The 446257-nt window shown below is 40.7% G+C and overlaps 1 protein-coding gene and 1 long non-coding RNA gene across 13 annotated transcripts; both read right to left on the bottom strand.

The window, feature by feature from the left end:
• Positions 1-6595: 6595 nt before the first annotated feature.
• Positions 6596-422638, bottom strand: CREB5 (cAMP responsive element binding protein 5). Of its 12 annotated transcripts, XM_063815284.1 has the most exons (12): positions 422527-422632; positions 343778-343849; positions 337023-337116; positions 324293-324414; positions 261609-261781; positions 113049-113175; positions 107554-107664; positions 27959-28282; positions 23084-23311; positions 14322-14430; positions 13712-13740; positions 12941-13385 (listed from the first exon to the last, which is right to left on the bottom strand). In XM_063815284.1, exons 2-11 carry the CDS (start codon positions 343829-343831, stop codon positions 13736-13738), a joined length of 1347 nt encoding a protein of 448 aa, XP_063671354.1. In that variant the 5' UTR covers positions 343832-343849; positions 422527-422632; the 3' UTR covers positions 12941-13385; positions 13712-13735. The 12 variants fall into 12 exon arrangements, with proteins under 12 accessions (XP_009451106.2, XP_063671351.1, XP_063671353.1 ...); XM_009452831.5 differs by lacking the exon at positions 13712-13740 and having other exon boundaries at positions 6596-13385; positions 422527-422638; XM_063815281.1 differs by lacking the exons at positions 13712-13740; positions 422527-422632 and adding an exon at positions 419035-419470 and having other exon boundaries at positions 6596-13385.
• Positions 197561-201396, bottom strand: LOC134810529 (uncharacterized). The gene is made up of 2 exons (XR_010158830.1): positions 201364-201396; positions 197561-199964 (listed from the first exon to the last, which is right to left on the bottom strand). It is a non-coding gene; the product is annotated as an uncharacterized LOC134810529 (long non-coding RNA).
• Positions 422639-446257: the final 23619 nt, after the last annotated feature.

Here is a 446257-nt window from a genome sequence, read left to right as displayed (position 1 = left end):
ATTGATAAAAGAGGACAAAACAGGATGTGTCTGGTACTGATTCTTCCCCTTCTCTTCTGCCTTCACTGGAGGTGTGTTGTAGAGCTTCAGCAGCCATCATGCCATTAGGAGATGACAAGCATCACTGAAAGGTTAATAGCACCACAGAGCTGCTGATACAGTTTCCAAATCAATGCCAAATGCCCTATCTCCAGATTTCCTACTTTGCAGGAAGAGTAAGCTCCTGTTTGTTTAAGCCACTGGAAATTGGATTGTCTTGTATTTGTAGTCAAAAGTATTCCTCATACATTTTTTTCCATTATATTATATGCCTAAGGACACATAGGGAATGAAAAGCATTACCTTGGAGTCCTTTATCCATTCATCAAAGTAGGCAGGTATAATGCTAATTTTGCAAACATTCCTTAAGAAGAATAACTTAACTCATTGTCTGCGAAATAGGTGTGGATATTCTAGAATAAATACAGCTTGTTGGTCCAGGGAGCCACCTCTAGGGCATGTTCTCTTCAAGTATGGTAACACTCTGATGTATGGAGCTGCATGTCCTTGTGTTGATTGGGCAACTTCACATCTCTTCTCCTATGGCAGTGTAACATAGACTCGAAGGACCGAAGATAGTCTTCAATTGGCTTCTTATGGTCACTTTAAGAATAGACCTCTATTGCTTCTAAGTGACAGAAACCCACCTGAACTAATGTAAGCAAAAGGAGGCATTTATTAGAAGGACCTCGGGCTATCTGAAGGTAAAACCTTGCTTCGAGGAGGGTTGTGGTTGCAGTGAGCTATTATGAATTGCTTAAACAAGGCTGGACTCCATGGCTCATGTCTGTAATCTCAACACTTTAGGAGGCCACGGCGGGAGGATTGCTTGAGCTCAGGAGTTTGAGACCATCCTGGGTAACACAGTAAGACCCTGTATCTACCAAAAAAAGAAAAAAATTAAAAAATGAAAAATTAGCCAGGCATGGCGGTGCACCTGTAGTCCCAGCTACTTGAGACTGAGGCGGGAGGACTGCTTGAGGCTGAGGCCACAGTGACCATGATCATGTCACTGCATTCCAGCCTGAGCAACAGAGTGGCAGCTTGTCTCTCAAAAAAAAAAACAAACAAAAAAAGAGTTGATAAAAAGAACTATTTAAACAGGAAATGAATATTTCCAGAACCCTCTTTCTGCCTCTTTCTTCTGTATCTGCTGTGTTGACTTGACCTCTCTCTCTTGCTACTGAGTTCCTTTCCCTGACAGAAACATGGCTCCTGGCAGCTCCTAAGTTTTATATCTTTTGGACTCATCTGCCAGAAAGAAAACCCAGCTCTCTAGGTTCCCTGTCCCAATATCTAGTTGCTGGGATTGATGATTCCATTGTGAGCTAAGGGCTGAGTATTAGACTAAGAACATAAGCCTGGAGGCATGGTTATGGAATCTCTTGCAGAAGCCAGCTGGATGGAATTGGGGGAAGAGAAACTCTCCAGAGAAGGAGGTAGTTGTGGTATTGGGCAGAGTTCCATAGAAAACCACTACAGAAATTATGCCCACTTCACCCTGAGTATGTTTATACTGACAAAGGAGACAAAGAACCAAGATTTGTGTTTGTTTAGGTCATATAGGAAATCAATAGACAATTTGGTATTAAAATACAGAACTATTAGTTCTTACTCCAGGTTTTTAGATTCTTCGTTAAACGCTTGTTCTACTCTTCTTTGTAGCAATACTCATTGCTTTCTTGGAGGCTTATTGATGGGAACTGTCCTGTTTCCTTGTCACAAAGATTTATTAAGATAGTTAATATAATACTTGGAGGGAGTTTTGGGACAAGAGTGTTTCCTGACCCCATCCTAGAGAGACATTACGCCAACATCCTTAAAAACACTAACACGTTGGAGTCACCTATGAGTTTATAAGAACAACATAGCAGTAGTCTTTCTGGGAAAGCATATGTATAAAATCAGTTTAAAGTAAGAGAGCGGTAAATCATTATAAAACATGGCAAAATAAAATCTCACTCTTGCTGATGGTTAACTTTTATATTTTGGATTTTATGGAATACAAGCTAAGCTATTACATACACAGAATCTTTAACTTTGTGAAGTTACTTATCTAATCTTCAATGAATATTCTATTTGCTTCACTTCAAAGCTTTCAATAAAACAAGAATTCGTAGGGCCAGGAGTGGTGGCTCATGCCTGTAATCCCAGCACTTTGGGAGGCTGAGGCAGGCAGATAACCTGAGGTCAGGAGCTAGAGACCAGCCTGGCCAACATGGTGAAACCTTGTCTCTACTAAAAATACAAAAATTAGCTGGGTATTGTGGCGGGCACCTGTAATCCCAGCTACTTGGGAGGCTGAGGCATGAGAATCACTTGAACTCGGGAGGCAGATGATCCAGTGAGCCAAGATCGCACCACTGCACTTCAGCCTGGGCGACAAGAGAGAAACTCCATCACCCACCTCCCCAAAAAACAAAAAAACCAAGAATTCATTAACCATTCTTTCATTCAACAAACATTTGTTACCATCTACTAGATGTCTAATTTTGTGCTAGTCTCCTCACCGTACTTTAATCCCTCGGTAGGTTTTAATGGAAAGTGACTAGATTCTTATGAGGTAGCTTTAGAACCACCAATTATTTCTTTTTAGCAATCATTTTCTCCTCACTCCCTTTCTGGAAATCCTGCTGTCTCCAGAAGTAGGAGCATGTAACCCTGCTTCCCCACACATAGCTGATTGGAGTAGGGATGCAGGCCTCATCCGATATGGCCAATCAGATTCTCTCTCCTGGGAAATTGGAATAGAAAGATGGAGGCATTATGAGTTGGTCGGGTGCTTGAATTGGAAGCCCATAGATATGCTAGGGTGTGGAGGTGACGCTATTGTTTTGGAGAAGAAATTATGGGCCAACATAGAAGCAGTTGAGTGAGTGTACCAATCAATTTACACAGAGAGAGAAGCAGGCACAGAGCAGAATGAAAAACCATGTGGCCTCAGAGCCAAAGACAAGCCAGGAGATTAGCCATTTAATGACCTTCCAGAAGCCTCCTATAATTGCCACAGTGCCTGGTTGAGCTCCACTAGCTACCCCTTATACCCTTATAAGAAATCTCCTATCATTTGAGCCTACTTGATAAGGTTTCTCTTTCTTAAAGCAAATCCACTTTGACTAGGAGGTGAATCAATCAAGATCAAAGTTGGTGGACTAGACTTAAACAGAGAATGCTCTATTTAGAATAACCCAAATGTAATAATAGTAGATCAAGGATGTGTGCTGTGTATATGGAATAAAACAATCAATCTTAGATGGTTGGAACAATTTTCTTGCTGTAAGAGTATTGAAAAATAAGAACGTGTTATGAATGAACTAGAATCTTCCTATTTGATTCATTTAAATGAACATGTAGGCAGCTCTCCTTCTGAGAAAGTAGAAGTGCAAGTGACTTATGGGAGACGTTTTATAGCCTGTTGGGTCTATATATTGGAGTAATATTGTAGTAAAAAGATTTATAGAAGATTGATGACAATTGCTATGATTCAGCCTCCAGTTGGGTACAAGGAAATGTAATGTTGGTGAAGACACAGTATTTGACAACATATAAGATGAAACTTTATGGTTACTAAAAGCTTCGTGGCTTTATTTCTGGGTTTAAATATAATAATTTTCAATAATAATAATGTTTTGCTAGGTCTACTAGCTAACAGACAACTATTTTCAGATGTTATAATTTATCCATCCTTTCAGCCATTTTGAAAAGCCATCTATAGTTGCCAAAAAGAAATATCTTCTGAAGGATGCAAGTCTGAATCCAGACTCTATCTTTATAGATTTAAACTTAGTCTTCCCCCCCACATTCTTTGGCAGCCTAATTTTTATAGCTGGTTTGATAAAATCAACATTACTGCCATGGGAGCAGGCCTATCAAAGTGGCTTGTTTTCAATGACTTTAAAAAGAGGGCCCATCGTTGCTCCAAATTTTTATAGTCTCTTAATAAACATACTTAGGTCTCAAAACACAAGGCAGGTTGACTTGATAAAAAATTATTTATGTTGGATAAGAGAATATGTAATGCAAAAGTAAAACGTGATCTAGTCATCAACCAGTTACCAGCCACATCAGCAAGTGTAAGATAAAGAACACTACAAAGCTCCAGGGATACACAGGGATGAGAGATAGGATAGAGATTAGAATTGGCTGCATTCAAAGTACAAATGTAGGATCATAACAATTTTTTTAACCAATAGTAATGGCTTTTGAAATTGCAAATGAGTGTGGAATGGGCATTAGAAAGACTCTCCTGGGAACTATGAGAATACTGAGTGGTCTAAATGTAAATGTAACAGATGGGATCGCCATTAGAACAGCGATCATTTCCCCCAATTGTTTCTGTACCGATTACAAATATCATCTCCCACTGCCATGTGTCCAGTGACATGTCTTGGTACTGGTTTTAAAATACAGCTGCTTTGGCCGGGCGTGGTGGCTCATGCCTGTAATCCCAGCACTGTAGGAAGCTGAGGTGGGTGGATCATGACGAGGTCAAGAGTTCGAGACCAGCCTGGCAACATAGTGAAACCCCGTTTCTACTAAAAATACAAAAATTAGCCAGGCATGGTGGCATGTGCCTGTAGTCCCAGCTACTTGGGAGGCTAAGGCAGGAGAATAGCTTGAATCCAGGAGGCAGAGGTTGTGGTGAGCCGAGATCGCTCCACTGCACTCCAACCTGGGCAGCAGAGTGAGACTCAATCTCAAAAACAAAACAAAACAAAACAAAAAAAAACAGCTGCTTTGGCTGCAGGAACAGGTGGAAGGGTTGGAATGTTCTGAGAATAGGAGGAAGATAGAAAAGGACAGGTCATCCATTCCAGAAATGTTTGTTGTGTGCCCATTGTGTGTCCACTGTTTTAGATCTTAGTGACAAATTTAAACAAAATAGGAAATACCTTTGCTCTTGTGGTGGCAACAAAAACAACAAATATAAATTATGGTAGGTGGTGCTAAACACTATAGAAAAGATAGTCTGGGCAAGGCAGACAAGTGATGTAATTTTGTATAGGAAGCTAAGAAAAGGCTTTACTGATAGGGAGATGCTAGAGGTAGTGAGCTATGCTGATATTGGGGTGAAGAATATTCTTCACAGGTTGTGAAAAGGCTCTCAGGTGGATGGTGCTTCTGAGGTTTGTGGAATTGCAAAGACATTAGTGAAGCTGGAGAGGGGGAGAGGGAAGAGAAATGACAGGAGATGAGCTCAGGCAATGAATGAGGTGGGGGTGGGTCACGTCGGGTTGTTACAGAACTTAAAGTGGGTGGTGGAAGAATTTTTGCTTTTACCTGATTTGAATGAAGTGAGAAGTCCTTGCAGAGTTTTTAGCAGTGAGGGGACGTGGTCTGACATCCATTTTCAAAGCCTCCCTCTGGTTGCCAGTTAGAAGATTATTGTAATAATCCAGGTGGGAGATGTTGATGGCTTGGTCAGGGCATAACTTTAAGATTGGTGCTACATGATGGTTGGATTCTGATCTTGCTGATGGATCAGATATCGAGTGTAAGAGGAAAAGGAGAATGACTAAAAAAAGAAAAAGAAATAAAAGCAAGAGGAGGAAGAAAGGAAGGGCAATATCTAAAGGAACACATAAAAGGACTAAGACTACCCTTAGGACTCCTCTGGAGATCAAGCAAAGAACCCCAGGATTTGATTGTCCGAGAAGCCAGCACGTTATTCTTGGTTCCTAGACATGGCTGGAACATGACCTTAGGCTGCCTTTATTTCTTGACTGTTAAAATCTGCTAATTCCAAACTCACTTAAAGTGAAATTAAGTTGTATGGCCAACCCACTGTGAATATGCTGGATTAGTGACCTCAGTTGGGAAGTTGGATGGAAGAGGCAGTGGGAATGTAGTGCTGGTCTGGGAAGGAGAAAATCTGATCTCCTTTTGTCCCTAGATAATGGTGACCCTGAAAAGGTAAGCCTTGGTTTATAAGTCATGAATGAGACTGTTATCGGAAAGGGGTCCCGGTCCAGACCCCAAGAGTGGGTTCTTGAGCTCCTGCAAGAAAGAATTCAGGGCAAATCCGTAAAGTGAAAGCAAGTTTATTAAGAAAGTAAAGGAAAGAAAGAATGGCTACTCCATAGACAGAGCAGCCCCGAGGGCTGCTGGTTGCCCGTTTTTGTGGTTATTTCTTGATGATATGCTAAACAAGGGGTGGATTATTCATGCCTCCCCTTTTTAGACCATATAGGGTAACTTCCTGTCGTTGCCATGGCATTCGTAAACTGTCATGGCGCTGGTGGGAGTGTAGCAGTGAGAACGACCAGAGGTCACTCTTGTCACCATCTTGGTTTTGGTGGGATTTAGCTGGCTTCATTACTGCAAACCGTTTTATCAGAAAGGTCTTTATGACCTGTATCTTGTGCCAACCTATCTCATCCACTGACTTAGAATGCCTTAACCTTCTGGGAATGCAGCCCAGCAGGTCTCAGCCTTATTTTACCCAGCTCCTATTCAAGATGGAGTTGCTCTGGTTCACATGCCTCTGACAAGACTATGTGAGGAATAGATGTCATTACCCCCAACCCCAAATTTCATCATACAAAGGTGACATATATTATTTGCATTTGAGTGCTTTATTATATTGGAATTGCAGTGATATTAACATTTGTACAAATGCACAAAATCTTGTCTCTTCTTGCTAGAAAGAGATGTAAAAATCTGACCTAGTTGAACAGTCTTAATGAACTCATTGTCCATTGGTAACAATAAATGTGTTCACGATGCAACAAAAAGCTTAACACAAAATTAAACATATTAAATGCTGCAGCAAGTATTTACATGTATGTACCCCTTTTTTTCTCCTTCCAATAAGGAAGGTGGTTGCTTTACAAATAGACAAACAAACACAAATGCTTTGCTGTTTACAAATACAAAGAACCCCAAGTCCAGAACTTAAAGTGACAGCACCTTTTTGGGACTTCCTCAGTTAACACTTACTTTACACAGTGCTAAACTTTTTTCTTTTAATTATATTTTTGGACAATATTTATATTCCAATTGTCCTAGAACATTGTGTTTGAACTGAGCTATTTTTCTGGGCCTTTTCAGAGGATCCCAAACCCTATGTCCTCTCTAGAGAGAACATTTCAAGCTTATCTGTTCTCCAAGACAGTTCTCAAAGGCAACATTCCTTTCTCTATGAGGCAGATGTGATTTAGCAGAACTTAGAAGGGAAAAAGGTGAGTAGGTTGTATTTTCTACTGGCTGCTGGTTGGGAAGGGTCCTTTCTCTTAAACTCCCTCCACTCAACACAACTGATACCTTTCATTATCTCCTGTAGTGTCTGTGGCATTGGTATTCTAAAGGAGAAAACTAGAATCTAATGAGCTTATTGTGCATAAGATTTTAATGATGTATTTAAAGCTAATTTATTCAGCTTCCACATTCTCAGTCCTGAGGCTAAATTATTCTATTGTAAAAAATCCAATCCTATAAAGTTCTATAATATGAAGCTCAATGTAAGAATATCTTAAATGGCTTAGAAGGAGCTTTCTAGATCCTGGCTTCTAATGAGCTAGATATTGTAAGTTGGTCTAAATACAACAGTTGGTAATTATTGATTCCTTTCTGATGACAAGTTGGAAAGGTATCAGAGTGCCACTTAAGAGTATTAATCTTTTAACAAGTGTTGGCAATTTGGCCTTACCCCCCACTTCAGCTGTGGTTAAATAGTTTTTTTAAAAATAGACAATTTATAAGGAAAAAAATATATAAACACTCTTTAAGCAATTTGGCTACAAGCATTACATCACTGGAAAACTCCACAAGAAATAGTAAAATATTTTGAATGGACATACACTTTTTCATTTTCACAACATGACGAGCTAGGTTTTTTGTTTTTTAAATTTCTTTGTGTTTGTTTTGGTATTGAATTTTACTTGTAAGTTTATTGCTGCTGTGTCGTCTTATCCTACCTTAGATTATAATTGTGAAATAGAGGTGCTGTCCCTAATTATGTTACAAGGCAACATTGTATTTTTGAGACCTAGGAATGAAATCGATAGGGCCACTGTTCTTTCAGTGGCCTCAGAGAGTCTATGGCTAGGACAACAGTCAGATGTGCACCAGGGTGCACAAAAGAATAAGTCTCCTGGCTTATTCAGGACACTTTGGTTTGGAAGGTGAGAGAAAATTCTTAAGTATAGCTTAGCTGCTGCCTCACATCTGTTGCATAATATAACATTTTTAAAAAACATGCTATGAATAAAGGGATAAAGAGTATAAACCATATAGTGTACTGGCTCTTCTCCTTGGCATTCTTGTAGTAGGCTTCACCTAGGCTGATGTGAGACACAGGTCTCAGCTGTGCTACCAATGGACGCACATAAATATACCTGGTGCAAATATCTGTAAAGTATTTTAAATGATGCCGCTCAGAGCCTTGGAGGAGGGGTGGGGAGTATTGTAAAGGAGAGCAAAGGCAAGTTTGAGGACAGAGAAGAGGTTAGAAAGAGAATAAGAGAAATACAAAGGGATCAAAAAGCTAAAGTGCAATTTTTAAATATAAATTATTTTAAAAGCAGAAAAGAGATTCTAAATTGCTACTGTTCGCATAGGCACGGTTTTATTCAAATTTAAATGGGTTGTTTCCTTTCCCTTCTCGATATACTGCATAATGGAGCTTGAATGGCTTAAAGCTACTGCATATTGTTCGGGAAGGGACAAAAAGCACTAAGGGAGCTGAACAGTGCAAGGCTTTCTAGGAAATTGGGGTGGGGTGGAGAGAGGCAGAGATGAAGCTGTTTTTACACTTCTACAAGAAAGCTGTTCCAGTTAGAGTTACTGATTCCCTTTAGCTGAACTCTGCTTCCTAAATGAAAGAGTTTACTTTAAAAATGAACACACAGAAATAAATGTTTAAAAAAAAAAACTGTTCAGAATGTTGATTAAAAAATAACTCACAGAGCAATAAAAATCCTTGAAATGTCTATGCACAGAGATCTAAGCAAACATTTCCACCAAATGATGGAGAATAGCCATTCAAAACCCTGAAAAATGAAAATACACGTAACTATAGTAGTTTATTATGGACTAACACTTTAAAAACAAGTAGATCCTACAGAATACTGTTCAAATGGAATGTTTAAAAATAACATTTATTAATAAATATCTTATAAAATTCTAAATTAATAGATTCCTGTTCAAATTTTGCTTTGGTCCTTTGAATTCCACTGTATACACACATACATACATATATATTTTCTTAAATGGTTTTTCCTTTTTTTAACCAGAAAGAAACACATTCTATCCTAACTGGATGGCTAGTTTTATAGCAGTTACCGAGGCTTAAAACTCCCCAGCCAAAGGCTTGTCTGTTACCGCAGCTGGTTTATGATTTTAATGACAAACTCAACTTACACACTAAAGTTTACTTAACAGGCAACAACCGCCAGAACATTCACCGTCGACATCCCTCTATCAGAATACGCTCTCCATTTTGTTTCACTGACTACATAGGATCTGAAGAGTATTTGCTCTAAGTCACCCTAATTACTATAATATATACTGTGAGCACACAAGCTGCTTGTCTCCCACAGGCTGTGTTAAGACTGTGACTTGCATCCGTTGATGTGGCCACAGGAGAGGGCTGAGTAGTAGTGTAACGGGAAAACACCCGACTTAACACTTGGCTTTCAAATTAGTACATTCATCCATGGCTGGGATTTTCACTCTACCTCTCCTGGCTTCGTGGATTGAGAAATGTGTCAAGGAGAAACAATTAAGATGTGGACACCTCCATTTAAGTGACAGTTTACCTGATAGAAATGCTCTCAGGTGTACTTATCTGAGTTGTTAACTCCCATCACATAAGGCAGGGGAGGCACTATAGACGTTCCCAGGGAGGCTGGCAGTGACTTCAGAGACAGATCTCGCCGATCAAGAAAACCACACACGAATGGGGAGAGGCAGTGTGACAGGATTTTCCCTCCTTAGGAGAGGTGCTCTGCAGGCCGTGATGACTGATTCATGAACACATGGATGGGTGACCCAGTAACTGGCTGAGGGAGGAGAATGGAGTACAAAGATATTCTCCCAAACAGGCAAAAAGTGTAGGACAAGGAGGAGGGATTTTCAGGCAGATTGATTATTCTGTTGTCTGGTGACGGCTGGGCCTTTAGGTAAAAGACTTAATATTGATAAGCCAAGTGTTGGATTTGACCAATGTATCTTTCTGTTTGGAATTTCAAGAAGCACTGACAACTAGTTGGAATCTTTCATTTACTGTATTTCCATACCGTGAATGAACACACCTAAAGGCCCTGAGTAGAACAAGAAGACAGTTTATTCTAATTATATGTTGAGGCCGGTTTGCTAATGTGTGTGGTTGGTTTTCCTACTTAGCATAAAAAACAGACATAATTGAGCTATATATAATGCACATCAGTCAAACTGTCAAGTTGCTGAACGAAGAAAACTCAGGCAAGTTCTTAAGTGCCGAGGCTTTCAGCCTAACAACTAAATATTTCAATCAAAAGGTGGAACAGAAGTAAACTAAACCATCATTGTAGTGACAGTCACTCCCTGGACATTCTGATATTACTAGTGGATTTTTTAAAAATCCATTTTATTAAGTGCTATGCATGCAGTAAAGAAAGAAAAATTTTTGTTTACTTAAAACTAAGCAAAACATAACATAAAAATTAAAAATTAAAAAACCCAACTAAACATTTTAATGCACTCTTTCTCCTTTTTGTGGGGGGGAGGGGAGACAGATAGATGGTCCTGGGAAAGAATTTTGAAATATGATTTTTGATTTCAAAACAGAGATATGAATGGTAACTTCTTTTTAAAGCTGAGTCTTAAACATTTCTTAGGAAGCCAGTCAGATTAAACCATTCAGCTGTTACTGTTGGAATTTAAAAAACAACAACTATGAATTCAGTATTTAAAATACTTGAAAATGATATGTTTGTCTAAAATATAATAGAAAATTATTCCATTTCCATTTTTTCTTTTTTTCTCTTTTCTTTTTTTGCTTTTTTTTTTTTTTTTTGCTTTTGTTTTGATTCTTCAACCATATATCCAAGTCATAAGTTTCACTGGACACTCAAAACCATCTTTTGAAAGCACTGCATACACGGAAAGATTGTTGATAAATATTGATTTAAAAAGTAAGTTATGAGATAAAACTGAAACTAGTTATATAAAAATCATGCTTCGAGACCCTCATATTTTCTTTTTTTCTCCAAAATAGATTCTTATACTATAGTGAGAGAAAAAAACACATCCTTCCCTTTTCTGAACTCTTATAAAAGCTACACCTTTTGTAAAATACTGTTCTTTTAAAACCCATGAACACACACACACACACACACACACACACACACACATTAAGAGGTCAAGCATTCAAATGGAGATGAAACACCAGCACCTGCCTAGATTGCTAGAGAGAAACATTCACCCCTGTTATTTGTGAGATGTGATATTAAAACATTAGCACAGTAGAATGGCTTGTTTCAAGGAGGCACGACTGTGGTTCAGGGACTATCTGCTTTGTATCATGGGCGAGTTCACAAAAGTTGTTGAAAATAAATCAGAATAATTCAGAAGAGTGAAGTAGGCTGGGTGCAGTGGCTCACACCTATAATCCCAACACTTAGGGAGGAAGAAGTAGGATAGTTTGAGACCAGCCTGGGCAACATAAGACAGACCTCATCTTTTATTTTAAAATAAAAGTAAAAATAAATTAGCCAGGCATGGTTATGTGAACCTGTGGTCCCAGCTACTCAGGAGGCGGAGGTGGAAGGATAGCTTGAACTCGGAGGATGATGCTGCAGTGATCCGTGATGGCACCACTGCACTTCAGTCTGGGCAATAGGTGAGACTCTGTCTCAAAAGAGAAAAAAAAAGAGTGAAGTAGCCTGCGCCTCATCCATGGGGTTCCTTCAGCAGTCAAAGAGTGCTTAACTGTTGTGGGAAGGCTAAAAGTGCCCCTATGGAAACACTGGGTTTTGTTTCTCTCTTTGTTTCTCCAGTAGTTAGTCTATTTTCACCCCCCAGAACAGCAAAGCCGGTTCCATAGGCTTAAGAAAAAAAAAAAAAAAAATCTTAGGCTATTAGCAGCTGATGTCTAAACAATGTAATCTGTGTAGTGAATAGAGCCCTTCTGAATTATTATGTAGTACATGGATTTTCAACGTTATAGACAGGCCGTATAAAACCAGTCGCAATCCAAGGGTGTCATGTTATAGCCCCACATCAAAATTTGGACTTTCGCAATCAAGGCTTACAAAGCTCCCTTCCCTAGTGTCTCCCCAGCTGGTATTCAACCGTGCTTCACTTATAACTAAACCACCTTTCATTTGCTCTGATTATTAAAAACATTAAATCAGGCACATTAAACATCTCCTGGTTACTATTTTGTGAAAAGCAAGAGTTGAATGAACTCCAGCTGTGGGTGAAGTGTAAGTGAAGCAATGGTTAGGTCCACGTTTTGGAGGTTTGCTTTTTTTTTTTTTTTTCTTTAAACATTATTTTCTTATTCACATGCAATGCTAAAGGGAAAAAAATAAAACAGAAGGAAGTCAAAATGAATAGTAAATAGGGAGCCTAAGAAAAAGTGGAAATGGAGAAGAAAACTGGGCATTAGCAAGTGGACCAAGAGGAGGAGAGGTGAAGAGATGCTCGGTGGTATTATTTGGACATCAATGGATCTTATAATATTTTATAGTAAGGAAAAAAAAGGTATGGGAAAGGCTGTGTGTTTATCTGGAATTCTGGTGACACCACAGCACAAACTCAACATGAGTTAAGATGTCAAAAGATTTCCTACCCAGTTACCTTGGATCTGTCTTACTTGACATCTAGGTATACCTCATTTTGGCTAAAAGCTGTGGTTTAACAAGATTCAATGTTTCAGGCAAAGGGTTGGACTGATAAGAATGAAACCATGGCTATATACAGAAAAGGTTCAGTTTTTAAACAAGTAACTGGTACCAGAAAATTGGAGAAAAGCACCAAAGCGTTTCCCAAGCTGATAGATATTAATTGCATAACTCCCTTTTTTCTTATATAACTAAGTATAAAAGACAACATTTCCATAGTAACTATAAAAATGAAAGCCAGTCTTTGAAGAACTGAGGAGTCTTCCAGGTCTGAGTTAATTCTAAAAATGCCCTTAAAAGAAAGGACGCATGGTACGCTACAGCTCTTCTTGGAGGCCAGGTCTGATGGTGCATTTTAAAGAATCGGATTCAGGTCTGTTCTGTGAGTGGTGAGCTGGCTGAGGGTGGAGCTTCCTACCACCTCGCTGACCGATGAGGAAGTAGTGATGGTATTATGCTGGATGACTTGTTGCTGGGAGCAAGCTGGGACAGGACTAGCAGGAGGGCTACTCTCTGGACCTAGGGAGAAAAAAAAAGACAACACACACACATACACACACACCAATATAGGTCTTTTTTGTATGGACTTGTGGACTCCTCAGAGAAACGGTACTAGATATTTACTTGAAATAGAAGTTTCACACATTTTCTTCTGAAAGTTAATTTCAAAACTTTATTTTCAACTGTTGTCACAATGCTATGCCTTTCCAGTTTATATCTACGAGCAAAGCCATGCTTTCTGTATCAGTAAAATGATTTGATGTGTTTCAGTCATGGATATGTGAACTTCCCCATCTTGTCTTTTTAAATAGCCATCCATATATCAAATGTGGAAAAATACTCACATGTGGTGGGAGAATCTGTGTTGCTCAATCTAAAAAATTATTTGAAAATAAATTGACCTTCAGCCATGAATCCCTGCTCCTCCCACCATCCCTACTCAACTATCATTTAACCAACTGGCATTCCAGATGCAGAAACTGGGGTCTGAAGGAAGGGATCATTTTACATATTGGTAAACTGAGGCCAGTCACTAGCTTTTCAGCCCAGTGAGTAACATGCAGTGTTTCTGGAGGCACTGGATATGATTCACCCAAGGCCTGGTTCCCAGCCCACAGATTTCTGAAGGAGACTGCTAGGCCACTGGTACTTGGGCTTCAGCTGGCTCTTTTCTTACTGGCTGCAAAATCGGAATTTGGTATTTCTTTTGATACTTTGAAATGCTAGGGAAGGAGTAGCCAGAAATTATCAGGAGGTGGTGGGCATGGTGTTGCACAGGGGTCAGGAAAAAGGGATCCCCTTGGAAGAATAGTCTGGAAGCCACTCAAGAATTCTTGTATATCTGCCTGGAAGTACAATCTACACTTTACTTTTGCTCTTTCAATCAAATTCAGTGCAAACTTAGTGGCAAAAAATATTGGACACTAAAGAAAAGTGAAAAAGTCGGCGACTTACTTAGATATCCTTGTGATTCTTTCTGCATGGCTGTTATTGGGCAGTCTTTATGTGTTAACAACAACTGTTTCAGCTGGGCCACCTCATTTTTCAACATAGACACTTCATTCTAAAAGAGATGTATTAAAACCATGTTGAGAAGACCAGAGGATACAAACCCACAGCCCTGTGCACTTTCAACAACAAAACTGGCAAACTCTTCCATTATGTCTAAATGACATTAAGAATATTATTTAGTGTGGTTCGCCTGAAAGTTTGTAGCTTACCTTTAATTTGGCCCTCACATTTCCCAGGGGCTTTCTGAAGAGATTAGGTTTTAACTCAAGAGCTGAACCTTATTAAAAGGCTAGACCACACCCTTAGGTGATGGGAACCGAAGCCAGGTGAGAATCCTTACTCCACACTGACTGTGTGACCCTAGGTAGATTACATAACCCAGCTGAGCTCCAGCAACCTCGTTATAAGATGGGGATAAGAAGAGTACATTATTTGTGTTACTGTGAGGATTAAATACTGTAATAGATGGGAAACAGAACAATACCCAGCACATAATAAGCACTTAATACATTTAACTATCGTAACCTTCACAAGCTCAGGTTTACATCCAATTGAGAATGTGAATATGAGGCACGCATTGGGCAGAATTATGTGGTAGGATTTGTGGCTTCCACCTGAAATGCAATCAGAATAAGCTGACTCATCTACCATCAGATTTTCCAAAAGAAGTCTGTGTTGCTCAATCTAAAAAGAATATCTGAAAATAAATTGACCTGCAGTCATGAATCCCTGCTCTCCCCACCATCTCCTACTCAATTACTGTTCATGGGATACTGTTGAGCAGAGCACATCCACCTGCCTGATGCCCACTGAGCAGGAGGCATGGAAGCACACAGTACACATGTTGGTCAGCTGCAGGTGGATGATGTCAGCTCAGGGTGGCAAGGAGGCAATGAAGTTTTGGGCCATGATTGAATTAATTTGATTGAGTTCATTGATTATTTGGTCAATCGGTCTATAAAATACTCTTTCCCCCCTCAATATCAGGATATTGTGGATGATGTGGGGTTTTCTTCTTATTTACTCATGTAAGTGCCTCGGATCTCTACTGTTAATATTAATTCACAAAGGCTAATGAACTTGGCACCCATTGTCTACAAATATAAACATAAAATAGATGGCAGCTCCGAGATGCTTCCACTTGATAAAAGTGAACGTAAATGTAGCACTATCTTGAATAAGCCATTTAAAAATTGTGATCAATAATATCCTCTCTTTGGTCAAGGTTTATTTGTGGCTGCCAGGCATTATACTTCACATGTAGGAGACTTAAAAAATGCATGCACACACAAAAGGACGATTAACATTGCTGTCATTAAGTTGTACCTACACTTTCAATATGAACTTGGCTTTTCAGCCATGTATTTATCACCTAGGAAAGTATGTTTGGGATTCTAGAAGTTGCTCTAAAAAAAATTGAAATCTGTTTTAAGGAATATCTCCCATTTCTAAATTTCTTGGTGAAATAAATTATAAGCAACCACATATTGAGTAATATTAATAACAGAATAAAAATAATAAAATAAAACAATGACAAAATAATAAAAATCTCATCTACAAATCTCATCTCATTCCCTTTCTCTTCCAAACTTTATTTTTACAAAATAAAAATGACTATTTGGGAAATTAGCCTTAATGATTAATAAATCACTTAATCAACAAGAAAATTGCTCTTACATCTCAGAACATACAAGAAGGCAAATTGTACCTCCCAACTCCAAATGAATGTGATTGATAAGGGGCTCTGTGGAAACCAAAAGTGACCCTGTCAATTCCAGGGTCAGTGGGATAACTTACAGGACAATTTATTTTAGCCTTAAACACTAACTTCTTCCTCTTTGACTTTACACCTATCTAAATTCAGATGGCCTTCCTTCTTTTTCTCAGTTCTCCTTCTGCTCATAATAGCACATATAAAAGAAAGTCACTTCTAGACCATCAAATGAAGGAAATCTCTGGTTAAAAAAAAACAACCAAACAAAAACCAAGAAAGGAAACAGAGATGTGTTTATGTGTGTGTGTGTGTGTGTGTGCGTGTATATATTTGCTTCAGAAGGAAATGTCATATTATTTGCATTTAGACTACAGAAATAACACTTTTCTGAAATCGAAACTGCTAGACACCTTGCCCCCTGAGTAGAAGCTCTCAGCTGCAGATAATGTAGACAATGGATCTTAGAAAATGGAATCAAGTTCTAATTTCTAGTGAATCCACACTTTTCTACCTAGAAAACAAACAAGAAAAGTATTAAAAACAAAACTGGGTTCTCTTGCTTTCTTATACTTTTGGAAGAAAAAACACCCCTGCCTGTGGCCATCTTGGAGAGGTTGAATTTAGTCTCCATTTCTTCCCCCACTATGTCCTGGGCAATGAAACCCTTTCTTGGCAGCATTCGATCTCCCAGGCACAAAGTGTTCATTGCCCCTTCCCTAAGAAAACACTCAATTCTATTCTCTGGGTTTCTACAGTTAGCAAAGAGCTAACTGCCTATGATATTTGGCATGCCCCAAACAGTTTCACAATAAATTTTTGCTTTCATAAGTCTGTTTTACTATAAAAAGAGCACTAGTCAGCACATGTGGTGCCCTGGCCTATCACCAAAACCCCATACAAAGTATATGACTTTGGTGGCATTTAGTCTATGAACAGCAAAACACTTTATTAATAAAGCAATATGTTGTAAGTACAGAGACCAAAGGCCTGAGTGTTGTGAGGATCTGTAAAAATGCAGAACCCTGAGAATATTGAGACAACTGACCATCATTTAAAGATATATGTGAATATGAACATATTCTTTTTTCTTTTTTATTGTTATAGAGACAGGGTCTTGCTATTGTCGTCCAGGCTGGACTACAGTGGCACCATCATGGTTCACTGCAGCCTCTACCTCCTGGGCTCAAGCAATCCTCCCACCTCAGCCTTCTGAGTAGCAGGGACTAGAGACATGTGCCACAATGCCCACCTAATTTTAAAAAATGTTTTGCAAAGATGGGGTGTAGCTATTTTGCCCAGGCTGCTCTTGAACTCCTGGCCTCAAGTGATTCTCCAGCCTCAGCCTCCCCAAGTGCTGGGATTACAGGCATGAGCCACTGTGCCTGGCAGGACATATTTCTTAATGTAACATGTTAATACTTATTTAGCCATGTTATTGTGGGAAAATGAACACCAATTAATGTCCTCAGTAGAGAAGGGCAATCAGCTTCTTGTTTATCCATATACACGTAACTATGATGCTGCAAGGACTAAATAAAGGCCTAATAACCACATAAGCCATAGAAATTCATGGGGCAGCATCCAGTAGGAAAAGGAACTCTCACTTGAGAGTTGAGAATAATAGGGTTTGAGTTCCCAAGCTGCCATGCCAACCAAGTATAAAACACGATGGTTGAACTACTTCCAGAAAGTTCCTTCCAGAAAGAATTTTTTTTTATTCTACAAGCAATTCTGTGTCACCTTCTATTGAGAAAGCAAATTACCCAATTATCTAATGAAAGAGTCCATCTTGACTTTTATTCATTACTTAGCTACTTTCAATATGCTCAAATATGCTTATAATTCAGGTCTTATCTTTCATAAGGGAGCCAGTTCTAGCACCTCTTATGCTTCTAAATCTTAGTAGGGCAGATTCCAAAGCAACATTTATAGTTTCATTTTAGAGCAAAATTTTCTATGTCCATTTATGTGTCCATATTACTGAGAGAGCGTCTACGGAGCCTTCATTATATTTCACAAGGGGCCTTTGGCTTAAGAAAGGTCAAGAATCACTGTCCTAGAGAAAGAAGAATGAATTGTGTGCTGTGCACATGCATAATCATCTTAAGGATTCCATAGTGAAAGACTGATTAGTGTAGGAAATGCACAAATACTAGACTATATTTTAAGTAAAAACGCTTTTCAAGGGAACGTAAGTGGAATCACCTTGAATTCATTTTGGAAGAGAACAACCAGATAGCAAATGTTTCAAAATGCATACAAGAAATCAAATGTGGCCTGGAAGTCTAGTAGGGAAATAAAAACCAGGCCTTCTGGAGGCATTTTCTTACTCTGAATTACCTTGCTTTATAAATTGAGGAAAATCACCATTTTGTATTCCCCTATGAAGGTTATAATCAGAGTTTTAGGTCTTAATATAAAAGTACTTTGTAAATACAAGGTATTAATAATATGTATTGATTGTCTGGTGGAAATCAACTCTTCATTTTTTCATTTTTCTAAACGAATTTGAGTTTGCTCCTCTAAAGCAGTTAGCTGTTTAGCGACTGTAAGATCCAGTTGGACTGATCTATTTTTAAACCCATAGTTTGCCTTGGGATGAAGCAGCACTCCACAGAGATATTCAATACTACAAAAACATACTTTCAGCAAGCACTCCAACAAGTCCCTAATAGCTACATTTGCATTGTTCAGCTTTGGGGATGTCATTATTTATATGATAAATCCACAATGCTTTTTGGTGTAAGCAGTAGTTTGTGCCAAAAAAATAATTATCAAAATGGGCTCTACAATATACCCTCCCCCAGCTTTTTTGTTTTGGTAGATTAGCTGAGACCAGGTTTGGTTCACTCTGAAACAAAGAACTTTCAATTTGTCAAGCAACAGTTCCCATCTGGCCTATTCGCTTGCCAAGTCCCAGACCTGGGCTCATGTGTCCAAAATTTCAGCAGCAACTTAGACCATGTGTCTTTGCACTAAAAAAGAAAAGCAATTATTTCCATGGGTGACCAGATGATTTCCATATCCTCTACTGAACACAGACGTTCTACTGAGTACCACATCAGCAGTCGATGAATTTAGAGCTGATCTTAGTCACTTAGTATCAGAAAAAAGAACATGGATTTCTTTGGCTTACGGAGTTTCTAAAATAGAAGATCACAAAGAAGTGGGTTAGGTCAACAGGAGACTTCCCTGAGTCCTCATTCTGCCACCTACTTGTTGTGTGACATTAGGGAAGACCCCCCATTTCCCTAACCTCAGTTTCTTTCTCCACAAAATGTCAGATTAGGTGGTTTCTAATATTTTCCCCAATTCCTATACCTTTTTTGACCTCTTGGGCAGAGATGTGTTGTGAGACTAGGAAATGAAGTCTGGGAGTTTGATTTTGTTTTCTTAGGTCTGGTTTTTCCAATCTGAAATGCTGCAGCCTAACTAGAGGGTTCTATGCTGGAAAACAACTCAAAAGTGGCAGCTGGCCATCCAGACCTTGGATATTCCATTTGGCTGGAGTTTGTTTGCTTAGCACCTTCCATTTCTGTTTACTTAAAATTTGGCTCACTGGTCCAGCCTCAAGAGAGACACCTTTTTCTTTTGACAAAGGTCCAGTGAGAGGGAAAGGGTCATTCAAAGGTAGCGGAATCTGCAGCATCCTCTCCAGCATCCCAGGGCCTGATGCAGGACACTCAGCTTCACAGAGAACACTGGGTGGTTGTGGCTTCTGTCCCTCCAAGGCAAAGCAGTGGTTGGAAAATATCAACAATTTAGTCTGTTCAGAGACTGTCCCTTTTTTGGGTACTGTTTTAACTACCAAAAGATAGGTGCCTGTTACATGAACTCAGTAGGATTTTTTTTTCTGGTTTTGGGAGCTAGAGCTCTAGTTTCTTTTTTTCCTTAGCCATTTGGCTCTAAAGAAATGTGAAAAAAAATCAGTGCATTAGGGTCTAGCAAAGGGTAAATTTACCTTGTATGTTTTGTAAAAGCAATCATAAATACGCATATGCCAAGTCACGAACACCTCTGGCCTCAAAGTCAGTGGACATCTTTACTTTCCTGGCTCTCTGCTATGATCCCTCCATGTTTGCATGCATTAGGATCATAGTCAACACCCTGAAGGAATTCTGCAAAGACTCATTTTAGTTAAAACTGATTTAAAGCCTTGGCAGCTGATATGTGCCAGCTGGCTATTTTTGGCTCCTTCATCTAAGCAGTGGTTTACAACTAAGGCTGACTTTGCCACCCAACCTCCCTTCCCAACCACCACCAGGGGACATTTGGCAATGTCTGGAGACTCTTTGGTTGTCATAGTTGGAAGATGTGCTCCTGACATATAGTGGGTAAAGGCCAAGGATGCTGCTAAATAGCCTGCAATACACAGGGCACAACAAAGAATGATCAAGCCTGGAAGTCAATAGGGCCAAGATTGAGAAAACCTACAGGTTTGCATCATCCTTCTGCAGACCTCAGAAATGGTGGCAAATTCCTGGGGTTCCCCCTACTTCAGTTATTGCAGAACCACTGCGGTAATATTTACTAGGTTCACATATACAAGAACTTTTATTTACTTAACATGTTTGTGTAAATTAACTCAATTTTGAATGATTTAGCCTTCTTACTAATATCTTTGAAACTGCAGATTTGATCTTCTAATTACACTTTTCAATACACATCAAAATTAAAATATGATTATTAATATTAAAAATGCTTGGCTGGGCATAGTGGCTCACACCTATAATCCCAACACTTTTGGAGGCCAAGGTGGGAGGGTTGCTTGAGCCTGGGAGTTTGAGACCAGCCTGGGCAACATAATAAGACCTTGTCTCTAGAGAAAAAAGAAAAAATTAGCCAGGCATGGTGGTGTGCACCTTGGGAGGCTGAGGTGGGAGGAACACTTGAGTCCAGGAGGTCAAGGTTGCAGTAAGCTGCCCTCCAGCCTGGGCAATGGAGTGAGGTCTGTCTTTTCTGAGACAGGTCTCAAAAAAGAAAAATGCTTAACCACATTCTACCTAAAAGTTTTTTAGATACTACTGTGCCTGTCAGATTCTACAAGTGGCTTTAAAGGTGGTTGAGTCCAGCCATTTCTCTGGTGGCTTGACTCCCTGCAATCACATCCTTGCCAAGTGGTCAAGCAGCCAATTCTTAGACACTCCAGCAATGAGGAATTCATTCATTTATTTAACAAATGGTTACTGAGTGTAGACACTATACTACAAACAGGGGAACCCATTCATTTATTCAACAAATAAGTTACTGAGTGTAGACACTACACTATAAACAGCAGATAGATAGATAGTGGGCGGAGGGAGTAGTAAGAGACAGTCCCGATCTTCCCGCAGCATACAAGTTAGTGGGGGAATCATTATCTATCTTATTTTCCTCACATCTGCTATATGTTTCCCAGTTTCTTTCTCATCATGTCTATCACAAAAAGAATGACACATTTAGGGGGAAAAATGAACATCCATAAATTATGAAATTCAGGCCCTCATACAACACATGCTTTCCTTATATACTTTCAATTTGTACACTGGAAGCCCCAAGCCATCTCCATTTAATGAAACTGAATATGCAAAGGCTTTGGGGTTTGGCACCCTAACTATTCCTTTCTAAGGATGCACAGAGAACTAGGTGTGGGAAGAAGATAAAAGTGACCTACCAATGCCTAGTCATTAACTCTTTTTATTTATTTATTTATTTATTTATTTATTTTTTTGAGAGTGTCTCACCCTGTTGCCCAGGCTGGAGTACAGTGGTGCGATCTTGGCTCACTACAGCCTCTCCCTCCTGCATTCAAGCCATTCTCCTGCTTCAGCCTCCTGAGTAGCTGGGACTACAGGAATGCACCACCACACCCGGCAATTTTTTTGTGTGTTTTTAGTAGAGACGGGGTTTCTGCACCTTGGCCAGGCTGGTCTCAAACTCCTGACCTCAAGTGATCCAGCCACCTCCCAAAGTGATCAGCCTCCCAGAGTGCTGGGATTACAGTGTAGGCCACTGTGCCCGGACCCCATGAACTCTTAAAATGCAGTCTCCCTATGTAGGGTAATTTCCTCCCTGCCCCACTCTCTTTGGCCATTCTGTCAGCTTCTGGAAGCACTGGAGTATAATCCACAACTCTTAATGCTATCCCTGGACTGTGGGTTGCATACATGTCTATTTACTTGCCTTTTTTTTTTCTGCTGATAAATAGTGCACATATTTTTAATATTAGAACAAATGCTCTGAACTGCATCATTATAATCTATAAAGTCTATTGGAGAAGCCTGGGTACTAGAGTTTCTTCCTTTCCTCTTAGACACTCCCAGACACTTCTGGGCCTCATTATAAAATCTCCCCAGTTAAGACATTCATAAAAAGCAAAAATTAAGCAAGATTCAAATCTTGGTGAGTTGGCAAATGAGATGAAAACATGCCTTTTCTTTCAGAGATACATAATGACCATCAACCTTTCTTTCTTCCATGAAACAAAAATAGAGATAATCAAGTATAAGCCAAGGCAACCCCCTCAACCTAGTGAATATAATTAATGAAAAGCTCCTTTTCAGTTGAAGGTTTATTATGGGCCAGGCACTGGGCAACTGCTTTGGAGACATTAGTTTGTTTATTGCTCCTAATGTAACAACTCTATAAAGTTATTAATTATTCCCATTCTGTAGAGGAAGAAACTGAGAGCCAGAGAGTTAAGCCTAGCAAGTAATTGGTGAACCATGGTTTGGATCTCTGTCGGATTAAAGCCTGTTCTCCCACCCCTACAACTTAGTGGGGTAGGTCCCCCCTTCTCAGAGCTTTGTGGGCAAATTGATTGAAAACTGAATGGTTAATTTTGTTTTGTAGGGTGTCCTGGAATTAATAAAACTCGAGGAGTGGGGCTGCGGCTCCTCTGTGGACTAAGTGTGTGGTATCACTGCTTAGGTCAACAAGTGCCTGTCAGGGCCGGAAATGCCCGTGGAGCAGAGGGCCTTTGAGTCCCGGGGAAAGACACCGTGGGCTGCACCTGAAGCTGCATGTTTGTCTGGGTGAGTTCTTCTGCTTTCTTTTCCAATGACATCACCCAGACCTTCCTCTTCTGTCTGCAGCGGGTGGCAGCTGCCCGGTTCCGTTCCAGAAATTTCCGCCGCCTCTCGTCCGGATCCTCGTCTACCACCCTTCGCCGGCGCCCCCCTGTGGGCTGGGGTGGCTGTATTGTCTGGGTTGGCTGCATCTGTTGTGTTGCTGGTGAAACCTGCTGGGACAGAGAGGGAGGAGGTGATGGGGATAGGGAAGGACGTGTTAGGTAAGGGAAGAAACCCAAGCTGATGTTAAAAAGCCAAGCACAGAAAGTCTATCGTTTCAGTCAGCATATGAGACTTGCCTCCTATGAATGAAACAGATGATGAAATCACACTCATGAAAGAAAAGGAAAAGCATCACTGACCTATATTCTATGATGTGTTGGCAAGATATAGGAATGACTCGTGAAAACATGTAGTCAGATGGATTTTTCCCTGACAGGCATTTGGCCGAATCATGGTAGAGGAAACATTTATTTTTCTCCTTCAACTATTAAAAATGTTTTACTGACGGTGTGTTTAAAAACTTTAAAGTAAGGGCCAGGTGTGGCGGGAGGATCACTTGAGGCCAGGAGTTTGAGACCAGCCTAGGTAACATAGCAAGACCCTGTCTCTACAAAAAAAAAAAAAAAAAAAAAAAAAAAAAAAAAGGAAAAATTAGCCAGGCATGGTGGCGCATGCCTGTAGTCCTAGCTACTCTTGCTTGAGCCCAGGAGGTTGAGGTTGCCATGAGCTATGATCGTGCCACTGCACTCCAGCCTGGGCAACAGAGCAAGACCTTGTCTCTAAAACAAAAACAAAAACAAAAACAAATGAACAACTTTAAAATAGCCAATGTATGGCTACAGGGTGAAAACAGAAAGGTCAGGGTTATTATCACAATATGGATGACTCATCTGTCATCTGCAGAAAACCTCTGAGCAGGTTGTGGGCTCCTTTCATTCTAATAGTGGTAAAATTGTGTTCCTAACATACCTCTGGGACATCGTTGCCACTGTGGCTCCTATGAAAAGAAGCCCATGAAGCCAGGAAAGCAGATGAAATCCTATTTTGACTATTACACAGTTCTTAATGCAGAGGACTAGCTGGACCTGCACACTCCAGCCGGGCCTGCCTGCCCCTCAGAGCGCTCACCAGGGTGAAAGGAGATCCAGGAGAGCTTTCTAGGTGATTGGGAAGCTGGGCCTTTGAAAGCATTAAATTGATGCCTGAAGCAGCACTGAGCCCTGTCATACTGTGTGTGTGTGAGATAGTGAGAGTTGCTTGTGCATTACCATACAGTTACATTAGAAGGAAATCCTGAGTGGCAAAGCACTTTATTAAAAAGTTTTACTATGCTTATAGAGTCCTTGCAAGGTCTGTGTGGGACTCAGCAACATCTAAGGCTTGGAGACCCCCACACATAGAGCTTTATTTCTATTCATAAGGCAGACACACAGCACCTTGTGAAATTTCTACGCCTGACTCTTTATATGTCTGGACACCTAATGCTTTCCCTCATGCACTTCACTCCTTCCTCCTTCTTCATTCTCAATAAAAGGTGTTTTTTTTTTCCCTCTCCCATTTCTCAGTCACTCAGGTTTATGACGGTAATACCTATAAAGTTGTTTTACAAGAGACATTTAACCTGCAGAAATAACAGGCCAAAAGTTTTAAAAATGAAGCTCAACAATCTTTTCTACCACATTCCAGCACTATGATTGAAATCAATCAGAATGACTGTAATTGCACTAATAATGGCTACTGGTTGACATCAGTTGACTGATGGTGATGTATTTTCATCCAAAACTCTATCAAACCGTCTATGACTAACTGTAAAAGAATCAGGCCCAGGGTTGAGGTTGAACTGCATCTTAGTAATTTTATGCAAAGCAAAGACATTTTCTTTTTTTCTTGAGACGGAGTCTCTCTCTGCCGCCCAGCCTGGAGTGCAGTGGCGCGATTTCGGTTCACTGCAACCTTTGCTGCCCAGGTTCAAGCGATTCTCCTGCCTCAGCCTCCCAAGTAGCTGGGATTACAGGTGCCTGCCACCATGCCTGGCTAATTTTTGTAGTTTTTTAGTAGAGACAGGGTTTCACCATCTTGGCCAGGCAGGTCTTGAACTCCTGACCTCGTGATCCACCCGCCTCAGCCTCCCAAAGTGCTGAGATTACAGGCGTGAGCCACCGCACCAGGCCAGGAAAGACATTTCCTAGAACTGTTTGTTGGTGACTATTTTCCTCCCGATTATAGAGGAATAACAAAATTAATTAACTGTCTAAGGTCTTACTCATCAGAGTTGCTAGTGAAGGCGTCATCCTTGTTATTGGCAGGGGCTTAGCACTTGTCATTCCAGATGCTAATTCCTGAGCTAACTACTGCAAAGAAAAGCATTAAGAGGGAATGTGCTAACTGCTCGGATATTTTTGCCTTTAACTGTTTCCTTTTGTGAATTATAATCTCTTATTGCCAGCCCCAGACAAAACCCTCAAATAGGAAAAAATTGATTTTTAATCTCCATTGCAGGGACTTATCTTTCAATTCTGTATCCTCCTACCCTAAGTTTAATCAACCTGTAACCCATGATACTTTTCCTGTGCCTTCACCCAAAGGCATAAGTGACGTGGTTTCAGGTGTAATGTAGGTTCAGGATTGATTAAGAGAAATTCCTTGAAACCAGCACTCTACAATCACATCCTTACATGCAGGAGGAGCACAAGAAGCCAGGAGAAAATGCAAATACAACCCTAAAACCAGAATTTGTATACCTGGTAATTATTGTTGCTTGTAATTTTATTTTTAAGGCAGAATTCTCTTGGCATAGATGCTCTGAAAATTTTGATCAAAAGTAATAAATTATAATTTCAAAAAGGCAGATTTTATTCCAAATCATCTTAGAATCTCAGAATTCAAAGGATTCTATTCCTACTTTCAGATAATCATACAATTAAGCAAAATGGCAAGATCTCAGTAATCAGCCAAGTTAATACAATTTAAGAGTGGTATTTTGGGATACTGCCTAAATGATCTGGTTCAAATTTTAGCAAGACCAACCTGGGTTCTTTCTTTTTAGCATACAGTTAAAAAAAGCAACTGTTCATGAAGCTAATTACAATAGCAATTAACTAATTGCATATACTATTGGCCACTTACTGACTTGAAACAGAGGGCAATTGGCTAATTGGTAATTAGCTAGTGAATGGCTTTTATATTCAAAGAATTGTTATATAACTTGCTCTGTGAAATAACTTGCCCACAAAGGCAACCAAACCTTGATGTTCTCGTTTCCATATAAATTAAGTACAAATGTGAATCAATTTGCCCATCATTGACTTTGTAGTTTTTTTTTTTTTCTTTCTAAATACATGTTCTAGTATGGCGTTTGACTAAAAATGTGACTAAAAATGTTCTCTGGATAGCATTTGATTGCTATACAATTTGCTAAACTTCTACTGGTTTGGAATAACATATTTTGAACACTGTGTCAAGGGCTTTACAGAGATTCTCTTATTTAATACTCATAAGAGCCTAGGAGTTTAGTCTACTATTACCCAGCCCCATTTTACAGATGGGAAAACTGAGGGGTAGAGAGGTTGTTTCTGTTCACAATCACACAGTGAGGAAGGCAGGAAAAAAATTAAGGTTATCTCATTCTAATGCTCAATTCTTATTCACAATGTAGAACACCTCTAAGAACCTTGCAAAAGACAGTTTATCTAATGAATAGCTTCGAGAGTTGCTTGTGCCTGACCCATTCTGTGGATGGCTGTCCAGGTTTGGTGCATGTTAATGGAGGGGGGCTCAAGAGTTCAAAAAGCTGCCGGGTATAAAGTCTCGTCTCCAGAGGCAGATGACAGAGGAGACAGTGAATAAGTGTTTTTTGGCGGTTCCATGCTTCCGACACCCTTCTGATCCAGCTGGTTGGAAGCTGGCAGTGTGGACTGGGTGGAGGGTATGGATGAAAGTCATTCTGCTTGAGGATCCAAAGTGTCTAGGCCCAGCCATGCTCCTGGACATGCCCTTCATCCACTTACTAAAACTCACTCCAGTACAGGACTCGCCTCTCTTCTTGGCCGTGGGTGACATAATGTCTGCCTGGTCCCCCAACCCTCTTTCAGTTTTGTCTAAATGCTGGCTTTCTTTGCAGCCACTCCTGGTGACTCTCCCCCACTGGGATTTGGCCTTTCTCTTGGTCTGATCATCTACAGAACTTGGCTCTCTTTCTGTTCCCTCCAACGCATTTCTCATTCAGGGGGATGAGTCACCTCTCTTCACCATTTACACAGCACCTTACGCCCTAGCATCCATGATGGAGCTTCTTTGTCTGCCTTGAATTGTTACTCTTTAGATTTTTAACATTCACTGTTACTCAGAAGATTGCCTGTTGTATTTAACTTCCATTTTACAGGTGACAAAATTGAGTCTCTATGATGTTTTAAAACATAGCAGCTAGAACCAGGGTTAGAATTAACTCGTTTTTCTCATTCTTAATTCACATCTTTCTTCACAAGCTTAAATTCTTCCTAATCCATTGATTCATATTACTTTTGAGAGGGGCTAACTTTCTGACACACTGCAAAAATAGATTTTGGAGAACTTAAAGTTTATGCTTGCCCTTAGAGACTAGACCTGATATTATTTAGTATATTATTTATAGAAATTATGATCTGATAGGGTCTTATGGGTAAGGCTTGCCTCCTAGGAGATAAACAGAGCCCCTAGAATGTGAGATAGAACACCTGGGCTTGTCAAACAAGATTGCTGCAAATGACCCCAGCATTAGAGCTTGCACTGTTAAGAAGGAGAATAAGAAGGGGAAAGAGATCACGGAAAAGGTCTACCTGTGCTTGGTTGCCGGTGTGCAGGGGCGGATGTGGCGAGGTCTGGTGATGTGCTGGGTGTGCATGAAGGTGGGAGTGGGAGTGGTGATGTGGATGGTTCTGCTGGTGATGGGGTTGAGGGTGAGGATGGTGTGCTGGGTGCTGGTGCTGGTGTGGGTAAGGGTGATGGGGTGGCAGTGTCTGGTGCTGATGCGGGTGCGAGTGCATGTGATGGTGTGGCGTCTGGTCCTGCCGGGAGCCCATCATCTCCATCATGTGTCCCATGGTGTTCATGTTCCCATTTGACATGGCAGCAGGGTGGTGAGTCAATGCAGCCTTCAACCTCTGAAACAGAACAAAAGGGAGGGGAGAGAACAACTGAAGTCAGTCATGTACATGATAGAGATTTAAAAGCAAAATGACTCACATTTTCAATTCTATATTTTACGATGCTATTGTTAATGTTTCCTACCAGTAGCTATCTTGCTACCAGTACAAGATAGCTTTTATATTAATTTCATATTTTCTTATATATCATGGTCAGTAGGAGGGTCAATGTCAGCCAAATAGGTTAATTCAACTGTCAAAGCCAATGGGCAGGATATCCTATCAAGAATTACACATTCTACTAAAAGGTATTTCCTATGATCCAATCATGCATTATATCGTATCTACAACTGAATGCAAGCATACACCAAAGAGCACCATTCAATATGGTGATACCACTGAACAAAGAGCCTCCATCTGGTGTGCCACTGTATTTAATTTTTTTTTTTTTTTTTTTTTTTTTTTTTGAGATAGAGTCTCGCTCTGTCGCTGAGGCTGGAGTGCAGTGGTGTGATCTCGGCTCACTGCAACCTCCGCCTCCCAGCTTCAAGCAATTCTCTGCCTCAGCCTTCTGAGTAGCTGGGATTACAGGCACCTGCCACCATGCCCAGCTAATTTTTGTATTTTTAGTAGAGATGGGGTTTCATCATCTTGGCCAGGCTGGTCTTGAACTCCTGACCTCGTGATCCATCTGCCTCGGCCTCCTAAAGTGCTGGGATTACAGGCGTGAGCCACCGTGCCCGGCCAGCCACTGTATTTTGTAAGAGTCACAAGAACAAATGCTCTTGCCTCTCAAAATATTTCTCAGACACAGAGAATAAATAATTTCAAATTTTAAAAAGTAGAGAACTAATCTGATTTTAGGGCTTAAAATTAGAGTTAGTAATTTACAAGCTTCGGAGGTAATGTGTAGGTCTTTTCTGTTACCAAGATTTTTCTTATGGTCCCTTCCAATACTCTTAATTTTTCTCACTCAATAGCTTTCTTTTGACTTTGAGAAGGGAGTGAGGAAAATAGAAGAATATGAAGTATTGCACCTCCTTTGATGGCCACATCAACTGGCCAGATATATTTCTAACACAAAAGCATTATCCATTCGTAAGCAGACATGCACACAAATAACTTGTACCTGAGTCTAAAGGAGGGGTCAGCAAACTTTTTCTATAAAGAGTCAGATAGTCAATATTTTCTTCTCTTATCTTCTGTGTCACAACTACTCAACTCTGATACTGTGGTGCAAAAGCAGCTGCAGACAATGTATAAATGAATGAATCTGCTATGTTCTGATACAACTTCAGGGACAGGAAATCTGAATTTCATATAATTTTTACATGTCAGAAATGTTATTCTACTTTTGATTTTTTTCCCCAGTCACTTAAAACTTGAAAACCATTCTTAGCTCATACACTGGACAAAATTAGGCAGCGGGCCAGATTTGGCCCTTGGGCCATCATTTGCTAACCCCGTTCTAAAGATTCAGTTGATAATCAGCTTAGTCCCAGTTTCTTCAAAATTGTTTCTTCTGTGACACAGTCAATTATCATCATATCCCGAGGGGCATAATGTGCTAAGGACTGTATAATGCAGTTACTCGTTGGAAATATATCTTATGCAGAGATGATTGTCTAATTGGCAAGCTCCCATTGGCTTCATGAAGTATTCACCAGGGGACTGAAAGTTCTTTCCAGATTTGTGTTCTTATCTGATTCATGATAGTGGTGTATAATTGCTGGGCAAGGAAACAGTTGTATTTAAATGATGATCAAAGCTACCATGCTCTAACACTGTACAATATTAATGATTCTCAACCAGTTACATACACTATTGAAAAATACCAATTCAATTAATCAAAATCCTTAATTAAACATAAAGAGCCTCTACCTGCTAAGAACGAAAATAAATAAAAAACGAGAGGAAAGGATGGTAGACTGTATGTTAATATGCGGTCATCATTTAAAATATTTTCGTCATCCTGATTCGGTAGCCACATAGTCTACTTCTCACCTCTTTCATGAGCAAAAGATACTGCACAACAGCTACTGACCTTCATAATCCTGAAGAAGTTCAGCATCCTAAATGTCTGGGAAAGATTAGATGCTGGGTACTGTGTTTCCTCCTTTTTTTTTTTTTTTTTTAGATGGAGTCTCGCTGTGTTGCCAGGCTGGAGTGCAGTGGCAAGATCTCACTGCAACCTCTGCCTCCCGGGTTCAAGCGATTCTCCTGCCTCAGCCTCCCGAGTAGCTGGGACTACAGGCGTGTGCCACCATGCCCAGCTAATTTTTGTATTTTTAGTAGAGACAGGGTTTCACCATGTTGGCTGTGATGGTCTCCATCTTTTGACCTCGTGATCCACCTGCCTCGGCCTCCCAAAGAGCTGGGATTACAGGCGTGAGCCACCACACCCGGCCATGTTTACTTCTAAACAGAAAAGTGAACTAACACTTCTCATCTCCAATTTTGAGCAATGATTTCATTGTTTTTATAAAAATGCTTATTATAAAAATTTAAGCAATGCTTTGCAATGAAGTCAGCAACAATGAAGCCAAATGCGTTGTTTATATCTGGTGGGTGAACAGCATTCCAGACAACTCTATATATGTATATGGAGAGATGAAAGAATAACTAGAATAATTTTGTAACTGTGGAATTAAAATAGCATGTAATTTAAAAAACTTTTATTTGACTATGGCACAGCAAAGAAATGAAAATCTGGGGTATTGCTGGGTTTTAGATACATGTTTCTTTACCCCCAGGGGAAGTTTTTGGATGATACTTCCGAATTTAAGGATGAAAAAATATGAAAAGAGGTTATGTTGAAATCATCATGCCTTTTTAAAAAAATGACATGATGGAAAGTATGGACTTTCTAAACTATTCCTTGTAATTTCATCACTATGAAAGTATACTTTTTATAATAAAAAATCAATTACTACAAAAATATTAGATAAGTAAAAGCCACTTGCCTAGCCTTCTCCCCTAAACCCCAGTCCTGTTCCTCAGATGTAACACCACATATCCTCAGACATTTGCTTTGCACAAAATCAAGCTGTTTTAATACATAGTTTTGTATCTTGCTTTTTGTCCCTTTAGCAATATATCTTTGACAGCTTTCTATATCTGCAAAAATAGGTAATAATAATGGCTAGCATTAACTAAGTACATGCTATGTGCCAGTCCTTGTTCTATATGTTTTACAAGTATCAAGCTACCTCATCCTCAGAACAACCCTGTAAGGCTAAAGGAGAGGCAAAGCCACTCTACCTCCAAAGCTTGTTCTCTAAACCAGGAAAGAATGTGCCACAAGCCATGCCATTCACACTTTGCCAAAAAGAGAAATGAACTGTGTTTTGCCACCTCCCCATCATCAAAAGGAAAAGCAGAAAGTGCGAGAAGGGGCTAGAAGAGCTGACAAGAGGAGATGTTATTGCCGAATGGTCCAGCAATGGCCACGTGCAAGTGTTACTCAGCACACAGCTAGGGACCTGGATGCACTCTTTCTGAAATTTAGTGGAAGGGAGAGGGGATGGTAAAGAATTTCCAGGAACCTCATCTGCAGCAAAGAAAGGATTGTCCAGGGCTCAGCATCTTCATCTCCCTTGTTGTATTTGTGAAGAATTGACACTTACATTTCCCCTACTCCAAAACACAGACATGATAAGGGCCGTGTATCCCTTCTCCCTGCCTCTACTTCCTCACCCTTGGCTTTAACCCTTGTAAGTCTGTCTAATGCTCAGGGGATGAAGGTCCAAGCCCTTAATATGGCCTAGCTGTGGTCCCTGCAGGGCGTAGGCCTGCCTTCCCATCAGCCCTTTCTCTTCCCACCCAGCCACACTGGCCAACTTTCAGTTTCTGGAGGGCGCATCATGCACCCTCCAGACATGGGGCCTTTGCGTTTCACAATCTTCTTGCCTAGGACGCTCTTTCCCTTTCTTCAGATGTTCTTCAGACATTCCCTTTCTTCAGTCCAGGCTTCTCCTTAGTAAACTTCTCCCTGGTCTCCTAGTGTAAATCAGTTCCTGTTGTTATATGGTCCTAGTAGAACCATATTTCTTTTAAAAAATAGTTTAGTTTGTAGCGATATAATTTGAGTATGATTATTTAATTAATATTCATCAACCATCTCAGATTGTAAGCTTAGAGCAGAAACCATGTTAGAGTTTGCTCAGTGTTAAATACACAGCTTTAGCACAGAGCCTGATACATATGATACACTGAATTCATATTTGTGGAATGAATGAAGGAATGAATGAATTAAACTTTCTGAGGCTTATGATAAATGCAGCATTTTAATCTTGGATCACTGTAGCTGGTATTTATGTGGGAGGATGATTTTATTAGTCAACCAAGGTTAGCAGAATCAACTACAGAAGTCATGTAGGCAGATGGGCTGTAAAAGTACAGTCAAAACAGTTTACTGCTCTACACCCTGCCTGCCCTCTAGAAAACAGTAACAGAGAAAAGAAAACAGAAGTAAGTAAGAGGAATGCCTGTTAATTTTATCTTGATGTATTTTCCTTGAAAACATGGCAAGGAAAATAAAAAAATCTATGTAGGAGTGGGTCATTGTGCCATCCCTTCAAAGCTACAAACAACTTTTCCACCTTTAATTAGGAGCAAATGGAACCTGACAAATAAATACGATGCACCAGATCTTCATCTCTCAAATAATTAGCTTATACTGTTAAGGGAAATTACTTGATTGCCTCAAGTCTATTCTTGCACTGTTAAGGCCAAGACAATAATGCTAGCAATGCTTTTAACATTCTACTTAACTATTTATTTACTCAACAAATGTTTATTGGGCTTCAACTATGTGCCAGGTACCATAATAGGCACATTGTTATTTGCCCACTGTTTGAAGGAAGTGGAAGATGCATAAAACCAAGCTTTTTAAAACACCAGAGAGAAGAAATACACACTTAGATGTGGAGATGAAGACTTTTGATCACCCCTCAGAAAATGATAGGCCTCTGGGTTGAGTCTACCCTCTGAGCAGCAGCCTGTGTCATATTTGAAGGAATGCAGTGAAGATAAGTGATTATCAAGCTGCTCTGCATATGCCACAATGAATATTCTCCATGTCATTTCAAAACAGCGTGGGACACTCTTTGAAGTCCTAAGGAACCTACTGCATCCCTGGATCCTGGTGCCAACAAGAGTCGCAGTTGCACTGTAAATCATTCAAATCTCCCAAATATAGAAATTTCTACTCCACTCTCTTAGGGATGATCAATGACCAGTAAATGGGTCTAAGCTGTATTTTGCAGAATGATTTTTCTTTTTGAAGCTGGACCGTGTCTTGTTTTAAATAACATTCCACCTAATGCCAAGAAAAGGCAAGGGAGAGAGAGGAAAATTAATGAGCAAATAAACATATTTTTCAGCTATAAAACCCAGGGCTATTACTGACATGACTGCAAGAAAGAAAGAAAAATGATTCTTGTCGACTTTCTGTCATCTTCTACCATGTTCATTTATACGAAAGAAAATTAGGGGAGGCGGCGAGAAGCCTGACGCACAGGTAGTTTCAGTCAAAAGGAGTCATTTTCATTTGGTCCATGTATTTTCTAAGCTCCTGTCCACTGTCCGCGACGGGAGGGTGGGCCTGCTGCCGGGTTCTTGGTAAGGAACCAACTATTCGCCTCCTCCCATCCGAGTGTGGCTGCTGCTGTCATGGCCCAGCCCTAGTCCCTCTTTAATTTCCCGTTTAGCTCAAGTTTGCATCATTGGCATGTTGAGTGAAGCCTGGGTACACCCACACGTCATTACCGCCACAAGCATGCATGCTTGTGTGCCTGCGTGAGTGTGCACACACACAGCACACCCACCCACACCCACCCTGGGCAATTTATCTCCCATTAGCAAGTGGCTCATGCCAATTAGAAACATTTGTGGAACTGTGAAAACATCGCTTCTCCATCTTCAACAAGGCTGACTGCTTATGCTTTATGGACTCTGAAAGCCGAGCCGAATTATTAAATGTTAATTGAAATTCAATTGAGTGAGAGTGAGGAAGGTTGGAGTATTCTTTCCAGAAAGGTTTTAATTATAAATGGCTGTTGGTTTTTGCTCCAGAAAAAAAATGTGAAAATATCAAAATGTAGTGTTTCTGGGTTGACCACAGAAGTAAGAGGCTCTCTACATACAAATATGACAAAATCTGAATTCATATTTCCTTCCAAATACAAAATAATTGGCCTCTGTGGCCTCTCCAAAGCTTTACTGTAATTTCTCCTTTTTTTTTTTTCACTTTCCAAACACAGTTGATCCACAAAAGCAGTCAACACAGGCTTCTGAATGGTCCAGTCAGTGGTTTGAGACCAAAAGCCTTCACTGCATGAAGCCTTCACTTCATTGCTTTTAATAGCAATGATTACCAACTTCCTCTAGGTATCAAAGATTTCTGAAATTATTTCTGAATTACCAAAAAAGCCCAAATTGATACTTATCCACTGAATTTAACAACTATAAATGGCCAGCTTAGATCCCCAAATGCTTTCAAACTTGGAGATGTGGCGATAGACAGAAAAACAACAGTTCCGTGCTGTGCATGGGATTAACTAAGATCATACTTGGCTTAATCACTTGGAATAAAATCTATTCCTTTTAAAACTTTCATAAGGTAACTCAGCTTTGATGGTTCTGCAATTTAAGTATTCTGATTTAGATTTTGGTTTGCTAATAAAACTTCGAATAAGTCCGCCAGGTTGGAAGGAAATATTACCCAGGAGGAAAAGGATTCCATAAGACCTAGAAAAATAAATATTCCTATGATTTGTCACATTACATCATTCAAACTTACTAACTGAAGATATTAGAAAGGATGTAATTAGTAAATAACACAAAGGAGTTGTATTAGAAATCAATACTCTAGTCCATTGGGAAATGATGCCTGGAGTATCACAGGATGAAGTACCATCCTAGCTCATGAGTAAGGATGGTATTTCAGAAAAGTAGAACTTCAGCAGATCTAATGTAAGCAAGAAAAAGAATTTGGTGCTTGATCAGACTAAGTGCTAGGTGATACACTGCACTTTGATGTCTAAAAAGCCAAACCCCAGAGACAAATTTTAGCAATTTCCCTGCCAGCCTTTTCCATATTAATATCTAAATCATATATTAATTACAGTTCTGTAAGAGTGAGCCTTTAATTTATTCTTGCTGAATGAAGAAATTAATGAATGCACATTTATAGAATTATTTTATTGCAGATACCCCTTCCCTGTGTCTCTTGGACTCAGTGGCTGTCTTTTATAATTCAGCAGGAGGGTGAGCATTTTAAGAGGCTGTGCATTTCAGCAGCTTTCAGAACAAACTTCAATCCTGAGAGCCACAGCTAGTCTTAGCTCCATCATAAGGCAGCTCTAGGTCCTTAGAGAAGTAAACCACTTAGCGCCATGTGCCTTCATCTACCTAACAAAGGAGGGCATGATTCTTCACTCCCTATTTCATCAGAGAAAGGATCCAAGTTGAGGTTTACTAAGTAAAGAAATCTATTGGAGAAATGAGTTGGGTGAATGTCTAAAACAAAGAAAGAAAAGTTATCATTGCAGAGAACTTCAGAAAAACAACAGAAGACTTAGAGTGAGAAGTCTTGGTTTTAAAGCCTGGCTCCAGGACCTTGGGTGATCACCTTAAGCTTCAAATTCGTCTTCTGTGAAATGGGGGTACATAATGAGATGAGAATCTGTGTAAACCATAAAGATATACAGCAGAGTCGATGGAACTGAGTTGTTTTGTGGATGAGGAGTGGGTGGGTAGGGGTGAAGTTAATATCAGCTTTTGATGAAAAATAAAGCACAATGGAATATTATTTGTCCGTACAAAGGAATGAAACACGGACATGTCCTACAACATAGATGAATCCCAAAAGCATTATGCTAAATGAAACAAGCCAGACACAAAAGGTCATGTTTTGTATGATTACATTTACATAAAATATCTAGAAATACTTAAATCATAGAGACAAAAAACCCAGATTACTTATTGCCGGAGGCTGAGGGGGAGGATTAAGTCACTGCTTAATGGTTCCAGAGTTTCCTTTTGAGATAGTGAAAATATTTTGGAACTAGACAAAGATGATAGTTGTACAACATGTCGAATGTACTAAATGGCACTAAAATGCACACCTTAAAATGGTTAATTTGGGCTGAGTGCAGTGCCTCACACCTGTAATCCCAGCACTTTGGGAGGTAAAGGCAGGCAGATCACTTGAGGTCAGGAGGTTGAGACTAGCTGGTCAACATGGTGAAACCCCATCTCTACTAAAAATATAAAAATTAGTGGAATGTGGTGGCAAGCGCCCATAATCCCAGCTACTTGGGAGGCTGAGGCAGGAGAATTGCTTGAATTCCGGGCGGTGGAGGTTGCAGTGAGCCGAGATCATGCCACTGCACTCCAGCCTGGGCAACAGAGCAAGATACTGTCTCAAAAAAAAAAAAAAAAAAGAAAAACAGTTAATTTTATTTTATGTGGATTCTACCTCAATTTAAACAATATTTTAAAAAAGAAAGCAAAAGAAGAATGTCTTTTCTTCTGACAGTGGGCTGATAGAGAACTCTTGACTTCATCTGAGACTTACTAATATTCATTATGTTGCCACCTTATGCGAAACACTGTATTATGAAACAATGAAGACCAAAAAGATATTTGCCCTACAATGACCAAAGTCAATGCCAGGGTTTTAGTATTTTTCTCAGAGAATTTGGCTCCTCTGCCAGATGCTGGTACCCTCCTTTTCTTACAATTCTATTATCTACCAGCTGGCTTTGAACCAAAGAGAAAATGCAGAAGCCACAGCCATCAACTCTGTATAATACAAAGCCAGTCGAGAGTGTTTAACGCACCAGATGAAGAATTAGTATCCGTAAAGATCTTGTCTAATGAGAAATTGAGCAGGAATCAGTATAACATCTTATGCTTGGTTTAACAAAAACAAAACAAAAAGCATCTTCTATCCAAAGCAGCTTAGAGGAGATATAGCTTGGGGCTAACATATATGTAACAGAAGGGTGTGGGGATTTTGACTTCGCAAAGCATCATTATGCAATGCACACATCAAAACAGCTGATGTGATTTTTCAGCTGTATCAATAAAACTAAATTAGAGAACTCAAGAGAGTGAGAGTCCTATTCTCCGCAGGGCCATGATGTGAGCCATACAAGTCCAGGTCCCTCACCTGCCTGCCCCCACCAAAGATCTAAACATCATATCTAATAGTGTTGGATTTTTCTCTAGGGGAGTATCCCAATTCTGAATTGATGGGCAGGCATGCTATTTCTATTTATTTTTCCTCTGTAACACTGGGATGAACATCCCTATATATACATCTTGGCACGTTTGATGATTTCTAAAAAGTGTTCATTAGTTTTTTTAACAAAATCTGATGAATTGATCCATTTAGTTGGGTTCAACTTCTGGGCAGAGACAGTGGTGGTGGTGACACAGTGTGTGTGTGTATGTGTTTGTGTGTGTGTGTGTGTGTGTGTGCAGGTATGCACATGTAGGGAATGAAGGCTGGGTGTCTCTTAAAGGAGTTCTAAAGGGAAGAAATGCCCTGACAAGTTCAGCTTTAAAAAGCCTTTTTGGGGGTCTGATTTTCTTATTCCATCAATGTCCCCATACTCAGGTGAGATATTATAGATCCCCTGTTCCTTTCCGGCTGCCGAGCTCCTTAAGCATTATGTCATGACCTCAGGTACTAATTTGGCCCTAGAAAATATTATATGCTAGTTTCCCTGGGAATTTTAAAGTCACTAAATGCACAATGGAAGTAGAATAAATATTTGTTGATTGCCAGCCTGCCTGCTGCCTGAAAGTCTCCAGTAGTAGTGCCTAACTATGTAATGTCTTTGAAGCAGTGGCCTATAATTTTCTTTATAGAAAGAACGCTTTCTGTTGGTGATTGCAGGGAGAATAATGCCCTTTGTCTTGCTAACAAACACTACTCACCTCTAGTCTCAGCACCTGCAAACCTGGGTAACTTTAGGTAAGGGCTTATTTCCAGCTTTTATCGAAGAAGAAAGTTCTATTGGAAAAAAGTAATCCCTTGTTATTTTATTTTGGATGAACTTTTAATCAGAAACACAGGCAGTAACATATGTTAGAAAAATACATATGAAACATAGAACTTTGCATTTATAACCCACCATGGAAAATCCATGCTAATGCAGCATTAACTTTGGGATTTTAATTGCACAGAAGTCAGGAAATTCAGAGTTCAAGTTCCCACAGCAAACTTTACTCCACATATGTATCACAGGGCCTTTCCTGAGTGAGTGACCTAATTATTTGGCAAAAAGGGGTGCAATGGAATAGTGATTTCTCTTCAATGCTACACGTCCCCAAATCCCAAGCAAGATGGACAGAGAGCAACTCTAGCTACACAAATGGCACCTTTTCAATGCACAGTAGTCCTTGGGTATGTGCTTGGTGACCATCGTGACAACAGTCCCTTTGCAGTGCGTGCTGCAGGAGGTGCAGGATTTGGCAGTGTGCTGCTTGGGCGGGACAGCCAGTCGCTGCCACATCACCCAGCTCTCTAGCAGATCCTCCCCCAAGCCCTTGGGAGGGCGGCTGTGCTCGGCTCGCTTGATGGACACTGTCCTTTGCTCCATTCCCAGAGGGCATCTCAATAACTGATGCTTAAACTTTGGAATCTGGAGGTTTGACTAAAAAGCCCTCAGGGGACTGGAGATGGAACCTTCTCCCAACACATGTCTACCCCTCGAGACAGCTGTCATCTGGCTTCCCTCCAGTTGTTGGGAAATAGCAAGATGTGTACCATTGGGCCTCTGTTGTAGACATTCGGTGTTCTGGCCAACAGGGCCTCAAACTTTTTCTAGTAAGAAGTCTCCTGGTTTTTCTAATGATAGGGTAAGTTGACTGTATGGAAGTTTAGATTGTCTTGTCCCTTGGTATCCATATCTGAGGCTGTCTAATGTGCTCTGTGGGTGTCCAGTCCTGCTTTTTCTCCTTGGGAAAATAGTGATGGTGTATTTGGGTCCTCCTTGGCATCTGTTGCCTCTGAATCTCACCCCTGCCTGAGACCTCAAAGTGTGGGGGCTCCCAGTGCTCACCACTGATATGAGAGGAGTGGTCAAAGGGAGGAGGAGTTGGTGGGGATTAGGGGAAGTGAGAGAGAGAGGGATTGCAATACTCTCTGATTCTTAAGCACCTGCCTTACTTCCTTTGGCTTTCTATTAGTGGTCCAAAGTCATCGGACCAATAGCCAAATCAACTTGCTGTGACAGTTCTACCATCCTGCTAAAGAGGAGGTCTGCCTGTGAATGATCTGGGTCATATGGCACTCAACCCAGCAGTCACCTGACCACCCAAACAGCACATTTATAAATAGCCCCTGGGCTCTGAGCACACTGAGAATCCATGATGCCATTTGTCCACTGCCTGGTCTCCCTGAGCCAGACCTGTAGAAGTCTCTGAGGGACACAGGATGAAGGCCAATCATCACTGATAAGAGCATGATCTTCAGTATTTCAGGTAAGCCACACCAAGGAGAAGAAAGCTGTGCTCAAGGAAGCCAGAATAAAAAATACGGAATCTTTTCTTCTTTCCCCTGCATGTCTACATTCGAGGCATTTAAAGAAGAGTCATTCATAATCTATTAAGAATCTGGCCGTGTGTGTGTCTAGAAAGTTACGCTTAAGAAGAGCTTTTGAATTATGCCCAAGAAGATGACAGTGCACAGCATTTCCAACCAAAAAATGAGGAGCAACTTTCTTCTGAGCTGATACGCATCCAAATCATACTGGTTCTCAACTACATTGTTAAAATTTCAGTAATAATCAGGTATTAGAAAATATTGAGCATTTCTATACTTTCTTCTAGTTTCAGAGTTTTCTCTAGTTTTGCTTTTTTTTTTCCATGTGATATGACAATTATTATTTGGCAATTTTTTTTTGAGACAGAGTCTTGCTCTATCATCCAGGCTGGAATGCGGTGGTGTGATCTTGGCTCACTGCAACCTCCACCTCCCAGTTTCAAGCAAGTCTCATGCCTCAGCCTCCCAAGTAGCTGGGATTACAGGCACTTGTAACCATGCCAACTAATTTTTGTATTTTTAGTAAAGATGAAATTTCATCATGTTGACCAGGCTGGTCTCGAACCCCTGGCCTCAAGTGATCAGCCTGCCTCAGCCTTCCAAGATGCTGGGATTACAGGCATGAGCCACCACACCCATCCTATTTGGCACATTTTTGACAGTAGAATCACTGGCCCTTGCTAAGCTATCTTTTTACATCTCCATTTCTATTGTCTTTATGGTGTACAATTCAATGAACCAGAGATCTAAATCTACTTTTTTACTGCCTACAACACAAGTAATGGGGGTGGTGGGAGGAAAGTGTGGAACCATCTCCTTAAATCACATTGTCACAACTGAGTACCATTCTAAAAATGCCAAATAGAAAGCTTTCTGGTTGATTTATTAATTGAAAATGGCATCTCTAAAAATTTATCTTCTTACAAGCTTAAGATATCATTTTCATGATCTGTCTTCTTTTCCAGCTCAAGCAATTTCTTTTCTGACTCCAAATTTCTTTTAAGCAACTGCTCACCAGGGACTGACAATAATATATAGTAGCTTGCCCTAAATCAGTACCTTGCAGATATTAAGCTATGAAATAGGTGACAAAAATTATTCCCTACCTTTTGGAGATATAGAAAATTCCTGTGAAGAAATGTTAAGTGATCTCTTAGGAGTCAGTAAAGGGAAGGAATTTGAACCTCCTGCTTTTCTTTGTGGTGTGACCTACTTAGCTGGAGAGCCTCTTGGTTAAAAGAAAGATGGTAGATGATAAAGAGCAAGATGGGGAAGGCAAGAAGGAAGGTGAGAAACAAGGACAGAGAGAAAGAAGGAAGATGCGCGAGAGTAGCAAGAAAGCAAGCAAGTCAGCTCTAGCTGAAGGTAGAAAACATACATGATCCAAGGGCACTGGTATTTATAAATGTATAATGATAAGGCAGAATCATTCCAAAAGAGAAGTGAATACAAGATTGAGTCAAAGTATTCCAAACTCAAAAGAAGCTCAATTCCTTTTTTTGGAGAATTGTCCACTCCACCCTAGTTTCCAGATAAATTAATCACCAAAGGGGTATTATCAAGTGGGTTCTTCTTTTCACCATATGCCAGCAAGATTTGGTGTGGATTTGATGTGGCAGATAAGGAAGGAATTGTATCCTATACGGTTGTTTTCATATGCATAAGATTGTATATGGAAATTTTCCCACTTCTGTAAGGTTTTCAAACCATAAGTGGTTAACCAGAGGCTAACAAAATGGTTAACCAAATGTGTCAACCACTAAGCCAAGTGGAAATGGTGATGGCAGGTCTAGCAGTGGGGAGTTCTCCCATTTCTGTGACATATTCCAACCAGCCTGACTTAATACGAACAGCATCATGCTTAAGGAGCATATTTGTGTCTGGAGAGCTCACAAAGGTGAAGCTCAACTTACCAGGGGAAGGGCCTTCTGCATTTAGTGACTGCTTCTCCTGCTAGGCAGATGTTGCTACTCTGGGTTTCGATTGAAACGTTTCCTTCAGCATGTCCACGATAAGTGAGCTCACCACTTGGTTCTGGTCTGACTAACTGATGGGACCAAGCCCATCTGAATGTGAATCTTTTTCAAAGTAGAGGAGGGATTGTTTTTCTTGGTACTGATTCAGTGCCTGCTAGTTTTTCCCTTTCTTTCTTTCTTTCTTTTTTTTTTCTGCTAAAATGTATCCTTTGATTTCCTTCCAAAGCCCATTCACTACGGGAAGTAGATCATCACTGAGCTTCCTTGGTGAGACACCACATATTGCATGCTTTGCCAAGGAGGGCAACTGTCAATAGCCAAATATTCAATTTATTATGGTTGGATAACATTTGCTATGAGTAGGACTATTTTTTAAATGAACTGAATTGATTTGTATTATTTAGAAGCTTAAAATCCTTCCTGGAAGAAGGAGGGATATGCACTAAAATTCAATTTGTAAACAAAGAAATAAATAAATATTATACCCTTCTGCAACCAACCCCAAATGTTTCCCTAAACGTAAGTAATAAAAAGTTTAAAAATCAGTTTCCAACAAGAGAAAATGCACCTAAGTGCTTTCATTCCTTCTATTCAAAAATCTTAAATTCAATCTGGGTCTACAACATTGATTTCCTTGGTGTTCTTGGGGTGGAAGATTGGACAGACACAGACAGAGGGAAAGGAAATGGAAACAGAGGCATATTCTCATTCTCTTAAGTCTCTTTCTTCTCTCACCCCAGGTTTTAAAATTTTGATCTATTTTTGTTTTTTTAATTTAAGGATAGAGTATGTATCACTAGATAGAAATCTGGGACTCTAGGAATGTGTATTCATGACCCATGCTGATGAAACTGATACTCATTGCTGTACGAATCCACCTTCTGAAATAACAGTTACACTTCTCTTTGAATCCTAATGTTGAGCCTTGGTTTCATGTGCAGAGATGGTAAGCCCTACAAATGTGCTCTTTCTATTCCATTGCTCTTTGCTTAATTTTGATCTCACAATTAAAATCTCTGTAACATCAGTTGTTAATTAACTATATTATCAAAAGGATGCTATAACCGAGAACATTTTATAGAGTGCTGATAAGGCAGGGTGTTTCCAAAGTACTTGCCATTCAAACTCAATAAATGGACCTCTTGGGGAGACCTATTTTGAAACTAAGACATCCCCAGTGAGGATGGGGAGAGGGGACTGAAAGATACGGTGCAGCACTAGTCTGGTGGATTTCCTCCTAAATGACAAATACCCAGCTAAGAGGCGAACACTCTCACAATAAATCAACTTTGTTCATTTCGGAACTTAATGATTACAAAATAATATCAGATGAAATCCACGAACCTCATGAATCAGACCTAATGCTTGCATTCAGTGATTCAAATAATACCTATAAAACAACAAACATGAAAACAAACTCAGTGCAGTACTAGCATCTATAGTGACAAATACAGGTGGTTTCTGTGTATTCTGAGAAAATTAACTTGTCAGGACAACTGAGTGAAACATTTCAAATGCAACTTAAAGTCATACTCTTCAGGCACATCAGAAAAACCAGTAGGACTCCCATGTTAGGGAGGTTAACATGGCAGACGCACATCTGAGATTCCACAGTCCCATGCCACCAAAATATACGTCAATGTAGGAATACAGAAGACGTAAAGCAACTGAATGTTTTACTCTTATTTCCCCCTAGGGAGCCTGGGTGATGTACAGCGTGGGCTGTGATGTACTGAGGCTCGTCATTAAATGTTCCATGGCTTTTTTTTTTTTTTTTTAAACCAGAAGAGGGTTTTAACCTGGCTTCACTTCAGCTAGGGTAATGGCAGCCTCCCTCCCAAAGATTCCTTCTACCCTTCCAACTGGCAAACACTTGCTTCATTTCCTCCTGTAGAATAAGAATCATGCAGAATGACTGCCTGAGCATGGCAGCTCCTCATTCTGCACTTCTCTGGTGTTTTGGAGCAAGTTGTTTATTCTTTCAATAATTTGCTAAGCGTTTACTCTGTGCACGGTAAGAATACCAAGACAAAGATGATACTGCCTATTTCCAAAAGACTCGAAATGCAGTAGATTCCATTGCCTGTGATGCACTGTAACATGACAGATTAAAGGGATTGTTTCTGTTGAGATTTTAGAATGAGGTTAGATTGTTCTAACTTGAATTAAATAGATGGTGCTATTGCTCTGGGGCTAACTAGTGTTTTTAGTTGGTAACAAATCAAATCTATGTAGTTAACCCTGGCCTAACCTGGTCATGGCTTAACCCAGTTGTTCTCAACTGAGGGCAGTTTTTCCCTTTGGGTGACATTTGGCAACATCTGGAGACACTTTTGATTGTCACAACTTGGGGCAGGAGGAGGGTGCCGTGGTACTGGCATCTAGTGGGTAGGGACACTGCTAAACAACATTCTACAATGTACCGGACAGACTACCAGCCCCCTCGCCCCACAGCAAATAATTATCCAGCCCAGAATGTCAATAATGCCACAGCTGAGAAACCTTGCCTTAACCTGACAGCCAGGTTAACTAAACCATGACTAAATGACATTTATCAATGTTACTTATTTTATTACTTTGAAGGAGACACCACAGGACCACTATCATGTGGTATTAAAATTGACTGGTATCAAAATTCAGCTAAATAACAAAACGTCTTTGTGACATATCCTCTCTGTCCTTAATGAAGTTCATTAAAGCACTCTGTGGTTCAAGAATGGCAATGATGATAGCAGAGTTAAGAATCTAGTTTTCAGGCTAGGCGTGGTGGTTCATGCCTGTAATCCCAGCACTTTGGAAGGCCAAGGTGCAAAGATTGCTTGAGCCTAGGAGTTTGAGACCAGCCGAGGCAACAAGGCAAACCCCGTCTCTATAAAAAATACAAAAATTAGCCAGGTGTGGTGGTACATGCCTGTAGTCCAAGCTACTCAGGAAGCTGACGCGGGAGGATGGCTTGATCCAGGGAGGTCGAGGCTGCAGTGCAGCCTGCGCTTTAGCCTGGGCAACAGAGCAAAACCTTGTCTCAAAAAACAACAACAAAAGAGAATCTAGTTTTCTATAACCATAGGATCTAATAACTGAAAGAGATGTGGAGCCCACCTGGCCCAAGAATACTTCATTTCACAGATTAGAAAACTGAGAGCCAGTGAGATTAAAAGCCACTGTGACACATGACAAGTTTAAAGTTGAAGGTATATTAGAACCCATGCCTCCTGACGGCCAGTCCAGGCGTTCTCTGCTGCCCTAGGGACTAGTCTGGCACTCAGCTGCATCTAGAATACTAAATAAGAAACAAGGAGGAAGTATGAAAGTGCTAATAGCCCATGTGCTATGTAATTTCTGTGGCATTGAGTCAATGTGTTTTGAGGCTGGGCCACTTCTTTTCAGGAGCCACAGAGACAGTGTCAGCCACTGGGCCACATGGGGAGGGGCAGAGTTAGTTAAACCCACAGGCAGATGTCTCTTCTCAGCTGGGGACAGGTGCTGTCCAGGTAGGATCTGCCAACCTTCTCATTTGCACAGCAGGTATGGGCAGACCCTAGACCTCAGGAGTGTTATCCAGGCCGTCGCCAAATTCTCCCTGGCCAATGGCAGCTGGGGAACTTCTCTCAGCTTTCTTCTGCTGGCTTCCTAACATGGTTTTTAAACTATATTCTGTTATCTTTCAAATAATTCCAACCCTACAAAGTTCTCCAAAAGCAATTACATAAAAAGCTTTAGCCCTGACATTCTCTTGTCAGTGACTCAGTAGATTTGCACATGGACTTTGGCTGGTGGGGTGGGAGAAGAGGCACAGACTCCACTCGTTCACAGGAAAACAATGATAGTGGGCCCTGAGTTAGGTAGTGGCTTTAATACTTCAATTTTCAAATAAATAATCAACCAAAATCCAGAGATTCCAATAACACTCACATAAACCTTTTTAGAAGATAGACTCAACATTTTCTTAGTCAATAAGAGTCGGGAGGAGGACTTGCCTCCCATCCCCACCCTATCTTTTATCTATAAAGAATTTCAAGAGAGGGGCCTGGAAATATTCAAATTAAAGTACCTAGGTAGGCCATAGGCCTGGCGCAGTGGCTCACACCTGTAATCCCAGCACTTTGAGAGGCTGAGGTGGGTGAATCACCTGAGGTCAGGAGTTTGAGACCAGTCTGGCCAACATGGCAAAATCCATCTTTACTAAAAATACCAAAAAATCAGCCAGGTGTGGTGGTGCATGCCTGTAATCTCAGCTACTTGGGAGGCTGAGGCAGGAGAATTGCTTGAACCTAGGGGGCGGAGGTTGCAGTAACCCGAGATTGTGTCACTGCGCTCCAGCCTGGGTAACAGAGCGAGACTCCATCTCTAAATAAATAAATAAAGTATCTAGGTAACTTCCCTTCTTTTCTCTACTTAGATCATCCAGGGCACATCAAAGCCAACTTTAAGTTTTAATTTTCTGTTTTATGCTACTCATTTTCTTTGAAAACGTGGGGAGAAAGACCTGTAAAATGGGCAGCCATGAAACTGAATACAAGTTGGCTGTATCTTCTTTCAGCCTCTGACACTATCACTAGTTTTCTTGAAACTATCATCATCTGTTCCCCTGATGCCATTGGATCTGCTGCATGGGGGTAAGGGGAGGAAGGAGGCACGATGACACATGACCACGTTCTAGATATAATGTAGAAGTCTGCTCAGAGGTTTCCATATGACCCTTTAAACAGGATCCTTATTGGAATTTTTGGATTCTATCCCATGGAGTTCAAGTGCATTCTTCAGGGCAGGCAGTTACAGTTCCACAGAGGTGTGAATGTCCTGGAGTTTCACAAGCACAATACTTCACATTGTTGGTTCAGAATTACTTTAATTCCTCTCTCCACTGACCCACTCCCACCCCATTAAGAAGCCCTGGATCTGCAGAGGGGCCTAGCACAGTCAGGACTGAAAATGCCAATGAAAGCACAAAACCCTGCAGTAAACATTCTAGTATAAGAATATAATCAAACATTAACAAGGAGTGTGGTCTCAAGTTTTGCCTGATAGTGGTCAAGGTCTGACTTTAGCAATGACATGAAGTTTTCCCAGAGCTCTGTTTTCCTGGAAAAAACAAAAAGAACAACCATCGCTTTATCCCATTTCAGGGTAGTGGATGAAAAGTTCTGCTCCATATAGGCAGTGAAGAGCCTATGCTCTGGAGAAGAGCTCCTTCGAAGTGTGTTTAGAAGCCCATGAATCAAACAAATCGAGAACCCTGCATTCACGCAACCTACATCTCTTGCCAGTTCTGGGCCGTTCCATGCAGATGATTTGTATATTATTACACAAGGCGACATCCTATAATGCAAGCACCTCTGAGAGAATTATGGTGTTAAACTGGGACATACGACCCAGATGCTTCCCAACCCCGGTGAACCCTGGGAGGTCTCCACACCACAGAGTGAGGTGACACAGAAAAGCCTGATGATGTCTACACATGAATTTAGCCTGATGGTGACTAACTTGGAGAAACTGCACTGGAGATCATCAGAAAAATGAATAAAGAAAAGCCTCCTTAAATTGTACACGACTATTAATAGGTTGCATGATTCTGACGAACAATGCTGAAGAATGGCTTGTAAAAATCAATACCTTTAACAATCGTGACTTGAAATGAGGCCCTAGGATACACAGAAAAGAGGGTGGAGGGAGAAATTGAAGAAGGTTGCTAAGGTGCAAAACAGGGTGAAAAGCAAACAGTGCATCAAGCAGCCGCTTCGATTCCCCACAACTCTGGTGAGGCCTTTGCACTCATTCCAGAAAGGCCCAAAAGCTGTTTGGCATTAGAGGCTGAGCGAGAGAAAGCAGACATCATAACCCTTCGTTTCGCTCATCAACCACATCACACCCCCATCCCTTAACAAGAATCCTGTGGGCTTAAACCACAGGCTCATATCCGAACCTTTCCTGCCAGGGTAGCAGACAAATCTTGCTTTCCCACACACTGGCGCGAAATTTCTGCATCCCACCGCCGTGCTGGGGCTTAAGGATCCATCATCAGGGCAGCCAGATACGTTTCTCCACTCACTTCAACTCCATCTTGGACCTCAGCCAGAGTGAGAAGACCAGGAGGGGGAAAAAAAATCCTATAGCTAAGCAAACTGAGCAGGAGGGAGGGAGCCCCGAGAAAGGGTTAGAGTGGCTAATTTTTCCACTTTCCCCCTGCTGTGGTTAAAGCAGTGACAGATAATTTATCACACATTTTGATTGCACTCCAGCTGGCTGTTAAAAGAAAAAAAAGAGTTGTTTATTAATTCAATTAGCTGGCTTATTTATCAGGGCTGGGTCAGCCGGGGCAGTGAGAAGCCAAAGGATGCCTGTGTCAAGCTGTCTCTCTCGCAGGCCCTGCAGGCAAGTGGAAACACACATTTCTCAGCCCCAAGACTTGAAGTGTCCCACGAGCTGTGTTTACCCTGAATGCTTGGAGCACGACAAGGAGGCCCATCAATTGCAATGAAATACTAGAGTAGAAAGATGCTCCAAACAGGACAAAGTCGTCTGAGTGACAGCAGTCATTACTGTTCATCACCCTTGCAGGGGCCACTTTCAGACACAATACTACGTCCTTTCTGGGCACATTTTGGTGGTTGCTTTTGCTTTGTTATCATTCGTTGGTGGGTATTTATTAAATATATATGAGGCTGCCAGTGTATCGGCACTCTGTCCAGGCCAGCATTGCCCGGGATCAGGGAAATCATTCCTTCTGTAAGTGGCTTGTTTAAGAAAATCTATGAGAAGTTTATCAAGGGCCTGCTTTGTGCCAAGCTCCGTTTGCTGTACTTTCACTGAGGCTACCGGTTAGAGTTAATTCCCATGCAGTGGATGAGGTTTCGGCCCATTTTACCAGTGAGCCAGGTATGGTAGAGATTGCAATGGATTTACCCAAGGTCTCCCCCCAAGGCCCCTGTCAATTCAGTGCAGCTGTTGGTGACTCTAGATGACACATCTGCTACTAGCCCTGTGGTAGCAAGTAGGAAAGAAGAAAGAAAAGGAGGGAAAGTCTGAAATTTTATTTTTTTTAATTTCAAAATAACCTAATCGTAAGCAAATGGTTATAATGCATGCATTTGATTTTGTTTTTATTCAGACTATGACAATTTTCCTCATGAGTCTTACAAATAAAGTGCTTTACAAATGTGAAGGAAGTCAAATTCTGGACAAAACTATAAGAATACTAATTGTCATGCAGAATTTATTATAGAATAAGTGACATTGTGGACAAAAAAAAAAAATGGATGGTGAGAAATGAATCTAATATAAGAACATGATAAATTTTCTGGTTCATCAGCTGGCTAATCAGGCAGCAAATGTGACATGAAAATGGTGCCACTGATAAGGCCACATCAGTAACTTTAGTGTGGACATTGCATATTAAGGAGAAATGTGATTTTTGAGGCTGTACTGGGGCCAGGTCTCAGGTGGGAGGAGTGAGGCACGTGAGTATTTTATTGAACATTAGTATTCTGGAGGTGTATTTTGCTAGCTTCTCCATATCATGCTAACAGTTAGAACCTCTTCACTGTTTCACATCAATCCCCAATTATGTGGAAGCAAAGGTTTTTCTCAACTTCTGGAAGCGTCTTAAATTGTCATCTTCCTTTCCTCCCTCCCTCCCTTCTTTCCCTGTATCTTTCATGCACACAGTACCATGTTTGAGAATAAAACAAAATGTCAGATGCACAGATAAAGGGGTGTGGAAGAACTCACAGCAGGATCACCTCGCTGACTCCTAGACTGTCTGCCCTGCACAACTTATCAAAGAGCCTGTGCTGTCTCTCTTCCCCTCACCACTGGCCAGTTCAGTTTTTGGCTCATTGGTTGCTGAACTTAGCTTTTCCATTGACAATCTGCTAATTTCTAAAATTTCCCCCAAGAAATGCCAAATCCTTAATGTTAGCTCTTTTTGATGATATTTCCAACACGTGCATTCCAATACCTAAAGAGTGTCTATTGTTGAGTTGAATACAATCAAGTGGAATTAAATGCCCTCTTCCTATTCACATCTTTTGCCTCATCAGTTGCAATTGGTGGGGAGCTTCTGCTTTCAAAAATGGGAAGGAAGCTTCTTGGGGTGATGTACTAGTATTTCTTTCATTTCTTCTTTTTATTTTCAGATCAGCTTGAGCAAAAAAGAAAAATTAAAACTGACTTATTTTATCTCATTTTAGAAATTCAACTTTTTGTATGTGTTCAAATTTTCTAATTAAGTGTGTTTTCAATTTCTGCTGCTGACAATGTATCAAAATAAGATTTTAAATGTTCTGTGTGATAATTATATCTGGAGATTGCAAGGCCAATATAATAATTACCCTCACACTGCTTTAATCTTTTATATCTAGAAAAGATGCTTTGTTAACCTTTCAAAAATGTATTCAGCAGTCTTGGGTCAAAAACACTCTTACTGTATTTCCAGCAAAAGGACAGACAGATGTGATGTATGGTAAGTACATCTATTTTTGGTTGAGAAGTTTACCCTTATGTAGAAACAACTGCTCAATTTAAAAATCACATTGTTGGGGATTGCCTGGGATTACAGGCAGGCGGTGCATGCCTGTAATCCCAGCTACATGGGAAGCTGAGGGGTAGATCTCTTGAGGCCAAGAGTTTGAGACCAACCTGTGCAATACAGTGAGATTCCTGTCTCAAAAAAAAACCACATTGTTGAAATTTAATGAATATTTGTATTCAGCAACATCTCTAGTAAAGTTCAGTTTTTAAAGTTCATTTGAAGTTTTTAAAATTGTGGAACAGTCCAAACCCTCTGCCCCAGCACAGTCTACGTACTATGTATACTGTTTCCAGAAAAAAAAAATCAATTTTTGTACCAAACGATAGACTATTTGATTGATAGGGAATTTCATGGAAGCATTCATAGCTTCTCTTTGCAAGTATCTTGTCCAGCCTCTTGATTTATTTGAAATGAAACGTTATACTTTTAAAAGTGAGAGAAATATTCTTGTCTAGCATGGAGACCACCTTAGTGCTGAAGGTCTGGCTTCTCAACTTTGGTAGGAAATACTGTGGATGATTCATCCCTGGACATTGTTTGATCTTCACAAAAGTATTCCTCGGGTTGACTTCTGAGGTTTGCTTCTGGAAGCTTCTTATGACTGAACACAAATCTTACATTTCAAGCCTGATTCCTTTGAAAATGGAAACATTGCCAGATCATTTCATTTATGTAGATTCCTTAAGACCACACATTAACATTTTAGAAATTTTTAATTTCTCCATGGAAGCCTTTCAAATAGCTCTGTGCAAGCAAGACTTATAATTTCCATATAAATCAGGTACATTAGGGATTTTTCAGGATTTCTCTTGATGTTTTCCATAGGGAATGGGAATACCATCTGCTTTGTTGAATGCAGGAAAATCGAAGGGCACAGATCTGTCCAGATGGCTTCATTCATTACTGTCTCTGGATCCTCCAGAGTGTCTGTTGCTCTGAGAGTCGACTTAGCTACAGTCTGGGCTCTAATATATGTCACAACACAACCAATGAAGTCCACACTTCCTTTAGGATGCAAAATGCTTCGAGATGCACTAGCAGGAAGGAATATTTTCTCCCTCAGAGTTCAAAGTTACAGAAATAACACAATTCTATTCCTCAAGTTCCAATTTAATATGCATTCAGAACTTAGCCCTATTTTGGCTAAGACAGTTTGAATATATTTTACTGTTTTGTCATCTTAAATGCAAAACTACACAGTGTACAAAACTACAGTGCAAACAGGGAGAAAATAGTCTGCAGTTACCGAATGCTGAAATAAAAAAGCATTATCTTGTATGCTGGGTAAATGCTTCAGTACATTTCAAGAGTAAGAGTTGAAAGAACCACTAGACTCATAGTACAGGGAATCTAATAAGCTTTGATTTTGAATCTGTGGCCCAGGCTGGAGTGCAATTACACGATCTCGGCACACTGCAATCTCCACCTCCCAGGTTCAAGTGATTCTCGTGCCTCAGCCACCTGAGTAGCTGGGATTACAGGTGCACGCCACCACACCTGGCTAATTTTTATATTTTTTGTAGAGACAGGATTTCACCACATTGGGCAGGCTGGTCTCAAACTCCGGACCTCAAGTGATCTGCCTGCCTCAGTCTCCCGAAGTGCTGGGATTACAGGCATGAGCCACTCCACCTAGCCCTGATTTTAAATCATTTTAATATAGGATTAATTACGTTGTGAATTGTGGAATACTTTTTTCTACTACTTAGTTAAAGGTTATTTCCTCCACTGAGTGGGAAAGCTGTGTTTTCTGCAGTGCAGAGTACATTGACTCTGGCAGGGCGTTGTTTGTTGGGGTAGTTCTAATGGCATTCAGCTTCTTTCGTCTCCTTAGTGCAAGGGTCTGCCCCTACGCTTCTCATTGCAGTTTCCTTGCCTAAGCCACAGGAACTAACCAAACAGGGCTGACGATGTGTGGGAGATGAAAAGGAGTGGAGAGAAGCAGAAGATCTGGCTCCTACTCTCAAGGAACTGACTGTCCAGTTCCTTGAGAGTAGGAAACTCTCAAGGCGAAATAAAAAGTATGCACATGGCTGGGCGTGGTGGCTCATGCCTATAATCCCAACATTTTGGGAGGCTGAGGAGGGCAGATCGCTTGAGCTCAGGAGTTTGAGACCAGCCTGGGAGAAATAATGATATGCCTATCTATCTCTATAAAAAATAAAAACAAAAAAGTGTACACACCACAGCTTAACAATCAAAGTGGCATAAGTGTCAAATCAGTGAAAGAGAAAGAAAGTGGGTGTCAGAGAAGAAAGAGCCTGACAGTATCTGGCTGTCATTTTATGTGATTGCAATCACATAAAATCCAATTTGGAATTTGGGTGGGTTATATGGAAGGGTTTGAGAGGAACAAATTCCAAATTTCTAACAAGGCTTAGAGAACTAGTCTAGATGACAAAGAGCTTTTTGGAAGATGTCCCCTTCTTCTTTTCCTCTGTTCATGACCAAGACTCATTATTTACTTAAAGTGACCCCAAGTATTTATTACCTATCTAAGTCTACCTTCCTAACCAAAAGCAGGGCATGCATTTGTTTGCTCAATTTCATCTGTAAAAAGAAAAACACGGGAACTGTCACCAATTGAGGGCAGTTAGGGTTGGCAGGCCTGGATGAGGGAGGCAGCATGATTTAGAAAAATGCATTATTTGTGCTATAAGAATACTCATTTTCCTCCCTTCTCCTTTATCTAAGAAGGGCTGTGCAGAAACAAAAATTCCAGTTGATAAATATCCAAAGATAACAAGTCCAGTGAGCCCTTTTCTTTAAATTTTAAACTGTGAACTTCCTTTGTGTCTATCCACCCTGCTTTCTTCTCCTCCGAAACAGAGCTGGATATGGCAGGCCGAGTTCCAAAACAGTACCCTTTACTCTTCTTCCAGGAAAGAACTTCTCAAATAAGGTCCTAAACGCTCACACAGTATTAGTGAGCACACACACACCTACACATGGTTGATACATGCCAACTCCTGACATGGGAATTTTCAGAAGCACACCAAAGTCTCTGTGTGATTTACATTTATTTTTAATCACATAACATCCAATTTGGAAAATGGACGCATGGGATTTTCTGAGTCACCAGAAGCTCTTTGTAAGATTGCAAATGCATCCAGAAGGAAGAACTCTGTCTTGGCATGGCGGGTATTTCACAACAACTATAAAAACAATCCATTTCCTCAGTTTAGAATGAATGAGTTTAAAAATCTATAAAAATACGTGATTAAATCCTAACATAAAGTCAAAATACATTTGCTATATCTGACTCATAATGAAGAATGGGAGGAGTAGTCACCATTTTGAAATAATTTTGTTGGCTTTCTTTTTCATTGTATTTAATTATCCAAATAATGTTTAATATTCTGGATCCTATTAATTAATTATAATAGTGATCTTTGCCCTCTATGCCCAGTCATGTTTTGTTGTTTTTGGCACTATACTAGCACATTTTCTAATTCCTTAAAGAGTTCCCAAAATGATAAAAGTAATTTGAATTCATTTCATACTTACTCCTTATTATTTATATGCCCATGGAAATAGTCCTTGTGTTAATATCTGTAAGTAGATTTGTTGGAAAAAAGCATGACAATTTGTATTAAATCTAACTAATGCCATGTCTCCACCATGATCAAGAATAACAGATTTATAACAATAATCAGTTCTAATGATAATTGATAGCCGTATCTTAAAATTCAGGTGTGTAGGAGTAACTTCCCATCTCTACAAATCCAATGTGCCAAACGTCCTTAAAGTGTTACCTGGTCTTCTTCTATGCACAAGGGCTCTTCTGCTTTTAATTCAAAAGCTAATGCCTTGTCACTGGTAGGCTTAACATTACATACCTTTTTACTAATCGAATAGTAAATTACAAAGTACAACTAGAAAATTATGTTTACATAAAGATGTTTTCAAGTTACTACAAGTTCTTAGTATTTTCTTATAAAACTTTGTTGTTTTCAATTCTTTCCATGGGAAGGCTAGGCAGGTTTTGTATGCCTGTGTCATCTTTCCCACCATAATGTGAAAACAGTGTAGAAACATCAACAAACAATATGGAAAAGATCAATAAATCGTTCTCCATTGGGGATGGTTCCATAAATCACAGTAAATTAGTATGTGACATGTCATTCAACCAGAGAAATTATGTTTTCAAAGAATATGTATGCATAGACAAAAGACCAAAAGAAAATATTCTGTTGACAATAGTCATCTCTGAGTAACTAAGTTCCAAGTGACTTACTATTATTTTTATTTTCTTTTATCTTTTCTTGGCATTACCTAAAATTGTTTTTGTTATTAACACAGACATCTTTCAATCAGAAAAAAATAAATACTATAATTTTAAAAATTCACTGAGCATCAAAAAATTCAAAAGAAATATTGTGAACATTTATATTTATGCAGTAAAGAAGAGCCTCCAAAAGAGAGTGATTCACAAGTCCCAGAACTTTTGACAGGCAAACATCTGGAAGGCAGATTAATTTGTTCTCCTGATTGTTTTGCAGTGGTGTTTGCAGGACTTCCCACTGTCTTATTTTTTCTTTTCATTCAAATATGAACAGGCTACCTTGTTAATGGAATGTAGTTATACAACGCTTCTATATTTTTAGACCAGGTGGTATTTTTCTACTAGTCTTTATATATCAGAGCCACTTAAATTTAGATGATAAAATAAACATGGGATGGAAATTACTACAAGGATTTTCCTTACAATGAAGCCATATCGAATTGAGGCTAATGTAAAAATGAAACCTGTCATAAGACTATTTCATTCACAAAATGAAAAGGCAAGTATAAAATTGTTAGAGATAAGCACCGGATAGTAGCACATCACTGTACAATGAGTTCGGACATTGTTTTAAGGTTCGGAACACTAAATTGAGGACCACAAGGAAGACAATTAAGCTAGAAATGTCTTTGGGGTGTTGAGTTCCTTATAAGAATCTACTGTGTAAAATGGTTCAGTTGCTTTGAAAAACAATTTCACAGGTCCTCAAAAGATTAAACAGAGTTACTATATGACCCAGCAATTCTACTCCTAGGCATATACCCAAAAGAACTGAAAATATTTGTTCACATAAAAACTTGTGCATGAAGGTTTATAGTCACATTATTCATAATAGTCAAACAGTGGAAACAAGCCAAATGTTCATTAATTGATGAATGGGTGAATAAAATGTGGTATAGCCACACAATGGAATATTATTCAACAATAAAAAGGGATGAATTACTGACACATGCTACAACATGGATGGACCTTAAAAACATTATGTAAGTGAAACAAGGTGGCCACAAAAGGCCACATATAACAGATCCCATTTTTATGAAATATCCAAAGAGGCAATCCATAGAGACAGAAAGTAGATTACTCGTTGCCACACGCTGGTGAGGAAGGCAAAATAAAGGAATGCTTACAGATAAGGGATTTTTTTGAAGGGTAATGAAAATATTCTGAAATTAGATAGTGTTGATGGTTGCACAACTTTGTAAATATACTAAAAACCACTGAACTGTGCACTTTGAGAGAGTGAATTTTATGGTATGTGAATTAGAGCTCAGTTTAAAGAAAGTTTAAAAAAACTCTCTTGCCTTCTTATGATGAGATGCTGTTCCTCCAAATAAAAAGCAGAAATAATATAAATTTAAAATTTTTCATGTCAAATTCTAAACTAAAAAAATTCAAAGTTTTCTGAATATAATGGGTGAGAATGATTGTTAAAATAGCACGCTTAACTTTCTTCTTCTTTTTTTTTTTTTTGAGACAGAGTCTCGCTCTGTCGCCCAGGCGGGAGTGCAGTGGCGCTATCTCGGCTCATTGTAAGCTCCGCCTCCCGGGATCACGCCGTTCTTCCGCCTCAGCCTCCCGAGTAGCTGGGACTACAGGCGCCTGCCACCACGCCCGGCTAATTTTTTTGGATTTTTAGTAGAGACGGGGTTTCACCATGTTAGTCAGGATGGTCTCGATCTCCTGACCTCATGATCCGCCCGCCTCGGCCTCCTAAAGCGCTGAGATTACAGGTGTGAGCCACTGCGCCCAGCCGCACGCTTAACTTTCTAGTTAAGCTCACCACAAATTCTAACTTCTAATTCTGTATCAGATGTTAATTTGCTGTGCACACGGGACAGTTACATACTGTCAGTTTCCCCATTTGTAAAAAGGTGATAATATTTTCTGGCTCTCTTGCAAGCATTTAATTCAAAAGAACAAACATATATAAAGCATCTACTGGAACTGTGCTAGGCAGAGGGTAAAAAGCATATAGGCAACTGACCTGTCTATGGTACAATGTAGTGTCATAATAGTGATTTAAAAGTTATATGAGAGCAAATGAAAATACCTTAAATGTACGCCAAGAGAATGATCAGTAAATTTTAATGATGAAATATTCTACAGCAATGAAAATGAACTAATGAAAATCAACATGATAAATCTGCTAAACATAAACGTGAACCCCCCAAAATCACTCAAGTTTCAGAAGAATACACAAAACAAAAATCCATTTATAGAACACTTACCTAAAATACGCTAATATATATATATGGCTAAGGAATACATAAATATGGCATAACATATTATGTGAGAATGGGAATGATATATACCAAAATCAGATAATGGTCTTCTAGTTCTCAGAGGGCTTCTGCATGATAGGTAGTGGATAGATGGATGTTTATTGTACCATTTCTTATACAGTTCTGTATGTCTTCAACATTGAATAATAATTTTTAAAAATTAGACTAGAGAAAAATTGATAGGTCAATTTCTATTGGGTGAGGCGGGGAATCAGGGAGGACTTCTAGGAGGAGGTATCTGAGCTGAGCCTAAAAGAGTCAGAATTTCAACAGGCAGAAAGGAAGCAGGAGGTATTGTGGGTGACGGGAATAGTGTACGAAAATAAAATATATCAAGGTTTTAGCATTAGGGACCACAGGTTTCTTTAAGCCACACAAAGTATTTTAGGTTTCAGCTTCCTATAGATTTTTGAAATGCAGAATTCAAAGGACATGGAAATTTTCATGAATCATAGTGCCGAAAGCCTGATACGTTAAAAACAAAATATAACCAGAATCTCAAACTGCCTTTGGAGATTGCAAACTTGTTCTTTCTTTTTATTAGTGAGAACAAATTGGGATCCCTGGACTATACCACTTGGGAGATGGTGGGAGAATAATTTTATCCACAAGTATTAAGTTGTTGCTTGAGGACAGCTGAGTAAACAGTTTGCTGAAGTCCGTTTGAGGACTGCCAGCTAGTTACACCCATAATTTCATCTCCATTAACAAAAACAACTCATACTGTCGCAGTGCCCTGCTTTGGCTACCCCATGGTTTGCAGTATTTGAGTTATGGAGTGTCACTTGAGTAACATTCTATAGCAGTGGGGGCTGTGTTTTGATGTCCTTTCATTACCCACCCCCACTCTGCTGATTTATGGCATACCATGCAGAGACCTAAATCAAAACTAGAAAATACGTGTGAAATAATGCAAAACAGAGTCGAAGGGTTGGCAATTCTGTAATTATACCTAAAGGGAAAATAATTATGTAATACCATATGGCAACAGTCAGTCTCAGAATAACAAATGTCCATACTGTAAATGCAGGATTCTGGGAAGAGCACACAGGGTGTTTGAAGAGAAGCTGAGGACAAGTTTGCCTTTTAAAAGGACCCATAGACAACTTTGTGAATGGTATTTGGCCTTTGATAGTACTGTTTATTAGCCCAGGAAATGAAGGCCGGAGTGAGTGAAGTGACATGGCCCTGACAAATGAATGCAGAAAAATGGGACAGGACTTGAGTTATTTATTGTTCCTGCTCTGTCTAGACTACTACCTGCAGTAGCCATTGGTTTTACCCACCAGTTGAAATTCTGGAAATGTGAAAGCAACTTATTGATAGAAAACAGAAAACTCTCCAAGTCTTAACAGCAACTATGAAACAGAAGCTAAGTCAACATCAAAAATAACTCATACTGGTGACCTTTCAGTTAAAAGAAGGAAAGAAAGATGAAAGAACTCCTTGGTAGTCAAGAATACGAAACTCTCCTCTACAAGTTTATCAGTTAATGAACAACCTCTACATGGAGGGAAATAGGAGAGAAATGACCTGGGCAATATTCCAGCTGAAATCTTTATGTTGGAAAACAAACCTCCATCCACCTCGACATTGTAAAGCGTTGGCATGGGAACTGAAATGAAAGACGCTAGGAAAAGATTAAGTGACTAAGGCTCTTACTGGCCAACTTTCCTCACTAAAAATTAGCCCTGAATTTAAGTGTTCCCTAAGTCCTTCAAGTCACTAACCTGGTTGGAGCCATATTAGGGGCTGGTCTGAAATACTGTGAACTCAGTGGACAGGGGTGACAATTAAAACCATTCCAAACAGGGAAAGCAGAAAGATATGGGTTTCTTTAAGACAGGATTGGCAAACTATGGCCAGCTGTTTTTGTAAATAAAGTTTTATTGGAACACAGCCATGCCCATTCATTCAGGTATCACGTATGGCTGCTTTTGTGATACAATGGTAGGCTTGGGTAGTTCTTACAGACATCATATGACTCACAAAGCCTAAAATATTGATTATATGGTCCTTTTCAGAAAACGTTTGCCCCCTTCTGCTGTAATATACTATTTATCTGGAATAGTTCAGTTATTAAAAACTTTAATTAATAATTTATAAGAATAGCTCTAAAACTGGAAACAAACTTTAGGTAATTATGCTTAAGCTTTAGACCTGAAAACTACTTCCTTGAGTTCTTCATGGTTATTTTACTTTCCTAATTAAGGGTAAATATATGTTATATATTTGGTCCTAGCTTTGAAAAAATTTTGCTCTGCACAAAAGATCCTGGCAATAGAGGTAGGTAGAGTTCCACATAGTCAAACAGTCTTAAAGTGATTTTTTTTTGTTTGTTTTTGGAAACCAAGCTATTTAAGAAAGTGTTAATTTTAAAAAACAGATATTAAAAAGGAAATGCTGAATGGGCGCTTAAAGGAGGAATTTACATGTTGAAAATAAGACTAACAATGTCTAAAGCTCTCGAAAACCCTGCCTTGTAGTCACATATTTAATCCTTACAATAACCCATACATTAGATACAATGCAGCCCATTTTAGAGAATGAACCTGAGATCTAGGAGGTTACGAGAGCTGCCTATGACCACCAAGTAGCAAAGTGGTAGGCCAGAGCCGGTGCACAAGTGTCACTTAAATCCAAGTATTTTCCATACTGTGCCCGCCCCAAAATGCAGTAGATGAGAGAAGGAGGACTTGCTCAGGAAAGGTGAGCTTCCGCATCCTAAACCTGAGTGAGCCTGGACAAGTCTTTTAGTCTCTCCAGATAGCAGTTAGTTTATCAAAAAATGAGTGCTAGTGTTCTATAAAGGCTTTACTGCTTTGCCCTGTGAAACTTATAATTGAGGATTTTACTACATTTAGCTTGACAATGTCTTTCAAAGAGAATTAAAAACCTTCCTGCGTTTCCTTTGTTACAACAGTTTTTGCTTGTTTCTTTTCAAGTCTTTGGTGGAATGAACGGGCAATTTCATGCCTGCACTACCCAGTTATTCAGTGCTGGGCGCGCCTTCTCCCACCGCTCTTCCCTTTCTGCTGCACCTAAAACAGTGGCGAGGCTCGAGCGGCGCCTGGGCTCCCAGCCTTTGGTAGTGAGTTGGGCTCCCCGTTCCACCTGGCTTCCTGAGCACCCTGCTCTCCATTCCCAGTGTTGCCTCAAGCAGTCACCCCTTGGGCTGCCCAGGTCACCCTGCAGCCCTCATTGCTCTTTTGCCCCAACTTCCAGTGGTTTTCGGCTGCTAACCTGAACATTTTTTAAACCTGAGCCAACAGGTCCCAAGTGTCTAGCCGTCTGAAGCAGAGTCTCTCTAAAGAGAGATTCTGCCAAATTCAGGAAACTCCACCAGTGTCTGCTCTCTCTGAGGAAGTGGATTTTATAAGTGAAACTATCCCATGTCCCTTAACGTCTGGGCTGGGCAGCCAAGGTAGGTGGTGGCCCGAGAAAGTGGGAGTGTTTTAGAGAATGACAACTGCCCTTTGCTGTCCAGTTTTTACCAGGCCAGGAAGAAAAAGGTGACTTTCCTCCTCATGGGAAATTTATTGCCAAGGGAAAATAGAGACTCACACATCAGCCACACAGAGGAAGGCTGGGATGCTCCCTGAGTTTATGGAGCACACTTACTAAACCTTTTTTAAATGACCAAAGAAAAAAGTTACAAACAAGAAAAATGTCTTCTCCTGAGAGATTGGCCCCACCCTCCCACCCACCCACAGGGAACTATAAATTAGATATTACAGGCACAGCAAATTGGCAGCTGATGCTTTAAACATTATGAAGTGCCAGGTCTGGACCTCAATACAGATACTTTTTTGTTTTAGGTACTTGCCATTTAAAAATACACTTAGAAGTTTCTGGAAGGGGTAGCGCTGTAAATGAAATGCCCACACAGAGAGATCATGACATGAGAAGGGTTGCCCTGCTCCTCACACGTACCGGGAGCCTGATAAGAACCATTTCATGTGTTCATGCAACGACTCCCTGAGGAAGGCATTGTTGTCTTCCTATTAAAGAGGATGAGGGGCCCTAATGGCGGAAGGACGCCCCCAGCCTTCTCGTGAATCCCGTGTCCACATCAGGCAGCATCCAGAGGACAACCAGAAAACACATTGGATAAAATCCCCCTATTCTAAGGTGGCTCCCTTGATGAGGGAACATAAACTGACTCTGAATTTTTTTCATTGAAAAGTCTTGAAAATGTGACCCTGGAATTTCAAGCCCTGTATCTCTCCCCTAAAGATGGAGCCATCTTTTTCTCTCTGCTTACAGAACCACTGGGGCGTCAGAGATCAGTTCATCCAAACACCCTTACAGAACAAAGCAAGAAATTAAAGCATTGAGATGTAGGGTGATTTATTCAAAGAAAGAAACTAATTAGTGGCAAAACTCTTATTTTTGGCTCTACCACTATTTCATACTTAAAAAAATTACAGCTTTACTGAGGTATAATTGACAAAGTTTTGTGATTTTCAGGTGCACCACAGGACGATTTGCTATCATATATATTTTGTGACATGATTACCACAATCAACTTAATTAACACCTCACCTAGTTACCCCTTTTTGTTTTGTTTTATGATGAGAACACTTAAGCACATTTCAAGTATACCTTGAGTATTGTTAACTGTAGTCACCATGCTGCATATGGGATCTGAATTTATTCATTCTATAACTGAAAGTTTGTACCCTTTGACCATCTTCTCTATTCTCCCATCCCCCTGCCCCTGGTAACCACCACATATGTATTTTTTAAACATAAGAGTGAACACTCCAGTTTGTGAGAGAAAAGATGTACTGCTAATGTCGCAACTAAAAGTTTAAGGACCACCCACATCAAAAACCATCATTAGATGATCAATTCATAGCATGATCATTGATGTAACTGTCTTTACCACAATTGGGTTTTCTCCCCTTTTCTTTAGTTATTTTTCTGGTCATGAAAACCAAAACATTAAGTGGACTAACGAATAAAAAATGGATCATGATGAAAGGTACCAATGTACCCACTCATATAAAAAAAAGTTCCATTCTTTCTCTTTCTCATACTTTACTAAGGAGGGTTGGCCAACAAAGATGTTCCTTGGTAGAATTACAAGAGAATGTGGAAATGCTCTGGGTTTTTGTTGTTTCTCTTTCCCTACCCAACTCTAGTGGTGAGATTAAGCTTACTAGTAGCTAGAAGCTCCAGTATTACAGGCTTTCATAGATGCCCAAGAAAGACTGCAATGAGCTTGTTCCTCCAAGTGGCCACAGCTCTGCTCTGGAGGGCAAAACAGACCAAGTTGAAGCTGAAGCCCTGTCATATTAACTCCACTCTTCTCTCCCCTTTCTCCACTGGCTCCCCTTCCTCATGGCTCACTTTTTCATAACTCTCACCTTCTATACTAAATTTTCCATTAGAGACAGGAATGTGGCTGTTGGAAGAAGTTGTTGTACGGGCCTGCTCCACTCTGAGCTCAGGCTCCCTGTCTGTCGCGGGCCAGCAGTGGCTCACTCTGGACACAGTTGTACAGAACTATGGAGCCTATTGCCAAGAACCGTCCCAGTTTCACCATTGGCAAGAGATGTCTCTTTTGTGGTCATGGAAAGGTCTGATTCTAAGGCTGGAAGAATGCTCTAGTGATCCCACTTGTCTTTTAAATCTGATCTCAATTTCCAGCTTCCTGGATTGTCCTATTGAAATAAAAAATGGCTGTCTTCATTTTAGCCATGGTCATACTCTAACTGCCCTATAAGGACAAAAAATTACATTTTAGTCAGGTACCCAAGGAGATTTCCCTGATTCTCTTTAATAAGGAGTTAACTCCAAGCCTTATTCTATCCACCGGAAGGTACAGTTAACTATTTCAAAGCATCAACAAGACATACACCTTGGGGCCCTACGACATATTCTGTTTTTTAAAAAATTATTCTTCATTAAATTAATTTATATTTACTAATTTTATTAGTATTTATTTGGTACATAATTATACGTATTTATGGGTATATGTAACATGTCAAATATGTATACAATGTGTAATGATCAAATCAGGATAATTAGCATATCTGTCATCTATCAAACATTCATTTCTTTGTGTTAACATTCAAAATCTGCTGCTGTACCTATTTGAAAATCTTCAATAAAATTGTTGTTTATTATAGTCACCTTGTAGTGCCACAGAACACTAGTCTAGGACACGTTTTTTACAAGCACTAGAGGTTCATAAGCAAACAAGATATCCACTGAATGAGCTATAGTTTCAGGCCTGGTCAAAGCATAGCTAATTTATCCAGTTGAGTTTTAATAAAAGAAAAAGAAAAAATGTTGTTCTTTTACTATCTTCCCAACTCTTTGCCTGTTAATGCTTTATCATTCAGACCCCAAATAAATGTGTTTCCTTTAGTGTACCAGAGGAATGAGTTTACACTCAAGGACTCACAGCTAGTGGTCAATGCTCACTCATTTATATAACAGAGTTTTCTGAATGGTCTGGAAGAATGAGAAAGGTCTTGCTTTGCCCCAGGGGCTGCCTGAGGAGCGGCTGAGGCTGAAGGAAAGCTATCCTAAATGCAAGCAGCTCAACTCAGATCTTATCAACTAGATGAAACTACCTCCTTCTGGGAAGATGGCCAACACTGTTAACTCATTTGAGTGGGAGGAATTTCTCAAGTGGCATCATCAATGGTGGGACTAGATTGGACTCATGACCAAATTTCAGTGTTTGTAAGACCTTCTTGACACTTGTCAGGAAGTGAGTGCTTAAAACCTTATCCACAGAAGCAGAACCGGAAGAGAACCTATGCAAGAATTCTTCTCCCCTCAAACACACACACACACAGTACCTTCAAAAGGTTGCCATTTTGTCCTCTAATTCAGACAGGAAAAGTTCCCTGACTATAAAGCAACTTCTTCCACCTCAAGGTAAGATCTGTTTTCCTGAAACTCTAACTCCTTTCTCACACTGCAGATTTTCAAATATATGAGGATAATTATTTCATCTCAGATTAGATATTGGGGTTCCATCATCCTTTTTTTTTTGACAAGGTTTTCAGATTCTTTACCCATTTGAGAAAGAAAACTATTCCCCCAAGAACTTCATCTCACTTCTACATTCATGAGCAGATGAAAGCATTGGGTGTAAGTGCCCCCAATTGCCACTGTCCCCTCCTTAAATGGTATCCATCTGCAAACCCTCTTACTTTCCACAAGAGTCTTTTTCTTCACTAGCCTGTCTTCTTTCCCTTCTGAGGAAACAGAAGAAGGTCCCTTCCCTGCACATGCACCCCCTACTCTGGAACATGCCCCTCAGACTCTGCCTCCCCACCCCAACTCCTGTCTACAAGGCACATCCAACTCAGACTTAATTCTGCATTTTTAACCAAATAGGGCTAAAATATGCAAAATCCTTAGATTTTATAAATGATAGAATTAGTTCCTATCCTTATGGGGATCTTAGACCAATTTTCAAATACTTTAAAGAAAGACTGTTCTTTCTTTAAATTTTATCTTTTTCTTTTCATAATGGAAATTAAACTTTTCATATTTGTAAGATCTGAATGGATGCAAAAATCCCTTGTGCAGAGATTAAATTCTAGATGGATCATGGGAAGGACTGATGTTTAGAAACTACTTTTAGGTTGAAGAGGCATTAGGCAAAATGAGCTGCTTTTGTTCCCCAGTTGGGAGCTTGGAAGCTTGGGCTGGATGGATACAGATGCGATGCAACTTAATAATTGTGAAAATGACTTCCTTTTATGTGGAAAAAGCCACAGAAATAAAATTGAGGATGGTAGAAAGGGTGTGTGCCGATTTGCAGTGTGTCGCTTCTCTCCCCATTCCCACTCCATGTTAAAGGTTAAAAATGCTCCTCAGTGTATGCCAATATCTGCCCTGATTCATCTTGGAAACTCTGAGTCTTTAGGGCCATGATGGGCTGAATGGTTATTTTGCAACATCTCTAATCAGAACCACTGCCAAGTTCAAAATAAACTCAGGTTTGTTAAGTTATTTTCTAATAGGAAGATTCCTGAAAAGATAGTGCAAAGCTCAAAGAAAATAATGTCATGAAAATATCAACTCAAGAGAGGCTGGCTAACCCATCTTAGAATTTCCATTCTCTTTCTCTCTATGTTTGATATGCTTTCCAATTTGTCAGTGTCACACTGCCTGTAGCCCAGTCTGGTACACATAATTACAATGAAAATAAAAAACAAAAATAAATCCATACATGGAACAGGGCAGCAAGAATTTTAAAATGGGCTAAGTTACTTGGGTACATAAATTGTGAATGAAGTCATTTTGATTTTGTAAAAATTAAGTCATGACATGAAGACAAAACACAAGATCTTGGGCAATTCTCCTTCTAGGATTTTTCCCCTAGTATGCAGTTTAAAACCAAGTGTGTATTACTCTTTGTTAAAACAAAGACTCAAACAAAAGAAGCAGAACTTGACATCAGTATAGAAATAATGTTTAGTGTCCAATTCTGTGTTTGAACTGGAGTGCAGATGACCTGTCCTTACTCCATACTTTAGAGAGGTTTGAAGTATGATATCACCCTGTCCCCAAGAGTTATCTTGTAAATAGAACCTCTCTTTGATGAAGACACACGATCATCCCTACCTTTTCCCATGGATACCAGTGGGTGATGGGATCAGAAAGTCAGGAAAGTTTACCAATGTGGCTGAGCTGGACACCTGAGGGAGTCTTCCTCCTCACTATTTAGGGCTTAGTTACCCACAAGGGCCATTCTGGTTTCCATTTCAACAACCAAGCAGCCACAGCCTGAAGGGCAGTCTTCAATCTGGGTCGACATTCCAGCCCGTGGTTGCTCCAATGTTTGCCATGCACTGACACATTCAACTTTTCCTGCACATTCCAGGGTAAGCTGGACAACAATTACAAGGCATTTGAGAGATCTGTTTAAATCCCTTGCTGAGAACCAGTTGAGAAATTTAACTAAAATTCTGGGAAATGAAGCATAACCTTGTCATCTTTTCAACAGACTTTGCATGTTAATGCTTTATCATTCAGACCTCAAATAAATGTGTTTTCTTTAGTGTGACAGAGGACTGAGTTTACACCCAAGGGCTCACGGCTAGTGGAGTTGGGGTGGGGAGGCAGAGTTTGAGGGAGCTTGTTCCAGAGTAGGGGGTGCTTGTGCAGGGAAGGGACCTTCTTCCCTTTCTTCAGAAGGGAAAGATGACAGACTGTTTTTTATTTCTCATTTATCTTTAAAGTAACTTTAAAGAGATGGTGCATAACAAAGAAAATAAGCATAGTGGCTAAACTAATGAATTATATGTAATGAGTTCTCATTATGCCCTAGGGATGTGCTAAGGAACATACAAATATTATCTCATTTTTATTTTCATTGATGTGTATTAGGACTTCTGTTTTACACTCCGAAAAAATGTAGCTCCAAGACATCTAAGTAACTTGCCTAAGATATTAAACACACTAGTCTGATTTCAAAGCCCTTGCTTTTCCCTGCCGCACCACCCAAAGAAAATGTCTGAGATTAGAGTCAGTGACAATTTGATATTCTCGAACTGTCCTGCACACGGGCAATAGCTGCAGTTCTCTGCCACCAATGGGTAGAGAGCAGGCTCGAGGCATGGTGGGGGCCCATATTTGGAAACATACTTTATCTGTTATCATTTTCTCTCTAAGGACACATTACTGTGTGCCCACCATAAATACTGCTGGTCTTGAGATCTGGTGTAACATCTGAGAAACCTCTGCTGTAAATACCAACAGGCAAAGAAGAGATTTCTTCTCTGCAGCCATTCGTATCTCTGCCAAATATTTTCATCTTTTTTTATTGCTGGTGCTAGCCCTCTCCTTCAGTTTTTTTTCCCCCTTTCTCCCTTCATGTCTACCTATATCATGGCTCCATGGGAGACAGAAAACATACATGTACACACAAAGCTATGAATAAGGCAAATGTGGTTTTGTGGCATTTGCTCCACTTGAGAGAGGAATACCAAATGAAGAAAGAACAACAACTAAATATTTCACTACACACCTAATACACATTCATGTTTGTTGGAATGAAATGTTGATAAATAATCTTGAATAAACATTTTCACATTTTAAAGTGCTGGATTTGTACAAGGGTAAAACACTTACTTAGGAAGTACAGACTCTTATGTTTCTGACCCTGCACCAAGGTCAAGATTGTGTTCAAGAAAATCATACCACACCAGACTGTGAGCCATGTGAATATATCCACCATTACCTCAAATCCATACATAGTTTCTATCATGACACGTATGATCATAATAGATGAAATGTAAACACACATTTATAAGAAAAGTCTGCTTTGGGACCCTTTTAGATATTTTGTAATTCAAAAGAATAAAAATGTCAGTAACATAAATACAGTGAGACAATCAGCTCATCTTTGTCATCATTTTGGTGATCCATATTCTAGATGTTTCATGGCTGCATAAGCAGAGAATTGGAGTATGAATTTCGGAGTTTGAGGCTGCATACCTACATCTATGAGAGACTATGACAGGCGGCAAAACTGTGGTCACCTAAGACACTGAAGTTACTAAAGATAATTTACGAGACGGTAACAAAGTGAAAGTGACCCTTCTAAATCTCATTATTCTCAGAAATAAATTCTTTAAACAATGTAAACAGGAATTGTCATCGACATTTATATGTAGACTCTAGTGAAAAGAATTAAATCCTCAATTACCTATGAAAACATATAAAACTGACCCAAGTTTTAAAAAATCAAATAGTCAATCCATAGAGAGGAGCATTTATTTCTCATAGGGAGATAGTAGCTTTACAAATCAATATTTGCAAAGAGTTTTGAAAAGTGGGAAAGCCTAATATGAAAATAGAACACAAATTATAGCTCAGGCTTTCTTTCAACCCACCGAAATCAAATAGTCTAAGACCATCCAACACGAATATTTGCACCAAGCAAATATTTGTGCAAATAAACTCTCTGGTTTTAGTTTTGATCCTTCTCTTAAACATTATGAATTTTATAGCTTGGCAAAGTGTTGTGTTTGCCATCCAAAACCCAAATGGCTAATGGTAAGTTAAAAGTGTAAACTTTTGGGTCAGTTTTTTTTTTTTTTACAGGAGAATTAGGGCCTTTCCTGCATTTCAGCTCTGGCTTATGTGTAAAACTGTATAACTTGTTATAATGTTAATGTTATATCATTTATATTTTGCTTGAAATTTAAAAAAAATAATAAGAGAACGTTAAAGAACCTAGGGGTGTATTCAGGTCAGTAAAAAATAATTTTTGTATCTACTGAGTAGTCCTTGAAGAAAACTTCTCCAGCACCATGAATGTAATTTCTATACTACTGACAATACATAATATCCTTAGGCCAGGCATGGTGGCTCACACCTGTAATCCTGGTGCTTTAGGAGACCAAAACATGAGGATTGCTTGAGGCCAGGAGTTTGAGACTAGCCTGGGAAACATAGTGAGACCCTCTCTCTACAAAAAATAAAAAAATAATTAGCTGGGCATGGTGGTGCATACCTGTAGTCCTAGCTACTTGAGAGGCTGAGGTGGGAGAATCATTCAAGTCCAGGGTTTTGAGGCTGCAGTGAGTATGATCATGCCATGTACTCCAGCCTTGGTGACAGAGGAAGACCCTGTCTCAAAAATAATAATAATAATAATAATAATATCCCCACAGCGATTACATCATGCTTTCAAATCTCATGAATAAGAACAAAAAGTAAGGAAACTTTGCTAATGGAAAAATATCTGTTATAAATCACCAAAACCTCAGAATAAGGGCAGGATAATTTACAGGAGTACTGAGAACCCACTGAAAATATATTCAAGGGCCCTTCTTATGTTCAGGTCTGTGCTATAAAGTGGCAAGGCACAGAGGAAACGTTATATGTTGTAGCAAGATTCGCTTTTAAAGGCTAAAGTGTGGTAGGATAATTAATTGAAGGTTTAGGGTAAATTATTTAACTGCATGGGGACCTTCACAAGTTGCTTGACAGTATTAAAGCAACAAGCCCAAGGCTTTTATATTCCTAAAGACTCAAATTTTCTCCCCAAGCTCCTAAGAAGTAGTGGACTGTCTTTAAAAGCAACTTACAGAAAGAAAGGAGGACTCTCTTTGAAATAGAAGTTATGGCAGTCCTAAAAAGAAACAGGCACTTGTGTATAATGTATATACACGTCACAATTTGAATACCTATTAGTAGCTACTAAGGATGCAGAGGCACATCTAAGTGCTTTTCTTATTTGAGATGATTTTCTTCTTTGCATGTTTTTATATTAAAGAGTGGAATAGAAAATCAGGAGAAACTCACAGGAAAGACAAGGGAAATTCTGATCTGATCACCCTCAAGATGCCCTGGAACCAACAAGATGCACAAGTTATACTTTAAGCAAGGTTAGGCCTCTTTCTGTTACAATTCCCAATTTTTTGGTAAAGCTCCTGAAAATCTGTGTCTTGTCTGGGTAAATGCTGTGGAGGTAAGAAACAAGGCCCACATCTTAAGTGGAATACTTTTATAAATAAGATCTTTTGGGACACTGTATTTATTCTAAACAATGATTAGAGCCAAGAGTCTTTAATGGATTTGTTATGTGTTTCAGCTATTAAACAAAATGGAGCATTGAAGATGTGTGAAGAAATAAATGAATGAAAAGAAATGCATTTTCTCTCAGTTTCATATTGTATCGAGGTCATCTGACAGTCTCAAAAAAAAGAAAAAGAAAAAAAAAACCACAGCCAAGAGTTTAAGTTTAGGACAGATGACTATTTTGCTTAGGGAACGATCAATCCACTTAGGTTTATTGGATTTTTGTTTTGTTTTCTTTTGTGTTGGGTAGAAGGGAAGGTTTAAAGCACAGAAGGTTCTCATGCATGGTGATAGAGAAATACAAACAATTATCAAATGGTCACTAAAATTTTATCACAGCATTATTTTGCTCTAAATTTCATAGAATTAGTTGTGTCGTAGCAGGATATTTGCATCTAATGCTGCACGTACAATTTTAAGTCCTTGTCAATATTAACAGCAGCAAATAATAAAGTTACTAAATAAAGGGTTGCTGGAAAATCCAAACCACCAAGCACAATATATTGAAAATTCCTTTAAAAGTAATGTAACCTGAAAATGTGAGCACATCATTCTGACATCTAAATATTTAAAATTCTAACCATACAAAATTTCTTTCTGTAAAATGTTTATTTTATCTTGAGATTTACTTTGAAATGTGGGGTTTGAAGTTCATCGACCCAAATTGACAACCAAAATAATAGTTTATGCCAGATGTGGTAACCTTAAGTTTAAAAAACAAATACACAAATACGGGTTGTGCCATTGCAATGCTGCATGAATATCTGGGAAAATATATAAAGCTTTCATTTAAATGACTTAGCTGGTAAGTTTGCCTTTCTCCTCATTACAAACTTTCTTCTGCTGGAAGTTTCAGAATGAGATCAGTTTTATCCCCAACCAGTTATTTACATTGAGATTCACATGTTTCACACTACTTTATCTTTATGTTGCGAACGCATTCCTAAAAATTATTCTGCTTCCCAAAGCAAGCAGGATCACACTAGTTTTAAAAATGATTTAAATATTTAAGGAATAACTGAAACCTTCTCAAGTCTTGGCATATATAATTGGCTTATTTTCCTGAATTATCACCTTTGACCCCCCCCCACACAAATATTTCCATAAAACAAATGATACACACACACACACACACACACACACACACACACACACCCCTCACATCATTTAAAGTGATTACACATAGGAAAGAATTTGGACTCTCTCCCAGTCACAAAATGTTAGCTATATGACTTGCTCCAGCCAAAAAAGCCCCATACAGTATTTGCATTTCTGATATTGGTACGATGCCATGAAAGAGAAATCTTTAATTGAGGCTTGAGTTTAAATCTAATTGGATAAATGTACTGGTTGGGGATTTATGCCATGTTCCTGCTCTGTAGCTAAAAAGTTGCCCCCTCAGAAAACATTCCCCTGAGACCCATCTCAGGAATGAAGCCTTGTCTATTGACTTGCCATTTGCCCTGAGCAGAAACCTGTGAATTTCAGAACGAGAAGGATCTTGAGACCTTCACTCCGACACCCGCAATTTACAGTTGAGGAAAGTGAAGTCCAGTGCAGTTAATATCTTACCCAAGGGTCCATCGCTGGTGAGCAGCAGCTGTGGAACCCCATCTAGGGTCAACTACATACAAAAATATATTTCTTTCCACCTTGACTCTCCCCTTAAACTTGGGATCATTGGGCATATGCTCATTTATTTAGAATTTCTGGATATTTGAATTCCTTTTCTTTGTCTCACTTTCTAACCCTGTCAATCATATACTGTTGTGTGCTTTGTCAGTTCTCTACCTGACAATATTCATTTTGGTTTAAATGTGTGGATAGCCGGAGGAAGCGCATGTAGGCAAAGTCTCTAAGGGTTTTCCTGTAACATGAGCCTCCTATATGTGCTACGCTTTGTGCAAGTAGAAGAATATATGCTCCTACTACTTGGAAATATTATGGAAGATTAATTAGTTAGCATTTTCAAAGTGCTTTGAAAATGAAAAGCACTATTATTACACCTAATGAAATTTCTCTCTTAGATTCCGCAACAGTTTCATTTGTATTTGCTTCTGTGCCAAGAAAATAACTGTAGGCTCACAGAGACATTACTATGAAAGCCAGTCATAGGTAGGCTTTACTACTTTCTTTTTCTTCTTCTTTTTTATTCGATTCTTTTATTACTCCTTCTTGTCTCTAAACACAGACCTGCCCTGAGTGGGCACATATTCATAAGACAATGCTATATTTTGGAGGGAAATATTTCTTAATAAATAGGTTTTTGTGTGTGGCAAAACAGTCTACTAACAAGGTAAATGCTGATTCAGAAAGAGACAGCCACAAATGATAATATATGCCCTACATGATTTATGGTAAGACTGCCCATCAGATGAACACAAACATGCGGAGGCAGCATTGGTTGAAGAAAAAACTTTGGCAGGTCTGAATCATTCTCTGGGATCTTCAAGGTGGTATAATCAGTGGGCCCTTGTAAACATCTTTCCCCACTGGCTAGGCTACTGTCTTAACCTGCCATGATGCATCAGAACTGTAGAATAATTTGGTTGGTCTGGTTTTGCTGCCACATGTAGATACCCAATTGAGTCTCCCGGGAGAGGAAAGAGGTGTGTGTGGAAACTCAATCTGATTTAGAAATCAACTCTCCTGTAGGTAATGTTGTGTTCTAATAAAGACCTGGAAATACAGACTCAGAGGGTATAATTAGCAGAGTTGGGAAATCAACAAGCCAGAAAACTGTTGATAGAGAAGTATTTCTATTGTTCAAAACATGTTTTGTGCATTAGGAAAACAAAACCAAATTCTTTCTCTTGGCATCTACCTTTAAAAGCACATCAGCTAATGAAGGGGGCATCAGAACTGACATCATGGCATTAACCAGCAGCCTGAGACCTATTTGTATGTGGTTAGAAGCTAAATTCTAATTTACTGCCCGTGTCATTAGTCAAACTCACATTAGTGATGTGAATTGGCAAGCTTTCCATTTCTTCCACATAATAAACAACCACGGCATACCACAGACAAACATAAACCTGAGCATGTCACACATTCTGAAAAGTTGCGTGGTATGTAAATTCCAAACGGTTCCCACTGCCCAGAGCTGCGGCAGCAGAGAAAAGCTGGAGTGATGACACGAGACCTTCCTGTTTTGCATTCTCTATACAAAGGCAAGTGACCCTCCATCCTCGCCTGAGCACAAATGAATGGGAATGGTCTTGCAGCAAACTTACTTAGCTAGAAATGCTGGCAACCAATGCTCCACTTGGTAAACTCAGCAGGAAATAAAGAAAACTAAGCCCTCATTTAAGGAACATAGTTTGATCTGCATGAATGTGTACATTGTAAAAATCTAATTGTGCATCTATAATTTCTGGTAGACTGCACATATCTACTGTAAAACCCACAAAGAACAATGCACATCTGCTCTGGCTATTGAAATTCTGAGACAACGTTCTTCAAATACATTTTTCTAAGAAGCCCCATGTAAGTATAAATAACCAAACTCAGAGTTCACATAGCTGGCAGAAGTAAACATCAAAATTGGGTAAATTTATATTTTATTGCTTGTTCTCTTTGTTTTGGAGCTATTTCCTTTTTACTTGACATGATATAACATATCTTAGCTCAAACTCAGCTGAGTTTCCAGTACAATCTCTGTGGCATATATGTTATCAGAAGTACACCAGGTAGGTATTCCAAAAGCTCAATTAATCTTTACTTACTTGTTTTTTGAACAAAAAATATGTGTCTGCGTGCCTGTACCTGTATACACACACAAACACATGTATCCACTGCCTGAATAATCTCCAGGGGTTTCTACCAAAGTGTTTCCTAACAAGAGAAGCAGTTGAGTTAATCACCCCCATACAAATTAGGGGTGCTCAGGACTGAACCATTTGCTCTTCCATTGGCCTCCTGACTGTGTGTTTTTCATAAATGCTATTCCCTCAGTGGAATTACTGACGTCTCACTTTAAATACACTTTTCTGTAAGTCAACTAACAAAACTAATTAGGAACTGTGAAAGGCCATATTGATAGAGTACAAATATATAAACCAGCTCTGACAATTTCTCCTAGAGGACTCCATACATCATGGGACTTTGTGCTCGACTTTGGGTTCTTTTTGGCTAGAATATAAATAAACTAAAGTAAAATCTCTCATGTTAAAGTGACTTTAAAGAACCACACGTTTCCTGAAAGAACCATTTTCAAATTGCATATAAACATGTTTAATCAATCTTTACTGCTCTAAGTGGCTGGGGGATTTCACAGGGGCATGACTCAGTGACCTACTGACTGGTAGTGCAGACCCTGGTGGTGTCTACATGGGGCTGTGGTTTGATCTGTCTCACTGAATTGACAAGCTAGTTCAGTCACAACTAATTTGACTGACTTTCCCCACCGGACCTCCCTCTATTCACGTACCAGCCCTCACACTTCCAACAAATTGGTGGCTTGAACATGACATAGACTCAGCCAAGGATAACAACAACAACAGTGACAACAAACCTTTCAAGTGCCACAGTGTATGGTAGCATTGCCAAACCATGGCCAAGCCGCTGAGCAGGAATTTCTGCAGGCTACAGAACAGCCATTTTCTTCTTATGTGAATATCCTGAGAGGCAGCAAAGGACTCAGATACCTGTGAGCACAAATCCTGTTCTGCCATTGACTCGTTAGTAGGTCTACCTAAGCCTCAATATCATCTTCATGTCTGAAAGGAGAGTACAACAACCAGGGCAACAGAGACTTCTTCTACATGCTTCTACTGCTGTACCATGACAATATGACTACAATACTACCACCACTTTTACTGTGTTCTGCACTGCTGCTGCTGCTGCGCCCACACTACTGCTACAAAACGACTACTGTTACAATAGCACTACCATTGCTGTAATACTACTGCTACTAGGACTACAGATTGAACACCCCTAATCCAAAAATCTAAAATCCAAAATGGCCCAACATCTGAAACATTTTGAGCATCACCATGATAGTCAAAGGAGATGCTCACTGGAGGATTTCAGATTTTGACTTTTCAGATTAGGGATGCTCAACCGGTGTAATGTAAATATTCCAAAATCTGAAAAAATCTGAAATCTGAAACACTTCTGGTCCCCAGCATTTAGGATAAGGGATACTCCACCTGTACCATCACCACCACTACTACCACAGTTCATACTATTACTTCTTTTTTTTTTTTTTTTTTTTTTTGAGACGGAGTCTTGCTCTGTCACCCAGGCTCAGTGTAGTGGCGATCTCGGCTCACTGCAAGCTCTGGCTCCTGGGTTCATGCCATTCTCCTGCCTTAGCCTCCCAAGTAGCTGGGACTACAGGCGCCCGCCACCACGCCTGGCTAATTTTTTTGTATTTTTAGTAGAGACAGGGTTTCACCGCGTTAGCCAGGATGGTCTCGATCTCCTGACCTCGTGATCTGCCCGCCTCAGCCCCTCAAAGTGCTGGGATTACAGGCATGAGCCACCGTGCCCAGCCCATACTATTACTTCCATATAGGTTTCTTTCCTCATGTTGCTGCCCATTGTTATAGTGGCATAGTAGTTAAAGGCATGAACTCTAGGAGTGTGGCTGCTCGGTTTAAATGTCAGCTCTGCTACTTACTAACTGTGTGACTTTGGGTAAACCATTTACTCTTTCTGTGCTTCAGTTTCCTCCTCTGTAAAATAAGAATGGTATTAGTAGATGTCTCATATACGATGGTTGCGAGAATTTACTGTGTTACTATTTACAAAGCATTTAGAACAGTGCTTGGCTCAGGGAAATACTATGTAACAGTAAGCTAAAAAAATTAGGGTGAGTAACTGAAAACTGGCAATAATGCAACATGATGGGCAGTAACTGTGTTTAACTTGGTACCTATAAACAATATGTTGCAGATTCTCAAAATTTACTTATTAACAGTTGACTATACAATCTTTGAAACGTGAGCACCTGAACCAATCAATCATCCAACAAATTGTAACCAGCAATTTAAACACCCTGCAAAAATAGCCAGTTGATCTCTCTCTGCCTCTCTCTCTCTCTCAAAAACTGCTGTTGTCAATTTCCAATAAGTGTCTCTGAACATTAGTTAAAGCATGTGCCCAGTTCAGAGTACACCGCTGTGGCTGACACTAATAACCAATATGGTGCTTGAGGAGAGGGCCGCTTTGGAGAGCACCAGTGGTAGTCATGGTGGTTAGGGATATTTTGAGTCCTCAATGAACACTTCACACTTCTGGAAGATTTCTAAGTGAAAAATAAACTGGACTCCATCCTGCTGAAATGCAAGGGCTACTTAGACTCAATGTACTGTTTTTTTTTTTTTTTTGAGATGGAGTTCCGCTCTTGTTGCCCAGGCTAGAGTGCAATGGCGTGATCTCAGCTCACTGCAACCTCCGCCTCCCAGGTTCAAGCGATTCTCCTGCCTCAGCCTCCCTAGTAGCTGGGATTACAGGCATGTGCCATCATGCCTGGCTAATTTTGTATTTTTTTTAAGTAGAGACGGGGTTTCTCCATGGTGGTCAGGCTGGTCTTGAACTCCCGACCTCAGGTGATCTGCCCGCCTCGGCCTCCCAAAGTGCTGGGATTACAGGTGTGAGCCACCGTGCCCAGCCACTCAATGTACTTTTGCTGAGTGAAAAAGGGAGATGGCAAGCCCTTCATTTGGCTGCAACTTGCCTTCCACGACACTTCCACTTCTCTCTTATAGGCCACAGCATCACTGAACCTCAGCCAGGCCTGTGAATGAGTTCCAGCAGGTAGGTAAATCCCCCGAGGTAGGAGGGTTTGCATACAATAGTGCTATATATGCTGTAAATTCTGGGCTTCTGAACCTTCCTATGTTCTGTATTTTTAAAAATCTATAGCAAATATAAATTTCTTGAGAAGATAGAATACATTTTATTGTTCTTTATGCCCGCCCCCTGCTACCCCGGGACTATCATGGAACCCAGCACATAGTAGGTTTGATCTAAATGAATGAATGAATGCACTTGAAGATCTCTGAAACACTTCAGAAACACTCTTTGGCCACTAACACTTACAGATTTTAGGGCCTATCTGAGTAATAATTGGGTCCTTGGTTCACAGCATTCATTTCATTCTTTTCATAGCGAGCAGCTCTCAGGATCAATGTTCAGCAGCCATCAGCAGAAATGAACAGGGTTCATCGTTTAATCATTGTTTAACACTGCCTAGAGTGGAACTGTAATATTCCTAGCTTAGTAAGTTTTTTTCTTATTACTATTAGTTGATATGTGCTTCTTGTGCATCACTGCCAGATTTATCTTCCAAAAAAACTGATTTCATCGTGTCCCTCCCTACTCCTAATCCTCCAGTGACTCACTATTGCCTAAAAGATAATGACCATTTCCTTAGGCTGGCATTCCTGAGCCTCCATGGTCTGGCTGGGACCCAAAGTATCTTGCCAACTGGACCTCCCTTCTCTCATAGGAATTGACTTCTCACTCAACAGGTCTACTGATGATCCCTGAACAGGGAGAGGTGGTCATCTGTCAGTCGACTGATCTAGTCCAGAGTTTGTATCTTCAGCAGCTGTTATAAATACGGCACCAATACCCTTCTCTTTACACTATTGTTCTCAACTGGAGACGCCCAAGCCTGTTCCTCCTTCAGTGACCTCTCATTTTCTGCTTCCTTTACAAAGTATTTTCCCCAAGTCTTCCAGATCCAGTAGCAGGTCCTTCCCTGAACTTCTAAAGCACTTCCTCTTGGCTATAAACTTACAGAGGGACCATGTAACCCCCATAATGCCTATTCTAACCAATCTTATGCTCTCATTTATCCCCAGTACTGATCCCCAAGATGAACTCTATAGGATTTGGTTAATTTAAAGAGTCAATCTTACCCATTCTTGAAGTTTTGGTTCAGAGAGTGCTATCTTTTTACTTAATGTGAGTTTATATGCTCAGGCCTCAGGTGTGAAAGTTTTCCAGGAAAGATTTTAAAAGCTGTTGTTATTCCTGGTATCATGGCACCTTCCAAGGCAGATACAAGCAAAGGCATAGTACCCATATCTTGGAAATATCTTATTATTTAAATTGGATGCTGCTTGATGCTGACTGGAGAATAAAGGATCCCTCTCTATTGTAAAGCAGGAGGTAAAACGTTTGGAGAGCTTATTGGGGGAAAAAAAAGAGTGAAGTTTTTTCATGTTCTCACAGCTCTAATGAGGATCGTGTTGGCTGGGAGCTACGTGCCAGCATGCTCTTGGCAACCAACTTATTCCTCTAAGTTAGTAGGAAATGTAGGTAAAATATGAACTGACATGCATCTTTAACCAATATTCTGGTGACTTAGCCTGCCACTGCTTGGGAGGGAAGCACACCACAGTGGGGTCCCCGTAACTACAGCAGCGATCCCTCATGGATCTTGTGGCAGGGGAGTAGGAAATGGAAGGTACCATCTTTTCCTTTGAGAACAGGTGGCCAACGTGGATGTTTAAAGAAGCAGAAATTATACACTGCTGAGGTTCTGGCCACATGCTACTCCTTACAGTTCTGGCTCTCCTTTGGAACACTTGAATTATTCATGACACACAGTGCCATCACTACACACAGGCAAGTGGGGCTGCAGCCCGGCACAAACAAACCGAGGGCCTTTGGTGTGAGAATGGCAGTTCTGCGGCTTTAAGAAAGAGCTGGTGCACCACACTGCAGAAAGCCTGTAGATTCAGCTGTGTTCTTACCTCACTCTCCCTTCTGCAGTGACCTCACCCGGCCACAATGCTACTATTCATGCAGATGGAGTGGAACACTGCATACAAAAGTTTCATTTAGGCACATAAACATGAATATTTAGGCCTGCTTGATTAAAAATGAAAGCTAGATATTTGGCTTTCTGTAATTTGATGAGGTTGAGGGAGGTTTTTTTTTTTTTTTTTAATGAGTTTAATTTTAAAGACTAACCTTGAAAAGAATAATATAAAAAAGATCTTCTTCTTTTTTTCTGAAAAACTGTATTCCCTGGTAGGGTTAACCTTCTCTCATTCTTTCTTGCATCATAGTCCTTACACCCTATGTATTTTCTAATTAGATTTAGAAAGCCAACCATGGAAAAGCTAGATATTGAATTTTTTTCTCCAAATGCACATCTAATTTTAAAAATTTTAATCATTTCACTTCATCATGCAATTCATTCTGGCTCTATAAATGTGTGTGTGAATGCATATACACATAAATATTTGGAATAAATTCAACAAGTGCATGCCATTTAGTTTCTTTCAAAGCTGTAATCTACACAGGGTTGAAAAAGAGGAAATGTAAAGGTATTTCAAAGAATCTATCTCCCCAAAGGGTACCTATGGAATTACTGCTAATTTTCTCAGAAATATCTTCCTGTTGTTAATATAAGAAGATTATAGCACAAGAATTGGAAAACTAAAAAGCATAAGGAAAATAAATATCAGTCATGATTCTAATACCTACAGATAACTTTCTCATCAGTATTTCTACCAATTGTGAGTGTGTGAGTGTGTGTGTGTGTGTGTGTGTGTGTGTGTGTTTATGCATGCATGAGAGAGAGATTAGGGACATACTGTATAGACAATATTATTTCTATTTTTTCTACATAGTATGGTATTGTGATCACTTGAACATGTTTTTGTGGCATTTGTTTTTGAAAACATGAATTGTTGGACAAAATCCCACCATTTCCTATTTATTGGGCATTTAGATTATTGCCAATTTCCCCAAATCATTTCCTTAATACTTTATAATAGCACTGCAGTAAATATCTTTGAACATAAATCTCTGCTTGGGTCTGTGATTATTTTCTTAGGACAGATTCTTTGAGGTGGAACTCAAGGCTTGGTACATTTTGCCAAACTGTTTTCCAGTAAGTGGAATCATGTGTATGGCATATAATTGATATCCTCTTAGCCCATCTACTTTGGTATTATGTTATAGAATATTATCTCTGAGAATTTATTTCCACAAAACATGTGTATTTTCCTGACCTTCCCACTAATTCTGGCAGTAAAAAAAAAATCCCTTTAGAAAAGAATAAAGAGTAGAAGATTTAAGCTCTATTTCTTCTTTCAGTGACCTACCAGGTAAGAGAAATTCTACTGTTTTTTTTCTCATTATATAAGGGGATAAGAAGATATTTATGGATTATTTGAGAAGACAAACATTGTCCTAAAAGAGGCCATTGTAGTAAACATTGTCTCAAAAAGTTAACTGTTAACATTTATTAGACAGGCCCTATGTTAAATGTACTAGAACTGAGATTGCTATTTAAAATTGAATCCTGGGGTGAATCCTTTGGAAAAGTGAAGAATTCCTTTGTTAATGCAAGAAAATACATCAGTACTTATTTCATAAGTTCAGGTTTCCATGTGAAGATTTTCCTTAAAGTAGGGTGTTCGCTTGTCTCAAAATATTCTTCTGAGATAAATATTAATTACAAAGAGAAGGCTGAGCACGATGGCTCATGCCTGTAATCCCAGCACTATGGGAGGCTGAGGCAGGTGGACCACTTGAGGTCAGGAGTTTGAGAACAGCCTGGCCAACATGGTGAAACCCCATCTCTACTAAAAATATAAAAATTAGCTAGGTGTGGTAGTGGACACCTGTAATCCTGGCTACTTGGGAGGTTGAGGCAGGAGAATCACTTGAACCCGAGAGGCAGAGGTTGCAGTGAGCTGAGATCTTGCCACTGCTCTCCAGCCTGGGCAACAAGAGTGAAACTCCGTTCCAAGAAAAGAAAAAATTACAAAGAGAAAGACAGGAACTTGAGAGGGGAGAACACTGGAACATCCCACCTTAAACAGGTGATCAGGGTTAATATCACCAGGGATAAGATTTATCATCATATACCCCTTGACATGACAGACCAAAAAGGGTACAACATCACCTCTGAAGTATTCCAAAATATGCATAACTTCAGTTTAATCATGAGAAAACATCACCCAAACACAAACTGGGGGATATTCCACAAAAGAACTGACCGGTACTCTTAAGAAATGTCAAGATCATAAAAGACAAAGGAAGACTGAGAAATTGTCATGGATTGGAAGTCTAAGGAGACATAAAAACAAAATGCAATGTGGCACTGGGTGCTGGAACAGAAAAAAAGACATTGGTGAAAAAAATAGGGAAATATGAATAAAGTCTGAAGTTTAGTTAATAACATTGCACCAATGTTAATTTCCTGGTTTTGGTAATTGTATTATGATTGTATAAGATGTTAACATTAGAGGAAGCTTGGTGTGTATCGGAACTCTGTACCATTTTTGCGACTTTTCCATTAGTTTAAAATTATTTCAAGATAAAAAATAAAACAATTACAACATTAGTAAGTAAAAGAAAAAACAACATGTGTCTATTCCACATAACTAGGGAGGCAAGCCCTCTCTGGAAGGCTCTGGATCCTCGTAGATATTTGCAAACCACAAGTAACTCAGCGACTGAGTGGAAAACCACTAGGGTCTGAAATGGCGAATTTAACCTGTCTTTGCTGAAATCTGAGAACACATTATAGACAAAATCCACTGGATCTTCACATGGCCAACATGCCAATTCCAAATGTGTCAGTTTCTCTTTTCTGACAAAGTGATAACAGTGGCAATCCCTTCCAGCAGAGCTGTGGCCTTCTTTGAATGCTGGGGATGGCATCTGAGTTAATAAAGATGTGTAGAGAAGAAGGAATGCCTTTCCTCTCCACAGTGTCCCCCCACCCCTGGCTCACGCGCAGTCATCTTGTGCTTCCTGACGCTTCCCAGGCTTGTGAGCAACCAAGTGGCTTCGTTTGTTGGTTAATGGGGAAAGGGAAAAACTGCCTTGATATTTGTTTGGAAGAAGCCTAGAGAATCTAAACCGAAACCTTTCACCCAGCGATATGGCATTTAATTCTTGATGAGCTTATCAAACATTTCATTTCTAACCTTAAAATTTTTCAGAATCTGTGCTCAACCAGACAGACAATTGAAAGGTTCCATAGGGGTAATTAGGCCTATGTTTAGTACAGTTCTGAAGGCTGATGGCAACCTGAAATTACATTACCTGATAAATTCATTCCAAAAATATTAGATTTCATGTCATGACACTTCAATTACACATTTAAAATGAGTATTTAATATATATTTAATTTGACAATTATTACATGCTAATTAGGTGTAATAGTTTCATAGAAAATATATCTTCTCTGGGTTTAATTACCACATTGCAGAAACATCAAAATGAGGCTTAATTCATATGTTTTAATCATCTTTTACCAATTAAAATACAATAAGTATGGAAACAGCAAGCATCTCTGACTCTAATAAAAAAAGAATGATATATTTCGTATTAAGCTTCTACATGTATTTCTTACATTTCTTGTGTATCACATATCTATGGTAGAGGTTAAAAATGATTTGTATATGGGGCCATTCTCTTCCTTAAAATGAGATCCACAAATTTTCTTGTCAGAAATTTATAATGTTAAGTGAAAAAGCAAGCCCAGACAACTCCATTCTATATGCCATTTCATATAAAGCTCAAAAACAAGCAAGATTAACCAGTTTATTGTTAAGATATGCATACATTTGTGATAAAACTCCTTTTAAATGCCAAAGGATGATAAGCCCCAACTTCAGGACAGTGACGACCCCAAGGGCGAGGCAGGATGGAACATGGAAGGAACACACTGACAGTTAGAAATGACTGGTGATGCTCTGGTTCTGGGGCTGGGGGCTGGGGGCTGGGCTCATAGGTATTTGTTGTATCACTGAGCTCTACAACATAAAGATATGCCACATATATTTTCATTTCAAAAATACTAAAGGAAAAAAGAAAAAATGCATATTTCCATTTGAAATGTCTATTGCTGTGACCAACAGTTAGGAAACATACTTTATCATTTACATATATTGATTTATTGTTAAAAGTTATATTTGCAGTCTAATATTATATCTAGAAAAGATATAGTGAGCTTTTTATATTATGCACGTTAAAAAAAAAACTATCAGTTGCCAAGAATGATGTCAAATTTCAGCTCTTGGCCAACTTCTTGGCCAACTGGATTCTACTTCTGAGACATGTAAAACTATTTATCTTGCATAAAAATCTGGCAACTGCATTAAACACTTCTTCTATTCGTACTGATGTATTAGGTACCCCTAGCAACCTAATAAACACAAAATAACCTTAAAGATTGTCTTGAAAAAAATCAGCTGACTCCATCATTATGGACATTGTTGTAATGAGACCTATAAAATGCAGATGACTGATTTAAAACCAGCATCTATAGCCTTTTGTTTTAATAAATGCAACAGACAATGAACATATGGAAACTGATCCTATTTGGCCAATATACAACTGCTTCACAATTTGAAGTATCCAGTGAGTTCTTGTTCAATAATAATTTCATCCACGTTATTTGTATTCAACCCACTCTCTTCTTTTAACTGTCACTTTAAGCAAGTAGACGCTCCAACCGCTGGGTGCCACTCAATGGGTTTGCAGCAGAGGAAGTAAGAGTGACTCAGATCAGAGGACTGCCTTGTAAATCAGCCACATGCAGCACTGAGACATCCATCAGGGCGGTGTGCCCTTTCCCCACTGCTGCAGTCATGAAGTCATGGGCCTGCCAAGGGGCTAAGATATTATTAAAATAAATCACTGGCCTGGAGACTTGTATTTAAATACTAATTAACTCATAAGTAAATGGGAAGGAGCTGACTTGTCTCACCCAGAATGTTGTTTGGAAAAGTTGCTGAAATTACCACTCTGGGTTGAGGCCTCTGCTTTCACAGATGCTGAAACACTCAGAGAATAAGGGGTTGGAGCATACACCTTAGAAGGTCAGGCTTGGATTCTGCTTACAAATCCAAGTTGCAGTTGGCTCAAGGCAGTTTTAGTAGGAGCCTGAACTTTCGAGAATATTAAAGCCTCATTGATTGTTAAGTGAGACAATCAAATACATAAATCCCAGCCACCCACTCTTTGGTTGCTTTCTTTGTCCCTGTCCCTGCACAAAAGCAGCTACGACCCTGGGAGAGCCCTCCAGAATAAAAACTTCGTTCAGATTTTCCTCCCCTCTTGCATTTATTCCTTTCCAGGCAGAATCTCACAGAGGCTTGCAAACTCACTGTCTGGAGGGCCAAGACCTACAAACCATCTTAAAATCCTCATTGCACGCTGGGGCCTGTGCAGGCTGCTTTTCCTCACTGGCATGCCGTGGTAACTCAAATCTATCTGAGTAGAGGCTTCTTTGCTCAGCACTATGCTCCGATGCCAAGTTCTAGCTTCACTTGTTCCACAGATACTGAAGTCTCTCTTCTCAAGGATGAAGGTACCTCCACAAAGCCTGCCCTGGGTATTTAAAGAATTTTCTCCAGCACTCTGAGATTCTTCTTTTTTCATACCACTGAGCTCTAGTAATTCGTCGTCCTTGGCTTGGACACATTCTCTCTAGTTTTAGCAGGATCACACTTAGAATGCTGTCTCTGTCCTCAAGATTGCTGGCTCTGGCTTTGAGCAAAGAGCTTTTCCTTGCCCACACATTGTTCTTCCTCATAGTGACAGCTAGAGTGATAACTGGGATTTCAAAGAAGTCCTACACATATATGTGCTTGTCTCATTCATAAAATCCTGAGATACCCACAGATCACAGAATTTACCACAAAATTTGGCTTGTAAGAGATTTAGATTTGCATACAGTACCCATGAAGAGAACTCATTTTGCTTGTCAAGAAAACAAAGCAAAACACTACACATGAGCTCTATGCTGTCCCTGTTCCCAGTGACCTGCAGACATGTTATTAAAACTCATGGTCTATTAAGTCATTATTTTTTATCCTGCTTATCCAAAGCCATCAGGTAACAAAGCAAAATCTGCAGCCAGCCACATGGCCACAGGCCCAGCTGGAATACGTTCATTGACCCTGGCCTGTGGTTCTGGCTTTCCTCCTATGGGAATGGAGACATCACCGTGAGCAGTGATTCTAGAAGGGCCTGTTAAGGACATCTTCCACAATTCTGTTCCCTCTCCTGCATCCAGCTGAGAAAGTGTGTTTCTTCAGGGTAGGGGCGCCCTTAACAAGTTAAAGGGCAAGACTGGTAAACAAAGGCTGTTTTTCAGCATCCGTTACATGCTGGGAGGCTTTGATCTTCGTGTTAGGTAAAGTAGGGTCAGGATACGCTTCGCCATCACTTACAGGACAGGCACTGTGTCAGGCTGGTCAGCCCAGCCTGGTGTCTGAAGCTTTCTCAGAGGGAGAGACTGGAAAAAAAACACGCTGGGACTGGTCTTCTTTGCCTGCTGTCTGGCTTCAAATTAGGGCTCAAGAATGTGTGTGTCTACCCTCTGCTCAGCTTCAGAGCAGAAAGGTGAGTCCCTTCACCACTGCAGGTTCCAGACAGCTGCCAGCAAACCCCTGTGACACAGCTTCCTTCCTCACTTAAAGGGAATTTGCTGTAACTCCCTTTGGATAGAATTCTGCTGTGCTACAGATAACTGTCTTGTTGCTCAGCCACTTTGCTATTCTAAATGCTTCTTTCTCATTATGGGACTCATTTTGGCTTCACCCTTAATGAGGAGGGATTGACACATTTATCAACTATTACAGAAGTGATGATGCTGAGAAGATTTAAATACAGACTTACAAAGAACGTTGAGGCACCAAGCAGGTGCTGTGTGTGTATTTGCACACAAGTGTGTGTGCACACATTTCTGTCTCCCTGTATCTTTTCCTCTCCATCTGTCTTTCTTGTTTGTATAAGATCATACACACTGGCAACCCTCATATTATTTATTTACTGCAGAGGAAAGGAATTCCACAACAGCCTCAGGAAAAAAAAAAAAGTCTTGTTTCTAGTGTGGAAAATGATTGAGAAGATAAGGATTTAGAAAATAAGGTATGAAAAGCCATATTTGAAATATTTCTTGAGGGGGAAGAAAAGAATCTGCCTTGTTTTGAACTGAAAACTGTTTTCTACTCTAGAGCCTCATGTTTCCACCTTCATCAGCCTTCCTGCCCTAGGAGCCTAAGAAACGTCTGGGAACCAATAACGTTTTCTCAGGGGATTTCATTACTGAAAGGGCTCATTAGGAAAGACATTAAAATACGAATTACCTCATAAACTATTTAGTTGTGTACCCAGTGGGAGTGTGCTTATTAGGGCCTGAGCTTTTCACAAATAGAGCTAATCAATTAAGCTTCATTAGAAACTGAAGGGGTCTCAAACAGAATGGATAAGAGAGGGACCATCTGCAAAAGGACTTGATAGGAAGAAACCATCGCCTCTAACAACTGCTAAAGTTAATTATCAGCTTCTGGGTAGAGAAGATAATTCAAATCTTCCTGTCTTTGGACAGAATCTCTTAAGGTTCATTAATTCCTAAAACAGTGCTTCTCACAGCTTAACGTGCTTGCGAGCTACCTGAGAATCTTATTAAAAAGCAGGTCTGAGGTGGGGCCAGGGATTCTGCATTCCTAAAGGGCTCCCCGGTGGTGCTGTGGGTCAAGGGACCCCACTTTGAGCAGCAAGGCCTTAGATTATTAAAATTACCTGCAAGTAGCCTTTGTGGTATTAAAACGAGCCTCTACAGACTAATGCCATGTTGAACTTACAACTCTTCTTGTTGCTTTACATAGAGTGAGAGAATGAGAAAGTTACAGGCAGACTGACCTTATAACCAAAATTTCTTTCTCTCCATGTCCCTAGAGAATTCATTTTTGCTAATATTAATGGTGGAACTTTCACGTAATACTAAAAAGGGGGCTCATTGCAAAAGTAGCTTTGTACCTCCTTAGAGATCAACTTCTAAAGGAAATTCTGGTACATTTTGAATAGTCAGATGGAAGGGGAGAGGTGGCTTTTATTTTCCCCTCAGAATGAGAAAATATTTCATCAGGCTCTGCAAATTCACGTCAAGGCACTGAGCTGAGGACAGTGAGTAGAAGCATTGATCTGGACTTCCTCCAGGAGGGCTTGAGCAGGTTCTTGGAGGAAGTGCATGTTCTTAGGCAAAAGCAGGGAGGCAGAGCACTAGAATGTTCCTCCTGAAAGCCTGGGACTTAGGTGTCCTAGCTGGTCTCTTAGAAAACAGCAACATTCACTGCCTCACTAACCACGCCACTTCTGGAAAGAAAACAGCGTTGCCTCCATGGTCAGATCAAGGACTGCCGGGGGTAAGAAGGAAAGCTCTCTCCTGTCTAGACAGCTCCGGCCTGTTGCTAGAACAGCAGCATGCTCCAGAGGTGTGGATCATCTGCTCTAGGTCTTGGGGTTCCGCTCTGCAATAGCAGAATGGGTTTCTAAAGTTCACGGCCACGGCCACTGGCAGAGATGAGGTGCATCTGCGCCTGCTCCGTTCTCAGAATAGAGCTGGACACTTCTGAGAGGATCATATCACTGACACAGTGCCAAAGACCTCAGCATATTCTGAGCCTGGCTATGGATTCACAAATCAAGGCATGGAATCCCTTCCCAAATCCTGGGCTGTCCTCTAGGTCATCATCTAGCATCAAGGCTAAGAATGTGGCCAAATAAAAGCAAGCATGACATTGGGTTACAAATGTAGAGATACAGCACAAGGACCTCAAAATCTATTCCTGGTTCAGTGGCTGTCACTATTAACAAGGAAATGACTTAGGACACCTTCGTATTCCTTCCCCCAGCCCGTGTTAACAATCACACTTTCAGTCAACTTCTGAGAACACTTGAATATTAGGTGTTTGCCAAAACGTCATTGAAAGAGCGACTACAACTTATGAATACTGTTTGCCTTCCTCTACAGAAGTGCAAGGACCAGCATGGAGCAAGAGAGATGTCCAGGGCACAAGATTTAAAGAGATATTCACTCTCAGAATTGTGCAAATGCACAGTACACGGTCAGCATGCAGACAGCCAAGAGCAAGCTCTTTCCTATATTTGTACCCTGGGCACCTCTCTTGCCTGCTTTCAGCTTCATAAATGAACCAGTCTGCAAGCTACAATATTCTCAAGGGAGATCTCTTCCTGAGAAAGACCAGCCCACCACAGTTAGGCTTTACAGATCCTTAGAGAACTCCCACTGGAATTCGAGATTTGATTTTGCAAAGGCAAATCATTGCATCCTCGTTAGGATTTTGTTTAAGATTTTAATATTTAAGCAATCTTCAGTTTAGGAAACTGCTATGGGCTGAATTTTGTTCCTCCCATGCCCCACCTCAAATTCATATGTCGAAATCCTAACTCCGGGACCTCAGTATGTGACTGTATTTGGAGACAGGACATTTAAAGAGGTAATAAAGGGGGCTGGGCATGGTGGCTCATGCCTGTAATCCCAGCACTTTCGGAGGCCGAGGCGGGTGGATCACCTGAGGTCAAGAGATCGAGACCACCCTGGCCAACATGGTGAAACCCCGTCTCTACTAAAAATACAAAAATTAGCAGGGCGTGGTGGTGTGTACCTGTAATCCCAGCTACTCGGGAGGCTGAGGCACGAGAATCGCTTGAACGTGGGAGGCGGAGGCTGCAGTGAGCTGAGGTCGCATCACTGCATTCCAGCCTGGTAACAAAGCAAGACTCCATCTCAAAAAAAAAAAAAAAAAAAAAAAAAAAAAGAGGTAATAAAGGTAAAATGAGAGGTCATATGGATGGGCCCTAATCTAATATGACTGGTGTCCTCATAAGAAAAAGAGATTAGGACACAGACACAGCAGAGAAGAAAGACCGGGTAAGGACACAGGGGGAAGCTGGCCATCTACAAGCCAAGGAGAGAGGCCTGAAACAGATTCTTCCCCGCACAGCCCTCTGAAGGAATCACCCCACTGACACCTTGATCTTGGACTTCCACCCTCCAGAATTTTGAGACTGGAGAAATGAATTTCTGTGGTTTAAGCTACTCACTCTGTGGTATGTTGTTGGGATATCGCTAACAAACCAACACAGAAACAAACAGCTTCCTAAGTTTTTCTTTTTCTTTCTTTTTTATTTTTTGAAACAGGGTCTCACTCTGATGCCAAACTAGAGTGTAGTGGTGCAATCACAGCTCACTGCAGCCTTGACTTCCTGGGCTCAGGTGATCCTCCCATTTCAGCCTCCCAAGTAGCTGGGACTACCGGTGCACACCACTATACCCAGCTAATTTTTGTATTTTTTGTAGAGATGAGGTTTCACCAGGTTGCCCAGGCTGGTCTCAAACTCCTGGCCTCAAACAATACTTCTATCTTAGCCTCCCAAAGTGCGGGGATTACAGGCATGAGCCACTGCAGTCGGATAGAGACAAATCTTTTTCTAAGTTTTCTAATGTCCACTTCCCTGGGTTTCCTCCCTGCCATGTTTTGGCAAAAAATAGCCTTGAATCACCAGGGACAATGAGCTATAGCACCTTAGGGCCTGCACTGTCATCCAAGTCTCAACACTCGATTAGTAAAAGCAAAATAAGCTGGGCACGGTGGCTCATGCCTGTAATTCCAGCACTTTGGGAGGCCAACACCAGCAGATCACTTGAGGTCAGGAGTTCAAGACCAGCCTGACTAACATGGTGAAACCCTATTTCTACTAAAAATACAAAAAATTAGCTGGACATGGTGGTGCGCACCTGTAATCCCAGCTACTCAGGAGTCTGAAGCAGGAGAATCGCTTGAATCTGGAAGGTAGAGGTTGCAGTGAGCCAAGATAGCACCATTGCACTCCACCTTGTGCAACAAGAGTGAAACTCCATCTCAAAAGAAACAAAAAGCAAAATAAGAAAAAGCAACAGTGTGTGATACTGCTTGAAAATTTCCCAAGTATATCCTGAGAGGTGAATGAGGATTAGTGAGTAACTTATGTTTTAAGAAATCATGAATACAATTTCTAGGTGGACAAAAATGTCAGACAATGTTGGTGTTAGTAATGATGAGGAGGAGATGAAGGGTTTGCTCATTTTCTTTTCTTTCCTTTTCTTTTCTTTTCTTTTTTTTTGAGACGGAGTCTTGCTCTGTTGCCGAGGCTGGAGTGCAGTGGTGCGATCTCGGCTCACTGCAAGCTCCACCTCCCGGGTTCACGCCATTCTCCTGCCTCAGCCTCCCGAGTAGCTGGGACTACAGGCACCTGCCACTATGCCTGGCTAATTTTTTGTATTTTTAGTAGAGATGGGGTTTCACCATGTTAGCCAGGATGGTCTCGATCTCCTGACCTCATGATCTGCCCGCCTCGGCCTCCCAAAGTGCTGGGATTACAGGCGTGAGCCACCGCGCCCGGCCGGGTTTGCTCATTTTCTAATATGAAGTAAGCATATAGAATTGCTTCAATTAGTTCAGCCCTTGCAGTGGGTAGATTTAATCCTTCTGTAGGTCATTTCCATCACTCCCATCTCTGGTTTCAATGGTAATAAGAATCAATTACTCAGACAGCAAAAAGTCATCATATGTTAATCAAATGTGAGAACACCACACTGTGGATTTTTTTTTTTTTTTTTTTTTTTAGAGGGAATCTCACTCTGCTGCTCAGGCTGGAGTGCAGTGGTGTGATCTCTGCTCACTGCAACCTCCGCCTCCCGGGTTCAAGCAATTCTTCTGCCTCCGCCTCCCGAGTAGCTGGGACTACAGGCGCACACCACCACGCCTGGCTAATTTTTGTATTTTTAGTAGAGACAGGGTTTCACCATGTTGGCCAGGCTAGTCTCGAACTCCTGACCTCATGATCCACCTGCATTGGCCTCCCAAAGTGCTGGGATTACAGGCGTAAGCCACCATGCCTGGCTCACATTATGGCTCTGTTTAAGGGCTATGAAATGGATATATCTTGCCTGGTGGGAGATCCGTGCCCTTGCTAAACAATGAATCCAAGGGATATTAATTTTGATTGTCATACGATCATCATTCCTCTGGTTTCGAAACCCAGTAATGGTGCAGAACAGTCATGATGAAGATCACGGTAATAAAAGAAGAGAAAGTTCAAAACGTACTTAATTGTTGGTATTGAGCTATCTCAAAGGAAAGAAACACATCTCGGCTGATAAACATTCACTCTACAAAGGACTCTTCCAGGGATGGCTTCAGAGATAGAATCCACTCAGAGAGAGATGTGTTTCCTTTCTTTCTCCCTGAAGTCCAGGTGGCTGCCTCAGCAAATAAAAAGTGTTGTCCTCAGGGATGGCAGGGTGGGGGTGGCTGGGGTGGATTTCTGTCCCGTACTATTTCATTCTTCCCTCAACAGATGGAGGGAGGCTCTTTCAGATACATTATGGAATAAAAGGCTTTTGTGGGCAGCCCTGGGAAAGTAACCATCTCTGACATTTCTTGTGAGGAAAACTGTGTTTTGAGTTCTGAATGACTGACTTTTAAACACACTTTGGGAACACCACCCATGAGTGCGCACGGAGGCCTGTTTTTAATGGAAGTGTTTGTGGAAGATCTACCTTGGAATTCCAGGGGAAGCATTGTAAAACCTCCTGAACTGTGCTCAATTCCACAACATTTTTGGTAACTCAACAACCTTTAGTCAAGTAGAAATCAGTTAATTTAACAAGTTTGTAAAAAAAAAAAAAAAAAAAAATCCCTGCATGGCCAGGTAGTACGTTCATAATGTATTATTGGTCCTGAGAAATGAAAACGTATTATCCAGGTAGAATATGTCCTTTTGATATTTTTTTTGCCTGAGTAAATATCCAACTACATTTAATTAAATTTTTAAAGTCACATATCAAGTAACAATGAAAAAAATAAAATTTCCTTTTTCTTTCAAACAATTCATACCATCTTTCTAATCACCTTTTTATTTTTCAAAGGGTTACATGAGTTTAACAGAAGGATTTTTCTACCGGAAAAGAACGAAGACGCAAGCCTTGGTTACCCCATTTCAGAGGAGATTTTAAAGAGTGATCTGGAAAACTGTTTTTTCCTTTTTTTCACTCATCATCATGTTACACAGTTTCTAAAGACCTGATCTCAACTTTCCTCTCAGCACAGGCTATAATTTTTTTGCTAAGACGATCCTTTTCTGTCATTCTCTTGAATTTTTCTCTTCCTGGGTGACTGGGAGAATTCCTTGAAAAGGATTTCTGAGACTGGTGTTTCCCAAACAACAGAGAACATCGTACCCCTAGAAATGGAGGACCAAGTGGCTTTGGTGATAAGCAAGACCTCACCTGCACTTTGCAGACACTCCCAGCAGAGGAAAAATACCAAACAGAAAGGGAAAGTGCTCATGGAACAGATTCTGCTCCCAAGAAATCAGGGAATAAATGGCCAGGGATGAGTTTCATAAGACCTGAATTATACAATTCAGAGAACAAAATTCATAAATTTATATAGTTGTTTCCTGACAATTTCATTCGATCTGCCTAAGTTAGCTACCCCATAGTTCACCTAGAAATGTTTCCTAGTTCCCTCACCTATTGGTGCATAAAAGCTGCTTTCACACATGTCTCCAGTTTCCAACCTACATATCAGCCAGTGATTTGCATAATCCTTAAACCCCCACCCCCATTCCTTTTTTCAGCCACCTAATGCAAACAAGATCTGGCTCAGGCTTCCCTAAACTAATCCACGGAACACCATTTAGAAGGGAGACTATTCCGTGTAAGTTGGCACGGCCGAATGAGATCTCTATTGTATAAGGGGCAGTCCTAGTAGAAAGACATTAATGAATATGCCAGTGGGGAGAGTCTCAGCTTCCCAGTTGCTTGCTGGACCCTAAAGCTGTAAGAACTTTGTGAAACTTGAATGTTTCTTTTTTTAACCAAGGTAAGGAATTTAATGCCACTGCCCTGTCTGAATCCTTACAGCTCATCAAGACCCAAGTCATAAACAACAACTTCAGGAAGAATGAAGCCTAGCCTGAGCCTCCCTCCAAATTCTCCTTTTCCCACTCACTGCTTCACACTTGAACTAACCAGTCTGTCCTCTAAACTCGAATATGCTTTTTTGGTAATATTTTATGACCCCTACCTTGCCCATAAAAATGTAAGTTCTTTAGAGGCTGAGACTGTGTTTAAGCATCTTTGCAAAACCCGCAGCTTGTTAGCACAAATAATAAATGCTTCTTGAATAAATACATATGTTTTTAAAAATAACTTGTTATTTTAAAACAGTTATTTAATGCTGTTTTTCCCCAGCATCTCCAGGTTTCAGCTCACTCTTTGTATTCTCCCTCCAAAACCCCTCCCCTCTCACCTTTCAGATCTGCTGAGACCAGCGCTACTGAACAGACACGATGGAAATGTTCCTTATCTGTGTGGGCCCATACGCTAGCCTCTGACCTCATGTAGTTATTGAGCGCTTGAAATGTGGATAGTGGAACTCATAACTGATTTTTAAATTTTATTTTATCTTCATGTATTTAAAACTTAACCTAGCCACAGGTAGCCACTAGGCTACTGTATTGAAGAGCACAGGACCTTGACTCTTCTGAGAAGTCTTGCTGAAGAACCACTCTAGACACCTCCCAGCCATCAGTATGAAGGTAGATTAGGTGCTTACCTTGTGCTTGACTTTATCATAATATTTATCACAACATACCTAGTTTTCTATTTATTTACCTGATTTTCTTATTGGACTGTAAGTTCTTGAGTCTTAAGTTATAGCTTATTTACCATTGTATCTCTGAGAACCAGGTGTAATACTGGTATTTTAGAAGTGCTCAATAAATATTTTGGGAGGAAAAGGATGAATGAATGAACTGATTGCTCAGTGGACGGCTAGAGACATTTTTTAATATATGAGAAATCTACAAAACAGACTTGTTGGAACAGTGAGCTGGGAACTAAGAGATGAATGGTGGTGATGCGACAAATTATCTTTGTCTAAGGAGCATACACAGTTCTTTAGCTCATCTTTCCTCACAAGCTCAGGCCCTGTCTTCCGCTTCACTGGAACACAGGAACAACTCGCTTGTAGACTCTCTGGTCATTAAGCCATGACTTTGTCCAGACTTGCCCTTTAAGAAAATTCCCAGGAGATAAAGTTCACTGCAATGACGGAGTGAGATAAACATGCTTTTTGCTGTGATCCCATGTTCTCACATACCCCATACTGGTCTACCGAACAGCTGAACTCATTCATCAGATTTGAAAATAATCAGGTTTTTTACACTCTGTTATCATGGGTATGGTTGTTCCAGAGGGTGTATTGGCAAAGAGCCTACTGAACCACGTCCTGGAGACCGAACCACATCCATCCAAGGGCCTGGGGAGTTCTTGCTCCTTTGCTAGCTTTATTCCAAGTACACTTGCAAAGCATAAGGGAAACTCTTATGCAAACCAAAAATGATCCTAGGTGTTTAGGAAAAAATAATGCCAAAAGTTGGCATGGCATGATTCATGTCATTTTAGGGTACCTAGATAATTAAGTCTCAGGGCTAGACGTATTCCAAATATTTGGATAATTCAAAGTAATTTGCACAGACATAGTAAAAATCTATTTTAGGTGGTGGAATTTAATATATATTTCTTGGTGAGAATTTAGTCTTCTGTGCAATTTTAGCCCTAATATTTTAACATTAAAAGGTTTAATGTTATAAAGTGCTTTTGTACTTATAAGCTTGTGAACTAACAAACCATAAAACAATAACATGTGTTTACAATTTGAAAATATACTGCACTGAGCTCTGTTTTCTAAAATAAATTTTGAACTATTTGTAAAAAATCTTAAAAGTCATATTTACTTTTTCATATTTCAATTAATTAATTGGTGAATTCAATGTAACAGCTGTATAACTCCCATGAGTTTCTCTATCCAAGTCTCTACAAAGGACATGGTAACTAAGTCCATTAATCAAAGCTAGGAGTTGAATGCTAGAACTGATTTTTACCATATCTTTGCTGAATGATCTAAAGTAAGTTACTTAATCTCTCTTAGTCTCAGTTTTCTCCTTCCTGAGACTATGCACCTTGAACAAGTATGTTTTAAACCATATGAATTAAACCAGTAAAAGAAACAGAAGTATCCTTTGAAACAGGAGTTAAAAATATTTTTTATATATATATATATATATACATATATACACAGAGAGAGAGAGAGAGAGAAATTACTATGTGCTAAATGATTTCTCTGTTACCTCATTTAATCTTTAAAAATTATCCCCATTTTGTCAATGGGGAAATGAGGAACAGAGGGATGAAGAAACCAGGAGGTGCAGCTAGATCTGAAGCTAGGCAGTCTGATTCCTTGTTTTTGTTTTCAATCAATGCTTCATCTTGCTTCTTAAAAAGAACAACAACAGCAAAAAATTTTTATTCTTAATTCCAACTGAGAGCTGTGGTTTCCCTGAAAAGGTAGCCTATTGTCTATGTGAAAGGTATGAAAACATTTCCTAGTTCTTAAAATATGAGCTAGTGGTCATTATTAACATTATTGTTAATGATACAGAGACTTGGTATTTTCCAATTTAACATTCAAGATTTCAAATATTAAAAAATAACCCCCAAATTCCATGACCTATAGTGATTTGAGCTTCCACTGGGGTATAGATTTGAGCTGCATTTGCTCCACAGGTCTGGGTGGGAACAGGATGATCAGCCTGGCCCTCCATTTGGGGTCAGGATTACAGTGTGGTTGTGTTCCCCACTTGTTGCCCTGGGTTCAGGGAAATGATGTGCTCCATGCACGGTTCTAGGGATTCATAACATGGCCAGGAAAAACCCACAGAGGAACATCAGGGGCCTACTGTTAAAAAAAAAAAAAAAAAGAGGGAGAGAGAGAGAGAGAGAGCCTAAGTACATAGTTGACATGGATAATAAATATTTGCTGGCTAATTGTCACTGCTTCCATGCGTCCACACCTCCTGAAATCCAGTCACCACGTTGCTTTAAGGTAACCAAAGCAAAGACAGCATGGAAGGGTCAGCTAGTCCTCTAGGGTTACTAAGAATGTGAGATTTGAAACCAGAGCTGGGTTCAAATCCTTGGTTGGCCACTTGCTGGCTAAATGATCCTGGGCACTGTCCCCTGTACATCAGTTCATTTGTCTACAAAAATGAGGACACCCACCTCATAGGAGAGTGGGATAATTAAAGAAGATAATATATGTAAGTGCACAGAGTGCTTTGTGTGGGGTCCGGTACAGTGGCTCATGCCTGTAATCCCAGCACTTTGGGAGGCTGAGGCGGGCGGATCACCTGAGGTCGGGAGTTCGAGACCAGCCTGAACAACATGGAGAAACCCCGTCTTTACTAAAAATACAAAATTAGCCGGGCGTGGCGGCGCGTGCCTGTAATCCCAGCTACTCGGGAGGGTGAGGCAGGAGAAATGCTTGAACCCGGGAAGCGGAGGTTGCAGTGAGCCGAGATCACACCACTGTACTCCAGCCTGGGCAACAAGAGCGAAACTCTGTCTCAAAACAAAACAAAACAAACAAACAAACAAAAAACCATATAGTGCTTTGTGTGTAGTTCCTTGCTGACTCCTTACCACATAGCAAGCACATGGGGCCAGGTGTTGGGGCTCATGCCTGTAATCCCAGAGCTTTGGGAGGCCCAGATGTGAGGATTGCTTGAGGCCAGGAGTTTGAGACTGGTCAACATCGCGAGACCCTGTCTCTGTAAAAAATTTAAAAATAGCTGGGCATGGTGGCATCTGCCTGTAGTCCCAGCTACTTGGGAAGCTGAGGTGGGAGAATCGCTTGAGCCCAAGAATTTGAGGCAGCAGTGAGCTATGATTCTACCACTGCACTCCAGCAGGGATAACAGAACAAAATTCCATTAAAAAAAAAAGAGAGAGAGAGGAAGCACACAGTAATATGGCCCATGACTACCACTCAGTGAATGTTTAATACTATTATATAATTAATTATTCATATTTATTCATTTGATAAATAGATATTTTCTAGCAACTATATGCCAGGTGTTCAGATCCCTCCCCCTCAGGGAGCCTAGACACTAGTAAGGAGGTTACAACCTGGTTAACAGAGGACTCACTCAACTTTAAAAGAATACTCCATTAATAACACTTACACTCCTTATATTTTCTGTTTAACTTTCTTGCTTGAGAATGGAGTCAGCAACACTTACCCACCCAATGATAATGATAAAGTTTAACTAACATAAATCTATATACGTACATAGTGACTGAGGAAATAAAAATGGCCAGAGATTGATTTGTCATAAATGGGATAAGAGCAGGATCCCTGTAATCCTACCTCAGAACACTGTGAATGACACAAACACATCTCTGATTTATTTCAGCTACTTAGGCATATATTTAAATAATCAAAGTCTTGGTTAGATAAACACAGAAAATATGAAAGAGCCACAGTAATAATCCTGGAGAAGCCAATATTTTTGTATCACATAAGCTGTATAACTGTAAAAATCAGAAAGCTTAAGCTTAGAATAGAAACAAACCTCTAAACACTGCTTCCAAGCAAAAAAAGTAATACAAAACAAAAAATCCACACACAAAAAAACAAAAAAAGATTAAGTGTATTTTAAATTATGCATTTAGTCTTAGAGAATGAAAGTATAATTAGTAAAGTAAGGTGGTGAAGCTGGTTAATCAGTAAGAATTTTCAAAATGCAGCAGAGGAAGGACAATTTGCTCTATTACTAGTTCCCTGGATTCTGGTACTGACCACAAAGAAGAAGAATCACCTTCACCTTAAAGTAAAGAAATTTATCAAAGAATAAAATCAAGCGGCCAAAAAATATTTAAGACAACTTTCAGCATTACCTATAATGTAAGAAATGCAAACAAAAATTGGCAAAATCTTGCTTAAAATGATAATGTTAAATATTTCTGAAAATGCTGTGAGATGAACATCCTCCTGTATTATAGAAATAAATACAATTTAGTATAAATTTTAAGAAATTTGGAAGGGTTATAATGTTTATTCCCTTTGGCCTGTTAATCCTAATTCTGAAAATCTATCCTAAGGAACTAAGTAAAGATGTAATTAGTTTCAGATTTTTTTGTCTTTCTAATTTTTATAATCAAAGGACTATCTCTAGTAGAGAAAATTCAAATATCCAGAAATAGAAATGAGGAAATAGTTAAATTTTTAAGTGATACCCCATAAGATAAATTAGAAAATTATTAAAATGTTTTCAAAAGGCACTTGATAGGAAAAAATACTCATAAAAATTGTAAAAGCATGATATAAACTGTATATTTAGTGTGAACCCAATTTTGATATATTACATATATGAACAGAGAAAAAAGGCAAAGGAAATTTTCATTTTAACACATTCCTTTGCCTCTATGTATTGAAGGCAAAAAGTTTAGTTTACACCTATGTGTTTGGATCAAAACTATACTGGAATCCATTAACCTGTTTTTTTTGTTAGTTTTTTTTTTTTTTTTTTTGAACTACTGAAGCCTTGGGCCTGCAGCAAGGGGATTTCAGTACTAAAGTGCTAAAGCATTTGATATAAGGCCACCACACCTTCAGATGGTGCCACACCAGGGGTCAAGAGGCCTCATGCAGGGCTTCTCTGTAGAGCTGCACTTGACTGTGGCTGGCAGAGACCCCAGGTACCAACGTAGATATCTGGGGAATTTTGGATAGAATTCACACCTGTTCAGTGTCTCTCTCCCACCTACTTATCATGGGTCCTTGAATTCTATCATTACGATTAAATGGTAGAATTAAATTATGATTTAAATCTTATCTTCTCCCTGGAACTTAAAAAGTAGCCCACAGTGTGGGATGACATATTAAATCACAGTAACACCATCTCAATTAGTTTATCCGACTTTTCTTCCTTCATTCTATCAGCAAATGTTTACTGGGCACCTAGCAAGTACAGGAGAGATGGCAAACTGGGGACACGGAGCTGAATCAAACTGGCCCCAGCTCTCATGGAGCTTGCAGGCTGGCGGTGAGGCAGGTCCATGGACAATGACAACACAGTAAAGCTCCATGAGGAAGAGACAAACAGTGCAAGTGGAGTCTGTCCTAGAAGAAGGCATGGCTCCTGCCCACCTGGGGAAGGCAAGAAGACTTCACAGGAAAGGTACATTTGAGCTGAGTCTTGACAAAAGGAGTGGAGTTTGCAGCAGCAAACAGGGATTGTATGCAAGTCTAGGCGGGGCAGCCAGAGGCAGCAAGAAGCCCTCAGGAAAATGCCGGGCTCCTGAGAGGGGCTCCTGGAGCGAGATCATGGTGTGCAGAGATGAGTGGAGGAGAAGGGGCTGGCAGGAACACTGGACCAAACTGAGGCTCAGGTACCTTGGAAACATGGGTGCAACATGTTCCTATGCAAGGTGCCAAAAGGGAGAAGGAAGTTCCAGAAAAGGGTGCATGTGAAACACTTTACCAGCTCTGAAATTCTACCCAAGTGTGCTCCTTACACCTCAGATCCTGGCTCTATTTTGAAATCAAGGTTACTGACTCGGCTCTCTGGTTGCACTTTTAATCTCTGGAATACAAGGCCACAGTTGGATTAAAATCTCATCCTCCTTGAACACTTCTGTCCTGGGGACTGCGTATACAGTTTTGAAATAAAAATAATTGAGGCATGCCTTTATTGTCTGGGACCTAAGTATCCTGCAAAGCTAATGATTCATCTTATTCACACTACAGCAATACAACAATCATTTAGTACAATCCAGCTTCTCAAACAAGTGATAAAAAGACAATTTTAAAAGGATACCAAAAGGGAAAACATACTCTTTGTAGTTTAAACTTCAAGATTGGATTCTTGGGTTTTAAGAAAAAAAAAAACAACCCTAAACCTTTAGGAAAACTTTGCCTCCTCTGTCTACCCGAATGCCCCACCTTCCATCCCTATCAAGGCACAAATTTCCAGATAGATCTTCTGTGCTTCCCACAAAAAAAAAAAAAAAAAAAAAAAAAAAAGCAAGACAGAGTCATCATCCCAAAGTGCAAAGCAAACTTTCATTATTAGCTGTGCTGGCAAAAATCTTGGAAGTGTAAGCTACAAACATTCCAAGAAAATGACCAAAATATATCTCTGCAAAGCAGAACTTCCCTGTAACAAGATTGTTAAATTTCCTTTTTTTTTCCTGGCTTTTCTGACACAGCTGAACTTATTCGCACAATGTTCCAAAGCAGACAGGGACACACGCGTGCTCACACGTCCACAAATACACAAGAAAGAGGCTCTTGAAAACTTTGTCTGAGAGGGGGTGTTCTGACTCAAACCATATGCAGTTTTTTTTGCCCAGATGCATCTGAATTCAGGCTCAGGAACATTAAACAAACATAAAAACAAGACCCAGCAATGCGCGTGCTGGGCTGGGTGACAGAGGCAGCTAGCAAATATTGGCATTGTATTTCACCAGTTGCCGTGGTTACCAAAACAGGGTGGATACTGGCAGAAAGAGAAAGAAATAAAACCGAGAAGACAATGAGTCCTAGGAGAATGTCTGAGTGTGTGTACAAGGAGCTGGTTGTGAGGGTGGAGAAGGTAGGGCCCAGAGAAAAGATGGGATGGAAAGGGGCGTTTCAAAACCCCTCTGTGCTTGTGTGAGCAGTGGGCTCATTCACCACTCCACACCCAGCATGATGTGGAGCTCTAGAACCCGAGGAAGACCCATGCAGGCACAAAGAAAACAGCGAGAAAACATGGGGATTTGGGTTGGTGACAAGCAAAACCAAGGCATTTTGTACTAGGTGCCAAGGGATGAAATCCTCAGCATGTATTCATATGCTGGCTGGCAAATAAGCCAAGTCAAGACCACCAAGTCTCTGGAAGAATCATAGAGAATTGAGCCCATTCCTTCGGGGAATTTGATGATCAGCTTCAATTCCCAGTTGACATAGAAGGGAAAAGCTGATTGGCCCCTTTCACCCCTGTGTACTTCGCTTCAATAACCAAATTGCAGAAAATGCTTCATAAGCTATCACCTTAGAAAGGCCACTCTCACAGCAACCAGCGGATGACTTTCCCCATCAAACTTGATAGTATATACAGAGGGAAGTTCAACACACTTGAAAATCAGGAACCTGGGTTCTAATTCTCCTTCTTCCATTCATTAGCTTCTTGACCTTAGACAAGTTATTAACTTGAACTTCAGGCCTTTTTTTTCTCAAAAGAAAGGATTTTGCCAAAAGAATCCCTGAACTCCCTTGCTGTTTTGGAATTTGGTGATTCATAGGCAATTAATCATCTCTCAATTCTTGTTTTCAAGACACATAATCAAATGTATATTCTCGTGTATTTGGAGTTCTGATCAGGTCATGGAATACAAACTCTGTAAGAACTTATTCTTTTCTGCAGAAATATAAATAGATGGTTGCTAGCCCTTCTCTTATCAATGACCTCATAATCTAATCATTTACATTTTATTTTTAAGATGACATGATATATTCCTAAATTAAACTTTCTACAGTTTAAATGGGCAAAGTGGCAATGGCATATAAAACGTCATACTTCTAGCCGGCAGAAAGGAGATGGGGTTTCTGTTAGCTCTCAGTGTTAGTCTCAAAGTGCTATTGCTTTTAATTCTTTAATAACAATAGCTAAACTCAAATTCAGCACTTGTCTCAGCCAGACAGAGATTTAGAGAAGACTCCTCTCCAATATTTAGTTGATGAGGTCTAGAGAGTTTAATAGGCATAAGCAAAGAGGTGGTGGGGCCTGAGCTACTAATTTGAGCCTAATCTTACTTTATACAACTGAGCTTTATTTTTATAAAGGCATGCTTTTATTCAGAATAAGTTACCATGGGAACGCCAGGGATAGCATGATATAATAGAAACAGGACAAAAATCAAAGAAGACCTGGGCTCAGGTCCTGGTTATACCACTGAGTGATCCTGGAAAAGTCACTTAACCTCTCTGTGTCTATAAAACAAGCATAGTAATTTTCCCTGTTGATCCTACAGGGTTGCTATGAAGCCCCAACAATATGATGTACATGGAAGCAGTTTGCAATTTGTAAAGTGCTCTACTAATGTAAACTCACAGGATAACAATCCCTACTGCTGGCTAAACATTACAATTAAGGGCTAGAACCAGGAGCCCAGTGCTTGGGTTCACATCCCAGACCATATTTTACCAACTGCATGCTCTACAACATACCCAACCTTTCAGTTTATTCACTCGTAAAATAAGATTAAGGACACTATCTGGGCCAAGCGTGGTGGCTCATGCCTGTAATCCTAGCAGTCTGGGAGGTTGAAGTGCGAGGATTGCTTGAACCTAGGAGTTCCAAGATGAGCCTAAGCGACATAGGGAGACTCTGTCTCAAAAAAAAAAAAAAAAAAATTATCTGGGTGTGGTGGCACATCTGCAGTCCTAGTTACTAGCTGCACCACCTAGTACGTGGGAGGATTACTTGAGCCTGCAAGTTTGAGGCTGCAGTGAGCCATGGTCACTCCACTGCACTTTAGTCTGGTTGATAGAGCAGGATGTCTCAGAAAACAAAAAAAGAAAGAAAAAAGAATATCTACCTCATCAAATTGTTCTAAAAATTGAGAATATATTGCAAGATGCTTAACATAGCTCCTACCATATACATAAGTGCTTGATTCAGGCTAGCAATAACTACTTTCTACCATGGTGTTTTAAGAAGGAAAATCGCTTTTAAGGTGAGACACAGCATACATACAAGTGAGACTGTAGATTGTTATTGTTGCTGCTGTTGTCATGGAATCTTACGTAATTCCTATTCATCTGCATGGTGGACAGTGGTTTTCACAGCAATGAGGGAGGAGCATTCTGAGAAACGTGGTCATCTTACTTCAGCCCATCATCATCATGTTTTGATCACAGGCTACAGGGTCACATGGCTGCTGGCATGATTCAAAAGTTGATGAGAGCTTCTTTAAAGTCAATAGCACTTCCTTCTGGTCACAAAGCTTCTGAGAAGCAGACAGCCTATTCATTCATTGCTTTTTATTCCTGGACTTTTAGGAAGTGAAGCTGGGGATGATTAAAGCAAATAGGCAAATCGAAGAACTGCATTTTTCAGGAGTGCCAGAGAGATGTTACCTGGAGACTGTCTTTTCATGTGTATAAGCTTTCCAGGCAACTCCATCTGGAGCCAGGCTCCTCTGTGATTTATCTGTTGGACAGTGGGTGGCCAAGGGGCACCGTAGGCAAACAGTTATCCAGCTCGATAATTAGGGAGGGGAAAGGCAAACACAAACACACCCAGGTTGACATTCAAAACAAAGTGGATATGCAACCACGGATTGCTCACCATACCTCCCTAGTTCTTGTCTGCCAGGCTGTGCGGAGGAAACCACAAGCCGACAGAAGCACTGTTAGTAATGTGTCAGTGCAGCTGACAGAGAAATCACAATTCTAGGTAGAAATGTGAAGGCCCAAGCTCAGGGTCCAGTTTTGTGTTTAAAATATGGCTTTATCTCCCTAAATCTTTAGTGGGCCTCAGTGTCCTCACTTGTGAAAAGAGGGAATTGGAGAAGGTTCTAACTAAGTAGTCTCCATTTCTAAGATGCCTTGTCTTTCTCATCCTTTTAGCTTCTTTCATTGATTCATTAATGCGTGTACTTAGGTATCTATTCAATAAATTGCAAACCTAACTATAGACGAGGTATTGACAATAAATGATCAAAATACAGCATGACCAGTCCAACACAATGGAAGAAATAGCATTTAGTACTGATGCTCAACTCCAAGGAAGACAAAGACATTCCAACTTCTGTTTTCAAAGGAACAGACATACTGCTTTTCTCTCCAGGAAAAAAAAAAATGACAGATTTAGGTATTTTTCAAAGAAATCAAAGGAAGTCAGCTACTCTTGATAGGCTGATTACTTAGCTTAGAATTCATCTGGATTTATCCCACTTCATCCCACCTTCATCAGCATTTCTAGGGTTTGTTCCTTCCCATTATTTTAATTCAACTCAACTCAAACTCAATTGAATTCATTTCTCATTCATGGGGCCTTTCTCAGTACAAGGAGCTTGCACGATGCAAAGATCATCTTCAAGGAGTTTTCAATCAATGGAGAGAGACACACGTGTAAAATAAGAAAAGTCAAGACAAGAATGTGTTTGGATAAAGAACAGTGAAGCTGTGCCAGTTAGTGAGGCTACAGAGTCCTGTTTAAACCAAGCAGGAATGCTGCTAACCACTCTACATCTTTTCCAGGTTATTTGGAGGTATAAACTATCCTTGCCATCCTTGTCTCCCATTTTTATGTAAATATAAATTAACCCAAGGGAATCTGATTTAATCTGCTGGTTACTGACATCTATCTGGTAGCCATATGATATTTTTATCCAAAGGATCAATGTTGTGATCAAAAAGCTTTGTTACTGGAGTCTGAAACTTTAGTGTTTGCTAAGTGTTGTGTCACTGGGCCAGTTTTATTAACCGTTTGTAGCCTCAGTTGCCTCAGCTGTAAAGTGGGGACAATAGGCCAGGCATGGCGGCTCATGCCTATAATCCCAACACTTTGGGAGACTGAGGCAGGAAGATCTCCTGAGGCTAGGAATTTGAGACCAGTCTGGCCAACATAGTGAGATCCTGTCTCGACAAAAAAATAAAAAAATCTAGCTAGGTGCACACTTGTAATCGTAGCTACTCAGGAGGCTGAGGTGGAAGGATTGCTTCAGCCCAGGAATTCGAGGCTGCAGTGAGCCATAGTCATGCCACTGCACTCCAACCAGGGTGACAGAGTGAGATCCTGCCTCAAACAAACAAACAAACAAACAAACAGGGACAATATCTCTGTTGTGGGGCTGTACTGAGGAGAAAATCAGGTCACACCTGTACATATCTTTTTCCTACTGTCATTCCTAGTATCAACACTCTCTAGCCTTCACTAACTCTGAATAAACTGAAGGTGAAACCTGGGCAGAGTGGTCAGAGCCCTCCATCATTTTAATCAGTCCTATACAGTAGTAGCCACCTCATAGTTAATGAGACACAAGACAGGTGTATGGCCACGTCTCCACCCCTAACCCTCACTGCTTATTTAGCTTCCAAATCGTTACTGGTTTCTTTAAAATAAAAACAAAAACCTCTTTCAAAGCTTAATAGAATTGGTCTAATTCCCATAAATAGAAATGAACACATATCTACATAACTCTGAGAACACCATAACCACATTAGTACAGAATCATCTGCATGCTATAGAGACTGGAAATGTGTCCCAGGATGGTTTGCATTTCCCCTACCCCTTCCTTTCCTCCTTTTCCCCTTTGAATGTTAAAAATGTCCACCAGGTATCTATCAGTGAATTTCTTTCTAGCAGATCCCACTTTCATCTAAGACACGCATTGCTCCCAGGAATCTAGAAGGAAGAGCCTATGATGTTGAGAGGTTAGAAAGACAGAAGGCTCTCAGAGCTCTGAGTCTGCTCTGACCCCCAAAAGAAATCCAATATGTGCATTGTGAAGCCATGTCTGTTGACTTAATTCTTCAGAAAATGAATCCATAAAATGAAATTATAATTAGCCAGAATTATGATAAAAATAGCTTGGACAGATGTGGCTACAGTACATTGACACTAATGTACATTAAATCAAAAGATTTGCACATGTGCTTCTTGATCTAGGATGTCCTAGATTAATGCGCTGGAGAACTTGATAAAGGCACTGGGTTTGCTTGCTCTCACAATAGAAATTACTAATTTGGGGCAAAGAAAACAGATGCATTCTAATGGGCAATCACTACTCAGAAAAATTCTAACAAAATTGTGCATTTAAAGCAATCCTGTCTTAAACTTCTGTCCACTTCTAAGACCTCCAAGTTTCGCCAGAGATTTAGGATAATGGCTTTTGTCTGTGGCCAACAGGGAGCTTGAAATGGACACTCTGACAGCATTGTCCCCAGGGGAATAAGTCTGCAGTGTTTTGGTGTGGGCAACACCTCCCTTGCAGCTCTCTGGTTACTTCTGTGCTCTGGGAACACACCCTGCAGAGTGCATTCATCACAATAGTCCATGTGTGACCTTTGGAAAAGTCCTTGAAAACAGTGAAACAAGAGTTTTAGTTGAAATCTGGAATCCATTCCAGTCTTACACAGGAAGAAAATTAGGCATAGAACAACAAAGCCCATAGTTCAGAGAAACCTGGGGAGGCTCTGGCTGACATTAAAATCGTGCAAGTTTTTTTTTTTCCTTCACTACTTTGTATTTCGTAAAAGATTTTCATCTGAGCAGCCCAAAGCTGCTAGAAAATACTCTATGGTTAGTATATGGCAATAACTGATTTCTCCAGTAAAAATGCAAGCATAATAAGAACAGAGATGCTGAGTGACATATTCAAATTCACTTAACATTTTTCCAGTACTATTCTTTCAAACATGAGCAGCCAATGCTACCATTTTTCCCTTCAAATTGATGTATTGGCAATAACAGGGGTAGAGGTGGGAGCTTGGGGCAGAGAATAGCTGTACTCCCTAAGCCCCAACCCTATGATAGAGTTCATTAGCTCAGATGCTGTGGACCTGGAAATATTCATTTTCTTAGAACATGAATCAGCCTCGTGGTGTGCTTACTCAGTAAATTTAACCCAACAAACATTTGTGGGGTAAAACTATTTTTATAAGTACAGACCAGTTCCCTTTGTTTCCAACTGACATGATTCACTATTCATTTGCCAAATCATATGATTTATTTCATACGTATAAATAAGTATAAACCTGCACCACCTTTGGAAGCATTTTCCTTCTTTGCCAGCAAGAAGAGAAGAAGGACACTTTTGAGTCAAGCAGTGGCATAAAATCCAGTGAAAATCAACTGGCAGAGAAATTCAGTTTGGAATTGTGTTTTAGAATCTACCTAATATCTATCTGGAAGGTCCCTCCAAAAGGTACAGACCCTGAAGCAGATAAGAAGATTCCAAGGTAAACCACAGGGAGTAACATCTCAGACACAGACCCTGAGTATTTATTCATATACATGAAGAACTTACATTTATTTTTCTTAAGTACCTTCACAGTTCATTTTTTCTTTTCTTTCTTTCTTTTTTTTTTTAAAAAAAAAAAAAAAGATATATGGCATTACTTTGGTCTCCAAAACCGTTGCCAGTTTGAACTTTATTCTGCCAGCAAGTATTTGGTTTGGCTCAGCAGGGCTCAAGTTGAAAAAATATTTGCCCATTCCAAAAAGATTTAACGAGCTTTGCTGCAAATGCTGGTGCCATTTGGCACATCACAGGGACTGTGGCACAGCAAAGAGAACTCTCTCGACCACAGATTTTATTTGCCCAAGGTAGCCAACACTGGGAGCTCAGTTGATTCCTCGGGTCAAGAAGCTGCAAGTCAAATGCGTGAAGTTTCCAAGAGAAAGTGACCAAAGCAGGCATGAGAAAACTCTTGCTGACATTGAAAAGGAAGTCACTGGGTCTGACTCCACCCTGCACGGGAATTGATGGCTAACTTTCAGAACTGTCAACAACATCCTCACACCAACCATCAGATACAGTCTCTAATGCTGCCAGTCAGCAGACCAGATTAATCTCCAACTTCTAGCACAAGCTATCCTTATCCAATATCAGATGCTAGAAAGTTTGCTGCAGTGTATTTTGCAGTCATGTGATACCTTATTAATTGTGGCATGAGAATTAAACTATATGTAAACTAAATGACCTATTTCAAGTAACTCCACTAAATATAATCACCAAGCTCACTTTATATTGCAAAGACAGACACATATTGCATTGGTTTTGCTAATATTTGGTAGAATATAGATGCATAACTCTATCTGTGATTGGAAAGACTGACCTTACTGCAAACATGTAACATATGTTAAAAATCACTGAAGATTTTCACCTGAAATCATGCCTTTCAGTAAGGGTTGCAAGAAAATAAGGCTCTCATCCTTTCAAATCAATGTCACTTCTGACAATATAACAGAAAACACAAAACATTTTCATACCAGTGTGTGTTTAAGCATCAAGCTTCTGTCTTAATGAATATGGGGACAGGAAGAGTGGCATTGAAACTATAACTACCTTGAAGAATGAGTAGTTTTGTATTATTTTTATTATTTCACATGTTGAGCAAATATATACATGCTTGGGTATATCCTACCCCAACTTGTATGGATCTACCAAAACTCCTAAATGTTCCTTTCATTAATACCACTTGCCAATCCAGTGCTTGTTACATGATTATCTGACACCAAGGCTCTGTAACAAACATCCTCAAAAAGAGAGGCAGTCTCTGCACTGCCTTTCATTCACCAAAACAAAGATGGAGCCCTCTACCTAGCTTAACTAAGGTTTTGGAGTCAGAGTAAAATTCAAAAGAAAAAGTCACAGAATAATGAAAGGGTGATTATAACTGTTACTTACCATTTTGGCTTCTGAATGCATTGGCTGGACCTGGGGAGAAGCACAGGGGTTGCTGAGATTTGGACCTTGCATCCCCATGATGCTGGAGTTCACTGACATTTGTCGCTCCATCTAAGAGAAAGGAAAGAAAAGAATTAGAAGTCTGCAAAGGCAGTCTAGGTCATTAGACAAAGCTGCACTTTTCTGTCCAATGGATCGTTTAGTATTTCTTTGAAGAAATCCCGAGAAGGCCTATGGTTTGGTGTGTGGTAAGCAATGCCCTCCTGAGCCTTGAACCCACGCACATCAAAGAATCATCCAAAGCCGTGCTTCTATACAGGGTGCCCCAGGCCAAAGAGAACTACATTGTCATGGCAGATCACTTTCAAATAAAATTACCAAATATTTCCACTTTTGTAAATACTCCAACTACCACCAATAGTGCTTATTTGTATGGCTGTAAAGAATAATATATCCATACAAAAGCTATAGGAAAACTAAACGATCTATTTCAAGTAACTCCACTAAATATAATCACCAAGGTTACTTACTATGAAAGGATAAATAATATACCAAATGGTTAACTTGGGAAATCTATGGCTTTTTTTTTGTTTCTAAATTTTATATAGTAAACATAAATCTTTTGGGCAATCAAAATAATTAGTTTTAAAAGCAACACTCTCAGAGGTGGTGGGCCTTCCTGTCACCCTAGTTCACAAACACAATCATTATGATCCAGCCAGGCATTTGAGCTGCTGCCCAGTGCCTCTCTTCTTCCTTGTTACCCTGTTACTCTACGCAGCCGCAGTTTCAGGCCTGGTTTCATAGCAGGGCTAAGTCTTTGGGTAGGTGAAGAAAGCGGCCGAGGGTTTTGTATTTCACATGAATGGCCGCTCTCACATTGTCTTCCTGCTGGCCTGCCATTGTGTCTAAAATGAACATCGTTCAAATACCTGAATCGAGTTCTGGCATTTTAATCTCCAGGGTGCTCGTATTAAGAAGCGAATACAGCAAAATGTCTACTTCCATTCAGGAAGGGTGTGTTTGATTAATAATATTTTCCATTTGGTGGAAAATTAACACTTTTAAAAGAATAAGAATAAATCAAGTACACTTAATACTAAAATCACACAGAAAAGAATTAGACTTTCCTCAGGGGAACAAGAATAGATTCTTCAATGCAAGCGTGTTTCCATTTGCCAACGGACGGAAATGAAAACAATGATTGGAAATTTTAAGAAACCAGGTTTCTGCTTAAAGTTAGCCTAGGGAGTCTTGGAAAATACGGAGTTGCTTGCTATTGGAGGTGTTCAAAGAGTGGAGGACTGAAATCTCACGAACAAGAGTGAAGCTTGAGAGGGCTCATTGAACTAAATGACCCTTAAAGGTCTCTTCCCTTGTTGTGATTCCATGACTGCAATTTCTGTTGTGTCTGCCTCGGAGCAGGGGTATAATTATGACATAAATCTGTGGGTTAGTAGAGGTGCTAGCTAAAAGCTTTCTCTCAATTGACTGGTGGCTACTCCCTGTGACAGTTAAGAGCCATCAGTCTTACCTTAGCCTGAATGAGCTGATCAGTCATCTGGCAGTGTGCAGATGTGTGAAACTGTTTCAAGAGGAGCTAATAAAGGTGAATTTTCTGTACATTTCCAAGCACTTCCGTACAACTTTTTGAGGACTTGCCAATTCAGTAAAATAAAATGTTCACTCCCACGCACCCCCCTAAATCTCTGAACAGCTACTCTAATTTTTAAAATTATTTTTATTGTGGTAAAACACAAATAACATAAAATTACCATTTTAACCTTTTAAAAGTATCATTAAGTACATTAAGTTCAGGGCCATTAAGTACATTCATGCACTGTAATTGTAAATCATGAAGAATTCAAGAGTTTCATTGCTCTAAAAAAATTCATGTTACTTTTATCTCCCCTTCCAGAGGCTGGTGGATGGGAGAGCTGGAATAGTATTTGACCCCTTATTCCGACTGGTGACCCTCTCAGAGAGGGAAATCAAATTCCAAAATAACTTTCGCTTCCAGGTTGCCAAAGAAGGATCTTTCAGAAGTACAGATGATTGTCCAGAGCCTTCCAAGCTACTAGTTATATAAAGAGGTAAGAGTAGCCTGCTTACAGCTTCTGGAATTGTAGTCAGCAACGCTTCCCACTTTTTGGAAAAGCTGTAGTCTCTACCTAACCTGTGATTCACAAAATGCCAGTTTTAAACAGGCTGATTTATCTATTTAAAAAATTGCATTTCCAACTTCATGACTGTTGTCTTATAGACCTAGAGTGTCAACAAGAGCCTCTTCAAAATAACTATTTGGTGCTTTGGACTAATAAGGCTCTGTCTGCACCAGGAGCTTGACTTTAATGAGTTGATTAGAATAAAAAGCCCAGAAGATGGGAGTGGCTTTGCTGAATACTGGGCAACATTTAGCACTGCAGGTAAAATACCCATGTAAAGGATTTCACCTTTTGCACACACTGGAAAACAGGAGCTAGCATGTCTGTAGTTCAGTGAGGTTTTGTAATTATAAATGTGTGTTCACACTTCCAAATTATTAAAGCATTTGAATTTCAAGATAAGAAATCACAACCCAGCGAACTCCTTGAAGGCAATGCCTGCCTTGTTCTTCATCTTGTCCCCAGCACCCAGCATGGTACTTGGCACATAGAAGGTGCTCAACAAGTTTATGAAATGGATGAATAAGTAAATGAATGAAATAATACATCATTTTGTTTTACACCTAGACTTCATAAAATGTGTGGTCCAGCAGCATGCATTACAAATCAGTGAAGAATCCTGTCCTCACTTATAGACACAGACTTATCTTTTATACCCAGGGAATCGTGGTCTTCCAGGGCAGAAACTCTAGGGGAAGCGTCTCCCCTGTGACCAGGTTTGAAATGCCTAAGTTATAGTATAGGAACTGGTGACACGATAATAAGGAAGAAAGGGCCTAGGTTTCTAGGGCCTGGAACTCTTACGACATGCTTTTTAGAAATCTTAAGTTAATGTTTATTAGTTACATTGATGTCACTCAAGACCAGGGCTTCTCAACCTGAGGCCTGTTGAATACTGGGCTAAATAATCCTTTGTTGTGGGGGCTGTCTTGTGCATTGTAGGATGTTTAGCGGCATCCCTGGCCTCTAGCCATTAGGTGCCTGTAGCTTCCCACCGACCCTGGTTGTGACAACCAATGGAGTCTCCAGATATTGCCACATGTCCCCTGGGGGACAAAATCACCCCCAGGTGAGCATCGCTGCTCTAAGCTGACGCCTATTGCCATGGCAGCTGTGTACATCAATGTCACAGGTTTGGGAGCTCTTGACCATGCAGCTGAACCTTTGCTGCTACTCTGAAGCACTAACAGGAGGTCAAGCTGTAGGAATAAATGATGTGGTAGAAACTGGTTTCTCTGGGTCTTTTCAGCCTAAGTGTCTCATCTTTGTCTCTGGGAATGGTGTGCAACTTAGCCAAATTTTTTTTAAAAAGTCTCTACAGTGGTATTTTTCTGGGCAATGCATAGAAGTTGTAAAAAAAAATAATAATTTTTGGATGGGAACAACTTAAAGCCTAAAAGAAGACAGCTTGTGGTGGAAGTCTTCACGTAGTTGGTTGGGTTGAATAAAATGTGGGATAATTGCATTGATGGTGCTGTTTTCTTTCATGTAAAGGGGTCTAAGGAGAGCAACATAGGTAAAGTCAACCAACGTGATCTGTCCTCTGGCCCAATGTTGCAAAGACTGTTTCTAATCTGGACTACTCAGTATTTAGGGTGGGCAAGTCCATTTCTCTAAACTGAGTCTGCGGGCCCTTCGCCGTTCCCCTGCCTACACTTAGATAAATGAGCAAATTGCTCAACCTGGGATGATCTGAGCTACTCAGTGTCAGTTGGAGACGTGGGTTCCAGCCACAACTCTTCACTCACAAGCTGTGTGACATTGGACAGCTACCTTCAATTTCTTCTTCAGCTTTTCATCTGTAAAATGAGTGTATCAATAATTACTGCTACTGCATCCCCACAGGATTGCTGTGAGAATAAAATGAAATAACAATAGAAACAATTTCTTAAAATGCTAAAAGGCTTTGCAAGGCATTGTTAATATTGTTGTGGGGAGGGTTTTAATTGAGTTGTTACACTGCCTCTAGGGCTTCTGAGAACTCCGGTGGCCCTGTGAATACACCAGCCATCTTCACCAAAGCACAACGCCAGGGAGGATAAAGAAGAGGTACAGGGAAGAGGTCCATGGAAGGAGAGAAATATTTCTTCTGGAAAACTGGGTATCTCCCTTCTATGTTTATCTATTATTGTTTTTTGTGTTTGTTTTTTGAGACAGAGTCTCGCTCTGTCACCCAGGCTGGAGTGCAGTGGTGTGATCTCAGCTCACTGTAACCTCCGCCTCCCGGGTTCAAGCGATTCTCCTGCCTCAGCTTCCTGAGAAGCTGGGACTACAGGTTCATGCCACCACGCCCAGCTAATTTTTCTATTTTTAGTAGAGATGGGGTTTCACCATGTTGGCCAAGCTGGTCTCAATCTCTTGACCTCATGATCTACCCGCCTTGGCCTCCCAAAGTGCTGGGATTACAGGCGTGAGCCACCACGCCTGGCCTTATCTATTATTTTTATTGTTTGTTATTAGATAATGATTATGAGTGGAGACTCAGAAGTCGGACTACCTGGATCTAAGTCCTACCTCCATCACCTATTAGCTCTGTAACCCTAGCCAAGTTACTCAGCCTGTCTATACCTCAGTCTCCTCATCTGTAAAATAGGTATAAAAACAGTGTCTATCTCACAGGTTTGTTGTGAGAGGGAAAGGAGAGAGTGTGTGCATATCATATAGTGGTTAAGAGAGTGGGCTCTAGAGCCAGAATTCCTGGGTTCAAAACTCAGCCACTCTGCTTCTCAGCTGAGCAAGTTACTTGCCTTTCTTTCCTCATTCAAAAAGTGGGGACAGTAATACACCCATTCTGTAGAATTGTTTTGTGTGATGATCAAGTGCTTGGAATGTGACTAGCATACAGTAAACACTCAATAAATACTGCTAGCATGATTAACAGAACAACAGAACATGATATGCATAAATGCATGTTAGCAGCTATTATGTACGATCGTTGTTATTGATATTATTATAGTTATTATCCTGAGTCCTGGTTAGACGACTCACTGGCAATTTAAGGACACTCTGTATAAAGCCCAAACTGTAGACTTTGGAGTAGATATGAAACACCATCTCCCTGAACAAATTCCATTCCCTGGGTGTCACAGGCCCACTTGTCACCATGGACCATATCTCATAGCAAAGCACTGAAGGGTGGGGAAGCCAACACGATGCCTGGGGATGGGCAACTGGGCCCTCAAAGCAAACTTGCACACAGCTCAACCCTCCATTCAGAAGCAGTCGCCTTGTTTCCCATCAGCTTGGATCTCAGAGTTTCCTTTGCCCTTTCAAGAGTGACAAACCTCAGTGCAAGTGACAAGCTATTGTGAGACACACAGAAACACTTACTGGCATCAAGACGGCGGAAGATCCTGGCATTGTAGGGTTGGGCAGGGTCCCAGGCATGGAGGCTGGCATGGGCTGTCTCTGTCTGTTGTGGAGATGTAGCAGAGAAGATAGAGAGCCTGGGACAGGCCTGGGACAAAGAAAAAAACAAACAAACATGATTCCTGGTGCCCTGGCCCTGTCTCCCCAGTGTCCAGAACAGCAGGGACAACAATGTCACATGTGCAGCAGATCAGATCCACTGATGGGAGAGTCACATAATTGAGGATATTAGGGAAATAATAACAAAGAAAACACAAGCCTGGTTTCCTTTGCTGCTTCCTAGTTAATATATCAAATTCCACTTCATTTCCTGACCTCTGTTATCTAACTGATGTTCAATAGAAACAAGCCAATAAGTCTCCTAAACGCTCGAATCTTAGGAAAGGAACTTGGTGGTGAAATCCTTTGTTTACTCAGAAATCTCAGCCCTCTGAAGTGTCTTAGAGCCTGAGATCTATGTACATTTATTTTAGCCACACTCTCCCACACCTCTGCCTGGAAGCCTGCCTGGCTTTGCTCTGGAAACACTTTCACTCTCTGGATTTTCAGAGCAAACTTCATTCATGAATTCCCAACAGAAATCTGTTTTGACTTTTTCAGCGTTCTCCACTGTGAACGGAAGAAAAACAAACCAAAGAAGCCGGATCCCGATGAGGCAGCACAGCTGGCCTTTCTCAGAGCAAGTCCGGAGCCTAGCCTCCAATTACCAGCCTCTCATTTCATAATAACGCGAGGTGTTAGGCTGTTTCACAGAAACTGATTTGGGCCTGACCTACAAGACTTGGGTAAGCACTCCTCGGGGGAGTATTGTACATAGTTTGAGCTTTTGCTTCAATTTGCCAGAAAAAAATTTTAAGGGCCTTAAATTGATGTAATGAGCCAGAGAATGTGGAGCTGAGGGAAAAGGGGAATTATTTGTGTTTATTAAAAATGGCAAACAAGTGACCTCCCCACATAAATTCTCAATCTCCTCATGCTTTTGCTCTGGGGAGCTGTATAAACGTCAAATCATTTAATTAAAGACCTAACAACAAACAAAAAAACAAAACAAAACAAACAAACAAAAACCTCCCAGGACCTCTGAGTCTTCCATGTTAAACAACCTTATCCTGAATGTTATGCTAGAAACTAGTGCTTCCAGAATTAATGCATTCTCTTAAGAGAGAGAGAACGAGAGAGAGGCTCCCTCGTGCTAAGTGCTGGGCAAAGGTTGCAGACAGAGATGTTCTGGGTAGGGCAATACTTTCCTGTGCTTGAGAAGACAGCCCTGTCTAGTGCTCCCAACCAGAGTAGGAGAAGGAGCTGCTTCCCCAGAGTTCCTTTGGCTCCCATGAAAAGTGGAAGATTGAGGTGGGGGACAGAATGCCAACATATTCTTCCTTCACACGCCTGTTGCAATTTCAAAGAAGATAAAGTTTTCCGCTCTTTTTGCCCAAGAGGTCTTTTGGAAATAGAGCTAACCACCAGAGTCACACACATCATAGAAGGATTAGTCATTAATCAGTCAAGATTTATGATCAGTTTAGATAGGTGTATATATGAAAATATAAAAGAATATAAAGAGTTCGAGACCAGCCTGGCCAACACGGTGAAACCCTGTCTCTATTAAAAACACAAAAATTAGCTGGGCATGGTGGCGCACGTCTGTAATCTCAGCTACTTGAGAGGCTGAGGCAGGAGAATTGAGCTGAGATTCTACCACTGCACTCCAGCCTGGGCCACAAAGCGAGATTCCATCTCAAAAAAAAATATATATATATATAAAGCCTTTCCGCAGAGATTATGCAGATATACACTAATTACACTCAGTTGTATTAGTAGAATGTGTATGTGAGGAGATACACAGAGAGGCTAATGGAAGCAGCTTGTAACAAGGATGAGTGCTTTCGGATAAGCAGATGAAGTGCTATGGGTATTTCTTGACATGTACTCTTGGACCTCTGGAGTATAGATTGACAATAAGGACTAAGAGGGCCTTTGAAGGTCCTTTGGCTTTTACAGATCTAGAAGACTGCTGGTTTCAATTGCTCCAAAATACCATGGCAGGTTGTGCCTTCACTAGGTCTTAAAGTCTCCTTCACAGGTGGATAGACTGAGTCAGATAGGTACAGGATGTGGCTCAGTCAACCAAATTTGTTGATATCCTCCAGTCTTAATGTTTTGTTTGGGAACTTTACTGAATAGAAAATAGTAGAATATCAAAGTATATAATGTTTAATAATGGTCAGTTCTTCTAAATCCAAGATAAATAATCCGAACTCCCTACCTCCATAATGAGAAAGACTCACTGAGAGGACCCCAACATATAGCTAATCATCCATCTATCCATCCGTCCATATATCCATCTCAATAGATGTACACAATACAGCTATACACACATACAGCCTTTTACCACGTTTGTATTCCTAGTCACCAGAGGGGAACGTTTTAAGTATAGACAGTTAGGAACAAGTAAAAATATTATAGCAAAGACAGCTAAAAACATTTCTTTTTATTATGTTGGTTTGCAACATCATGCTCTTGGGACAAAGGGCAACATATTATCATCATTTACATTCTGTATCCAATGGGACATATGAAAAATAATATTGTTCATTAGGATTTTTTTTGAGGTGTTCTTTTTCAAAAAGAAATCAGGGAATCTGTCTGAACCTATTCTAGTTCAGGGGATTGCCTACTAAAAAATAAAAATTAAAAAAAATTAGAGAAAAAAATTAATTAAACAACTTAATGGTTATGCGAATGGGGATGCAAAAGTAATTACATTTAAAATGAGTTTTTATTCTTCCTGAAACCACGGAAAACTCTCAGTTATATAAATAGTTTGGGAATGGTATGTTTCATTTAATTCAGTGTTCTTATTAGGTAGGTTATTTCTTCACTTTGTAGAGACCTACCAGATTTTAAAATATCAAGTATTTCCTCATTAAGATAGCCTTTCAGGGTACTAGGTTCCCTTGGGATTATAATAATAATTTCCTAATGATATCGATCAAGCTAATTAGTAATGTATAGAAGGGAAAGGATTATTTGAGATCCCTATATGTTTGGATTCTGAATAATTTTGAGGTTATTGTTCTACACAGATTCTATAAATCATTTCCCCAACCCCCACCTACCAAACCAGCAGAATTTTCTCTCTGTTTCTTGCTTGAATTTTTAAAACTACAAAAACTGAAAAAAGTAAATTAAATGACCTGTGCCTACCCATCACTAGGTATATAAAGGACTAGACTGACGCATGTAGCTATGTAGCTAGGTCCAAGAAACAATCATTTGTCCAGAATGCTCATATCGTTAAAGTAAGCATGACATTGTCTAATTCCCTTCATGTATTTTGAAACTAGAATTATTATTTAATACATTATACTTGCATAAAACTTTTTCTATTGCACTTAAATAATACTTCATATTTTTAAAGGCATTTTATTGTCCCTAACTTCATGTGCCTTGAAACAATGCAATGAGGTAGTTAGATCATATTCTTCCCATTTAAGTCAGGAGTATGCTGAATTCAGAGACATTTAAATTTTCCCAAGGTCACGTGGGTCATGAACGGGAACGGGGCTTATACTCAACTTGCCGTACAGGGCTTCCCCCATCACACCTGGATGGCTCCCATAACTACGTTATTATTGATTTTTTATGTTAAAAAATTCACAGTTCATTTCTTTGGATATTCACAGTGCTCCCTGGACTTTCTATAAAGTAGTAAAATCCTGTAATACTGCTAACATGAGAATTCACTCATCCACATGAAATTCCATTTTCTTCCTTTAAAACAAAACAAAACAAAACTTCCCAAACAACACATCAGTTAGACTCTGAAAATAATATGGCAAATTGCAGTAAAGTTGTGAAAACAAAGACCCAACAGTCCTTCTCCAGTGCAGGCTTGTTGCCATGAGCTAATAATTCCAGACTTGGTGCAGGCCAAGCCTCCCTTTTAATAACCATATGCCTCTAGGTAAAGCATTCCTACTAAAAATTATTGAGGCATGGAACAAGGTAAGATGTGTGAGCTCATGTTGGATTGTTCAATTACTAAACTGAGTCCTGCAGCATTAAGAGTTTTCCAACTTGACAGATTATTCCTCTTTCTACACTTGTATAAACATACTGCTTACAGTTGAAATCTATGTAAGCTTTTCTTTCAATTAAAATGTCAAGGATGACAGACTGTGTTTTCACTGTCCTTAACAGAATGATAGGCACTGCAGCAAGCGATTTCATGTCCTCATTTTTCCCCCCGAAGGATGTTTTCCTGTCTAGGGGTGTCTGAAAAGCCAGAACTGTGTCTACAGGGTCTTCTTTGCCCTTGGGCAAGCCTATCCTCAGGCCAGTGCTTTCGTCTGGAAGGTGCGAAGGGGTCTCTCCACCCTGCTGTCCTTTCTCAGGTCTTCAGAAGATCTGTGGCACACTGGGACTATCTGTTAAACTCTCAGGACAGACAGATCTGCCACGTATGTGACCAGGCAAAGGAAAGAGAGTCAATAATGCAAAAAAAAAAGTAGGTTAGAAGATGGGAAGATATTGATCTTCCCATTTTCTTTTAATTAGCATCAAAAGCAGACCACAGGCTGGGTGCAGTGGCTCATGCCTATAATCCAGAACTTCGGGAGGCAGAGCTGGGTGGATCATTTAAGCCCAGGAGTTCGAGACCAGCCTAGGTAACATGGAAAAACTCTGTCTCTACAAAAAGAAAAATATACAAAAACTAGCCAGGCATGGTGATGCTTGGAGGCTGAGGTGAGAGGATCACTTGAGCGCAGGAGGTGGAGGTGGCAGTGAGCCGAGATCACACCATTGCACTCCAACCTGGAACCTGGGAACCTGGGCATCACAGTGAGACTCTTATCTCCAAAAAAAAAAAAAAAAAAAAAAAAAAAAAAAAAAAAAACAGAAAACAAATAACAGACCATAGATATCAAAGAAATCTTGAAAAAAAAATTGAAAAAATAATAACATAAGGACTTGGTGGAGAACAGAATTAAAAAACAAAAAGCTTCAGGGAGCAGGAGGATATCCAGATGTCATTGTTATTAAAGTTATTGACTGGGGGAAAAGACTCTTAACTTTCAGGCTCTCAATTTCATCATCTTGTAATGAACAGATGAGCCTATAGGCATCTCAAAGACTCTTGAAGCTCTAAAATTCGGATTTCAGGACTTGAAAACAAGATGTTCTTAATCCAACTAGATTATGACTTCCATCATGATAAGGGTATCATGCACTGCTCACTGCAGCATCCACAGTGCTTAACCCAGCATCTGGCACACAGTAGGTGGTCAGTGTCTTCATTTAGTGAAATCAAGCTGGTCCAGCCAGCATTTAGTTCTTCATATCAAAACTGCATTTAAAACATGACTAAACCCCAAATAGAAGGTGTTCCTAAAAATTAAGAGAAGTTGCTTAAAAAGGCTTTACATTCCATGGGACTCATGCTTCTTTCTCATTTAAATACAACAAAATTTCACACCCAGACCACAAAAAGAATATTTGCTCATTGCACTTGTATTTGCTTATGCAAAGAAATGGTGCTTCTGGTCAGGTGAGGTGGCTCACGCCTGTAATCCTAGCATTTTGAGCTTGAGCTCAGGAGTTCGAAACCACCCTGAGCAACATGGCAAAACCCCACCTCTATTTAAAAAAATACAAAAAGTAGCCAGGCATAGTCCCAGCTACTTGGGAGACACAGGGGAGAGGATTGCTTGAGCCTGGGAGGTCAAGGATGCAGTGAGCTGAGATCTTGCCACTGCACTCCAGCCTGGGCAACAGAGCAAGACTTTATTTCAAAAAATAAAAAATAAATAAAAAATTTTTAAAATATGTGCTTCTTTTGGACCTTCTTAAATGAAGTCTTGTAGCCTAATTTGGCAAACTAGTTTTTTCTTTTTTTTGTCTGGGACAGGAGACTGAAATGCTAAAGAGAGGAATACAAACTCTTAAATCTTAAGACGTGGCAATTACTAATGCAAAATGCTTATTTACTCATTCTTCTCCAAAGTGGAATTTAAAAATTTCTATTTTTGGCCAGGTGCAGTGGTTCACACCTGTAATCCCAGCACTTTGGGAGGACAAGACAGGTGGATTTCTTGAGGTCAGGAGTTTGAGACCAGTCTGGCCAACACAGTGAAACCCTGTCTCTACTAAAAATACAAAAATTAGCCAGATGTGGTGGTGGGCACCTGTAATCCCAGCTACTCGGGAGGCTGAGGCCCAAGAGTCGCTTGAACCCAAGAGGTGGAGGCTGCAGTGAGCCGAGATCACTCCACTGCATTCCAGCCTGGGTGACAGAGTGAGATTCCATCTCAGAAAATAATAATAATAATAATAATAATAATAATAATAATAAATTCTCTTTTTTTTTTTTTTTTTTTGAGGAGTTTCACTCTTGTTGCCTAGGCTAGAGTGCAAGGGTGCGATCTCGGCTCACTGCAACCTCCGCCTCCTGGGTTTAGGTGATTCTCCTGCCTCAGCCTCCCGAGTAGCTGGAATTACAGGCATGTGCCACTATGCCGGGGTAATTTTTCTATTTTTAGGAGAGACGGGGTTTCACCATGTTGGCCAGGCTGGTCTTGAACTCTTGACCTCAAGTGATTCACCTGCCTCGACCTCCCAAAGTGCTGGGATTTCAGGTCTATTTTCATAAAGAAAGAAAATTGTTAGAATAATCAAGTAGAAGGTTAAATAGAAAGACAATATACTTAGCTTCCTTGGCAGGTAATAATTACATTGTAAAACGGAGTGATGTGTAAAGTGAAGGACATGGGCCAGACTACCTAGGTTGGAATCCTAGCTCTATCACTTACCAGCTGTGTGACCTTGGGCAAATTACTTGTCTTCTCTGTGCCTCAGTTTCCTCAAATGTAAAATGGGGGTGATAGAGATATTTATCTCATGATACTAAATGAGCTGTTGAATATACTAAATGGGTTATTTTTGTTATTATTGTTATTCTGAAATGTTGATCTAACAACAGATTAATCACCATACTACAATAAAAAATTATGGCTTGCTCTAAAACACCAATCTTTAGCTTTAAAGAACCACAGTCCAACAAATGTAAAATGTCCAACACTGGCTGCATGTAAGATATTTCTTTAAAAATCTATCAACTTTAGATTTCCAAACCCTTCTACAGAGGCAAATGAACTTCTCTCACCCACAACTTTACAGAATTTTCAAAATGACTTCACATTATTTTTCAGAAAAAGCCCTTGAGAATATTTCCACAAAAAGGAACAAAACTATTTCCCCAGTATCTTGTTTTTCCTAAAAACAATGACAAATGAACACAGAAGCAAGAATTAGGAACACGAGAAAGCTGCCTGACCCATATTTTTAAAAGACGTCTTATTACCCATATCTTTTTGTGAATGAGCTCATATTCCGAACCAAATCTTACCGTCAAGCTCCTAAAGATAGACAGCAGATATAATATTTCCCCTTTTAACAAATGACACAAAGAAGTAGAAATATTTAGCCTTAGAAAAGGCATCAAAATGCCAGCAGACTCAATTAAAACATGTATTCTCCCTTTCCAAGCTTTCTTAGGCTCAAGGGAGGGCTGCTGGCTGAAGATCTGGGATTTCCCCATCTGCTTTTCTCTTGGTGACACAGAATGTTGAGTGTGCAGGAAGAGAATTTTGCCTTTGTATCTGTAGCCTATTCTCTGCCTCTTCCCTAGCCCCTCTCCTGTCCTAAAACTGTCACTGTCAAACAGCGAATGCTATAGCTTATCAGGGAGACCAGTAAGCCCACCTCCCTGTGACACAACATGACAAAGCTCCAAGACCTTGCACCATCTGGCCTCTGACCACCTCTCTCGCTCATTGCTCTGGGCCTGGTATACCTGCCATAGTGATTTCCTTTCACCTTCATGGAAGCACCATCTGTCTTCCTGCCACAAAACCTGACATATGTAATCTTCACCACCTTCTCTGGGCAACCACATCAGACTGGAGCCCTTTCTCGAGTGCTCTCAGTATACCCTGTACATTTCTCTAGGAACATTTATCACTATTCAATCAATGAATCAATCACTCATCAAAGATCAATTAAACAACAAATATGTGTCAGGCTTTGTGCACTCTCTCATTTTAGAAAGGAAAACTGGTTTGGCCAGTTAGATCATTTAAATAATAATTTATTTACAAATTTCCAATTGGTGTATATATAATGATAAATTAAATGTGTTCTGTAGGCTCTTAGAAGGGACCAGTTCAGCTTCCTGATTTAATTCATCAATGATTTATGTTTAATTTTTAGAGATGGGGTCTTGCTATGGTGCCCAGGTGGGCTTAAAACTCCTGGGAGCAAGAAGTCCTTCTGCCTCAGCCTCCTAAGTAGCTGGGACTACAGGCACTCACCATAGCATCTAGCAATTCATTAATTTTGAGTAATTTTTAAAAATGTCTCTTCTCCCAACTAGACAATAAACTTCATGAGTCTGATATTATGTCTACCTGTTTACTGTAGCAGATATTTCTGAAACTTAAGAGAGTACGTGGTACCTAGTAGGTGCTTAATAAATGTCTTTTATTAATGAAAACATAAATATCAAGAATCACTCTAACAATGGACATTCCAGGAATCACGTTCAATAGATATCTTCACTTACTATTGAGAATAAATTAATTGATTTACAAGTCATAAATGAAACTCCATTTTACATTAACAGCTTAATACAACTCATTTCTGTTCTTGAAAAGCATAAAAGGTAATGTGTAGTTTTTATCAACACCCCTTAAACTCAAGCTTTTAGATGAGTTCTAGACCCACTTGTTTTCACATCAATTAAATCAATTTCCACTTGAAATTATATTTTAGGCATTTCATAAGAAAAGGCCAAGGATAATTCAGGAACACTCATCTGTCTCCAATCTACACTATGTTTTAAAAATTGGATGCCTGCCCTGCAATAAGGTTGTACTTTAGAATGCTCAAAGCTGTGCGCAAGGAGGCACCAGTTACACCCACACTGTGGTCAACTAAACATCTCATTTCTGCTTTGCACGGACTTATCGATATTGACAAGGGCACTTTTGGATCATTATCACCAGGGTGTTGGAAATTAACTTTACCACACGAGGTAAATTTGGGCCTCCTTTTTATCAATTTGGTACTACTGATGCCTTTATATTATGGATGTAGTATCTGTTATTTTGGAAACGATAACTTCTTCTTCTTTTTTTTTTTTTTAATAAAAGCCTGGCTTCAAGAAAGCCAATGGTAGTAATAAAACATAATACAGCTAACAGATCTGCATCCTGCTGGAGACTTTGCCTTGTTTTATAGCATATACACTGCATCTACTTAGGCGGAGGAGATGTTTACTAGGGCTTTCAAGCGTTTTAAACACAGAGAGCAGTAATAGGAGGGGAGATCCAAATTTATGATCATTCTGTTAAGACTATTAAAGCAACCTTTTTTTGGCTTCTTTAGTGACTGATTTCTGCGCCATTAATCTGAATTAGTCTTGCAGTCAGCTTGATTCATTTATTAACCAAAAACGTGGCTGGATTGGTTTCTAATGTACTATTGTCAGAAAAAAAATCCATTTTCAAAATCTGATTTTTTTTCCTTATAAAGAGTGAAAGGCTTTTTATAAAGACCTTTCATTAAAGACCCTAAATGCCTGAACAGTTGGCTTTACCCATAGGTCAGACTTACAGACATGAAGAGATGGCTTTTCAATCAGCCAATAACTTCCCAGTTGCATCAATTATTCATAAAGTTACACTTAGAAAAGGCAAGTAAATGCAGATCAAAAGATGAAATAAAAGATGATTTTGAAAGCAGCTCAAATAAGTGCTGTACATCTGACTAGCTGGGAAAAAATATCCTTAGAAAGACATCTCTCAGTTAAATTTCTTTCCGTTGTGAGTTGTTAAAAAGATTCCTCCTTGCCTCATAAGGACAAATAAGTAGCCCTCTGATTACGAGTCTTGTCATTTACATGTGATTGCTGCTTGCATTCATTCACCATAAATGAATAATTCATGAAAACATTCACTGGCGCACTTGCCTGGGTATTCTGCAGAGGCAGAGAGCTCCCTGAGCTCACAGTCACACGGAGAGCCCCACCCCCATTCTGAGCTCCAAGTCAGCAATTCTGTTTAGGTTTGAGCTTGTCAGTTAGTGTATTTTAATGAATAATCTGTGGTGGAATCCACACCTAGCACAATCTTCCAATATCTATATTCCAAATAGATGACGGAATTTTGCAGCTGAATGGCAATAGCTCCAGCAGCAAGAGACTTCCATGAAAACAGAACTCTTATAAAAGATCTATTGGATCTTCCCGGCAGCCTCTGCTTATCCCGTGCCTCCTGCAAGGCTCTTCGATTCACTGCTGCCCTCACTCACGCTCTTATTTCACCTTTTCTCAAATCTCAAGGCAGGGTCTCTTCGGCAGTTTTCAAATATCTCTCCTGGGAGACCAAATTTATGACACCCTCCACCCAGCCACTCGCTGGGATTATTTCAGCTCTTTAAAAGGCAGCGCTAGAATTTATTAGCTCCACGATACATTGGCAGGGGAGGGATGTGTCGGTGGCCCAGAGGGAGTGGTTTTCAGCAGCTGTGACTACATGCATGGACTATGCAACCTTGGGCTGCTAAAAGCCTGATTTCTCAAGTTCTATTCTTAATGATAAAGTGATAGCGTGCTGAGAGGATCACTTATTCTCCAAGGAAACACGAACAAGGAAAGGGGCATTGCCTAACAAGGCTGAGCAAACTCTTCACTGGGTTATATCCTAACAGAGAGCTTCAGGCTCTATCTCAATCACCGCTGTGATCAAATCACCAAAAGCCCTGGGATCAGAGTGAGGATTCCCAAAGAGATCCTTGTCAGGCATCATGGGGAGAAGGGGGAGGTGTGGAGAATTTGGAGAAGGTTCCAGAGAAGCATGAGAAAATACTAAAAAGCCGGAAGGGAAGACTTAATGGGAAAAGTAAAGGAAATAAGACTTCTTTAGCCCATGGGGGAGACATTAGAGAAGGCTGGCAGATAATGATGATGATCTTCAAAGTTGCAAATTACTATAATCTGAGAATGGTCACCAGTTACTTTCAAACACAACTGAAGCAGAATAATAACAGTACATCCCCAGCATGTGGATTTAACTTAGAAAAGAATATCTCCCAAGAACAAATAGTGTAAAACAATTAAACGGCTAATAGAGGTTTTGAAATTTCCTCTTCTTTGGCTCTTAAAAAGTAGACTTGTCCCTGTCTGACTTGCTTTCTAGGGAGAAGGAGGAAGAACTGGCAAACCTCTTGGAGTCCTAAATTAGGTCTATTATTTTCACTTATTCCAGACAGAGTGGCTGACAGAAATGATAGAGATAACGCTGACTCCCATCCTTAACCAGGAAATCCAATAAGGTAGCCCTGTGGGGCTGACAGGCATAGGCTTTTGGCCACCTCCTGGCTCTGCCACCGACCAGGAGTGTGTGATCTTAGCAAGGCATCTAACTCCTCTGTTTTCTCATTGGCAAAAACTACGTGGCTGTAATATCCATGTCACAGGTATGGCATGAGAATGACTTGAGAGAATATTTTGAGTGTGCTTAGCCCTTTGAAGATGATCAATGCATAATCTATTTAAGAGATGAGTGATCTGCTGTAGAAAATACAGTTAATACAACTGTCATTTTAAAACACAAAGTAAAGCTATATTGTTCTAAATTTGGGGGTGAAGCATTTGGGGAAAAGACCCAGAAACACCCAGCCTCTCTGAGGGGTATGGGTGTCTCCTCCATTACTGTGAGTCCCCAGTTATCCCCCATCCTCTTCTCAGGGAAGCCGGCTTTCTCTCCATGCCAGACCCCTTACAGCAGGTACCAGTCTCTCTCCTAGGCTGAAGGGAGAATATTTGAGAGCACTGAGCTCGGCACACAATAGGAGCCCCACAGAGGTTTCTTAAAAGACTTAACAACGTTACCTCATGGTCCACTATCTCTTATTTCCTGGCAGCTATACCCCTATGTCACATCCATGACAGGCATCTTTTTAAGGGCTATGATAACTTGAAACATTATCCTGATTTCTAGGGACAGTCAAGCTACCATTGGCTTGAACAGGGCGTATGGGGGGAAGGGTGAAGTTTCTAGGAAACTGTGTGCTCTCTCTTGTGCAACCTTCCCTGAGCTACCTTTCAAGTTCTCCCACTTTGCAAGAGCACTTGTCATGAAGCAGAATTGATATTAATCTGAAACACTTAGTAAAATAGTAGCAATAAAGCTCATAATAATGATACTTGGCATGTACTTTACACTTTGCATTCAAGGATCTCAAATGGCTTTTCAAACTGGCTTTGCTATTTTCCAAGCTACTCATGGACTGGACACACAAGCAAAGAAACCACTGAGTATGGCTTCCCTGTAGACAAAATTGATTCCATTATTAGGTTCTGAGATTGACATTGTGTCCAATCTATGTACATAAATACACCTGCTACATACAAACACCCACAGATACCTACATCCTAAAGGGCAAAAGTGCTAGAAAGATTTTTTTTTTTTTTTTGAGATGGAGTTTTACTCTTGTTGCCCAGGCTGGAGTGCAATGGCACGATCTCAGCTCACTGCAACCTCTTTCCCCCAGGTTCAAGCAATTCTCCTGCCTCAGCCTCCTGAGTGCCTGGGATTACAGGCAACCATCACCATGCCCATCTAATTTTTTGTATTTTTAGTAGAGATGGGGTTTCGCCATGTTGGCCGAGCTGGTCTCGAACTCCTGACCTCAGGTGATCTACCCACCTCGGCCTCCCAAAGTGTTGGGTATTACAGGCGCAAGCCACTGCACCCGGCTGAAGATTTTTTTGTCTCAAACACACTTTTGCCTGTATTAGCAGGAGAAACTCTGGAACCCAGGTTTACATTTTAATGGACTTGTTTTATTTTGATATTTCTCTCAACCCTCTTCTCAGGGTATTTATAAGTACAATTGAAATGTCTGTGTCTGTTCGTTAAAGGCATGGAATTTTAAAAGGCTTACTTTTCTTTTAAGTTCGTTCTAAAGAATATTTTGTTTAGGTTTAAATGATTACTTAAAAGCCACAAGGGGTTTATATAAAGTGTTTCTTCTAAGGTACTTTTCTCTTCCCTGGTGGCCCTGCATGTTGCCAAAGAGAGTGACTTGCTCAGTTTCTCAAATTATTCCTCAGACAGTCCTATTCCTACTTGCAAACAAATGTGGTATTTGGGGTTTCAAGTTTAAAATGCAATTTGGTATCATTTCAGATGTCTTCCTACAGCTTAATAAACATTTTCCCCAGAGGGACTTGGGGTCTGATTTTAATTTGTGGTAGGGTTATGGGCACAGTAAATGTCAATTTTAGCTATAGACAGTAAGTCCCTAGTATAAATAGAAACGGAAAGTGACTGACAGTACACTTAAAGAACATGCAAAACATTATGCTTGCTCACTGGCGGTAAGTGTTGCCCCAAAAATCCCTTCACTGGTCTGTCATGATAGCTTGGTTTTCTTTTCTTTTCTTTTTTTTTTTTTGAGTCAGAGTCTCACTCTGTCACCCAGGCTGGAGTGCAGTGGTGAGTGATCTCGGCTCACTGCAACCTCTGCTTCCCGGGTTCAAGCAATTCTCCTGCCTCAGCCTCCTGAGTAGTTGGGATTAAGGTGCCTGCCACCACACCCAGCTAATTTTTGTATTTTTAGTAGAGACGAGGTTTCACCATGTTGGCCAGGCTGGTCTCGAACTCCTGACCTCGTGATCCGCCTGCCTTGGCCTCCCAAAGTGCTGGGATTATAGGCGTGAGCCACCATGCCCGGCCGATAGCTTGTTTTTTTCCTTCAGATTCCTGACCAGAACAGAAAGGCCAAATTGTGCTCTCTTAAGATGTGTCAACCTGATGATCACAAAATGACAAAGTGAAATAACTGAGTCCTGCATGATATGGCTTTGAATATGAATACACCAGCAAGAGTGTCTACTGACTCAGCCAGTCATTTGCCTGGTGATCTAGGGCTGTGTCCTCAGTGCCTCTGAGTTTCTGTTTCCTCATGCACACACACACACAAAATGGCTGAACCAACAATCTTCAAGGGCCTTTTCAACCCTAAAGTTAAATGAGTAGATATGATCAAGAGAGAGTAATCCGGCTGGGTGCAGTGGCTCACATCTGAAATCCCAGTGTTTTGGGAGGCTGAGGCGGGAGGATCTCTTGATCCCAGGTGTTTCAGACAAGCCTGGGCAACTTAGCAAGATCTCATCTTAACAAAAAATTTAAAAATGAGCCAGGCATGGTGGGGTGCCTGTAGTACTAGCTACTTGGGAGGCTAAGGTGGGAGGATCACTTGAGCCCAGGAGTTTGAAGACACAGTGAGCTATGATCGTGTCACTGCAGAAACAGAGACTCTGTCTTAAAAAAAAAAAGTGAGAGATCCAGAACTATTATTTATTTCAGGGAAGCAACACATCAGTTAAAAGTAGATTTTCCTCAAAGGTGGACACATATAGATGAGTAATTCCTTACTGGTTGTTCTTGGACTTTCCTTTCCTTGAACAAAAGAAAGGCTCAAATGATCTCTGAGTGCAAGTAACATTTAGCTGAGGACGGCAGCAGGAACCAGGAATCGTGACAGGTAGGCGAGGAGGTCATTTCTTCTCACATATGAACAATAATCCTTTGGATGAGCAGGAAATAAAGGTTTCACTCTTTGTGCACTAGAATAAGTAATTTATTAGTAAGCACAATAACATCTTTTAGGAGAGGTAGGACAGGTCCCCAAATAAGCAGTTCTGTCTTTTCAGTGTTGGAGCCATCAGACTCATTGGGACTAGGTCTAAATTGGACATTTTGAGAATGATGAAAATCCTCCAGGTCTGCCAGGAAAAACATTTCACTACTTCATAGTAGATGATACCTGACACCACCTGCTAAAGAGCTAAGACGACATTCCCTAAGTGCCTAGGTTGAGTCCTATGGATGATCCAGTCCATGGTGCCTGTGATGGTAGGTTTTATGTCAACTTGACTGGGCCATGGGTTGCCCAGATATCTGGTTAAACATTATTTCTGAGTGCACCTATAAGGATGTTTCTGGAAGGGATTAACATTTGAATTGGTAGACTGAGTAATGCAGTATACCTTCCTCAGTGTGGGTGGGCTTCATCTAATCCACTGAGGACCTGAATAGAAGAAAAAGGTGGAGGAAGGTTGAGTTATCTCTCTCTCTGCCTGATTGCTTGAGCTGGGACATCTGTCTTCTCCTGACCTTAGTCTGGGAGCAACACCATTGGTGCTTCTGGTTCTCAGGCCTTCAGAATCCAATTGGAATTTACACCATCTGCTTTTCTGGGTCTCCAGCTGGCAGATGGCAGATCATGGGGCTTTTTAGCTTCCATAATCTGGTGAGTCAATTCCTTATAATAAACCATATATCTCTCTCTCTTTTTGGTCTGTTTTTCTGGAGAACCCTGACTAGTACAGTGCTCCATCTTTAGATCTTTCCCCTCATATTTCCTTAAATATATTTGGTAGAAGTGAATTAGCAGAATTTAGTCATTAACTTTGAGATTCCTCATCTTGTACTTCTAATCATTCACCAAGTTCTATTCACTCCACCCCCAAAATAGACCTGGAGTGTATCCACTTGGCTCCATCCCTACTGCCAAGATCCTAGTCCAAAACACAGTATTGTTTCTCTTGGTTTCTTCCAACAGTTTCTGCCTCCAGTTTTGCTCTTCTTCTATCCAAACTCTGTCTTGTAGCCAGAATGATCTTCATAAACCAAAGATCTGGTCATGACATTTCCCTGTTCGACATTCTTGCATGATTTTCCTTAGCATTTAGGATGTTTTTTCAGTATCTTTTATATGTTCTACCTCATTGATGCCTGTAGTATTATCTTTCCACCTGGCTTGAAAGGGTCTATCCACCCAAGCTTCCATTCATTTCCTAGAATGTGCCACACTCTTTCCCACCCCAGGAGCTTGAAGCATCTTTTGATCTTTGCCTGGAAGGTTTCGCCGTCTGCTCTTTTGTTGACAAATTCTCATTCATCCTTTAGGTCTCCTTTTAAATATCTCTTTCTTAAAATTCTCTTTGACCCCCAAATTAAAAGTCAAATCTAGCAACCACAAATTTAAAGGGTCACATAGGCCCCTGTGGTTTTCCTTCATGCTATTTCTAATAACATATTAATAGGTATGGTTATTTTGTTTAGTATCCATCTCTGTGATTAGTCTCAAATCTCCCTGGAGGCAGGGGCTATGCATTTGGGTAAAATCATTCTGGTTTCCTTTCACCATTGGGAAAATGTACGCTTACTTTCTGGAGGACACTGCTCCGTCTGGATGGAGAAGCAGAAAGGAGAACATCATAACATAGTTGGAAAGGCTTCTAGAAGTGAACAAGATTGATCCAACATAAGTGAGCACCAGAGTGCTTGCCTCATGATATTGGTAATAGATCTTTCTGCTTTTCTGAAGCCTGAGGCTATTTCTCTTGACAAGCACAAAAGTGAAAATGCCAAATGGAAATGTTTTCTTTCCAAGGCTTATAATTTTGCTTTCGGGTAATACTGAAACATTCAAGTGTTCTTACGAAAGTTAAGTGCTTTCCATTTTCACCATGGTTTCAGTTGTTGAAGCTCTCCAGAAGGATCAAAACCTATAACTTTTATATAAAATTCCCAAGCATCAAATATATATGCCAAACAAACCTCTTTAATTAAAATAAGGCTGAAAGAGCTATAATTATAAGTGCCACGGACTGCTATTCCTTATAAGGAAGAAAACTGAAAAAAGACCTTCTGTTATATTACTCAAAAACAAAGCAAACAAAATCAATGATTTCAAAGTCTAGCATGGCTGAGAAAATTCATTTTCTTAATATGGATTGAACTTCAGAGTGATAGGGCAGAGTGGACATACAAGAATGACTGTCTACAGCAAACTTCTGGCAGACTCTTTGGCCTATTGGTTCACAGCCAGTATTTGTCTTCATAAATGAATTCCACATCTTTATTAAGTTAAGTATTTCTCTTTTTATTATTTGAAACATACTTTAAATATTTTGTTTTATAACGTCCTGGAAACTGATACAATTCCTTCCAGATCAAGGAAGATGATAAAAAATCAATTATATTTTTTTACTTATAGAGCAATTACAAAAAAATTATGCTCCAATTTATCCATTACTATAAATATCATTTGATGTCATATGTGAACAACTTGGGCAGCTGGAATGGAAGGTGTCCTTCTGACTAGGTAATTTTTCAAAGAGCTCTAAGTGACTATTAGATAGAAATATATACCCCTAGTTTGAGTTGATTTGTAGACGAGTATGTAGTAAGAATTATAGATTTTAAATTGGAATCAACCTTTTATAAGAAAAACCCCTGCAAGAACCAACCAAAACACATCAAAAGCCTGAAGTGAGCTTCTAATGTCAGATCCTTTACAGAAGCAAGTCACAGTTTGTAATTTACAGAAGAAATCTTATTAAAATGAATTTTATCTGCCATTGATGGAATTTCAAAGTTGGCCCATTTACAAATGAGTTAATTGGTTTTATCCAAAATAAGAGGGATTTTGGGGGGCCATTTAAGTCATTAGAATCGCTGGTTCAGGGTGCAGAGAAGGGCTGGGCTTCATCTCCCCAGCACCCGCAGAAACTAGACTTGTCTTCCCTGTGCCTCAGAACCCAGTTCTCAAAGCCTCCTAATGGGTTTCACTGTTTTCTTTCCAGTGCTTATCATAATCAGGGAGCTGCACATTTGCATCCCTAATGGACCTTTTTCAAAAGTGTGTTGACATTTCAGTAGGTTTCGAATAGCTCTTAATGCTTCTCTCAATTTGGGCAGGTGCCCACAAATCTCCTTATATGGGTCTCCACATATAGACTGTCTACTTTACTCACAGGGTTGGTGGGTTGTTTTGTTTTGTTTTGTTTTTTTTTTAAATCCCTGGGAACCTATCTTAATTATACTCTTAAAAAAAATGAAAACTCAGAAGTTAGATGACTCAGAAAATGACCATCTAGCTGGGTGCCTACACGCAGGGCAGCATCTTAACTCTATCTGTGAAACTTAGGCCTGAGTTAAAAGTATCCTCCCTTGTGTGGTAGATTCACTTTTTGGAGCTTCTATTTTTATCGAAAGGAAATAGATATAAATAAGGCCATCAAGATAAACACAGGTTACAGGAGAGAGTTGAAATCAAGCAGGAAGCTCATCATCTGAGCACAAACTCCCCTGCGTTTTACTCCTCACTTTTCCTAGGAGTACTAAGAACTCAGAAAGCCTGCAGAGGGCCGATTTTAGTCCCACCTAACTTTGTGTGACTTCAATAAACATTCGATCCAACAGAAACACAGCTAAAATTATTTTTTAAGTTTTTTTGTTGTTGTTGTTAAACTTTTACTCAGCTTCTGCTGTATCTCGGGAACTGTGCTGAGAGCCTAGTGTGAATAAAAGATCATTGCTGCCCTGCAGGAATTCATCATTTATGAAGGCAAATAGCCAAGGAAGTCAGCTGAGGGTGTAATGGGAGATACCCCTCAAAGTGTTATTTAATACCCTGGGGGTTCCAGGGGATGGTCCTCGAAGAGGAGACATATGAATTGTTCCAGGAAAGATGAGAAGTTAGCCCTGCATCGTGGGAACATGCATGCATGTGTGTGTGTGTGTGCTTGCGCGCGTGTGAGTTGGAAAGATATTGGTAGCAGGGCTCCAGGCAGAGCTTACTGTCTGTGCAAGGCAGGTTGTTAAAATATGTCAACAAAGGCCAAGAAGATATTAAACAACTACTGTCATTCATAGCTTAATAACATGAAAACGGTCTCTGGATGATAACAATCCTTCCTAGGAATATCGACTGTCTGATGTACGTCCCATTTAGGTGATGCCCTTGTATACACCAAATTGGGAACTATATACATATAAAAATGTTAAAACTGATTTCCCAGTATTTCAGGTAGGTGGCTGAGTTACAAATTAAAAGAACCATTTGATAGACTGTTCTGCACACTTTGGTCCTTTTTGCATTAGAGAGAGACATTTGGGGTAAGTGGGAGGGAGGCACTGGAGCTCTTGGGCAGGGGACTCGGTATTTTTCAGAGCAAAAAAACCCCTTCTTGGCCCTATTGTTCTACATTAAGCTGCTTTGGAAAAGGTAAAAATAGAGCCATAATTTGGCCCTACTATTTCTGTTTCTAAAAAGCCTTTTCCAAGACAGAAAGTTGATATAACTTTTTTTCTCTCCAGTATTTCCAGTTTTCATTTATACTTCAATAAATATAGATAAGCATAAGTTGGTGGGAGTCAGGGGGTAGATTTTAACAATCACTGTTATGCACTATCTTCCCTGGAAGTATTGAAAGTGGTTTTCTGAGTTTAATGTGACATTTCCTCTCCCTTTTAGGTACTGCTTTTGCAACAAATTAATTTTGGTTCCTAGAGAGCACACTCCTACCTCAAAGTGCTGTGTGAGATGCTCCCCTAACAAGATAAGAAATAGATTTGTCCATGACTTCCAGCATAGAATTAAAACATATAGATTTAAAGATAGCTTTTTCTTGGTCTACAATGAATTGAAATCTTTTGAAAAAATACATTGTTATCTCCTAGTTTCTTTCTTTCCTTTTTTTCACTTTCGCAGGGCAGCAAAGTTAATACTCTAGTTTCTAAACCGATATTGGCAGTCACTGAATACGCCCTTTCTTTCAAATGAAAAAAAAAAAAAAAAAAGAAGAAGAAAGGAAGAAAGGAAGAAAGGAAGGAAGGAAGGAAGGAAGGAAGGAAGCAAACCTTGGTCATCCTGGCTTAAATATGAAAATGAAACAAGAGTATGAGACAAGGCAGCCTCACAGAGCAAATGGCCCAGCCCATGGCTTCCCACCCAGTCCCTCTCCCTCCCTTATTGTGAGTATCTCGCTCAAAACCCACTTCTGTGCTTTTGCATATGAAAAATGAGGCTGTAAAAGGGTCAGCCTGTAAAAGGCATAGCTAGTAAAAAATAATTGGAGGGCATTGAATACAGACGATGTGCACCGTTCATAAGATAATTAGTCCCGGGATCCTTACTATGTTGCTCCTGATGTTCCTCATGCCAGGAAGAATTCTGATGTGTGGAGAAATTATAACACAGCTTACTCAACAGAGAAGCTATAACAGAATGCACATTTCCAAGACCATTCCCAGCAACTTGAAAGCCTCATCCCATGTCTTGCCTTCATAAAACATAGCATTTCCACACTGTGGCTGTTTTAATAAACCAATGAATAGTTCTCTCCAATCTGTTTGCTTTTAGTGAACTTATTTTCTTTCCCCAAAGAAGCTGGCACTATAATGTCAGACAAATGTCTAGAATAACCATGCACTGCTCTGGACACCAATGAATAAAATATAGCAAATACTGCCTATCCTCATGGTGCATTATTCCACTTAGAAAATGGTATAATTGGATAGTACTGGGAGGGGATTCATGTATTTTTGAGTCGTGGGGTTATTTTCTGGTAATTGCCTGACTTGAAACTTTAATCAGGAAGTTCTCTTAGCCCTGTGAGTGTGGTTTTTTTTTTTTTTTTTGCCGGGGGGGGGGGGGGGGGAGGGGGGGTTTGGGGGATGAGGAAGAGAGACTATTAAAGAATTGAGAAAATGGCTAAGTCCCGCAGGCCTTTTTTTCTTGTCATACAGTTGTTGTCAAAAAGATTCACTATTATGTCTGGGGATAGGGAAACTCAATGGCATTTTGCGTTCAGTAAAAATGTCTCAAGCCATTTTTCAAACATTTTGAGGTTTGGCACAAACCTGAAATCCATCTTGCCAAGCACTTTCCCCCCTTAATTCTTAAACCCATGTGTCTTTCAAGGGAAATTTAATCCGTATGTTTCTGATTCATTTACACTTAACTCATCAAAATGGTGTTTTGTAAGAGCTATTTGATGTTCAAGAAGTCTTATGAGCTTCTCTTTTTATAAGTCTGAAAAGCCTTTCTTTTTGAGAACCCAGAAAATTGTATTTTACCAGCTGTAGGCCAAATGATTTGAGCTGTGTTAAAAATCAAGAACCTGCTGAATTTAGGAGGCAAACAGCAGACACAATGACATAAATAAACATCCACACGTGTCCACCTGCTCATACATCAACTGAAGACCTTTCTAACTCATTCCTTCCCTGAAGAAGTCTATCTCTTAAGGCCAAAGAACAAATGACAATGCTCAGGCAGAAAAGAACGATGGTCCTACAGCAAAAATCCCCACTGCTTCTGGAGATTCCCAATTGCGATTCCCAGCTCAGAATCCATGGAAATAAATCAGATTGCATTTTGTTAGATGAATCTATTACCTAAGAAATAAATTAATCATTGAAGGCCAGAACTAGATGGATGTCATGAAATTTCTAATCCAGTAGGATTTGGATTTTGTTGCAAGGACCTCTGGGAGGGGGTGGGGGTGACTTACGGGAGGAGATATGGACCAGTCAGGGATCTGTTTTCCATAATGGGCTTTTCCACAAGAGGATTTCTTAAAAAGTAGTCTGAGGGTACCCTCAGTTTGAAAACAAAATACTTTAATTTTATATGAGGACACAGAGTTTGGGGAAAGGAATCTAGGAGTTGGGACAAAACTTGAAATACAACCCAGGTCCCCTGATCCTTGCCCAGCATTCTGGTGGCCTTTCTATGATACCAGTGTGTTTCCAATGCTGACTGCACTTCATTAGGGGGCCAATTCGTGAGAAATTGGTGAAATCAGCTTAATCTGACATTATCAGCATTTTAGAACAATAGATACATATCTAATACATCAGATATCCAAATAATGTTATACACAGTAAAAATTAAGTATTATTCCATAAAAATTATGTGTGTATATATAAATATGTATGTGTGCATATATAAATATGTATGTGTGCATATTATACACATAATCCAATGTACATATGTGTGTGTATATAAATATATACACATGTATATATTTCCATGGGTATATATACACACAAATATATATGTGTGTATAACACATATACACACATATATGTGAAGTATATATACACATATATGTGTGTATGTAATGTGAGTATGTGTGTATATACATTACACATTACATACACACATATACGTATGTGTATATATGTATATGTATATATACGTATATATACACACGTGTATATATACGTATATGTATATATACGTATATATACGTGTGTATATATACGTATATGTATACGCATGTGTATATATACGTATATGTATACGCATGTGTATATATACGTATATGTATACGCATGTGTGTATATATACGTATATGTATACGCATGTGTGTATATATACGTATATGTATACGCATGTGTGTATATATACGTATATGTATACGCATGTGTGTATATATACGTATATGTATACGTATGTGTCTATATACGTATATGTGTGTATGTAGTGTGTGTATGTGTATACATGTGTACATATATATGTGTAGGTGTATATATATGTGTACATATATATGCATATGTGTGAGTATACTGGGCTGTGATACAGAATATATTTCCCACTATTGCTCATATCAAAAAAATTTAAAAACTACTATACAGAAAACCACATTTTCTTCCCGGATGGTTCAGCCAATAGTTGTTTTCAATTTGCCTCATTAAAGATCACGTGGCTGGAAAAACCCTATAAGATCCTTCTCACTTCAGTAGAGGAAATGGTACAAAACACTGGCCCATTTCAAAGGGAGCTTAAATACACAGCTCAGAAGAAACGAATGAAGAAAAAGAGGAGGAGGAGGACAGATAACTCTTTGAGAAAAGAAAGGGTCATAGCCATCTTCCTATGATTTACAAATGGCAGGAAGGATTTCTGATTTGCATTCAGTGCATCTGTACAGCTGAAGATGCAGACATATGAGCCCCAGCATAGTTCCACAGTGCATTTTCCAAGCACTTAACAATCATTAATTAGTTAGAAACATCCTTTCAAGGTCGGGAGGCACAATAGTTCATCTCCACACAACGGAGCTTTGGAGGCTCCCAGGCAGCCGAATGGTACGGCACCTGGGTAATGACTGTGGGAAGATTAATTGGGTTAACTGGCTGTGAAGAATCTTGTGAAAATGCTGCTCCACTGCACTGTCAGATGTCAGAGAAGGCCAGCGTCCTTTGTGCCTAGCAGCTGAAAGCTGCCTCCATGGGAAAGGATGCAAAGTCATTAAAACAACTATGAATTACCCTTTGCTCTCTTTTTTTCAGAATCATAATGAAGTGACAAGTTTTCTGTGGTCACAAAGTGCTGGAGTCTCTTTGGGATTAAAGTGCAAAGTGGGGCTGTTTGGGAATTGTGGTCTAAAACTGTTCCCTAGGTGGGGAGGAAGAGGGAGGAAGCAGTGTGTTCAGAGCCCAGAGGTCACATCCTGCAGGTGGGTGGGTGCTGGTTCTGGGGCAGCTTCCAAGCTCTGTCCTCATCGGACATGCACTCAGTGTAGCCAGGGCTCAGGCAGGGAGAGGGAGGAGAGAAGAGAGTGGTGGGAAGCAAAGAGCTGGACTCCAGGACATTTACCCCAATGCTATTAGGGCACACAACTTCTGGCCCACTAACTAGACCCCAGTGGGGCTGATGGCTGGAGGCAAAAAGCAAGCTATCTTGTGGCCTCTGCACCCCTCTCTCCAGACCAGAGGGAGGAGTCTCTGCACAGCTGCCTGAATGATTTCCAGAGTCTCAAGGGCCTGCCTGTTGGTTGCTCCCTCCCACCCCACCATCCCCAGGAGTCAGAATTCAAAAAGGGACTGCAAAGCATTAGCCTGGGCAATATGACAGAATTCCTGGTACCAGGAAGCTCACTGGCCTGGCAGGGCAGAAATGTGCTCCTCACCGCCTTAGAGCTTGGTCTGGGCCCTGACACCAATGGTTTTATGATATAGAATAACTCTCTTCACATTTTTGGATGGCTTCAGTTTCCCTCCCTCCCTCCTGTCTAGCTCTGTGGCCCAGGCTGTAGTGCAGTGGTGCCATCATGACTCACTGCAGCCTGGAACTACCGGGCTCAAGTGATCCTCCTGCTTCAGTCTCCCGAGTGGCTGGGACTACAGGTGCATGATACCATGCCCGGCTAATTTTTTAATTTTTTTTGTAGAGATGGGGTCTCCCTACATTGCTCAGACTAGCCTCAAACTCTCGGGCTCAAGCTATTCTCCCATCTTGGCCTCCCGAATTGCATGCTGTGATTACAAGAGTTAGCCATCGTGCCTGGCCTTTGATTTCGTAATCTGTAAGGTGAATGGGTTGGGTTGAAACATCAATCTTTAGGTTCTGGCTTCATCAGTGCATTTAGAATTATAAGACTGGGTCAGGCTAAGTAGCTCACGCCTATAACCCTGGCTACTCAGGAGGCTGAGGTGGGAGGATTGCTAGAGTCCAGGAATCTGAGACTAGCCTGGGCTACATAGGGATACCCAGTCTCCACAAAAAAATTAAAAACATAGCCATGTGTAGTGGTGTGCACCTGTAGCTCCAGCTACTTCAGGAGGCTGAGGCAGGAAGACCATTTGACCCCAAGAGTTCGAGGCTGCAGTGAGCTGTGATTGTGTCACTGGGTGACAAAGCGAGACCCTGTCTCTAAAGAAAAATTTTTTAAAAAGAATTGTAAGATGATTATTCTACTACTAAGGAAGTTCTGGATGGTGAGAGCAAATTCAAATCAAATGACGTTCCCTGTGACCTGTACACGTCACAGGGAGCTTCCTGTTTGCCCTCACAGGAAGGAAATGGCAAAAAGCAGCCATGTACTGAACTAGGACAAGATCTGAACTCAGAAAAATAATCTGGCTATAGAGAGGCCACTGCATGATCCATATTAGGGTGGATGCTGGTGAGAGCAAAACTAAAGGCGAAAATGCTACGCAAGAGCAATTTACATCTACCTTTACACTAAATGGGTTCATTATAATTGCTGTTATTATGATTAATTTCAGAGGAATTAAATGGGATCAGTCCTTTATTGCAACGTGTTGCTGAGCTGACGGAAGTGTTATGATAAATAAGAAGGTCAAGAAGAGGCAGATGCAAAAGAAGTTACTCTATGCCATCTAAAAAAGAAATCTACTACTTAACAAAAAGCAGTGACAAAAGACCCTGCTCTTTTGATGTTGAAATAAACTACAGTACATTAAAGTGAGAGCTGAAACCTCGTTTTCTGACCAATGGCATGTACAGCCAGAAGTATGATTCTCTCTTCACCTCTCCACCCACTCATGACCTCACCCGCATTCTGTGACTTGGTTTACCTTTCTTGGAAGGAACTGTTAAATGACAATATTTCTCTCTACATTATTAATGCCCAAAATATATTATTATCCAGACTTCCAAAGAAGTCAACTGGTTCCATTATTAAATAACTAACATTTGCTGAGCACTTACTATGCTAAGTGTACTATGCTCTTATGAATTCCATTCCATAGATGAAGTAACCGAGGCTCAGAAAGCTTCAATAGATTGTCAAAAATCACATAATTAGCAAATGGCAAAGCCAGAGTTTGCCCCCAGGTCTGTCTGACTCCAAAACAATCCACAGGGCCCAATCTCATCTGGCCATATTGATTACGAGTAATTAGGCTTCCCCTCTCTGCACAAAAGCTTGTTTTGCAGACATTTTTTTCCTTTTTTTTTTTTTTTTAAGCAGTGATACCAGCCCCATTGAGGGCAGAGGGGCAGAGCCAAGTGGGCAGACAGACCCAAAAGGCTGCAAGAGGGCCAGCTGGACTGTCTGCCGTGTCAGCACATGGGTGCAGCCCAACATGACTTCAATTCAAGATCTTTGATTTGCAAAATAAAAAGTTGATGGACTCCTAAAACGTGGTAATTCATGGTAGCCATTCCAGTTCACACAACGCAGTCTCCTGACCCTATTTTCCCATTAAGACGAGTAATCAAATCTATGCATTAATAGATACCTTGACATTCACTGGGGGCCATATTATTGCTTTTTCTAGGCTTTGCTTTTTGGACACATCCAGTTCTATTTTAGTTATTCAGATGGAAAATAGAAAAAAAACCATAAAGCAGAATTCAGTTTTTTGGTACCATGTGGAGAGAGAGAAAGAAAGACTTTGTTGCTAGCTAGATGGGTCTTGGCTATTGTCTAACTACTGTCCCACTCTCCATAATAATTGCAAACTATTGATTAATTCTTCTTGGGTACAGCATTGCCTCATCAATCATTAAATGAGTTCTCTTGCCAGTGCAGGTACAGGAAGGAAAGATGTATGGACTTGTGTTAAAGTATTTGCGTACTATGGAGTGGATTTTGGAGTGCTAAGTCAATTTCAGTTTTCAAAGGTGTGTAAGTCTTAAGAAATTACTCTTGTTGTAACCCAAACTCATGAAATGCATGCCTCTGAAAGCACCCAGTCTTTTTTGTTGTTGTTTTTTTTGAGATGGAGTTGCTCTGTCACCCAAGCTGGAGTGCAGTGGTGCGATCTCGGCTCACTGCAACCTCTGCCTCCCAGGTTCAAGAGATTCTCATGCCTCAGCTTCTGGAGTAGCTGGAATTACAGGCATGTGCCACCATGCCCGAGGTTGGCCTGGTTATCCTCAATTTACAGAGAAGATAGAAACTGTGGCACAGAGAGGTGAAGTGGTTTGTCAAAGTCACACAACCAGTAAGTAGAAGAGTGATTGAATCCAGGCCTTTTAAATCCCAAAGGCCATGCTCTTTTCAGGAGACCCCACCCTGCTTCTCTGATTAGTAGATGCCTGTATTTTTAGTAGAGACAGGGTTTCACCACATTGGCCAGGCTGGTCTTGAACCCCCGACCTCAAGTGATCTGCCTGCCTTGGCCTCCCAAAATGCTGGGATTACAGTCATGCGTCACCACCTCTGGCCACACCTCTAGCTGCAATCCAATGTAAAAGGAGTCCCCTTTGAAGGTCAGAATCCCAAAAAACCAAACAAAAAGGGAGCAGAAAGGAGAAGCCAGTGCTTTATTCCACAGCTGCTGCTTTTTTTTTTTTTTTTTGGAGACGGAGTCTCGCTCTGTGATCCAGGCTGGAGTGCAGTGGCAGGATCTTGGCTCACTGCAACCTCTGCCTCCCAGGTTCAAGCAATTCTCCTGCCTCAGCCTCCTAAGTAGCTGGGACTATGTGCGCATGCCACCATGCCCGGCTAATTTGTTGTTTGTTTTTTTTTTTGTATTTTAGTAGAGAGGGGGTTTCACCGTGTTGCCTAGGCTAGTTTCAAATTCCTGAGCTCTGGCAATCCACTCGCCTCGGCCTCCCAAAGTGCTGGGATTACAGGTGTGAGCCACCACGCCCAGCCACACCTACTTCTTTTTTAAGTAGAGTTCCAGATTGGCCCAGCCTATTTTCTGTCAGGCACATGACAGGGCTCATTCTCAGTCTACACTAATTTCTGCTTCTTAATGTTGACCTGGCCTTCCTGACCAATGCTTACTAAGTAAAATCTGAGACAATACTTCTTTCAAGCAGCTTGAGACACCATATGCCCTTTTGCAGCTTAGATTCGGGGATCCCAGCGTGGAACTCTCAAGGTGCCTCTTGGACCCCAGAGATGTTGTATAATTCCACCACCCGCCATCCTAACCCTTCCACTTGCCTCCTTGGAAGTCCCTTTCTCTCCAGTCTACAAAACATCCTTTTTTAACCACTAGAAAATATATGTGAGAGGGAGGCAGCAAGTTTAAAAGGTAACTTCACCCAACTAAAGATAAGAATAACACACATATGCTATTGCAAATACAAACTTTTTTTTTTTTTTTTTGAGACAGAGTCTCGCTCTGTCACCCAGGCTGGAGTGCAATGGCACAGTCTCTACTCAATGCAACCTCTGCCTCCTGGGTTCAAGCAATTCTCTAGCCTCAGCTTCCCAAGTAGCTGAGATTACAGGCACCCGCCACCACACCCGGCTAATTTTTGTAGTTTTAGTAGAGACAGGGTTTCACCATGTTGGCCAGGCTGCTCTTGAACTCCTGACCTCAGGTGATCCATCTGCCTTGGCCTCCCAAAGTGCTGGGATTACAGGCACAAGTCACCACGCCTGGCCTACAAACTTCTTTTAGTCAAGCTAGGAATAGAATTCAGTTCTCATAACTGAATTCACTCACCTCCATCTCGCTTTATTTTCTTGTTCACAGTGCCACAGGGCAGTAAGCATCCTTTCTTCCAAACTGTGATGTCCTGTGTCCTTCCCTCCACCCAGATCATGGGAAATTTGGCATTTTAATCGGTAGTATCCTCACCTCACTTTAGTCAGAATGGTCTTTTCACGTCTCTGTTTCTAGGACCTTGTGTGATCTCAAACCTGCTTGATTTCCTGAATTTAAAAAAAAGGCATAACAGAAGAAAGGCTAGAGAAAGAAGAAGGCTAAGTGATGCTGGGAGAAGAAGCCCAGTTAGAGTCAGGGAGGCCGTACCTGCAGCAGGGACTGCTGCGAGGAGAATCCTATCCAACAGAATCCTCAACAACAGAAACCACCAAGATTTCCTCCCCACCATCCCACTATGTGCCAGGGGCCTTCAAACCTTATCTCCACCCCTCGCAATGGCTCCTCGAGGTCAGTCTGGTTATCCACAATTCACAGAGAAGGTAGGAACTGTGGTACAGTGAGGTGAAGTGGCTTGTCAAAGTCACACAGCCAGTAAGTAGAAGAGTGATTGAATCCAGGACTTTATAACCCCAAAGGCCATGCTCTTTTCAGGAGACCCCACCCTGCTTCTCTGACTGGCAATGCCTGCTTGATGTTATCCCCATCCTTCCTGCTGTAGAAGGGCTCACCAAGGGAAACATGGGAGGGCGAGGAGGAAGAATGTGAGTTCAGCCTCGACTATGGTGATGCTTAGGCATGGACAGCTGGCACTGTTCTGCTCTGTGTCTGGTGGGCAGAGGGAAGAGATTGATGCCTCTTCTGTTGCTTAGCAAAGCCATCTCTCCTCCTCCACCTGCTCACCTGTGGAGCACAGCCCCAGGGACCCCTGTGGAAGGCAAAGCCCATGGACAGGCCATGTCCAAGGGAAGGTAAAACACAGTCACTGTCACCAAGACTCCCCAACTGGGTATTTGATGACTTCCACTGACAGGCAAGGGCATTAGGCCCCTTCCCTTACCAAGTCAGGATGGTGATGGAAAGTTTGTTGGTGATGGTGAGCTAGACCTAGAGTGAACTGGACTCCATTTGCCAGAACTTATATGTACTTGGGTAAGCCTGACTCTCAGTTTTTACATTGACAAAAACAACACATACACAGACACACACACATACACACACACCAAATACAAGTAAAATGGGAGAATTCACAGCCCATAACTTTTCTAAGAGATCCTGCACATCCTTCAGATTCATGAAATGGTGTCAAAAATGCAGCAGACACAGGCATTTGTGCTTCAGTTGCTCGCAAGGAGCAGAACAGTATTTTTAATAAATTTATTCCCCCAAAGATTGCATGACTACTTGATAAGTTTCTATAATTTTAACATAAACTTGAGTTTTTAAAGGAGATTTAAGGCTGCATTTGAAAACCTTCAGAAATCATGAAAGGCAAAACTGTATGTGCTTGTTCATACAGGAACGCAGAACAGGATCAATGGATTGTAACAGTGTCCATATTTTGATTGTAGTAATGTACTACCACAGTTTTGCTAGATGTTACCATTGAGGGTAACTGGGCAAAGAATACATGGGAATCTCTCATTATTATTATTATTATTATTATTATTATTATTAAGACAGAGTCTCGCTTTGTCGCCCAGGCTGGAGTACAGTGGCTCAATCTCGGCTTACTGCAAGCTCCGCCTCCCAGGTTCACACCATTCTCCTGCCTCAGCCTCCTGAGTAGCTGGGGCTACAGGTGTCCGCCATCACTCCTGGCTAATTTTTTGTATTTTTAGTACAGACGGGGTTTCACCATTTTAGCCAGGATGGTCTCGATCTCCTGACCCACCCACCTTGGCCTCCCAAAGTGCTGGGATTATAGGCGTGAGCCACTGCGCTCGGCCCTCTCCATATTATTTCTTATGAATGCATGTAAATGTATACTTATCTGAATAAAAATTTTTAATTAAAAACCAAAAATCAAAACAAAAACCATGAAACAGAACAAAATAGTCGTCAAACAGTGGAATTAATAATTTTTAGCCCTCTGGGTTACCGTGGGTAAGTGTAATGAGCTGAGATCATGTAAGTGCAACCTGGTATCACAGCTGGCATGGAGAGGCCACAGCCAGGCTAGTGCTCCTGGCCTTGTCTCTGTCAGTCACAAGCAGAGCATTACTGAATATGAGTGAACAATTCGGAGCCAAGTCGACATAAATTGTAATGCTCTAAAAAAAGAAATCATGCCCTCTTTATTCCTGAAGAGTCCCAAGCACACACTTGGCACTCATCAAACTATGCACAATGACTAATAATCTTCACCACTGGTTTCATTTTAGCTCTGGGTAATTTCTTCCCACAGATAGGCATAGTTAAGGTCCTTCCCTGTGCGCAGTTGAGCTGGGCCATAAGTACATAACTACGTACTTTACAATAAGGCTACTACCCCGGATACATAAATATATACTTTATAATAAGGCTACTACCCTGGAATTTGCCTGAAGAATAGGAGTATTGTCTGGAAAATTATCTAACAAGCACATACGGTTTTGCCTTTCATGATCTTTGAAGGTTTTCAAATGTAGCCTTAAATCTCCTTTAAAAACTTGAGTTTATGTTAAAAATACAGAAACTTATCAAGTAGTCATGCAATCTTTGGGGGAATAAATTCATTAAAAATACTGTTCTGCTCCATGTGAGCAACTGAAGCACAAGGGTCTGTGTCTGCTGCATTTTTGGCACCATTTCATGAATCTGAAGGATGTGCGGGATCTTTTAGAAAAGTTTCTGGGCAGGTGAATTCTCCCCCTTGTCTACTCTGCCACTCTTTTTGGCAGTCTCGCCTAGGTAATTTATCTCATTGAGGTCTCCTCAAAGGTAGCATTTGAAAACTAAAAAGTTTACCATGTTTGTTTTTTTGCCAAAAAGCAAGAAGTAAACAAAAATCAAACTTCAAAGTGGGGAAAGATATACTCCTGTCCATCCTCCCCCATTCATTTCAAGTACTAATTCATCCTGAATTTCAAATGTACTTTTCTCTGAAAAGCTATGCTAAATACTCTGTAGCAAACTTTAAGCTATGCTAAATACTCTGTAGCAAACTTCTGTATAGAACATGGATATAAACATAGAACTTTCGAGTGGAAAGAGACTCCAGAGATCATCTAAGATTGGTTCCCCATGCGGGGAGGAGCTTCTAGCCCACCTTGCCCTTTCCTGCTCTTTAGAGTAGTGCCTAGATGGTTTAAGTGATTTGCTCAAGGTCAAGCATCAGAATTAACACTCAGGCCTCCCCACACATCATGCTACTTCCTCCAAAAATTACTTCTCCCCTCTGCTCCCCACTTCCACCTCTGCCCAAAAAAGGAGGAAAGAGAGAAGATCCATAAAGTCATAATTAATGATATCCAAAACATGCGTTAAATAAATAAACATAGACACCTTTCTGGTATGTGCCGCATGCCTCAATATGCATCCAGCTGTAGGATGATCACGTCTAAATAAGCCCAAGAGAAGTTTTGAAGTTCCCAGAATGAGAAAGTGTTTGCCCTCTTGTTTTAGCGGGTTTCAGTTTATTACTATCTAGTAATGCTGGATGGTGTCAGAAAGCACCCAACTCAGGCAGCATATCACAGTACGAAATCTATTCTATGAAACAGAAATGTGGTAATAATTTTCAAAACATCAAAGTGTCTCTCTCTGAGTACACGAGATCCTTAAAACATTAAGAACACAATCCTTTGCCCCTCTCTCCCTGTATTTCCTGTTAATTTCTTACTCTGAAATATTAACTGTTTCTAAGACAACTCAATCAAGAAGTCTTCATCATCGCCCCCTCACTACTGAAGCATATCATCTAAAAAATTAATTCAAGAATATAAAAGTCTTAAAGATAGCACCGGATTAATTAGCACGTGGAACAACAGAATGTCAACATGCTCAAGCAAATGCACAATTGCTGTTAACCTTCACTGAAATAATAGGGGAAAGGCTATAACTACTTTTGAGGATCATCATCTATTACTTTTAAAACCTGCAGTATATTCTTAATAATAAATGGAACAGCACAATCATTCACTTTTCATACAACACACAGTTTTCCAGTCATTTACAATTCACCAGTTACACTCAAAAATCGCCCCCCCAACCCCCCAACCAACCACCACACCATCACTTCCACCTTTTATGAAAAGACAACAGTTTTAAGCCATTTAAAAAACAGAGAGAGAGAATCCTGGCAGAAAATAATACACAGCTGTGATAATATCGTGTTATTTTAAAATACCATAATATAGTTTTACTTTTAATAATAAAAGATAAAAAAGGAGCGCCTGTGAATAATTAGAGATTGCAGTCTGAAGCCGGTTACAGTCACTGCAATTGATAATAAACTGAAAACCCCTTGAGAGCAGGTAAATGCTTTGCAACCCTGACCCCCTCGCTCTCACATTACTTAACTACCCTTCGGTTCTTGCATTACATCACCATTCAAGCGATTGGTTCCTGCATTTTAACTCTCTCCCTGTCTCCTCCGATTAGGAGCGACACCGCAGCAAAGAAACTTCGCCCGAGTTTGCTCTTTCTCGCTTCGCTCTTTATTTGTGGCCCTTTTGCTCTGGTTGCTTTGGTTTGCTCTGCTTTTTTTTTTTTTTTTTCTTTTTTCCTCCAACCCGGCCTCTGTTCAACTCATTCAGGTCTCTGTGCTAGAACAAAAACTCTGATCGAAGTGAAAAGAAATGCCTCTTCGGGCAAGAAGAGGAGCGGAGGGGCTGGGGAAAGAGGAGAAGGAAGAAGAGGAGAAACAAAGACGGGCAGAAAGGGAGAAGGGGGAGAAAATGAAGAGGAGGAGGAGGAGGACGAAGGCTCAAAAACAGAAGGCAGTAGGGGCCAAAAAAATCTATAAAATCAGGAGAAAAGAAAATAAAATTAAAAACAAACCTCATGGACATCACTGAGGCTGAATTCCCTCCTGAGGTGCAGAACATGAGAGCTCTGGAATGAGTGTGTGTAGAATTTGAGCCAAAGCTTAACTAGCTTGAGTGAGTCATATCCTTCCCATTTGATTCCAGGCCAAGCGATGATGTAATGTGCTGGCCCTTCTTTTGCGCCTAGCTCTGGCTCTCCCTCCGGCTGGGCTCTCGCTCACTTGCTCTCTTTCTCCTGGTCTCGCCCTCCTCCCCCTTCTCCTTTTTAGCTCAGTGCTAGTGAAGTCACCATTTAAATCTGGCAGAACTGAAGCAAAAACTTCAATGTAACCAAAACAGCCCCAGGCTGAGTTCCAGACTCGGAGAGCCTTCGTGGTGCACTTGCCCTTAGAAACGGGTAAACAAAGGGGGAAACAGTGCCGCTGGGGATGGCCCTACAGCTGCCATCAGAGAGCTCCAAGAGGGACCCGGAGTTCTGCAGGCAGAGGTCAGCTTGTTCTGCTGAAAAAAAAAAAAAAAAAAAAAATGCTGGTTTAAAAAAAAAAAAAAAAGAGTGCCCTGTGTTTGGAGAAAGGGAAATAACATCAAGACACGTGTAGAGATGGGGAAGCAGGGAGTGAAAGATGGCAGGTTGGAAGGTCTGAGTGTGAAAAACCAATCTCAGTTAGCAGCTTGGGCTTTGGTTCAGAACCAGGTGACAGGGTTTCCATCGCCCAGGGCCCTTTTTTCCTGGAGCTGGACGGGATTTTCTGTTGCTGAATGCCAACCACCAGCCCTCCGGAGACTTCTCGCATCTGACCTCCCTGTCAGCGAGGGCAAAACCACTTCTGGTCCAAACATGTGCCCGTGTCTGGAGCCACCAAGGGCTGTGAAATCACAGTCACTTCTCCCTTGGCCCCTATGGGTAACCCTGTCAGGTGCTAAAGGAAAAAGACCCCAGCCACAAAACACAAAACTTGCCTTTCTGAGATTAGCACTCCACCCTCAGGTGAACCTTCCAAAGGAGAGGGAAGGAAGACAAGTTCTCCCTTAAAATGAAAGACAGGCTGTGCCCCCACAACTCAACTCGCTGGAGGGGGTGCTGGTGTGGGTGGGGCCGTCTGTGACTTTAAAGAGGAGAACAGACAGTATGTGTGTCTCTTTTTTAATTACAGAGTGAGGAAAAACAGCCTGGGGAGGTGGGGGCAGTCAAGCATGATCCTTCACAAATGACAGTGAAGCCTTTTTAATGGCTGAATTCTACCCCTCACTTCACACCTCCCCACTCAGGGCTCCACCACGACAATGACAACAGTCCAGACACTACTCTATTAGCAGGGCTTTTTAACCCCATCATCTCTCCATTTTGCTATTTCTCCCCACCCTTCATGTTTCCTTCAAAAAGAAAAAAGTAACATGAAAATGGGAAGTTCGCTAGAATTTTTTTTAAATACCACAAAAGCAGAAGAAAGGCATGAAGCTGCATTTTTTTTTTTTCCTTTTCCAAAAATGACCATGGCTTGTGCTACAGTCTATTGCCCCTAATGCCTTTTGTGGCCAATGAATCAGGTAGATAAGACAAACATTGTCTCTGCCCGTTGCAAAGCAGAGAGGATCTTGACTTCTAAACTGTGTTTTTGGAGAAATCTCTCAGCTTATTAAAGACGTCCACTGATGGAGGTCAGGGATATTCATCTGAATCCCCTGGAATTTAAATCACAGCTTCAGGGAGTGTTGCCGTACTCAGGGTGAAGAGTTAAAAAGCAATATTTGCCCAAGGGTCTCCAGGACCCTGGGGGTTGGGGTGGGGAAGTGCTTTCTCCAGCAAGCTGCCCTTTGGCTTGACATCCTCAATTGATGCTGATGCCACAGTAGCTCCGAGTGACACCTTTATCAAGGCAGGCAGCTCTGAATTAGAGGTGATCAGCCATAATTACAGCTGGCGCCACTGAAGCCTGTGGCCTGACAGCGGCAAATGTGGTTGTTATAAAGTTTGGTCCACCATGTCAGTGGCCTGTATAACTCATTTACGTCTGACTTGCCAAGCAGACATTGATTTTTCTTCTGCTAAGGGGAATAAATAAAACAAAATTTTCAATAACTTCTACAAGCCTTTACACTTTAAGGCAGGTTGGCAAGATTTTGCATAAGCTACTTTTTCCTTTTTAAATGAGCCATTGACCATCTTGGTTAATATCAAGCTATGGACTTTCACTTTCCCTTCCTTACCCCCCAAATCTCCCCTCCCCACTTTAGTTTTCTTATTTAAATGTTTTATTTATGTTACTATTTTTGGTGCAAAATGGATATGTGGTAGAGTTTTCCAAATTTACATCTTTTTGTAAGCTCAATGGGAAAATGTTCTCTGTAGGATTTTCCTTATACCACATTAGAGGGCCTGGGTGAATCCACTAGACACCAGGCTTCTGCTGTTTTTCAGTGACATAGGCAAAAGGGACCCTGTGCTTTAAATAGAGGTGATGTAAAGATGGCTTTCCTGTGCCTTGCTTGGGAAGTAACAAAGGAGATGATAGCTTCAGCCAATGCCGGGCACGGATCTCAGATGAGACCCGCCAGCATCATTGCTTCTGCCAGGAGGAGTAAGAGAACAAGAGGTTTGAAGGTGGCCAGTGTGCCTCTGATCAGGGAGTGACATCGCCAATGGGTACAGTGTTTCTAAAATCCAGACAAATGCCAAGGACCCAGAAATGTCTGGGTCTGATGATGATGCCGTTAAGCCACCAACGTGCCAGAACACTTCGACATCCCAATAAAACAACTTTGGAGTGCTGGCCTGAATTGAAATCAATTTCAGAGTTCAAAGGGTCTGCATATTTACATTTGCACTTGTTGTTCGGGACATAACTATTCCCTCCTGCCCCTTCCAAATCAGGCATTCCACTGGCTGCTGGGTGCCTCCCCACTTGAAAAGAAGCCCTACTTTCCCATTTTCCTTCCTGTGAGCAGCTAAAGAGAGACAAGATCCTGTTCCCAAAAAGAAATTCCCCTCTGACTCAAGAGATTCCTTTTTCACCCATTTGGCCTTCTCCCCTACCCCATGTCCTAGCTGCTCCTCTGAAGAAGGGGGGCTTCGTAGATAGAAGTCATAAGATGCTGTAATTCCAGAGGGAGGCTTCTTAGAAGTAGCCCCCGGCCAACAGGCTAGGTCTCCAGATTAGCTGGCTTGCTCAGGAATGCTTACAACACCCTCCTTTGCAGAGCGTGTCATCCTTGGGGAGAGGGTGGTGGGTACCGCGCAGCTGTTCTGTGTAACTCACTCACACACTCCCAGCTCCTGATGAAATGTTCGGCTCCGAAGAAGTGGAAACCTTTAAGATTTGAGCTCAGAGTTCAGAATGCTTTTGGACTCTTTCCAAATAACCCAATAGAAAAGGCACAACTTGGATTGCAGGGATGGAGGGGCTCAACAGCCAACTAGAGTAGACCTTTTGTGTGCCTGGGTGAATTTCTGAGCTCAAACACGTTATGGGAAACATAGCAAATATGAGAAACAATGGAGATCCCTCCTAGAGAGAGCTGGGGTTCCCCCCGCCCTCTTTTAGGTTTGAATTTATTCTCCTCAAGGAAAAGCATATCATCTTCTTTCAAATGTTGTTTTTAAAATTTAACCCAAGATTTCTACAGTCCCGGTGGAGTTTGAGGGGCCAGATAATTTCAGAGTTAAATAAGCTGTAATGACTATCACATGTACCCAGCCATAAACCTAGTATTAAAAATTATTCAGAAAAAAGTGGCATCTCTTCCTTTTTTAATTTACAATAACCATCCAGGTGGTTTTCTAAGGCCTCCTTTGCAAATTGCTTCCAGTGAACCCTCTGGTCACAGACCACTGCACACCCACATGGTGTCATTCAGAATTCCCTTCGACCTGGGTGTCCCGTGTTTTCACAGTGGACAGAGGATGAGGGGCCGCTAGGTGACCTGGTGCAGCATGCCTCCTGAACCATGTGCAGGCAGGATTCACTGGCTTAAATTGTCAGCCCTGTTGAAGTCAGCTCCAGGTGCTCCCAGAGAGAAGACAAGGGAGTGATCTGCCCTTGGTGACTCCTGTCGTGTAACTACTGCACCTCCTATACCCCAACCCTGGCACTAAGTACCCTTAGGCAATTCACTGGCCTTTCCTGTGTCAAAACCTATTTGTAATTCACGGATGTGGCAATGCTGAATGTGTCTCAAACAAAGGAATGAATTTATAATGGTGGAGGCATCAGGAAACCTTTGGGGGTGGATATTAAGAGGTCACAAGAGCCATTTGATTAGCCCTAAAATATTAGCATCAATTCTGCTTCCTATAGTGTTTTTTCTCTAACTTCTTAAAATGTGCAAGTCATTGTACCACTTAAACCTAAACCAATGTCGGAAAGACAGTTGACACTCCTGGAATATTTGTTGAATAAATGAATGAGTGAATGAATGAATACAATCCTCGGCTCAGGCATTATCTTTTCCATGGTCTCCTTGCTGGGCTACCAGGCTGGGATAGGGGTGGCCATTACTCTGTGCTCCTTTGGCGTCCTGAAGCAGATTGTATCCCAGCAATAAGCCAGCTATGGAGAGGATCTCTTCATGCTTGTCTTCTTCAGCAGCCATTTGCTTCTCCAGGGCAGAGACTGTGCTATACATCTTCATTTCCCTAGCACCTAGCACCTGGCCCATACATAGTAGGTCCCTAAGAAATGTGACTGGGACTGGGCATGGTGGCATACATCTATAGTCCTGCTACTGGGGCTGAGGTGGAGGATCACTTGAGCCCAGAAGTTCTAGACTACAGTGAGGCATGATCGCACCACTGCACTCCAGGCTGGGAAACAGAGCAAGATTCTGTCTCTAATAATGATAATGATAATAATAGTAATAAATTAATTAAAGAAAAAGAAATGTAACTGAGCCTGAACTAGTGGCAACACAGGCTGCTCGGTCTTCCCTGAATATGTTGCCTCCTGAAAGTTCTTTTTCCTGTTTGTATTATTGCTCACACTTTTTATGCAGCTTCCTAAAGATCTGAAGCATCTAGAAAACCTACAATAAGAACATCCTAGGAAATCTACTAGTCAGCCTTCTCCATCCCTACACTATACCTTTTCTCCCTGGAGGGCCTCAGATTCCTCTTGCTCCCTTTTTTTGGACCCCCACAGCAGGGATGGCAGAATGAGCACTCTGTGGTGGATGTCAGAGCAGCTGATCCTAGACTATTGTCACCAGCTTCCTACATGAGGCACCCAGGGAAATTGGAACTTGAGGTGAGAGCAGCTAAATATTCTCCTGTTGGGACTTCTTGCACGGTTGTTGAGGTGCCCTAAAAAAGGAGACACTGCCACCAGGACTTTATCATGTCCAAAGAAAGGTGATGTCAGTTCTAACCAATCTCTATGACTAGAGTGGGCACTACAGGAAGAACTCAAATAATGGTGGGGGACAGGAGGTCCAATTTTTTTTTTTTTTTTGAGATAGGGTGATACAGTGTCTTGTTCTGTTGCCTAGGCTGGAGTGCAGTGGCATGATTTCAGTTCACTGTAGTCTTGACCTCCTGGGCTCAAATGATTCCCTCACCTCGGCCTTCTGAGTAGCTGGAACTACAGGTGTGCACCAGCATGCTTGGCTAATTTTGTTTACATTTTTTAGAGACAAAGTCTCCCTATGTTGCCTAGGCTGGTCTTGAACTCTTGGACCCAAGTGATCTTCCCAGCTTGGCCTTCCAAAGTGCTGGGATTACAGGTGTGAGCCATAGTGCTCGGCCAAGGAGGTCCAAACTTTTGTGGGTAAAAGTTTATACGGGATTGGAGCCTAATGATGTTGTCAGACTAACTACACTGATTCATGTTCTGGTGTTGAGTGGAGCCAAGACAAGGCATAGTAGCTGATCAAGACTGGCTCAGAGCAGTTATGCTTGGGAGAGGTGGACAACTCAACTGATGATGTGCAAGAAAGAGGCCTTTCCTGGAGGCTCTGTGGGGAACCTTGGTTAAAGGAGATTATCAACCAAATTCCTACTTTCCCCTTTGACCAAGGGTGGTGACTGGACCAGTCCAGGTTGAAGCAAGTGAGGTGCCTAGGGTGCAAAATTTAAGGAGGTACTCACTCTCGGGTGCAGGTCTGCAATTGTCCAACCCTGAGAATAATTGCCCCCTTAAATGTTGAGCCATAGGGGGCTCATTTGTGCCCCTTAGTCCCAGCCTCGTTTGGAGATAATTTTCTACTCTGTGTACTCATGAGCATGGGTAGGGTTAGTAGAATAATATCAGGTGAAGCTCTGGGCCTGCCTGGCTCTTTGGGGAGATGGAGAATGATGCCTGCAACAGACTAGACTCTTCCTTAGTGTCAGCTTTCATCAGTCTTTCCTTCTTCTCAATTAGCCACTGTGAGCTGAGAGTTGAACTAAAAGTTGTCTGATACCAAAGTTGGGAATGCGACCATTCGCTGTTTTGTACTGATACACTAACACCTTTTATAATCCAGGTGTTCCTCATGACCTGGGTTAATCCATGTGTCCAGAAGCAAGCACTGTTACCGGCCCTGGAATCAGGAGAGGCAATGTGGGAAGACAACCATCTTAGGAACATCATGATTCTGACCAGGGAGATTTTCCAAGGGATGAGGGTTGGAGTAGAGGCAGAGAAGAACAGAGCATTTTTGTGGCATAACATCAAAAAGTAAGAAATGTAGAAGGCCACTTCCCTCGGGTCCTAAGAAGGCCTTACACTGCTCACCTGGTCTTCGTCCCCTCCCTTTTACACCCTGAAATCTCATCAGGGCCCACACTCTGAGCCAAACTTGCAAAGTAAATGCCTGCCTCTTTCCTGGAACCCCTAAGCCACTGGTTTCCGAGGCTGCCCTGGTGGGTCTCCCCATTTCACAGAGAGGAAAACTTGGGGCTGCCAGAAGCTGACCATCATTTGCTGAGAATTTTTATCTGGAAAAGCAGTTCATGGGGACTTTCATAATCAGTGGAAAAATGTTGTCCCTTTGCACATGATAAGTTCAAAACACTGCAGTATCTGCTTTCTGAATATTCTCCCTCTGTCTCCCCTCAGCACTTTGCAATTCCACATAAAGGCCCTCAGAAAAGGATTACTTACGTATCTGTAGGATAACCCTGAAAATATACTCTGCTGGCTGTTTTCATTGTTAAAACATGTTTAAATGAAAAAAAAAAAGAACTACAAAAGTTAAAATGAGTTTGAAGAGGTTTGGAAGGTATTAGAAATAAAAAGGCAGGCTTAAACTAAGGAATTGTATTTGTGGTTTCATTTCTTTCCACAAGGATTCCAGCTGTAGAGCTCTGTGTCTATTTAATAACTGACCTTCTCTTACACTGAGCAGAGAAGTTCACCAGCACTGATTTATTAAGAGGGTTTCTGCAAGGAGAATTCTCCCTCCAACACTTTTGCCCGGAGGGGATGAGAAGAATTTTTTTTAAACCCCAAACATGAAGCCCTTGGGTCTTCCAAATGAAATTATCTATGTTTTTATTAACTGGGCCCCTGAGTTAAAAAGTTGGTTTTGATAAGGGTGAATAAATGAAAGAGAAAACTGCTGACATAATATTTTGGTTTCCAAACCCACTTCCACATTCTACTGTCCCTCTCAGGCCCATACATGACTGTGGTTTCTCTATTTACACCAGAATCCTGGAGAGAAAGGTGCAGTTAATCCTGCTTTATGGTAAAATTCATCTCTAAACTTTAATAAAATGATCATAGTGACTCTTTTAAATGCTTTGGTATAAGTTTTGATTTTTCTAGACATGGAGTACTATATGATTTATAAATAATGCAGGCTTGTATTTTCCTTTTATTTTTATTTTTATTTTTTTTGAGCAGAGTCTCACTCTGTCGCCCAGGCTGGAGTGTAGTGGTGCCATCTTGGCTCACTGCAACCTCTGCCTCCGGGGTTCAAGCAATTCTCCCACCTCAGCCTCCCAAGTGCCTGGGACTACAGGCGCACACCACCACACCCAGCTAATTTTTGCATACTTAGTAGGGACGGGGTTTCACCATGTGGGCCAGGCTGGTCTTGAACTCCTGACCTCAAGTAATCCACCCGCCTTGGCCTCCCAAAGTTCTGGGATTACAGGCGTGAGCCACTGCACCCAGCCTCTTTTCCATTCTTACAAGAGGAAAAGTAGATATTATGATGTCCAAGGGGTTCTATAGATTTAGGAGTAAAAAGATTCTAAATTTCTTATTTCTTACAAAGTTGAAAATTCTTCCTTTATTAATAGAAATGGGAAGGAAAGTGAGATTCATGCACTGTCTGGGCCAATCCCAGTGCCCTTTCTTTCTCTCTTTCTCTCTTTCTTTCATTTTTAGAGATGGGGTCTCACTGCATTGCCCAGGCTAGAGTGAAGTGGCTGTTCACAGGCACAATCATAGCTCTCTGCAGCCTCAAATTCCTGAGCTCAAGTTATATTCCCACCTCAGCCTCCCACGTAGCTGGAACTACAGTACAGGTATGTGCCACCACACTCGGCCAATTCCTTTCTTTTAGCACCCACCCAAACTGGAAAGCATGCATTTAAGCTGGTGTTAGAATATACTTTTCTTGGGCAATAATCCTCCTTGAAAAATCTAATGAACACTCTGACTCCTCCTTTTAACCACGGACCCCAGGTTAAAAACCCCCAAGAGAAAAAGTATGCTCACTTTGTATTAAACTTCAAGCTATGCTCTTTTACAGGTAAAGAAAAGCAGGCACAAAGACATGAATCTCAATCCCTTGAAGGCTGACCCTTGGCCTGGCACTCAAACCAGCAAACATCAGTCAGTGGTTCTCAGATGTGGTGTGCCTGAGAATGTCTGGGGAATAGATTAAAACGTAGGTCTCCAGGTATTACCTTGGAGATTATATAGGTCAAGGTGGGGCCTTATTTCTGTGGTGCTATGACAGAATATGTATTTTTAAGCAAAACTCCCCAGAGATTTTGATGCTAGTGATCCATAGTCCACACTTCTACGTGGTCATCCTATGGTCATCGAAATTTTATAAATAAATAAATTAAGTTGATAAAGTAAATGAAAAAAATATATAAATACATTTATATGTCTCTGCTGTCCATGATCTAAAGGAGCTGTGATTTCCTTTCCCCTCTTCTATTTTAAGATAAAATGTATTTAGTAATCTGTCCTAAAGTGATCAAGCCTTTAGACATTGGCTATAGTGACTTTTCCAAAACAGGATGCCCACAATGGATGGAAAGAAAACATCTGTGTTCACAGTAACATAACACCCATCTGAACAGTCTATGGCATTATGGTCTCCAGGACCCATGATAAGATTAGGGTTTCCTGACCTGTGGCTAGTTTTGCAAGACATTTCTCTTCTATGTTTACTATCAACATTTCCAGATGTTTATTTTGCAATATTCCTAGTCTCCTAAAGTGACAATCATGAGGAGGGTACGCTGGGATGGGGGAAGGGATACCAGTGGTAACTGAGAAGTCTATTGCAGGGTACCCATCTACCACGACTCTGGCATACCTTGATTATTTTCTTGAACTTTAGTTACACATCAACAGTGGCCTCTGGATACTAATGACTGCACAGAGTTTCCTTCTCTGGGGATCTTCACCTATCACTCTCCCAAAAGGATGTTATCAATGTTTTTCAAAAGTCTTGAATTTGTAGGCTTGTAAAGAGCTACAGCACTTGAGAGGAGAAAGTGCCAGTCTATCCACAGACCCAAAAACACGAGTGACCCAGGAAGGAGAATGAGGATCGCGACCTGTGAGTCATCAAGGGCTGCATCTCCTGCTAAGTGGAAATTAAGTGTCTGAATTACAATGAGACTCCTTACATAATTTCTATTTGACCAACTCTTTGTCATATTAATACTGTCATAGCGCCACAGAAGCAGCCACGGAGACAGACACCACACACACAAGCCCAGGGAATAGACAAAATGAAAAACCTTGATAGGTGCTGAATGTCTGGGAAAATAGTAACAATAATAATGCAATAATCTGTGTGTAGATTTGGAGGAAGAGGCAATGAACCTGAAAAATAATGATAGTTATGATGAAAGCAAAGAGGCCTCCTACCTAGTTCTTTGGTCATGTACTATCTTCTAGCCTAGGGCCACCAAGCCTATTTCATCCTGACCCTTGCTGGAGATTTTTATACCCCCTTACTCAGAGGAGCTTTGTGTTGACAGAAGAGACTCTCCAAGACATGGAGAATGAAGAGACAGTGATTGTTAGGAATGACACAAATATCTGAAGGAATTAGCTTTGGGGCAGTAATCCTCTTTAAAATTCTAGAGACTTTCAGAAATAAATAAGCTATAAATGCCTGTAAATCACCCTTTCCATTTGGTAAAAATGTCCTTGGTGTTGACTTCTTATAGGCGAACCCAGAGTCTTCCTCATCTCAACTCTGCATTGCCAGAGCAATGCACCTTATCCCAAGCTGAAACAGGATCCACACTGCACCACTTTGCAAGGGTAGGTGGTTTTGAGTCTAGAAGGCCCCATAACTCAGTCTGAGGCAGTTCCGTCTTAATTTGTCAAAGTTTCTGTTATTTTAACAAAGGCTATTTGGTGTTACTTGATCCCTCCTGGCCTGGCCAAACCTCAGCACAATTGAGATCCTTTTGTTTCTCTCTCGTCTCCCCTTTCACTACCTCTCTCTACATTTCCTGATACCCTCTTATTCCTGACTGGTTTCAAATCATCTCACAAAAGACTTTAGCTGAGGAAGACAAATTTTCCTTATTTCATATACTGATAACGCAGGGAAAACCAAAGTCATAAGTTCTAAAGGTAGGCTCTGAGACACCACGACAAAAGATGCTGGGGGCTGTGTTTTGTACAAGGATGCTGTTGAGTCCTTGGCTCTATTTCAGAGACACAGAAGGAAACAAAACAAACGAGATGCCAGACCTCAGGGAACCAGCATTCTAATGGGTTGAAAGAGATAATCAACACGTGAACAAGCAAATACTCTTATTTTAGATCGTGATAATGGCTACAAAGAAAATAAAACATGGTGATGAGAGGGAGCATTGGATGTGGTGAAGACTCTTAGATCAAATATTTAGGCAACTCCCCTCCAAAGAGATGACATTTTACCTGAGGATTGATTAGTGAGAAGGAGCCACATATGGCTACAGGGAAGAGGTATACAGAGAGAACCACCTAGATAAATGCCCTAAGGCCGGAAGGAAATTGGTGTGTTTCATGCAGGAAAAGAAAGAAGACCTTGGAGGGAAGGAGAAAGAGAGGGAAAAGCGGTAACCTGGGAGAGGTAGGTGGAGTATTGCAAGTCACTACAGAGTTTCTATTTTAATTGGTGAGAAAAAGCCACTGGAAAGTCTAAAGAAGGGACTAGCATAATCTGATTTTTATTTTAAGAAAATTGCATTAATTGTTGTGTGGAGAACAGACTGTCAGAGGGAAAGAATTCGAGATTGGACAACAGGTAAGATATTTTGCAATAGTCTGGATGAGTAGTGATACAGGCTTGTGCCAACTGTGGTGAAGAAGACTGTGATCACATGTGGTTTGAAAACGTCCAGAGTTTTGTTTTGGACATACAGGCAGAGGAATCAGGAGAACAGAGGGACAGGAACATCTGAGCTCAGCAGGTTGGTCTGCACTGAAGACATCCAATGGGAATCAATTCTGATTGACTTTCTTTAAGGCCATAGGCAATGTAAATCTCAGAAATGAGTCATGCAGGATACTCTCACAGTAAGAGGTGGGCAGAGAAGGATTAGCCAGTGACCTGGGAGGAAAACCAGGAAGTGGACAGGAAAGAGTCCTGGAAACCAATGTCAGTACAACAGTCACTTCGGATGACTCCAAAGTACACATTTGTTAGACATCAACTATTCAGTAGCTCCTGCAGCTGGGTTCTACTCAGGAAAGATATTAAAAGTCAACTCACTCTCAGCTGAGTGGGAGAATAGTCCTCCTTTTACCTAACACCTTCCTGCAAATGCTCCATCCCTTTCCCCTATGGTTGAGAACATCAAGAAAGGGACTCTTGTAATGCAGAAAATTTGAAGATCTTATTTGCAGGCAAGAAAAGATAAGGAACTTAAAAAACAAATCTGCGTGAGTCCAAAAGCTTTTAAATACACTGCTGCCTATGCACCCTGTCCTTTTACCATCGATGTTCTTGGGGCAGTTCAAACACTGCCCTAATACCTAAATAAATATATGTAGTTTTCATATGCAAGAGATAAATTGGTTGGACATGGCAGCCACACCTGTAATCCCGGCACTTTGGGAGGCTGAGGTGGGCAGATTACTTGAGTCCAGGAGTTTGAGACCAGCCTGGCCAACATGATGAGACCCCGTCTCTACAAAAAATACAAAAATTAGTTGAGTCTGGTGGTGTACGCCTGTAGTCTCAGCTACTTGGGAGGCTGAGTAGGGAGGATCACTTGAGCCTAAGTAGGTGGAGGTTGCAGTGAGCTGAGATCACGCCACTGCACTCCCGCCTGGGTGGCAGAGCGAGACTCGAATGTCTCCAAAAGAAAAAAAAGAGAGATAAACTTCATGTCAAGACGGGCTCTGCTTTACTCATTACCACTTTTGAAACTTGGCAAAAATGATAAAATTAAAATTGCCCATGGGCATGAGATGTAGACCTTCTTTAGTTTCTAAGTTTAGAGAGCAAGATTAAAAAGAAAATCATAAAGCATGTTTTAAAGCAATACACCTTATTAATGTATGTGATTTTAAGACTTCTATGCCATTTCTCACTTTGAGAGGGTCCCAGAGCAGTTTGGGAATGTGGGCTGCCCAGCGGGTTCTAAGAGCTGCTTTCCAGGGGACAATAGGAGCAGATGCTTTCTGGATTTTTCTCCATCTGTGAAAACAGGTATCCTGGGACAGGTTTTAAAGTGGGGAGGTCCTTTCAGAATGTGTGATGATAGCCATTGTATTAGACCCAAAAGGCCCTGAGTATACAAACAAATGGAAGATTTGAGAAATTCAATATCCCAGATTGCAAACACCAATTAATACGTTTTAAGATTTAAACGCTAAATTGTGGATGTTTCTGAAAATCCTTGTATTACTCGGGTAAATCCAAATTTTGCTCAACAGTAGTGGCACTGGGTCTAAATCAATCTTTCCCTCCCCAGAAGATGGCCTACACTGACTTAGAAAAGGGCAGTAGAGGTAAGGTATGGGGCGGGTGGTTTCTGGGGTCCAGGGGACTCAAGGTAATCTAAGAGGCCAAATGCCATAATGGTTACTTCAAATTTGTGGAAAAAGAACAGGAAAATATCCTAAAATTTTCAAAGTACTTTGTTAATACAATCTCACACAGTGTTGGAGCATGAAAATTTTAAAGTCCAAATTTCCTCATTCTGCAGGTGAAAAAACTGAAGTAGGGAGAAGTTAAGCTGCTTGCTTGCTCAACCACTCCAGACCCCCTTCTGAGTATTTCAGAGCTGTTTCTATGACAGCACTGGGAGGGCTGGTATCTCTGGATTGTAGGGGAGGTCTCATTCAGTAATTTCCCTGAATTCGTTGTTGGCTTTGGGCTGGGGAGTGGAAGCTGTGAAACTGAACAATATGTCAGCCTTGGGTCTGAGGCCCAGGGCATTTCCCGTTAACCAGGTCAAGACAGCCAGTCTCTGTCAATCAGAGTTTATCAGAGCCTATTTTATAGTACGTTATTAAATGCCATGATGTTTTTGTAACCAAATAAATGCATTATGAAAAGAGCATTTTTTTTTCCTGCAGTTCTCTACAACATCCTGGATCTGTTCTTAGAAGCAGATAAAAAGCAATAGGGACTCTAGCCACAATAATACCAATTTATATGTGTTACAAAGCAATCTGTTATCTCCTTTAATCTTCTTAAAACTTTTCCCAAGGAGAAAGCTGAGATTAGAAAGGTGTAATGACTTGGTCAAGAACACAGAGTTATTAACTAGATCCCAGGTCTTTTAAAACCTAGTCCAGTGTTTGTGTTTGTGTGTGTGTGTGTGTGTGTGTGTGTGTGTGTGTGTGTTTTTCCATAATACAACTGATCTCCTTGTCTGGTGTCCTGAATGTGTGTTGTTTTATTTTAGAAAGTGATTTTTGTATTTAATTGTTTGGGATGATTGCAACTTGTTTTTTAATTCATTGTAGTAAAATATACGTAACAACAAAATTTACCATTTTAATCTTTTTAAGGTGTAAAGCTCACAGGCATTAAGTACATGGTTGAAACTTTGAAGGTAAAAAAGATTAAGAAAGTGTAATAATAATTATTATAATAAAAATAAGAGCTAACCAGAAAGTCCTTGCTAAATGCCAAGCAATGTGCTAAGAGCTAATCTGTAAGGTCTCTTCACATTCTACAAGTAAATCTGGCTATTTTTATCTCTGTTACAGTTGAGGAAACAAAAATTCAGAGAGGTTAAGTAACTTGCCCAAGGTCACACAGCTGGCACGTGGCAGAGTCCAGTCACACACTCAGGCAGTTGATTGATGTGTTCATACTCTAATCCACCACACCTTGTTGCTTTTTCTTTGAGGCCACTAAACAAAACAAATAAGAACTGAAAGGCTCAATTCGTCTTTCTTGGTTTCTCCGTCTGGTTGTAACCTTCACATGTTGACTGGCGACTAAGCAACCCAAGTCCCACCAGAATTTTAGATGAGGTACCTGAGACAGGGAAAAAGGCCAAAGTCTCTTGCTTCTCCCCAGTCTGAAAAATTAGGATTGCTCTGTTCTGGTTGAACTAGCAACATCTAAGAGTCACCCAAGTTACCCAAAATTATGCTTATGCTAAAGCAAGTGATAAGAGAACTTCAGTTTTCTGGGAAGAGATCACAGAAAGCAGGAAATGTATTTTTAAATAGGAAATGTCTGAACTCATTTGACAATAAATGTCACTAAAAAAACTCAACCAATTTAGTATACACTTTTTTTTTTTCTTTTTGAGACAGGGTCTCACTCTGTCACCCAGGCTGGAGTGCAGTGGTGAGATCACGGCTCACTGCGGCCTTGACCTCCCAGGCTGAAGCAGTCCTCCCCACCTCAGCCTCCCACGTAGGTGGGACTACAGGCCTGCCCTGCTCATTTTTAAAAATTTTTGCAGGGACAGGGTCTTGCTATGTTTCCCAGGCTAGTCTCGAACTCCTTGCCTCAAGTGATCCTCCCGCCTCAGCCTCCCAAAGCACAGGCATGAAGTCACCACTCTCCGCCACAGTTATATTTTCTGCAACAGTCCATTATCAAAAAGTGTGTGGCCAAGTGCAATCGCCTGAGGCCAGGAGTTCGAGACCAGCCTAGGCAACATAGTGAGACCCTGTCTCTATTTAAAAAGAAAGGGAAATGGATTTTTACAAATTGTTTTAAAGAAATGTAATGGTAACTTCCTCAACAAAGCAGGCTACTACAGAGTTGTGGAAAGAATACACACTGTACCAACATGCACACGCCTATATATTTTTATATTAGTGAACTTCTTTGTTTTGACTTGTATTGATTTATAGTTCCAGGCTTTTTAGATGGCACATGGGAGATATGTAGAATTAAAGACAAACTTAAGACCATTTCCTCATATAAGCTACATATCCCCTTATGCCGTACTCTGTATCAAAGTAGTCATAGATGAAATATGTTTATATTATTTTGGGGTAAAGTGTCAGCTTCTCTTAGTCTGCATTAATGACTACAGAAAACATTCCTAATGATGGAAACACAGTAGCCCAAATTCAGGTAAATGGTCTTAATGGAGAGATACATTTAAAATCACCTACTAAAAGGCAATGAGCTCAAATATAGTAGCCCTGCCTTATTCACAGCTTGGTTTTCTGCCGTTTCAGTTACCTGCAGTCAACTGCAGTCAGAAAACAGGTGAGTACGGTACAATGAGATATTTTGAGAGAGAAAGAGAAACCACCGTCACATAACTTTTATCACAGTATATTGCTATAATGGTTCTACTTTATTATTAGGTATTGTTGTTAGTCTCTTATTGTGCCTAATTTACAAATTAAACTTTATCATAGGTATGCACGGATAGGAAAAAGCAGTATATAGAGGGTTCGGTATGATCACAGATTCAGGCATCCACTGGGGGTCTTGAAAAGTGTCCCCTGTAGACAGGGAGAATTATTGCAAGCACTTTTCAGACCATGTACCAACTGGTCTCAAAAACGTTTTATTTTCTCTCGCATGTGGCAGAGAACATGAGAACACAGTCAAAGGGGATAGTGACAGCAGGAGAATTGGTACAGAAAGCAAGAAGAGAAGCCCAAGGTAGCGGGGGCTCCCCTTGTTGTGCCTGGTGTGTCTGTCCCTTGAGCAGCCCTTGGCTTTGAGCTGAGAGTTACATCCTTATGGCAGGGCACAGGACGACGCAGATCCTAGGAGCAGGTGAAATTACAGCAACAAAGATTCTTGACACAGGAAACAGACTTCCAGAGCTTACGGTAAAACAGTAAATGCTTTACTTCTATGAGCTGGGCTTGTAGCCACTGTTATAAAAATCAGCCAAGCCGTCCCCTGATGCCCTTGATGTGATGGTCCTGTGTTGAAGATAGAGTCCCATAGTGGTGTTTTGTTGTTGTTGTTGTTTCTTTTTATTTTGAAATAACTTCCGATTTTCAGAAGTGTTGTAAGGCTAGAGCAGAGCCTTCCTGTATGCCCTCCACCAGCTTCCCCTCATGGTAACATCTTACACAACCCCGGTACATTTACCAGAACTGAGAAATTGACGCTGGTATAGTACTATTAACTTAGCTTCAGGCTTTATTTGGATTAGTTTATTTCACTAATTTCATTTCCAGGAACCAATCCAGGACACAAACATAACGGGGTTTTAATCATTTTATTCCCTTGCTCAAAACACAAGCTCTCAATTGCTAACAAATCAAAGTAAACGTTGCCTAGTTATTTGGTCACATCCTATATTTTAGCATCATCTGCCACTATTTACCAACATGTACCCTATAAGTTTTGGCTAAAACCAAACTGGACATGTTTGCTTTTTCTCAATATATCTTGATCTTCCCTACATCTACAACTTTGCTTATGCTGATCCTTCAACTTGAAACATCCTTCACAGCTCATAGTTCTGCAGTTTCTATGAAACCCATATCAAATGTTTTCATTGCAAGAAAGGGTTCCTGGTACCTCAAGCCAGATGTGTTCTTTCTTGCCTAAGAATTTCTGGTGCACAGTATTGGTGCCTTTCTCATGTTGCATACTGGGAAGGATACCACTACACGGGGCCTCAGAGCAGGGCAGAGTGAAAGGACAAGGTCTAGAACTGAGGGTCAGCAAGAGGGCCCCAGCCTCTGAAAGAGGAGGGTAGCAGCGGGCCGTGGACAGAGCATTGTGGTGAATTTGACATGAAACTTCACACTCTCACTCACCGGTAAAACTGAATGCCATAGCACGCTTGAGGCCTAACAATATGATCTGATTCTAACACAGACTGAAATTATAGAAATAATATAAAAGAACCTGATAGTTCCTACCTAAAATACTCCCCGTTGCTTTCAATGTAATAAAACCTATTTTCATCCAAATCTGTTTAGAAGAAAACCTAACCCTTTGTGAACTCATTTTGGTTTTTGTGCATACTTCCTGCTCCCTTCCTTACCATATTAAAGATTAAATCAGTATTTTTTGTTGTAACATAAACTTTACAGGAAAACATATATTTCATTGGCCATAGCAATTCTTTTGTCGTCGTATAAAACTACACTCACAATTGCATAATTACAATAGAATTCTGTATAGTTACAAACATATAATAAAAGTAATTACTAAAATAATGAGAAATAAACTTTGACATATCCAGAGATGTTTACAAAACCCAGACAATGGAAAAGAATATATGACCCTTCATTTTGGAATGCAAAGCACTCATTTTTTCCTTCAATTAAAAGATGCTATACTCTTTTTATTAGTTTTCTTATATATCTTTTAGCATTAAGCTGGCCAAGAATTTAATAAAAACTGAACAGCATAAAGTGAGGTCATGCATTAGACCTGGGAAGGGAAACTTCGTGAAGTTTCTTTCCGTGTCCTCATAACAATGAGTCCTGAAACAAGGAGAGTTTATTAGAGACTTAAACGTGGTACAACCTAACTATAGATTAGTTTATGAAAATGTGTGATTTTTGTATACAACTCTGTAGTACTCAAGGCTGGGGAAATTATGCAAGAAGAAGTATGATTAACTTCATGTGACTGAAAGGCAGACGTGCATTTTTTAAACCTTTAAATTGTCTCACATAATGTAAATATTCTCCTTTTTAAAGGCAAAGCAAAAGTTTGAAAACTTTGTTAATAAGAACCAAATATTAACCGCTTGCCATATTTTTCAGTCTAACATATTTCTCAAAGAAAAGTATAAATGTGGACTAATTTCGAGTCCATTAAACAGGTATTTGTTTTCGTTTCCTCGGCTTTGTCATTTTAAGGAGACAGGCTGGATGTGGCTTCAAAAATGGTTGTATAGAAAAATTTTTATTTGCAAACTTAGAAACATTTTGTGAGTTTACAAATAAACAGAATGAGTTCTTATATAACACCAAGAAGTTTTCTTTTTTAACGGTTTCATCTTTTTTTTCTTTTCTCTCTTTTATTTTTTTAAAACATCATCTACTTAGAGAATGATTCCCATCCCAAAGAAAATATTTGGGCAGATTTATTCATATCCTTGGTTTAAAAAGGATATAAGCAGGCTAAGCATATTTCATGGAAGAAAGGAAATATGCCCACAGTTTCTTTTATATATTAACAAGTGCTTTTTATTCCAAAACCTCAAAATATTCTGTATCTTTAAAAATCTGAACACCCTCAAGACAGAAATTTCTAAGGGGTCACATAGCATTTTAATTGCCCCAAACAAAACTTGCTGGCAGTTTCGAGCAACTAGATAGGAAGGGTAAGTGCTTACAAGAACACACTCATGCCAATAAATAGTATCCTTGATAATTCTGATTGACATTCCAGCTCCCACAGTGGGATTCAACAGCCCCACCCAGGGACAGCATGCATCTGAGAACTGTTTGAAGGTGCGTATCTTTTGGATTTGTTTACAGTGGCTTGTTCAGGGTAAGACAGAATTTTCTACATGATTCCAAGAGCATCAGTCCTGGTTTCACTCTTCACAAAAAAGCAGATCCCCAAGTCTTGTCGCTGGTGACCTATTTGATCCAAGCAAAGTTTGTGACAAGCAAGCTCCACTATAATCAAATAACTAGGGAAATCATTTTGAGGTTTTTTTTTTTTTTTCCTAAGAAAGGGTCTCTCTCTTTTGTCCAGGCTGGAGTACAGTGGCATAATGATAGCTCACGGCAGCTTTGAACTCAAGTGAGCTCAACTGATCCTCCCGCCTCAGCCTCTAAGTAGCTGGAACACACTCCTGGCTAATTTTTTTATTTTTTATTTTCCCAGGTTGGTCTTGAACTCCTAGGCTCAGGTGATCCTGATCCCCCTGCCTGGGCCTCCTGAGTAGTTGGAATAACAGGCGTGAACCACCATGCCCAAGTTTGACGAAGTTTGTTGAAGTGGGATTTAGCTTGCAGTGTATCCATTTTCTCCTGTTCTGTTGTACCCTTTCTTTTCCTCTTCCCTTTCTTTGGGCTATCTGGTCCATGGCATTTATTTTAAATAAAAAAATACATATTTTAAAAGTAAACAGGGTTTGGACTGATGCTCAAAAAAGCCGCACCTGCATATGTAAAGGATCCATTAACATCAGGAAAGGAAAGTGATTTGGGACTGACTCAAGTCAGGGAACTACCCACTGAATCATCACTGACACCTCCAGGGTTTCTTTGGAGGTCTCTCATAAGAACAGGGATCTAGCCCAACCCTGTTCAGCTTATGAGAGCTTAGCTGAAGGTGGTATGGCTGCTGGCCACATTACTCATTGGGGATATTGAGTCATATACATTTATAAGGGGTGGGCACAGAACATTAAATATCCCTAAGGTGTTTTGTAGCTTGAATGGTGTTGCTGAGCACACAGCGGGACAGAGCTCAATTTCTGATTTTGGGTATGACATGCAAGTTTCATCTTCACGACATGTATTTCTCATTTATTATCCAAACTTTTGGCAATCGCTCCTTATAACTCAACATTCACAGATTTCCAAATAAAAATGTTTACTATTTTTTGAGAGATGAAATGAAAAAAGACCAAAAAATAGATTTTTCTTACTGTTTTTTCTTTAGAAAGTTTAGGCCATTTAATCCATCATGGGTGGAATGACTTTTACATGGGATATTTTTAAGGGTGTCGGCAACACTCTTTGTTCTTCCTTGTGCTTTAGACTTGCCTCTTAATTCTACTTGTGTAAGTTAACCTCAGAATTTAGATCATGCCTACAGTATGGTGCCCAGACTGGTCTCAAACTTCTGGGCTCAAGCAATCCTCCCACCACAGCCTCCCAAGCAGCTGAAGGCTAAATGTGATCTTTGAATAATGGCTTTGCAAGAAGATGGATAAATCTTCTATTCTCTCAACCACTATTTTCTGAGAATTATCAGTTCAAGCCATGTTCCCCCTATATCCTGCCAAATTCCTCTTTCTTACCAAAAGAAAAAAAATGGATAATCTTGCTTGTCTGTTTTTCCCCCTCCTTTCTTATAAAGTTCCTAAATACATTCTTGTAAGTTTCATTTAAACTAGGGCATTTGGTAAGTTGATAGTTATAGCATGCTCACAGCTGTGGGAAAACTGACATAAAAAATAACCAGCTCAGAAAAATGGCCCATGTACAACATCTTTGAGTTTTTATGTTTTATTAGCAATTTGGACTCATTACTGTTTGGAGGAGGAAGGAAGGGAGGTAGATGTTTCTGCAAGTTGTTTCTTTAATGTATTGAGCAGAGTTTTCTAATCAGGTTTAATGCAACTCTGCCTGGCCCTTTTAGCTGGGCTGTAGGAGACGCAGGCAACATTGATCACTGGTTTCCGCTCTCCCCTACCCCATCCTCCCCATACACCTCCTTGGCCCTCCCTGATGGTCCTTCATGGAAATTCATTACCCAGCAGCAGAGGTCAAGCTAGGTATTTTGTGATGCTTCCATAGAAAACTGAGATAACCTCCTTATCGCAACCCAATATGTTCTCTGATCTTTCCCAGCTTTTGTCTTTTTCTTAGCCTTTTGGGCAAAGGCATGATAACCACTTGGCTCACAACTGCCACACTGTCCTGTGGTTTTGAATTATGATGACCAGAAAGAGCCGGATAATATTTAATAGCCTGAGATCACAGACTTCCCTGACACAACACTTAGCCAGGTCTGTCTTCCTTTTACAACCCTCATTATTTGTACCTGTTCTGTGACTTCTGGGAGAATACACTACCTCTAAAACTCTCTTTTTCTTCCCTTTTTGCTCTTCTGGGGTATTAATTTCCCCTTCTCCACATGAAAGGGCTGTCCATTTTGTTACCAAAATGCATTAATGCAGACTAGAAGAGTTCTGTTCCTAATCTTTTATGAATCTTGGTGAATCTTTGGAAAAAAACAAACGGCATGCTGAAATAGTCTTCTGTGGCATACTTCAGGAAAATCACCAATTATCACATTTGAGAAAATGTTAAGTACACAGGTATCATGTCTTCCAATTCAATGGTCACCCTTTCCCTAGGAACACAGGAACTATGATGGAAAAACGGTAGGCACAAGAGAAGTCAGAAGAATAAAATGGGAAATTTCATTTTAGTCAAACCTTCATACTTGGAGAGAGAAAGGAAGGAAAGAAGAGAGGAAGGAAAGGAGAGAAAGAAGGAAAAAAATGTATTTTTCATCTTTTCTTAGACAAGCATTATTCTTAAAGTCCTACAAGGCACTGAAAGTGGAAAAGATTTAGAATCTAAAATACCAAGTTTTACTTGAAGGGCTGAATTGGCTCTTCAAGCTAATCAAACCAAGGATTTGATGTGACACATAGCTAGAAGACAAGAATGTTAATTCTATCTCTATGGACAAGATCACTGTTCAACTTGTTTTTCATGACGAAGTTGAAAGCTCTCAGAAAGAGAGATGTTAGAAGCCAAGTGAGCAGAAAAGTCCTGGATCATGGGTTTCTAGGAAAGCACAGGTCCTAATTGAAGTCCTGGGACCAGCAGCATCAGCATCACCTAAGGACTTGCTAGAAATGCAAATTCTTAGACCTCACTTGAGATCTTTGGGAAGGTGGGGTCCTGGAATCTGTACGGTTTTCCAGTTATTCTTCTGCATGCTAAGTTTGAGAAGCACTTGTAACACTCTCCCACAGAAGAATTTAGCCTGCACTTTGGGAAGGGATAGTAATTACTAAGGCCCCCATTCAATGAAACAGCAGTACCTGCAGTACTAAAGCACATGAAAGAAGTCAAGGTGTAGAAGAACATGTTTATTATGAGCAAATGAGAGAAGGGGAAAGAATAAATTAACACAAACACACAAATGTAAACAGAGATGATTAGAATCTCTCTATCTATTACAGATTACAAACATTAAATTTCCAGAAGAAAAATAAATACTAGGATTATATGTGTAAAGAAATGAGATCACCATGTAAAAGCAGGCTTTCAGTTTCTGATACTTCCATGTAGAAACCAGAGATGGTTCCAACTGGCAAATATGAAAACGGAATCTTAGACCAGAGACTTGTGGTCCCCTCTTGCCTTAGAGGATACTTCAGCCTTCACTCAAAAGGGGACAGCTGGCCGAGTGCGGTGGCTCACACCTATAATCCCAACACTTTGGGAGGCCAAGGTAGGGTGCATCTCTTGAGCCCAAGAGTTTGAGACTAGCCTGGGCAATATGGTGAAACCCCATCTCTACAAAACCCACAAAAATTAGCCTGGCTTGCTGGTGCACACCTGTAGTCCCAGCTACTTGGGAGGCTGAGATGGGAGAATCGCTTGAGCCTGGGAGGCAGAGATTACAGTGAGCTGAGATCACTCCACTACACTCCAGCCTGGGTGACAGAGTGAGACCCTGTCTCAAGAAAAATAAAATGAAGGGAGAGCTTTTCCTCTAAGATTTTAGTATGAGGAACATTTCTATCTTTCTTTTTTTCTTTTTCTTTTTTTTTGAGATGGAATCTCGCTCTGTCACCCAGGCTGGAGTGCAGTGGTGCCATCTCGGCTCACTGCAACCTCCACCTCCCAGGTTCAAGCAATTCTCCTGCCTCAGCCTCCAGAGTAGCTGGGATTACAGGCACCCATCACCACGCCTGGCTAATTTTTGTATTTTTAGTAGAGATGGGGTTTCACCATCTTGGCCCAGCTGATCTCGAACTCCTGACCTCGTGATCCACCCACCTAAGCCTCCCAAAGTGCTGGGATTACAGGTGTGAGCCACTGCGCCCAGCCTGATCTTTCATCTATACCGATACCCTTATGTATACCATCCTCTGCAGCAATCAATGAGTACTAAATAGTAAAGCTGACAGTGAAGCAAAATGGGCAGACAGAAGCTAACTCATTCACCAAAAGCTTTTTTGCCCTTTCTTATCCTTCCTGGGGAGAGAAACAGAGACGGAGCTTCCTCAGCGCCTCCCAGCATATTCACAGGTCATCTCTTTAGGGCTGTGTGTTGGAGGGAGCTGGAATTCGGGGTTGCTCATCGTCTGTAGGTAAGTGCTTAAATCAAACTTTTCAGAGAGAGAGATGACAAGTCAGCTTTAAGGTTTGGCCCCCAAAGACTTACTGTGGGGAGCAAAAATCAACAACCCTGCACTGCACGGGTTTGAGCGGGCCAAGTTTAACCACCGCCATTTCCTGCCGAGGCAAGCACGAGAGCGCACTTAACCCACATTGCGTTTGGAACTCCTTTCAGTAGCTTGAAATACAGTGCTGAGCTGGGGCGAGGCCACCTGGTGAAGTCACTTATCCTTAGATCTTTTTAGGTACTTGAAGGTCTCTGCCTCGTAAAAGCCCAGGCCCCTTCAACATCTTGTCCAAACCATGTTAGGTGTTTTCTCACCTTTTAAATCAAGGCTGGTGGCTGACCCTGAGTGATAAGGAACCATTTCAACCCATTAGATCATCAAAGGAATGACCTGGCTTTTCTTCTGCTCCTTTTTTGTCTCCTCTTGTAGTGATTTTACAAAGTTCTCTGGAGGATCAGGTCTAGGCCGCTGGAAAAGCAGCCCTTTTATCTGCTGTTCACTATGGGGCAAGCACCTTGTCCCCAGGGGTTGGCATGCACAGACCTAATGTGAAATGCACTCACAGGAAACGGATCCAAACAAAGAACTGTGTTCCCTATTACATGATGTTTCTGCCTAAGTACAGAATGTCAGTTTCCTTCACAGCTGGTGTGTTTGCAGATTGTTACAGGAAAAGCAGTTGTCATTTATAACGTTTACAATTTGCCTGCAACTTTCGTGTTAAATCTTCATTATCTTCCTCCTTAAAAATAACGTACATTAGATTTCAAACTTTCTGTAAGTGCAAGAGAGGGATCCCTAGTACATGGACGATAAATGAGTGTGCTGTAAACCTAGAGTCAGAATGAACCTGAAAAACCAATCAACTGTTGCTTGAGAGAAAAATAAAAGTCAGAAAATATCAGAGCTTTCCTGAACTCTGTGACTCTGTTTCAATAAAGATAGGGAGTTATATTTATGAAGTTTAGTCTCTAAATGCAGCAAGTAATTTATGCTAGCAGACATGCATATAGCCCAGAGAAAAAGATAGATGATGTATTGAGAAAACTTTGATTTTGTGCAGAATGAGGGAGAAGTAGTTTCCCCCCTTGACAGGTACATAGAGCCTGGGCTCCAGGGAGCCAGAGGGGTGGGGAGGGTGGGTGGAGAAATGAAAGAGAGAATATTTATGGGAAAATCTTTATTCTCATTCATTAGATGAATTTAAGAGACACTCACTGAGCATCCAGAAAGAGTGACACATACAAGTGATAAACAATTATGACATAATAAATGCTATGGCAGCAGAGTGGGCTGTACCAGGGGAAGGACAACTAGGAATGGGGCTTAAGGAGGAAGGAAGCAATTGAAGAAGGCTTCACTGAGGACATTACATGTGAATTAGGGTTTAGGGGCTAGGAAGAAAAATACCAGAAGCAAGAGACAACAAGATCCTTGAAGAAAGGGCCATGTTTTCATTTCTACTTCTCCCCTCACCCCCATTCCCACCACCCCATTCCCTACCCTCCCCCAACATTTCCAGGGATAAAAGCTGAAAAAGTGCTCGGTGAATGAGTGTTGAAATTTATTCAGATAGAGAAAACAGCACTGATGACAAGAAATTGCCAAAGTGGTTGGAACCTTCAAGGCCTGGCAAACAACAGAGAGTGTCTTAAGGGAGAGGTTTGTGAAGAGCAAGGAGGGGGAATGTAAGCTGGGGTCAGACTGAGAAAAACCCTGCAGGCAGTGCCAAGGAGGATGGCTTTTTCCTTTGGATTCCAGCACTTCCCAGAATGAGTTGTGAGGGACACAAGCTCCACAGAATATTAATGTAAGAATAAGAATGGAAAGAAGAAGAAAGGGAGGAAAAGGCGAAGGGGTGGGGGCATAATTCCATATTTAAATAAGTTTAGGAAACATTAGGTTAAACAAAGTTCTCTAGACTTTTTTTACTATAGGACTTCTCAGTTATTAATAAGATAATGTTTTATTTCCATGTTTGTGTGGACAGTACTGGATGGTGCAATTTATCCCTGTCTGTAATTTTCCATTTGTTTGAGTGATTATTTATCTCCACATCCCCAAGTAGATTATCAGCTTCGAGAGGGCAAGAAGTAACTCTGCTTTTGCTTACCGTTGTATCTCTTCAGAATAACAGAATGCCTAACTCATAGTACATGCTCAAAAAAAAAAAAAAAAAAAAAAAAAAAAACTGTTGAGTGCATAGATGATAGTTTGGCTGGGTATAGAAAGCTAGGTTCAAAATAATTTCCCTCAGTTCTTTTGAGGACAGTGGTTCTTTGCTTTCTAAGAACACGTGGTGCTGATAAGACATTTGAGGCCATTCTGAGTTCTATTATTTTAATTGCAACTTTTTTTCATAAAAAACACTTATAGAATGTTGTCTTTGTTTTTATAGATAAGCTATAAGCTATCATAGCAATGCTATACTATGTACAGCACATTTTTGGCATCATTTACAGACAAGCGAAACGGCCAATCATCTCAACACATTTCAATGCAGTTCTTTAATAAATTTTTGCTCCAAGGCCACTGCTGCTCTTCAATATTGTTGAAGTTTGGAGTGTAACTGAGGGACCTGGGGAAGCACCCACTTGCTCCTGGTGTTTAGGACAGCAGTTTCCTTTAACTTTTCTCTACTGTTCTTATTATGTCTTCTAGAAAATCCTCAAAATGTCTGATCCAATAATGATACCACTGTCGTTTCCCAGTGCTGTTATAGTTTAATATATATATTTCTTATTTTTATTTCTTATATCAAGAGGAGGTTATGAGAGGAGGTAGGCATATGGACTCAGTTTGTCATCTTGAACCACTGTATTTGTATTTAATTTTTGTATTTTAAACTCATCATTCATTAGAAGTATCAAAATCATATTGAAATTTAATTCAAATTAATCTAGTCCATATTGCATCAGATTTTTTTGTATGTTTAAATTAGGAGGCAGCTTAAAAACTAAAAATAATTGTAAAATATGTTGTCACAAAGAGTTATATATTTATATAACTTGTTTTCCAGCTCCTTCTGCCAAAGGATACCATGAGGATTAACAATAATGTTGGTTTAGGGCTTTGTGCTCTCTGCACGCAAAACATAGCTGGCTACAGGACCTTGTCACAGCATACTGAGAGAAGAATAAAAAGGATTCTTGAGTTTAGAGTGTTCTGTAGCTCACACTTTAAACTTCCTCATAATTGGAAAAAATGCTTTGTTGCCTCTTTTAAAGCTCAGTTTGCCCTTCTCTTGCATAAAATATCCAACATCCTAAAAGGCATTTCACTCTGAACACCATTTCCATCTTCTGAAGTGCCACAGGAACCAATTCCAGTTGCTGAGAGGGACTTTCCAGATACGAAAAAATTGCCTGCAAAGACTTTACTCAGGCATCCCTAATAAATAAGAAAAATCCGATCCACCCAGTATGTTTATTAAGTAGGTTGTTTAAAACATTGATTCTCTTCCACATTTGTGAAAGGAATGAGTCAGTTGGTCAGTGTTCTGAGGAAGAGGACCAAATAAAGTATTCATTCTCATTTCATTTTGGAAATCCCTCAACATGAAAACTTATTATAAATTATGACTTATATATACATATATATATACACATACATATAATATTTAGTGCAATGATTTAAAGATTAGAGACCGAGTCAATAGAGGGACCACTGAGAAAGCATTCATTTATTGGAAATGGTCTATATCTATGCTGTTTTTTCCCCTACAACAGGAGGCTGCTATTGCTACCCATGGTTTTCACCAGTGGTGCAGCAGCTGTCAGCCCTTTCCTTATCCTCCTCCCAAAACTGGAGACTCAACATGGCCTTCCCATCACCCCTTGATTTGATCAGCTCAGAGTCTAAGAAAGCCAGGCTGCATCCTCCTGGGAACACCATGAGCTGCTGGTGGGCCACTTGGCCAGGCCTCAGTGAGCTGTCTATTTGATAGTGTCTCTCACGTTTCTGTGTGCATGAGTGCAGACGTGCTTTGTTCTGGGATGCCTGAGCTCCCCAGTGCAGCTGCAGGGACTGGCTTCTCTTGCAATGAAGATAATTGCTGCATGTGCAGAACAGAAACTCTTGCCTCCTTCACCACTGTTAAGCATCTCCAGCCTGCGTGAAACTCCAAATAAGAGTCGATCTAACAACAAGGCCTTTAAAGCAAAATGAACACTCAAATCAGTTCATGGGCAGAGGTAGATAGGAACTATTGTTTTGGCCACAATTCTGTTTCTTTCTGAGTTCGTACAATCACAGGGTAGGTCATAAAATGAATTTTACTCTTTGACTTCAGAAATTTTATCCTGATTCTTTGAAAAACAAGTCTGGGGCATGCATGAGAGAAATGGCTCCAAAAGGCAGTTAAAAACTCTTTCTCTCATTTTTCTAGAGCCATAATTATCCCTGATGTGCAAGCCGTGCTCCACCCTTATGAGTGTATTTATTTTTATTGCATCCTCTGCATTAAGGAGGACAAAGGTGTAGAATAAACGATGCTCATGGTCACAAATATATTGTTTACACCAGAGTAGCCTAAGATAGACTATAATGTGCCTGCTCAGTGAGCAGACAAGAAATGGAACCAGCAGTTCATCATTTTGTTCAATCAGTGTTCTCTGTGTGCAAACAAAGAGATTTATGCACACATAAAGCCATAAAAACATCCTTCAGAATATTTCTATGAATTAGTTTATAACTGTACTCTAATGAGCCATGCCAACATATATCTAAGCAGCTGGCTTGGATAGCTGATTGGTTCTACTACTTTTACAAAGGAGACATAATGACTAGAATAGTGCTTTGGAGCAATTTTATTCTTTTTTTTTTTTTTTTTTTTTTTTCAAGACAGAGTCTTGCTCTGTCACCCAGGCTGGAGTGCAGTGGCACGATCTCTGCTCACTGCTACCTCTGCCTCCTGGGTTCAAGCGATTCTCCTGCCTCTGCTGCACAAGTAGCCAGGTCTGCAGGCACCTGCCACCACGCCTGGCTAATTTTTGTATTTTTCGTAGAGACGGGGTTTCACTATATTGGCCAGGCTGGTCTCGAACTCCTGACCTTCTGATCCACCTGCCTCGGCCTCCCAAAGTGCTGGGATTACAGGCGTGAGCCACAATGCCCAGCTGCAATTTTATTCTTGACGTGTAGGCCAAGGGGATATGGTGGTGGGGGTGGTGGAGAATACAATTCCAACAGCAAGGGGAACTGAGGATCGACCCTGCTCTAATATCACTGGCGAGAATTATCAAAGCAGGCTCTGGCTTGGTCCCTGAATTCCTTCTGTCTTGACAGGGTATATATTTGGAAACCAATTGTTCAGAGACACCCCCTTGAAACTTGTAACTATCACCTACTTCTCCAACACATGGCATGAAAAAATTATTTTACAACTACATCCACCATGTACTTATGGCCCTCTGTAAGTATGGCAGGTGAGGGTAATGGGGTTGGTGCCTTGCAGATGGACAGGTGTATTTTCAGGAGGGATTATGTGTGTTTGGGATCCCGGCTGCATGGAAAAGTATTACATGCACCTAATCACTTGAAATTCTCTCAGAAAGTCCCTCTTTTTCCTTACTTTTCTTCCATACACAATAATTGTCTCATGTGTTGTCCTGTGAGTTGGCTGTCCTGACATATTTCTAAAACAAGAGGACACTGAGAGAAGGGCTAAAACCTTCCTAGTGGGTCACAACTGATCCTCAAAAGAGAAAAAAAAAATCTTCTTAGATGTAAATGTACAAGGTCAAAAAATTGGTTCGTAATAACCAAAGAGAAATGCATTACAAATAAAGTGCCCTGGACTAAACATCTCTCTCAACTCTCGAGATGCATGAAAGTGCTGACTGAGCAGAGATGGACTTTCTTAAATAGGGCCCTCCTGTTCACACACTCCTCAGCCCCTTTTCCTGAGAGAGGAGGTCAGGAGCTTGGACTGACAACTGTTGAAAGTGCAAATCCAAGGCTGTGGCCAATTAGCCTTGTTGGAACATTGCTATTCTCTATTTTATACTTTGGATTCAGGCTTTGGATCATTTATACACGATGCTGCTATGATAATAATCTGATTTTAACTTAGAAATATTGCAAAGCAGGAAATGATTAGGTATAAATAAATGAGAGTGATTTCTTTTTTGTTGTTCATAAGAATGTTGTACTCCATGATATTACTCAATAGGCTAAACAGCATATTATCACATTGACTCTGAAAATGAGGAATGCTATGTCCACGATGGTATGTTTAATCTTCTTAGGTTTAATAATTATCTCAAAAAAACTCTCTCTTGTCTTCATCTTCATAATTTCTTTGTTGCTTTTATTTTTAGTTGAAATAACTTTGAAAAGATAAATTTGTGTTCAAGTAGATTCTAGCTTTTGTTCATTGTGCCTTTTTGGTTAAGCTTATGAGTAAATGTTATCATGTTGTTATGTGACCAGTCCACATAGGGGTAAAGCTGGGCTGAATTTTAGACAAGTACCTAAACGTATCTCCATTTATTTTCTCTCTTAATCAATAAAAATTATATTCAATATGCTCAACGTTCTACATTTTTTAAATGTTTTAGAATTTGTTAATGAACTGTTGGCTTTTTTTTCCTGCCTTTTCTTTGTCCAGCTCTAACTGTTGGCCTTGATGGGGATTAATTAAATCCTGTTATTCCTGTTATAGTCTCTGCACAAAGCTCAGTTGACGGCGGACATTTAGAGTTTCCCCAATCTGCATCAATGTGTAAAACAAACAAAGATATAAACAAAAATTCCAAAATGTGTTCATTTGCAAAGATGGTACCATTATGAAAACTAAATGTACACATAACATGACTAACAGAAACCTTTTATTTTTGTGATAAAAAAGCACATAATATAAAAATTTATCACCTTAATCATTTTTAAATGCATAGTTCAATTTAACAGAAACCCTTTTAATCTTATTAAATTTAATTAATTAATTAATTTGTGTTTTTGAAACAAGGTCTCTGTCACTCAGGCTGGAGTGCAGTGGCATGAACGCAGCTCACAGCAGCCTTGACCTCCTGGTCTCAAGCAATTCTCTCTCTCTCCTCAGCTTCCTGAGTAGCTAGGACCACAGGTATGTGCCACAATGCCTGGCTAATTTTTAAATTTATTTTGTAGAGACAAGCAGGATGGCCACACAGCCCAAGCTGGTGTTGAACTCCTGGATTCAAGCAATCCTCCCACCTAGGCCTCCCAAAGGGCTAGGATTATGGGCATGAGCCACCATGCCCAGCCTTATTTTGTTCAAATGCTTTTTAGTGTATGTTTTCAGACAGGCAAAAACGTTTAAAGAGTAATACAACAAACACCTACATGCCACCATTCGAGCTAAGAAATAAACACCAGAAACAGGATGGCGCCTCACACAGTGGCTCATGCCTGTAACCTCAGCACTTTGGGGGGCTGACACAGGCAGATCTCTTGAGCTCAGGAGTTCGAGACCAGCCTGGGCAACATGGTGAAACCTCATCTCTACAAATAATACAAAAATTAGCCAAGCATAGTGGCACACACCCAGCTATTCTGGTGGCTGCTGTGGGAGGATCACCTGAGCTCAGGAGGTCGAGGCTGCAGTGAGCCAATATTGTGCCACTGTACTCCAGCCTGGGTGATGGAGTCAGACCCTGTCTGAAAAAAAAGAATTGAATTTTCACCTGTAAACCCCGACTAGGTCCGAGTCGTTCCCTTCTCCTCTGCTCCAAAAGTCACGGGGGTCTTGAATTTATTAATTATCATTCCTATGCCTGGCTTTAGACTTTTACTGCGTGTGTGTACATTTGAACCTCTCATTTTTCATCAGGGTACCTCACTGGTATCAATTTTGCTGCTTGTTTATGTGGAAGATATTAAAATACAATAATTCTTTAGTTTGAATGAATATTGCCCATATACCACCCATACCTCTAAACCATTTGCAATCTCATCACTAGCGACCCTGTTCTACAAACTTACAAAATGCAGTACAGAAAAGGTAAATGGATGATCCAGGATCAAAGGACATCTCAATTGCAGAATGCAGAAGAAAATAGTATAGAGGGCTCCTACCCTTGCCTACTACTAGCCTATGATGTTGGCATGCTCTAGAGCTTCATAATATATTTATAAGTGCTCCACAATATGTAATAAATCATTATGTATTGATTTAAACAGTGCCATTTGCGAGCGTCAAAGTGCTGTACTGTATTACGCACATAAAGGAATCAAATCACTTTGCCAGCCACTGACAGGCAGAAGCAGCTCAGTTAGGAGCCCAGCTATTCGAGTGGTGTCAGCAGAACTCCTCAGTAAGCTGAGAACTAGAAGAGGGGGAGCGAGCTGTATCGACTCCTGAAAGTGGCAAGCCTTCACTAATTGCTGAGGGAGTATGTGCTATAGTATATCTTAGATTTTTAATGGTTTGGATAAAGAGGCAATATCTTATTTGTATAAATCAATGTTTTCATTAGAGGTCTGGTGTATCTGGAACTTCACAGGTGTAATGTATATTGGCTACTGGAAATGAAAAACAGCTTTAAAAAAATGCAGTAAAGGCAAGTAAATGGGGGAAAATCCACATGCTCCTATATACAGCCTCAAGTGACAGGCAGCTGTCAGCTTCATTAAAATGTCTCTGGATCCAAAAGAAATTCAAACTGTCAGGGCTTGAAGTTCTAAAATCCACTCTAAAGGGAGTAGTGTGGTGGGATCAGTTGTACTTGCTTTGCCAGAGCCAATTGGTTAATAGTCAGGAATCTTGCAAGCAGGTTCGTAAACTGTTGGTAGCTTCACATGGACCACAATAAGAGAATTTATGCTGCAGAACCTAGCAAACACTACAAATCAGAGCTCTTCCCCCAGGGAGCTGGTTTACCAGCATACCACTGCTTCTGTGCATCTTTGGGTGGTAGATTTTGGACTTTAATTTTTACTGGATTCTGAAAAGAGTCTTTTGAATGCCGATGGATTCATTCTCAGATAGTTGAATGCAAAATTATTATACCTGACAGGTAAATAATGTGAGGTGATGTCCAGCATGCTCTCTTGGTTGAGTAGTAAACTCACATTTTCCCAAAGTGTAACACGGGAAATGGCTAGCATGGAAATAGCTACTTCTAAAGGGATAAAATAAATGTATAATGAATGTTTTCACCCACACTCAGTCAGGCTCAATGAAACACTACTTGCCTTCATGCTGGAAATCTGAAAGGGCATGCCATGTCAACACACTGACAAGTTACAGAATGACTTCTGTTCCTAAGAAAATCACCTGCATTTCAAAATCCCATCACCCCAAAGTGCCTCAAGGAGAAAAACAGCACAATCTTATATATGTTTAGTGAATATACCTAGTTCTATTTTTCAAATGGTAGCTATAATTTATTTATGGATGGCTCTTCCAGAATAAGAGTTGGTGTCTCACATGTTTCGATTAAAAGGAATAGTTTATATTTGATGTTGCGCTTTACATGGAAATTTTCCAAGGTAATCTCTTCAACTCTCTGCCGAATCACACACAACTTATTACTCACTTTCCTAATTTTATTCTCTTCCTCAGTTTAATTTCACTCATGTCTGTGGCTACAGAGCTCAATGCCATACCAAGTCTAAAGATTTTTCCTAGACAGAAAAAAGATGAATGAACTTGGACTATCCATTACAAAGTTTTTCACCTTTGGGCATGTGTGCAAAGGCAACTGGTCACTAATCATCTTTTATTGAATCAGAGTTTCCTTGTACTTAAAAGACAGCCTACAATAAAATTACACATTCGGGTAGCATCATAGGAATCCACTGTGATCCACCCATTAGCAACAGGCACCAAAGCCTAAGAGAGTTTATTCCCAGGTGAATATGTGTAAGAGGATAGTTATGTAATAACAGTTTATTGTGCATCTAATCTGTGCACAAGGCATTTTGCATGCAATCTCTCAAACTCTCACAACGTTACTGCAGGATGTTACTATTTAATCCCATTTTATAGACGGAGAAGCTAAGGCTCAAAGAAAGTGGAGGGACCACACAGAAAGTAGAGGAGACAGAATTCAGACCCACTCTGGCTAGCCTCTTTCCACTCTACCACCTGTTTCAATACAGTGCTATCTTAAATAGACCACATAATCATATTCTTTCATCTATGCTGGCTTTCTATAAATATTCATGTTTCTGACACTTTAAAAATCAGAACCATTAAAAGTTTAGCTTCCTAGAATAAATATCTTTAAAACCATAGTGTGAAACCATAACTTCCATTATTACCTTAAAGCAATTTGAAAATAGGAGCTTTCACAGTAGGAGTGAAATTATGACATTATAAATTATGAAATGCTACCCTGTTATTCTAATTTTAATAACTAATATTGAGAGTAGAAAAAGTCATTAATATAAACTATTAGATATGAGAAATTCATATAAAAATTGAAATATGGCTATCAGTTTACCTTAAAATAAAATTTTTTTATTAATTATTTTGGGAGTAAGAGATTACTCCATTGCCAAAATTTATAATTTGGCTATTTTAACACATTTGTTTAGACTTCTAATAATAATAATGTCAATATCTTTCACTTTTAACCACCAAAAGCCAGTAGGTCAAATATTATTTATCCTGTTTTACAAGTGAGGAAGCTGAGGCTCAGACAGGTAGAAAGTCACAGAGCCAGAACTGGAATTCAGCTCTCATGATTCCTACCTAGCGGTGCTTCCTCTACCATGCTACCTAGAACCACGAGTTTACGAAAGCTTGAAATAGTGAAAGCGCAAAAGACAGGTGTAGCACTTCCAATAAAAGAATAAAATTAAAATTAAAATCAAAATGTAATATGCACAGTTAAGAATGCAAAACAGCACCTTGAAAACACAGGTACATTTGGATAGGAGGAAAGAAAGTTCAGCAAAAGCTTACGTCTGACACATGTTGGTATCAAGTGCCCGGCGAAAGAAAGAGGACCAGGAAAAGTTGAAACAGAAATAGAAAGGTGCAGAAGTCTTTATTTTAATTTTTTTGTAGAGATGGGGTCTCACTTTGTTGCCCAGGCTGGTCTCAAACTCCTGGGCTCAAGTGATCCTCCCACCTTGGCCTCTCCAAGTGCTGAGATTACAGGCATGAGCCACCACGCCTGGCTCCAGAAGTCTTTCTTAAACCTGTGTTTCAAGTTCATTTAAGGCTTATTCTATATGCTGCTATGACATTAACAAGGCTCCTGGCTAGGTCACTTTTTGAACATATTTGGTGGGAAATGCTTTCTCTCCATTTGGCCCTTTCCTCAAGAATGCATTTACAGCCCTTTGTATTATTTTTAGCATATCTCCATCACATTCTGAAAGGACAGCAACAGTAGTATTCTTCTATATTGGCCTGAAGTCATTACTATGATTTTCAATAAAAATTGCCTGGCATATGCTAAAGTATATTTGTTCAAAGATATATTGGTTTCACAGGTTAATTTGCCAGAAGGTGCAAACCTACTTTTCCTATTAATTGAAAAAAAAAAAAAGTAAAAACAAAATCCTGTCCTCTAGCAATGAACTGTCTTTATATTCCCATTCTCCCTTTTACTACCACTGCCAATGTTGGATTGCTGCCATTCCTGAAAATAACCTGTAAAAGGTGTTCTGTTACCACTAATCATAGTACTTGGGCTTTTCTAGGGCACAGACCCCTGCCATCTTTATGTGAACCAAGTAAACACATCAGAAAACTTTCGTCCAATATGCCAATGTCCAATAATCAAAGATGACTAAAATCACCATTTGTTGTCTCTTTTTTTAAAAAAAGATAATTAAATTTGAGATCTAAAGAGCCATCTGCTACCACTACAGATGAGTACATACTTAGTTTGGAAAATAATTGGTAATATTCTTTTTCTTCGCTATTAAGAAATATGTAGTTCAGAAATTTCAGCTTTATTTTATATCATTGAACAAAATAACCTTATGATGATTTGTTTCCTTCTAATCTGAACATTAATTTCCTATGGATGAGGGGGGGAAGCACTAGGCTAATTCTTAGTAGCCTGGTGTTGTGATGTTTTAGCCTTCCACTTGAAGGATTTTAGACTAGCTGGATCTGCGTGATTGAAATGGCATGACTGTGTCCTGGCAGAAGTAATCAGTTCAGGCAGCTAAATGATGTGTAAATGGAAATGGCCACACAATTGATTTGACCAAGGCAATCAATACTGCTTTATGAAGACAGCAAAACAACAACAACAACAACAACAACAACAAAACCAAGCAGATCAGCTGGGCCACAGTCCCACTCCATGGCTACAAGTAGATACAATTTACCAAGAATGCTTAAGACAGAAAATCTTGTTCCAGAGAATCTGAGTTTCAAGGTGTATGTGAAATGCCCAAGTCAGCACCTGACACAAAGAAGGTGTTTAACAAATATTACCCTTTCCATTTCTCTATTCTGGACACAGAATTTTTCAAATGTTTCATTAGATTATGTGTTTTCAGTATGAAGTATAACAGTGATTAGCAGATACTGGGGACTATTGGTGTGTACACAATTCAACAGATGTAAATGGCCGATGTAAATGGGAATTGGAGAAAGTTATCTATCGGTTTTGCACATTCCTTGTGACACGGCCATGGGTCTGCATGTTTCAAAGGGTGGCTTTCAATTGCAAGAGCTTCTTCTGTGACACTTTACTGTTCTTGATATTGTCCTAAGTGTTTTCTAGTAATCAACTGACTATTTAGCTCATTACTTCATGAAAGTATTATAATCCTGATGTTTCATATGAGATAATAATGAAAAGGTAAGTAATTCCAAACATAATTTATTTATTCATTCATCCATGCATTTAATCATTCATCAAAAATTATTGTTCACCCTCTATTTCTAAAAGCTACACAGAATATAAGAGATAATAAGATATGGTCTATTCCTAAAACCAAGTAGCATTTATTGGGAGAATGATGAAAAAAGGTCTCAAATGAAAGGCAATACTACCCTTTCTATGCTGAATCGAATACATTCCAAGTGGGTTGAATACTCTCTGGTGGCTTGGAGTATGACCCATACTATATGTCATCTGCAAGGTCAGAGGTTGGCACACCTTTTTTGTAAAGTGCCAGATAGTAAATATTTTCATCTTCACAGGCCATCTGTTCTCCATTGCAACTGCTCCAGTCAGCTGCCATAGACAATACATCAGTGAATGGATGGGGCTGTGTTCCAATAAAACTTTATTTGTGGATACTGACATTTGAATTCATTTGAGTTTTACATGGCAGGAAATACCATTCTTTCTATTTTTCCAACCATTTAAAAATGTAGAAACTATTCTTAGCTTGTGGGACATACAAAACAGGTGGCAGGCTGAATTTGGCCCATGGGCCATGGTTTACCAATTCCTGTCCTAGGTTGAAGGCGTTTTGGTGGCTTCCTTTCTTTGGAAAATCTTGCTGGTGGCCAGGAATCACAGAGATTTCAACTGCCTGCTTCGTATATAGTTCACCTTTGACCACGTATGTGAAGTTACCTTTATAATTTATTTATGTCTTCCAGGGAAACCACTGTGGGCTTTCTGCACACCTACGAAAACCAGTCCCTTCCTCTCTGGTGGGGTGTAACTGCCTAAGGTTGCTCGTCATCCAGAAAAGCTCTATTTAGATTCCAAAAGCACAAAACCTTTATTGGTACATTAAAGCTTTTAAGGCATAGCTTTAATTGGAAAGAGAGCAAAAGAAGAGAGACTTCAGAAAAGCACAGGCTTCCTTTGGTTTTGTTTTGTTTTTAAATAAAAGAATCTTTAAGTATATTATGGAAATTCTCAGTAATATTTTAGTAATAAATTTAATAGCACCTTTTCAAAGTTATTATCATTTTTTTTTCTTTAGACAGGGTCTCACTCTGTTACCCAGGCTGGAGTGCAGTAGCATGATCATAGCTCACAGCAGCTTCAATCTCCTGGGTTCAAACAATCCTCCCACCTCAGCCTCTTGAGCAGCTGAGACTACAGGCATGCACCAGCAAGCCCAGCTAATTTTTTTATTTTTATTTGTAGAGGAGATGAGGTCTCACTATGTTTCCCAGGCTGGTCTTGAACTCCTGAGCTCAAGCAATCCTCCTGCCTAAGCCTCCCAAAGTGCTGGGATTACAGGTGTGAGCCACAGCACCCGGCCAAAGTTATCATCTTCCTATTCCTCTTTATATCTCAAGAGGTTCAGCGTCGAGGCCAATACAGCCTGTTCATTGTCTTACACCCGTATTTATGTTTGTAAATTGAGTTGGATACTCTTTTTTTTAAAGGCTAAATCCCATTGTCTTTATATCTCCTCTTCAAATAAAAGACTATCAAGAGAAATCACACACTTTGGTGCTAATCAGTGGTCCTTTTTCAACATAAATTCTTTATGATCCAGTTATCATTTATCTTACCCCTGAGAATGACAGTCTGTATACCCTCCCAGACCCTCTCACCGGGTATAAACCTAATTATCTTGCATTCAGCATACTTTGCATCAAAAAATAACTTCAAACTTGCTATGGGAATCTCAAATATCCCTTCCAACTCTGCGCTATGATGCTATAATTTTTATAAGATTTCATCTAGATCTGCTGTGTCCAATACAGTAGCTGCTAGCTATATGTGGTTATTGTCAAATTCAAATTGAGCTTAAATTATGTATTTTTTCATTTTCTCTCATTTTTATTTTTTGTAGAGTTGGGGGTCTCACTATGTTGCCCTGGTTGGTCTTGAACTCCCGGGCTCAAGAGATCCTCCTGTCTCAACCTCCCAAAGTGCTGGGATTATAGGTGTGAGCCACTATGCCTGGCCCAAATTGGGTAAAATTAAATAAGATTTTAAAATTCAGTTCCTCAGTTGCACCAGCCACATTTCCATTATTGCTGAAAGTTCTACTGGACAATGCTGACCTACATTAAAGAAATAAAAAGACAATGCAGTTATGTCTGTCAATCTTGATTTATTTATATCAGCTAAGAATTATCCTGGCCAACTTGGCTCTTAATTTCTCCAGAAGTTGCAGATTTCCGGAATTACAAGTACTAATAATGTCTTAGTATTAGAGAGCAATGCCTTCTAATAGTAGGCTGGATTTTTTGTTTGTTTACTGCAAGCCTTCTATCTCCCATGTTTAGGACCAGAAATTAGCAAAATATCTTTAATCATACCACCCATATTAAACACATGCCATTTTAGGGAGGTATCCGGCATCTAATCTACTTTCCTCTTTTGGGGGGAATTTCTGTTGAATAAGGTCTTAGCAGAGCACACAATGCATGCTTGGTCAATTGGATGCTCCACCCTAGTCTGTGACTCTAGGACAAGTGAGGTCAAGAAAGGGAAGACTGAGCCCTTTAGTGTCATGTTTGCGATGCTGTTCAGCAGTGATAGTGGCCAGTGGCCAGTGCTGGCAAGCCCTGGTGTCTGGCCACTGGCCACCATCACTGCTGGTCATCTGGAGCTACTCTGATCTCTGCGTCTTTGGTGTGATTGATTCCCTCCAGCCTCTGGCTAATTCGGGGAGTCCAAATATCTTTGAATAAATTCCCCTTTTCTGCTTAAGATAATAGGAGTAAGCTTTTTCTTCTCATTACCAAGATACATCTCCACTGATGTATCACCAGTGTTGCCCCTATGTTATTTTCACATTCTATAAACATCTTTTACAGGTTAGTCTAGTTTTCGGCCAATGAAATAAGCCCAGATGCAAAGAGTGTTGTTATTGTTGCTCTTGTTGTTGTACTGGTAGCTACTTAAAAAAAAATTTACAATCACTCTTTGTTGCAAAATAAATAATGGTGGCAGCCCAATTTTAAAAAAATCTCATTTGCAAAAGGATTTAGTCCACAAACAAATAAGTAAGAACATTAAAAAAAAACACATTCCAATTTTTAATGGTATTTCCAACCTGCCCTTTGGGTTTCCGTGTCAAAAATATTCTTTCCTTTCTGGACGATTTCTTTCTTCTAAGTTTAAAAGCTTTGTTCTCTGTTACCCTTGGTTAATGCTATCATGGTAACTGGCACTATCTCTCTTGAAAACACATGAAATAATCCTGATCCAAAGGCACTCAGAGGATGACCTTTTGCACTGTTAACATAGTCAGTGCAGAGATGGTGCAAGTAGGAATGGCTTTGAAAGATAAAGCAGGTATCACCTCAAATTTTTCCTTCAAAATATTTAAGGAGATGGCAGCACCAGGCCTTTAGAGAAAGATGTGACTGATGTTTCTCTCTTCCACTTTCTATTGTTTTTTGTTTTTTTCCCCCTAACCACTAGACTACCTGGAATGATTTCTCTAGGTTTGCTCGGGATCTTTAGACTGAAAAATTGCTCATGGAAAATAAGGGTGGGAGGATTTCTCACTGAAGAGGAAATTTTAGGTTTTCCTAACTCTCTAGCTCCTGGTCAGGGTTCTCCAGAGAAACAGAACCAATAGAAAATATAGTGATAAACAGATCTATTATGAGGGACAGGTTCACGTGACAATGAGGGCTTAGAAGTCCTATGATCTACTGTCTGCAAGCTGGAGGCCCAGGAATGCTGGTGGTGTAGTTCTAGTTCAACCCTGAAGCAGAGCCAGTGGTGTAAGTTCCAGCCCAAGTTCCAAGACCTGAGAACCAGAAGCAGATGTCTGAGGGCAGGAGAAGATGGGTGCCTCAGCTCAGAGAGCAAATTCACCTTTCCCCTGTCTTTCCATTCCATACAGGCCCTCAACAGATTGGATGATGGCCCACCTGGATTGGTGAGAGTGATCTTTAGTCAGTCTACTGATCCAAATGCTAATTTCTACTGAAAACACTCTCATATACCCAGAAAGAATACTTTATCAGCTATCTGGGCATCCCTCAGCCCAGTCAAGTTGACACGTAAAATTAAAGAATACACTGGCAAAGCTGTTTTTCTCCAAACAGTAGAAGGCTCATTTGCAGATCCATTTATTTCCTAGTACATACCAGCATCATAGAAACACTGATCATAAGGCATTTTAGTTCTTCCTCTGACCATTAAGAAAAACAAAAATCTCCAATCATAACATATGATTAAATATTCTCTGTCTCTCTGCACATTTCTGTATTTTATAATTAACATCAGCTCAGGCATTTACAAGAGTCCTGTGTATGCACAACACAGATTCTGGGATCAGCAAAATCACCCTATTGGGCACAGTATCCTATGATGCTAACAACCAGCTCTATTCAAAACCCACAAGCAAACCAGCCACTTCGTCAGGTTTTTCAAAAAGGAGGTAAAATCACCATCCACAGAACAACTGTAGTTTTATGTTAGTATCCAGGGAGATTACATTTCCAGTCTGAAATCTTCTCCCTCATGAAGATTCAAAGGTAATTAGGATTTTATCACCATAGTAATTATCATATAAAGGGACCCACAGATTGCAGGGTAAGAAAAGAAAATTATTCTTAATGCTGGCCATCATCTTTCCATGGCCTCAAGTTGTTCTAGGCTTATTCTTTATTACTCAGCTGAAGGCTGGGCTGAAACCTAGCCACAAGACTCAAGGGTTGGGGGGCTGCAATCAGGGTAGAGCAGAACTTGATCTGGACATTCCTATCTTGACAACGGCACTGGGGATCTTCCGTCTGAAAAGAGAGTTGGCCAAGGTACGCGTTGTTGGCCAAGAGTTTCCATCTGTGAGCCTCTTCACATGCCTTTCCTCTAATTGGCATAAACACTCGTTGGATTTTGTGTGCTAAATAAAACTCATCCTCATTCTCAAGGAAGAGCAATCTAGAAAGACTGGTAGAAATTGACATTGGTGGGACAACAAAACTAACTAGCTCTTTGAAAATAATAATAATAAAAAACCTTAATGCTGCAGGTCAGTAAGCATTTTTTATTTTAATAGAGAAAAAATCTAGATGCAGATTGATGCACTAGAACCTTTCTGGTTTTTATTTGTCTTTCTTTTTAAACATCTGTAATATTTGCCAATAAAATTTCAAATTGAAACATAATGTTTTAATTCCTTGACCTTCACCCCACTCCACGTTCATTCACAGATAATGTTCTTTGTTCCCAGTTTGCAGTGGAGTGGAACGTTGGGGGCGCGACAAGTTCTTACGCTAGATAGAGTTGTGTTTTTACCATAATGGGACTCAATTTTATTCATAAAGTCTGGCCCCCCAAAATGGGTTTACATCAAAATAATCTGAAATTCCCACTGGTAGGCTGAAAACACTTCCTCTGGTGCCACTGTGGAATAGGGAAGGGCAATGACAAAAGGGTTTCTACCTTTTGAAGAAAGATGATAAGCCATCAGGCGGCCCAAGGCTGAGTGTGAGACACAGGCATCACCCGGTCTGCCTGTCCCAAGACACTCAGCTACATTACAGGAACTCCCCTTCCCTTCCCTTCCTTTCCCATTTTCTTTCTTTCTTTCTCTTTCTTTCTTCCTTTTTCTTTTCTTTTCTTTTTCTTTCTCTCCCTCTCTGTCTTTCTCCCCTCCCTCCCTTCCTTCCTTTTCTTTCTTTGACACTGAATCTTGTTCTGCTGTCCAGGCTGGAGTACAGTGAGGGGATCCTAGCTCACTGTAGCCTTGGCCTCTTGGGTCCAAACAATTCTCCCACCTCAGCCTCCCTAGCAGCTGGACTATAGGTACACACCACCATGCCCAGCAGATTATTATCTCTTGTGGAGATGGGGTATCCCTATGTTGCCCATGCTGGTCTTGAACTCCTGAGCTCAAGTGATCCTCCTGCCTTGGCCCTGCCAAAGTGCTGGAATTCCAGGCATGAGCCACCACACCCAGCCAGGACTCCAGGTTTGTGTGTTTTTTTTTTTTTTTTTCTTTTTGTACCCCCCCCCCCCCCCCCCCCGTGAACTATTCGTGAGACTTAAAGGGACAACTTTCTTATGGAGATTTGCCTCTAGCACAAAGTAGTGATGGTGATTGTGGTAAAACCTGATGCTTCTTTACCTCATTTAATCTCATAACGACCTGTTGAAGTAGGTATTTCTATATCACCCTATTACAGATGAGCAAACACAGGATAGGGAGGACTTAAATAACCTAGGTCATATAGTTCCATTTAATTCAGAAAGGATGTGTATCTATCTGTGTAAGGTGGGGGAGGGTGACAGCCAAAGGTTACTATGGGAACAGGGCAGACACTGAAAGTGAATGGAAAAATGAAACATTCTTTTCTAGCCAGTTTGGAATGGAAGTGGAGTGCCAGACACATACAGACACCTAGAAATTTGACCCATATACTTCACCCTGTCAGTGACCTTGGACAAATATGCCCTAAACTTAGCTGGAAGATTCCCTATGGGAATTTGCAAGTGTTTTTGGAATTTCCCAGGAAGGCTGGTTCCAGGGGCAGATCTATGACTCTGTTTATGAATTCTTAGATATACTCACATTGTTACGCAAATTGAGCGAGAGAAAAAAATTCCTAACACCTACAAGTTCAATGCAGGTACCACTGCAAACCCTCAGGACCTGACAATTGAGAATTTATTCTCGAGAAACTGGCTTTCTCAAAGGGTCTTTAGAAGTTTGGGGCTAGACAAGACCAAAGTGTGTGTGTGTATGTGTGTGTATGTGTGTGTGTATGTGTGTGTGTATATATGTGTATGTGTGTGTGTGTATGTGTGTATGTGTGTGTGTATGTGTGTGTGTGTGTGTGTGTAAATCTACCCTCCTTTCGGTCTGTTTGTGGCATATCTTGAACAGATCTGTATACGCTCTGGGCCAAGGTTTAGCATGCTTGTGTTCATCCATCTTGAAAAATATGCTAGCTATTACATATGCCATTTACATCTGCTCCCATCTGTACTCTGATCGCATGCAAAAATTCACGATGGACAGTTTAGTCAGCTAGGACTGCAAATAACTTTGTTAACAGAACTGAGATGAGACTAATACATGAGCAATCAATTGGAACATTTTCAGCAGAAGGAGTGAAGCTCACATCTGAAGTATACACAGAGGCCCTAATAAAAAGTATTACCCCATTGCCGGGCAGCATGTTTATTCCTTGACAGATATTAACAGGCTGATTGGCAAATCGTATTAAAGCATTAACATGCAGAAAAGCCCTTTGTATGTGAAAGAGCAAAAAAAGTTCAGCTTGAACTATTTTTAAAAATGAAGTAAAAATGAAGTTGGTAAATGCATGATTCTGTTGAACTAAATAGTTACGTTTGTATTAGTAACAGCTTCTCACTTTCTGGAGTTTTAATTATGTCTCTTGGGACTGGGAGAAGGGTGAGGGCGGGGCATATAGATTTTAACAGCTTATTTGGTTGCTATCCATACCTTTACTGCTGTTGAACTACAAAAATCTCCACAGGCAAAATTCTTTGCATTGCAAATAAAATAGTTTTTCCCTGGTTTTTATCAGCATAGGTCCCACAAGGAACCGACAGCAGGTTTATGTCAATGAACAAGACTTATTGTTTTCAGATTTATTTTTTTATAGCAAAAAAGAAAAAAAAACAGTTCATGCTGAACTTAAAACAAAGGCAACAAAGAACAATGAGACTCTAAGACGGGGTTCCAGCACAATTGCTGGGTTGGATAAAGGCCATCTTACACCCAGGTATTTGTGGGAGATCTTGTTAATTTTGGTCCTCCCGTAACTTGCTTCGCATTGTGACATGCACACCCAGGAACACGTGCACACACAGGAGCACACACACACACGTGCACACACGTGCCTTTTCTTTTGACCCAAAAGACAGATGTGTTTGCTGTGTGTGTATTTCTGGTTTCCATGATCCATCCATAAAAATGAATGGGATGGGGACTGCAGGTCAGAGGAGCAGAAGGTAAGGAATGAAAGACAAATCCTGAAGGATTTAGGGTATTTTATCTGGAATAAGATTGAGGAGGTGACAACTCTTCTCATGGAGCTGGATCTATAAAATCATTTCAAATTTTAGTCTAACTCACCATTTCCTTTCTTGTAGAGAAAATGATGTAGCTAGAAATGTGAAGGACCCAAAGCACATTTTGGGTGTTTAGTTTAGTTTTGTTTGTTCCCTGAAGCAAACACCGCCTGCAGGCCTCCACATCTGTCATGCCCGAAGGACGGTACGCTTCGGCAGAGTGGAAAATGTATACCCTGGAAGTCAGGAGAACCTTGTGCTACTTTTAGCCCACCACAAAGTTGCTATGTGGGTGTTGGCAAGTCACTAAATTCCTTGGGGGTCCAAGTTTCTTTGTCTGAGCAATGGATTTTGCAAGGGGACTGCCTGGGTCCAGCTTTTCTTGATTCCACACTTTCCCCTTTGAAATTTTAGCCCCATCTTCCCTAACCCAAAGACAGTCCCTTCAGCCATCACCCGATGGGGGGGTGGTCCTTGTCATGACCCTGCATACCCAGCTTCTGGATGGTCCCCTTCAAACTTATTAAGCAGCAGCTCCTGAGTTCTGGGAGAATCACCTGGGCCAAATCATCCTCTCTGGGGCATTAGCTAACATTAACCTGAGTCAGCTCCCAGGAACACTGCATTTCCACTAGGGATTCTTGACTCTTGAACAAGGATAATGGAATGTAGGCCCCTGACTTGATGCAGAGATGAAGGGGTCATTGTGGGTGATGTCGTTCAGGATGACACTCAATCATTTGGAGAAAACCAACCTTCTAAAAGGGGCCCCAGCTGCACCAAATATTTAGAGACAAGAAGTTAAATGTGCTTGAGAATAGAACTCAATTTTAAAGCACTGGCTCTCAGGGAAAACAAACTAGATATTAAAACTCCTTCTCAGGGGCATGCTGCTGCAATGACCGATGAACTGAAGGTGAGGAAATCATTTTCCCTCAGTACTCTGGGGAAGGGGGTCTCGATCTGGGGAACTAGGTAGGAATCATCAGTTTGAAGAAGGAGAGGAATGAGCATCGTACATTTGCAGGAGGTGTGTAATTTTAAAATCCTGTCCTGGCAACACTCCCAATTCCCAGGCTCATTTTCTTCCAGCATGTGGCCAGCCCATATTTTGTACTATATCCTAATTGTGGAACTTACCGTACAAAAGCAACTTTCATAGTTCTTTCTTGTGATCGCCATAAAATATAGAAACACTTTCTATGTAATTTTCTTAATCTAAATTTGTCGCAAGCAGTCATGTGATAGAAATAATATAAAAGAGGCATTTTATCCAAATGGTAAAATGAACATCCAAATAGCTATAGCTTTTGTTAGTTGTTGCTGAAATTCTTATTTTTGTGTTGTTGGTTTTTGAAAGATGTTTGGTAAGCTTTTCACCAATATCATAGTGTTTTGGGCATTTGTTACTTCATGTGTGATCAAAATCAAAATACCACAGAAATGTTGTCATTGAGTTCACATGGTAAACATGGAAAACCTGTAGGCAATGCAGGGCAGTAAAGGTTGCTCCATCACGACATTTTTATGGTGTGAGCAGTCTGGATGGAGAATTATGCTCTGTGGCTGAGGCTCTTGCTTTATTATCTAGAGTTTCACCATTTAGGGTTGAGCTGAGAGTGCAGAGTATCTGAGAAGGGAGAGGAGGCACACCCACCTACCCTGCTCTGGAGCAGGTAACTAAGGTTAACAGTTTCAACCAAATTCCTCCTGCACATCCTATAGTCTGTGAGGCCAGAGTGAAGAGGCATGGGAATGACAGTGGGATTATATTCCTCATACACTAAGGGAGTACTTGTCTTTTACATCTAGCTGATCTCATATGTGTGTGTGTGCTGTCATTTTTTTGCAGGAGTAGGTTCATAGAAAACCACAAACATAGCCAGTTGTGAATTTCAGGCAGGATTTGTGGCATCGATTTTCACTCTACAACACTGCTGCTGGTCTCAAGTTGACATGCTTTTAAGTATCAAATGAACCTTGTTGATAACAAACTCTTGCCTGTCCCAATTCAAATTTACTGGAAAACTGGGTTCTCCTACACAGCAGATAAGACATGATTTCAGGGCTCCTTGAGGTCTGTTCTTGATGACTGTCAGGTAAGGCCTTGTGAAGTCTTTGGGTCCATGATTAGTGCCCGGCCTGCACTACTCAAGTTCCAGTGAGAATCCAAAGTACCAAGAAATGATGGAGGTCTTGATTCCAACTCACACTCGTATTATGAAAAATTAAAACATGGATTCCTTTTATTAAATTTAAATATATTGTTCAATGCTCATTTTTGAGGAAAAAGTGTGCAGCTAAGGCAGAATATAATAAATACCAAAAAAAATCCATATTCCTGTTTCTATTTCTTAGCTCTTAGGACACAAAATTTAAGCCTCCAAAAATGCCTAATCCCTTTTCTAGAGCTAAGGAATGTCTTGATATTTTACTACAGCTTATTTGTTTTAAGGAATTTTGTTTTGTTGTGTTCTGTTTTAAGAGGAGACCCACGTTTCCATCAGAATATTGGACTTATTCTAGAAAATGCTAAAGGCCAAACAGAGATAAGATTAAAGCCAAGAAATTTATCACATACCCTAGTTAAATATCAGGAGAGATTGAAATCATTAGTCTGACTCATAATTATTCAAATAGTCTAGAGGAACTAATACTACAAAGCATTCATGAAGTGTGGCGTGGAACAACTGGGCCAGGTATGCACACTACATGTTCCCAGCTCAATATATTTCATTAAAAAGATTTTTTAAAATTGTGGCCAAATATTTAAAATAAGCAGATCTGTTAATTTTCCTCTCATACAATAAATAAGCAGGGTAAGAAATGAATATAGACATTTCACCTCTCTGCGATTTGGGAAGAAGTATACAAAGTACTCTCTACTTATGATCTGACCACTGTTTTGGAGCAGCAATATTTCCAAGTTTTGTTCTCTGATTTGCTATGGGATGTGAAAAAGATCATTTGCAGATTGTCAGGTTTTTCATATATAAAATGAACTAATTTCTAAACATTATGTGGAGTGTATTATTATTAATTGCAGAAGTTGTAATAATATCAATTGTATTGGTGCATTCTCTCTTGTTTAAGATCAAGAAACAGAATGTGACCGGGCGTGGTGGCACACACCTGCAGTCCTAGTACTTTGGGAGGCTGAGGCTGGCGGATGTCTTGAGCCCAGGAACTCAAGATCAACCTGGGAAAAATGACAAAACCCTGTCTCTGCAAAAAAATCAAAAATAAGCCAGGTGTGGTGGTAGGTGCCTATGGTCTCAGCTACTTAGGAGGCTGAGGTGGGAGGATTGCTTGAGTCCGGAGAGGTTGAGGTTGGAGCGAGCTGTGATTGTGCCACTGCACTCCAGCCTGGGCAACAGAGTGAGATTCTGTTTCCAAAAAAAAAAAAAGAAAAAAGAAAAACAGAAAAAAGAATATGCAAACCTTCCTAGCAACCAGCCCTCACTGTGTGTGTGTGTGTGTGTGTGTGTGTTCGTGTGTGTGTGTGTGTGTGTGTGTGTCTAGTTTCTTTAAGATAGTAATTTGAATGAAGGCGGGGATCAAGATTTTCTTAACCAACACTGCAGTGATTGTTCCATATTAAAAATTCTCAGTCCATATCTTTGCTGATAAACCTCATTTGGCATACAGTACAAGCCCCAAAATTTGATAAACATTGGAAAAATCCAGGAGAGACCATTAATTAAAAATCATAAATCAATGTTTACACTCAGGAAAGAGTCTCTGTAGCTAACGAGGCTAATGAAGAAGATTCCCAAAGATGCATATTAAGTCACCAAAAACGATGTCAAGCTACAATTTGATAAGCCCACGCAGTCTGAAGCACTGAGCTGTCTGAATTCCTTTTCATTTCCATACCTAGTCTAATTTTCCTTGGCCAAACTATTCACCAAGTATTGTTGGGAAAACACAGTAAAAAATAAAAAATAACAACTATAAATGCATTGTTTAAACCAATATTTTATGTTTAAACGTAAGTTCTTAATTGGTTGACTTGTAGAAGTTGAAGGACTCAGATATCTTTATGAACACCCTCAATTCACAGGCTAAGCAGTGCAAGTTCTTCCCCACCAAAGGGCCTTCGTCCTGTTGTTTTTTCTGTGCAAATGGTTTGCCCTCTGCATCTTCACACAAACAGCTCTTTCTGATCCTTGGGGTCTCATCTGAAACGTCACTTTCCAGAAAAGCTTTTCCTACCTAATCTATCTAAACCATCTCTCCCTCCCCTTCTGCCCCTCTATTCAAACTCCATTTTAGCATCTTACTTGTTTCTTTCACATTGACAGTCATCACAAAGTGTAAGTCCATATTTTAGAATTGTATTTTGTTTTTTATCAGCCTTTCTCACTAATCTGTGAGCATTTTGAGAGCAAACTTTTATGTTGACTTCTACATAAAAAGCCCCCAAAAGACAGTCCAGCAAACTATGGCCTCTCAAAGCTATCTCTTGAGTGAATGAATAAATGAATGAATGAATAGAAATTCACTATCTTCACTACTGAAGCTAGACATAATTTGAATTATAATATGAATTATGAAACATAATTCGTGTGGTCAAATTTTCTTTTCTTTTCCTTTCTTTTCTTTCTTTTTTTGTTTTGTTTTTTAAGACAGGGTTTCATTCTGTTACCCAGGCTGGAGTGCAGTGGCACGATCATGGCTCACTGCAGCCTCATCCTCCTAGGCTCAAGTGATCCTACCACCTCAGCCTCCCAAGTAGCTGGGACCACAGGCACACACTATCATACCTGGCTAATTTTTGTACTTTTTGTAGAGTCAGGGTTTCACTATGTTGCCCAGACTCATCTCAGACTCCTGGGCTCAAGCAACCTGCACACCTCAACCTCCCAAATTGCTGGGTACAGGCATGAGCCACTGCACTCAGTGAAATTTTCATTTGAGAAAAACAGCTCTAGCTGCAGGAGTGAGGAGGCTGGATAAAAGAGACCATTTAGAGAACCACAGAAAGGGTGATGAGGCCCTAAACTAAGGCAGGTATTGTAAGGATGAAGACAAAAAGACAAATATGAGATTTTCCAAGTAGATAAATAGCATATAGAACACAAACTTTCAAGTTGTAGGTTATGATTGAAAGGGAAAAGTCTAGGATGACTATGATAATTTATTAATCCAACAAATAATTGGGGATGTCATAGGCAGGCGTAGTATCTATCAATCATCATGGAGTTTACAGTGTAGGAAAGGGAACATTAAACAAAGAATTATATAAAGGAATGATTTTTCATAGTAGAAGTAAGTGCCACACAGGAAAGAAGTGAGCAGTATATGGTGTTTGCCCTCAAGGAGGGAGGCAGGGGATGCAGGAGGGGTAGATTTGGAGAAGGAGGAAGATGATAAAGTCATAAGTACCATGGTGTTGATAATCCCTGCCAATCTTTTCATGTGTGATGATAATCCCATATTGGAACACTCTAAACACATTCCACACTCCTCTTCCTCCGTATCCCTCATCCCTCCCACCCCCCAGTGGAGAGCCTTAGACATGGTCCCTCAAAAAAGGGCATGGGCAAGCAGCACACTCTGGCTTCTGGCCATAGCTGTGTGATCCTGACCTTCGTGTTTCTCTTTCATCAAGTAAAGGGTATTGTGTGAATATATTATTAGAAAAGAATATGAAAATATAAAAAGAAGAGCACACTCAACTTAAAAAAAGAACTCGAAGAGGAAATTGGAAGAGATGATCTCTAAGGTTTCATCCAGTGCTATAATCCTTTGATTTTGTGGCTCAATAAGTATTTATTGGTTTTATTTTATTCTTCTGGCATGCTCAGCTGAGAAGTTGCTGGATATGCTTTGCTAATCTCTTCAGAAAGCTGGGCTCACAGGTCTGAGCTACATGCAACAATGGCCTGGCTCAGGAGCAATTCTGAATTGTCAGGTAGGCTGCCAGGAGTTTGGGAGACACCATATCAACTGGCATATGCCAATCTGAAATGTGTCTGGGCCCAGAAAACAATATGAATGAATGAATGAGTAAATGAATGAAAAGGTCAACAAAGACCTAGTGGAACCGAAACAGGTGGGTACAATAATAAAACCCTAAACCAAAATTAACATAGATAGATGATGGTGATAGGCAGAAAGAAGTACACAAGAAATATGAAGAAAGAATAGTGTTGACTGAATTGGTGAGTTTATGGATTCAAAATGACTAGCATCTTTTGATTCTGCAGCTTGTCAGCTGAGGCAGACATTCCAGTAAACCTTCTCATGATGATCGAAAAGACTGAAAGATGGTTAAGACTGGTCTACTAATTTAAGCACATATTAAGTGCTTAATCTTGCCTGGCATAGTAAGTGGCCAACAAGTATTAGTTATTTTTTTTCCAGGATCATTACCACTACCACCTCCTCTAGAACTGTGTATTCATTCATCTTTTAAATGGAGAAGAAGTGTTAAAGAGTGGAATAAATGAGTGTAAGATATAGCAGAGAAATAATGTGCCAAATTGAAAACCTATCAGCCAAATGTGTATTACATCTGCAGGATAAAATATGAGCAATATCAGTGGCCCTGTGGTAGTCACCCTCAGCAGGCTCACTCGACAGTCATTCCAAGCCTCCTCCTTGCCTTCATGTACCATAGTAGCTGAAAGGTGAAGCCTTTGGCCTCCTAGCTTCTCTACTAACTAGAAGTGGTATGGGACATAATTCTATCAAAAGAAACACATAAAAAAGTCCCTGGAATAAACAGCCCCAAGTAAATTCCTCGACAATACCCTTGGGTTAGCAGCCCTGGACTACCTGCCTCCAAATTTCTTGTAACATGAGAATAATAAATGTCTTTTGTGTGTTGTTGGGATTTTTTCGTTACTTGCAGGCAAATGCATTCCTAACTGATATAGTGCTCTACCCTGAAGCTGTTTCTGTCTCCTTGAAAAGACAATAGTAATCTGTATAAAACATAAAAATACATGAAAACATACAATTAAAAGAAGCCATCAGAGATACAGACTAAATTCCTCTAAGAGTTCAGAAACGGAGATGGACCAGAGCTAGAAAGCAAGGGAAGAAGGCAGAACTTGAAAAATGGGTAGGTATGAATGCGGCCCACGGAAAAAAGAGAAAATGGTTCTCTTCAATGCCTCACATCTAGAGCTTCAGTAAAGACTAAATGTTTTTGGGATTACAATTTTGACAACCCAAGCAACAAGGCATGATACACAGGGGAGGGCTTGTAAGGCTCTTAGAAGTCAGGCACATGAGAAATTGTGGCCATCTAAGGTTTTTGAGCAATGAATGGCAGGATGAAAACAGTTTCATGATATGCAGCTCATCATAATTTTTTAAAAAAAATTTCAAAATGATGTAACAATATACATTTTAAAATATTTTTCATTAAGAGTAAAGCACATGATAGACATGCATAGACATCATTTACCCTTCCCATTAAAAAATATCAGTTTAATTTAATCCATGAGCACGCATTAATCTGTTCAACTGGTCTGAAAGGGAAGTGACATAACTGAAGCTCTGGGTGAAAATATTTTTTTAAAGAAGAAACTTCTTTTGGAGTCAAGACATGCCAGTTGCTGTTCACAGACAGGCTGCATGGGCAGATTAAAGCTCAGATGAAATTTGTGTGGAAATTTGCCTGCCATTTTACAAGGGTATAATGGGAAAGACCAGGATCACACTTAGGAAACACTGTCAACTTCTGAGAAACAGAGGAGGCTGAAAATGGTTATCAATTATCTCCATCTTACTTTTTATTCTGGGAATCTTAACTGATCAGATAGCCAAGAAGACAGGCTAAAGTTTCAGACACATTGATTTTCTTTTCACTCTCTTTAAGAGGCAGACTCCTGGCTACAGATAACAGTGATTTAGAGATTTGGTCTCACTTTATAGGCAGCACGAATTCTGTGCTGCCCAATAACTGGAGACAGGCTAGATCATTATCCTTTAGGTTTGAAGATGTATGCCCAAGGGGACTCAAAGACAGATGTAGGACCACTACCTCTGTCTTTATGTCTTTGGAGATGCTCATGGAGTTCACACATCTATAATCCTCCTTCTCAACTCTACCATGAACCCCACCCCCACTACTGTCATGGCTGGTAGCTTCAGAGTGTTCAGACACAAAGTAACCAGCCAATCAAAAGGATGGCTGGTAAGTCCACAACTCATCATTCTCAGCTTGGCCTGACCACTGTGTGAGCACCTTGCACAGGTTAGAAATGGAATTTGTAGATAGAAGAAACACCTTCTTTACTTCTTCAGGTATTCTCCAGAGTGCTTTTTCTCTGAATGAGATATAGGCAGAAGTAGAGGTAACTCTTGATAACCCAAGAGTTCTAGCTGAGAGAATATTCAGTGTTTGATTTTCTATATTTCATTACACACACACACACACACACACACACACACACACACACACGAATGATTGAATCCTTGGTTTAAACTGATCAAGGTTCTCATTTGTAGGAAATAATTTTGTTGTAAAAGAGCCTTGTTTTGGTATCACCAGTATTTGTTTTGGAATAAAAACGCATCCTATAGAGTGGATAAAAGCACATATTATATATCCAACCAGTCTGTTTGAATTGTCATTCTAGCATTTATTACTGTGTGACCTTAGACAAATTGTTTTGCTTCTCTGTGCCTTAGTTTACTAATCTGTAAATAAGAACCATCCTAGTGCCTACCTCATGTGTTTATCAGAAAGGTGAAATAAATTGATGTTTAAAGTGCTTGAAGAAGTACCTGGAACAGGATAAGAACTATGGAAGTCTTAGCTCTTGTTATCACTCAATCTATTCAAACATTCATCTTTCAGCCATCGAGTGCCCATGATATAATACACTATTATACAAACTAGGGACTCAGGGTGAACAGGATAGATGCCAGCCTTGAACTTACGGTGTTTCTATTTTAGGGGAGGAGGTAGATGATAAACAAAAAATTAAAAACACAATATCAGTTTAGACAATGATAAATGCTGTGAGGAAAACAATGAAGGGTGATGTCATGGAGGGTGACTGAGATCAGGGGCTGGCTAACCTTCGAGCCGAGGGACAGAAAATCCTCCCTTGGCGACACTGGAGCTGAGACCTTAACTACATCTCCTATAAGAAACACTAAGCAGAAGTAAGTAGCAGCGTTCTCTGTCCTCCCGGGATCCCAGGACAATAGGTCCTTCCTGCCTTAGCATTACACGTTTTCTTTACGTTCCATAGATATTTCTAATGATGGTAAACAAAACTTTTAAAGAACAAAACATTTGAAAAGAAAAGAAGGAGCTTGTCCCTGCAGACCATCACCCCCAAAAGAAGGCACCAACAGGAGAGAGGGAGAGAAGAATCACAGAAGGACCCTCACTTCTCCTTTCCTGACATCTCTTCCTAGTCCTGGCCAGGCAGTTCAGACTTCAGACATCCATGTCCTGTCATCAGTCAACTTCAGGGAATTTTTCGAAATTGCTGCCCAATCTGCAAGGACAGGAGGTAGAGGAAATGGAAAAGTGAGAGAGGGAGGAAGTTCTGTTCCTTGGTAGATGCTAGAAATCAGGGGAAACACTGGTGCTTATGTTTGTTCAGTCCAGGCACCTACAATTTTGGTGTAGGGGGATAAAGGCTGTTATCTTGTGGAAATGGAACAAACTTCACTGGGTTGGAATGTTAGTCTTGACTCTTATGGGAAGAACACGGTCCAAGCTGTGCTTTGCAAGTGGCCAGTGCTATTTTCTATTTGCAAGAGAAATTTCTGACATGGGTTTAGCCTCCTTTAGTTACAAAGTGCCCTTATATGCATAAAATGGTGAATTTTCATTGACTCCCTTTCTCCAGCACAGAGGCTTTGAAGACGCCATGCCTAAGCCTGTCACTCTCTCTACTCTTCTGTTGGCAGGTGCCTCCTCATCTTTCAAACACATTCTCCTCTGAGACACCATCCCTGGCGCCGCCTTATGGTGCTTCCCTCCACTCAATTTCCCAAGGCCAAGATCTTTCATTTCTTTCGCAACCCTTATCCCAACTTGTGATTATTCATATATTTGCTTATTTCTTTTTGTCTAGCTTCCTTACTTGACTGCAAGCTCCATAAAAAGGCAGAATTTTGAGAGGCTGAGGCAGGAGAATTGCTTGAACCTGGGAGGCGGAGGTTGCAGTGAGCCGAGATCACGCTGCCACTGCACTCCAGCCTGGGTGATAGAGGAACAGAGGGAGACACTTCATCCCCTCTGCCGCCCCCTCCGAAAAAGGCAGCACTGGCATCTCTTTCATCTGCAGTGTGTACTCAAATCTTTGCCAAGTGTTTGACATATACAAGATGCTCAATATTGGTTAAACAAAATAATTCATGCCATAACCCTGGGAGGTGGTCATTTTTACAAACGAAGAAACTGAATCTCAAGGGATTGAGTGCCTTTCTCAAGGCCACACAGCTGGTATTTGGCAGAGCTGAGGCTTTAACGCAGGGCTTCTGCTGCTTGGTTTTTAAGGCTGTTTTGATTACACTCCACACAGAAGGCAACTCACAAACAGCTGTGAAGGGTGCTAAAGAGTATCCCAGTTATTCCAGTATCCCAGTGGGAGGCAGATTAAAGCAGTCAGTGATTGGGAATCAACATCCCTGAAATCTTTGTCACAGAGAAGAAGAATCAATGGCCCTGACCAAGATACACTCAGAGCGGGTCGGTATTGAAAATCTTCCGTACGTCTCTGAGTCCCACTGGTGGTACCCTGTAGTGGTTGAGCCACGTGCTCTGGGGTCAGAGCTCTGGATTCTGACTCCAGCCTACCCACTTACTTGCTGTGTAATTCTGGATAGGTTATTAATGTTTCTGCCTGGTTTCCTCATATCTAACATGGGGGCAAGAGTCATACGTACCTCATAGCGTTCTGTACCATACATACTCTGCCTGGAATACAAGGGAGGTAGTCAATAAATTAATGTTGACTAAATATTGAAAGACTCTATAAACATATGTCTTCTGCATGCAAAAAGTCACTCTCTTAGCAAGTAGGGTGGTGATCAAAGTAGAAAATGGTTGAAAATATACTTGGAATTTTTCTGAGACTCTTAGCCACACTATTGTCTTTTTATATGGAAATCTACTTAATCAGAACGATTATAATTCCCCAGTTATAAACCAAAATGCTTTACGCATTGCTTGTTTTGCTTCATCATGTGTCCCTCTGTTGCTATAGTTTTGAGCAGCCACATTTTTTCGAACTTTTTCAGCTGCTGCACACCCAGCATGATGCCTTAAGATGCAATATGTCAGGTGAAAATGAAAAACATATGTTTTTTTCAGCACTCGGTCTCAAGTATTCATGGGTTTCCAAAAAGCACAGATTTGAGGATAAGATTTTCAAACAGACTAGACTGAGATGTACATTTCCCATTGTTCCTGAAGTTGCTATTAGGAATAGGTAATTAATCAGCTGGCATTGGAAGTGAGCAGTTTATTACTTTCACAAATTGGGTGGTACTACGGAATCATGACAAATGACAAAAACTTTACCTAACTGAGATTTGGGTCTGAAAAGAGGAAATTCAAGAGAAACAAGACAGGTATCTTTTGGGAGAAGAGATTGATGGGCTTAGTCAAATTAGCAGAACTAAGTCCTATGGGTAGAAATACCATAAAAATGTAACTGGCTCCATAGAAGTAGTACCCTCTAACAATTCAGAAACAGTTCAGGCTATCCAAGTAGCCATCACATGAGCAGTGAGTCCACAGTTTCACAGAATGGCTGGGGCAGAAGGTGGGTAGCCACCTCTCAGGGCTGTTTGGAAGTTGTACATTGGGTTGGAAGGTTGGATTGGGAGGTCTCCAAGGTTCCATCCAACATTGAGAGTCCATGTTTTCTGAATGTGCCATAGAAGCCTATCCTTTCAAATCTATACTCCTTTGTCAATCACTGGCCAACAGTTCTACTTACAGAAGCATAATCAATACTGAAGCTTCTTTGAGGGTGGACACTCAATACAGGAAAGAGCCTTTACGTGTTTATGATGTCTCTGACAAACAAAAATTAACTTTTACTATTCAATAGATGCCATCCCTTATAAAAAGCTGAGACAGCCATTGGGAACATATGAATCATGGATGGTCAGAGCTTTGAGAACAAGACTCATGACTGCCATGAAGCAAAGGTCATCCCAGGAGAATGTTGTGGCTCTGTGTTTAAAGGGGCCCTTCCTAACCCTAGAAGGCCAACGTGTTTCCTGAAAGCAACACAACTGTTCAACCCCTGACTGTCCCTGCTATCTTTTAAAGCAAAGAAACTCCCTGCCTGCCAGCCTGCCTGCTCAACAGTGAATACAGAGTTGTCTGTTGGCTGCCCCAGATCCTCTCTGCTCTGTTTAGAGAGGCCAGAAAGAAGAATTCAGGGACCAACAGCAGCTGAACAGCTTGGCTGACCCGCACGCTGGGCGTCTGATTCCAGGACAACTCTCCAAGGAAAGGGAGGAGGTGAAAGGAGGACTGGGTAATAAATTAGCCCCTTGGACTTCCCTGCAGAACCTGCTGCTGTGTCCATCCTCAGCTTCTCTTTTTAAACATATGCCAGTGGATTAATGTTAGCAATCTAACCTTTGTTGAGTGCTTGCTATGGGCTAAACTCATCTCTGAGGATTTCGCACGTATTGTTTTATTTAATTTCTACAACAACCTGTGAGTGTTTTTATCAATGTTTAAGCAAGTAAACCGAGGCACCATTTGGTCCAAGATGACACAGGTGGCAAGAGGTAAACTCACCGTTTAAACAGACAACTTGGTTTAGAAGTCTGGGATCTTAATCACTATCCTAAATTAAGCGGGAAGAGGGGACGTGGGGGAGAAGGGGCATTGGAAGTTTGGCTTAAGGGTTTTTGTTTGTTTTTAACGTAGTTAAATCTATCAATGTTCAATGCCTATCTAATAATCTTTTCTCCCCCGAGCTAGACTGTAGTTCATGAACCAAGACTGTTCTTTCTTCTTCTCAACTATTAGCACAGTGTCTGGCCAATGAGAGGGACTTAGTCACAGCAGAGGAAATGTCTATAAGGATTTTCCTAGAAAAGCCAGATAAATGTTACATGAAAATCAATAACATGCAGCATATTGTCTCTAGCACCTTGGATGCTGCTGTTGGACCCTAAGAGCCCACCCCTTGGCCAGCATGTCCCCTCATCTCCATGACAGCCACCCACCCTCACACAGTAGAATGTTCTTGAAATTTACACTTTCTTCTGCCACTGGCTACCATGGTCTCCTTCCTTCTCTTACCCACTGAAATGCAGATTTCCTATGTCTTGTCCCCTGGGCTCCAGAGAAGCCTGTTTATTTTCCTTGGGTGCTGAAACATCTTCTGGAAGGTTTTGAGGGCAAAGTAGACTGACAGATGCTAAGCCTTCTGGGGCAAATCAGAACTAGAAGAGGTGACCAGACAGGAGACAGACAATAAGCAGGCGTGGTCAGTTGCTGTAGCTGCCCCAGTGGTAAGAGGTTTCAGTAAATAAACAGAGGTAAGTTCAGGAAACCTGCTCAGTCTTATCATTTGTGCTACAAATGTAGACCACAAAAGTCCTGGATTGCTGTCAGTCTTTAGGGTCTCGAGACCCTAAAGACTGACGAGAGATATGAGAGCCATTCCTCTCTGACATCCCTGAAAAGCTGAGCTGATCCTGTTGGGCAATACCGTAGTAAGAAGAGGAACTGGCTGCCTGTTAGAATAAGAGAATAAGAGAAATCCCTTCACTGCACTGGGAAGTTTCCAAATAACTGGAAAAGAGAGGCATTACTGCTGCGTGATAGTGAGTAGATCAGGATATTTCATATAAATTATATAAACTGTGAACAATTTGGCAAGGCAGGCATCATTGCTTCTATTTCACAGATAAGAAATAGAAGCAACCTCACACCATAACAATAGCCTCTACTTATTGGACTAAGTCACATACAGATTTTTATTTACTGAACACTCAGTACACCAGCCACTGTCATGAAAATAATTTCTAATGAATACCCTGAGGTTTGTCTAAGGCTGAAGATAAGCTGAAAAGAAGAGGATATGGCCAGAGGAGGTCCAGGGGTGCGGGGTAGGGGGGCCCTTAGAAAGTGTGAAGTGAAGAACTTCATGCTATCCCATCAATCTGTGAACGACTGTCACTGCATGGTGAAAACCCTTTTTTGCATTTCAAGAGGCAGGTCATGGGAGCTACAACTGGTCATTTAAATGAATTTTACTTATTTCTGAGCCAAGGCCTTTCAGGGTCTTGGTATTCAAATTTAAGCCAGAAGATTAATTTAGCCCAGTGTTTCGCAACCATGACCTCATGTAAAAAAAATACTGATGCCTGGGCTCCACCCCAGAAGAAATGATTCAAACCTTCTGGGGATGGGCCCAAGTATTGGTATTTGTTTTAAAGCTCCCAAGTGAGAGCAACAGGTAGCCAGGGCTGAGCCACTCTTTCAAAAGAATGGTTCAAGTATTATTTTATCTAATGAAAGGAATCAAGGTCCCAAGCTGCCTTGAAAATTCGAGGTGATCTTAAATTTTTCTCTAGCAAGTGCTGGGCTATCAGAAACTCCAAGCTGACAATAGCAAGGCAACTGTGATAGATATTTTGGAACAGATGCCCAGCAGCCACGGTAGAAGACAGGGAAAAAAAAGATTATATGAACCACCATCTTAATTATGGAAAACCAGACACCCTGGCAGAAGGCCAGGGGCGTGGCAGAATGGATGGGGTGGAGGACAGGAGAAATTTTAGGAAATTAGAAATTTTAATAACTTTGTCCGTCAAGGGCTGCAAGTGGATGTCGACTTGTTTCTAACTCATTGCAAGCGTTGAGAGCAAAAACAGATGAGAAAAGAAACTCCTGTATCACATTCTGGCTGCTTTTTATTTCTCCAGCCTAGGAACAGAAAAGAAATGAAGCCTTCCTGGGGCCCCTTTCCCCAAATCTGATGAAGGGCCCCCGGTAGGCTCCCTTTCTGAACACCAGGGGGAGTAAGACCTAGTTTGCCTTGTTCACCAGGCCTTTCCATGGAGCATGAGAAAGAACAAGTTCTTGCTTCTTGTTTAGATCCCTTCTTGAATAGCTCTTCCTTCTCTCCCTGGCTAAAGAGGATGATCTATTTGCACTCGTTTAAAAGAGTAAGTAAATGCTCTTTAGAAGCAATAAAATCGATTCTGTTCCATCACCCCAGGGTTTGAAGTGGCAACAGACGGGAGGGGTTAAGAGAGCAGATCCTGGTGCCAGACTTCCTGGGTTTGAATCCCAGAAACAGCACTTAGTAGCTCCTTAGCTACGGGCAGGTTACTTAACCTCTCAGGTCTTGGTTTTTCTGTTTGTAAAATGGGGATAGTCATAATAACACACCTCATAGGATCGTTGTGAGGATGGGTGGGTTAACACACATAAAACTTGGAACAAGCCTGGGCATATAGCCAGCAGTCAATGAGTATTAGTGCTATTTTCCAAGAAACTACCAGGAAATTTTCAATTCAAATTTGAACTCTTCCACACTTCAATCATTCTAAATATTTTATATTAAAAATCATACAACGCAAATCACAGGAATGGTAAAGCCAGTGGAGCATTTGACAAGAAGCGATCTTTTAAGGTAGAAATAAATGACTTGTGTAGTGATCTCTACTTGATACAGAAAACAATGAATTATACTACCTTAATGTGAATAATACATACGTTAAATATAAAATGACACACCCAAATAGAATGACCTCATAAATGAATGTACTCCAATGAAGAAAGGCAACAATCTGTTAGGATATCATTATCATAAACTTTTCCCAGAGGGTGTAAGAAATTAGTTGAAGAAAAGCATATGGTACCTAATGACAACTTAGATACTTTTTTAAAAGACTCTTACAGTAGTTATTTCACTAAAATGCATGTACTATTATAATTTCAGAAAATTGTTCTTATTGAAATAGATGATCCTCTATGATATTATGTCATTTTAACAAAATGAGTGGCCAATAAGGAAGACCTGTGTTGATTTACTCCTCTTAAAGTCTGATAGCACATTTTCCATGGATGGAGGCCATGGAATAAACATTGCTGTATCAAACATTCCTGACAATGAGGGAGAACTCTGCTTGCATGTTTTTTCATCCTAGCACACATAACTTTTTTCCCCTGTGGATCTTCAGCAAGGCAAGGCAGTTGCCTTGGCTGTATGGAATTCAGCAAACAGAAATGCATGACCAGTGACCACACACTTGCATCTGGATGAGGTTTTGGCGGACTGTGCTTTGGGATTTTAACTCCAGCCACTAACAAGGACCCTCTTCTTTTTGACTATATAAGTCAACTCTGAGAACATGGGGTAGAATGACTTTTTTTTTGGAGTTCCTTCCATGTCTCCTGTGCACTGAGAATGTAGATAGGAGAGAACAACTCTCTTGTCCTTTGCACTTCCCGTAGTTGGAGGTACCAAAGTCTGGCAAGAAATCAGAATGATGGAGGAAAGAGCCATCTTAAAGGGTAGAATGAAACATCCTTTGTTCGTCCTATCAGCATGTGTGGGTAGAGGATAAAGCTGTCTGATGGAGTGGCACAGAGGTCAAAAGCAGGGCCTGGGCCTGGCTTGAATCCAACTCCACAGGTACTAGCCCTGTAACTTGAATTCAGTTGCTTAACTTCCCTAAGCCTCATTTCCTCATCTGTAGAACGGGGTTAATAATAGTTTCTGCCTTATAATGTAGCCATGGGAATTACATGAAATGCTGCTTATGAAATCTTTTATCTTACTCTGTATTTTTAAATCCTCACCAAAAAAAAAAAATCCAACATGGTGGATACTACTGTACCAATTTTGCTGGTGGGAAACTGAGGCTCAGAGATATTATATAACTGGCCCAGAGTCATCCAGGCACGTCAGTGTAGGAAACTGGGCATGAACCTAGGATTGCCTGGCTCTGAAGCTGATGCTCCAAGCACTCACTGACCCATATCACAAAGTGAGCACTAGGGGCTGTCAGACCATCTGGGCCAGCCTTTCCTTTTATAGGGAAGAGTTACAATTAACAGAAGTTCAGCGAGTAAACTCAGGGTAGGAGGCAGGCATAAGAAATCAGTTCTTCAAGGTTTTTTTTTTTTTTTTTTTTTTTCACGTCTGTTGGCGGAACAAGGAAGAACGAAGTACAATTTGAGAAAAATGTTCAACTTAGACACCAAAGTAACAGTACACAGCCTGTTAATATTTAAAAATGTTGGCTACATATGGTATGAAATTCAACTTTTTTAAATTGCAAACAAACTTGGGATTTCCACGCTGATTATTACTTATCAATCATTCATTAAGCATCTGTTATCAAATAGGTCTTAGCCAAACCAAAGGGCAATTAACTTTTTCAAGAGTAAACAGAAAATGAGTTCACAAATTCCCAACTGTTCTTCCCTGCTTCTGCCATAGGCTCAAGTATATGCACTCAAAAACTTGGAAGAGAACATTAAAATGAAATAGTAAATGCTTGATTCTTCTTTGGCTTTAGAATTCACGCAAATTAGACGTGCAGAGTCTAAAGGATTTCCTTATTTAATTGGCCTCAATATTTCATTTGCACTTACTTATTGGTCTGTGTATTTCAGAGTGCTTTATCTATTTGTAACGGCTTCAGACTATCTGGTTTAGGTTGAATACCTGTAGAGGGCAGCATGTCATATTTATTTAAGGGATGAATCCAGAATCTCTGCTAAAGGTGATAATGGAGGAAGTTGTCATCACCACCATCATCATCACCATCATCATCATTGTTCTTATCATATCCCTGGGTTTTGATCTTAGAGAAAATCTCTGTTACAAAGTGGCAAAGTAGACAATACAATCTCCCCCCATCTTTATGAACGTTAATATTCTGCATAGTTTTCTGATGCATTATTTTATTCAAAATCAAAAAGATTCTCTTACTTGCATACCACAAAACTCCTCTGCTATGTATGATGTTGGCATAAAATTCTGTCATTCTGCTGTTAAATAATTCAAAACCATTTAACATGACATGAAGAGACTTATCATTAAGCCACGGGCAGGGGAATCAAATGGAAAGAAAGTTCCTCACTGAGATATGTTTTCACTCGAATTATTCTGTGGTCAGACACAAACACTCCCTGTAGAATCTGTTTCTTTAAGATTCTAAAAATAAATCTTGATCTGTAAGTGACTTTGCTGTAATACATACAGTGAGTCAGATCAAGGAGTAAGAGCCATTTATAGAATATGAACTAAACTCTGGCCTGAGACAACCATTTAACCCTCGCAAACAGAGAAGCGGCATTTCAGATCATGCAGTTTGATCTATAAAGCTATTTTGACATATAAAGACTCTTTTTTATGATGACTCTGGCTAAAAATATTAGAATATGCCTAGAGGCAATCACAAGGACAAAACTTTTGGTAACAGGAAGATTAGCTTGACTGTACAGGGTACATCTATGTGTGCATGCTCAGAACGTATTCTAGGTATGCCTGTATTCCTATGGGCTGGACGCAGTGATAAGTTGCCATTCCATGCATCCTCCTATAAAGAAGTAGATGGGGACAGGTGCAGGGGCTCATGCCTGTAATTCCAGCACTTTGGGAGGCTGAGGCAGCCGGATCACCTGAGGTCAGGAGTTCAAGACCAGCCTGGTCAACATGGTGAAACCCTGTCTCTACTAAAACTACAAAAATTAGCCAGGCATGGTGGTGGGTGCCTGTAATCCCAGCTACTCTGGAGGCTGAGGCAGGTGAATCACTTGAACCCGGGAGACAGAGGTTGCAGTGAGCTGAGATTGCGCCAGTGCACTCCAAGACTCTGTCTCAAAAAGAAAAAAACCAGAAGAAGGTGGGAGTATTTTTAAAATTATTATTATTTTCAAAAATAGAGATGGGGGTCTCACTATGTTACCCAGGCTGGTCTTGAAACCATGGGCTGAAGTGATCCTTTTGCCTTGGCCTCCCAAAGTTCTAGGATTACAGGCATGAGCCACCACACCCAGCTGGTGGGAATATTTTAACTTGCATTCCATGGTGATTTAGAATGGCTTGTGTGCCCATAAATAAGTCATTGAACATCTCTGAGCCTCAGTTTCTTCATCTCTAAAACAGTAATAAATATAATCTGTACCTCAAGAGGTTGATGTAAGGATTAAACAAGATAAAGCATATAAAGTACTCAGTACATAGAACACAATTTTAAGAAATGTCAGCTAATATTCTGTTCTTCTCAGCCCTGGCAGTTATAGAATGGTGTAATTTTCTTTTTGTTCTTTCTACGCCTTTGCATGTCCCTTCATTTCTAGAGCATGTCTTCATAGTCTTGTAAATAGCTGCCTTAGAGGGCATGTCTGGTGGCTACAGGTGGGTAAGGGTTTTCTTTCTCCTTCTGCATGGCTGATGTAATGAACATCTCTAAGGGGATATATGATTGAAGGGTGTGGGGAGTGTGTGTGTGTGTGTGTGTGTGTGTGAGAGAGAGAGAGAGAGAATGTGTGTATGTGTATAAGAATTCACATTGCGGAAAGAGAAATGTGCCACCTTCCTCACCAAGTTTCGCTCACAGGAAAACACGTTAATTGTTGAGTAGTCACATTGCGTGCACACTATCTCAAACCTGGCACACTGCAAAGAGCTGCTTTACAAGAAATATGACTTCATATCACAGTGTTAATCATTGACCTCCACCCTGGTAATCAGATCTTTTTTGGCCTTGTACAAGTAGAATCCACCTGAGACTTCCTCATCATCTATTCGCTAACAAATTGGCAGAAGTATTAGGAAATTTCACCTTGGCGTTTGGGTGAGTCTTTTCCATCGACATAGTTTATTTGGATTACAGGCTCTTCCTCAATTAAAACAATAAATCAGCCATTTTCATTTTCTTTTCACCTCTGGATATATGTTGTCCTTAATACTTTAAGTTGCAGTCAGAATGCTTGCTTGGTATGATGACATCATCCTGTCTTTCAGGTGTAGTTTCAGGGTCACACTGAACACTTGTGTCCGGAAGGTTGACTTCACAGCACACCACAGACACATTCTGCTACTCAGGGGAGTGAGCTCATGGGCTGGCATAAATTTATCACTCTTTTAAATGAACGGGGTTGAATTCTATCTACTAACCTTGATCAGGAGGCTAGTGATACTGGCTGTGTAAAACAAAACAAGACAAAATAAACAAGGGAAAACCACAGCGCATGTGGCCACTTTGTTCAGAAGGTGACACTACTGAATTTAGTCTGTGAAGGTCTTGTCACATGAAAGCCTAGAAATAGCTATGACCTAAACATGAGAGTAGAAGACAATCCGGTTAGAAATGAATGAACACATTCCATTGTGCTTGTATAGTGTTTAAAATCTATTTTGGGGCAAAAGGGGTATTGTAAATACTTTCCCTTGTTCATAACTATCATAACCCAAACTTTCTGGCTCTCAACATTTTCCAGTGACCCTGCATGCCTATGATTTTTTGCACACCACCTGACCTGGCAAGAATTATGCTACCAGAGATGTGGGTGCCCTGTGACCCCCACCCCCCAACCCCGAATCCCCAAGGCCAGCCAAGACTAGATTGGACCTTATGACTGATTCTAATCTGGATGTCTCAAGGGGCTGTCCTCGTCTCACTGCACAATTCCAAGGCCACTTGGTTCTGATGGCCCTTGGGAGATGCTGCCATATTAGGCCTGTGGAAATGGCCACATCATTCTAAAATTATTTTGGAAGTAGAGATTTAACATAACTTTTTGGATTAGCATTCAATTCCAAATTTGGGGCTGGGATTTAGGTAAAATTAATTTTAGGGACTTCTTATTGGGTTTGCGAAATGTTAATTCCAGCAAGTATTCCTTTATTCTTTAATACCGACTGGATCACAGACCGTGTCTTTTTTCCATTTGATTCTTTCTTTGGTAACAGTATTTCTAGGAAGACTTGGCTATCTGTATAGACAACTCCCGACTCTGAAGTGGTTGACTAGATAGGCTTATTATTGAATTCAGGTCAATTCGTGGCCGCCTTCTCTTTGACCGTAGCGACTCTGGATGTCAATGAGAGGGTTAAAATGGGGCGAGCCTGAGGCCAGTTATGGAAAAGAGGAGGGAATAGGCATTTCCTGGATATACAGTTCCTAGTATCTCCACGAGGCCAAATATAATTTGTATCTAGAAACTTACCTTCTGCCTACCTTCACTACCTGAGAGAATTCCCTCCAGAGATAATGATGATCTTTTATTAGGCACCAGAGCGTGAAGATCTGGAGATGCTGAGACACAGCCTTAGAGGGTGTGCTTTCACAGGGAAAAGAAGCTCTATGATTCTTTAATCACAGAATTCCCTTATAGCACTGTTCACTGAGACACTAGGTATGAGTGGGACCCCCCTCTTCCAAATGGATTTAGTTATAGAAGAAATAAAAGGACTTCCATATGGAAGAAATTAAAGGACCAGCCTGGGCAACATAGTGAGACCTTGCCTCTTTAAAACTAATAATAATAAAACAAGAACAAAGTGAAATAAATTCTAAAAAGTATGGTTTGTTCTGAGTTTTTCTAGAAGAATCTATGAGAAGATTGCAAAAATTGTTTCCCTTATCTATACAGATTAAATATATCCCCAGTTAAAATTGTACCATTTTAAAAATTATTATTTTGAGAAGCTTCACTTCATCAAGTCTATTTTATTAAAATGATGCCCAAATTCTGCAGAGGCTTAGAAACCCATCAAATTTCATTTTTAAAAGTATGGCATGTAATGTATAGTATTTCAAATAATTTTTACATATTTTTTATAACAGAAAATGGGCAGAAGAGGCTCTGCCTCTTCCTTAACACACCCGAGGCTCAGAAAATACAACTAACCTAAGATTTCACCGTTAGCATATGACCAACGTCCAGGCTCTGTGTTCAGTGCTATTTCCTATGAGCCTCTGCTCCCCACAAGACTTGGAAATGCCCTCTTGATTCTCAGGGTTTCCTTCATCGTCATCCTGGAGTAACAGAGGTGGGCTTATTTTATTTCATGAATGATAGTTTTATGTACATGACACATTTATTTTAGAGATGAGGGTCTTGCTATGTTGCCCAAGCTGGTCTCAAACTCCTGGCCTCAAGTGATCCTCCAGTCTCTGAAGTAGCTGGGAATACAGGCATGAGCCACCATGCCTAGCTCAAGAAGGGGGGTTATTTGTGTGGTTTTCTCACTGAAGAGGATGGTGCCTGTCTCAGTGTAGAATGACGGAAAAATAAACAGGCAGCAAACAATGTTCTCTTTTTAGCGCTCTCAAAGTCCACTCTAGTTATAACAGGCCAATAAACGAGAAGACATTTGTCCAGCAGAAACATTTGCCAGTGAGGAACATTCCCTGTGAGATCCAGGTGTCTGCTTTGTTGGATGAATGGCAGATTTGGAAAGATCTTCTCTTCCAGACCCAAGCTATAGGCCATCTAGTGTAACCTTGGAGCCACGATGGCTGAGTTCAAACCCCACCTCTACTGTTTACTAGCTGCAGGCCTTTGAGCATGTTCATAACTTCTCCGTGCCTGCTTTCTTCAGCAGCAAAATGGGGACAATAATGATGATATCTGCCTCATAAGATGATTTAAAGGCTTAAATGAGTTAAATCTAAAGTGTTTAGAACAGGACTTGGCCATGTGCCCAATGAGAGTGGCTATTTTTATTTTCTTAACAAACGAATTCCTTGATTTCTTTATCTATGAAGTGAGAATGATAGAGCCTCTAACAAGAATCAAATTATATCCTGTTTTGGAAAGTTCTTTATAAATCATAAAATTCTCTGAGCATGTATCAAATGCCTGCTGTTAACTTGAAGAGAACGTTGCAATGTCAGAACCATACCTAACCTCCTATTGCAAGGAATTTATTCTTTCTCATTAAATCGAGAAAGAAAGTCATTTATATTCAGATTGCTAGCCTGACTCCATTGGTAGCTTGTTATCCAGGAATCAAGGGGTTGGGGGTGTTGTCTAGCCAGGGGTGGGTGTTCACCCAAGGCCTAGTAGGCCTCCACCTCCCAGGGGAGGATCACAGAGATCATGCCTGCTGAGACGGGAGGCAAGTCCCAGCTGCGTGTGACTGTATCTGTGTATAGATCTGGAATCAGAGAGCCCTACTGGTCCTGCAGGATTACCTAGACAGAGCCAACAGGCAGCCTGGAGCCCTGAAAAGTGGGACAACTCTTTACTGTGTGGGTGGCTACTCAGGGGAGCCTATGGCAATACCAGGCCTGAAATCAGAGCAGCATCTGATAAGGAAGCAGATGTGTTGACTCAGGGTTAAAAAAAAATAGATGAAACTGATTTTTCCAGAGTTTGAATAACATGTCATTTCTGAAAGGATCAGGAGGAGTGCAGTTGGTGCAAATGAGGGAAATTTTTAAAGCATCTCCTCCTTCTTCTCTAGCTCTGTCCCAGGTTGTATCATGGTCTCACCCAGTGGCACACACAGGGACACCAAGTTCTAATGGTCTTTAAGAAAGAAATGGAAGCCAAGCAGGACAGTTGTTTCCAACAACCTTTCCTGGCTCACTGTACCCTCAGGACTGATAGTCCCCTCCAGCTCCCCTAGCTGAAGTTCTATCCAATTTTTCACATTCAGCGTCAATGCCATCTCCTTTATTAAGCTGCCCTGCAACCCTCCACCTAGAAGCGATGTCTTCCTATCACGTTCTCATAAAGCTTTTCTCTGTGTACCTTTAATGCAGTGCTTTCAAAGTTTGCCTCATTTCGTAATCAGTTATGTCAAATGTCTCTGCCCTACTAGCTTATAAGGAATGGCTTCCTGTCATCTCTGTGCCAATATGACACCACTATGACACCTATACTGCTGCTCAAAGGAGTCATTCAATAAATATTCATCATGTGAATAAATATTTGTTGGTGATAATTAACTTGAACCTAGAATTTCATGGCCTCCAAGAAAGGCTCTGATTTTTTTTAAATAGAGCGCTGCTCTTTTTCCCCCTCTATTATTCTTTAAGGTTGTTTCATAACATCTCCTGCTGGGACAGCTTCCAACTCTCATTATTGAATTATTAAGTGCTAGGAGAACAGCACCTTCTGTGAATAAGAACTGGGTGAAACTGTGAAGAAGGGAAGCCCCCATTGCTCTTAGTTTCAGAGGTGAGAACTGTAGATGTTATTTATGTGCTTCCTCCATCACAAACCAGTGTGATTCAAATGGTGGATTCTGGAATTCTGTTTTCTGCTTTCCTTTCCCTGTTCAGCCCCTCAATCTTAGCCACTGTTAATAATGAACACACCCACAGTGGAATATAAGATGCACTAAAGAGAAAGTAGGATCCATATTTCTTATTTGGAACCTGAGACTGTCCTCAAACCAGTCCTCATACTTCTGACCTGTGTGCATTCATCAGTTGCACGGGTGAAAAAGAAATGGGAAATGGGTTGAGAAGGAGGGATCACAGATCAGGTTTTCGTTTTTACAATTTCAGATCAACATTATCATATAAACAATTAATGAGCAGTCTCCAGATGTTCTAAATTGCTTTTCCCTCCCAGGGATGTTGTTAAATACTCCCTAAGCTGGCTCTGCATAGCAAACAGACTTTCCATGGGGAAAATTCCAAGTTTAGCTCCCTGGAATGTACCTGGAATCCTTCTTGTGGATGATTTTTAGAAAGACTTCCAAGAATTCCAGGATCCTTTCCTCAACTCTGTGAATTTCAGGCTGAGGCTTCAAGAATGGTACCTCCAAGTGATCCCCAAAATGTTAGTGCCTACAATGTCTACGCCTAAGCTTTATGCTTTATAGGGACTTAGATAGTACAAACACTTGTTTAAAGAATGGAGAAATAAATGAACTATTGAATTAATAAATGAAATAATGCATTTTTAGAAATAACACTTGGTACCTGTTGGTCATCAGATTGCTAAGTTTCCTAACATGGACTTGTTTTTTAAATCATAAATGAAAATCATAAACTGTTTAAGCTGAAAGATACCTTAGTAATAAACTGTACACAATTTTTTAAGGCTGTAGCTTTGTTTAAAACAAATAGAAAAAACTGCCTCTCTGGTTGGAGTGCAGATAGAAGCCTGGAGTCCACTAACTCTGAGAAATTACACAGCTTGTCCAACATCATACAGGTGCCAGAGGTTGAGTCAAGACCCTGGAGACCCCTGTTCTGGAGTTTTTCTGCTGCTCAATACCTCCCTTTATGGGTGAGGTTTTATTTCCTATAGTTGTTTCTGGGTACCCATTAGGTTAAAAAAAAAAAAAGGCATCTCTCTGAAACCAGAATAAATGGGTCACACACTTGAAGAAGTATTGAACTGGAATTCAGGGTAACCAAAGAGTTGATGAGGAGAAGGTTCTCTTCATAGAAGCACTCCAGCTAATAAACAAAGAAGGAATGACAGAATCAGACTTCACCATTTCACAATCCCTAAAGAAATAATGGATATAGAACGTGTCAGTGACTGCCAATGGCCCAAAGAGAAAAACAAGCCAACCGTTGGTGCCTCCTAATAGAAATGTGCCATACCACATGGGAAGTATTCGTGCCAAAAATTTGAACTTGACTCTAAATCAAACCTAAAAGCCCCTAATTACCAGTTTACAAGAGATACAAGAAAGAGAGAAACTTATTAAACTGACACTGTGGAAATGCAATCAGCAATACTCAGATTGTACAAAACTCTACAGGCTACAGGCTGTTGCACAAATAAATTGTCAGGAAAAATGATGGAGAACTCAGATCTGTGATTTAAGAGTTTTAGAAGACATGTCAACCAATTTTAAGTATGAACCTTATTACAGTCTTGATTCTCTGAGAAAATACCAATGACAATGACAAAGTTGCTACTCCGGGGCCCTGTAATGAGAGGTCATGGCAGCTCTGTGGAGGCTTTGGCAGCTGTGTCCAGGGCCAGGGTCACGAACCTGGCCTAGACCACAGAGGCAAGGCCAAGGCCAAGGAGTGGTTCTGGGTCACCATGCGGGACTGCCTGCCCAAGGAATGAAGATCAAGGCCCTGGAGGTTAGTCATGATTTCTCCTTGCCCATTGAGGAGTCTAAACTCATTGACTTTTTCCCAGGGAGGTCCCTCAAGGATGAAGTTTTGTGGATTAAGCTCATGCAAAAGCAGACCTGTGCCAGCCAGCAGACCAGGTTCAAGGCATTTGTTACCCTCAGAGACTGCATAGCCATGTCAGCCTGAGTAGCTGCTGTCATGGGCAAGGCCAACATCCTGGTTGAGCTCTCCATCACCTGTCTGCTCGAGGACACTGTGGGGAACAAGATAGGCGAGCCCTAAGTGGTCCCTTGAAAGGTGACTGGCCTCCGTGGCTCTGGCGCACCTCGTGCTGACTCCCAGAGACAATGGCATCATCTCAATCCCTGTGCCTAAGAAACTGCTGCTTAAGGCCAGTATCTATGAATGCTACATGTTGGCCAGGGGCTACACTGCCACCTAGGGCAATTTCACCACAGCCACCTCTGATGCGGTCTCCAAGACATTCAGCTATTTTACCTCCCAACCCACCTCTGGAAAGAGACCACATTAACAGAGTCTCTTATCAGGAATTCACTGACCAACTCCTAAAGACTCACACCAAAGTCTTAGTGCAGAGGACCTGGGTTCCCACTGTGGCCACCATGTGGTGTTTTTACACATGAAAAATAAAGCAAATTAATTCAAAAAATAATAAAGGACAAAAAAAGAGACATCAAGGAAATTCGAAGGGTGTTTTCAGAACATTAATATAGTATGGGTAGTATTTTAGGTGGAGAAATGGTATTGTGGTTACTTTTCTTTAAAGACTACTTATCTTTTATATAGCCATGTTAAAATATGAATGAAATGCTGTGATAACTAGGATGTGCTTCATATAACCTTGAGAGAGGCTAAAAGTGAGTAGAGACATGGATGAAACATGGTTGTAAGCTGATAATTGTTCAGGTTGGGTGATGGAGTTCATGGGATGGGGACATTAGCCTAACCTTTCTACTTGCATAACATGTTTTAAATTTTCCATAAGAAAAAAATTAAGAAACTTTGTCCACAATTATAACAAAAGGCTGTTTTTCTAAATTCTTAAAAATTAAATTAAATCAAAAAGCTGAAAGCTAGGAAAGAATTTCACGTGAAAGTAAGAGGCTTTTGGAAGTGCAAGGGGCTCTCATTAGGGGTGAGGCATAAGCAGTGTCTCAAAAAGTTTCCAGTCGGACTGAAGCCAGACTAGATCAGAACATGGAACCTACTGGTGGGGAAGGTGATGTCTCCTTGGAAAGAGCATAGTCTCACTTAGTCTTGGTCTCATCCATGTTATAAGTGACAATGGCAGCTTTGGCTCTGTGTCTTTAAACTATTTATAGGACATTCTGAAACATACATTTTGCAATGTCATTAAAAGATCATCCCATAACCAAAAGATCAAATCCCAAATGGATATAGCACAAATGACTGCCATCTGAACAAGCTTTAAAATATTCTGCCTGGGTACAGTGGCTCACACCTGTAATCCCAACACTTCAGGGGGCCGAGAAGGACAGATTGCTTGGGCCCAAGTGTTTGAGACCGGCCTGAGCAACATGGTGAAACCCCACTCTATAAACATACAAAAAATTAGCTGGGTGTGGGGTTGTGTGCCTGTAGTCCCAGCAACTCAGGAGGCTGAGGTGAGAGGATCTCTTGAGCCTGGTAGTTCAAAGGCCGCAGTGAGCTGTGGTTGCATCACTGCACTCCAGCCTGGGTGACAGAGTGAGACCCTATGTCAAAAAACCAAAAATTAATAAATAAATAAAGAATGAAATGTCATTCAAACAACATCTAAGACATAACATTCCTGAAGCTGATCTAAATGTTCCAACTGGAAGAAGCCTCTCTGGACTGCAAGTTGCCCCTGAAAGGATCCACTTTCTTGCACTTTGAACTCTGACTCTAAGCCACCCTGAACTCATTTGTGAATTACTGCGGAGGCCATTTACTAAAATTGAGATTTGATGACCCAAAGAAATCAAGATTTCCACAAATGCCTACTGAGTTTGTTGGCAAGATCTGGTCCAAATATCATGAAATATCAAATACAGCAATTTTCAAACGAGACACAGGGCAGTTAATGACCAGTAATCGGTGAATGAAATCAAACCAGAAGGAGTAGTCCCAGAGCTTACCTCTAACTTTGTCCTTCAGAAACCCAAATCTAAGGTAGCAATCATTCTTCATTCAATTCACATGAAGTCGAAATAATCTTTCATTCTGGGTGTAATCACTGGATGATTTGACACCTATGAGTCATAAGTCGTAAAGAGGATAGGCTCAAGCCGGGTGGCAATGTGTTAGGTCACAATTTAAGCCTCAGTTGTTTCACAGTCTGTTCCCACTCAGGCTTCTGCCTTCACTGCACCTGGGGCAGGATCTGGGCCCTGCCTCAGCAAGTGCCATCAGTTTCAGACCCAATATATTGCAATGAACCTTAAAAATTCTTAGACGGTCACACATTTGCAATGAGAATACTTTTCAAGGGGAAAAATATATTTTTAGTTGTTTGGCCAAAACAAGCAAAAGTGCTCAAAATGTTGAAATAGAAGGGTCCCTGCTACTTCACGAATGGTTTGCTGAGGTATAGAGGTGAAACCGCTTTCCTCTGTAGTCCCAGTAAGTAGGCACACATACGTTTATCGATTAGGACATACTACAGTGGACGTCCAATCAGATACACTAGTCCCCTGGGTAACTCCAAATTCCTGCATGAAGTTTGGCTTCTTTTCCCATAACGACTACATTTGAGGGATGAATTAAAATGGCCAAAATTTTCAATACATCTTTGAGAAGGGTTAAGTACAAAAATGCCGTTAAACAATAATGGGATTTGTATGTGAAACATTATACTCTTTGAACATTTTTTAGAAAGTCACTCTCCTCTTTCCCCTTCGACTAATAACAATTCAACATTATTTAACATAATCCTACTGACAGGTAATTTCTGACACGAAATTTATTACTGGCTTGCCCTTTGAGGGCATGTTTCACTATTAATGTTTCCTTTTAAAAGCTATAGCATACATTAGATTCTCATACAGACTTTCCCCCATGTTTTCCTTGGAAACCCCTACTTTCTGTGGTATTTTACATTACCCAAGTCTGTTTTAACTGTATCCTTACACACACACACACACACACACACACACACACACACATACACACACACACCTCTTCTCTAAATGGCCAGGAATACACTTAATATTGAAGGATTTTATTTCACCATTATTGGATTTACCTATAACTGAATAAACAACATCATCAGCACAGCATACATTTTTTTAAAGTGTCTCCTGTACCTAATTGAGTATGTGATTAAGTGAGCTAGAGGGCTTGAATTTACCACTATCATTCTGGGAAATGAGAGACCCACGGCTTGTAGGTGTTGCCCATATAGGGCCACTGAGACCTGCAAACAGACATTCTGATTGGTGCTTCAGGCCCTTCCCCATGCAGGACATAGGAGACTATTCAGAACATATTTGTGATTCTGACTCATTCAGAGAAATGATTTTTTACCTGGTGAGTCAGCATGAAGCTAGGTATTTCCCTACCTGTGCTAACCATACAAGGTCATTGCTACCTGGAGAGCTAAGTCATCTCCCCCAGAAGGAAACACACACCATCTCTGCTTTTTCTAGAACAGCTTTCCTGGCATCATGAGCTCATAGGTTGGAGCTGACTACGTGGTGTCCTCCCTTCGAGCGGGGGCATCATCCAGATGGCTTGCTGGCTGGCAAAGTAGCAAGGGGACATGAGAAAGTATTACTTACTCTTTCTTCTTTTCTTTTCTTTTCTTTGTAGCTTTAGGGAGGTCAAGTTTGTCAAGTTATAATTTACATATAGTAAAATCCACCCTTGCAACATACAGTTCTAAGAGATTTGGCAAATGCATACAGCCATGTAACAACCACTGCAAGCATGATATAGAACGGTTTCATCACCTCATTCCCTTTCTCCATTTGTAGTTAACCCCTTCTTCACCCCACTCCCTACCTTGCACATATATATTTTATTTATTTATTTAGGAGACAGAGTCTCTGTCGCACAGGCTAGAGTGCAGTGGCGTGATCTCAGCTTACTGCAACCTCTGGCCTCCTGTGTTCAAGAGATTCTCATACCTCAGCTTCCTGAGCAGCTGGAATTACAGGAATTACAGGGGCACACCACCACACCCAGTTAATTTTTTTTTTTTTTTTTTTAGTAGAGATGGGGTTTCACCATGTTGGCCAGGCTGGTCTCAAACTCCTGGCCTCAAGTGATCCTCCTGCCTTGGCCTCCCAAAGTGCTGGGATTACAGGTGTGAGCCACTGTGCCCGGCCTCTACCTGGCATATATATCTTTAAATAATATTCAGGTGACTTACAAGAGAGGCACAGATTCATCTGCAGGTTGATTCATGAACATCTTTGTAACTTATCCTTAATACAGGGGTGGGATTTACTGGTGATGAGCTCTGGGACCTTCAATACTACCAGAAGACACATCAGGGGAGACCTGTTGCCTCACTTTTGTCCCAATGTATGACATTGGGACATGCAGGAGTTTCCACAGAGAAACATGCAGGAGTAATTGCACAGGTAAATTCTTAACTTCCTAACTCTTCCTGTAAGTTTAAGAGGAAGACATATTTCCTCTCTAAGTATAAGGGAAAGACAGTTCTCTTAAATGTCTCACCTCAACCAAATTCCAATAGGGAAAAGCTGGGGAGTCACACACACACCCCCCTACGTTGGCCCATGCCTCTCCTCCCACAGACAGCCATACATAAATGACTCCCTCTCTCTCTCTCACACACACACACATGCATACACACGCAAACCAAAGAACAAAAAAACAAAACAAAACAAAAAGAAGCAACACAAAAATTGCTAAGACAATCTATTCTCTATGGTGGTCATTAACTTTCCAAGGCCACTGACTGGACCTTCCAGGCCCAGAACTGTGCAGAAATCAATGATGAAAATCCTCCATTCCAAGAAAGTGAAACTTACCTGAGGTCCCTGAGCATTAGGGAAGAGTTAAATTTTTAGGTTACTGGGCCATTAGCAGCTCAGCCATCCATTTTTCATTTGAAGACACCTTTTTAAAGGTTGAATTCTTATCTTTGGGAAGCCTGTAAATGCAGTTCTTGTGTTTTCATTGGGTTTATTTAGCCTGGGGGATTTAGCTCCCTCTGTTTAGGCAGTAAATTTTCCCCTTTGTGTGAATGTATGCGGTGAATATACTTAAAAATCCATCAGGCCAGGCTAACAAAAATGTAGCTGCCTTTACACAGCAGTATTTGGCAAGTATATAGTCACTCAGGATGGTTGCCTGGTGCTTATAATTGAATTGTGGTCACTAAGTCCAATGCTATCAACTTCTGTAAAAACCCAAAGCTCAGATACCTCTGAGCACACCTTTCACCGCCTTCCCTCTGGCCCCTCCCCTTGCTTCCAGCTCCCCACTGTTCACCCAGCTGGCAGAGGGGGACACGGAAAGAACTCCAAGATGAACAGGAGACATCCCTGTAGCTCTGAACATATACCATAAAAGCTGTACCCCAGGGCCCAGAAGGACAGAACGGAAGACCTAACAGCATGAGTTACAATGCTTGAGAAGCCAGGGAAGGAGAAGCTCTTCAGAAAAGAAAAGCTACAAAGTCTGCCTTAAGAGGCCCTGGAAGGCTTCCAATTCTTGGTTGAGAACCATGCTGACATTTAGCCATTTGAACCAATGTTGTCTGGCACTCAGGGCACAGATTCCAGGCCCCTCAAAGTCCTCCTTACAATAGTAACTCACATAATCTGTGGCCTGCTAGCTAACCTTTTCTCCTTCCTCTTCTGACCCCATGTGTCCACCTCTCTAACATCACCCTCCATGGCACTTGTGCCAGAGTCCTGTCAACCACAGGCGAGTGTGCTCAATAGCTGTGGGCTCCCAGCAGACAAGTACACGACCTTTGCAGCTCAGTATCCACTCTTCCCTGCAAGAGACCAAACTACCTCCACGCACCTGGTGCATCAAACTCAACAAGGTAGACTTGGGTCCTGTCAGATTTAAACCAAAAGGAAAAGCCAGCTCATTGAACAGAAATGCAGGGAGACAGAAAAAGAAAATTTTTTCATACAGTTGTCTTTAAGCTGAAGACAAAATCAAATCAAAATAAAAATCATGCAAGAGGATTGTTCTATTTTAAAACTACCTTTTATCATCAGGCTAAGGGATAGCAAAATATTTTCTATCCATTCCAGGGATGATATTCACTTAACAAATATTATTCTTAACAGCACTTGTTAAATGTAACATTAGTACTAGGGCCCCAATAAGCCCGGAAGCAGGTAAGGTCAGGGCTCAGAAATTCAACAAGACAAAGAACTTAGGCAGCCCAGCACTGTCCAAAGCAATGGACAGACTGCCCCACAGACCTAGGACCCCAAAGAAACTAAGCCATGTCTAAAATGCATGTCAGAGAAGCACACGTTTCTCAAAAAGTAATTTAACATACAACTTACTATTCAAGATCTACATATTAATTCAAATTATTGTTGCTTACCACTAATAGTGACTACATACCTACCTCAGGTCTGCATTTTTAGAAAAATGTATCTGCAAGGCTATTTAAAGCTGTACTTCTGTCATCCTGCCTTAGATGGTAAGCTCTAAGAGGAGTTCTTTGACTTTCTTATTACAACTACAGATATACCGTGATATACAAGCAGGTCATAGATCACGAATGAGCACTGATGACTAATCGCTACTGGTTAATATTTATGCCAATAATTGCAAAATCTCCCTGTTAAATTAAGATAATTTAAGAAGAAATGTCATGATCCTTTTCTTCTCTTATTTGAGCCAGACAATACTTAGCCTTACACAAAACCAACAGTCCCTATCATTAGCCTTTATTGGCCTAAGGATTATTCATATATCAACACATGTCAACCATCAAGTTGGCCATGTCTGAGGAACTTCAGTGTCCTGGTTTTGTATGGTAATGATTTCTGAAGGAGTAAATGATGAAGTCTGATTTTTAAAATAGTTTTAAAGTTACTGATGTAAGTCCTTATGCCTTGGACTTTAGCCTGTTCAATGTGCTGTGCTGGTGGGGAGGGAGATTGGGAGGAGGGTGGAAGGGTGGGAGCCAGGGAGGCAGGGAGACTGGGACTGAATAATATGAAGTTTCAGAGCATCATCCTTAACAACCAAATTCTGCTGGCTCTGACCACAGGCTCATTAACAGTTTCAACTACGTACTGTTTCCCCTTTAACAACTCAATTTTCTCCCATCTGTTTAAAAACAAAACAAAACAGAATTCCCAAAAGGATCTTTCTGGTATTTTACTGCTGAAGTCCTTTATTTACCTATTACACCCCTCACCCCTACCCCTATCAAAAACTCACAACCAAAAGAAAAGTGAAAGGAACATGGGAAAATATGAAACCTGTGGATACATATCAGGGGGAAAAAGTCTTGGTCCTGCCTTCTCCTTTAGGAGTAAGGAAAGACACAAACCAAAATGAAGGGCAAAGAAAGTTTGAGTGTGTGTGTGTGTGTGTGTGTGTGAGAGAGAGAGAGAGAGACAGAGAGAGATGCATGGGTGTGAAATCTGTATGGTATAAGGGGAAGTCATATAAGATCTCTCAGTGCCCTGATGCCACGATTAATAAACAAAGCTCACAGCCAATGACATTACCCAGGAAATACCATGTACGGCGCTGTTCAGCGTTTGTTTCGAAGGGCAAAGTCTGGAGGAAAACAGACAAAGCCAGAGGGAGGAAGAGGAATTCTGTTTAACTCTTCTACTGTGAGCCTTAAAAGCAAGCCAACTCCCAAGGCTGGCTTTGTTAGAATACTATCTTTCCAAGTATGCACATGGTAAAACACACACACACACACACACACACACACACACACACACACACACAGCCCTGTGGGCACTGGTCTTATTTTGGGTAAGAGTCAATGTTCTTTATCATTTTGTGGTTCAACAGATAAAACGACATTAAACCACTTTCCTTCCAATGCACTACACTTCCAGAGTTTGGTGCTGGAACACACTGAGCGTTGTGTACTTCATTTAAACTCTGAAATCCTACCTGGTTTAATGTTTTTCAAATCCATAAGGCAAATGGTGAAACACACACCTTTCTCCTATGGCAGCAAAGTGAACCCAGCTTGTTATTATGGATTGGATCCTCCTGTCAATGAGCGCACTCCAGATGTATTTGCACGTTCCAGTGCCTGGAAGGCCTCATTCCGCCCCCAGTGCGTGTATGCAAACACTCATTCATGCCCACTCAAGGGATACTCTGTGCAACAGCTTTCCTCTTCCTATTTCTCCTTGCATTCAGTCTTGGGGCCTCACATTGTACACATTTCTCGGTTAGTTTTACCCACAAGCTCAGATTTCTTGAATATTAATTAAAAGGTTGCCAATTAGCTACACTCTCTCTAAAATAGGTCTAAAAAGATGGGCAGAAAATTACAACTTTTAGTTGATCTCATAGAAGTAAGAAGTAGAAGACAGGATACTGAGTCTGGGAAGGGCAGGGAGAAGGGAAGGATAGGGAGAGATTTGTTGAAGGATACAAATTTACAGCCAGATAGGAGGAATAGGTTCTAGTGTTCTATACCAGTGTAGGATGATGAGAGTTAGCAATAAAATATAGTTTCAAATAGCTGGAAGGAGGATATTGAATGTTCCCAACACAAGGAAATGATAAATATTTGAGATGATGAATATGCTAATTCCCCTCTCCGATCACTACACCTTATATATATTCAAACATCACTATGTACCCTATGAATATGTAAAATTACATGTCAATTAAAAATTAAATTTCAAAATATGACCACAACTTTCATATTTGTCTCAGAAGCCTAACTAGAGAAATCATAACCTAGCTTTTCAAAAGGATCACTCATTTTGTCACCAGATAAACTTATATCTGTTTCTGACAATCTTGTATGAGTAACATAAGATGGTCTCCCTGAGCCAATTAAAAAGAAAAGAGGAAAAGGGGCATATAGATAAAAAAGCCATGCTGCAACCGAATTTGCAGGGGCTAAGTAGGAATCAGTTCTGATAAGAGCCTTTTATAACTGAGAGGCAGAGGGAAGATGGGCATGAGCCACTTCTGACTGCTGAGGGCCCTATTCCCAGGGATGGATGACTGTTCTCACACAAAGGCTGGACAAACACACCAGAAATATCTGCCAGGAGGCTCATATGAAGGTGTGATTTGAATCAAGAGGATGTGGGGGTAACTCATCAGGTAATTATTCACACTTTTTAATAAGTAGGACAGCAATAAAATTGTAAATTTTGTAAATTGTAAAATTGTAAATAAATTTTTGTAAAGTAAAAAATTAATAATTCTACCCACAAGCATGAATATCTTGAAGAACAGAATGCAAACAACTCTAGTTAAGTAGGAAAAATCTTTCTTGGTGAGACAAGTTGTTTTTCAGTGGTATTTCATGGACATTTTAATCTTATGAAATGTAAAAAGTGGTGGTTGCTATCAAAATGTTACCACAACCATTTTCTCTGTATTGAGGGCAAGATCAAAGGACAATTAGAGAGCTGGTAGTAATGCTTTCCCAATCTTATTCTAATTGCAATTTTTAAAAAATCAACTTTATTGAGATAAAATTGCATATAGTGAAATTTATCCACGTCAAGTGTTCAGTCGTTGAGTTTTAGCAAACGTATACGCCCATGTAACCACCAGCATGATAAAAATATAAGATATTTTTGTCACCTCAAAAAATTCTCTCCTGCCTTTTGGCAGCCAGTCCCCCTTCCCAGGCTCAACTGATCTGCCTCTGTCACTAGAAAACATTTTGCCTGTTCTAGGGTTTCATGTCAGTGGAATCAAGGACCGAATGCACTCTTGTGTCTGGCTTGTCTGATCTCAATTTTGTGAAACCCCTCATTTTGTTCAAAGCACTGTGCCCCTCACTTCTTTGTCTCATGGGCAGGAAATCAACTTCAACTCTGATAACAAGACCAGAGATGGACGAGTGCCATTTTTGAGAAAGTTGTTAAAATAGCAGGAAACAAGGAGCAGGAAGCAGTGAAGGTCAGCTCCAGTTCATTTCCTCTTGGAGTATTAATTTTAGGGCATTGTTTGGGTTTCCCCAAAAAGATATTTTTGAAATAAGGGAATTCCATGCATGAAGGCCAAAAATAGAAAATAGGAAGACTGGATACTCTTTTCCACACAGTCCTGAAGTGTCATGTCTTTGACAAAACAAATGAGAGATAAATGCTTGGTGATGGAATCAGAGGAAAAGGTGGGCCTTCTCACAATATCTAGATGGATTCAGGCAAAATACAAAAGTAGAAAGCAATTATGAGCTGTTTTTGAATCTATCAACATTGCTCTTACTTAAAGTAAAAATTTCCGACGTTTACAAATTAGTAGTTTACCTACCACCACGTCCACCAAATATGAATACTTTCTTTTTCTTGTCAGAACCAGGCAAAGGTATCCAGTTCTTTATAGACATGGTCTTCTCTATGTAAGTCATTTCAGTGTTACAAGAACCCAAATTATCAAAATTTTTAGGCTCTTGTTCCTTCATGTCCTTCAATACCTTCCTGTGCAATGTTATCTCTTTTTTTTAAAGAGAAAAGGCATAAATTATTCTGTATCCTACGCCCTTATATAAACCATCAAGTTCTGGGTTCTAGTTTCCATCAAGCTGCTGTCACATAGTGACTGGAAGAGAATATATTAATTCTCCCAGGTCCCTGGGGTAGGATGCAAATACTAAATCATTTACATCTTTTTAAAAATAAAACAAAGGAAAAACTTAGTTTAAAAACACTTTATTTAAGAGTAATGTTTGTCATTAAAAACCTTTCTACATCAATTAAAATAATTTTGGTCCCAGTGATAGGGCTATTTTGATCTATAGTATCATAATGGACAAAAAAAAATCTTGGACAAGAAACAGAAAACAATCAACATGATATACATCAAGAAGAAATACAGAGAGGGCTGTGCTCATGACTTTTATTATCTTATTATTTTATTTTATTATTTAATATTTATTATTTTATTATTTACTGAGAAATTATCTATTGGGTTCTTGCCCTAGGTAGAGAAGTTCCTCAACTGGATACATTGTCTGACCAATGAAAGAAGCAAGGAGTAGGTTAATCCAACCACTGAAATATAAGTGGTTATTTAAAAGAAGAAAGTTTTGATTCTTCTGAATGAAATGTTTGCACCAAGCACTATTTAGTAGGCAGTGTTGCCTCTTATTATCTAGCTCTATAAGAAAATGGTTATTATTAACCTTTCATCCACAGAAGTATATGATGGCAGAAGATAAACCCAAATCTCACCATAAGCATAGATTCCCTCAGATATCTATATCCAATATGAAAAAGAAATGGAATTTATCACATTTCTTTAGTATCAAGTGTGCAGAGGTGGTGAGATCTAGTCAAAAGGGCACCAAAGCCAATACTTCACAAATAGTTCTTGATTCCTCATTTCCTGTGGTGGTGACCTTGAATAAGTCATGATCCTTCTAATTTTCTTTTTTTCCCTTTATTTGTTAAAAGAAATCCTGTCTTACCTGGATTTTGAAAAAACTAGAAGATGCACGTGAACTGGTTTGAAAACTTTCAAGTGCCACACAGATGCGGAGGATGGTGTCCTTTTATGCACCCCATCCTGCTAAATACTATATGCTACATGTATCCTTACATAAGCACTGCCCTTAAACTTGTGAAACAACCCAGCTCTCAGCCACAGATCCCTTGAGGACACATTTCTCCTCACATCAGCAATGGTTACACCTCTGTGAATACTTTTATGTTACCTAAAGACTCCTAAATCCACAGCAAAACTTCCACACTGTTTTCTAAACTAAAAGCACCACTGGCTATAACTTACCAACCAACTAACGGACTAAGTAACGAAGTAAAGCGTAGGGGTATAAAGCTTACCAGGTTTTGAACCACAATGAGGAAAATAAATTCAAATCCAAAATGTGGACAATGTGTATGACACATTCAGATTGTACTCATTGCTCATTAGCAGCCACTGTCAACAAAGACCTCCTTTGAGACAACTTCCACCTGGTTGGGATGTCCAAGTTCTGCACAGTCTGCTGCATGCTAAATGTATTCACCTCTTTGTTCTGCATCTGGTTGAGATAGGAAGGTTACAGGAATAGGGATGGGGAGCTGGTACGACATGGAACAAAGATTCAGATGAGTGACTGCCCAATTTTACTTTCAATGTGATCAAAAGGCCTCAACAAATAGGCTGTGATCAAAACAAACATACCAGATCATGTTGGCTAAGTTCTCAAAGGCTGTGGGAAAAATGATTCTGCATGTTTTTTTAGATTTCATTCAATTATACATAAAGTTTTCTGCCGTTGAATACTCATCTGGTAGCAGTGGAGTATAGTGAATTTATAAATTTGGGAATAGGATGCAGTTGCTGACCTTTGGATGCTCACATTCAAAGAGCAGTCAGCCAATTAGGCCATCTTTTGAGTGATTATCATGAGTGCCTGTAAGGGAATTACCTTATTTTGTCATGGTAGGATTGTGGAAATCAACCAAGTTAAAACTCAAATTAGAAATAAACAAATCCTTAATTCTTGTAACTTTTTATTTGGAGAAAATTATAGATTTACAGGAGGCTGCAAAAAAGTGTACAAGGACGTTGGGTGTTCCCCTCACCCAGTTTCCTCCAATGGTAACATCTTGCATAATTAGAGTACAAGATCAAAACCAGAAAATTGACAGTGGTACCATCTACAGAGTTTATTCAGATTTCACCGATTTTACATGCAGTTTTGTGAGTGTGTATATTTAGTTCTGTGAAATTTTATCACAGGTGTAAATTTGTGTAGCCATGACCAAATCAAGACACAAAACTGTTCCATCACCACAAGGATTCCTCATGATACCCCATAGATTCAACTCCAGCCTCTCTACCCAAACCTAATTCCTGATAACCACTAATCTGCTCTCCATCTCTATAATCTTGTCATTTCAAGAATGTTATATAAATGAAATCATATAGCATATAATCTTTTGAAATTGGCTTTTTCCATTAAGTATAATTCCTCTGAGGTCCATACAAGTTATCATATATATCAATTGTTTGTTACTTTTCATTGCTGAATAATATTCCATGACATGAATATACCACAGTTTGGTTAAATATGAATGTACCACACTTTGGTTAACCATTCACCCACTGAAGGACATTTGCAAACACCTTTATTTTAAAATAGTCCACTGTAATCCCAGCACTTTGGGAGGCCGAGGTGGACAGATCATCTGAGGTCAGGAGTTTGAGACCAGCCTGGCCAACATGGCGAAACCCCGGCTCTACTATAAGTACAAAAATTAGCCAGGTGTGGTGGTGTACACCTGTAATCCCAGCTACTTGGGAAGCTGAGGCAGGAGAATCACTTGAAAGCAAGAGTCAGAGGTTGCAGTGAGCCAAGATCGCACCAGTGTACTCCAGCCTGGGCGACAGAGTGAGACCATTTCAAAAATAAATAAATAAATAAAATAGCCCAAATTTGTGAATTCTGACACAGATTAAATTAGTAGCATATATTTAAAAAGATTGCCCTTATGCAGGAAAATATACCACACCATAATGTATTCAGAAATTAATTGTATAAAAATATACATTCACTTTATGTCTTTCATGTGAAGTTCTTAAGAATATGTCTTAATCTTATCGTACTTAGAAAAACCTCTAGCAAAAGCTTTCTGTCCAAACATACTTTTTTTGTCCTAGATTTTTATTCAGTAACTTAACTATAGTAAGGCTTCAATGGCTTCCACAGAATCCAGAATTTTAAAATGTATCTATTTTTTCCAGATAGAAGAACTGAATTAACAATCTCCAAGACTGCTGAGTGGTTTTGATCTGCCTTGCTTACTTTTTCAGCCACTTTATATGCTGAAATGTTTCCAGTGCAACCAGAAGTTTCAAGTGTAAAATTCTGTCTTTCCTCTTCTGTTATTTTAAGCTTTTAAGACACCATACATAAAAGCAAATAAATGACGAGCCCTTGCCATGTGCCCAATAATTGTGGGTTAACTCATCTACACATTACAAATATCTTTTGAAATTGCCTCTATTATTATTTCCATTTCACAGATGAGGAAACTGAGGCCCATAGGGGTTGAGGTACCTTTTCTCTGGTCATGCCTACATCCAGCAGATGGTGTGTTCGGGATTCAAACCTGAGAGGCTGCTTCTAGAGCTCATGCCCTTAACACTGCACGACCTCTACCTTGCCAACTACAAAAAGTCCATCCCTGCAAATGCCTTTTTCATTTCCAACTTATTCCTCCCTTCTTTGTCCCGAAATACTCTTGCCTTTATGGATTTTTGCTTCTCGTTATCTTCCATGTCTGTAGAACAAATCCCTTTTTCCACCACCACCCCACACTAAAATAGATCCTACTGAGGCTAACTATGTGGAGCCCCCTTTTCAAAAAAAAATAATAATAATAATAAGGGAAATGAAGGAAGGTCCAACTTTCTCCCAAGATGAAGACCAACATGGTGATGATTTGGAAAGAGATAATCCATTCTTGAGAATTTTACATACTCCTTTCTTTTGGTCCTTTTGCTCTCTCATTTTTAAATTGAATGCCCCCAACTAGAAAGTGGACAGAGGAAAAAAAGAAAAAAACATGAAACTCATATTGGTTGACATGATCCTTTACGAAAATCTTAGGGGGGCAGGGAAGCCAAAGAGGCTGTCACAACTCTTGGCTGAAAGTGTTCATCTGGGGTTAGCTATTTATTTCCCTGAATGGTGACTGAGTCCTACAACTCCTCTAGGAATAAACACATATTTAAAGACCCTAGGATATGTATTTAAATGTTAAACTTATTTTTTGATAGCTCCAGTCCCTGCTCCCTCATATCTTTGGCTTTGACACAATGTGGATAGTGCTAGGGGTACAATTATTTCACATTTTAACTTTTATTTGTAATAGAATATAAATAAACTGAAAATGTTGCTTTTGCCTCACTCCAAATCTTGCTGCAAACGAAAGTCTTCAGAAGTCTGTCTGGCCTGCATAATTTTTACCTCTTCCATGAATAGCGCATTAGCCAGCCCCTCCTCCTCATCATCCCCTCCCTACCATCCTCAGTTTTCACATAATTAAATTAAACAAATATTAGCATTTGCCTGCTACAGCGAGTTTTCTCCCAAAAAGGATCCTCAGGAAAGCCATGCTAAAAAGACTCTGCATGTAAGAATTGCTCATCAGGTTCACTGTCTGAGCTTCGTGAGGTTGGTCTGCTCTGATTAAATTTAGGTCTTGCGCCTGCGAGTTTAGCTGGACACGGGGAGGAGATGTCAGGACAGTTGACAGTTTTTGCACCCATTCTCCATTTCCTACTCAGCAATTCCTCCATTCAAATAGCATTTTCCCTTCAATCCACCAAGGCACATCAGGGAGCTCAAGGAGAGGTAAGTGTAAGAGAAGAGAGGCTATGAGGACCATGGAGAAAGGAAGATCCAGGGACACAGGTATGTAAAGGGTGGGGGTACTGAATTGAAGGTGGGAAGAAAGGCGGTGGGGAAGCAGGAATCCCCACAATCTAAGTGCTGCTGTCCACCCTCACCACACTCGCACTGCTACACCCAGAGTTCTTCACCCTCTCAACGTCACCATGATTGCTTTTAATAACTCAATTATTGATCCCCTGTGATCTTTATAAGAAGCAGAAATTAAGCCATAGGTGACACTGCTATAGATGCAGGTCACATCACAAAAGGGTGGACAATAGTATCCTAAAGATCACTGTGTAACAATTCTCATATCCTGCCTGTGCCTGACTTCTTAGATTGTGTAAAAGGACAATGTGATGATGAGAGGATGCGGTTCTAACTAATACAATAAAAAAACAAAACAAAACAAAACAAAACACCTGGGTCTGCCTGGAACTTTCAGGACTAAAGTTACTCATTCATCAGATAGAAATAGGTGTTGGAATTTTACTAATTTGCAGCAGTGCAGAGCTATGTGTGTCTTTATTATACACATAGGGGCGCATAGTTTCCGGAGGCTATGCTGTGAAATGGGGCATCTGTCTTGCCCAGATGAAGTGTCTGCAAAGGACCTTCTGTATACAGTGTTTCCCACCCCCACCCCCATACAGTCCCACTTTACTATTAGACCAAAGTGCCTGCAACTATCTTATGAAACTATTAGGTATTTCCAGACACTCTCATGGATGGAAGTTTAATCTGTGGGTAAGGATAAAATCCAAGTATATGTATTTATGGGCTTATTTTCCCATCTTTTATACTTAGCATTATTTCAGGAAGAAAATCCCAAATAAAATCTGGCAATACAACATATTCATTACAATCTCTTGCTCTCTCTCTCTTTCACATTTATATATGTTATAGATATATAATATATATATCCTGTATATATGTCAAATCAACTTAAACTTTGAGAGGCTTAAGCTATAATAATTTAGTTCAAAGCTGGAATTTCAATCACATCCTACAGATCAAATTACCAACACGATTGGAAGAAAAGGGAGTGTTTTTAATCTCATGTAATTTACTATACAAAGGCAAACATCTTTTTCTTACAGAACATTTTTTTGCTGAAATCTGTCAGCCAGCAAAACAGGATGAGAGCTGAAGTTCTGTATCAGAACATACTGAGTTGGGAAAGCAATGAGTTTCATTTTGCCTGTTGCAAGTCACTTAAGACAGCAAAGAAAAAGCAAGGTGTCCCTTGTTTAAAAATGAAAGCTTTTTAAAATACACCACAGCACAGAAGTAATTCTGCCTTACTTTAAACATAGACTCCCCCGCGTCCATCCCCCTAAACTCTGTAGGGAAAAGTTACCAGCTCTACCTATGCCGCTCTTCTTAACATCAGGTCACCTCACAGAATGTAAATTGAGCCAGGCCAACTCAACAGAGGGATAAAGTAATGATGGATAGAGTCAGGCAAAGATAGAGTTTGGCACACAAGATGTTCAATCACTAGTTCTAGGTTGGGATGAGTGATATTACAATAGCTTAATGGACTCACCAGTGCTAATTAACCTGGGACACAAGGAATGACCCAATGCATCATGAAAAGCTGCTATAATTCTTCAAACAAGTCTAACGATCATAGAAATAATCCATAGGCCAAGTGTCCAAAGATGCTTGATGGCAGCTTTAAAAACACCCCACCACACATAGAAGACCCTCCCAGCCCTCGGAATGGTTGCTCATCCCTTTCACACATTGTAGTAGTCCATTTTCATGCTGCTGATAAAGACATACTCAAGACTGGGAAGAAAAAGAGGTTTAATTGGACTTACAGTTCCACCTGGCTGGGGATCATGGCGGAAGGTGAAAAAGCACTTCTTACATGGTGGCAGCAAGAGAAAAATGAGGAAGAAGCAAAAGCGGAAACCCCTGACAAACCCATCAGATCTCGTGAGACTTATTCACTATCAAGAGAATAGCACAGGAAAGACCAGCTCCCATGATTCAATTACTTCCTCCTGGGTCCCTCCCACAACATGTGGGAATTCTGGGAGAAACAATTCAAGTTGAGATTTGGGCAGGGACACAGCCAAACCATATCACATGTCTTCTCTTACATGTGCCAAGTTCATAAATAAATACATCCTAGTTCTAGCTCTCTTCCTTGCCTTTTCCTTTTGAGGGAAATCAACATTAGCTTGCCAAATATATACATATATATTTCTAGGTCCATTTTCTACCTTCTCAGAATTCAAATGTAGTGACCATGTATTGTCTCTTTTCCCTGTGGCAGGAAAAGGTCTGATGACAAATGTTCCTCTACTCCTGTTTTGTTCTCCCATGCTTTGGAGACCATCCTGGTCCCCACTTCGAGAGGGAATCCTCTCCAAGTGAACCCAGAAAGATTCAGCTAAGCTGTGCTCATCAGGGGCCCAAAGTCAGGAGACTGGGGAGGCTCTAGAGTTGAGAGAGAGATTGATGTCATTCTAGGATGAGACAAAGAGGATCAATCATTAATTCCACCTCAATCTGGTCCAACACCAAATTAAAAGAAACATCCAAACTGACCTTGGACTCCTCCCAGGATTATTTGCATGAAATATGACTTGCATCTAAACCAGACCCTCCAGATCACTGTTTATCTTTCCTGATCTGGAATCAAGTCCCTCCAAACATTCCCCAAGGGCACTGTTAGCACGTTTTATTGGTGGAGAGTGCACTGGAAATGACATCTTTTTCAGGGTCCCCAGTGGACAGCTGAAAACAACTGTGGTAGAATAAGTGAGACCAGGACCAGGAGATCAGCTTTCCATTTGCAAAGAGGTGTGCTCTTCTCTTGTGTCGCTCCTGAGAGGATGGCTGCTCCTGGTGGCTAAATGGCTATGCCTCATCAGAGAGCAATAACAGAGGATCAAATGCAAGGCCTTATGCAACTCACATTTTTATCCAACTCTTGGGTTCCAGGATTGTTCTGTCAACCTGCATTTTGTAGCAGGGAAAAGAAAAGAACTGCACTGCTTATCCTGCCAAGGAGATAACGGAACCAATATATAACAGGACTAGTAATTTCTGAGTTTGCCTCAGAAAGGTTTAACTATCCATTAACCACACTCTTGAGCTCAGGCTAGAACGTCACACATGTCAGGTTTCATTCCAAATCATGGGCTTGGTCCCAGTGCAAATGAAGCACTGAGTGTGATGGGACTAGCATCCTATGGTATTATCTTGGCCCTAAGGTTCACATGACATTAAACAAACTGGGATCCTTCCCACTATTGAAAATCACTATTATGTGCTAATAATAATAGCAATAATAATAATAGCTAACACTTTGGCATCTTTATAATGAACACAAGGCTAACTAATTTACATATGTATTATCTCATTTATTTCTGATGACATCTATGTGAGTTGGTTGCTTATCCACATTTTAGGGATGATGTAACTGAAGCAGGAAGAAAGTAAACAAGTCCAAGGTCACATAGCAGTTAACTAGCAGGGCCCAGGCTTGGACCCAGGTCTAGCTGGCTACAGGTTCATGCTTTTAACTGGTTCAAAAGACTTCACTTATAGCAAAAGGAACTTGTTTCATTTGGATAGGAAAACAGGAAGAGACGATTCTAGTGCATTCTCCTTTCAATAATTTAATATGAACTGTTCAAATGGGCAATTGAGATGCTTCTCAGCATCTGTGACTCACTCCTTCTGGATCCCAGAGTGCTGTTATGGAAATAAGTTGCAGTGTAGATCATACTTTTGTTCTAATATATGCAATGCAATGCAATGCAATGCAAGAAATTCAGTTCTGAGATATCCAGGGTAGTTGGCTCCTTTCTTTTGTCTTTTGGAAAGAGTAAAATTTCAGTTTGTTTGAGTTAGAGCTTCTCTGACTTTGATGCTGACCGGACTGCTCAAATATTTAGTAAAAGTGATTTGGGAGAGTACTCGTCATAATTGATTTAGGGGACTGCTCACTTATCTCATTCTACAGAGCTGCTTCACATCCCAAAATCTCATAAAAATTGCACCATATCATCACTGAGGAGAATCACCTGGTCAAAAAGGTGGCCTCTTGGGGAGAAGACAATGAAATCCCAACATTTAGGTTTCACCAGCTAGAGGGGATTGCATGATACTGTGATTTAGGAGGTCTCGGCCTGGAGTGCTATGGTAAGCACGATGAAAGTGAGACCAAAGATCATATTTCTCCAGGAATCCAGAACACCACACCAGAGGGAGGCATATGATATCTGTCTGCCGAGGTTAAGATACCAGAGAACTTCAACTGGGGTAGCATGAAAACTGGCCTGGCCCCTCTGATTTCAAAAGCCTCAGTTCCTATCCACTTTGCTTTGATGGTGTGCAAAATGGGTCTGAAATATGATCTCTCAATTATTCCCAAGGTTGCTGCTGCCAGAACAGCCATAAGCCAGACCCATTTCCATGTTCTGTCTTCATCATCAGCTTTGAAATTAAGACCACGCTGGTGAGAAGCGTTGAGAAGTAAAAAGAAGGGGCCTTTTTTCTTTCAGACTTTGGCTAAAATTAAAAGTGATTTACCCCTAAAAGACCTGTTTAGTTGCACAGTGGGGTACTTGCTATATCAACTGTGAGATAGAAATGGAATCCACCAGAGAAAGGGGTGCACCATGGGACTTGAGATAGAGGCAGAAAGAAATGTTGAGCTATTTAAAACTTCATTTCAAATTCGATCATTGACTGATCATTCATCATTTATATATGAAGAACCTACTATATGTCAGGCACTATGCTGAGCTCTATAAAAACGATGGAGGGAAAAAAACCAGACACAATCCCTGAGCTGATGGAACATCTGGCATAGTGAGGGTGATGGGCATTAATTGAATATTTACACGCATACTTATAAAACCACAACCCACCAAAGAACAAATCCATGCTGCTATGAGACTATCTAGTAGCAGGGCATGACTTTGTTAGGAAGGCTAGGGAAGATTTTTCTGAGAAATATTGCAAGTTGAGGAAAATCACCATACCACATTAAGCTCGCCCTAGCTGTAAGAAGTGAAGGTCTTGTATTACTATGTAGCAGGCATAGAGGAAAACACAGACATTGCACTGTGGGGGCTCAGGGAGTGGGAGGGCTCAACAAATATTCAAGGAATGACTAAAGTTAGAAATACCCAAAGGATGTTCAGGGTCTGAAGCAGGGTATAAGGGGATCTATGGCAACAGATGTTCCTGAACCAGCTGAAATTCAGAGAAACATGTGACCTTGTATAGTGGAAGTGGCCTGTAGAAAACAGAAGGAGGAGGAAGAATTAACTAAAAACTCCTTTGAAGTCAAGGGGTTTGGTTAGCTGGGCCTCACATGTATGAAGGGCCCTGTCTCTAGTGGGGTTCTCTGAAAGCAGATGGTACTACAGAGTCTAATATGAAAACTATTCATTAGAGAGAAAATGGATTTTTATCTTTAATTTAATCAGCATTCTATTTTGCCTTGCTCCATTCCCCATTTACTCTTCAATAATTATTAACTTATTGTCTGTTGAGCTCCAAGCACACGATGTGTCCACAGTCTAGTTGAGTGATTGACATGTTAAAGTCACACAGGCATGCTGCAGAATGAGCCAGAGTCAGCCTGGGGGAATCAGGAGGGCTTAAAACTTTTCTAGAAAGCTCACTCTAACTAGACCAATAACCCCAGGAATGTTTGAAAGACTAGGCAGCCTATATTTATCCAGGCCTTAAAGAGAGTTAAGTGGGCTGTAATCCTTGAAACCAGAGTTGTGGAGGGCGGTAACTAGATTTACCTTACCTTTAAGTTGAACAGACACCATATTCATCTAGTGTTTGAATCCACTCCTCCCTCTTAATAACAGAACAGAAGCTGTGAAAACAGTTACCTATTCTAAGATACTTCATCTATGAGGTTAAGAAAGAAACCAGTGATAAGCTTTCCCTTTTTACATATGGTTCACAATTCTAAGTTTTGCTAAGAGAGTCTAGCGGGTAGCATCAACACCAGTTTTCATTTGTAAGGAGAAAGGAGGCAGATTTCTCCTCCACTGGGAGGTGGGGGCAGGGGGCCCGAGGGAGTATTTGCTAAAGTCAGGGAGATGAACTTGGCTTTGCCTGCAGAAGTGATTGACAAGGCGGCTTCCCGCTGCTCCGGAAGGAACCCAAAGTCAGGGGCTCAGCAGAGCCTCTTCACCCACCAGTGGTTACTTGGCTCCCTGCTGCTGGGGACAACCTCCCAAAAGTTTGCAGATAAAGTTTCTTCCTATAGTTTTACTCTTTCCCACTTGGCAGGCTTTATGTCACTAACGGATCCAAAATTAATGGGTCCTCTCTCCCTTCCTCCCTTGGATCTCTGGCTAAGTCAGCACATTCTGGGGAATGTGGCAGGCAGTTAGTTATCACCTATGGCACATCTTGAGGGTCTGGGCCCAAGGTATTCTCATCACACCTACTGCTCTCCCATCCAGTGACTAGGATCATGTGGAAATAAATGCAAAGCTCATTCACCATTTCTTTAGATTATAGTCATAGAAATGTCTCCACTTATGGATGGAGCACACCAACCATTCTTCTGGAGGCATCTTCTATGTGTGTATAAAATTCAATTCAGGCCAGGCACAGTGGCTCACACCTGTAGTCCCAGTGCTTTTGGAGGCTGAGGTGGGCAGATCACTTGAGGCCAGGAGTTAGAGGCCAGCCTGGCTAACATGGTAAAACCCTATCTCCACTAAAAATACAAAAATTAGCCAGGCGTGGTGGCGCATGCTTGTAATCCTACCTACTCAGGAGGCTGAGGCAGGAGAACCGCTTGAACCCAGGAGGTGGAGGTTATAGTGAGCCGAGATCATGCCACTGAACTCCATCCTGAGCAACAGAGCAAGACTGTGTCTCAAAAATAAAATAAAATAAAAATCTTTTAAAAAATAAATAAAATAAAAAAACTTGATTCAACCGACACAAATTGAGTAGCTATGGTGGTACACACACCTCATGCTGTGATATGTGTGAGTGTGGTTATCATCATGGTTAATTCTTTCTTGGCATGGGACCAATAACTCAGGTTGAGGATTATGCCATGTGCTCTCATTATCTGCAACTGGATTTATCTTTGAGTGGTTTGACCTGCTAGAGCGATATGTTGTGGTTGTGCCATGCACACCCCACTACTTCGGTTTGAATGCTGGTCTTGCCATTTATGATTTACATGACCTTGGGCAAGTAACTTAACCTCTCTGTGCTGAAGTCTCCTCACCTGTGAAATAGGAATCATAATAGTATCCCTATTTTACAAATAAGAAAACGGAGACACAGAGGGATTTGGCAAGTAGGTTATTATGTGCTGGCACTGACTGCACCTAATACAGGGCCTGGCACATAGAACACATCAACTGATCACTATTGTTACCGCAGCCTCTCACTTCTTGGTGACCCTTTTGTAGACATTTGGGAAGAACAGGCCACGGCAATTGAACAGGTTTTGCTTCTCCACCTCCTCCATATGAGACTAACTGATCCATGCATGTTTGAACTCTTGACCTCTGCAAACATAGTGCTGCGCCTCTGCCCACTGAGCTAACCATCCCAGCAGCGTGGGGGTGATGTAGAGCTACTAACTACCATATTCTCAGTTCAAAAGGATGTCAACCCCCCCTTGCTCCCTCATCCAAAATCCCTTCAAGATTTAAGTACACCTTCTAAGTTAATCTGTTTCAAACATTTGCTTAAGAAATAAAAAAAGTAAAAGCGCCTGCTGCTTTACTCCCAGTTGAAAATGGAGATACCGGTCTCTCTTTCTGCATTCTATTCCCTCAAAGTTCTTTGCAAGACAAAAATTATGTTGGCCACAGTTGCAATCAGCTTTAATTCATTCTTTATTGCTGCTCTGGTTTTGTGTTATTTGAGCTGGTTTAACTGTTAAAAGCGTTTCAAATGTTCACATGGCCTGCATTAGGTTACCGAATTAAAACAGGAACAGCCCACCAAATGTAGCTCTCTGAAATGCAAACCACATGAGTTTGATTTCTTTGTGGTATAACTTTAATTGGGTTCAGAGGTCTCTGAGACTTACCTGTCTATCTGCTCTGTGATGGCCTGATCTGATAAGACTAACTTAAAGGGTCTGAGGAATCAGAATTGCTTCAGCTCTAATTTCAGAACCAATGACCATGGGTTCTGCATTACAGCTTCATCCAATTTATGACTATCCAAATTCAATTCAATTGGAAATCTCAGAATACCCCCTCAGGGCTTCTTCACTTGCTGTTCTAGCAAGTGTCTGGCACACACAGAGAGCCTATGAGTCCCAAGCACAAAGTGCTGGGAAATTACTAATATAATAGTATTACCAATACTATATTAGCACTGCATATAGTCAGATTTGGCACTTACCTCCACTTCCTACACCCCACAATCAGATAGGCCATATAGTCTTCCTTTCCTGACATAATACAAAAGAAAGCTTTGGGCTCAGATTGTCCCTTTTTTGGTCTTCTGATAGCACTACCAACCAGTCTCCCTTAGCCCCTGTCCACCTTCTGGAAGAGCTTCTGTAGCTTCTAACATCCAGTCCTAAACTGGACTCCCCTTATTGTTTCTGAAGGCAGGTGGAAGCAGCAATTAACTGTGGTTTAGTTCTTAGGAAGAGCTGAACTTCCTCCATGTAGGTTTCTAAGAAATAGTCTCAGGACATAGCAAATCCACAAATGTTTTCTGAGTATTACAAGCATGGTACTAAGCAAACCACCATAAAACACGAGGCCTGGGAAGGACAGAGGGGGAAAAAATCAATTGAACCTGTGGCTGATTTAATATGGAGGGCAATGGACATGAGAAGCTAGAGAGGACTCCCCTCAGCCCGACTGCTTGAAGGAATGGCATTATGCTTGGGTGAAAAATAAATCACTCTATGACTTCAAGCTACAAAGGAAGACCCAGAAGCTGTGTAGAGGAAACATGATGCCCTTTGGCCATTGCTCTTCCCTTGCTAAGACTCCAGGGACACAAGATAGAGACATGGTGAGGAAAATCAGTTGGTCATCCTGTTTGGAGTAAAAGTAGACATTTTATGTGAGACTAAACAGTGCTCATGTTTATTAAAACAGTGGGGAACAGGGACATTTTCAGTATTTCCTCAAAAGCTCATTGATCTTGCAAAAAATTAACTTTGGCAATCTGAAAGACATCAAAGTCTTTCTAAATTAACTATACACAAAAATACACTTACTCCTAACCACACATTGAGCAGGTAGTTAGTGATAACGACGATGATAATGTCATTGAGGACTTTTGCTATATGCCAGATATTTTTATCTGTTCTTATGGCATCATCACCACAGGCTTGGAGGGCAATATCTTCATTTTAACACATTAGGGAAGAGAAACAGAGGCACTGAGTGATTAACTATAACTTTTCCAAAGTCAGAGTAACTTGGATTTCAGTCTGGGTTTTATTATTATTATTATACTTTAAGTTCCAGGGTACATGCGCACAACGTGCAGGTTTGTTACACACGTATACATGTGGCATGTTCGTGTGCTGCACCCATTAACTCGTCATTTACATTAGGTATATCTCCTAATGCTATCCCTCTCCCCTCCCCCCACCCCACAACAGGCCCTGGTGTGTGATGTTCCCCTTCCTGTGTCCAAGTGTTCTCATTGTTCAATACCCACCTATGAGTGAGAACATGTGGTGTTTGGTTTTTTATCCTTGTGATAGTTTGCTGAGAATGATGGTTTCCAGCTTCATCCATGTCCCTACAAAGGACATGAACTCATCATTTTTTATGGCTGCATAGTATTCCATGGTGTATATGTGCCACATTTTCTTAATCCAGTCTATCATTGTTGGACATTTGGGTTGGTTCCAAGTCTTTGCTATTGTGAATAGTGCTGCAATAAACATACATGTGCATGTGTCTTTATAGCAGCATGATTTATAATCCTTTGGGTATATACCCAGTAATGGGATCACTGGGTCAAATGGTATTTCTAGTTCTAGATCCCTGAGGAATCACCACACTGTCTTCCACAATGGTTGAAGTAGTTTACAGTCCCACCAACAGTGTAAAAGTGTTCCTATTTCTCCACATCCTCTCCAGCACCTGTTGTTTCCTGACTTTTTCAGTTTGGGTTTTATGATGACAAAGCTGAGTCCCATACCACCAGATATAATGTCTTTCCTATTGTCACAGCAACAAAAGACTTAAGACAAAGGAGATGATACAGAGGGAGTAGAGGAGCTGACATGGTTTATCTGCAAGAGTGAGGCCCTTAACATGGAAGCTTCACACAGCCCTTTTCTCTCCTGCTCCTTCCTCACTTGAATAAATACTCCTAGGCAGAGAAAAAAATGGAATACTCACTACCTAAATATACAAACCGTGGATATTACAGAATCTTTTTTCATCTTCATGATTACCTTTAAATAATAAGAGACTCTAGAAAGGAAAATGACATCCTATATGAAAATTGGTATAAATACACTCAAGATTTATGCATGTCGCTATTTGTAAACAGCAACAAAAAGAACCACAAAGAAATATCAACTCTATTTTCTTTTTCTTTTTGTTTTTGTTTTTGAGACGGAGTCTCGCTCTGTCGCCCAGGCTGGAGTGCAGTGGCGTGATCTTGGCTCACTGCAAGCTCCGCCTCCTGGGTTCACACCATTCTCCTGCCTCAGCCTCCCGAGTAACTGGGACTACAGGCGCCCGCCACCACACTCAGCTGATTTTTTATATTTTTAGTAAAGATGGGGTTTCACTGTGTTAGTCAGGATGGTCTCGATCTCCTGACCTTGTGATCCACCCACCTCGGCCTCCCAAAGTGCTGAGATTACATGCGTGAGCCACCGCGCCCAGCCCAAATATCAACTCTATTAATGATACATATGCTGAAGTGGTTAGGAGTAAAGTTACTGATGTCTGCAACTTACTTAGAAATGCATCAAAAAATAAGACTGATTGATGGATAGATGTACAGCTATATGATAAAGCAAGTATAGCAAAGAGCCATTGTAGAATGTTAGGTGGCGAATATACAATTCTTCATGCTTTTCTATGTGTTTGAAATGTTTCAAAGTAGAATGTCAGGGAAAAGTGACCATAGAATGAGTCTTACATTTCTAAGCTGCTCGTTTCCTGACTCCGCACTTATTTAGAAAGCTGGGCAGGTGGGAAGAGAGGAGCTACTTTGCTGGGAAGAAAGCCAGCACTGGCCAATAATAATGTTGTCCCTTCCAGGGAAAACAGGCTTGGAGAACAACTGCTTGACCACTTCTAATCCAGATTCACAATCTCAAAAAAATTCTCATGCCGAGAGAAAACAGAAGCCAAAAATAGGTAAGAAAATACAGCAGGGGCAAGGAGAAGATGCCAGATTTCAACATCGCCGCACATTGTGTCATAGGCAGAGCTGCAAATGAAAGCTAGAACTGTGTACAGTTTTGCATGGTTTTGGAACCTAGACTTGGAAGGCTCTAAGGCTTGTGTATCCCTAGAAAAAAACAGGTCCTTGGTAAATATTTGCTGAATGAAGGATGCGTATTTTGTTGAAAGGTACTGAAGAAGACAAAAACAGTTTTGCAACTACTTATCTTACCTATTGATCTCTTACTGTTTAAATTAAAAAGCTGCACATATGTGATGTCTCTTTCAACCCTTTGTGCCCATATGTGTATGCATACTTACACCAATATAGTTCCTCCGTACTAGATAACATGCTGGGCGTTTAGGAGATTCAGAAATGAATAAAGCACAATTTCTGCTTTATAGACTTAAAACCTATGTGGAAACAAACCCCATGTAACTATAATACATGGGATCTGATGTAGCAAGTACCATGAACAACAGAGGCCTCATATTGTTTTGTTAAGATCTGACTTTACAATATAGGTCCTACATACTGTATTCAAGTCACCGGAAACAGTACCGCTACGTATAGGAAATGGCCCCCTCCAAAAGATGGTGAGATCCAGGATACCAAGGGACCAAAATTAGAACGCTGTACTGCAGATCAGAGTCTTCTGGAGAGCCTGAGATCTTTCCTCTATTTTAACCCAAATGGTTGAATTATCCCTTTGTGTCAAGAACATGATATTGCACAGAGAGTTGGCCCCAAACAGCCCTGGACCCCTGATCTGCAGTGAAGAGTTCCCCATAGCATACTTGGGTACACTAATGTAACTAGACAAGTACTGGTAAAACCAGGTGGTAGAAAAGCAGTCAGGAAATGGGATGGGGAAAGGGCAAAATCTGTGCCCATGGAGACATTTTAGGTATTGAAAAGGAGGTAATGTTTTCCACTAAAGGGCATCCAGTTGGAGACTGGTCTGAGCTGGCTCTCGTTTTATAACCTCTCAACACATGTGTGTAGTCAAGGCTGAATTTAAAACCTATACCGTGAACCTTAGGAAAATAAACCACATTAAACAAGCACAAATTGAAAATATTACACAAGAGATTTCACAGGAAATTGGTCCAAATTTAGCCTTGCTCTTTATGTATTTAAGCCTCTTATTCATTGCTTAGAACTTTATATCAGGATTTTAATATGAGTCTCTCCTCCCCCACCCCCACCCCCAGCCCAGTCCACCTCCACAATGGTCTGCTTAGTTTTACAAAATGTATTTTTTTAACTCCCAAAGAATCCTGCTACCTTTGGCCTGCTCTTTCAGTGCTCATTAACACATGTTCCCAAACAGCGCACTGATGACTCACAGCATCAATGGTGAGGTGAGGCTGAGCATGTACCCAAAAAAATCCCACTGCAGTACCAGAGACAAGCTCCACTGTGTGATCCCTGCATCGGTGGATTTCAATGCTGATTTTACATAAAAGGCGCCAGCAATCATGACAAATGTCATTAGCAGCAAACCATTTCAGTGTCTTTCAGTCTCAGAATTCTCTAATACTACTTTCCTTTCTTCTGTAGATTGTTTTGTCTTGCTTTTAATCTTGTTGTACTGTACTTTCTCTCAGTCTCCTCAAATCCTTTTCTTGGAATGAAGCCAAGTATAGATAAATACATGAACGATTTAGAATCCCATAAACGTAACAATCCACCTTTTGTAATGACATTTGAGTTGTTCTGATGTTATCTTGGTTGGTCACATAGCAAGAGACTTCCAGAAGCAATGGCTGGACCACTCTTTCCACCTTGGGTCTGGATTTTTGCCATCAGAAATGCCCTGTGGGATGCTGCCAGGACACTCTGGTCCGCAGCCCTTCTGAGCCAGGCATTTGCCAGGTGGGAAAAGTGATGCCAAACCAAAGGGTGGTTTTGTGGGATGGACAAACATGCCCTGAGGCCACACTGGGACGTCCCATTCTTTCTCACTTGTTGCTGCCAGACAGAATGTGATTATTACTGGAGTTTGCTTACAAACCACTTTTAGAAGGCTTATTAAATTAGAACTTGTTTTGTATTTAGTTTGGAATTTTTTAATGATTTCGAGGTCTGGAATTCATGTTGCTTCCCCTCTTCTCTCTATCACACCACAGGAAAATGCTTGCTGGTGAATGTGATTAAGTTTACTCTGTCCTCTTTTCTTCGCCCTTATAATTCTCTACTCTTTATGGATGTGAGAAAGCTCCAAAAGAATAGAATAAGCCATGCAAAGAGCCCGAGGTCAGACTTCAGCTGGAGAGGGAAGGGGGCTGTCCAGAGGGCTGGCAGGGACAGGTACCCTATTGCTTTTACTGGGGTAGAACTGTGGGAAGTTTCTTTACAATTATTATCATTTTGCTAATTCCTATTTTAGAAAGATTAAAAGAACACCCTGGGCCCCTCCCAGAGCTCTGAGCTTCTTTGGGGGAACTCGCTGCCTCCTGCCTTCTCCTCCTGTCGTTGCAGCCACCACACTCACTGAGGGGTCTTTCATCACAGCTGTAGAGAAACATGGGTTTGGAAGATGCCCACACAGATTTCTGGCCCGTGACAATGAGGACCACAAGGAGCATGGGCTTTTGGAGGTGTCCCTTCAAACCAACTCAGTGGTCTGACTGGGAGAATTGCTTCCATTTTCTGGCTTATTAAAAATAGTAAGGGAATCAAGATGACAAAGTGATTTGATGAGCCCTTGAGAAACAGAAAACCCAGGATCACTCCATCCAAAAAAAGAAGCAAAGTTCTAAAGATAGGAGAATTCAAACAAATAGGGAGGTTATGCAGCCAAAGGGGCCCTTTATTATCTGTTATGCTCAAAGGTAAATACACTTCCCTGGCTGAAAGTATTAAATTTTCAAATGTTCAAGTAATCGTTAACCTAGTTCCGACCGCACAGGTGTCTGCAGCCTGCACCCATCCTGACTCAATGAGAGCCTCAGACAATGAATATGTCTAGTTGCTTTTAACACCCTCCCATGTGGGCTCACTCTGGGTGGTCATCTCTTGCCCCCTCATGCCCCAGAACAATTCTGGTGGTGGGGCTTTATTGGATTTCTCGGAGCATTAGGTTTCTGGGAGCATATAAACTCAAGGACTTTGCCTTTAAATCACTCAGAGCCAGGGAATAAGGCAGAGGACGCTTCAAAAAGAATGAGGAAAAGTTAACAGATCAAAAGAACAGTCCTGTCACATAAGCTACTTCCTTTTTCAAAAACATGTATTAGGAGCGCAGCAGTTAAAACTCTGATCGGTCACGAAAATGAGCCCTAGCCCTCCGGCTGAGGGGCTGAGATGCACTAGGCACCACCTAAAAGAAATTTCTCAGTGATTAAGCTCAGTGTCTGCAGAAACACACAAACACACACACGGAAAAACAAGGCCCACCCTGGGCTCTCTTTCCCCAGGTAAGTCCCTGGTGTCCTTTCCTTCTGGGTCCACACAGGAAGTTGGTTCAGGGCTGCTAGAATGTTATTAGCTGCTAAGAACATCTTAGAAGGCTGAGTTGAAAAGCCCCCATACCTCTCTACAATGCTGATCTTCCATTCTTTGCAAATTATAGGGCAGACAGCTTAATCAACAAGAAGTGTATGCTTCAGAATCCAGCAGCTACTACTGAGCAGAACATTGGAGGCTAAAGAAAAAACTCCCTTGTTTGCCTCAAAGTGGATGTTTATAGCAGTGTAGGTTTGCAGCCCAGGTAAAATGCATCTCTACTAAGATCTTTCATAGAAGATAGTCACTGTGGATCTGTTTGATCTAGAGCAGGCCTCTTCGTTCCCTTTCTGTACAAATGGAGAACAAAGAACTGGGGGCATCTCACCAAACAGGTCCCAACAGCAAGATAGCTGTTCTCCAGAAAGTAGTCTTGTTTTTATTCTTAGTTGGCTTTTTCTCTTAATGTATTTATCCCCCACATCTGTTACAGTTCAATAAAATGAGAATGGAGTGATAGTTTTTTTTTTTTTAACCACGATTCCGTTGGCAAAGCAGATAGATCCATAATTACATGGAGACACATGTATTCGTTTTCTAGGGCTGCAGTCACAAATTACCACAAACTGGGTGGTTTAAAAGCCACAGAAATGTATTTTTTCACAGTTCTGGAGGTTAGAAGTCTGAAATCAAGGTGTCAGCAGCAGGGGTTCTTTCTCAGGGCTCTGAAGGAAAGTTGCTCCATGCCCAGCTCCTGGATTCTGGTGGTGGCTGGCAATCCCTGGCATTCCTTGGCTTACAGCTCTGTCCCTCCAATATATGCCTCTGCAGACACATGGCACTCTCCCTGTGTGTCTCTGAGTCCCCGTGTCTCCACATGGCCTTCTTATAACGACACCACTCATTGGATTTAGGACTCACCCAAATCCTCCACAATGTCATCTTAACCTGGTTACAGATCCTATTTCCAAATCAGGTCCCATCCGCAGGGGCCAGGGGTTAGGACTTCAACACATATTTTTGAGGGGACACAATTCAGATCGTGACAACATACATGCAATAATTAAAGAGGAAAACCACAGGGCCTCGCCTGGGAGATGAGGACACTCTGAGCCTGTGAAGGAGGAAGAAGTAAAGGACTGTCCCAGGGGCTGGGCACTGAGAAGGAGGCCTCAGGAAGTCATCATTACGTTCCGTGAGGTATTCCCACCGGCAGAGTTCGGGCTTGACTGTGGTAGAGGTGAAATTGTGAAGAGAGAGGAAAAGATAATAGTGAAATCCTGGCAGACTAAACTAAAAAGTGGAGTGGAAGTGTGCAGGTTGAAGGTGGAGGCTGTGCCCAGCGCGGTGGCTCACTCCTGTAATCCCAGCACTTTGGGAGGCTGAGGCGGGCAGATCAGCTGAGGTTGGGAGTTCGAGACCAGCCTGACCAGCATGGGGAAACCCTGTCTCTACTAAAAATACAAAATCAGCCGGGCGTGGGGGATCATGCCTGTAACCCCGGCTACTCTGGAGGCTGAGGCAGGAGAATTGCTTGAACCCAGGAGGTGGAGGTTGCATTGAGCTGAGATCATGCCATTGCACTCCAGCCTGGGCAACAAGAGCGAAACTCCATCTCAAAAATAAAAATAAAAATAAAAATGAAGGTGGAGGCTGAAGCACAGGCGGCTCTGCCCATGAATGCTGCCTCTCTGCTCCTCTTGAAGCTCAGTGCTGTGGGCACCTTCTTGCAATCATGTGTAAGTGTACCCTGCCTAAAAGGGTAGACTGAAATGATACAACTTCCTTTGTTATTGTTGTTCTACCCTTTCCTGAGAGATTGAAATGGACAGATCCCCATCAAGTCTCCATGTTTCCCTTCTGATGATTTTCTTCCCTCGCATCCAAATACTAGAAGTTATTTCATGTTTTATTCTCCCCTCAATCACCTATCACCTCAGAAGCCACAGCTTGCCTGTCCAATCTCATCCACTTTCCATGATGATGATGGCATCACTGGTTCTCCCGGAAATTGATCTTTAAGATGGTACTTGCTTTATCATACCCAATAATTCACTTTTCCTCTTGTTTGTGGTACATAGAGAAAAAAGCATCTTCCAATTTTGTAGTTTTCAAACTATGCTCTTGCTGAAGAGCCCTTTGTTCAAAGAAATGCTTATGTGGAAACCCAACTAAGTTCACATATGTGAAGCTGCTGTGGTTGAAGACATACCTGGGAAATGGGGAGCCCTGCCCACCTGGCCAATCTCCACACCCCTCATGCTTGGCAGCCCCTGGGCAGGCTCTGTTGGGCCCAAGTTAGTGGATTCGAGGTGCCCATATTTTAATAATTCATCTTTATATTATGGCACCTAGATTTCACATTACAATGTTCTGGGATCTGCCTGCTATTTACTTATTTAATTTAAAAAAAACCATCAGTTATCTTGTTTTTCCCAAGAAATTTAAACAGTTTCCCAAGAATTGTCATATGTCAGCCTGTGTTCTGCCCTCTTCTCCCTTGGGGGTCTTCCATCTAACTTTCCTCAAGGCTCTGATGGAATCCAGCTCTGCTTGGACGCTCCTCTAAAACTCACCACATGTCTAATTTCAGTACAATTAACAAAATTTGTAAGTTCTTTTCATTTCTTGACTGGAGATAAGGACTGAAAATTAAGTCAATTAGCAGAGAAGATAATGTATACTACAAGAAAAATGAGACCCATCACCATAAAAACTGATATAACAGTTAGACTTTGGAAAACTCCCAACTTTCCAGAGAAATCCACCACGGAAATATGAAGGATCAAATGCTTTTCATGGAAACACCTTGAAAACAAGCTTCCTATCATAACACTAAAAAGAAGTTGATGCAACAGGGTCTTTGACGTAAAAGTTAACAATGGAACTCATTAAGAACTGATACAAACAATACACTACTGTGACTTCGTAAAAATGTGGTTCCCCGTGAAGGTTACCATTGAGAATGAACAAATTAAAGTTCTGTCTTTATTAAACTCCTTGCTGATGAAGGCCATTTCCCTTGGCCTTTCTCTACCCCTAAATTCCAAGAACAAATGAAAAACGAAAAAGCAGCAACTCTATACTCCCGTGAAATTTTACCTAAGGACAGGCTTTAATACTACTGAGAAAGTGTGGGATTTCTGTTTCTTTACAGCACTATTTTGTCACCTTTTATAAAAACCCAGACAGGAATGCCCCTTTGCAATATTTTCCCACTGAACAGTTTTTCTATATAAATATCCAGGACCACAAATCCCCGGAAATCACTACAGTGCAACTTTCATTTACTTCTTATTCGTACAGGGGCATTCACCCAAATAACCTTTTGTGCAAAGGGTAACAGCAAAAGAAGTATCTTTCCAATGCCTAGAATGGGAGAGGAGGTTCTTCTTTCTCACCCCACCCTGGCACTACATCTGTGAGAAGGTGTGCACCAAGTCACCTGCATTCTTGACAGGCAGACGGGGCATTGATTACCCAGACATGGCGCCTCCCTTGCTTCTAGTGAGGTCACCCGGGTCTTCCCTGCCCTGTCTAAAAATCACAGTTGGCTTTGCGATGCTTGACAGATTGTTTGGGTGCCTGTGGAGACAAAGCTAACTTTCACTGTACTGTAGTGGGCCTGATACAATAACTGGAGGCTGTTGGGTGTTTTCTTCTGATTCAGCCTTTCTTAGGAAGCTCTTGAGGGTCTGATTCAACCACTTGAGCTACAAACAACCACTATGGGAGGAAGAGGTAAAGGGGAGGAGAGAGACGCCCATACTTGAGGGCGTTTGTGATTCTCTTTAAGCACCCGCAGGCCTCTGCCTGTGACTGTGGTACAGGCCTTGGCAAGGAACCAACCAAGTCTACGGGAAAAATAACGTCTGGAAGAATGTCTTGTCATACTCTTTTCTCTTTAATGGCTTGGTGAGCCTTTTCACCAGGCACAGCTTCTGTTGTGAACACTCCGCTGGTTAAAAAATCCCCTGGCCACACTTTCTCTGAGATCCCTAAAGAAGGCTGGAGGAATATTCGGGCACAGTTATTTCAAAATGATACAGCAAAGGAAAGAAGAAATAATACAAAATCTGGAATCTGGAGTTTGTGTGCAAGAAGGTTAAACACATTGGGAAAAAGTAAAGTTCAACTTGTCACCGTTCTGCCTCCTAAACAGCCTTGCTGCTTTTTGGCTGGGGGTTTCCTCACTCTTCTGCACTTTGTCTCTCACACTGTTTCGAACCTAGCCTCTAACTGAAGACCCATCTTGTTATTCATTTTTCTATTTTTAATTAGAGGAACACAATGTCATGAAAAAAATTAACTTTCATCTCCAGACTTGAGAAAAGCCAAGAATTCAGACCTCCAATCAAAAAAGCTTCCTGAGTGCCAGCACTCATTCATGCTGGTTTTGTATCTGATGCACTTTTCATTCAATTTGAAGCTCAATGGGTATGAAACCCAATGAAATGAACCAAGAGAAGGACATCGTCCAAACATGTTGAAGTACTTGTGGGTGATTGGTCGGGCCTTTGTGTTCTGTGGCTCCTTTGAGAAGCCTCTGTCTCAGGCAGGCTCCAAACTGCCAACTCAACCAAGCAAATAATAATTATTCCTAATGGCAATAATAATTATGGAATGCAGTGGCCCCAATATAAGGCTGTTTGTCTGTGGCTTCAGGTGGGGTAGCCAAAGTTTCACACACTCTTTTTATAAAAATCTCTCTGTCTATCTCACACGCACACACACACACAAACACACACCAATTTGCCAAATGAGATTTCGACAAACTCACTCCTCTGGTTCTCTGCAAAGTGCCTGACTACAGAGCTGCGTTAAATAAGTAGCAGCTATCGACTGTGTGTGTGTGTGTGTGTGTGTGTGTGTGTGTGTGTGTGTGGTGGGGGGGGATTGGGACAAATCTAGCAGTTGACACCACATGCCCCCACACACACACACACAGACACCCCTCATTTTCCTTTCAGTTAAAAGTCTTCAACTTTCTCCAATTCCAGACTTTTATTTCATCAGATTTTTATTTGGGTGTACCTGGTCTGTAAAATTCCTCAGTCACCTCACAGCATGAAGCTTAGTTGAATTATTTTAAATTAATTCTTTCAATGTTTTAGAAAGTCTATGATTTGGAATAGGCATCTATAGGTTGCCTTTTGTTTAGTTTTGGCATTTAAAATATACACTGACTCAACATGGGGCTTTGGAAGGACTTTAGAAGCAGACTGGTTTCACTGAGTTTGCAGATTCATCCAGTAGGCTTCCCTCCCACAACCCAAACAATACTGGAATGGAATCAGCTACTACTTCATTTACCGTCTCTTTAATCTAGTACCTTACTGCTTATCTCTTTAAATATGCAATTTGAGCAAGACTCTTGAGAAAAATGAGATGAAGTGACATGCTAAGCAGAGATCCCTGAGAGTCGGTCAAATGCTTAGCCTCCTGCCCCTATAGATTCTAAGAATGTCATTGCTCATCTGACAAGTGTTCAATGTCTCAGTGATTCGGGGATGGGTATTTGCTCTTCCAGGTTCCAGTTATCATTATGATTATTCATGTAGAAAATGTTCATGCATTCCATAGACTAAAAATAATACATTGGAGGTCAGCTGTAAAGTGCTGTGTGTTTGGCTTGTGAATTACCATCGCTGGACCAAGATATGATGGGCATGTGGTTATTCAGGAAGTCATTTCTAGCATTTCAAAGATGTTTGGGGCCATCTGTTCTCTGCAAAGTTCTGTGACCCTGCAAAAGCAAACCAAGCACATTCCATCATGTCGCTACCCAATGCTCACAAGGGTCCTATCATTTTACAGACTTTACTGGCCTAATCATCAGCCAAAATGCACTTTGCCAAAGGGGGGAAAACTATAAAACTCCAAATTCCTTGAAATGTGTCTGGTACCATTAAGAATGTTTATTACACTACAGGAACTTTTAGTTGATATTTGCCAAAAGCACAACATACCTGGCAAATGGATTACTAGACTACCTGCTAAATGTGAATGAATGCATTTTGTAGAATTCTTCTTCAGCAGTCTATGTCAGCCAAGTAGTGTTGTTGTAGGGTGTGAGCCATGATAAGGAAACACACTTCTTCCTAAGAGCTTGTTTCAGAATTCCTGGGAATTTGAGCTAGGAGAAAGCATTTATTAGACAACCTAGTTTCATTCTTTCTTTTTACAAGATGGAAAAGTCAGGCCCCCAGCAAGGTAAAGAAGCCTGTTCAAAGTCTAGAGCTCATGCATGGTACAGTCAGAGTCACCAGCCTTGGCTTTCTATCCCTAGAGCAATGATGTTGCACTGCCTCATTGAAATAGGATTCCATCTGTATATACCAGAATGTTAATATCAAGGATTCCCTTTACATTCAAAATTTGAGATCAAATTGGATGTTTATGTGTTATTCTGATTCAATCAAAGGTAAAATGCTAATGGTGTTTATGTAATCTTTAAATCTTCATTAGAAAGGATATAAAAGATGATTGTAGAGAAAATTTATTTGGTGAAACATAAATGAAAAATACATAGTAAAGAAGCTGTTGAATGAGCTATCTTTTGAATCTCAAAGTATCTGATTACATGAATATATCATACATGCAAAGGGCATCATAGGCTATCTCCAAATTTCTAGATTAATGCTTCTTTTTTAATTCAGAATCTATCAAACAGTTCAGACAAGAGTTATTTGCATTTTAGGAGACATATAGTATTATAGAATATAAAAGCTCCAAATATCTGAAATGCCTGCAGGGACACCGCCCTATTACTTGGACGTGTTCAATCTTCAAAAAAGCAAAGTGTACTTCCAGTTCCAAAGGACCAGCTCTGAATAACCAGGTTCAATTCAAATTTCTCCTAACATGTTCAGTTCACACAGGGCACTGCACATACTAATCATTTTCCCATGTTAATTCTCTTTTTGATATTCTTCAATAAATGGTTATATTCAGTCATGGGACTCTCTCTAAACACCATAAGCCATGTGAACCTGCTAGGTTTTCATTCTTGCTTCTGGATTTTTAAACAGGAAATACTAAGCCAATCTTGATGTAGGAACTATGACAAGTACAGAAAAGAACAGTTAATTTTTTTCAGTTTGCGTTATGGGAGACTACATACTCTCATTCCCAAATATTCACTCACATGGCACCTTATCCAAGGCTTACACAGAGGAAGACACTAACCAGTGATATGAGCTAAAGCTGTGTTTCAGATCTTCCACAAAATAATTCCCCAAATAATAATAATTCTAGAATACAAGACAGTGGACTGCATTTTCCCATAGAACTGTGTCTGGCAAAACCATCATCCAGATCTCTTGCGTTGGACTTGTTTTACATGTTTACTATTTTACTTGTTTTTCTAGTTAAAGCTCTGAAAATAAGCCACTGTTAGCAGAGTGAGAATAAAAGAACAATTTCCTGATAAGATTACTTCAAGAGAGGAAGCTATACCTAGTCACGCACGCAGCACTGAGTCCCCAGAGAAGTTACCTTACCAAGTAGTTTACAAAATTACATTCATTATGAAAATAATTAACATTTTAGTGCTGAAAAGAACTTCAAGAATTTTCTAGTGGTACCCCACCCCCCAATTTTACAGGTGAAAAAACTTAAACCTGGGCAAGTTAAGTTTCTTGGGAACTGTGGGATAGTGCGTGGAGTAGGTGGTCTGGATTCGAGTTCTGGCTCTGGCCATTATCACTATGACCTGGGGCAAGTCACTTAATCTCTGAACCTTACTTTACTCAACTGCAAAATGGGTGTATTAATTCCTGGGTAACAGAATCATGCATGCCAAACTAGTAGAGATGTGCCTTGTAAACAGCACCTGACAAAGAGAAGAGGTTGCTGTTATTCACCTAAGAGTTGAGCCTAGAAGTCAAGTGTCTCTGACTTCATACATTAGGACCCCTCCCTTTTACTGCTGTGGGCTTCTCTTCCCAAACCCTATTCTGTTCTCACTCTCTGGGCTACGTGAACATATCTAGGAGGTCAGATAATCTAGAGCTTCTGCCAAACTTGGCTCCTGGAAGAAAACAAACCAAAAGAGAGAATAAATTTGAGACAGAAAAGAGGCAGTGAATGAGAATTCTGGAGCTGAGACTGACTCAATTAATTGGCTAACCCCTTTATATGTAGGTAAAGGAAACCAGGCCTGGGGAAGCTGAGCGCTTAGCCAAGGTGGCAAATCTTTTAAATGGCAGAGCCTGAATGTCTAAAACCCATGACCTCTGAACCCATGACAATGCTTTTCCTTGACTCCCCTCTGACTTGACATGGTTTTGCTCCAAGCAAGCTCTTGTCTTCCAGGCATATCTTTTCAATATGCTGCACAAAAGAACAAATGTCTAGATTTACTGTAAGCACCGAAAGAATGATCCCAGGCTAGTTGCTGTAGAAGTAGTCCCTCATTTGTGCCTATCTTTTCCAAAAATAGGAGGGAGGAAATGCACACTGAGACACTTACATGGAAGCTTCAGGAACTCTGAGGGCCAGGTTCTGTGTAGAAGTTCCAGAAATGAAGTCTTCCTCCAAGAAAAGCTCACAGGCAAAGCCAACTGTCCCCTCAGGAAATGGAACAAATCTGGAAGTTGAACTGCATTTGGGCAGGGAATAGTGGTCTTCCTGCAAGCTAAGAAGCCAAATATAGAGCAACCAAATGTTGGAGACAGGGCCGTCACTTCTCTGTGATGCTATAGTTTTCTTACACATGAGGGGATGAAGTGTTTGACACTGTAACCAGATAGACTGAGCATTAGCTAACTCCTGTAGATGATTCTGCCAGTCTCAGGTACACTCATGAGTCTTCCACGGCACTGGTATTGCCACGGTCAGGAGCATGGGGAAACATGTGCTTTTGAGTCCAATAGACCCATATTCAAAACTCTGTTTATCTCCCTGGCTGGGTGACTTTGGACAAGTTACTTTTCTTCTTGGAGCAATAATATTGGGGGTAAATAACAGCTACCTCTCTGAGCTATTGAAGAATTACAGGAAATAACATGCAAAGCTAGCTCAATGCCTGACACATAGTAGATCCTGAATAAATATTAGCTTCCTTTCTCTTCTTCAGTGTCAGTATCAAGGCCCTTTCTAACGAAGGGCTTGAGCCATTGGGGAGTTACCTCTGATTTTCTCTCCCGAGTAGAGCAGGCTTGCTGTGTTCCAGGTGGGAAGCTGAGATGACACTAAGACACAATGCTTGCCTGAAGAATCAGAGGCAAGGACCAGATTCGAAGACGAGAGCTGGGGTATTTTTCTGCCTCTCGGAATACCCAGCCATGTGCTCCCATGTTCTGGCTCTACCCCCTTCATCTGACCACAATACCATGTGGTGTTACAACTTTTGAATGTTAAGAAACATTATATTTCCTCAAGTATCAGTACTTAATGTTTCGTTCCACACATAAAACCCCGTGAGTGGTAAGGCTGCCGGCCCCCTTGTCAGAGGTAATTTCTCAAGGCTCTGCATGGGATTTAACGGGAGCCATATGGTTAAGTCTGTCAACCCTCCCAGAAAGCATCCCCCGGAAGGGCCCTCGTAAATGTTCTCGGGGCTGTGAAAGATCCAGCAACTTTCCAACAATAAAGCTATGTTCATAGCCGTGATATTCAGCAAAACACAAAGCAGGAAATAATGACTTCTGGTCTGCATTACTCAAAGGGGCTTCAAGTTGTCCTGGCTAAGGGCTGAGGACCAGTGACAAGCCGGGACCTGCTGCCCCGCTGTCTCCAGCAGGAAGGAGGCTGGACTGAATATCCCCAGCATTAGCCTGTGGTAGATAGTGACAGTCTTACTCATGCTCACTTTGGTTTGAGGAGCTTTAGGAAGCTCTTAAAAATAGATTCATACGCATATGCATTGACAGGGCAAACACATTCTTAACCTGTAAGCTGCTTTGTCATTTAGGTCTTCTTTAAGCCATGACCTTCAGTGATGGCATCATTTACCGACTTCTCTACTGTTCTTTCCCCCACCCCCAGCAACAATGACACAAAACCCTCAAATGTATTAACATTCCCATCTTGAGGGAACACTGGGCAGGAACGTTAACTCACACAGCAAAGCCACGTGACTCGTAGCATTGCTTCTGCCACCAACAAATTTTGAGATGTAATCAGCTTTTCTTTTTATTATTATTTTTCTTTGTTTGTTTGTTTGTTTTCCTCAGCCATGTCCATTGAACTACATCTAATATTCTGCATGACACATAGCATCTGGGATTGCAAAGAGAAAAGGGATAAAGAGGCACAGAAAAGGTAAGAGGAGGTACAATTTATAAGTCTTGGCACCTTTTCATCTTTACATAAAACAAGATTTTCTTCTATGATATTTTATATAAATTTCTGGCTAAGTTTTATGTCTCTGTCGTCTAGCTACAGCCCCATGCAAATAGGGTTTATAACCAAATGCCTAAGTTACGCATCATGTGGAAATATATGTTCCAGGATTAAAATTGGTGTAAAATCAGGGAGGGTTTTTTTACGTAAATGTCTTCATATATGCATTGTGTTGAACATATTTCTGAGTTTCCTGATACAGCTGGCCAATTCATTCTCTTAACCAGAATACTCCACATTTGTATATTCTAATGTTAGATATATTTGGCCAGTGCCCTACAAAGAAGTAAAAGGTAAGAAAAAAATATGTAGAATATTTTGGAAGCATCTCCCATAACCCATCAGAGCTCTGTACTGATATCCATTCTTGTAGAACTCCAAATTCTATATTATCTTCATTGCTCTCCTGAAGAATTACTGAGTGTAAATTATATACTATCACTTATCCATAAAGAAGAATCAACTTAGTTAAGAAAGCTGGGATCTATTAAGATTATAGCCATCTACTCAACGGATTATTGACTCCTACAAAAATGTCTTAGATGATAAGAAACAAAGAGACAGAGAGAGTGTGTTAACTTCCAGTAGTGCTACCTACCCTTCTGCCATTTTCCCAGGCTTTGCTGACTTGATCCTGAATTAATGAGCCTGTTACATGATAGCTAATAAAAATGACTGGAGGAGAGATACTGTTTGGATTCTGCCACATATTTGGTTCAAGGCTGAATCGATTTTATCTCTATTTAATACATGCTTGTTTTCTGTCTCACTTGTCTTCCCCACAGCCCATGGCTCACTCTTTTTTTCCATCTGGGAAACTTATCTCTGAAAATGCTACCATCAATCAGCCAAAGACACTTTTCCCGGCAGAGCGTCTGCCAGTTTGACTAAGCACAAGTAGTCACTAGTTTGGGGATGCCTCCCACACTCTCCACAGCTGTGTGTTTTTCTAGTCTGCCCAACCACACAAGAGCAATTTGAGATATTTATATTTACCTCTGGTTTCTATTGAGGTAATGGCACTACTTTCACAGAATTGAGCACAGGGCATGGTATGGATTGCTGTGGTATGGAATGGAAGTTGCACGTGTTGTTTGTCTACTTCCTTTTAACATTACTTCTTTGGATTTTTGCATTTGCACTCATTTTGGTCTGGTTTGGCTCAGTGCCTGTTCAAAAAGCATGAAAATCAAATGCTTATGAGGATGCCTACCCTTTGTCCCCAGAGTCCTCCCTGATAACTGGCACTACTCCCATTTTCAAGTCCTTTATGTTGATAGCTCTCTCAATACATTCAAGCCTCCAAGCTTTAATTTTGTACTGTGAAAAGAGGGAGACAGAGAAGAGCGAGAACATGGGGTTGCCTGCAGCAGCCAAGCACTGATAGAAGGGAAGGGAAGAGGGGGGAGCAGGAGCCAGGCGGCCCCTTCTCCCACAAAGTCTCAGCCATGAACACACCCGCTGGCCGCAGCACAAGAGCACTGTGCGTGGGCACAGGTGGGTCCCAGCCTTTCTGGCTGGATGCAGCTTAAGCACTGAGCCTGAATGAAGACTTTCATTGCTGTTTGCTGTTTTTCTTGGCCAGTAGCCATGGCAAACATTTGCAGGTGGCTTGGCCAGATTTTGACACTTAAATATTTGAGGTTGTGATAAAAATCAGAATATTACTACAATATGGTTCTGTGCAGCCTCAAAAAAAATAAAGTAAAAAAAAAAGCTATCTGCAATTTCAAATGCTCATTTAAAGACACAGTCTCCAGAGGGAACTCGTGTTTTCAAATAAGTACTCATTTCCTCTTTCCTGAGAGAAATAAAAGAGTCAACCGTCCCCAAATGTTACCACCTAGAGTTTCATACTGAATCCACTGGTGAGATGGGTTGGGTTATTTCTTGCTGAGTCTCCAGGATCATCCGGGCAAGGTTTTGGATGGAGAAAAATGGAAATGACAAGATGTGTGGGTTTGAATCAACATGGCAAACACACCAGGGAGGAATCTGAATAAAAGAAATAGCCTCCCTCAGGCTTGGCAATGAGACAGAGTCCTAAAAGTGACAATTATCTCCTAGAATACACCAGGAGCGACACACAACACCCCAGGCTGGAGAATAAATGGGAAGATGGAGTGTGTCCAAAAGGCGTCCATACCACAGAAACACCCGCCTCCATCCAGGCATGGTGACACAGCCTACAAATGTCACCCAAATGTACAGTCCTGGGCCAGCTGGGTAAATTATCAACAGAGTCAGCACTCATCTTAAACTTTAGTGCTAGCCCTCAAAAGACTGTTTCATAAAGACCAGCTTTGTGCTAACAATGGCTGAATACTAAGGGCCTCCAAAAGGGTAGTTGGTGGGGGGTGGCAGGGAGAGGGAGGCAGGAGAACTCCAGGGGGGAAGGAATGCTGTAAAACTGCTAGTAAACTCTAGCACATTTTATGTTTTTTCCCCTTGAAAGAAAAATAAAATAATTATAATTAGCTGGCATAACTGTGAATTGTCTGCTGAAAGCCAAGCCACTTGAGAGAAGTCCCTGGAGATTTAGATGCTGTCTTTAATGAATCTACTCCACCCTCTTAGCACACTATGGGTTCTTGATTTAGATAGCAGCAACATTTGCTCTCATGGTCATTTGAGAAGAAAAGAAATCTTTAGGAGAGACACTTACCAACCTAGCATTGACTCCTTTCAACAAAGCCGAGCATTCGAAGGGCCAGGTTAATGTTCTGTTTCTTGAATAGAAAACCAAACGCACCCACAGCAAACTCACAAAATGGTCATTACCCATTACCCGTTACTCTCATTTCTTAAGGTGGGTCTTAACATATCACAGCCATTCTTGGTAAGTTGAAAATGTGAGACAAGGTGCCCCTTCTGGAATATCCTAGGGAGGAATAAGCCAGTTTTCCCTGCAGGTCTGGAATTCTTATAACACCGAAAAACAAGAGGGAAAAGACCTACTGACAAATTGTGGAGCAGTTTCTAAGTTTTTAATTATCACTTCCAATATTTGACTGAAAATTCAAACAGAATGTTGATGCACATACCAAACACAGCAAGCGCCCCTTCTCATTTTAAACAGAATTCTGGAAGCATAGAGCAGCCAGTTCTCAGCAACCAGCAACAGAACTTTATCACAGCTCTTTGGCTTAAAGTTATTACCTTTTCTTCCTAAGAACCCATGTGCTCTTAAATCTTTTATTTCATCTTTACTCTCATGAGGCTGGAAAGAGCAGACACCATCCTCATTCTGGGGATAAGGAAGCTGGGCCAGAGATTCTGCGTTTCTGAGAAGCTCCCTGGAAATGCCCACGCTGCGGATCCTCAGACCACACTTGGCACATAGCGAGGGGCTAGAGCTAACACAGGATACCCAGAAGGGAAAGCTCTTTCCATCAGATGACATGGAGTATCTGGTGTTCAATGACAGGATCTTTCTACCAATTTTTCCTCAATGCCTCAGTATTGACCATTTGCATAAATGAGAGAGAGGGGCCTGCTTTCTTTGCTTTGTCTACTCCGGAAATCAGCATGGACCAACGTAGAGGAAGGAGAGGGCTAATAAGGAGGCAGTAACAGGAAGGAGAGGGCTAGTAAGGAGGCAGTTACAAGAAGGAGAAGCAGGGAAGAATGAGCAGAGGGCGGGACGACTGTGGAAATATGGTGGTCCCCCTTATCCGTGGTTTTGCTTTCTACAGTTTCAGTTAATCGTGGTCCAAAAATATTAAAAGGAAAATTCCAGAAATAAACAATTCACAAGTTTTAAACTGCTCACCATTCTGAGTAGCATGATGAAACTTCATGCTGTCCCAAGCTATGCCCCCCAGGATGTGAATCATCCCTCCTGTCCACCGTGTCCACATTGTGGACACGCCCCACCCAGTAGTCACTTAATAGCTATCTCAGTTATCAGATGGAAAACACATATCACACACAGGGTTTGGTACTATCTGCACTTTCAGGTATCCATTGGGCAGCTTGGAATTTATCTCTCACGGACAGGGAGGGATTGCTGTACACAGAAGATGAGGTGATGAGTGTGGCAGCTCCCAGGAAGGGAAGGGCACACTCTGTTGGAGACAAGGCTGAGCTGGTAGAACTTCCCTCCACCATGTTTGTTCTGCGCACTATACTCTGGTCTCCATAACAACCATGGGTTTTCCCACAGTCATCTTAAAGTTCATAAATCTTGTCTGAAGAAATGATGACACAGAATGACTTGCTCCCCACCCCACCCCTACCACCCAAAGTCCAAGATCAAAACAGCTTCTACCAAGCGGAGACTCCTCCCTTCTCCCATCAAAAGCATCACTCTGAGCTCTAGGCAATATCATGACAGCCAGAAAAACCAACCAATCTGAGCACCAGAAACCAGGAGAAAGTCCAGGACATTTCCTGAGTTCCAGCCAGGACCCAGGGGCAGCCGAGGAGGGCTTCTTACCCGATCTGGCGGTTGGTGGAAGGTGCCTGAGTGATGACAGAGCTGGACTGAGGCGACGGCATGGCTTGCTGAATCACAACGCTGGTGTCATGGTTGGGCAGCCGAGCGCTGCTAAGCTGGTGAGTTCCGGGCCCCGTCATGGCCCCACCAACTGCATTATGCATCGAGATATTCTGCCCAGAGAAGACACAGGGGAAAGGTCAGGAGGAGTCAATGTTTTTATTCTACTCTCAAGCTCTCAAAGGCCAAAACTGGGAATCTAGTCATGTCAACTACATAGAGAGTTATGGCTTCCGGCAAGCCATAGGCCCATTCATCTTGTTATAATATACAGCTACGAGGAGATGAAAAATAACTACTCACCCTTAGAGTAAAGCATGTGAGAAAATGCCTTAAAGTCTCCTTACCACTCTGCTGCCTTCCTGATGTGAGGTTTGCATCAGAGATATTTAGTGCCTGCCTTCTCTGACTTGAAGGATGAATATCAGATTTGAAAATGATTTTTGTGGTAAGTGCATAATACTGTGATTTAGTGAATAGTCATTCTGCATCCTGCTTTGCATGACAAGCACACTGGCTTTTTCCCTTTCATTTTTAGTCCTATAAGAGTGCCCAACCATATATATACATTTTTTAAGAAAACGACCTTTCCAAATCATAATCTCAGGACTGAGGACACAAGCTCAACAACCTGTGGAATGAGGATGCATGATTGGAATACATGACAAGACATCTGGGATCCAACGATCAGAACAAGAGTTGCCGCTTTCTGCTGTATTTTCATAAAATCCATCTCTCACAATGCGTGGAGTAATGGAAACACAGAACAATAATCAAGCGTCTAGTTACTTGTTCCATGTCTTTTCCTCTGGAACATAGGATGTTTGTATTCACAACTCTATCCCGTGGTGCTTGGACCATAGTAGGCATTCAACAGATGTATATTAATAGCATGAATAAACCAGTGAAAGAACATGAGATGTCTGAGTCACTTACAGGACCTAATATCATGTATTTATTTCTGATGCCTTCAAATGAAGGCTTATATGTTTAAAATTCAAAAGTAAGTAAAATATGCGAGATAGGTCTTCATAGAAAAGAAAGTTACTCAGACACCCAGAGAAAATTCACACTGAGCAGAGAAGGCTGATCAACACATTGGGACCGAAAGGTGAGAAAGAAATTTAGAACCCAGTAAAGAAAGAGAAAGTGGTGTAGTGCTTATGTCTGTAATGTCAGCACTTTGGGAGGCTGAGGCAGGAGGATCACTTGAGCCCAGGAGTTTGAGGCTGCAGTAAGCCAGAATTACACCTCTACACTCCACATTACAGAGGGACAGAGTGAGACTCTGTCTCTAAAAAAGAAAAAAAAAAAAAGAAAAGAAAGAGAAAGTGCTTGGCCAAACAAAGTAATAGGTAAGGGCAATAAGTAAGTCTTTATAAGTGGCAAGATACATCTCTTCAGCCTAGAAGGGTGGGGAAATTTAAGAGGTCTATTGGACAATGGGTTGAAGATGGGAGGGAAAAAAATGGAGTGCCACTAGCAATTTACTAAAGAAAAAATATGTATCTGTCTGCGCTTTGGTGTTAGCAAAGAAAAAATAAATGTTACCCAAGAGAACTAGAAGTGGTCGTTTGAAGTTCTTTGGCAAAGAAAAGGATTTCCTGCACTACGTGTTAAACGATGGTGATAACATATACGGTTTTTGGGGTGGCTGTGTCCATCACATTGCACCTTTCCCAGGTTTCTGATTTCTAAATCCTGACCACACAGTTTGTCAGGAGTCCAAATGGAAACTGGGCACCTGGCTTAGACTGTGAGCCTACTGTGTCGTTGTGGGACCCCAAAGGCAGGAACAGGCTTATATATACTCACAGTCCAAAGGCTTCTCTTATACACTGGAAAATTTTTCTGATGTGGGAAAACACTGTGATTGGGTAAAGTAGGATGAAAGGAAATGGCAATGTGCATTGGTGGCAGTGCAGGAACACACTTTCATTCTTTTTATAGGATCTAGAGATTTAGAGAATTGGACTAAAAATGATAATGAAAAATAAAGAATATTGTGTTATTTCTTTTGAAAGTGAACCTTGACAAACTTATTTCCCTGGGTCTTGAGGAGGTCAGAAATTATAGGTACCATTTAGTCCATTGTTTAAGTTCAAAGACACTTAACATTTTTCATCTTGTTCATAGTCACCTACTCTATCAATAATAGATCCAAGGCACAGAACCATTTTTGACTCTCCTTTTAGAATTATTGATGCTGTACAATTTAATTTTTAAGATCACAATCTTTAAATTCACAAAGAAAAATATAAGACATATGACTCTCCTTGAATTATCCTGGATGCCTCTTTTCCATCACCCTCTTAGGCAGTTTTCAAGTCCTACAAATTTAACTAAGTATCCCTCATCTCTTCCAATCTTTCCATCCATCCTTCCACCAACCTATAACCAACTGCCATCATCTTCTATCCTTGTCTAGACAATGTTCTCCTTCATGCACTCTGGCTTCTTTTCCTCCTTTTTCCCATACTACAGCCACTGTGATCTCAAAATGCAAAAGTGATCACATTACACACAGTGTTTGTGAGGTTCCCCTCCCACCCACTCCCCAGAACATACACCCTAAGCCATCGGTTTGGAAGACACTGGCAGCACTCCTTGTATGGCCTCTAAAGTCCGTGTGGGACCCTTCCTACCTCCCAGCTCAACTCACACCACCTCCACTCTTGCTCTATGTGATTCATTCCACATTCTAGGTATTTCCTACCCTCATACTAACCATGCTGCATTCCAGCATCAGACCTTATATGCTGCTTTCTAATGCCAATGGCCCTTGCCCTGCCTCCACCTTCAGACCTCAGAATCAATCATCATGTAGGCAAACCTTTCCTGCCCACACTCACCAAAGTGATGGGCACCATCTCCTTTTCCTTTTCAGTACAGTGGTTTACAATTCTTCTCGATTATTTGATTAATAGCTGTTTCTCCCCTAGACGGTAAGCCCAGTGAGAGAAGAAACTAAATCTGATTTTACTCCCCATTATGTCTCCATTGCCTAGCTTAGTGCCTGATATATCAGAGTGCTCAATAACTATTGAGTGAATGGGTGAACTATAACATCCCTAGAATATTCCATATGATGAAACATTACCTTTTTGTTCCCTGGTCAATTTTCAAGAGTGCTAATGTCCTGTCTGTTCATCTTGCAATCTGCAAGTATGCAATAATGCAGTTTTAGATATTAAGGTATTGTTAAATTACGGTTCAGTTATGGGCTGAGGAAAAAGAGAGGATCAGGATTAAGAAGAAAGCCACAAGCCTTGAATATATAGTAAAAAGTAAAACCTTTTTAAAAATATTACAGGGGCCAATGAAGGAAGATGCTGAGAGTTGAGCTTCCAATCTTTGAGCACTTTGGCTCAAATGATGACAACCACCATTGTTTACATCCACCACGGAAAAAGACAAAGAAAACTGACTTATGCTGCGGCACAAAGAATAGGTTTAATTTCTTCAGAGTAAAGCATGTTAAATAAGAGAAAGAAGTAATCCCCTCTCCCCCAAAAGTTTAAGAATCTTCTCTGAGAATCACCAAAAAGAATACTAATCACTATCTAGGAATATATCCAACACTCTCCTTCATCAACACTTTAAAGGCATCTCTTCATCTCTGTGATCTCTACCAGAAATGGAAAAAGCTCCTGAAAGACATATTCTAACTCTCCTGTAATCTCTTCTCTACCCAAAACAAATCTACAAAATCTGCAAATTCTCCAGTCTTCTCCAAAACCCAGAGAGTAATTTCAAAACATTTTGGAAAAATAAACAACCCAGCAAAAGCATTATCACTTCACATTAAGAGAAGGCGATTTTTTTTTTCTTTAAGCATTACATAGTAACTCAAACATGAAATTACTTCCTGAGTTCACATTGTCCCAATTATGGGTTCAAAACCTGTCTTCATTGATAAAGAAATAGCGTTTTACCTCTGGATAAATTAAATCTCCAATTTCAAAAACACAAAGAGTGACTCTATCTTGCTGAGTTATTTCTGATAGTACAGATGGGTAGATGTGAAGCTGGTGAAACAATGTCACCAAACTAGTGGATGGATGGACGTCAATATGCAGGGAAAGACCAGAGGTGTTCCTCAAAGCTGCTTTTGGCCTTTTCTTGTTCAACATTTTTTATCAACAGTTTGGATGAAGATGTAAAAATCATGCTTGTCAAATCTGCGGTTGACACAAAGTTGGGAGGCATAGCTAATGTTCTGGATAGAAGAATCAGGTTTTACTTGAGCCAACTGTATGATCTGGCCTCCAAAAATGCTAACATAAATCTAGGTTGCTTTAGGAGAAGTGAAACATCCAGATCTAGAGAAGCAATTATTCCAGTGTAGAGTGCATTGGATTGGCCACATTTGGCCACCACATTTTAGGGGAAAAATTGACAAATAAGTGTGAATGAAGGCATCCAAAATATATCACAGGAAGAGCAGAAGAATCAGAGAATATTTAGTCTGAAGAGGAGATTTAAAGGGTCATGCTAACTGCTTTAAAGTATTTGCAAGATTAGACATAGTCTGTGTTGCTCCAGATGGCATAATTTCTTTTGTTTTTTATTTTCAGACAGAGTCTCGCTCTGTCACCCAGGCTGGAGTACAATGACGCAGTCTCGGTTCACTGCAATCTCTGTCTCCTGGGTTCAAGTGATTCTCCTGCCTCAGCCCCCTGCGTAGCTGGGACTACAGGCACGTGCCACCACACCTGGCTAATTTTTGTATTTTTAGTAGAAACGGGGTTTCACTATGTTGGCCAAGCTGGTCTTGAACTCCTGACCTTTTGATCCACCCACCTCCCAAAGTGCTGGGATTACAGGCATGAACCACGGCACCCAGCCAGAGGGCATAATTTCAAAAATGTAATCATGATGATAAAAGTCAATAATAATTACAATTTGAGTACCTATGTTGAAGCAGGCACGATGGTAGATGCCGTATAAACCACATCTCTAGTCTTCCCAATGATCCTTAGAGGTAGGCATTACTATCCTTATTTTAAGATGAGAAAAAGAGTAAAACTTGTCACCATCACCAACACCATGCCACTCACCTCTGGCCACCCTCACTCCTAATGGGGTGATACTTTCAAGGTACAGATGTGACCTTCTGTCCGAACAAATTTACCAATATGTAGAGATTTCCAAAGACACAACAAGCTGCCTGTAACATACTGAGCTTCCTGGCACTAGAGTTAAGCCAGGATGAGTGGCCATTTGTCAGCTATGTCACCAAAAGGATTCCTGCCTCAGAAGGGAGATGGCACCAGATGACCTCCAAGGTCTCTTCTATTGCTAAGATTCTCTCATTTATGATACATGGTTCCTGCTTTGGCTCAAATGTTTCCAAATGATTAGTAATGTGTAATAGTGTTGAAAATATACAGGCTTGGGAGTTCAGAGGTCTATTCTAGTCCAGTTTGTCTACCCTTCCTTGTAGCCATGTAACCTGGATGAATCATTCAACCTCGCTGGGCTCAGTAGCCTCATCATTAAAGGAGGGGGCTGGACCACATGGTCTTCATGATCTTTTCCAGCTGTGACACTCCACAAGTCTCTTCCTATGTTATATTTTATGAGACACTAAATATCCAAACAGACTTTTTAGACTCTGATTCATGGACCTACAAACATTGATTTTTCTTCATAACCATAAGCTTTTGTAGAAGTGAGCCTCCCAAAAATTATAGCTTTCTGCCAAACCCCAAGGGATCATGATTCAAGAAACAGATCTAACAAAAAGTACAATCTCCCAACCACCAAAGATGAAAGCTCCACTTTAAACAAACGATCTTCACCGAAATTTCTCCCTCTTTGATTCACATTTCTCAGCATGTCCTTTGACTTCTTCCTTTCCTCAAGTATCTTGGGATGCTTTGCTCTCCATTCATTATTGTTCTGAGACATAAAGGGTGTGAATGAAATGAGAAGCAGGGGAATAATGAGTCTTGATTGCATACTCCTGAGCTTGAGGTAGAGTGGTAATTGTCTTTCTACATGCATGGGCTTGGAATACAAAATGCAAAAAAACAATCTGATGCACATAAACATACATCCATGTTTTTAAAAATAACTATAATTTCAGGGTGTGGTAATGAAGGATGAAGGGAATGGACCACAATTGAAAGTGAAGGTTGGAGCATATAGGCAAAATGATGTTGATTCCTGTAAGGTCTCAAAATGTTATCTGCAAATCTATATTCCATCCAACTGCCACTGTGTGGAGACTTTATGGGATTTTCCATAAAGAGCCAGGGTCATCTTAACTCGCATTTACAAGTTGTGCAATCTTAGAGTTGTCTGCATCTTAATGATGCCTGGGCAGTTATGAAGACTTTCAGAAGTTCCCAGATGTAAACATCCCTGAACTGCATCCAAAAGATATGCAAGACATTCACAGAATAACAAAGGTTCTAACCCTCTGGAAGCTACTAGGCTTTCTGGAGGTATAGAAAAGATGTTAAAGAGTCCTGATTCCTCCATTTGGTGCTCTCAGGAGCTATCTATCAGGACAGGTATTTTTTGGATCTTGCTAAGAGGACAGGCTGCCCCATGACCTAGGGGGTAGTGAGGTATCAGAGGACACATGGAGTAGAGGAGGGCACCAGGGACCATGCAGGCCACCTCTCCCTCCTAGCATTCTCCGCAGCACTGTAACACAGGGCAAGGTAAGAAACACACACAAGGTAAGAAACCATCTCAGGTCACCTCTTCAGAAGGGAGAGGAGAGCACAGGGGGGCTATGAAAACTCTAGCCTTGATATACATATTTAAATTCTGCTTTTTCACTAAGAAAATTAGCTAGGCATGGTGGCACACACCTGTGGTCCCAGCTACTTGAGAGACTGAGGCAGGAGGATCATTTGAGCTCAGGAGGTTGGGGCTGCAGTGAGCCGTGATTGCACCACTGCACTCCAGCCTGGGTGACAGAGTGAGACCCTGTCTCGCAGTTAATTCATTCATTCATTTTGCTTTTTCAGTTTGCTACTTAACTCTGACAAATTCCAAGAGGTACCATAGTATAAAAGAAAAACATAAGCACTAGAATGGGCCAGACCTAGGATCAAGTTTGCATCAGCTCCATCATGTCTGGGGCACATAATTTAAGTTCTCTGAGCCATACCTTTCTCATCTTTAAAATGGAGATAATCATCGAAAGGACAGGATTAGCATCAGAATCATGTGAGATGACGGATGTCCCAGCACAGCGTCTGAAAACAAAAATGTACTTCTTTCCTTTCAGTAAAGTCCAGAACATGAGGCTCAGAGACAAAATGTACAGTCTGGTGGCTGCTCCCCATGACTGATATTAATATTAGCAATATTAATAATGGCTAACACTGATACAGCATTACTGTACGTCAGAAAACTCATTTAACTCTTATCATCAGTCTAGAAGGTAGATATATGGTTAGTATACAGTTGAGGACATTGAGGCAAAGAGAGGTTAAGTGACTTGTTCAAAATCACACAGCCAGTAAGTGGAAAAGCTCAGCTCTAGGCAGTTTGGCTTCAGACCTCTTAACCAGGCTCATCACCACTAAGCCCTGCTGCTTCTAAAGTCTTGTGGTACAAATATTTTTTGTAGAAAGTGACTTGGTAAAAGATAAGGTATGCCTGCTATTCTTACAATGGGCACTATAAATAAGTGATTAATTAATATTGGTATGTGGTCTGAGAAATATACAACAGTATATCTGGCATACCACTAATTTGGATCAATGTCATCATCACCACTTTCACAGCTGGAAAAACTTGGATATACACCACGAATTCATTTCAAAATGTCTGATTAGTGTCCCTTATCTAAAAGTCATGCTGCATGCATAGGCAACTCCCCTTTGACTTGAGGGAAGACATCACAGTAGGTAGAGAGGCAGCTTGCACACTGATAAAATCATCAGTGGCCTTAGCCCCCTCACCCATTGCCAGAAGCAGACGGCCCCCATAAGTGAGGTTCTAGACTTGAGGCTGTCAGCTCCTGAGCAGCAAGATCTGCCCAGCTTGCTGAGGCTCCCCTCCAATCCCCAGAACTCTGTCATTCTTTCTAATACTGGGTTTGAGACAATGGAGCCCTGAACCATCCCTGTGAGCGTTTTATAGCTATTCATTTAATCCTGTAGTCGAATACTCAAGACAATAAATACCTTCTCAGGTGCCACCCTTGACTGTGAGAAACAGTTTCCAAGTGTCTCTCAAAGAAAGATTCTGCCCCTTCCTGGTCAGTTTCTTAATGCCTTGAATTGTCAATGTTTCTGTTCTCATCTCCTACATTACTGTCTTGGTTGTCTTTGCTAAATATAATCATATGGGTTAAAAGGAGAGAAATAGCTCTACTTTATTCAGGTTACTGGAATCAAGATTGAGCAAATTTCTGTGATTGACATATCCACCAAAATCCTGGACATTAGAAACTAGTCTCGTGCCATTAAAAATGATGTAATTGGCAGGGCTGGTGGCTCACGCCTGTAATCCCAGCACTTTGGGAAGCCAGGGCAGGCGGATCACCTGAAGTTAGGACTTCAAGACCAGCCTGGCCAACATGGCGAAAACCCATCACTACTAAAAAATACAAAAATTAGCTGGGCATGGTGGTGGGTGCCTGTAATCCCAGCTACTTGGGAGGCTGAGGCAGGGATAAATGCTTGAACTAGGGAGGCAGAAGTTGCAATGAGCTGAGATTGCACCACTGCACTCCAGCCTGGGCAACACAGTGAGACTCCATCTCGAAAAATAAAAATGACATAACTGTTCACTGTTCTTGGAGCAGAAAACATGATGTGTTCACCTGAAAATAACCAGTGCCTGCCTCCATGCTGTGTGCTTGGTAGATAGCAATGGATTCAATTATTCTGCAAATAAATGAATGATGTCTGATCTTCAGCAAGCTTATAGCTTCTCTGTACTTCAGTTTTCTCAATTGTTAAATAGAGACAACCCTATCTGATAAGGTTTTTGTAAAGATTAAATCAGGTAATACAAGCATAGCATTTAATGCAGTGTTGGATAATTAACTGTCCAATAAATGTTAGCAGCCATTATTCTAATTATCACTATTCTCATCATCATTACTATCAATGCTAACACCAGATAGTATCAGCTAACTACTCCTTGGTCTTCCACCTTATTCCACACACACTTCTTTCAAAGCCCTTAGAACACACTGGTATATATACTATGTTTAAAGTCAGTCTTCCTTCTAGCTATGAACACTTTGATGATGGGGACAGGGTCTGATTTCCTACCATTGTCCTCAGGGCCTAATACAATGCCCATCACATAGATGTTTGCTGAGTGAATATATAGAACAGTACAATGAGTGCTGTGGAACAAGAGAAAATAAAAAGTCAGCACTCTCCTTACTACAGTTAGCCTCCAGCTTAGAAGGAATATGAAAAGTAGGGAAGAGAAGGGATGAAAAACACATGAATCTGAAAAATACCTTCACACACACACACACACACATGCATGCACACTGTGGAAGCAGAGAAAGATGTGTCACCGAGAGCCAATTATACCATGTTCTGAAGGGCAAAGGGCTGGTCAGCAGGTCTGTGTTTTCATCCAAACTCCACCACTAAACACATGATCCTGCTGAACTTCTCCAGTCTGTCGATTTTGTCTTCATGGTTCCCACATCTGCCTTGCCTCTTCTTGACCATCCCACTAGCTTTAGAGGTCTGTCACCTCCTGTCCTGATCATACAATTGCTTCCTACTGATATAGGAGCCTGGTTCCTGGCTTCCAATCCTTCTAGTCCCTCCCAGAACACTCCAGACCCTGTTCTCCAATTAATTGATGTAATTCAGCACTTTCCTAATGCTACTCTCCAGCTCTGAAACCTGCTATAGCTCCCCATTACCATCAGTAAAAGCCCACACTTAGCCTTGCCTTCCAGACCCTATATTTCCAGCCTCATCTCCTACCACTATCCCCTGTGCAAACCCTAAACTCCAGCCACACTGGTCTATTCATTACGCAACTAGCGACTTCAAATTTTCACCTTCATACCTTTGCCTGTACATGCCCCAGGCCTAGAATTTCCTCTCCTTCTCTCTGCCTAGCTAAATCCTGTCCTCTAAGCAATAAATCTGTTGATTGATCAATCAATGACATTTTCTCAAGTACAAAATGAGGATCATGTACCTTTGCTTCCTTTGACCTACAAAGTAAAGATAAAGCAATGGTTTGAAAAGAGCTTTAGTAACATACATATTATCTTACAGCCCTGCTCTTCTCTGCTCTGACATCCTCTTATTCTTAGAATGATTCCCTTCCTCTCCCCTTTTCAGGTTCATCTTAAACGTCACCTCCCTAACTAAAGGTATTCCACCTGCTATCTTCTACTCAGCACCCCAGTCCTTTCACCTATAGCATGTTTCACAATGTGCGATTGTTATTACTACTATTTCCAGTTCACTGTACAATCAATTCCAGGAAGAAAGGAACACAGCCTCTTGTTTTCTTTTCTATCGCTAGCACCTAGCTCAGTGCCTGGCACAGAACTATATAAATTACCATTGGTTGGATAGATAAATGAACTGTGATTTTTGAGGCGTTGAAATGTGACTAAACAGCAACTGATAGACAATTTCGTCTTGTCTAAGTCAGGCACGTGGTCATCTTAAGCCTGTGATCCTAATCTAAAAAGATAACATTGGCTGGGCGCGGTGGCTCACGCCTGTAATCCCAGCTTTTTGGGAGGCTGAGGCGGGCGGATTGCCTGAGCTCAGGAGTTTGCAACCAGCCTGGGCAACATGGTGAAATCCCGTTTCTACTAAAATACAAAAAATTAGCTGGGTGTGGTGGCACATGCCTGTAATCCCCACTACTCAGGAGGCTGAGGCAGGAGAATCGCTTAAACCTGGGAGGCGGAGGTTGCAGTGAGCTGAGATCATGCCACTGCACTCCAGCCTGGGTGACAGCCAGACTCCGTCTCAAACAAACAAACAAACAAACAAACAAAAAACCCATATGCTGATTTGAGTTATCCTAAGTCATATCAACACGCAGAGGCCAGAGGCCAGCAAGCAGCTTAATAGTCTCCTCAATTTGCCATGTGTCTGGTCAACCAGAGCCACTGATGGAAGTGAGGGCCCTTCCAAGTGACTGGGAAACCGACAGGAAAAACCAAAGCAAAGTGACTAGAAACAAGTGAGGAAAGGAGTCCTGAGGCAGGTGTGGGGCAGATAAACAGATGGCAACAATGCCCTTGCCAAGCTCTCACACCTGTGTAGTGTGGGATACGAAAGGGTATTTAAAATCAGGAAAGGGGCGCAGCACATGCAGAGAAATGCTGAGCATTTGCACACTGCGAATCTAGTCTGGCGGTGCAAGAGGCAAATGGCCTATTCCAGAATTACTAAACAAATGTCTCTCCCTTCCTTACCAGAAATTCGCCAAGTTACTAAAAATAAGGACACGTATAAAAGTACCACAAGGATGCTGAAGGGTCTATTTCTTCAGCATTTCAAAGAGACTCCAATGCATACCTACTTAATGACCAGAAATATAAATGTAGCACTCTCTGGAAAGCTGCTAATGATATATTACAGATCTGAGAAGAGACTTGCCTTTGCCTTTCCCTTGCCCAAGCCCCCCTTTCTCAGCTCCTGTTCTCTCCTGGCCAAAAGAGCTGGAGGGTAGGGCTGGCTAAGTTGAAATTGCTTGAAAACTCCCTTGCCTGAAGCATTGGTTGGGCACCTGCATTCTGGAATAGTTGGCAAATTATACTCTCAACATAAAACAGAAATGCTATCTTCAGTGGAAAGGAAAATGTGCTACAAGTTAGACTTCCTCTTCCAAAACAATAGAGAAAAGAGATGCTTGCTGCTTCATTTCACTTCTGGTGGAACCTGTCAGGTAGCTCTTCATGAATGGCCTTGCATTGTAAATTGTCTAGTACTTGCAAATGTAAGTTACTGCTGTGCTGTTCTAATGATCAGTGTTAATTCAGCAGCCTATTTCTATCCTGGGAAGCGGTTGTTTTACTGGGGAATAAGTACCTTTGAACCACCATTACTTCCAACCAAACTTAGTCGTCATTAACAGTATTTCTTTTTTCTTAAAGCAAAAACCAAACTAAGCAATGCAACAGAGAAACTCAGTGAGAGGCTTAGTCTGTCTTATTTTATGACACCTGAATTTAAAGAGATAACATTTTTCTCTAGAACACAGCAAACAAAACAGCATTTGTTATGTAGCACAGGGGATAATACACTGGCCACAACTGGGCATGACAGTGCACAAAGAAACTTCCGGAAATCCTGTCTGAATATTGAAAGCAAACTTCATCAATTTCTCCTAGCACAACTTGGGTTCTCTGGGTCCTTAGGGGTCCCTGGTGCAATAGGAGTCACTGAGGTAGTTTTCATTTTTACAGTTCCCGCAAGGTGCTCCAGAAACCTGCATGCTATAACCTATTACCACTGTGATTTCATTTCCTGCTACTCTACCGCATCACTCTGTTGTTGCAGACTCACAAGGACCTTCTTGATATTCTGTGAGCACACAGGAGCCTTGGCACCAGCTGTTCCCCTAAACTGGAAGGCTTCTTCCCACATATCCCCAGTTCCTTCCCTCATCTCTTCCAAGTGTTTCCTTAAATGTTACCTTCCAATGAGGCTCACATATGAGGCCTGGCCACTTGATCAGAAATTACAGCTCTGCCTCCTTGAAACCAATTTCACCCTTATTTAATCTATCCTTTCCCATTCATGACATCCTCCCTCACTTATTCTGATCCAAAAGCACCAGATCATTTCTGATCCTTATTCTTCAAATAAGAATTAAAAAAAACACACACACAGAAAACCTAATGGTTCTATTTTTTTCTTAACCATCAAGGATCTCTTTTATGATTTCTTTCTCTGGGATCTCATGTCTTTAAAATACTTCTTTAAAAGTCATGAATTCATTTTCGTATATAATCCCCTGCTTCTGAAGCTATCATATTCCTTAATTTTTAAAATTTCATTTCACTTCATTGTACCGTGAGATTCCACTGTTTCTCAGTATTGTTAAAATTGCACTCAAACAGAAAGAAGGTGATGCTTTAGTCTGAGAAGACTGCATATAAAAGCACAATTTCAATTAGAGAGTTTGACTACTTTAACATCTGGGATCCCAGTAGGAAACAGCTAGTACCTTCAAACTGGGTAATGTGAGGAGCATTTAATAAAGAGACTTTTTGCAAAGGTGGGAACAGATTGTAGGAAAGCCCTGGGGCCAGTTTCAGCAGGGAGCTGTTAGTATCCCTAGGCCTACAAGAGTAAGAGAAGGAAGAAGTTACCAGGACTCAGGAGAGAGGAAGCTGGGGAGAAGTCAGTAAGACCAGGGAAGAAGAGAGAACCATGTGGGGAGAGGGCACGTGGCCAGAGCTGTGGCTCCTGGTCAAAGAAAGCAGCCAACTGAAGGAGCTAGGAGAATAGATGCCCAGTGTCTCCCTGCTTCCTTCCTGGAACCTGCAGTGATGCCTCCATAGCCATATGCCCAAACTAAACAGGAAAACACCAGTTAAAGGTGCTCATTAAGATTGTGTGTATGGGCCAGGCTTTCAGGGCAAGAACAGAGTCAAAAAGGGACAGAATGGGCTTGGATAGGTGATCAGAAAATACCCAATACAATTATGTGTTCATCAAACTTAGGTTATTTTTATTTTATCACCAATATATCCATAATACACATGTTCATTAGAGAAAATTTATACAAGAAAAATTAAGTCAGAAGGGTAAAAAATCATCCATCAACCTAACACACAGAAAAATAAACTGGCTTTGCATTGACCCACACACCTAAAAAATCATGATTGGGCTGAAAAAAACAATAGACGGCAGAGCTAAGACGCACCCATCCCATGGTGTGCCCAAGTAACCTGGCTCCACCCCACAAAGATGAGCTCGGGCAAGCGTGGCTCCTCTGAACCCAGTTACACGCCCTGAAAACCAGGTCTCACTTTAAGGCCACAGCTTCCTATCTGTCTACATTCCTCCTGGTGAAACAATCGGGCTTAGAATAAGAACAGCTTTATATGTGGGAGTCACAGAAGATGGAATTTGGCACCTGGTGTTTATGTACCATAAAGCCATTACCGTGCCGAGCTCAACTCTACTTTCTGCCAAAATTACTGAGGAGGAGGAAAGTGAGCACATCTAGAAGCTGCATTTCTCTACCTAAGACAGCCAGGATATATGGGTTGACTCACTAAGCAGAAGCGCTAATGTCAGTGACATCCGTATTTTTATTAAGGCACTCTCCCTGGCAACCTCTCACTCCTGTGAAAAACCACTAAGTCTGCAGGTCCCTGGTCTTCGGCAACTGGAACATTCTATAACATTCCATTTTAAGTTCATTTTCATTCTATTGTGCTCTACTGATAACTTCAATGGGGAACAAATTTACTGATTCTTTGATAGACTAAGAAATAATATTTCTAAACCTAAACTCTAGATGAGATCTCAGGGGAATCAGGGATTCACATAAGAACAACACCCATATTGCTGGAGCTTTCAGTAAATGAATTCCTGGACAAAAGGCTTTGTAACTTTCCCTTTGTGATGATGCTTATGTTCTTATGCTAATGATAGTTATGTGTTTGTTTGCCTGTTTTTTTTATTTTGCTCTAAGATCTGTTTTTTAAATATTTGAGTGTTGTCCAGTTACTTTAAAAAAAATCAAATTATAGCCCTATATGTAAAGAAATACGTTTTTCAGATAGATGTCTTTTCACACCTATATAGTTTGCTAGTCACTTTATGAAATAGTTTTCAAACCCTATGGATGGATTTAGAAATTTAAATCTGCCCTAAAAAGTCAAATAGAATCTCAGTACAAAACGCCTTTTTAAAGGTTTATAATCATTGATAAAAGGTATGGTCAGGGCAAAAGATAAACCACAAAGTATCTGAATTTCTTATATTATCTTCACATTTGTGAAGTGGCTTTGCCTACAAGTCAATCATGCAGTTGTACCTAGTATTGATTTCTCTGGGTAGCTAACTACTAATCTCACATCTGCTGGCACAGGAAGAGAGAGCAGTTGCCAGCCCTCATGAATGCTTTGTCTTGTATGTTGCTCCATTTATTCTAACATCCTTGCACACCACCACGTTTGATAAAGGTTTAGGTAAACCCATATGCAGGAAGCTTTTTATTTACACACACACACACACACACACACACACACACACACACACACAAATGCAGCTTACAGATCTATGACAACTGGAAGACCTCTAGTGTGCTGAGTCCTACCACCAGCTGAACAAAACTCCAGTGAAGGCGGAGGAGAGGGGAGGAACACTGAGCCAGAATGGGGTGCTTATGGTCTTTTATCTTAATTTTTGTGACATGATCCAATTATATCTATTCAATAGTGCCCTCTAATTACTAGCAGAGATGAATAATGAAAGATTCTCCTTGTATTCAAGCTCTCCCCAAGTCCGCTTCCCTCCTTGGCTCGCTCATGTGAACAGTCTAGATTCACATATAGAGCATACCTAGAGCTTGTGGCACACTTAGCCAAATAAAGGGTCACTTAAAATACTGGAAACGCCCTCCGGGCCTCCAATAAGAGGCTGTGGCCCAGAGCTGACCTTGTGAATAGCAGGGTGGAATGGAAAGGGACCCTGTCCTGCCTCCAGGCACAGTGTCTGTAACCAAATGGGTGCTGCCCAGTAGAGTTACACTTTTAATATGCAAGATTTGATTGTTAGGTTTCAGCGGTAACTTAGGAAAATGAAAAGAAAAAAGCAGATCCATGGAAGTTAAGATAATTATTAACACAGAGGAAGCCAAGGCAGTGAAAAGGAAGGGAGAAGGCTCCATCCCAACAGGAACAGAAACAGGAATTCAGATAGATAAACCCAAAACAGGGGGTCTGGCTTGGATGCAGGCTGGGAGACAGGAAGGAAGAAATTCCAAGTCTGAGGTGAAGATGTCTTTAATGAAACTTGTCAGTACCTGCACCCAGAACTTCAGAGTTGAAATATACCATGGAGAGCCTTGGATCCAACTCCCTGGCTTGACAGAGAAGAAGGTGGAGGCCAAAGAGATGGTGTGACCAGACCGGTGGCCCACATCTAAATGGAGGCAAGAGTAGGACTAGAATCTAGATCTCCTGACTACTAATTCAGTGATTTTTTTGTGACGATGGGTGATTTTAGAGAGTGTCATTTCTGCAAAGGGGAAGGAATGACTTTATTTCATGTTCCTATTTGGATCTCCATACACTGGACCAGTAAGGTAATTATTTCACTTTGGGGAAGAGAAAAGCCCAGGGGTCCACTCAAAGGGGGCAGGAGTGAGGATCAACTTCAGCAGATATCCATCTGCTGGATATTACTGTTGGAAACTGGAGTGAAGGGAAAGGACTGTTTGATGGACACACTGACCTTAGGGTCCTCTCAACCTCCCATCAGCCAAGGAATCTCTGACCACAGAAGCCTGAGGACATTTTATTCTGGAAAGACATTTCAAGCTTCCCCAAAGCATAGCCCAGTTATAAGGCTGAGTCCCAGTTGGCCACTTAAGGTATTTTCCTAAGAACAAACAAGAAAATACAAACAAACAAAATCCAGCAAAGAATCACTTTCATTCTGACAGTTTGTCCTCATACTAAAAGTGCCTAGTACGATTAAGACCATTTCCTCTGTGCACACTGAAATAACGCTCCGATAAAAAGCTTAAACTGCAGTGTGGCTGCAGGGACAGGAAAACAGGACTACCTCTATGGTTTCGTATACAGATTGTGTCACACTTAATGCTGAAATCATAAACTATATATTTTTACCCCCTCCAAGCTGCCTATTGTGTGCATATAAACAGGAACCTGGCAGCATGTCAGGGGTGCAAATTGATTTCCTTTCCCAAATAAAATTTTAAAAAGCAAATAAACAAGGTTATGTTGGCTAATGAAAGATTACATGCCAGGCTGGGGAGAATTCTTTTAAAATGTATTTTCTTGAGCAAAGGCAACACAAGGCATCCATGAAAGGCTCTTTCATAAACAACATGTTTACACAAAAATGCATTACTTGAAAGTCAGGAAAAGGCATGGTGCATCTCCCATGATATATTTGGATCATGTTTTATAAAAAATAAATTAGGGGTGGGTAGAAAGTAGGGAGTCCCTGCAGTGCTGGGGAATTTAGAAATTAACTGAAGCTGCATAGAAGTAGGATGAAGTTGTTCTTGTTTAGAAAATGTTATGATCTTAGTGTTTTTATAATTTACCATCAAGACCTAAGTAGCCCACCTTGAAGGTGTATTATTGGCATGAAGAAAGCTGGGAGAGAAAACTGAATTGCGCCCACCACGCTCAGAGACATATGAATGGCTATTCTGGTTGACTATCATCAGTGGAAACATCTCCTGGAGAGTGGCCTATTTCCTAACAGAGATGTTGAGACCAGCTGGAAGCAGTTTTAGTAATCTAATGTGTAAGAAACATTTCCAGGATCATGCCTACCTCGTACTTCATCGCAGATAATTCATTTCAACCTTGTCCTGGGACAAAAGCCATCCCTAGTGGACTGTGACCTCCAGATCAAATCAGCCTGTACCATCTCCTTCTTTCTCCATCGTCCCATCTTTAAATTCCTTTCTGCCAGTGAAGCCAGGTAGCATGAACCCTGATGGCACTCTAATGAGTAAAGTCATACGACAACATGACATGTGGCTGAAAGATGGGGCTAAAGAGCGTCAAGGGGAAGGCTCAAGACTGCCCAGGAGACAGATGAGTTGCTATCTGCTGATGGCCATTTATGAGCAGGGGGCATTTTGCTTGTTGTTTTGAGCCCCCGTGATGTACCCTTCTCTCACAGTTACTGTCCCTCCTCAGGGGATGGGCATGGTGTACCAGAGACCAGAAACATGGGAGGAAAGTCTCCATAGTCTCGGGATGGCCTCGATAATAACAAAAGGAGATGAATCTGCACAGGAACTTCCATTCAGGCTTCAAGTGTAACTCAGCAAGCTAGTTAGAAATAAATTGGTGGCTCACTCATGCCTGTAATTCCAGCACTTTTGGAGGCCAAGGCAGGTGGATTGCTCGAGCTCAGGAGTTAAAGACCTGCCTGGGCAACATGGCAAAACCCTGTCTCTACAAAATATACAAAAATTAGCTGGGCAGGGTGGCAGGCGCCTGTAATCCCAACTCGGGAGGCTGAAGCAGGAGAATCACTTGAACTGGGAGGCAGAGGTTGCAGTGAGCTGAGATTGCACCATTGCACTCCAGCCTGGGAGACAGAGTGAGATGAAAGAAAGAGAAGAGAGAAGAGAGGAGAGAGAAAGAGAGAGAGGAAAGAGAGAAAAGAGAGAAAGAGAGAAAGAGAGAGAGAAAAGAGAGAAAGAGAGAGAGAAAGACAGAATAAAAAAGACAGAAAGAATAAAAAAGAGAGAAAAAAGAAAGACAGAAAAGAGAGAGAAAGAGAGAGAAAGAAAGAAAAGAAAAGAAAGAAAGAAAAGAAAGAAAGAAAGAAAGAAAGAAAGAAAGAAAGAAAGAAAGAAAGAAATCATAGAGGTGACCCTGAGACCCTGCAGACCCAAAGGTCCTACGCAGGTTTTAGGAGTGTGTGGCATGGCAGGTGTGAGAGCTGGGAGGCCTGAGACAGTGAGTTCTCCTCCCTTGTCCCCTCCCGACTCACCAAGCAACCTTGGTCAGGTCTCGGGACCACTCAGAGCTTTCTTTTTTCCACCACTTTTAAATATAAGGTAAACACTGTCAGGCTGATGGCTGCAGTGATTAATGGGGTAACATTTGTAAAATGCTAAGAGCTTTCCAGAGCTCAAATGCAAATGCTTTAGACCAAATACTCTGGATAATAGTTAAAACACAAAAAGGGTTAGTCACCAGTTGGCTGAGAATATGAACCCGGGAAGGAATTACAGAGGGGAGGTGTGTTTTGTGAAAGGATTTGGCTAGGGGTGGGCGGACATCAGAGGAAAGGAAAAAGAAGGGGAAGGAAGCTTGGGGACTTGCAAAATCTGAAACACGAACTATTCTGTTTCCAAAAGAAGCCATTAACTTTTAAAACTCTGCACCTTTTTCAACAACACCAAAGATAATTTAATTACAGAAAATGTTTTTCTATACACATAATCTTATAGGGTTTAATCCAATGTATGTGTGAGAGGAGATTATACTGATTTTTTTTTTCCTATCCCAAGAATATAATACTCGAATCTGTGGGAGATGCCATATACCAATCGGCTTGGCACTGGTAATCATCAACTTCACTTGCCCCTTTTTCTGTGGAAATGGAAGAATCAAATTAATCGTTGGCAAATTTGATAACAGATGTGTTTCTCAGCAAATCCACATCAAGTATTCAGAAAGTAATTACCCCCTAAGGCTTGTTGTGTTCCTATGTACATTTGGCATCAACTGAAGCCTTCAGCCAGCGTTGTTTTTATCTGACTTGAAGCTGAAGCCTCGGGGTGATACTCCAAGTGCTGCTTTAGATTATAAAATCTTAACGGCCCCTGGCTTTAGGGCACTGCGTTTATTGATGCTATGTAAGCAATTTACAGTCCCTTAATAGCGCATTCACCACAATGTTACAGTGTTTAACTTGTTAAATTATATTTAGAGCTTCAGGGAAAATTACCTCATTGGCTTCACTAGCATGGGTTATTGATATCACACAGGAGTTAGGCGATATCCACCTGACTGGGGACAGCCCAAGAACATTTTATAGGCGGCAGGCGGAGAAGGTGAGGAAGTAAGGGATGGATGAGGGAGATAGAAGAGGCAGAGATGCAGGGAAAGTAGTCAGGGAAGAGAGAAGAGGCTGAGGAGAGCTCGACCGACATCTTATAGAGTCACTTTTAAACTGTAAAGCAAAGGAATTGGCAATGGTGGCCATTTTGAGTCCAACTTCTCTTTCAGCCCCCTCCACAACCAGGCATTGCTCCATTCCCAATTCCCAATCTCCCTGTCCCTTAGAAGGGTATCCTGCATCTAGGGGTCCGGGAGACAGCACTGACCTCAGCTACTATAACCACTCAACCAATAGGCTTGGTGTTTAGTGTTTAGCTCTTCAGGGCTAAAATATTCCAAGGGAAACTGTGAAAACATTAATAAGAAGAACAAGAAGACAGAGAAGGAGGAGAAGGAGGAGAAGGAGGAAGAGGAGGAAAAGAACAGCAGGAGGGAGAGGAGAAGGAGAAGAAAGAGGAGAGGAGGAGGAGGAAGAGAGGAAGAAGAGGAGTAAGAAAAGGAGGAAGAGGAGAAAGAGGAGGAAGGAGAAGCAGCAAAATCTTTGTCAGACTAAGAGTGCCATAAAGTATGGATAAAATATCTTCGAGCCTGAAGCTTAGTGATGTCATGAGGCTTCTTCAGAAAAGCAGCCAAAGGCCAAGGTATTAAAATCCACTGAAGAGGCTAGAAAACAGGCATGTGAAACCAACCAAGCGGCTGATGTGCTCTAGGGTCTTAGTTCACGTGACATCTGCTGGCTCACAAAGGGCTAAGGGTTTGAAGCAAACCATCAGCAATGACACGCTTTGCAGCATGTAACCTCTAAGAGAAAATAGCATTCTTTTTCCCCCTTATGTAAGCTCTGTATTAGGTTTCTCATGCTCAGGATACTTGATAATAATTAATAACCAAAATAAAACAGGATGTTAAAAAAAAAAAAAACAGGCATCCAGTGAAATAAACAACATTTCTCACCAGGTCATTTTGGCCAGCATGATTACTGACAAGGAATTAGAGAAGGAAACAGCAGGCTGTGAACATTTCCAAAGGTAGAAAATTAGAAGAGGGGAAAAATGCTATCCTGAACATAAGCATATAGCTTCCTAAGGAAGTGAAGAACAGCGAGGTGTGTAGGTACTAAATACCAGATGCGATCCCTAGGAGAAATTTCAGTCTTAAGTATAAATCAGAAATTCCCATTCTTTGTAAATTTGACAGATTTGAATGTTGGACCTAATCATTCATGTTTAATGTGTAGGGTTGCAGTTTCCAAACTGTGTGCTCCAGGATGCTGTACTGAACTCACAGGGATGCCACAGAACATGTTACATTTTGAAGAATACACAGCAGTATTTGACATCTGTTGGACACTGAGAAAACTCAAGATTATCAGCATTTCAACATTAGATCATACTTATATGCTTTTAGATTATTTCACATCTTCACAAAGCTGAATTTTTGGCAATTGCTGTTAAAAGCCAACATCATGCAAAAATAAATGTGGAATGGAAATGAGGGTGGTGGTGTCCAATTCGATTCTAAGATTTGAGAAATTGTGCAGAGCCCAACAGGTACCTACATGTATTCCATTAGGAAGTAATTATGCTTATTTAAGAATGAAATAAGATGATTCCTCCTTAATCTTTTAATATCTGTGTATTATTTATTTCAAATATCTACATAGATGCTTCCATGCTTATTAAGTAGTTTTGACCTAATTATTTAATAAGCAGAATAGTATGGTATTTCTTTTGGCCTAGGCATGCCAGAAGAAAAGTTATTGAAATACTGAGGATGTCTGGAACTGACAAAGTTTGAGAACCTCTGATTTAGGGAAAACTGATACAGAAAATTAATAACGGTAATATTTAACAAATACGTAATTAGAAAAAAACATAATTCGGGCTAATTGGCCCTTAGGACAGCTGGTTGTGTGATTAAAAGAAGAATCTGCTATGTTTTCCAAAGGTCAGTAGAGATTCCAATGGCTTGAAAATTTACTGAGCTAGCATCATGGGAATTTCTATGCTCCGAATTTTGGAAAGTTCCCAACACATATAAGACCTAGAGCCAGATATTTCTGCATGTTTAACTTTCTCCACATTCGTTTGGCCCCATCAATGCCCTAATGCTTAATTATCTTACTATAATTACTCTTTGCTTTTAGGGTGGTACCATGAATGTCATCTGTCACTAACAATGGTCATTTTCTGGGTAAGCCTGAGATAGTTTAACACATTTTAGAAGACATTTCAACTGACAGCTAAGAAAATTACAGAGCTCAGGTCTATTGGAGTTTACAGAAGTTGGGACCCAATATCCCAAAGTCTACTGGGACATCATGCATTTAATTGTAAAAGGTATGGACTAGGAATCTAAAAAGTGATAGAGGAGATGGAGCTGCACGTATTAAAAGTTTCAAGGCACAGAACGTCCCACCAACAGCCCAGTGTTTCAGTTGTGAAAAAGACCAAGAGAACAGCATCAAATTCATGGGCCAATTTCAAAGAGTTTAAACTCAAGCTGATGAAAAGCCTACCTGGTCACAAAATTTACCCCACTAAAATTCCAATCAAGAACTAAATGAAGAATGTGTTGAAGTCTTTTGGTGTATAACTGAGGAGTAAAAGAATGGGATGCAAAAGACCCAAGTTCTATTCTTAACTCCAAATAGTTACTTTGATGTTTTCTTCAAAAAGCTGCTTCTCCTGTGCATTCATTTGTGGACAGTAGTTTATTAAGCAAGGTCTGTGTAGCACCCCACTAGGCATTCCAGGAACCCCATAAGAAGTATAAGATATGGTCTTTATCTTCAAGGAGTTGGAAAGGCAAACCTACACACTTCCAAAGCTACATACCGAAAGATGACAATGCGAGAGACGTCATTAGCCTGCCTTCATATAATTGTAAGACAAATAAGTGGTTCAGGGAAGAGTTCAGAGGTGTGATGGTTAATTTTATGAGCCAACTTAGCTAGGCTATGGTGACCAGTTGTTTGGCCAAGCACAAGTCAAGACATTGCTGTGAAGGAATTATTTAGATGTGATTAGCATTTAAACCAGTAGACTTTGAATAAAGCAGATTATCCTTCATAATGTTGGTGGGCCTCATAATGCCTCACTTGGAGGCATTAAGAACAAAGACTGAGGTTTCCCAAAGAAGAAACAACTGCCTCAAGACTGCAACATAGAAACTTCACCTGAGTTTCCAGCCTATTGACTTTCTCTTTTTGGATTCCTATTCATATTTTGTATCCGTGAAGAGATGCTCAAACTTACAGTCAGAGGAATGCAAATTAAAACAAGAAAAACAAAGAAAAAATAGAAAGGTGAATAATTACAAGTGTTGGTGCTGATATGGAGATCTAAGAACTCTTATTATTAGTGTAAATTTCTATGGTCATTCTGGAAATTGACCTAGATGAACTCAGGGAAATTAAATATGCATAGACTAAATGTCCCTATATTCTCACACAGGTCGATACAAGAATGGTGATCTTGAAAAAGCATCCCTATAACATTTGTGGGACCCAGGGCAAGAATACACATGGAAGCCCACATCCCACATAACTAAATTATTTAAAGTTACCAATCAAGTAACAAATATATTCTACCTTCAACCTTGACAAATACATACATTCATAATGGCCTGGAAGGCCAGGTTTTAATTAGTTAATTGTAACTCCTTGGGGTCCCTATTCTCTAGTTCTGACCCCCAATACACCCCTATTTTTTTCCCAACCCCAGCTCTATCCACACCAAGAGTGGCCCCATGTAAACACACTTTATAAATGAGGAAGCTGAGGCTTGGACAATTTATTCAAGATCACCAAATAAGTAGCAGAATCTGGGCTTGAATTTAGGTTTCCTGACTCCAAATCCTGCAAAGCTCAGTTATTTTCAGTGAACAAAGTTAACCAGAGAATTGCTCATAAAATAGTCCTAAAATTGAGCTCTCAAGATGAGGTGGGATAACCCTGGATGATAATCATTGCCATAAATAAATGGCAGCCCACATATACAAGATCTATGCACATCCCTCTCATACGAGCAGGTCTTGGCCACTACTCAGACCAGTGATGCAGTCTGTCCTTACAATACTGGATCCCAACGGGAACCCTCAAATTGTTGGGATTGTAAAATGGTGCCACCATTTTGAAAAACAGAAAACAATCTGGAGGTTCTACAAAGAGCTAAACATAGAGTTACCACATGACCCAGAAATTCCACTCCTAAGTTTATTCCCAAGAGAAATAAAACTCATGTCCATACAAAAATGTGTACACAGATGTCCCTATCAGCATTATTCATAATAACCAAAAAGTGGAAACAACCCAAATGTCCATTATTGAGGAATGGATAAACAACATGTGGTACATCCATACAATGGAATATTATTTGGCCATTAGAGAGAATGAAATTCTGACACATACTACAACATGGATGAACCTTGACAACATTATGCTAAATAAACAAAACCAGTCACAGCAGATGACATCTAGTATGAGTCCCACTTATATGAAATGTCCAGAATAGGCAAATCCATGGATACAGAAAGTAGATTCTGGTTGCCTAGGACTAAGGGGATGGGGACGGGGAGTGATGCCTATGGGCACTAAGTTTCTTTTGAAAATGTTCCAAGATCGATTGTGGAAATGGATAAATAAAATGGGTACATTCAGACGATGGAATGCTGCAGAGCAGTTAGAAGCAATGAAGAAGTGTGCAACAAAAAGAAATCTTTAAAATGATATTGCGTGAAAAAAGTAATAGCACAAGAAACGCACAATACCATTCACTTCACACACACACAGCTATGAATTTCACATGGATCCATGCAGAAGAAGAGAATGGGTGTGCAAACTGAAGATAGGAGAAAATAGAGCAAGAGTGGGAATTTTCTCTCATCTGTGATGACAATGATCTCTGATCTGAGAAGTTAGTTTATAGTGTTAATTAATTCAACTCTCTGTACCTGAGGTTTGAAAACAATTTTAATAAAGTAAAGCAGAAGACATTTAAAATATATATACATATGTTTCTTAAAGAAGCGGTAGGTGTGGATGATCTTCCAAGTTTCTGAAAATAGCATGAACAACAAAATGACCCAGGTGTAACACCCCTGGAAGAACAAGGAAATGTGTCTGAATCTTTCTCCGTATAGGCTAATGTAATAACTAGGTGAAAAGAAAAGAAATGTACCATAGCTTTGCTTAGAAAGGATAAGGCACTGCCTGCACAATAAGTAGGCAATCAATGAAGTAACTTACACAAATCAATCATTCTGAGAAGTGTCAGTCAAAAGATATTATGCGATCCCCAAGTTCCAGGAAGAACTTCCAAAAGTAGGGGAAAGAGTAGAAAGGAAAAGGAAAACCTTCTATTCTTTCTCGATTGTTTTCTTTTGTTTGGCTTTGGTTTAGACTTTGGCATGGGCAGTGAAGTGGAATTCTTAGATTTTATTTTTAAGGAAGAAATTTTTCAAAAATGGGAACTTTACTAATTTGAAGAGGGCTGTCTCCAGGGTCATAATATTGATCTAAGCAGTGCTGAAATGAAAACTCCTTCCTGGTGACAGACAAAACACTGCCCTCCAAGTCTTTATCTGCCTCTTCCTACCATCCCCATGGCTAATGCTCCAGGAGAGGGGCTCACCCTGCCAGCCAATTACATTATGCTAATTTGTCAGTTACTCAATCTCTGGCAGAGGCATTCACCAAGCAGAGCTGTTCCCAGATTTATATTTTCTCTTGCAGCCTCTGCACACTGACTGGATTAATGGATCTTTCTGTCCCATACTCTCCCATTCCCGCCCTGACACCTCCCACCTCTCCAGCTCCCTTCTTTGTGTCCAGCCCTGGTGATGCTCTGCCATAGGTAGCAACTGCAAGAGGCAACAGTGTGCTTCCCAAAGGTCAGTTCTACAGGCTCAGTGCTGTGCAGAGGTGAGCCTGGGCTTTATCCTGTATGGCTCCTCAGATTGTACTGTTTATCTTAGGAGCCCTGACCTCTGGAGAAATTTGTTTTTCTAAGAAAATATGTTACTGCCTTAAAAAAAAACATATTGCAAAGTACTAGGCAAGTGTGTCAGTCTGATGAAGCCTCTGTGTTTTATGGAGCACATATCACTTCACAGGAAGTCTAATGGAGCAAATTTAAAAGATGTGCATACTAGGAAATTTGCAGGAGACTGTTATTATATTAAAAAGAGATGGTGCCAGGGCTTTGGAAGGCAGGTTGGAACACACATTTGAGAATGTGGACTTTTCTTCCAAATTCGGCAATTCATTGACAGCCTCACGTAGCCAGCCTCTCAATACAACATCCAAAGCTCACATATCTCTGGATCAACCAGGATTTACAAAGCCCCGGCCATGTGCCAGGCTGAGAGAGAGAAAATAACAAGCAAATGAAGCAAAATGTAACTATAAATCAATGAGACCAGCTCCTATAAGTCACATTTCAAAGTCACTTTCATTACATTAGACGCATGCAATCTATGGGACAACAATAAATGCTAAGTTATAAAAAGACAATAACCATTAAAAAATGAGCCTCCTGTAAGGAAAGTTATTTCATCAGTTATGGTGTAGGAAGAAGCCTCAGAATACTCATAAAACTCACCATTTATTGAGGCAAAAATAATCATCTCATTTAATGCTCATGGCACTCATACGAGATAGATATGATTAACCCCATTTTACAGGGGAGAAAGCTGAGCTCAGATGGGTTAATATGGTGAATCACATATTATGTGACTGGTCTCCAGGCACCTGGTCCAGAGCACTTCCCTCAACACCATGCCCACTCCCCGTGTGGACTCCGACCAGCCTCACAGGAACGTGGCACTGTGATAACATTTGCAGAATGCCCTGCTATTATATTAAACACAGAGCATGAAAAAGAATTTTCAAAACAAAAATTCCATTTTCTTTATTCTCCAGTGGACTGGATTGAGATTTATTCTGATAAGATCTGGCTCATTCAAGCCCATCTTTTCAACCAGAGTCATCCTTAACTCACACTTTTTTTTTTTTTTACCTAAAATGATATTTGAAAGACAGACCTCTAAATGGCTGGTATTGTTATGTACAAAAACTGATGGAAAGCTACTTGTAATGATATGGACAGATGCCTAGGATATATAATTAAGTATTTTAAAAAGACATTGGGCAAACAATCTCATTTGCATAAATCAAAAAGGAGAAGTGGATAGACAAATGGCTAGGCAGGCAAACATAAATGCATAATATTTTTTGTGGAATGCTATAAATTTTAGTATATGAATACATTTTTTGGAATGATATGAAAGAAACCATTAACAAGGATCACCTGTGGGGAGAAGCACTTTGGAAGGCAGAAGGAAACTTTACTTTTCATTTTATGCCTTCCTGCACTGTCTGAAAGTTTTCAGTGTGCACACATTGCTTTTATTCTTAAAAAATGGCCAACAGACATTTGTTCCATATAACACAAATAACTAAATTTCAGATGTTCAAGAGGAGAGAAAAAAGCAAGTATTGAGGCTCATAGGATCATGTATGAAAAACACTCCGTAAACTTAAAAAAAAAGTTATATGAGTATAAGGTACGCATGATGATGATGATCAGGGCAATTATGATGATGAGGAAAATAAAAATCAGGAAAAGCAGGGTGACGGAGAACAAAGACCCAAAATCAAGGGGCAGCTTGGAGACCACTGTGGAACGGGAACAGCCAGATGGCATCAGCTGATTTGTTTTTAACAAGATTTAACATTAAGTAACGTACCCCCCAAAATGTACACCCAGTAAATTAAGGCTGTAATTCCATCTTGGTGTTATGGTGACATGAAAATCCACTCAAGCTTTTCTGTCAGGGTTTATGAAGTTATCAAAGCCCCTTGATGGAATTACAACACTATTATGTACAGCTGGAGGGACATTACTCCTTATCTTAACAGCAGTTAAAAGCACAGTGGCACAAAAGGGCACTAAAATACCAGTTTCTTCTTGGTGAGCAGCAGAGAGAGGGTCACACACACACTCACACACACACCCGTGCACTCACGTCCCTCTGCATTACTGATGATTGGTCTGAGGTGCTAAGTGTTACATTTTCCACTCTGTCTCTTACAAGATTTAACAGAGTTGTTCATAGATAACAGTGACGGTGCAAAACAACCAGTGTTTTACCACCTTCTAGACATAAAGGAACATTGGCAGGTAATCAATCTTTGTTTCCCTCTGCCCCTGCCCCCCGAAGAGGGGTCATAAACATATTAAGCAGGAACAACGACTTAAGGTATCTAAAAATAAATAGCACAGTGGTTATGAACACAGGGTCTGGATTCCGTCTGGCTTGGAATCTGGCTTCACCACTTGCTAACTGTGTTACTTTAGGCAACTTACTTTGCCCTTCTGTGCCTCAATTGCCCATAAAACAGAAATAATAATGAAACTTACTCTTCGGTAGTTGTGAAGATTAAACAAAATAATATCAGTTAATGCTTAGTACAGAGTCCAGGTACAAAGTAAGCCCTTGTCAAACGTTGGCTACTGTGATGACATCAGCTGCATTTTTATTTTCTTTGCTTAGTGGCAAACAAGCATATTTGATAACATAAGCCAAAACTATAAATAGCTTTAAGTCACACACTAAGGAATTTAAGAATCATGGATCCACGATAAGATTCTCCATAGAAACAAGAGAGAATGGTCAGGATAGCCCTAACCTTTGAATTGAGCATAAAGAAGAACAACAATGACCTTTTCAACCACAGTAGAAGCCATTGAGACAAAGTTGTTAACTGGTTAAGTAAAAAGTTGAATAAAGGGGAAACACCATAAACATGACAGGTGTATATTTTCAACATCTTTTTAACTTGAAATGTGTAAAAGCACCTGACTGCCAATCTTTTGATACAGGACTAAGGTTTTGTTTTTTGTTGTTGTTGTTTGTTTGTTTGTTTTCTGTGATGGGGTTTTACTCTGTTGCCCAGGCGGGAGTGCATGGTGTGATCTTGGCTCACTGCAACCTCTGCCTCCCGGGTTCAAGTGATTCTCCTCCCTCAGCCTCCCAAGTAGCTGGGATTACAGGTATCGGCCACCACGCCCAGCTAATTTTTGTATTTTTAGTAGAGACAAGGTTTGCCATGTTGGCCAGGCTGGTCTGGAACTCCTAACCTCAAGTTATCCACCTGTCTCGGTCTCCCAAAGTGCTGGGATTACAGGTGTGAGCCACCGCACCTGGCCAGGATAAAGGTTTTTTCTCTGAGTGGGGTCTGCTGACTGGGTTCTGCACGTTCTTTCTTCCATAAGCCACACTCCTAATATATGGTCGATGATTTCTAGTTTTAGATTTTTAACAGTAGAGCAAGAACGTAAAGACCAGTGAGAGTGCAGAACCTGTGTGTATTTCCCTAAATACTTTCACAAGCTTTTATACTTCTCATCCGTACTTAATTTAATAGCATTTCTAAGAGTTTCTCGTGTATCATGTTTTTGCAAGCAATCAAATTAGGTCTTTCTTTTCATGCTCATATTTTATTCATTTACGCATTATTTAATTAAGTTATTGAGTTACAGCAATAGACACAACTAGTATTGACAGTTTGGAAATACGTCTGATGTTGGTAAGCACAGGACAGGACTGGTGGTTGCAAGCATTCAAGGTGGCGTGGGTATCAGTGGGTATGTTTTCAAGAGAGAATGAAGAGCATCAATTAATTCAGCAGGTGGACTCCATGTGGGTCCATGAAAAGAAGCTCTTCCACATGCTCATGGGTATCATGGCAGAGGGAGGTAACAGGGATGAAAGCGCCCTAGGTGTCTTTTACTGCAAGAGCTCCTTTCTGACCTTCTTACAATCACACCTTACTTTCCTGATCTCAACTCTTCTTTTCCATCAACACCTAATCCGACCCTAAAAGCTATCTAAGACCAGGGAGGAAAACAAATATGCCAGAACAGAAAAAGAGCAATTTTTAATATAATCACAGAATTTCGTGACATGAGAGTAATGGTGTTACTTCTAAAGGCTTACAATAATTACCTAATGGAATGGTATAGAAGAATTCATTTGGATGTGTGGTGAGAAGATGTGGGCAGAGGCAGCCCAGGGGAAAACATGAAGCCTCCTCCCGTATCCCTTGTGCAGCCTCAGACTACTGTGCTCTTTTACCCAGCACTTCCAAATATAGATGCCTATTAGAGCTATCATCTCCTCCTTCCACCCTGCCCTCCTCAATCTAACTCAAAACTTGTTCTTAGGAGCCAATCTAACAAACTCATTCACCCACAGTATTAACAATTAATGGGACTTAATATTATTTTTCCCAAGGGATTGTATATTAGAACCAATAAACAAAGTATCAAGATGACATGTTAAAAGAATAAATTTCAAATTGTGGATTTACAGGGCACCCAAGGAGATTTAGGATACTTAGAAAAATTATACTAGGCCCTTTGAAATCACATTGAGCAAAAGACCAGGTGGTCGATATTATAAAATAAGCTGAGAAACTGGTATAGTTTTGGACATGCCCTTTATAAAATATGCTAAAGTCTTCAATGTTCCTTAAAAATATAAACTAGTCTCTCAAGACTCTAGGCTTGATGTCAAATTTCCCTGAAAGACCCCACATTACACGTGTACCATGCATCCTTGGAAACAGCCATAACAATTTATGCCCAATGAATGAGAAAGAATGTTGATTTCACTTGCTTTACAACTTAGGCGATGGTGGGTGGTTACCAAAAATGTCTGTGCTTATTTTCAAAACTGATACCATGATGGTTCATCAACCACCATTTGTTGAGTTCCCACAAGGTGACGAAGGCAGGTTTTGTCTTTGGAGGATGTTAAGGGCTGGGAACCTTGACATATGTTCAGCCCTCAGGGACTGTGCCTTTACTCAGACTGAAACTTAGTGACTGAGGTTAGGCCAACCTACTGATTAGGGAGCAGACCTTCCCATGGCCTGAAGGCTGTAGGAGTCCAAAGGCAACACCTGAAAATGATGTCAACCACAAAAACACTTAACTGCAAAACTATTACTTCTTTTATTTGTATAGAATAAAATATGAGCAAGGAATATAGATGTGAACTAGATAACAGGCTGTTGCTAATATCTTGAGAAACAGGCTTTCATTCCAGTCTTTTACCGACTTTGTGCCTAAATTCCCTTATTTGTAAAACACAGAAAATAATACTTACAGTGTCTTGGAAATTCTGTGATACTTAAGTGATATTTAAGACATAGGCCTTAAAGTTTAGCAGCAAGTAAGAGCAGACAGCCAAGGTGGGCTGGTGACAGGCAGTGGATGTTTATATTTGATCCAGCAGGATAATCAGTCATAATTTTAATCAACTAAGTAATAATAGCTAACATTTCCTGAGTATTTACTATGTGCCAGGTACCGTTCTGAAAACCTTTAAAGAATTACCAAATTGAATGGTCACAGGACCTCTTTGAGGAAGACACTGTTATTATCTCCAGTGTACACAAAAGAAAACTGAGACATGTAGAGATTAAGCAACTTTCCAGTGATGTATGCAATAACTTTCTAGTAGATGTACAGAAAGATGTTGAACTATTAAAGTAAAATACCATAGCAGGTTATTAGTTTCAAGCCATAATGTATGTCTCAGCAAACAGCAGAGACTTAAAATCATACTAAATACATTCTCTTGATCACAATGGAATTAAGCTAGAATCAATAATAGAAAGATATCTAGAAAATACCTAAATGTTTGGACTTGAAACAAGATGCTTCTATATAACTCATTGGTTAAAGATGAAATCACAGTGAAAACAGACACTATTTTAACTGAATGATAATAAAAACATAATATATCAAATTTGTGGGATACAGCTAAAGTTGTGCTTAGAAGGAAATGCACAGCTTTAAATGCACATATTAGAAAGGAAAAGTGGCTGAAAATCAATGATCGAAGTATCCATCTTAAGAAGTTACAAAAAGAAGGGCAAATTACACCCAGAGAAAGTAGAAATTATAAAAAATAAAAGTAGAAATCAATGAATTAAGAAACAAGTATACAATAAAGAAAACTGACAAAGCCAAAGCTTGATTCTTTAAAAACACTAATAAAATTGATCAACCCCTAGCAACGTCGTGAAAGAAAAAAAGAGAAGAGTCATATATTATATCAGGAATAAAATAGGGGACATAGCTACATATGCCACCAAAAGATAAAGACTTTAAGCGAATAAAGGTTCCATCACAAGACAGAGTCCATGTGTCTAGTTGAAATGGATTAAGAGGCCAGGCACGGTGGCTCACGTCTGTAATCCCAGCACTTTGGGAGGCCGAAGCGGGCAGATCACTTGAGGTCAGGAGTTCGAGACCAGCCTGGCCAACATGGCGAAACTCTGTCTCTATTAAAAACATAAAAATTAGCTGGGCGTGGTGGTGAGTGTCGGTAATCCCAGCCACTTGGGAGGCTGAGGTGAGAGAATCACTTGGACCCAGGAGACAGAGATTGCAGTGAGCAGAGATCGCTCCACTGCACTCCAGCCTGGGCAACAGAGGGAGACTCTGTCTCAAACAAAAATAAAAACAAAACAAAACAATAACAACAACAACAACAACAACAAAAACCATAGTTAAGAAACCATGGAGGCAACATACAGATTTTTCCCCCAGTGTTTTTGTAATTGACATTTCCCTTGAACTTGGTCACATTCGATTACAGAGAATTACTAGCGAAAGGTCTAAACCTTCCTGTACACCAAGATAGAGTAAGGCTAGTATGTATGTGGGTAGAAACCCAAACTGTATTCAAATCTGCTAAATATAAACAAAGAATGGATGCCAAAAAGAAGAATGTGCATGTACTGACTCCAATGTGCAGGGCTTGAAACTGACATGAAGTTCTCCTTTCTCATGACAGACTCCTGTTCTTATTTTTTACTTTGAACAAATCGGTTATGAATTTTGGGGATTTGTAAGCATACCCTGTTGGAAATTCACATTTCTTTAATCTGCCTCCTCCTTTTCACTCCCCACAGAACGTCAAGCAGCTCCCAAGTTCTGCCTCTGTTAACTCCCCCTGTATTCATGTAAATAGGCTATGATTCAACTCCATCCAGTAACCCCAGCTGTCTCTGCCGTCTCCCATCTTTGTACACCTCCATGTCCATTTCTGAGGCATTTGCATCAGGTGAGCTGTCTCAGAATATAATTTTAAATGGCCATATGCTCAACATAATTGCATATACTGTGCTACATTAAAAAAAAAAAAGGCTTTAAGTGCATGTTGTAGAAAATTCTTTTGTGTTTTGGTGGTAAAGTTCAGAGCTGTTCTAAACATTTATTGGGGAAAAAATGGGTAACCATATGAGATGACAGATACGTTAATTTGCTTCACTACAGTAATCCTGTATCGTGTATCTCATGTATCTCATAACATCATGTCATATTTCTCAAATATAGACAATAAAATGTATTAGAAAAAATTTGACTGGACTTCAATGAATATACAAGAACAGCACAATTCAACCTCTCTAAATCTCAGTTTCCTTACCTTAAAAATGGAGCCAATCCTCCCATCTTGAAGATGACTGTGAGAATTAAATAGGACTGTAAGCATTAAGCTTCCAGCACAATTGTGGTATGTAGTACGTGCTTAGTACAGTACAGCTAATATTGTAGGGGATCAGCATGGTTAAGCAGTGGTACCACTTTTGGAAAAAAGCAAACCAGTGTTAGTTAGATTTGGGCTTCTCCACTTACTGGTAGAATGACCTCAGGCAAGTAACTTAACCGTCCTGGGCTTCAGTCTGCTAAGCTTAAGATGGATATAAAATAGCTACTTTTTTAGGGTTGTATGAGAATTAAGTGAAACTAAATAAGATTGTGACTATAGACAATACTGATGGACAACATGTAACACTCACAAGGCATTAGTATATGTTCCACACCCATGTTCAGTAAACAGTAGTAGATATTATTAGTAAAGGCACTAATACTATCAAAAATGTTAATTTAGGATTGATGACCGGCTCTTGCCTGGAATGCCAGAGGTAAACCTGATTCAGTAGGTGATTCCACAAGCCCCAGGCTGGCCAGGCCAGTACAGTGCTGCCTCGTGAAGCTGCTAAACCCTAATGCAAGGAAGTTCGGGTCTGAGCTGGGTCAGGCTTGAAAACAGCAGAGACAGAGTTCCTACCACTAGGAGAATCACTGAGCTTCAGAGCTGGAAGGGAGCGCTGCAGTTGGCAGGCAGGCAGCAAGGACAACATTCCAAGGAGATGCGCCTTACCTCGTGATAGAGTGGGAGAAAAGAAACAGACAGACTCTGAGAGGGGATCAGGAAACACAGGTGCAATGTTAGACGGCTCTGCGAAGTCCAAGGCACGCTTTTCCCACTGTTCTTTTGAGACTATTCTATGACTTTGAAATAGAAAGAGGAAACTAAACAGCATCCCCCTTCGTGTACCTTATAGGCTCAAGGTGCTTTTTGAACATTGTTTGCTGGTTTCTCAGCAGACATAGGCAGGCAGCGTGTTTTCTCTGCAACATAGATGGGGAAATCAAGACACTCTATGAGGAGTGACTGGTGACAATAAATACTTCAGCAGGCACAAGAAAGACCCAGGGTCTCTGAGGGACCCATTTACAGCTCTGGGCTCAGAATTATGATTTGATCTGATGTGTTTTAATTAAGTTGTAACATAGTTTACTCTTTTTTTCATTTTCCGTCCTTTTAGATTGGAAACCTGAAGAACATAACCAAGTTCTACCATGTAGGCTTTTGGTGGGACAGAAGTTAGCACAGCCCAACCAAAGAGAAAAAAGGAGTGCAATAGAAATGGTTAGCCTAGGAGGGCAGAAAGAATCTTTCCTAGAAGATTCATGCTCACCACATCAATAGTATTCTTTTCTCCCTTTCTTCCTTCTTTTCTCCTTTCCATTACTTCTCTTCCTTTTTCCTTCCTTCCTTCTTTCCCTTTCTCTTTTCTCTTCCTTCCTTCCCTTCTCTTTTCCTTCCTCCCGCTTTCTCTCCTATACAAATTAATTTGTATAAGCACTACATAAATATTTGTTAAGATGATATAGTGTCTGAAAATCCAGGGTTTTTAAACAAGCCTAAGTGAAGGAAAGTAAGGCAAATGAAAGAGGAAGTCGAGATGAAGAGAAGGAAATATTATGAGACTTCTACTCCCATTTTTTCCTTCCTTCTCTCCTTCCTTCCCTGCCTCCCTCTCTTCTTCCTTCTTTCCTTCCTTCCCTCTGTTCCTCCTTCCTTCTTTCCTTCCCTCCTCTTCCCTTCCTCCCTTCCACCTTTCCTCCCTTCCATCCTTCCCTCTTTCCTTCCCTCCCTCCCTCCCTCCTTTCACTTTTCCTAAAGAAATTGGTTTAACCACAGAGGACTATTTGCAGCCAGTAGAGGAAAAACCTCTACTATGTAATCCACAAGTATGAATGTTCCTGCAAAAAGACTTGAGTTTGTTACCAAATTGGGCCCGACCTAGCCTTCCTTGTAAGGCTGCCTTCGTGTGACCACACTGGGCCTTAAAGAGCAGGTGTAGATGGGGTGACCACGGGACAGCAAAGGGGCCACAATATCCCATTGCCTAATTCACCGGGACCGGCAGGAACCAGAGATGCGAGCTGCAGTCCGCAAGCCCTCTGGTAAGAAACACATGGCCAAGGATGAGTACATTTCTAAATATAAATAAATAACTGGGAGGTGATATGGGACATCAGGGCCTTGAGAACTCAGACTCCAGAGTCAAACTATTAGGTTCAAACCTGGGCTTTCTCACTTAGAAGGCCTGTAACCCTGAGAAAGTCACTTTATCCCTCTGGGCCTGCTTTCTGGTCTCCAAAATGGGGAGATAATAGTGTGTACCTCATAGGGTTATTGTGAGGATTACAAAAATTAATTTCTATAAGCACTACATAAATATTCGTTAAGATGACGATGCAGATGGTGTCTGAAAATCCAGGATTTTTAAACAAGCATATGTGAAGGAAAGTAAGGTGAGTAAAAGAGGAAGTCGAGATGAAGAGAAGGAAATATTATCTGAGACTCCTGTTTGAAAATTCTTATGTTTGGAGAAAAGTGGGTGCAGAAGAAGTGCCCTGTTACACTGGGATGCTGGCTGGAATTGTCATCTTGCTCAGTAATAACTCTGAGAGGCCCCACGATTACAGCAGGGATTGCCTCAATTGCTACATAGCTTACAAGATGTTTTCCCTTCAGCCTAAGGCAAGGGGTCCACCCAGCACTTCTCCTCCACTGGGAGAGGGAGGGGCTGAGCTGGAGAGGGCTCGGGTGGGGGAGGACGCAGGGTGGGCTGAGACACAGAGGCCAGCGCATCTATTGCCCTTCCTAGAAGGCAGGGCCTCCTCATCCTACTCAATAAAGACTTCCTTGTTTTTCAGCACACAGAGTAATCTCTGAAAGACTGCACTCCAATTTGAAAATGAGCCAAGAGCCAGTGGGAAATTCTCCAGCAAATTGCACAGGGAGACAATAATACGAAGGGCAAGTGGATCAAAGTGTCCTTATTTTTTTCTTCTGGAAATTCCTATTCCTGAGGCCTGAGGCCCTGTGGGTCTGAGACTCTTCCCCCCAGTGTTGTCAGGATCATAGTGTTCACAAAATAGATACAGATTTGCTTTTCCAGGGTTGGGATGACAGGATCTAGGTTCTCAGAACATAACTGAAAATCAACTCAAGTCAAAAGTAAATGTTGGAGTCCTGCATATGCCCTGTCATTCTGACTCATGTTTACACTTGGTTTTTATTTCAAAAAAAGATGTTAAGCCAGCCTATGTAGCACCATTTAGGAGAAGAGGAGGAAGAAGAGGAGGACAAGGATGATTCCCCTCAAGAGCTTTGACTTGGGATGGGAACCTCACAATATATTCAGGTTTGGTTGCTGTATCAAGAAGTAAAAGAATTTCAAGCTCCTTTAAAACAGAAGAGGAGGCAGCCTCTGCCCAATACAGGACTGAGCTCATTGAAAACTTCTCAGAGGACATCATGTAAAATGGAGAGCTCAAAAACCCATAAAAATAACCCTTAGCCTTTTAGAAATTATAAGTGGGGAACTTAGTTCTTATCCAGTAGAATTTTAAAATGCTATGTCCTTCCGGAAATCCTGTGGTGCCTTCTGAAATGACTTACTGACAGTATGACTGAAGTCAGTGTCTCCATGCAAAGTGCAGGTACGCACGACAGGAAAGGACAGCAACTGTGCGGGGACGGGTATGGTCACCAGAGTGTCCATGTGTCTTATGGCCCGGAACAAGTTATGTGGTCTCGCCATCCCTTCTGTCACTGGGGACAATTACTTTTTTTCCCTAAAGTTTATGATGTCCACATGTTTATAAAGGTTAAGGGAGGTAGTTTTTTAAAGTCTGGTCTTGCTTCATTACACAAGCTTTGACTTCCCATTTCCTTAAAGGCTGGCTCTTTCTTTTTTTCTTTTTGAGATGGAGTCTTGCTCTGTTGCCCAGGCTGGAGTGCGACGGTACAATATCGGCTCACTGCTACCTCCGCCTTCCAGTGCGCACCACCACACCCGGCTAATTTTTGTATTTTCAGTAGAGACAGGGTTTCACCATCATGGCCAGGCTGGTCTTGAACTCCTGACCTCATGATCCAAGCCTGGCTCTTTCAACAAGCATCCTATGTCTCTAACCATGGGACATTTTATGTCGTAAGTGGATCTTCCCACTCCTGTGTTCTCACATCTTATTATGTGCTAAACACAGTTCTAAGTTATTCCCCACAGTAACTCTTGTCTAAGGGGTTGGTGCTATTACTGTTATCCCATTTGACAGATGAGAACACTTAGGCTGAGAGGTATAGTAACTTCCTATGATTACATAGCTGGCAAAAGCTGGGATACAAACATAGATCTTTTGGCTTGGAATTCTGTGCTCTTACCACTATGTTATCCTGCTGATCAAATGAACAAAGTTCTTGCTTTAGCCTAATGTGCTTGTAGTTGTAGTAAATAAAATATACCAATTTTCAATTACTTTGTTAGTTCCTTTTTCTCCATTTCCTTAAAAAACAAAAACAAACAAACAAACAAAGAAAACCTTCCTATCCATGAGACCCAAGGCACTGTTGGTCTGGGACTCTTTCCCTCTGAAGTTGTCAGGATGACACTGTTCACAAAGTAGAGGCAGATTTGCTTTTCCAGGGTTGGGGTGCCAGGAGCTGTATTAGATCTCTGGATAACAATTTTGCAATGCAGCTGCTGCATAACAAATTACCACTAAATTTCGTGGCTTAAAACAACATTTATTATCTCACGGTTTCTCTATGTCAGGAATTCAGCAGCAGCTTAGCTGGATGGTCCTGGCTCAGGCACTCTTATGAGGTTGCAGTCAAGATATCAGCCAGGGCTATATTCATCTGAAGGTTTGACCGGGACTGGAGGATCTGCTTCCAAGATGAGTCTCTCCTATAGCTGTTTGGCAGGGGGCTTCAGCTCCTGGCCACGTGGACCTCTCCACAGGGCTGCTTGAGTGTCCTCATAGCATGGCTCTGGCTTCCCCAACCCCTACAGAACCCTGTTTCACAAATGTTGGTGTCTTGCGTTGAAGTAATAATTTTCCACTGACAAAGTTTTAGCCTCAGTTTTTATTTATTTTTTGAGACGGAGTCTTGCTCTGTTGCCAGGCTGGAGTGCAGTGGCACAATCTCAGCTCACTGCAACCTCCGCCTCCTGGGTTCAAACGATTCTCCTACCTCAGCCTCCCGAGTAGCTGGGAGTACAGGTGCGTGCCACCACACCCGGCTAATTTTTTGTATTTTAATAGAGACAGGGTTTCACCATGTTAGCCAGGATGGTCTCGATCTCCTGACCTCGTGATCTGCCCACCTCAGCCTCCCTAAGTGCTGGGATTACAGGCGTGAGCCCCCACGCCCGGCTAGCCTCAGTTTTTAGTTAGGGTCTCCATACCCCTCTCTGTTGGCCTGGTTTCAGAATTCCTATGTAAAGTAAAAGTTTAATGAGTCTATGAGATGGTGTTATGCGTTGCGTTGTATCCCTCCTTTTCAAATTCATATATTGACATTCTAATCCCCAGGACCTCAGAATGTGACCTTGTTTGGCAATACGGTCATCACAGATGTAATTAGTTAAGATGAGGTCATTCCGGAGGAGGGTAGGCTCCCAATCTATCATGAGTGGTGTCCTTATGAAAAGGGGAAATGTGGACACAGACACACACAGGATGAACACCATATGAACATGAAGGTGGAGACTGGAGTGATGCATCTACAAGTAACACCAGAGATGGCCAGCAAAACACTCGAAGCCAGGAGGGAGGCTTGGAGCAGTGCCTCCTTCAAAGCTCTCAGAAGAAATCAGCCTTGCCAACACCTTGATCTCGGACTTCTAGCATCCAGAGCTGTGAGGCAACAAATTTCTGTTGTTCTAAGCCACCCAGTCTAGGGTACTTTATTTCCGAAGCCATGGGGAATTAAGAGATGAAAAGAAAAAAAAAAACCTAGCGACCAAGAGACTATATAGGACAAGCAGGCCTGGTTACTTTGCACCCATGGATTGACCATGGGGCTTTCCCCAAAACATTATATTGTGCCTCTTTCCTGCCACCCACTAGAAAAAAAAAAATTTGACCTTCAAAAAGCACATTCCCCAGTAAAACTGGCAAAAACTCAGAATAGACAGTCAAGGTTTCCTGATCTCACCCAAGAAAATGGAAATTTTATTACATTCCACGACCACAAGTTTTTTCCTAAGCTCATTAAGCATATTTTTCCCGCAGAAGATCTTGTCTTAATAAGGCCACCACTATCCCTTTCCTCTGGCCTCCATCATCAGCCAGGATAAAAGACAGGACTGCGGGTGGAGATGAGTGGGGACTCTAGAGAGTTCCAGCGCTGCTTGTTTATTTTGAGACACACTTGGGCCATCACAACTGTGGTCAAAGGACTCGGAATCTGAAGAACACAAACAAAGCTAACTATGGCGAAAAGCCAGGGTAAAGTTTTCTTCAGCAGCGTAGAGGGAGGGCCATTTTGCATAGCCTTTTATATGATAATCGCAGCTCCTTCATCTGTGTTGAACTTTGCAGCAAGAAGGAAAAATAAATAAATAAGGCTGACTAATGGCTTGTTTCCCCAAAGGCAGCTTTTTATGGGATCATATGTTTTTTCAGCTTTTCAGTCACAGTTTCCTGCCTGGACATTAGGAGCCCTTGACATTGGCTATGGCTTCGTGCACCCTGGACGACAGCCCAAGCTGCCCCTGAGCAGCTCGACTAGGGTCCAGCTGGACCACGGCCCCTTCCTAGGTCTCAGTGATGGTGAACCTTGTTCCCTTTGATAAGCTGCACACAGCAGCATGTCTTTCAACACCTTCCAGGTCAAGCATGGCTCCTCTTATCTGACGGGCGAGGAAAACCAATGTGGGTTGGATCAGAAGCCTGGATGTGGAGCCTGTGACAGTGTGTACCAATTCAAAAGCAATCACAAAAGCGACTCTGAATTGCTTTTGCTCCTGTTCTATTCACCACTGCTCCTTCCAACGTCAGAGGGGACTTTTAGAATTGGGCAGTCTTGAGTTTAAATCCCAGCTCTGCCATTGGATGACTAAGGACAAATAGCTTAATCTCTGAGTTCATTTCTTATCAGGAAAATTATAAGTGATAAAACCTGCCTCATGGAGCTGTGATGACAAGAGATAATTTTGTAAGATATCTGGCAAATAGTAGGTGCTCAGTAAACAACAGCTGGTGTGATTATCAGGTGTCCCAAATAGCCTCACCGTAGAAGAAACTTTCCTGGCAGATTAACGTATAGAAAGGTAAAGCAAAGTGTGTTGGAGCTGAGCATGTCTTGAAGTTGGGTTGAGGAAACAAACAAGCAAAACATGACAGTCTTCCAGCTGTCTCTGTGCAGCTTTCACTTGATTTCCCCACATTTGGGTGGGAAGAAATTATTCTGGAAATCCTTCTGACTTGCTCCCCCTCTCAGAGGGCCATAGAGCAAGGAAATCAGGTTGGGAAGATGAGAGACAGACAGTTTTTGTTCTTTATTTTCCCACCTTGGATTCTGTGTTTGAGGGAATGAAGGGGTTGATTAAAAGGTACCACCCTCTTACTCTTGAGTAATTGCAGTTTAATTATATTTAGGCCAGTGGTTTTATGATGTTAAATTTGGGGAGAAGTCACAAGATGAGTCATGGAAAAATTTTTGATAAAATTGTGGAAACTTGGGACATCTGTGATTTTTTCTCTCGTCTCACTCCTTCCCTACTTTTCTGCCTGCCAACAGGGTCCTCTGCAGGGAGCCCACAGGGAAGTGCTTCCCACCTTGGCACCTCCTTCGGGGCTTTGGCTATTGCCTGAGTGGTCAATTAGCAGAGCTCCATAGTCAGTGACCACTCTCGTGCATTCTTGGGTGGAAAAACTGGAGCCCAGATCCCTCCAGGGGTCAGCTGGTCTCCAGAACCTCCAGATGTAGCCCAGCAGGCCACAGGAATAAGCAACAGAAACCAGTTGTGCTCCAGGTCATAGCTTTAGAGTTGCTCCCACAGAAGAATCAGGAATCTGTTGCTGTTGCTTTTCCTCATGAATCACATTCTTCCACCTCCAAGTTTGTTGCCTCAGAAGGACTGGTGTGTCTCCTTGGTTATGAGGAATCATTGCAAAGTCAATTGATGTTCTACCCTCTCATGACCTCTCTAAGGTCCAGCCTTAAAGCAACAACGTTAGGATATCCCTGAAGTTGTGGAAGCCACCAGAGAGATTCTGAGATAATGTTCAGAGTATGGCCAAAGAAGGGAAATAAATATCATATTCTTCTCTAAAAGTGAGAAACACACCTATTCTGCATTGGCAAGCCTTTTTTTTTTTAACCTAAAACATTGGTTAAGGTAATAACAATTATAATCACGCTCTTTTTTTTTTTTTTTTTTTTGAGATGGAGTTTCGCTCTTGTTGCCCAGGCTGGAGTGCAATGGCGTGATCTCGGCTCACTGCAACTTCCACCTCCTGGGTTCAAGCGATTCTCCTGCCTCAGCCTCCCGAGTAGCTGGGATTACAGGCATGTGCCACCACACTTGGCTAATTTTGTGTTTTTAGTAGAGACAGGGTTTCTCCATGTTGGTCAGGCTGGTCTCGAACTCCCAACCTCAGGTGATCCTCCCGCCTCGGCCTCCCACAGTGTTGGGATTACAGGCATGAGCCACTGCACCCAGCACATACTCATTTGTATAGCACATTGAAGTTTACAAACCGCTTTCACATAATTGAGAATTGAAATATTAAGCATTCAGGATGTCACAGCATCTTCAAACACTATCCTTTCATCATGAAATATTCCCCTGGACAATTACAGAGCAATTAATGCCAACTCAGTGATAGCCTATGTCAGGAAGATCTGCTCACTTGCAGACAGGTAGAAGCGATGGGCCCCAAGTTTCAAGAAATCTTTGGACTGTATATTCAAAGTGTCTTGAAGTGTCAGTACATCCCAAGAAAGTGTGGGTGCAGCAAATGTCAGCATAGCTCTGGCCTGAACTAAACAAAACATGCTTTCCATTTAGTAAGTATATTCTATGTGCAAGGCAATTTGCTGGACCCGCACATGTAATTGTGCCCAAACCTCACTATAACTTTGCAAGGTAGATAAACATGGTGGTTCAGAAAAAGTTAAATGACTTGGTAAGGCCACGTAGCCAGTAGGTATGGATAGCTCAAGCTCTTTCCATTACAGTGGTGCAAAGTAGGTTCCACAAGATCCTGGCTTCAAGAAAGGAATAATATGAAACAAACAATAAGTATATTTCACAAGAGAATTTTTTTGAGACAGGATCTCTCTCTGTCACGCAGGCTGGAGTGCAATGATGCAATCAAAGCTTACTGCAACCTCAAACTCCTGGACTGAGACCCTCCTGTCTCAGCCTCCTGAATGGCTAGGAATACAGGCATGCACCACCATGCCTGGCTAATTTTTTTAAAACTTTTTTGTAGTGATGATGTCTCACCATATTGCCCAGGTTGGTCTTGAACACCTGTCCTCAAGTGATCCTCCTACATGAGCCTCTCACAGCACTGGGATTACAGGCAAGAACCACTGCACCTGGCTGTCAAGAGAAGTTTTAGACCAGTGGTCTTCAAAGTGTGGTCCCAGACCAGCAGCATCAGCATCGTCTGGGAACTTGCCACAGGCTGGACAGATTGAATTGGTCCAGAATAGGGCTTCAGAATTTGTATTTGTAGCACAGTCCCAGGTCACATTGGTAATTCCGATGCAGCAAATTTCTCAGGAGTACTGTTCCAAAGAAGGCATTTGGTAAGCACTGAGATAAAAGCAGTTGTATGGCACTGATCTTTGAATATTCAGCTTCAGTAACAACAAGAAAAGCAGGATGGGTTCTTACTGGGGCCGAGAGTTGGTCTTTCAGCTTTTGCTTAGGAAGGAGTGATAGTCATGGTGGTTGTGATAGACCCAAACTACTTCTTGGATGTTGGAAAAGCCCGCTAAGGCATGGCTCACTGCAACTAACCAGGTTTTCACTAAAGGGTGTATGTCATGTCTCAGCTCCAATTCCCTGATGAGTTGTCCTCCTCAGATACACAATGGAAAAGTCAAGGTTCTGCCACCCACCCTTGATTTAATATTTCACTCTTCATAAGGGGTGTAGACTATGTGTCCAGGTGTTCAGCACCTGCTGTCACAGGATTAATAAAAGATGGATGAATTAGATACCATGAGTACAGGATAGAGGACCTCCCTGGGTCTGTGACATTTCTGACAAAGAAAGAAAACAGGAATGAATGATTATACCATTCAGTGCCTGTGCTCCAAGCTGTTTGGGGCCTGTGCACAGACCCCTATGCCAGGAGGACAGGATCACCAGGCAGGCAGCACCTCTTTTGTGCACAGTCGGCCTTTCGGCTTCTCAGCGTGTTCAGTCCATGTGGCTGCACAGCCTGCTTTTTCCAGGCAGTTCGAGTTTGCCTAAACCATGGACTCTGCTTTGATGGTAAATCTTCCCAAAGCAAGGATTTATTTTTCTTTCCCAACAATGTTCTGTAGTAACCAAAACTCCGGTAACCCTAAACAGCCAGACACAGTAAGAAGCACGTCTTTCCAGGAAGTTACTTAAACGCCACCAAAGAAGGCAAAGTAAGATGGTATAAGCAGGATCCACAGTTTAGAGGCTGAGTAACTGATGAATAGGTGAATGTGTTCCAAAGATGATAACGTTTCACTTCAATTTGTCCCATGGGGACTTCTATTATATTGCTCTGAACATTTTTTCTGACCTGGAAGTCAGCCTACCTAACATCTGCCAAGCCTTCCTAAAAATAAATATTGGGCATACTGCATTGCCTAGGTTGTAAAGCAAAACTTTGGGGAAGCCCTTGGACTTTTGATTTATATAATAATCACCTGTAACAACAGAAAGATTATTTCCTGCTCAGTATGGATCATAGACACTAACCCACCTCTGAGTTTTGACTAAGGCTTTTGGAAGGTTTTAGTCTCTGGGCTCACTGCAGTGATGAAAGGGATTTCTGAGTCACAACCACCACCTAAAATCCAGGAAACATTATGAGTGTAGAGTATTTGCTTAATTTCCCATCCCAGATTTGGCGCTGAAATCTCAGCAGTCTCTGATTCTTGGATATACATCCAGTGAAGGGAAAGAGAATTAGAATTATTGAGAACCCCTGAATACAAGCTACAGTACTTTATATATGAGGTTTCATTTATCATCACACCATCCTGTGAGCTAAGTAATTATTATTGCCATTTTACAGATGAGAAGACCGAGGCTTAGAGTGTTAGGTTAGTTAACTAAGACCTGCCATTGATATTTACCACTCTCCCCATCATACACACACAGACACCCACACATACACACACACTACTGGATTAGGAAATCTTTAGCTTATGTCTGTTATATTTATGGTACAAAATATTTGTCACACCTTATTATAAGTGCCTGTGGTCTGAGTGGTACCTTACTGCATGCCAATGAGAAGACATACAAGTGTCCAACAGATACATTTTTTTTCAAAATGCTCACCATCACTAATCATCAGGGTAATGCAAATCAAAACCACAATGAGATATCATCTTACTTCAGTTAGGATGGCTATTATAAATAATAATAATAATAAATGCTGGTGAGGATGTGGAAGAAAGGGAATTCTTACACACTGTTGGTGGGAATGTAAGCTAGCATAGCCACTATGGAGGACAGAATGGAGATTTCTCAAAAAAACTAAATATATAATTACCATAGGATCCAGCAATCTCACTACTGAGTATTTATCCAAAGGAAATAAAACTAGTTTATCAAAGGGATACCTGCTCTTCCATATTTATTGCAGCACTATTCACAATAGCCAAGATATGGAATCAATCAAATATTCTATCAATAAATAAGTGCATAAAGAAAATGTGGTATATATACGCAATGGAATACTACTGGGCCCTAAAAAAGAAATCCTGTCATTTACAGCAACATGGATGGAACTGAAGGTCGTTATGTTAAATGAAATAAGCCAGGCACAGAGAGATAAATATCATGTGTTCTCACTCACTTGTGATGCCTAAAATGTTTATCTCATGAAGGTAGAGAGTAGAATGATGGTTACCAGAAGCTGGGAAGGGTCGGGGGTGGGGTTCGGGGAATGAAGAGGGGTTGGTAATGGGCACAATCACACAGTTGGATAGAAGGAATAAGTTCTACTGTTTAATAGCACAGTATGGTAACTATAGTTAACAACAATATATTGTATATTTCAAAATAGTTGGAAGATTTGAAATGTTCTCCAAAGAAATGGTAAATGTTTAAGGTAATAGCCTAAATAACCCTACTTGATCACTACATATTCTATGCATGTATCAAAATAACACATCTATCACATAAGTGTGTACAAATATGATGTATCAATTAGAAAATTAAATAGATAAAAAGAAAAATTAAAACTCACAAAAACGGTTGAATGAATAGAAGCATTTCTAATTAAAATTCTTCTTGCTTTCAATTCAAGATTCTCTACACAGCATGGCTATTAACCAATAACTATGTTATTAGGTATTTTTATCCTCAATAATTCTAGCTCTTTCATGAATTGGCAAATTTTTCATTCTTTCTTTGAGACAGAGTCTCGCTCTGTCACCCGGGCTGGAGTGCAGTGACACGATCTCGGCTCACTGCAGCTCACTTCCAGGTTCAAGCAATTCTCCTGCCTCAGCCTCCTGATTAGGTGGGATTAGATGTGTGCCACCACATCTGCCGTGTGTGTGTGTGTGTGTGTGTGTGTGTGTGTGTGTGTGTGTGTTTAGTAGAGGCGAGGTTTCACCATGTTGGCCAGGCTAGTCTTGAACTTCTGACCTCAAGTGATCTGCCCATCTTTGACTCCCGAAATGCTGAGATCACAGGCATGAGCCACTGCACCCAGCCAGCAAATTTCTTTAAAAGGAAGTGTATACTAAAGCTGTCTAAGAGACATCTTACTTCAGAGGTAGAAAGCACTTCAGTCTTCCTTGTCTCAGATAAACCGAGTGATGTAATCTTGTTCAGTGAGGACATTCATTCACTCTTACATGTTCATTCATTCACTCATTCCAGTAATTCTTCACAGAGCTCCTTCCATGTGTAAGGCAATGGTGCTGAGAATGACAGGTGGAGACAGGCAGAGCCCTGTGATAACATGGCTCACAGTCCCAGGAGGCAGTTTCAGCAAATATCAAAACACAAGGTAGGAGGTGAGGTGTGCCATAAGCAGTGCTGAAAAAGCACTGCAGGAATTCAGGAAAGATCAAGATTGCATCAGGTGAGGGGAGATCAGAGAAGGCTTCATGGAGGTGGCAGCTGACATGAGCTTTCATGCGTGGATTAGATTCGGTCAAAGATGAGGGAAGAAGACCTTGCAAGAGGAAATAACTGCATGGGCAAGCACAGCAAGGTGGTGAAGCCACAGAGCAGTTTCAGGGAGGATGGCTTATTTCATTTTCCTGAGCAGAAAAGACATGAGAGACAAATGAGAAAGAAAACTGGAAAATTAAGTTGGGGTCAGAGCATGAAGAATACCCAGCTAAACTGAGTAGCCACCACCAATGCTGTTTCTACTGTACACACGATCCCAGAAGAGTTTAGGACCCATCAAAAAAGCCAAACTTTCCTTTATATCACTAGCAGTTTCTCTAATAGAATGTAGCCTTGGCTCCTGACCCAACTAGCACAGCACCTGGGACACATTAAGACCTCAATAAACGTTTTTCAATTGAATTGGGAGAACATAATGGAAGTATTCCCAGTGGTAGAAGCTGGGCATAGGTATAGGGAGGGTGTGTGGCAGTTTCCTTTAAGAGCCAACATTTAAACAAATTAATACATAGCACGGCTTATATACCAGTGATTAATCTTTATCCCACTGCCAGAACTCCTATGACACCCAAAAGTGATGGCGTAGCAACTCCCTGAATCCCAAGGTTATGCCCTAGGAGACCCAGGGCAGTGCTCACCCAAGCGTGCTTTCCTCAAGGCAGTCATTCAAGCAGACATTGGTCTTTTAGAATCTAACATAGGTTCCAAATACCTCTTCACTCACCAAATGTTCATTTTACTCTAGGAAGGTGGCAGTCTGTACAACCAGGCACAGAACAAAATACCTCACAGCGAGTGGATGTCTCTCACAGAACTCTGGAGATGAGAGGATTCCCATGCTTGGTTGGGAACTGGAATTACGCATCTTGGTGAGCAGAGCAGTCGTGGTGGGTTACATGCCTTTGGTGGCATTGAAAAGTGCATTACGAAGAAAGAGCAAGCTACCTTTCATTGCTAGGTTTCAGGGCCAGCCACGCTGTCTCTAGCCACATCTGCAGAATGTGGGCAAATCCAGAGCTAAGACGAAGCTCAACAGAAGCCTTACGAAGGACTTTTAAAAGACAAGGTATAGCCAGGCACGGTGGCCTCACACCTGTAATCCCAGCACTTTGGGAGGCTGAGGCAGGCGGATCACTTGAGGTCAGGAGTTCCAGACCAGCCTGGCCGACATGGTGAAACCCCATCTCTACTAAAAATACAAAAAAATTAGCCGGGCATGGTGGCACATGCCTATAATCCCAGCTACTCGGGAGGCTGAGGCAAGAGGATTGCTTGAACCTGGGAGGCGGAGGTTGTGGTCAGCAGAGATTGTGCCGTTGCACTCCAGGCTAGGCGACGGAGTGAGACTCCACCTCAGAAAAAAAACAACAACAACAAAAAAAAACAAAGAGCAGGATATAGTCAGTGCAGTCAAGATATTTTCATGTGTTTGTCAAGGTCAAGCATGGCTTGATGTTCTGCAAAAGCTTCCACCGGACATTTTTTCAAGTAAATTATATTAAAATGCATATGCACACAAAGAAAGACAGGAAGAAGCATCTGAAGTAGCGGGAAACACACTAATTTCCCAGCAGACAGTCCTATATACTCAATCTGCAACTTACTAGCTTCGTGACTTTCAGCAAATTATTTAAACTCTTAAGCTTTAACTTCTCATTGTGTAAAATGGGGGCAAAAACATCTATCTTCTAGGATTGCTATGATGAACGGGGATAATATAAACAAAACTTCTAGAACGGCACCTGACAAATAGTAGGAGCCCAAGGAATGATGGTGAATTTTATTATTACTAGTTTATAATCTCAATTTTAATAATGTGATGTTATATTTTCCCACTATGTCTACATGTGTATAAAACAGGCTTTTCATTTATCTCTCTCTTGGAAAGTGTGAGTTGGAAAGACTAGGAGTCATATTAACATAACTCAACGTAATCCTATAGGATAAATTAATATCCTTTCCTAACACATTCTCCTGGCACACAAACTCTCTGTGCACTTAAAAACAGCCCTTCTGTATCTGGTCAGAGACACCGTATTGTGCAGAAGTACCATGGAAGTGGTTTGAAGAATGCCAAGTCAGATTGGCATATACATGACTTCCCTGTAGAAGGTTTTTTAAAAAAGTCCAGTCATTTAGTAAGAGCTATTTGCTGTTTTAAAATCTATTAAATACAGGGATTGAAGCAGTAGAAGGTTTATAAATAAACAATAAATCATGCAATTATTACTGTTTGAATTTTGGCAAGATAATAAAAAGAGCAGGGGTATAATCAGGAAATAATAGAAAAGATCTGCAAGGCACCCCTGCAATTAGTGATAAACAGAGCTTGGCTCAGAGTCGGAGCTCCAATGTGGCTCTCATTAAAGAGCCTTGGGACCTGTTCTTGGGGCAGACCTCCGCGAGCTTGGGGAGAAGCGAGGTAACCAAAATGTCAGTGCACACCCTCTTCCAACTTCAGATAATCTTTTCCTACAGTATTATAACCACCTGGGCTGAAATGACTACCTTATGCCAAGTGAAGACCAATCCACGGCCTTCCGAAACTCTAATTGAGATGTTTCCTGTTCTCAGCTTTTTTACTCTTTCCTTTGTAATACCATAAACACACACACACACTTATACACATGTGCACAGGCACACTTGCATGCACACACACACACATGCACTGTGCAATGGGTGCCTTGGCTCATTTTTGCCTCCCCCTTTTCTTTTGCCTTTATTAATGGTACCTCTTAAGGAGAGACTGCCCCCACACAAGTGATACCACTTAAACAGATAAATAGTCTACACTGGAGAGACCCAGAGCACAGGAGAAAAAAACCCTGTCTTATTAGACTGGAAACAGACACACTATATTAATGCAAAAAAATCAGCATATGGTTCTAATAGGCTTTCTTAAAATGATTTATCAGCTGTGATTAAGCCCTCAACCAGCCTGTCTATCTTCATAAATAAAGCAAAAGTGCACCTTGCTCTAAAATGTATCTGCAGTATCTTATTACCCAACCCTGTACACTGTGCTCCATTTACAACACGGCTCTGGGGAGCCAAGAATTTGTGTGCAATCACAAAATGTGTGCTCTGAAGAGACTGCCAAGATTTAGAACTCTTATCTCAGAGATAGTCTTTCTAAAAATCCATTACAATGAAGGTTTATCCCCTCTCTCTGTGCCACAGAGCTCGACATTGCTGAAATATGAACAGGTAATTAAAAGGATATGCCTGATTTTACAGTCAGCCCAGTGACACAGAATCACCAAACAGCTGTTGGGAAGGGGATTTGGCCCTAGGAGCAAGTTACCTCTGCCAGGGAGTTGCAGGAAGTGGGGATCACTTCAGAAATCAGACTTGGTCTCTTCTTTTCCATGGATAGGAAAGGAGAATGCAAATATGAGTAATTCTTGTTTGGACCTCATGCCCCGACTGGCTAATATCAAATGGTCTCAGTGACAAATGTGAAAGGGAAGAGGCCTCCCAAAAGCCTGAGGCAGGAGGATGCGGAGACAACTACGAAGGAGGAAGTTGGCATAAGTGTGTGAGCATAGCAAGTTATAAACTGATGTTTAAAAACTGACCTGAGTCAGCTAGTTCATACTGAAGGAACACGGCTCTATTGAAGTAGTACCTACTTAACCTTTGATGAAAAGCCAGTAATCCAGGCGGATGAGCTGAACCCATACCACGATGCAACTAAACAAAGTATTTTAGTGGATCAGTTCCTTTCAAGCCATTCCTAGCACACACCAAAGCACCATTCCTATTTTCCCTTCTAACACCAACTCATATGCAAAAATCAGAGACACACATGTCCTTCTTTATGAGTTCTTGTCCATTTTCAGTTTGGTTTAATGCACATATGTGAGCTCTCGATGCTTTTTTATAACAACAAACCACTTACGTGATTTAGTTATGTTTGTTTGGCATCCTGAGATTTTGTCAAAAAGCAATCAAATTTAAGAAGAGCAAAATGTAAAATAGAAGAGAAAATAATGCTGGGAATATTCCATCAGCGTTATTAACAGATGTTTTTCCTGCGAAATACACCAGTACATTGTATAAGTGCAGCACTGAGCAGTTGTGGTCTATGACTGTCGCATTCAGTTAGAAGGACTACTTTAATGAGGTCAAAGTAGTGCCTCTCTCCCACCATCACAGACTGCACCCCTGGCCCTGGCCAGCTGTCTTACAATATGTGCCTCTGGTTGCAAGGAAGTCTGTGGGAGGGCATGTGTGTTTAGATCTGTGCAAATCCATTACCACCAAGGGTAAATCAACTCTAAGTTCACCTCCAGCTTATGGGTAAATCAGTGACGCCATCTTCAAAATCAAAGGGCAGCAGGTAGTTATACTTTGATAGCAATTATCTGTTAAAGCTGGTGTTGAATTGAACATTATAAGCAATTTAGGTATAATCAGAATGTCTGCCAGAACTTCCCAGAAATTGGCATGAAATTGTTCCCAAAGTCTGAATTCCCAACTTTGCCTAAAACATATACACATGTATGTTGTAATACATGTGCCTAAAACATATACACATGTATTGTTGTAATACAAATAAAGAAAAAAATCTAGCAGAGATCTGGATCAAGGAATTATTTCCTTACTGCTGACATGCAGGAAAAAGGCGCCTCTTCCAGGCAGCAATGTCACAACGGTGTAATTGTCTCTGTGAACGTGGAGTTTGGATTCCTGTTTCCTGCTCACTTTTTGGACACTTCTTGTAGTCAACATCAGAAAGAATGTTCAAAGTGAGATGCTCTAGTGATGTATGAATCTAACAACCCCTACCTAGGAACCAGTTTTAATGTCAATTCTTCAGATCTTGATGTATTCTAACTTCCTATGTTTAGAACTTCAAAGTTGTCAAAAGGCCCATTTTACCAGTGAGAAAATAAAGTCATGTGTGACTTTTAGAGAGCGATGGAATGGAGCTGACTTCTTGCCCTCGTCCTGAGTTCAGACCACACTCCAAGTCACATCCTCACAATCCACGTGGGGGGAGTGTGGATCACACAGGAAGTGTTTGGAGGCCACTTTCAGGTGGCCTGGCAGCACGGGGAAGAGCTCTTGGGCACGACACACTGAGAAAGGGGTTGCCAGAATTCTGGGCCATCTTGTTTCCCTCTAGCCATTTGGGGACCAACCAAGTGGGGCTACAAGGGTGGGACTCGCATGCCCACCACATTCTAGAGCACTGAGAAGCCCAGGCTTCCTTATCCAAAGGCTTGTTGCTCTGGTTAGAGAGCAACGGACAGGAATGCCTGGGCCAACCATGCCAACAAATTCAGCAATAACCTTATGTTCATAAATCCTCTGGGAAAGTTCCTAAGCTCTGTGCATAACAAAGCATGCTGGGAGAAGGCAGGAAGGGGATGACTTCTTTGAGAGAGGCTGTGATTCAAAAATGCCCAGTGCTGCATCACCTGTAGTCAATCAGCCTGACATTCGCACAAAACATGACTGCTTTTCTTCTTTGGGGAAGTGACTGCTTGCAGAGCCTGAATAAACCCCCACCCAAACATAAAGCCCCAGAAAAAGGCTGTGCCCAGCACCAACTCAGGCAAGATTCGGTCAGCACTATGATTAACTTTCAAAGTTTTCTTAGAACAGATGGTGTATTCTGCACATACCTCAGATCTCAAGGGCTCCGCTGGCTGCAGCCACACTAAATCCAAAATATGAAGTCCTCATTTTACAGAGAGGACTGGGAAGCAAGCTGCTCCCCCACCCTCAGCACCAGACAATGAAGGGAAAGCTTGCAGGTGGGACAGCCTTCTTCTAGCTTCAAAACTCTCGAATAATAGCTCGAATGTTGTCTTACAAAATGTCATCATACACACCGGTCTCATCCTGCCAGCAGCAAGTGAGTTCTATTAGCAAATTTGTGCTTAGAGGAGATGCTGAAAGTAAAGTCCTTTTGGAATTCTACTTCACCCAAGAACCAAACAAGAGGACTGGACTGGTCACACAGAACAGAGTCACAAGTTCTAACAAACTGAACAATAGCTTTGAATATCCCAGAAAGCAAAGCACAGAGGGAAACCTAACAACAGTCAAGCAGAGAAGCCTGCGACAGATATTCCACTGCAGACAGGAGGTGCGTGGCCACCCAAAGAAAACAGCCTAGCCTCCTCACCAACCCAACCGGCTTGTAAGCCCCACCTGGCTCACCAGAACTAGTTCCAAAAAGTACATGAACATAGGTACCAGTAATTCAGGGGGGAAAATCCACCGTTTGATCAACTTTCCTAAGTCTTTGGACTTTGGTGGTACTTGGGTGAAGAACAAGGGAAATGGCCCTGCGTGGTTCTGATACTAAAATCAGTCATTATACCACAGGTTTGAGTTGACAGCCAACGTGCTGGAAATGCAGATGGGAGGAATGCTCGGAATCCCAGTTCTGGCCTCAGACTTTTCAGTATGGAAATAACTTAACAACACACAAATGCTGGAGCAGAGTTCTCAGAGTAAATCACTCCCATACCTGCTCCTAGCCGTACTTAATGTTCACCTGGATTTATGAGATGATGGAGGCAGAGACAGTTTCTTGCAACTATTATATTATTTTCCTTTCCTCTTTTTACAATGTCAGTTTTTTTCACGTCTCTGTGAGGGGCCCAGGTAAGTGACTTAGCTACAGATGCTGAGTCTATCATTTGGTCCAATTTTCCAAATGTGAATGCTGTTTTCTGCCTAGAACGGAAGCTTCATCTTTTAGTCATTTACTTTTAATCTGGCCCAGAAAACAGATCTGTTTTCCTGCATGCCTTTGGGAGTATTAATGCAGGGCCTCGCGGAGGACAGCGTGAGCTTCCTCTGCAGATGCAAGGGCCTCCTGAGCCCAGGTACACACCCCACTCTGTGTGCCTGTCTGGCACGTCAGAAATCCTGAATTACTCACAGCTGGAAATGGATTCATTCGGAGGAGAGTGTCCATTCGATGTTGTGATTCCATCTGGGTTAATACCTTGAAATCGCAGCCTGGCTTGCCTGCCTTGGGACAGGTAAGAAGCGATTTAAACAAGCTGAGTACCCGACCCAACCTGGAATTTAAAACAATCACCCTGATGAGAAAGTTCCCTGCTAGGAAAAGCTACCTTTTTCCCAGACCTTAAGGCGGAGCTTCCTAATTGTTTTAGTGAGGATCATCCCAACCACCAGAATCCACTTGGACTGATTTTCAGCTGCAGTAAGGCTGCCTGATGGAGGGCAGGGCGGGCCAAACAAGTGGCCCTTACAGGCTGCAGCTGAGCTGAGGGCGGTGCCTGCGGAGCTTCAGGGCTGCACTGTGGTTTTGGCTGTTTTGGGTTTCTTTTTTCTATCATTTATTGCCCCCACTTCAGTCCCAATGTTGTAGCACCAGGATTAACTGACCACATGTTGCTGTAGTAAAATACAGCATGAGGCTGTGTTTATAAAATTTCCAACCTATCCCCTTTTTATACCCACGATGTCCCACACCGATCTCTCCAATTTTTAACAATGATAATATTTGGAGGAAGTTTTCCTTTAACCACAAAGAAAAGGCAAACAGCTTCAAGAACAATTGTTTTCTTTACTTTTCTTTTTTTTTTTAAAAAATACAAGGTGTCGCTCTGTCACTCGGTCGAGTACAGTGGTGCGATCACAGTTCTCTGCAGCCTTGAACACCTGGGCTCAAGCAACCCTCCTGCCTCAGCCTCCCAAGCAGCTGGGACTACAGGTGTGGGCCACCAACCCTGGATAATTTTTTTATTTTCATTTTTAATACAGAAGAGGTCTCATTATGTTGCCAAGGCTAATCTTAAACTCCTGAGCTCAAGTGATCCTCTCACCCCTAGGCCTCCCAAAGAGCTCAGATTTCAGGTGTAAGCCACCACACCTGGTCATATATATATATTTTTTTTACTTTAAACATTTCTGTTAGTTTTTGTTTTTTTTAAAAAAAATGCATTCAATTTTACAATAATAATTATTACAATAATACTTATTACTAGGTATCTCTTTAAAGTTATGTTAAAGGTCATATAGCCTTCTTAGAATTTGCAGCAATAACCCAGTACTAAGTAAGAATGGTCTAGCCTTGAGGTAACAGAAACGGAAAATAAAGGGAAGATCTGAGGACTGTGTCTAAAGAAATTTGATTGGACCTAAGGAGTGGATCAAAAGAGGGTAGGGAGGGAGCTGAGTCCCAGAGTGGGAGGGTGAAACATGCCTCTAACAGAACCAGGGGAGTCGGGCATGGTGGTGAGTTTGTATGGGAAAGCCCTGGGTATGGTTTCTGGCATGTTGAGTGAGGAATAGCAGTGGTATGTTCAATGGGAACATCAGTAACAGCTAGAGGCTAGAGACCAATATTTATACCAATGCAAGGGCTAGATGTACGATAAAGGAATTGTCTGGGTGGACTTGACTCTTAAGCTATGAGAACATATGGGTTTTCTGAAGAGAAGGTGTAAACAAAATCCACCTAAGAGTGGATACATCCAAAAGACAGGGAGGCAGAGCTGGACACCCAGAGAGGTCAGAGAAAGGCCAAGACGGTCCACATAAACCACTGGCTCCCTTTTTGTCTCTCTTGACAGTTTATTTCTCTGCATTTCCAGTGGAGAAAACTATTACTAGTATAACCACTTATAATTATTCCCAGTTAACTGAAGAGGCCCAAATCAAATTATCATTAATAGTATATTTAATGGACATTAATTCATGTCCATATGTGGACAGGAATATGCTTTATGAATATGTAAGTCCTTTGATTGTTACCATCCCCAGTCACAACTGAACAGGAAATGCTGGTGCAAGAAAACACTATTTTACTCTGCAATATTTCCAACACAAATAGTCTTTCCCAAAATTAACGTCCAGCTTCCCTAGCAATCATCATGATGGAAATAAAATAGGGTCCAAGCATTCTCCAGTCCCTCCTACTCTGTAGCTTCAAGGGAGACATTAGTACCTCCGATAACACCCGCCACAGGCATGACATGAATGCGCAACCTTTCTAATTCAGACTCCAGCCTCTGAAAACCTTGGGCCGGTTCTCAAGAAGACATCAGACAGAGACTTCTATCTTGCCAGAACAAATGTCCTGTCATAGCAAATATAAATAAAACCTGTGATGGGCCAGGCGCGGTGGCTCACGCCTGTAATCCCAGCACTTTGGGAGGCCGAGGCGGGCGGATCACGAGGTCCGAGATTGAGACCATCCTGACTAACACGGTGAAATCCCGTCTCTACTAAAAATACAAAAAATTAGCCAGCCGTGGTGGCCGGCGCCTGTAGTCCCAGCTACTCTGGAGGCTGAGGCAGGAGAATGGCGTGAACCCGGGAGGCGGAGCTTGCAGTGAGCCGAGATGGCGCCACTGCACTCCAGCCTGGGCCACAGAGTAAGACTCTGTCTCCAAAAAATAAAAAATAAATAAAACAAATAAAACCTGTGATAAATAATTTAAATAATTAATACTGAACTCAGAGAACAATGAAAGCTGCCACAGGCTAGGAGACATTCGTCTGAAATTACTGTCACAACCACCTCCCCCCTTCACTTTGCCTGTTAACACTGGTTGAAGACAGAGCCACCAGCTGCCAAATAATCAAGCACTCAAAATCAAGTCCCCAGTCGCAAGAGATAAAATACTTTTTTTCTTTACTGTGAAAATTAGCTTGTAAGGATTCATCAATTAAGATCCAAATAATCCGAATATGCAAACTCGCCAAGGGAGATGATGAACAAATATCTGTCACCATCTTAGCCAGTATTCCTCTAAGCTGTCAGCTTCCTGAGCTGCTCTCATCATCTACATCGAACACTTAATATTAAGTGTCCACTCTTTGCAAGACAATAGACTATGTATATTGCTGCTTTCGGGATACCCTGTCTTTTCACCAAAAAACCCAAAAACAAACCAAAAATGAACTCCTATGAGTTGAAAAGAACTCCACTCCATTTTAAAGTTGAAGCAGAACCTGAGATCACATTCATTCACATATGTGGAAGTAAATACCAACTCTTAATAATCCCTGCTAAGATTGTACTCATTATTCCTAAATCCTAGTGACCTAAAACACATGAAATAGCTTCCAGTTTATCCACTGGTTTAGTCATTCCCCTGAGTGGGATGCAAAGATCAAGTCAAATTCCCTTCCAGCGTCAAATTCCACCTAAGATGAGGGCATAATTTTAACCTGCAAGGAGAAAGTTGAACGTGATTTACATTTGTAGTGCACTGAAATGGGAGGACAAAAAGAATCCTTATAATATAAGCCTTAGGGTTTTCAGTCATTGGGGTGGTGGAAGAAAGAGGTTGTCATCTCCAATATCACTGTCAATGAGTGTTTCCTTTCAGTCATGCTGATAAAAAAAAAAAATGAAAAGATCAAAAGCAGCCTCATCTACTAGCATTAAGCAAACACGGGGACATTTTCAAAACCTGGATAAAACCAAGTTTAGGTTTCAGAATATTCTTTTTCTCCATACTTCTGGGGGGAGGGAAGGATTGTTTTACACAAATATCAGAGAAGCAACACGTTAGCATAACCGGAAATGTGCAGCTGTTGCAAGTTTGCTCAACTTGGCATCTTTTATTTTCCATCCAGCACCACTCATACCTTCCCCACAGAGCAGCGATGCTGGCTAGCAGCTGATGGGCACAAGATAGTGTAAGAAGGCAAAGTGCCTCTCCCTCCGCACCTTCTTGCCCCAAGTAATGGGTGGCATCGGGTAACGTGATTTCCAGGTACAGAATTTAATCAGATTAAACAGCCTGCTTTGCGGAGCTGAGGCTGACCCCACCATGCCCTGTTCTGTGACTCCTGTTGAGCTGGGATCCAAGATCTTAAGACTGTAGCTTGTCCCTTGTTCCATGTGTTAAACAGTCAATACTCTCTGGGGATGGACTTCACTTTTAATCATTTTGGTAGGAATTCTAGAGCATGGAAATGTCCTAATTTCCTATTGCTGCATCAGCATAATGAGTCCGATTTAGGTCCTATGGGAGAATAACAACACTTAGCACTTACACACCACACTTTTCATCTTCAGGGTCTTTAACCACGTTAGGCTGTAATGTTATGTTTCTCTTAGCAAGACAAAGGAGTTCATTTCTAGTCCCTTCAATTACCCGTCCTTCCTTACACACACACACAAACACACACACACACAGTTATTATATGATAAATCTATTTCCCATCTCCTAGATGTGTATTATGCAATTTCTTTTTTTAAGTCATTAAACATAAAAGGAAAATTCACACACCTCTTTTTTTCTTTTTCTGTTTTTAAAAATATTTTTGTTTTTCTTTCCTCTAACATGGAACACAAAATCAACATGCCGGTTGTCCATTCAACATGTCTGCTAGGGCTGGGCTTCCCTACTTGATTTCATTCTTCATACCTCATGGTCTCCTGCGTCGTCTCTGACCACGGAGGGGAGTGCAATCCTCTGTGTCAGAGAATTCTGGAAGATTCTGCCCAGCTCATGCTCAGACCTCTCTACTTCATCTCTATTCACTTCTGGCTCAGGTGACTCCACCCAATCTCAAGTACATAAACACTGTTTCTACATTAGTGACTCCCAAATCTGCATCTCCAGGCTGGTCTTCTCCCTTGAATTCCAGACCTATATATCCATCTGCTGGTCCAGCATCTCCACTAAGCAAATCTAAAAAGAAACCCCCAATTTTCCCCTTAAACCCACTCCTCCCACAGGCAATCCCATCCTTCCAGTTGCTCAAGCCAAATACCCGGGTTCATCCTTGGTTTTGCTGCTTCTATTACTTCCCAGTCTAAATTACATCAGCAAATCCTGTTGGCTCTCTCTTCAAAATGTATCCAGAATCTATCCACTGCCTCCATCTCCACCTTGAGCCAACCTGCTATCATCTCTAATCTAAATTCTTTCAATACCGTCTCAACTGGTCTCTCTCTCAGCCACTGCTCTTCGATAGTTTGCTTTCAACTCAGCAGCCAAAGTGATCTTCCTAAGATGTAAGTCAAATCCTCTCACTTTTCTGCTCAAAACTGTCCTGGCTGGGCACAGTGGCTCACGCCGGTAATTCCAGCACTTTGGGAGGCTGAGGCGGGCAGATCACTTGAGTCCAGGAGTTTGAGACCGGCCTGGGCAACATGGTGAAACCCCATCATTACAAAAAATATGAAAAATGAGCCGGTCATGGTGGTGGGTACCTGTAGTCCCAGCTACTTGGGAGGCTGAGGTGGGAGGATCAACTGAGCCCAAGAGGTCGAGGCTGCAATGAGCTGAGATTGCACCACTGCACTCCAGCCTGGGCAACAGAGTAAGAACCTGTCTCAAAAAAAACCCAAAAAATTGTCCTATAGTTTCCCATCTCACTCAGTTAAAGCCAAAGCCCCTTTACAAGGCCTCCCAGGATCTGCCCTCCCAGACCCAGATCTCTAGCCTTATTACACCCCCCTTGGGTCTCTTTGTAATTCCTCCAACACACAGAGCACCCTCCAGCCTCAGGCCTTTGCACTTATGTGCTTTCAGCTTGAAACATTCTTCTCCCCAGTACGTACCTGGTTCAGACCTCCTCCCACTTTGGGTCTCTGCTTGCACATCTACTAACCATCAATGCCTGCCTGACCACCCGCAGCATGCCCTGTGCCCCTTCCCTGCTACACCTTTCTCCATCACACTTATCACCATCTGACATGTTATAGATTTTTTTTTCACGTATTTATTGTTTCTCTTGCCCCCTAGAGGTAAACTACATGAAGGCAGGTCTTTTTGTTTGTTTTTTATCATCTTTATTCAGTGGTATATTCAACAATGCCTTGGACAGTGCCTGCCATGTGGTGGGCACTTGAAAATGTTTCTTGAATGAAAAATGATGAACAAAATTTCTTATATATTTCAGGATATGAACTAGTCTGAGTTCTAAGCCATTGGCAAGTTGACATTTATGATACCTGATAGTGAATTACAACATGCTTTTCTAAGGGGAAACAATTCTCTTATTAAAGATTTATGAGGTTATAAGCTTCTATTAATATGGAAATTGAGGCTATTGTGGAACGTGTTGTCTGCTATATATAGTATTAATACAGATAATGAGGGCTGGGCTTTCACCAGTGGACATAACCTGCTTACAGCCTGCGCTGATTCTATATACACATTGGGATGCTTCTGGAAAAGGATGCTGGGATTAGAGACAGAGTCTGTACAACAGACTTTTCCCCAATGGACAGCCACATGGGTCAAGTAAGGATCAATTCTCTATTTGCTCTTTAACAGAATTTTCTAGACCAACTGCAGCTAGAAGTTTTAAAGGTGGTGTGCAGAAACAGTCCAATCTTTCCAATATTTTTTGTGTAAGACACATAGAAAGTTCAAGCAAGAACTTTCTTTAGCCAAATTCTCCAGATAAATTAATCCATCTTCCACTTTACTAAAACCTAATGAGGGAACCAATGCAAGTCTAAAGACTCAAAGGAAAAGAAATCGGAAGACAACTAGAGATGTAGAATTAAAAAGAAATAATTGTCTGAATGTAGACCAAAAGGAAAAAGAAAAGAATACTAAAAAATGATAAGATAGGCACTGAATAAGAACGTGTGTTTCTGCTTTTTAAGCAGGGAAAGAAGAGCTGGGGTGGCAGGATGCCAAGGATGTTGACAGCTGGAAAAACCTGGTCAAAGGGGTAGGTAAAAGAATATTGTCAGGTGGGGGAGCATTATTCCTACTCCTCATTTCCCTGCCCTGTGACTTCCAAAGAAATGCCAGAGCCAAAGCCACCAACACAGCCGTCTTTGCTGCCAGAGGAGTCATTGTGGTTTGGCCCTCAAGAGAATGCCCTCTCGTGTAACCATGGCCACCTGAGGCTGGATTTGGCCCCTCTGGTTTGAATGAGGCAAAAGAAGAAGAAGCCTCAACAGCCTGAATATTGTCCAGCTTCCCATGCGTGCAAGTGAGGCTGAGGCATGAGACGGCGGTGTCCTGAGACGCTGGCCCTAGACCATGGGGAGGCTGGCCGTTCCCCACCCACACACCTATCATGAAAGCATCACACGGCTATGAGCAACACTTAAAAGAGAGAAAATAACATGTTTCTACAGCTGCAATAGTTCCTTTTCTTACTTTGGTTGCTTAATTATTTTCATTTTTAAAATTTAATTATCTATACTCTTTTTCAACCCACAAGAAATTTAAAGCAACTCACGAAACATGTATAGCATGACAATGTTTTTTAAATTAAAAATCAGAACCAGAGAAAATATAAACTAGAACTGAAAGTCTGGTCTAGGGAGAAAGCAAAATATGCTCGTCACAATGTTCGAAAAGGTTTTCAAAGTTTAGCAGTAAACTTGGCTTTGTGTTAACCTAGCAGTCAAAGCGAAAAGAGAAACAGAACCAGTTACATGATTCTCATGTCCATGAGGAGAAAAATATTTCAGTTCCTCAGGGGAAGCAAACCATTTCCTGGAATTCAGATCTGCAAGAATTTCCTCACACAGGGCTTCATATAAGAAATCATGAATAATGCAATGGAGAATATCTAAAACCACACCCCGACCATGGGCTTCACGAAACTGTTCTTGGAAAAATGTCTTTAGTAAAATCAAGGGCACACACTTGAGGTAAAACCATTCTATCAGAAATGAAGACAATATGGATGAAATACACATCTTTCTTATAGTTCAATTTAAGAAGCCAGCTTTGACTATCTTGAGGAATGAATGAACTTAATTCCTTAGTCTTCTACATACACATGTCTATCAAAAAAAAAAAATTTATTACTCAACCAAAGGAAGTTGACTAGATGATGAGAATTTCTTCCTCTCTTGCATGCTATTTTTATGGTTTTAAAAATATACACATATATACATTTCTATTGCAACAAAATATAGAATGCATGTCTTTTATTTTTATTAAGTTAATTTTTTAAAGTGCTCAGAACCTTATTATTTGGCTGGCAAATAATAGTTGCTATGTAAGTGCTTGTTTAAAAAAGAAAAAAGGCACTTCATATCCTTTGAGGGGGAGTGGAGGAGAGAGTCAAGCATGCATGATAAATTAATTATAAATAAATAAAACGAGTTGACTGAGATTTTGTACCCCTCTTGTAAGCATCACTTATTTTCATGGTTTTTCCTGAAGCCATACAGGCTAAATACAAGCCCTTGACTATTATGACATGAGAATGTGACAGGAAAAATCTGGTGGAGGGGGGATTATTATAATTTCACATAGACAAGGACTAAAAGGCTTTGAAACACTTAGAGAAATATCAGAACCTTTTAAAATTTCTTTTCCGGATGGAACAGCTGGACTTCAGAATTCATTACTACCTAACTGGTCTTTCCTTTCAATCACCTTTCACATTTTGAATTTCTGTTCACAGACTGTATCTAATTTGTTTCTTAATACAATGTGGGCATTCAATAATGCTGTATAATAACAATGAACAAAATACCAAAAAGCATCCTCATCACATTGACTTGTGACCACCATCTCCTTTCATTATTCTTGTAAAGTGATTTTAAATTTCAGCCCATTCCCATAAACACCGAATATATTCTTAAGGGTTTCACAAAGTGATTTTCCTACATTTTTAAGAACAAATGATTCACAGTTGTACTCAACCTATTTGTCTCAGCAACAACAGATGTTCAATACTAGAACAAGGTAATATGACCAGGAAATAATTATGAATTTGGTGCAGAATGACTGGAAAGATTATCGAAAACAGATAGTTACAACATGGGCCAAAGTCTGATGAAATCCCCTCTTCTACCATGAAGATTACTCGCCTGTTCTCTCACCCATTGGCTCTATTCTTCTGCACTCACTGCTCACGTAAGGTTTGCTATTAAATACTTAGCAAAGTAAAACAACTGATTGAGAATAGAAAAAATCTGTAAGTTTGACTAAATTTTTGATTTATCTAGCTTTGAATTCTGCCATAATCAAGGAGTAATCTTTTAAAAAAAATTAGACAAATACTCACAAATGGCTAAAATACTTCAAGGCCACATCAACACAATCTGCAGTGCAGTGCCATCTAGTTTCCTCGTGGAAGTTTCTAGCAGGGCACCTCTCAAGGCGGCCATCCAAGCAAACCTACCCGCTTGTTGCTCTCCTCCTCCTGAGCCTTCCTGAACTCGTGCTCCAGGGAGCAGTCCAGCTCGCTGAAGAGGCCCACCTCCTCGCAGTTCTTCAGGAATCTCGTTGGGGTCGGAGTTTGATCTGAAAACAGAGTCGGAGAGCTCATAAATGGGTCTTTTTTCTCAAAAGCCAGTAGCAAGCATGAGCTAGATTCACTAATCCCCTCCCCTTGCCTTAATTAAATGTCCACTAGCCATCCAGTCTCTTGGCCCTTTAAATAACATAACGATATGCAAGAAAATAAAACCGTAAATTCCGAAGCAGGAATACAGTAGACAGAAGGCTGTAGTCTGCGAGGGCTTTTGCTGAACTCCCTCCAGACAACTTCAGGAGATCTCACTCTCCACTTGTCTGAAGTCTGTACCATTTGAATACACATTGAAACATGTGGAATGACCCTTTTTCTTTCTATATTTATTTTGAACTTTAAAAAGGAAATGATTTTGCTAAAATAAGGCCAAAAAAAATCTGACCCAATGTTAAGCCTGACTTCAGGGGGCTGGAAAGAAAAAGGATTTTGCAAATTCTTATAGTAAACAAAAAGAAACAAACAAGCATGTTAATTCATTTTTCTTAATGGAGAAAGAAAACTTAACAATTCTGTCTCTCTTTCTGAAAATCATAGAAGGATGATAAAAAGTTCCAAGTCAAACACATTCAGCTTTCATCCTTTAAAAATGTCATTATTAATTTTATTTTCCTTTGCTATAGCCAAAAAAAGAATGTTCCGCAAATGCTCTTTAAAAGGAAAAGAATTTCTTTCATATTTTTTACTTTCTACAGAGCTTTCTACTTATAAAACTGATGGAGCTGAAGCCACTATTTGTAGCTTAATATATATGCAGCATTTGCAGTTTATAAAGTATTTTCATACAATTCTTGAGAATCTAGATCTCACAAGATTCTATTAAATAGAAGGTAAGTAGAGTAGAATTGCACTTCCATCGTCATTGAGTGCAATCATCTTCCTTGGTGAAGGTGTACTTGAGTTGAGACAAATAAAATTGTGTAAATGGTCTTTTCTCAGAAACAGGAGATATTAGAAGCAGAAAGGACCACGGAAGAAAGCCTAGCCATGCTAAATTTTTGCAGATCAGAAAAACAGAGGCCCAGAGTAATTAACAGTCTTGCTTAAGGTCTCCCAGATAATTGGTAGAGACACCAGGATTATAACCAAGGCCTCAATGCTATTTCCACTGTGTACATGTATTATTCCCACCTAACCCTGTAGTAGACTGGATTAGATTAATTATGGCATTTTCCCAGCTTGATCTAGACTGTCTCAAAATCTCTGCATAGTTCTCTAAGCCATTAACCAGTCAACTGAAGAGGTGCCCTCAAGTTGAAACAAATTTGCCATTCCTGCATTCTCTTTATAAATTCCTATATTATAAGAAACTAGAATTATATTTACTTTTCTAAATCATACAGAGAATAGTTAAGCCCAGTAAATCAGTAAATTGTCTGATTCAAAGAATATCTTAATACCCATGAAGCAGAAAATGGTGTAATATCCCCCATCGAATCAGCCCTTTAGAGGCAATGTCTCTTGATTCCCTCTGGGCAAGCAACTTTCAGCACCCAAATGGCTGACTTGGATTCCATGCAGCAAAATCCCCATCTGCATTTTTTCCCATTCTTGACCTAATCTCCAAGATACTGAGCTCCTTGCATTTCACAGAGAACATACCACAGCTGTTCATAAATTCGGCATTACAGATAAGGGATGTGTGAAAGAGTGGGTTCTGTTGAATATTGTTTTATTAGCAACTAATTTATTTATTAAGAGGCACACATATACACCTAGGTCCCTAATATATACATATAACGATTGTGTGTTTATAGAAGACAAAATTAATATTTATGCAGGATTTTGCAATTAACATTTTCACTCATATTGTCTAGAATCTAGATCTCGCATGATTCTATGAGGTAACAAGAGTCGATACTATTTTATAGATGAAGAAACGAGCTTCCTTGCACAAGGTTACACAATTTGTAACCATCTTATCACTACTAAGTCCTCTCTTACCTTCAGACACTATCCCTTTTTGATCTAAATTCAATGCTTTGCCCTCCCTGATCCAAAGGGCTCTGTTGTGTGTGTAGAAAACAATTTCAACAACCCAGAAATCTAGATTTGAGAATACTGTAATATGGGGGAATTTACCTACATCCTCTGGACTTCATATTCCTCATCTTTCAAAAAAATTTCTAAAGTTGTATGATCCTATAAATCCTAAAATCACCACCATAATGGGTTAGCTTTAAAAAGTCACTGTTCATAGCCCGAAGAAATATGTGACTAAAGGACAGTCAAATGGGAACATAAGTAACAGCTGGAAGTTTGATACTAACAGGTCAGAGGCAAGGGCTGGCTATATAGATAAAGGAGTTTTCTGAATAGAAAGCGTATGGACAAGATCTGAGAGTGAAAATAAAAGGGTGTATGTGCGTGTGTGCGTGCGTGTGTGCATGTGTGTGTGTGCGCGCGTGTGCGTGTGTGTGCACGTGCATGAGCACATATTCTGCTAAGTGCTTTGCATACAGCATCTCATTAGTTTTTACACCAACCATATTATGTAAAAATTATTTTTCCTGGTTTACATATGAAGAAACTGAGACCTGCCCCAGGCCTGATAATGTGACTGATGGGGTAATTCCTAATTCATAAGGCCAAGTTTGTAGCACTCTGCTGGATCGATCCACAAGTAGTCTCAGCAAGGCAAGTATCCTGTACCAACCAATTTACAGAGGTAGTGATTCCATGAAAAGACACTCCTTTTTTTCAGCAAACCAACTCACCAAGGGAACCAGATACTGAAATATGACAAACGTTGCAAAGGAGGTTTTTTTAAACTCCTTTTGGTGCCAATCTTTCTTGTCAAAGAAATCCCCAAGGATATGCGAGACAGTGAGAGGAGTGGGTAACAGTTCCTACTCGCACTTGCCCTGGTGCTTAGGTCTCCTGGGAACCTGGTGGGCTATTTGCAAACTCTCTGGAGAGGGTAACACACGGGTGTTTATGCAGCGCCACTTCAGATTTACAAAAGCAGTAACAACAAAAAAAACTTTCAACTCTCGAACTCAAAAGTTCCTTGTTTTTAGTTTGGTTTGAGATGGGGTTATTCCCTTCTCTCATTCAGAGGGTCCTCACTGTAGTTGAAGCACTAAAAGAACAGTGAGTGGAAGGCCTGAAACAATCGTCTTGGCTTTAAGTTCTTATTGAAACCAGCTCCTGTAAACCCCCCAAGGGCCTCCTATCAATACTCAATGAGCACACCTTAGATATTATGCACCAATGGAGCATCCGCCATTATTATTCAGGATCTAGAAATCACTGGGGCTGGAGCTGACTGGTGCCTGCTCTTGGCTCTAAATAAGGTGTGATTTACAAGAATTTTAATTTATGGCCATGGAGATTGCACACCATCTTCAGGTCTAATTTCAGCAGAAATAGTTATTTGACAAGGCATTCGTGTGTTGATAGATTTAGCTGTCCCCTTTTTTTAACATCTGCACATTTTCTGGCTTACTTGGAACTGGTACCGTGTGAGATCAAAGATAACTAGAGACCTTGTATTAATTCTCATAAATGTTAAAACAAAAGTTAAGCCCCATTTTCTGGTTCTTGTTGTAACTGGAAAGAATAGCTCACTCACAAAAAGAAAATGAATTTAAAATTTGGGACAGTGTGCCTTATCTATTCCAAATGTGGGTATCGACTTTGCTTTTCTCTAACTATATCCTACAGCAAAGAAAATCACATTTGGTAACAGCCCTGGGACCTTTTTCTGGTCCTTCTGCTCTGGGGGTGGGAGGGAAGCAGTTGTCTTTGCAGTCTGTGGCTCCCCTGGCCCCGGAGCTTTCATTTCTCCATGGCTGAAGAGGCTGGTGATGCTGGACTGTGTCAATCCCATGCCTATGCCATCCTCCTGCAACCTCCTTTGTTCATGTGTGTAGGTGTGTGCTGGTATCTGGGAACAATCTTTTTTAAGAGCAGACAGAAAACATCGCTCAACGTGCTTGGGGCTTGGGCTCTCACATGCCAGCCTGAATTCAATTTCATGGACCATCTCATGACCTCATCTCAGAGTTCAGGAGTCTGAGAGAGGCTGCTAGGATGACTGTTCTCTTTACCTCTCTATGAATCATGGCCCTCAATTTCTAAATCTCAAGCAAAGAAGCATAAAGGGATAAAAGGAAGATTAAAAACTGGCAAACTCAATTCCCACTGATGATGGGTAGTCTAATATTTCTGTTATCTTATGTGATTTTCTCAGGTATTTTAATTGCAAAACTGTTCCTTTAAGATAGGAGAGAGTCAGTAGGATTGTAATGCAGTTCTATTGGTGAGGGATATGAATGATTCCAAAATATTTCAAAAGAACCGAAAGTTGTTAGGATTATCAATTACCAATCAAATTATATGACACAATTTCCAAATCATGGAATCACTGCCTCTGTAAATTGGTAGGTACAGGATACTTGCCTTGCTGAGACTACTTGTGGATCGATCCAGCAGATTGCTACAAACTTGGCCTTATGAATTAGGAATTACCCAATCAGTCACATTATCAACTGGGCAGACAAGCATACGGCTCAATGCGTATGCGACTCTTAGCGCTTCCTATCAGTTCATAGTCTGCCGAGCATCAACAGCTTCAGCCCAGCAAGTGCAATTATTCCAAAGTAAAACTAAATGACAAGAAAAATGCTAAATTCTGAAATCTGATTCTTCTTTTAAAAAGCATTTAGTCTGCCCTACATTTAATAATAGATTGCTACCTTACTCCCTTTCAGAGCTGCATTTGTATTATGTGTTTTTCTGTTTCATTTTCCTCAATGGTTAAAAAAGTCAAAGTGACAAATCACCAATTTAAAAAAGAAAAGAAGGGAAAATGCAGGGGTCCCATCACATACCAGAAAATAATATTAACTTCCTAAGCAAAATTTTCTTTCCTATTGGTCTGATATTCACAACTATGGTATTACTAAAGGACTGTGAAAATAATGTTACATCATATGGCATGAAACTGATAGTGGCTAGAAATACTATAAAAAGCCTCATTAGTTACAATAAAGGTTAGTTTGAATTAGCGGCCAGTCTAATTACAGGATATTCTTTAAAGGCAATGCATTTTTATTATTTGCATGACTCAGATTCAACCAAACAAAAAGGTGGCCTAATAGGATTCCTCAAGAGGGCTATTCAAATCAGTGGAGAAAAATATTGGAATTAGTATATCTATTTTTTTAGTAAGAGTTAGAGTTATCTAAAAAGGTATTTTTCTTAGGTACTTTTCATATTTTTTTTTGGTTACATTTATCTCATAAATATTTCAGCAAATGCTTTCTTTAAAATATTCCAACTTAGTCCCTATCTAAATTTTAATAGAGCCCTAATTTAAGAAAATTTACATTAAATGAATTTTAATACACATAATCATTTGTAAGATCGATAATCAATCACAACACACAGAATTGCATGGAATTTTAGACTTCTTTGCAACAAATGTGCCTTTTATTGAGTGTGAATATATAATAGGAGTCTCTCAGTAACACTGATGTTACTGTTTCCCTGCATCTGTCCTGAAAGGCAGTGCTACAATGGGACAAACCAAGGCAAACCTGGTTTTTAAGCAACAGACATGGAATGCTTAAAAACCATCCTGGCCAGGGTGATCCAGGTCAGTGGGGAGATGAAACACCCTCTTACACTCTTGACTCATATACTGGGATCCATTCATTGCCAAGATAGACAACTGTGGGACTAGATGCTCTTCCAAGTGCCTGTGAGTCCATTAGACAATGCTCTGACAAAGGTGTCTCTTACAACGCATGCTCAACTAGCTCCAAAAGACATAGTTTTAAAGTAACCAATTATATATTCCACACCTACTCACGATCAACCATGAGCTACCCCAAGTGTTCCAACTGCAATCAAGCCACAATTTCAATTTGCATTACTGAGGCTAAGCTAGTAAGAAGGGTTATTAACACCAAGAGATCAAGTCTCTGCTGGCCAAGTGAGCTAGGGGACCCAAGGTGATTTTATTATCAAAAATTGCCCTGAATAGCAGAAGCTAATGCTTAACTTTCCACTGAGTCCCTGATTGCCTGAGTTCTCCTATACTCTTAGTCAAAGGGGACTGGTTTCCAGACAGAACAAAGACAGCAAGCAAGCTTTTCATATAAAAAAGAATACTGCAGAGCAAGGCCTCCAAAGGATTCAGGGGAATTATTCAAAATTCCATTTTGCTTGACCAGCTAAGAATACGGACGAGAAACGGACAACTCCTATAAATGCCAGTAACACTTACATTCTATTTGTCACAATGGATGAGACAATCTGATTTTAAACCACAACTCTTTGTTCTTTTCAATGCTTATGTGTTAGAAGAATCTCCTAAAAACTTTTGATTATTTTCTCCATTGGATGACTATTAAAGAGATACCAATAATATAAGAAAAAGTAGTTCAGAGATTTATATCCAAACATACAACTGAGACCAAAATGTGTTCTTAGTATGTACAGCTCACACATCTAGGTGTATGGTAGGAAAATTACAGACATATATGGACTTTGAGCAAACTACTTATTCCTTTGATCTTATTTCCTCATATGAAAAAAAAAGTGGTAAGGATTAAATGACCTAATGTATGTAAAGCATAGGGCACAATGACTGGTATAAGGGAAGGCAATAAACGGTAGCTAGTATTATTACCATGCTGCCCTCTGGTGCAAGCCATCTCCCCCACCCTCTGCTCCATAAAGATCCAATTAATACACACGGTGGGAAGTTACTATATACCTTTACTATCAATGGAATTGCCAAGAAGAAGAGGTAAGTATGGGTCACGTGTGTGTGTGCGTGTGATTTATTTACTCAGTTTTTACAATACCCTAACTCGTTCTAAAAAAGAATTTGGAGTGAGATATGCCATCTTCCCTCCAGCTTCCCCCTTAAAATGCCCAGGGATTATTAAGTAGACTCTTCTAGCAAAGAACCATGAGCAATGGATCTCAGTTCTGTGATTGGATGATCATGATTAGCCTCTCGAGGACAAATGTTTTACTTCCCTGAATTACTTTCTTGCTTTCTCCATGGTGAGAATCAGGTTTAGAGCCTGGAACTAGAGATGGGCCCTGATTATAGACCTAATCCAGGGACACAGTTGGGTTCTGAAGGACTATATTGTCATTTATGTTAGATGCTTTCTATCAAATGGTGAGTGCTGAGAATCTGATGAATAAAGGAAGATGGGATAAAGAAGCCAGTCTTTCCTGCCTCTCTTCAGTGTCAGCTCAAGATATAGTCAGCTGTGCCACACTTGGTCTTGTGGTCTTACCCACATCCAGTCCCACCACATTCAGAGGTCAGGGAGAAAGGACACCTGAGCCTAAAGTACCCAGAGGCCTTTCCTGACCCCGCTTCCTGCTGGCCACTTGCTATCACAGTCATGTTTTATCTTCATCATAGCACTTGTCACTAACTGATACTTATTTACTTATCTGGGTTTTTTGTTGTTATTTATTATCTCCCTTCCTCTGCACCCCACTTGAGTAGTAAGTTTCATGAAAAAAGAGACCTCACCTGTCTTGTTCAATGCAGCAATTAACACTTATTGTAGGCACTCAATGAGTGTTTGTTGAATGAATGAATCACATGGCTGTAGAAGGGCAACTTCAGCCCCTTTTCCTACACCTTGACTGGTGCCTGCCCTAACTTCCATCCAAGCACAGACCAGTTGCCTATAGCATTAGCTGGGCCATGACGTCAGCAGGTAGGCTACCAAGGCATTTAAAAGACACACAGTTGGCCGGGTGCTGTGGCTCACGCCTGTAATCCCAGCACTTTGGGAGGCCAAGCAGGGCAGATCACCTGAGGTTGAGAGTTCGAGACCAGCCTGACATACAATACATCAAGAAACCCCATTTCTACTAAAAATGCAAAATTAGCCGAGTGTGGTGGTGCACGCCTGTAATCCCAGCTAGTCAGGAGGCTGAGGCAGGAAAATCACTTGAACCCGGGAAGCAGAGGTTGCAGTGAACTGAGATAGCGCCATTGCACTCCAGCCTGGGCAACGAGAGCGAAACTCCGTCTCAAAACAAAACAAAAAGACACACGGTTCCGTGTGTCTTTCTTATCTTTCTTAGGCTTCCCACATGAGATGTCAATTGGGTTTTACCTTGCGGGAAAGATCCACAACACTCTTGAACTTTATCTTCCCCTCTCCCTCCAGGCAACACAATCTATCATCTATTAGGTCACACACACACACGTGTGAGCACATGAGAGGACACATGTGCACACACAGCCCTACCTTGGAGGGCTGTCTCAACCTCTCTCCACAGTAAAGACTGAACTCGCTGGTATCAAGATTTACAGTGGAGATGGAGAAAAAGTCATGTGCTCCATTTGAATTTTTGTTTTAATAGGAATTCTCATTTGGAATATTACTTGTCTGTTCAGCTATAAATAAGGTTGCACTTTGATTCTGATTCTGGGTCTTTTTTTTTTTTTTCCTGCACAGAACCCAGGAACCCTATAAAGAACTCAGGGTGGGGACATTTAACAAGACAAGATTTGGAAATTCCTAGGTTCCTACCCGTACTACCATGGAAATAGACTCAAACACCACCCTCTTTACCGCTCTGCTGAAATTTGATCATGATTTTCAAACCAAACGTTGCATCACATAATAGCTTGTAATTTTGAAAGCTGCCTATGGATGTGCATTGTCCTCTACACATTCCCACTTCAAACTTGGCACTCAAAAACCTTCTATATCACAACTTCCCTTACTATGAAATTATCCTTTTTCACAATGAGAACAGCTGAAGAGAATGATTCACATCTATCATCACATTAGGACTCTAGAAATGCATCACGTGGACCAAATAAAGATGAGAGGACCCAGGCGAAGGGTTGTGCAAGTCTTTGCTCTCAAAATCCAACACTGTCATCTCCATTTGTGTCTCTACTCTGTCCCTTTGAATAAGGGGTTTATGTTTACTGTCTACCCAGAAGATAGGGCTTATTCTAATAAAACACGGGGACTGTCACTTTTAATACCCTACCTGGTGGCATGTCAAAAATCATTTACAATCACTTTTTGGGAGTGACTCTACCTGTCCTAAATGAAATGAACCTTATGACAAAGCTATGAAATTATTTCTGATCTTTCAACCTGTTGGAAACTTAGAGTGTATCTGTGACATCTTAACACCTTCCCCAACTACAATATTTACAACTAATTAAGGATAAAGTGATTTTCCAAAATGTTCCAAAATAAAGGTTAACCAGATATTCTGAAGTTTGTCATACAAATATCTATTATATTTTATCTTCTTAAAATATGATGAGCCTCAACTCATCTGAAATAAAATGTGTAATTGAATATTGCTTGAAAAAGTAGTCTACAAGGAACTTGAAGATTTTTACCCTAATATTTTGATTTATATTATTTTTATTATTGTTGTTACTATATTACAAGTCATATAAAATCATTCATCTTCATGATAGGCCACAAAATATGATAAGGTAAATAAAATTTTAATGAGCATGTTTGTTTGTTTTCCAGGACCAGAAGGCTTTAGTGTGAGTTCTAGCGATCTTTTAAGAAAAAAAAGTATTATAATATCACATAAACATGTAAAATAAAAGAACTAATTCTAAAACTCATAAGATACTAAAACTCATCATGGACAGTATGACAAAATACAATTACAAACTAATTTGGCCTACAAACATAGTTTTAAGAAAAGTATTCTCTGAAGCTTTTGATAAATTGAATTTAAATAGATCAAGCAACAGTCAAGTAAAATCTTGTCATATATGTAATCATAATCCAATATGCCACAATTAGCCTTATGGAAAATAAGGCTTGAGAAAAATAAACACTGAAGGATTTCCTGGAGAAAAAATTAAAAAAATAACAAAGTAAAAATACCCAACACAATAGCCTATTATAATTCAGGATGGACAATGTTGGTATATTACACAGAGTTCTCTAAGTGCAAAGAAATTGAACCAGACTGTATAGCTCTGCATTCCCTTCCAGTAAGAAAATTCTATGAACCTAAGAACATGCAAAGTAGGTAGCAAGTTTTAAAATTTAGCACTTCATTTCATTAGGAGTATTAAATGGCCTCACACCAACCTCAACATAAACCATGAGAAAGCAAAAGAAAATATGTCAATATACTACTCATACTGTTTTTCTCTTCATTTTCTCATTCCAAATTTGACATAATAAAAATTAGAGTTACTTTTCCCCAAATATTCCACCTGGCACTGCCAGTGATTGGCAGGAACAGCCTCAAATTAATAAGGATCCGGTAAGAACAATTGCAAAGCTGCAAGAGATTAACCCAAAAAACCTGCTTTAGGCACTATATAGAAGAATGCTTCATTTCAGTGCTCACACATCTTCAGCTGCTCTTTTTCAGACCTTCAGATGGGGCTCCTTAGAGGACCAGCCTGGCAGCCTGCCTGAAAGGCTGCTCTGTCTGGTACTTACACTATAGTAGTAATCTCCCTACATAATCATCATTCCCTAAACTCACCTCCCACTCCTTTACCACTAGGCAGCTTATTTGAGAGATCCAATTTGGGAAAAATAAAGGGAGAACTTTTGAATTTAAATATTGGGAATTGCAGAATCTACAGCCTTGCTACTTGTGTATCTATGCTCACTGATGAACCATTAAGTTATACTACATTGACTCTATAGAACATAACGGATACAAAACAAAAGAATAGGCCATCCTTCCTAATCCTTCTAGGCTGTTATAATTATGAATGTGAGTTTCTCCATCTCTGTTTGTAGACTTAAAGAGAGATCAAACAATTTTTAAAGAGCAAGCTCATAAAAAAACAACAACAACAAACAGAGGCTGAGAGGTGGCGAGTGGTGGGTGAAGAGAAGGGCAGATGCTGCCTTTGAACTCAGTGTCTTCCAAGCCAGAGCACATTGGCACTATCAACAAGTCACTGGATGTGTGGGTGGCTCCGACACCGGGAGTATTGGGAGAATTTGACCGTGTCTATAAAGTGGCAAAGTCTGATGATGCAGTAGCCATGTGCAGGTTAGTGGGTTAGGACTGCAGGATCAAGGGCCCTCATCTTTTCCCTGTGTTCTGAGCCTGGGACAGAAGCTCCATCACCTGTGCCCTTCCTCCTCTATCAATAACAATGGGTTACAATAACCTGTCTGACAAAACCCTTAGAGGATTATTGATAATAGTGATAGCCTGCACATGTTTCCCAGAACTTAAAATAAAATCAGTAAAAAAGAATTTAAAATATTGTAATAATAAAGCACTTTTAAAATTAAAGTAACATAGAAACACTAAATTACATGAGCCAGGCCTGGCAGGACAGTTTGTTTCTCTTCTAATACATTTAAAACATATCCATAGGTGTGCTAAGGAGAGAAGTGCTAAGGTGAAAAATGTCTAGCCTAAGAAGAATAACAGGAAACTATTTGATTATCCTGTTAGGGTTTATGCAACACTTTTCCTTACATTCTTTCACTGAATCTCCATCATAAGCCTGTGAAACAGGCTTGGCAGATACAATCATTCCCATTTTTTGGGAAAAGAAACTGAAGCCCAAAAAGGTTCAGTAAGTAGCTCAAGGTCATGGCCAGGTAAGGCAAAGCCCAGGATAGAGTTCAGGTTCCTCACTTCTGTCCCTGCACTTTTTCTAATTTGCCGTACTACCTCTCAAAATTAGAAGAAATCACAATTAGCTAATGGATTATTGGTATTATTTATTTCTGCTCACATTTGCTGAGCACTTGCTGTTTCCATACATTCTCTCATTTAATCTCCCACATATGAGGCAGATATTGTTTCCTAAGGACACCTTCACTGACCATCTCAATCCAGAAAGAGAGCTCATTCTACCAAAGTTGCATAGCACCTTTTCCTTAAAATGCTCATCTGATGTATGTCATAGATGATCCTTTATTTTAGCTAAGTTTTCACATGCATGCTATATTGTGATATCCTTGAGGACAGGAAGCATATAAATCTTTGCATTTCCCATGACTCACAGAACAGTGCAGCGTGCATAGATGCCCAATTCACATTTGCTGCTTGAGTGTGATTACAGGTATGTAATTTTTTTTTTTTTTTTGAGACGGAGTTTTGCTGTCACCCAGGCTGGAGTGCAGTGGCATGATCTCGGCTCACTGCAACCTCCCCCTCCCGGGTTCAAGCGATTCTCATGCCTCAGCCTCCGGTGTAGCTGGGATTGCAGGTGCATCCCACCATGCCCGGCTAATTTTTGTATTTTTTGTAGAGATGGGGTTTCACCATGTTGACCAGGTTGGTATCACTTGAACTCCCGACCTCAAGTGATCCGCCCACCTCAGCCTCCCAAACTGCTGGGATTACAGGTGTGAGCCATAGCGCCCAGCCAGGTATGTGATTTTTAAAACAACTTATATAGAGCCAAGTTGCATAGTAATACATATTTCATATCTAGAAAATGAGAAGTTGCCGCTCTTCAATCACTTGGGTGAATATTACCTGATTATATTTCTGCTATACCTTAGAAATGTGTATTTTCAAGGTGCACAATTTACCAGTGGGACTCGCCTACCAAAAGAAGAACAAGTATCTCGCATGGAACAGATCTGATCACCCAAAGCTTCTTTTCCTGATGGCTCCTTACCTGATAACATATTGTCTGTTTTTATTGAAGGAAACTTCAAAGTCATTTCATGTTTGTGCCTATGAATCATCAGATGGTCCTCTGTTGGGAAGCGCTGTCGGACGAATAAAAAAAAAAGGGAGGGGAGAAGAGGAGCCATTCAGTTTTAAAAAACATATTTACCATTATTGAGAAAAAGACTTATTTAGCATTGCAAACATGACAGGCAAAACAAAAAAAAAAAAACATTTCGAAAAAGTGTGAAAGCATGAGTAAGTGAAGTTGCAAAGCTTTTTTATGCAAGCAAATGTGCTGGGATGTTCCTTTAAATTACACCCAAATATATGCATTCTAATTTTCATTAAAGTTTACCAAAGGGGTTAACTACAATTGCAGAAAAATCTGGCTGAGTACTGATAATAAGCAGAAAATTTTTGCCTTCTATACCTTCCCTGGGAACTTTTTTTGAAAGCACTCTACTTCTTAGATAGTCCCTGGATATATCCAACTATGCTGATTAATCACTAAACTATATATTTCTTTAGGAGCTATGGGTTTGCACTTTAAACTTTGTATTTAAGGAATAAAACAGGAAGAAGTAAATGAACAATACTGAAGGTACTAAAATAACATATATATACAAAAAAATGAGCTGTGTCCTAATGCCTACCTAAGTAGGCAGCATTTTACAAAAAATAAGTGTTTAAATGAATGCTTATTTGTGGTCATGAAGAATAACTAATAATGGCAGCATGACAAGTTAAAATTTTTCCATTTCTTCTTATACATATGAGAAAACCATGTGCAAAACATGAAAGTGAATTTAGACCTCAGTAGCACTGGAATTTTGCAAAATCATTTGGAACTTTTCAAATGTAGTTAATGTTTTACACAATAGTGTAAAAATTAAGTCTAAGGTATGATAAGTATGCTGGACATTATCTATGGATTAACCAAAAATAGGAGATATACATGATGAAAGAAGAGAATCGTGATTCAAGTCAGACTTTGGGAAAGAATTACATGCCATGCCTAATTATTTGACATATGTATCTACAAATGTAACTGTGAAATCTGTACAGTATATTTCCATTTATGAAGACCTTGCCCACCTATTATCTTATATTTTTAAATTACACATATGATTTTAGAGTAACATAACAAATTACTTTTAGTATTCTATGTTCTGTACAATGTAATAAACCAATGCTTATTTTTAATTTTCAGGGAATGATATTATGGTTATCAAAAATGCTGCTCCCAAATGTTTTTGGCTGTCTGACTTCTGGTCACATGGTGGGACTGAATTTTCTGGCTCTCTTGTGGTTGCATGAAGCCATGTGACTAGTTCTGCCCATTGAGTAATGAATGAAAGTGACATGTCACCCAGGGGCCAGCATCTAATTCCTGTTGTAAGACACTCTAGCATTCCCCCTTCCCCTTTGTTTTAACATGGCGACCAGCAATATTGGAAATAGTGGCTACCCAATCATCCTAAATCTCTGAGGCATTATGAAAAGCATTTCTGAATTCTAAAGGATTATGAAGAACTTCCTGCCAATCTACAATAGAAATGTATCCTTGGGGAATAGAAATAAGCCTTTGTTGCTCTAAGCCATTGAAGCTTTGGGGTAATTTGTTATTATAGCAGATCCTAGCCTATCCTGCCTCAGACTGGTATGTTTGTAGTAACTGAACTTAACAGAATATCTGCTTTATCAATGTCAAATGAAAATACAACAGAGGATGATATATTCTGCTGAACATTTCCAAATCTTCAACAATTTAGAAATCTTTCAGAGCTTTCTAATTCCTCAGGATAGTCAATATAAGTTTTAATTACCTTTGTTTACTAGGGTAGAAATGTTTTCTGCAAATGGCATGGATTTGTGTTCATGAGAATGAAGGAATTCCCTGGGCTGAATTATACAAAATATTCTAAAAGTAGTTCTCTGAATAAATATCACTTATTTACTTGTCATTTGTATTATATAAATTGGAAAGCATTGACTTTTGCAAAACATGGTAATTATGCCAGATTTCTGAATACACTGAAGTTTGCTTTATATGACATGATTTTTTTGCTACTGGTTCATCCATTCTTTTGGTCTATAACACTGTGTAATGACTGCACCAAATACATAGCACTACCACGTGTGATTTAGAGACTGAGTTGCCTAGTCTTTCCGTCAAACAACTAATTATAATTTTTGTTTTATATGCGTATATAACACAAATATACTATTAAAATATTATATTTTATATATACACTATATTTTAAATATACTATATTTTATACATATATATTTGTATATACAAAAATACACAACATGGTAATAGCCTTCATTTCATATCTATAAGCCATTTTTTGACTTTATAAAATAATATCCTAAAGTAGGATATGAACCAGAATACTTCTTAAATAACAATTATTTCCATAATACCACATACTGACTATAATTACCTTCCAAGTGAGACAATAAAGGACATCGTGATTTTTTTTAATTCAGCAGGAACATAGCAGCAAATTGAAAATAACAAAAATATACAGTCTGCAATAGATACAGAGCTGAGAAAGGCCACTGGAATTCAGAACGTGGTTAATTTAGAAGGCAAAGAGAGAGTGAAATTAACATCGAGCTCTGTGAGATTACAAAGGGCAAGAGAAACTCTTCCTTCTGAGACAAAGATAATGTCGAAGAAACGGTAACATAAAAAATCTCCCACGTGGCCATGGTGGCTCACGCCTGTAATCCCAGCACTTTGGGAAGCCGAGGTGGATGGATCACCTGAGGTCAGGAGTTCGAGACCAGCCTGGCCAACATGGCAAAACCCCATTTCTACTAAAAATAAATAAATTAGCCAGGCGTGGTGGCAAGTGCCTGTAATCCTAGCCACTCAGGAGGCTGAGGCAGGAGAATCGCTTGAACCTGGGAAGCAGAGGTTGCAGTCGGCCAAGGTCGTGCCATTGCACTCCAGCCTGGGTGACAAGAGTGAAACACCATCTCAAAACAAAACAAAACGAAACAAAAAACAAAAAAACCTCCCACGTATTATAGGCCATTCCTAATACAGCTAAGTTTCTTTCCCATGAGGGAAAAGGAGAAAAAAATCATTTCTTCACCCCTAGCACAGTGCAAGCAGTGATAACTTATATTTACTCCCGTGTCCAATTCTCAGTCATCCTGTCTTCTCCATGCAGGTTCCCAGGCTGTAGGACATCCCTAAAGTAAACACCATGGCCACAACAATTGGCTTGACTGCGAGTTTCTAATACCCCAGGAGGCCTTTGTGACTGCTGGGTGACTGCTACATTTTCTTAATTCTAACACCTCTTCCATTGAAAAATGCACATATTTTTATAACAGCTTGTCAAGGAAAAAATACACTTCCACATTAAATGAAGACATCGAGTTTTAGAAGCATCTTTACATTTAAATCTGAAGTGGGGGAAGCTTGGAATTGTTCCTTAAAATCAAGAAACTTTGTCAATCCCAATTTCCACGTCTGTCCAACCATTTCCTCAGTCCATTCAGCCTTCTCAAGGAAATGACCTGCTCCTTCACCAAGAAGTTCAAGTTCCTTCAAAATGGACTCCCTTCAACCTTAATTAACCACCTCTACTTCAACATTTTCAAGTCACTTTCTTGAATCTCTTTCCAACCCTTCCTTTCTCAGAGGAATTGGCACCCCCACTCCTCCCCAAGTTTGTCTACACCCCTTATCTTCTGGGGATTAGCCGTGTAAACTAGCATGCTCACCCCTTCTGTCTCACTGGTTTCTTGTTCTTGGCAAACTCCAGCTCGGCTATCCTTTAATTTTAAAAAAGCTGTTTCCTTCTCAGGCTACCGTTATATCACTCCGCTTCCCGTCACTGCCTAGTGCTCTTGAAAGAGTTCTCTATGCTTGCCACCTCCGCTTCCTCACCACCCACTCACTCATTAATCCCTTGCAGTTTGGCCTCCGCCCCTGTTCCCCTCTCATAGGTTGCCGGCGAGCACCCAGCTGCCAAAGCCAACAGCCTCTGCCCAGGCCTCTAGCTGTCCCAGCTCTAGCAGTGCCTGACACCAGTGACCACACGTCTGTGGCATTCATTTCTTTCTACCCTGCCTGTTGCCAAAAAGAAGAAGGGTTTACAGCAATACATAAAATAGTTTGGGAGAATATAGATTAGAAGTAGATGCTCCCCAAAGAGAAGGGATCAAAAAGAAAGGAAGGCTAAAGCCAAAATGCAAATCAGAGGGTAGTCATTCTCAACCAGGGGCAGTTTGGGCCCACAGGGGACATTTGGCAATGTCTGGAAACATTTTTGGTCATCACAAGTGGGGAATGCTTCTGGGATCTAATGGGTAGAGGCCAGGGATGCTGCTAAACATCGTACAACACACAGGACAGCTTCCCAAGACACAGAATTATCCAGCCCCCAAATATTAACGGTGCCAAGCTTGGAAAATTCTGCCATATAGTCTAATGACTAATGTGCAGCTCTCTTCTCTCTGACTTACCTAAATATTAGATATCGCTTACAGCCCCTTCCTTGAAACACTCTCCTCTACTGTCCTACACAACCCTGGAGGTTGCTGGGAATCCTAACTCACCCTGAACACTCTATTGCCTTTGCTGGGTCTCTGGAGAGTCCCATTCCATTAAATGCCCCTTCCTTAGTGGAGACTGGCATTTACCTCCCCAAGTAAACTTAATCCCTGTATTATACTCTTCAAGGTGGCCTATGGCCTTCCTTCATGGAAAATTGCAACTGACTAATTAACTGATTTACTGATCATGTGATTATAGACTTGATTCCTAAACTAGAAGCTCTGTGAGGACACGGACACATATGTCTTGTGATTACTGTTTCCCCAGAGCAATCAGATTGCCTGACACATAGTAGGTTCCCAAAAAGTGTGTTGAGAGATTTGAGTTGAATCAAACGCAATGTGACATTTTCACCACCAAAGCAAAGCAAACTGCTCAAATTATCTGATTCCCTTTGGCTATCAAGACTTCTCTTTAAAGAAGCTGAATGGGAATCAGTTCTACCTTAGGAATTAAGTTCTAATTTAGTTACTCTAGTAACTTAGTAGAGTGACATTCTGCATCCACAATGAAGAGTCTTGGTCTAGCAGGATTTTTACCAGTTACTTATCACTCTGTTTTTTTCCTAGTGTTTTCTACTTCAAAATCATCTCCAAACCAGTTTGCTTCAAAATAATTTTTGCACTGCTCTTCTTATTTATAAGTTGGAAATAAACATTGACACAAAGCCCCTGGTGAAACTTCTAGAACCTGAGCAAAGGACTCTGGTTGTTCAGTTAGTGGTTGATAACACCAGCAACAATGTCTTTTATTTCTATGGCCTCTTCCTTCCAAAAGGCTCCCAGAATCCTCCACAAACTCCCTAGGGAAGTTAATAAGAAGGGTCCGGCCCGGCACGGTGGCTCACGCCTGTAATCCCAGCACTTTGGGAGGCCGAGGCAGGCAGATCATGAGGTTAGGAGATCGAGACCATACTGGCTAACAAGGTGAAACCCCGTCTCTACTAAAAATACACAAAAAATTAGCCGGGCGTGGTGGTGGGCACCTGTAGTCCCAGCTACTTGGGAGGCTGAGGCAGGAGAATGGCATGAACCCAGGAGGCGGAGCTTGCAGTGAGCAGAGATCGCACCACTGCACTCCAGCCTGGGCGACAGAGCGAGACTCCGTCTCAAAAAAAAAAAAAAAAAAAAAAAGAAGGGTCCTCAATGAATCCTTCTTATCAAGCTCTCATCTGACTGCTAAGCATTGCTCCATGCTCTACTGCCAACCCCACCACATAAACAGGCAGGAGAGTGAGGGAAAGACTGTAACTCGCCACACCTGAAAGACCCCTGTGCTCTGGGTTCCAAACTTGTCCTATATCCCACAGAATGAAGATCTAGGCATGAGAGCAACCACGTGTAGTTATTTTCCAATGACTAGAATGTGGAGACACCCAAAGGGTCAAGAGTAGAAAAAGTCACTGTCACGTTCCAAAGGTAAAGTGCAAAACTCTGATTTTAGGTGATGAATGTTTCTAATTTCTTTCAAAGAGATAGATTCCAATATAATAATGGTAGCAGCAGCAGCAATAGTAGTAACAATAGTGGACGATAATTGAGCTCGTATTGTGTGCAGACCCCATATTAAACACACTACCAGCAGTATCTCCTCGAATTCCCACACTAATTCCACTTGATGGAAGCCATCAGAGGCTAAAAGAGATTTAATCCAACACAGCAGGACAATTTCTCCTCTTAAAGTTCACATACGTAGGAAAACTGTAGACTCTAGAAGAGTTATAGGGAGTTTGGGGTTTTTTTACTCAAATTGGAAAACAAAACAAAATAAAATTTAACCTATGATGTTAAGCTATTTCATCAGTAATCTCGAAGCCCAGCCAGTATATTCAAGTGACTTTTGTAAAAGTAAGCACTCTCGTTCCCTCTTTCTGAAATGATGGCCCTGCATATTTGGTGGGCAGGATACACCTGGCTTGCTTCCAGGAGGAAGTTAAGGGCAGAAATGCCTAACATTGCTACCTTTCAGGGGATAAGAGGGAAGTATTTCAAACCATTCAAAACAGAATATAATGATGGCGATGAAAATGATGATGATCACAATACTGATGGGGAGGGGGACTTTGGTGGTGTCTTGGTAAAGAAGGAAAGCCCAGGGCAGGCATGATTGCCGGGTGAGAGTTGCTTCCCTTTCGGAAAGTAGGCCCTGCATGTCAGAGCAGGGAGGATCCGCACACTCACCTGGGAGCAGCCTGGGGCACTGCAGACAAACGGCCTCTCCTGCTCCAAATTCATCTTGGATTCCTCATAAATCTGAAGGATCAGAGGGAAAGGGAGGAAGGAAAAAGAAATCCATGAATATCTTCTGCTTCCACCTGAGCAACGTGAGAAAGGCAATCACTCAGAGCCCCCTTTCTATGCCAATACCAAAATTAGATGAGCAGAACATTAACGTGAGTGAGCACAGGCCCTGCTTGGCTGTAGTTCTTTGGGCTCACCTAGGCTGGGCTCCTACTGTCCTTTACTCGAGTGCATACTGACTGTACTTGGAAGAAAACTGCTATGGGGTGGTAGCAGCAGAAATCCTCCCTGTGGAAAACCACCTGGTGGGTGTTACTACCAGGAAAGACCACACCTATGCAAGAAGGTTCTCAGGCAAAGTGTACACCAACCCTTGTCCAGTCCTGCTGAAAGCTTTTGGGATTTGCTACTTAGGACAGCAAGAGGAGTGGCAATCACTGGGTAACTGCCAGTATGAAAATGCTACCCCTGAGCAACAGGTGAAATGAGACACCCACAACCACCCCAGCAAGCTTCAGCATTCCCAAGGGACTACAAAGTAGCTGTGGCACCAGCTTGGCAAGTGATTCTGGTGGCGAACCGTGGTCCTCAATTCCCTCTTATCTCAGGCATTTGATATGCCTCAACAAAAGTTATCCAAGTACGCAGGAGTAAGTAGAAATCCAAAAATGCCAAAGACGTAACGTTGGATATTTCATTATCCAAGGCTTTATAAGCTGACTTGAAATTAACAGCAGATTAAGGTTGCTGCCCCTTGATCCAAATACGTCATCTGGAATAAGGTAGCTTTCAGGAAAAAAACCTTATAATCAGACAGGCATGGTGGCTCATGCCTGTAATCCCAGCACTTTGGGATGCTGGGGCGGGAGGATCACTAATGTTGGATCGATAATGTAATCTAATCCGAGGCGGTTGGATCACTAGTGTAATCGGCACTGAGGTCAGGAGTTTGAGACCAGCCTGGCCATCATGGTGAAACCCTATCTTTACCCAAAATACAAAAATTAGCCGGGCGTGGTGGTGCACACCTGTAATCCCAGCTACTCTGGAGGCTGGGACAGGAGAGGCGTTTGAACCCGGGAGACAGAGGTTGCAGTGAGCCGAGATCGCGCCACGGCACTCCAGCCTGGGTGACAGAGCAAGACGCCGTCTCAAAAATAAACATCAGACACATGTTAAATTATACTGTAGTCTTTTCTTATGTAGCAGTTCAGTTTTTGTTTGTTTTGTTTTGTTTTTAAATAAAAATAGAGACAAAGTCTTGCTGTGTTGCCAGGCTGGTCTCAAACTCCTGAACTCAAGCAATCCTCTCACCTTGGCCTCCCAAAGTGCTGGGATTACAAGCGTGAGCCACCACACCCTGCTGTAGTTCAATTCTAAGGTGCATACTTTAGGCAAAAATTGAATGTAGTCAAAATTACCTTTGCAAATCCTCCCAAAAGCCAATGTAAGTATAGCATGCATGGTTTTGTGGTTACCAATCCACGCAGTAACATATATATATATTTAAAATCATAGGAGATACACGTTTAGTTATTTAAGTCACACAATTTAAATAATTTTCTATATCATACCCCCCCTCTTTTTTTTTGTACCATTTTTAGAGTTTGATTTGTACGTTGCTGCTAACAGTATATGGCTCTATTACTGAATTAAAACCTACTACTTCTACTGTGCACACAGGAAGTAATTTGCCTTCTTAAAATGCCACTTGTAGGTGATTCCAACAGGATTCACAAGTCACCTTGGACCCTGAAATAGGAAGTTCTGCTTGGAGTCATAGAATAATCACCCTTTGTCTGAAGGAAGCTTCATTATCTTTCAACCAAAACCAATTATATGGTACTTTGTATATTGTCACAGCTTTCCCCCACAAACACTAATGTTTTTGACAATATTCTTTGGGAAAATATATATATACTTTCACTTTTCTGAAGCACAAAGTGAAAAGACTTGCCCGAGATAACATTGTCAGTCAGATATTTTAAAGCAATATAAAGGAAATTTTAAAATGTAAACCTATTCAAACCACTATTTCTCACAATTATCCAACTTTCACAGAGCGATGCATTTTCACTCTCCATTTGGCCACCCATGAATACAGTGATTACCATAATTTTATAGCTTTCCTGTATTAAGCATATTGTTCAAAATCCTTTACTGTCTTATATTTAGAAGAAGAAAGAAGACACAAATATCTTTGGGATCTTTCTGCTTGCCCTTGTCTGGGGAGTGTTGAGCAATTAAAATAACTTCTCACATTTCACTGTTCATTTGATTTTGCCATCACTGATTGTAGAGCATCTCTCTTCCCCACTATGAATACTGAGAAGGTACTACTAAGTCTCAAAATAAGAGGTGACTTTAAAGCTCAGAAAATGATTTTGATCCAAGACAAAATAAACAACAGAGTTGTCGGGCTATCCATTAATTAACTACATCTTAGTTTTCTAGTAAATTCGTTTAAATGCTTTCCTGGAACTTCTCTGTCTCTGCAGCTTTCATCTGCCTGACCATTGCCAGATCATTTAATTGCTCCATGCCTAAGGTCCATACCTTAATAAGAGGGGTATAAAGACCAAACTTCAGCAACCGCATTCCTCGTCATATTGGCTATGGGGCCTGGTAGATATTTTCAAATTATGGAGAGATGTCTGTATATTTGTGTGTTGTTTGGAGGGTTTTTTTGGGAAAGTGTTACCGAAACTTCACTCTAATATTAAATATTATCTATTTATAAAATTATAAAATATAAAGTACTATTTTATTTGCCTAAGGTGAGTCTTTCTTGGATGCCACTTAAGAGTTTTAGTTGCTACTGCAGAATGTTATTCTTACCAGGTAACATTAGATGATGTGACAGTAAAATGAGAAAGTTTCATATACGCACATTTATGGCCTACATCTGAAAGTGGTCATTAATGATAACAATTAGACTAATGTCCAACAACAGAAATGATCAAGACTGGAAGTGCTACTGCTGAAAGTTTAAAGAGATTCATTAATAAGCCAAAGTAGGGAAGAGATTGACCAAGCCCAGACACTTAAGTATGAGGAAAAAGTATTTTTCTACCGTAATCCCAACTCCAAAAAGCCCTGGCCTACCAAAGTACTGACATTCCCCAGAAATTCAGGCCCATAATGCTAATACTTTGGCAATTCTGTCCGATATCAACATGGTTTGCCTTATCTTAATTAATGGCTGCATTTGCATATGAGCTACAGCAAATACCTTAGAATTACAGGATGATGCTGGTGCTTGAAGACAACGAAAGGCTCAGCCACACAGATTCTACTGTCTTAATTGAGTCTTCATGATGTGGATGATATGTTTAGAGGAATATGAGCAATCTAATCTGTTAGCCACTGAGATATGTCAGTATAAGAAATCATGCCTCAGAAGACACAAGTTGAGAAATACAGTCTGTCCTCAAATCACTTAGAGTTTAGTCATTGATAGGTTCTACTGGGTTACAATTGTTATGTTACTATTTTATTTTACAACATAAGTGAGTCTGTATCAATGTATTACATGCCACGGATCCCATGGACCAAATATGTTTTAGCAACATAATACTGGAATAAAAGTCTTCAAGTGGAATGGCAGTTGCTAAAATAAGTTTTCAGTGATTAATAAGGTCTGAAGTGAGTGGGTGTGTATTTGTAAGTGTGTGAACTTCAACTGCTTTATTCTGATGCCCTGCAGTTCCCACATTTAGCCCTCTGCAAACAGCATTCTCTTGCTAATTCCTTTCTGTGTAGGTGTTTGCAATAGTTTTTCTAAATGGTACCTCTCTACCATGTAGGCTTTATTACTTTTATCAACGAGTATGATCTGGTCTAGTGTATTAGTCAAGAGCCATGGTTTATTTTTATGGTCTATTATTATGGTTCTTTTCTAGCACATATTGTAATAATTATTCTCTCAAACAGACTCTTATTAAATAAAGCCCTGCATAGATTCTTTAACCATTCATCAGGTGGGGGCAAATTACTCAGACAGGATTTGAACGAGGCTGTTCTCCCTGAGTCCTCATCCTCTCATTTCCCATTCAGTTGTTTTACTGGCTTGGATTTTTTAACGAACCAAGTTTTGCTTGGCAACTGCCATACCCTAGGCTCCACTGCATAGAGCTTACATAGTAGGCGTTCAATAAATATTTGTGGAATGGATAATGATCCTGAATCATCACAATACACTGCCCCAAACAGCTTGCCCATTCTCTACTCCTGAGGCAGTGGTTTTCAAACAATGTTTGCCCTGAATCAAATTATTGGTGAGGTAAGTACTTTTGGGGATCACTCAGTCTACCTGTTGACAGTTATGGCCAGAGAAGAAATCTCTCCAGATTTCATGGAAAAAAGTCAAAGGTGCTTTCAGTAGAAACAATGAGTGAATCTAATTTTATTCAATCTCACAAGTAAATGTATTAATTCATTATAAATTGTCTGTTAATGTTGCCATGGACATTGGCATCATTAAAGTTCAGTCTATTAACCACATGTGGGCTGAGCATGACCCCCATGAAGCAACCTTTGAAAGACACTGAGTAGTCCGATACCTTTGGTTAGACACTGTCATAATTGTGGCAGATGCTGCCTCATCATTTAATATTTTCTAAACGGTACTCATTTTTGTTCCTCTTTTCCAAAATTCAGAATCAACAGTCAACTAGAAAAAAATGCCTCCTGATTTTAATTTCCTTCAAATTTGAGGAAGATAACAAAAAAACTCTGATAACAAATCCTAATAGCACATAAAGTGAGTTGAGGTTTTTCATGGTTGACAAAGAGATGACAAGCTTGATTTACAATTCAAACCCTCGACTGCCACTGGATTCCTCTGGCCTCGCAATGAGCAAGAATCTCTTTCATTGTTCAGTGTTTGACCCCACAAATTCCTGGTCTAAAATGGGAAATCGTCCACAATGTCTCATGCAATCCATTCAAATGCTTTGCCAGCCATTTAGGGATATACTTGGAAATACCATTTCATGAAAGGCAAACACTGCAAAAAGCAAATGATACTGAAACGTGGACAGCCTACACAATATACTGTAAATACCTATTGTAAACTTAAGGGTAACAACTAAGCCCAGAGGGGGGAAAAATTGACATCATCTGGTTTGCTGTAATCAGCCAAGAGTGATGCTTGCCCATGTAAATTGTAGAAAGCCATTACTAATCCCTAGTTAACATCAAACTCTAATCTTAGTGGGATGGCACAAGTTTCCTCCATTCACAGCAGATGGACTCATACAGTGATACGGAATTTGCAATAATAAATAGTAAGACACTAAAAGGGCTGTTCTAATCTGAAAGCCTGGCATGTACTCTTATAAATACCAAAAGTTATGGGAACTTCAAACCTACAAACTGATATCGTGAGTATCAGTGAGCACTAACAATGTGGCTGTGTCCCTGTCACCTCTGATATTGTTAACCTGGAAATGAATGCATTATAAATCTGAAAGGGGGGGCTTGAATTTTATTCATGATATTGACAACATTTATCAGCATTTATCACTCTACTGTGAGTGTGGGAAGAGCCTTCTTGGCAGGACTCACACGAAACAGATCTTCCTGCTTTGTTGAGCTTATGAGACCTCAAAAGGTTTCTAGAGGAGGAAACTGGACCTTCCTGAAATACCAAAAACAGCTGGAAAACAGGAGCACCTTGAGTCAGTCACACTGTATGACACTCCACATCAACCCTGCTTTCTTCCTAGGAACAAATGTTGTTTATTAATTAAATTAGTTAAGGCCATGGCCAATTTGCACTTCGTGTTTCTGAAACAAAGCAAATATTTATCTCAATACATCTGTCAGAAGGGCAAGGGGACACACACAATAATAACCCAACACACATTCACCAAAAACACACTCTCGATTTATTTTCTTCAAAGATGCCTGGTTCTACTTTCAAAGCAAGGATGCAGGTAGGTTATCCCCACATGTGGCTAGCTGTTGGGAAGGAATTGCATATGCAATTTGGAGCTAAGAATTTCTTTCTTTGGGAGGGATATTGCATCTTTCATTATCTTATTTGCTCATCTGCAAAACAGTGCCATTGTAGTAAAACACTGTAGAACAGGACCATTCAAAGAGGTATTATGTGAAAACATAACTATTGGAAGCTAACTGTAAATTAAGAGAAAAGTAAGCCCTCTGGATTTCAAATATATCTTTATTTTTCAAACCTGAATATTGTAACTTTCCACAGAAAAATAAACACCTTGAATTTCAGTCCAAGAAAATCAATTACTTTGTGTTTGCCTTTGTATCTTTCTGTGTGTCTGTGTGTGTCTCTCTCTCTTTCTGTGGGCATCTTCCCTCTGTCTCTTTGCATGTCTATTTCTCCATGTGTGCCTTTCTCTCCTCTCTTTGTGTGTTTGTCTCTTTATGTCTGTCTGTCTGTCTCACACAGACACACGCATATACTCATTTTATCAGTAGTGTTCTTACCAGCGTTACTGGTAAAAGGATCTCGTGGTCTTGTTTCCTGTTGCGGTGTTATTCTTGAAGCGGGCTGCAGTCAGAATCTGAATTTCATTGGGCTATTATTATTTGCAGCTGTGTGACCTTTTTAACCCTGCTTTAAAAGTGACATTTCAGCCCTCAAGCTTGAAACGCCTGAATGCTACAAGGTTTTCAAACCAGAGATTTACACAGGGAACAAGACCAAGAGTGGGGCTGTACCTTATAAGTGAACATTTCACCAGAACTTGGCGTGAAGAGGGTGTGTTCCTGGGCAGTTTAGAGCCAGTAGTCTCCCCCGGAAGGCCTGAACTTGACACATAACACTGCGGTTAAAGATTACTATTCTGTTCAAACCAGAAGAATATCCCTGTTCTTCAAAGATATTTGCCATCCCCTGGTATCCCAAAAGCTCAGAATCCTACAACCTGAATCACAGCCCCCTTTGGGATTGCGTCACACTTTATATTATGCTTAGAGGCTGTCAGAAGTTCCCTTCCAATGAGGCCCACTGCTCCCAGGAGGAACGATTTCCAAACAGCTTTTGTCTCTGGAAACTAACCCGGGTCTTACTTCCCAGAGGGGGCCGTAACAGGAGAGAGTGCTGGGGGCTCACGTCCTCTCACGTACTTCTGCAGAGGTTCGTGGTTTTATTTATGTGGCGTTTATGCTGTGTATAGAAAAACATTCCAGTGGGATTGGGTTCTCATATGTTAGATTCCTCTTTCTTTCTTTTTTTTAAATTTTCCATATGTTTCTTTAGATAGGAGGTCTTTTTTCAAAGTTACTGGCTAATTCTGATTTTTGTTTCACATAATCCTGTCTTATAGCTTTCCTCTCTATGGGTTCAATAGTTCAGAACATACTTGGTAATAAGCACTTGTGTGAAGCATGAGAGGTGCAATGTTGAGTAAGTCGCTGAATGCGTATGAACTGCATTTAGGTCCTTGTCCCCTTGTTACCATCCAGTACAATATACTTTCTTGCAGAAGACATCACATCTCTAAAACAAAAGTTTATTTGACATGTGTGTGGTTAACAAAACACAAGTGTAGAGATTCTTAGGTTTTGAAGGAAATATTGAATGTAACCAAATAATTTAGCTTGTTTCTAATGGGACTAAACATAACCTCAGAAAACATGCTGACTGGTGGCAAACTCTCTTCCTTTTTACCTGCTCTCACTGTGCGCAAAAAGGAAAGAAAACAAAAAAGAAAAATTAGATCAAAACATAGCCAAGGTTTAGGTCGACCCTGTCATCTCTATTTTTCCAGAAAAGAAAGTATTTCATTGTAATTTAAAATAACTGCCCCCATGAACTCCTGAGAGAAAAGACTATGATAGCAAAGAAATTCAGTGCAAAACTGGATCTATTCTTCATATTGATGGAAAGCAGCTTGCCTTTTGGAAAATCTAAGAAAAAGGTCAGCAGTATAGTTTTCTCTTCTCCCTTTGTGCCCTACTACAGTAAAATTTGCCTCTTTAGAATTGGAACACGTTCCCAAATGGTACTACTCTGCCTCTAGATAGATACTTTTTAATGTAGTTTGAGTGCATTTGATTTTTAAACAATTTTCATGTAAAATAAATATCTTTAAATATTCTTAAGAGTCACAACTTTTTAGTCTAGTCTTAGTTTTCTTTTCACACATGCAGATGATTTTTATTGGATAATGTGGGGGGGGTTGGATTTTTATTCTAGATAAGTATCTATATCTTCAGCAACAATATACATTTGGTCCATCCAATGTACGGGCTGAAGTCATACTCAAAACATCTGAAAATTTGTCTTTTTCTGCATGAATGTGAGCTACCACATGTGAGACTGCATCAAGCCCAGTGATGCCCAAGCCAGACCACTCTGCTTTCGGTGAAACCAGGAAGAGACTATTTCATCTTACTATTAACTCCTATGATTACCACTACTGACTTCCTCTTGAAAGACATTTGAGAATGATGGTGTCATACTGGGTGCTTTTTTCCCATGACCCCAGCAGTAAGCTGGGGCATTCCCAGGTTGTATTCTAAAGTAGCCAGCAGTTGTGTTCTGAGCCTGAGACAGCTCACGAATATACCGAAACCTTGATTCAGATTCCTCACACATTCTGCTTCAAATGTCAAGTGTGTGAACATTTGACAGTACTAGGAGGTCACTTAAAGGCCATGTTAAGGCAAAAATCTTATGCCATCTGAAGATTCTCTCATCATTCGAACAAGGTTCTCTTTCTAAATGTTAGCAAAAGGCACATTTCATCTGCCTGCCTGGAAAAGGCATCATTTCCTTGGGTGGCCCAGTAAGGGGATTTGGAAATATGTGAAACCAATTATTGGCTGCTATTATTAGAAGGGGGTCACCCTGGCATTTAGTGGGAAGGGGCCCGGGATATGGGATATTCTGCAATGCACAGAATGACTGGTTCTGTGCAACACTGGAGTCTCCTGATCTGATAGCCAATAGTGTGGCTTCTGCAAGAATAATTAGAGTATAAGTACCCACAACTGCCTCGCCCATGCCACCCACTTTAGGGTAAAAGGCAGATTAAGAATAAGACAACAGGATGAGTGAGACAATGAAAACAAAGACCACATACAGAAGAGGAGATGAAAGGAAGGGACTAAGTGCGTCCCCACCTCTTTATACTTTTCCAAGAGCTCTGAAAAACTCGGGCAAAGTTAAGCTTATGACAAGGCCAGATTCAATGCCAATTAAAACTTTATGAATATTCAAAAAAGTATGTGAAATTATCATTCCCTGTCAGTGTGAGGGAGGGCTGGGGTCTGTTGCCAACATTTAAGCTAAGCATAAGCATACCCTTGCAGATTCAGTCCGTAGAGGAGAGAGATGACTAAGCTGGTATCAATTAGGGTGGCTTTTTCTAGGTAAATTATCTGGTTTGGCCACCTACAGCTCCCACTGTCCAGATAACTTAACCTTTATCTACAGCAGTGTTGACTCAACAGTAGCAAAAGAAAGAGTTGCCCCAACATACAAATATATCTCCTACTCCAATGCCTTACCACTTGTGATAATTGCTTTGTTGATTTTCTATTATTACTGAGAGGACAGCTCCATCATAGAGAACGTGTTTTCCTTTCTTTTTTTATACTTAAATAGAAAACATCACAAGCTTCTAAATTCTGCTTTAACGTTGCTGGCACCATTAGCCCTCCGCTCACAGAATACTTATTAGGGAAACTTTTGCCTCTTAACCAACTTCTCAGTAAGAAAGCTTAATCAGTCCAAAAGAGCAAAAATACACACACATATACATATTTTTTTCTTTTGGCCTGTTTTCTTATTGAGAAGTTTATATATAATATATATAAATATGTATATATATTCACACACTTTACAGGGATCCTTTCATCCTGATAAACAAGCTCAAGACTCAAAACTCATGCCTAGCTCGTATTGTACCATGAGGAGGATACTGATCTCATAAGGAAGCAACTACAAAACTCTTGGCCCACCTTTCTGCACAAGGTTCACCAGAGTGAAGGATCATTAAATATGTTTAAAGTGCAGAAATAAGCTGTGTGGGGTTTTGTGGGGTTTGTTTGTCTGTTTGTTTTGAGACATGGTCTTTCTCTGTCACTCAGGCTGGAGTGATCACAGCTCACTGTGGCCTCAAACTCCAGGGCTCAAGGGACCCTCCCACCTCAGCCTCTCAAATAGTTGGGACACCACAGGTGTGCACCACCACACCCAGCTAATTTTTTACTTTTTGTAGAGATAGGGTCTCCCTGTGTTGCCCAGGCTGGTCTCAAACTCCCGGGCTCAAGCAATACTGCTGCCTCATCTTCCCAAAGTGCTGGGATTATAGGTGTGAGCCACCATGCCCAGCTAATAAGCTGTGTTTTGGGGGATTCCTAGATTATTTCCATGGACTAGAAAAGTCCTTCATATCTTTCTCAACTTCCTACTAAACAAAGAATCACTCACTAAAGCCTGCAAATCCACTAAAACACTCTGGAAAAAGCACATGGAAGGAAAAGACCTTTTCCTTGAACCCCACCACCCACGAGAGGTTAACACTGTGCCAGACTCCAATTCATCAAAAGGTCCAAGCCATTAATAAACAAACGCAGGGCCTTCTCTTTTTCTGCCCCAGGGCTCAGGACCCCAAACAACAGCACCATTTCCGAATCCACACTTCAAGTCAGCATGAAAAGGGAAAGAGGATTTCTTTAAATGCCCCTGTGCTCCCAAACCTAGGAGCCCTTCCTACGCATGAACGTGGTCTCTTTGCTCAGGGGAGTGTAGATCATATGCTGGGAAAAACCCAGAACCTGGACCCTTCTGAAAGAGAAAGAAAAAAGGGGAAGAGGGTGCAGGCAGCACCCAGTGGGGACGTTGGAGAAGGCCTATGAGACATGCCTATTGAAAGGCTGAAGAAAGGGGAAGGGAAAAGGCCAGCCCCCAAATCCACACTGGGAAATTGTGGCTGCCCTTGATGGGGTATTGTTCACAAACTGCTTCAGGGAAAGTGGCCTGTGGACAGTGATTGATTACCCACCACAGTGAACTTGTTCAAATACGATTCAACTTGGGCACACACCAGGGGCAGAATCAGAAACCAAGGACACAGGTCTCATTCATTCATTTCTTCCCCACATCGTCACTGAGCACCTACCATGCATGAGGCCCCATGCTAGGAAGAATGAAGGCTTGGCACAAACAGTTCCTGCCCTCTGGGCAATGATTCTCCAGAAGGAAAGGGAAGTGTACCCAGATGTCTATGGTGGAAAAGCAGAATTTTAATGGCCATAAAGTACTTTTAGTAAAGTGCTTTGAGAGTTCAGAGGCCATGAGAAAGCAAAACTGTTTCATTAACTACATAAAATATCATATCATCTCCTCTTTCACAGCTAAATATTTCTCATAATAGGATGCCAGTTCAAGCTGCACACACATATATAACCCCTGGAGCAATCTTTTAATTCTTTTGGAAGTGGGATTTTGTTTGTTTTTAAAATTTAGGCTTTATTTTGCTTTTAATGCTGAAAAGTAAAACTGCATTATTTATGGTAAACCTAATATCGTGATTGGTAAACCAGATTTTATGTTAGAAAAGAAACAATTAAATCTCCTTTGCTCATTAGCTGTGGGATCTTAGGCAAGTTACTTAACTCCTCTGAATATTAATTTTCCCCTATAAAAAGAGACTATAGGTGATATAGATTTTATCTGACTCAGGGATGTTGGGAGGATCAAGTGGGATATTTGGGAAAGCACTTCATAAACTGCAAAGCACTGTGAAATGTTGGTTGCTGTTTTTATAGTACAGTCAACTTGCAGACATGGAGTTGCAGAGGTGGCGCATGGCACAGAGTTATGTATACATTTGGTGGCATATGTGGAGAGATTGAAGATTCCAAAGGATGTTGAAGGTAATGTTTTTTAAAGAGATCCTGACTTGATGATTCTCTGATAATCCAGCAATTATCAAGCAAATCCTGATCTGCCAACTTTTTACTTGAAGGCTGCCAAGTAGAATTATTTTGTCTTCTATATGATCTCGAGAAGGACCTCGGAAACAGGTCTGTGTTCCAACTTGGCTCTGCCACATACCAGCCAACCTATAAGCTTGGGTAGGTTTGGTCTGTTCATTTGTTTTTCATTCCACTGTGTTGGGCTCTTTTACAACAATGACAATACCTACTTCCCACAGTTGTTATAAAAGTTAAATAACTGCCAGACTAAGACGGGTTTAATAGGTCACTTGACTCTGGGGTGAAGTTTGGCTGTTGGTGGCTGAGCAAGCCAGGGAAGAGGGACTCCTCACCCTGGGCTTGGAGGGGCTGGAGATGGAGCTGCACGTGTCTGTTTTCCTTCCTGAAGACAGCTCCTAGCCATAGAATGCAAGTAAAGTGCTTTGCTGGCAAGGCCACATCCCCATATGTGCCTGGCTACCCTGTCCCTGCAATCTGAACCCCAGCCAGGCAGGAAGAAAGGAGAGTTCAGAAGACACCTGGATAAGATGAGAAACTCAGCCTTCTTATCAGTAGGTGCTTTAGGCTTACCTGGAGGCATGGGAAATAAGACTGACACAGATTGTGACACCCTCTTTATACCCACTCTCCACTTGAACTATTGAAAAAACAGTCAAATCTTCTTCTCATTATTACATTTTCCTTAGTACACTACATTTTCTTAATCTTAACACTTATTCTTATTTTCACTCTTCCTTATTTTTTTCTTTTCTTTCTCTCCCTTTATTCCCCAAATATCCCATGTGATATTTAATTTTTAAAATGCTACTTTTTCTAAAAAATAGAGATGGGGTCTCACTATGTTACCCAGAAGGCTCTTGAACTCCTGGACTCAAACAATCCTCCCACCTCAGCCTCCCGAACTGCTGGGATTATAGGCATGAGCCACTACGCCTGGCCTAAAAAAACAAAAAAAAAAAACAAAAAAAACTTCTGAATAATGCATGAAGTGTTAGTTAGCTGTGAAAAAAAGGAAGTCATAATATAATCAATGATCTGGTCATTTCAGCCTCTTGAGAAAATGGAGAGATGACGTCTCCATAATAGCAACATTTCCTAACTTGGGGCACTGGGGAGTTAAAGATGAATAATCCAATACCTCTGTCCCTAAAAATCTGGTCACCTCCCAATGCAGAAAGGTTTATATATGTGGAAAGCCTAACAGATTTTGAATTTTTTAATGCTTGGGAGTAGTCAAAATTTTATTTAATGAAAGCATATCTTTCACATACCATCACATCCTATGTGTCAGGCGTTTTTAATCTCAAAGAAGTGTTTTCCATCAAGGCTGAAAGAAAGCGTTGATTAGACAGAGCTTTGATTTATCTCCTCCACTAAGTGCCTCTGTAGGAAACACAGCACAGGGTAAAGCCGTTAGAATATGAGTTAGGGTGCCAAAATTCCCAGTTATTTCCAAAGCCCTCAGTGTTCCTATCCCCCTTTTCAATACTGACATCAAAGGATTTCTGGTCTTCTTGAAGTGATAGCATTATTTAAATAGTGACATCAAGTTAATGTTTGGAAGATGCCTCAAGGACCTTAAACGCAGTTCTACGTAGTAGTATGATCGTTATTTCCTCATCCGTCCTCTACTGTTTCCAAAGAAACAGAAAAAACCACTCACACAAACACACACAAAAATCCTCCGGACACCCCAGTTAACTAGTGTCTCCTTCCTTCGCAAACCACCAATCAGCCAGTCATCGGGCAAACAGCTCAAGCACCAGGCAAGGAAAACATGTTATTTTTCTGGGCAAGCCTTAACTTCACTGCCTACAAAACACAGCCCCACGGGGCACATCCCACACATGGGGAGAGCAAGACTCCCATCTCGCATTTGAAACCAATAGTTACCAGTCAACACCCGCGGAAACTGAGGTCAGGATTCCCCAGCACGCACCCTGAAGTCCAAACTCACTTATTCTCCAGATTTCCTACACAGACCAGTCCTGACATCCCAAGCCATTCCTGAAATCCCTCTCCTACTAGTAATACTCAAAGAAAGTTCCAAAAAGAGTAGCTTAAGAGAAAACTTCCCCTCTCCACAGAGCCTCATTCCCCAGCTGCCCAACACCCAGCAGACTTCTCAGAGGGAGAGAATTTGCTCGGTATCAGCACTGGATGCCCTCTGAAACAGGAGAGTCAGTGGAGTAAGGTAAGAAAAGAAAGCAAAATCAAACAACAAAACCAGGCTTCAGATAGTCTGTTAAAAAATGAGGCTGTCAGGAGCCAAATTCCACAGTGCACAAAAGCCACTTAAAGGCACACCCTAAAACACTCGCTAGAAATCTTCAAAGTACAAGGGAGGCTCCCTGCCACGGGCCAGGGTCATGGACCCAAAGGTGACAATGAGACACTCCCAAGAACATCTGGCCAAATAAGCCGGGCACTGGGCCCTTCCAGACATGGGACAGCAGCCTATGTCTGCTCTCATCCACTGACCTCAGATCCCTGCCCGGGCTTGGCTGCTTCCAGCCTCATTCAGCCGAGCACAGTGCAGGGTCAGCGTTCTTAAGGCATCTGGGAAAGCCACTGTCTTCCTTATCTTCCCCATCTTCTGTCAGAAGACTCAGTCTTCCAGCAAAAGTCTCCTGAGGACCTACCAGGGCCAGGCACTGTGTCAGATATGGGGCAGAAAACACTGAATGAGAAGGATGAGGCCTCTGTTCTCACAGAGCTTACCTTACAAGGCAAAGAAACAAAAAGCAAAACAAGCAAAAAACACAAGCACAGAAATCAAAAAAGTGACCAAGGAAACTAACAGCACATTTTGGAGAGTTCACTGAAAGAGATAAAGAGGGTGATGTGATAAAGAGAGAAAGGTGCACAAGGAAGCTTTTTATTTTATTTCTCAGAGATGGGATCTTGCTCTGTTGCCCAGGCTGGAATGCAATGGTGCCTTCACAGCCCACTACAACCTTGATCCCCCAGGCTTAAATGATCTTCTCACCTCAGCCACCCAAGTAGCTGGGACCATAGGTATGCACCACTGCGCCTGGCTAATTTTTTATTTTTTGTAGAGATGGGGGTCCCACTATGTTGCCCAGGCTGGTCTTGAACTCCTGGCCTCAAGCAAACCTCCCACACCCAGCCTGGGGAAGTTTTCTGAAGGAGGAGGTAATGCTTACCTCTCTGGACAGGTGACATTTAGTTTGAGGCCTGACAAATGCATATGAGCTGTTTGAAGAGTAAGCAGGGGAGGGTGGTCCAGGCAGAAAGGACAGCAAAAGCAAAGAGCTTGGCATGTCTGAGGGACTGAAAGAAGGCTGGCAAGTCTGCAGCATGGTCCACAAGAAAGAGAGAGGCCCCAGGTAAGAGAAAAAAGCAGGCAAGCCTCAAATCAACCAGGGCTAAGACTGATTCTCAGAGCACAGAGAAGCACTGAGGAATTCCAGGCTGCAGAGAGAGACCTTGGGTCATCGAAGTACCTGTTCCTCCATCCCCAAGTGAAACGTGAGGGTCCTAGTAATTCACTCTGGGGATCCTGGGAGGGTTAAAGGCATCTCAGGACCAAGATAGAGACTGATACAGAACAGATGCTCACCTTCTCATACAATAAAACACACAGCCTATCCCTTGCATAAATAAATATTTAGACTTCCCCGCAAAGTAAGAATGTTGTCCTAGCGGTGAGGGGTAGAAAGAACACAGCCCCTGTGACATAGCCACCACCGGCCAGCACTGTAGTTGCAGCTTGAGGTCAAATCACACCTGTGTAACCTTGGAGTGGTAACTTAACTTATCCACGCATATTTCCTCATCTATAAATAGAGATAATACCTATGTCATAGATTTTTTTGAGGATTAAATGAGCATATACACAAATACACATATACATATAGTGCAGAGAATAATTTCTAGTATATAGTAAATATACAATATACATTAGCTATAATTATAATAATAAAACTACTTTTCTCCTATCAGAAGACACTTATTCACCTTGAAAACAAGATGTGGAAGCCTTTTCAATCCCGTATAACCAAACCTAAGACAATCTCATTACTATGTTTTTTTTTTTTTCTGCTTTGACTATAAGATGACGTATTTTGGGTTTAGTGGCTAGAGATTGTTTTTGTTGGGATGGAAAGCATGTCAAATAAAATTTTTCTCTCTCCATAGGTTAGATTTGTTTTGGTTTTGGTTTGCTTTACAGAACTGAGTAATTATTTTAAATGTAAAGAATTGGTTTATCCATTGAAGGTTGGTCAAAAACTTTAATAATTGACAAATTGTGTTTTATCTTATTGTGATTTTATATGTAAGAAATGCCAAACATTAACAGATTAATAGTGGCTACAGTGGGACAACGAGATAATGCATTTTTTGTATCTATATTTTATATTTTTTCTATTATGAACATTGATTGGCTCTGTTCAAGATAAATTAAAAACTCAATGTAAGATAAAACAAGTATATCTGGAAGTGTGTGATGATAGCAAGGATACCAGGAGAGTCTACAGGGCCTGCCTCACTCTTTGCAGATGATCATTTATCTTGGACGAATGTCTAAGGTTCTTTTAGTTTTAATTTTATTATTTATAAAATGGACAAAACAATTCTTTTTCACACAGCGTTGTGATAAAGATTAAATGCAGCATGTAGTGAATGCCCAGTAAGCCCCAGCTCTGTAGTACTGTGTAGTGTTTTAGAGTATATGGGTTCACACAAAAGACCCCAAATAGCCAAATTATACTGAGCTATAGTAACCGAAAGAGCATGGTTTTGGCATAAAAGCAGACACAGAGACCAATGGAACAGAAGAGAAAACCCAGAAATGAATCCACACATGTATAGTGAACTCATTTTCAATAAAGGGGCCAAGAAGATACACTGGAGGAAAAACAGTGTCTTCAATAAAGGGCGCTGGGAACGTTGGAAATCCATACACAGAAGAATGAAACTAGACCCCCATCTCTCATCATATGTAAAAATCAAATCAAAACGGATTAAAGATTTAAATCTAAGACCTCAAACTATGAAAGTACTACAAGAAAACATTGGAAAAACTCTCCAGGACTTTGGTCTGGACAAAGATTTGAGTAATACCCACATGCACAGGCAACCAAAGCAAAAATGGACCAATGGGATTATATCAAGTTTAAAAGCTTCTGCACAGCAAAGGAAACAATCAGCAAAGTGAAAAGACAATCCAAGGATAGGAGAAAATACCTGCAAACTACCCATGTGACGAAGGATTAATAACCAGAATATAGAAGGTGCTCAAGCAACTCTAGAACAAAATCTAATAATCCAATAAAAAATTGGGCAAAAAATTTGAAGAAACATTTCTCAAAAGAAGACATACAAATAGCAAACCGACATATGAAAGGGTGTGCAACATCATTTATCATCAGAGAAATGCAAATCAAAACTACAATGAGATATTATCTTGCCCCAGTTAAAATGGCTTATATCCAAAAGACAGGCAATAACAAATGCTGGCGAGGATGTGGAGTAAAGGGAACCCTCATACACTGTTGGTGGGAATGTAAATTAGTACAATCACTGTGGACAACCATTTGGAGGCTTCTCAAAAAGCTAAAAAATAGAGCTACCATATCATCCAGCAATCCCACTGCTGGGTATGTACCCAAATGAAAAGAAATCAATATATTGAAGAGATATCCACATTCTTGTGTTTGTTGTAGCACTGTTCACAATTAGCCAAGATTTGGAAGAAAGCTAAGTGTCCATCAACAGATGAATGGACAAAGAAAATGTTGTATTTATACACAATGGAGTACTATTCAGCCATAAAAAAGAATGAGATTCAGTCATTTGCAACAATATGGATGAAACTGGAGGTCACTATGTTAAGTAAAATAAGCCAGGCACGGAAAGACAAACATCGCATGTTCTCTCTTCTTCATGGGATCTAAAAATCAAAACAATTAAACCCATGGAGATAGAGGGTAGAAGGATGGTTACCAGAGGCTGGGAAAGGTAGTGGAGAAGTCAGGGGGAGATGGGGATGGTTAATGGTAGAAAAAAATAGTTAGAATGAATGAATAAAGCCTAATATTTGGTAGCACAACAGGGTAACTATAGTCAATAATAACTTAATTGTACATTTTAAAATTACTAAAAGAGTATTGGATTATTTGTAACACAAAAGATAAATGCTGAGGGGATGGATACCCCATCTTCAATGATGTGATGATTATTACACATTGCGTACCTGTATCAAAATATCTCATGTACCCCATAAGTATATATACTTACTATGTACTCACCAAAATTTTAAATTTAATAAATAAACAAACATGATCACATTGGAAAAAAAAGAGTATGTGGGTGCAAATCTTGGTTCTTTCAATAATTAGCTGTGTGACTTTGGATAAGTCACTTAACCTCTCTGTGCCTCCATTTCCTTGCATCTTATAATAATGGTGCTTACCTCCTAAGGATTATTAGTATGTGAGGATTAAAAGAGTTAACATCTGTAAACAATTGAGAACAGTGTCTGGCACATGGTAAGTGCTGTGTAACTGCCAGCTCTTATTACATTATGAAATCTAAATCTAAAACTTCAGAAAAGCATATGGTTCTATAATCATGTAAATATGGTTTATTTTCTGGTGACAAAAATAACAAGCAAGAATAGTGTGGCATTTTAGTATCATTCATTGGCAGAGACATTAATTTTTATTCATGTATGAACTTACGTTTATGTGGCAAAAAAAAAATCAAGGTCCTAATTTTTAAAATTTGTTTCCATATATTTAAACACAAGCTATAATTTCAGGACTACCCAGCAAACTCTTAATTGCCTCAGCTAATTTCTCCAATGAGCACTTTCTTTGCCATCACTCTGTCTCTATGTTGTTCCCCAGGGCACAACAGGATTCAGTAAATCCATAGGCGTATTTGTTAGATTATGCAATCACACAGCATGGCAGGTACACAGGTGGTCCACTTTCTTATATTTTTAATTTTTATTTATTTATTTTTTAGAGACAGGGTCTTGCCGGTTGCCCAGGCTGGAGTTCAGTGGTGCAATCACGGCTCATTGCAGCCTCGAACCCCTTGGCTCAAGTGATCCTCCCACCTCAGCCTCCTGAGTAGTTGGGACTACAGGCACATGCCAGCAGGCCTGGCCCTACTTATTTATCAGATATAATTTTTGTCAGCTGCCTATCTTGCCTGGAACTACGCTAGGTGTTGAGGAGTCCTAAATGAAGAAAAGATGTAGTCTCCAGTAGATCACATAGTAGTCGAGAGCGTGGGATTTTGAATTTGAGCTCCATCCCATCTGTCTGCTCTTTACATTAAGACCTACATGATCTTGGACATGCTACTGAATTTCTCTGAATTTCAATTCTCTAGTCTGCAAAATAGGAAGAAGAATAATGACAACTACCTCATAGGTCTGTCGTGAAGATGGAAGGAGAAGCTAGCTATAAAGCATTTAGCACGCGGTCGACTCTCAATAAATGTTAGCTCTTGATATGTGGCCTTCAAGGCAGGCAGACACAAGCTGATAACTACACATCTCCGTGAAAGTGAGATCCAGTCTCAAGGGAGACTATGAGAGTGCAGAAGAGGGAGTTCAACTGATGTGTAGGAGTCAGGATTTAACAAAGGAGAACTAGAAATGCTATTATTCTTAGCACCTCCTTCCCCCACTCTGGTGCCTGCTCAACCCATTGCCCATGATCCTTGGTCGAGCAGATCTGTCTCTGTCTCAGACAGCAGGTAAGATGCCACGTTCCATGTCTCTGGTCCCAGATCCAATCATCGAAGCTTGCCCTCGTCCTCATGGACTTGGACAGTCAAGGTTATCTTACTCAACCACACATCTGATGCTTTAGTCTATGTGACAACATCCCAAAGAACTTGCCATCCAGGTGCAGCCAGCAGACTGCAGTGACCGTGAACTTTCCCTGTGAGAGACTGGGCATTATCTTTAACGTGCTTGGCACTATTGGCAGACAGGACCTGGTGCTGGCCCTTGGAAGCAGCCTGTGACATGTAAACTCCATCCCAGAAATGAGCCCACTATGTCCTACCCATGGCTTGTCTGCCACAGCCGTTCACAGGCTCATTCCTATTCCAGTGGTAAGTTCTCCTTACCACTCAGCAACTAATGACTTCCGTTCAGGAGGCTGGGCACCAACTCACACTGTCCCCACGCACTGTGTTCTGGATCTGCTCTTGGCCACGACTTCTGAAGTTCTGACCATTGTCTTAAGCTGCTCCTCACAGTAGCTTTAATGACCTCCTAAGGCCATTTGCCTATCGTCATTTTCTCCTATTGTTGATTCCTCCTCATAGAGAACTGTAACCCATCTCCCTGTAACTAGAGTTATCACGCCCATTCCCATCCTAGGGGCCATCCTGAAGAAGTTCCTTCTGCAGCTTGTCTTGGGATACTCTCCCATTAGCTCCACCTCTTTCCAGGGATGCTGTCCTGGCCCACTTGATATAGACATGAGGTAGATGATGGCTTTTCTGTTATCCATCCTAGGGAACATTTACATTTGCATGGTAGCTTCATAACAATGCGGGAAATTCTGACACACCTCCTATCGCCACACAGCAGCAACTTCTCTTTCTGCTTGCAGAATTAAAATAAAGAACTGCAAACATCACCAGGAGCAGCAACCCATTTTCAAAAATCCTCGGCAGGGTCTTGTGAGCAGGTGCTAGGTCTGCAATAGGTATTGCCAGAGTTGTGCCCTAGAATGCACAGCAAACAGTAGACAGGACTTATTGGAATGAAACCTGTGAAGTATTACATCTTTTTCTTTCTCTGCATGCAAAATGATAGAAAAAAGCAGGGACGGAATAATGGGATGTGTTTGTGTGTAATGCCCTTGTCCTATAGTTCCAGGAAGCAGGGGTAATTCTGCATAATGGCATGGCCAGTCCTAATGACCCTCCCTCACTGAGAGAATGGCAAGTCTTTCTGCAGGCAATTCTTCCTCTGCCCTTCCAGATCCATTCTCTTCTCCTCTCTTCCCTCTGCCCTAGGAGGCTGCCCTCTACCAATTGCCCCTCCCCACCACCAGATTCCCTCAATTGGAGGGCTAAAGGGTGGAAGGCCCTACACTGCCTGCTGGGCACTGGGTAGTAGTGACTGTGTGTCTCTACACTTGACAGGCAGCCCCTCTCCCACAGCTATGGCCCTCCCCCATGGGGTCTTCCCTTGGCCCCCTGTCCCTCCAGGCTCAGAGGTTGGAAAAGCCCCCTGCTGTGGCTGTGGCTAGTCCCCAGTTAGCCTGTGCACATTGTACTTTCTTTGATTACCCCTTCAAGTGTGCCATCTGTTTCTATGGGGACCTTAACTCACAGTGGTCTATGACTGAGGAATATGTAATCATGTTCTGACGCCCAGAACCATATGAGCACTACATTTTCCGGATCATAGCCCCGATTTGCCAAGCCTTGACCTTGGGGCTCAGAGAGACTCAGGCTCCACAGAGGAGTCAACACACCGGAGAGATGTCGTCTAAGCGCCCTTCCGGTATCTCTCAGAATCTGGACTCACTTGAACCGAGAAAAGTCAGACCATTCAGGGCATATTTGGGATGAGGCAGGAGTACTTGTTTGGAAATGCTTCCTGATTGGTAATATTGGTCTTGTGACATGAAAAGCTTAGTCAGAAAGAAGGAAGAGAAGGCAATTCAGATTTATTGCCGTTGACTTAGTCCTCACCACAACCCTACTGAAAAAGTATTTTATTATCCCCAATTTACAGAGGAGAAAATTTGAGGTAAACAATAGCAGGAGAGAGCCAGGAACCAAACACACATCTGCCAACTGCAACGCCTACAGGCTTTCCACCACCCCCAACACTTTTCTTTCGAGACTGATTGAAGTTTTCCCTTGCAGCAGTGAAAATTCCCTTGCAGCAGATGAGAGATAGGACATTATCTTGAAGAACATTATCATTCCCGATTTTTATGAAGTACCAACTAAGCTAAACATTTTGGAGCTTTTTTTTTTTTTTTTTAACTCCAGTCGTACGTTTAGGATAAAAGTGATTGGGTAAAAACTGGATGGAATTTACTAGAAAGACCGCAAGAGAAACATAAGTACTTACTTATGTTAATAACACTTTTTCTAAATGAAGGTGTTATTATGCCCTTCAGGTCTGTTTTTATTTCATTTCTTCAATTTACCTGAGTCTGGCTTCTCAGTTGTCCTTATTTTGACTGTTTCTGCCCCAGTGAGGTGCTACAGATCCTGTGAAATCACTACTTTTGCAGCTGTGCTTGCTACATTGCAGAGAGGCAAGAGAAATAGTCTCTCTGCTTCCCTTTTAAAACCTGACAGTCACACCTTCTACACTTCAAAGCCACACTGTATGACGTTAGCAGGCTGACATAAATGGACACTCACGCGAAAGATTATTCATTCAGTGGCTTTTTCCATATGGGAAAAAAAAATAGCCATTAGTTAACCTTTGTAGAGTTTTAACAGTTTACAAAGCCATTTTCCAAACGTTAATTTAATTTTGTTCTTAGAATGATCTATGTGATGGTTGTACTTTTTTCCCTTATTTTGCCAATGACGAATCTGAGATTTAGAGAGGGAAAGTAAAATGACTGAGGTCACACTATCAGTAAAAGCAGAGCTAGGACTTGAATTCAGGCCCTCTACCTCCAAATCCTATGCTATTCTTAGAACAGAGTGGAACAACCCATTTTCTAGTACTGTGGGATGGTCTCTGCACTGCGTGGAATTAATCTAAACACCTGTGAATCCTAGAAATACATTTATGATATAAATACATGAATATTGCTCTAGAAGGCTCTGGATCCTATGGGTTATTTCCAAAGAATAGGTCTCAGGCTGTCCCCTTGCCCTGGAGACTGGAGAAACTTTGTCAAACACCTTTCCACGGCCTGGCAGCAAATTGCTCTGCACTGCACTCCCAGTCCAAGCTCCTAGCACAACCCCTAGACTTAAGTTTGAGGCAACCTCAAGGGAATAATTAGTGGGAATTCAAAATGTCTTCCTCACTCTCTACCTCTACAGTATCTACTAGAGTCTCATGGTCCCTAGAGCTCACCTGAAGCTGCAGGAGTCCTGATATCCCTCCCATGAGCACCCTATCCTCTGGACTTCTGATGTTCTATATAAAGAGGCACCCTCAAATTTTCTTTTCTCCTAAGCTAAGCCTTGGAGAGAATGGGAGTACCCCTACCAATAGTTTCTACTCTAAGTGTCCAGGTTATCTGAGTGCAATTACCAGTCCCATAACATACCAATTATATAATCATATGTGCCTCTCTTTCCAGAATAACATAGAACTTATCTCAAAGGGTTGTTGTGACACTAACAGCTACGTATGTTAAGTATTTTGCATAATATCCAGTATACAGTAAACACTTTATAATAGCTATTATCATAAGGCATGAACTGCATAGAACCCAGAACTGCATAACTGCGTCATTCAGGAGCCCTCATGGTAGTATTTTCAAAAAGTTTAGCAGCCTTTTTTTTAAAAAAAATAATAACTTGAAACAAAAGTAGATGCAGCATGAACAACTGTATTGTGAACAAGTTAGATAATCCTGATGAAAAGGACAAATTCCTAGAAAGATACAAACTACCAAAAATGACTCAAGAAAAAATAGAAAATCTCAATAAACCTGCAACAAGCAAAGAGATTGCATTAGTAACACACACACACACACACACACACACACACGCAACTTTCCACAAAGGAGAGATCAGGCCCAGATGGCTTCACTACTAAATTCTACCAAATATTTACAGAAGAATCAACACCAATAGTTCAAAATTTTTTCCAAAGAATAAAAAGGAGAAACAATTTCCAACTTATTTTATGAAGCCATTATTGCCTGATATCAAGGCAATCAACAAGACAAGGATATCACAAGAAAAGAAAATACACAGCAATATTTCTTATGAATATAGATACAAGAATCTCCAACAAAATAAATGTTGGGATTTGCAACCCAAATCCAGCAACATATAAAAAGGATTATATACCATGACCATGTGGGATTCATCCCAGAAATACAATGTTGGCTTAATATCTGAAAACCAATCAATATAATAATCAGACTCAATAGAATAAAGCATAAAAACTGCATCAAAGCTGCCTACAAAAAGAAAAAACTACACACAACAAAAATCCTATAGTTAATATCACATGTGTGTAACACTGAATGTTTTACACTTAGGTTCAGGAATAAGAGAAAGATACTAGCTCTCACTACTTCTATTTCACTGAAGGTTTTAGCCATGGCAATTAAGCAAGAAAATGAAATAAAAGGTATCCAGATTGGAAAGGACCCATTAAAACTATTTCTATTCACAGACAACATATTCTTGTATATGGAAGAAACTAAGGAATTATCCAACTAAAAAAAGAAACTATTGAGACCAACAAATGTGTTCAGCAGCCTTGTAGGATACAAGGTAATATACAAAACTCAATTGTGTTTCTATACACCAGCAATGAGCAATCAGAAAATGAAATTAAGAAAACAATTTTATTTATAGTAAGCATCAAAATATAAAATTGTTGGGACTAAATTTAACAAAAAAGCACTTGACTGGTACACTGAAAGCCACAAAACATCATTAAAAAGCTAAAGTGTACCTAAATCTATGGAAAAACATTCATGAATTGGAAGAATTAGTATCGTTAGATGGCAATATTCCGCAAGTTGATCTACACAGTCAGCACAATCTTAAACAAAATCCCAGCTTTCTTCCTTGCAGAAATTGGCAAACTGATCCTAAAATCGATATGAAAATTCAATGGGACCATAATAGCTAAAACAATCTTGAAAAGGAACAAAGTTGGAAGATTCACACATTCTGATTTCAAAATTCATCACAGAGCAACAGTAATCAAGACAGTGCGGTACTGGCATAAGGATAGACATACAGACCAATAAGATAGACCTGAGAGTCCATAAGTAACCCTTACATTTATCATCAATAGATTTTCAAGAAGGATGCCAAGATCATGCAATGAAAGAAAAAAAACATCTTTTCAATAAATGATGCTGAGACAACTGGGTACCCATAAGTAAAAGAATAAAGGTGGATCCCTAATTCAAAATATATACAAAAATCACCTTAAAATCAACCATAGAACAAAATATAAGAGGTAAAACTGAAAACTCTTAGAAGAAATCATAGACATAAATCTTTATCTCGGATTTGGCAAAAAATAAAAAATAAAAAATCCTTGGATAAGAAACTAAAAGTACCAGCAACAAAAGAAAAAATAGGTCAATTGGACTTCATCAAAATTAATTTTTTGTGTGCTTCAAAGGACACCATGAAGAAAGTGAAAAGAAAACCCACAGAATGAGATAAAATATTTGCAAATCATATATATGGTAGGGTCTAGTATCCAGAATATATACTAAAAAAAATTCTTGCAACTAAACAATAAAAAAGCAAATAACCTAATTAAAAATGGAGCAAATGATTTGAATAGATACTTCTATACAGAAAATATACAAATGGTAAATAACTACATAAAAATATCGTCAACATCAGTAGTCACTAGGGAAAGGCAAATGACAGTGAGATACCACTTCATACCCACTAGAATGGTCAAAATCAAAATGACCCCGGAAAGTGTTGGTGATGATTCAGATAAATTAGAGTCCTCATATATTGCTGGTGGGTTTGTAAAACGGGGCAGCCACTTGAGAAAACAGTTTTGTAGTTCTTCAAAATGTTAAACAAAGAGTTACCAAATGACCCAGCCATTCCACTCCTGGGTGTATACCCAAAAGAAATGAAAACATATGTTCATATAAAAACTTGTAAACTCATACATCGATGTTCATGGCAGCATTATTTGTAATAGCCAAAAAGTAGAAATAACCCAAATGCCCAACTAATGAATGGATAAACAAAATATGATATAACCATACATTAAATGTTATTTGGCTATAAAAAGGAATGAAGTACTGATACATGCTACAACATGGGTGAACCTTGAAAAAGTTATGCTAAGTGAAAGAACACAAACACAAAATGTCACGTGTTGTGTGATTCCATTTATATAAAATGACCAGAATAGGCAAACCCAAACAGACAGAAAGTAGATTAATGGTTACCAGGGGCTATGGGGAGAAAATAATGGGGAGTGACTGCTAATTGATACAAGGTTTCTTTTTGGGGGTGATGAAAATGTTCTAAAATGAGACAATGGTGATAATTACACAATTCTCTGATCACATAGTACTAAAATGCACTGAATTGTATACTTTAAAAGAGCATATTTTATGATATGTGAATTATATCTCAATAAAGCTGACATATATATTTATATTCATATATATATATATAAAACTACAAGTGGGCTCTCTACATTGTACTCCCATTTTCCTGTTTGAAAAATGACAATGGATTTACATATCTTCTGAAACAAAATCAGGACACATTGTGACATGAGAATTTTCTGCTTTTAATTTATTTAAATGAAAAAGTCTACATACTCAATCACAATCACGAAATCATTTTACTAATCATCTGTTGGGAAAGTGTTACAATGACATGAAATTGGAGTTGTCACAGAAAATCCTAGAGGTATGGCTTCATGTAAATCAGCCATTAGCTCACATCAGATATACATATTTCATTACTCAAAAAACACACCCTAATATATAGACTCCACTCATGATGAATTAATAGAAAATTATGACTACCAACAGGCTTTTATGCAGGAAAATAAATACCACCTATTTTCTACTCTAAACTCAGAGTCTGAACATCTAACCAACATAAATGCTAAAAAAGATACCCATCAAAAACTTCAGGAAACACATCTTGTCTTGCTGATGGGTGTCTAATACAATAGGCACTCCATAAACATTTGTTGAACAAATATGTAAATTCTCCCACCAAATCCTAGGTCTTCATTCTTGTCTCTGTCTTTCCTTTATACACCTTCTCTGGGGACTATATCTTTTTTTTTTTTCAGAGGCAGAGTCTCGCTCTGTTGCCCAGGCTGGAATGCAGTGGTGCCATCACAGCTCACAGGTCACTGCAGCCTTGAACCCCTGGACCCAAACGGTACTCCTGCCTCAGCCTCCCAAGTAGCTGGGACCCCAGGTGGGCACCACCAAACCTGATAAGTTTTTGTGGGGATTTCGTTTTGTTTTGTGTGTGTGTGTTGTTGGTAGAGGGGATGCGAGTCTCACTGTGTTGCCCAGGCTGGTTTCAAACTCCTGGGCACAAGCAATCCTCCTGCCTTCTGAGTAGCTAGGACTATAGGCACAAGCCACTATGCCCCCCATAAGATCCACATCTCTTTTATACACTTTCTTCCACCCCTTCCAGGCTTTCTTCTCCTTTTCCAACTACTTTTCTCCCCTCTCACTTCCTTCTTTCTCCTCTCTCTTCCCCCCACAACTCCCCGACACCTCACTAATGAATAGCTGACGTTTACGAAGCATTTACCGTGCAAAACAGCCTTCCTTTAATCCTCACAGTAACCCTACTAATGATGTTTTTCTTAACCCATCTGTCTTACTTATTGCCAATTCCTATGTTCTTTAGAAGTCATCTTAGCTATCACCATCTTCATGACGGATACCCCACCTAAAGAACTAATTAGGTGACTTTCCATGCCCTTTTGCCCTCACCCTCCTGAAAGCCATTGGAAGGCAAAACATACTAACACCGGAGTTAAAACTTCAGGCTCTGGAGTCAGACTGCTGGGCTTCAATTCTAGTTCTGCCAGTTACCAGGTATATAATCAGGGGTCTATGCTTCGTCTCTTTGTGCCTCAGTTTCCTCATCTGTAAATTAGGGGAAATAACAGCACTAGCATGTATATCATTGGGTTATTATGAAGTTTAAATAAAATGACATGTGTAAAGCAATTAGATATGGTATGTCTATATTTATAGGTAAGTATCTTCCTTTTTATCCTCTCCCTTTTGCCTTTTTTCATTTCTATCTCTGCTCCTCCTGCAACCTTTTATTTCCTTTTATAAACATAATGACATTAATATGACTCCCTGACACTTGTAAAATATGTAATCCTTTTCAAAATTCTTCTTCCTCAAAGCAATTCTGGGAAGTTGGCAGGAGAAATGATTTTATAGAGCCATCGAATGTCTTCATACATCTCATTACAGTAGTGGAACAGTTGTAATCAGCAGGTAGTGAAGTTGGTGTGAGTAACAGAAGATGCAATCGCAGGACAGGACCTGCAGCTGTAGGAAAATCATTCGCCTCAAAGTCCTCTTTATGTCACTCATTTACTTCTCTCAGCCTTGTTTTCCTCATCTATAAAATGGGGATAATGATGCCTACTTTGTAAGACTGTGGTAAGGATTAAACAAGATAATATATATGAAGCATATGTTCAGTGCCAGAAACATACAAAACACTCAGTAAACATTAATTAATGAAAACAGGACCCCACAAGGGCAACATGACAGAGCCAGTCAAAGACGAGGCCAGCATAAACCCAAGTGGGAATCTCTGCACCCCTTTACGTCACCCTGCCTTCCCACCTGTACACAGCCTATTCACGTTTCCAGCAGACACATCAGCCAATCCATAAATGTGTATCCAAGTCTGCCATCTGCCTCGGGCTGAAGCAAAAAGGAGGGAAGTAGAGGGAGAGGCTGGAGTGCAGAAGAGGGGATGTAACCCATGAGCTAACTCATAATGGCAAGATTCCAAACCTAAAATCACTCCATGGACCCTTTGAAGGGCCCTTTCCATGACCTAACCAAGAAACACCAGTACTACATGACTCTAATCTGACAACGAGCCTCACTTTTCTAGGAGGTCTTTGCAAAAGGAAAAGGGTTCCTTTGCCTGATCCTTATTTTCAGTGTTTTCCCACTCTTCCAACCCAGAAGAAAAGATGGCCAACCTGAAAACTCAAGTTCTGACTGATCAAACAGAAAAACTGGATCACTGGACAAAGGCTGAGACAGGTGGGGTGTGCAAAGATGGCTGAATGGAAGCTCTGAAGACAGACTCCCCCGCACACACACACAGGAGCGTGACCACCACAAACCACTCAGGTTGAATTTCTCTGGAAGGCTCAAATAAAGCCCAGTTTCACTGGGGCGTTAGTGGATGGTCACTGGATGGGTGTGGGGAGCAGAATGGAGGCTCTGACGGCTACAGTTCGTCTTGGCAGGGAAAGCGACAGGGTGTGGATGTACTGTCATCAGATCTGCACGACATCGACCCAGCCCATTACATCAGCAAGAATCGCATCACTCAGGGAGCAATACAGGCCAGGCCCACCAGGGTTATCACACCCACAGCATAGCATGCAAAGCCTTGGCTTCTCGCCTTCATGGCTCGTGCAGGACTCCCTATGGGAACTACCATTTCCAAGGCCCACTGTGTCTCAGGCGCCACCTAGGTATTGCATTTATGTCAATCCATTTAATTCCCATGACACCTCTTCCAAGAATACTATCACATCCATATTTTACTGCTGACTAGATTGGGCTCAGAGAGGCAAAGTCATTGACCAAGATCACACAATCAGTGTGTGACGGAAGTGGGATTCAAACCCAGGTCTGTCTGAAACCACAGCTCAGGTGATTTTTTCAACAAACTACATGGCATCTACAGTAACTTTGGGATCCCTCTCTTGACACAGCCCTTTCCTGCCTGCCTATATTTGCGATTACATAACTTCAATGTTCAGTAATAGTAAAGGGCCTTTTGAAATTAAATAATAGTAAAAGGCCTTTTCTTAAATGTCCCTGTAAACTTAAATCCAACTTTACATAAGTTTGAATTGCTCTTTGACATGTTCAAAGCACACCCATGTCATGCACATTTGCAATCCATGAAGCTAGGCCCCAATTCTGCCCATCTTTTTTAGAAATTGTACCAAGCCACATTTGGAATCACAACCAAGTTATCAGATCCTAGTCAGTTTATATCTTCTCATCATCCCCCTCCCAATTCATTTATCCAACAAATATTTGCTTAGTGAGTACTATATGGTCAGGCATCTTGCTAGGCACTGGAAGATATAAAATAAGTAAGACACAGTCTCAGGCCTTTCCCCAAAATCTAAAACGAAGTCTGTCACCAACTCTCAGTTTCTGTTCTAGGGTTCTGTCTTGGCCCCCTGTTTCTGAGCCTCTGTTCTAGTCACCTAAGTAGGAACACAGCTTCCTCTTATGGGGGATAGGGCCCTGTCATGCTCCACCAAGTCCCCTTTCCAGGCCTACAGTCCTGTTCAATAACAAGAAATCTAAGGCGACAGCTCCTGTTCACCCTGAGGTCTTAGTATGCCTGCCTGTTTGTACACCCCACCTCCTCATGTTGGGCTCCCATTGCAAATCTCTCAATAGGACTGTGACCAGCTACTGCCATAGGCTCCAGGTTAAACCTTTTCTCAATAGGGCTGGCCCAAGATTCTGTCCTAAGTCAGGGACAAACCCAGTTCCAAGCCTGCCTACCCCCAATCCTACCTTAGCAACTGACGAGATCATATCCAACTGACTCCCAGGACAAGATGGAAATGGTCTCCTTGTTTCTCTGTCTGAAAGCCAGTCTCCTACAAACATAAACTTTTCTGCATGTATCTCTAATATACCCAAGCACATCAACATAAAATCCAATCCCTGGAATTGTCCACTGTCAGAAATTTAGAATTCATTTTATTTGCTTCTCATCTAGTACCTTCTCAAAAAAAATTTTTTTTAAGTGTTAAAATTATTTTGGCAGAAAGATGAAGACTGTTTTCAGGTCAGCTACTCTCCAGATCCACCAATGAGCAGCAACTGCCTGCCCCATGCAGAACACGGGGGAGGAGCTCATCCCTCTGCTTATTTCAGTCACTTGTTTCTCAGCATGTATAAATTTAGGTCCTTACGATGAACAGGCCAGTCCAAAATCTAGCAATGGTAAAATTCATAATCACGGGTGCTGTGGTTTGAATGTCCCCTCCAAAATTCATGTTGAAATTATATGCCATTGTGGCAGTATTAAGAGGTGGGACCTTTAAGAGGTGATTAGGTCATGAGGGCTTCATCCTCATGAATGAATTAATGGTATTATCACAAGAAGTGGGTTAGTGGTTGTGGGAGTGGGCTCCTAATAAGAGAATACATTCAGCCCCATTTTCTCTCTGTCTCGAGTGTTCTCACTCTCTCTCACTCTTCTTTGCCATGTGATGCCCTCTGCTATATTACTAAGTAGCAGGAAGGACCCCAAAATGTAACAGCACCATGTTCTTGGGCTTCCTTGGCCTCCAGAACCATGAACCAACTAAATCTTTCTTTATAAATTACCCATCTGTAATATTCTAACAGCAGAAAATGGACTAAGACGTAAGAGAAAGCTTCACTCAGCTTTACCCTTGTTCTGGCTGTTGCCAAACAAGAAGGGGGTGTGCCCAGGCACAATTCTGTAAAGAGAGAGCAAGAACAAAATAAGTGAGGTCTGTCTATATGCAAAATGGCAGACACAACACCCATATTTAAGGAAGACCTGCTTACCTGCCCCGGTGAAAGCAACATGATCTTTAAAGAGGATTTTTTATTTACCTAAGAATTTCACAAAGACTTTGGAACTACAACAACATCCAGGCTCCTTTCTGGAGAGAATTATTGCACTATCAAAAAGGTCTTTAGAAGCAGCCTCTTGGCTGGAGAAGTAGTACCCCCATTAGCAGGCAATCCTTCACAATGAAGCCCTCCACCCCAGCCAAAGACCATTGTCACATGGCTTTCAATGCCCAGTCCGTAACCATGAGTGAGAGCATCCGAAACAGCACAAGAGAGATTTGTTTTCCAAGAGCAAAGGAAATAAACTAGGGGACAAGTCTCCAAAGACTGAACCTTCATGACCAGCAAATGCCTGCTGGAAATTTATATGCTGTGAGTGTAAAAGCAGTGAAATTTGATAATCTCAAAGCCACAGATTTGTAACTTGCACTTATGTAAATATTTATGGATTCTTTGTGGGGAAAAATCAATCCTCTCAGCCTTTCTCTTTAGTACATGCTTCAGAGGGAACATTTTTTTCCTCTTAAGAGGAGGATGTAAACTCTAGCTATGGCTTAGGAAAATTAAGTCAGCAGCCTGCCTAAGCATGATCTAAAGTCCATTTATAATTTCACTGTAAAAGATTATAACACATTATCTTCCCCAGTACCAGTGAGAGCACAGAGAAAACGCGATGGTCCCCCCTGTGGCCTGGCCTCACGGGGACTGAGGTTAAAAGTTGATCAGGTCAGTAACACTTCTCAGACAATAAGAAAAAAAAAAGGGAAGTTATCTGTCCATTGTCCATCCTTACCAAGGAGTGAAATGCATGCAGATCCCTACCCACATCCACCAGTGTCGGGCACAAGCAAAAACAGGCCTCTCACCCAACCCTCTTGGCCAGAGCCACGGACAGTAGACTGTTATCAATCTCCTTCCTGCTTTCTCCCCTCTCTCATTCCTCCTTTACACTGTCCCCTGGGGGATCTTCCTAAAATACTGGCTTTGCAGTGTTTCACCCACCCCCCACTACTTTAACCCCGCATTCTTCCATGAAGCATCAAAGCCCCAAAGCGCAGTATTCACTCCTGAGCAGGAAGGTCCAGGTGCTCCACTCTGCAGCTTTGATTTGTATCCTCTGCCAGGCTCATACCTATCTGTGATCCTGAATCTCTTGCCACTACCTGAGAGTCTACCACATACTTAGAGGATTTAATTTACAAACAGCATTTTTGTTAGAATAGCTAGTCGCTATTTTCTTCAAATAGCTAGTCAGCAGTGCCCTTTCCGCCTTCTATGTTTAGTAAAATCTTGTTCTACTTAAAGGCTTGGTTCAAATGCTACCATGAGGAAATTTCTGAGCCTCCCACCTTCACCCTTGTTCCACTCCCAAATCATCATGAACTGCTCTGTTTGTCTGATTCCTCCAACAGGTAGGAAGCTTTCCCAGTCTGTCCATCCATCTCCACAGCTCCTGCAGTTCGGCTCGGGGCTTCCACACTGTAAGCATTTCCAAATGTGTCTGGGAATTGACATGTGCCTACTGATAAGTGAATGATTTTTAATGCCTCAAGATTAAACGTGTAACTGATGACTTGAAGCAGGTTTCACATGTGGCTTTGCCCCCTTCTACTTCTTTTGTCAAAAGCTGTTTTAAAAAACTCTGTTCATTATTTGATAAAAAGAACAGAAGTCAGTAGAGGTACCGTGTTCATGCACGTCAGGGAGGTGCTCAGATCCACTCCACACAATTACAGGGGAAGCTCCATTTGAGGACAAATGAGGTGGTGTGCTGAGGCCACTGTAAAATCACAACTTTAGCATCCACGTGGAAGCGGGTACCAGTATACTCTGCTCTCCACTGCCCACCAGCCCTGGGTCACATTCCATTAGAGTAGCTCGGATCTTCCAAGTGATGAAGTTACTGTTCACAGTGGCATACCAACTCAACTCAGTCCTTTTGAAAAAAAATTTTATATGCTTAATAGCACCCATAGAAATAATATTCACTCCAGTTGGATCTGGGGACCTGGGACAAACACTGGCCTTAGCTCCAATATCTGCATTCACTGACAACCAAGCATCATGGAAATAAGGTGAGGGTGGAGCGAGGGCAGACCTATCACGACATAAGCTGGTCATTAGACTCAGGAGAAGGTGAGGTATCCACAGATGCTAGGAGGTGGCACCAGGAAGCAATCTGGCGAACATGGATGAGGAGGAAAACTGGAAAAGAGAAGTCCTGGGGGAATGCCCTGAGGAATGCCATAGGACGGCAGACAGCAGAAGGTCAGATGCTGCCTCACTATCCTCACAGGTGCCTCTGGAGCCACACTCAGGCCAATCTGGTGCCCCAGGAAGAACAGCTGGGCCATTTTACCTACAACTGTGGCAGCTTTGGAAGAGGAGGGCATGTTGGACAGGAATGACTTCCAACAGAAGTTATGAGGAAACTTACACAGGAATAAGAATTGGAGCCGCGCGTGGTGGCTGATGCCTGTAAACCCAGCACTTTGGGAGGCCGAGGCAGGCAGATCACGAGGTCAGGAGATCGAGACCATCCTGGCTAACAGGATGAAACCCCGTCTCTTCCAAAAATACAAAAAATTAGCCAGGTGTGGTGGCGGGTGCCTGTAGTCCCAGCTACTCAGGAGGCTGAGGCAGGAGAATGGCATGAATCCAGGAGGCGGAGCTTACAGTGAGCCGAGATCGTGCCACTGCACTCCAGCCTGGGCGACAGAGCGAGACACCATCTCAAAAAAAAAAAAAAAAAAAGAATTGGAGAGGAGTCTCTTTCAGTTAGGAACTAGTTTGGACCAGAGCCTCTTCCAGCAAAAAGGTTTACAAAACCTGTCTCACACCCCAACAAAGTAAAGAGGGCAGCATTTTCATTTACAAAGGTTTTATTTTGTTTTATCGCAATGCCCTTGGGGGCAGCTTGCACCTCCAGCAATTTCATGGGTGATGTTAAATACCAGATATATCTAGAACAGCAGCACATAGTAGGGCAGGCCCTGCTTCAAGGGCCTTGGGGAAATTGTTGGGGTGTTTCATTTTGTTTCTTACCATGATTGGAGGGGTGTTATGGGCCTTTAGTGGGCAAGGATCAGGGATGCCAAGTGTTTTGTCATAAGCAAGACATGCCTGCTAGGCACGTGCCTTGCACTCACCTGCTTAACTCTCAAGTGCCATTCATGTAGAGGAAACATACATTTAAAATCATATGAGAAGATAAGTCAATTTTATATGTATAAACTAAATGTCTCTGTGTGGGTTTTGTTGTTGTTGTTGTTGTTGTTTTGAGACAGGGTCTCGCTCTGTCACCCAGGCTGGAGTGCAGTGGCACAATCATGGCTCACAGCAGCCTCTACTTCCCAGGCCCAAGCAATCCTCCTACCCCAGCCTCCAGAGTAGCCAGGACTACAGGCGTATGCCACCATGCCCAGCTAATTTTGTTGATTTTTTGTAGAGATGGGGTCTTACTATGTTGCCCAGACTTGTCTCAAACTCCTGGACTCAAGCAATCCTCCCACCTTGGCCTCCGAAAGTGCTGGGATTATAGGTGTAAGCCACCACGCCCGGCCAATAAATGTATTTTTGCATGATTTTAAGATATACAGAAATTTTCAGAACTGCAACCTGGAAATTAAGAGATCATATTTGGTTTAATTTAGAACCTTCCAGAGAGTTACTCGCCATTTGGGAAAATCAGTGTTGCCAACCCAAGGCACCCATGTCGGGCTGCACATTCACAGCTGTGAATTTCTGTTCATGGGAGATCTTCCCTTCCTTCAGTCTTCCAGTGTGGCAGCCTGGCATTTGCATACTGAAACACTGTACTGCTTTCCCCATTGGTCCCACCCCTCCTTGATCCATTCTCTGTCTTTCTCTGTCCTGCTCTCTCTGCCAGAGACTAAGCTCTGTGGACTGAGTCCCCCAGGCCTTTTCCCTCTGGTTTCCAGCTTTCTCCCAATAAGAGGCAGTGGCAAGAGACCAGAGGGTGAGAAGAGAGAGAGGCTGGAGTATCCTTTCCCTGCCCCACACCTTGCTGCTTCCCTTTTTAGGTCCCAGCTCTCATGGGGCTCTAGGAACACCATTCCCTCCCCTGCTCCTGCAGGTCTAGGGATGGTAACAACTTCAAGCTGTTCCTAGTGCCTGGATCCTTCCTCATCCTCAGCTGGATCCCCTAATCCTACCCCCACCTTCATTCAAGTCTTTATAGTTAAAGTCTTTTTACCATGCTGTTTCCTGTCAGGACCCCGACTGATACAAATACACATTATTTTATTAAAATTACATTTATTTTATTTCTTTGTTATATTACATTTAGGGCATTTTTGTAATCATGTGTCTAGGGTGGGTTTTTTAGTCTATAAAATTCATTGCAAATTATAATGATTTACTATAAAATATTTGTCAGAAAGAAGAATGATTTGACTCTGATAGGGTTTGTTTTTTAATCTATAAAACTCATTGGAAAACTTATAATGGTTTATTATAAAATATTTGTCATAAAGATAGGCCATTTGAGTCAGATAGGGCTGGTGACAATGAAGGCATGATATGGAGAAACAAAACTTTGACTAACTACAAAGTGCTGAGATTCTGCAGTGATGCTGACATCCATGATAGAAAGAAATCGCCAGTCTAAGATGGGCTGGTGCAGCACTGAAATAGACCAATAGATGATGAAGGAAAATCAGAGTCTAAGCAGGGACCTTTCTCCCTCGGTAAAGGGAGCTGGCAGCTAAAGTTAGTACCATGCAGACTGACACCTTCATGCAACTTCCATTGTTGTCAATATGTATATGTTCAATGTGAATATACTTTAAAACGCAGTATCTGCTTGGGAAACCATATGGAGCTTATTCAAGAATGTGAGCTCAGGGATCACTTTTAAAGTAAGGCAAGTGAATTGCATATAAAGCCAACCCACCTTTACATTTAAGTTCCCAGGACCCAGGATGGAGAGATCAATTTAGCAACACTCTCCAGACAATGGTACCCACATAGGGATGCTCCTGTAGGACCGCCATACTTCTGTGCACATGCAACCTTTGGTTCCCTTGTCCCACCTCCACAGCATAGGTATTTGCACATGCACACACATACACATACATGTACTGTGTACCATGAAACCTCTAGGCAGATTCAAAACATGCTATTTGTAAGCTACAACCTCACAAACCAGCTTCACTCAAGAATAATTTTCCAGGAAAAAAAAAAGTACATATAGATATAGACAAACAAACACACACACACACACACACACACACACACACACACACACTTTGGCAAAGGGACAGAATGGCACCCCAGAAAAGTGGCTAGAATCCAGATTCATTGTAAAATACCTGAATAACCTGGGCCTTACTTGTTTATGCCCAAACCACAGAAAGACTTGCAGAAAGCCTAACACAGCTGGGATAACTTTAGATCTGAGGAATCTTAGATGCCAGCCACCAGTATAGAATAGTTACTTTCCAGTCAAGTTATTGCAATGAATGCACAAATTAAGGGGGACTTCTTCCGGGAGGAGAATTACCAAGCAGAGACCCTCCCTCTGAATCATAATTTTACTTCAACTTCCCTTTGCGCACCTCACACCCACTCCATAGACACACAGCACAGACCCCTTTAAAGTTTTCCAGATCACAGCCAGCGCTGGCATACTTGTTACATCATTTACATCTGTTACAGCAACTGAAAAATCAGTAACATGTTTTGCCCAAATTACCTTGACTTGAGGCACAAAGAGCCAGGTTCCCCTCTATAGACCTAGAGTTCCTTCTAGACCTGCAAATGGTCTAGAATGGTGGATACTCGCCACATTTCAGGGCTTCCTCTGCCTCCAGGTTATAATGCCATAAAGATATGCATCTACTTCATCACCAACCACTCCAAACACCCGATCACATCAGAAAGAAAATTACTATTTCAAAAAGACATGAATTGCAGAGAATATATGTTATAATCCATTGTATAAATTTTGCCAAGACTTAAGACAAATCTGGAAAGCCAGTGCTTATCTCCTGCCACCCTGTGTTTCTCTTCTCCCATCTAGAACCCACAAACAGACAGAGAGCAGGGGGTGAAAACTTGTGACAGGTGGAGGATCCAGCCAAGTGGATTCAGCTCCTGTGGCAATCCATTATCTGGGGAAAATTATGGTTTAACATCAACCACTTGAGTTGTTGCAATGACTCTTTTCTAAATCTATGTTGGGCATTTCCTAATTGCATATTTTCTTCAGCATGAGAAATTGCAAGCTTGGTAAATTATCTATTTCAATATTTTGCATCATATGCGAGTCAAGCATCCAAATGGCAGTTTAGAACAGCAGGTATCATGCTTTCGAACTGGGATAGTTTTTGAGATCTTCCAGGCTCTTCCTTCACCAGCTGTTTCTAGTGTCGTATTATGTAAAGCCTTCAGATGCCCATGATTTAAAACTCAGCTAGGCATATTATAAGTACCCTTGGGCTTTTTATTATCTTGGTTCAACAGAAAGCATCAGAATCATTATTATCAGTCACAACAGGATTCATTAATCAAACAGCAGCTATTATGCTGACATTCTCCTTTGTGAAGAAAAGACCAAAAATAAATAAATAAAGACAAAGAAAATTTAAACTCATTAGCAATATCCATCGATTTTCCAAAATAACAGCTTCTCTTGTTATTGTAGGGAACGTGTGATTTCATTCCGGTGGTCCAAAGGAAGTCCAAAGATTCAATCTCACCATTGACCGAGCTCCTCTCACAGACTAGACCCTTAAATTCTGACAGCTCCTAAGTCTAAGAAAACTCAGTGGTACTTGACTATTTCACTGTGAAGTAAAGGATGGGAGGGAGATAGGAGAAAGAGGAAAGGTTGACAGAAACCTTTTTAGGAGAGACAGACAGAGTTATCAACCTTGGTCAAACAATTTTAAGCAACCAATGAAGTTTTTAAAAAAGTTAACCAATTTGACATTGACATTAGGAATATTCTTCTTTGAGAGGCCCTTGAGTTACGACCTCAGGTCCCCCAGAGAAGGATCCTAACACATGATTTGGTCAAGCAACAAACACGAATTGCAAAGTCATAATTATGAATGCAATTTACTCATTTTTCACTGTTAGAGTTAACCAAAAGCACAGAAGATATCATTGAGGTTGCAGGACAAAATACAAAGGAAAATCACTTAACAATGTGGAAGTAACTATGCAGATGCCAAAGGTGGAATGTAGAAGAGAGGAGGGCAAGAAAAGGATCCTAAGAGAGCTTAGAGCTCCATCTTACGCAAAGCGATGGAAAGTTGATGGGCCAAAAAGGGAAGGTTTAAGTGTACAGCCAATAGCGAAAGCAATAATGGAATAAAGTAATGAGAGAAGGCAGAGGTAGAGGAGACACAGGACAACTGAGCTGAATCTGCATCTTTCAAAGCAGAGACTTAAGAGATGTTACAACAGCTAACAAATAAAGAAACAAAGACAGAAGCATGTTATTGAGTTTAGCAGTAACTTCCAAAAACAAAAACAAAACCAAACAAAAAACAATTTAGAGAAGATTGCCTTGAGTGAGTGGTCAGGGGAAATGATAATATTTAACTTAAGTTCTTTGGCATATGACATACTTTGCTTCCATGCACACATATTACATGGAAGAGGAGAAGAAGAAGAAACTTGGCCAAAATAAAGAGGAGGCAAATGCCATTTTAAACAAGGTAAGAGGAGTAGGTAATGCTTATGAATTGATTAAGAAGCCAGAGTTTCATTTCTACCTCATCAAGTCTAGGTGTGTGAGCAGAGAATAGAAAGAACCTCAAAGTAGAAGTCACAATGGCCTGCATCCCAGCCGTGGTGCTGCTCTCAGCAGTGTGAACAAAAGCAAGTCATTTAACCCCTCTGGGCTCGGCTTCTATGTTTGTAAAATGAAAAGGTTAGACTAAATCATCTCTAACACCGCCTGGCCCCAGGGCCCATGTTCCTGGATTTACACTGAAAACCTGAAAACCCAGCTAGCTCATCAATTCCTCCTCCTGTGACTCCATCTACCCCTGCAGAGACTAAAATATTCAGGCCTTACATGTTCTGGAAGGCAAGGTTGGTGACCAGCCAAGCTACCTGAAGAATTTAGAAGGTTAAAGATTCACCTCAATATCTGAAAAGTCCTTCAGAGAACATATGAAGAGAGTAGTTAAATCCAACAGCCAAGCCCGCCAGCTCCATGTCACTAACACTAAAGGTTCCTGGGCCCAGAAGAAAAACAAGGAGCCCAGAGAGAACCAAGAGCCTGCATTGGTGTCTTGCCAGAGCCAAACTGAGCTCTCCAACACCACATTGAGCAGATCTAGAAAATATTGGAAGCAATAAAAAATAAAACCATACATATACTGTATTAGTCAGGGTTCTCTAGAGGGACAGAACTAATAGGATAGATATAAAGGGAACTTTATTAAGTATTAACTCAGATGATCACAAAGTCCCACAATAGGCTGTCTGCAAGCTGCTGAGCAAGGACAGCCAGTCTGAGTCCCAAAAGTGAAGAACTTGGAGTCCGATGTTCGAGGGCAGAAAGCATCCAGCACGGGAGAAAGAGGTAGGCTGGGAGGCTAGGCCAGTCTCTCCTTTTCACGTTTTTCTGCCTGCTTTATATTCGCTGGCAGCTGATTAGATGGTGCCCACCAGATTAAGGGTGGATCTGCCTTCCCCAGCCCACTGACTCAAATGTTAATCTCTTTTGGCAACACCCTCACAGACACACCCAGGATCAATACTTTGTATCCTTCAATCCAATCAAGTTGACACTCAGTATTAACTATCACATACACTCTCCCAAAAAGTCCTCTCCCTAAAGTGGTTTCTTGCTACTTTTTGTGTTTTCTTTAGTGGATTTCGATCTTAATAAATATCTCTCTAAGTAAAAAAGAAAAAGCCAATGGGAAGAAGGGAAAGCCTGAGTCATACCTGAGACGGGCTGGGAATGTGGGGCAGTTGTGTCATCAGAAGCCACATTTTGGAAATGCCACCTAAAATAAAGGACCCCTGAGTCATCATGTTCTTTATCTTGCTCTGCTAGCTGTATTACCACCTCACCACTTCCCACAATACACACATACACACACACCATCACTCTCCTCCCCTAGCAGGTGCATGTGTAGGGTCCATGTTCAGGCAGCAAGCTCCACGAACATTCTCGGGTACTGCTTTCTCTCCAGCTCAGCATGGCTAAAGATCATGGAGGTTGGGCTCAGCTGAGGCAAATGACTACATGAACACGCTAATACCCTAAGACACTGAATGAGTTGGTCCAAATTCCGTCACCCACTCCCCCGTCGGTGTGCAGCTACCAAATGAAGAAACATGTTTGAAGGGAACTTGCAGAGTTAAACTCTAGAAAACCTCATCTTCATTTCTTGGGATCAGTCCCAGTGGAACATACCACCATGATCTGTCACATGTGAACTGCAAGACTATTTAAAGAAAGCTTATGAAAAAGAACTACCATTTGTCAAGCATTTACTGTTTACCATATTTCAAAAAACAGATGTGTGCCAGGCACTGATCTCATAAACACAGTCAGAACAATTGCTAACATTCATGGTGTGCCCTGCAAGCCCTGTGCTATGTGTGTTATCTTATTTAGGTCTCACAAGAATTCTAGAGGGGAGGTGGTGTCCTGATCTCCACTTTCCAGGTGAGAAGTTAGTAACTTGCCCAGGGACACAGAGCTAGCAAGGTGCAGAGTCCAGCTCCAAGCTCAGCCAGTCAGATTCTACTACCTGTCACAGATGGGAATAGGAAATGGTCTTGCCTTTGAGGTGCTCTTGGCTTAGTAGAGGAGGTACTTCAATACACACAATCTAGCACATAGTAGGCTCTCAATAAATGACTTTAACACCGACACCACCTGTATAAAGTGGGTAAGACAATTATTCTTTTACTTTTCTTTTCTTTTCTTTTTGTTTTGTTTTATTTTGAGACAGAGTCTCACTCTGTTGCCCAGGCTGGAGTGCAGTGGCGTGATCTCGGCTCACTGCAATCTCCACCTCCCGGGTTCACACCAGTCTCCTGCCTCAGCCTCCCAAGTAGCTGGGCCTACAGGCGCCCACCACCACGCCCAGCTAATTTTTTGTATTTTCAGTGGAGATGGGATTTCACCGTGTTAGCTAGGATGGCCTTGATCTCCTGACTTCGTGATCTGCCCACCTCGGCCTCTCAAAGTGCTGGGATTACAGGTGTGAGCCACCACGCCCGGACCTACAATTATTATTTTATAAAGAATTGGATTCAGAGATGTCACCCAGCTATTAAAAGGCAGAGCCAGGACAGAAACCACCAAATGTCTAGTTCTTTTGTGCTCTCTGCTCTCAAAGAAAAGGGTGATGAAGACTTCACACCCTAGAACACAAGGAACATTTGGTTTGTATTTTCACTGGTGTCATATTGTGGGAGCTGCCAGAAGCCACATCATCCCACCAAGTTAGCTCCAAATGCTCCAGTTTGTGTATAGCTTCCTGGAGCTGGGGAGGCAGGAGATGAGTGTGGGGGAGGGGAGGGGCGGCTGGGGGGACCCAAAACAAACAGAACAACCAAAAACAACAAGGAAACAGTGGGCAGACTGTCGAAGGGAATAAAGTGGGAGGGGACGATGGTCTGCCTGAAGATTCCCTTGGAGTCACGTGTATTTTCTGGTGTCTGGTATAGTTGACTTCAGGAAAGGTGCTCCAGCTGGTCCAAGGGCTTCCTTCAGGGAATAGGGACAGAATCAGAAAATTAAGAAAGTAACATTCACATTCTTTGTCGGGTTTGTTTGGTTTCGTTTGTTGAGGTTGTTTTGCTTCTACCATGAACAGGCCTTGGATATCCTCAGCAAAGCTGCAATCATTCCCTCACCCTCTCAAGTATGTTAGAAGAATAGGCCGGGCGCAGTGGCTCACGCCTGTAATCCCAACACTTTGGGAGGCCAAGGAGGGCGGATCACGAGGTCAGAAGATCGAGACCATCCTGGCTAACATAGTGAAACCCCATCTTAATTAAAAATACAAAAAATTAGCTGGGCGTGGTGGCGGGCGCCTATAGTCCCAGCTACTCGGGAGGCTGAGGCAGGAGAATGGTGTGAACCTGGGAGGCGGAGCATGTAGTGAGCCGAGATCGCGCCACTGCCCTCCAGCCTGGGCAACAGAGCGAGACTCCGTCTAAAAAAAAAAAAAAAAAAAAGAAGAAGAAGAATATTGGCTCCCGGGACCCACTTTCACTCTTCAGTAAAACCCTGCTCCAAGGTCCAAGGATTCTTAGTTTATTCCTCCACTTGACTTTGCTGTTAAAGTGCAAAAACAAAGTAATTTCCTCTTTCTGCAGCCTACTCTAGAACCTGATAGGCAGAGCCTATCTGAAGAGAAAATCCTTTTGTAAGATAGATGGCTGTTGGAACATCTAAAAATAACTGCTTTCAAGGAGGCTGGCTCCATCAAAGAAAGTCTGAGTATAAATGTATTAGTTGGTTCTCACACTGCTAATAAAGACATACCTGAGACTGAGTAATTTATAAAGAAAAACAGGTTTAATTGACTCGCAGTTCCACGTGGCTGGGGAGGCTTTACAATCATGGCAGAAAGTGAAGGAGGAGCAAAGGAACGCCTTACAAGAGAGTATGTGCAGGGGAACTGCCCTTTTGTAAAACCATCAGTTCTCGTGAGACTTATTCACTATCACAAGAACAGCATGGGAAACGCCCAACCTCATGATTCAATTACCCCCTACCAGCTCCCTCCCACCACATGTGGGGATTATGGGAGCTACAACTCAAGATGAGATTTGGGTGGGGACACAGCCAAACAATATCAGTAAACTTACTTTCTGGATTAACATTTAAGATTAGGAAGAAACTCATGACATTTATGACCCCACAAGAGTCATCACATCCCCACTCTGCTATGGTTTCAGGGTGACAGAGTTTCCTCTAGAATTCTTTCTTTCAAATTCTTCACTAATTGGATTTTCTCTGGCATCAGGGGGAATTGAAATGAGCCCAGAAAACAGAGCCAATAGCTTCAGGTGCCGACAGGGGCAGACCAGCAGGAGAGAAATTCTCACTGTGCTATACTAATCCATGAACACAGTGGCAGGGCTAAATAAGCACCAAGTCAGGCTTCTTTTCTTCCTATTTTTTTAAGCACAGCTTCTCCTCCGATGGAGAGGCCAGTGGAAGAGTCTTTCCCCTGCTGTGACTTGGTTGAAAGGAACAATGATTGACCAGCTAATTTTCACTTTGTTTCCCCACCACAGTTCAAAGGTAGGTATTCCAGCCACCAACCTCTTCATTACTCCATGTCCATCTTTATTATTTTCTCAGGAACCTGGCAAACTAGCTTCCTGAGTTGGGCCATGTTGAGAAAGGAGAGAATTTGCAGCCTGAGATTCCTTCCTGTGGGCCGCAGGAGACCTCTTTGTTTGGAAAAGATGCGTCCAATCTTCTGTTGCCAAGACCTTATGTTTCTCCCCCAGATTCCAAATTCATAGTCATTTAATATTTTATGCCAGATCAATTCAGGCACATGGCAAGGGGACTCCCACAAACTAGCATGAACACTATCAAAATCTTTATAAAGCATTGAATGGTTTGCACCTTTATACAAGCATAAAACAGTGCTGATTATTTGATGGAGGGGCAACAGGGAAAAGGAACCTTCTGAGTTTTGTAAAGACAACAAATTAATTCCATCTTACAAAACTAAGTTTTCCATTACAAAATTTTTTATGTTTAATCTAACTTTCAAATCACCTAGCACCATTGTCTTCTATGTGCTACTAAATTCCACCTCAAAACACCATTCTGACTTGTATCAGGATCTACCAATACCACTTCCACATCTCAGGCAAATGACCTATGGCATTTGGGTATCTGGGGCTGGGTCAAGCTGCAGAGGAAGAATTTGATGGCAGAAGAAACATGTGTCCCAAAGAGTCATCATCATCGTAAGTGAATTATCATTTTATATAATTAGCCATAAGGTGGGGAGGCAAGATGAGACAGTGGCTGAGGAGGAGAGGGGTTAAGTGGGTAAGGGGACAAGTTAGTGGCCTAGAGCCTGTGTTGACTCCCCCTCCTCCAATTTTTAGCTAAGGAACCTTAACACATACAGGTATTCAATACATATTTCTGGAATGAATGAATGATTCCACCTCTCTAAATCCAGTTTTCCTGTCTGTAAAATAGAGCGAATAAGTGTTGGGAGACAGTCCTCTATGGACTATGTATGTCCTAGCAGCAGAGGTACAGATGGCCTTGGTTCTGGAATTTTTTCAAATATGTTTGCACAGCAGAGTTAGAAGACAGACTTGGTGTGTCCCTCTGGAGCAGATGGCAGGTTTGCTTACTGTCCAGTGTAATAAAGATATCTCCCTTGGGAGCAAAGGTCAGGCAAGGCTGCTTCCCCCAACATTAAAAGAGAATGAGATTTCTAAGCCCAGAGTTCTTCAGCCATAATATAAACTCCCTGCATGTTCAGCAGCCACCTGGGTCACTCCACATCACTCTCATAGGACCTAGGAACAAGAGGAAGTGATATGAACATGAGGCTGATGCTGCTTGCTGGCCATGAGTAATAAAGAACTTTGTGTCTGACCCAGGAGTCTCATAGCTACTGCCAGCATCCATGAAACTAGTAGACTAATTAGGTTGCAAGTAGGGGGAAATCTCAGCTCTTCACAGGTCTTGACTTTACCTTATAGAGTTGTTCTGAAGATTAAACGAAATAAGGCATATAGAGAGCTCTGCAGTGTCTGGTCCAAAGTAGGTGTTCAATTAAAATTAGCTTCTATTACTGTCCTACGTAATGAATGATCTTTGAATGTCTGTATATTTGAATGACATATTTTACATACGCATTTACCCTAATTATTCAAAAAGAGAATGTAATAGAAAATGTGACTAAGTGATCTTAACAATATGAAGAGACTCAATGATGAGTGATATTGACTCAAGATAAACTCTGATATTGAGTCACAACATTACAGTGATTAATGTGACTTTAACCATTTACTATACAACTTAGTGGTTAAAACTCATAAAGGAAAATGCAAATCAAAACCACAACGAGATATCATCTCACCCCAGTTAGAATGGCTATTATCGAAAAGACAAAAAGTAACACATGCTGACAGTGTGGATGCGGGAAAAGGGAACTCTTATACACTATTGATGGGAATGTGAATTAGTACAGCCATTATAGAAAACAGTATGAAAGTTTCTCAAAAAACAAACAAAAAAAAACTACCATATAATCCATCAATTCCACTGCTGGAGGATTTTGAGAAACATATCAAAAGGAAAGGAAATCAGTATATCAAAGGGATACCTGCACCCCCATGTTTGCTGCAGCACTATTCATGATAGCTAAGATATAGAATCAACCTATATGTCCATCAACAGATGAACGGATGAAGAAAATGTGGCATATATACACACTGGAATACTATTCAGTCATAAAAAAGAATGAAATCCTGTCATTCACAGAACATGGATAAGCCCGGGGGACATTATGCTAAACAAAATAAGTCAGGCACAGGAAGATAAATACTGTATGTTCTCACTCATATGTGGGAGCTAAGGAAAAAAATTTTGTTTAATCTCATGGAAGTAGAGAGTAGAATTGTGAGTATTAGAGGCTGGGAAGGGGATGAGGAGAGGACAGTGGGAGAGGTGGGTTAACAAAGAGTTAGGAGGAATAAGTTCTGGTGTTCCACGGCACTATAGGGTGAATATGGTTAACTGTAATTTATTGTACATTTTCAAAAAGCTAGAAGAGGGCATTCGAATACTTACAACACAGAGAAATGATAAATGTTTGTGGTGATCAAGTTACCCTGATTTTATCATTATGTTGTATACATGTGATACAAAATATCACTCTGTATCCTGTATGTATAATTATTTTAAAATTAAAAAAAGTTTTTAAAAACCATAAAGAGCTTGACTTATATTCCAGCTTTTCTACCCATAAACTATAAGACTTTGAGCAAATGACACAGAGGTTTTATCTTCCAAAATGTGGAGATTAAAAGTAGCTCCAGTTCACCTGGTGCTATGAGGATTAAACATGATGGTAACTTACAAAAAGTCAAACATAGTACCTGCCACATACCAAATATTCACTAAAGGCTGAGTATTTATTATTTTTTTCAAAGAACAATAACATCAAGAAAAGAGATGTGATGCTTTTGGTATCTTTGGACTTTTATATTAGCTTCTTTAATCCTCTCAATCATTCTGGGAGGTAGGCAAAATAAATATTAGCCCGACTTTACTGATGGGAAGCTGAAGTGAAGGGAGGTTAAGTGGCTTTTCCAAGATCAAAGATGTAGCAAATGGCAGACATTTTATATTTTAGAGTTTCTTTCCATGTGGAGAGCCACCAGAGATTATCAAGTGGTAAAGATCTCTCTGTGCTTTTGAGTAACAGGCTCACACATTACCAGGAGCTGGAGAATGCATTTGGCCCAGCTCGACAGCCTCATGGGCTTGGAGCTTTCAACCAAATGCAAACTTTTAGAGTGTGTGCATTTAGGTTTTGCCAAGAGTAGATGGCTTTCTATTTTTAAAAGGGAGGGGGAAAGCACACTGGAAGGTATTTAAATCAAGCTCCAAAGTCTTCTTGGACATCAAATAACTCTTAGAAAACAACATTTTGATGAGTTAAGTATAAATGAATCAAAACCATATGAATTAAATTTCCCTTGAAATACACAAGGGTCTAAAAATTAAGGGGAAAAATGCATTGATAAAATACATTTGGGATTTTACTGAAACCAAAACATTTACAAAAGTCATTATATATCCCAATGCACCCAACCTCAGCGTGCCCTCTTCTGATGGCCGTGGCCAATCTCCTTGGACCTCCCCAATAACAGTCTGCCAAATATTTCCTTTCTTGCCAAAAAGAAAAGAAAAGAAATCCACTGAACTCCACGCCACCTGATGACAAGGTTCAAACCCTGTCTTGTGTGCCGTTGATAAAACGCTTCCAGCCCAAATGGTGTGAACTCCAATCTTCCTGTATCTGGAAGAATCAGCCTTGATCAGATGGCTCTGTGTGCCCCATCATATGAAGGCCTAATAACCAATTTCTGCCTCAGTGGTTTTATAAGTGGCTATTAAATTAAGCTTCCAATTTGCAGTCCTAAAGCTAGTAAACCACCAGGTTACTTTTCAGGCTTGTTAAATTAGTTAAAGATAAACGGAAAAGCCAGGGCAGGACTGGCCTGGGAGAATAAGGCTGCAATATATCATGCAACTGGCGGTACCACTGCAGTGGCTTCCAGCAAGCTGGCAATAAGCATGTGATATTAACTGAAGCCCTTAATTTAAGGAAATGGGATCAACCAACTAGTAATTAACAAATTATTCTCAAACAGGCCTCGCTTAAAAATTAAGTTGAACTACCATTTTTCTATAACTCGTCAGGAAAACGCTGACTGGTACTTAAAGTAAACACAACTTAAGCAGATGGTGAGTCCTCACAGAGCACCAAACCTATACTTAAATAAATCAATGTTGTCGGACTGGAGTGCGACATGGATACTCAGCAGAATTCATGGGCATCTTTGCAAGATTTGGCAATAATTTACTGTCACGTGGAGAGGACAACTGAGAGTTCTAAGTTTTCCTGTTGGAATGTTTTGCACCCCAGAGACAGGTAAAGTCTATTGGAAGAAAGTGTTTTTCAACTGATATCCCAGAAGCATGTCACAGAAGGAAAGATGAGCCTGTTCCACCTAAGCACAGACAAGTGTTTCTGCCTTTACTCCTTCACTCATTCATTCACTCATTCAAGACATAGCTACAAAGTGTTTAACCAGTGATAGGCTTTTTACTAGGCTCTGGGCATACAAGGCTGAATGGTACGCAAAATTACAGGTCACACAGGCACAGAGAAAAATAATAATGCAACTTGATAAATTCTATTGCAAGGATGCCTTAGAAAGCACTTTGAGAATCCTAAGAATTGAAGTGCTAACTCCAATTTGAGGCATCTGGGAATAGCTTCCTTCACCTTTGAAAGTGCCATCTTAGGACATAGGCAGTGTGGCACAGAGATTAAGAATACAGGTCCTGAGTGATAGACTGCACAGGTTCAAATCCTAGCTTCCTCATTTATTGGCTCTGTGACCTTGGGAAGTCTACCAAACATCTCTGGGCCAGGTTCCTCCTCTGCAAACTGGGGCTGATAATGGCAACCACCTCATTGTAAGGATTAAATGAATGCCTAGTACATAATAAGTGCTATTGTCTTAACTGGCTATTATAGGGATTTATCCAACAAAGATTGAGCAGAGAGAATATTCCAGTTAGCAGAATGGCATGTGCAAAGGCAGAGATTTAAGAAAGGTCTGGTAGTTTGCAAGGATGATGGAAAATTCAGTCTAGCAGGTTCACAAAGTATACATGGAGAGGAATCAGGTGCAGATGATAGTTATATAATGCAAACCTTGTACATCAAGCCAAGGAGGTTAAATTTTACCCTATGGGCAGTGAAGAACCAACAGAGGGTTGATATAGTCAGGTCTGGTTTTTCATTCTGCCTGCAGTATAGAGCTTACGATACAGAGGATGGTGTAAGGTCTACTCAGGATGTAGACATAAAGCATCACATGAAGGGTCTGTTGTTTTGGTTTGGTTTGGTTTGGGGTTGGGGTTTTTCTTAAATCACAAGTAGATCTGTCTGTGGTCAAGGACAACAGAGTAGACATCACTAATTTTGGTTGCTCACCAAGGAAAATCATGGGACATAGTGAAGTGCAGCTATTCCCAGTCTTTACCCTGCTCTCCAAGTTTTAGAAGTATCTCTGTTTGCTCCTTTCCCACAAAAATGTTGGACCTGTATTTCAAAACTTGCTGTTGGAAGCAACATTTGTAACTGGTCGATTTTATTAGTTGTAATGCTGTGTTCACAAATCACAGAATGTTAGAAGCAGATGAGAACTTACGGCAATTGCTAAATCCAGTTGCTCCCCACTTGGGAGTCTCTGGATTCCTAGGAAGTCTGTGAATGTAATAACAGAGATCAGTTCAATTTTCAGTATTTCCAAAAGGTTAACGTGTATGTAAACATTTAGTTATTCACACACAAGAAAGCTTCACATGTCAAGTAAAATGGCAACTTTCTTTACTGTTGGCTGCAATTATTTTGATTCAGTATGGTAACATCAGACATCTCATGTTTATCACAATTTCTGATTGACAATTATGAATGCCATTAATTTAAAAAGAAAAATGAATTAATTAATACTTATCAGGTAGAAAAAAAATCTTTCAAATATAAAAGTAAGGAAAAACCTAGAGGCCCTATATGGTCAAGTTGGGGATCAGTGATCTCTAGCCCATCCTCAGTGGCCCCGACACCCCCCTTTGACAGCAACTCAGTCTACACTCTCATTCCCATCTCATACCCTGCCCATTTTTGGAGTATGCAACATATTCTTCAGTGTGAATATCTATTGTAAGTAAAAATACAAATCAGTATGTTAAGGTCATCTACATGTTAAAGGAAACCCTAAACTCTAGCTCTAGAGAAATGAATGAGTTAAGCAATATCTACTCTTGGGTGAAAGTCTGTTACATAACAATCAATGTGAACCTAGGTAGTAAGGTCTTTGGGCAGGATTCTTGTGCTTTGTCTCTCACATGCTCTGCCCAGTAAACACTTAAGACACTACATAAATGATGCATCACGATGCATCCCGACCACAAATGGCTCCTGAATAAAAGCCTGGTTGGATAACTGGAAAATGTCATGTAGGGATAAATGACTGGTGTTTGTAAATTCACCCTGAGCCCGAAAGTCATCAGATTTTCATCTCGCAAATGTCTCCATCGTCTTTTCTGTTCCAGAACAGATTTAGAACTATAATTCCAAATACATCATACAAAGAATAGTGAAAATGTTAATCCCTCAAGTGACTGCATTTAAGAAGTAGGATAATATGGCATTGTTTATAGTTAACTGGATCATATCTTTAAATAGAGTTGGTAACAATGTGATTACTAATAATAGCTGTAGTTCTAATTCCATTTATTTAGATTATAGGACTATCCATTTATTTAGATTATAGTACTAACTACACCTTAAGTTTCCTGTTGTTAGGTAAAATTAGCTGTGCTTTTATTGTACTTCTTGAAATGAATGTCACTAAACTTAGGTTTTTGTAGGCACTCACTAAAATATTTGGTAACAGATTGAACCAACAAGCATCTAATACTGGTAGAAGATGATGGAAGATCTATGGAACTAAGATTCAGTGGGATTTGGGCCATACGGAGAGCTTCATCTGAAGAAAATGAAATGGTGATCTCTCTTGGCAAGTTTCTAGAGTGATTCGGGGTACCAAGAAAGGAGGCTCCCATGACAGAGAGTGAATCCTGGCTCTGCAACTTAATAACTGCATGATCTTGAGTAAAATCCTCAGCTTCTCTAAACCTCAGTTTCCTCAGCAGAACAGAGATAATAACACCTACTAAATAAGACAATGTAAGATTTGACTTAGTACCTGGCCTACAATAGGCATTAACTTAATTGGCTTATCTATTTTCTCAACATGCACGAACAGTAGTGTGAAGTCCTTAGCCATGGCCCTTAACAGGTGCTCATCTCTGTCACTGCCGGTTGGGAGTGGGACCTTATGAGTGTGAGCTGAGTTCTCTAAGGGATGCAGTCAAAGTGGAGACAAAATCATGACTGAATTGCACCAAACCAAAGACATTCAGCTGCTTCTTCTCCTTTGAAACCTGGGGAAAGTAGAGCCAGGGGCTTTTCATCATTTGCCTCTAATACAACCTTTCAGTTACCTCAAGAGCATAGTACACAATTCCATCTTTAGAATTTTATGTAGCAGAGTAAATGCAACCTGTTCCCCCCACATCCCATTATCCCACTTTCTTAAATCTCACAATCAAATGGTGTGAAATGTGGGGCTGGTCCCCTTTATCAGAGGCAATGATTAGTTCAAGTAAAACTTAAGAGAAACTCAGTCTTTACTCTCATTTCAAACCTAATGCTAAAATTCAACATTTGATTATTTTCTAGAAAAAAAAATGCCTTGGAAATTGTACTTGGTTAGGAAAAAATGACAATTGCATCTAATTACAGGTAAATAATTTGCCATCATAAGTGTCAGAATCTTTGCACTTGGTATAGTTAAGGTAGCATAATTCAAGCCTGAAAAGGAATTAAGTGGTTTTAAACTTTTCTACCCCTCCAAAAATCCATCCTCTTCAGATCTTCTTGCCACCCAACCAAAGGAATAATACACAGATAAGTAGTAAGAGGGCCCTGTTCTGTGCCCACTTAATAGGGCAAACATGGGCGGGGGAGGGAACAACACTGCTGTTTTCGGGCAAACACACACAGGCTAAACACAAACCAACAGATTGTAGCTGTGACTGAGTTCTCAGATATGTTTAAGAAACATTGGAAAACATAGGTGGAAAGGCCATATGCACAAATGTATACAACACAGGCTACTAAGACCTCTGCAGCTTGAGCCACAAGGGCAAGAGGCATTGATTTTTACTGGAGAGGGCATATCAAGTTGCAGGAATGCACACATTTAATTTTTATGAGACTGATGGCTCACAGAAACAAAAAAAAATTCACTTTGTGACACGTTAATGAAGCCAGTGAAAGGCCACTTTAAAATAAAACAAAAGAAAAAGGCTTGATGGTGTTTTCAAAAGGTCTTTGAAAATAAACCATCATGCCACAAGCCACTCTGACACGTTCTGTGACACTTTCAGTCTGCTGGACAGAGAAATGTTACACCCAGGTCGCTTCTTCAAATCCTCTTATATAAATATATGTATATGATATTACTCACCCCTTTCTGGTTTCTGTAAAGAATATTTTTTCATTTTCTAGGTAAATCCAAGAGTCACCAATCTTCCAGCTCGCAGCCAAGAAGAACAAGTGAGCAATGGCAGAAATGTGGTTTCATACCAGAGCATCTTCTTCCAGCCAAATGTAATTTACATCTGAGTGTTTGGTTCATCTGTCACACGAGTATTATACAACCCCACCACTTACCCTGAAAATAAATATGAGCTCCTCATTCAGGTAAATGAGATCATTTCAGAAATAAATTGACTCCACCACTAAAACTTGCCTTTTGCAAAGAAAATAAATGTTTGAAATGTTTCTCCTGATGAAGATGATGCAGCTGACACTTAAATTTAAGAGGCTGGTTATATGGCCCTCATTCATATTAAGGCCGGCCCAGCAGAAGCTAGAGGCCACTAGAGCTGGAAACGTCTGATCATAACTTTGCTAAATCAACTCTCAGCTCTTATCAGTATGCAAAATCTCCCAGGCCAAAAAAAAAAAAAAAATGGAGGGGAAAAGGTCAAAATGCACATCCCCACTGACAATCACACATCTGGATATAAAACAACCTTGCCAAATGACACTGAATTTTCACAAGCCCACACAAGGCTTTTAACGATCACCCCCCTCCTAGGGAGTTCCCTTCATTTGAGCTTCAGAACAGCCTTATAAATTACAGAAGGTATCATTTCGTTGTTTATAGATTGGGAAACTGAGGGGGCATGCAGTTACTTAAGTGTCCAAAACTCACAGCTAGTTATAGGTTGAGTGAGGGAGAAAAAAAAAAAAAAAAAGCCAGGTGGCCTAGGTGATAATTCCAGTGTTCATTGAATCCCTCTGCTTTGAATTACAACACATAGTCCCTACTCTTAAGGTGCGTATGATCTAATTAGAAAAATAAGACATTCACGTGCTAAATTAAATAACATTAAACAACACCATTCAAGAAAAATCATCAATGCCAAATACACATTGTTTTAACTATTGTCAACTCAGTCACATTAATTCTATGAATCTGTGGAATTGATGAAAAGATTCTTAATAAATTAACACCCAGTTCCAAACTTAGAATTGCACAATAAAAGCCAGGGCCATGGTTCAGCACAGGTCGTTTGTAAATTATTTGTATTCATATGACTTTCCTGCTGAATATCTAGGTAAACTGTAATAGTCTTAGATATAATTATTTACCAGTAAACTAACCACCTCAGACTATATGACTCACATTGAAGGAAAAAGTAGTTAATGTGGTTTAAAAATCAACAGCCTCAAATATTTAGCTATTTAATTATTGAGTTACAATAATCTATGGAGATACAACATTTTGTCTTGTTTTTTTCTGTATTGTCTCTTCTTGGAGCTCCAAAATTTCTAAATAGTTTTAAAATACTGTTGTTTCTATATTGTAAGAAATTCACCTAGCATGGGGTAAAATAATCATTATAAAGAAGCTGCTAAGATAATAGGCAGAAAAAAAGTCTACAAATAACTGGATCTGGGTGTTGAATTTTGGCATTCGATTAAAATTCTATAAAAGGAATGAAATTAATAATCGAATCATTATGATAATTAGTAATTACATTTTCAGAGAATTTTCCAAGAATAATTAATTAGTGCATACCTTTGAGGTATTATTATCTCCATTGTAAAATGAGGTGGTGGAGATGGAGCTGAGACGAGGAGTTGCCTCTGGCCACAGGCAGAAGCAGCAAGTGGAAGGTCAGATACCTGGAATTCCTGAGCCCCCAAGCCCTTGTTAACTAATTCTGCTCACTCTGAGCCGGAATCAGGAAGGTCATTAGTTAAATGGCATAAACCGGAAGCCGTCCTTTCCTCTCCTCAACTATTCCTCTCAACTGATGCTACTGACCCTCTGGAGGTCTCATAGGAGATTCTCTTCAGACTGTGGTTTCCTTGGCAGGCTGCCATCTAAAAGTGGAGTTGAGTAAAGTGAGATAAGTAGAAGTCTGGATCTTTTAAAAATTTTATTACAGTAGATGAAAGAGGAAAACAGAAAAAATATAAGGAAGATTATAACTGAAGCTACAGCAAGCAGAAGTGGCACGATTCTAAACGTAAACTGTGTTCACATATTCACAGACTCATAAATCAACCACAAGTAATGAAGAACCACAAGAAATTTTTAAGCCCTTTTTATACTGAAAATATATGGCTATACTTGTGCTTCTAGATTTTAAAGATAAAGGGTGCATTTCCTTTCCATAATAAAAAGATGTAAATTTTGGGCGGGTGTGGTGGCACATGCCTGTAATCCCAGCTACTCAAGAGGCTGACGTGGGAGGATCCCTGGAGCCCAGGAGTTTAAATCTAGACTGAGCAACATAGACAGACCCTATCTTAAAAAGCATTTTTAAATTGTAAATTTTGATAGGCAAAATACTAATACTCTGAGAGAAAAATGGCCAAAAAGCAGAAACAAAGATGAACAATTCATAAATTGCCAGCAAATAAATGTAAATAATGTTCAATACCCCTTTTAATCAAATAAAAGCAAATTAAAACAATTTTTGACCTAATCAACTGGCAACTATTTCTTTTTGACTACAGTACCCAATACTCTTGGCTGAAAATCAGGTGTGATAGGCACTATTGCATAGCCTGAATATTCGTGAGGCAATCAGTACAAGCTGTTGTGAAAGCAGTTTAGCAAAATGTATCAACACCTACTCGTTGGAATAATTCCTTTGGAAAAATAAGAGATGCAGATAAAGGGTTATGTGCAAGATGGCTTATCACAATATTATTTATTACCAGGAAAAAAATCAAAATAGATGATGCAACCAATATTAAGCAAAATGGCTTAAGTACATTATAACAAACAGAAAATTCTAAGGCTATTAAAATCACATTTTCAAAAAAATAAATCATGACCTTGGGGAAATGTTCACAAAATAATGATAAGTAGAAAAAATTCAAACACAAAACTGTAAATACTCTATGAAATATAGCTAGATGATATGGATGAAGACATAGATTATATGAAGCATATGTATCAAAATCACCATATGTGATCATCTTTGGTTAGAATTTTCTTCTTCTTTTTTATTTTCTACAATGAGTATTTTTGAATCAGAAAACAGTAAATTTATCTTTAAATTTTAAAAAGAAGAAAGTTGAGGGAATCCCTGAACTTGAGATATAGCTATCATTTTTTCACGATTTTTGTTCAAGCCATCTAAAATTCCTTTATTCCTTTCTGACTCGGACAGGAACACACTAGAAAGATTTTAGGATTAGAATTGGTTGAATTCCAGTGTTAAGACTTAAGAACTTTTCCTTTCCCAGTTACTCTTTCAGGAAAAATAGATGGAGAGTGTTCTTCTCACAAGGTCAGCTTCAAGGGAAATTTGGAGGAAAGAGAAGTTACCAAGACCACTAATTTTAAATGGTGCACTCTCATTTGAAAATCCCAGATGACCACTGTGTGCCTGCCAGCTTGCAAAAGAGCCACAAAACTGCGTACGAGCGACAGCCATAGATGACACAACCGAAAAATGATTGCTGCTTGTTTGAGAAAATATGCACAGATTATGCCAAATGACTCCTACACTGGGTGTTTTTCTGAATGAATTTCTTGTAAGTTCTGTCACATGAAACTGATACTAGGAATCCCTATGATCCAAGGACCTTGTTCCAGATGCATCTACCACATTGTCCTTGCCATTGGCTGGGCAAAACACGCAACGCTCCAACTCCGTATAAAACACATTGCATAATTATAACATCCTATTACAAAGTTTCAGTGCATGTTTTTATCTTTGCCCAAACATGGCTTTTGGTTAACAGACATCAGAATCTCTTTCAGCAAGAGCTCACTGCAATATAGCTAATTCAATCAGAATCAACAACCAAAAAAAAGCAAAAAAAAAAAAAAAAAGGCATAGCTGTTTGCAGTCACCTCAAATCCTGCAAATGTTCCCCATTGCATTTAGATGTAAATCTAAACAGCTATCTGCTCACCATACCTCCAGTGACCCAGGCCCCCAACCCAGAGTTCATCTGGTCACACTTGCCCCTTGTCCACCACATTCTGCCCACACTGGACTTTTTCCTTTTTCTAAACCATGGCAAAGCTCATTCTCATACCACCAGAACTCCTCTGTACCTAAAATTTTCTTTTTCTTCATCTTCAAGTGACTGGAAGAGCTTTGTTTTCAGGTGTGGGTCAAAAAAAGTAATCAAGTGAATGGAGGATACATCAATCTGTGAACTGGCAAATTAAAATTAACATATTTTTAATTTTGCTACTCTTGCTTAGGAAAGACTGACCTTTGTTTACCTCCAATATTTGAAAGGTACCTTTCAAATGCTTTCTTGCTAAATAAAGAGTGTAAATGTCCAAGCATGAGCCAGTGCCACAAGCAAAAGAAAAAATCAGGGTTGTTTACTGATTGCAACTCAAAATCTAGGAGGCTTTAACGCCAATTTTCCTTGTCTATCTTAACTGTCTTGGGGGAACAATGGTGCTTACTTCTTTTATTTCTTTCGTTTCAAATAGTGTGACATTATGAATGCCATAGATACAGCATTAACTCATAGTCCTGTTTACATGTATTGCTGTGGCAGGCAGTCTTTGAGATGTTTCCAGTGACCCGTCCTCTGGTACAAACTTATATCTTCTTCTTGCCATAGGTACTGGCTAAACCCAATGATGTGCTTCTAATGAATAGAATATGGCAAATGAGATGGGATGTCACTTCAGTGATTTGAACCCAAAGAAAGTCTGAGACTCCCATCTGTTGCTTTCTCTTCCTTAGAGCCCTTGCTTGCTCCTGGGGAAGCCAGCTGTCATACTGTAAGCTCCCCTATGGAAAGCCCCCAGTAGTAAGGAACTAATGTCTCAGGCCAACAGCCAGCAAGAATCGGAAGCCAGCCAACAGCCATACAAGTGAGCTTGGTGTGGATCACCTAAGGCCTGCAATACCAGGTGAGTCTGGAGGGAGATCTTCCCCCACTGAGGTTTGAGGTGACTACAGCCCTGTCAGGTATCTTGATCACTGCTTTGTGACAGATCCAGAGCAGAGACACAAAGAAACCACACCCAGATTCCTGACCCACAGAAACTCTAAGACAATAAATGTATGTTGTTAGGGGGACGATGCTAATGTGTCATACAGCAATAGCTAACTGATCCAATTGTTTCCAAACTAAGTTACATACTTGACATTTTTGTTGTTGTTGTTGTTAGGATGCTAGCAAAAGAAAACTGAGCCCCCTAAATTATAAGGGTAAAACCTTAGATTGCATAGGGATAAAGAATATTCAGAACTACAAAAAATTAGCCAGTATTTATTCCCAAATAGCTATATTTTGCTACATCAATCATAACGGCTGCTCATAATTTGCATAGCATTTTAAAATCCAAGTGGTGTTTTCACATTCATGGCCATCGACTCCTCTTGAAGAGGCTGTGAAGTAGGCATTATTATTATGCCCATCTTACAGAAGAAGAGATTGAGACTCATCAGGTTTCAAAAGTTCCTTGAAAGCAAGGACTTCCTCTCTCTTCTTGGCCACCATTTCCCCAGTGCCTAGCTCCACGCTTAGCACTGTAAATGCTCAGCTTGATACACATTCGTGGAGTGGATGCCTCCCACAGCAATGTTAACTATAAAGATGGGGCCTCTTTCATGAATTCCCCAACAAACATATTCACACATCAATCGATCAATAATGTCTGTACATACATGTGTAATGTGTAATACACAAATATGTATCCACGGAGCCAGGGTGTGTGTTTCCAAACAACACAGGCACCTCTGAAAACTTACTCCAGCTTTTTTAAAGACAGTAGAGAGATAATTCCCTCATGTAATCCTGTTTTACATACAGCCCTATGCTGCCAAAGACAGAGACCAAGAGCTCTTTTGTGAGCTAACAAGCCTTTCCTGGTAAATCAAATCTCTTTCTTTCATTATCATTTCCTGTCATGTCCCAGGATGAGGCTGGAGGCAGCGAAGGAGGTGCCAGCCAGCTCAGATCCCGACACAACGCCTCTAACCCTTCCCTGTGCCCCCAGCACCTTGATAAACTTCACAACTAAAAAGTAATAGGCCTTGTCAAAGGTCACTATAAAATAACCTCAGGCGATGTTAGATAAAGGTGTCCACAGAAATGCAACAAAGTAGCCGACCAGGAAATAGGAGGTGGGGGATTTTCATTAGGAAGTTTATATAAGCCTTAAATTCCTTTTCTTTTCAGAGTTTCAGTCAAGCAATAATTCCATCCCCAATCACAGCCCAGTCCCTCCTCAAATATTACCTATCAAAAAAGCGTTTGTTCCCAAGGCATGTGGAGCCACTAAATTAAGAAGATAAGAAAAACAGTGAGGATGCTTCCTCTTACCAGGAAAGGAGGTGCGACGCATCAAGTGTAAAGTATTACATTAATAACAGTCATTGGTTCTTTCAGCAAATATTGAAGAAGTGTCTGCCATGTGCCAGATGCTGAGAAAATGGTGATGAACAAAATATGCTTTATCCCTGACATTTCAGATTTTAGATTCTGGTGGGAATGTGGATTTTAATTATTTTAGGACGGGCACAGTGGCTGGCACCGATTATCCCAGCACTTTGGGAGGCCTAGGCAGGCAGATCACCAGAGGTCAGGAGTTCGAGACCAGCCTGGCCAACATGGTGAAACCCCATCTCTACAAAAATACAAAAATTAGCTGGTCATGGTAGCGAGTGTCTGTAATCCCAGCTACTCAGGAGGCTGAGGCAGGAAGAATCGCTTGAACCAGGGAGGGGGAGGTTGCAATGAGCCAAGGTTGTGCCATTGTACCCTAGCCTGGGTGGCAGAGTGAGATTCCATCTCAAAAAAAAAACTTTTTTTTAAATTAAACTAAACATCACACAAGGAATATAAAATTGATTTAAGTGCCAGGGAGGAAAAGTTCAGGACATATTGAGATTGGGAAACCCGGGGAAGCATGGATGGTCTAGGCAGAAGGGGCAGCATATGCCAGGGCCCTGAGGCTGAGGAAGCTGTGGTCCCTGTGAGGACCTGATATCCCAGCATGGCTGGGGCTCACTCCGGAAAGGGCTGTGTGCTGTGAGATGAGGCTGGCCTATTTGATGCCCAAGACTATGATCCTGATTCTAACTCTATCTGCAGCTGAGACCCCTTCCCTGAATTCCACTCTCAGCATCTCACATTGACTCAGCATCTCTTCACATACAACATGCCCAAAACTGAACTCCTGGTCTCCCGCACTGACCCTGTTCTACCTGCCGTCTTCCCCATCTCAGTCGATGACAACTTCATCCTTGTCTCAGGTCAAATACCTTAATATCTTCCCTGACTTCTTACTTATCTTCACAGCCAATCCATCAGCAAGTCCTGCTAGGTTTACCTTCAAAATAAGCCAAAATCCAACTTTTTCTCACCACCTTTCCCAGAACCTACCCAGTCCAGCCCACCATTGTCTCTTGCCTCCTCATGGGTCTTCCAGCTGCCACCCTTGCTCCTACACAGTCTATCCTCCAACCACAATGGAGGGCTTTATAAGTGATAGATGCTCTACCCAAAACTATCCAATAGCTTCCTACCTGGCTGAGATTAATATCCAGAGACCATGGCATGGTTTAAAGCCCCTGGATGATCAGCCACCCAGCAGCCCCCACTGCTTCCCTCCTTGTCTCTACATCTGCTTCCTTGCAGTTCCTCAAGCACACCATCCAAAACAGCAGGGCCCTTGTACCAAGCAGCCCCTTACCTAGAAAGCTCCTTCTCCACATCTCCATAGGAATTCCTCCCTTCCCTGGTGGCTCTCCTCTCATATGTCACCTTATCTGAAAGTCCACCTTCCTGGACTATTCCAACTGAAACATGAAAGAGAACACTTGATCCACTTCCCTGGCTTTATCTTTCTTTTTAGCACTTACTACTATATTAGGTGTTATTTACCTACCTATGTAGAGATTTTGTTTGGTTCACTGCCATATCCTTAGAACCTGGAAGAGTCCTAACTAAAGAGCAAAGATCCACCTTTAGTGATGCACTTGGCTGGGTTATCACATAGCCATCTCCGGAAGTCCTTTTGTATAATATTATAAACCCAGAAAAGAAATAGATTGAGTGCCTAGTATCTTACTAAGATTGAGGCTTTGGAAATGCAAGAGGAGAGCGAAGTCTGGCTAGGAGGGGTGAGGAGGAGGGCAGAGTTCATGGGAGGCAGGTCAGTCTCTGGAGGAGGAGGGCAGACCCCAAGTCCCTGTGACAGGCACCGTGGGGAAATACAATGTGTTGAGAGGAGGAAGGGCAGAGATAGAAGGAATAAAGTGTGAGCGTATCCAAAACAAACTCAGTCTCTGTCACAATTGTGCCTAAGCTCAACCCTAAAGGAAGATTTTTCAACCAGCCTAAGGGAAAGGAGATTAATGTCGTCAGAGTATACATTTCTCTTGCCAAAAGTTGGTCATGTGTTTTTTAGAATCATTTTTTAAAAATCCACAGCAAAGTTAAATGTCAAACAATAGGGGTTGGTTAAGAAATTATGGCATAGAAACTCAATGGAATCTTATGCATAATCATAGTTTTGAAAACTATGTAGCGACATGAAAACATGTCTGTGGTATAGTTTTAAGTGAAGGAAGCAGAATTTTAAAATATGTCTATGCTCTGATTAAAACTATTTACAAATTATGTTCCTCTCTGCACAAAGAATGCAAGAGAATGTAAAAATGAAAAATCAGTTTTTCCTTAGGGTTATAAGACTCTTGGCGATGGATTCATTCACCTCCATTTTTGATCTCTAAAATATTATGACAGTTGTCTTTTAGCAACAGAGTTTAAAATTAATGTGATACTGAGAGAAGGGGACTTCATCAGTATACCTAAAAAATCTTCCTAGGGTGGTCCTCCAGGAACACTCACCAGGCTGGTTAACATCTCATGCTGATTCTAGGAAGTTTATGGCAGCAATGAGTGAGTGTCTCTTTAGTCAGTTCATGCAAAATTAATTTGCCATCTACTGTGTGTCACCATCTACTCTATGCTAATTCGATGAAAGAAGTCAAAACTAGGCAAGATTCAGTTCTTGCTGTCATGGAGCTTACAATCCAGGAGAGGGAGTTTATGAAAAACACAAAAATAATCACAATAGAAGATACGTTTTCTTAAAACCATAAGAAAAAGATTAACAAAGCACTAAGGAATTAATTAATTTTGCATTCTGCTTTTGGTTTTGCAGATCAGGAGATGATGACTGAGATGGGCCTTGGAGAGTACTGTTTTCACAGGCAGGAGGTGAGTGCAGCATGTCTGGGTGAATGTGTGCACGTGTGTGTCTGGAACCACTGTACTAGAGGATTGCAGATGTTCCAGGGAAGAACATGCCAGAGAGGCACTCAACACAAACCACAGTGGATCTGTCTTGAATATGGAGTACACCTACAAGGATGTGGCTGAGGGGCCTAGGGGCCTTGAGACAGGGCACCAGTGAAGGTTCTTGAAAAGGGAAATGGGATGTTCAGAGCTATGCAAGGGAGCAATTCTTGGTAGCTAGAATGGACAGAGTATGAGCTCAGGGACCAGACAAAACTGGGACCAAACCCAACTCCTCCATTTACTGGTTTTGTCCCACTGGTCAAGTCCCTTAACCTCTAAGCCTTATTTTCCTTAGCTATAAAAAAGGGTAATTGTAGCCCTTTGCTAAGTTTGTTATGAAGGTTGACATAGTAGAGCAAGAGAGGAGTCTCACTAAAGACTCAATAAATAATTCTGCTCCCCTTAATTCTCAGTTAATAGGGGGAATTGGGTTAGAAGGAGACAGGACAAGGACACTGCTAAGGCAGAGTCCAGAAGATGTGGCAATGATATGTTCAAGACTACCAAAGAAAAGGGCCAAGTCAGTGAAGGGCATGAAGCCTCAATCTGGGGGCCCAGAGGACAGTGGTGACCCTCACTGAAATGGGTGTGTCAGGAGAAGAACTGGTATAAGGATGAGTTTGTGTCTGAACAATTTGAAAATTAAGGAAAAGCAGCAGTCCATCTAGAGGAAAATGTTAAAGGCGCAGTTGGAAAATGTCAAAGGCGCAGTGAAGGCCATTGCCAAGGAGAGAGGTGCAAGCTGGAGATACATATGATAAATGCTGTAAGACTGAGGTCTGAAATGCCCTATCAACAGCTACTCATCCCAAATATGCAGAGAAGCTGTTGGATCAACATGCCCTATTTGGCATGTATTCTAACTGAATTTAGCAGCCCATGTTTTCTTCCATGATGTGTTATCTTTTTTTAACAGCTTTACTGAGACCTAATTCACATACCATACAATTCACTCACTTAAAGCATGCAATCTAATGACATTAGAATATTCAGATTTGTGCAACCATCACTACAATTTTAGAACATTTTCATCACCCCCAAAAGAAATTACATACTCTTCAATGGTCACCCCTGAACTCCCCACCCCACCCCCAGTCCTAGGCAATCATGAATCTACCTTCTGTCTCTACGGATTTGCCTATTCTGGACATTTCCTATGTATGGAATTATATAATATATGGTCCTTTATGGCTGGATTCCTTTTCTGAGCATGTTTTCAAGGTTCATTCATGTTATAGTATATTTCAGTAGTTTTTTTTTTACAACCAAGTAATTTTTCAATATATGGATGCACCATATTTTGCTTATCTACTCAACAGTTGATGGGCTTTGAGTTATTTCCACATTTTTGGCCATTACAAGTAACCCTGATAGATAGTGATGTTGGACATATTTTCATGTGCTTACTGGCCATTTGTATATTTTCTTTTAAAAATTTTCTGTGACAAAACAATCTGTACAACAAACCCCCAAGACATTGAATTTACCTATCTAACAAACCCACACATGTACCCATGAGCCTAAAATAAAAATTTTTTAAAAAACTGTCTAGTCGGATCTTTGCCCATTTTAAACTGAGTTGTCTTTTTATTATGATGTGTTTCTAAAATGCAGAATTTTGTCTTTTCATTGTGCAAAGCAAAGGAAGCACATAGACATAAATTATCCATCAACAACCAGAAAATCAGAATTTTTTTCCTTCCCACACTGAAACATTTATACTTAGCTTAGTGTGTGTGTATTTATGGGAATGGGTGATTTTTGTCCTTGTCAGTAAATGTTAGCACATCAAAACAATAATTGTTAAGGCTGCCAGAGTGGCAAACTATAGTTGTATTTAATTCTTTCTTCTCATGGTTAAAAGTTGGTGTTAACCTTTCAGCGTTGCTCTTTTACAAATCCTGGTGACAAATTCAAGGCCAAACCAAGGGTAATGCCTACATTAGCAAAAATTTGTCAGTCAGTGCAACATGTATGTATCTATTTTTAAGAGTAGGCTTGTTTTGCTGTGTTTTGCTGGCTATGTCCATAGTTGGTAATTAACATATGGATCCCCATCTCCGAAGACTTGTTCCAGGTTTTTCCAGGGATCTATCTGAGGTTTATTTTCAGCATGTGCTAAAAAAATGTCTGATTATAAAACATATCACTCCCAATCTGCTTGTTCTCCTAGAGTCCCATTATTACCTGACCTGGGTGCTGCCTTCTTGCTGGACACACCTGCTGTAGTGGTTTGAATTGTGTTTTCCTGAAAGGAGATATGTTGGAGTCCAAACTCCCAGTACCTCAGAAAGGGACTTTCTTTGAAGATAAAGTATTTGTAGAGGTAATTAAGTTAAAATGAGGTCATTAGTGTGGGCTCTCATGCAATATGACTGACATCCTTATAAAAAGAGGAACTTGGAGACAGATATGCGAAGGGAAGACCATGTGAAGTCACAGAGAAGACAGAAGAAGGAGGGAGGCCTGGAACAGATTCTTCCTCACAGGCCCTGGGAAGGAACCCACCCTGCCAATACCTAGATTTCTGACTCGCAGCCTCCAGAACTGTGAGAGAATAAGTGTCTGTTGTTTAAGCCCCCGAGTTTGTGCTACTTTGCTACAGCAGCCTCAGGAAGCTAACACTCCCGGCCATGCCCTAGACCCACTGAGTGCCAGAGATGTGGTCGCCCTGGGAGGAGGGGGTGCCTTTCTCCCTGTGGAGCCACTCTCTGGGAGAAGTTACCAAAGCTGTACTGCCACGGAACCCAATAATGCACTGTACCTTTCAGTTACAGTTGCTCTTGGCATTTTTGTTCACAGCCATTTTCTGTTCTCAGGATGCAGACACAAGCCTGTGGGCACTGGGCCAGAATCCATCCCCCAATTCACCATCCCCCAATTCAGCACCACAAAGGATGACCCAGACTTTCTTACTGGGTCAGGCTTATCCTGACTCCATCTTCCCCACTCTCTGGTCCCCTCATCTTCCAGTTAATCAATCCCCAAGTCATACTGCTCTTGCCTCTTACATGGCTTTTGAATCTGGCACCATCATAACTCAAGCCCCCATCATCTCTTGTCTGGATAACCACAATAGCCCCTAACTGGGTTTTCTGTCTCCAGGCTTGCACCCCCTCGCCCTCCTCCTGAAACACTAAGTTGCAGTGACTTACCTGGTACAAGTTCTATGAGGAGTGGGACTGTGTCTGATTTTGATCATGTATCCCTGGTACCCAGCACATAATAGACGCTCAGTTAATATTTAATGAAGGAAGGGATGAAGGAAGGAAAGGAATTTAGGCTCAGACAGGGTGCTGATATTTGTATTGGAAAGGAGCTGCTTGGTTTATTTGTGGTTGTTGCTGCTTCTTAGTAACAAAGAGCACACTTGGTTCCATAAGTGTATGTGGCTAGCATGGAGGCAGAGAGGACGGGCAAAGAGAAGCAGGAGAAAAGGAAGAAGGGAGGGAAGGATACCTGAATTCCAGTTATATGTGTGGCACTTACTTTAGCTGGGACTGCACATACCACTTAAGCCCTGGGATTCTTAGTTTCTGCATCCACTAAAATGGGAAGGATAATATCTATCCTTCATATTTCACTGAGTTGTTATATCACCCTAATAAGATAATTTCTATTAAATTACTTTGAAACTCCTAAACAATGTAAGGTGTTATTAATCAGTGGTTGTCTAGGTATGGGCTATTGGGCAAACAGGCAGTTACTCTCATAGAGAAACATAAATGAGAATCCAATGAATGTGAATTTCCATTCCGGATTATACACTTCACCGGAAGTTCATTAGCTCTGGTTACTTTCATAGCTTAATACATGTAATGTATGCACCAACACATGTAGGATGAACCACATGAAACTGATCATATTCATTCAACCGCAGCAATTTTAAGTTTATGTGTCCATATAACCATGGCATTGTTAAGCATCATTATTGAGCCCAGAGATTTTTTCATTCTGGAGTCCATGGCTTCTGGGTCCATGAACCTTCTCATGAATATTTGCCTATATGTTATTTTTATGAAAACTGGCTCATAGCTTTTACCTAATTGTTTAAAGTGTTCATTATCCAAAAAAAGCCAGGAGCAACTGGCCCAGCCCTCCTTCTTACTGCTTCTAGAAACTCTTCCTATAATAATTCTGACACCCCATGCCAGGGAGGTCACTAATTTCTGAGACAATCCTTTCCATTGATGTACAGGTCTACTTGTTCCAAAATTCTTCCCTCTTTGGAGCCAAAAGAGCAAACACAGCACACTCCATCTCTCCACACAGCAAACCATCTCCTTCCTGCAATTTTCACTGTTTTTCCCCGAAGCACAGAGAATAAGTCAGAAATAGTATCCTCTTGTCCACAGAATGTTCCTTGATATTATGCACAAGCCTGGGCCTCCTCCTTTCTGAGTCAAATATCTCTAATTTCCTCCACCATTCCCCCTGTGATCTGTCTCCAAAATTTTCAACTCCCAGGTTGTCCCCCGCAAAGCAACTTCTCATTGGTCAGTGTTACTGTGAAGTGTGGGTTTACATTCCCTGACATAAACTACAAGGCTTCTTGCCTGACTTTTTTCATTGATCTCAGTTGAGTATACATATATATATATACACACACACACACATACACACTCTCTCTATATATATGGTATTTTATATATATACCATATATATGGTACATATATATAGAGAGAGTGTGTGTGTGTGTATATATATATACACACTATATGGTGTGTGTATATATATATATGGTATATATATATATAGTGTGTGTGTATATATATATATGGTGCTAAAGGCTATCAAGTAAATTTCTTAAAAACTGCTCAAATAAGGTCAAATGCATTTTCAAATGGAATGATACAGCTTTCTACACACAGGGCTCACCCAGATCCAAGCCAGAAAAGAGGCATGCAGTGTTACGTGCCTAGCTTTTAGCTACCCTGGATTCTCCTATGTGTCAAAATCACATCACACACATACCGATTGTCGTCTGTCTACATTATCCCAAAGTGCAAAAGTCCTGTTTAGATTTTTGACCTTCCCGTTATGACAGTAAAGTGGATGCATCCCCAAAATCTCACAAATCACCATTAAAGAACTTACTCACATAACCAAATACCACCTGCTCCCCCAAAACCTATGGAAATAAAACATTTTTTAAATGTGGTATATGTATACCATGAAATACTACTCAGCCATAAAAAAGAATGAAATCATGTTTTTGTAGCACCTTGGATGGAACTGAGGCCATTATCCTAGGTGAAGTAACTCAGAAATGGAAAACCAAATTTCTGGATGTTCTCATTTATAGGTGGAAGCTATGCTATGGGGTATGTAAAGGCAGACAGAGTGGTATAATGGACATTGGAGACTCAGAAGGGAGAAAGTTGGGAAAGGGTGAGGAATAGGAATCACCTAGTGGGTGCAATGTACAGTATTCCAGTGACAGATGCACTAAAAGCCCAGACTTCACTGCTACATAATTCATCTATGTAACCAAAACCACTTGTACCCCTAAAGCTACTGAAATAAAAATAAGTGAATGCAAATTAAAAAAAAATTAAAGTGGATGCATCTAACTTGAAACAAATGGTCTGTACACTCTATTTTCCCCCATCTGGGGAATGGGTACAAGCAAACTTTTTCCCCATTTCTTATAACTGTGGTAAAATATATATAACATAAAACTTGCCACCCTAACCTTTTTTTTTTTTTTTTGAGATGGAGTCTTGCTGCAAAGCCCAGGCTAGAGTGCAATGGTGCGATCTCAGCTCACTGCAAACTCTGCCTCCTGCCTTCAAGCGATACTCCTGTCCCAGCCTCCCGAGTAGCTGGGACTACAGGTGTGTACCACCATGCCCGGCTAATTTTTTGTATTTTTAGTAGAGAAGGGGTTTCACCATATTGGCCAGGCTGGTCTTGAACTCCTGACCTCAAGTGATCCTCCTGCCTTGGCCTCCCAAAGTGCTGGGATTACAGGCATGAGCCACCATGCCCGGCCTCACCTTAACCATTTTTAAGTATACAGTTCAGTAGTGCTAAGTATACTCACACTGTTGTGCAACCAATCTCCAGAACCCCCTATGTTTTTAAACAAGCATTAAATAACTACAACTATGTGAAGGAATATAAGACTTCCTAAATAGATCTCCTAAAATATCTTCTAAATGTTAAATAAAGATAAAGCAGCCACATGATTTACTCTTAAGCCTTCCTTTTAAAGATACAACCACGTTTGTGCTTAAAAAAAGGAAAAAAGAAAGCACATTTCCTGGAAAGGATAAAAATGAACTTTAGGTTAAAGACTCAACCTGTCTGTCTTAAGAATGTCCCTTCCAAAGGGCATGTCAAGTAATTATATGTACTCTTTTTCTCCCTGATTTTTGTAAGTGCTTCCAAAGCACATGAAAAAAAAAAAAAATTGTACTTTGCCCATGCTGCCTCCATCCAATCAGCAGACATTACTGTTTTGTTTTGGTTTTTTAGTGTTTGAATGGTTTGGAGATCAGCATGGGTGTTTAGCAAAAAGTACAATTTCAAATTACATGCTGCTTCATGGTGCCAAAACACTGCACCCTCATCTTTGATGATGTCAACACAGCACAACCCTAAGAATGGTGGTTGTTACTCATCCGATTTTGCAAAACTGGAAGACAAAATTGTAAACAATGTGTGCTTAGACAGGCCTTCTCAGAAAAAAGGAGTGTCTTAAATATGGTTTCAATTTTTTTAATCTCACAATATCTTTTAATCAACAATATGTATCTGAATCAATGTTACAAATAGATATTTGGCCAATAGGAGTTACAATGTGTCCATGGGCATCCTTAAAAAAATGATAAGCACATTTGCAAGTGTATGCCCTGCTAACATTCTGGTCCTCACTGGCCCAGGTTTTTATTTATATACACATTTATTTTCATACAAGCATAAACACCATAAGCATGTATATGTATGAATATTAAAATTGCTTTAAATTTAGCATGATGCTTGGAGGAAAGAATCCAAAATAATCGCTACCTGGCACTGGTCGAAAATTGCACTATTAATCAATAGCTCACCCATCAAAGACACAGAAATGCAGACAGAGACTGCAAATGGCCAAGCCCAACGTATCATCATTATTAGGAGAAAACAAAAACCAAATACTTAAACACAGATGGCTCCAGACCAAGTGTGAAGACAGTACATTGGCGCAACAAGGGCTAAAGTGTCTTATAAAAGATAATTTAGGAGCTAGGGCTAGAGTCTATCTTGCTCAACAAATGAATCCGTACAGGCCTTTGCCTTCAATCCCCAAAACAGATGAGTAACTTACATCATTAATCTCATTGTCTCTCCACACAATACTTTTAACAGTCAATCACAAAGTAGCCTGAGAGAAAGTTTCCCTGGATACTACCAAAAACACAGGTTTGCAACAGATGTCTCTGTGCAACTTTTAAAACAGATTCCATGTTAAGAAGTTAATATATCCTTATGTATTTACTAATCAATCCAGCTACATGTAGCCTGAAGCTGGAAAGTAAGAGGTATTAGCAAGGAAACCATTTAACTGCAAATAATGCATGGGAAAGCACCCGAAAGAATGTTATTTATAAATACAAAGACAAGTGCAATAGTACAAGCAATTGGAAAATCCCTACCTGGAAGCAACCCAAAGCAGTGCTTCTATCTGGAATATCTGGAATACATGGCACTAATAAATGTGAGCTCTTTTCTCATACCAACCACCCATCTAATCAATGAGCAGGATGCCTAGCCTTGGCAATCTCTTAGTTTTCCCATCTATAAAATGGGGATTAGAGCTATGTGTTAATAAATGAAAGCTAACATTCTTCCAATGAATGACATTACAGAAAACACAAATATCACCACAAAATGTAGAAAAACATGTAATTTTATATTTAAAACTAGTTTATAGTCATGCTTTAAAGGCGATATGGTCGAATAGACATGTATTTGGACATAGATGGCTCTGCAGGGGATAAGGAGAGAGAGGGTCAGAGTGAAATGACTCATGAATTTGGGGATGCAGAGGCTCTCTGCAGCATGAAGTCACAAGAGGCTGACACCAAGGTCTCTCCTCCCCTCCGCAAACAATTCTGTTTGTAGACTTCACAAGAAGGTGCGTGAGGAGTTTGGAAATTATTTTTTATTTTATACTTTTTGCATCCTTTAGTGAATGCACAGACTGGTGTATTATAAAAAACAGGTATATTAAAATAAAGCATTCTGATGTGCATTGAAAAACATTGATTCTTCTAATATTTTAAAAGGTGACAAATAAAAATGAATACCTTAAGTCTAGGAGGTTATAACTAACATCTTGACATGAGAAAATCTGGTCTAGGCAATAACACAAGTCTGTTAAAAGCTTGGAAGGAAGAAAATTCTGGGGGATCCAGATGTCTCAACTGGAGTAAAAATTTCCCTCCCCAAACAACTAAAGGCAAGTATCTGGGGCAAAAGAGTAAGCTGGCAAAATACTGTAACTGAAATGTGAGAATCCTGACCTTTTCCAAAACAGAGGGTTTCTACGAGGCTACATGTAAATCAAATCCTAAATTAAGATTTCTAGTGAAGCAGACCATTTAAAACACCCACGTTTGAAAGTTACACAAAACAGAGCCCATTTGTGGTGCAAAGAATTATTGTCTAAGTTATTCATTCTGTAAATTTTAATCTTTATCAGTTATATTTTCTTAAATATGTGTTGCAGGGTGCCGCAATGCTTGTAACAACTGCTTGCTGCCCTTGAACTCTGAATGAACGCTTTACTGCAATCCCTTTCCTTAAATAGAATCATAGAATATTAGAGTAGAAGATTCCTTAGAGATCAGTTAGAACCGTGGTTCTCAACCTCTGCTACACATTGGAAACACTTGTGGAGCTTTTAAAATATACAGAGGCCCAGGCCTTCACCCCAAACCAATTAAATCAGAATGTCAGAGTGGAAGGGTATCAGTGTTTTTTAATAAGTTCCACAGGTGGTACTACTGGGCTGCCAGGATCATAAACCACTGATTTACCCTGTGTTGTCTGATACCATAGTCACTGGCCACACGTGGATATTGAGCACTTGAAATGTGGCTAGTCCAAATTGAGATATGCTGTAGTTGTGAAATACACACTGGATTTCAAAGATTTAGTACCAAAAAAAAAAAAAAAGAGAGAGAGAGAGAGAATGTAAAGTAGTACATTAACATTTTTATATGGATTACATGTTTAAATGATAATATTTTGGATATATCAGGTTAAATCAAAGTGTTATTAAAATGACTTCACCTGTTTCTTTTTAACCTTTTTAATGTGGCTACTAAAACGTTTAAAATGAAATATGTGGCTCACATTTGTGGCTCTCACTACCGGACAGTGCTGGGTGAGCCCGACATTCTCATCACAAATGAAGAAACTGAGGCAGAGAAGCATAATAAGCTCAAGGCAGCTCTCTGGGGATTGCGTCCCTCCTCCAGTCTCAGGCTTCTCATTGTTGCAGAGCCACGAATGGACAGAGCTTGTTATGCCATCAGTCGAATTTCAACTCTTCTTCCCCCCTTTTGTTTTGCTAATTGTTTCTTCTAAGATTTGATATAAAAATCTGTTTTCCTTATGGAAAAATATCTCTGCTCTGCTGTGTACACATTTGTGACTTGTTACTGCAGGATTATTCATCAAGGCAGAGTAGTTGAAATGGATGTTAAAGAATGAATCTAGGGAAACACTACCTGAAGGAAAATGCAGAGAATAGACAAAGAGAACATTTTGTCATGCTGTAGTTTAGAAAATGACCCTGGAGGCCCCCAGCGTTCTGACAGTCACCTTCGACACAGGATCATTCCCTGATATGATTTTAGAAGCTTGAGCCTATAATATTGTTTCTCCTCCTCGGAGTCAGTGTTTTTCTGCACAATGTTGTCATTGCAGTGAGGCAAATCAGGCCCTTCATGATGGTGCACCCCACCATAGCTAGATACCCTGGTGGAAATGGACTTTATCCCAATGCCTTCTACTGTCTGATGCATGAATTAATACCTGGCCAGTCAGAAGCCAACTTACTTAAAGGAGAAAATCTTGTTTTGATAAAGTGAAATGGTCCTACCAGATCTGGCAAATAGAGATTAAATGTATTTCTTCTAATAGCTAATTCAAACAAAAACAAAGATTTGGTTGTTGTTGTTGCATGTATTTTTCCCCCTTAGGAAGCCAACAGAGAGAGGACTGCATAAAACTGGCTGAAATGTGTTCTATTGGAGAAATCATGCCTGCAACACAGGAGCTCCTCAGTGTAATGAAAGAATAAAAAGAGACCTGAATTCTGATATAAAATCGCATGCAAACAGCTGGAGAGGAAACCCGTGGGTGAGGCCAAACAACACATGCAGTAGGTGCACTCAGGATTTCTATTTAGACATTGTTATTCCCCATCTTAAATACAAGCCTAAATATCATCTTAAATCAAATGTGTGGTGCTCTAGAGCCCTCTGTGTTGCATGCATGAATTTTTTTGGTTATGATTGGTCAAGTTTTGCCAGTCAAACCTCAAAGAACATACTTCCAGACTCAATTCACTTCTCATCACCTCCAAACACACTCATATATATCCATCTGGAAAGATAATGTATTACAGACAGATCCTAGGCAAAGGTACACCCTCTAGAGTAAAAACATCACCTGTTTCTCTATTTGACAAAAAAGGTTATTTATTTTAACTTTAAATAATATTTCAGATCCCATCCTCACAGATGATAGAGAAAAGACAGGAAGTAGAGAAAGTCACTGCCTTGTTCTTGAGACAGTCTTTCAGACCATTTTTAGTCCTGCCTGGTTTTTACTCTCAAATGAAATCTGGATGGTGTGGTTTTACAGGGTATGTCTCACAATAATGATGAAAAAAGGAGAATTTAAGTTAAAATTAATTAAGGAGGCCCTTATTAGAAAAAATAACATTGCAGATATTATATAAGAATGAATGAAATAGAAACTACAGTTTTTATGATTAAGGTGTTCATTCCAAAGATCTGATAAAAATTTGTCTTTGAAAGATTAGTCATCAAAAGGCTTGAAAAGAGTGAAGGATACAAAGTCATAGGTTATGCCCCATTCCTGACAAGGGCATTTATGGCAGGAGCACCCGACCTGGAGGCAGGGACCAGGCTTCTCAGCCTGGTTTGGCTCTCTCTAGCTCTGGGCCTTGGGTGAGCCAGGGGTCTCTTCTGTAAAATGAAAAATTGGTCTATCAATCCGAGGCCCTCCCCTAGCCCTACCATCCGCATAAAGCCATAAGCCTTTGTATCTCACCATCAGAATCTCTAGGCCTAAAGGAACTCCCTCTAAAATCAGTTCTAGTCAAACGCCAGCCTGGTAGTTTTCAATCCTTGTTAAGGATTGAAATCCTAAAATCTTTTTAGGGTTAAGATCAGAAATGTAACCTTAAGGAAATAGAAGAAAGCAGCTGAAATACGTATTTTTAAAGTGATAAACTGATTCTGATCTATTTCTCGGGGGTGAGGGGGAAGGCAATACAGTGAACTTGGAAAAAAGAAATATTGAAATGTCAATATAATATCTTTTATGGGTTCAAGAATTTATCCTAAACTTTATCTTTTACTGTGACAGTCCCAGAGTCCTCAATAAGAGCTTCAAAAATTTTAGTGGGGTTTCTGGAAGAGTGCTATCACTATCTGGAAATTTCTAAAAGGCTTCTCTCTTTTTATAAAAAAAAAATTCCTATGTTAAATCTATGATTTGTGATTCTCAACAATGGAATACTAATGGATACTCAAAAAACACTAATTGCTCATTTTTTCCCTAATTACGAATTGTAATAATTCTTTAGTGAAAACATTAAACATGATGTCATTTTTAAAGTGCCAGACTTTGTATTTAAAGCATTGCCACAAAATAGATAGGTTACTTAGTTTACAAATAGCAACACAAAAAGGGTCTTCTGTGTCTTTAAGTCTGTTTAGCATATCTGAAAGTGCTTCTTCCTCACACTTAGATATTTAAGGCAATTGCCCCCCAGTTTATTACCTTATCTCAATTGTATAATTTTCTTAAATAGAATTCAGAGAAATAGTCATAGATTTAAATTTTTAAACACTAATTAAGCATTGGTTGATTCCCATAATACAGCTGGTAGTCACAGTGGACGAGATAATGAATTGACTGAGATCACTGTTCCATCTTCATCCAAGAAAGCTGCCTCTAAAAAAAAAAGACCTTAAATTGCTGTAGAAATCCAATTTGTAAGAAGCAAAAGAAGCATATAGATGGGAAACACCAGCCAGGATCACATTAATTTTGTGACTAACTGCATTGCTTAGAAGAAGGAGAAGGAGAAGAAAGAAAAGATGACAAAAATAATAAGTCCACTCAAATCCCAATCTTAATCCAACAACATAACCAGAAGAAAACGAACTACAAATACAAAGTTCACATCTTACTGATCTAGTGAACATTACACACCCATAAAATAATTTTTAGCTTAGTAAGAATAAACTCCAATGACAAGAAAATATTATAGGATTGTGATACCTCATTGCTAAAAAGTAGATTATAGTAAGAAATTGGGAGTCTCGGAACTTGCCATCATGGAAACTCCATGATTGATTGGTTTTGAATGTGCAGGTGTGGGAAACTGACAAATCGTTGTAACAAAAATCTTCAACTTACTAGAATTGAAAATCTATGCAGGAAAAGTCTCTCTGACAAACTACCATTCATTTAGCCACCTATTCAAATAAAAGCTGTGACATAACAGAGATCTATAAATAAGGGCATGGTTTCCAATTTTTTGTTGGAATGTTCTAATAAACTATCTTCTCAGGTATAAACTATATAAGGTCACGACTGACCGCTAATTGACAGGCAATTTATGGGCACCAGCAATTTACATTAAAAATAGTGGGCTTGGAGATATTTTGAATATGTTTACTATGAGTGAAGTTGAAAAATAAAAACCACTGTAATCAGTAAGGATTTAAAAATAAGAGATCCATATAAAATGCTATAAGCAAAGGAAAATGAGAAACATTTCTGGGGAGACACAAGTGAGTTTTATTATTCTTCTTCTTTTAAGTTTTAAAACTAAAGTAATAGTTGATATTCAACCCATAGAATCGTCCTTCAGGGACATACACATCTAGGTTTGAATGCGGAAAACTGTTTTTTTTTATTTTTATTTTTAGGTTTCTTTTTCAGGAACTTTCTTATTAAAACTTAAATACTTATTGAAGTGATTCATGAAACCTCACGGAAAGGGGAATTCATGCTTGACACATTACTTAACATGCTCCATAGCTTCCCCACTGTAGTTCATATGCTCCTGAACATATTTTACCCGGGAAATAATAGTCTTATTCACACACACACACACACACACACACACACACACACACACACACACACATCCTTCCACATAAAATGCTATAAGTCCCAGGAAACTGACAAAAGCAACATTAAAATTTTGTGCAAAATCTAAACTCCATTTCTGAATTCCATCTATGAAAATACAACATTGGTTCTATTTAACTAAGTGCAAAGTTTTCTCTCTGTTTAATTGCATAATAAACATCATCCTTACCATTATCTGTAGAATAAAAGCAGCAACGTGTTGCTTCCTGCAGTCACCAAATCAAGTTTTTTCTTCCTTTCTTTCTAGTAACTTCTGTTTCACCAGCAAGATTAGGAAGAAAATAAGTCTTGAGTATTTGCCTCAGTATTTAAGACCAGAAGACAGTGAAACTAGCTTTTAGTAAAAAGAACAGGTCTGGTATTTTACAATTACTTCTGCAACCCAGAGGTACCTCCTAGACTCTGGTACCTCCCTCGTTCTCTAAGTTTCTTTTAGTAATGAGACTAATTTTTCCAGTAGTCTTGAACTCCCTAGATTTAACTGACATGGAAAATGTGACTAAAAATTTGTGGAACTGTCTAGCCTCCAACCCTACACAGAATCAACTTTGTTGTAAATGTTGAAGAACACCTCGCAAGCAGCTACATGCTCAGTTTATACTCCTGCGCTACGCAGCAGAGAACACCAAATAACAGTGCGCCATCTAGTTAGCAAGCTGCAATCTCCATGCTAGAAGGGGGGACACTTTCAAACCCTGGGAGTTAAGAACTTGTCAGGGTTCAGCTGCTCTAAAGGTCCAATTGTTTGTTTAAATAAAAAAAATATCGCTACTGAGATAATCCACATCTAGTGGATATGGGAAAATTTAGGTTATAATGGCACTACAAACTTTTACATCTAACTTTGATTTACAAGATAAAAGCAAGTTTTAAATTAAAAGGGCTTTCTGTTAATAGAGCTTATTATTCTGAAGACGGGAATGATTTTCTTCGAAAGTTGTCCCTGGGTGCATGCCTATTATCTTTGCTTTTCCCCTTCCACTAATGAGCATTTATCTAAAGAGCCTGTTAATCCTCTGATGTGTGCTTCTGGTCAGAGGTAACAGTTTGAATAAAACCACTAATCACTGATCACTAAATCACTGATCATTAATCACACTTTCCAGTGCCCATGACTGGGCCATTTTTTTTCCTTTAAGTCTATGCATCACAAACAAGAAGTTCAACATTTTCGATGCACGTATATTGTGTGGAGGTTACACTATTTCATCTCTAGATGTGAATAAATACTAAATCCTGCCACAAACTTGGGGAAGGATGTCAATTAGACCCCAGACAGGAGTTTCACAAATGCCTACCCTACAGCATGTCTTTCGCTTTGAAGAAAGTAGATCTAATTATAAGAAAACATGTGTTCTTCAAGAAATTCCCACATATTTGCAATGTAAACTTTTCTTTATTTAGTTTTTACCAACTCCAAATCAGGGACCACTCCAATCTCCTCTCTCCCTCTATCCAAAACTCTGTTAATACTTTTTTTTATTTAATTTCTGCTGCACACCTCCCTCACCCACCCCCCATCCCCCACACCGAGGGTTCTTTTTACTTTGATCCCTTGCAACAAGTCATACACAGGGTCTTTATTTCAACTGCCAGATACGGAGGTTCTGACTCAATTCAATGACTTACGTATTCGACTTCCTCTTTCAACATAGAAACTTAAGGTTAAGAGCTAGAAACTAACGCACGCAGCAATTTATTGTATGGAAGTTTAGGTTCAACGACTCACATTCCCTCACTTTGGAAATGAAACGTTTAGTCTTGATCCTTTCAGCTAAACCTGATTTTGTCAGCATCCCTCTTCTGCTAAAGGGCAGGCACTACGTAAAGTGAAATACTTTGTTTGCAGTGGGTGTATCGTTTTCCTAAGTCACCACCACGAGGACAGAGTATTATCATAACGCTTGCAAACATTTCCTGATTTGCCTTTTCTATCAGGACTAAGCATTTTCGCCCTAGAAGAGAAGGCTTGCTGGTGCCTTTCTTAAATAATACAAAAGGGCAGATTGCGCGCTGATCAGGTACAGTGGTCCCCTCAGACCCCAGAAGCTTTTACCCACACTCCAGGGACCGTGCTCGCCCCAGGGAAAGCTGTAAAAAGGCGGGGGCGGGGCTAGAGTGATAACGGTGTAGACGGGGGAGTGGTGGAGAGGGAGGGGCTGGGAAGAGAGGGCAATAAAGATGCCCAGGGAGCCGGCGATTGCACGAGTGTGTTGTGGGGAGGGTAGGGGGATGCAAAGCAGAGTTGCTTTGTCAGCATTCTAAGCTCCTGAACCCTTGAGGAGCTCAAGCCGTTAATCAAACACTTACTGGCCTGCAGAATGACGTAATGGACCTGTATCCAGTCTTTATTCCTTGACACATGTCAGAGAAGGAGGGAAAAATAAAAATCAAACACATTCTGCAGACTGACAACGAAATATACAAGTAGCCCGCTCCAGTCCCCGGCCTTGAGCAAGCATCAAGTGGGGGCGGCACCGGTCCAGGGAAAGTTGGGGATGGGGGTGAGAGTGTGGACAAGGTCTAGGGCTTTATCTACCAGACGCCCCTTAAAAATAAATCTATGGCAAAGAAGAAGCGGGATGCAGCTGCTGAGAGAAAACATCTCCTTGGTTCCTTCCTTCGCATCTTGCCCCTCTAAGAACTTCGTGAAAAGTTCAAGTGATTCTGCCGAGAATCTGCCGCAGGGGGAGACTCCGCCGCCAGGTCTTGGGAATTGCCTGGGCGCCGCCAAGGCTCGAGCCGGAGCTGTCATTTGGGGCAGCGGCCGGGAAGAGGTAACGATGCCAGCAAGAAAGCAGCGGAGGCAGGAGGCGGCCGGAGGAGTGGACTGGAGCGGACGGAGCCTCGCCGCTCTCCAGCCCGGAGCGCCTGGAGCGAAAGCCAAGCGCCCTCCGAGGGCGACCTCCCCTCCCCGGGCGCGCGCCCACCCGCTGCAGCCGGCAGGCCGGCGGGAGAGGTGGCAGCTGCAGCTCCGCACCGGGGAGAGCAAGCCCCCTGCGCGCGCGCCCACCCGCCCCCTAGGTGACCCGGCGTCCTCGCCGCGCCCGCTGGAAGTTTGCAAACTTTCTCCGGGGGTTCCGCCGCCACGCTGGGAAGCTGGGGACGCGGGGGGAGGTTCCTGGCTCGCCGTCTCCGCTGCCGCTTGACCGCACTTCTGGAGGGCTCCGCACCTTGCCAGGTCTCTGGAGGCAAACACACACCCCCGATTCATAACTGGTCCCCGCGTCAGGGGACTCGCGCGCTCCCACACACGCACGCACGCCCGCCGGGCGGACTCGGCGCCGGCTCCACGTTAGCATCCCTTCAGGCGCGCGGCGCGGCGGCCACCGAGCGCTCCGGCACTCACGCGGCGCGGGGTCTCTAGGGTGGCCTCAGGACACAGCCGAATTCCACAGTCTACCAGCACTCGGGGCCGGACTTCCCTCTGGTCCGCCAAAATGTTTACAAACACAGATCACCCTCCAGAAAAAAATGCATCGCATCTTCCCTACTCCTTGCCCTGTGACCTGCCCACTGGACCAAGTAACCTCGCGGCTGCTTCCGAGAACCAACCCCTGCAAACAAGTACACTCCCGAGATGGCTCCCGCGGCAAGTGCAACAAAAGTGGCTAAATGCAAAAGCCCCAGAAGTGGCCGAGCCGTATTTTTAGGAACTTACCAAACAAGTGTGGAGAAGGCAACAGCGGAGCCCGGGTGAAGGGACCACGTTGGACTGAGCAAAGATTACAATACATTCTATTTAGAGTGCATTACATCACCCCCCCGGTGACGTCACGTGGGATTCCTGAACTTCTAAATCATTGCGGTCCGCTGGGGAGGGACGAAGCGAGGGGCGGGGCCGGCGCGTCGAGGGGGCAGGCCCCGCCCCGACCCCGCCCCGCCCGCGCGGACCCTGGTGCACTCGCCCGGGAGCGGCAGCGGCGGGGGCGACTGCGCAAGCAACAGCTTGCAGAGCCCAGCGCCGTGTGACACGGCTCCCTGACATTAGTGGTGTGAGTCAGCTTGGAAACAATCCTTATGGTTTCAGACAAGACCACGGAGGAGGCGCGGGCGTGGGCTCTTCTGCGGGGAGGGCCTGATGGGGTTTGAAAGGTGTAGGGATGGGGGTAGGGGAGAGGTGGGGAGGAGGATGCTGAAGGATGTGGGAAGAGACTTTGCAAACAGAAATGCAGGACGCTCCTCCCTCCCCCACCCGAGGATGTCCAGCTCCTTTTTGCTTGCGACAGTCATGACCTCATTTCAGTGTTCCCTGCATCCTGGCTTCTCAGAGCACTCACTTGTCACCCCTTCTTCACCGCCCCCCCATCTCACCTCCTCCAGGAGAATAACTTCCTTATGGTGCACACTCTCATGAAATACACAGCCCCACCCTTCGCGGGACCCCTGCTTCATGCGTCTGAGAAGCTGTAGGGAGAGTTGCTCCTAAGGCGAAAGGTGAATCACAGCTAAAGCCAAGTGATGAGCCTGATTTAGACACGGCGTCAGAGCCGAAAGGGCCCTTGGCTGTCACTTCCAGAGCCTCTTCGGTAACTGGCCCAAGCTCACGGGCTGGGAGGCGGCAGAGCCAGGGCCAGACTGCAGGATCCGGGCGCCTGGTCTGCAGCGAGAGGAGCCTGGCGTCTCCAGTATCCGGCCGTCACCATCACTGTCACCATCCCCCTGCTGAATTTCCTTTCAGAAGTTCTCCCTTTGAGTAGGATTCAAAGAGAAAGCATAGGCTAAATCCAGCCCGATTCTAGACGACCAATGCCAACCTCGCAGCCCCTCACACCTTACAAAGCGCTTGCGACCACGTGAATTCCCTTGTTTCTCACACCAACCCGGGTACCATAAGTAGGACAGGTATTATAATTATCCCCATTCTACAGGTGAGCTAAGGCAGACACCAGAAGGTTGGGGGCTGGCCTGAGATCACTTGATGAGCAAGAGGTGGCACTGGGCCCACCTCAATCCGTTTTCAAGCCCAGATCCCAAGTGGGCTCCTTCATAGAGCCAGGGGTAAGCATTCCCTTCTTGTGGGTTATTGGTGGTTGGAACCTCTGCTAAGAACACATTGGCTGGGAGATGGAGCTTTGCTTAGAAACAGTTTAGCCCTCGTTAATAAACAATAATCATTTCTGACATTTATGTAACATCTGACATTTATGTAGTACCTCTCATCCCAATGCATCACAACCATGACGGTGCAGTTTGCCAGAGAATCATGACTGGACTGGCTAGGAACTGTAATACATTGCCTGGATTGTCACATACTTCTGAGCTGGTTTTGACATACTAAATGGAAGAGCTTAGCATGTTGTTTCTGTTTTTAAGTGTTTAAATGGCCCTTTGCCCTTTAGTGTTCCTTGAAACCACAGCAGCTGATGACTGTTTGATCCTCACAGCCTTATTCAGAGTTCATCACTGAGTTTTCTACTTATTGTAGAAATAAAATCATTGCAATTTCATGCAAAAGGTTTCTAGCTGTCATATTACAGACTGAGATTTTTACATATTCCAGATCTCACACACACACACAAATCATTTCTAAATGTAAACTGAAGAAAAGAAGAGGTATTTATGAGTGTAGACTCTAGTGTCAGCCTGCCTGAATTCAAATTTTAGCTCTGCTACTTGACGCCTGGTTCTCAGTTTCCTCAACTATGAATGAGGATGGTGATGATAACTACAGAATTGTGCTTGGGGCCGGGCACGGTGGTTCATACCTGTAATCCCAGCACTTTGGGAGGCCGAGGCAGGTGGATCACCTGAGGTTAGGAGTTCAAGACCAGCCTGACCAACATGGTGAAACCCCCGTCTCTACTGAAAATACAAAAATTAGCTGGGTGTGGTGGTGGGTGCCTGTAATGTCAGCTACTCGAGAGGCTAAGGCAGGAGAATCGCTTGAATCTGGGAGGCGGAGGTTGCAGTGAGCTGAGATCACACCATTGCACTCCAACCTGGGTGACAAGAGCAAAACTCCGTCTCAAAAAAAAAAAAAAAAAAAAAGGAAAAAAGAAAAAAAAGAATTGTGTTTGGCACAGGGCAAGTACTATGGAAGCACTCACTCTCTTTTTATTGATAAAGGTATTTTGGCTAATGCTGTGATAGGTGGGCATTTGGTGATTTTTTTTTTTTTTACAAACTTAACTAAATAAATGAAAAGGGAACCTTTACCCCATAATTCCCCAGCCCCACATTGCCTTCTGCATGTGTCATCTGGACCAAGCAGCCTCTCATCTGTCAAATGCACTGGCAGAGCCCCTGTGTTTGTGGACTCACATTTCCGCCTCATGCTCACTCAGTCTCTCCCAGGATTTCTCAGAGCCAGAGTTTCATGGAGGCTGCAGTTCCTGAGAGCAGCTATGCAAGAGCATCTCTAAGGGTGCCTCCACTGGCGGTGGCCATGGCCTGGGGCATTTGCCCCCTGGGGTGCCAGCACCACCACTAGGAATGCCCTCTCACCCACCAGGTCTCCATCCATTGTGGCCTGTCAGACGTGTGGAGACAGGGACGCTTACACCAGAACCAAGGTAAACTGGCTGGGGTACCACCCACCCAAGATTTTCCCAATGCTCATCCCATTTCCCTCCACAGAACAGGAATACAGGCTGGACACAGCCAACCCCCGAGGTACCATTGGAGGTGGCAGAGAGGTTGGACCTATGCAGAGCTGACTGGCACCTGCAGTGACCAATGAGAATAGATGAGACCCCTGGGAGACCAGGGGTTAACACTTTAGTTGCTGGATCCTGGGCAGTGGAAGGGAGAGGACTAGGCAGCTGGGCCAGTGGGGAAGCACTAGGTATTTACCAACTCCCATGGAAGAATTTTAGTATTTTAAGACATTTACAGCCTTACTAGTGCTTAATCAGGCCTGAATAAAACCATCCCAAGAGGCCTCAGATGGGAAGAAATTATTTAGCTCTGTACTTTGGGTTCAGTCATTTCTCCAACATTCAGCAAACATTAGCAGATCTGCCCAGTGCTGAAGTCAGAAAACAAAAAATGGTCTCTTTCTTCCCAGCTCCTAGGCTCCCAAAGAACTTCTCAAACTTAGTGGAGTAAGCAAAAAACACCTAGGCAACTTATTAAAGTCAGTTTCTTGAGTCAGACTTCCCCAGGGATTTTAGTTCCAAGGTTTGGCATTAGGTCCAGGATTCTGCATTTGTGATTCTGATGCAAGTGTCTGGGGAACTCCCCACCTACCACCACCACACACACATCCTTTGAGTGACTGTAGTTTAATGAATTCATAGATGGGCAGGGATCCAGGAGGAAGCTGTTGAGGGAGAAGAAAAGAGGTCAGCCTGAGACACTCAAAAATATGACCCAAGGTTCATATGCTTGAGATCAAGGCCAGGCGCAGTGGCTCACACCTGTAACCACAGCTCTTTGGGAGGCTGAGACGGGAGGATAACTTGATCCTGGGAGTTCGAGACCAGCTTGGGCAACATAGACAGCCTGAGCGTCTCTACAGAAAGTTTTTAAAAATTAGCCAGGCATGGTGGTGTGCACCTGTGGTCTCAGCTGCTCAGGAGGCTGAGATGGAAGGATTGTTTGAACCCAGGAGGATCAAGGCTGCGATGAGCAGTGACTGCGCCACAGCACTCCAGCATGGATGATAGAGTGAGACCCTGTTTCAAAAAAAGGAAAAGAGACCAATCCTCTAGCAGCTTCCCAAAAAGATGAACATATCCCTAGAGAAGGCTTCTCCTCATCCCTTCTGCCCACATCACTCAGAGTGACCTTTTCCCACTTTCTAAATTTTATTTTAGGCTTTTCTTAACTAAGTTAACAGTGATGGGGAAAGGGATGCTGCTGAAGCCCATTTTCTGGTTAAACATCTAGCTATCGTCCCATTGGGAAGTTTCCATCCCTTCTAAAATGGGTCTTCACCAGGTTTCTTCATTACCTTATTTGAAGGGACAAAGATTTCCAAATAAATGAAACTGCAAAATGTATCCAAAACTGTGAAAACCACAACACGGTTAACTAACATTTACCAAGCATTTGCTCTGTGCCAAGCCTTGAGCTAAGGGATTTATATGCATTTTCTCTGTTAATCTTCACAACTCTGTGAGGCAGCTGGAACCTTACTCTTAGAAAGGCTGAGTAACTTACCCAGAATTGCACAGCTGGGGCATGGCAGAGATGAGAAAAGAACCCACATTGCTGTTGCCTGTCCCAGTGCCTGCCTGAAGGCACCCCATACTTTGGTAGTCCTGAGCACAAGTTACTTTGAGGATGCAAGAATCAGGAAAGTTGAGAACAAGCCAGAGATTGGCAGTGAGTAGGAAAAGCCACCAGCCTCCATCCAAACTCTGTGCCTGGTTAATCAAAAGCCATTCCAGACAGACAGGACTGGCTTCATGGCCTGTGATACCTGGTCACACAGGGCCTCATCTCATGCTCAGAATGGTCCCATATTTGGTTTAAGGCTCGCTGTCACCATCTTGAAATTCTTAATAATTTTATCTTTGAACTTATGCTTTATAAAAGAAGCCTGGTGGAGCATGTGCATGAGGAGGTTGGTGATCACGGTGTGTCTGCTATTTCTTGCTCATGATGCCTCAGGAGCACCAAATTCCAGTGGACCCAAGGTGCACGGGAATCCAGCAAGACTCAAATCAAATACAAGGTAAATTCATGATCTCTCTGACTGAGTGGGATGGGAGAGGAGAGGTGAGGCTGACAGCCCTGAGAGGTCACGCTTTCCTTTCAAACCAGAACTTTCTTGGGATGCAAAAAAAAATCAATGGCATCCCAAGAAACATAAACAACCAAGGACCCTATCTTACCTGCATTAGGCCCCTGTGTTAGGCAACCACATACACTGAAAATGATGACATAGAAGGCAAGAGAAAGATAGGGCGGCCCATAGTTCTTTTTCTTTTCCATCTTTCCTCATCACAAGTAAACAGAAAGCAGAGAGTTGGCAGAACGTGTGCACATCAAGAAGTGAAATAAAGGTGGTTGAGCTTGTTTTGTACAGTGTATCCACGTTCTGGTAAGAACAAAATACATATGCATGTATGGGCCATGACATACGAATTATGGGATTTGAGTGATTTCACATACAAGTTAAGTGATCTTATATTTACATTTAAAACTAGCATTGCAGGATGTAAAGATGAACAGTAAAATTAATGCTAATAATGTAACATTTTAATTTTTTGCTATTTAAAGTGACATTAAATAGCAAATAAAACATACCATGACAAGTCAAGAGAATGACTTTGCAAGAGAGGAAAAACTTTCTATTTGTTATCTTTGGTGGCAGTTTTCCCTTGGCTTTTAAACAAGAGGCCCTGCATTTTCAGTTAGCATTGGATTCAAAAATTATGTGTCAGGTGCTGCCCACAGACATATGATTGACAGGATCCACCAGACCCCCAGCTCCATGCTCACATGCTGAGAGGAAAGGCAGCAGACAGCAGGAGATTTGACAGCCGTAGCCTTGTCACTTACTAGGTGCGTGACCAGGGCCAATTTTTTTTTTACCTCTCTGAAGTTCAGATTCTTCATCTACAAAATGGAGATAATATCAGCATCTATCTCCTAGGATACTGCAAGGATTCAGTGAGTTAATATATGTAACATGCTTAAAACAATGTCCGGCACTAGTAGTTACTGGAAAAATAGTCTTAGATATTATTATGCCCTGTAAGGTTTTGGGGAGAATTTAATAAAATAATTCATGTCAAGTGCTTAGCCCTGTGCCTGGCATTTAGAATGTGCTCAATAAATATTAGTTACATAAAATTGCATATAACATGTAATATTGAAGTTCTGTGGGTTAGATGGAGGAATCAATCCAACTGGCCCTGAGTCCAGTTTTTGAGTCTTAGCATAAGCCAGCTGTATTTGAAGGAGATGGTACCTTTAGGTTAACAAATCTGCACTGAGTTTGTGGGCAACAGAGCAATTTTATACAAGTCGATGTTCTAGATGAAGCCATCACACTTTACCCTTCCCGCCTTGACATACAAATGCATTTTTACACCAGTGGTTGTATAATTATTAACTCTAGTATGATTTAGTTTTCAGAATCACATCCTGAAATCCTAACAGGTGTAACTCAAAAATGCCATGCTCTTGGATTGGAGGTGCAGGTGCGTATCAACTTTGAAATGTTGTTTAACAAGAGACAACTAAACTGTAAAAATTTTCTCCCATGCTGTAGATTCCCTATACATTCTGATGGTAGTTTCTTTTGCTGTGCAGAAGCTCTTTAGTTTAATTAGATCCCATTTGTCAATTTTGGCTTTTGTTGCCATTGCTTTTGGTGATTTAGTCATGAAGTCCTTGCCCATGCCTATGTCCTGAATGGTATTGCCTAGGTTTTCTTCTAGGGTTTTTATGGTTTTAGGCCTAACATTTAAGTCTTTAATCCATCTTGAATTAATTTTTGTATGAGGTGTAAGGAAAGGATCCAGTTTCAGCTTTCTACATATGGCTAGCCAGTTTTCCCAGCACCATTTATTAAATAAGGAATCCTTTCCCCATTGCTTGTTTTTGTCAGGTTTGTCAAAGATCAGATGGTTGTAGATGTGTGGTATTATTTCTGGGGGCTCTGTTCTGTTCCATTTGTCTATATCTCTGTTTTGGCACCAGTACCATGCTGTTTTGGTTACTGTAGCCTTGTAGTATACAGCTTGAAGTCAGGTAGCGTGATGCCTCCAGCTTTGTTCCTTTGGCTTAAGATTGTCTTGGCAATGCGGGCTCTTTTTTGGTTCCATATGAACTTTAAAGTAGAGGGTTAATATCCAGAATCTACAAAGAACTTAAACAAATTTACAAGAAAAAATCAAACAACCCCATCAAAAAGTGGGTGAAGGATATGAACAGACACTTCTCAAAAGAAGACATTTATGCAGCCAAAAGACACATGAAAAAATGCTCATCATCCCTGGCCATCAGAGAAATGCAAATCAAAACCACAATGAGATACCACCTCACACAAGTTGGAATGGTGATCATTAAAAAGTCGGAAACAACAGGTGTTGGAGAGGATGTGGGGAAATAGGAACAATTTTACACTGTTGTTGGGACTGTAAACTAGTTCAACCATCGTGGAAGACAGTGTGGCGATTCCTCAGGGATCTAGAACTAGAAATACCATTTGACCCAGCCATCCCATTATTGGGTATATACCAAAAGGATTATAAATCATGCTGCTATAAAGACACATGCACATGTATGTTTATTGCGGCACTATTCACAATAGCAAAGACTTGGAACCAACCCAAATGTCCATCAATGATAGACTGGATTAACAAAGTGTGGCACCTATACACCATGGAATACTATGCAGCCATAAAAAGGATGAGTTCATGTCCTTTGTAGGGACATGGATGAAGCTGGAAACCATCATTCTCAGCAAACTATCACAAGGACAGAAAACCAAACACCGCATGTTCTCACTCATAGGTGGGAATTGAACAATGAGAACACTTGGACACAGGATGGGGAACATCACACACCGGGGCCTGTTGTGGGTGGGGAAAGGGGAGAGGGATAGCATTAGGAGATATACCTAATGTAAATGACGAGTTAATGGGTGCAGCACACCAACATGGTGCATGTATACATATGTAACAAACCTGTACGTTGTGTACCTGTACCCTAGAACTTAAATTATAAAAAAATTAAAAATTAAAAAAATAAATTAATTAAAAAAAAATAACAAGAGACAGCTAGATCACCTGGTTTAAGCTTGGGGAACCTCATCTGGAAGACCATTGGCTGCTAATGGCTTGACCTAGTTCTATAGGGAATTATTGTATTCACTACTCTATAAAATTTAATGTTTTCTCTTGAACCTGGCTGAAAATCAAAAGCTTCACCTATCTCAAAGAGTATTAGCATGTTAACATCCCTATAAAAGTTGCTCTTATCTTAATGTGTTTTTCTTTCTTTGAAAGAGACTCGATTAAAGGAAAAACTACTTAGTCTTTATTTTTTCTGCTTTGAGATTAAGTGAAAGAGATTGACACCTGCTCTGAATAATGACCCAGAATAATAGTGCAGTGTCAGCACACTCCAAAAATTTTAGTCATTTCCTTAAGATCAATGGTAAGTGGAAAGTAATGGTTTAACAATAATTAGGAATGTTTTATATACAGGGAAGTTTCATTTAGACTAAAACATTATTGATATCCCATAAATTAATATTGAGCATCATCTCACATGAACTGATATTTCACATAGCACTTCTTTTTGTATCATCATTAACCACATATTTAACTCATGTACTGCTGATGGGGAAGGTTATTCTCATCTCTTTGGGGGCATTTATAAGTACCTTTTTAAAATGATTCTTGAGAATTTCAGTAGCTTTTAAACCTAATTGATCAGCGATTCCTCCTCGTTCTTACATGACACAGAATATTTAAAATCTGGGAAGTTACTCTGAACTTCATTTGAATCCTGAATATTACCCACTGTGGATATCAGAAAATATAAAGCTTCCCCGCCCGGCTCTCCTCCCCCTTCCTGGTTTTAAAATATTCTGCCTATAGCTTTCATAACAATGCCCTTACTTGACACTTAAAGAGACTGCAGTATAAACAGTACACTGGGACATTGTGCTGTTTAGCAAAAGCATCTATTTTCAGGACTGCTGTGGCTATTTAATGCTATGTCAAAGTCTGAAGAGAAGGAAAGAACACTATTATTTGTGAGCACCCACTCTGGGTCAAGCCTGTTATATCTTCCATCCTGTTTAATCCTGACAACTCTGGGTGAAAGGTATGATTACTACCATTTTATTAATGAGAGAACTGAAGCTCAGTGAGGCTAAGTAATTTGAATAAGGTCACGCAGGTAATAAGTAAGGAAGATGAGTTTCAAACCTAGTCCTGACTCCAGAATCCCCATTGTCCATCATGCTGTGCTGTGTTTTTATTTCAAGACACTTTGTCTCTCCTTTCACCCTCCTGCTTAACATTATTTAGCTTTATTGAGCAAGCTACCCACAAAATGTGTGTGTGTGTGTGTGTGCATTTATCTGTTTCAGACAGAGTTTCGCTCTTGCCACCCAGGCAGGAGGGCAATGGCACTATCTCGGCTAACTGCAACCTCCACCTCCTGGGTTCAAGGGATTCTCCTGCCTCAGCCTCCCGAGTACCTGGGATTACAGGCACCTGCTACCATGCCCAGCTAATTTTTGTATTTTTTTAGTAGAGACAGGGTTTCACCATTTTGGTCAGGCTGGTCTCGAACTCCTGACCTTAGGTGATCAACCCACCTTGCCTCCCAAAGTGCTGGGATTACAGGCGTGAGCCACCACGCCCAGCCGTATTTTTTAATTTTATGTTTAGTAGAGACAAGGTCTTGCTATGTTGCCCAGGCTGATCTCAAACTCCTGGGCTCAAGCAATCCTCCTACTCAGCCTCCAAAAGTGCTGGGATTATAGGTGTGAGACACTGTGCCAGGCCAAATTTCTGTATACGGTAAGAGGTAGGGGTCCAGTTTCATTCTTCTGCATATGGTTAGCCAGTTTTCCCAGCACTATTTATTGAATAGGATATTCTTTCTCCATTGTTTATTTTTGTCAACTTTGTCAAAGATTAGTTGGTTGTAGGTGTGTGGCTTTATTTCAGGGTCTCTATTCTGTTCCATTGCTCTGTGTCTATTTTTTTTTTTTTTTTTACCAGAATGATGCTGTTTTGTAATATAGTTTGAAGTCAGGTAATGTGATGCTTCTGGCTTTGTTCTTTTTGCTTAGGATTGCCTTGGCTGTTGACTGAAGCCATTTTCCTATCACTTATTTTGTAGATTTTTTTTTCTAATTTGTCTTTTTACTTTTAGCTTTGTCTATGCTGTCTTCTGCCATATAGAACTTTTAAATTTCGATATAGTCAACTTTTTGTTATGATGTCAATACTTGGGTTCATGATTCTAGAAAGGCCTTCCCCACTCTTACATCAGCTCTCTGTTACATCTTACCTGGCCCCTTCAATTTTTCCCATGCTCTTAGTTTAGCAACTGCAAAATGGTAACATAATGATAGGTATGTATAATAGAACATCAGACGGGAAGAAAAAATATTAGACCAGGTGCGGTGGCTCATGCTTGTAATCCCAGCATTTTGGGAGGCCAAGGCAGGAGAATTGCTTGAGCCCAGGAGTTTGAGACCAGCCTGGGCAACATAGTGAGACCCTGTCTCTACAATAAAACTTTTTAAAAATTAGCCAGGTGTGGTAGTGCATGCCTGTGGTCCCAGCTGCTCGGGAGGCTGAGGTGGGAGGATCGCTTGAGCCTCAGAGGCCAAGGCTGTAGTGAGCCATGATCCTGCCACTGCATTCCAGCCTGGGCAACAGAGCAAAACCCTGTCTCAAAAATAATAATACTAATATTAATTGTCTGATCTTATCAAATAATATAGTTGCATAAATTTAATTTCAAGAGAAGACTTTTCAACATCTGGGCATAATATAGAGTTTAGAAAGACACTAAGTCCAGCATGCGATTTGCTATAAAGCAATATATATTCTCCCTATTAGCTATGGAAATAGCAGTATAGGAAGCTGAATGATTTTTAAACTTGAAGTCCCTGATGATTCCATTGATATGGGGTAGCAAAGGTTCATATTTGTAAACTGATTCATCAGCTTAGCACAACATCCTGGCCTTCTTGCTTAGTTGTTAGAACTACCCGCAGGCTAGTAAGTGATGCTAAGTTAGCAGTGCTAAGGCTGACTTGCACCCTGACGTCTACCTTTGCCACAAAGCCTCCATTATTCTGGAACTATTCTACGGCTGCTATTCCTTCACCATGCAGGGCTCTACTCACGAGGCCCAACACAAAAAGCAAACACTAAAACCTGGAATTAAGTCAAATAATTGAAATGAAAGAGAAAATGGTGGTACCATTAAAGGTGGTAGAGCCTGGTGCTTAAACCTGGGGCTTTAATCTCAGGTTTCATGAGTTCGAATCCCAGATCCAAGAGGAAGGGGAAATGACGAGTTACTGTTTAATGGCAACAAAGTTTCTCTTTGGGAATATGAAAATATTCTGGAATTAGATAACAGCAATGGTTATCTAACATTATAAATGTACTTAGTATCACTGAATTGTACATTTTTAAATGGTTAAAATGGTAAATTTTGTTATGTATATTTTACATAATAAAAAATGATGAAAAAAAAAAGAATCCCGGTTCTACCTCTTACTAGCTCCATAGGCAAAAGTTAATACACCTCCCTCTCTATACTGCAGTGCACTAATCTGCAGAATAGAAGAGACGACAATGATACTGGCTTCATAGGGTTGTCATGATTAAATGAGACACATGGGACAGGCTTTCAATGGTTCACAGTCATCAAGTTTAGGTGTTGTGATGGTTTAGGAGTACGAATCCTGTTTTTAAACTCTCTTGCATCTGTGGTATAGTCCTCCATTTGTCAGATTTCATGTACAAACCACCAATTTCAGTTTTGCTTATAAGACAGATTTTTATCTGTTTGATATCTTATGTGAGACTTTAATTACTCTTAAAAGATGCCAATGATTCTAGCCCAAATAAACTGACTGAGGGGCAGCTGTGGCCTGCTTGAGTCTCCTAGATGCAAATTCTCAATACCCCCACAATCTGGAGGGAGAGGGAGATGCTGTCTACTCCAGAGGCTGGCTCTAACCCAAGAGGGCCAAACAGATGGGATCCTTACGTCTCCTTATCTTTTCATGTCCGACCCACCCTATCCCAAGTTTTGTTTCCCCAAATAGCTCCTTCTGGAATACAGCTGCCATCACTCATTTCATTGTCAAGGGGTGAATGGCTGCCTTCTTGTAGAGGAATACCACTCTGTAAATCAGCCACCAGGCACTGTTTATCCCACTGATGGATGTCACACATCCTCACATATGGGACCTAAACCAAAGCTCTGGACTTTTTTTTTTTTTTCAATCCATGTGTTGGAGTTTTTTTCCTCTGTATTTTCAACTCATTACACTGCGGCTTTAAAATAAATTCTTCCTGAAAAATCAGTTTCCACACATCATTTAACCGTCTAATGCTAGGCATTGTTATGAACAAAAACACTCCTCAAGAAAATATCTACATGGCCTTATGGCATCTAAGATGTATTATAAAGCAATCTTGCTTTATAAAAAGAGACTCAGGTTTGTTTCTTCTTTTTATACTCAAAGCCTAGTGAAATGAATAAGGGATAAATAATCCAGTGTATAAGGAGGAAGAGAAGGTAAAGGGAGATGAAGGCAGAAAGATATAAGACAAGACAGGGCCAGAGAAGAATTCAGAACTTATGGCTTTATTTTTGCAATGTTACTGGGTATTTCTGAACTTGCCAGAATAAAAATGAAGTAATAGCAGCCAAGAGTTATAGTCCTGTTTTAAAAATTTTAAAATTGCAATTAAAATGATTAAACTAAGTAAAACAGACACAGGAAACTTATAGAAAAAAATATATTTCCTGTGCACTAAGCCTCTGATCCCATTAAGTACTTAAATAATATCCTCCTGACATCATGACTATATAAATAATATGTTATTTTCATATTTATGACATCAAGAGATTATATTACTAGTTTATGAAAAAATATGTTTAATTTGCAATTTTTAAATGACACTGATATAGATTAGTATATATTATAGAATTAGATACGTATGCCATACCAGCTAGTTGTGTATTTTATTATAAACATCCCCAACAGGTGCAAAAATACCACCTAAAATGAAACAAAAGATAATGTGTCTTATAACAATAAAAGCATATCTGCCTTGCATCCAAAAAGAAGGGGAAGCATATATATATTTCCATCCCACATCCTTCTTTCTAGAGCTTTATCTAACTCTTTCTCAGGCATCGTGCCATATATCTCTAAGCCTTTGTATCTTCTGATTAAAAGAAAATAGTGTAGAATCATGTTTGCTACAGTCTGCTGCCAAAAGCCCATGTCTATAATTCATCATTAAAATGTGACAGTGTATGGCTACAAAGAAAGAAAAATCTCAGTCGTCATGCTCATTTGCAAATGTTTCAGGGGCTGGAGATTGTTTGGCAATCCTGCTGTTTCTAGGTTATTTGTAGAATAACCAGTTTAATTGAGCTGATGATTGCCTTGTGTCTGCATCACACTTCTGACTTAGATCTTTCTCTTTCTGCAGTTGGCGTCGAATGGTACTATGTGGCAAGGGAATGGCATGCATTCAGCAAGCCCAAATTCCAGGGTTCCAGCCCACCCCTTCTTTTCCCTTGCCAATCTGATTTCTGAGGAATTTGCCTAGAGTTACTACAGAAAAAAAAAAAAAAAGAAAGAAAGAAAGAAAAAAGAAACTCCTTGCCCTAGTTTGTAGACCATTTCATAGAATGCTTCCTTTGGGTTGAGATTCTTGGCCCCACCAGGGTAAAAAGGTCTTATATCTTTATTAAAGCAGAGGCCTGTTTAGGATGTTCTCTGTAATTGGAGCATATCCCACTGCATGTAGCACACAATGTAAACCAAACTGTTGCAACGTGGAGAATAGTGCAAGTCAGATATTTGCTACCCAAGGAAGCCAGTTGGAAAAAGAAAGGAGTAGGGGAGAACCTGGTTTCACACCAACCCTGTCCTGCCATGCACTAAGGCTGTATCGTGAAGGAAATTGAAAACAGAAACATCAGGAAGATCAGTGAGAAGGCAGGACCTCTCTTTCTTCCTTTTCTTTGTTCCTAACAAATATTCATCTTCACCCACTATAAATCATGTCTCTGGAATGAGGATTGTATAAAAGGGAAGTTCGTATCACAGAACAAGTGTGGAAAGAAACTGTCCTTGACCACTAATAGATATGGCTACATCCTCCTTTGGAATGGGTTTGTTGCCCTTGAGAATAGATGAATACTCCAAACTAATTGCATTTTGGAATCTGAGATTATGATGAGATTGACAGATGTCATTTAAAATGGTTTTCGTTTAAATGAAGACCCTAATATAGACAATTTTCCAAGGAAAATTTAGACAATATTCTCGAATATATAGTAAAATTTTAAAACCCTAAATTTTTTTCTCCTAAGACCCCCAGGGAAGTAGCTGTCATCCTTTTCCCCCTTCAGGGAATGGAGATAATCTGTGTCTTTTCAAAGCAGAAAGGAAGATAGTTTGATGAACATTTCCCAGTACATAGAAGTCACTCCAATTCAAAGAAGTTCTAAAAGCAAAAGGTGTGGCAAAGCAAAATAGGAAAATATGATAATTATTTTATTCTTTCTTTATAAAAATCAATAAATAAAATGCAATGGTTAGAGGATGAATTTCTAAATGGGCTTCTTTTCATGACAAACTTTTTAGAAACATTGTTCTATTCTTAGTGAAGCCAAATCAGACTTGAACACTCAACAGGCATGCATATCACTAAATTACAGTGTGCGCACTGTCAAATGTAGGGGAAATTTGGCTGTGCTGAATGTGAAAAGGTGGGGGACCCTCTTTTAACATAAATTATATATGAGGAAAAAGCAAGGGCTCTTAAGAACACCTAGCCCTCTGCTTAACTGTTACTAGCCTTAAGGACTAACTTATCTGAAATTAATACAGCGACTCCAGATTTATTTTTAGTAGTATTAGCATGGTGTACCTTTCTCCCTACCTTTACTTTTAATCTACATGTGTTTTCATATATAAAGTGGGTTCTTGTAGACAGCATATAGCTGGGTCTTATTTTTTTTAATCTACTCCGTTAGTCCCTGTCCTTTACTTGGCTTACTTAAGCCATTCACATTTAAAGTGATTATTGATGTAGTTGGATTAATATCTACCCTATTTGTAACTGTTTTCTATTCATTACCCTTGTTTCTTTTTCTTTGTTTGCTTTCTACTCTTTTTATGCCTTCTCTGTATTTAATGGAATATTTTATATGATTCCATTTTCTCTCTTCTCTTAAAATATCAATTATATTTCTTTTTTTAAAAAAAATGTGATGGTCACCCTAGAGTTTGCAATATACATTTACAACCAATCCAAGTCCACTTTTTTTTTTTTTTTTTTTTTTGAGACAGAGTCTTGCTCCATCCCCCAGGCTAGAGTGCAGTGGCATGATGTCAGCTCACTGCAGCCTTGACCAGGTTCAAGTGATTCTCCTGCCTCAGCCTCCCCAGTAACTGGGACTACAGGTGTGCACAACTGCACCTGGCTAATTTTAGTATTTTTGGTAGAGATGAGGTTTCACCATGTTGGCCAGACTGGGCTCAAACTCCCGACCTCAGGTGATCCACCTACCTTGGCCTCCCAAAGTGCTGGGATTACAGGCGTGAGCCACCGCGCCCAGTCCCAAGTCCACTTTAACACTACACCATTTCACAGGTAATGCAGGTATCTTGTAACAGAGAATTCCCAATTCCTCCCCTCATCTCTTACAATGTTGCTCTCATTCCTTTCACTTATTCCTAAGCTATAGTCCCCCAATATATTGTTGCTATTATTATTTAGAACAACCTGTTTTTTGTTAGACAGCTGTTGAGCTTCAGTTAAGAAGATGGCAGTGTTGACTGCCAAGCTCTTTTTATGTCAGACTAGAAGCCAAAAGTTGACCTGAATTTTCACCACAATAAGACTAGGTGAAAACATAAAACAGGTAATTAGTATCTAGAAGAAAAAGCAATGATACCAGAATCCACAATCAATCATCAAAATATCAAAGTAACCAAGAAAAGTTTAAATGAGTGGAGAGATGGGCAGAAATAGAGCAGAGAGAAGAAATAGGGGAGAGTTGTTTGAAAATCTAAACCTTTAGCTCGCCACTTTGTGAAATGAAGTCTGAGGAAGCAATGATTTTGAGAGACGAGTCAGACTCAGTAAAAATATTTGAAATTTCTTGACTTAAAAACATTGCTATGGCTGGATATGGTGGCTCACGCCTGTAAATCCCAGCACTTTGGGAGGTCAAGGTAGGTGGATCACCTGAGGTGAGGAGTTCAAGACCAGCCTGATCAACATGGAGAAACTCCATCTCTACTAAAAATAACAAAAAATTAGCCAGGCGTGGTGGCACATGCCTGTAATCCCAGCTGTTTGGGAGGCTGAGACAGGAGAATCGCTTGAACCTAAGAGGCAGAGGTTGCGGTGAGCCAAGATCACACCATGGCACTCCAGTGTAGGCAACAAGAGCGAAACTCTATCTCAAAAAAAAAAAAAAAAAATTGCTGCTTTGTGGGTTGAGAGAGATGGCTTTAATTAAAAAGGACAATTGAGTAAACAAAGAGGGTCTGAGGTGGCAGTAAACCTGCCCTCACCACAGCTGAAATCATGTCATGAGACAGATGAGGTCTAGTTACGGGACTAAGGTGTAACCTGTACCTCGAAAATCTCTTCTGTCCTCCTGATCTCCTTTTCCATATGTATAAAAATGAGGATTTGACTAGATGAACTATCAGATCACTCTAAACTGAAATTCTAAGAGTCTATGAAAGGCAGATAGGCAGTGGAAATATTGATCTATCATCAGTCAAGGTCAAGAGTGAATTAGAAAGACCCCAAAGTGAAACCTACAAGACAAATATTGCAAAACCCATGACATGTAATCCCACATAAACCTGGGCTGTCAGAAGCAAGGCATAACATGTATTTGGTTGGTGCAAAAGTAATTGCGGTTTTTGCCATTGAAAATAATACCAAAAACCGCAATTATTTTTACACCAAGCTAATAGAATGACCCAGCCACTTGAAGAGAATCAAAGAGGCGACCACAGCCAGAGACCAGGATCTGCTGAGGCTTAGAGCAGTCCCTTAGATCAAGAATGGTGAGAAGCATGCTCTTTTTTAAAGAAAATTTTTCTTTATTTTTTTAAACTTTTATTTTAGGTTCAGGGGTACCTGTGCAGGTTTGTCATATAAACAAACTCATGTCACAGAGTTTTGTTGTACAGCTATTTCATCACCCAAATACTAAGCCTAGTACCCAACAGTTATTTTTTCTGAACCTCTCCTTTCTCCCTCCGTCCACCCTCAGGTAGGCCCCAGTGTGTGTTGTTCCCCTCTTTGTGTCCATGTGTTCTCACCATTTAGCTTCCACTTACAAGTGAGAACATGCGGTATTTGGTGTTCTGTTCCTCCATTACATTGCTAAGAAAAATGGCCTCCAGCTCCATCCACGTCCCTGCAAAGGACAGGATTTTGTGAAGAATTCCCTTTGGCATTCCTAGAACAGCCACATTAGGAAAGGAGAGATGTCCTCCGGAGGGACCCTGGCTAGGAATGCAAAGGCTACTGGGAAGCAGACCCCAAAACGGCAAATAAAATAGCTGCTTATTACATAGAAGGTAAAGAGCAAGGAACACTGGGGGTGGATAAATAGAAATGAAAAAAGGAGACAGAGATGGAAGATTGATTTGTTGTTCTGATATTTGGTGAGAAGAACCACATCCAATCCTTCCCAGAGGACATGGGAATACTTAGATTGGGTTGAAAGCAAATTATATAGGTGGCTGTCACCAAAAAGCACACTGAGGGATGCCAAGTGATTGACCATCAGAATTGGAGTAGATCTTATATCACAGCAAAGTTTGTGGTGGCACAGAGCAATTCTTCAATGGCCAGTTGCTCTGATTTCATTTACTTTATGCTGTAATTATATTGGAAAGCATGAAAACATTTTGAATACAAGCTTTGTTTACTCACATGATTACTTTTCAAAACATTCATTCTATGGCACATAACGGCCGATTAGTAGCTACAAATGAAATCCAATTAAACGACCAGTGAGAAAAGATGGAGGAAAAGGCAAAAAATCTGTACAGTGCTTATGTGCCACGCTGTGTGTTGGCTACTGATATTTGAACTTATTTGATCAGCACACCACCCGTTAAGAGAGGTGTGATTATTACCACAGGTCTGAAGATCATGCCAACGTATGGGAAAAAAATTTGATAAAATTATGATATAATATTAATTTGAAATAGAACAGAAAACCGAGTGATGATACAAACATATTTGTTTTACCTAGTGGATAATTTTAAACTAAGAAACGAATAGCCAATGTGCTAGGATGACAAGACTGAATAGATTGTTTTCTCTATTTTAAAATATCTACAAAACACAATTATCAACAAAGACTTGAAAATTCAATAAAAGTAAAACAAATATACCAGGAGGAAAGTGCTATACATTATATTATATTATATTCAACCCATCTTTCAAAGAGTTAAAAGTGCATAAGGAAACGCTAAGTTTGAGTTCGAATCATAAACTTGACTTGAACTCTGTTGTCAATTGCCAGGGAAAGCATTCCAGACTCTAAGAACTGTTTGAAATTTTTTTTCCTTCAGAGCATCAAGAAAATGCTAGAGGGCTTACAGGGCTCCTGGCATGTAAATTGTAGCCATCAGGAGAAAACCCCACTGTACTACAATGTGACACTTTCCAAGTCTTTTTCCTATGGTCCCTTAAAATGCTGCTATACAGAGATGGTAAAGAAGAAATAGAGAACTCTTCTGGTTTGAAATCAGCCAAGTGGTGCGGAGGAAGAAGAAGCACTTTGCCAAAACCCCACGGTTAAAAGTAATAAAGGGAGAAGTTTCTGTCAGTATCTAGAAGAGTTTTGTAAACAATTAGCTGCAAGACATCAGAGGCTCCAAAAGGAAAGATTTCTTTTCAGTACCACGTTTGGCAAGTGATCAGTAACATATTTCATTTCTGGTTTAATAAGGTTATTAACAGTTTATTTTTTAAAAGAGTGAAATAATGTTTTCTGTGAAGGTTTGCCGATAAGCATTAGTGCAGTGAAGAATTGTGTGCCTTTTTATGAACGGACTGCACAGTAGAATAAAACACTATCTACATGAGCTTTCACACAGCAGAGCAATTAATTAACTTATCTCCGTGAACACCGTTCTTGCTGAAACTTATTAAAAGTCTGATTCATCAGCAGAGCCCCAGGCAATCATCAATTGCCTCATAATAATACAAAAGACAAATAAGCGATGGTTATGTTCTCATTTAATATCTTAAGAAGATCCTCTTTGCCCTCTGTCTTTGTTTGAAAATATCTCTATTAAGAGCTTAAAAAAAAAAAAACCCTCCTACTTGACATGAAATACGTTATGGCCGGGAACTGTAGGAGTAAATTACAGAGCCTCCAGGATACCAGATTAAGAGGAGAAGCTGGACTTTCTCAAAGACACACAAATCATTCAACATGTAGCACAACAGGGCATACAGTGTGTTATCGATGCCGAGTTCCAAGCACCATTGTTAATACAGACCAGAAGAGGAATTGTTCATTAAATAATACAAGGGGGAGGGAAGGGGCCGCTCAGACTTCTGCATTAAATAAGCCAGCAGAGGGACGCTTGTTTCAAAAGTATTAGACAGCTTAATAGTTACTAGTCCGCTTAGAGTTTTGGTTTAAATTTAACTCCCAAATATCAATCTAACGACTTCTAAGCAGAAACTGTAGTTTATGAACCCTTAAAAAAAAAAAAAAAAAAGTTTAGTATAGTTGGCAATATCAATAGCGCCCTCTACAGGAAGTTTTAAACCCACAACTGGTTTTCTTGAATTTGAAGACAAAGGCCAAGTAAGGTGAACACCATCTGAGGACAAGATTAAATTGAAGAAAAATTTGGAATGTCCATGAGGTCTCCATTTTACATGGAGACTTGGGAATTTGGAACAAAGCAAAATAAAACCACAGCCAGTAGCCCTGGATTAGTGTGCGTGTGTTTGTGTTTGTGTGCGCAGTTGTTGTTGGTTTGTTAACACTGGGTCATTTGAGAGAGGTCAATTGAAATTCCTAATCCATCTTATTTTCTTTATGTTGAAATCTCAAAATTAGTTTTCTCTAGTCTAAGATTTGCTAGTTGCAATATTATACAGCATTACTCAGATCTTTTTAAGATGCAAATAGCGTTCACTGTTTTCAGAATGCATACATAACTAATGTGCAGATTTTTCAAATTATTTCCCCAATATTCAGTAAATAATGAACGTGAGGCTTTTGCATGTGAGAAAGCTCTGACGCTGTTGATAAACTATGCCTGTATGAATCCTAAAGAGATGGCTGTTTAATTACTACAAATAGTTCCTCTCCATGATTAGTGGTTCAGATTCAAACTTAGAAACCAGGATGTGCTTGAAGAAATAGTTACAACTAAATTTTCTACACATGTCACCACAGCCTTGAAAGTCAGGGATGCAGTCTTCTTATCTCACAGCTGTAATACATCAAATGACCTTGTGACAATGATTTAATCTCATCTTATTTTAGCAAGTTATCATAATTTGGGAGAAATTTACTACCGATTTCAGAGATACCTCAAGAGTTATTAGGACTGATACAACAAATTCCAGCTCTAAGAGTTGAGGCATTACGCGTGATTGAGAAAGAAGTAAGCAAGGATTTCAGAGGCTCAGTTTTGGTTTTCTACTATTGCTGTGTCTTTTTAGAGTCAACTAATTTTTTTGCGCCTTAGTTTCTTCATCAGAAAAATGATGAAAAGCTTCTGTCTGGAGAAATACTTGGAACTAGGTACCTAGAAATGCTGGATGAAATATAGTAAACAACCATTTAATTGTTGAGCTCATAAGAAAGGAAGGGTAAACAAATAGTTGAGCTCATTACGGGCTGGAAAGCAGGTGTTAGCTGAATCTATGGCTGCCCTGTAGGCATCTGCCAATCTTGATAACCAAGAGGTTTGGATTTTAATGGCCACACTGAGGCCTAAGCAAGATGGGGAATTGAACCGAGACCTTACATAAAACCAAAATAATGAAGGGTGCAACTTCCACAGAAGCCACGTAAAGAGAACAAGGAAATCTTCTCAGCCTGGGCTCTGGGTCAGAATATTATATATTCTCTGAAAATGCATAACCACAGGCCTGTCCCTCAAAGGTCTGGCATTAAATTGATACTACCTGTGCAAATCAGGAAACGTTAGGCCAACAAATTAATCTAATGTGGACTCAGATGGGTAGTGACCTGCAGGGCCTGGCAGAAGTAGATGTAGATTCTCTCTTAGGAACTCACCCTTAACTCAGGTCTTGCAGGATTCCTCCAGATACAGCTGAATAAGAACTTAAAATCCAAAAGTACAAAGTACATGAGGAAATACGTTCCATGATTGAGAGTCAGCAAAAACAACAGCTGAATTAGACCCTCAAGAATTTGAAATATTGAAATGGATGATGCAGAATAAAATAACCAAGTGTAAAATGTTAGTGAAATAATACGAATATGAAATAAAAACCTGAGAAAGTAATAAGGTACTCTCAAAACACCACATATTTTTTTCTTTCTTTTTCTCTTTTTTTAAAACATTTTAAGTTCAGGGGTCCATGTGCAGGATGTGCAGGTTTATTACATGGGTTTATTACATGACACCATGTGTGTCATGGTGGTTTGCTGCACAGATCATTCCATTACCTAGGTATTAAGCCCAGCATCCACTAGCTCTTCTTCCTGATGCTCTCCCTCCTCCCCCTCCACCCTCTGACAGGCCCCAGCGTGTGTTGCTCTTTCACGTGTGTCCATGTGTTCTCATCAAACTAAAGAGCTTCTGCACAGCAAAAGAAACTATCATCAGAATGAACAGACAACCTACAGAATGGAAGAAAATTTTTGCAATCTGTCCATCTGACAAAGGTCTAATATCCAACATTTACAAGGAACTTAGACAAATTTACAAGAAAAAAAAACAAACAACCCCATTAAAAAGTGGGCAAAGGACATGAACAAATACTTCTCAAAAGACATACATTCAACCAACAAACACATGAAAAAAAGCTCAACATCACTGATCATTAGAGAAATGCAAATCAAAACCCCAATGAGATACCATCTCACACCAGTTAGAATGGCTATTAATAAAAAGTCAAAAAACTACAGAAGCTGGCAAGGTTATAGAGAAAAAGGAATGCTTTTACACTGATGGTAGGAGTGTATATTAGTTCAACCATTGTGGAAGACAGTGTGGCAATTCCTCAAAGACCTAGAGGTAGAAATACCATTTGACCCAGCAATCCCATTATTGTGTATATACCCAAAGGAATATAAATCATTCTATTATAAAGATACATGCACGTGTATATTCACTGCAGCACTATTCACAATAGTAAAGACATGTAATCAACCTAAATTTCCATCAATAATAGACTGGATAAAGAAAATATGGTATATATACACCATGGAATACTATGCAGCCATAAAAAGAAACAAGATCATCTCCTTTGCATGGACATGGGTGGAGCTGGAGGCCATTGTCCTCAGCAAACTAATGCAGGAACAGAGAGATATTTTAAAAACTAAAAATTAAATTTAAAAGCACAGGGTAACTTAATAAATTAGTCAAAACTAAAGAAAGAATTGGGAAACTGGAAGATAACACTCAAGAAATTAACCAAAACAGAAGCAAGGGAAACAAAGTAATGGTAACTGCAAAAGAATACTTAAGAGAAATGGAGAATAGAATCACAAATTGATAAGTGTCCACTTGGAGTTTAAGAAGATGGTTTTAGAGAAATGCCAGTAAAAATGGCATAGAATTTTTGAGAATAGATGAAAGATAATACTTTTCAAGTTCAGAAAGCACAAGTCCCGAGGAGTATAAATAATAAGAAATTCACACCTACACCCATCAAAACGAAGCTGCAAAACACCAGACATAAAGACAATATTGAAAGCACCTAGAGGAAAAGGCAGATTATCTATAAAATAAGGATAGTTAAACCAGCAGCAGATTTCTCAACAGCGGCAACAAAAGCCAGACTGTAATGACATAAAGTCTACAAAATGTGTAAAGGAACGATCATCATAGAATTTTACATAGAGAAAATGTATTAGGGTAAAATACATTTTACACAAACTAAAACTGAGTCCATTTACTGCCAGAAGCCACTCAATTAAAGAAATTTGAAGGATGTACTTCAGAAAGAAGGATAATGATTCTAGAAGGAAGGTCTGAGATGTCAGAAAGGAAAATAGACAAAGAAAATGTGAATAAGTAGGTGAATCCAAAGAAACATTGATACTATAAAACAACAATATTAATGTCTAAATTGGGAATGTGAAAAAAGGTTGCCCCAAATTAGTGGGCAACAATATTATGTAAGATGGGAGGAAAGTGATTAGACTGGCAGATACATAAGTCTATTTATATACATATATAAATCAGATAAGATGGAGCCATTCTGACGGAAGTGCAGGCCAGAGACCATGATTCCTACCAGCAGGGTTCACCCCCAGGCTGTGACCTTGAAGCCACAGCACTCTAAAAAATGATCTAGAAACTCGTGTGACTGCATTATATCTGAGAAACCATGTGGTGCTAACATTCTATGTCTGTATTTTGTTTTAGTAATATTTATATTTTTATTCTAAAAACCAATTATAAAAAAAAACTCATACCATTTTACCTCTTTTTTCATTCTCATATACATACTTTTTTTTGTGAGACAGGGTCTCTTTCTGTC

Source organism: Pan troglodytes, chromosome 6, assembly GCF_028858775.2.
Source record: "Pan troglodytes isolate AG18354 chromosome 6, NHGRI_mPanTro3-v2.0_pri, whole genome shotgun sequence".
Classification (NCBI taxonomy): Eukaryota; Metazoa; Chordata; class Mammalia; order Primates; family Hominidae; genus Pan; species Pan troglodytes.
This window is presented reverse-complemented; position numbering and strand designations above follow the sequence as displayed.

Excerpts from the sequence above, each read along its gene's own strand:
- CREB5 (XM_063815281.1), bottom strand. Across the intron at positions 107,665-113,048 it reads CTTCCGCCGTCTTGATGCCA|ATGGAGCGACAAATGTCAGT; the intron begins GTAAGTGTTTCT and ends CCTTTCTCTTAG. Across the intron at positions 13,386-14,321 it reads AGAATCACAAGGATATCTAA|GTCCAGAGAGTAGCCCTCCT; the intron begins GTAAGTCGCCGA and ends TTTTCTCCCTAG.